The sequence below is a fragment of the Prionailurus viverrinus genome, chromosome B2 (assembly GCF_022837055.1).
Source record: "Prionailurus viverrinus isolate Anna chromosome B2, UM_Priviv_1.0, whole genome shotgun sequence".
Lineage (NCBI taxonomy): Eukaryota > Metazoa > Chordata > Mammalia > Carnivora > Felidae > Prionailurus > Prionailurus viverrinus.
The window spans coordinates 67715277-68291992 of record NC_062565.1 but is presented as its reverse complement, the minus strand read 5'-3'; the positions used below and the strand labels follow the sequence as shown (position 1 = coordinate 68291992).

The window sequence follows — 576716 nt, the reverse complement described above, 5'->3', positions numbered from 1 at the left end:
CTACTTTTAGATCACCATGCCACGTGTTCCCAGAAACACGCAGTACCCTGAGAACAGTGGTTCTTTTCAGGCCTTTTCCATTCTTAAAGAAGGAAGTACAAAGCTTAATTAAGTAGGCAGTACCTGAAAGATTTGTGGAAGCAGTTGGGGGAAAAAGAAAGAAATAAGCTATGTATTCCCTGTGTTAATAATTTTAATCTTGTCATATACAGGACAATAAGAGAGCCCCCTTTATTTATGAGGATAATGGAAACCACCTTGATATTAGAATATGTAATGTGATTATTTATATTCATAGAAGTGCACCTGCCTGAACTAAATAGTCTATCATTTTCCTCAATTACCAGTTAGGGTCTCTCCTTAGATAATGGTCTTCTAACCAGTATCTTTTAATTTTGATTGCTGAGGAACTTGGTATGCTTCAATAGCCTGAAGAAAGAGCATTGCACAAATTACATCCTTCCCATTCACATACCATAATAACGATTGTATCCTTTGGATACAAGGCTGGGAAAGATAATTATATCTTGTTTATATGTTTAATATTGTTTAAAAATTATTTCTTAATATTTTTTCAAAATATTTTCATTATTACAATTTTTTTCATTAAAGAATTTTGAAAATAAGAGATGCAGAAAAAAATTTATATTTCAACACTCAAAGGGAAACACTGAGCTGTTCTGCTCTCTCCCACTCGCTCTCCTTTCCTTCCTCTTTCTCTCTCACCCTTCCTTCCTTCCTTCCTTTCTTCCTTCCTTCCTTCCTTCCTTCCTTCCTTCCTTTCTAAACAACCCATAGTTGGAATCATATTATAAATATAATTTTGTTATGTTTAACTTATAACCTAAGCATTTTCCACTTATTCCATATTTCTTTATTTCTTTGAAATGATATACCTCATTTGGGGTACCTGGGGTTAAGCGTCCGATTTTTGCTCAGGCCATGATCCTGTGGTTCCTGAGTGTGAGCCCTGCATCAGGCTCTGAGCTAATAGCTCAGATACTAATAGCGAGTGTGAGCCCGCTTCAGATACTCTGACCTCCTTTCTCTGTGCCTCTCCCCCACTGGCATTCTGTCTCTGTCTCTCAACAATAAGTAAATGTTAAAAAAAAAAAAATTAGAAAATAGAAATACCTCATTTTATTTAGTACTGAAGGGGAGCAGAATTTACCTCCCCAAAATATGAGGATTATTTTAGCTAACAGCAATCAAAACCCAGCAGATTCAGGGAAAAGCTTTTACCTCCCCTCATCTGCCTAAATTTACATTGCAAAGGGGTCCTGTACCACTAAGAGAGCTATTTCCACGGATACCTTTTTCTCTAAGAAACCTATCTGCATAACAGGACAACCTTTGCTCTCTAAACATCTCCTCTGCCTTGCTGTGAAAGGCCATCCTTCCCTTTGTATCCCCAATTGTCTACCCCTTTCCTTTTGCAGGATGTTATATAAACCTCAATTACCTAGTTGCCCTTTGAGTTTTCATATTTTCATGGGGTTCCCATATATACATAATTTTGTTTTTCTCCTGTTAATCTATCTTAACAACAATTTAATTATTAGACCAAAGAACCATAGAAGGGAAAAAAGGAAAAGTTTTCTACCTCTACAGTAACTTTCCTTTAATTAGATATTTAGTATGAATATTATTTCATCTTTTGCATTCATGTTGAATGCCAGCTCCCCCAAAGCAGTACCAACATAATCTGGTGATAAGGCAAACTTGAATTTATTGCTTAACTCAGTGAAGGAGACCACTATCTTGACAGAATCTTAGCATCTCAGAAAGATGAGAGCAGTTTGGGAGATTTATAAGACTTTGGGGGGACATGATTTTTTTTTAAAGTTTATTTATTTATTTTGAGAGAGAGAGGGCACAAGCAGGGGGGTGGGGAGAGAGAAGGAGAGACAGAGTCCCAAGAAGCTCCGTGCCATCAGTGCAGAGCCCACAAACCGTGAGATCATGACCTGAGCCAAGATCAAGAGGTGCCCTATGGGGATATGATTTAAAGTGAATCCTTTAATAAAAGGGCTTGACTAAGATAAGGTAAGAATCATATGATAGTTTAGGATTGATTAGAATATAGGCAAGGTGAAACTTTGAGGGTAAGGTTTTAGAGACTAGAAGAGAAAACAGTTATTTGGTCTCACCTATTTAAAAGTTGAACAGTCTGCTGTTTCTGTAAATGTGCTTGCAGGACATCCCAGAAATGAACAATAAAGATATTTCCAATTCTTATCTTCCAAGAATTTCTTAGAATAGTAAAGTCATGTTGATGAAGACAGTGGAATAATAAAGTGATGTTACTGAGGATAACTGAATAGTAAAGTCATGTGGGTATGGATGTTTTTGTTTCTCAATATATAATAATACAATGAACGTATTTATAATTTTATGTTTGGAACCAAGTGTTTTTTCCTCTGAATAGATTTCTAGAAGTAAAGTTAGGGAGTTCAGGGTGCTCAATGAACATTTTTTAAATTGTTGAAATTTATTGCCAAATAATTTCCTAACAGTGTTATACTACCAAGTTATTCTCTAGTGCCCTTGATATGTTAAAAAAGAAAACCACACATTTAGAACACTAATGATACATATTTGACATCTTTTAAACTATTAGTATATTTACATTGTTTTAAGAATCAGGCTCAAAATAGGAAATCATAAGCAAGCAAATTATTTGGGAAAAAAGTACACTATTACTGTATTATTATCATCACTTTTTATTGAGATATAATTGACATATAACATTATGTTAGTTGGTGTACTAACACCATGTTAGTTGGTCAGGTGTATAACATAATGAATCGATGTATGTATATATTGTGAAATGATCACCACATAAGTCTAGTTAACATTTGTCACTATACATAATTACAAATTTTTTTTTCCTTATGAGAATTTTTAAGATATACTCTTTTTTTTTTTTAATTTTTTTTTTTCAACATTTATTTATTTTTGGGACAGAGAGAGACAGAGCATGAACAGGGGAGGGGCAGAGAGGGAGACACAGAATCGGAAACAGGCTCCAGGCTCTGAGCCATCAGCCCAGAGCCTGACACGGGGCTCGAACTCACGGACCGCGAGATCGTGACCTGGCTGAAGTCGGAGGCTTAACCGACTGCGCCACCCAGGCACCCCTAAGATATACTCTTTTAGCAACTTTGAAATATGCAATACAGTATCAACTGTAGTCGCCATGCTGTAAATTACATCCTTAGAACTTATTTATTTTATAACTGAAAGTTGGTACCTTTGTCCCCTTTCACTCATTTTCTCACCACTGCCACTGCCTCCTCCTCCCCCCCTCCCCAGACAATCATCAATATGTTCTCTGTAACTATGAGCTTGTTTTGTTTTGTTTTATTTGTTTTTTAGGTACCATATATAAGTGGAATCATATGGTATTTATCTTTTTCTGTTTGATTTATTTCACTTAGCCTAATACCCTCAAGGTCCATCCAGGATTTTCTTTTCTTATGGCTGAGTAATATTATATATGTTATAACTTCTTTATCTGTTCATCTGTTGGTGGACACTTGGGTTTTTCTATGTTGTGGATATTGTAAATAATGCTACAGTGAACATGGGGGTGCAGATATCTTTTTGAGTTCTGTGTTTTTGTTTCTTTCTGGTAAATACCCAGAAGTGGGATTGCTGGATCATATAAGAGTTCTTTTTTTAAATTTTTTTGAGGAAACTCCATGCTATTTTCCACAGTGGCTGAACAAATTTATATTCCCACCAAAAGTGCATAAAGGTCCCATTTTCATTCTTGCCAACACTTGTTATTTCTTGTCTTTTTGATGATAGCCTTTTTTTTTTTTTTTAAGTAGGCTTTATGCCCAGCGTGGGGCCCAGTGTGGGGCTTGAACTCAAGCCCCCAAGATCAAGACCTGAGCTGAGATCATGTGTCAGATGCTTAACCAACTGAGCCACCCAGGTACCTGGATGATAGCCTTTTTAACAGGGGTGAAGTGGTATTTCACTGTGGTTTTAATTTGCATTTACATAATGATTAGTGGTGCTGAGCACCTTTTCATGTACCTGTTGTCTATCTGTATGTCTTTGAAAAAATTTCTATATAGATCATCTTCTCAGTTTTATTTAAAAAAAAATTTTCTTTTCAACGTTTATTTATTTTTGGGACAGAGAGAGACAGAGCATGAACGGGGGAGGGGCAGAGAGAGAGGGAGACACAGAATCGGAAACAGGCTCCAGGCTCTGAGCCATCAACCCAGAGCCTGACGCGGGGCTCGAACTCACGGACCGCGAGATCGTGACCTGGCTGAAGTCGGATGCTTAACCGACTGCGCCACCCAGGCACCCCAATCATCTTCTCAGTTTTAATTGAGTTGTTTGTTTTTTTACTATCATATGAGTTTTTAAAATATATTTTGGATTTGCAAATATTTGCATTCATTCAGTAGGCTGTATTTTAATTTTATTGGTGATTTCCTGTATTTTGCAAAAGTTTTTAGTTTGATGTATGGTTACCTTTTTGTTAATTTTATTTTGGTGATATGGGAAAAATTATATAAATTATCTACTGCTTTGTAACAAATTACCATGAATCTTAGTGACTTAAAACAAGAATGATTCATTTCTCATAATTCCACGGGCTGACTGTGAGGTTCTGTTTTACATGATATAGCTGAGATTCTTTATGTGATTTTATTTATCTGGGAGCTCAGCAGAGTATGGGATGTCCAAGATGACCTTTCATCCTTTAGGATCCCAATACAGCCTCCAATCATTCAATGGTCCAACTCAATTTTGTTTCCAGAATGGCAAATGACCTCCAAGAAAGAGTATTCCAAGAAGAGTGGTCCCAATATGCAAATCCTTATCAAACCTTTGCTTGTATCATTCTTGCTAATGTCTCATTCGCCAAAGAAAGTCATATGGTTGAGGCCAGCGTTAATGAGGAGAGGACTCCACAAGGGCATGAGTATAGCCAGTCATGTTCAGTGGGGGCTTCCAAGATAAGAGTGTATCACAAATACTTTCTTGGTTTTTTATATAGAAAGGTTGCTTTTAAATTATTTCTTTCACTAGTTATGAAGGCATTTTCTACCTTTTAATTGGGTATTTTTATTTTTTTCATTTGACAATTACTGGCTGATATCATTTGTGGTTTTCTTATTGATTTATAGGCACTTCCTGCAAAGTAAAGAAATAGCTCCCTTCTTTGGTCATCTTTACTATTAAATTTTTTTTTTTCTAGTTTGTTACTTTCTTTTATATTTCAGTTCACTTTTCTAGGTGCATTTATTTTTGAGTAGGCTCCACACCCAGCGTGGGACTTAAACTCATGACCCTGAGTTGCATGGTCTACTGACTGAGCCAGCCAGGTTCCCCTAGGTACATTGTTTTTATATTTTCAATATTATGTTGTTTATATGTCAGATATTTGACAAATGTTTACTCTTCTTTTTTTTTCTCCTTTGGTATTGATTTTTTTAAGACTCTAATATTTAATCTTTTTGAATTTTATTTGGGAATACAGGGTGAGGTAAACACAAATTGACTTTTTTTTTTCAAAATTCACAAATTGCCATGATTTCTTTGATATTTTTCTCCTTTTTCATTGATTTGTAATTCTTCCTATATCTTATATTAACCTTTTGTTTGTTTGTTTGTTTGTTTGTTTGTTTGTTTGTTTGTTTAAAGTAAGCTCCAGGCCTAACTTGGGGCTTGAATTCACAACCCTGAGATCGAGAGTAACATGCTCTATTGACTAAACCAGTCAGGCTCCACCTTATATTAGATCTTATAACAAGGTCTATTCCTGTGCTCTCCTTTTTATTCCATTAGTGGTCTTTTATTCCAATGTTATTCCTATACATTTAAGATTATTGTTTTCTATAATATATTTGAATTATTGGTAAGGCTATCCTTATACCACCCCCTATTGCTTTCTGTTCTTACCTAATCATAATACCTGATTTTTAGTATCATATTTTTTCAAGTTCTGAAAGAAAAATACCTTTTGAATATTGACTGGAACTATTAAAACTATGGGAAAACAGAGAACATAAGGTTTTAAGTTCACAAAAAATGTTTTTAAGAAACTGGAGTTTTTTGGTTTTTTTTTTGAGCCTTCTAAAAAAAATCACTAAGCTTTAAAAATATTTTTCCTTTTTATTCCCCAAATGGCACCAGCTGTGCAGTTTTACTGCCAGCCAAAATGTTGTTTTCAACTTCCCCTGGAGGTTTTTCCTTGCACTCAATCTGTATGTTCTTCCTATTGTATTTGCCAGCATGAAATGACAATGAAGGATATTTTATTTTATATGGCACATATACTGAATTATTACATGCATTATAATATACACTAAGTAAATTATATATTCTCTGAACAATGTTAATGTAAATAAACACAATGTTTTATCATTTAAAAAATGTCTACTTATTTATTTTGAGAATGAGAGGGAGGGAGCACATGAGTGGGAGAGGGACAGAGAGAGAGAGAGGGGGAGAGAGAATCCCAAGCAGTCCCCATGTTGTCAGCACAGAGCCCATTGAGGGGTTTGATCCCATGAATGGTGAGATCATGACCTGCATTGAAATCAAGAGTGGAATGCTTAACCAACTGACCTACCCAGGTGCCCTGTGTTTTTCTTTTTAATTAAGTTTTTTTTCCCTTTAATTTTATTTATTTATTATGTTTTTTTAGTTTTAATTAAGTTTTTACTTAAGGTATTATTTTAGTCTTTGATTTTGGTCAGTGATCTTTAAGACAAAGCAAGAAAAAAAAAATTTTTAACCCCTTTACTACTATGATTAAGATCTCTACAGCCAGTGCTAACTGGCTCATTGCCCACTTAGGAAGGAATAGTCTGAACATAAGAAAATCTTAAAACTATGACTTTATGCTGATTGGATAAACCTCTAGTTCCAATTTAACACATCAAGGTTTTTTCCGGTCTTCTCTCTTGCCATGTAAGTACTTTCTCCAATAGTGAGAAATCTGGCTTTCATTATTTTTAATATAAGTATTGATTGTCTCAACTGATTTATTTATTTTCCTATTGTGTCATTCTCCCAATCTCATTGTCTCCTTCAGCTACCATCTCCATGCAGCCCCCACTCTCCCCATCCTGCATCTTTTGGTGCAAGTGTACACATGACTGATGAACCTCCTCATGGCTTTACCTTCCTGCTTTGCACTCTGTCTCCTTGGACACCGGCAGCTGATGTGCCTCTGCACAACATCCCCTTAACCTCATCATTCATTACCTTGTGTGGAGAAGGGAAGTGAAAAGAAAGGAAAGCAGTGGGAAGGGAAAAGAACAGGAAAGGAAGCAAACAGGAGGGGAAGAAAATAGGGTGAGAAAGAAGGGAAAGAGAAAGTCAAGAGAAAAGTTTAAGGTCTTCATTTGATTTTTTTTTAATTTTTTTAAATTTTTCTTATTTTTAAGAGACAGAGAGAGACAGAGCATGAATGAGGGAGGAGCAGAGTGAGGGAGAGACACAGAATCCAAAGCAGGCTCCAGGCTTTGAGCTTTTGACACAGAGCCTGATGCAGGGCTTGAACACACGAACTGTGAGATCATGACCTGAGCCAAAGTTGGACGGTTAACCGACTGAGCCACCCAGGTGCCCCAAGGTCTTCATTTGATTTTTAAGAAAGCTATAATTAGATCTATGAATAAACAGAACTTCCGAATGCTCCAAAGGTTCTGGCAAGAAATGGAATTCCAGTACATGTAGTTTACCTTGTGTAACACTTTGTGTCTTTTACAGCCTTATTTTGTTGTTTGAGTGCTGCATTTGGGCAAGGAACACACTTTTAGTTCTCTTGGTTAGTGGTTTCTGCTTGAGTTCTAATATACTGAGGCTTTATTGTTAAGGTTAGGCAAAGGAACAGTAGGCTGGGCTGAGATGGCAGTCTTTTCTCTCTAATCTGCTTTGCAAAGAACTGACTACACTCAAAAAAAAAAAAAAAAAAAAAAGAACTGACTACACTCAAGAATTTGTACTCCCTGAAATGTTTTCCTTCTCTTCCCTTCTCTCTCCTTTCTTCCTTTTCTTCCTATGTTCCTTCCTTCCTTCCTTCCCTCCTTCCTTTCTTCTTTCCTTCCTTCCTTCCTTCCTCCCTTTCTTCATTTATTTGTTTTTTTGTTTTTCAGGAAGAAAGACCTTACTTGACACAAATTTTTAAAATATCAAAATAAATAAAAGATTTTATTATATTCAACAAGATGATCAAAAGGTGTGACTATTCCAAAGTATTAGAATCAATATAATTGACCTATTATAAAAAAGGGAAACATATTTCAGGGTTTTTTTAGTGAATTATCATTTGAGAAGGAGTTTTTTTATGAAAAGCTTGAATTGCAATTTAACAGTAGAGTGAATAATTCTTCTTTTGGGTCAACTAAATTCATTTGTCTAAATTTCTATATGAACAACTACAATAATACCCATTTTGCTTTTTTTTTTGTAATGGCATTTTGAAAAATCATCTTTTTTTTTTTTTTTTTTTTTAAGTAGGCTCCAAACCTCACATGGGGCTCAAACTTAAAACCCTGAGATCAAGAGTCGTGTGCTCTACCAGATAAACCAGTCAGGCACCTTAAAAAATCACCAGCTATAAAGATAGCATGTGCTAGTGGCACCTGGGTGACTCAGTGGGTTAAGCATCTGACTTCAGCTCAGGTCATGATTTCATGGTTTGTGAGTTTGAGGCCTGTATTGGGCTCTGTGCTGACAACTCCAGAGCTTGGAGCCTGCTTTGGATTCTGTGTCTCCCTCTCTCTCTGCCCCTTCCCTACTCGTGCTCTGTCTCTCTCTCTCTCAAAATAAATAAACATTTAAAAAAATTTTTAATTTTTGTTTTATGTTTTTAAATTTTTAATGTTTATTTATTTTTGAGAGGGAGAGAGAGAGACAGTGTGAGTGGGGGAGGTGTAGAGACAGAGAGAGAGAATCCCAAGCAGGCTCCCACTGTCAGTGCAGAGACTGATGTGGGGCTCGAACCCAGGAACCGTGAGATCATGACCTGAGTTGAATTTGGGCGCTTAGCTGACTGAGCCACCCAGGCACCCCTAAAATTTTTTTTAAAAATAAATATAGTATGTGCTATGTAATAATACTACATTTGATACTTCCACAAAAAATATAATTCAGTTTCCATAGATAATTTCCCATTTGTTACCATATTTTACAATGTGTATAATTTTATTTTCAGAATATATATGTATATAGCTTACTAAACTTATTTTACTGTGGGTAAACAGAAAAAATGGCTTTCTAACTTTGTGCTGAATTTGAAGTTGAGTTTAAAATTATATTCAGTGAAGAAAAATAAGATTATTTTAAAAATCTAAGTTATAGATGTATATGGTAGTTTTATTTGTTTATTTGTTTATTTATTTATTTATTTAAGTTTATTTATTTTGAGAGAGAGAGAAAGTGAGCATGTGTGCTTACAAGCTGGGGAGGGGAGGGAAAGGGAGAGAGAGAGGGAGAGGGAGAATCCCAAGCAGACTCCATGCTGTCAGCAGAGCCCAATGAGGAGCTTGATCCCACCAAGTGAAAGATCGTGACCCAAGCTGAAATCAAGGATTGAATGCTTAAATGACTGAGCCACCCAGGCACCCTGAGATGTATATGGTAGTTTTAAAAAATCAAATAGTTCTGTGAGGTGAAACAATACTCACCTGCTGTTTTATCAGTTCCAGTCAGAATTCCTCTGCCTGAAGGCAAGTACTTTCAAATTGTCTAGCTCTTTTCTCTGATATTTGCCTCCTTATATCTAAAAATCATATGTAAACTTTTAAATTAATACTTAAGTTGATATTTTCTGTTGACTTGCAACTGTAAAAGATGATATTAACTCCTTTATCCAAATACTCCCTCACATGGACAGATATTTATTTCCCTTTTATATATTTTATTTCCCTCCCACCATTTTTAATTATACAGTAATTTTTGTTAGCTCAATTTTTAGTGTTTAAATCACTGTAACTTTATTCATGTGGAATGCCAGGATTATACTTTCTTTCTTTTATAATTTGTGTGTTTAACTTAAAAATTGTTTTGGGTTGCTTAGTTTTAATATGTTTTTCACAAATATACCCATAATTTTGCTATAAGTGGAATTCTCAGCGTAATATATTCATATACCTCCCCCCCACCTCTGTCCTCAAATTATTAGTTCATGGTCTTAGCAACAGCCCTCCTGGAGACCTCCATCTTCTGTTCCAGTCTCCATTGATTGTTTCTGGTCTTGACTCAACTGTCAACCTGGGTTTTTCACTTCACTTCTTTCTTAGGCATTCCCTTTCTTTTTTTTGCTTTTTTTCCTAGATCCCAAATCTTCCTCATTCTTGGTTTACTTTTTTGTTTGGTGGAATACATCCTCCAGTAGCTTCTAGGGAAAGAGTGTAGTAGCTAGCCTCCAAAACGGCTCTCAGTGATCCCCAGTGACTTCTGAGATTGGTTATAAAAGATTATATCTTCCCTCTTGGGAAACTATCCTTTATGTCTCAGATTATTTCCTTGTTAGAAAATAAGCTGCTTTGTTTTGAACAGTCTTACAGAGAGGTCCATGTACAGCAGAGCTAGAATCTCCCATCGAAAGCCAGCAAGGAACTGAGATTTGCCAACAATGACATGAGTAATCTTGGAAGTACATTCTTCAGTCCAAGTGGAGACTTAAGGTAACTGCATCTCTGGCTGACAGGTTGACTTGCAATCACATGAGAGACCCTCAACTAGAACTTCCAGCTAAGCCACTCCTGGATTGCTGACCCACAGAAATTGGGAGATATTAAATGTTTGTTACTTTAAACTGCTACATTTTAGGAGAATTTACTATGTGGCAATAGATAACTAATACAAAGGGTGAATGGAAGATAAGTTTTTTGAGATATTAAAGGTGTAAAAATGTATTTGATTTATCCTTGTACCTATTTGGAAGTTTGGCTGGGAATGTAATTCTAGGGTGGAAATGAATTTACCACAGAATTTCAGAAGTGTTACAGTTGCAGCTGAACAGTTATCAGTCATCTGGATTCTTGATTCTTTTTATGTGTCCTCTCTTCTCCCACTTCAGAATCTCTGTTCTGAAATTCTATGATGACATATCTTTTCATTTATTATGCTATGGGATATATTAGCCTCTTTCAATTTAGAAAGTTGTGTAAAGTTTCCTGGAGTTATTTCTTTGAAAAATTTCTTTTCTCTTTTTTTCTGTTCTTTCTTTCTTTCTGGAACTCTTAATCATAGGCTGTTGAATCATCTGCACTGATCCTCTAATTTTCTTAATCTTTTTGACTTATCATCTTGTTTTTTCCCTCCATGCTCTGGTAGATTTCTTAAACTTTATATTCCAACTTTTCTATGGAATTTTAAAAGTCTACTATCTTTCCCTTCCCTACAATCTTTCAATAAGAACCTTATTAGATAGATCAGAATAGGATGAATATTCTAGGGTGAATATTTTTATTGGCTGTAGTCAAGATGGTACAGTTATTTATCATTCTATGAACATTACTCAAATTTGGAAATGCCTCCCATCTGGGATAGCACAGATCAAACTTCTGCTTCAGATATATATAGACTTTAGTGCTCTAATTAGATTATTTATTTAGATTGTTATTATTTTTTTTACAAGTCCAATTGTATAACTACTGTTAAACCAAAGGCTACCATGCTATGTGAGTTTGTCTGAACACTGGATGAAGTTGCTTTTCTAATTGTTAACACAAATAGGGAGAGGGTGATGAACTCAGTTAAGTCCTGTAAGATTTTAGGCAGCTGGGAAAGTATCAGCTATTCTACAATACATTTACTATTTTTGGTCCTTTTCATTTCTTCATACAGATCTGAGTTTCCATTTGATATCATTTTCTTTCAGCCTGAAGAATTTCCTTTAACATTTCTCACTCTATTTTAATGTTTATTTTATTTTTGAGAGAGAGACAGAGCACGAACAGGGGAGAGGCAAAAAGAGAGGAAGACACGGAATCTGAAGTAGGTTCCAGGTCTGAGCTGCCAGCACAGAGCTGGATGTGGGGCTCCAACTCACAAAGATGTGAGATCATGACCTGAGCCAAAGTCAGATGCTTAACCAGCTGAGCCACCCAGGTGCCCCTCCTTTAACATTTCTTGTAGTATAGGTTTTCTGGTGGCAAACTCAGGTTTTATCTGTAAATATCTTCATTCTACCATCTTTTTTTATACCATTAAAAAAATTCAAGTATAATGAACATACAGTGTTATATTAATTCGAGGTGTACAATATAATGACTCAACAATTCTATACACTACTCAGTGCTACCATCATTTTTAAAGGATGTTTTCTATGTCTACTGAACATGGAATTGTAGGCTCAATTCTAGTTTTATTTTTCTTGTAGCTATTTAAAGATGTCATTTCATTTTCTTTCTGCTTGCAATGTTCCTTATGAGAAGTCATGATAATTGTTGCCATTTTTCCCCTGTATGTAATGTATTTTTTTTCCTCTGACTGCTTTTTAAGACTGTGTTTTATCCTTGGTTTTCAATAATTTGACTATGCTTTGCTGTGGTTCTCTTTTTTATTATTGAGATTTTTTTCCAGCTTTATTGAAATGTAGTTGACGTATAACATTGTTGTAAATTTAAGATATATAATGTAATGATTTGATATACATATATATTGTGAAATGATTATCACAATAAGGTTAGTTAACACCTCCATCACCTCACAAAATTACTTTTTTTTGTGTTTGTGATGATGAGAATATTTAAGATTCACTCTCTTAAATAAGTCTTAAATAAGAAATAAGTTTCTCTCTCAAAGAAAGGGAGATATCATATGTTTTCACTCATATGTGGAACTTGAGAAACTTAACAGAAGACCATGGGGGAAGGGAAAGGGGAAAAATAGTTACAAATAGAGAGGGAGGTAGGCAAACCATAAGATACTCTTAAATACAGAGAACAAATCAATTGAAGGTTGATTGAGGGGGGCGGGCAGGCCAAGGAGAGGGAAAATGGATGATGGGCATTGAGGAGGGAACTTGGGATGAGCACTGGGTGTTGTATGTAAGTGATGAACCACAGGAATCTACCCCCAAAACCAAGAGCACACTGCATACACTGTATGTTAGCCAACTTGACAATAAGTTGTATTAAAAAATATATATCCACTCTCTTAGCAACTTTCAAGTATATGTTATAGTATTGTTAACTATAGTCACCATGCTGAACATTAAATCCCCAGATCATCTTATAACTGGAAGTCTGTATACTTTGACCAACATCTCTCCATTTCTCCTCCCTGTCAGTCCATGGCAACCACCATCTACTCTCTGTTTTTTGAGTTTAGCTTTTATAGATTCTACATATAAGTGAGATCATACAGTATTTATCTTTCTCTAACTTATCTCACTTAGCATAATGTCTCCAAGGTCCATTCATGCTGTTGCAAATGGAAGAATTTCCTTCTTTTTAATAGCTGAGTAATATTCATATATATGTGAATATTAAAGAATGAATATAATATATGTAATAATATAATCATATCTTGTTTGTTTGTTTGTTTGTTTATTTATTTACCTATGCAATTTTTCAAATGTTTTTATTGGATTCAACATTCCTTAAAGGGATAGGGGCGCTTGGGTGGCTCAGTCATTTGAGTGTCTGACTTTGGCTTAGGTCATGATCTCACGGTTTGTGGGCTCAAGCCCCATGTCGGGCTCTTGCTGACAGCTCGGAGCCTGGAGCCTGCTTTGAATTCTGTGTCTGCCTCTTTCTCTCTCTATCTCTCTCAAAAATAAATAAACATTAAAAAAATTCCTTAAAGGAATAAACAGATATACAACTAATTTGATCAGCTGCTAATGTATTTTAGTATCCCTTTATTTTTGTACTCAAGAGCTAGTTCACCTTTTCTCCATGTTCAATACTTAGCTTTGGTAAAATTTACCATGTTCTGGGGCGCCTGGGTGGCGCAGTCGGTTAAGCGTCCGACTTCAGCCAGGTCACGAGTTCGAGCCCCGCCTCAGGCTCTGGGCTGATGGCTCGGAGCCTGGAGCCTGTTTCCGATTCTGTGTCTCCCTCTCTCTCTGCCCCTCCGCCATTCATGCTGTGTCTCTCTCTGTCCCAAAAATAAATAAAAAACGTTGAAAAAAAAAATTAAAAAAAAAAATTTACCATGTTCTTCTTCATCTCCTATTGGAGCATGAGTGTTTCCACCCTGCTTGGTATAAGTTGCTTTTTCAGTTTTTTTCCTGTAGGTATGTCCTACAGGCCTCTTCTGGTTTTTTGTTTTTTTTTCTTTTTTCTTTAACTTTACTGCTTCTATCCCACAACATTATCTTCCCATCACTCCCTCCAGTAAGCAGGAAATAGGATTCTGGCAGACCTGGGGTACTCCCAAAGTGTGGCCATTAAATCCCATTTCTTGCTTATGCGTATATATTGTATCACAAATAGCATAATATAATTATATATAATATATAACTCATATAATATATTAATATATGAGAGTATTACTGAATGAATATATATTATATATATGTGTGTATATACATATGTGTTTATGTATGTGTGTGTGTGTGTGTGTGTGTGTGTGTGTATATATATATATATATATATAATTACATTTTTCTTTATCCATTCATTTATCAATGGGCATTTAGGTTGTTTCCATGTCTAGGCTATTAAGGGTAATGCTGCAATGAACATAGAAGTACAGATATCTTTTTGAGATAGTGATTTCACTTCATTTGGATATATAGTTGTGGGTTTTTTTGTTTTTTTTTTTAAAGCTTATATTGCTAAGAGTATATTGAGCTTCTGGGATTTGTAGGTTGACAGTTTTTATTAAATTCGGAAGTATTTTTGGCATTATTTCTTCAAATATTTTTTCTGCTTCAATCTCTGTCCCCTCTGGGAATTCACTTACATTTTACTTTATTTTTTTTACATTTTATTTAAATCCAAGATAGTTAACATATTCACTTATAATATGTTTACACCTTTTGATTTTAGACCTTTTGGTTTGTCGTACAAGTCACAGAGGGGCTCATAATTATATTCAATATTTTTTCTTTCTGTGCTTCAATTTGGATATTCTACTGTTCTTTGCCCTGTTTTTAAGTTCACTGATTTTTTTCTTCTGCAATGTCTAATCTGCTGCTAAAACTAGCCAATAAAATTTTTGTTTCAGATATTGTATTTTTTCCAGAATTTTATTCTTTTTGTAAAGTTTCAATTTCTCTATTGAGATTTTCCCTGTCTTTACACCCATAGCTCATCTTGTCCTTTAAATCCATAAATACATTTATAAAAGCTGTTTTAAAATCCGTGTCTGCTGATACCCAAATTTTGCCATTCCTGAGTCTGTTACAGTCTCTCGTTTTTTGTTTGTTTGTTTTCTGCCTATGATCACATTTTCATGCTTCTTTGTATGCCTAGGAATTTAAAATTTCTTATTAGTCATTGTGGCTTGTATGTCATTGTGAGCTGAGATATTTTCTTCCTTTCAAGAACATTGGGTTTTATACTCAATTTACTTGCCAAATAAACTTGATACTTTTGAATCTTATTTTTAAATGCGATTAGGGCAGATACAGAGTAGCCTTTGCTCTACACCCTAAGCAACCGGACTTGTAAGGTGTGGACTTGTTGTGATCACACTTAAATGCCTAGGCTGTTAGTGAAGTTTCTCCACTCTGACAGTTGGAATTCTATCATCTCTTGACCATGCAAGCCTCCAGAATTTCCATTCTGGTCTCAGCTCTCTGGTAGTTGATTTCTGCCAGGCCTTGCACTATCTCGTCTTTTATTAGTATTTGCCTCAAATCTTAATGAGTCTTTGATGCATATTTCTAGGGCTCATTCTCTACATAACTCCTTCTTCTTTAGCACCCTATTCCACAAATTACAGCCTCAGCAGACTTGAATGAACTCCAATCTGTTTTCTCAGAAGCAGTGCAACCTTGGCCTCCATCTGTCTCTGCCATAGTCTGGGATTTGCTTCCAAGGGAAAGTCAGTCAAATGTGTGTTTCATTCACCTTGTATGTTTTTCTTTTCTTAGAGATCACTATCCTGTGCTCTAGTTGTCGAACATCTGATTTATATCAACAACTAATTCGTACATTTTGTCCAGTTGCATAGTTTTTTGTTTGTTTGTTTGTTTGTTTTTTTTTTTTAATGCTGTGAGGGCTAGTTTGGAACCAGTTACAATGCTATGAGCAGAAGAGGAAGTTGCTTTTGCATTTTTAATTTCTAAGAAGTTAAAAAAATTATGGAATGCTATATTTTTCTTTCTGCATATCTTGTTATCCCAAGTTCTTTTTCCTGTTTTCATTACTGTCTTCATGTTAGAGACTTTTCTTTAAATATCTGGTTATCTTTGGCCATCTGCTCATGTTAGGTGATAAGGCAGTGCAAGATTATTTGAAGTTCTGGATGTGTATGGAGAACTAGTCAACAGGTGAACTTTATTTCAGGATCATCTGGCAGGGCCTGATAATCAGGATCTTTAATTAATTTTTCTTGGGCTAGAAGAAATCCTCTATTCTCTTGGTAATAGGGGTCAAAGATCTCATTATTCATCAAGTTAACTTTCACTTGATCATTTTGTTTCAGTGTCTTGTCCCTGAGTTCATCGTCTCTATGGTTCAATTTTCCAGAGAGCAAATCTTCAGTTTGTTTCCAGGGTTGGGGAGAAGATAGTAGCTTGGATGCTGAGAGAGGTATTGGAGGTGGGGATGAGGAGGTTTCTATAGTGTTTTTATCTTTCAAGGTCCATTTGTACCAACTTTGAGTTTCAAATGTAATTGATGTGTCAATTTTCTGAGCATTGCTGAGATCCTGTAGTCTCTTTCTATATTTCCCTTATGTTGGCTTAGGTTTTAGTATTCTCAGGTTTGTGAAGTCAATTATCGTTCATCCATCTGCTTTCCAGCCTCCAAAATGTTGTTGCTATGATTTTTTTTTTTTTTACACATCCTCTCTCTCTCCTTATGGTTAAAAAAAAATCTGCTTACTGTCATTTTAGTGAGGTTTCAGGAGGGAAAGACAATAAATTGTATATGTTCAATCTGCTGTATTAGTTGGATGCTTATATTCAAGACTTTAAGTCTACAAATGTCACACAATTAGGATTAAATATTTCTATGGCAGCCTCAACTCAATCCTTAATCTATCTTTATTATAGCAAGGTATTTTTTTTTCTTCAAAACTTTACCATATTGTGATGATTTTGTGACTTTTTATCAAATATAACATTGATTTCATGGGGTGCCTGCGTGGCTCAGTTGATTAAGTGTCCAACTCTTGATCTCACCTTGGGTCTTGATGTCAGGATCATGAATTCAAGCCCCACACTGGGCTCCATGCAGGCGTGAAGCCTACTTTAAGAAAAAAAAAATATATATGTATATATAATATTGGTTTCTTAAATTTGAGTTGATATTTTAAAAATAAGGAAAATATGATTTTTTAAGGTTATTTATTTTGAGAGAGAGAGAGAGAGAGAGAGAGAGAGAGAGAATGTGAGTGGGGGAGGGACAGAAGAGAGAAGGAGAGAGAGAATCCTGAGCAGGCTCCCTGGTGTCACTGCCAAGCCCTATGTGGGATCCAATCCCATGAACTGTGAGATCATGACCTTAACCAAAATTGAGAGTCAACATTTAACTGACTGAGCCATCCAAATGCCTCTGAAAATATTTTTGATACTAAAAAACACAAACAGGCCTCATGGCACCACAGACCCAAAGTTCTAAGCATTAATTCTTTTTTATATACAAACACACTCTTTGATATCACAGAGCAATCACTTCAAGATATGAAACATTTTAATAGAGGAAATATGGATTTCTGAATTCCTTGCTTTATTTATTGTTAACATTAAGACTGCTTTCACAGAGTATAAGTCACTAGGAAGGTCAGTTTTGATAATGGTAAATAATAATAATTATTTTAGGATTAATACCTTACATATCTTTTTTTAAAAAAATAATTTTATGTAGTCAATACTATCCAGAGCAACCTACATATTCAGTGCAATCCCTACCAAAATAACACCAGCATTCTTCACAGAGCTAGAACAAACAATCCTAAACTTTGTATGGAACCAGAAAAGACCCCAAATAGCCAAAGCAATCCTGAAAAAGAGAACCAAAGCTGGAGGCATCACAATCCCGGACTTCAAGATGTATTACAAAGCTGTAATCATCAAGACAGTATGGTACTGGCATAAAAACAGACACTCAGATCAATGGAACAGAATAGAGAACCCAGAAATGGACCCACAAATTTATGGCCAACTAATCTCTGACGAAACGGGAAAGAATATTCAATGGAATAAAGACAGTTTCTTCAGCAAATGGTGTTCAGAAAACTGGACAGCGACATGCAGGAGAATGAACTTGGACCACTTTCTTATACCATACACAAAAATAAACTTAAAATGGATGAAAGACCTAAACATAAGACAGGTAGGCATCAAAATCCTAGAGGAGAAAGCAGGCAAAAACCTCTTTGGCCTCAGCGGCAGCAACTTCTTACTCAACATGTCAACTTACTCAACAAGATATAAAGTGTTTCATATCTTGAAGTGATTGCTCTGGGAAGGCAAGGTAAACAAAAGTAAAAATGAACTATTGGGACCCCATCAAGATAAAAGGCTTCTGCACGGCAAAGGAAACAGTAAGCAAAACTAAAGGGCAACCGATGGAATGGGAGAAAATATTTGCAAATAACATATCAGATAAAGGATTAGTATCCAAAATCTGTAAAGAACTTGTCAAACTCAACACCCAAAAAACAAATAATCCAATGAAGAAATGGGCAAAGGACATGAATAGACATGTCTCCAAAGAAGACATCCAGATGGCTAACAGACACATGAAAAATGCTTAACATCACTCATCACCAGGGAAATACAAATCAAAACCACAATGAGATACCACTTCATACCAGTCAGAATGGCTAAAATTAATAACTCAGGCAACAACAGATGTTGGTGAGGATGTGGAGAAAGATAAACTCTTTTGCACTGCTGGGGGGAATGCAAACTAGTGCAGCCACTCTGGAAAACAGTATAGAAATTCCTCAAAAAAGTAAAAATAGAACTGCCCTATGACCCAGAAATTGCACTACTAGGTATTTATCCAAAGGATACAGGTGTGCTGTTTCAAAGAGGCACATGCACCCTGATGTTTATAGCTGTGCTATCACCAATAGCCAAAGTATGGAAAGAGCCCAAATGTCCATCAACAGATGAATGGATAAAGAAGATGTGGTGTGTGTGTATGTGTGTGTGTGTGTGTGTGTGTGTGTGTGTGTGTATGTATATACATACACATACATACATATGTATATACATACACATACATACATATATATACATACATACACACACACACAATGGAGTATTACTAGGCAATCAAGAAGAATGAAATCTTGCCATTTGCAACAACATGGATGGAACTAGAGTGTATTATGCTAAGCAAAATTAGTCAGAGAAAGACAAATATTATATGACTTAACTTATGTGTGGAATTTAAGATACAAAACAGATAAACATAAGGGAAGGGAAGCAAAAATAATATAAAAACATGGAGGGAGACAAAACATAAAAGACTCTTAAATATAGAGAACAAACAGGGTTGCCGGAGGGGTTGTGGAAAGAGGGTTGGGCTAAATGGACAAGGGGCATTAAGGAAGACACTTGCTGGGATGATTCACTGGATTCTACTCCTGAAATCATTATTGCACTAATTGCTAACTAACTTGGATGTAAATTAAAAGATACATATGTGTATATATACATATGTGTACATACACATATATATATAATTTTATACAAATAATCTCATTGCTATGCAAGCACATAAAATTATATAATGTCTTTAAAGATGTTACTAATTTCTGTTTATGCTTTAAGTAACCTTTGGACATATGAAAACTGGTTAAACAAGAATGCATAAAATAATCAGAATTATTAGGAAATTGTAAGCAAAATGTTAAGAATAATGCCTATCTAGGGGCGTCTAGGTGGCTCAGTTGATTGCGCATCAGACTCTTGATTTGGGCTCAAGTCAAGATCTCACAGATCGTGAGTTCAAGCCCCACATTGGGCTCTGCACTGACCGCACAGAGCCTGCTTGGGTTTCTCTCTCCCTCTCTCTCGGCCCCTCCACTGCCTATGCTGTCACTCTTTCTCAAAATAAATAAATGAACTTAAAAAAAAAAAAAAGAATAATGCCTGTCTTTCAAGTCAATAAAATCTTTCTTCCATCCTCCCACATTCACCTTCTTTGCTCTTGTAATTATTTACCACTAAAGAAATATTTCCTTTAGGACTAAATTAGGTGCTATAGGAGATTAAAAACAAGAAGTTGAAAATATACTCCAGTGTTAATAAGATGAATAAAGTATATTTTTTGATATAATGTTTGTGTTTATGGTTTGTCTTTATTTAGCCAGTGTTGATATTTCAAATTAGCTGAAATTTTTTAAAAGGATAGGTTGCTCTGGGTGCCTGGGTGGCTCAGTGGGTTAAGCATCTGACTTCAGCTCAGATCATGATCCCTTGGTTTGTGAGTTTGAGTCCCTCCTGGGGCTCTATGCTGACTGCTCAGAGCCTTGAGTCTGCTTCTGATTCTGTGTCTCCCTCTCTCTCTGCTCCTCCCCCACTCATGCGCACGCACGTGCTCTCTCTCTCTCTCTCAAAAATAAACATTAAAAAAAAAATTAGGGGCGCCTGTGTGTCTCAGTCAGTTAAGCGTCTGACTTTGGCTCAGGTCATGATCTCATGGTTGGTGGGCTCAAGCCCCACGTTGGGCTCTGTGCTGAATAGCTCGGAGCCTGGAGCCTGCTTTGGATTCTGTGTCTCCCTCTCTTGGCTCCTCTCCTGTTCGCATTCGGTCTCTCTCTCAAAATAAATAAAGATTAAAAAAAAAAAAAATTAAGGGGCGCCTGGGTGGCTCAGTTGGTTGAGCGTCTGAGTTCGGCTCAGGTCATGATCTTGCGGTCTGTGAGTTCGAGCCCTGTGTGGGGCTCTGTGCTGACAACTCAGAGCCTGGAGCCTGCTTCATATTCTGTGTCTCCTCTCTCTTTGCCCCTCCCCCACTCATGCTCTGTCTCTCTCTGTCAAAAATAAATAAACATTAAAAAAACTTTTTTTTAAATTAAAAAATAATTTAAAAAAGGATAGGTTGCTTTACCATGCTAAGCCATTCACACCAAAATAGCCTGGGAAAACTATATTGGAATCTAGGTTTGAGAACTAATATTGGTCAATGTTTTAGAGAGACCGAGAGAAAGGGAGATCACAAAATGGAAGCAATAGTGTCTTTGTAAAATAGTCTTGGAAGTGACATTTATTATTATGTATTCTGTTTGTTGGAGGTCAGGCACTAGGTCCAGCCCATGCTAAGAGGGAAGGGATAACACAGGGTATGACTATCTCTACTAGAAAGTAGGGATCTTTGTGGGCCATCTTAATTCATGGGACCCAGTGAAAAATAAAGATGCAGAGCTCTTTGTTAAAAAAAAATACTTGATATTTTTGGGGCACTTGGGTGGCTTAGTCGGTTAAGTGTCCGACTCCATTTTGGCTCAGGTCACGATTCATTATCATGAAATCAAGCCCTGCATTGGGCTCCACACTCAGTGTGGAGCCTGCTTAAGATTCTCTCTTCCTCTCCTTCTGCCCCCTCCCCTGCTTGTACGCTCTCTCTTTTTCTAAAATTAATTAATTAATTATTAAAAATGTGGTATTTTCAAGATGGTGAGCACTGCATTAAACCAAGTTTAATGGAGCCCTTCTAACTATGGGTTCCTGTCTGACTACACAGGTCACATGCCTATAAAAACTGGCCCTGCTGCCTAGCACAGGGCTTCTAAATTTTCCATCCTGGTCACTCAGTCAGGCAAAGCTGTCAATCACTGTGGGCTAGAAAATCTGGACTGATTTATGATGAGATGAAAAGCCTCTTTCAAAAATGATTCTCCAAACTGAAAACGATTTGAATGCTGAAGTGAGATGTGAAGAAAACAAGGGTTCCGCACGTATTTTTTTTCTGTGAAATATAAAGAAAGAAGAATATCAGTGTGAAGTTAAATGAGTCTTGAATTACATCTTGAGAGAAAAAGGAGAGGAGTTGAGACACAGAAAGTGTAAATATTATTTGGAGAACTACTGGTAAGGCTTGAAATGATTTACCAGTTGGGATTTGCTGTGAAATGACCTATTCATAATTTGAGGAGAGTTTTGAAGAGGAATTATTTATGAAGATGTGGTCGGGGTATGAGGAAGCAACAAAGAATAGAGCAGTAATCTTGTTCTGAGTGTCATGGGGCTGCTACCATTCCTGTGTAGTCATGTGTGTAGTGTGATGGGATTGTGAGCTGGGAATGAAGGGGCTGGGACTGGAACACAAATGAAGCTGTTGGAGCAGGGCCCACAACAGGAGGTTTGACCTATGGTAGACAAAGACAGCAGTTCTTGGGGTAACTGGAAAGGATAGGAGCAAGGAAAATAATATCCAAATATCACTGTGATTTTTCCCTCAAGTCTTCAGGTGAACCCAAGGAAAGATGGAGAATGGATCAGAAAGGGCAAGCAGGGGCGCCTGGGTGGCGCAGTCGGTTAAGCGTCCGACTTCAGCCAGGTCACGATCTCGCGGTCCGGGAGTTCGAGCCCCGCGTCAGGCTCTGGGCTGATGGCTCAGAGCCTGGAGCCTGTTTCCGATTCTGTGTTTCCCTCTCTCTCTGCCCCTCCCCCGTTCATGCTCTGTCTCTCTCTGTCCCAAAAATAAATAAACGTTGAGAAAAAAAAAAAAAAAATTAAAAAAAAAAAAAAAAAAAAAAAGAAAGGGCAAGCAAAGCTATCTGGCACAGATAGAGTCCAAGATGGGGCTGTAGTGGGAAAGTTTAATAGAACTGGAATATCTCATGTGTCTATTTCCTTTTGTATGGACTTAGACTTAGATCTGGGTGAAGGGGAGTTGCCTAGCAGTTTCTTTTGCAGCTAAATATACATTTATAGCCAAACCCACTTTTCAATGAATATGAGCTCGGTTTTTTGGGTATTCAAAACTTATTTAAAATTTTTTGATTATAGTTTTTAGTGATATACAACTCTATGGTTATAAATTCAAAATTAAAATGGTGTCTTGTTTGCTTTTATTTCCCAATTCTTCTTATTTTTATTTTTTTATTTTTAATTTTTTTAATGATTATTTATTTTTGAGAGAGAGAGAGAGAGAGAGAGAGAGCAGGGGGGGAGCAAAGAGAGAGGAGGCACAGAATCTGAAGCAGCCTCCAGGCTCTGAGCTGTCAGCACAGAGCTCGATGTGGGGCTTGAACTCAAGAACTGGGAGATCAATACCAGAGCCAAAGTTGGACACTTTACTGGCTGAGCCACCCAAGCGTCCCTTTTTTCCCAGTTTTTGAGTGCCCTCCTCGGAGTCAATTACTCTTATATTTCCTATGTATCCTTCCAAGATGTACACCTAATAAATATGTTGCCCATTTTTCACTTCTTAATATACTACACATACTTTTCTGTACCTAAGTGTTTTCACTTAATATGTCTTAAAATTTACTTTATATCAGTACACAGAGCTCTCTTGTTTCTTTCTCTCTTTCCTTCCTTCCTTCCTTACTTGTTTTTCCTTCCTTCCATTCACTCAGTGATTCATTCATTTACCAGTTTTATGCAAGGTATTCTGCTTGGTGTTGTGGCGAATCCCACATTTTTCCAGCTGCATAGCATTACTTTGTATGATTCACCATAATCTATTAACTAGTACCTGTTGGTGGGCATTTAAGTTATTTTAAACTTCCTTTTATTATTATTATTATTTTAACATTTATTCATTTTAGAGGGACAAAACACTAGTAGGGGAGGGGCACAGAGAGAGGGAGACACAGAATCCAAAGCAGGCTTCAGGCTCTGAGCTGTCAGCGCAGAGCCCAATGAGGGGCTTGAACTCTCAAGCAAGCCATGAGATCATGACCTGAGCCGAAGTTGGATGCTTAACCCACTGAGCCACCTAGGTGCCCTTAAATGTCTTAATAGCATTAGGGAATACTGCCATGATTAACCTTAGCCATGATTCTGCAAATAAATGAATATATTTGGAGGATAAGTTCCAACAGTGCAATTGCTGGTCCAGAGAGTAGATACATTTACAATTGTGATAGATATTGAGTAGCCTTCCATAGAGGTTGTGCCAATCTACACTGGGAAACAAAGTGTATCAATTGTTTTATCTTTGCCAATTTATAGGTGAAAAATTAACTGAGAGTTCTTTTATCATGAGGGAGGTAGAGTAGTAGAGGGACCATTTGTATTTTTGTTTTAGTGAATATTTCTTGATACAATTTGCCTATTTTTCTCTAAGGCTGTTAGGCTCCTTACTGACTTATAATACAGATGCAAATTCAGATATGTTAGTCATTTTTCAGTGATATGGACTACAAATATTTCCCCCCCCCCAATGTATCTTTGTTTATGGTGGCTTTAATGTGCAATACTTTAGATTTTTTAAAAAGTGGTTGAATTTATAAATCTTTTATTTTCTGGTTTCTGGGTTTGTGTCATGTTTAGAAAGACTTTCTGGAATACTGATTTATCTTTACATCCCTGGAGTAAACCACACCTGATAGCAGTGTATTTTTCCTTTAATGTGCTGCTGGGTTCTCTTTGCTAACTGTATGTTTAGCATTTTTGGATTGAATTTATAAATAATACAGGCTTTTAGTTTTTGTTTTGGTGTGATCTTTGTTAAGTTTTAATACCAATATTGTGTTTGATTCATAAAAAACAATGTTAAGTTTTCCATATCTCTGTGAAAGAGGACTTCAGCTACCTCCCTTCTGACCTCAGTCTGTAATTTATAATTGATTAAGTTCTTTCCAGTTCATCTTTTAACCTAGGCAAAAGACCCTGTGGGCAAATCATCCCTGATGGGAACTGAAACTACCCCCTCAAACAATAAAGACCCCACCTGATTGATCCCAAGACAATGATGGACCTGACCTTTACCGCCTAGCTGCCCACCCACCCACCTTTGTCCCACGTTTCCTTTATATAAACCCAGAAGTATTTTCAGCACTCTGGAGTCAGTCTGCTGTCTTCCTGCTGTTGGCCTCACTGAAATAAGTTCCTTTCTTGTTTCGCCACCACTGTCTGCCTTTGGATTTTGTGAGCAGCAAGTGGCTGAATCTGGTCTACTTGGAACCCTCAGGTGCTCTTGTCCACTTGGGTCCTGGTTACATAAGCTCTGGAACAATTTAATAGTATTGGAATAATCTATTCTTTAAATATTTGGTAACATTTCCTTGTGAATTCATCAAGGCTTTTTTTGTGCTTGTTTTTGTGTTTATTTTTGTCTTTTTGATGAGAGTTCTCTTTAATAGTTTTCATTTTTTCCCCCTATGATCATTGGTTTATTTAGATTTTCTGCTATTTCTGGAATCTGTTTTGGTAAATTTTACTGTCTTAGAAAATTATCCATTTTATCTAGTTTTCAAAACATTTGATATGAACAAATTAGTCTCAAGATTACTTACATTTCTTTTTTATCTGTGATTATTTTTTCCTATTATATTTTTTATATTTATGCTTTCTTCCATCTTTTTTCTTGACTAAATTGGCCAATAGTTTATTAGTCAATAATTTTTGGTTTATTATTATCTCATCTCTTTCTAGAGCTCTCTTTTCTTTATTTTGTATTCTTGCCTAATACAAGCAATTATTTTGTAACAACTCAAAGGGTTCGTTGCTTGGGGGGAAAGGCATCAAATTGAACACAACCCAAGGAAATGTTGAAAGCAAAGAATTACTTGTTAAAAGTAAGGAGACAGGAATATGGCTCTCAAAGCATTGTCTCCTTGTGGGGTTAGTACAGGAAGCTTTTATTCAGTGTATTAGGGGGCAGGGAGCTTCACAGGGACTTAGTTCAATTGCACACGTATAGTATGTTAAGGTGCTAGCACATACATCATATGTCCAAAAAATGGCAGGAAATTCCACCCATAGGAAGAGATCTCAGTATTATAATGAACTAAAGGTAACTTCAGGGCAACTGGGGGTGGGTTGGTTCTGCACAAGTCCTTAGCTCTTATCCAGGTTAAACAGGCCCTTGGAAGGGGGCTATCAGGTGAGACACATCTAACAAGGGACTATTAGGTGAAACACCTAGTTGGGTGTGTCCTTGGTTGGAACTGTTGGTTCTGCAAAATAAAACCCTTCCCTGCTTTTGCCCTTTCCCCTCCTTCCTTCTGCTGACAGTTTTCAGCCCTCTTATTTGAGTAACTTCCTGTTGCATCCTAGCTAAAAATTTCAGTATGTTTTAAAATTTGGGGCAAAATGTTTTATCATAATTTTCATATGCCTTATGGGATATTTTCTGAATATTCCTCATCCGCACTTTCTGGGTGCCTGGCTGGCTCTTGGTAGATCATGTGACTCCTGATCTCAAGGTCATGGGTTCAAGCTTCACATTGGGCACAGAGCTTACTTTAAAATAAAATAAAATAAAATAAAATAAAATAAAATAAAATAAAATATTTAGTAAAATGTTTTATCATAATTTTCATATCCCCCCTGGCAATGTTTTCTAAATACCCCTCATCTGCCCCTTTTATTTTATTTATTTTTTCCTAAAAAATATGTATATATTTAGAGAGAGAGTGAGCCTGTGCAGACACAAATGGGGGAGTGGCAGATAGAGAGGGAGAGAGAGAATCCCAAGCGGGGTCCCATGCTGTCAGCACGATCTCAGGAACCATCAGATCATGACCTGAGCTGAAATAGTCAGATACTTAACAGACTGAGCCACCCAGGCACTCCTTATCTGCCCCCTTTACTGTTCATTTTCTCACTATTTCTCTTTGTGATATACACATGAATGAATTATGTTCTTCTTTTTTGATTTTTCATCTGTGAAACAAGTGAAATTTTCTATCTCAAGGTTTTCTGGAGGCTGCTGGGTCGCAAAAATTCCAATCCCCTTCAAGGTCCTTCTAGCTGGACTAAGAATCAAATTGACATAAGACAGATTAACAGGAGAAAATAAATTTTAATACCTATTTATGAGGAATCCATATAGACACAGAAATTCCAAACACAGGCAAAATGAGGTATATATGTTATATGAACTAAGGAGAAGCCATTAGGGCTCTGGGTAAATTCAGGGAAAATGAAAAAGAGTAACTGTTTGGTAAACAAATGTTTTCCGTGCCACTTAGTGAGACAAAGAGAAGACTGATCAAACAGGCCTTGCTAGGTTCCTCTCTGTCTACCCTATCCAGTTCATATCATACTGTACTTATCTATGGTGATAGCTCTCTTCCTGGAGTAGTCCTCTATCTAAAATCTTTTAGGCAGTTGTAGGGGCGGTCAACAGTTTTTACTGAACCTGCTGGGTTTTGATTGTTTTTTTTTTTTTTTCAACGTTTTTATTTATTTTTGGGACAGAGAGAGACAGAGCATGAATTGGGGAGGGGCAGAGAGAGAGGGAGACACAGAATCGGAAACAGGCTCCAGGCTCTGAGCCATCAGCCCAGAGCCTGACGCGGGGCTCGAACTCACAGACCGTGAGATCGTGACCTGGCTGAAGTCGGACGCTTAACCGACTGTGCCACCCAGGCGCCCCGATTGTTTTTTAACTCAAAATAATCTTCATGCCAAAGTGGCCCATCTTGGGGCAGCATACACATGGCCCACAACAAGGCCTGTGCGGAAAGGCATCAAAGGCATCTTCCTTCCTTCCTTCCTGCCTTCCTGCCTTCCTGCCTTCCTGCCTCCCTGCCTCCCTGCCTCCCTGCCTCCCTGCCTCCCTGCCTGCCTTCCTGCCTTCCTTCCTGCCTTCCTGCCTTCCTGCTGATGAGGGACCATAAGGCAAGCTGAGGGCCAAGCACAAACTAGCACAGCCGTGTCCCCCCTCCCCCCCCCCCCGCCCCCACCGTGGGCTATGTGTGATATTTCTCATGCACTCCAGGCTGCCCAAGAACAAAGGAAAGGACAGAAAACAAACAGTTAAACTGAGAGAATCTCATCAGTTTACAAATATCTTAGTAATATTACAAGAATAGGGCAATCTTATCAATAGCCTAATATCCAGGAACTCCCTACTCTCTTAAAGATAATGCTTTGCTAGAGGGAAAAACAACCTTAGCTTGACAATAGCTAGGTCTCCAGTAATCTGTGAGTCTTCTTTAGCATATGGAAATCCCTTTAAGAAACTTCCTCTTGACTTTACCACCCCCAACCACAGTATATAAGCAGTCACTCTTCGTAACCCTAGTGCAGCTCTTTCTGCCCAAAGGTCCTATCCCTGTACTTTAATAAATTCACCTTTTTGCACCAAAGACTTCTTCAAGAATTCTTTCTTGACTGTCAGCTCCAAACCCCCACCAATAACACCCCAAAACCCCATCACTGCCTTCCTGCCTTCCTCCCAGTCCCACTGGCACAGAGGCAGACTCCTTGCTACAAATTCGGTTTGTCTGTAATACTTATCATTTAGCACTTCCTTTTCTGCTTTTTGGAACATGAGGAATGATCTTCTTACTAGTCCATGCATGCTATGTTTCTTGTTTTTGACAGGATTTCAGTTTTATACCTCAGTGTGTACCTATGATGGTTAATTTTATGTGTCAACTTGACTGGGCCATGAGGTGCCCAGATATTTGGTCAAATATTATTCTGGGTGTTTCTGTGAGGATATTTTTTGGATGAAATTAACATTTAAATGGTATACTCTGCCTAAAGTAGATTGTCTTCCTATTGTAAGTGGGTCTCATCCAATCGGTGGGAGACCTGAATTGAACAAAAAGGCTGACCCCACCCAAGTAGGAGAATTTTTCCTGTCTGTCTTTTGGACTCAAACTAAAGCATTTTCTTGGGTCTGGAGGCTGCAGGCCTTTGGACAGGAATTATATGATAGGAAAAGATAGGATTCAGTAGGCAGAGAGGGAAAGATTAGGGCCTGAGGTGCCTGGGTGGGGAAAAACACCTATTTTGGAACAATGCTGGAGTGTCTGACCACAACAAGCCCCCTCAGGTGTAAGTTCATCTTAAGAATGTAACAGACCCCACCTATTCCCCCTCAGGTTTCCCCTCTGGAATTTGACAAAAGACCTAAGTATGGCCATAGATCACCCCTCATACAATGGAAATGAGCCAATCAGGAATGGACAACCCGGCACCTAGAACTATCCAGCCAATAAGGGTAGAACATGAGAAGGAACAAGGGGGAAACAGAAGAGGGAGGACTGACCAGAACCTTATAAAACAAAGACCCTTGCCTATAGTCCTGGGGGATTCACCTTTGAATGCCCCCTCTCTGTAAAGAGAGCTTTCTTACTATTCTTATTTTCTAATATTATACTCTAATAAAAACTTTTGCCTGCTGATCATTTTGTGTCCACCTCTTCATTCTTCAAAGCGGCAAGACAATGAACCCTGGGTATTGTGGTAAAAAAATCCTGCAACAATTACACCACCTCTCCTGTTTCTTGGGTCTTTAGACTTAGACTGAGACTAAACCACCAGCTCTTTGGGCCTCCAACTCTCCGATTCACCCAGCAGGTCTTAAGACTTGCCAGTCTTCACACACACACACACACACACACACACACACACACACACACAAAAGGAAAAATATTCCTTGCTCCTGGATAGGAAGAACAAATATTGTTAAAATGTCGATACTACCCAAAACACTCTACAAACTCGATGCAATCCCTATCAAAATAAGCCAGCATTCTTCACAGAGCTAGAACAAACAATCCTAAAATTTGTATGGAACCAGAAAAGACCCCAAATAGCCAAAGCAATCCTGAAAAAGAGAACCAAAGCTGGAGGCATCACAATCCCGGACTTCAAGATGTATTACAAAGCTGTAATCATCAAGACAGTATGGTAATGGCACAAAAACAGACACTCAGATCAATGGAACAGAATAGAGAACCCAGAAATGGACCCACAAATGTATGGCCAACTAATCTTTGACAAAGCGGGAAAGAATATTCAATGGAATAAAGACAGTCTCTTCAGCAAATGATGCTAGGTAAACTGGACAGTGACATGCATAAAAATGAACTGGATCACTTTCTTATACCATACACAAAAATAAACTCAAAATGGATGAAAGACCTAAACATAAGACAGGTAGGCATCAAAATCCTAGAGGAGAAAGCAGGCAAAAACCTCTTTGACCTTGGCCACAGCAACTTCTTGCTGAACACATCCTCGGAGGCAAGGGAAACAAAAGCAAAAATGAACTATTGGCACCTCATCAAAACAAAAAGCTTCTGCACGGCAAGGGAAACAATCAGCAAAATTAAAAGGCAACTGATGAAATGGGAGAAGATATTTGCAAACGACATATCACATAGAGTGTTAGTATCCAAAATCTATAAAGAACTTATCAAAGTCAACACCCAAAAAACAAATAATCCAGTGAAGAAATGGGCAAAAGACATGATAGACATATTTCCAAAGAAGACATCAGATGGCCCACAAACACATGGAAGGCAGCTGTGCTCACCACTATACCATCCATGCAGCCCACTGACACATGAAAAAAATGCTCAACATCACTCATCATCAGGGAGATACAAATCAAAACCACAATGAGATCCTACTTTACACCTGTCAGAATGGCTAACATTAACAATTCAGGCAACAACAGATGTTGGTGAGGATGCAGAGAAAGAGGATCTCTTTTGCACTGCTGGTGAGAATGCAAACTGGTGCAGCCAATCTGGAAAACAATATGGAGTTTCCTCAAAAAATTAAAAATAGAACTACCCTATGACCCAGCAATTGCACTACTAGGTATTTATCCAAGGGATACAGGTGTGTTGTTTCGAAAGGGCACATGCACCCCAATGTTTATAGCAGCACTATTGCCAATAGCCAAAATATGGAAAGAGCCCAGATGTCCACCAATGGATGAATGGATAAAGAAGATGTGGTATATATATACAATGGAGTATTCCTCAGCAATCAAAAAGAATGAAATCTTGCCATTTACAACTATGTGGATGGAACTAGAGGGTATCATGCTAAGTAAAATTAGAGAAAGACAAATATCATATGACTTCACTCATATAAGGACTTTAATATACAAAACAGATGAACGTAAGGGAAGGGAAGCAAAAATAATGTAAAAACGGGGAGGGGGGCAAAACATAAAAGACTCTTAAATATAGAGAACAGAGGGTTGCTAGAGGGGTTGTGGGCGGGGGATAAGGGGCTAAATGGGTAAGGGGCATTAAGGAAACTACTCCTGAAATCATTGTTGCACTATATACTAACTTGTATTTAAATTAAAAAATTAATTAATCTGAAAAAAAAAAGACTTGCCAGTCTTCATAATTGTAGGAGTTAATTCCTTATAATAAGTCTCTTAGTATATATGTGTCATAATTAATATATTTATTATATATGTACTATATACTATCCAAATGGTTCTGTTTCTGTGGAGAACTCTAAAACAGTGTCCTCTACCTATGAGAAATGTACATTGCTGGTTATTTCTGAGATTTGTAGCAATAGATAACTTCTTTCTGTTTCTTTTTGACTTTATTTTATCTTCTCTTTTTAGCCTCTCCAACTATATTGTGGTATGAATATCAGTGTCTCATCAAAGATGAGTTATGCATTTCTTTTCCTGTTATCTTCATGGTTTTTTTGAAAAAAATTTTTTTAACATTTATTTATTTTTGAGACAGAGAGAGACAGAGCATGAATGGGGGAGGGTCAGAGAGAGAGGGAGACACAGAATCTGAAACAGGCTCCAGGCTCTGAGCTGTCAGCACAGAGCCCAATACAGGGCTCAAACTCACAGACTGCGAGATCATGACCTGAGCTGAAGTCGGACGCTTAACCGACTGAGCCACCCAGGCGCCCCTCTTCATGGTTTTTAAAGTGATTTCTGGGAAGAGAAGAGGGAATTACCTACTTTATTATTTGCTCTTTAAATCAGAAGTTTAGATCCAGTTACAATAAAGATGTTACTATTCTGCTTATCCCTTTGTGGATTTGTTGACTCATGGTCCATAATAGAGGGAGACAACTTGGAGCTCTTGTTGATGTGAAATGTTGAGGTTTGGGAGCAAATGGTCAAGAAAGAATTCTTGAGATGTGTTTGGTGCAGAAAGGGTGGTTTTATTAAAGCATGGGTACAGGACCTGTGGGCAAGAAGAGCTGCCCTGGGGTTTTGAGGAGTGACTGATTATATACTTTCAAGTTCAGAAGGGATTAGGGATAGCATAAGTCTCTAAGGAATTTGAAAGCAAGGTTTCCAGGACCTTGAGGGGCTAGCTGTTGTTAGGAAAAGGTCATTTACTATTGTCTAGTAAAACCTTAGTCATGAGACCCTTCAGATATATATCATTGGGCCATATGTTTAGAGGATGATTGCTAACATATATCTTAAGGGGATAGAGATAAAGGAACTTTCCAAAGGGATTTTTACAGGATCCTGGAGGGTGGGCTAAAGTCAAGCTAGGGTTGCATTTTGCCTCTGGCAATGTATTAACCTTGAGGGCAGCTAAGCTCCATGAGGGAGGTCACTATGCCTGTCAAGTACTTAAGTGTCAATGGGCTGTAAGTTATAAGGACATTTAATTTTTTTCTATATTTCTTTTGCCTTTCTTCTTCACATCACTGGGACATTAGATATGAAAGGGGATGGCTTGAGGCTGGGCATGAGAAGAATAAAACAACTGGTGAAAAGTTTCCAGTATAACCTTAAAAGGACTTTTATGAATACTAATGCTGACCATGCTATTTAAATTTGTATTAGCACAGTAGTTTCCTCTTGTCTGAAGTTTTGCTTTCTGTGGTCCGCTCTGGTCTGGAAGTAGGTGATCCTGCTTCTGACGAACAGCCAGGTCAGTAGTAGTCTGAGACTACATCACATTGCATCACAATACACTCACCTCACTTTGTCTCATCATGTAGGCATTTTATCATCTCACATCATTGCAAGAAGCTCAATGAATTCAGTACAATAAGATATTTTGAGGGGTGCCTGTCTGGCTCGGTTGGAGGAGCATGTGACTATTGACTGTGGGGTCATGAGTTTGAGCCCCAGGTTAGGTGTAGAGATTACTTAAATAAATAAAACTTTAAAAAATATTTTGAGAGAGAGAGAGAGGCCACATTCACATGATTTTTATTATAGTATATTATTATAATTGTTCTATTTTATTATTAGTTGTTAATCTCTTACTGTGCATAATTTATAAGTTAAAATTCACTATAGGTATGTATGAATAGGAAAAAACATAGTTTATATAGAATTCAGTACTATCTGTAGTTTCAGGCATCCACTGGGAGTCTTGGAATGTATCCTCTGTGGATAAGGGGGGACTACTGTACTATGAAAATCCTTATTGAGACATGTATCTCTCAATCCTCAGTAACTTTAATGGAATCAGGAAAAGTTTGCTAAGCAAGTTTTCTCTCTCTTTTTCTCTGTTTGGGTGTAGGAAGTGGTGGTTTGAGTTCTGAATTGGATAAAAGGCTGAGTTTCATGCCCAAGTCTTCTTGGTGCAAGACAGGAACAGTGCAGAAACAAACATCAAAGTAGAGGTGAAAATGAACAAAACTCCCCCTAAGAGATATATAGAAGAATTGAGGAAGGTTAGGGGCTTACAAAGAATGTCGAACAGTGGTTTGGGCTGATCATACCTAGATGTGAAGGGTTTGAGGGACCTGGGTAGATATCTTGAAGATACCTTTTATTCTGAATTGAGACTACGCATTTATTTTACCATTCACACATACTTTAGGATAGATGTTTTTTGGGGGATACAAACATAATTAAAAACTCAAAAGTAAACTAAGCTTAGAACAGAACAATGATTTGATATGATGTTTCCCTTCATTCTTCTCCTGTTTAGCCAGCAAACTGTTAACAGAACTGTGACCTTAAATGTTTTCCCTATTTATGCATGGCATATGAGAACGTGTGTGTGTGTATGCGTGCGTGCGTGTGTGTGTGCGCGCGCGCGCGTAAAGACACCATGCTTGGCCTAGATTCTTGTGACTCTAAAAGGTTTTAGACAGCATAAGACCATCTTAAAAATGGGGTGCTTGGGGCAGTTGAACAAGGCTCAGATTATATAGTCAACTTTTCTGTTTCCTACCACTTTCCATCTTTCAATCCTCAAAAATGATATTTTTGGAGCTTGCTTACTAACGAGGAAAATGTTCACAAATTGTTAGGAAAAGAGCAAAGGTAAAAACTTGTACATTTATTATGATCTGTGTAAAAATTATATTTGAGCAGAATGTTGGTGGTGGTATTAGATGATTTCTTAAAACTTTCTGTGTATTCTAAATTTAAAGATTACTTACAAAATTTGGCTTATATTTCTTCTTAAATTTAATGACCATGGTATGCATATGCATAAAGTGTAGAGAGCTGGTTACCAGGAATGTTATTACATTTCCTTACTTGACCTGTACTCTACACCAGATGAATTTTTTTCCTGTCAATTTCACCTTACTATATTTGTGCTTATGAGACAGAAACATATATTTTGCCTATATGTTAATTTAATCAACCAATGTTCAAGTTAAATATTTGCAAAATTTATTTACGTTTGATCATTTTTAGTTTTTTTATCATGAAAATTTTTTTCCAGCTTATTAAGATAAAATTGACATATAATGTTGTGTTAGTTTAAGGTGTACAATGTGATGATTTGATACATGTATATATTGGGAAATAATTACAATGTTTGTAAAATTTTAAATTCAAACAAACTTTTTTCTCTGTACGTTTACATAAATATTTTCCTCATAATCGAAGAATCGAGATTGATAGACTTTAAATCCTACAAAAATACAGCCACTCCATTAGTGAAAAACAAAATCTGACCTATAGTGTATAATTATATAACGGCAGCACCCAAATATTTGAACAAATAAAATTTGAATTATTCAATAACATATTGGATGGGAAGTTAATGTTTGATTTTACCCAGTGTCTAACCTAAGATTATTTTAGTGGAAAGTATCAAACTTGCTGGGGCAAGATTTAGCAAGGAGGGCAAATTTATTTTAAAGATATCACTTAAAAGTCAAGGGCAGGATACAATTCTGACCATTTTCATATCTTGAACCAAGAGTTGGAAAACCGTTAGGACTCCAGGGAGCCTGTTCCTCAAGAGAAAATTCTGTTTCTCTGGAAACACATGGATTCTTTCATCTCTGACTCTTTCTGCTTGTTTTTTGTTGTTGTTGTTGTTTTTGTTTTTCCTCTGTAGGCAGGCTTTTCCTATTTCTCTGTATGCATGGCCACCTTGCCACACAGCAGTTTACATCCTTGGCTCAAGTGGACATCTCAGATTAAGGAATATATCAAAATTTCCAATGCAAATTTCTAGAAGAAAAGAATTGATGGGCCCTGCCTGAGACACGTGTCCAACTCTGGGTCATGTATTATTGACCCAGAGTGTCACCCAGAGTGACTGGAGTCATAGACTACTAATACAGTTGTCAAAGGTCTATATCTGGGGAAGGAGCATTTCTTACAGAAAACATTTAGTAGGAATTGATGTCTCTGTTTTGTGTGCCTTCCCCATATCTACTAACCATATTTATTGTAGACCTGTTAACATTTTGAGTTTTTTTGTTTGTTTCATTTTCCTTTTTCACTTCTGCACCTTGTGCACAAGGACAGCTTGCTTAATGGCCTTGTCATCTAGCAGACATAAAATTAGGCAATAACAAGAGTTAACATTTATTTAGCATTTCTATGCTTTTAATTTTTTAAAAAAATTGTTAAAATATTTATTTTTGAGAGAGAGAGAGCGCGCGAGTCAGGGAGGGGCAGAGGGAGAGAGAGGGAGACACAGAATCTGAAGCTCTGAGACACAGCTCTGAGGCTCCAGGTTTTGAGCTGTTAGCACAGAACTTTACCTGGGGCTTGAACTCGGGAATTGGGAGATCATGACCTGGGCTGAAGTCAGATGCCTAACTGACTGAGTCACTCAGGTGCCCCCTTTCTATTATTTTTAAAATTTTTTTAACATTTATTTTTTATTTTTTTGAGAGAGACAGGGTGCAAGCAGGGGAAGGGCAGAGAGAGGGGAACACAGAATCCAAAGCAGGCTCCAGGCTCTGAGCTGTCAGCAAAGAACTTGATGTGGGGCTTACGAACTGTGAGATCATGACCTAAGTCAAAGTCAGATGCCCAACAGACTGAGCCACCCAAGTGCTCCTGCTTTTTCTTTTATTAACTTATTTACTTCTCATAGCAACTCTAGGGAGCAATGCTAATGTTCTTTTTTTTAATAAAAATGATTAGATGGAAGATGGTATTGACAATGAATCTTAGGCAGTAACGTAACAATGATTATATAAATTATTTGGTCTACCAAATACCCTAAGTACCAGCTCAGCATTTTTTTAGTCACAGAGCTTATACCTTTTATTTATTTATTTATTTATTTATTTATTTATTTATTTTACCACTTGGTGTCAGAGTTGCACTATTTGAATATATTGTTAAAAAAATTTTTTTTAATGTTTTGTTTATTTTTGAGAGACCGAGAGACACTGAGCATGGGTGGGGGGGGGGGTGGGGGAGGTACACATAGAGAGAGGGAGGCACAGAAATCAAAGCAGGCTCCAGGCTCTGAGCTGTCAGCACGGAGCTGGACATGGGGCTTGAACTCATGAGCTGTGAGATCATGACCTGAGCTGAAGTTGAATGCTCAACCGACTGAGCCACCCAGGCACCCCTTGAACATATTGTTTTATTTGGAAATCTTTTGGGGGTTTAGTTGTGTGTTTTAAGTTTTTTGCTGTTTTTTTAAGAATTTGTTAAAAAACAAATGTGTGTGTGTGTTTTGTTCTTTTGTTTTTTTTTTTGCTTTTTGTTTTTTTGTTTTTTGTTTTTTGTTTTTGGAATTCACTGAGGAGAGAAAATGTTTCTCTTTGTCTTTCTTTGATATTTTTAGGTTAAACTGCATCTGCTACCGAATTAGAAGAAAAGGTTCCTGCCATGAGAAGTGAACACAGACTTTCTAAGAGAAGTCCTGGAGGCTCAAGGAACTTTTTCTAATCTTTCCAGGAGATGGGAGTAAGTTAGTCTCTCAGATTAATCTGCTATACAGGAACAAGCTGAATACTTCTCCTTCCTAGTGGAATCCAAGAGCATTTACCTCTCAAGGCTTATGACAAACTGATCTCTAATTGATGGGAGAAGTAGGATATAATTTTTTTTAAGTTTATTTATTTATTTTGGGGGGGGCAGAGAGAGAGGGAGAGAGAATCCCAAGCAGGCTGTATGCCTCACATGGGGCTTGATTTCACAAACCATGAGACATGACTTGAGCCAAAATCAAGAGTAGACGCTTAATGGACCGAGCCACTCAGCTGCCCTGAGAGGTGGGATAAATACTGGATGAAAGAGTCAAGCATTTAAAATATGAAGACAGTGCTAAATGATGACCAGAAGTAATTGACTAATTCATTCAACAGAGATTTATTGATGTGTTATAATGTACTTCTCTTCCCAGCCCACCCTCGGCTTCTTTCTATGCCAGTGTTCCTCACACATCCTGGATTTGACAAACACAGGGAAAAAAATGCCTGTTATAGAGAATCTCAGTCCAGACTTATTACAGGGAAAAGAATCATCTTGGTGCTCAGAATACTCCAGGTATTTTTTTTTCTTTTTCTAAAATTGTGGTAACATAGACATAACATAAAATTTATTATTTTTGATATCAAGATATTCTTAAAATTTAACTATTAGTTTCAAGGGTTTTGCTGTGAAATTTTAATGAAAATGGAGGGTTTTTTTTACATGAGCAAACTTTTTTTTTAATGTTTATATTTATTTATTTTGAGAGAGGGAGAGAGAGAGCAAATACTAGCAGGGGAGAGGTAGAGACAGAGGGAGAGAGAGAATCCCAGAAGGCTCTGTGCTGATGTGGGGTTTGAACTCGCAAACTGTGAGATCATGACCTGAACCAAAGTTGGATGCTTAACTGACCAAGCCACCCAGGTGCCCCAAGAGGCCCATTTTTATATGTACTAACAAATTATTTAAACATTTTTGATGGTCTACATATACGTCTGTTCTTTAGATTCTTCTTTGAACCATTTGTAACATCTTTATGGCTCCCTCATAAATCATTGAGTTAAATCTTTGATATATGTGTTAATTTTTATTTGTATAATAGTCATAAGTTTACCTTTGAAAAAATAATCCTTAACAGTTTTGGTGATCTGCGATGACCAATTACAAAGCCAGGTAAACTGCATTGCTAAATAAGCATACCTCATGGGTTACATAATTTCTCAATGCCCTTGCTGTCCATAAAATGTTTTAACCTTCAAGATTCAGCAGAAGAAGAATAACATAGGTTGAATGAACTGATGAGAAATTTATATTTTATTATTATTTTTTAAAAATGTTTATTTTTTAAGAGAGGTTGCGGGGGTAGAGGAGGACTGCGTGTGAGGGAGGGAGGGTAAGAGAGAGAGGAAGACACAGAAACTGAAGAGGCTCCAGGCCCTGAGCTGTCAGCACAGGTGATGAACCACGAGATCATGACCCGAGCCAAAGTCAGATGCCCTGAGGTGCCCTGAGAAATGTTATTTTATTTATTTATTTTTATTTAAAAAAATTTTTTTGTTATTTCTTTTGAAATTTATTGTCAAATTGGTTTCCATACAACACCCAGTGCTCATCCCAAAAGGTTCCCTCCTCAATACCCATCACCCACTTTCCCTGCCCTCCCACCCCCCATCAACCCTCAGTTTGTTCTCAGTTTTTAAGAGTCTCTTATGCTTTGGCTCTCTCCCACTCTAACCTCTTTTTTTTTTTTTTTTCCTTCCCCTCCCCCATGGGTTTCTGTTAAGTTTCTCAGGATCCACATAAGAGTGAAACCATATGGTATCTGTCTTTCTGTGTAAGGCTTATTTCACTTAGCATAACACTCTCCAGTTCCATCCACGTTGCTACAAAGGGCCATATTTCATTCTTTCTCATTGCCACGTAGTACTCCATTGTGTATATAAACCACAATTTCTTTATCCATTCATCAGTTGATGGACATTTAGGCTCTTTCCATAATCTGGTTATTATTGAGAGTGCTGCTATAAACATTGGGGTACAAGTGCCCCTATGCATCAGTACTCCCGTATCCCTTGGGTAAATTCCTAGCAGTGCTATTGCTGGGTCATAGGGTAGGTCTATTTTTAATTTTTTGAGGAGCCTCCACCCTGTTTTCCAGAGTGGCTGCACCAGTTTGCATTCCCACCAACAGTGCAAGAAGGTTCCCATTTCTCCACATCCTCTCCAGCATCTATAGTCTCCTGATTTGTTCATTTTAGCCACTGTGACTGGTGTGAGGTGGTATTTCAGTGTGGTTTTGATTTGTATTTCCCTGATGAGGAGCGACGTTGAGCGTCTTTTCGTGTGCCTGTTGGCCATCTGGATGTCTTCTTTAGAGAAGTGTCTATTAATGTTCCGGCCATTTCTTCACTGGATTATTTGTTTTTCAGGTGTGGAGTTTGGTGAGTTCTTTGTAGATTTTGGATACTAGCCCATTGTCTGATATGTCATTTGCAAATATCTTCTCCCATTCTGCCGGTTGCCTTTTAGTTTTGTTGGTTGTTTCCTTTGCTGTGCAGAAGCTTTTTATCTTGATGAGGTCCCAGTAGTTCATTTTTGCTTTTAATTCCCTTGCCTTTGGGGATGTGTCAAGTAAGAAATTGCTACGACTGAGGTCAGAGAGGTCTTTTCCTGCTTTCTCCTTTAGGGTTTAATGGTTTCCTGTCTCACATTCAGGTCCTTTATCCATTTTGAGTTTATTTTTGTGAATGGTGTGAGAAAGTGGTCTAGTTTCAACCTTTTGCATGTTGCTGTCCAGTTCTCCCAGCACCATTTGTTAAAGAGACTGTCTTTTTTCCATTGAATGTTCTTTCCTGCTTTGTCAAAGATGAGTTGGCCATACGTTTGTGGGTCTAGTTCTGGAGTTTCTATTCTATTCCATTGGTCTATGTGTCTCCTTTTGTGCCAATACCATGCTGTCTTGATGATTAGAGCTTTGTAGTAGAGGCTAAAGTCTGGGATTGTGATGCCTCCTGCTTTGGTCTTCTTCTTCAAAATTACTTTGGCTATTCGGAGCCTTTTGTGGTTCCATATGAATTTTAGGATTGCTTGTTCTAGTTTCGAGAAGAATGCTGGTGCAATTTTGATTGGGATTGCATTGAATGTGTAGATAGCTTTGGGTAGTATTGACATTTTAACAATATTTATTCTTCCAATCCATGAGCAGGGAATGTCTTTCCATTTCTTTATATCTTCTTCAATTTCCTTCATAAGCTTTCTATAGTTTTCAGCATACAGATCTTTACATCTTTGGTTAGATTTATCCCTAGGTATTTTATGCTTCTTGGTGCAATTGTGAATGGGATCAGTTTCTTTATTTGTCTTTCTGTTGCTTCATTATTAGTGTATAAAAATGCAACTGATTTCTGTACATTGATTTTGTATCCTGCAACTTTGCTAAATTCATGTGTCAGTTCTAGCAGACTTTTGGTGGAGTCTATCAGATTTTCCATGTATAATATCATGTCATCTGCAAAAAGTGAAAGCTTAACGTCATCTTTGCCAATTTTGATGCCTTTGATTTCCTTTTGTTGTCTGATTGCTGATGCTAGAACTTCCAACACTATGTTAAACAACAGCGGTGAGAATGGACATCCCTGTCATGTTCCTGATCTCAGGGAAAAAGCTCTCAGTTTTTCCTCACTGAGGATGATGTTAGCTGTGGGCTTTTCATAAATGGCTTTTATGATGTTTAAGTATGTTCCTTCTATCCAGACTTTTTCAAGGGTTTTTATTAAGAAAGTTTGCTGAATTTTGTCAAATGCCTTTTCTGCATCGATTGACAGGATCATATGGTTCTTATCTTTTCTTTTATTAATGTGATGTATCACGTTGATTGATTTGTGAATGTTGAACCAGCCCTGCATCCCAGGAATGAATCCCACTTGATCATGGTGAATAATTCTTTTTCTATGCTGTTGACTTCGATTTGCTAGTATCTTATTGAGAATTTTTGCATCCATATTCATCAGGGATATTGACCTGTAGTTCTCTTTTTTTACTGGGTCTCTTCCTGGTTTAGGAAGCCAGTAATACTGGCTTCATAGAATGAGTCTGGAAGTTTTCCTTCCCTTTCTATTTCTTGGAATAGCTTGAGAAGGATAGGTATTATCTCTGCTTTAAATGTCTGGTAGAACTCCCCTGGGAAGCCATTTGGTCCTGGAGTCTTATTCGTTGGGAGATTTTTGATAACTGATTCAATTTCTTCACTGGTTATGGGTCTGTTCAAGCTTTCTATTTCCTCCTGATTGAGTTTTGGAAGTGTGTGGGTGTTTAGGAATTTGTCCATTTCTTCCAGGTTGTCCAGTTTGTTGGCATATAATTTTTCATAGTATTCCCTGATAATTGCTTGTATCTCTGAGGGATTGGTTGTAATAATTCCATTTTCATTCATGATTTTATTTATTTGGGTCATCTCCCTTTTCTTTTTGAGAAGCCTGGCTAGACGTTTATCAATTTTGTTTATTTTTTCAAAAAAACAACTCTTGGTTTCATTGATATGCTCTACAGTTTTTATAGATTCTATATTGTTTATTTCTGCTCTGATCTTTTTTATTTCTCTCCTTCTGCTGGGTTTAGTGTGTCTTTGCTGTTGTGCTTCTATTTCCTTTAGGTGTGCTGTTAGATTTTGTATTTGGGATTTTTCTTGTTTCTTGAGATAGGCCTGGATTGCAATGTATTTTCCTCTCAGGACTGCCTTTGCTACATCCCAAAGCGTTTGGATTGTTGTATTTTCATTTTCATTTGTTTCCATATATTTTTTAATTTCTTCTCGAATTGCCTGGTTGATCCATTCATTCTTTAGTAGGGTGTTCTTTAACTTCCATGCTTTTGGAGGTTTTCCAGACTTTTTCCTGTGGTTGATTTCAAGCTTCATAGCATTGTGGTCTGAAAGTATGCATGGTATGATCTCAATTCTTGTATACTTATGAAGGGCTGTTTTGTGACCCAGTATGTGATCTATCTTGGAGAATGTTCCATGTGCACTCGAGAAGAAAGTATATTCTGTTGCTTTGGGATGCAGAGTTCTAAATATATCTGTCAAGTCCGTCTGATCCAATGTATCATTCAGGGCCCTTGTTTCTTTATTGACCGTGTGTTTAGATGATCTATCCATTTCTGTAAGTGGAGTGTTAAAGTCCCCTGCAATTACCACATTCTTATCAATAAGGTTGCTTATGTTTGTAATTGTCTTATATATATATTATATATATAATTGCTCCTGTATTTGGTGCATAGACATTTATAATTGTTAGTTCTTCTTGATGGATAGATCCTGTAATTATTATATAATGCCCTTCTTCATCTCTTGTTACAGCCTTTAATTTAAAGTCTAGTTTTTATGATATAAGTATGGCTACTCCAGCTTTCTTTTGGCTTCCACTAGCATGATAAATAGTTCTCCATTCCCTCACTTTCAATCTGAAGGTGTCCTCAGGTCTAAAATGATTCTTTTGTAGACAGCAAATAGATGGGTCTTGTTTTTTTATCCATTCTGTTACCCTATGTCTTTTGGTTGGCACATTTAGTCCATTTACGTTCAGTGTTATCATAGAAAGATATGGGTTTAGAGTCATTGTGATGTCTGTAGGTTTCGTGCTTGTAGCGATGTCTCTGGTACTTTGTCTCACAGGATTCCCCTTAGGATCTCCTGTAGGGATGGTTTAGTGATGACGAATTCCTTCAGTTTTTGTTTGTTTGGGAAGACCTTTATCTCTCCTTCTATTCTAAATGAACAGACTTGCTGGATAAAGGATTCTCAGCTGCATATTTTTTCTATTCACCACATTGAATATTTCCTGCCATTCCTTTCTGGCCTGCCAAGTTTCAGTAGAGAGATTGGTCACGAGTCTTATAGGTCTCCCTTTATACGTTAGAACATGTTTATCCCTAACTGCTTTCAGAATTTTCTCTTTATCCTTGTATTTTGCCAGTTTCACTATGATATGTCGTGCAGAAGATCGATTCAAGTTATGTCTGAAGGGAGTTCTCTGTGCCTCTTGGATTTCAATGCCTTTTTCCTTCCCCAGATCAGGGAAGTTCTCAGCTATTATTTCTTCAACTACACCTTCAGCACCTTTCCCTCTCTCTTCCTCCTCTGGAATACCAATTATGCGTAGATTATTTCTCTTTAGTGCGTCACTTAGTTCTCTAATTTTCCCCTCATACTCCTGGATTTTTTTTCTCTCTTTTTTTCTCAGCTTCCTCTTTTTCCATAATTTTATCTTCTAGTTCACCTATTCTCTCCTCTGCCTCTCAATCGAGCTGTGGTCATCTCCATTTTATTTTGCAGTTCATTTATAGCATTTTTTAGCTCCTCCTGACTGTTCCTTAGTCCCTTGATCTCTGTAGCAATAGATGCTCTGCTGTCCTCTATACTGTTTTCAAGCCTAGCAATTAATTTTATGACTATTATTCTAAATTCACTTTCTGTTATATTGTTTAAATCCTTTTGATCAGTTCGTTAGCTGTTGTTATTTCCTGGAGATTCTTTTGAGGGGAATTCTCCTGTTTCGTCATTTTGGATAGAACTGCAGGGCACTTCTCCTCTGCCTTCTTGAATAACTTGCATTGGTGGGCAGGGCTGCAGTCAGACCTGATGTCTGCCCCCAGCCCACCGCTGGGGCCACAGTCAGACTGGTGTGTGCCTTCTCTTCCCCTCTCCTAGGGGCGGGATTCACTGTGGGGTGGCATGGCTCATCTGGGCTACTTGCACACTGCCAGGCTTGTGGTGCTGAGGATCTGGCGTATTAGCTCCGGTGGATGGGCAAGGTGCACAGGGGCGGGAGGGGCAGGCTCAGCTTGCTTTTCCTTTGGTAATCCGCTTCGGGAGGGGCCCTGCGGCACCAGGAGTGAGTCAGACCTGCCAGAGGGATGGATCCACAGAAGCACGGCATTGGGTGTTTGCAAGGTGCAAGCAAGTTCCCTGGCAGGAACTGGTTCTCTTTGGGATTTTGGCTGGGGGATGGTCAAAGGAGATGGCCCTGGCGAGCACCTTTGTTCCCCGCCAAGCTGAGCTCTGTCATCCGGGGCTCAACAACTCTCCCTCCTGCTCTCGGAGCAGAGCTGTTAACTTATAACCTTCCAGATGTTAAGTCCCGCTTGCTGTCCGAACACACTCCGTCCGACCCCTCCACTTTTGCCAGCCACACTCGGGGTCTCTGTTTGGCTGGCGGGCTACCCCCCTGCCCTGGCTCCCTCCCGCCAGTCCATGTAGCGTGCACCACCTCTCCGTCCTTCCTACCTTCTTCTGTGGGCCTCTCATCTGCACTTGGCTCCAGAGAATCCATTCTGCTAGTCTTCTGGTGGTTTTCTGGGTTATTTAGGCAGGTGTGGGTGGAATCTAAGTGGTCAGCAGGACGCGGTGAGCCCAGAGTCCTCCTATGCCGCCATCTTCCTCCCCTCAAACGAGAAATTTTATTTTTAAATGAAATAATAGAATATCATTGTTTTCATGTTCTACTTACTGGACATAGGAGGAAACTCTTTATCTCTCTTCTTAGAGATAGGGCTAGCCCTATCTCTAATTCATAATTTATTAGATTGTGCTGTTGTAAATTAAATGAGATGAAATATTTAAAAATGATATCTGATTCTTATGGACACCCTATTTGAATTAAAAACTTACTGAGAACTAAAACTATAAGACTAGTAGAAGAAAACATAGGTATAAATCTTTATGACTTTGGATTAGGCAATGGTTTCTTAGATATGACATCAAAAACACAAGCAATAAAAGAAAAAATACCTAAGTTGGAGTTTATCAAAATTAAAACTGATTGTGATTTCAAGGACCCAAAAAAGTGAAAAGACAATCCAAAGAAAGGGAGAAAATATTTGTAAATCATACATCTGATAAAAGTCTAATTATCCAGAGTATAAAACTTTTCTTACAACTCAACAATAAAAAGACAACCCAATTAAAAATAGACAAAAGATCTGAATAGACAGATATTTCTCCAAATTTGATATATAAATGGCTATTAAAGATGTTCAATATGATCAACATCAATATTGGGGAAATGCAAATCAGATTTAGTATAAGGTACCACTTCACACTCACTGGATATAATAAAAAAGACATAATGACAAGTGTTGGTGATGATATAGAGGAATTGGAACCATCATGCTCTGCTGGTGGGAATGTGAAATGGTGCATAATTGGAAAACAGTTTGGAAATTCCTTGAAAAGCTAAACATAGAGGTATCAAATGACCTAGAAATTCTACCCCTAGGTATATACCCAAGAGAAATGAAGACAACTGTACATACAAACACTTGGGTACAGGTATTCATAGCAGTGTTATTCATAATAGTGAAAAAGTAGAAACAGCCTAAATGCCCATTAATTGATGAATGGATAAGCAAAATGTAGTATATCTATGCAATGGTATATTCAGCTACATGAAAAGGAAATATGGATTCATACTACAACAAGATGAACTTTGAAAATATTATGGTAAATATTATGGTAAAGTCAGACAGAGCAAGCTACATATTATATGATTCAATTTATATAAAATGTACAAAATAGGCAATATTTAGAAACAGAAGCAGATTAGTTGTTGCCAGGGGCTGGAGGTGAGGGAAAAGGAGAGCAAGTACTAATAGATAAGGTGTTTCTTTTTGGAGTGATGAAAGTATTATGGAATTAGATGGTGGTGATGGTTGCACAACTTTGTGAATATCCAGAGCTGCTGAATCGCATATTTTGAAATAGCATATATATGACTTATATCCTCCCCCACCAAAAAATATAATAAGGTTAAAAAATGCAATAAAAACTTTACTGAATCTTCTTTTCATGGAAAAATATTGTTTGCATGTATTTGATAAGAATCTATTCTCTTGGAGTGCATGGCTGGCTCAGTTGGTAGAATATGTGACTTTTGATCTTGGGGTCATGAGTTCGAGCCCCATATTGGGCATAGAGATTACTTAAAAATAAATAAATAAATAAACGACCATACTTAGAAAAAAAAAAGAAGAAGACTATCCTCTTCTTTTTCTTTTTTTTAGGTGGGCTCCATGCCCAACTTGGGGCTTGACCCTCATGACCCTGAGCTCAATAGCCACATGTTCTACCAAATAAGCCAGCCAGTCACCCCCATCCTCTTCTTTACCAGAATATAATTAGACAAATTATGCAACAAAGGCCCTAGCTAGAATGTCATTTTTGAGAATAATGCTTACTTAATCAAGTATGATAAGCCACTTTAAGGAAAATAAGTTAACTTTATTTATGGAAGAAATGCCTACAAAACCCTCCAAGGAAACTTAGCTTTGTGCCTAGTTTATAGTATCCTAAGTCATAGTTGATAAGGAAGGTTACTTAGGCCAGGAACCTAAGATAATATTTGGGACCTCAAGAAAGAGATTCACCGAACTCATAGATATTGCAGGTGTAATGTGGTAAAAAAAAAAATTTCCTGGGCTTTGTTTCATAGTTTCAGGATAGCAAAAGAGAGGCTTTTAGAAGTTCAGTTCAAGATTCCTTATGAAAACTTCCAGGCAGAAGTTAATGTGGTGGTCTTAGTACTGTTCAATACCATATGACTACAGATTTGTGAAGCAATCTCAAGGAGGCCTGTATGGTTAATTAATACTTGTTGCATCTTTATAAATAATTAAGCCAAAACTACTGAGACTAGCTCTTTTTTATGTGTACAAAAATAAATTTTGAGATTATTATGATTATAAAGGGGGTAAGGGAGATCGTTAGAGAAAATCTTTGAATTGGGCAAAAAAAAAGAGATTACTGGGTTTATTTTCAATAAATACTGGGTGTTGTCTAGTGTACCTTCCCAAGTTATCTTTTTCTACAGGGTTTTTCACCTTTTCTTTTTTTAATAGTGTTTATTTATCTATTTTGAGAGAGAGGGAGAGGGTGAGCACAGAGGAGGGGCAGAAAGAGAGAGAGAGAGAGGGAGAGAGAGAATCCCAAGCAGGCTCCATGCTGTCAGTGCAGAGCCCCATGCATAGCTTGAACCCACAAACCATGAGATCATGATCTGAGCTGAAATCAAGAGTTGGATACTTAACCAACTGAGCCACCCAGGCACCCCCACCTTTTATTTTCTTTAAATGAGCAATTTCACAACTCTGCAATTGTAGAAAACAGTAATTCAAATGTATTTTTTAAATCACAAATAAGAGGGGAGAAGTAACAACAAACATCACAGAAATCTAAACAATTATAAGAGAATATTACAAAAAAACTATATGCCAACAAATTGGACAACTAGAAGAAATGGATAAAATCCTAGAAATGTATAACTTACCAAAACTGAGACAGCAAGAAATAGAAAATTTGAACAAACTGATTACCAGCAAAGAAATTGAATCAGTAATCAAAAAACTCCCAACAAACAAAAGCCCAGGACCAGATGGCTTCACAGATGAATTCTACAAAACATTTAAAGAAGAGTTAATATCTATTCTCCTCATACTATCCCAAATAGTAGAAAGGGAAGGAAAACTTCCAAATTCATTCTATGAGGCCAGTATCACCCCGATACCAAAACCAGATAAAGACACCACAAAAAAAGGGAACTACAGTCCATTATCTGTGATGAATGTAAATAACAAAAATCCTCCACAAAATATTAGCAAACTGAATCCAATAATAAAAAACTATTTAAAAATTTAATAAAATTAATAAAATAATTATTCACCACAATTAAGTAGGATTTATTCCTGGGTTGCAAAGGTGGTTCAATAGTTTCAAGTCAATCAAACAAGATGTCACATCAATAAGAGAAAGGATAAGAACCATATGATCATTTCAATAGACTCAGAAAAGCATTTGACAAAGTACAACATCGATTCTTGATAAAAACCCTCCATCTAACAAAGGCCATATAGGAAAAACCTATAGCTAACATCATCCTCAATAGGAAAAAACCGTGACCCTTTCCCCTAAGGTCAGGAACAAGACAAGGATGTCCATTCTCAGCACTTTTATTCAACATAGTACTGGAAGTCCTAGCCACAGAAATCAGACAACAAAAAGAAACAAAACGCAACCAAATTGGTAATGAATAAGTAAAACTTTCACTTTTTGCAGATGTCATGGTACTATATCTAGCAAACCCAAAAGACTCTACCCAAAAACTGCTAGAATTGATAAATGAATTCAGTAAAGTCGCAGGATACAAAATCAATGTTAAAAAATCTGTTGCATTTCTATACACCAATAATGAAGCATCAGAAAGAGAAATTAAGAAAATAATCCCATTTACAATTGCACCAAAAATAATAAGATACTTAGGAATAAACCTAACTAAAGAGTTGAAAGACCTGTATTCTAAAAACTATACAACACTGGTGAAAGAAACTGAAGATGATACAAAGACATAGCAAGATGTCCCATGCTCATGGATTTGAAGAAAAATATTGTTAAAAAGTCTATACTACACAAAGCAATCTACAGATTTAATGCAATCCCTTCCAACATACCACTAGCATTTTTCACACAACCAGAACAAACAATATTAAAATTTGTATGGAACCACAAAAGATCCTGAATAGCCAAAGCAATTTTGAAAAAGAAAAAGCTGGAAGCATCACAATTCTGGACTTCAAGTTATATTACAAAGCTATAGTAATCAAAACAGTATGGTATTGGCATGAAAATAGACATATAGATCAACAGAGTATAGAACCCAGAAATAAACTCACAATTATATGGCCAATTAATCTTTGATAAAGCAGGAAAAAATATCCAACGGGAAAAAGACAGTCTCTTCAACTAATGGTGTTGGGAAAACTGCAACATGCAAAAGAATGAACCTGGACCACTTTATTACACCATACACAAAAATAAATTCAAAATGGATTAAAGACCTAATTGTGAGACCTGAAACCATGAAAATCCTAGAAAAGAGCACAGGCAGTAATTTCTCTGACATTAGCCATAGCAACTTTTTCCTAGATAAGTCACCTGACACAAGGGAAGCAAAAGCAAAAATAAACTATTGGGACTACATCAAAATAAAAAGCTTCTGCACAGTGAAGGAAATGATCAGCAAAACCAAAAAGCAACCTGTGGAATGGGAGAAGATATTTTTAAATGACATATCTGATAAAGGGTTTAGTATCCAAAATATATAAAGAACTTATAAAACCCAATACCCCAAATCCAAAAAATCCAATTAAAAAATGGGAAGAAGACATGAACAGATGTTTCTCAAAAGAAGACATACGGATGTGGGAATTCAAGCTGGTGCAGCCACTCTGGAAAACAGTATGGAGGTTCCTCAAAAAACTAAAAATAGAACTACCCTACAACCCAGCAATTGCACTACTAGGCATTTACCCACGGGATACAGGTGTGCTGTTTTGAAGAGACACATGCACCCCCGTGTTTATAGCAGCACTATCAACAATAGCCAAAATATGGAAAGAGCCCAAATGTCCATCGATGGATGAATGGATAAGGAAGATGTGGTATATATATATACACACACACACACACACATATACATACAATGGAGTATTACTTGGCAATCAAAAAGAATGAAATCTTGCCATTTGCAACTATGTGGATGGAACTGGAGGGTATTATGCTAAGTGAAATTAGTCAGAGAAAGACACAAATCATATGACTTCACTCATATGAGGACTTTAAGAGACAAAACAGATGAACGTAAGGGAAGGGAAACAAAAATAATGTAAAAACAGGGAGGGGGACAAACAAACAAACAGGGAGGTTGCGGGAGGGGGGATGGGCTAAATGGGTAAGGGACAGCAAGGAATCTACTCCTGAAATCATTGTTTCACTATATGCTAACCAATTTGGATGTAAATTTTAAAAAATAAAAAATAAAATTAAAAAAAATGACAGATGGCTGACACATGAAAAGATGCTCAACATCACTTATCATCAGGGAAATGCAAATCAAAACAACAATGAGCTATCACCTCACCCCTGTCAGAATGGTTAAAATAAAAAACACAAGAAACAACAGATGTTGGTGAGAATGTGGAAGAAAAATAAAACAAAACAAAAAAACCCTTCTTGCTCTGTTGGTGGGAATGCCCACTGGTGCAAGCACTCTGGAAAACTATATGGAGTTTTCCCAAAAAGTTAAAAATAGAACTACCCTATGATCCAGCAATCACACTAGTGGGTATTTACCCAAAGAAGACGGGTAACACTAATTTAAAGGTATACATGCCTCCCTATGATGCAGCATTATAGCAGCATTATTTACAATAGCCAAGACATGGAAGCAGGCCCTGTGTCCATTAATTGATGAATGCATAAAGAAGGTGTGGTTTATACACACAGTGGGATATTACTCAGCCATAAAAAAGAATGAAATCTTGCCATTTTCAACAACATGGATGGAGCTAGAGAGTATAACGCTGACATATCATATGATTTCACTGGTGTGGAATTTCAGAAAGAAAACAAATGAGCAAAGGGGAAAAAGAGACAGAGAGAAAAACCAAGAAACAGACTCTTAACTAAAGAGAACGAACTAATGATTATCAGAGGGAAGGTGGGTGAGTGGATAAGTCAAATAGGTGATAGGAATTAAGGAATGCACTTGTGATGAGTACTGGGTGATTAAAATAAACTTAAAAAAATTTTTTTTCTAGTAGAGGTCAATTTTGCATCTATTAGTGAATTCATTTTAGCATTTTTAAAAAAAAGACTTTATTTTTAAGTAATCTCTACATTCAACGTAGGGCTCGAAGCCACAGCCCTGAGATCAAGAGTCGCATGCTCCACCAACTGAGACAGCCAGGCGCCCCCATTTCAGCATTCTTGATTGCTTATACGGATGCCTGCTCTTTGGCTTCTCCTTTGAACTGGTTGTAACATCTTAATCATTCTCTCATTAATTAGTATGTTAAGTGAAATATTTGATACATATTTATTGTACATATTTGCACAAGAGTCATGATTTTACCTTTGTCACGATGTGCTGGGACAATGAATTAGAAAAGCTTTTTTTTTTCTTTCTTTTTTTTTTTTTTTATTTCAACGTTTTATTTTTTATTTTTGGGACAGAGAGAGACAGAGCATGAACGGGGGAGGGGCAGAGAGAGAGGGAGACACAGAATCGGAAACAGGCTCCAGGCTCTGAGCCATCAGCCCAGAGCCCGACGCGGGGCTCGAACTCACGGACCGCGAGATCGCGACCTGGCTGAAGTCGGACACTTAACCGACTGCGCCACCCAGGCGCCCCTTTTCTTTCTTTTTATTTGAGCATAGTTGATGCATGTTACAGTAGTTTCAGGTGTACAGCATAGTGATTTGACAAGTTTATACATCATGCTATACTTTCTGCAAGTGTAGCTACCATCTGTTATCATATAATGCTATTATAATATTATTGACTGTATTTCTTATGCTGTACCTTTTATTCCCATGACTTATTCATTCCATAACTGGAAGCCTATATCTCCCAATCCTCTTTACCCAGAAAGTGTTTCTTTTGTCTTAAGTAATTGTTCGGGAATTGTGCTCTATGCTGGTAGAAGTTTATTCTAAGGAATGACTTTAGTAGGAATTATCTAGCAGTGTTGGAGGAGGAAAGTGCCATCTGTGCCTGTGATAGTATACACAAAAACCTGGGCACAAGTCAACTTTTGAGACATGAGATATAACCATGCTGGTATTAGAATGGTATTGGAGTGAAGTGCAGTTTGGTGCAGTTTGCGTGTTTAAGTTAGCAGATGAAATATACTCAGTGGGAACTTCTTTGGGACCTTGAGTTGATCTAGTCCCAAAGCTGGCAGCACAGATATGTCATTCTTAACAAGCTTACATACCCATACATGTGATGGATTAGGCTATGATCCAGAAAATGTAAGATGCAAGAAAATGTTTGGTAAGAGATTGTTTACATTTTTCTGGTTAAAGAGGGAGATTAACATGTTTGAAGCAGGAATGTTTCCTTACAGAGGGATTTTATTTTATTTTATTTTATTTTATTTTATTTTATTTTATTTTATTAATTTTATTTTTTCACGAAAAAAGATAATTTTTCATTTTATTTATTAAAAAAAAATTTTTAATATGAAATTTATTGTCAAATTGGTTTCCATACAACACCCAGTGCTCATCCCAACAGGTGCCCTCCTCAATGCCCATCACCCACTTTCCCCTCCCTCCCCCCCCCCATCAACCCTCAGTTTATTCTCAGTTTTTAAGAGTCTCTTATGCTTTGGCTCCCTCCCTCTATTTTATTTTCCTTCCCCTCCCCCATGGTCTTCTGTTAAGTTTCTCAGGATCCACATAAGAGTGAAAACGTACGGTATCTGTCTTTCTCTGTATGACTTATTTCACTTAGAATCACACTCTCCAGTTCCATCCACGTTGCTACAAAAGGCCATATTTCATTCTTTCTCATTGCCAAGTAGTATTCCATTGTATATATAAACCACATCTTCTTTATCCTTTCATCAGTTGATGGACATTTAGGCTCTTGTTGAAATTTGGCTATTGTTGAAAGTGCTGCTATAAACATTGGGGTACAAGTGCCCCTATGCATCAGCACTTCTGTATCCCTTGGGTAAATTCCTAGCAGTGCTATTGCTGGGTCATAGGGTAGATTTATTTTTAATTTTTTGAGGAACCTTCACACTGTTTTCCAGATCGGCTGCACCAGTTTGCATTCCCACCAACAGTGCAAGAAGGTTCCCGTTTCTCCACATCCTCTCCAGCATCTATAGTCTCCTGATTTGTTCATGTTAGCCACTCTGACTGGCGTGAGGTGATATCTGAGTGTGGTTTTGATTTGTATTTCCCTGATGAGGAGCGACGTTGAGCATCTTTTCGTGTGCCTGTTGGCCATCTGGATGTCTTCTTTAGAGAAGCGTCTATTTATGTCTTCTGCCCATTTCTTCACTGGATTATTTGTTTTTCAGGTGTGGAGTTTGGTGAGTTCTTTATAGATTTTGGATACTAGCCCTTTGTCCGATATGTCATTTGCAAATATTTTCGCCCATTCTGTCGGTTGCCTTTTAGTTTTGTTGTTCCTTTGCAGTGCAGAAGCTTTTTATCTTCATGAGGTCCCAATAGTTCATTTTTCTTACAGAGGGATTTTAACTAAACAAAAGAAGTATAGAATGTTTTGGGGTAGGTGAAAGAGATTCTTGAATAGATTAAAGTTGGCTACTGGTTAAGAAAACAATACAAGTTCCTGTACTGTTTGTGCTCATGGTCATTCTCTGGATCCTACACAACATAAAGTCTAAGGTTGGAGAGGGGAATGGAAGATAATGTTATACTGTACTGCTTTGGAGCTTTTGGTTGGGTGGGGATATTAATCAAAAAGTAATAAAATCAAGGCAACCTGAATAGAGCCGTTGTACTCAAAACTAATTCTGACAGAGAGGAGGACAGAAACTTTGGGAGGCGGTACATGATGTACAAGTAGCTAAAGGGTAGCAGGGTATTGTTTGTGGAAGTAATTCTCAGAAGAATAAAGAGTTGATGAATTTGAACTTGTATTACTTTTTAAAAATTTTTTATTACAAAAAGTTTTAATGCTTATTTATTTTTGAGAGACAGAGAGTGAGACAGAATGCAAGCAGGGGAGAGGCAGAGAGAGAGGGAGACACAGAATCTGAAGCAGGCTTTGGGCTCAGAGCTGTCAGCATAGAGCCCAGTGCAGGGCTTGAACTCACTAACTGCTAGATCATGACCTGGGCCGAAGTCGGATGCCCAGGTAACTGAGCCACCCAGATGCCCTAGAACTTGTATTACTTTTGAAAAAAAAAAAGGAAGAGAGGGGAAAAAAAGGAGCTGAATCAGTATCCAAGTTTTGTCACCTTTTGGCACTCTGGCCAGAAAGTGTCTTAGGAAGAGGAAACTCTTAGGAATTTCTTTAGAGTAGATGGTAAGGCTTGACCTGTCCCAAGTGGATAGAAGGTTGGGATAGAAGGAGGTTTGTAATATCTGTAATTGTTTTCTATCCTCATCTCTGATTGATTGAATGTTGCCACCAGGGACATTAATTCCTCTGCCCTTTTGGCCTGTGCCTGTGTGTGGATTGAGCAAACTTTTCAAACTTTAGAAAGCAGTGGGCAGAAAAGTAGAGAAACATGGGGCTGGTGGTTGAGGAGGGGTGGATTCAGCATGCACAGAAGTTTCTATCACAGCTGAAAATGAAATAAGAAGAGGGACAAGGGGGTACCAAAGTATCTCCTACAATAGCTTAAGTGGGTGATTCCATCCTGTGTTCTAGGAGTGGGAATATGATTTAACTGGAAAATCAAAATATTGCATTCTCCCTTCCCCCAAAATATTACATCTCTGAGGTGATTGGTTTAGGAATGGGCATGCCACCCATTTACACTAAACAGTCAGAAGTTTTGTTTGTCTACAGTGAAAAAGAAGCTTTCTTACTTGTTGGACAAGAAGCAGTAGAACAGTAAGCTTAGAGATGCTGATTGCCATCTTGCTATGAGGTGGAATAAATCTCCATGTAGAAAGCAACATACAGGAAAGAAAAGTTGAGAGATGGATCAAGAACAGGTCATATTGACATCATTTGAGTGTGGAATCCAGAAAGAAGGCCTTAAGTCTCATTTACATAGTCAGGAATTCCCTCTTCCTCCTTGCTCACTTTTCCCCATTCGCAACTCAGTTTTCATTGCTTATAATAGAAAGAAACATGACAGACACAGAATCTTTTCCCAATTGGGTAGGGCTTTAAAGAATGAATGAGAGGTCAAGAATGTCTGTTAGTAGAAAGGAGACCATCTTGTAACTATGGGACCTCGACTTTTTCTGTCAATCAATTAAGTCAAGACCCTGCTGAGTTGTAAAATCTATTCTTGTCCACCTGCAAATTTCCTTCCCTTCCCTGTAGCTGTAGCATCAGGTCATTTGATTGCCACTTGGATTTTTTGTTTCTGGTCCTTTTTTGTGGAACTTGACTGTGCATTAAAAAATGTTTATTACATTTGTCTACTATTTCTAAATGTTTGTAGCAGAAAAGTTTTCTGTTTATCTTATTTTGCTGAGACCATTATTTTTCTCTTAATAAAAATTTGTATTTATTTAGAAACATTCAGAATGTCAACTAAATAGCTGCAACATTTTTTTTTGTAATTACAAAGTGGTATTCAGTTAATAGAACAACAATTATTTCACATAAGCTGCATCAGAGACAACTGAAGATCAAAAAACTACCATCCCCCTACATAAGTAGTTTCTACCATGTACCAGTAAGAACCTGCTTTAAATTTCCATACCGATTTTTTTAAAAAAAAATTTTTTTTACGTTTATTTATTTTTGAGACAGAGACAGAGCATGAACGGGGGAGGGGCAGAGAGAGAGGGAGACACAGAATCGGAAGCAGGCTCCAGGCTCTGAGCCATCAGCCCAGAGCCCCACGCGGGGCTCAAACTCACGGACCGCGAGATCGTGACCTGAGCTGAAGTCAGACGCTTAACTGACTGAGGCACCCAGGCACCCCATGAATTTCCATATCGATTTTAACCCCTGTACTGTACCAGACAAAGTTAGTGGTTCCTGAAAATACATCCAGAACAGGGCTACCTAAAGACACACTTGGTAGTGTGTTAACTATACAAAAAAGGACACTGTACAGTTTAAAAACAAATCTTACACAGCCTTACATTTCAATTTTTTTTCTTTAAAAGGTATTAGTTGTGTACAAGGGGGTTAAATGTTTTGTAGACAAGAAAAAAAAAACTGCACTAGAACCAACTTATTCATCATCATCATCTTCTTCATCTGCATTTTCTTCATCTTCTTTCTCCTCATCTCCTTCATCTTCCTTGTCTTTCTCCTTTTCTTTCTTCTTCTCACTTTTTTTGGCCTTGATGACTTCCATTTTTGCTGCTGCATCAGGTTTTCCTTTAGCTCAGTATGCAGCACTATCTTTTCCATAGTTTTCTTCAGCTTAGCAGCCTTCTTTTCGTAAGGCTGCTCGTCATCTGTTGCAGTGTTATTATTCCACATCTCTCCCAGTCTCTTTGCAATGTCACCAATGTCACCAATGGATAGGCCAGGATGTTCTCCTTTGATTTTTGGGTGATTCTCAGAACAAAACAAGAAAAAGGCCAGAGGAGACCTCTTGGGTGCCTTGGGATCCTTGAAATTCTTTTTTGTTTCCTCTGTAAGGGGGGCGGGTAATAAGTTTTCATTTCTCTTTTGTAATGGGCCTTGTCTGCCTTTTTCATGTCTTTAACTTTTCTTTCTGTTTAGCAGACATAGTCTTCCACCTCTCTGAGCACTTCTTAGAAACTCTGAGAAGCTGACTGAAGCATCTGGGTTCTTCTTCTTGTGCTCCCCCCAGAGTTTGCATAAATAATGCACATGATGGGCATTGAGGAGGACACCTGTTGGGATGAGCACTGGGTGTTGTATGGAAACCAATTTGAAAATAAATTTCATAAAAAAAAATGCACAGGATGACAGTTGCCTCTTGGCTTCTAAGGATCTCCTCTGTCCATGTTTATTTTCCTCAGTGAGGCACAGAGTCACCAGGTGCCTGTCTGGCTCTCACTTGCCACAGCACTGTCTCTATACAACTCATTGTATACTGCAATGGCTATGAGACCACTATTTATTAATTGATTTATTGATTCACTTTGTAGTAGATGCCACTGATAGCTTCTTCACATCCCCTTGGCCCAACTAAATTCACCTACAGCAGCACACAGTTTTTGACACTATGTCTGTCACTGTTTTTCTTTCTGAGCGCTTTCCTCTGTACCAAAAGTGCTTGTTCCAGTGAAAGCAGAGGTGACTCTACCTTCCTTGTTTTCTGGTGGGATGCTTTTTGAAGTCTATTTTGTCCAATATTAATATAGCCACTCTAGCCTTCTCATGATTATTATTTGTATGGCATATCTTTTCTTTCCATTTCCTTTCAAACTGTGCCTTTGTATTTAATGTGTATCTCCTGTAGACAGAAGATTGTTGGGTCTTACTTTTTTATTCATTTTAGCAATCTGTGCCTTTTAATTGGAGTATTTAGTTCATTAACAGTTAATGTAATTATTGATGTGGTTGGACTTAGGGATGCTATTTTATTATTTTCTGTTTGTGTTCCCTATTATTCCTCTGTTCTTCCTTGTCTGCCTTTTTTTTGATTATTTGAATATTTAAAAAAAATTTTATTTTAGTGCTCCTGGGTGGTTCAGGTGGTTAAGCATCCAACTTCAGTTCAGGTCATGATCTCACAGCTTGTGAGTTCAAGAACTGCATCACGCTCTGTGCTGACAGCTTGGAACCTGGAGCCTGCTTCAGATTCTGTGTCTGCTTTTCTTTCTGCCCCTCCCCACTTGCATTCTGTCTCTCACTCTCTCTCTTTCTGAAAAATAAATAAACATTAAAGGGATGCCTGGGTGGCTCAGTCGGTTTAGCATCCGACTTCAGCTCAGGTCATGATCTCATTGTTCGTGAGTTCGGGCCCCATGACGGGCTCTATGCTGACAGCTCAGAGACTGGATCCCACTTCAGATTTTGTGTTTACCTCTCTCTCTGCCCTCCCCCTGCTCACACACACTCTCTCTCTCTCAAAAATAAACATAAAAAAATTTAAATAAACACTAAAAAATGTATAAAAAATGTATTTTCTTAACAACTTTTTGGCTAGACCTCTTTGCATTATATATGTATATGTATATATATATGTATATTATATATGTATATATGTGTGTGTGTATATATATATATATATATATATATTATATAAATAGGTCATGATATATAGGTATCTGCTTGACATAAAAGTGTCAAAACCGGGGTGCCTGGATGGCTCAGTTGGTTGAATATTCAACTCCTGGTTTTGGCTCAGGTCATGATCTTATGGTTTGTGAGATCAAGCCCCACATTGGGCTCCAGCATGGAGCCTGCTTGGGATTCTCTATTTCTTGCTCTTTCTGCCCCTACCACACTTGCTGTCTCTCTCTGTCAAAGAAAATAAATTAAAACTTAAAAAAAAATGTAGTATCCATGCAACTTTATAGATCCTTTTCCATCTTTTATGCTACAGATGTTGTAAGATTTACATCTATATATATTATAAATTGCACAAGACAATATTATATTTGCTTAAGAGAGTCATTTTTTTAATGTATGTTTATTTATTTTGAGAGAGAGAGAAAGCATGAGGGGAGGGGCAGACAGAGAGGGAGAGAGAGAATCCAAGCAGGCTGTGCATTGTCAGCACAGAGCCCGATGTGGGGCTCCCTTTCATGACCGTGAGAACTTGACCTGAGCTGAAATCAAGAGTCAGATGCTTAGCTGACTGAGCCACCCAGGTGTCCCAATAGTCCTATGTTTTAAAAGAAGAAAAATAGTCTCATATTTATCTATAGTAATCATTTCTGAAGCTCCTTATTTCTTCTTGAAGATTTGAGTTTCCACTGGTTTCACTTTTTTTTAGCCCACAGAAATTTAGTTTTACTTTTTTTTTTGCATTTCTTGTAGTACAGTTCTTTCAGTTTTCTGTTACATGAAAATATCTTTATTTTAACTTTATACTTGAAAGACATTTTCAAGTATATCAAAAAAGATATAGACTTATGAATTGATAGTTTTTTTTTCTTTCAGCACTTTAAGCATTGTTTTACTGTCTTCTGATCTCTATAAGTTTCTGATGAGAAGTCAGTTCATAGTCAAAGTTATGCCCCTATTGGCAATGTATCATTGTTTTTCTGACTGCTTTAAAAATTTTCTCTTTATCATTGCTTTTTAGCAGCTTGCCTATGATGTGTCCGGGTGTGGTTTTCTTTGCATTTCTCCTGTTGAGCATCTTGAATCTGTAAATTTTTGTCATTTACTAAATTTGGAAGATTTTGGCTATTATATTTCAAATATTTTTTCTCCCCTTCTCTTTCTGTGCTTTCCTTTGGGGATTCTGATTCATGTATGTTAGACTTCTGTTATTGTCCCATAGTGTTTTGAGATTTGATAATATAAAACAAAAAAATTTTTGTCCTTCAGATTGGATAATTTCTATTGACCTATCTTGAAGTTCATTTATTCTTTCTTCTATTATATCCAATGTGATGTTAAACCTGCTCATTGAGATTTTATTTTCAAAAGTGCATTTTTATCAGTTCATGATTTTTCTTCTGGTTCCTTTTAAAAATAGTTTCTATTTTTTATGCTGCGATTCTTTGTTTTTATTAATACAGGAATATTTTCTTTTATTTCAATGAGAAGAACTACAAAATCTGCTTTAAAATTCATGTCTGCTAATTTGAACATCTAGATCATTTTGGGATTGGTCTTGGTTAATAATCTTGTCTGTTGAAAATGGGCCACACTTCTCTGATTTTTTATAAATTGAGCAATTTTGGATTATATCTTGGACATTGTAGAATATTATGTAGTGAATACTCTATATTTCTCCAAAGATTGTTAATCATATTTTTAAGTGGAAAATTAACTGGCCAAATTTAAACACTTTTTTCTTGGGCAGCAGCTCAAGTTTTTGTTCATTCCTTTTGTCCTTAGCTGAGGTATTGGATTCTGCCCCATTCATGTGTGGTTCAGAGACTTGGGCAGAGTTTATAAATGGAATTCAGGGCTCTTCCTTTCTGGTTGACTTATTTTTCCCAACTTACCAGGATCTGTGGCTGCTCTAAATTCCATCCTCTGATTTTCAGGCCAGAAAGACTGTTTTGTATTAGATTTTAGACACACTGTTTAGTGCTAATGTTACCCTGCTCTCAGGATAAAATCTGTAGTGATGGGAAACTCATCTCTTTTGATCCTTCTTCCAAGTTTTGATTCTTCTAAAATCCACTTGTTCACTTTTTTGGTTCACTTTCCAGTGACTTTGCTTTTTTTTTTTTTTTTCGGTCTGGGGTTTGTTGTTGTTTGTGAAAGGGCTGGGCCTGATAGGAACTTATTTGACTATCTGATACATATTCCACATATACCTATCTTTGTGGGATTGAGCCCATTTTCCCAAATAGTAACCTAATCATTTTATTCACTTTTCTCATTCTCCACCTCATTTCCCCCACTTTGTTACACGTGTTTCCTAAACTACCCACACCTACTCAGGGCCTAATTTAGAGGTGACATAAATTAAAACTCACTAATTTATTAAATTATTTGGTCATTCACATTATTTAATTTAATCCTTCCAACAGCCGTTAGAAGTACAGTGAGAACTTAAGCATTATCTTTATTATATATGTGACTGAGTTCCAGTGAGATTATATTATGCCTATGATACTATATTCAGTAAGTGACGTAATCTAACTTCAAAGCTAAATGTGTCTGATTGTAGAATTTTACAGCATTGTGTGTTTTGGATTAGTTACCTTATCTCTCTTATTCTCATTTTCTCATATGTAAAATGGGGATAATAAAGTATGCTAACACATAGGATTATTGTGTTGGTTAGATGAGATATTGTGGATATAGGACATAGTACCTAAGAAATAATAGTTATTATATCAGTTGTCTTTCACTATGTGATAAGCAATCTCAAATTCTCGGCAGTTCACAATAATAAATATTTATTTCTTGTTCAGGTCCATACTGTCAGCTACTGGTTGGATGTTGTGATTGTTCTACAAACTGCAGGCTGAATTTCCTCCACATATCTCCTTATTTTAGGACCTAAACTAAAGGAAAACTTTATGTACAACATGCTTTTCTGAAGGTGGAGGGCATAGGAGGTAGGAGACTTTTGGAATATTGCAATTCCTTTAAAAGCTTCTGTTTGGAAGTGTTACATACCAACTATTTCATTGGTCAAAGCAAGTCAAACCCCAAAGTCCACACGGGTGGAGGTGGGGGAAACATTTTATTAACAAAGGAGGGAGTGGTATACACTTGCAATTTCCGACAGCTGCAGTAGAAGGCGAATCATAAAAAGACATGGCAAGGGTACAAGAGAGTATTTTATTAAATACCAAAAGAAGAGTTCATACAAAAGCTGCTATGGGCATTCAGACAAAGCTAATGTGTGAACCACAAGGACTAGGAAAGATCTTAGGAATGAGAGAGGGCTTGAGCTGGGTGTTGACAGATGCTTAGGATTTAGACAAAAGTCATTCTAAGCAGTTGTAGCAGGATGAGCAAAGTACAGAGGTGGACTAGTTTGGCCTTGTTATTGGGGGGCTTTTGGTGGGAGCAATCACTAAAGTTGGGCTGGACAGCCTGGCTGTCAGGCAAAAGACAAATGGAAGACTTTTGGAAATTTTGAGCAAGATTCAGAATTCAAAGTTATGTTTCAGAAAGATTGGCCTGGCTATCCTGTAGGAGGGAAGCTGGATAGCAGGGAGTGTTTTTCCAGCATTATACACAGCAGTTATTCTTCTTTCTTCAAAGTTGTACACTGGCTCTGTGAGACAAGTATATAACAAAAATGTGGTGAGCATGACAAATATTTCTTCAATGCAGACTTGACTCCCACTTGTAAGAAAATGAAGATTGCCTTACTTGTTTTTCTCTGAATCTTCTGTTTGACCAAATAAAGCATGCTTTGGTAAGAGACATTACTTCCCACACAAAAACATAGAGTAACATGTCAGATAGACTGGATGGATGTACTATGCAACTTTGCAAACTGCATGAAAATATTTGTGCACTATCATTTTATTTTGCTTTTGAAATAACCATGGAAAGACAATTTGACCACAATTTTCTGTTTTGCACTTAAAAAGAAAGAAACAATTTTGAAAAATTTCCATTATTGAATTCCTTAGCAAAATACAATGCCCAGAAGCTTTTGGAAAGCAGTGACAGTGGCTGTGGTAAGATCCCTACCTATTATTATTTCATTATTTTTCTATTTTTATTGTTGTTTTTGACTCATTAATGGCCTCTGATAAATATTTGTTGTGTTAACGTTGCTTTATTCTGGATTTGAAAATTAGTAACAGGTTCAGATGAGATTATTTGATTTTCAAAATTGGATTTTTGACTTACCTAAGTGAAAAAAAAGTGGTGTATGTGTTACCAATCACCTAGAAATTAAGATTTCTCTTCAGATCTATTGGGTCACCATTCTTTATGCCATGAGAATAAATACCTTCATAATTAATGTGGTATGGAAAGTAGGTGTCACAGGAGAAAAGCACTTTAAAAAACTTTATAGATTAACATCTGCAATCTTTGAGTGTAGAATTGAGGGAGAAGGCAGAGACTGAACATTTATTTAGCTTTTTCTTGTGCAGGCACTGCATTAAGTGTTTTACTCATTTATTGTGGCAGTAATTCTGTAAAGCCTTTATTATTGTTCCCATTTAACAAATGAGGAAACTCAGGTTCTGCAAGGTGAAGGAGACTGCTCATGACTTCACAGCTAGAGGCAGGTAAAGCCGGTACTCAATGTGTGGGTTTGGCCCTGTGACCAATCCCTTTCCACTACATGTTTTCCATGTTGCCCCTCTCTCTTATTTCCTAATCCTGTGTAGGGACTTGGGTTCCACCTAGAGCCTACAATATCTATTTTAGTTAGTGGATGGTTTATGGTGTCAGTGATCTTGATTTTTATTATTCATATTAAGAATATTGAATTAGTACCATGAACCAGAGAATTACATTTATAATTTGGCACTTAAAATATTTACTTATTATAAAAACAATTTTATTATAGCAACAATAATCAGTAAAAAAATGTTTGAGGGGCGCCTGGGTGGCTCAGTCAGTTGAGCCTCCGACTTTGGCTCAGGTCATGATCTTGCGGTCTGTGAGTTCGAGCCCCATGTCGGGCACTGTGCTGATAGCTCGGAGCCTGGAGCCTGCTCAGATTGTGTCTCCCTCTCTCTCTGCCCCTCCCCCGCTCATGCTCTGTCTCTCTCTGTCAAAAATAAATAAACATTAAAAAAATTTTTTTAAATCTTTGAATACTACAGTAAATAATCTCCTGTTTGTCCATGTTCTCTTTTAGTTTTTGTCTATATGCATACATGGTTTGGAAACAGTTGTGTTCTTTAATTAAACATTTTAGGGCACCTGGGTAACTCAGTCGGTTGAGTGTCCAACTTTGGTTCAGGTCATGATCTCACGGTTCATGGGTTCAAGCCCCACATCAGACTCTGTGCTGACAGCTCAGAGCCTGGAGCCTCCTTTGAATTCTGTGTCTCCCTCTCTTTCTGCCCCTCCCCCATTCACGCCCTGTCTGTCTCTCTCTTGAAGATAAATAAACATTAAAAAAAATTTTAAAGCCATTTTAATAACTATTCCACTAAATGGACATATTATCATTCAGTAAAGCATACCTAGATTATTTAAATTTTAGGTTGTTTCAATTTTCTACTATACTGCAATTAGCTTTTAAATTAAGATATGGCTTTCTTTATTTCATTATGATTTCTTTAGGATATATTTCTAATAGATATTAAGTTGAAGGGCAGCAGAATGAAAAATTAATACAGAATGTTTTATTTAAACAATATTTAAGCTTACTTGAATTGGAAGCCACACTGAAAGTGTAATGTTGAAATGCTGATTGTGTCAAGGGTCTCCAAGACCAACCTCAGATTTGATGATTTGCTAGAAAGGCTCACAGAACTCAGAAAGGCTGTTATATTCATGGCTATGGTTTATTACAGTGGAAGGATGAAGATTAAAATCAGCATTGAGAAAATACACATGGCTGAAGTCCAGGAATGAACTTCTAGGTGTTGTCTTTTACTGTAGTTGTAGTTGGATGCTCTTTTCCCATCAATGACGTGTGACATGTGCAAAGTAGTGAACCAGGGAAACTTTCCTGAGCCTTGGTATCCAGTATTTTTCTTTGGGATCAGTCAATTGGGGATTAATATTTTTATGTGGGGATCCAGCCTCACAAAGGCCAAACTGATGCAACATGGCCCAAGGCCTGAGGTATATAAAAACCCTCTCATCTGGCAGGATATCCCAAGGCAGAAGTAATTTTCCAGGGCCATCAAGGGATTGCCCTTTCTTTGGAATGGGCAGGGTTGAGTAACAACCCAAGCCTGCTGAATTAACCTTTTACTGCATAGGGATGTAGAAATATTTCAAGAAACAGGATTTAAAAATCATGGTATTATAATGTTAAAGGAGATTAATTATTAGTCCAAATTTTACTTTTCACAGACTGGGTAGCTGTGGCTCAGAGCAGTTAAATTATTGACCCATCACTCTGCTAGTTAGTAGTAACAGACAAAATGCATAAGGATTAAGTGGGAGGTATTTAATTATCTAAAACATTTTGGAAATGTATACTGTTAAACATTTTTCTTATTAAAATTCTACCCTATTTGTTCTCAGCTTTTAGAATGTAGAAATAATGCCTGTGGTGCTTCTTTCTTTCTTTTTTAAAAAAGAAAAAAAATTTAACATTTATTTATTTTTGAGAGACAGAGACAGAGTGTGAGTGAGTGAGGGGCAGAGAGAGAGGGAGACACAGAATCTAAAGCAGGTTCCAGGCTCTGAGCTGTCAGCACAGAGCCTGACATGGGGCTTGAACTCATGAACCATGAGATCATGACCTGACCCAAAGTCAGATGCTTAACCAACTGAGCCACCCAGGTGTCCCTGTGGTTCTTATTTCTAATGCAGCTATCTGTGACCCACCTTTAGAGATTCTCATTTGATAAATTTGGGTAGGACTCAGGATTTTGCATTTTTAACAAAGTACCCAGATAATTTCTGATGTTGGTGGACCTAGGACTACACTTTTATACACTGATGACTGATAATCTTCCCACAACCCAAATTAAACATGCCATTGTGTGTTTGTTTTTAAAGCTGGTGGCTCTCCACTTTCTACCTAATAGGTACCACTTTCTTCTGCCTGGCGTTTCACTATTTTACTAACTTTCACAATATAGCCCCAAGTACCTTTTCTCTCATTATTCCCTGGAACCCTACCAGAACTGAATTTGTACTACTTCCTGAATAGTTCGTATGCATTTTTACCTTTATAATTTGTTCCTGTTGTTTACTCACTGTAGTTATTACCTCTTTCTTTTGTTTTTGTCTGCCTGGTGTTCCTTTTCACCTTCATCTTAGGGAATCTGCCCTTATCTTGCTCCATGTGGTTGGTGGGGTTGTTGTAGGCAGGCAGGAGTGATAGGGCTGTCAGTTACGTGTCAGCTTACTAGTGGACAGTGGGGTTGCACGTGACCCAAATCTGGCCAAATACAGTGTTCTGACCCTCAGGCCAGGTTTTGTTTTTTGTCTTTTGTTTTGTTTTGTTTTGTTTGTTTTTTTACATGATCTGATCTGGGACAATCAGTAACCTTCTATGTGATATTACATATGGACACTAAAAGGGAGGTCCTCTGTTTTCTTTAATGTTGTTGAGCTGAGTAGTAGTTCTGGAGTTTCCATGGCTGTATCCATCCTCTGTGACATGAAGGAAATCTGTCTCTAAATAGAAACACAGAGACCCTCATACAAAGAGAGGTACAGCCAAAATATGAAGAGCAATAGTACACATAATCTGAGTTCTATTCCAGTGGTACCTGAGACCTGTTTCAAGTCTCCACACCTGCCCTTTCCAGTTATATGAACTAACAAATCCCTGGTTCCTATTTTTGTCCAACCATTGTTTAAAAAAATTTTTTTTAATGTTTATTTATTTTTGATAGAGAGAGAGACAGAGTGCGAGCAGGGGTGCGAGTGGGGGCAGAGATGGAGGAGACACAGAATCTGAAGCAGGATCCAGGCTCTGAGCTGTCAGCACAGAGCCCGACATGGGACTCAAACTCACAAACCATGAGATCATGACCTGAGCCAAAATAGGATGCTTAACCGACTGAGCCACCCAGGTGCCCCTATTTTTCATAGACCGGTTTTTTTTTTGTAAAGTTTTTTTTTTAATATTTATTTATTTTTGAGAGACAGACAGTGAGCGGGAGAGGGGCAGAGAGAGAGGGAGACACAGAATCTGAAGCAGGCTGCAGGCTCTGAACTGTCAGCACAGAGCCCGACGTGGGGCTCAAACTCACAAACCGCAAGATCATGACCTGAGCTGAAGTCAGATGCCCAACTGACTGAGCCACCCAGGTGCCCCATAACCATTTTTTTTTTAAAAAACAATACGAATTTATTATTTTACAGTTCTGTAGGTCAGATGTCTACTGTGAGTTTCACTGAGCTAAAATCAAGGTGTCATTAAGGTTGCATTCCTTTCTGGAAGCTCTAGGGAAGAATTCTTTACCTTGCTCATTTAGATGCTTGGCAGAATTCAGTTCCTTGTAGGTGTGGATCGGAGCAGTCACCATTCCCAGCTGGCTATCAGCTGAGGCTGTTCCAAGCTTCTGTAGCTGTCCATGTGCCTTGGCTCATGAACCCCTCCATCTTCAAAGCCAGCATTTCTGCCTTCTCCTTTGCTCAATCAATTTTAAATTTAAATTTGAAATTTGTAATGATTGAGTTATATATGCATTTCCTCATTTAGTATGTTCTTCTTGGTTCATCTCAAATGGGAAGTAGGACTGCTTGGCATATAGGAGTTGCTCAATAAATGGATTAATGGAAATCACTATGGATTGTATACTTTAGATTTCACAGCTTTTGCACTAAACATTTGTTGAATTTGGACAAGCCACTGAATCTCTGAATCAGTTTTCTCATCTACAAACTGAGGAGGTTTAGTTAGGTGATTTCTAAGGTCATTATTAACTCAAAATCTTTTCATTTAGATATGCAATTTTGGGGGCACCTGTGTGGCACAGTCAGTTAAGTGTCTGACTTCGACTCAGGTCATGATCTCACAGTTTGTGAGTTCGAGCTCCACATCAGGCTCTGTACTGGTGGTTCAGAGCCTGCTTGGGATTCTCTCTCTCTGCCCCTCCCTAGCTGTACATAAAATAACTTTTATAGCTGTTTTTGCTTTTTTGGGTATGATCAAGATTCATACATCATATTTTGTTGCCATGTCTCTTTAAACTAGAACATTCCTTCTACCTTGTTTAGTTTTTCATGACATTGTAAATGTCTCACATTATGAATTTGTATTATGATTTCCTTTTGATTAGGTTTAAATTAAATATTTCTGGTGAGCCTGAATCATAGTTGATGTGTACTTACTACATGACATCAGGAAGCTCAGTAGGTCAGTTTGTCTTCCTACTGGTGATGCAAAATATATAATCATTTGGTTAAGGGCAGACTGCCAGATGGCTCCTTTCTGAAGGTATATTCTCTTTGAAATTAGTAAGTATTTCATAGGGTACTTAGAGACCATGTGAATATACTGTTTCCCATCAACCTTTAAGCAATAGTTTTATCATCCATTAATGATTCTCACCTAAATCAGTTATTAGGCTATGGAAGATAAAGTGATTAGTTTAAGAAAATTCTTTCACTCCTTTATAATTATTAGCTGTCATTCCTCTATCAAGAAGAGTTTTTCTTCCTGTCAACATTCTCCCCACCTCTTTTACCTCTCTATTTCTTTTGTGTGCCATTAGGGACTCTATTTTTAACTTGACATTTTAATCCTTTACTGTTTTTGGTCTTCTTTGATGCTCAGATTATCCCAGATTTAGCTAATGGAAGCCTCTTCTAATCAAGACATGCCCTCACTAGTCTTTGAGCATTTCCTTGCCTTGTGGTGTAAGAGGTTCCAAGTTTGCTTTATATTGTCTCTGCCCTAGACCTGGAACCAGCTACTTCTCCTTTTTTAGAGTGAAATGGTATTTAGATTAACATAGTCTAAGCTCCAGGGATGCTCATTACCAATGATACAATCATTGTTTCTGGCCTTTTCAGTAGAGAGAGCTAGGAATTTCTTTTTAAGAAGAATTATATCCTCGATTATACTGAATAGTACATCCAATAATATATCCTGAATAATACAACCAATTCAAATTTAAGACTGTAGGGTTTTTACTAAAAGCTTCTGTCTTACATTTTTATTTCTTTTCCTCCATGCCAAGAACCTTGGTTCTCAGTGACACCAGTAATGAAAGAATTAGCATATCGCATAGTCATTGGCTTTATCCTGAATAACAATGTCAGAATAACACTATTGTCTACAATATGATTACTGAAAATACTTTTTTTTATTTTTATTTTGCAGTTCTTTTCATCCTTAGGGTATATTTCTGTAGAGATATGCAATCACATTTTATTTTTAAAAGTTACTTGGAAAAATTCTTTTCTATGTGATTGTAGCTTCAATTGGATATACTTTTATTTTTATGGGCTAAGAGATTGCTTTGTTTTAATTTAGTTTTTAAAATATTACAAATTTAACATTTTAGGGTTTAGCTTTGCTTTTGTTTAATATATATGCTTGCCATATATATATATATATATATATATATATATTATATATAAAAAGTTATATGTAACTTTTTTATACTGAAAATCTTGGATCATAGTAACAATAATACGTTATTTACAGTATCCTACAATAGAATAGTTTTAGAGTTTTAATACAATATGACTACTAAGAGTAGTATAGTAAGTAAATATTTCTTTTCTTTTTGTTCATAGAATATATCCCACTAAGGATGTATAGTAGGGGCACCTGGTGGCTCAGTTGGTTAAGCATCCAACTTCTGCTCAGGTCATGATTTCGCGGTTTGGGAGTTTGAGCCCTGCACTGGGCTCTGGGCTGACAACTCAGAGCCTGGAGCAGGTTTCAGATTCTATGTCTCCCTCTCTCTCTGCCCCTCCCCCGCTTGCACTCTGTCTCTGTCTCTCTGTCTCTCTCTCAAAAATAATAAAAAAAAATTAAAAACATATTTTTAAAGCATGTATAGTAATGTGTTCAAAAGTTACTTGAGGGGCGCCTGGGTGGCGCAGTCGGTTAAGCGTCTGACTTCAGCCAGGTCACGATCTCGCGGTCTGTGAGTTCGAGCCCCGCATCAGGCTCTGGGCTGATGGCTCAGAGCCTGGAGCCTGTTTCCGATTCTGTGTCTCCCTCTCTCTCTGCCCCTCCCCCGTTCATGCTCTGTCTCTCTCTGTCCCAAAAATAAATAAACGTTGAAAAAAAAATTAAAAAAAAAAAAAGTTACTTGAATTAATTCTTTTTTCTGTTTGGTTATATTAAATATACTTTGATATATTTGGGTCCATTTATTTGTGTTTATGGCCAATTTAATTTTTTTTTCATACTGTCATTTAATTTTTGATTATGTAAAAACATTTATATGATTCAAAGGTTGAAACTATGTGAGATGGTGTGCTCACAGAATGTCACTCCATCCTTATTTCTTCCATTTCCCACCTGTCTTCTAAAGGTAAATGTCTTCATTATTTTGTTTATTCTTCATTTCCTGTTTTTGGCAAAACAAACATGTATTTCTCTTTCTTTCTTACACAATAAGGAGTACAGAATAGACATTTCAGACTTTGTCATGTTTACTTATCAACATATGGTGGAAATAATTTCGTAGTAACTCATAGAGATCTCTCTTATTTTCTTTTTTATGCTCATATGGTACTCCATACTATAATGTATTCAACCAGTCTCCTGTAAATAAGTATTGGATCATTTCTGATATTTTTCTATTATAAATAATATTGTGATTCATGATTTTATGTATGTGTTGCTATATATATAAATTTGCCACAATGTAGTTCTTAACTTAAAAAATATCTGGATACTAAATTTTTTTATTGAATTGCATGGAACTGAGTGAAAAAAGAGCTATTTGTACCCTTAGTTTGTCTTCTGGGAAATGGGACAATGGCATACTCTTAGCAGAGCCCATGAATCAAAGATTCTGCAGATGGACCAGTTCTTGCCTTGTTTTAAAACAAACATGTAAACTCTAGAGTTGCTTTATCTTTGTCACATATATTGTGTTCTTAGTATGTTCAACACAATGTACTTTCTCAGAGATGAAGAAGAAATAATTCTCACCTTTCAAGAACAGACAATCCTTTACCAAATGACCTGGCTCAGTTTACAATCACCTGGAGAGCTTTTAAAATTTACTGATTCATGTTGCCCCATTCCAGACCTATTATAGCAGATTTTCTGGGTTTGGGCCTCCGTCATTTTTTAAAAAACACTCGATATGATTCAAATAGCATTCAAGATTGAGAACCACTGATCTAGAGGCAGCTGTGACTGCAGCTATAAATAACAGGGTAGACATCACAAAATGTGAAGAATGTGTAGAAAATGCAGAGTCTCTCAGGCTGGGAATATTTGGACTTGAACATACAGGATTTGAACTAGTATGAAGAGGATGAATATGAAATAAAGATATTATTGTGTTATGAGGTTAAGGATGCTACAGTCTTTGAGTAGTCGATCTATCTGTCTGGCAAATAATGTCTTATTTTAATTTGGCATCTGGAATGCCAGGCTGGTGCAAGGGTTTTCTCAGGCCCAGGATCAAAGGGAAATCCTGCTGTATGGAGGCAGAGAGCCACCAGGTGGCACTCAAGCACAATTCATCAATGTTAAGAACAACCTGATCATTTGCTGAAGCAAATGATTTTGTTGAAAAACAAATGTATTAATTTTAAGAACTTTTTTCTTCAGATGTAAATGAGGCCTAACGTAGAACCACAAACCCCATTGTTAAAATCCATTTAAACTAACATGAAATTCTATTACTTACCTGCCATGAATACATATTTCGTTTCTCTTGCATGTTATAAACAAGAGATGATTTAGTAATTATGTTATATATTATTGACCAGATGCTTGAAAATATGTATCAACAAATGCTGCCTAAAAATCTCTGTCAGAAAAATGTCCAGAACTTCTGTGCAAAGAGGAACTATAGACAGGGTTACTGAATTGTTAAGATGCACCTCTATCTGGGATTTCTCTGGGATTTTTCACCCCAGGGGCTGTCCCACTTTGTAAATCACTTCCAAACATATGGAAAATGATAGAGATGAGACTATTTTACTTTTATAAAAAGATCATATTTTTAGTTCCAAAGTTGACTTTTTATAAATACTTTAAGATAGCTTTTGAACATATTTAAGAAAAATGTAGTTTCCATATGTAATTAAAATCTTTCAGATGCATGCTAAATTAATACTATCACAGAAAGTACCTAATATGGTCATTGTAAAGCATAAAACCAAAATTACACCATCTCTATTGATATAAATTGCTGTATCTCACTGTTACTGCTCCTAACTTTCTCTTTTAAATAGAGACTGTGTGATTTTTATCAGTTAATATTTTTCTTGTTTTATGTTTTTATAATGGAAATTTAAAACATATATAAGATGAGAGAATATAATATAATGAGCCCATTCATGCTCATTTTCCGCCTTCAATAATTATCAGCATTCTGCACTGTTGTTTCATCGATACCCCCAAACTTTTATTTTTTCCAAAGTATTTGAAGCATTGTAAAGCAGACCCAAGAGATTGTGTCATTCTGCCTGTAAATGCTTGTTATATCACCAATAAATGAGAACTTAAAAAAACAATAATAATCACAATACTACTATCCCATTACTGATACTCTTAATGTTTAACTTTGTTTTAAAACTCAGGCAATATAACATTCTCAATGAAATAATATTTAAGTCTTGAGAGCTTAAAATGAGGATATGTTATGGAATGTTGAGTATTTTTTTTTAAATAGGCAAAATTAATTTTAAGATGAAATATGTTTGGTATATATATCTTCTACATTTCACGACTTAATTAAACTTTATGCAACCTCATGTGTGAGTCATTAGAGAAATGAAAAGCATGTACATTTCTGGAGACAGGCAAAGTCCTTTTATTTACATGTGTACATAAAATGTTATACACTTTATGAGGTAGATAAATATATTCCAATGTGCATATTTCTGTTTTATTGCTGTAGTCTGGATAAAAAATTCTATGAATATGACTACATTAGCTACACTGTCTGCTGTGAGACTTAAGACTTTTTGATGCATGGCTCTGTTTATTCTGGCTTCCATTCTTCTTCAGACTTTATGTGATGTAATGTTCCCTATAAAAATCTGACATCAATAAGGGTAGGAACTGACTCATTACATTTTGTGAAGATAATAAGTGTTTTGGGGCTTTTAGTTTCTCCTCCATGCCTGTCCTTATTGACATTAGCTTCACTTGAAACAGGCATGACCACAGGGTTCGTTTACCTCAAATAACCAAAGCTTATGTTCATGTTGCACAGTTCAGCAAAGACCAGGAGAGAAATGCAATTGCCTAGGCTGAATGTAAGTGACACTGCATATCCTTTCAGGGAAGTAATGTTTAGATTATATCTAGTGGTGGTGAAGAGTAAACAGCTTTTTTCTCTGAGATCTCCTAACACTTCCATGCTATTTCCAACATTCTATTAACCTGGTATATTGCCCGTGTGTGACAACTTTGCAGGGTGTTTCCCGGCAGACTGTTAACTTAAAATCTAAAAAGAATGCAGATTAAATTGCTAATACAATACATGGTAAAGAAACTGTCATTTCCTTAAATTTTCATGATCCTCTCTGTGTGCCTGCTTCCTATAGAATTAGTCTTAAGAGTACTTGCATTAGGGAGAGTGTAGGAAGGTTAACTTTGTCTCATCAAATATCTCAAAATTTATTTGTTGACTGACTTCTGAAATCCTAAAACCAAAATTCTATTAATTCCATAGGTAGATTGATTAATTGTTCAGATACAAAAATTCCTGAGCCCCAAGCCTTATGAATTATTTGTCATGATGTGTATTCACCTACTACCGTTTTCTCTATTAAAGTCTTCATAAGGAAGTGAGTAGAGCTAAGTTGCCAAATGAAAGAATCTATACAGACTCTTAAGAAGTAGATTTATTCAACCAAAGTAGCTCTGGTGAGGATTTGACTAATTTAAATAGGGCTACATAATATGTGTTAGCAAGCAGCTGAAAATTGCTTTTTTTTTCCTGGTCAGGCTAAAAAATGTCTGTTTAACAAAAAATGTTACCAGATATCTTTTTTAAAACACAAAATATTATAGGCTAATGTAGAATCTATTTTGTCTAATTTCCCTGAAAATATATCATCCAATCATAAAACTTCCAACATCATCATCTACTGAAAGTTGAATCAATAGATATTTAGAAAACTTCCAGTTCTGGTAGAGCCTAGTATATTGGAACGTGCAAAAACTTATGAGTGAGATAGTCCTGAGTTCCAATTAATTCTAGTTCTGACACTCACCTTGGTCAAGTTCCTTACCTCTCACAAGTTTTATTTCTTCATCCATAAAAATAACATAATACTATCTAATAATAAAGACTATATTGAAAAAATTGTTTTGGCTGGGCGCCTGGGTGGGTAGTGGGTTGAGTGTAGGACTCTTTAAAAACAATTTTTTTTAAGTTTATTTATTTTGAGAGAGAGAGAGAGAGAGAGAGAGAGAGAGACAGAGTGTGCTAGGTAGGGGTAGGGGCAGAGAGAATCCCAAGCAGACTCTGTCAGTGCAGAGCCCAATGTGGGGCTCAAACTCACGAAATGCAAGATCACAACCAGAGCCAAAACCAAGAGTCAGACACTTAACGGACTGAGCCACTCAGATGCCCTGGGGTCTGTCTCTTGATTTCAGCTCAGGTCATGACCATAAGGTTGTGGGATTGAACCCTGCATCAGGCTCCGTGCTGAGCATAGAGTCTACTTGGGATTCTCTCTCTCTTCTGCCCCGCTCCCCAACTCGTTTGTGTTCTCTCTCTCTCTAAAAAAAAAAAAGAAAAAAGAAAAAGAAAAAAAAGAATTGTTTTAGCTGAGATGGTGAATATGAAGTAGCTGGCTATGTTAATTTGGGTTCTCACAGGCAACTCCAAGGCAATGATTTGAGTGAAATTAGTTTTTTTGGGAAGTTCAGAAATATGGTAGGGAAGTAGAGGCAAGTGACTGTGTGACTGGAAGACAGCCAATAAACAGTGCATGGATAAGCCAGGTACCACAAAAGGTACCTGGAGCTTAATTCTATAGAGAAACTCTGCAAAACTGATGCAAAGCACACACCTTAAAGTTATTTCACCCAAGCTGTGAGGGAGTGGGGATGTTAATACACCAATTCCTGGGAGGTCATTGGTTAATGGCTGCTCTTGAGGATATTAATTCCTTAGCACTTAAGTCTGCACCTGCATAGAGCTGGAAGAAGAGCACTGAGGCACAGGGATGCAGATAGCAGCAGTTGGAATTTCACCAGAGCACACTGAAAAGTCCCAGGAATGTGGGATGGCCACTAATATGGCTTCTATGCTAGTACAATGTTCAGCTAGGGTTCAGTAAAAGATAGCTATGGAAAAAAAATTAGATTTATCTCCTTTTAGAATATATTGTCATTGAATACTATACCCTTCCCTTCATAATATACTTTCTCTTCTGAAACAGTCTGTATAAGGCTAAGCTCCTATAAAAAAGAGAACCCAAAGAACTCACCAAACTCCACACCCGAAAAACAAATAATCCAGTGAAGAACTGGGTAGAAAACATGAATAGACACTTCTCTAAAGAAGACATCCAGATGGCCAACAGGCACATGAAAAGATGCTCAACGTCACTTCTCATCAGGGAAATACAAATCAAAACCACACTCAGATATCACCTCATGCCAGTCAGAGTGGCCAAAGTGAACAAATCAGGAAACTATAGATGCTGGAGTGGAGAGGATGTGGAGAAACGGGAACCCTCTTGCGCTGTTGGTGGGAATGCAAACTGGTGCAGCCGTTCTGGAAAACAGTGTGAAGTTTCCTCAAAAAATTAAAAATAGACCTACCCTATGACCCAGCAATAGCACTGCTAGGAATTTACCCAAGGGATACAGGAGTACTGATGCATAGGGGCACTTGTACCCCAATGTTTATAGCAGCACTTTCAACAATAGCCAAATTATGGAAAGAGCCTAAATGTCCATCAACTGATGAATGGATAAAGAAGATGTGGTTTATATATACAATGGAATACTACTTGATAATGAGAAAGAATGAAATCTGGCCATTTGCAGCAACGTGGATGGAACTGGAGGGTATTATGCTAAGTGAAATAAGTCAGGCAGAGAAAGATACCATATGTTTTCACTTATATGTGGATCCTGAGAAACTTAACAGAAGACCATGAGGGAGGGGAAGAAAAAAAAAAAGGTTCGAGAGGGAGGGAGGCAAAACATAAGAGACTCTTAAAAACTGAGAACAAACTGAGGGTTGATGGGAGGTGGGAGGGCGGGGAGTGTGGGTGATGGTATTGAGGAGGGCATCTGTTGGGATGAGCACTGGGTGTTGTATGGAAACCATTTGACAATAAATTTCATATTAAAAAAAAAAAAAAAAGGTTGGGAGGACAAAGAAGGCTAGAAGAGAATCAGAGAAATGATACTACCTGAAAGGATTCTCTTCATCCCTGGTGATAGTCTTTGCTCTGACATCTACTCTGTCTTACATGAATACGGCCACTTTTGACTAGTGTTTTTATGTAATATCTTTTTCTGTCATTTTACTCTTTTTTTTAAGTTTATGTATTTGTTTTGAGAGAGAGACTGCATGTGAGTGGCAGAGAGAGAGAGGGACAGAGAATCGAAGCAGGCTCTGTGCTGACAACAGACAGCCCAATGCGGGCTCAAACCTATAAACCATGAGATCATGACCTGACCCAAAGTCAGATGCTGAACCAAGTGAGCCACCCAGGCGCCCCATCATCATTTGACTCTTAAACTATCTCTGCCCCTATATTTAAAGTGAGTTTCTTATAGCCAGTATACAGTTGAGTACCCCTTTTTTGTCCAATCTGACGATCTTTGACTTTTAATTGGGGTGTTTAGGACATTCATACTTCTTTTGACTGTTGATAAATTTTGCTTGTTCAGTGCTGGGTATTTTTGTATTCCTATAAATAATCTTGAGCTTTGTTTTAAGAACATGGTTAAGCTAGGAACAATAAACTGGGAAACGTTTTATCCTCTTAAAGAAATAAAAAATAAAATAAAAAAGAGAACCCAGGGGTGCCTGTGTGGCTTTGTCAGTTAAGTGTCTAACTCCTGATTGTGGCTCAAGTCATGATCTCATGGTTTGTGGGATTGAGCCCTGCATTGGGCTCCACACTGAGCATAGAGCCTACATGGGAGTCCCTCTTTCCCTCTCTCTGCCCCTCCACCACTTGTTCTCTCTCTCTCAAAAACAATAAAATAAAACATAAAAAAAAAAAAAAGCCCAAAATACAGTGGTTTAAAGACTAGAGAAGTTTCTTTAGGTGAGAAGTTTCTCACCTAACAGTCTAGAGCTCAGTGGGACAGATCTGTGGGACTCAGATTCAGAGATTCATGTTTCTTTTATCTTGTTGTTCCATGATCCACAACTGTAATGTCTTTGTTTACGTGGTCAAACTTGAATGTGCCATGTCTAGGTTCCAGCAGTGGGAAGGGGAAGAATGGGGACGACCTTATGTCCCTTGTCTTAGGCCCGGATTCAGAAGTGGCATGCAACATTCTCGCTCACATGGAGAGAGCTTAGTGAGGAGGCCATATCTAACTGCAAGGGACTGTGGGAAATACCAGGGTAATCAGAACTCAGCTATTACACAATTAAAGGAAAAAGGAGAATGGGTTTTTGTGGACAGTCAGCACTATCTTTCAGAATTTGGTTGTATAGTATCTATTTTAGGCTTGATTCAGCTTTTTGTAAATCTCACTAATCACACGAAGAGAAAGGATATGAATCTGCTCACCCATTTGGTATCTTTCACTGAATTTGAGTCACAAAGCTAATGACAAAGGTGTGGATTTCACATCTCTTTTCTTTACTCAACCATATACCTAACTAGAACTATTCCTACTTTTCCTCATATACATTTGTATACTTCAGTGTCTTGATTTTTTCAGCAATCTGTGTTGGAATTGAGGCTTATCTATTTTTTAATTTTTAATTTAAATTTTGCCTTTCTTCTATCTCATACTGAATAACTCCTACTGCTTCACTGATAAAAGTGAAACGGGAATGAAGGAAAGTCACCACAGGAGTCCCACAATTTCATATGTAATAACTTTTAAAAGTTACTTTAGAAAATAAAATACAATTTTGGAAAATAAAATGTCTGAAAGTCCCTGGTATGCTTATGTATTACACAAGGGATTCTATTCTCAGAGTTATAAGAAATAGTATGCAATCTCTAACTGTGTTAAAAAAAAATGCTGCTTTTCTTGAATCTAAACAACCCAGATGGTAGATGAGGATCTTTAAAGCTGCTGGGACCTCTGCTGCCTGTTCCCTGTGTTAAGGATGGTCCATTTTCCCATGAGTCTGCTGCTCCTCTGTAGCAGCCTGAGCAGGTGGCTGTGTAGTCAGTATGATTTAAATCTCACTATCAGGTCTCCATACATTTCTAAAGCAGAGATAAGGGAAAAGGCCTTTTGTTACCCCATCAACATACCACCATCTGGTGCACATGTGACCATCTACTATTTGCTTGGTGCTCCTTTGGAGATGGAAAAAAGAAGAGGAAGGTGGAACATGAGGTTGCTTGGAGAGATTGTTTTAGGGGAACAAAACTTTTGGCTTCTAGGTGGGGCTATTGAGAGCTCAAGAGAGGAGCTCCAGAAGTGGGGTGGGTTCTTAGGCTTGCTAGAGAGGACATCTGTGACTTTTTACCAGGCATGAGATGGAAGGTGGGAGGGACTGGTGGAGAGTGCATCTAAAGTCATAGGTTGGTCCCCACAAACATGGGTCAGTGAGAGATCCCCTACTTGTCACTGTAATGGTGGCCAGGCCTTTTCTCCCAGCAGTGCACAAAATACTGCCTTATATAGCCTATATAGCTTAAAATAATTTTTACTCAAGAGGTGCCTGGGTGGCTCAGTTGGTTGAGTGTCAACTCTTGATTTTGGTTCAGGTCATGATCTCTAGGTCGTGGGATCGAGCCTTGCATCTGGCTCCACAATGAGTGTGGAGTCTGCTTAAGATTTTCTCTCTCTTGGGGAAAAAAAAAAAAGATTTTCGCTCTCTGGGGACGCCTGGGTGGCTCATTCGGTTGAGAGTCTGACTTCGGCTCAGGTCATGATCTCACAGTTTGTGGGTTCGAGCCCCGCATCAGGCTCCGTGCTGGCAGCTCAAAGCCTGGATCCTGCTTCGGATCTATGTTTCCCTCTCTCTCTGCCTCTCCCTCATTCATGCTCTGCTACCCTTTCTCTCAAAAATAAATAAACATTAAAAAAAATAAAAAAAGATTTTCTCTCTCTTCCTTTGCCTGTCTCTTCTACTCGAGCTCTCTCTCAAAAAAAAAAAAAAATTTTTTTTTTTTTGGTCAGGTGATTGGCAAAACTCTGATTTAGACCCTATCATTTAGTGAAATTAATGTATGATATATGAAAGTATGGGATTTTTGAAATTTGACTCTATAAAACTTGAGGATCTCACAGATGTATTTCAATCACCTACACAATTTCTGTTCTTATAGTCATGAATTTTTGAGATTGGCTAATCTCCACTTCGTGGATGCAATGCATGCTTTTTGTATCTACATCTATCTGAATCTCTGATTTACTCAGACCCTTCTAAAAAAGTTTCTCTTCCTTATAAGCTCTTGCATTAGAGGAGAATATTTATGATTCTTTGTCCTAATCCTATTAAATGTTGTTCTAATTATAATGTGTGTATTCTAATTATATATCTATCACATTAACTAGATGAAATATCTTAAAAGAAGGGGCAAACATAACTTTTTACTTCTAGGTACAAGCCTTGCTCACTGCTGATACTCAGTGAGCATGTATTGCTAATGTTATCATTTATAAAGCGGACTGTCTCCTCCTTTACTTGACTTCTTAAGCCCCTTTTCAATCATATGAATAATCTCAAGAAATTTTGCAGAACTATCCAGATTTCCATACAGTTTCCTTTTGTTAAGCTCTGTCTAATCTGGATATGCAATATGGAGCTTCATTTCTGGGAATGTTTAGTTGTGCAAATTCCTAAGAAGTTACCTTGGAAATCCAAGGGTTTAAAGTTTGGGAGGACTAGCTGGAGTTGATGAGTTAACAGAAACCCTTCTAAACTTGTCAAACTCAACCCTCTCCTCTTTTCTATATAATTTATTGGGAGTATAGGATTCCTTTTTCCCCCCAGTGAGATACTGCCTCACATACTTTACTACTCTTTGAAGCACAGTTGTTCTCCAATAGTTCATTCTTAACATTTCAAAGAAGCTTCAGATGTTTTCCTTAGGTTTATTAATCATAAAGGAATTATAAAACCTTTCCAGACAAATTCCACCTGGCCTCTTCTTGTTTGGTCCTTCCATAACCCTGATTACTCAGCATTTGTGTATTTTTCTGCTTATATTTAGAAACTTGCACATTGGTAAAGAGAATGTTTTTAAGTTAGGGTTATCCAAAATCAACTAAAGTAACGGTATACATAAGATGCAACGGTTGCCAGCGCCTGGCACTAAATAGAATAAATAGAACAATGAACCCATTAGAATGCCCCTGTGAAACATCACGAACTTTGGGGACCTCTCAAGAATCCCTCATCAATATTGGAACACCATTTAATGCCACTCTAAAACATTAAGACTTGCAGTTTAGATTTGAGACACTTAAATGAGTAAGCAAAGCCCTAAGTGGAAACCTGATACATGATACTTTTTGGCCTTTCAGAGATAAAAATCACAGAACCATAGAATATTCAGAACGGGATCTTAGATCCAGAATCAGCTGAACTTTGACCTCTGGAGAGCTACTCATTCTGAGTATCTTACAAAAGGCATTTGTTTATTCATCTCATCAAGTCTGTGTTAAGAATCTTAATTTTGAATGACATTAAATACTTCTTTGACTGTAGGCAGAAATGATGGAGAACCAACAGCCTTCAATATGTTATTTTATTTTGCAAGAACTAAACCAATGCATTTTATTTTCCACATCATCTCTTAAATCATTTTTCATTTGCAGTCTTTTACTTCTAAAGCTGAGTCTTAAGGCTCAGAGGTTGAGGATAGGAGGGCAGGCACTAGACTTCTTACCAAGACAATAGCGTTGAAAGCAAGGCTTTGTGAAGTTGAGAGTTTTGTTTTTTCCCCCAGTCTCCTTTAGCTTCAGATTTAACTTACCAAAGGGAAAGTCTGGAAAACTTGAGTCACAGAATTTTCCCATAGTGAAGAGAAGATACCTCTTCCCCTGTGGCATTTGAGCCATTTCCCTCTCTGGGCTTTCCCAGAAGAGGAGCAGGTGTGGGGGGGGCTTATTTCCATTTAGGATCTGAAGGAGACTGCCTTGTGGGCTCACTGAGACTAACATGGGACTAAACCCCAATATTCTGAACTTGATTGGGCAATGTTGCTAGGGAGAGCCCTCAAAGTTGAGCTTTCCTGGACCTCTCCTCCATCCTGTGCAGCATAAATACAACCCAGGAGTTATTGAAACTTCTGGAAGGGGAACTTGCAAAGCAGCTAGTTTGAGAGCCAGGACCTACTCTGTGTCCCAGCTTGAGACTGTCCTAGTTTACCCCAGTTGTTCCACTGTAGTTATAATATACCTTCCTGTCACTCCCACAAGTGTCTTGATTTGGATGGTAAATTTTATTGTCAGTGTAGCCCTGGAGCCTACTGAGACAGGAGCAGTTCTGAAGCAGAGGCAGGAGATGGGCTGTTGGGCGAGGTGGCTGGATGTAGGAAATGTCACAGATGTGGGGAGCTTTACAGAACTGTCGGGGCTCCATTAACTAGGGAATACTGTTCAGTTTTTAGTCAGCTAAGAGACCAGGATCAAGGATGATTCCAGCAAAGGAGTTTAGCCATAAATGCCAGCAGAGCAGCAGCAAGCAGATGGACCTGGAAATCAAGCCCATGATTGGGGAACTTCAGTGGTTCTCTGTCCACACATAAACCACATCCTTCCCCCATCCATTCCAACACCATCTTGTACGTGCATATGTGCTGGTTCACGTGGGTGTCGTGGAAGGTTGAGAAATCCACATTTCTTTTCTAGACAGGTCAAAACATTACCTAAGAGACTGTTTCAAATACTGAATGGAGCTAAGTTTTAAACAGTCTTGAGGACACTTTAATTCCCTTTCCTCTATCCAACTGATAGAGGCTTCTGAGGAAGCAATTTCAGCCAAGTTAAAGGAGTTACATTTCTCTTTGCACATCTAAGTTGCAGTAACCCAAGTAACTTTGTGACTCCACTAAAGGTATATAAAGCAGTCTAGGGCACTCATTAAACAAATGCCTAGTGGAGTCAGTCCACTTGGGTCCTAATGTCAGTTCTGCCAATTACAAGCTCTATGATCCTGTACTAGTTACCCAACTTCCCTGAGTTTCTATTTTTCCATGTATAAAATGGGAATGACAATAGTGCTTAATTCCAGGTGGTATTGAATGAGATGTATGTACTGGGTATGTAATATACCCTTAATGAATGTTACTATTACTCTAATAGTTACAGTTGTCTACTACATTGTATAACTTATAAATACATATATTTGCATCAATCCTACTTCTACTAATAGAATTCAAGCTCCTTAAAAGCATTTGAGTTACTTTTATTTGTACCCCCCCCACAATACAAGTTCTCCATGTACTAAGGATTATCAGTAAATGTCCCTTCAGTGGTTGACCACAAAAGCCTCAAGTTCTTTATAATATAGTACAAGTCATTTTTGATTATCTCTCTCACATTCAATATAGAATCTATCAAAAAATACTGTATTTTCTTATTCCAGGCACACTTTAAATCCAACTACTTCTCTCCATTTCCATTGCTCAGCATTCCATTTCAAGCCACTGTAATCTTTCACCCAGATTCATGCAATTGTCTCCTCATTTGTATCCTCTTTTTCATTCTTGGTTCTCTCCAGTCTATTTGCTTTTTTTTTATTTTTTATTTTTACAATGAGTGGAGTATATGTAAATAGATCATATCATTCCCTTGCTAAAACTATTTAAAGGGTTTAGAATAGGATCTAACTTTTTTAAAGTTTGTTGATTCATTTTGAGAGAGAGAGAGAGAGAGAGAGAGAGAGAGAGAGAGAGCGAGCTCACATGTGCAAGCAGGGGAGGGGCAGAGAGAGAGAGGAAGAGAGAGTATCCCAAGCAGGCTCCATGCTGTCAGTGCATCATGGGGCTTGATCCCGTGAACTGTGAGATCATGACCTGAGATGAAATCGAGAGCTCTGTTGCTCAACCCACTGAGAGCCACCCAGATGCCCCAATTATTTTTTTTTAACCATAACTTATGAAGTCCCAAATTAGGAGCTATAAATTCAAACTCCCATAGATACTAAATCAGAAACATAAGTGAATGAAAAAGACTGGGTTGGGGCGCCTGGGTGGCGCAGTCGGTTAAGCGTCCGACTTCAGCCAGGTCACGATCTCTCGGTCTGTGAGTTCGAGCCCCGCGTCGGGCTCTGGGCTGATGGCTCAGAGCCTGGAGCCTGTTTCTGATTCTGTGTCTCCCTCTCTCTCTGCCCCTCCCCCGTTCATGCTCTGTCTCTGTCCCAAAAATAAATAAAACGTTGGAAAAAAAAAAAATTAAAAAAAAAAAAAAAGAAAAAGACTGGGTTGGGATGGTAAACATGAATGGTAAACATGAGGTCACAGACCTTGCCTCGAGGAGGTAGATCGAGCTGAGGGGTGCTATGTAAGAATACAAGCCCACTGCTGACAGATATTTCGAATTTTTTGAAAATCCAGAAATTATTATGTGATATCTGCTTACTTTCAGTTTTGGCAACTAATGTAAGAAAACACACACACAGCTGTGAACAGAGTCCAAGCCTAAGACCTCTGTTCTACATGACTGGGCATGCATCTGTCCAGACTTCCCTCCGCCATTACCTTCTTTATGTTTCTTGAAGATTCTGTGCTCTGTTCCACATCAGAGCCTTTGGGCATGCTGTTCTCTCTACTGGATGACTCTTCCCCTCAAAAGTTTACATAGGCTTCTTATCCTTCAGGTCTCAGTGTAGAACAGCAGCTCCTCAAATAGGCCTTCTCTTATAAGAGTCCCTAACTTAGTTGGGTTACCTAGAAGGCAGAACCCATGACAAAGATTACGTAGTACGTTTTATTTGCTAGGTATAATCTCAGGGCTTTATGAAGAGATACAGCTGGTCATAAGGGATAGACTGCATGCATTAACTGTTAGGTATTCTGTGGGGATTACCTATTAAGGGCTTCTTATGTTAAAATGCTAGATTGGGGATTTTCAGACAACATGAGTGTACATTTGCTCATCGAGCCTACTAAAACCTGGTTTGTGGTAGTGAATTCTTAGCATAGGCCATTTTTTGCCTTTATCTGGAGTCAGGCCAAGATGGATAAGTTTCCTTCTTATTTTCCTATGTCTGTAACTTTTTTTTTTTTTTTTTTTTTTAAGTCCAAGGGTCTTAGCTTTATTCAGAGGTCTCAGTTTCAGATTCTAATCTCTGGGACCTGAGGCTGCATGTCCTATTCCTACCTAGTCACCAAAATCTACTGGTTTCTGAGACTAATTGCCCTCCTCCTCCCCAGACCTCAGGGACCTCACTGTCAGTTTATACTCATTGTTCTGTTTTTCCCTTTTTGTTTTTGGCCCTTACAGCTTTTCCATAACTTCTTTAATGTTCAGCTAGGTTTCAAAAAACATGTTGGTGGTATTTTAGCAAGAATTTCTAGGTGTTTTCTAATAGGGAGGTTTTTAGGGTTTTTGGACTTTCCAGTATTTTTGGAAACAGAAATTACACACCGAAATCATACATTTGTTGGTCTGATTTTTTTCCCCTCCCCCAAATGGCATTTCTACAAGGGCAGAAAACTTGCCTGTTTCAAGTCCTGTGCCACACAGTGTTTGATATATAATTGGTACTCATGACATATCTGAAGGAATGTATCTTGATAATGTTAATGTGGAATTAGAGATGTAACTCCGCTCTGAGTTCCAGAGAATAGTGGCTCTGTTTTACTCAGCTTTGTCTTTTTGGAGAACTTAATACACTTTCAAGAACAGAGAGGATGTCTTCTATAAGTATTTGGTGGTTAGTTTATCTTTATTGATGTAAAAAAGAATTATAAAAATTAATAGTGCCTTAAAATTAAGTTATTTTAGGGATGTTAAGATAGATACTTATAGTATCATTTTTCAAAGTTTTCCCTGAGCCCTGAAGCTACAAGTAATTTTTTCTCTGTGTATTTCTTTTTGTTTTTTTAAGGGAGTTTTTTTTTAAGGTTTATTTATTTATTTTGAAAGAGAGCACGAGCTTGAGCCAGGGAGGGGTAGAGAGAGGAGGAGAGAAAGAATCCAGGCAGGGTCTTCATTATCAGCCTAGAGCCCAATGTGGGGCTCAAACCCATGAACCATGAGATCATGAGCTGAGCCTAAATCAAGAATTGATGATGAAATGTGGGGCTTGAACCCATGAACCACAACATCATGACCTGAGCCAAAGTCAAGAGTCAACGCTTAACTGACTAAGCCACTCAGGTGTCCCTCTGGATATTTCTTAGAGCTTTCTTGCTTTGTCCATTTTGCTGTGTATCTGCCTCATCTTCATTGCTAGACTAAGCTCTTGAGGGTGGTTCTTGTTTGTGTTACTCTTTTTTTTATCCTGTAGTGCACGCAGGGGTTCCAACCTTGGCACTATTGACACTATGGCTGGATAATTCTTTGTTTTGGGCAGTTGTCCTGTGTATTGGAGGATATTTAACAGCATCATTGGCCTCTACCCACTGGATGCCTGTAGAATCCTCAGTTGTGAAAACCAAGTGTCTCCAGACATTGCTCAATGTCCTTGGGGAGACAAAGGTACTCTCTGTTGAGAACCATTGCTTCTGAATGCCTTACACAGAGCACATGCTCCCTGTTTATTACTGAAATTCTATAGCAAATTTTGATTGAATCCCACAAAGGCAAACATAGGATTCGTATTTTCTTGAGGAAAGTGGTCTAGTGTCTTGGACTAGCTAGTGGACTAGCCTTCTTGTTTGCAGGTCTGGCTCACCACTAGGATGAGTTATGCTCCTGTCACCACTCACTGTCACCTCCCTCCTCAAAGCCTTGTTTTTATACCTATGTATTTATACCTGAAAACATTTGGAGGTTTATAGTTTTGGTGAGTAGCTTATGTCCATTGCTTCCATAATGCTGTATTCATTTTCTGATAAATGCTGTCAGTCACATTTACATTGAACTGCACTTGCTTTAAAGATGACAGAATTTCTAAAATGTACCCAGACCCAGAAGATTAGGATACTATTTATTGGCATAAATGAGCAAAATTAGGCTCTGGAACCATAACATTGTTTCCCCTTTAGCAAGACTACAACTATTGTAATCAGCATTTTTGAAAATAAACATTCCTGCTTTCCTATTTTTGCAATTTTTATAGTGTTTTTAATAGTTTAGGATTATGTATAAAAACCTAAGCAATAAATTATGTTTTGTAAAGAAAAAAGATGTTTATATCTGAAACAAAGGTTATAACAAGTAACACATTTTTAGGTAATAGAAATCATTTTAAGCAATAAAAATAATTTTAGATAATAAATTTTAGCTGGCAGTGGGCCCCACGAATGCCTGTTGCCTTTTCTTTTTTCTCACACTTCATTCCCACTCTGTGACACTGGCTCCCCATCTTCTTATGTACTGTGACTGGCAGTTGCCGAGGTGGCGGTGGCGGTGATGGGAGGTCCAGAATGGTGGTGGGGTGTGTAGATTAAACTCCATTATCTGTATTTGACAATTGAAGAAATAGGCTCAGAGAGATGAAGTCATTTTTAAAAATTATCTTGCTAGTTGAGGTCAGAGAAAAGTCTCTTTTTTCCCAGGGCTCTTTCTGCTATAAGACATATTCAGATAGTGATGTCGTATTTCAGATATTGCTGTGGGAGTGCAAAAAGTGTTTCTCCATCCCCTATCACTTAAAGTCAACAACAGCACAATGGCTGGACACTTTCCTCAGGTAAGCCCTAAAGGTGAAAACATTTCCCCTTTTCTGCACTATGCAGAATGTCTGCACTCTGCAGAATTTCCAGGAAGAACCCAAACACAATCTATGGCTCAGAGGGAAAATGCCAGAGGAGAAAGTTATAGAAGCAAGCATAGTGATGTAATGTTATGAAGAATTAAAACATTTGCAAGGATGAAAGAGTAGAAAAAGCATGGAGAGAAGAGCAACCCTCGTTCATTTTGAAGAATCATGAAAAGATGACCTTTTTCTTTTTCTTGTGAGCAAATATTAAGAGGAATTTAATAAATGAAACTGAATGCCAGACTCACACCAGACAAAATTCAGCTGTGTTTGTTTAATTATTACATTATCTTGAGGCAAATTCACTGAACTCCTGAATAATAACAGGAAAGGGAAATCAGGCCAAACACAGGTCTGTATGTTTCTACCTCCGCAAAATATTGGAAAACCACTCCAGTGAAAGATAATTTTAAATAATCTTATTTTCCTACTACAAAAACAAAATGTCAATTAAAAATTTTAGAAAATATATGGATGATAACCATGTAAGTATTATGGTATGTATTACAGATATAAATATACACTTACATGTATATACATATATGTGTGTATTTATATATTTCTGTAGAAATACATATGCATAGTATGTGAGGAAATACCTATATCTATATTTATTTACCTGTTTCTATATCCCCATTGAAATAATACTAATTCATTAATGCTATTTATTGACTACTATCTTCACTTAACTTTCAGTGAGCTTCTTTCAAGTCATTAAATAATTTAATATTCTGTAATGTTATTAAAAGCATTTTTTTAATCTTTATTTATTTTTGAGAGAGAGAGAAAGAGACAGAGTGTGAGTGGGAGAGGGGCAGAGAGCGAGTGGGAGACACAGAATCTGAAGCAGGCTCCTGGCTCTCAGCTGTCAGCACAGAGCCTGATGCGGGGCTCAAACTCATGTACCATGAGATCATGACCTGAGCCAAAGTCGGATGCTTAACCAACTGGGCCACCGAAGCGCCCCTGTAATGTTATTTTTAATGGCTAAAGAGTCAATAAGGATACTGTGATTGTCTTAAAGAGTTCAATTTATTTTTTAAAAAATTACTGCTTTGTAATTTTCATTCACTTTTTTATTATTTTGCTCTACCTAATGATTCCAATTTCTACATTCATTTTATACTCACTGAACACTAGGCTTTTGAAAAAATTTTCTTCATCATTTCCTCATATGGTTAAATTACCTCATGGTCCTGAAGATGGGTGACCAAAAGGAAAGCTTTGAGGCACAGAAATTTTAGATTATTTCATTATTTCATTATTTAGATATTCATTTTCCTGTCCCTGATTATAATGTTTCAGCTCTCCCAGGAAGTGAGTGATGACCAATTTTCAGATGAAAGAAGTAAAGAATGCAAATATTAAGCACACAAGGCCTGCTCAGCTGTAAAATGGATATTAAATTCAAGTATTTCTGAGCATTTCTCACCCTGAACTTTTCACCCTGAGTGTTGAACTCTTGTGATCACATTTCCTCTTACTAACTGCTTGTTAGCTGTTGGCCTACAGCTTTTGCTGCCTAGACATCTTTATTTCTTGATATTTTTCTCTTTCATTATCAGATAGAATAACATGTTAATGAGTTTTGCTGATAAAAGCAAGAATGAAGCCTATTCTCCCTGTGGTTTTTAAGACTAATTTGCTTCAGGCAGTCCTTCCTAGTTTCCTTACTTTTTTTTCTTAATCCACTAAATATATATATATATATATATATTTATTTATTTATTTATTTATTTTGAGAGAGACAGAGAGAGAGAGAGTGCATGTGTGCTCAGGGGAGAGGCAGAGAGAGAGGGAGATAGAATCCCAAGCAGGCTCCCTTGCTGTCAGCGCAGAGCTCCATGTGGGGCTCAAACCCACAAACTGAGATCATGGCCTGAGCTAAAATCAAGAGTTGAACTCTTAACCAACTGAGCCACCCAGGTGCTGGGTGATTTCCATGTAAAGACTTGATTGGATTCGAAGAATTCAGGTGTGTAGATATTTTAAGATGACAGCCATATTAATATTCATAATTAAAATAATAAGTAACATTTATAGTAAGCACTATTTTGAAGAAATTGTATGAAAGTAGAGAGAATAGTGTAATGACCACCTATTACCCAGCTTCAATAGCTGTCAACTTATGGGCAATCTTGTTTCATTATTCTCTTGACCACTTCCCTTCCTTTCCTCACACTGGATTGTTTTCATGTAAATCCAAGACACTATATTATTTCATCTGTAAATATTTCAACAGGTAAGGACTCTTAGATATTGTGTATTTTAAATAATGTTTAATTTTATGCTTTTTATTAAATTATAACACAAAAATTTTTTTAATTAAATTATAACAGACAAAAATTCTAGCAAGAAATAGAATGTTACCAATGCCACAGAAGCCTTCCTTGTGCCCATTTCCAGTTGTGTCCCTACCTTCCAAGGGTAACTGCTATTCTAACTTCTAACACCATAGATTTATTTTGCCTGTTCTTGAACTTGGTGTGTATGCATTCATATAATGTATTGCTTTGGGTCTGGTTTCTTTCATTTGACATTTTGTTTGAGAGATTTATCCATATTGTTGCATATAGTTGTAGATTGTTCATTCTCCTTGCTGTTTAGCATGCCATTATCTGACTATATCATAATGTACCCATTCAATTGTAGAAAGCACTCAGAGAAAGTTTCTAGTGTTCAGCTATTATAAATAGTCTTAAATTCTTTTATTACTCTTACGGAAGAGGTAGTCTTAGGTGAAATAAAGTAATTTTCTAAGTTCACACAGGTAATAAATAATGGAGTCTGAATTCAAACTAGTTTTGCCTGACTCCAGAATCAGAGGTCTTAACCACTGTGTTTTCAAGGCAGCCTGTTTTGCAGAGTTAACTGTAGTTTATCTATATAGCGTATACATACAAACCCATAAGCTCTGTGGAAAAAGGTGCATTATTATTCATAGTTCTCTGCCCAATCATTGGTTTCCTAATTCAGAGTCTATTTCTTGAAGACTTGTAGAAAATTGTCTAGTCGTCTATTACAACTAAGAATTAAAGCATTGAACATGAGTGAGGAATGACTCTGGAATAGGAAGGAAGAAGGAAATACACTCAGGATAATGTTAGCTGACTCTGTTGTAAAGTAGGATGCTTGCGATCTTTCAACGTCTGCAGAATATGGTCCTATAATAACTTTCAGAATTAAATTCTGTTCACCCAATTTCAAGCACATAAACAGGAAGTGAGGATTTTAATGTCTAATACAAGCATGTAAATGCTTCCTTTGCTCATGTAAATGCAAAAATATAATTATCTTATAACTTCCTAAAAACCTAATCTTGGCTCTCTTTTCTCTGAAGCTGTTGGGAAAATAAATGATTTAACTGAATATTTTATGAATAAATGTAGGTGTGACACAGTATTGGTTTTATAAATGAACAGAACAACGTAGTTATTTTATTATGAATATGTGTAGATATTACAAAGTAATAGCACTATTTCTTTTACAGTTTTATAAGATCTAAATAGAAGCATATCTATATTAATAGAAAATGCAAGTATTTTTAAATTGTAGAACTTGACTATAGCAAGTATAAAACAATATCATTCTGATATCAAAGAGCTAGTTAATGTATGAGGATTCCTCCTGCCATCACCCATATTGTCTTTCTAAAAAAAAATTTTTATTTTTGAGAGAGTGCAAGCGGGGGAGGGGCAGAGAGACACGACAGAGGATCCAAAGTGGGTTCTGCACTAGCAGCAGTGAGCCTGATGTGGGGCTTGAACTTACGAACCATGAGATTGTGATCTGAACCGAAGTTGGACACTCAACCAACTGAGCCACCCAGGTGCCACCCCTCATCCCCGCATAGTATCTTAATGTTTTTTCTTATTGTTGGTTACAGCTTTGAGAAGTTTTGGTTGTGAATGCATAGCTCGTAAACATTTAAAAATTGCTGATCAAATGATAGTCCAAAATTATATTCTTAGAATGTAATTTTAGAATTTCATTAGGCAGTGAACTCATTCATCATAGAACATCATGCATTGTTTGTTTTAGAGAGAATACTGAACAGCTCATATCCTTTGCTTAAAAATAGACAAGCAATTTTTTGCTTTTTTTTTCTCAAAGCAATTATCTTCTTTTCAGTCCAATTTTCTCTTCTCTGGTATTCAACAGGACTTCAGTTCCAATGAGCTTTCATTTTACTATGCTGATCATGTAGTTACGCCATTTTTTTTTCTATCTGCCTCAGAGCTGTAGAATTTTAAATATATTTTTTTGGCCAGAAGCATATTTATTCAGGTATAGCAAAGCCTGTATCTTTTGACTCTCAGTGATTGCCAAGAACAGGATACTCGGACTACTAAATGTAAGGAGGCAGTTATGTAGTTAGGAACACAAATTTTTGGAACCAGACTCTCTGGTTCAAATTCTGATTCTGCTACTTATTTGCATGCAACCTTGATCAAGTTACTTAATACCTCTATGCCTCAGTTTTCTTGCCTGTAAAATGGGGGATAATAATACCTGACTTAGTGGGTTATTGTGAGAAGTAATGGGTTATTATATATATGTTAAGCCCTTATAACTGTGCTTGGCACATATTAAGTGTTACATAAGCATTTTTATTATTATCCTGACATCTATTAACTTTCCCTTGAAATTTTAACAAAATTCAAAATAATTCACAATCTATGAATTTCTTTCTACAACTTTTATATGCAGGTAATAATGACCCAACTGTGTCCAGAGAACCTAGAAATATTTTCCATAAGTTTTGGATAATATGCTCTAAGTTTTCTTCATCTTCATATGTTCATTTTCTCATTCAATCATTCCTATTTATTGAACACTTATTGTGGTGCTTGAGTAGTCAGTAAAGAACAAACAAGAAACATTTTCTACTACCTGGGAGCTTATATTCAAGTCTTATATCCAGGCAATAAACATCAACAGAGATGTTTGTTTGAAAACTCCCCTCATAACTCCCCACCCCTGAACTTCATTTTGAAGCAAATGTTAAACTGATTAATTTTTTACTTAAAAAAAAAAAATCACTGTGCCTCTTTAAATGCATCAATGCAGTAAACTTTGGTTTTAGAAATGGATGTAGAGATAATGTGCCAACTCTCTTAATTCATTTGCTTTTTTCTCATTGATATTATTAACCTCTCTTCATGTTAAAAAGTTTTATCATGACTCATTCTTGAAGTTGGGAAATTCAGCTATAGTTGTAAGTATCAGATGTTCTTAGAATGCTCACACTTAAGACTGTGGGAAAAAGGTGCAGCTGAACGGTAATATATTAACAATATGTGTTGAAAAATCAGTTCCTTGTTGACTGTATACAAAACACAAATTTCTAATAGCTCTTAATGGCACTACTTCCTCTGTGGATTATGTAGGAAATTCTTTTGTCTGAATAATTGTTCCCTGAGGAAAGCTTTCAAAATAATTTCACTTTATAAAGAGGGATAGAGAATCCAAGTGTGTATATGTGTGCACATGTGCATGGGTGAGATAGAGAAAGAGAGGCTGATTATTGTGGAATACTGAATTAAACAAGCACATGTGCCAGTATAATTAAAGAACATAATTTGAAGGTAGCAACAGTATCTAATTATATAAAATACTCTGTATGCTGTTGCTTGTGATCACATTGTTTAAAATAAACTAATGGCAATAATGGACTGCTAATCCAAGTGTTATAGAAAACAATGGTGGGAGGACTAGATTTTCACTAAAGAAAAAAAAACAAAACAAAATACTGAGAACCCTAATTGTCTGGATAGTTAGAGAGGAAATAGCTTTCATGCTCATGATGGAATTATCTAGGCCCATAAAGGTAAAGTGGGCTATTTCCTCTCAGTTATCTTGGCTTGAGCTGTAAGTTCTCTGCTTCTATAATGTGAACTTAAAAAAATTTTTTTTTAATGTTTATTTATTTTTGAGAGAGACAAAGCGTGAGCAGGGGAAGGGCAGAGGAGAGAGGGAGACACAGAATTTGAAGCAGGTTTCAGGCTCTGAGCTGTCAGCACAGAACCTGACACGGGGCTCAGAACTCACAGACCATGAGATCATGACCTGAGCTGAAGTTGGACACTTAACTGACTGAGCCACCCAGGTGCCCCTAATGTAGACTTTTAGTAAGAGTGAAATGATACATTCCTGGAGTCCTCTGCAGTGAAATGGTTCTCAACCTGGTGGGCTATGTTGTGTGCGGTATGTACATTTTTGAAACAATAATCTCTCCACACCCCTTTGTAATTTTTAAAAGTTCTCGTGGTGATTCTGAACCATGTTCTAGCCCAGTCACACACTTCTACCTCCTATCAGAATCCACTTTTTAGGAACTGTGAATAGATTGTTTCTAAGAGATCCATTAGTGTTCTAGAAGAGTCAATTAATTTCACATAAGAACACTTCCATCTTAATAGAAGCCTTTTTAAAAAATCAAGCTTGAAAAAAAAAACAAAAAAAAATTAAAAAAAAAAAAAAAACAGGTCACGATCTCACGGTCTGTGAGTTCGAGCCCCGCGTCAGGCTCTGGGCTGATGGCTCAGAGCCTGGAGCCTGCTTCTGATTCTGTGTCTCCCTCTCTCTCAGCCCCTCCCCTGTTCATGCTCTGTCTCTCTCTGTCCCAAAAATAAATAAACGTTAAAAAAAAATTAAAAAAAAATCAAGCTTGGCCTAGACCCAGAAAGACTAAGAATCCAAACAAATGCAATTTTATATGTGAATAGTAGTAAGTAAATTAAGAGTAAAGGATGAATACTGTTAGTGTGGTGGCTGGGATGGGAAGAAGGAAGATGTTTTCTAATGGGTTGAGGTATGGGGGGGTCAGTGAATCTTGGAGGTGAGGGTAATTGTTTTAAAAAGAAGGACACACACACACACACACACACACACACACATACACACACACACACACACAAACCCCTCTTGTGAAAAGTGGTAGCCTTTCCCAGAGAGAAGTTAAGTGTTATCAAGCATATTGAGCACTTCTCACAAATTTACAATGCTCAAAATAGTAAATCCATGCCTTTACATGTCTCCTTGGTCTAGTTTCAGTTTGCATGTCAAAAAAAGAGTATCATTAGACTGATAAACTGATATCAGGAAAGGGACCAACCTTTATAATGGTGTTAGTGAGGTTTTTGTCAGGGCAGTATTCTAGTGTGTTAACAAATAATGGTGTGTGTATGTGTGTGTGTGTGTCCCTTCCTACTTTACCTGTGCTAAAGGGATCTCTCTCAGTGCCTCTTACATATGTAATAAATAGTCCCCAAAACTAGTTTAGCACACTTTTTTTCAAATAAGTCTAAATCTTGGCAGACTAATACTATTTTCGGATATAAGAATAAAATATCTTCAGACATTCTTCATGTGAGAATGCAGAGTAGAAGGACCCTTCTCTGGTTTTGGAGACTGCAGGGTTAATGATGAGGCAAGTCTGTCAACAGCTAGAGGTGTTTCAAGCCCTGGTTTTCCTGGAGGGTTCTCCATTTCTTACTTTGAATGAATGACCTGAGTGAGAATGCTAAGATTTTCCTTCTTAACCTTACTCCTTTCAAAAACATAGTATTACAGACATTCCTTTATGTTAACCTTATTTTAATAACATTCAGGTATTTAAACTGATCAAGTCTGATATGACAGGGTAGGTCATCTAGCTATGAAAGTAAAACACCAGTGTAAAACACTGTCTGGAACGATCACTTTCTGTGAAATTTCCCAACAGTTGTGATACATTTTAAAAAGGCTTTTTAAATTTAAGAACATTTATCTGAGAATGCCTAATTGAGAAAAGTACTGCACATTGGTAAATTGCTCTGCTCAAGACAACTGCTGATATTTCTTCATCATATTTAAAGTCTCAAATCACAATTTGTATTTAAGAGCTTCAAATAATAATTACCTCTGTGTAATGAGCAGAAGTCCTTAAAAGGGTCTGCCGGTTTCCCTGAAATCTTTTACAGGGTGAGCAGAGCTATATCCACTGATAACCCAGCTGCCGAGGAACTGAGTAAAGCCGGCTCCAAACTTCTCAGCTGTTGACAGGCTTGACTTGCTGAGAACACTGGTTAAATATAGCACGCGCGAGCTCAGCTCCTCAACAAAGTCATTGCTCCGACAGTGTTGTGAAGGGAGCAGAAGACGAGAAATCTAATCTCAGAGCCCAACAACACCTAGCAACAGTTGAAAAAACTTTTAAACAAAAGTCTGGGTGGGAGATATACAACAGCCTCCAATTTCTGCTGATCGGGATTTCAGGGAGAAGAAGCTGCTTTCTTTCCCCTTCTCTCTACTCAGTTTCCTGCATGACTTCAGCTATTGGCCAGTCCTAGGAAAGAAAGTGGGAAAAGCTTTTTCCTCTGTATTCTTTTGGGTTGGATAGTTTTCCAGGACTCCAGTCTCTCTTGGGCTGTGGGACAAGCCACTGGGTTCTTCAAAGGATAAACTACCTCCATAAAGGACATACTCTTGGTTAAACAAGCTGCCGTCAGGTAAGACCAAAATAAATAGCTATTTACTGTCTTAAGAAATTTCTGCTTCTACAAGAAGTGTTTTCTCTCAGATTCTGTGTTGTCAGTTTCCTTTGATTCTTACTGTTTCCACTGTGTGATAACACATTTAAGGAATTATAATTATTGTGAATTATTTTTAAAGAATCAGTACTGTCATCTCTCTCAGAATTATGCCAATTCCTTTTTAAACACAAAGATTGTTATAATGTTTTAATAGCCATCACAATATTTCTGCCAAGTTATCATTCTTTGGCAGGTAGCAGAAATATGGCAAAGGACAAGTTCACAGCTCCTTTCACAGTTAAGACGGCTAAACAGTGGAAGAGATCTTTTCCCTAGGAGCAAAATAACGTTGATTTACTGAAACTAGCTGAGCCGCTTGTGTGGTAAATGAGAGGAGAGTCCTGTATGGTGTTTGTATTGCTATACTTAAGATGCCCTGCTATCTGCTTTTCCCTTTGCTTGATTCTCTGATTACACTGGTACACCTTGTGCTGGTTCTGACCTGGTTACGTTACAGTCACCCCAAATGCTTCTGACTAGGCACAAAATATGGCTGCTGTAAAATCACTACTTTTGCAGTTGTTGAATATAAACCATTCAGGAGAATGTTTTTGTGTGTGTGTGTGTGTGTGTGTGTGTGATTTGGAAAATGATAAACTGAGTAATTGCTTGTGTATAGATAAAACAGATTCTGGTTTCTAAAATGGAAATTGAATTTATTAGAAAAAAACTCTTTCTAAAGTTGTATATGTGTGTATATGAGTGTATTTACTATCATGTGAAGGAAATCCTCCTTTTATCTGTTGGTATATTGTCTCCCCCTCCATGAGTTGCCATGCGATTTTATCAGAAATGCTTAGAGTGATCAATTTCACATTGATTCTGACAAAAGTTGTGGCTGAATGTTGGGATATGGTTATTGAGACGTGGTGTCTATAACTGGGCTAGATTTACATAAGAAATTTTGTTCCTTTAAGTGAACATGATAATTTGGATGAATGTTCTAAATCTAAGGATAATATAAAACATACAGATGCACATTTTGAAAGGGAATTATTTGAGTCTATATTGTTAACTTAAACAAAGAATTTACCCAAGACCAGTTTTGAACAGGTTGTCTATTGACATTAAGAATGTATCAACCTTTCAGCAAGTGTTCCTATGTTAAGAAAAATTCATTAAAGCTCATATATCGAATATGCAGGTAAATGAAATAGTATATACATTTCAGTATGCCCAATGCTTCATAATTCTGATTGCATGATTAGTTTATGAAGTAAATGAAGCTAGTCATATATAATGAATGTATACAAGTAATAGTGCAAAATGCATTCTGGTAACCTTGGTATCAGAGAATGAAGCTCCTGGTGCTTTAGTGGAGATGAAGTATCTTCGTCTTGAAAAAATTTTGAAAAGTCAGAACAAAATGCTTTACATTTTTCTTGTTTTTATCTTGGGAAGGGTCACATTGTTGGATTACAAATGTATGTGTAAAGCCAAACTCTGCCATTAGTTCTAGGCATGTAATTTCTTTTGGAGTTAATGGAACACTGTGCAGATAACTGAGTACAGCATTTGGCCTTGAGTGAAATCTATTCTTCAAAATGAATCAATTTCTGAGAATCATTGTCTTCATGGCTGTAAATTTACTCATGAGAATAAAAAATAGCTGAAGTTAGACCATGTGCTTCCCTCCAGTATATGAACAATGAAACCCTCCATGAACCGTGCGGATTCTGTTCTCCTGTTCACTCAAATTCACGTTTCTATGTTATTTCGCAAACTACCCTTTCCCCTTTACCATAAGGGTTGTTAGATTCCATTGTTGTATCGCCTACCACACTAAGACCTCTTCCCTTTACTCTCAGTCTGGATTGTAACAATGCTGGCCCCCCTACCACCCCTCCTTGCCATCCAAACCATTTTGCCAATGACCACAGGGTTAATTTTCCTAAAACATTGCTCTACTTGTTTCTCTATTCTTCAGTTATCTTCTGGGACTCCTGGTTGCTGCCAAACACCTAGGCTGGGTATTTTGAAAACCTTCCATCATCTGGCATGTACTTAACTTTTCCAGTTTCACCTCCCATTACTCAACAAGTGTCCTTCTGCTTCAGATATTTCAGATTTGGAGCCATTCTCCAAACACATACACAGTGTGCATTTCAGTGCTACACCCCTGCCTGTTTCATTCCCCCTGCTTGGAATACCTTTCCTGCCTTTTCCTGTAGATACCTTGTCCACTCTTTAAAGCCCAGATCAGTGTCTTCTACTTTCACAATGAATCTCTGACCATGCCTTTTAGAAGTGATTCCTTTTTAGTTTAGACAGTTTGGTGCTCTGTTAGAATTAAGGAACGTTGGGACACGGTTTGTGTATGTAAATTCAGAACAATTTGATGAAGCAATTGGGTGCAAAGCGTTGTCCTAAGCATCGCTTGGTTATGGAGCTTTTTATCCCCATGCACACTGTGGATGTTCTATCAACTTTTTTGGCTCTAGATTTCTGATGATGAGTACATGACAAAGTATAAATAGGTATAAAATCAAGAAAAGCCACTTACAGTGCAGTTAATAACTTTTTATCTCAAAAATTTCTCAAGGCAAGTCTTCATAGTTTTATTATGCACAGAGAAGTTACAAGTAATTCTAACTATGCTCATGTACCTGATTGTGGAGATGATGTACCTCTTGAGAATAAAATAGAAAGAACTATATATAAAGACGTGTATATATATATGCTTGTCCTATGTATGCATCTACCCACCTAAATGCTATAACTCATAACTTTTATCATCTTTTGGTACCAGATTCAATTTATAACCACCTTTGGTACTGCTCATTCAAGTCATGGTATTTTGTGGATCGTCATGGATAACAATCTGGCTTGGAACATTAAAATATTTAAATATCATGTTGTGATCCCTTTTTCCTTTTTTCCCTAGATATTTAAAAATAGAGACATTTTTCAGATTTATTTTTAATCACTCATGAAGACCATAAGTAAGGCACTGTATGAGATAAAACATGAATTATGATTTTGAAGCAATTTTTTCTGTGTCCACCAAAAGAAAGGCATTCTCTTTATACTTTCAGATAGCAAAGGAAGTTAAATTTACTCTTCTACATGTGTTTAGCAAGAATCATTATAGGATTTTACCAATGAAATTTGTGAAATATTTAATATATTCATTTAGCAATGGTTTTCCTATGGTTATATTTTAAATTTATTTTGTTAGAAGTGAAACTTGGTGGCAAAATACACATTCTAAACTAATGCTGATGATGTGTTTCTTTTTTGGAAGATGAGCATGTCTTTGTAAAACAGGCGCCTTAAGAAATAGGGTTTTACAGAGCTTGCTTAATCCATATTTTTACTTATTTGTCTCATGTAATTTCTCTATATATGAGGATTTTAGAAAAGCAGCAGCTTGAGAAGTGAGGGGAAAGCTTAGGTTGAGATCTGTTTTAGCAGAAAGATTTCAGAGAGAACACTGGTAACGCCTTGTTAGAAATATGACATGTAAAAGACTGCAACATAAATTTGTTTATACATTAATTATTTTATTTTATTTTATTTTATTTATTTAAAAAAATTTAAAAAATATTTATTTATTTTTGAGAGAGACAGAGACAGAGCTTGAGAGGGGGAGGGGCAGAGAGAGAGGGAGACATAGAATCCAAAGCATGCTCCAGGCTCTGAGCTGTCAGCACAGAGCCCGATGCGGGGCTCAAACCCATGGACAGTGAGATCATGACCTGAACTGAAGTCGGATGCCCAACCAACTGAGCCACCCAGGCACACCTAATTATTTTAAATATATATAGCAATCGAAAGATAAGCTAATAAAATAAATTTTGTTTCCTTAAATGTGAATTGAAAATACAGCAAGGATATTGGTATGAAGGAGGAGGTAAGGAAGGCTAGTAGCACAGACAAGTCAAATGGCCTGGATTCAGATCTTCACTCACTACAACCCTGGGCAATTATTCTCTGTGCCTCAGTTTCCTCATCTGTAAAACGAGGATAACAATACTATCTTCCTCATAGAGTTGTTTTGAAGATTAAATGAGTTAATAAAAGTTAGTTGCCTGATAGACTTCTCAATGAATTTAAGCTATTATTGCTTTATTATCACATCTTAAATGTAGTTATCTGTTTATTTTAATCTTTGTTGCATACAAAATTCTTAGATATAGATATTCTGTGAACTCAAGTTCATAGGTCATAGGAAAGGCAGAAGAATGTATTGTTTAAATTTGGAATCTTGTTTGGGACATACTTTGCTGCTGGGTACTCTAAGCAGACATAGTTTGAACGCCGGCCAATAATTTAGTATGGAATTTATGTTTCAAACCCTCTCTTATCTCAGCAGTCTGCTGTCTTATAGAATCATTACTAAAAAGGCTAAAAAATCACCCACAGCATAGACTCTTCTACAGTTTCTAAATTTGCACTTGGAGATAAAGTATGTTTATACATAGTGCTTGGGTGCCTCTTTTATAGCCTACAACACTGGGTAATGTATGGCAATGAAGACTTCCTCCTCCATAGAAAATATACTATTAAATTTATCACTCTTTATTTCTTCACTTAGATGTTTTGTTTTGTTTTACTAACCTAGTAACAGATAAAAATGAAAAGACCAAAAAAGGTCATCTCACGCTAGCTTTAACCTTACCAAATGGAAATGAATTCTTGCTATTCATTGTCCTTAATCCTATTCATTCTTAAACATGACAAGAAAGTATATTCCAAGGCAAACAAAAAAAAAAACCCTTATATCATAAAGATGTGTGTGTATATTATAAGGTACTTATATTCTGTATATTTAATTTAGCAAAAATATTTGAAACACTCTTATAAGCAGGGAAGTTTCTTAGTAGCTTTAGCTCCAACAAACCTTATGCCAGGTAGTTATGGTTTCAACCCGACCATTTGCTTTATTTTTCCCAATTGAAAGGATAAGTTTCTAAAACATAAGGCAAACTGAGTTTTAGAATTGTCAATTTCTAATGAAAACCTTGCTATAGAAATAAAGTAGGAAGAAAAGAAAAGAAATAGGAACTTTTCCTGGCTTTACAGAATACATTATTAAGACTTGAGGGCAAAAATATAGGAACCTCAGGAAAATACATTGAATTATGTTCTTCTTTTCCCTTAAATGGTCAGTCCTACTCTTTGGCTAATCAGTGAAGGGGAAAGAGTACTACTACTTTCCCTGTGGCAATAGCTGACGCAGTTTGATTTCAAAGGCAAGGCAGGAATTATAGAAGAACTTGGAATAAGGAAAGTCAAACGTGAATTGAGCAGTTAGCGCTAGCTGGCCGCTAACCAGCTGATTGCAGAACTTGAGAAACTCCCAACAGAAATGAAGTAACAGGACGTTAACCAGCACCCCAGTCCCTGAGAGCTTTGTTTAAGCCACAGCAACACTGAAAAGTCAAAAGAAGGTTGGTGTTGCTTTTCCTTTTTGGGAAATGGTGTCAATGTGCATGATATTGGGTGATTTATATGTTTCTGAGGTCTGTGAAAGACAGACTAAAAAACTGTAAAGCGAATGCATAATTGATCTCAAGTGATCTGACTGTAATTGAGCCCTTAGGGTTAAGGGATATTTCTGTTTTTGCTTTCTTGCTTAAATTCTGCCACCTACTTCCTTTACTCAAATATAGATGAACATGATTGTTACCCGACTGGCCAAAGACCTTATATGTCTACATTTGAAAAAAGTCTTTTTTTTTTTTTTGCAACAACTAATTGTAACTACCATCTTCCCAAGTTACTTTGAAGAGATGAATTATCTGCTGCTTATCTTTGTAAGGAAAAGGTGTAAGAAATCCATGAACTGAACACATCAGACTTGGCCAAATTCATTCTTTAAAAAATGATTTGCTGAAGATTTAATGCTGAAAGGCAATTTGATTAAAAACAGTAGACTGTTGACATCACCAAGACAATCAAGTTACTGCCAACTTGCCTTGTTTGTCTAAAAGATCTTTATAAAAAATAAGGTTTTTAGGAACACCCACACATACACACACAGAAATACATTCATAGGTGATATGGTAATAGGGATAAAAGGATTTTATTTTTTTTTTATATCCCTTTAATATACTTATGTCTTAACTAATTCACTTTAGGGCCTGCTTCTTTGAGGTACCACAGCACAACAGGAAAGGAAGAGGCATTGCTGAGTTCATAATGCTATTTGAGTGTGGCAGCCTAAGTACATGAGGAAATGACGCCCTGGGCCTGTATTTGGAGCCTCACAGTTACTGTGACGACAACACACACACTACTGGAAAACAAAGATGGTCTGCTTGCCAGGTTGAGCCAGGAAGAGTTTGCCAGCTCAGATTTTTCCTAATTATTCTGTAAATCTTGAAATGTGACACTGGAGATATGCAAGCCTCTTTGTATTTCAAGAACTGTTTAGTAAGTGATACATACTTGAGCAGCATGGTGTTTGGATGAGGGAGAGGTCTTACACATAAGCTTAACTTTCACATGTTGTCTTGATAGACACCATCTTCTGGTTTGGACATCACCAAACCAACTGCTTTGATCACAGGCTGTTGTTTGCTATGGTGCATAAGGAAGCCAACTGCATTGGTAGAATTCACTCCTTAGGGGCTTCTCAACTTTGGGTTACATATTTCCACCTTCTGTATGCTGTTCATTTCAGAGATCATTGACCAACATACCAGGTGTTCCTACCAATGACTGGGCATCTGAATCCCAATTCTTATATAATGATATAATCCATTATATAATAATAATAACTGTGTAAAATTCACCTCATCTATATAATGTATATCATATAGCTATACATAATTATTTACTATATACAGATGATGACAATATTGGGTAGCATGTACTGGAGATTATTGTGCCAAGCACTTCACATGGATGATTTTATTGACTTCTCATAACAACATTGTGTGACATTAGTTTTATCTCTGTTTTATGGATTGGAAAAATGAGGCTGGTAGATGGTAACAAACATGCCCACTGGTAAGGTGAACATTCAAACCTAGGCAACTTGACTTTAGCTAGCCATAATTTCAACCAGTTTCTTGTAATGTAGGCACTAGTTCAAGGAAGACCTCCACCTAGGTGACTGTGAGATGTTTTAGTGAAAATTGTAGAATATAACACTGCAGGGAGTCAGGTGCTTCTGCAGTCTGAAAAGACTCACCAAGAGCAAAGAACAAAGAGATTCAGGGCCAACTGGCAACTCTTCTCCCAGATCCAGAAGTAGAAACAGAAGGGCTTCAGTGGCCCCTGGAGTTGGGCAACCCAGGAAAAGCCAGGCCTGGGTACTGGAATGCATAAGTTATTCTTCCACAGTTATTGATAGGGCAGTGTGATTCCCTGGGAGAGGGTGGCATGGAGCATTTGCTTTTATGAGTTATTAAGGCTGCTATTGTAGCCAAATCTATTGATACTATTGGGGTTTTGGTCTCCTTCTTGCCTCTGTTGACAACTCAGAACTCCACTTCTTTTTAAAAAAAAATTTTTTTTTAATGTTTATTTATTATTGAAAGACAGAGACAGAGCATGAGCAGGGAAGGGGCAGAGAGAGAGGGAGACACAGAATCTGAAGCAGGCACCATCTGAGCCATCAGCACAGAGCCCGACGCGGGGCTGGAACTCACAAACCACGAGATCATGACCTGAGCTGAAGTTGGACGCTCAACCAACTGAGCCACCCAGGCGCCCCTCAGAACTCCATTTCTGTAGTAACATTTGAAATGCTCTGCAAATCTCTGCCTTGGTCATAAACATTCAGTTTGTTAAGTGTGTTCAAGAGAGAGTCCTACAAAATACTTATTCCAGGTGTTGGTGTTCCTTGAAGAAGTCTTTGGTGGTGTGTGTATATTGGTTGGAGGAGGCAAGGAAGGAGAGGATAGAACGTTTTGTTCTATATAAGAGCCTTCATAGGCTCCCCAAGACTCTGTTTAGGGAGTGAGTTGTCAATCTGGCATCATGTTGTTCCCTCAGAAAAAACCAGAGAGGTTGCAATAGTTTAAGGAAAATTATCCGATGCTTCAGCCAGTGGTTTGCTCCTGTGGAACAATAGTGTGAACTATTTTATTGGATATTTGATTTAATTCTTTTATCTTTATTAACCAAGAGTTAACCACTAATGATGCTAAGTGTCTGATCACTTGGATATAATTAAAATTTTTGAGTATCTATTTACACGTACGGCATGGATTATCTGAAGTAAAAGGAGATAAATTCTAATAAAATTTTGATGGAACAGATAATGCTTTGCTTTTTCTTATGCCAGTGTCCATAAATACTCTATGTACCTAATATCCCAGGTGATGAGAGTGAATATTCCGGTAACGTAAATGTTTCATGTGAAGTGAGCACATAACAGAATGAATCTTTACCCTCTGAGAAATTTTATTCTATGAATTGTAAACAGTATCTTGTCAGAAATATATTAGCACACCTTGACCCCCCGCCTCCTGCAACATATAGATAAACATTCATTACTGGTCAATACACAGGACTTATACTACTGCTTACCTGAAGGGCTAAACGCTCTTTGCAAATACACTCTTTGCACAGGTTTATTTAATCCAAAATAAAAGTACTGACCTATTTCATCAAGGTCCTCTGTTTCATTCACATGATCTCTCCTGATTTCCTTACAACAAGTAAACTCAGAACTTCCCTTTTGTCATCTCTTGTCTTTATGTAAAAAGGTGTAACAGTATCAAAGGAAGAAGAGAATTAGTGCTATATCCATTAGAGACAAAGAGCTTGACTGTTGGCTTCTGGAAGTTATTTTTTTCTTTTTTTTCATTCAGTTATTCTAAATTTCTCTTGGCAACAAAACTGAGATAGCCTCTTAAGTGGAAGATATTAACAATTTATCATATTAATGCAAGAGCTATCTAAAACATTCTGTAAGAGCTTCTAGTTCTCTGGGTACTTTTGTACCTGGTCTGATTTCAAGCAGGAATGGGGGCTCTGAGTCTCACACTGTTGATGATTATATAGCTTTGGTCTTGAAGCCAACCTTACCCAGTAGGAAACTGAACTCTGAGTTCACTTGGAATGGTCAGAACATCTAGTCTTGTGGTTTTCAATACTCTTTTGCATCAGGCTCACCAGGGATGCTCTAAAAATTCAAATGTCTGGGGATATGCTCCAGAGGTTGTGATTCAAGCTCCTGAGTAGGTGCTCAAGTACTGATCTATTTTGGAAGCTTTTATGTGATTGTAATGTACACCTGGGGTTGAGAACCAGTTATCTAGTTACAACCTCATCATTTAAAAGAAGATAGTACTGAGGTGAAGGAAGAGAAGTCACTTGGCAGAAGTTACAAATTCCTCTGAGTACCAGTCTACTACCCTTTTTATCACATGATCATTATAAATAATGACGTAAGTAATATTTTAATTTTTTTATGTCTATGTATTTTTGAGACAGAGACAGAACATGATCTGGGAAGGGGCAGAGACACAGGGAGACGCAGAATCCGAAGCAGGCTCCAGGCTCCAAGCCATCAGTGCAGAGCCTGATGTGGGGCTCCAACACATGAACCATGAGATCATGACCTGAGCCAAAGTCAGATGCTTAACTGATCAAGCCACCCAGGTGCTCCTAAAATAGCGAATATTTAATGAGTGCTTTCTATGTATTAAGCACTAACACCTCCACCGGGCAGATACTCATATACTCTACATTTTACAGGTGAAAAAGGCTGAAGGAATTGTCCAAAGTCCCCTAACAAGCAAGTGGCAGATCTGGGATTTGAGTCAAGCAATTGGACTCCTCAGTTTGTACTCTTTTATTTTCTAGTTTTTAAAATTTACCTCCAAATTAGTTAGCATATATCAGTTTGTACTCTTAAGCTCTTCATTGCTTTGCTGTTCTGGAGCTAACTCTGAGACTGTAAGGTGTTCAATGGTAGCTGCTTCGCTGTTTCAGCATCAGCGATCTTGTGGCAGCTGACCTTGGTGCTGTGATAACTAACTGGACTTTCTGCTTGACTAAAGATTGGTTCCTTGCTTTCTCTATTTGCCCAATAAGTGGGCCAATTGGAGACAACCCATTCTCTTAGAGACTGTTCCAGGGTGCTCCATTTCCCCAGTGACTTTGTTTCTGTAACTGTATTTTCTTGCCCTTGTTCACTGATATAATATCTTCTGCCTTACTTTTGGGCACATATTCTTTTTATCGTTCCATGGAAATTCTAATCACAGACTCTAGTCTCCTGTTCAGACCCTTGACTTTTCCCCTAGTCCTGTGGCTTTGGCTGGTTTCACTATTTTCCCTGGGATTCCCCTATCGGGATGTACATACCATCCGTTAACTTCTCATGATAGCAGCAACAACAGGAAGGGATTAATTACTTGACTTCTTCTATGGCAGCAGGTGCATTGGAAACAAGCTGGTCTGTCCCATGGAACTGACTGGTCCCACAGCCAGTGGGTTAAATACCCTGAAGACCTTTGAAGTCTACATTTTTAGGCAGCATGTATAGAATTAATTTTCTGATTGATTCTGTAAGTTTGAAGTTCTAAAGAGCAGGATTTTTTACATGTAGGGGAAAATCTATAAGCATTGTCTGGTTAAATGAACCTTACCAAGATGAAAGTCATCAATGGCAAATCCTGTAACACAGATTATTCTAAGCAATAGAATCTAAACAAAAAGTCAGAGATTATAATTATTCTGATTAGTATTTACTTGTAAATTTTAAAAATAAACATGATAAATAGATTGAGATATGATTTGGCATGATCTTTAGAATCACATTGCACAAAATAAATGCTCAATAAGCATTTGTTAAATTAAATCCATTAAATATCATGAAACTGAGAAAGCAAGCATTACTGACAAGTTTCCATTGATTGGATTTAACATGATTGTTTTTTATAAACATAGGAATAACAATCAGTGACCATGGGTGATTATCTCTCTGCTTCTCAGTATTCTCTTAACCTTATTGGTCACATGTTGCTTTTATTACAATACAAATTAAAAATCAACAAACACTTAAAATGTCCATTAGAGTATCAGAGAATAACCAACTCATAACTAACTGAGTGGAAGCTGTACTCTAGCTATGATTAGTAGGATATAGATGTATTTCCAATAAGAGACTAAAACTCTTACTTTAAATATAATGGTATAATGGGGCAGCTGGCTGGCTCAGTTGGTAGAGCATGTGACTCTTGATCTCAAGGCTGTAAGTTTGAGCCCCACATTGGCATAGATATTTACTTAAAAAAATAAATATAGTGGTATAAGACAACTATTGACACAGACTAATTGCAAATATTCGCCACTTATCTTTTCACTCATGCACTGAAAAACTCATGAAAAAAACATAACCAGGCTCTTATTGTGGTTTATTAGCTGGAAATGTTCTCATCCTCGGAAATCTATTTTGGAGTTAGGATTGCTCCACTCCCCTACAAGTGGTAAAGCAACAGCTGCCATTTAATTAATGTGTCTGCTGACAGCTCCAGCTGATGAATACCATTGAAGTTCCCTATCAGCATCAATACTACCCACACATTACTCCAAAAGGAAATATTGATCATAGTTGCTTGATTTTGTCTTAATTTCACCATAGCTTTCTTCCCTGCATCACTTCCCCCAAATTCCAATGATGCTGTTATTTACATCACCATTCACATCTTCCAGGGAATAAAGTCCCAGTGGAACACATGTGTTCCTGGTGATGTATTGCGATGGAATCTCACCAAAATGAACACGTGAAATGCTGAGCTCAAACAGAGGAGAGGACAAGGGAGAAAACCAGATGAAAGTGACTTGTGGTTTCTCGGAAAGTGAAGAATTTTGTCCTTTTGAGAGAGAGAGATTGGAGGGAAAAAACAGAGCTTTTCTTTTTCCACATAGTATGAATGCATAGTTAAAATCCTATGACTTGATTTATGTCTGGCTTACTTTAATATCTGTTCCCAGACACTTTCATAGGAGTTGGACTTCCACAGTACTGACACTAGTTTTGTGTGAGAATTGAAGAGGATTTGGGCTGTGTGAAAGCAACTAATTATAGAGTGAAATTCACTCAGTCTGCTCATGTTGAAAAATATGTTTTGGGCTCAAGCAGGCAAGGCCCATGTATATAGCTGGAAGAAGGGCTGGAGTGGTCCTGAACTGGGAACAGGTGGAGCACAGGATCCAAATGGCATGGGATTAGGTGATGAAGGGTAATCCAAGTTGGCAGTGGGCACCAGAAGGTCTAACATAAAGTTATGGAGTGTCCTGGCATGCAGGTAGAGCATGGCTGTGTCCGATACAGGTAGAGAGTCAGCATTCAGGTAAGCATGTGAGCAGGACCAGGGAGGAGAGCAGGGGGGTGAGATTTAGGGACAGGATAGTTCTGGTGGTGGAGTAGTCCTAGAGATTCTGAGTGAGATGCCAAAATTGTAATGAAATGTCAGAATAACTAAGATGATGCTAAATCTGAGAGTACTGGGCTAGGACATTCTGTGTCCTCTTTCACATTTAATATGTAGCAATCACCCATTCACAAATATTTTAGATTCATAAGTGTCAGGCATTGAGCTAGAGATTGGAATACAACAGTGAATATTGTATTATTTCTACTCTTTAACAGGTGCTGAAGGTAAAAACAATGGCAATTTTGATGCCATGTGACCAGTGAGTAAATGGTATTGTGAGAGCACCCATCTGGTTTTGGGTAGTCAGTGATTGGTTTAGCAATCATAGGTGGGATGAAGTGACTCTTGCCGTGGGGAAGACGAACTTTTGAGGCTGAAAAGGAAATAGGGCCTGACACACAAGGTCTCAGGGAATGCAGCAGAAATGAATGTGATTAAAATTTTGAATATCTGATTTGTTGCAACAAGTCCACATAGCTTTACAAATGGTGGAGAATTTGTAAATTACATTCTTTCCACTTATATGATAATTTTAATGTTTTTTGAGAATAATGTGATGAAGAGGATGCACCCTCTCTCTATATTTTCATTATACTTAAATCTATGGTGGCCATAACAAGCCAGCCAAATATGCATCTTGTGGGCTAGAAAATTCTTGACTCTCGCCACCATCCACACTCTTTCACAACAGTGACTGCTCTTAATGTATCTAAAAGGGGTGATGACCACTTCCTATTAAATTATTTGCTTTAGGGCTTTCACAAGCTTGTGTACTTTGAAAAATTGTTACATATATTCAAACTTCACTTCAAGGGCTTAACTGCTGCTGGAGCAAGAAATCTGTGTGAATAGCCAGGAAATTTTTGAAGTGCAAGTTGGGAGGATTGCCTCACCACATATTAAAATAAATTTTGAAACCACACTCATTAAAACACTTTGGTAGTGGTGTCAGAATCAGTTCATATCCGATGAGGATATCAAGGGAAAATAATAGAAAGTCTAGAAAAACAGACACCTCCATATAAGAAGTTTGTGCTGGGAAGGAGAGACATTTCAAATTAGAAAAGAAAATACAGATTTTTCAATCAATGCATGTTGAAATAATTGAAAAAAAAAAGAAATTAATTCTCTACATTATACCTTATACCAAAATATATAGTAGATGCACCAAAAATGTAAGTGGAAAAAATGAACCTGAAATACTTGAGAATAGATAGATAGATAGATAGATAGATAGATAATAGATAGATTGATAGAGTGGGGAAGATCTTCCTAAACAAGACAGAAAATCAGTAAAACAAGACTAAAATATTTGACTCCATAAAAACTGAAAATTTTACACAGGAAAAAACCTATCTCATGAATCCAGTTACAATACAAGCAGCAAGCCAGACAAAAATATTTTTGACCCAAATAGTCAAGGGAAAATATTCTTAATATAAACAGCTCTCTTAAATGAATAAAACAAAAGAGATACAAAAGAAACATGGGCAAATAACATAGGTAAATAATTTATAATAAATGTGTGGAAAACTAACCTCACTGATAATTAAAAACTCAAAGGAAGGTAGTATTATTTCAACCGACACATTGACAAAGACTGTAAAGAATACAATGCCTTGTATAGTGAGGATGTGAGGAAATGGACACTGTACACTGCTGGTGGGAAAGTCAACTAAGGAAAGCTTCCTGAAAAGCAATTAGACAATATGTGATAAAAATCCTTATAATTAGAAGAAAAATAAGGTCACTTCCATTTTGAAAAATAGAAGAGTTAAAACACATGTGATGCTTTTGAGAATGCATTGTTTCTTTTCCTCCTATTGTTCCCAAATATTGTCTATTGACTTCTAAAAGTTTGGCAGACCTAGATGCCCTTATTAAAAAAAAAAAAGTCCACATACTTCTTCCTTAGTAGTTTGATAAGATTTTCTAGGAGAGACCCTGCTTCATCAGAGTTGTTGAAATAAGCCTGCCCAGTCCATTTTGCCTATCATCGAAGTGCCAAGTACATCTTAATGGCAATGTACTTCCTGAGTAATGATATTACCAAAACCTAACCTGATAACCAAAATGGACACACTTCCATTGACTGGATCATGAGGGTGAGGGATCAAGGAGCAGACAGATGAAGTGCTGCAAGGCAGTAAGCTTTATGAGAAATGGGGAAGCTGAGACCCAGAAAGTTTGACTTTCTCAAGGTCATATAGCTTATTAACTCAGGTGTATGAATTCACAGATAAGGCACAGTATTGTGCAGCCTATCTTTCTGGAATTCAGAACATGACCTGTGTTGGATTATTTCCCTAGATATCTGTTGTATAAGAGATCAGGATTTCTCTGTCTCATCATGTCCTTGGCACCTCCAGATGTTGGGCTTTTTGGAACATCAGCAACTCTCCTCATCAATTGTGCCTGTCATTCCAGGAGATGGAGGGAGGCTAGTTCCAGAGTGGTGTGTGGTGTGCATGTGTCCTGAGAGGGGTCTTGTGAGGCTGGGACATACTGCAAATGATGCCTAGCTGCTTCCCACTCACTGGTCTGAGAGCAGGGGCATTTTGTGAATGGGTCAGGAGAAGTGATGTGAGTGATATCTCACCCGAGACCTTGTGTGCTAGCATTCTTGTTCTTTCTTCTGGGAAGCCCTTTTTTTGGAAGAAGCCACTCCTGAAAGGTTGCACAGAGGGAAGGTAGGCACTAAACATTCTAAACCAAGCTGATTATCTGGATCATCTCTTGCTGTTTGGTCCTGCAAGATGTGCTGAGATAAGCGGTGGTGCTTATCACTTCGCTTGTCCTTCCAGGTATTCTTCACACACTGGGCTTAAGCAAAAGAGTTCCCTTCTCTCGTACTCACACATGAAGAGGAGTGAGACCAACATTACGGGAATACATTTTATGGTACTTCACTTGGCTCACTTTACTGCTTTTCACAGATATTGTGGTTTTTTATTTTATTTATTTTTTAAATTTATTATTATTATTATTGTTATTATTATTATTTTACAATTTGAAGGTTTGTGGTAACCCTGTGTTAAGCAAGTCTACTGGCACTATTTTTTCCCAACAGCATCTGCTCACTTCATGTACTTGTGTCTCATTTTGGTACTTCTCACAATATTTCAAACTTTTTCATTTTCAGTATGTTTGTTATGGTGATCTGTGATCAGGGATAATGGCTCCCTAAATGCTCAGATGGTGGTTAGCATTTTTTTTTTAGCAATAGAATATTTTAAATTAAGATATGCTTTTGGGGGGTGCCTGGGTGGCTCAGTCAGTTGAGCGTCTGACTCAATTTCAGCTCAGGTCATCGTCCCAAGGTTGTGGGATCGAGCCCCACGTCAGGTTCCATGCTGAGTGTAAAGCCCGCTTAAGATTCTCTCTCCTTCTCTCTCTCTCTCTTACCTTTTGTCCCTCTCCCCTACTTGCATGCTCTCTCTCTCTTTCTCTCTGAAAAAAAGATATGTATTTTTTAAAGACATAATGCTATTGCACACTTAATAGATTACAGTATAGTGTAAACATAATTATAAAATTATGTTTTAATTTTATAAACCAAAGAATTCATTTGATTTACTTTATTGCATGATATTTACTTTACTGTAGTGGTCTGGAATGGAACTTACATTATCTTCGAGGTATGCCTATATATACAATTCTGTTAATTAGAATTTAAGTTGAATAATAGCAACAACAGTGGTTTATTTCTAACTTCTTTCTGGTGATTGCTAGACCAAGGAATTTAACAATGCATTATTAGGGGTGCTTGGGTGACTGGCTCAGTGGTTAAGCATCTTACTCATTTAAAAAAAATTTTTTTTAACACATATTTTTTAGAGACCGAGAGAGACAGAGTATGAGCAAGGGGAGGGACAGAGAGAGAGGGAGACACAGAATTCGAAGCAGGCTGCAGGCTCCGAGCTGTAGGCACAGAGCCCAATGAGGGGCTGGAACTCACAAACCAGAAGATCATGACCTGAGCTGAAGTTGGACGCTTAACCGGCTGAGCCACCCAGGTGCCCCAAGCGTCTTACTCTTGATTTCAGCTCAGGTCATTATCTCACAGTCGTGAGATGGAGCCCTGTGTCAGGGCGTGGAGCCTGCTTAAGACTCTCTCTCTCTTTCTCTCTCTCTCTCTCTCTCTCTCTCTCTCTCTGTCTCTCTCCCTTCCCTGCAGGCTCTCTCTTCCCAAAAAAACAAAACAAAACTATACAAAACAAAAAATAAACAAAAAACCCACTAATGCATGATTCAACAAATTCATCATATTGTCCATTTCTAGCCCTCTGTTCATTAAACAGCCAAGCCAATGATATTCTCTTGTCCTTGCTTCATATTGTTCTGTATTTACATTCTTATATACTCACTGTGATCATGGGAATTCTCTTTCTTTCCTCTTCTTCCCTTTCCACATGGGTTCAGACCTTGATATGTGTGCGTTTTTTCCTCTCCCTCACATGAGGGCCATCTCCTTCAGGCTTTCTAACCAACTTTCTGTACTTCCTGGGCTTATTCCTTATTGTCTCCTCTTTTTCTTCTTTTGAGAACCTTCTTTCTATTATTCCTTCTGCTTCAGCCAGTCTTTCTTTTTTTTTAATTTATTTTTGTTTTTTTTTTAATTTACATCCAAGTTAGTTAGCATATAGTGCAACAATGATTTCAGGAGTGGATTCCTTATTGCCCCTTACCCACTTAGCCCATTCCCCCTCCCACAACCCCTCCAGCAACCCTCTGTTTGTTCTCCATATTTAAGGGTCTCTTATGTTTTGTCCCCCTCCCTGTTTTTATATTTGTTTTGCTTCCCTTTCCTTATGTTCATCTGTTTTTTCTCTTAAAGTCCTCATGTGAGTGAAGTCATATGATTTTTATCTTTCTCTGACTGACTGATTTCGCTTAGCATAATACCCTCCAGTTCCATCCATATAGTTGCAAATGGCAAGATTTCATTCTTTTTGATTGCCAAGTAACACTCCATTGTGTGTGTGCGTGTGTGTGTGTGTGTGTGTGTGTGTGTACACACCACATCTTTATCTATTCATCCACTGATGGACATTTGGGCTCTTTCCATACTTGTTGGTAGTGCTGCTATAAACATGGGGGTGCATGTGCCCCTTCGAAACAGCACACCTGTATCCCTTAGATGAATGCCTAGTAGTACAATTGCTGGCTCATAGGGTAGTTCTATTTTTAATTTTTTGAGGAATCTCCATACTGTTTTCCAGAGTGGCTGCACCAGCTTGCATTCCCACCAACAATGCAAAAGAGATCCTCTTTCTCCGCATCCTTGCCAACATCTGTTGTTGCCTGAGTTGTTCATGTTAGCCATTCTGACAGGTGTGAGGTGGTATCTCATTGTGGTTTTGATTTGTATTTTCCTGATGATAAGTGATGTTGAGCATTTTTTTCATGTGTTGGTTGGCCATCTGGATGTCTTCTATGGAAACATGTCTATTCATGTCTTTTGCCCATATCTTCACTGGATTGTTTGTTTTTTGGGTGTTAGTCTGACAAGTTCTTTATAGATTTTGGATACTAACCCTTTATATGATATGTCGTTTGCAAATATCCTCTCCCATTCCGTTGGTTGCCTTTTAGTTTTGCTGATTGTTTCCTTCACTGTGCAGAAGCTTTTTATTTTGATGAGGTCCCAATAGTTCATTTTTGCTTTTGTTTCCCCTGCTTCAGCCAGTCTTAGAGAATCTTTCAACATTCATGTACATGAAAGTTATAGAAATCAAGATACTTTTATTTTATTTTATTTTTTTTAATTTTTTTTTTCAACGTTTATTTATTTTTGGGAGAGAGAGAGACAGAGCATGAACGGGGGAGGGGCAGAGAGAGAGGGAGACACAGAATCGGAAACAGCCTCCAGGCTCTGAGCCATCAGCCCAGAGCCCGACGTGGGGCTCAAACTCACGGACTGCGAGATCGTGACCTGGCTGAAGTCGGACGCTTAACCGACTGCGCCACCCAGGCGCCCCTCAAGATACTTTTATTAATGTTATAGAGAAAAATTTGTTACCAATAATTAATCTTCAACCTCAAGATTTATTATCAATTCCAGTCAAAACTGTTAACCCCACTCATTCTCTAAGAAATATACACTTTGGAGGAGGGACCTGCCATTTTTTCTAGATTATTGTATAACAGAGCAGAGTTTGAAGTACAAGTTACCACTCAATGTAAGGGTCAAATCAGATGCTTGGGAACTGGAAGATTTTTTTCAAGTTCATTTATTTATTTTAGGAGAGAGAGCAAGAGAGAGAGCACGACAAGGAGGGGCAGAAAGAGAAGGAGAGAGAATCCCAAGCAGGCTCTGCACTGTCAGCTTGGGGTCCGACATGGGGCTCAAACCCATGAACCATGAGATCATGATCTGAGCCAAAACTGAGAGCCAGACACTCAAGCAACTGAGCCACCCAGGCACCCTAAGGGAACTGGAAGATGGTTTGACTTGAATTTCTTCTCAGTTTTTTTCTTTTAAAATAGGCTTCATGCCCAACACGGAGCTTGAACTTATGACCCCGAAATCAAGAGTGGCATGCTCTATTGACTGAGCCAGCCAGATACCCCTCTTCTCAGTTTTTTAAATTTGTTTTTCTTTTTTTTTTTTTAAGTTTATTTATTTTTGAGAGAGAGACAGAGCATGATCTGGAGAGGGGCAGAGAGAGAGTGAGACACAGAATCCAAAGCAGGCTCCAGGCTCTGAGCTGTCAGCACAGAGCCTGACGCAGGACTCAAACCCACAAGCTGTGAGATCATGACCTGAGCCGAAGTCAGAGGCTTAACCGACTGAGCCACCCAGGTGCCCCTATATTTGTTTCTCTATTCTGGAATTTTGTGCCTTAGGGGGGAATAATGTCTAATACCTGAAGAGATTGGAAGAACATGGTATGAGTACCATGAATGTAAAGGTATTTAATATACTCAGAAAAGGTCAGAATCTTGGTTACATAAAGTCCTCAGCTAAATTCCAAAAAATTTTCATAAGTGCTTTATTTAAAGGATCATTATAAATTGTAGATTTAAAATATATATGTGGAATTGATTGAACACAATTTTCTAAAATATTCTTGAGAAGATTCTATATAATGATGGTGTGAAATTGCTTTTTGTAAAGCCCAGCTTAGTTTCCTCATTAAGAGTGGTTGATGTATTTGTTTAATTTGGTTCAATCCAAACTAAAGTTTAAAGTTAACATATAACCTCTTATGCTGCATATGATCTGGACCTAACTACAAAAGCAATTGTCTATGTATTTTTCTGTTTAACAGCCCAATTAAAGAGAATGGCAAACTAGAAATAATATCATATTTACTAAGATAAAAGTTGGTTATTTTAAAATGACTTAATGGATTAGTTCACATAGCCAAATAGATAAGGAATATTCCACTTAAATTCAAAATTCAATAAGATATTATCTGGAGGTCATAATGCCAAAATTGTATGGATGTGTGTATGTATGTAAGTATGATGTATAGCCTACCTTCTTCCATAAAAGATTTAAAAGGTTATCATATAGATTTGATAGGGATTGTTATGCATTGTCCCAAATAAAACTATAATGTTGCTATATTTTTAAATAAAACATTTCTTGGCTAGCAAATGCATGGGCTTTTTGCTTTCCCTAAAATGCATTTGTTTTGTTTATTTTTTTTTAATTTGATACAATCACAAACTTAACAGAAAAGTAGGAAGTACTTTTTCTTCCTGAACCATTGGAGAATAAGTTTCAAACATGATGTCCCATCACCCCCAGTTCTTTTTCTTTTTAATGTTTGTGTATTTATTGTGAGAGAGAGAGGGCACTCACCTACATGCATGCAATTGGGGGGAGGGGCAGAGAGAATCCCAAGCAGGCTGCATGCTGTAGTGCAGAGCTGCATGGGGGCTTGATCTCACCTACTGTGAGATCATGACCTGAGCTGAGATCAAGAGTTGGATGCTCAACCAAGTCAGATGCTCAACTGACTGAGCCACCACCAGGTGCCTCTCCCATCACCCCCAATTCTTTTTTTTAAAGTTTACTTATTTATGTTTGAGAGAGGGAGTTGCACCAGTGCACATGGGCTCATGCCCGTGTGCAAGTGGGGGAGGGGCAGAGAGAGAGGGAGAGAGAATCTCAAGCAGACTTTGTGCCGTCAGCGTGGAGCCCAGATGTGGGCTCAATGGACCATGAGATCATGACCTGAGCTGAAATCAAGGCACACTGGCTGGCGATCTACCCCCAATTCTTTAATGTACATTGCTACAACAAGGATATTTTCCAACATAACTATGACATCAACATCAAGATTAGGAAATTAACATTGATACATTACTACCATCTAATCCTCAGGACTCATTCAAGTTTCCAGTTGGCTCAGCAATGTCTTCTATAACAAAAAGATTTATTTCAGAATTACATATTGCATTTAATTGTGTCTCTTTAGTTTATTTAACTCTGGAACATTTCCTTAGTTCTTCCTTGGCACTTTTGAAGCTTGCAGGCCGTTTGTTTTGTAGAATATCTTCTCATTTGGGTCTGATGTTTCCTCATGATTAGATTTAGGTTCTACAGCTTTGGCAAAGCATTTGTTTTTAATGTCCCCAAATGTCTTCTTTGATACCAGAATTATAACTTTATTGACACAAGAAGGCTATAATATAAATTTAGATTTTCATATGATTCCATCCTCTGTAACTTCAACATCATTTTTTACCTTTATCTAGCCTGTTTTGCTGCATGTGTTGTGGTAGACAGTCTCACCATTTACTGCCTTTGGTGGTCTGACTCAGGGTTTCTCAACCTCAACATAATTGACATTTTATGTTGGATAATTCTTTGTTGTGGGGGCCTGTCCTGTGCGTTGTAGGATATTTATCCTTATGTATCATTAGCCTCCATCCACTAGACACTGGTAGCATTTCCCATTATAAGGTGTGACAAGCAAAAATGTATTTAGACATCGCCAAATATTTTCTGAGGCGTGAAATTGTCCCTGGTTGAGAATTCCTGGAGTAGCACATTTCTTTCATTGGTCTGACTGTTATTGGTATTCAAATCCTCATGAAACAGAAACAATACTTCAGGCAGTTTCTTTTCTTCTAATTGAGTTCCATCTTTAAAATCTAATCAGAATATTTTATCACATTCTAACAATGGTATTCTCTCTAAATACTAAATATGCCTGTTCTCACTTAGTTTCCAGTGGGCCCTTGGCAGCACATGAGACTTACTTGACTTAAGGTACCAAAACAAGACTTTTTTGGTGTTTGTATCTCTTTAAACCTTGTGTATCTTTCAAAGTCTACTAAGAAAACAAAAGCAGATACCTCATGCTTTCCTCCATAGTAAATGGGACTTTCTACTTCCATTGTTCTCTTCATTCCTTAAGGGCACTTATTGTTTGGTCTATACATTTTAGCAAGTACTTATTTTCGGTTTAGCATTTGCTTTTATGCCTTTTTGTTTGCTTGCTCATTTTCAACTTACTGTTTTGTATTCCTATCTCACTGGGGGCTCTTGAAAGCAGAGACCTACCTCCTTTGTGTTCTCCACAATTCTGACATATGACTAAACTATGTGGAGTGAATACTCAATAAATATGGGATTCAATTCAACTGCTTTTGCCAGAAGTGGTTAAGAATTGTGTTTTTTGGAATACGATAGATTCCCACCAATCTTACCTCTCGAAAGTGCAGGAGAGGTAAGATTGCAGGAAAGAAACTTACTTAACATGTATCAGCTTTTCGAGTATTTTCTATTTGTTAGTTAGCCTTAGTATTCTCATGAAACAAATGGAAGTGCTATCTGTTCTGTTCTGTCAATGGAAAGGTGGGCTTATCTCCTGTAAACGATGTTACATGGTAAATACTCTGACTCAAACTGTCCTACTTTGAGGGGTTCTTTTCCCCTCCACAGTTTTTTCATTTTATGAACAAAATTGTGGCCACGTGCTTCTCAACAATTTCAGAATATATATGTCAGCACTTGAAAGTTACCATCATGACCAGCTGGATTTTTCTGTCACTTGGTTAAGTTTGGTTAATTATAACGTATTATGGTTTTTTTCAGAAGCAATTTTTACCTTTCACCAAGTCCAGGATGCTCATTGTTTTATTGACTATAGAAATGATAAGATATTTCTCCAAATTTTGACAAATACAGGTATCATATAAGATTTAGTTGTTATCATGGTCAAATACTTGGTCAGAAATATATTTGTCAAAAAACATTATTTTGAGTTTAGTGAGAAAAAGACACTTTATTAAAATTAACTACAAACCCAAGCAATTCTCCCAGTACCAAATTGGCAAGCTTCCTTTCAGTGCCTGTAGTATTTTGTAATAAGTATTTTTTGAGGTAAAACCTAGGTGTAAACGTAAATATGTTTAGTTATTCCAAATGCTCAGTAAATAAATCTGATGAAATTCTTTTTTAATAAGTAATGAAGTTGGTAAGAAAATGTTCTAAGAACATACTGTTGAATAGCTCTTAGTATTTTAATAAACTTAGATGAACAGATATATTCTCCAAGATGGTATTTTTTTTTTATGTAGCATTATGCAATCTTAAATACAAACCACTATTGTTACAAACATAGTGATTGCAGAAATATATCTTACGCAGGCTTGGGGCTTAGGCTGGTTGGCCAGTGCTGTACCTGGAAAATGAATCTTCCTGATCTTGCAGTAAACTCAGAAACAGGCCTGGTGGTCACCAATCACACCTGTGCACACATAGTCATTCCTCTAAGACTCCAAAGCAGATTGGAAGAAATAGCACATTGCCAAGTTCAGTCTTCAGGTTGTATTTTTTTTTAAAGTTTATTCATTTTGAGAGAGAGAGAGAGAGAGAGAGAGAGAGAGAGATTGAACAGGAGATGGGCAGAGAGAGAGAGAGAGAGAATCCCAAGCAGGATCTGCACTGTCAGTACAGAGCCCGACTCGGGGCTTGAGCTTACAAACTGTGAAATCATGACCTGGGCTGAAATCAAGAGTTGGAGGTTTAACCAACTGAGCCACCCAGGCACCCGTTCAGGCTGTATTTTTATTTTTCTTTTCTCTGCAACTATTCCAATATTTCCCTATCTTTGTAACTAAAGTTTACATTCCTAAGGGAAGGGAGTGAAAGCAAGAGGGTAGAAAATACCTTTAGAGGTAGCAAATGGAAACATGTTAAATGACCCCCAAAAGAGCTAGACACCTCTAGAGGGATCCAAGACCAGGAAATTTGGTGCAGTCAGTAGGAGAGCTTCTGGATGCCCTGCCCTGCACAGCAGTCTTCAAACTCTTAAATTTCTGTATTCTTCACTTACATCAAGGAAGTTAAAGGCCCATAAATCCTTTGTTTGTCCTTAAGATTTTTCTAAAATTAAACCACCTTTACATTTGGAGGCCTTAGTGGTGATTAAAATTTCTCCAAGAAACTGTTGTATTAAGGCAGGGAAAGCACTTAAGATTCAGTTTCTACCTATATATTTGGCTTTTGTTTATTTTAAATGGAAATGGGTTTTGAGAGAGGCTCCATTACTTTCTTTTAAGTGTAATATAATGAACTCAAATGCTTCCATTTTAATTTTAAAAATCAATTTTCTACTTATTACTTTTCCACTGCTGATAAAGAAGTTTCTTTTTCTTAAAATTCCATTGAATATTTAGTCATTTTCATTTGGATTTTGCTTTCATTATTCATTTATTTGACATTATTTTTAAGGACCTACAATGTTATTGTATCATAAATAGGCACTGTGGGGGTAGCAAAGAAAATTCAGATATAATCCTTCCTTGAGGTCTTCTATAAAGTTAAAAACAACACATGATCTCAAGTTTAGTCAGTTTGAAAGTAGCCAGACCTGATTTCATATCCAGACTCTACAGACTGAAAAGGCTTATGCTCTACTGCTCCCACGGTTTTCCCTCTAGAGTATAGACTTTAATTAGAAGGGTAAAAAAATATTAAAAGAGTTGATGAGAAAAGAAAGGTAAAAATATGGTTAAGAGACTTTGAGATTTGGAATGTGCTGTTTCTTTCAATCTTTGTGGGGCTTGAGATGGGGTTTTTGGAAGAAGTAAGATTTATGATGTACTTTATATTATGTCTCTGTGACCAATATATGTGTCGTGGAGATAATTTGATGCTTTTAGTTCTTTAAATATTGCTTCTTAAATAAATCCATTCAGTCCATTAACCATAGTTAATGTTTTCCCACTGGTTTGTACATGTCATAGCTAAAGACCAATGTAGACTAACAGGGAAGGAGAAAGAAAAATTAGTACATTCATGAATTATTCTCTGTTCTCACTTTAGACAAGTTAATTTTCCTTAAATTATCAGGTTCTGTCTTAATCATAGGCCACTTGTGGTTATCAAGAAATAAATGTTTATATACTTGGCCTTCACAGTTTTACATTTCATACTAAAAGCCCAATTCAATTCATCCTTCAACACTCTATCACAAAACAGTCAATGTGGGAATCAAAATTCTAAAACATGGATAATTCTTAATTATAAAACTTTTCTTCCAATGAATATTGAACTAAGACTGAAGAAAGACTATTCTGTTAAATTAACATTCAAATGTTATAATTGCATTAAGGGGGTGACTCTTGTTTCCAGAGTAATTATATTAGAAATTACAGAGCATTTATGTCACCACATCCTGGATGGGTAATTCAAAGTTCACCCAAAAAACAGCCACAAAAAATATAGGTCCACCCAAGATTACCTTTCATTTTTTAAGACTAGAAGGATATGGTGTAACATGCAGTTTCTTTTGATTCCCTAGTAGTATGAATAAAAGGAAGAAGTAACTTAAATAAAGGAGGAAATATCTTAGTCTGTTGTTTCACTGACTTTACTAACTTTAAGCAACTTTGCTTACAATACTTCACTATAACTTCATCACTTGTTTTCCACATGTATGACACATATTAAAAATAATTTGTACATGAGGGGTGCCTGGGTGGCTCAGTTGGTTAAGTGTCCAATTATTGATTCCAGCTCAGGTCATGATCTTTCCATTCATAGGATCAAGCCCTGTGCCAGGCTCTGCACTGACAGGACAGAGCCTGCTTGGGATTCTCTCTCTCTGCCCTTCCCCCACTCATATGCATATGTTCTCCCTCTCTCTTTCTCTCTCAAAATAAATAAACATTAAAAAATAATTTGTATATGAACAATAATTTAAAATTACCTTAGTAATGGATTCTTATTAAAAAACTAGAATTTAACAGATTAAACTGAAGTACTCTTTGTTCCCCTCTCCAATGCCTTCTACCTTAGTCTTCTCTGCTGGAAATGGTCACTATTAACAGTGTCTAATATGCTTCCAGACCTTTCTCTGTGGGGATAGAAAAGATATGTATTTGTGGATATATTTTAATATAAATAATGTATCTTTTATTTTGCATAACAATATGGCTTAAACATTTTTTCATTTTAGTAGATGTAAGTTTGCTTCATTTTAGAAAATTATAGCATGGTCTTCCATAGAAAGGGTGCCGAATTATTTATTTAGTCATTCCTGTTTTTATTAATATCTAGGTTTCTTTGAAGTTTTCACTGTTACAGATAACACTGCTGTGAAGCTCTTTATACATGCCTCCTTGGGCACACAGGTCAAGTGTCTCTCTGGGGTAGATATCAACAGTAGAACTTTAGGGTGATGAGTTGCGCAAGATGACCTCTTCAGTGCTTATGTCTATAGACCCTCCAACTGTGTCTGAGTATACCCACTGAATTTGAATTTCCTCCATTAAAGTGGGGTTGAACACCAGTTTATATAGCTCGACCATTTTTATGATTTCTTCTGTGAATTACTGTTTATATTCTTAGCCCGTTTTCCAATTAGATTAGTTCTTCTTTCTTTAAACGATTTGTTAATTCTAATTCTTTGTTGTTGTACATGTTGCTCATCTTTTTACTTTTTTTTTTAATTAAAAAATGTTTATTTAATTTTGAGAGAGAGTGTGCAAGTGGAGGAGGGGCAGAGAGAGAGGGAGACACAGAATCTGAAGCAGGCTTTAGGCTCTGAGCCGTCAGCACAGAGCCTGATGCTAGGCTCAAACTCACGAACTGTGAGATCATGACCTGAGCTGAAGTTGGATGCTCAACCGACTGAGCCAACCAGGAGCCCCAACATCTTTTTACTTTTAAAGTGCTTTGGTCATCAGGTGTTTAAATTTTTATGTAGTCAAATTCATTATATTTACTTTTAGAACTTTTGCTTTTTTGTGTATTATTTCAGATGGCTTTCCTGACTCTAGTCCTATACATATATGCCCACATTTTCTTCTAATAATTTCTTACCATTTAAAAATTTAAGTCCTGATTACAATTTTGTGAGAGGTATAAGTAAAGATGTAACAACTTTTTAAAAATATTTATCCAGTTCTTCTTATCAATTTGAAATGTGATACTATTTTTTTCTCAATGATTTGAAATTCCATTTTCTTCATGTTTCGTATATATGAATATATAGATATGCATATACATACATTCATATTTATCCTCTTAACAAAAACGTTAGGTTAATTCCATGGTTATTCTTTATTTGGCAGAGAAAATGAGGCATAGAAATAGAGTAACTTGTCTAATGACACATAGTCATGTGGTGGTGAAACAAGAAATCCAACTCAAGGGTCTGGATTTTACAGTCTGTGAGCTTACCGACTACAATCTATAAAATCCCTTTTTATGTGGGTCTGTTTCTGGAATCTATTCTGTGTCTTTAAACTACTTGTATAGTGTTGTATTAATGTCATGTAGTCCTAATTACCATAGATTTATAATATGTTTGATGTCTGTTAGGGAAAGTCCTTCTTTTTGTATTTCTTTTTCAAAAGATGACTTTAGGGGTGTCTGGGTGGCTCAGTTGGTTAAGCGTCTAACTTCAGCTCAGGTCATGATCTCACAGTTCATGGGTTCAAGCCCCCTGTTGAGCTCTGTGCTGATAGTGTAGACCCTGGAGCCCACTTTGAGTTCTATGTCTCCCTCTATCTCTGCCCCTCCCCTGCCCCTGCTCACACTCTGTCTGTCTCTCTCTCAAAGATAAATAAACATTAAAAAATTTTTTAAAAAGATGACTTTAGTTACCATTGTTCATCCAATCTTCTGTATACATTTTAGTATTTTATAAAAGATTCTATTTGTATTTTGAGAAAGATTGCATTGATATTATACATTAATTTGAAAAAGAATTTACATTTAAAAAGTATTGAGGTTTTTATCTATGAATGTGGTATATTTTTTCCTTTATTAAGGTCACCTTATGTTTTTTCAGTTAACTTTTATAATTTTTTTTCCATAGAGGCTTTTTTTATTTCTATTAATTTTACTCCTAAGGACCTTATACTTTAATGTCTGTTGCTATTGGGAATGTGATTTTTTCACCAGTTATATTTAAAAAAACCACTGAAGTTAATGTACAGCAAAGTTGTTCATCTTTTATGTTGACTTTGCATTTTGCCATCTTGCTGAACTTCCTTCTTATTTATAGTAGTTTTTCATTTGATTATGTTTAATTTTCTAAGTAGATCATCATGTTTTCTGAAATTAAAAGTAGTTTTTCTCTGATTTTCCACTCTTTATACCATTTAATATGGCTTTACTTATTTAATTCCATTGGCAAGGACATCCAGTATGATGTTAAATAGTAGCAGTGTCATTCTTATTTTGTTCCTGACCTTAAAGACAATATTCCCAATATCATGTTTACTGTATTTTGGGGGAGGGGGTAGATACCTTTTGTCAAATTAAGGAAGTTTCTTTTTGTTCTTAGATTTTATACACACACACACACACACACACACACACACACACACAGTCACATATATATCTCCACAATTGAGATTTTGGTACATCATTTGAATTATTTTTTTCCTGATTCATATGAATTATGTTAGTGAATTACATTTGTTGTTCACTATTAGAAAAATCTATCTTTGTATCCCTGAATAAAACTTGCCTGATCATAATACATTATTTTTTAAATAGATTGCTGAATTTACATTTCTGATATTTTTATTTAGCATTTTTGCACTGATGCTTGTGAGATTGGCTTTTAGGTTTCTTTCCTTATGCAGTCTTGTTTTGAATTTTTAGAAAGCTTATAACACATACCTAAATGGTTTAGTGGCTTCTCATATTTTTCCATTCTTATTTGTTTAAAATGTGAATTTTTAGTGTTTTAAAAGCATTGGTAAGAGTTGCCCATGAAATATTGTGGGCCTAGTAATTTGTGGGGGAGGTTGTAGATTTGAGTACTTCTTTTTCTGCCTTTTTTGGATTGATTTAATTTTCTTCTATTTTTTCTGATGGTATAAATTATAAATTGTAATTGTGTTTTTCCAGTAATTACTATTCAATTTTTAACAAATACAGCTAAAATATATTCTCTAATAGTATCCAGAGTTAATTAGTGTTTTTCTACATTTATTGAACAAAACAAAATTTCTATATGTTTCCATTTTACTTGAAGCATTCCCTTTCATTACCATTTCCTCCCATGTTGAAATCGTTTGGACTTTTAGTTCTACGTTGTTATTTTTAAAATTGTTATTGTTGTTGTAAAAAATAACATTTAAATATAATTATTAATGTTATTTAATGGATTTCTTTTTCACCATTGCTTCCTTATTACTATATTAATTTTTTATTTTGGATGGCATAATTATTTCAAAGGTACTACAGATGACAAACGTACTTGTTCTTTCATGTTTCATTTTTATCTCGAATGATAGTTTGGTTGGGTATAAAATTATGGATTTAACACTTTTTTTCTTGCTCTTTTATTTCATTCTTGCATTATCAAGGAGATTCTCTGTAGATCATTGTTTTTTATTTTTCAAAGATCTTTAGATTTGTTTCATTTGTTCTTGGTCTTCTGAAATGTTAATATAATGTTTAAGTGTGGGTTTTAAAAATTCAGCTCACTCAGCACTTGGTTAGTCCTTAAACTGTGACAAATGTATATATTACCTTCTTTCATTCCCCCTAATATCTCTTTAGGCACTCCAATTATATGGATGATTCAATTTTGAGTCTATTTTACTTGATTCCTAACTTTTATTTTATACTTTATATCCCTTTATCACTTTTATTGCATTTTGGAAGAAGTTTTTGGCTTAACATTCTAGTTCAGCAATTTGTTCTTTGACTATTCTATTCTTTGACCCACTTATTGAATATTAGACTTCAATGATCAAAACTTTAATAGTTGTACTTTTTAACTCATAATTTTTTAATGGATTTAATATCCTCTTGAATAGCTCTATGGATATGAATTATAGTTATTCTAAAGTCCTAATGTCTTCATTAGTTTTGGTTCTTAGGTGTAAGTTCTTCACTTTTTTAAGACAAAGAACTCCATTTTATCTCTTTTTAATAATATTAGCCTTTCTCCAATGCTTAGTGATTCCTAACTGTTTTTGTAGCTGAGTCTTCTTGTTTGGCAGTCTGTTCTCTGTATTTCTGCAGCGCTTAGAGACAGGGGCAGGATTTGCTGCTGGAACTTGTATTTCAGTCTGTTCTCAAGAGTATGTGGGAAGGATAGGGCTGCCACTGGGCAGGATGCTTTGGAAGCTAGATTCTGGTGAATGAGGGGATATCTCTTTCCTCTTGGGTAGCTCCAGCCATCCAGGGTATCTGGGATGCTCCTTTGTTTCTTTGAGATAAGCTCCAATACCCATTGTTTCCAGGTGAAGTCACCAACTTATGTTGCTGCTCTTTGATTCAAAATGTGGCCCAGGTTGATAGAGGGCAAGTGCCCAGTTTCACCTTGGCTGTTCCTGCTACTGTCCTCTAACAGTAACACTTGTCTGTTGTCCCAGCCTCTCTCTCGTTAATATACATTCCTAACATTTTTGGAAGCACTCTCCTGTTCTTGTTTTGAGCCATGGTTTTAAATCTTCATTCTGATTCCATCTGCTTTTTGTCTTCCAGTGTTTTCTCAACGTTATGGTCCTCCAAAGGTTGATATTATTTTCTAGTTATATGGATAAAAAGCCCTTTCTAAGATTTTAAGGATTTGCAGTGGGAAGGGGAGGCTACAATCTATTCCTACTCTACCACCTTGAAACAGAAAACAGAGTGTAATATTCAAAACCTTAGTATTATATTTTAAAAGTGAATTTAACAGACCAATTTTCAGGACTGCCATTTGTGGTTGTTTATGTTGTTTGCTGTGTGAAGTCACTGCTGAAGAGATAAATAGAGCTGAAATTGAACTCACTGTTTTTTACTATATTGTGTATCCTTGCATAGGAAAGCTTCTGCTGGGTCAAAGTTTCCTTTCCTCCAGTTTGCACAACCATGTCCTATGGGTCAGCAGTGGTTCTGGTCATTTGAGCTTTAAATTACAATATGTGTGGTGATGGTTCCATGGATGTATACTTATGTCAATACTCATTGAATTATTCACTTAAAGTATACGCAGTTTATTATACATCAATTATACCTCAATACAGCCTTGAAATAAAGTTTAAAAAGTAACAGAAATTATGTTATGTAAATAGTGAAATAGTGAAAATGTGCTATTGGATTTATAGGATAAATTCTGAATTTTTTTTATAAGTTGATATAAATTTGTATCAATAAATTGGTTGATATAATATAAAAGTTTTACCTTAGCTAACAAAATAATAATAATTATGAAAGAAGACACATTAATGAACCACATAAAGATTAGTTAACAAGATATGGTAACTAGCTGTTAATATCTTTCATGAGGAAAAGAAGTGGTACAGTTAGCGACCGGTGTTGGGCATCTTAAGGAAAGTCCTAGTTAGAGGCAGAGGGATGAACTAGAGCTGTATTGTCCAGCATAATACCCACTAGCCACTACTGAAATTTAAATTAATTAACATAAAATAAAATAAAAATCCAGTTCTTCAATTATACTAGTTGCATTTCAAGTGCTCAACACTTCATGTGACTAGTGGCTACTATACCAGACAGCATGGATATAGACCATTTCTGTTATTGTAGAACACTCTATTACACAGTGCTGAACTAGGTAATCTCTTAATTTAGGTCCTTTCCATCCAATTGTTTTATCTCCATAAATGAGTACATCCAATGTGATCTCAGATTTTGTGTGATTGTCTGATTGTCTAGTGGGACAATGGAGTATAGATACACACTAAGTACAGAATAGGTACTCGGTGACTGATAAAATTGTTGGTGAATGGGTATATGAATGGATATGTAAATGAAGATTGGCAGTGAACTCCCACTATTTGACAAAGTACTGCATTCCTTTGTCCATTCATTAATTCAACGAATATTTATCAAGTGTCTACCAAGTGCCAGGTACTATTTCAGGTGCTTGGGATATATGAGTGTACTAAACAGACAAAGATTACTTCCCTTCTGGAGCTTACATGCTAGAGGTGGGGGGATATTATAAATAATAAGCATAAATAAGTAAGTAATATCACAAATTTTAAAGTGATAAATGTTATGAAAAACAAAATGCAAAGCAGAGTAAGAGGAATCAGGAGTGCTGGGTGTGGGTAGAGAAATGAGGATTATAATTTTAAGTGAGGTGGTCAGAGTACATTTTAAATAGGGTGGTCAGAAGGTGACATCTGAGACTTGAAAGGGAATAAACCATGTGAACATCTGGAGAAAGATCATTCTAGGCAGACAGAACAGCCAAGGCACAGACCTAATTTGGGAACATGAGTGTCATGTTTGAGGAATAGCAAGATGTGTGGCTGGAGCAGAGTTAGCAAGGAGGGTAGCTGAGGAAGAGGTCTGGAAGGTAACAGATTGACAGCTGAAGTAGGGTCTTGTAGGCCATTGTAGGAATTTAATTTTTATTCTGAGAGAGTTTGGAGGAGAGAAAGAACATGATCTGACTTAAGTTTAGAAAGGCTCAATCTAGCTTCTGTGTTAAGAAGACATTGTAGTAGGACAAGGACAGAAGCAAGAGGACCACAAAATCCAGGTGGAAGATGATGGTGGCTAAGTCTGGGGTGGTAGTGGTGAAAAGTGGTCAGATCCTGTTATATTTTGTAAGTAACAACAGTAAGATTTCTGGGCGGGTTGGATGTGGATGTTGGAGAAAGGGAGTAGTCAGGTATGACTCCAAAGTTTTCAGTCTAGCAGCCAGAAGGATGGAGTCATCATTAAGGGAGATGGGGAAGGCTGAGGAGGAGGAGTTTAAGAGAAAGACCAGGAATTGAGTTTTGGACATGCTGAATTTAGGATGTCTGTTAAAGAAGTTGAGTAGGCTGCTGGATGCAAGTACAAATTTGGGAAAAGAATCTGTGATGGAAATAGTGTTATTGATAGACAAGCAAATTTGTTAATGAGCAGTAAGTTTTTGTTATATCAGAAGATATGAATTGGCTGGCTGTGAGGTGGAATAAAAATGTCATCATTTTGTTCTTACATGAACTAGGAGAATACCTGCCCATAATTTTTGCTTTGGAAACATTCACAAAATGTTTAGGCATTAATTTTGACTTGAAGAAAGGAAATGTTTCCCTGCAGGCATGGATGTTTAGTGTACAAAGGTTTCCTGTGATTTTTGCAGAAAGCACTTTAGCTTTTTTTGTTAATATCAATGCGCTATGATATATGCTAATATTTTTTCCCCAGCCCATACTATTTTTAGCAGTGAAACCCAAATTACTATACTTTACCTATATTTCATTTATCACTGCTACATAAACATTTTATTTTTAAGCTACAGGAAAGAAAATCTTACTATTAATTTAAAAGAATGAAATAATTAAACATAAGTATTTGAGCACCAGGCCAGAGTCTCATAAAAACAAGTTAATCAAAATTGTGGAGCTTTATAATCTTAAGGATGACATCAAGGATATGATTCTTGAATTCTTAAGGGCAGACGTGGAATAGCCCACCATCTGTGCCAGAATGACCTCTGTGAAGCATAATATTTCCTTTTAAATATTTAGACATCACAATATCTTTCCGCAGTTTTAATTCATAAAACATGGATTTAAAAAAATGCCACAGAAGCATAACATTTTTTTTCAGCTGCCCCCTCCTTTCTTTCTACCTTGCTTTTAACCCCTGTTAAATAAATACTCACCAGTACTAATGTGAACAATTCTATTAGCACTTTCTTCCGTAAATATAACCATTTACAAATATCTCTGGATAAGGAAATGAAATGATAAGGAATAAGTTCACCAACTCTGAGTTAGGGTCATGAAGTTTAAAGGAACTAATATAAATAAACTAAGATAAGAAACACTAGATAGCTTATTCTGGGTTGAACTATGTTGCTTCCATAATGCTTTTACTAATATTTCTCTTCTGTTAAGACTCTTATCTTTGGCTGTTTTCCAGGTCAAACATATTGTAGTAGCCCATGTTATTATGCACAAGGATCCTTGTTTTAATGATACCCAGAAAAATGTTTAAGTTTTGGAAGTTTCAGAGGAGTCATGTGAGTTAACATAGGGAACTCTCATTCAGTCTGTTTATCTTCAGTGGATTTGCTTTCTTAATTGAGTAATCCAAAGCTGGAAATATTTACGTTAAAACAAAGATATTTAGCTATGTTTGCACGTGAGCATCGTTAGTTTTTTTTTTTCTTTCTCTTTAGGTTCAGCCCTACCCCCCTAGCCCCCAACACACACACACACACACACACACACACACACACACACACACACTAACCAATCAGGTTATAATGGAAGAAGATAATTCAATGCTTATTTTGCATACTGGATGCTAACTTCCAAGCAGTAGTTATGTTTAATCAATTAAATTCCTTCTTTCCATAAGAGCATAATTTAGGGAAAGGAGGTATGGAACATGTAGGGTGCACAGTAGTGAGCTTTAGTTGTGCACTGACTGTAGCAATTTTAAGATGTGCAAATGCCCCAGGTCATGATACTAAATGCAGACACTTTGGCCTTAAGGCCCTTTGCTCAGTTATGTACTTTCTTCATCAGTCTCATTTGTTTGTTCTCTACCAAAAGCCAAATATTCAACTTGACATTTGTCACATAAAATGTGCTTTTATTTTATTCTGTTGCCACTGTGAAGATCTCATGTACAGATGAAGTCATGTGACAGTAAAAAAATAAATGTCTGAGTAGCCACCATCTTTAACTCCTACCACCCACTTCCCAGATTATCCCACTAGTGTCCACCTGAATGGCTCTTGAGCCATTGTAGTCCTGATGTAGGTGGTGAAGAGAAGATGCTAGAAAGGTGGACCAGGTAAAGTGATGGTAGGTAACATGGTACATGGAACTGACCTGCCTTTGCTGAGGATCATGGGGTAACAGGAGAGTAAGAACAGAATCTGGGTTATAGGCTTGGATTGAGTTTGAGAGACATTTTTAGTGTTTAGAGTAATGGAGGAAAGAAATTTCTTGAAGCAGCTACTGTGCTAGCTATCTATGTCTGTATCTGTGTATTGATATGCATATGTACATATATATGCACACATTATATATATGTGTATATAAGATTTAATCAATTAGGATTTAATCTTATGTTCAACTATTTTTGTTATCTTCAGGGTTTCTATTGTGTTGGTATAAACCAGGATGGGCAAACTGATTGTTTACAGTTGTTACATGTTTTGGCTGAGCCAGTGTGCTTCCATTTAGCTGGGGACTCTGCCATTACAGCTGTGTGGCCCCTATCCCGGGATTCTTTGGACTTCCCCACAATCCAGGTATAAAAATGTTCAAACTGAGTGCCATGGGGCCTAGAACCTCACTTTAGCACTATGGCAGGCATCATTCTGATTGTCAAATATTTAAAATACCACTTCTGCTTGTTACATATCTGGAGGCAGGTCCTAAAGATTTGATATGCTTAGAAAGGGCAGGTCCACATGGGATTCCCTTTTGGTAGGGAGAAAGAGAAACCATAAGAAATGTTATACCAAATATGGAGTGTGAGGAAGGAGGCTGAAGGGTGTAGGCAGAGAGGTAAAGATTTACTTTCTCAGAGGCAAAGGCTGGTGAAAAGGCACTCCCAACAACCTCACCTACATCTCCATTGCCTTGGAGGCTGGCCATGCCTTTGCATAAGCCCCTATTCCCACTTGAAAGTTTTTGTAGGTGCCTTCTGTTGCCCTACCTGATTGCTCATGCCCTGTTCTTTTCTTCCACGGAGCATGTATGTCACATGCATACACTGCTGAAGTGGTGCTCAGTAAGAATTCTTGAGTGTTTGTTTTCCAGTGTGGGTATCCAGGCATCTTAGTGCATAGAATCTGAAGATAGCCTAATTTAACACCCTTATTTTGAAAATCACAGACTAAAAGAGGTCCAAAGAAATTGTTACCCATGTCCCTCAGCTCTAGGATCAGTTTCTAGTTCAGGGATGACTCGCCTACTATACCATGTGTCTTAAGCAGCAAGTTTCCTGAGGGAGATTGTATCACAATCAGGACAAACTTCTCAAATGGTTCTGTGCTTTGAGAGCAAAGTTTTTTTTTAGTTTTTCTCTTTGCTCTATGAAGGCTTGGAAAAATATTCATAATACAAGGATTAGCAAAGAAAACCTATATGATCCCATTTAAAATATGTATATGAACATAATTTTAAGCAAGGAAACATTCTATGCCTAAGTCTATAAATATTCTTCTATGGTGTCAAGAGAGGCTGTAAAAGAATAGACTTTGGAACCCAACTGCCGGGACTCACATTCTAGCAGAGCAATATTACACAAGCTACTTAACTTCTCTGTGCCTCAAATTCCTCATCTGTATAATAGGAGAGATAATTACATCACTTCATAAGGTAGTTCTGATTATTATGCAAGATGATTTAGCTTAGAGCAATGCTTAGTGCATAGTAGGGCTATATGTATTTGTTTTTCTTATTATTATAAATTTTTATGGGCTGAGGTTCTTTACAACCCAGTTTAAAGAGTAAAAAAAACCCTGATTTCGTGGAATTAGATTTGATGAGATGACTATATCAAAGTAAGATAGATACAGAGGTTCACGGTGGGGAGTGGTTTAGTAACCACTAAAGTGGTATAGTAGTGGTATAGTGGTATAGTAAACCCTACATGAGTTAAATACCCAAAAGTCTGGCCACAGAAAAAATTGAAAGTATTAAATATTTCTTCATAAATCAGCTTATTTGGGCCAGTTCTATTTTTATCAGCATGTCTTATCTCTCTTATAAACAAATCATATCCACCAAAGCTGGGAAAAAAAGGAAAAAGCCAACAAGCATTCTAATTCAACAGATTTTTTTTTTAACACTCAGAGAAGCTCAGTCTTTTATAGTGTCTTTTGACTGTATTGCCTTGGTTACTTTCTGAGCTGAGATGTATAAAAACATATAGTTATTTTGTCAGAATGGAATCTCAGAAATAGGGGATAAATTCTCATTTCCAGAAGGGGAACTTCAAACCTAGTTATTAAATCAAGCCATAGTGGAAAATGAAAATCATTATTCATAATTATATTCCCCTAAGATAACTGAAGTTCTAAGGTAATTACGCCATAAAATAACTTGTTGATACCAAATTCTCAACCGCAGAGATAATTTAATATTTAATATTAGTCCTAGACAAAATTCAGCTGTTTGCTTTAGGGCATGATAGATTTTCCTCAAAGCGAACATTGTTTCTTTTTTTAAATATGTAAATGTACATAAAATTATCTTAAGTCATAATAAAGGTGTATAAGAGCTGAGTGCCTTTAGAATGGCAGAAGGGAGCCTAAATGTCTATCAACTGATGAATGGGTAAAGAAATTGTGGTTTATATACACAACGGAGTACTACATGGCAATGAGAAAGAATGAAATATGGCCCTTTGTAGCAACGTGGATGGAACCAGAGAGTGTTATGCTAAGTGAAATAAGCCATACACAGAAAGACAGATACCATATGTGTTCACTCTTATGTGGATCCTGAGAAACTTAACAGGAACCCATGGGGGAGGGGAAGGAAAAAAAAAAAGAGGTTAGAGTGGGAGAGAGCCAAAGCATAAGAGACTCTTAAAAACTGAGAACAAACTGAGGGCTGATGGGTGGTGGGAGGGAGGGCAGGGTGGGTGATGGGTATTGAGGAGGGCACCTTTTGGGATGAGCACTGGGTGTTGTATGGAAACGAATTTGACAATAAATTTCATATATTTAAAAAAAAAGAATGGCAGAAGGGTGGCTTCTTTCGAAGGATGTTAAATTCTGGGAGAGTACCTCCATCCCTTGTATATCTTCATATATTTGCTGAAACTTAGCAAAGACATCTTGATGGTTTAGCTAGCTTGATGTTGCCTTATGCTTCCTGAAGAAGGTTGTAGTTGTGGAGACTGTACAGATAGTTGTGGTTCTAACCAAAAACTCCCTAGACCTGCTCTAAGTTATTGGGCTGAGGAGATTTTCTATTGTCTTTTAGGTCCAGAGCCATTGACAGAAGGAATTCTGTGGACTCCTTAGTCATAGAATTACTGCCATGTCTACTGGCTGCACTGGGGCCCAAGTGCTTTTCCAAATAAAATGAAAATTAGGGCCAGGTGTCAGTAGCATTTCCTCTCTCAAAATAACATTTGATTGAAATTACTTATAATTACTTAACTTACTTTAAGTGATTAATGGAAGTATTTGGGAAAGTTGGCTTCCAGAAACACATAAGTGCTTTGAGGATTCTGAAAATTATCTTCTAATTCTCTTGAGAAAAAAAAGTGTGTGGATAACCTAAATATTAAGAGACAGAAACTATTTGACAATTGGAAGGCTGCAGTTGAAATGCATCCCTGTTAAATTAGTGGATCAAAACAACAACAACAACAACAACAACAACAACAACAACTAGAATTTATGTATCCATAAGGGAATGTGGATGTTAATATAAATAACAATGACAGGGCTGTTGCTCCAAGAGGATTTTATTTTTTTATTTTTTTAAACGTTTTTATTTATTTTTGGGACAGAGAGAGACAGAGCATGAACGGGGCAGGAGCAGAGAGAGAGGGAGACACAGAATCGGAAACTGGCTCCAGGCTCTGAGCCATCAGCCCAGAGCCCGACGCGGGGCTCGAACTCATGGACCGCGAGATCGTGACCTGGCTGAAGTCGGACGCTTAACCGACTGTGCCACTCAGGCGCCCCACCCAAGAGGATTTTAAAAAGCAATTGATTCAGAGGTTAGCTGTACCAGGCCTAGGAATGGCAACATTAATGGCAAAGTCATATTTCCTTTGAAAGGTTCTACAATGATTAAATGATGGGGCTGAGGGAACTGAGAAGGAAGAAACTCTTTCCCTAAATCTGTAATAGTATATGCCCTTCATAAATTCATTTATATATTTCATGTAAAAATTATTTTAGTAGGATGAATATTTCCTTAGTTAGATGTTGTGGTTAAAACAATTATTCCTCTTTAGTCCAGTCCTGTCAAAAATTCATACTAATAATTAATAACATGCTGAATGAATATTTTAAAAACTGCATTTTAAAAACCTCAACTCATAATTTAAGAAAAATTTTCAGTAAGCAGTGTCAGGGAATCATTGCAGACACTCACAGAAAAGAAGCAATAAAAATTGGTCTGTTAAAATAAAACCAAGCAGGATCAGAGACAGTGTATAGTGTCATTAGATTCTTAGGTCATTAGATTATCTTGGCTAGCTCTTTACTTAGATGAGCCATGCTGCTTGCTTTGGGGCCTCCAAGCAAACCTTATGTGGCAAGAATTGACGTATGAATACATTTTCAGTACACCACTTCGTGTTATTTCACAGGCCTCTGACATTTGGCCACCCCCCAAATAATCTCTAGTAGGTTTCATCAATGCCTTCATTTTCCTTTTGTAATACTTAATAACTTCTTCGGGCTGGTTTCTACTTAAGCAATTTTCCCACATCCAGGAGCCAGGAGATCCTTGAATAAGGAAAGTTAACCTCTCCTAAAGACTCAAACAATGTGTCTTTGTAGGTCAAAGAAAAAGTGGGAGCAGGGGAGAATAGACATGATTGGAACTCATTCCAAGCCAGCAGTTTTACTCTTCCCTTCCTTTCCTATAAATAAAATTAACGTTGGGGAAAAAGATTTGGAAAAATATTTGAACAAAAATTTTGTCTCGAGCCCTATACCTCCTCTTCCTCCCAGGCAGAGGCCACCCAAGGGCTTGATTGATGTTCTCTATGGGGGAAATCTGAAGGAATACACTCTTGGATAGCTTAAGTGTATCTGCTTTAGTAGGTAATATTTCCGGGCCACACAGAAATGGAACTGGTTTTCTGGGTTTGCCTCCAAGTTGACTGGATTTGAAAGTAATTAGCTGTGAGTCTTAGAGCACATTACGTTAGCTCTTCTGGGTCTTCTTTTCCTCTCTGATTAAAAGAAGAGGGCAGATTAGATATTCTCAAAGGTGATTCTAGATCAGGATTTCTCAACATTGACATTATTGACATTTTGGACTGAATAATTCTTTGTTGTGGTGAAGTGTCCTATATATTGTAGGACATTTACATCATTCCTGGTCTTTACATATGCCACTAGCATCCTTCCTTGTTCTGACACCCCAAAATGTCTCTAGACATTGCCAGATGTCCCCATGGGATAGGATGCCAGATTAAAAAAAAAAAACACAGGATACTCTGTGAAATTTGAATATCAGATAAAAAATGAATTCTTTTAAAATATGTCTGAAATATTGAATGGGACATATTTACATTAAAAACTTATTTTGATTATGTTGAAGAGTATGTTCTGACTTGGTAAATATCAGAATGTGCAAGCCATTGGGCTCTGGAGTCATACCTGGATTCAGGCCCATCTTTTCCCAGCTTTGTGTCAGGGTAATCTGTTTAACCTCTCTAAACCTTGGTTTCCATGCCTACATTTTAAAATTGTCATGGGATTAAATAAGTTATTTTATATGAAGTGCTTATAAAAAACCCTTTTTTGTTTTTTATTTGAAATTCAAATTTGACTGAGCATCCTGTATTTTTATTTGCTAAATCTGGCAACACTATCTGGGGAGGAAAATCACTTTCTCCTTCACCCCACTGAAAAGCACTGCTCTAGGGGCGCTAGGGTGGCTCACTCAATTAAGCATCGGACTTCAGCTCAGGTCATGATCTCACCTCGTGAGTTCAAGCCCCCAATCAGGCTCTGTGCTGTGCTGACAGCTCAGAGCCTGGAGCCTGCTTCGGATTCTGTGTCTCCCTCTCTCTCTGCCCCCTCCTGTGTACGCTCTGTCTCTTTCTCTCAAAAATAAATAAATGTTAAAAAAAAGAAAAGAAAAGCACTGTTCTAGGCAAACACTTTAATGAAGATGCGGTTCTATTTTCCTAGATTTTTTTGGATTAGTTACAGAGATAGGCCAGACTTTCATTAGATGTTTGGAGATGTTCTTATTTGGTTATTTTGGCATTCATTAGAAATATATGTTCTAAGGGAGCCCAGGTGGCTTAGTTGGTTGGACGACTGACTCTTGATTTAGGCTTGGGTCATGATCTAGTTTGATGCACTTTCTAAGTTTTATCTCTTGAATAATTTACATGCTATATTCATACAATTAGCATTAGACTTAATATACAGTTTCATATTTAATTCTTACTTTATATGTAATTTCCCATCAAATAAATAAACCGTAATTTCGTGGTTTGAGCCCTGCATCGGGCTCTGTGCTGACAGTGTGGAACCTGCTTGGGATTCCCTCTTTCCCTTTCTCTGCCCCTTCCCCACTCACATTATCTCTTTCTCTCAAAATAAATAAACTTAAAAAATAAAAGACAATTATTATTTTTTTAAAAAAGAAACATATGTTCTAAAAAAGAAGAAAATTTTTCAAAATTAGTAGGCTAAGGATGTCAGACCATGACCATTTCTTTCAGCCACTGATGATTTCTCTATCGGAAGACTAAGCATATGGTGAGGGTGTTGCTAAAATAGGAGATAGAGAGAGAGAGAGAAACATTTTGTTTGAAAGAATTAGACATAGTTTAGAAGCACCAGTGTAGAAGTAGATGCTATATGGGAAGTTATAACTTGGTTGAACTTGTTTTGAATTCCATATGGGAGGTGTATGAAGGATAATCTTTTCAGTGCTGAAGGCATTTAGTTTTTAACCCTGTCCTGCTTAAATTGTACCCCATGTTAGCCATAACGGAAAGTGTAAGAATTGCTGCAGGTACCTGACTCCTTCTTTCTACTCTAAGCTCGTGAGAAGTTATACAGAGAGAACAGAGTACATGAAGTCTGCATGTGGGGAAATGGATGATAAACGAAGTAGAGATTTAGGTACATGTCTGTGTTGTGCCAAACTTGACACACTCCTTTTTCAACCTGAGTCAGATTCATCCGACCAATTTAGGATTATGGCATTTTGTTTTTCGTTGGGACTTCATATTTTCATGAAAGTAAGGAATATGAGGAGGTAGCATAAAAATGAGGGACTCTTACGGATATTGGAACTGGTGAAATGTGACAGTGAAACTGTGAACCTGGAGTGCTCATTGTTACTGAAGAATAGAAAAATATTTTATCAAGAGATTTTTTTCAATGATTACGTAGGTATGGAATCAAACATTGAAGGAGACGCTGACTAGCATAAAATTGTTACTCTCATTTCCAAATTTCCAAATTGTTTGGAAAAAGAATACATGAAGACAGAGAGAATGTAGCAAAAAGATAATAAAATCTATGCTAAATGCCAAAAGAATGTTCACACATTCAGTGTTGTAGTTCAGAGGAGTTTCCACTTTCTTCTAGTACAGGGTGGCTCACCCTTAGCATTATTGACATTTTGGGCTGGAGAAGTCTTTGTTGTTGGAGTTTTCTATTCATTGTAGGGTGTTTAATAGCATCTCTGGCCTTTACTCAGAGAAGCCACTGCCTGTTGTGATAATCAAAAATTTCTCCAGACATTGCCAAATATCTCCTGGGGAAGGAATTTGCCCTGGTTGGGAACCACTGGTCTAGTATTGTGTGGGGAGACTTCCTAAAAAAGATAACATTTGAGCTGGGCCTGAGAAGATGGGTAAAGTTTTGAAAGAAAGAGGTAGTGATGGTTGAAAGCATTTTAGATGTGGGAAATGCCATACATAAAGATGCGAAGGTGGAAAAAAAATCCAGGGGAAGTTTGGAGTGTAGAGGGCAGATGAGTTTAATTATAGTTATTGTTCCTGTAGGAAATAGAATATATTTGAATAAATAAAACATATTTTCTGACTGCCTATGCTCACAGAGCCCAACAGTGTCTTGACCTTAGTAGCTGTTCAGTAATTGATTGGTGATTTGATTTGAAAAGTAATCTGTATCAGGATAAGAAAGGCCTTAAGTGAAAGTCTAAGAGATTTAAACTTTTTTTTCTGGTGGGCAATGGACAGCTCTTGAAAGTTCTTTGAGCAAGGGAATGACATGATCTTGAGAAAGTCAACATGTTCTGGAGTCCGTTTTCTCACTGGTGAGATAAAGGAGTTGGAATTGAGAGCAGTAATAGCAACCAGCTTAAAAAAATCTTTTTACTTCACATTTACAAAGCACCTTTGTCTACATTTCTAAATTGATCGCCCCTCCCCCCACCCAATATTAACTGCGTAAAAATTTTTTTCTTTAGTTATTTTTCTTCCCAAGAAACACTGGTACTTGGACATTGCAGTGGAAATGGACTTTGAATACATCTCATGCTAAGAAAAAACTCCCGCAATTTTATTTTCCTCACCCCTCAAGATGTGATGTCATTAGCGGGCTTGGGCAGCTGGTTCACCTTGTAGGCAAAGACGAAGTTGAGTGGCACTCTGTCCTTGGCAGGGAGGGGCGTAAACCTGGGCTCCTTTCTGTGTCTGGGATCAGGGTTGAAAGAATTTCCTTTTGCCTCCTCAGATGAATAAGTGGCACTGTACAAGCATTAAAAGAGCTGTCTGTCATATGAACTTGGCATTGTCCCCTCCACAATCTCTTGAAAGTCTGTTTGTGGTGTCACAGGATTAGTCCTTGACCACTCTGTTCTTTCCATTCCCAAAGAGGCAAGACAGCTTTCTTTCTACTGCTCCCACCACCCAGGTGCTCTATTTACTGCAGGATCTGATCTTGTCCCATGGACAAGTTACATAATCGAGGGTGTTATGAGGTAATACATAGCTTGGCTCTCTCTTTTTTCCAACCCCCAAAACAAACTTCTCTTGTTTCTTGGGTTTCTCAATGTCTGACTGATGTTAGAACAAAGATGAGAATAAATTAGTTGAACCAACAAAAATGGAACTTGGGTAATTAGGAGAAAACTTAGCTATGGCTAAACGTGGTTTCTGCTAATTAAAAACATTGACAAGCAAAAGATCGTCAATGTGTTTTAGATCTGGTCATCAAGGGATGAGGCCTATGGTAGAAATGTTTTTCATGCGAAGAAAAAAACATTGGGGCCTCTTGACATTCAATTAGATTTCTTGAGTTGAATCCATAATTTCAATCTGGAGTGTTTCATGCAGTTGTTTTATTAGTATTTGTGGTAGGCAGATTGGTCCCCCAAATATGTCTACAACTCAATCCCTGACTCCTGCAAATATGTTATGTTACATGGCAAAAGAGACTCTGAAGATGTAATCAAGGTTATGGACCTTAAGATGGGGAGATCATCCTGGATCATTCAAGTGGACCTAATCTAATCCCATGCATTTTTAAAAACAGAGAAGTTTCTCAAGCTGGAGGGAAGATAGATTCCAACTGTGAGAAGGATTCAATGCACTGTTGCTTGCACTGAGATATAGGGAGCTGTGTGCTCTAGGGAATAAGGGCATCCCAGCTAAAAGCCAGGAAAGAAACAGAGACTCCAGTCCTCCACCTTCAAGGACCTGAATTCTGTCAACAATCTGAGTGAGTTTGGAAGCAGATTCTTTCCCAGAGCCTCCATTAAGGAATATAATCCTGCAGAGACATTTGTTTTATTTTTGTGAGACTCTAGGACCGAACCAAATTACACTGTACTCAGATTTCTGATGCACAGAAACTGTGAGCTAATAAGTGAATATTCTTTTTAAACTATAAAATTATGTTAATTTGTCATGACAGTAATAGAAATAAAATACATTGTTCTTTGTCATTGTTTCTTTGTTGCTATCACTGCCACTGTCATAAATTATTGTGGATTTACATCACATATGATGTGGCATCAAGGAAGCTCTTGAGGGCAGGAATTTTTTTTCTCTCTTTCTTAAAAATTTCATCTCTATATCCCTAGCACCTCAAACAGTGTCTAGCACATACTATGGGTTCAATAGATATTTCTTAAGTGAATGAATAGAGCCACAAAATAATTTTCAATGTTATCCCTTCCCCAGTAGAGTTTAAAAATCTAGTTGGGGCATCAGAACCTCTGTCTGAGAAAAGAACCCGAAAGACAGGAATGTAATTTAAGTGCCAAATGAGAATATGGATGATACATACTCTCGCTTCCTAGTGCGATAGAGATGTGGATGTGTTGAGATGGCGAGAGATTGCATGGAGGAGATAGGTCTTCAAGTAAAAAGAGGACTTAAGGAAGCAAAGTAGAAGGGAAAGGACAGGAGAGAAAGGCACAGCCCCAACAATACACAGAGTAATACAAGGTGACCAGCTGGTGTGTGTACTCGCCTTGGCTTGAGCATGGTGGGAAGGCTGCTATGTCATCTGCACGTGCCTTGCTGGGAATTACTGTGCATGTTTTATAACACATTACACCTGCCGCTGGAGACCAGAGTTTCAGTTATCAACATTCTTTGTCAATCCTTTCATTTTCTTTCCTTTCCCTTGTAATAATAAGACTTCTTCATATTGAATGATGTCATATCTTACTTTTTAAAAACAAATTCTAATGCAAAAGTTACATATGTTCCATCTAGACCACTTAGGAAAAAATAAGTATAAAGAAAAAAAATCATGCACAATTTCACCAACATAAATAACTGCTGAATAGTTTGATGCACTTTCTAAGTTTTATCTCTTGAATAATTTACATGCTATATTCATACAGTTAGCATTAGACTGAATATACAGTTTCATATTTAATTCTTATTTTATATGTAATTTCCCATCAAATAAATAAACCATAATTTATTTAACAATTTCCACACTATTGGTCATCTAAGTTATTTCCAATATTTTGGAATTTGGAATCTAATACTATTATTAAAACTTTGATAAAAATTCTTGTCAATAAATTTCTGGTTGCATTTCCAATTATATCTTAAGGATAAAGTCCAAGAAGTTGGGATTATTAGATATAAATGAATGACTATTTTTTAAGGCTCTTTATACAATTTGTCAAATTACTTTGCAGAAAGAAAAGGAATTTATTTTATATGCTGCCTCATATCAATTAACATTTTTGTGAGTTGTAAGAGTGTTCATCTTACTAAACCCTTACCAGCATTCAGTTTCCTAGCTCTGTTAATGATATTTTATTTTTGTTTTGTTGTAAAATTCACTAATTTTATACATGTACTTTTTATACTGATGAAATTAAATATATTTTCACATTAGAGTGGAAATTCACTTACCTTCTTTGTGAATCACCTACTGATGCCTTTGCCCATTTTTTACTATTAGTGTTTTGTATTAACTTATAAGAGCTCTTTATATATTATTATTAATTATTGATATTTTGATTGTTACGTTAATGATCAGTGTGTTAATGATATACTTGTATACAAATACAATAATGCAAATATGCAAATAATGTTCTCATTCTGTAGTTTGCCTTTGAATTTTGTTTATAATGTTTATATAGCTTCAGCATTTCAAAGTAATACCCCAACTTAAATATCATGGCGAGTCAATAGCTTTTTATTTTAATTGCCCTAGAATATGTTGTTCTCTCTCACTCCCCACTACTCAACCCTATCCTGCTGCCCCAAAAGGAAATAAAATATCTAGTAGCATTTGGATTTATATTATTCCCAAAGTGGAGGAGATTCATTACATTACTTATATCAACTAATTCTTGAATTCAAGAGGTGTTCTATAAACATTTTGTGATTGTTTAATAAGCCCACCAATGAATTCTCTTTTAGAATAGTCATATATATCAACTTAGTAATCAAAATTATGTATATTTAATTTGGAGTAACTGGTTATCATATTGCTCTGAGTGAAATCCCAGACTCCAATGGTTATTTTGAATGAGTTAGAATTTGAGTTAAATATAAGCTGGAGTTGAAGGTATAACCACTTATTCTGGGGAGTGGCTTTGGGAGTAAGTGTCTCAGAATTTCTGCCATAGCAGTCAAATAAACATCGTTATTTTTGGAACTTATTTCCTCTACTGTTCTACTCTTGTTAAGGTTTGATCAGCTTTGTGTTTAACCATGCTACGTAGGTTTCTATTTTTGAAAGGATTTACTTACTATCTCGTTTATGTAGCAGTAGCACATAAGAATGAATCATGTTTTATTTTAAAAGAATTGAGAACAGAAATGCCAAACACATATCCTTGTGAATAGGAACTCTGATCTGTTAGTAGAGGTTGTTTGGGTGATGTGTTGAGAATTCTGGGAATGTATTCAGGCTCACCAGCCAAAGAATGCCACAATTAATTAGTGATCTGGGAGGAAGGTGTGACAAAATTCATGCTGTGTATTTACCAGCCCAGGTTAAAGTTAATTTAATTAATATGAAAGTTCAAATACAAAGAGATTTTCAAATTTATTTAGTATCTGACATGTTATCTTTGATATAAAATTACAAAGATTTTTTTTTCCTCATCTGTTTTGGAGGATGTTACTGTATTTGTAGAGAAGCTTTCTTTGGAGATAGTTTAATATTATGATTATTTTATGTTATTTTTTCTATTTGAAAAATGCTGATGAAGAATCCTGAGAAAATTCCCTTTCTTCCATGTTGACACATTGTTTGATTTCCTCAAAGGCTCAACCTTCAAAGAACAGGAAGAGGCCTGATTTGTATTTGTGACAATATACGGGTCTGTGTAAGTTTTAAAATACAGTTTGTTTTTCAGATGAAGACTTAGTACATGTAACCTTGTATGGATGTTTAACAAGGGCACAGTAGAAAGATCTTGAGTGATAAAAACAAAGATCTTTCCAAATCTTCCTTAATCAAAAACCCATACACCTGCAGAGCAAAAATAAAAAATAACTTCAACTCCTTGTAGTTCTCATCATTAACTTTCAAGCTTCACTGTCCTTTATTCTCAGACAACTAGCCTCCATCTTTTATTCTGTCCTGTGAATGTTTAAAATGCTCTCAACTCGGTAAAGCAGATCTTATATCTACAAACCTAGTGATGGAAAGCACCGAGCTCCATTTTTCTTCAAATGGTTGGTAGAACCCCACGGCTCCTGCAGTTTCCATTAGGTGACACTGACTTTATCCAAAGTTTCAAGATTTGAAAATCCAGTTCTTCACTTAAGCTAACATGCATGGTGAACTATAGTTTTCATTGAAAATGCTTCCTGCCAATTAAAAACAAAGGAAAAAGAGAAATTGCAAATAATTTTCAGGGAATTAGGTTTGCTTCATTACTAGTATTTCTGGCAGGAAAAAATAATTCTTAAAAAACAATCTTAAAACAGCGGTGCCTGGGTGGCTCAGTCAGTTGAGTGTCCAACTCTTAGTTTCGGCTCAGGTCATGGTTTCATGGTTCCCAGGTTCGAGCCCTGCATTGGGCTCTGTGATGACAGCATGGAGCCTGCTTGAGATTCTCTCTCTCCTTCTCTCTCTGCTCCTCCCCTGCACGTGCCCTCTCTCTCTCAAAATAAAAATAAAAGAAATTTTAAAAATCTAAAAACCTTTTTTCATATGTTTATAGCCATTTTCTCTCTTATCTCCCTACCTACATTGAAACCTCATTTTAGATAAAAATATGTATAGGTTCTTAGCACCACACAAATTTATAGACCAGCTATGTTCATTCCAACTTTGTGTCTCAATCATTTCTTTTTTTGACTAAATATCTCCTCAGAAAAATATGCTACTTTTTTGGAGACAAGTTGTCTCCTCCTTGAGGTTGGTGACTTCATTTGATATGACACCAATGTTAACCAAGGAAATGAGCATAAAATATTAAAAAAACAAAAGGGAAGGTGTTTTAAATCATTGGGCAGACATTTGGCACCAGCTTTTTAGAAGCAACTGGCTCAATTAGCCAGTTCAGGAAATGTGCCACATTGTGTGTAGCGAATCTGACTCTCCAAATTATAGAACTGGTAGAACGTTGTACACCCGGTTTACTTTGCTGGGGAACGTCATCCTTGGCTCATATTCAGTGAAAGATTCATCATCTTCCCAGGTGACACTGGGGCAAACCGAGGTTTAGTCTCCTTTTATTGCCAGGGAGAGATTGATGGCTGTGGGTAGAAAACTATGCAAAAGCTGGCAGTTCTAGCTGGCTGAAGCTTTCAGGTTTGTCCAAGTGAAAGTCAAGGGTGTGAACCCAGGTAAACTAAATGTTTACCACTGAAGAAGCCACCATGGGTTTGAAACCACTGAGGTGCATAGACCCATTCACAGAGAGCACACCATTCTATATAGCCACAATTTTCTCTGTGAATGACTGTGAAATGTAGGGTTAGCTCATTTAAGTTTTGGGCTAAACATGCAAGAGGCAGATTTTACCAAGATAGGTAGTGGTTACATCCACAGCATTTAATTAATAAGACACATAGTTATGTCACTGTAAAGAATTCAGGCTTGGGCTCATTAAGTGTAGGAATTTGTTATATTTTATAATGATTGTAGTTGCAAACACTGCTTTTCCATAGTGGTTAGCAAGCACATGTCTTTAGCTGTGAAGAGCGGGATTTAAGTGGTAAGTGGAACAAGGTGGGGACTCATTCTCATAAGAATCAAATTTTATCAGTGCCTCCAGAAAATAAAAATTTTGTGATTTTTGAAAACTGGGTGATTATAAGTAAATCTCTGAATTTAAGTTTTATCTTTGTAATCTAATCAGGCTGATGCTACGCTTTGAAATTAGTTCTCAAAGTACTGTGTGGCATGATCATCCTCTAAATTTCATGAGGAATATACTATGGTACATAAAAGGTTTTTGTATTTGTAAGATTCAGCAAAATAATGACCTTACCATGTTGATGGGATCAGATAGTTTGCTGTTGCTAATAGGTATTAAGCACAACAGATGGACTGTCCCAAAGGAATAAAGAAAGCAAAATGTATTGAGAAGAAAGCTGTGCAAAAATACACTGTTAATTACTTGTACTGGCAACAAGAACAGTCTTATGACTTTGCAGAATGGAATCTACAAATATGTAGGCTATGGGAAATAAACAGGTTCATTTTTTCAATATTTAGCATATATTCAGTTGCCTACAATATGCCAGGCACTGTATTAGCTGCTAGGAGTAAAAATATTTAGCAACTTGGTTCCTGCTTTCAAGAAGCTCACACATAGGGAAATAAACATGGCAGTTGCCATAGTTATATGATCAACATTCAAGGAGAGTAAAGAAAGCAGCTAAAGTTTTCCTAAGGGAACCAGGGAAGAGGAAGTAATTCCTGAGTTGACACTTGAAAGAACCACAGGACTAGTGGTAGGGAGGAGAAGGGGAGAGATCCGGAGGCCTCCAGAAAGGGTGATATGTTCAGGGAGCAGAGACGAGTTGAGCTTGATTCTTTGCAGGGAGTGGCTTGACAGCGTCTAGGTCTTGTAGCACCATAGAATCTACTTTTGGGTAATAGCAAATAAGAATCCTGAACAGAGGATTGACACAAAGACCCTTTTGTGTTAAATGTATTTTTCTGAGAGCTCTGCAGAGTATGGGGGGGGGGGGGCTGACAGTGCAGGAGAACAGTTGTGGCAGAGATGGAGGAGGGGGCATGAAGGTTGGGGTGGAAGTCAGACTACACTGGTGATAGCAGTTTCCCTCTGGCAGTCTTGGTCCTATCTGTCTCAGCTGCCACCTTATGTTGAACTGGAAGTTGATGGAAGGTCCTGTATGCTAGCCTGGTTTACTTTAATGGGTTGTAGGTTCTGAGGTACTATAAATAACAAACAAATACAAGTAAAAGTCTGAAGGGTGTACAAATTATTTTATTTTTCTTATATTTTGTTATCTGAAGTATTGCGGGACTAGAACTTACAAACGTTTTTTTCTCTACACAGTGACAGTATGTGCAAATCATATTTAATTTAAAAATGAATCTTTTAAAGTATGGGCAAATCTGTGCCGATCACATACCAGAACAGGCCCATTTAAGCTCCATTATTAATAAAAGAGTCTAATACATGAAGTGTGTGGCTGGGGATATGAGCTAGTGAGTAACAGGAGATTCACTATGTATGAATGACTATAGAGCAACTTGAAATGGTGAGGACATTATGACAAAAACTCCTCTGGGGCCTGCTAGAACTCATTTGTGGCCTTTATATGAATGAGAAGTAAGCTCAGCATGAACTCTTTATTAAACTGGTTATGTGTATTTAACAATAACAACCAGTGGTAGACTATGACCTGGCAAGTGCAATAAGTAGGATCGAAACTTACTTCAAATCAAATATTGATGGCTGGCTCAACCAGAAATGGAGACTATGAGAACCAAAGACACTCAAAGAACACTGTTTTCTTTTAATTGGGTGTGTCTCATTTGGGAACCCCAACCTGTTTAGTATTTAATTTTTAAAAATTTTTACATGTTTATTCACTTTTGAGAGAGAGACAGAGTGTGAGTGGGGGACAGGCAGAGAGAGAGACACACACACAGAATCCGAAGCAGGCTCCAGGCTCTGAGCTGTCAGCACAGAGCTCCACGTGAGGCTTGAACTCACAAACCATGAGATCATGACCTGAGCCAAAGTCGGATGCTTAACAGACTGAGCCACCCAGGCACCCCCAACCTGTTTAGTATTTACTGAACAAAATGCATCTGAAAATTAGAGGCAAGTAGTTGATTTTTTGCTGGAACTAATGGTGCATTCAGAAGAGAAGAGTCAGCATGTTAATTTTGATTTAGATAGAACTGACCATTATAGAATTGTATTTAGGGGCGCCTGGGTGACTCAGTCGGATAACCCTCCAACTCTTGATTTTGGCTCTGATCATGATCTCATGGTTTGTGAGTTCGAGCCCTACATCTGATTCCTCCTTGACAATGTGGAGCCTGCTTGGGATTCTCTCTCTTTCCCTCTCTCTGCCCCACCCATCCTCTCAAAGTAAGTCAATAAACAAACAACAACAAAAAAGAATTGTATTTGAGTCACTATGTTCACTATTATATCTATTATTACCTCTACTGTCTGTTAAGCTCTTTCTACACACATGGCATGTGCTGAGAAATCGCCACTCAGTCTTTCATTTTGTCTCTCCAAAGCTCAAGTGGTAGTCATATGTTATTAGTATCCCCATACTCAAGTAAATCTGAGGCTTTGAAACGTTAAATGGACTTTTTGCTATATGGCTCACTCTAAATGTGAGAATGTTAGAGCTGAAAGAAACTAGAAGTAACCTAATTCACCAAAAACTTAGATGCTAAGCAAATAGGCAGCTAATGCAACACCAAGAATCCATGCCTAGCCAAAGGGGATAGCTGCCATTTAGCTTCAGCCTTTGTTTTCACATGGGAATGTAGTCCCTGTGTTGCCAATGTTATAATTTTTAAAGAGAAATCAGAACTCTGGATTTCAATGTGAAATTTCCCAGTTTTTAAAACATGCTAGGCATACAAGGTATGTCCAAAGACTGGATGTGGCCAAAGAGCTATTAGTTAGCAACTTCTCACCAAGTACAATCCCATTATTTTACAAATGAGACAGAGAGGTGAAGTGAGCTGCCCAAAGTCATGCGGCAATTCAGTGGTATAGCTGGGAATCAATATGCAATACGTATTCCTTCCATTTTTTCTCCTTAAAATCATATTAGATTACATGTTATTAAAACAGTTCTTTAAGCTTTTCAGAAAAATTGAAGTATGTAGCTGAGGAAATGAACTGGTGAGTGACAGGGGATAGACTGACCATAAGTTTTTGAAAGGTATTTAAAAATTGTTTACTTCCTTGATATATTCTATTGAAAATTGATTGATATTTGTAGTGCTAATGCTTGTGGCATAAATATTTATAAATATTTGCTCTTCTTTCTGCTTTGCTTTTGCTTAATATTTTATTTTTTATTTTTTCCCTTTTTGAATTTAAATTTTAGTTAGCTAACATACAGTACAATATTGGTTCCAGGAATACAATTCAGTGATTCATCACATACATACAATATCTAGCACTCATCACAAGTGCCCTCTTTAATACCCCCCCCCATCTAGCCCCCCCCCTTCCCTCCATCAACCTTGTTTGTTCTCTATCATTAAGAATCTCTTATGGTTTGTTTCCCTCTCTTCTCTTCCTCAACCCCTCCATATGTTCATCTGTTTTGTTTCTTAAATTCCACATATGAGTGAAATCATGTGGTATTTGTCTTTCTCTGATTGATTTATTTCACTTGGCATAATACATTCTAGCTCCATCCATGGCATTGCAAATGGCAAGATTTCATTCTTTTTGATGGCTGAGTAATATTCCATTATATATATATACCACTTATTATATATATATATATATATATATATATACACACACACACACACCACTTATTATATGTATACCATATATATTATATATACACCACTTCTTTTTTTTTTTTTTTTTTTTTTTTTTTCTGAAATTTATTGACAAATTGGTTTCCATACAACACCCAGTGCTCATCCCAAAAGGTGCCCTCCTCAATACCCATCACCCACCCTCTCCTCCCTCCCACCCCCCATCAACCCTCAGTTTGTTCTCAGTTTTTAACAGTCTCTTATGCTTTGGCTCTCTCCCTTTCTAACCTCTTTTTTTTTTTTTTCCTTCCCCTCCCCCATGGGTTCCTATTAAGTTTCTCAGGATCCACATAAGAGTGAGACCATATGGTATCTGTCTTTCTCTGTATGGCTTATTTCACTTAGCATCACACTCTCCAGTTCCATCCACGTTGCTACAAAAGGCCATATTTCATTTTTTCTCATTGCCATGTAATATTCCATTGTGTATATAAACCACAATTTCTTTATCCATTCATCAGTTGATGGACATTTAGGCTCTTTCCATAATTTGGCTATTGTTGAGAGTGCTGCTATGAACATTGGGGTACACGTGGCCCTATGCATCAGTGCTCCTGTATCCCTTGGATAAATTCCTAGCAGTGCTATTGCTGGGTCATAGGGTAGGTCTATTTTTAATTTTCTGAGGAACCTCCACACTGCTTTCCAGAGCGGCTGCACCAATTTGCATTCCCACCAACAGTGCAAGAGGGTTCCCGTTTCTCCACATCCTCTCCAGCATCTATAGTCTCCTGATTTGTTCATTTTGGCCACTCTGACTGGCGTGAGGTGATACCTGAGTGTGGTTTTGATTTGTATTTCCCTGATAAGGAGCGACGCTGAACATCTTTTCATGTGTCTGTTGGCCATCCGGATGTCTTCTTTAGAGAAGTGTCTATTCATGTTTTCTGCCCATTTCTTCACTGGGTTATTTGTTTTTCGGGTGTGGAGTTTGGTGAGCTCTTTATAGATTTTGGATACTAGACCTTTGTCCGATATGTCATTTGCAAATATCTTTTCCCATTCCGTTGGTTGCCTTTTAGTTTTGTTGGTTGTTTCCTTTGCTGTGCAGAAGCTTTTTATCTTCATAAGGTCCCAGTAATTCACTTTTGCTTTTAATTCCCTTGCCTTTGGGGATGTGTCGAGTAAGAGATTGCTACGGCTGAGGTCAGAGAGGTCTTTTCCTGCTTTCTCCTCTAAGGTTTTGATGGTTTCCTGTCTCACATTTAGGTCCTTTATCCATTTTGAGTTTATTTTTGTGAATGGTGTGAGAAAGTGGTCTAGTTTCAACCTTCTGCATGTTGCTGTCCAGTTCTCCCAGCACCATTTGTTAAAGAGGCTGTCTTTTTTCCATTGGATGTTCTTTCCTGCTTTGTCAAAGATGAGTTGGCCATACGTTTGTGGGTCTAGTTCTGGGGTTTCTATTCTATTCCATTGGTCTATGTGTCTGTTTTGGTGCCAATACCATGCTGTCTTGATGATGACAGCTTTGTAGTAGAGGCTAAAGTCTGGGATTGTGATGCCTCCTGCTTTGGTCTTCTTCTTCAAAATTCCTTTGGCTATTCGGGGCCTTTTGTGGTTCCATATGAATTTTAGGATTGCTTGTTCTAGTTTCCAGAAGAATGCTGGTGCAATTTTGATTGGGATTGCATTGAATGTGTAGATAGCTTTGGGTAGTATTGACATTTTGACAATATTTATTTTTCCAATCCATGAGCAGGGAATGTCTTTCCATTTCTTTAAATCTTCTTCAATTTCCTTCATAAGCTTTCTATAGTTTTCAGCATACAGATCCTTTACATCTTTGGTTAGATTTATTCCTAGGTATTTTATGCTTCTTGGTGCAATTGTGAATGGGATCAGTTTCTTTATTTGTCTTTCTGTTGCTTCATTGTTAGTGTATAAGAATGCAACTGATTTCTGTACGTTGATTTTGTAGCCTGCAACTTTGCTGAATTCCTGTATCAGTTCTAGCAGACTTTTGGTGGAGTCTATCGGATTTTCCATGTATAATATCATGTCATCTGCAAAAAGCGAAAGCTTGACTTCATCTTTGCCAATTTTGATGCCTTTGATTTCCTTTTGTTGTCTGATTGCTGATGCTAGAACTTCCAGCACTATGTTAAACAGCAGCGGTGAGAGTGGGCATCCTTGTCGTGTTCCTGATCTCAGGGAAAAAGCTTTCAGTTTTTCCCCGTTGAGGATGATGTTAGCTGTGGGCTTTTCATAAATGGCTTTTATGATCTTTAAGTATGTTCCTTCTATCCCGACTTTCTCAAGGGTTTTTATTAAGAAAGGGTGCTGGATTTTGTCGAAGGCCTTTTCTGCATCGATTGACAGGATCATATGGTTCTTCTCTCTTTTTTTGTTAATGTGATGTATCACGTTGATTGATTTGCGAATGTTGAACCAGCCCTGCATCCCAGGAATGAATCCCACTTGATCATGGTGAATAATTCTTTTTATATGCCGTTGAATTCGATTTGCTAGTATCTTATTGAGAATTTTTGCATCCATATTCATCAGGGATATTGGCCTGTAGTTCTCTTTTTTTACTGGGTCTCTGTCTGGTTTAGGAATCAAAGTAATACTGGCTTCATAGAATGAGTCTGGAAGTTTTCCTTCCCTTTCTATTTCTTGGAATAGCTTGAGAAGGATAGGTATTATCTCTGCTTTAAACGTCTGGTAGAACTCCCCTGGGAAGCCATCTGGTCCTGGACTCTTATTTGTTGGGAGATTTTTGATAACCGATTCAATTTCTTCGCTGGTTATGGGTCTGTTCAAGCTTTCTATTTCCTCCTGATTGAGTTTTGGAAGCGTGTGGGTGTTCAGGAATTCGTCCATTTCTTCCAGGTTGTCCAATTTGTTGGCATATAAGTTTTCATAGTATTCCCTGATAATTGTTTGTATCTCTGAGGGATTGGTTGTAATAGTTCCATTTTCATTCATGATTTTATCTATTTGGGTCATCTCCCTTTTCTTTTTGAGAAGCCTGGCTAGAGGTTTGTCAATTTTGTTTATTTTTTCAAAAAACCAACTCTTGGTTTCGTTGATCTGCTCTACAGTTTTTTTAGTTTCTATATTGTTTATTTCTGCTCTGATCTTTATTATTTCTCTTCTTCTGCTGGGCTTAGGCTGCCTTTGCTGTTCTGCTTCTAGTTCCTTTAGGTGTGCTGTTAGATTTTGTATTTGGGATTTTTCTTGTTTCTTGAGATAGGCCTGGATTGCAATGTATTTTCCTCTCAGGACTGCCTTTGCTGCGTCCCAAAGCGTTTGGATTGTTGTATTTTCATTTTCGTTTGTTTCCATATATTTTTTAATTTCTTCTCTAATTGCCTGGTTGACCCACTCATTCGTTAGTAGGGTGTTCTTTAACCTCCATGCTTTTGGAGGTTTTCCAGACTTTTTCCTGTGGTTGATTTCAAGCTTCATGGCATTGTGGTCTGAAAGTAAGCATGGTATAATTTCAATTCTTGTAAACTTATGAAGGGCTGTTTTGTGACCCAGTATATGATCTATCTTGGAGAATGTTCCATGTGCACTCGAGAAGAAAGTATATTCTGTTGCTTTGGGATGCAGAGTTCTAAATATATCTGTCAAGTCCATCTCATCCAATGTCTCATTCAGGGCCCTTGTTTCTTTATTGACCGTGTGTCTAGTTGATCTATCCATTTCTGTAAGTGGTGTATTAAAGTCCCCTGCAATTACCACATTCTTATCAATAAGGTTGCTTATGTTTATGAGTAATTGTTTTATATATTTGGGGGCTCCGGTATTCGGTGCATAGACATTGATAATTGTTAGCTCTTCCTGATGGATAGACCCTGTAACTATTATATAATGTCCTTCTTCATCTCTTGTTACAGCCTTTAATTTAAAGTCTAGTTTGTCTGATATAAGTATGGCTACTCCAGCTTTCTTTTGGCTTCCAGTCGCATGATAAATAGTTCTCCATCCCCTCACTCTCAATCTAAAGGTGTCCTCAGGTCTAAAATGAGTCTCTTGTAGACAGCAAATAGATGGGTCTTGTTTTTTTATCCATTCTGATACCCTATGTCTTTTGGTTGGCGCATTTAATCCATTTACATTCAGTGTTATTATAGAAAGATACGGGTTTAGAGTCATTGTGATGTCTGTATGTTTTATGCTTGTAGTGATGTCTCTGGGACTTTGTCTCACAGGGTCCCCCTTAGGATCTCTTGTAGGGCTGGTTTAGTGGTGACAAATTCCTTCAGTTTTTGTTTGTTTGGGAAGACCTTTATCTCTCCTTCTATTCTAAATGACAGACTTGCTGGATAAAGGATTCTTGGCTGCATATTTTTTCTGTCTAGCACCCTGAAAATCTCTTGCCAATTCTTTCTGGCCTGCCAAGTTTCAAAAGAGAGATCAGTCACGAGTCTTATAGGTCTCCCTTTATATGTGAGGGCACGTTTACCCCTTGCTGCTTTCAGAATTTTCTCTTTATCCTTGTATTTTGCCAGTTTCACTATGATATGTCGTGCAGAAGATCGATTCAAGTTACGTCTGAAGGGAGTTCTCTGTGCCTCTTGGATTTCAATGCCTTTTTCCTTCCCCAGTTCAGGGAAGTTCTCAGCTATGATTTCTTCAAGTACCCCTTCAGCACCTTTCCCTCTCTCTTCCTCCTCTGGGATACCAATTATGCGTATATTATTTCTTTTTAGTGTATCACTTAATTCTCTAATTTTCCCCTCATACTCCTGGATTTTTTTATCTCTCTTTTTCTCAGCTTCCTCTTTTTCCATAACTTTATCTTCTAGTTCACCTATTCTCTCCTCTGCCTCTTCAAGCCGAGCTGTGGTGGTTTCCATTTTGTTATGCATTTCGTTTAAAGCGTTTTTCAGCTCCTCGTGACTGTTCCTTAGTCCCTTGATCTCTGTAGCAAGAGATTCTCTGCTGTCCTGTATACTGTTTTCAAGCCCAGCGATTAATTTTATGACTATTATTCTAAATTCACTTTCTGTTATATTATTTAAATCCTTTTTGATCAGCTCATTAGCTGTTGTTATTTCCTGGAGATTCTTCTGAGGGGAGTTCTTCCGCTTGGTCATTTTGGATAGTCCCTGGCGTGGTGAGGACCTGCAGGGCACTTCCCCTGTGCTGTGGTGTATACCTGGAGTTGGTGGGCGGGGCCGCAGTCAGACCTGATGTCTGCCCCCAGCCCACCGCTGGGGCCACAGTCAGACTGGTGTGTGCCTTCTCTTCCCCTCTCCTAGGGGCGGGATTCACTGTGGGGTGGTGTGGCTCGTCTGGGCTACTTGCACCGTGCCAGGCTTGTGATGCTGGGGATCTGGCGTATTAGCTGGGGTGGGTAGGCAAGGTGCTCGGGGGCAGGAGGGGCAGGCTTAGATCGCTTCTCCTTAGGTGATCCACTTCAGGAGGGGCCCTGTGGCAGCGGGAGGGAGTCAGATCCGCTGCCGGAGGTTTGGCTCCGCAGAAGCGCAGAGTTGGGTGTTTGCGCGGAGCGAGCAAGTTCCCCGGCAGGAACAGGTTCTCTTTGGGATTTCAGCTGGGGGATGGGCGGGGGAGATGGCGCTGGCGAGCGCCTTTGTTCCCCACCAAACTGAGCTCTGTTGTCAGGGGGCTCAGCAGCTCTCCCTCCCTTTGTCCTCCAGCCTTCCCGCTTTCCGAGCAGAGCTGTTAATTTCTGACCTCCCAGACGCTAAGTCGCGCTTGCTGTCGGAACACAGTCCGCCCGGCCCCTCCGCTTTTGCAAGCCAGACTCGGGGGCTCTGCTTGGCCGGCGAGCCGCCCCTCCGCCCCGGCTCCCTCCCGCCAGTCCGTGGAGCGCGCACCGCCTCGCCGCCCTTCCTACCCTCTTCCGTGGGCCTCTCGTCTGCGTTTGGCTCCGGCGACTCTGTTCTGCTAATCCTCTGGCGGTTTTCTGGGTTATTTAGGCAGGTGTAGATGGAATCTAAGTGATCAGCAGGACGTGCGGTGAGCCCAGCGTCCTCCTAAGCCGCCATCTTGCCGCAACTCCCATATATACACCACTTCTATATCATATGTGTGTGTCTGTGTGTGTGTGTGTGTATACGTATACATACACCCCTTGTACCCCTTTGTTTCTGTATTTTGTATCCTTTGGGTAAATACCTAATACTGCAATTACTGGATTGTAGGGTAGTTTTATTTTTAGTTTCTTAAGGAACCTCCACACTGTTCTCCAGAGTGATTGTACCAGTTTGCATTCCCACCAGCAGTGCAAGAGGGTTCCCCTTTCTCCACATCCTCACCAACACCTGTTGTTTCTCTTGTTGCTAATTTTAAGCCATTCTGACAGGTGTGAGGTGGTATCTCATTGTGATTTTGATTTGTATTTCCCTGATGATGAATGATGAGCATCTTTTCACGTGTCTGTTAGCCATCTGTATGTCTTCTTTGGAAAAGTGGCTATTCATGTCTTCTGTCCATTTCTTAACTGGGTTGTTTGGTTTTTGGGTGTGTAATTTGATAGGTTTTTATAGATTTTGGATACTAACCCTTTATCAGATAGGTTGTTTGCAAATATCTTCTCCCATTCTGTTGGGTGCCTTTTAGTTCTGTTGATTGTTTCCTTTGCTGTGCAGAAACTTTTTATCTTGATGACGTCCCTATAGTTCATATTGGCTTTTGTTTTCCTTGACTTCAGTGATATGTCTGGTAAGAAGTTGCTGTGGCTGAGGTCAAAGAGGTTTCTGCCTGTGTTCTTCTCTAGGATTTTGATGGTTTTCTGTCTCACATTTAGGTCTTTAATCCATTGTGAATTTATTTTTGTGTATGGTGTAAGAAAGTGGTCCAGTTTCATTCTTCTGCATGTTGCTATTCAGTTTTCCCAACACCATTTGTTGAAGAGACTGTTTTGCCTTATATTTCATAAGGAGCTTTAAATAGTGTGATTTGAAGAATAAAATTTCTAAGGAAAAAAATCTATGGGTTGATTTTTAATTTTTGCTTAATAGATGTTTCAAGAGTATAATAAATTCTAACTACAAATTTTCTAATATTTTTATTTTTCATTTGATGTAAAAATTAGAGAAATCAGTTAGGAAATATTTTATTCAGATAATGAAGAAACTTTTTGCTTTCACTTTAAGATTTTTCATTGTGGACCCTAGCAACCATAGAGTCATTCTATAGCTTAACTTGAAACGTTTTCTCCCTTCTTTCTTTCCTTTCAAATGTTTAAAAAAATGACTCTTGTGGGAATTCCTTAGTCTTCCATTCATTGGCTGGGTTGTCAAGGAATCTTGGATGGGCTACTCCACTGATATCTCTGGCTGAGGATCCTGCGTGTGTGCAGACATGGATTTATATGAATGAGTGTTTGGGGAAGGAACATAAAGGAAATGAAGTTGGAGAAAGGAGGAAGTTTCACTCTTCAATCACACCATTTCTTTTCTTTCCTTTCTTTTTTTTTTTTTTTTTTAGTGTTCATTCACTTTTGAGACACGGAAGGAGTCAGAGTATGAGCGGGGGAGGGGCAGAGAGAAAGGGAGACACAGAATCCAAAGCAGGCTCCAGGCTCTGAGCTGTCAGCACACAGCCTGACGTGGGGCTTGAACCCATGGACTGTGAGATCAAGACCTGAGCTGAAGTCAGATGCTTAACTGAGCCACCCAGGCGTGCCTCTTTTTTTTTTTTTTTAAGTTTATTTATTTTGAGAGAGAGATAGAGAGAGTGGGTGGGGCAGGGGCAGAGAGAGAGGGAGAGAGGGAGAATCCCACGCAGGGTCCACACCTGTGGATCTTCACCAGGCTAGATCCCGTGAACTGTGAAATCATGATCTGAGCTGAAATCATGAATTGACACTTAGCCACCTAGGCCCCCCAGTTTCACACATTTCCTAAAAGAATTTAATGGAATCAAAGGCTAGAGTGACAAATTGATCGAGGGTTTTCCCAGTGAGTTCTCACCTATGTGGTCTCATGGAGTTATGTGATTCCTGATCTCAAGAAGCTGATCTTGCCTGCCATTACACTTCGTAGATGAGTATCAGCACTTCTCTGTTGCTAATTTGCACAGCTTTCGATAGGACAAATGTTAAATATCTTCAATAAGTCTAACCATAGTGAAAATTCTCTTCATCTGCAACTCTCCTTTACCTCCTGCAACATCATGGCCTGGCAGTAAACCTATCTGTCTTGCCATGAAGGTCAGGGAACACAGGTTGAATCCTGAATTTCTAGGTTCTTAGGATTTTACTGACATGGAATTAAGCATTTTAAGCGATCAACTCATATGTCATAGTGCTTATATGTCATTTTCATATTTGCCACAGTGTGTTCTTTTTACTTTAATTTTGAAATAATTTTAGACTTACAGAAAAAGTTGCCAATAGAGCCCACAATATATTTTCAAAATGAATTTCCTTTTAAAAAACTCAGTAGTTATTTCCTTGTATTATTTATAACACCTACTCAATACAATTATATATATATATATATATATATATATATATATATATTTTATCTTTGTTGGGAAAAGCAAATCATCATAGCAATAATATATAGCCATGCAAATGCATATATTTTCTTATTGACACAAGTGAGGGAGGATATCTATAATGCTTTGCAATCAATAGGTTCTCAAGAAATATTTGTTGAATGGTATATATAATAGGAAGGATTTGCTGACACAAATTAATTGAGAATTACTTAGCCATGGCCAAATTTGTATTTCAGTATTAGGAACACATTACCATGCACGAGTTCAAATGTGTGGTCCCTTTATTTATTTAAAAAAAAAATTTTTTTTTTAACGTTTATTTATTTTTGAGACAGAGAGAGACAGAGCATGAACAGGGGAGGGGCAGAGAGAGAGGGAGACACAGAATCCGAAACAGCCCTCCAGGCTCTGAGCTGTCAGCACAGAGTCCGGCGCGGGGCACGAACCCACGGACCGTGAGATCATGACCTGAGCCCAAGTCGGACGCTTAACGGACCGAGCCACCCAGGCGCCCCTGTGTGGTCCCTGTAAACCAGGGTTTTGTTTTGGACAAGGGTCCTGTCTTAATATGTTTGGGCTGTTATAACACAGACTAGGTAGCTTATAAGCAATAGTAATATAATTCTCACAGTTCAAGAGACTGGAAGTTCAAGATCAGGATGACAGCATGGTTGGGATCTGGTGAAGGCTCTCTTCTGGACTGTAGACTGCCAACTTCTTTCTGTGTCTTCACATGGTGGAAGAGACTAGGGGAGTGCTATGTGGTCTCTTATAAGAGCACTTATCCCATTAAAATTTTTTTTTTTAATTTTAAACGTTTATTTATTTTTGAGGGAGAGAGAGAGACAGAGTGCAAGTGTGCTCTGTCAGCACAGAGCCCAATGCAGGACTTGAATTTGCAGACCAACAGATCATGACCTGAGCGGAAGTCAGACATTTAACTGACTGAGCCACCCAGGCACCCTAAAAATTTTTTTTTAATGTTTATTTATTTATTTTGAGAGAGAGAGAGAGTGCAAGCAGAGGAGGGGCAGAGAAAGGGGGAGAGAGAGAATCCCAAGCAGGCTCTTTGCTGTCAGAGTGAAGCCTGGAGTGGGGCTCGATCCCACAAAATGCGAGATCATGACCTGAGCCAAAACCAATAGTTGGATGCTTAACCAACTGAAATCACCCAGGCGCCCCAAGAGCACTTATCCCATTTATGAGGGCTCCATCTTCATGACCTAAGCACTTTCCAAAATCCCCTCTCCCAATACCATAACATGGGGCATTAGGATTTCAACATATGAATTTTGGCAGAATACAAACATTCAGCTCATAGCAAGTCCCCAGTGACCTTTTTGGAAGAGTATGGCAATTGCTCTCTAGGAAATTGTATTTGAAATTAGTTATGCATAACTATCTCCCAACTTATTTTTAGTATTCTATTATACATTGATCATCCATTAATTTATCTAAATCCCTTTGAAATCCAAGATGCTTGACTAATTCCAAGGGGTGAATACTGTTTTACAGTGTTAGGAACAGCTTACTTTTTATTAGCCCTCCTGCATACTTTCAGGACTTTTATATTTGCACACTGTAGCTATTGTTTTATGATTTAAGAGACAGAGAACATGGCTTTGCATCCTCCAGTTATGACCATACTTGCTTACTGTCCCTTTAATCATGTCTCAGAGCTTTTAGTAGCTTAGATTTTCTCCTCTCAACAATCCTGGGAAATTGCTATGATGTCGGACTTCTGTGTTAATGTGCTGAAGATAAAAATTCAGATATTTGGAGACATTTCATTTGAGGTTATTTGAGGAGAATATAATATTGGCTGATCACATTGTTCAGCAGCTTGTTTGTAACCCCCATCTCTGGCAAAGGTTTCCTATTGGAGTCTTTCCAAATTTATCTAGTTTCTGAATCTTTTAGTCACTCTTTGGCTTTCCTGGTTTCTCTGTAACATTCCGGAATCCTATGAATTCTCCATCTTCTTAATAAAAAACCCACGAGTAGAAGCAACATTCAGAGGTCCTTATGATTTCTGAGGACTTTTAAGAGATCTGTCTACATTTTTTCCACATTCTTCAACTTATTTGAGCCAGAATGGGGCCACCTTTTCCAGGAGATCAAGTAGAGTATGCTGGTGCTATTACATTTTCTCATACACTGCCTTTTCCCCACTTAGTTTAATCTAATTACACAAAGATGTATTGCTCATACATTTTGTGTAATTTCTGTGCTAATTGCTAAAGGGTTTACAAAAGTGAGTTAAATGATTTTTTCCCCCCAAAACAGTTTATGATCTTGTGGGATGAAGGAAATGGTAAAGACACCACAGCTGTGCAGACCATTTCTGCTTCTGTTTTTATTTTTTACTTGGGTTAAATTTATATAAAGACTTCTAATCAAACCTCTGTGGAATAAAAGAGAATAAGAAGAGAAAAGCAAAGTCCTTGGGCTGAATATGCTTATCATGTACTATGAATAGTCTTGCTCCAAAGGATGAAGTCCAGATGTTGGACTTATCCCATAGTTCAGTGAATGACAAAGTCATAATACTATATCTTTTATAGCTTCACTATTTATACATAACCTGTGATGAAGCATTAACCCCCTTTGACTAATCTTTTCTGCCTATAAAGATCCACTGGCAGGCATACATTTAAGCCCAGTTGGAAGAAGCATATTCCTGAGTTCATGGCAGTAAAACTGGTTGTCGTTAGACAGTCACTGTGCCAAAGTAATAGAATGTAACAGAGATAATACAGGAATTGTTACAATGCAACATGACTAACATAGCATCATATGCAGGACCTAGTCTCTAAAATCTTTCTTTTCAACAAATTAATTCATGAAACCTTATAGCTCACCTCTATGAAAAGGAACAGTTAGTGATCATCTGTCTTAGATGGAGAAACTGAGGCACAAAGCAAGCAGTCAATTTCTTTGAAATGTCCAGTGAGCAGTTAATTTCTTTGGAATGTCCAGTTAGCCTCTTAGCCAACATTACTGATGACTAATTCTTGGTTCCTGACAACAATTCTTCCCAAGCTAAAATATGTTCTCAGCAAATCGCGAAACTCATGACCAATGAGCACTGTTCTGCTTGTTCCATCAGAGATGCATTAGAAATCTTCAAGGTCACTGTTTGTTTGTATATATCTGTGACATCATGTTTTGGACTGTGCTTGAGGCAGTTACCTCATAGCGAGTAAGGAGAGATCCCTGACTGTATCAACACATCAGTAACTGTTACCGAAATACCACAGACCCAGGCTCTCCCATGAGGCATCGCTGGCCAAGAGGATTACTGAAATGAGGAGCGTGAGGAAGATGAGAAAGCCAATATGCTTATGAACTAAGCTTTATTTCTAATAAAAGAAAAGAAAACAAGAACAAAACACTGACTTCAGTTCAAAATCCAGCTTGTTTTCTTTCAGAGGCTATTTAAGTTTGTCCATACAAACTCATATTTTTCTCCCTAGCTTATGGTCACGTACCTTAAGAAGACAAATTGTTTCCTTCTGATTCTTTTCTTCCTTCTCCTTGCTTTTCTGTCTGCTTTGAAAAACCATGATACTGTGGCCTGGGACTTGGCTGGTCAGAATGTGCTTACTCTTGACAGGCAGAGAGAAGGTTAAATGAGAGGAAGGAGCACGGGATGCTGAGGTTTATCTGACATATCCATTTTGCCTACTTCTGCCTTCATAGTATCTTAAGAATGTGGGGAAACCTCTCCAATCTGATTCTGCCTGCATGGAAAAGTAAGAACAGGATCTTGAGGCTACAGCAGTTACTTGGCCCTTTCTCAGTGGTGTGCAGAAGCCAGCTGGCACTGGCTTGCAGGGGCCGACCGTGCTCATCTCCTCTCAGCTCTGCATTCAGTGATGTCATGGTAGCTTGAAATTGGCCATGATGGGGGTATTTATGCCATAGAAATCTGCAAATGCTGCCTACCAATCAGGGATTTTTATCCCCTGTAGAGCTAGTTCACCAGCATATCATTGCCCTTTAACCTATACCTGAAGGATTTCTGCCAGTGTCCAGTAAAACTTCACCAAACATCTGACACAGTGTGAGCTCAAGATGACAACTCAACACGAATTAGGAAGAGATAAATTCTCTAGCAGTGTCAACATCAAAAGATAGCTTGGGGACAGAGCTTTATCTGTCCTATAATTTGTATGAGCAACTGCTTAAGAGTCCACCAAATAAGTAGCAATATATGACACAAGTGTGCCTTCTTTCTTTTTTAAAGGCTTATTTATTTATTTTGAGAGAGAGAGAGAGAGAGAGAGAGAGAGAGAGCATCTGTGCAAGTGGGGGAGGGGCAGAGAGAGAGAATCCTAAGCAGGCTCCATGCTGTCAGCACAGAGCCAGAGGCGGGGCTCAATCTCCCAAAGTGTGAGATCATGACCTGAGCCAAAATCAAAAGTCAGATGCTTAACCAAATGAGCCACCTGGGTACCCCTAAAAGTGTGCTTTCTAAGCAGATGAAGCTTCAAGATAATCTATAATCCTTTGTTCTCACTTTCAACCAGATTAAGCCACTAGATCTGTCTCCAGCAAAATCTTAGCAAGCCTTGCTGCCAACTTTTGGTACATTCATAGTTACAGGTGAAGGCTTTTTGCAGCAGTGACTTCTGTGAGTCTGTGGTTTCTGTGATCCCAAGGACTTTTAAAAGGCACCAGAGGGGAACACCTGGGTGGTGCAGTCATTTAAGCGTCTGACTCTTGGCTTTGGCTCAGGTCATCATCTCATGGTCTTGTGAGTTCAAGCTCTGCACTGGCAGCATGGAGGCTGCTTGGGATTCTCCCTCTCCCCCTCTCTCTCTGCTCCTCCCCCACTCATGCTGTCTCTGTCTCTCTCAAAATAAATAAATAAACTTAAAACAAAAAAAAGCATCAGAGATTTTGGCCCCACCATTGCCTTTAGTGTGTGGGGAGTTTGACTAGTATCTGAGTATTGGGGTAAACCCTGGAGGCTTCTGGACTTCCTGAGATCTCTTCTTTGTTGCCTTGATAACATGTCAGCAGCTTCAATGATGGCAGGAGAGGCCACTGGCAGCAAGAACAAGAGAGAAGGAAATATCTGAGTCTCTTGGTAGCTATCAGGACAGCATCAAGGAACACAGTTATTCACCCTTTTGTCTCTGGAACTTCTATTTCTAGAAGAGTGAGGGTCTTTGAGGAGAATCTACAGGTCCCCCAGTCACAGGTATGAGCAGATTTTGAGAGACCATAATTTTACTTCTAGATAATGGTATTCCAGGGGGCATGATTTCAAGTTCTCAATCTGTGAAATGGCAGAGGCATAAAAATGTGGAGTCTGAATTCAGGCAGACATGATTTAATTGTTGGTTAAGCCCCTAACAATCACTTATCCATTCATTCATATTTCAAGATAAAAAAAAGCAAAGAAATCCCCAATGACTTTACATCCTTCTCTGAAGAAAACTGAACAAAGTTATAGAGGTCTCTGGACATATAATATAATTTTGTGCTTTGAAAAATAAACTGCTAGAATACAGAGTACTTTAAAAAATTTTTTGAAAGATCACATTAAATATTCACTCTCTTTGAGTCATTGTGGATGAAACCTATGCCATCTTGTATAGGGAAGGTGCTTAGTAACATTTTTGTGGAACTGGCTTTGAGATAGGAATATTGATTCATTTTTTTTTATAATACATTAAAAAAAATTGACCTGGAAATTAACTCATTCAGCCAGTCAGTTAGCACATGCAAAAGATCTTATTAATTCCTCCAGCTCCCACGGTGACTTATCTATTCAACCAGAACAATTTTACTGTGAGTTCCATAATGACACAAATCACGTACAATTATTTTCTTTACCCAGTGCTTTGCACTTTGAAATCACCTAATAAACATATATTGAATGAAGATAATACAGTGGATCCTGAAAATAACTTCACTAATGACAGTCATATGAATTTTGTCTTTAAATTTAGTTTTGAATAATAAACTGTAAAGTAACAAAGAAAGGTTTATTATAAAATTTCCTTTTCAATGGCACATGCATGTGAGGGTATTGTATTTATAAATATACGTGACAAGGTGATCTGACGAAAACAGTGGGACTCTTTTATTTATTATTTTCTTCTTCTTTTTTTAAAATTTCATTTACTTATTTTGAGAGAGAGAGAAAGCACGAGTGGGGGAGGGGCAGAGAGCGAGAGGGAGAGAGAGAATATCAAGCAGGCCCTGCGCTGCGGGCGCAGAGCCCGATGCAAGTCTTGAACTCATAAACTGCGAGATCCCGACCCGGACCCACACGAAGAATCGGATGATTAACCGCCACAGCTACCCAGGCGCCCCCAGTGAGACTCTTTTAGTAAAATCTAAGCAGCCTACCAAATGTAGGGTGTGATTGGTTTATAATCTAAGTGAAATCTATGGAGAAAGAGAAACCCTCTGTCTGTGTTGCTGTCTAGGACTTTGGCTCAAGCAAAACCCAGCTATTTATAATCCTTGGAAGAGAAAGTATTTTCACAGAATTTCTATATGTCAATATCTTTTACATAGTTGTGAGAGGTTTTTAGAGAGTAGTGCTCTTATCTTCTGAGGTTTTCTTTTTTTTCCCTCGGTTTTATATTTCTTCTTATGCTCCCACTGGTCACTGGGTACATTTTGCTAGAGCAGAGGTATGGAGAGGACAAAGAGGTGATCAGGCTCGTTAGCTCCTTTGGCCCATGTGTCCAATAAGGCAGGCTGCTTCTCTGCCTAGAGCAGCTGGCTGTGGCTGGGCTGGAGGAAAATTCTCTGTTCACAAGTTATGCCACCTCCCTGCTCTGGTTCGTCAGCTGCCTGGCAAAACTTTGTCTTTGGCCACAAGTGTCATTAGATGAGAGAATATGGATGACAGAAAGCAAACACATCACCACTCCTAGAAAAGCAATTCTCAGTTTGTGTTCTGTGGATGGTGAGTCATGCTGGTATACTAAGAACAGAGAAGCACAGAAAACAAGGGGAAGAAGAGTAAAGGATGCCCTCCCTGGTTGCAAATTTGGAAAATGCTCACTTTGGGCATTTTCGTTGGCTTGAATGACAGCTGATGGAAATGAAACGTCAACAAAATAGGGAGGTAGTATTGAATTACTGAGAAAGTATTTTTTCTCATGGCTGCATGAGAAACAGACTTTACTATTTATGTACATCTTAATTTTCAGACATTAAAATTATAGGAACATAGCCAAAATTAAAAATAACCTGTGTTTTGTACTTTCTTGATGTGTAACTATAGAATGTTCCTTGACCTTCCTCCGCCCTTGCTCCCACTATTTAGTTACCATAGCGACCACCAAGGTTCACTTTTTTTTCTGACGTGGAAGAACAACACTACCATATGAGGGACAAACTGAAGGCTGAACATGCAAACACAGAGTACAGTCTTATTATAACAAGCAACTTGCCCGAGTTAATCCGTTGTGTGTTGTTACACACATAATTAGTATTTTGCTGCACTTGTCCTCCATTTTGAACTTATTCTAAGTCCACATCAGGCCACTGAACAGCTATGCACTTTTGTTTATATTCTTTCTTTAGCCTGGAAAGAGCTCACTCATCCCCCAGACCCCAGGGGAGTACTGCAATCTGAGAAATGCTGCGTCCTCAAAGCTTGCCCCTCAGTCCTAATCTACAGCCATTTGTCTTTGCACGCTTCCAATTTTTTTAATGACCTTTTTCAGGATCAGGTCTAGTTATTTTTTAGATCCAAGACTGCTACTAAAGCATTTCTCAAGATGCCTTTTATTTTAAAAATCCACCTAAATGTCTATTTTGTAGAGCATTTTTTCACATGAGAAGTCATTAGGATATGAACTCCCATTATATTTATTTATAATGTTTATCTGTATTTAGTTTTTTTCTATTTTGGGATATAATTATAATATGCCTAATACATTAAGAGATTAGCATAACACACTTCATAAATAAACATACAAATGTTTGGGATAAGTGATTACAGTCTTAGGTAATAGGTTGAACTGTCAAAAAAATGTAGGGACCAATATCTTGGACTATGACATTCTTGAGGGAAGGAACAGGTTTTTTTTTTGTGTGTATCCTTGCATCTGGCATATTCCTGGGTGCTTGTTACTTGGTATAGTGGTTCACAAAAAGTTTGTGGAATGAAATATAACCCACAGTTCCCAGGTTGAGAAATCCAGGGATTTAACAGGAAGAGATCAGTGTGATATTTCCTTGTCTTAGTTCCTACCTAAATTAGTATAGAACCTTCACTTCACCTCAGGTTAATTTCAGAGGTGATCCCCAGAGGGTGTCTATTGGCCCTCCAAATGTTGTCCTGTCCCTGGGCTGGCTTGAAGACCTATTGGTGCCAGTGCTACTTCTGCTGGTTCCAATAGTGACCATGCACAAGTTCCCCAAATCCTCTCCATGCTTCCTGCATGGCCACTTCTCAAAGCAAGCCCTCAGTTCCTTACAGAGCCTCTCTTTTCCATTTATACTTTCATTGTAGGCCCCTGTCAGCCTTATCTTTTGCCTGCATGTCTGTAGAGGCATCCCTAGGAGCACATTCCCTGCTATGCATAATATTCCCTCTCCCATTGCAAAGGGACAATTGTCTTTGGATCAAGCTTGTGATAGACCACACCTCCTTCCTTTTAGATAATTTCTTTGCAGGAGGGCTCTTTAACCATCCTGCACACAGAGTCTGCTTCTTGTCTCTACTACCTCCCTCATTCATTTCTGCCTGCCATCTAGGCTAGTCCAGACTGGACCCAAACTCAAATGGTTTCAAAAGACAGGCAGATAATAAACAAGTGAAACTGGCCAAGTGTTTATATATTAAACCCATAGGAGTAGTCATTACTAAATACTCTCTTTTTTTTTCTCTTGATGTTGCTTTTGTTTTTATCCTTAGATACAGAGAAGAGTTTCTCTACTAGAAGAAAGCCATAGTGCAATTGTAGTGGTAAATATATGGCAATTAACTCTTTTGTCTCAATGTTCAAGAGGTAACAGAGAGTAGTAAGGACTGGTAGTGAGCTAGCAAGTTAAGTCCTCTAGCCACATGGGTCAGCCATGATTCAACTCCAATGAAACGTAACTATGTGGGAAGATGGGGTCCCTTGTGCCAGATATTCTGATTTTTTCAATAAAACCTGCATATCTAGATTATTTTGTGAAATCTTCTGCAAAAAAAGTCTGATTCTTTTTTTTATGGCTGAGTGATATTACATTGAATTTATATACTACATCTTCTTTATCCATTCATCAGTCAATGGACATTTGAGCTGTTTCCATAATTTGGCTATTGTTGATAAATCTGCTGTAAACATTGGGGTGCATGTCGATGACATGTATGGAGCTAGAGAGTATAATGCTAAGCACAGTAAGTCAGTCAGAGAAAGACAAATACCAAATGATTTCACTCATATGTGGAATTTAAGAAACAAATGAGCAGAAGGAAAAAAGAGAGAGAGAGGCAAATAGATTCTTAACTGTAGAGAACAAACTGATGGTTACCAGAGGGAGGTGGGTAGGGGTGTGGGTTAAATAAGTGATGAATTATTAAGAAGTGCACTTGCGATGAGCACTGGGTGTTGTATGTAAGTGTTGAATCATTAAATTGTACACCTGAAACTAATATTACACTGTATGTTCACTAACTGGAATTTAAATAAAAGCTTTTAAAAACATGAAAATTTGCAATAAATAAATAATATATAGTAAAAAAAAAATCTAATTAATTGCTCTCCCCACCCCGTATCTGCAAAGAGATTTTGGCCTATAGAATATCATTAAAAAATTTATTTATTTATTTATTTATTTATTTATTTACTTTGAGAGAGAGAGAGAGAGAGAGTCCACGTGTGCATGCTCCTGCACAAGTGGGGGAGGGGCAGAGAGTGAGGGAGACAGAGAATCCCAAGCAGAATCCACTCTGTCAGCACAGAACCTGATGCAGGGCTCAAACCCATAAACTCTGAGATCATGACCTGAGCCAAAATCAAGAGTCAGATTGCTTGGGGCTTCTGGGTGTCTCAGTCAAAAAGCATCCTACTTTGGCTCAGGTCATGATCTTGCAGTTCATGGGTTCGAGCCCCACATCAGGCTCTGTGCTGATAGCTCAGAGCCTGGAGCTTGTTTTGGATTCTTTGTCTCCCTCTCTCTCTGCCCCTCCTCTTCTCATGCTCTGTCTCTCTCCCTCTCAACAATAAATAAACATTAAAAAAAAAAAAGAAGATGGGGCGCCTGGGTGGCGCAGTCGGTTAAGCGTCCGACTTCAGCCAGGTCACGATCTCGCGGTCCGTGAGTTCGAGCCCCGCGTCGGGCTCTGTGCTGACAGCTCAAAGCCTGGAGCCTGCTTCTGATTCTGTGTCTCCCTCTCTCTCTGCCCCTCCCCCGTTCATGCCATGTCTCTCTCTGTCCCAAAAATAAATAAACGTTGAAAAAAAAAAAATTAAAAAAAAAAAAAAAAAAAAAAAAAAAAAGAAGAGTTGGATGCTTAACCAACTGAACCACCCAGGCACCCCTAGGACATCATTTTTTAACCTACAAATCTGAATCCTCAAACAGAGATCCTGTTGGAGGATGAATGATAATTAGGCATGTAATTAGTAATGTAAATGGTTACAAACAATATATATTTTTCTAGTCAAGTCAAATATTTCTAGTTTAGTTATGGGAAGAGCAGAGATCTTCTAGTTGAAATAGGTAGATATTTTGAGGCCTCTGCAATTTTCTGGACCTATCTTAGTCCAACCTTGTCCTTGAATGTTGGTTCTTAATGTGTAGTTTGGGAGCAACAGCATTATCAACGCCTGGGAATTTGTTAGAAATGCAAATTCTCAGGACCCACCCCAGACCCATAGATTCAGAAACTCTGGGGGTGGGAACCAACAATCTGTGTGTTAAAGAGCCCCCAGGGTGATTCTGATGTACTTTGAAGTTTGAGAACCAAAGAGGCTTCCTTTCAGACGGAGCCTCTCTTCCCTGCGGTATGCTCCTAGAACCCTGGCAGCCTGTATAACCTTAGTCTTTGGGCTTCCTTCGCCTCAACCCCAGGTTTTAGGAGCCAAGATATGTCTGCTATGTGAACTCTGGGTTCAGCTTGGCTCTCCAAAAAAGGGTACTGGATTAAGACACAAAAGAGGACGTTGGTCCTTAGTAATGGAGGAAAATGGATTTGAAAATTAAGTGTGTTCAGAGGGGGAGAGGAGGAAAAATATGTCCCCAGATTTCTTCTTGGACTCCCTCTGCCATGGCTTATCTAGTGGTATGATTTAAAGAAATATTGTCTTTGCTCTACTTTTAGCCTCTTAAAAATGGCTACTTCTGTTTTAATTTCAAAGACTCACTATGGTTCAAAAAGACTAAGGAATACAGAGTTAGTGTAGTGACACTACTATGTGACTTAAATTTAGAGAGGTTGATTTCTTAACTCCATCTTGAAATTCTGAAAGAGTGAGAGTTCAGTAGATGGGTGAGAGGTTATGTTTGGGCTTGGGATACACTTCAGGCAAGTCTGGGCTGGGAAGGCCCCTTGTGCAGCAGAATGAGATCACTGGGATCTTATTTTTATAATTTCAGTGAAAGGCACAGGTGAGGAACACAGATGGGAAGGCAGGAAAAGTGCCTGAAAGAGAGGTTAGGAAGGGCGGAGAAAGGCAATGGATAGCTTTGGGGCAGAACACCTCTGTGTCTTTCCCTCTTTTCAAACGCTTCTCATCAGCCTCCTCTCAGAGATGTGCAATAATTTCATTGCTGGAAAGTCCCTGAGCTCTGGTAACCTCCAGGCCCCACATGTGAATCTTACTTGCTTTTCTTTCTCAAAGCTAAAGCAGGAGCAGTGGTGATTTAAAGGGAAACTCATTTATGTATATTGCCTGAAGGTCCTGTAGCACTTATGGTTCATAAACTGTATCCAGTGTTATATTTCCCAGTTAAGACACCCCAGAAAGCCGAAGGACATAATTCTAATACTTTATTTGTTTAAAAATTTTTAAAAATGTTTATTCATCTTTTGAGAGAGAGAGAGAGAGACAGTGCCAGTGAGCACGGGGGAGTGGCAGAGAGAGAGGGAGACACAGAATCCAAAGCAGGCTCTAGGCTCTGAGGTGTCAGCACAGAGCCTGACACGGGGCTGGAATTCACAGACTGAGAGATCTTGACCTGAGCTAAAGTTGGGTGCTTAATCGACTGAGCCACCCAGCTGTCCCTCTAATACTTTATTTCTTTGTGACTGAATTCAAATTTAGTCTTTAGTTACTTCCCTTTATACTCCTTACCTCCAATACCCGCCTCAGGTGGAGAACTTATCCTGGACATTTCCTGGTAAATTCAATTTTGTCTGGTGATATTTTTCTTTTCTTTTCTTTTCTTTTCTTTTCTTTCTTTCTTTCTTTCTTTCTTTCTTTCTTTCTTTCTTTCTTTTTTCCTTTTAAATTAAAGTCGATATATATAGCTCAGTCCTAGAAAAAAATCAGAATTCTATTTCAGTCTTTCCTTTCCCTTCTCTCAAGCTCCCTTCCTCCACATTTTGGGGTATCACACAAACACTGTGCTTCATCTGTGGGAGGCAGACTTACTAACTTCACAGTAAGAAGTTTGCTAACATGACTAGGTTGGTGGGAGTAACAGGGTGGGAGAAACTCCAATATCTGGCTCATATTGACTGCCCTGCTGCAGTCAGGACTGGCCACGTAATTTAGAGGGCCCAGTGCATAATGGAGATGTGTGGCCTCTAGTTCAAAAATGATGAAGGATTTCAAGACAACAACAGCAGAGCATTAAACTGAGTGCAGGGCTCTGTGCAATTGCATGGATCACATGCTTTATAAAGCCATCTTACCTATGTTCTCTTGTCATCTCCCAGCCTGGCTTCAGGTAAAAGTAGTGGCCACAGCTCTTTCTGGGGAAGTGTCCTCCTGTCTGTCCTGCTGTCTTAGAATCCTACCATAATTCTCATAGGTGTTACAGATTCCCTGAAATGTAGCTATGCCTTTTGTCGCATCCTTTCTTTGGGTGGTGTGCTTTGAAGCCCTCTGCCTCGGTAACTCTTCTAGTAGCATCTCTCCAAGATACCTTCCACCCTTGCTGGGCACTCAGCCACTTGTATATCTTATACTTAGTGGGTATCAGTCTCTATTACCCCCTTTGTATGCACACATGCTGCTCAATTTCTATCATCTGTCTGCATGTCCCATGGCATGACTGATGCCAGTGGGAATCCTACTCTCAAATTGTAGTATATCAGGTTCTCCCACCTTAGATTCCTCAAACATTGTGAAGGAACTTTTTATATTTATGTTCTTCTTTAAATTATCTGGAGGAGAAGAAGAGGATAGATAGACAGGCAGATGGCATGGCTACTGTATTATCTTTTCCCTCATTTTTTTTCTTCTTTCTTATTTTCAGCCATTTTTCTAATGACTGTAAACTGGGGGAGGGAGTGGGGAGTAGCAGAATCCAGCTCCATTTCTCCCAGTTTAAATGCACCTACTAATTATAATTGTCACCAAGTCTAATCGGGGTTGGCAAACTAGAGGCTAGGGGTCAAAGGTGGCCACACCCATCTGTTGATGTATTGTCTGTGGCTACAGCAGAATTGAGTAAATGCAACAGAAACCAAAAGGCCTGCAAAATCCCAAATATTTAATATTTACTTCTTTACAGTAAAAGTGGCTAACTCCTGTGCTAGACAACCACAGCTGAAAGTAAAGTGCCTGTCTCTGGTGGTAGCTAAATGGGGGTGTTGAGAGGTGTTGGATGATCTCAGTAGTTAATCTGCCTCAGATGAATACTTCCTGCATTACTACCGCTAGTAAATATTCTCACATACATACAGAGTAGAATAGGCATTATGATTTCACATATACGTAGTGGGTAGAACAAACATTATTATCCTCATTTTACAGATAGGAAAGCTACCAGTTGGAGAAGTGAGGTAGCTTATCCAGGGTTACAGAATAAGTGAATGTGGGGTTAGCACTGGGGACATGGCTTTACTGATTCCTTAGGGCTAATGACAAACATCTCCAGGAGTACTCAGCATGTTAGGAAAACACATGCTAAGGATGTTGCTGTATGAGGTCGTGGGACCCCTTAAGGTCCTCTGTGGGGTTGGGGTATGCTGAGGTAGCACGGCTGGAAGGTGGAGAAAAAGAAGTGGTTTGGGGCCATTATTCCAAAAGGTGGTGACTCATTTTCTTACATACTTCCTGCCCACACAGTGTCTGAAACTTGTGTATTATGGTAGCATGACATTTTCTATGGGTTAGATTCCTGATGCATCATAATTAGCTAATCACAAAGTTCTATTTACTCTTTTTACCAGCCTTTGCATTCACATGGAAACCAAGCTTTATGAAGATTGGATGATTGATGTAAAATTCATAGTCTCCTCACACAGTATCAGACTGATAAGAAGCTGTAAACATCAGATAAATATCTCTGACAATTACGTGGCTTCTGTTGCATTCATAGAATGTGATTCAACAGAAATATCTTTTACTTTTTTCTTGCTTGGTGTATAAAGTAGCTGTGCTCTGTTTTCAATTTAGGCTCCCTATACTCTGATCTAGCCCAAGATGAGGGATGTTCAGGGGTAATTAGAAAAGACAGAAGTCAGGAAGAGTTCAAAATAGATACAACCCATGACTCACTACATTACAACAGATTTTAATTTGCTCTTTTATGTTAAGAAAAGGTCTAGAGACTGAAAAGAAAAGGCATTTAAAGGATACCTGAATACAATTGACATATGGGCAGGCAATTAGAACACATGAACTCATCATAGGCACACAGATGGGGCGATCCATGCAGTATTTCGTCTTCTCCCTTGGTAGCACGAAGCAGTGATGTCCAGACCACTGCATGTGTTTCTCCTCGTGGAAGTTAACCCATCTTGTTGACATTGACCAGCAGTTGTGATTTGCCTCACATTTCTTGCAAATGCAATAAAATTATTTACGAATAGTTGCTGCAGAAAGGCATTTTTTTCTAAGAGAAAACTTGTCCAGTTAGTTGGCTTACTAAAGCAATCAACTACTGAGCAAACTAGAATTTTTTAAAATTTGCCTAATTAAACAAATCTTTTTGATTCATATCCAGTCGTAAAACAATTGTCATGCTCCTGGAGTCTTAGTTACTTTTTCAATTCAAAAAATTAGAAGTCAACGGTGCAAGGGCAAAGTTCCTCTTCAGCTTTGTTGAAAACCTCAAACACTGAGAAGTAGAGGCAGCATAAGGGGAGCAGTGGGGGAAGAGAATGTGGTCTTAAGAATAAGGTATGACACCAGTAGAACTTAGAGAAAAATATCCGCTGGAACAGTAGGATTCTGAATTAATTATTGTTGTTTGGGACTATTTAGTGGATGTTAATACCCTGAGACTGAACTTTCAGTTCCATAACAGTGTGGCTATGGATTCATTTGTATTGCGGTAGTCCCGGTATGATGGGAAAAGCTTCCGTTCAGATTTCCCCCTGCATAAGGAGAATCCAAGCAGGCTTGCATTCTAGCTCAGGCTTTCCCAGGTACTTGGCCATGTTATTTTGGGCAAATGTCTAAATCTCTCTAAGCCTCATTTTCCTTATCTTTATAGGGGGAATAATTATAGTACCTGCTTTATGGATTGTTATCAGAATTTCATGAAATGATGCTATATATGTCAGGTAGTTAACCCAATGCTGAGACCATAATAAGCTCTTTAGTAAATGTCAGTTATTATTTCTGTGAATAGATGTAATATCTAAGAACAATTCATCAACTATAGACTGCTGAGATATAGTCTAAGGTATTTGTCTTTCTGTCTACAGATAGATCTTTTGTTAGTGGAAGGGAAATGACTGATTCTTATACTATTCTGGGGCTGGACCGTTCCAGGAGTGATGAAATCCAGGAAGGAATTCTGGTTCCAGCTAAGCAGGAGTCTGGTAATTTTCCAGAGATGTTCTCTTTGTCACATGATAAAACCATTGTTTAGCAATTTTAATTAAACTAAATAGTAACACTTTTTAGAGGCCATAGGTACTGTTAAAATGTCTGAAAAAACTGTAGGGCTCGAGTAGAAAGAATATAAGGAAAATTAACCAGAAAACCAAAGCATTGTCTTAATCACTTACATTTTAGGCCTTATTCTTTCTTGGTAATCAATGACTACATATTATATACTATGTCTAGTAGAACAGTGACATGAGAATTACAATAATAAGTATTATAAATATAAAAATACTTAAAATGTATTTGAGGTTCAGGAATGAGTCATTAATGTTGAAAATGCCAGAAAAATGTGATGTCATTATGTCATCGTTTCTTTATAAAATAGTATATTTCTAGATAGTTAAATGCTTTTCTCTTTTATACAATTGACAGTACCCTTATTTCTTTTTTTTCTTTTCTTTTTTCTTTTTTTAATGTTTATTTCTGAGAGAGAGAGAGGCAGAGACAGAGAGATAGAGAGACACAGAGAGAGAGATAGACACATGAAAATGGGAGGGGCAGAGAGAGAGGGGAGACACAGAGAGAAGGGAGCCAAAGCAGACTCCAGGCTCTTAGCTGTCAGCACAGAGCTTGATGCGGGGCTCGAACCCACAAGCCATGAGGTCATGACCTGAACCAAAGTTGGAGGCTTAACCGACTGAGTCACCCAAGCGCCTTGACAGTATCCTTATTTCTGTGAAGGAAGTGAAAAGAACAACAACAGCAAACCCCAAACTTGTTAGGATAATAGAAGTAAGTATAAAGAGGTGAACTGACAGTTGGCAAGGCAGGTCATCCTATTTTGCATTCAAAGTTTTAAAACCCTCACATTGTACATTCATTTAGACTCAAGTATTCAATTATGAAATATTTATTTCATGGCAGTTCCCTGATCTATTATTTTATTATTTTTTTTCTGGAAACTTTTTTCAGGTTTGCTTTTATCTTCCTTGAAGGATATTAAACAGAAATCTATAAAATATTTCACCATGGTTTTAGGCTAGGGTAGAATAATATTTTGCTACAGTTATAAAATTTTCCTTTAACTTTTGATAACAACATCACTGCAATGACTCCAAGAGAATCCCCTTTCTTGAATTCTAACATTTTGTGGCATTATGTAGAATAATTTTCAGTTGGTCTGGATATATCTGTCTTAGTAGAATGAAAATACCTTACTTAAACAAAAAACCTTGGTTATTTTGAAGATTTTATGAGTATAGATAATGGGCAGTGAAAAATCATTTAACATGACTTGTTTCTAAATAGGATGAAGAAAATGAAAGAAAATCATAAAGGAAATTTAAGAGTAAACTTAGGAACACTTGTGAACAGTTTGTGTCACTAGAATGAATGATCATCTCATGAGAAATGTTTGAACATTTCATGAGTTGAGCTAGTTATAATTAGACTTAACCAAGTAAATAAGATATGCAGAGGGAGTACTCTGGCATTGGTAGAGAATAAACTAGTTGATTTGATGAGTCTTTTACATTTTAAAATTCACATAAAACTAGAACAGATGTTTTCTTTTGCCTTTAGTTTTGGACATTTGGGATATTGTCATTTATGTCCAACAGAAAGAACCAGGACAGTTCCATGCTAATGTTCTGGAGGCCCCACTTACAGCAAGACTTTTGCCAGGCCACACTGTAAAAAGTAGGCTTTTCTGTAAATGTGTGCTTTCCTTTTTACTATGTACTATAATTTTTCCTTATAATTCTATAAAATAATTTAAAAATAGAAATTGTATGAATAAAATTATTGTGACATCTCACCCTATGCACTAGGTAAGTTCTTGGAAAAGTATATAGATAAAATAAAAACAGAAACAGACAGAGGCTGGATACATGAGAAGCATAGGAAATATGCCAAAACCTAATTTATACAGAAAAAAAAATTCTCTTGGTGGTAGGGATGGGGAGTATTGCAGCCAAGGTTGAATCGTAACACGAAAAGACAAATCTGAAAGGAGGCAAGAGCAAGAGTGAGAAAAGGGAAGAGGAAAATTCAGGGTCAAGACTTGCAGAAGCTAATGAAGGTAGGCACTAGAATGGGTATTTCATTGCTGTAGACATTTTTGTTTGTTTTTTCCTTGTTCAAATGCTCTAGAAATACTTGCTACTTCAGCATAAATGGCTTAAAGTCTTTATAAACATTTTCTGATTCCTAGGATATTATTCACCTGACAGTATGCTCTGGTGATTGCCCAATATAATGGGGGGCAGGGAACGAAGAAGAAGGATGGCCATAGATAAAAGAGGAAGGTTTGAAATGATATTTGGTATTTCTTTTCACACCCTAGTCAGCAAATTCCATGCAAAGTATTGCTGACTAATTACTATGAAAGGAAAAGTAAGTGTATTTCTTGAACTGTGTTAAGATAATTTACTTATTAAAAGAGGAATTTGTGCCCCAGATAACATTGATTCATTAAAAAGGGCGGGATGGTTACAAATCTGATGTGAAGTTTCAGTTTATACCTTTTACTTAAGGAGAACTTTCTTCAAAGGATGTGTACTGGGGTAAAGCAAAAGTATTTTTGGCCTCTTTCAGAAATTTTGTTGTCTATATGTCCCAAACTGGCAGCCATTCAACCAACTATTGAGAGCCTACAGCGTGCCAGATGCCTTTTCTGTTACCTACCTGATATTTCTGTAAACACAATGGGCAGGATTTGGCCAATTCTGATTAAATGTTTACTATTGTTCAGCTCCGGGGCTTTTAACACAAATGATCCCTGTTCAGACTTCACATCCTGTTTTCATAACCTGTATCCTTAATATTTAGCCAGGTTGCTTCTTGGGAAGGTTTAAAAATGATTCATCGTTTCACAAGTTCTGCAGCAGTTTATGATTTTAGCAAAAGTGTTTTCGCTTAGCAAACTAATTTCAATTGCTGGTGTGAGTTTTGCATGAGTGTCTGTGGAAGATGAATGGATTTCTCCAACTCTATAATGTGAAGTGAAAAGCATTACCTTAGTAAGCATTTGAAAATTTTTCTGGATCATCTGATTTACAGGGCATTCCCTGACGCCTACAAATATGCATGTGTTTAAGAACTTGGAGGAAAGCCATATAGTGAGTAGGTATGTAGAATAAGACCTGGGTTCAAATCCCAGCTCTTCTATTCACTAAGAGTAGTTGAGTGATCCAGAAAAAAGATATTTAATCTCTTTCAACCTCAGTGGCATATCTATAAAACTGAGAATAATAACACCTACCTCCCCAGGGTTTATGTGAATGTTAATCTAAATGAAATGCCATATGTAAAATGCTTAGCACACTGTGTAGCACTTAAACACATGTGAGAGCTGTTAGAATAAGGAAGAGCATGACTGTCACTAAATGTGATACATGGAAGTCATTATTGTCTTGACATTTTCTACCTACAAAATAAAGTAGTTTAAAGTGGACATTATTGGGGTGCCTGGCTGGCTCAATTGGAGGAGCATGAAACTCTTGATCTTGGGGTCATGAGTTCAAGCCCCACATTAGGTGTAGAGATTACTAAAAAAAATAAGTAAACTTTAAAAATAAATAAGTGGGGTGCCTGGGTGGCTCAGTCGGTTAAGTGTCCGACTTGGGCTGAGGTCATGATCTCACAGTTCGTGGGTTCAAGCTCTGCATCGGGCTCTGTGCTGACAGCTCAGAGCCTGGAGCCTGCTTTGAATTCTGTGTATCCTTCTCTGTCCCTCCCCTGCTCATGCTCTGTCTCACTATGTCTCTCAAAAATAAATAAGTGTATAAAAAATTTAAAAATAAATAAGTAAAATAAACAAAGTGAACATTATTGATGGCAGACTTGGTTATACTATTGATAGATTATGTTTTTCTCTTTTGTATATGGTGTCTACTTCCTTCCTAAAACATTTCTAGTTTTTTATCTCTGAGTGCTTTTACATTCTTGAGATAGGATAGGTGCTGACTACTGACTTTGTTGTGGAGATAAAAACAGTAGACCCTATTTGGATCACTAAGAAAGGGCTAAAATCCATGTGCACATATCAAAGGAAAAGCAATTAAAGTGAAATTTCAGTATCACAGAGGAAAAATATTTGCTAATACAGAATTAATATCGTGGTCTAGCACGTGAGATTTTTATTTTTAATCAAAGTGAAATAATACGGAAGAGAATAGATAACTCAAGATTTTGAGCTGATTAGTGATATAAAATAATTAGATAATTCTAAAATATGTGGTTTTTGTGTAAAAGTAGTAAGTTCTGTAACTGATTATTTCTATAATCAAAATTAATGAATATAATTCCATTAATTCTGTAAAATCTATTAATACTACAATATAGTTTATTTCAAAATGTGTCAGACTGAAATTTTTTAGAAAATACTAAATATAAAGATAGTTTTAATAAGTAAAAGTCACTTTCTGTATATTTGTAAATATGGTTGAGTAAATGCATATACCATAGATAATTAGGCATTTGTCCTAATTTGGGAATACCCAAATGCTGTACATCCTACAAAAGATATAAAAAGTCCAGGGAAATAAGACACCAACACATGCTACAGTCAAATATAAATGCTGTGTATGGTTAAGGCCATATATGATAAAATTTAAAACATCACCACCTTACTTCCTGTGCTTTGGGAGCTATTGTCTGGAATTTTTTATCAATGCATCACCTAAATTGACATTGTCAAATCAATGTCGGATGCACCATCCCAAAGAGCCTTAAGATTTTATAGAGAAAATTATTTCAGATAAAAGGAATTCACATGTGGTATAGAGTTGTAGGGAGTCACAATTTAGTTTGGGAAGCCCATGTGTCTTAGTTATGTTGTATAGCAGGTAAAAACTTAAATTTGCAATTGTTGGGCAATTTTCCCTCTACGCTTTTAGGTTCTTGGCTGATATACTCCTATAACAAAAAGACAAATTAATAGGAAAAAAAACAAACAGAAGTTTAGTAACATGTATACCTTTTCTATACATGGGAGAGAAAGTCTCAAGCCATCACCTTAATATGTCCTCAGCTAAAGACAAAAGAAGATTTGGGGGTGAGAGGTTACCTCCTGGGAGGTTACCAGGAAAAGCACCGTGAATAAGGGTAAAGTGTGCAGATTTAAGTCCTTACTTTCTCTACTGAGAAGATTTTCTAGGAATTTAGTCATTCTTCTCTTCTTGGTACAGACAGGGAGACACCCTTACAAATGGAGATTTCCCTTATCAATTTAATGTTTCTTACAAAAGGGTAACTTCTCAGTTTTCAGAGCTTCACCTGTGTCTAACATTTCTTAAATAATTGATATGCCAAAGAAGCGTATTTTGTTCCCCTTCAAAACTTTCTATTCATAATCTCTCTTTTTTTTTTTTTTTTGGCTGGGAGATTAAGTCAGTCCTCTCTGCCCACAAACTGTGGTGAAGCTAGTAGGTCTGCGCCGAAGTGTTCTGGCTTCCATTACAAAGAGACATCTATTCTTTCTTCACCAGGAAACACAAAAGATGCTCTAAAATTTCAAGAACCAATCACTGAGTGAATCAGAAAGTAGGGTGCCAGTGTTAAGAACCATTTCTTCAGTTTATATTGTTCAAATTCAGGGTGCTTTAGAAAGTTCACACACACACACACACACACACACACACACACACCAGGGTCCATTTGGTTATAAGAGTTCAGTTCAAAAAAGGAGCATGAATGTAGATTTCAAGATTTGTTGGGAGAATTGAATATGCACTATCTGAAAGAAAACATCACACTATATTTATTTTTCTATTATAAACTAGTGTTTTGAAAAGCTTTCCTTGGTTTCTTAAGTATGGTTGGGTTCATAAAGGAAATTAACTTTCAGAAAACAGTTCTCTATTTTATCTGGAGTGAGTAATGAAAATCCTGCTGCTTAGCTGTTTAAGGGAAGGACTATTTATACTATGAGTTTTAAATAAGTGCATGTGCTAAGCTACTATATTTGAGGGTTTAGGCAAATTTTGTAGTACAGCCCCCTGGATATTAGAGCTCTCTTTCCTGCACTTTGAGTCCTAGGCTTTGAGTTCATTTTGTTTGTTTGTAACATACCTGTCAGTCAAGTTCTTTTGCTCAGAGACTGACAGAGAATCTGGAAAGCATTCATAATGGAAACACCCAAATGTGCTACCAACCGGAGTAGTTACCTGCTGCTTTATCTTTTTTCTTTATTTTACCTAAAAAAATTTATTTTTTTATTTTGAAATTGATCTGTTTTCTCCAATTCTTTGTGCTTTTATTCTTATTACTATAAATGGCACAAAAAAGAACAAAACAAAACAAACCCCTGATTTTGAAAAAGAGGTTATGGAAAAACAAAATTCCATATCACTAAAAACAACACCACCCTCTTCCCTTTGAATTTCCCTTTTCCTCTCTCCATTTTAAGTTCCCTCCACCCCATGTGGATTTTTCTGTACATTGTGACATCCAGCTGGTTCCTGGCAGGGTTTGATGTTTGAATTTTCTGATAGACTTAATTTAGAATCACTTTTTATTTTATTTTATTTTCCCCCCAAACCACTATCTATCTATCTATCTGTCTATCTATCTATCTACTTATATATTTTTAATATATAAATCCAAGTTAGTTAACATATGGTATAATAACATCTGTTGTTGCCTGTGCCGTTAATTTTAGCCATAGAATCACTTTTTAAAAAATTCATGTTTTGGGGCGCCTGGGTGGCGCAGTCGGTTAAGCGTCCGACTTCAGCCAGGTCACGATCTCATGGTCCGTGAGTTGGAGCCCCGCGTCGGGCTCTGGGCTGATGGCTCAGAGCCTGGAGCCTGTTTCCGATTCTGTGTCTCCCTCTCTCTCTGCTCCTCCCCCGTTCATGCTCTGTCTCTCTCTGCCCCAAAAATAAATAAACGTTGGAAAAAAAATTTTTTTTTAAATTCATGTCTTATTTTATAACACCTTTTGATTCAGAGAACTATTGCAAACATAATACTGACGGTTCCAATATATCCCACACCCAGTTTTCTCTGTAGTTAACATCTTACACTAGTATGGTACATTTATTACGATTTATAAACCAATATTGATACATTATTATTTTTTGATACGTTATTATTGACTAAAGCCCATGCTTTATTCATTTTCCTCAGTTTTTCTTGATAATGTCTTTTTTCTGTTCCAGAGTCCCACCTAGGGTGCCATATTGCATTTAGCTGCCATGTGTCCTTAGGTTTCTGTTGGCTGTGACAGTTTGTCAGATTTTCTGTGTGTGTGTGTATTTTTTTAAAGTAGGCTCCATACTCTATGTGGGGCTCGACTCACGACCCTATCAAGAGTTGCATGCTCTACCAACTGAGACAGCCAGGTACCCCAGACTTGCTGTGTTTTTGATGACCTTGATCGTTTTAAAGATTACTGCTCAGCAGTTTTGTAGAATGTCTTTCAATTGGGGTCTGCCTGATGTTTTTCTCATTGACTTGGGTAATGTTTCTGGGGAGGAAGACCACAATGGTAAATTACCATTTTTATCCATCATATCAAAGATATATACTATCAATATGACTTAGCACTCTTGATGTTGACCTTAACTGCTTGGCTTGAGATGTTTGTCAGGTTAGAATCACATTTTCACTTTTTCCTGAAGACTATCAAAGCCTTTTCCTGATGATTTTAATGACATTCATTAAAGCTATAAGGAAGCTAACTGGGACTGATCTTTTGGTTTTTACTTATTAGTGATGTTATGAAGCTGCTAAAATTTTCTAAGTAGTTAGACAAAAATAATTTCACTGGTAGTAAAAACATCTTCTCTTTTTTCATGTGCTGTAGGTGGGAATGAGATCCCGAAACCAGGGTGGTGAAAGTTCATCCAATGGGCATCTCTCCTGCCCCAAGTCCTCTATCATCAGCAATGCTGATGATAAAAGTTTCTCAGAAGATGCAAAAAAGAAGAATAAATCAAACAGAAAAGAGGATGATGTCATGGCCTCAGGAACTGTCAAACGACACCTAAAACCATCTGGAGAAAGCGAGCGAAAGAATAAGAAATCCTTGGAGTTATCCAAAGAAGACCTTATACAGCTACTCAGTATAATGGAAGGAGAGTTGCAGGTAGAGTCAAATTTTCTCAACTATGTGTCTCTAGTTCCTAAGCTATGAAAGTGAGAGACTATGAATCCATCTCCCTCACTGGACTGTGAACTTCATAGGGAAAGGGGCTATGTTTTTCTTATTAATTTCAAAATCCCTGCCACAAGTTTTTACCAAATAAATATTTGTGGAATGAATGAATGAATGAATGAATGAATGAATAGATGTCGATTCCAACTTCCAGCTTCTCTAGCAGCAGACAATTTCTTCATAATATGATGAACACAGGATCCTGTCCTTAGTAACCAGTGAGGTTATCTAATTTAGCCATTGACTGTGGTTGAAAACTATAGAAAAGTCATGATTATTAGAGGGCGGAGTTTAGATCAATGATTACTTTTGCTTTTTTCTAAAAGGCAGATTAAAAGGGAGATAAAGAGATACAGGCAAAGAGAGAAGGAGAAAGTGAAAGAAAAAGCTTTGTTTAAACCAGCCTTACTCTTTTCTCGTTTTTTCGTAACTTTCAGGTTTAATTTGCTACACCGTCACAGGAGTTGAGATGCACACAAATGAGCAGAGCGTGGTATTGTGAACATGTAATATTTTCACAAAGCGCTTTAAAGTCTATTATCTCATTTGATTTCAACAAAAATGTGGGTATTATTATCTATATTTTATGAGGAGGAAGTTGAGGCCCAGAAGGGTTAATGGTTTGTCCAGATCTCATCTTAGTCCTCCTGATTCTAGTCCAATGCTCTTTCCACTGCCATCCTCACCACGCTTCTGTAGCTGCCATAAACCAGGTCCCCCTTAAATGTATGCTTTTAGGGATCCAAGAGAGAGTTGGGATTCTTTTGAGTTTCTGAGCTCTGGACAGTTGTGTTTCTGAAAATGGGGGGAAAAACTTTTTGTTTTTTTGGAGGAGAAAATGACTTAAGAGTGAAGTTGCTGTTTTCCTTTTCATTTTTTTTAGACTCTTAGCCTGTATGAGCCTTGAGGGGAATGCTAACAATTGCATGAGATGAAACCTTTGTTTGGTGCTATTTGCATCAGGGATATTATTTGCAACTTACCCTAAACTAGGGTGGGCTAGCCTATCTGTTCCTGTTCTCATCTGTGTGTGCACACAGATAAGGAAACCCTGGGGAAAAGAGAAATGAAAAACATACAAAACTCAAATTTTAAACAAAGAAACAAACACAATTGAACTTATCATTTACGGGCTGAGAAAAATCACATTTACATTTCACCGGGAAAGATGAGATTTTCCAGAATACCACCATTATTAGAAATAGCTTCACCACTCCCAGAAAGATGATTGTTTTGTCTATTAACATTTATTGTGTAAGGAGGCAGAATATATTAGTCTAACTTTTTAAGCTGCCCTCAATCGACAGATATTGACCTGAGTGAAAGGTACAATAGTTGTCTTGGAAATTTTCACAATACAATGTCATCGGCTCCCTTCTTGCCAAGCATGGTGACTTGTTTGAAGCCTGTGGCTCTTCCAGATTCTAATTTCTATAGAAGGCTGTTATAGTGGACTCTGGAAGGTATTTAAGATTCCTGTGGCTTTTATACTCATGGTGTTGCCAGATATGGTTTCAGAGCCTAAGCATGCAAAATATAAGCCCACATACCCAGAACATTAAGGAAATTAGCCAGAAGGTGCCAAAGAAATGCATTTTGCTCTCCATTTAACTTTATAAATACTGGATACTTTACCTTACATAATAGATATATTCCTGAACAGCAAGAAATAAGTAAAAAGTGTAAGATATATGTGGAGGAGGCAGTGAAAGAAAAGAGAAATGAAGGACCTGGTATTTTAAGAAATTTCATGGTGAATTCATTTGCAAAGCAAATAATCTATCCCCCTATATATTTCTATGCACACACATATATATGTAAGTGTATGTACTTGTAAATGCAGATTTTGAAATATTAGGTTTGTTTAAAACGAGAGTGTTCCTGTATTTAGAGCTGTAGATCTATGTTCTTGTAGCAGAAACCTGTCCTTTATTAGCATTGTCATGTGAGAGGGTGTGTGTGCTGTAGCTAAGAGTGGAAGGCAGTTGGCATTAGCAAATATGAGCGGGCTGGTGCAAATGTGGCAGCTGTGTGCCAGGTTTGCCAGACTAGAGATAAGAAAAAAATCTATGTAAAGTTCTGGTGCTGTGAATAGAGGCAGGGCTATGCCTTGAGAGGTAAGTTACCTTCAGCTCAGGCCTCTATGCCATTCAGCTTGAACATTTAGTGAGTTGTCTTCCAGGCCTTCAAAAGGCCACCCGTTACTCTCCCTTTATGGAATGGCTGGAGCTACTGTTCCAAGATTATATAAGATATTGGGGCCAATAGGCACCTTTGAGGAGTCTATTCACCTCATTTATATTAAAAATGTGAAACTGATACTCTGACAAATTATGTGACTTTCTCAAAGTTGCATAGCAATTTAGTTAACATTTGCTTATTTCCAAATTCCTTGTCTCTCAGTTCAATCTTCCTCTCATTATATTATTTACACTTGGGGATGTTCAAGGGTAAGATACAAGACCTTTATATTTATTCTTCATCTTGAGAATTTCTTTCAAGTAGTCTTCTAGTGTGAACTCCAGGGCCCAAACCATTTTTTAGGTAAGAGAAATTGAGGATGGTTTCTTTCACATCCAGGTGGTAGAGTATGATCTGAGCCTTGAAGTTTGGTGTGATCTGGATCTTGAGAAAAATGGCAAAGGGCAAGGGTGCCACATGGCCATGGTCTGGGCCCTACACAACTTTGGGAGGCTTCATATTCACTAGGAGGGCTGTGCAGCAGCTTAGCCTTGGAGAGACTGGAACTATTTGTCAAAAGAAGTAGAGTGACACACAGCAAAAAGGGGCTTGTAATATTAGGGAGATAGACCAAGATCAAGTCTGCCTTTAGGAGAAGTACCTTGGAAGTGACTTGGGGACAAGGAGGAGATGGCAATTCACTCTTGTATTCATCTCTTGTATTCTCTCCATCTTGATATCCAGGGTTTTGGACATTATAAACAATTAGGTGTGTTTTCTGGTACCAGTGGTCTGCCGTCTTTGGAATCTGTTGTGTGATCTATGGGAATTTGTTTAGCCAACATTATAACAGCATGACCTTTATTGTTAGCATTGGCTCTTTGAAAAATTTGCAAGTTTGCTGTTTTCTTTGCCAGTCCAGGTATCCAGTGAACTCTTGCAGTGGACTCTTGATGTGTATTAGAGATGGAGTTGCCCTTTTCAGGGATTTTGGCATTTTAAGGAGTCTTATCTAGAACCGGTGATGCCATGACCCATGTTTTGGAGAGGTACATCTTCCAGGCTTTTCAAGCCACACCTTAGCAGATGCAAGCCTGTCATTTCAGCACAATAGCTGGCCAATATTGCCTGCATAGAAGTAGCTGGGAATGATTTCCATTATTATTCTTCTCTCACTGACTACTTCCAATAACAAGTACTTTCTAATAAATTGGAACATTTTTACTCTCTGGGTGAAAAACTGGTTACATATTTTCCAGACTAAACTGAAAATAATGAAATAGTATACCCAGGCTATCACTTGGGCACTATGATTAATTTCCCCTTGTATTTGTCCAAAAACAGCACTTTAAAGAAGCCAGTTGAATTGGCTGTACTAAAAACGACAAAAGTTCAAAGGAAATGCTACTCACATCAAAAAGCCATAACACAGAAAACTTTGGCAGAAGGTTATTCTTGTAAAATGCTTCAAAAATAGGATACTAATTAAATCTTTTCTTTTTTAAACTTTTTTTTTTTAATTTTTTTTTCCAACGTTTATTTATTTTTGAGACAGAGAGAGACAGAGCATGAACGGGGGAGGGGCAGAGAGAGAGGGAGACACAGAATCGGAAACAGGCTCCAGGCTCCGAGCCATCAGCCCAGAGCCCGACGCGGGGCTCGAACTCACGGACCGCGAGATCGTGACCTGGCTGAAGTCGGACGCTTAACCGACTGCGCCACCCAGGCGCCCCTAATTAAATCTTTTCTTGATGCAAAAAACATTTAGCTATTTTATATAGTAAATTTCCTTGATGTATCCACTTGAATATATTTTAGAAAAACAACCTCTGAAAAGTTTTCATCATTTTTCCCTTTGTTCTTATAGTTAGTTCTCTTTTACCTATGCAAAAGGAGGCTCGGAGAAATCTAGATAACACAACTAGATAATGCACCACCATTCCATTTGGCTTTGGTGTTTGCCAGGCTGAGTCAAGAGACAGAATCATCTGCACTTTGAAAAATCTACCTTTGTCCCATGTGACTGGCAGAAGAAGGTGTTATATTTCAAATATACTTACAAAATAGAGAATATGCCTGTGAATTACTAGAAGTTTTCTCTATTCTCTCCTTTTGGAGTTCCTAATCATTTTCTTTAATATTGTTGATTAGTTTTTCTTTACCTTTCTACCACCTACTGGAGATGAGCCCTGTACCTGTTCTTCTTTATTACTAAGAGAGTTCATTTATTCTTAGGGCATCAGTTCATTAATTCTAAATTGATTTTACAATATTTAAGAAATATTACTGTTCTAGAGATCTGAGTAATGCAAAGATGATGAATAATAATATGTGAAGCTAAAATATGATGAGCTCCTACTATGTGCCAAGCATGGTTTTAGGCACTGGGTACTATAGCCGTCATGAAGAAAGAGCTCCTGACCTGGTTGTATAAATGAGAATATGTAGGAATGAACATTCTATAGGATAATTACAATGAAAATTATAGGAGTACAAAGGAGCTAAAGAGAATCTCAGGAGATGAATGAAAGCTTTGCTAAAGAATTGGACCATGAAGAATTGGTAGGCTTGGACAGGTAGAGATGAGTAGGGACCAACATGAACAAATTCAAACACAGAATGGGCAGGAAAGTATGGGTTATGTTCATCAGTAAATTGTCTTCCTTCAGTGGAGAAGTGTTTGGTGGAGGTAAAATTACACCTGAATTTGTATACTATAAATAAGACATCTGAATAAAAACAATAGAAGGATGGGGCACCTGGGTGGCTCAGTCAGTCAAGCATCCAACTTCAGCTCAGGTAATGATCTTGTGGTTCATGAGTTCAACCCTACATCTGGCTTGCTACTATCAACTTGGAGCCTGCTTTGGATCCTCTGTCGAACCCCCATCCCCTGCCTTTCCCCCATATGACCTCTCTCTCTCTCTCTCTCTCTCTCTCTCTCTCTCTTTCTCTCTCTCTCAAAAATAAATAAACATTAAAAAACCCAGTCAGAAGGAGTGAGGATCCCAGGAAAGTGGAGTGATGAGGAAGTCAAGGGAGTCAAGGTTAAAGAAGAGAGAGATTATGTCAGTCAAATCAGCAGAAAATTCAGTTGTATATGACTGAAGGGTGTTCTTTGGGTTTGTGGATCTGGAGATTATAGGGAGCATTTGCCAGAGCAGTTTTAGTGAGTTTAAATCTATTTTCAGTGGTTTGAGAAATGAAGGGAAGTTAAACAAATAGAATAACATGTTCTGTTGAAAATCTAAGAATTTAGAAAATCTTTTGTTTTTATTTTTGGTAACAGTTCATCAGAATTTTGTGGGGTTTTTTTTGGACATAGTCAAAAAAGTGAAATCCCCCCCTTTTTTTTGGCATACCTGTAAATTATTTATCTGACACAGAGTAAGCCCTTAGTGTATATTGTTGACCTCCTGCTTTGAAATCACTATGTTGCTTTTCTCTACTTTCAGCTTTAAGTGAAACATAAGGTTATTAAAAAGTAGGGGAGGCTAGAACAGTATGAATGCCAAGTCTTATGGGGGAGTATTGTAGAATCCCAAAGTTTTGGTAGTTGATCTTATTAGTGTTGACTTTGGGTCTCAGTTTACTGTCTGTATAAGACATATACTTCCTCCTTTCTGGAGTTGTTGTGATTACTATACTCAGTGAATATAGATGTTCATGAGTGGATAACTTTGGATAAGAAAGTAGAAGAAAGACAGGATAGTAACTAGTGGGAAACTCAGATCAGTGGAGGGTTTCTAATGATGAAAGAGAGTATGTGTTAACGGGTTAAAGGATATTAAGACCAGAAAGGAGCGAGGTCAATGATATAGGAAAGAACAAGGATTTTTGATGAAGCAGAGTCTTGGAGGAAGCAGGAGGGAGGGAATAAAAGGTATGGTTTGGGTGTTGATCTTGGGTTTGCCTTTGAAAAAGAGGGACTACCTTTATCTTCTGTGACAGAGGGAGGAGAAAGAATGAATGGGGATGAAGATAATGTTTGTAGTGGAGGGGTGAGCAGTTGAGGGAGCTCTCCTGAAAGCCTCAACTTTCTCAGCAAATAAAAGACAAAGTTATGTTCTGCTGAAAATGGGGAGAGCTGGGCCAAGTGGCAGTCTCAAGGATAATTACAGAATGCCAAATCACTGCTAAGGGGAATGTTAGAGGAAGGTGATTGTGGACAGATAGGAGCATTGATAGGTGAAGTTTAGGATTTAGGCAGCAGAATCCATGTGTTTGCAGTGGCATTTGTTTTAATGTTTATTTTTGAGAGAGGGAGAGAGAGAGAGAGAGAGAGAGAGAGAGAGAGAGAGAGAGAATGAGCAGGGGAGGGGCAAGGAGAGAGGGAGACAGAGAATCCAAAGCAGGCTCCACACCACCGGTGCAAAGCCCGACATGGGGCTCGAACCCATGAACCATGAGATCATGACCTAAGCCGAAATCAGATGCTTAACCAACTGAACCACCCAGGCTCCCCCACTGGTTTGTTTAGAAGCTAGAGTGTAAAAGGAGAGATATATTTTATAGCACTGGATCTAGGGTTGCAGTCATCTGAGTAGGTATAGTGGAAAGAAAAAGGTAGAAGAAAGTAATATGTGTTGGTGAGACGGTGCCCAGCAAGGAAGAGATAAGGGGAGGAACGAGCTTGGGAGGCCAAGCATGAGAGGGCTGGAAAGACATGAAGTTGGGCCATTTGCATTTAAGTTTTCTGTGTTGTGCAGTGTTACCTAACGTATGGGCCTGGGAGTGGAAGTGTAGGCAATCAGAATTCATGAGACAAGGAATAGTAGATTTAGGACATTCGCTAAATCTCCCCCATGAATGTTGAAATCTCCAAGGCTGACGGTAGGATTTGGGATGAAGAACATGTCTGTATCACAATAAATACAGAGAGTTGGGGGCTGAGTGTCAGCATATAGCTGCTGCCAACCTACATTTTCTCAAGTGTTTCTCTGATCATGTCATTCTGTTGCTTAGGAATTTACAAGAGGTCTCTAGACTCTTTCAGATTTATGTCTGCATTGCTCAGACTGGCCTACAGAAGCTATTTATTAAGTGACTCCCCCTTAGCTATTGCCATTCATTTTTGATATTCCCTAACATGACCATTCCTATCCAATCAGGCAGTCTCTACATTCTTCCCCAACCTGACATATACACATGCACAGAGAATCTCAAACATTATCCCCATCCCAGTGTTTTTTTTTTCCCTTATGTTTCTTTATATTTCTCCTACCTTGAGAGTACTTACAAGACAAATATTGGGGCTCTTTAGGAAGATTCAGTATATGTATTTGTCCTTGTTCCATCCATACCTCCCTCATGTACTAGTCAATATGTCTTTTCTCTTTTTTTTTTTTAATAAAGACTTTATTTTTTAAGAGCAGTTTTAGGATCACAGCAAAATTGAGAGGAAGGTACAGAGATTTCCCATATACCCTCTACCCCCATGCGTGTACAGTCTCACCATTATCAACATCCCTCACCAGAGTGGTACATTTGTTACAACTGATGAACCTACATTGACATACCATTCTCACCCAAAATCCATAGTTTACATTAGGGTTCACTCTTGGTGTTCTGTGTTCTATGGGTTTGGACAAATGTGTGCTGACACGTACCCACTATTGTAGTATTATATAGATTATTTTCACTGCCCTAAAAATCCTCTGTGGTCTGCCTATTCATCCCTCCTCCAACCCCCCACCATATTTCTTTTAGGAACCACCACAGGCTTATCTCCTTTGTCTTTTTCCTGTCCTGAAATCTCACGTTATTCTGGTATAAGCGTAAATCATAGCATCCCATAAATACACATTCCCTGAGTGTTTTATGTATTTACTTATCTCTATTGTCTGAAATAACTTGAGAGAAAGTGTTGTGTCTCTGCTTCTTTTGTATGCCTCATTATACCTAGAAAAGGGCTAGGCATATCATTGGTTAGTTTATTGGTAAGTGCTAATTAATCTTGGAATGTCTTAATACCTATACCTTAATACCTATGAGGCAGCCATAAGATTAATTTTTTTAATGTCCAAAAAAGACTTTGAACTATATAGAGAAAGTATAAGTATCACAGTATAAATAATGCTATTGAATTAAGAGGAATGGTCCCAAATATTTACAATTTAAATCCTACTACAATACTATGATTCTGCTTTTCTGTCATCTTTAACAAGAGATGTCATAACTCCATTGGGGATGGTGATAACCAGTTCAGATGGAATTACCTAGTGCCACCAAGCACAATAGGTTTATCCTATGGGGGTACCATTTATCACTTTTTTCTTTGGAGATGGCTTTTCTTTTCCTAAGTGAGCTCCATTTGTCACATGGTAAGGCCTTCTGTGGAATCTCTGTGCCTCTAAAGAATGAGGCTTTTAGTTACTCTGCATGGCTTTTTAAATTGATGACTCACCTGCACTTAATACACTCCATCTTTAGAATCTTAGGCTGAGGTCACCCTGAGCGAGGCTGCCCAGTGAAACCTCACACCACCAAAATGGTCAGCATGCTGAGAATGGTATGTCTTTGCTAAGTTTAGGAGGCAGCAAAGAAGACAGGTTGCTTTCTGATTAAAATCAAGACCAGATCTCATTCTTTGTTGAATATGATGCCTCAGAATCTCATGTGTCCAGTAGTATTGTCAGTATTTTGGCAGAGACCACTGGCGTCTGATTTTCATTGTTGAGGCAGAATATTTTTAGTTCTTCTAATAGAATCACAAAGTCGATTTCTCTATGGTGAGAATAGCGTACTCATTGGCACTATGGGGGAAAACCTTGGTTTTACTGAGAAATGTATAAAAATATATTAATATATAATAGAGAAAGTGTCCCATAAATAAATCTATTTACTATTTTATGAAACTCTAAACATGGGAAAATACTATAGAGGTACTATGTAAAAGATGGAAATTCCCCCCCTAAATGACTCTAGTTTATATTTTTCTCAATGAAAATGACCTAAATATTAAATTTATTTATGTAAATATTTCCTAATTATTTGGGCATGTGGTCTTATTACATGGAGCATTTTAAAAGTAAAATTAGAGTTTATACAGATAACCATTATGAGAAATATATGTTAAATGGAGTAGGATTTGAGGCATAATGAATTTGTGATTCTAGGGCTTCTAGGAAAGTTGTCAGGTAGAATACTGCCAGGGATGAAGATCTTAACTCAAGGGGAGAGGTAAGATCTAGAGCTGTGGGTCTAAAGGAATTTTCTATGCAGAAGGAAATGTTCTGTATCTGTGTTTTACTGTATAGTAGACACTAGCCACGTGTGGCTTGTAAGCACTTGAAATATGGCCACTTTGGCTGACGAACTGAATTTTAAATTATATTTAATAATAATTTAAATTTAGATAGCCACATGTAGCTACCGTATCAATAGCACGGATATAGAGGAACAGACATGGCACTCATCTGAGGAGACTAGGAATAGAGAATAAAAGAAAAAAGTCAAGTCCAAACACAGAGAACACCTGGTGGTAAAGGTGGGGAAAGAGAAAAGAACTGGCCAAAGAGGAGTAGAGGACAAAGGGAAAGGGAAAGGAAGACAGATGAGAACCACAATGTACCATGGATGCAATGGAATAGAGAATCTCAATAAGAAGACATTTATAGTTCTCAGTGCTGCTGAAAAGCTGGAGGATGAAAACTGAGAACAGGCCATTTATTGAGTTGGCATTTGAAAGGTACAGTTTCAAAGGAATGGTGAGTGTTGATATCAGATTGCTGATGTCCAGAAGTGCTTGGGCAACTTTGCTCTTGAGACGTTTGTGGATACAGAATGATGGCAGGGCTGGATTTGAGGGAATAGTAAGGGGTGGGGAAGGCTTTTGTTTAGTTGTGTTTTATTTTTGGAAGGAGACACTTAAACAGGTTTATCGATGTTAGATACACACTTCTTTCATAATTCCCGTCCTATCCTTGTTCCCTTTATCCCCCCACAGACATCCACAGACATTTTGATCTTCGATTTTACTTAGGAAATTATGTCTTCTCAACATCTTTCCATCCCCAAAGTTTTTATCAAAGCCAATTCTGCTGACTTGACCCTACCCCCTTCCCAGACTAAGATGCATATGCTTTACCTTTCCTCCTCTCATCCCCAATCTCCTTCTCTCCTCTCCCTACTAGCTCTTCTATGGTCTTTATCACCAGCTTGTAGGAGGCCTGGAAACCTTCCACATAAAAAAAAATTGAGACTGATCAAAGCTCCTGGGGCTCTTTAGACAGGGAATTATTGTCAGCAAGGTCTCCGTCCCCCAGGGATCTGGACATGGCATATATAGGGCCTCCTTTTAAAAATCTTCTGACTCCATACCTACTCCCCTTCTCTCCCTCTGCCCTATTCAGGTACCTATATTCTTACAGAGGTAAATTTATCATCATTTTCTATCTCATTTGACTACTTGAAGCAAAACTCCTCAAAAAACTTGTCTATGTTTTTCTTTTTAAGAACTATTTACGTTACAAATTCCTAGAGGACAGACTTTATCTCTGAAACACTTGATAAGTGCTTTTTTGGAAATTATTTTGTAGTTCCAGTTGGTTAATAAAATGTTTTTTTTTTAATAAAACAAAAAAGTGGATTGCCACTTTAATTGTTTCTAAAGGTACTGCACATTAAAAATGTAGATTGACCTTCAGGATAGTGACCAAGAGTGAGGCTGTTTCAAGGAAACATCAGGTGACAGTGAAAATTTTGACTTTATTTTCTACCTGCCATGGTATTTTACCCCCTGCATGACTTCATGTATTTTCTCATTGGAGGTGTTAAGCCAATATTAGTGGCAGAACTCTCTCTCAACCAGGGACCAGATTGTGCCCTACCCTGAAAACACTGTCATCATAATCTCTTTATTGTTGAGTGAAATGATAAGATAGATGTCTGGAGTTTCCTTTAAAATTTCCTCTAAAGTTTCCAGCCTCTCCTCCCCACAAAAAGTATGTGAGGAGGTATGTAGGTGGTTCATTATACTTCTTTGTTCACTTGGGTTTATGTTTAAAACTCTCCAATAATTCAAAGTTAAAAAAACAAATAAATGACAATGAAATCGCAAAGGAAAAATAATTACGTCTATATTGCCCGTGTGTCCTTCCTGTGCTACCTACTATATACCAGCATCTTCATTATTTTATTTAATGATCACAATAGCCCTAAAAAGTTAGATGAGTGAATAGAAGCTTAGATGGTTTAAGTGAACTCCCTCAAGAATGCCCTAGTAAGGGGGCGCCTGGGTGGCGCAGTCGGTTAAGCGTCCGACTTCAGCCAGGTCACGATCTCGCGGTCCGTGAGTTCGAGCCCCGCGTCAGGCTCTGGGCTGATGGCTCAGAGCCTGGAGCCTGTTTCCAATTCTGTGTCTCCCTCTCTCTCTGCCCCTCCCCCGTTCATGCTCTGTCTCTCTCTGTCCCAAGGATAAATAAACGTTGAAAAAAAAAATTAAAAAAAAAAAAAAAAAAGAATGCCCTAGTAAGATGTACTATACCTTGCTGACTCCAAAGCCTGTGCCTATTGTATGCCAGAAAAATAATATACTACTATTGTTTTTGTAATTCAAATGGAAGAGCAAACTTGCTGGAAAGAGAAACCTAATCTACAGATAAGAAGAAGTGTCTATTATTTGCCAACAAACTTTTTCCATACAAAACAATAAATTTTGAAATATACAACTTGGGATAACTTTTTGGTCTCTAAATCACAAATTAATGGTTGGGTTCCTTTTAGTAGACTGCCTCATCTCTTTGCCTGTATCTTGCTTTCTTTTCATGCTTCTCAGTAGGATTATAACAAACTGAACCATAGAATCACTTGTAATGAATCCAGTTGTGACTAACGCAAATGCCATTGCTTAATGGGTGATTGAAAACATTGAAAAACAAAGTAAAATCTTTACTTTAAGTTAGGTGTATTTTTCTGATTTACACTGTTAAACCACATAAAACATTTTTATAGTTGTTAAATGTTTTTAAAAAATGTTTTATTAAAAAAACATTTTATTTATTTTTAAGAGAGAGAGAGAGAGAAACAGAACATGAGCAGGGGAGGGGCAGAGAGAGAGGGAGACACAGAATCTGAAGGAGGCTCCAGGCTCTGAGCTGTCAGTGCAGAACCCAACACAGAACTTGAACTCCCAAAAGGTGGGACTCGAACTCATGAACCATGAGACTGTGACCTCAGCTGAAGTCAGATGCTTAACCAACAGAGCCACGCAGGTGCCCCTAGTTATTAAGTGTTTCTAAGAGTAGAGGTGCCTGGGTGGCTTTGTTGGTTGAGCAACCGACTCTTGATTTCAGCCTAGGTCATGATCTCACGGTTTGTGGGAACAAGCCCCACATCAGGCTCTGCACTGATATCATGGAGGCTATTTGGGGTTCTCTCTGTCCTTCTCACACTGCCCTTCCCCCATGCATGCTCTCTCTCTCTCTCTCTTTCCCGAATAATAAATAAATTTTTAAAAATTAATGTTTTTAAGAGTAAAGTACAGGGGCACCTGGGTGGCTCTGTCAGTTGAGCGTCTGACTTTAGCTCAGGTCATGATCTCATGGTTCATGAGTTCAGGCCCCATATTGGGCTTGCTGCTGTCTGCACAGAGCCTGCTTCAGATCCTCTGTCTCCCTCTCTTTCTGCCCCTCCCCTGCTCATGCTCTCTCTCTAAAAAATAAACATTAACAACAAAAACGAAAAAGACTAAAATATAGAACTGCATATCTAGACCATGGTGAGTTTAAATTGATGGTATCCAAGTTACTGAGATGTTTCTGTATAAGCACTGCTTATAACTGCTAGCAACTTGACGTTGTTTTTAAATTCCAGAGATAGCTTTTACCTCTTTTTTATTTCCTTCTCTCTTTTGAGCAGTTCCAGGGACACTCCTCAAAGTCACTGGGCAAAGACTTTGTAGGTAAAGAATGGCCCTTTTTTTTGGCACTTCCCCATGATCTTCCTTTGTTTCAGCCCCAGTGGTCTTTAGGAGACCTTTCCATATACAGTGGTGATGAAGGGCTTGTTCTGAATCTCTTGTGACCTGAGGCATCCTTAGGTTTGCCAGGTAGGGTTAAGAGTGCAGACAAAGTGTGGAATATTTTTCTTTGCAAAGGTAATTGGCCCACGTGAGATTTGAAATTTGGCTTCATAGGCATCATGTCAACTAGTCACAGACTAGCCTCGAAACACATGACGGGCTCAGAGACTCACATCACATGGTTGTCAACAGAAAAATACTTTTATCCAAACTGTCTCTATTTAAAAGAGAAAGCAGGGTGCTGATGAAAAATTTTGAAATCATTTCCCTGTGATATTAGTGCATAACTGAAAGAAAGTATATAAACTGATTCAAAAAGAGCATTGTCACTTAGTCTTTTCAGCTAACACATAATTCTATCTGTGGATACCGTCTTGTGCTTCGACAATGTATACGTTTGTATTGGCAGGAAAGAACTTTTATTGACCTTTTGAATAGCAGCCATTAATCTCTAACAATACTTACTCCCACATTAAGCATTTCCTGATCAAGGGTCTGAAAGGAAACAAAAAACAATGTGCGCAAATTTTAGCCGACTCTGCTCTACTCCTGCCTTTTAAAAGTTATAATAATAAAAGCACATTTGCAGGTCCATGGCTCTGTGGGGAATAGCTAATTTGTGAGGAAAACCAGCAATAAACCAGGGGTTTGTATGTTCCTAAGCAAATGCAAAAAATGGTCTGATGGGCTCAAAACCAACTTGTACCAATGAAAATGAGTGTCCCTTGAACAGTGGTGTTACTGTTTCTGAACCTTAAATGGATCTTTCCTGAGATGGCATATTGTAGTACCTGTCAATTTGGACTAGTGAAAAAATTTCGTATGTGACAAAAATAGATACTATATGTGATAAATGCTATATATGAGTGTGCACATTTGGCTGTATATATAATTTTTTAATTAACGATTTTTTTTCTTAACCTCAAAGCAATGTGTAAAGTGAACTATGTTCTGAAACCACCAAAATGCACGTATCTTGTTTTCTTTAATGGAATGTTAATTCCCGGTGTGGCGTTTACTAAAGACAGTCATTTGAGTGCACAGTTGAATACACAGCTTGAGCCCTGAGTATTTGTTTTCTTTGCAATATCTGACTTGTTTATAGGTGCATGTGGCGTAACATGTCAGCTTGAAGTGCCAGGTATGCTGACTGCAAAATACCTGGGCAAAGGCATTTCCTGGAAAAAAAACCAAACTTACACATCCTGACAGGGAGACACTTCCAGGGTCACTGAAGAGTTGCACACAGGAAACTCTAACCTTTGCACTTCCTTTCTTTCTCTTTGGAGCTATAATTGCTCAAGTGGGAAGGGATACTGGGTAAGGATATTTACCTTCTTCACCTGTGAGGCAACATGCAGGTGGATAAGATCCCATTTCCCTCTGAGGTTCACTGTCACACACAATGATCACACATACCACACTTTTATCTATGTGCAGTGAAGAGTGGATCAACAATCTGGTCATTCCTATTGATTATCTACCACCATATGATAGTTGATTCAACTGACCAAGGAATAATTGAAAGCAGTTATGGAATGCTGACTAGGTAGTGGAGGGAATGCGAGGGGAAAGAATAAGCATAGGGTCCCTGACCTCAAATAACTGGAGAGACATGATCTCCACTGTCCTTGCTTCACTTCAGGCATGCTCACTCCCTTTCACATGGTTTGTTGCCGTAGTCTCCTAACTGATTTTCCCTTCCTGTGGTCTTGTCACCCATCATTCTCCGTATCACAGCCAGAGTCTGCTTTTTAAAATACAAATCAATCAAGTCTTTCCTCTGCTTAAAATATTGAGAGGCTCCCTATTGCTCTGAGAGGCTTTCATGGACTGGCACCTACTCACCACTCCAGCCTCATCTTTCACTGCGTGCCTCCCATCTGTGGTCCCACCATACTGACATGTCTGTAGCTTTTGAACGTTTCCTGTGTTAAATAGTGTTGAGAGTCTCCTCTTTCATTGTGTATTATGCAAATGATCTGAAGGAAAAGGCACTAATATTTCACATGTTTCAAACTGATGAAAGCCATACATTGATTCCATTCATTGATTTTTGTACTACTTTATTTTTAATGCCATTTCCACATCAAGTGAGGGTCATTAGGCAAGGAAAGCAATTCTCCATACAAATACCTACTATTAGGCTAATGCTTAAAAGCTATTCCATTACTTGTTATAACTTGCTCACATGTTTTTTCAAGGACTTTATGGGAGAGGACTTCTGTTCTGTCCAGGTGTTCAGAGATTTTTGTATTTTGATAGAGTGTCATTCTTGTATCTCTTCCAAAGTGGTGGAGTCTTATTGTAATTACATGTTCAGGAATCATGTTGTAATTTATAAGTGTATGGATGGAGTCATGCTCTGATTTAGTAAATCCAAAAATCAGGCCAAACATAAAATAATTCTAGGGGTAACTTTATATATTTAAAAAATTGATGTTAAAAATAATTTTTGTGTGATTTAAAACAATTTTATTATCTGTCCTTTTTTTGTTGAGGTATAATTGTCATATAACATAAGTAATTTCAGGTGTAGAACATAATGATTTGATATTCGTATGTATTATAAGTGATCATCACAATAAGTCTAGTTAACTTAGAATATTTTATTAAAAAAATTTTTTTTAACATGTATTTATTTTTGAGACAGAGAGAGACAGAGCATGAACAGGGGAGGGACAGAGAGAGAGGGAGACACAGAATCCGAAGCAGGCTCCAGGCTCTGAGCCATCAGCCCAGAGCCTGACACGGGGCTCGAACTCACGGACCGTGAGATCATGACCTGAGCTGAAGTCGGACGCCCAACCGACTGAGCCACCCAGGCGCCCCTTAGAATATTTTATTTAAACATTTGAATGAATAATTTACAAATGTGGTTGAAGAGCTAGAAAAAGGTATAATGTACACAAGTATATATATTTTATTTTTTTTTATATACAAATGGAAGATACTATGTACACTGTTCTGTAACTGGCCCTTGACAGATATCAAATATGACTTGGAAATCTTTTCCTATTAGAACATATGGAGATTTTACATTCTTTTTAATGACTGTGGAGGGTACAGTAGGTAGTTGGGTATGTGGCTTAGTGCAGTCCCCTGTTGGTGGGCATTTAAACTATACCCAGTTTGCTATGACAATCAATGCTGCATGAATATGTTATACACACATCTTATCACACATGTAAGAGTATTTCTCTTGGTCATAGTCCCCAACAGTCGGAACTGCTGAGTCAAAAGATGTATACGTCTGTGGTAGATTTTGTTTAATTGCCTAGGTCTGTTTTCTCACACTTTTGCCAACACAGTGTATTAACATGTTGCTGATTGGGTGTTTTACTTCCTTTGCCAGTCCAAAAGGTGAAATGGGTATCTCCTTGTAGTTTTAAGTTACATTTCTCTTCTGATTGAGGTTGAGTATCTTTTCAAATGTTTTTTAGAGGTATTTGTGTATCCTTTTCTGTGACTAGTCTGTTTCTAGCCTTTGCCTGTTTTGGCTGTTGTACTGTTGGTCTTTTATTGATTAATAAGAGCTCTTGATATAGTAAAGGAATTAGTTTTTTATCTGTGATATGAGCTGTAAATGAAGTATTTTTCCCACCCCATTATTTTTATTTTGACTTTGCTTTTGGCATTTCTTGCTATGCAGAATTTCTTATTACTATTATTAGTCAGACATCAATCTTTTATGGCTTCTGATTTGGATCAAATTTACAAAGCCCTTCCCACTTTTAGATTATGAAAACTTTCTTTCAAATTTTCTTCTGGTCCTTTTTTTTTCCTTCCCGTTTTCGCATTATTTTACCCATCTAGAATTCATCTTTGTTTATTTTTTTTCAGTATCAGTAAAATATCTTTATTATACTTCACTTTTGAAACAGCTTACTTTTTTATTTTAAATGAATAAATTTATTTTATTTTATTTTTTAATTTATTATTTCTTTAAATTTATATCCAAATTAGCTATCATATAGTGCAACAATGATTTCGGGAGTAGATTCCTTAGTGCCCCTTACCCATTTAGCCCATCCCCCCTCCCACAACCCCTCTAGTAACCCTCAGTTTGTTCTCCACATTTATGGGTCTCTTATGTTTTGTCTCCCTCCCTGTTTTTATATCATTTTTGTTTCCCTTCCATTAGGTTCACCTGTTTTGTCTCTTAAAGTCCTCATATGAGTGAAGTCATATGATTTGTGTCTTTGTCTGACTAATTTCACTTAGCATAATACCCTCCAGTTCCATCCATGTAGTTGCAAATGGCAAGATTTCATTCTTTTTGATTGCCAAGTAATACTCCATTGTATATATATATACCCCATCTTCTTTATCCATTCATTCATCAGTGGACATTTGGGCCCTTTCCATGCTTTGGCTATTGTTGATAGTGCTGCTATGAACATGGGGGTGCATGTGTCCCTTCAAAACAGCACACCTGTATCCTTGGATAAATGCCTAATAGTGCAATTGCTGGGTCATAGGTAGTTCTATTTTTAGTTTTTTTGAGGAACCTCCATACTCTGTTTTCCAGAGTGGTTGCACCAGCTTGCATTCCCAGAATTCATCTTTGTTTAAAGTGAATTACTTTACTTTACTTTTTGGTAGATGGCTGTTGTATCAGTTGGGGTCTAGTCAGGAGCACAGAAACCATTCTACATATTTCAAGCATAAAGGAGTTTATAAAGGGATTTAATTATACAAATGCTAGAAAACTGAAAGAGTAAAAAGAGAATGCTGAGCTAACCAGAGATAATAACTGCCTGCCTCTAGAGCTGGGGAGACACAGGGAAGGGGTAGAATTGCTAGAACTCGTTGTGCAGAGGGGGCACCTCTCTGAAGAGGGAGCACCTCTCTGAAGAGGGAGCTTCATGGGCTGGTTCTAGGAGGTCTGAAGAAGCTGGAACTGGAATAATACTGTCAGAAACAGGACAAAACAGAAAGGTACCCCTCATTCTCCCCTTCCCACCTTTTAATATTCCTCTAGTGACTCCTATTGGCAGGCAGAACCCAATAGGAAGCAGCAAGCATAGGACTATAGGAAATGTAATTTGCAGACTTTCAGACTCAGTATCACAGAGTAGAATAAAGATAATTGATTTTACAACTGAGAAATAATAAGTAAATAACCATTAATTGATTTTTTACTTTTCCTCCTGTGATTTGAAGTGTCACTTTTGCCCTATAATATTTAAATCCATTTCTGAGTTATAGTTCAGCACATAGATTTCTCTGCCTATTTCATGCTTTAGTATCACATTGTTCTAATTAGTTTAGCACTATAATATACTTTTGTGTGTGGAAAGACCTGTCCTCTCTCACTACATTATTTCTAAATTTCCCCAATTATTCTTATTTAAAAGAGATGGCTTTATAATCAAAAGATCTTTAAAGGAACTTAAAAATCAGGATTTGTGGGGTTTTTTTTAAAGATACTTTCTTTTTTCGTATATTTTTCATTGGTCATGGTAATCAGAATCTCTCTGTATTAGGTTCTTAACAAATATTTGCAGCTATCTAACGTTTAAAATGTCATTATTTATATCTTTTTTTATTGCATTCCTATGACCTCCAAACCAGTTTTAGTTTTAATTTTATTGTATTGACAATGATTGAGTGTATAAAGAAAGCGCAGAGATCTTTTCCTTTGTCAGCAGTTCTTTATTTACTTCTTTGCTTCTGTGTTGATATGAACCACCAGAAACGGGGTTTCTAACTAACAAGCTTTATCCAGACTAGAGCTGGTGGCTTGGACTAACGTGGTAACAGTAGTGGTGGTGGTGAAAAGTGCTCAGATTCTGTACAAATTTTGTAGGAGAGCAGATTGTATTTGATGGCAGGTTGAGAGTGGGATAGGTAAGAAGGAGGTTATCTAAAGCTGTCTCCAAGGTTCTTTGGCCCAGAAAATGGATAACAGAAATTGTCATTTACTAAGATGGGGAAGACTGCAGGTGGGGTGGAGTAAACAGGTGTTGACTGGCAATGCAGTTTTACACATGTTATTTTTGAGATAATGTTAGACATTCAAGTACAGAGAGATATCCAGTAGGCATTTGGATCTGAGTCTGGAGTTCAGGGAAAAGGCTGGGCTGGGGTTATCAGTTTGGGAGTCACCTGTGTGGAGATGGTATTTAATTCCATGAAACTGGGTGAAATCATGAAGATAGTAAATGTAGAAAAGGCAAAATGTCCAGGTTCTGAGCCCCAGGAAATTTTACCCCCAGAGGTCAGGAGGATGAGGAGGAATCAGCAAAGGAGAATGAGAATGAGCAGCTAGAAAGGTAGGAAGGAAATTAGCAAAGTAGGGTGTTTTGGAATCAAAGTGAAGAATTTTTCAAGGTGGAGAGAAAAATTAAAAGTATCAGTTCCTGCTGGTGGATCAAGGAAAATGAAGAATGAGAGCTGACTGTTGCATTTAGTGACAGGAAAATCATGGTTTGCTTTAATAAGAGAGGTTTCAGTGGAGTGATAGAAGTAGAAACCTGATTGGAGTGGCTTTGACTTGGTGGTGCCTAAAGTTCCAAGTGCCTCCACTTTAGCAACTGCGATTTCAGAAGTACCTGGTTGTTTTCTTTCTTTATGGCTTTGGTGAGTCTTTAGGAGCTGTGGCTAGAAAAAACAATGCAGGCACATCAGGAAGAGATGCTTCAAGTGGTTTTGCCATGGTTAAGTCATCTTGGGACATAAGCCTTCAGAACTGATCTCCATGAATATGACGCCAGCTGTGGAGTGACCACTAGGAGTTCAGCTGGAGTGAATCCATGTTGTTGCAACCCCATGGTGTCTTGCTAAATTAGCTCTTGGGATTAAGCATGTGTGAGGAATGGCTGCAGAAAGAGGGCATTCAGACTACATGCTTGCTGACCTTGAAGGTCATGGAGAAATTGGAAGGAAATTTAGGGATATTCTCGTAATATTATTTAAAACTGGCCACTGCTGAATATGAAATAATGAGTTCAGCATTGAGAAATCTGGCAGCACTGGTTGTCTGATCTCACCCACCTGCCTCTTCTATTTAGTCATCTCCGCCATGCTTTCATTTGGCCATTGGCCTGTGGATAATGAAGCATGTTAATGACAGCCCAGATAAGGCTGCTAACCACAAAAACTCAGTAGAGGTCAATGCATATCAATTGTCTGAAATGACAATGTTTGGCAATTTGGTAACTTCAGAAAAGGAGCAGGAGTTTGAAATAAACCAGGAAGACTATGAACCATTTTGACTTTGTCATGACCAAGAAAATTCTCTCCCTGAAAGTTCCCAGCTATTAAAATGAATCTTGGCCAGTTGTTCTTGGTCATTTATTATGAAAAAGCTGATGCGTTGAGAACATTATACAATCTAGTAAGGCATAGATTTTTAAACATCAGAATCAATGTCAGGTTATCAGATAAAGCTCAGGCTTAGGCTTAGGAATGAAAAAAAGTTCCCAAGAGGTGGGCTGCAAGTATAAGACCATGGTATGTAAGTCAGAGTGCTCCCAACTTTGAATGATGATTGGTTATTGGTGGTAGTCGTTGATAAGCTTATAACAAAATTAAGTTTTTCTAACATTTTCCCTCAAGAAGACTATAATTAAATTGGTTGACTAAAAGATCTGCTATGGGAAGAAAGTATGCTACAAATAATACTTTAGATATGCCCTGATCTGAAAATTAGGGTAAAAATACTGAATCAAATATTTTGAACTCAGTAACCACATTCCTATTGCTAATGAACAAATAATGTATTTGAATACAAACTCAAACTTCAATGAAATGTCAGTTGCTTTTTTAGGGCATTGATTTTATAGCATGCCAGAATTCCTTCCAAGTGTGCCCAATGACATTTAAATGCTTATTATCATCCGGAAACTGATCGCTGAAGAACATTGCTTATTTCACATTTTTAAAACAAATTAATTAGCATATGGATTAATTCCTACTTGAGATTGTTGCAATGCATTTATTAGTGATTTTAGTATAGTGAGAGATCTCTGGTCCCAGAATCAGGAGACCTGGATTCTAATGTATAATCAATAACCAATTAGCTGTACCTCTTGGAAAAATCACTGGCTTCTCTGAAGCTGTTTCCTTAGCTGTAAACGAAGGGGCTAAAGTTCTTTCTTACTCTAAATTCCTGTGATTCTATAAATAAAAAGTCCTGCTATCACTTGGCCAAAAAACTGGAATTAAAATTACTCATTCCTTATGATTTCCTTATGTTATCCCATGCTCTAGAACTTTCCTCCCATCCTTCCATCCAAAAGGTTCAGAATGAACAATTAATTATAGGAATCACCTCCCCAAATCTCATTCTTACTGGATTATAAAGTCATGCAAGCATGGGATTATGTCCTATTCATGTGGGTTCCATCACAATGACTAGCAGAATAGCAACTTTACACATGAATAAATGAATAAATTAGTAAATAGATGGAAGAAGAAAGGGAGGAGAGAGGGAGGAAGGAAGGAGATAACTAATTGCTCTATCTATGGTGTGTTCTGGTGCCAGTGGAAAGAGGAGTGGTAGACAGCCTCTTCAACTTTCAGCGAAAGAAGGAAGAAAGACAAATCAAAGAGATATTTGGTAAAGGTTTGATTTAATTTCTATAGTAGAGATCTTTAGTTTAAGCAAATTCAACACAGTGGAATTCTAGTCTAACACAATTATTTTATCTTTCCCTTGGATTTTTTTTTTTTTTTTGTATTAGAGCTTGATCTAAACTTGGGTTAGAGAGTCAGGTAAGAACAATTGAGCAAACTGAAGAAGACTCAATTGAGAGATGGACGTATGAAAAGAGAGGAGACTCAATGAATTTATTGATTTGAAAAACAAATACACAAGGCATACCTGTTAGTTCTGGTGAAATGAGTATTATTAGCACCAGCAGATTTCATCCTTCTTGAGCTTTCTGGTGTATTTGAATAAAAAATGAAGTGCTTCATATTTGAGAGGTTCTATATTGATAGATATATATGGAGAATTCATAAAATATAGTATTAAGATTGCCAGCCCTGGAGTTAGACTACCTAGATTTGTGTCCTGACACCAGCAATTGTTAGTTGTGTGACTTTGGGTAGATCGCTGAACTTCTTTGCACCTGTCTCAGATACCTCATCTAGAAAATAACGATAATAATAACACCTATCTGATAAGGTTATTGTGAGGCTTAAATGAGATAATATTTGCAAAGTGCTTTGCATATTTCCTGGCATATAGTAAGTGCCCAATAATATGAGGGAGAAAGAGAGATGGAAAGAGAGACAGAGAGAATGTGTGTGTGCTGACATCTGTATATATGTATCTAGAGAGAGAAAAATAATTCTGAAAAGATCCACCTCAAATTATCAATAAAATTAGATCTGGGGAGTAGATTTGGGAGGATGTGGCATTACCTTCACTCTTTCTTTAATATTGATTCTGTAATGTTGATTTTTTTATAATCAACTTTTATTACATTATAACTTTAAATTTTTAAAAATTTCAGTAGTAGATCTAAAGAAATAATTTGCCAAACTAAATTAATCTAGAGAGAATACAGTTTAAACTAGTTTATGCAGAATCAAGGTAGCAGAATAGACCATAAATAACAATTCCTTTGTCGGGGGTTAATATTAATATGCACATTCAAATCTATGGTATTAGGATATTACTATCTCCACTAGAGTTGGGAAAGTTCAGAGATTTCTTGGATCTTACTTTATCACTCACCTGAAAAGCAGGGCCAGAACTCAAGTGCTCTGATTCCAACAGAGCCCCTCCACTACTTATGACATCTACAGTGTTGATCCACCCCACCAAGCCCATTTTTAAGAGATAAGTAATAGCTCATTTACATAATATTGAAACCCAGCAGAGTGGAGAATGGTATTTTCTGATGAGCGTGTTAATTTGCTTTAGATCTTGTAAAGATATTGATGAAAACTCTTAAAATATATAGTCACCATTCTGGTAATTTCTTATATCTTGTAAAGTTTACATAAATTGATGCTTTAGGCTGTTGTGGGTGATAAACAATCTTTCACCTTGTGGATAATTCAGTGTGGTTAGCTTTGGTTGAGATCTCATTTTTCTGGCTGCAGATTCACAAGATCCCCCAAAGAGTCTATTCAGTAATTGTGATGCATTCCTGTAGCATTTAAGACTAAGCCCTAAAAGCTTTGCTTTGTATACTTGATCTGTAGCGACCTTTAGATTTTGCTGCCCATTGAACCGAAGGTCTTCCTTGTGAAATCATAGAATAGTGCCCCAGTTCACTTTCTGTTACTTGATATCACTGAACAAAAATACCATTATCAGTATCTGAGAAAAGAAAAAAAAAAGATATGGTACCCTGTCTCTTTAAGAGTTTAAGAATACCAAACACAGTAGAGTTAATTCTTTTGGGGGGCTGTGCCTTGAGAATTTTCTGGCCCAGAATCAAGCTACAGATAATTAATTATGTCAGTGAAAAGCTCTGATGGCCTGCTCTCTTCAGAGAAAAGTGACATCATCCATAGAATTCTCTGGCAATAAAGAACAAAGCTGTGAGTGCAGGAAATAACAGACAGATGTCCATGAGTGCATATTTTATCTACTTCAAAGTGCATTGCAAGAAGTCGTGCTCTAGGGCTGTCTCCCAGCAGCAGTGGCTTGGCAAGGGGTCTTGGAGAATTAGAGAAGTAAGTTTACAGGATTGGCTTCACTGCCTCACATCCTCTGGCCTGACAATAGCAGTGCAGCATTTTCAGGGAAGTTACTAAAAAGATGATAATGCTCAAAAAATTGTTGGCAAGATCATGGCAAGCCAATCAAGTTACGTAGTGTGAGGAAATTGGGCCAGATGGTGGTGGCACCATTTGTGGATGAATGTTAGTACAGGAAACATTACCCAGAGAATTGAATTCCAGGGCCTTCCTTTGCTTTGTAGTTATGTCGTATTTTCATATGTAACTTGTAATGGAGAGAATAAATATCTTGGAATCAGATACCTCTCTTTCTTATGAATCCTATGACCTTGAACAAGCTACTTAATTCTTTTGAGTCTTATTTTCATCATCTGTAGAATGGAATTAAGAGAAATGATACCCCTGAAAAGAATTTTGTCCATACTAAGGTGCAATGTAAGTATTGGTTGTTATTAAAATCAACTCTGTCCTTCCTTGCAAAATATTTTAGTTTCATATTATGCATACAGACTCAAATATATTAGCTAGAAAAGATTTTTACTTACACAAAAATTTTTAGGCATAATAGAAAGATCATTGTCTCAAAATTTCAAATTCCAGAGGACCAGAAATTCTCCTATTAGAAATTTATTCTGGGGCACCTGGGTGGCTCAGTCTGTTAGGCGTGACTTCAGCTCAGGTCATGATCTCATGGTTTGTGAGTTTGAGCACTGCGTTGGACTCTATGCTGACAGGGCAGAGCCTGGAACCTACTTCAGATTTTGTGTCTCCCTCACTTTCTGCCCCTCCCCTGCTCATGCTCTGCTCTTTCTCTCTCTCTCTCAAAAATAATAAATAAACGTAAAAAAAAAAGAAATTTCTTTCTCTGAGTTGAAACTACCTATGCCAGAACTTTCTTTAATTTTTTTAAAATCTGGTGATCAAAGTAAAACCAGTTCAATACAGGTCATTGAGAATATGCATTCTTGATGAGAGTGCTATTGTTCCCAAGAGTGTGAAAATTGATTCTTAGGGGAGGCAAAGAAATTTTAGATGTTACAATGGTTTGTGGCCCTCAAAAACACCACAGTACATAAGTAGATATACAATATGGCTGTGGTATTAAAATTTCATAAGTGTGGTGGTAATTACAAAAAATAATGTAAAAAGTCTTACTAGAAGAGAACAAAGTGAAAAAATTTTGAGAAACACTTACTTAGAAATATGAAAAGTGGAGCCTCGGCGGCAAGATGGCGGCTTAGGAGGACGCTGGGCTCACCGCACGTCCTGCTGATCACTTAGATTCCATCTACACCTGCCTAATAACCCAGAAAACCGCCAGAGGATTAGCAGAACAGAGTCGCTGGAGCCAAACGCAGACGAGAGGCCCACGGAAGAGGGTAGGAAGGGCGGCAAGGCGGTGCGCGCTCCACGGACTGGCGGGAGGGAGCCGGGGCGGAGGGGCGGCTCGCCGGCCAAGCAGAGCCCCCGAGTCGGGCTTGCAAAAGCGGAGGGGCCGGGCGGACTGTGTTCCGACAGCAAGCGCGACTTAGCGTCTGGGAGGTCAGAAATTAACAGCTCTGCTCGGAAAGCGGGAAGGCTGGAGGACAAAGGGAGGGAGAGCTGCTGAGCCCCCTGACAACAGAGCTCAGTTTGGTGGGGAACAAAGGCGCTCGCCAGCGCCATTTCCCCCGCCCATCCCCCAGCCGAAATCCCAAAGGGAACCGGTTCCTGCCAGGGAACTTGCTCGCTCCGCGCAAACACCCAACTCTGCGCTTCTGCGGAGCCAAACCTCCGGCAGCGGATCTGACTCCCTCCCGCTGCCACAGGGCCCCTCCTGAAGTGGATCACCTAAGGAGAAGCGATCTAAGCCTGCCCCTCCTGCCCCCGAGCACCTTGCCTACCCACCCCAGCTAATACGCCAGATCCCCAGCATCACAAGCCTGGCACGGTGCAAGTAGCCCAGACGAGCCACACCACCCCACAGTGAATCCCGCCCCTAGGAGAGGGGAAGAGAAGGCACACACCAGTCTGACTGTGGCCCCAGCGGTGGGCTGGGGGCAGACATCAGGTCTGACTGCGGCCCCGCCCACCAACTCCAGGTATACACCACAGCACAGGGGAAGTGCCCTGCAGGTCCTCACCACGCCAGGGACTATCCAAAATGACCAAGCGGAAGAACTCCCCTCAGAAGAATCTCCAGGAAATAACAACAGCTAATGAGCTGATCAAAAAGGATTTAAATAATATAACAGAAAGTGAATTTAGAATAATAGTCATAAAATTAATCGCTGGGCTTGAAAACAGTATACAGGACAGCAGAGAATCTCTTGCTACAGAGATCAAGGGACTAAGGAACAGTCACGAGGAGCTGAAAAACGCTTTAAACGAAATGCATAACAAAATGGAAACCACCACAGCTCGGCTTGAAGAGGCAGAGGAGAGAATAGGTGAACTAGAAGATAAAGTTATGGAAAAAGAGGAAGCTGAGAAAAAGAGAGATAAAAAAATCCAGGAGTATGAGGGGAAAATTAGAGAATTAAGTGATACACTAAAAAGAAATAATATACGCATAATTGGTATCCCAGAGGAGGAAGAGAGAGGGAAAGGTGCTGAAGGGGTACTTGAAGAAATCATAGCTGAGAACTTCCCTGAACTGGGGAAGGAAAAAGGCATTGAAATCCAAGAGGCACAGAGAACTCCCTTCAGACGTAACTTGAATCGATCTTCTGCACGACATATCATAGTGAAACTGGCAAAATACAAGGATAAAGAGAAAATTCTGAAAGCAGCAAGGGGTAAACGTGCCCTCACATATAAAGGGAGACCTATAAGACTCGTGACTGATCTCTCTTTTGAAACTTGGCAGGCCAGAAAGAATTGGCAAGAGATTTTCAGGGTGCTAGACAGAAAAAATATGCAGCCAAGAATCCTTTATCCAGCAAGTCTGTCATTTAGAATAGAAGGAGAGATAAAGGTCTTCCCAAACAAACAAAAACTGAAGGAATTTGTCACCACTAAACCAGCCCTACAAGAGATCCTAAGGGGGACCCTGTGAGACAAAGTCCCAGAGACATCACTACAAGCATAAAACATACAGACATCACAATGACTCTAAACCCGTATCTTTCTATAATAACACTGAATGTAAATGGATTAAATGCGCCAACCAAAAGACATAGGGTATCAGAATGGATAAAAAAACAAGACCCATCTATTTGCTGTCTACAAGAGACTCATTTTAGACCTGAGGACACCTTTAGATTGAGAGTGAGGGGATGGAGAACTATTTATCATGCGACTGGAAGCCAAAAGAAAGCTGGAGTAGCCATACTTATATCAGACAAACTAGACTTTAAATTAAAGGCTGTAACAAGAGATGAAGAAGGACATTATATAATAGTTACAGGGTCTATCCATCAGGAAGAGCTAACAATTATCAATGTCTATGCACCGAATACCGGAGCCCCCAAATATATAAAACAATTACTCATAAACATAAGCAACCTTATTGATAAGAATGTGGTAATTGCAGGGGACTTTAATACACCACTTACAGAAATGGATAGATCAACTAGACACACGGTCAATAAAGAAACAAGGGCCCTGAATGAGACATTGGATGAGATGGACTTGACAGATATATTTAGAACTCTGCATCCCAAAGCAACAGAATATACTTTCTTCTCGAGTGCACATGGAACATTCTCCAAGATAGATCATATACTGGGTCACAAAACAGCCCTTCATAAGTTTACAAGAATTGAAATTATACCATGCTTACTTTCAGACCACAATGCCATGAAGCTTGAAATCAACCACAGGAAAAAGTCTGGAAAACCTCCAAAAGCATGGAGGTTAAAGAACACCCTACTAACGAATGAGTGGGTCAACCAGGCAATTAGAGAAGAAATTAAAAAATATATGGAAACAAACGAAAATGAAAATACAACAATCCAAACGCTTTGGGACGCAGCAAAGGCAGTCCTGAGAGGAAAATACATTGCAATCCAGGCCTATCTCAAGAAACAAGAAAAATCCCAAATACAAAATCTAACAGCACACCTAAAGGAACTAGAAGCAGAACAGCAAAGGCAGCCTAAGCCCAGCAGAAGAAGAGAAATAATAAAGATCAGAGCAGAAATAAACAATATAGAAACTAAAAAAACTGTAGAGCAGATCAACGAAACCAAGAGTTGGTTTTTTGAAAAAATAAACAAAATTGACAAACCTCTAGCCAGGCTTCTCAAAAAGAAAAGGGAGATGACCCAAATAGATAAAATCATGAATGAAAATGGAACTATTACAACCAATCCCTCAGAGATACAAACAATTATCAGGGAATACTATGAAAACTTATATGCCAACAAATTGGACAACCTGGAAGAAATGGACGAATTCCTGAACACCCACACGCTTCCAAAACTCAATCAGGAGGAAATAGAAAGCTTGAACAGACCCATAACCAGCGAAGAAATTGAATCGGTTATCAAAAATCTCCCAACAAATAAGAGTCCAGGACCAGATGGCTTCCCAGGGGAGTTCTACCAGACGTTTAAAGCAGAGATAATACCTATCCTTCTCAAGCTATTCCAAGAAATAGAAAGGGAAGGAAAACTTCCAGACTCATTCTATGAAGCCAGTATTACTTTGATTCCTAAACCAGACAGAGACCCAGTAAAAAAAGAGAACTACAGGCCAATATCCCTGATGAATATGGATGCAAAAATTCTCAATAAGATACTAGCAAATCGAATTCAACGGCATATAAAAAGAATTATTCACCATGATCAAGTGGGATTCATTCCTGGGATGCAGGGCTGGTTCAACATTCGCAAATCAATCAACGTGATACATCACATTAACAAAAAAAGAGAGAAGAACCATATGATCCTGTCAATCGATGCAGAAAAGGCCTTCGACAAAATCCAGCACCCTTTCTTGATAAAAACCCTTGAGAAAGTCGGGATAGAAGGAACATACTTAAAGATCATAAAAGCCATTTATGAAAAGCCCACAGCTAACATCATCCTCAACGGGGAAAAACTGAAAGCTTTTTCCCTGAGATCAGGAACACGACAAGGATGCCCACTCTCACCGCTGCTGTTTAACATAGTGCTGGAAGTTCTAGCATCAGCAATCAGACAACAAAAGGAAATCAAAGGCATCAAAATTGGCAAAGATGAAGTCAAGCTTTCGCTTTTTGCAGATGACATGATATTATACATGGAAAATCCGATAGACTCCACCAAAAGTCTGCTAGAACTGATACAGGAATTCAGCAAAGTTGCAGGATACAAAATCAATGTACAGAAATCAGTTGCATTCTTATACACTAACAATGAAGCAACAGAAAGACAAATAAAGAAACTGATCCCATTCACAATTGCACCAAGAAGCATAAAATACCTAGGAATAAATCTAACCAAAGATGTAAAGGATCTGTATGCTGAAAACTATAGAAAGCTTCTGAAGGAAATTGAAGAAGATTTAAAGAAATGGAAAGACATTCCCTGCTCATGGATTGGAAAAATAAATATTGTCAAAATGTCAATACTACCCAAAGCTATCTACACATTCAATGCAATCCCAATCAAAATTGCACCAGCATTCTTCTCGAAACTAGAACAAGCAATCCTAAAATTCATATGGAACCACAAAAGGCCCCGAATAGCCAAAGGAATTTTGAAGAAGAAGACCAAAGCAGGAGGCATCACAATCCCAGACTTTAGCCTCTACTACAAAGCTGTCATCATCAAGACAGCATGGTATTGGCACCAAAACAGACACATAGACCAATGGAATAGAATAGAAACCCCAGAACTAGACCCACAAACGTATGGCCAACTCATCTTTGACAAAGCAGGAAAGAACATCCAATGGAAAAAAGACAGCCTCTTTAACAAATGGTGCTGGGAGAACTGGACAGCAACATGCAGAAGGTTGAAACTAGACCACTTTCTCACACCATTCACAAAAATAAACTCAAAATGGATAAAGGACCTAAATGTGAGACAGGAAACCATCAAAACCTTAGAGGAGAAAGCAGGAAAAGACCTCTCTGACCTCAGCCGTAGCAATCTCTTCCTCGACACATCCCCAAAGGCAAGGGAATTAAAAGCAAAAGTGAATTACTGGGACCTTATGAAGATAAAAAGCTTCTGCACAGCAAAGGAAACAACCAACAAAACTAAAAGGCAACCAACGGAATGGGAAAAGATATTTGCAAATGACATATCGGACAAAGGGCTAGTATCCAAAATCTATAAAGAGCTCACCAAACTCCACACCCGAAAAACAAATAACCCAGTGAAGAAATGGGCAGAAAACATGAATAGACACTTCTCTAAAGAAGACATCCGGATGGCCAACAGGCACATGAAAAGATGTTCAGCGTCGCTCCTTATCAGGGAAATACAAATCAAAACCACACTCAGGTATCACCTCACGCCAGTCAGAGTGGCCAAAATGAACAAATCCGGAGACTTTAGATGCTGGAGAGGATGTGGAGAAACGGGAACCCTCTTGCACTGTTGGTGGGAATGCAAATTGGTGCAGCCGCTCTGGAAAGCAGTGTGGAGGTTCCTCAGAAAATTAAAAATAGACCTACCCTATGACCCAGCAATAGCACTGCTAGGAATTTATCCAAGGGATACAGGAGCACTGATGCATAGGGGCACTTGTACCCCAATGTTCATAGCAGCACTCTCAACAATAGCCAAATTATGGAAAGAGCCTAAATGTCCATCAACTGATGAATGGATAAAGAAATTGTGGTTTATATACACAATGGAATATTACGTGGCAATGAGAAAAAATGAAATATGGCCTTTCGTAGCAACGTGGATGGAACTGGAGAGTGTGATGCTAAGTGAAATAAGCCATACAGAGAAAGACAGATACCATATGGTCTCACTCTTATGTGGATCCTGAGAAACTTAACAGGAACCCATGGGGGAGGGGAAGGAAAAAAAAAAAAAAGAGGTTAGAAAGGGAGAGAGCCAAAGCATAAGAGACTGTTAAAAACTGAGAACAAACTGAGGGTTGATGGGGGGTGGGAGGGAGGAGAGGGTGGGTGATGGGTATTGAGGAGGGCACCTTTTGGGATGAGCACTGGGTGTTGTATGGAAACCAATTTGTCAATAAATTTAAGAAAAAAAAAAAAAAAGAAATTATAAAAAAAAAAAAAATAAATAAAAAAAAAAATAAAAGCCAAAAAATAAAAAAATAAAAAAAAAAAAAATAAATAAAATCTATGGCAGAAAAGAAAAAAAAAAAAAAAAAGAAATATGAAAAGTTACAAAGAAAAATACCAATCACCCATAATTCTACCAGCTTGAAGGAATAATAGTGAATATTTGAGTATTTTTCTTCATATGTGTTTCTTATGTAATTGCAAATGCAGTGTATACCCAAATTTGAATACATATTTGTTATAAGCACTTCCCATATCCTTCAACATCCCTTGAAATGTAATTTTTAAAGTCCACAAAATATTTTATTATATGGAAGTATTGTATTCTATTCAAATATTTTCTTATTGAGTATTTAGGTTTCCAATGTTTTTATTCTCATAAATAACATTGTAATGAACATATTTGTGCACGAATCTTTGTCCTCACAAGAAGCCTTAGGAATTTTCTCACTGACATATCTGCACCCTTTATAGCTGAGGATAGTTACCCCATATCTGTCATAGTTGTTAACAAATACTTCTCTTTTTTTTTTGCCATTTAATTGGCTATGGGGTTTTTTTACACATAGAATTTCTTATCTTTTTCTTTGTCATTTCCGAGAATGTCTTTACCTCATTCAGAAGTCAGATAACTACCCATGTATATTCATTCATTCATCTTTGAACAGAAAAACACATAAAACAAGGTCATATGTTAACTAGTTGATGAAAATGTTGTGATGAGGGGCTTGAAGAAGCCTAACTATATTTTTCCTGGGAGCAATGATTCAGTATTTTCTAATTCAGTGTTTCTGGTAACTTCACAGAAAATAACTATTGCAAATAAGAATCGACTGTTGTTCATTTCTATTTGTTTCTTGTATGCAAGAAGGAACCTGAACCATGGAGAGATTTTACAGGGATTTCATGAACATACTGAAAGTAATAAATCAGTATCTTGTGGAATCTGAACTTCCTCTTGTGAACGATAAAAGGTAGATTTTTAAAAAGCAGTTCTGTTCCCAAAGGAGAAAATGTACATGCTTAGAAAAAGGGAAAAACAGGAAATTGTTGTTGGGCAAGTAGAATATGTATACACAACACACACACATACACATACACACACTTTATTCGTACATTTAGCAAACATTTATTGAGCAACCACTTGTGTCAGTCACTGCGCTAGGGACTAGGGACACAAAAGAAAATGAGAGGCTTCTTCCCTCACTGTGTTCTCAGTCTTGTGGAGAGGGAGAAAATGAACAATTGAAATTATGAAGTGGTGAGTATAGTAATTAAGGGAAGTATCAGGCATCAGAAATGACAGTTTGTAGGCCCATTCTCAAATTTCAGGTATCACATAGCTTCTAAACACTAATGGGGAGGTAATAATACACATGAGAATTTCTTGTTTAAAAAAGTTTTGAATGTGCCGCATTTCTGATCCAATATAGTGAAAAAGCAAAATATTTGTATGAGCGGATGCAATGGACTATGTTTTCTCTTTGAACGAGTAGATTTGGCATTTCAAACTGAGACATTGCACTAGAAGGCCAAATATCGCCCATTAAAAAGCATTCGGCAAATTACAAATAGAAGTTTTAAAGCTTTCTCAGGATCTCCTTTCTTTAAATTTTTTTTTTTTCAACGTTTATTTATTTTTGGGACAGAGAGAGACAGAGCATGAACGGGGGAGGGGCAGAGAGAGAGGGAGACACAGAATCGGAAGCAGGCTCCAGGCTCTGAGCCGTCAGCCCAGAGCCTGATGCGGGGCTCGAACTCACAGACCGTGAGATCGTGACCTGGCTGAAGTCGGACGCTTAACCGACTGCGCCACCCAGGCGCCCCAGGATCTCCTTTCTTTAAAAAGGACATTTCAAGTAGGAGCTCTTATAGGAATTCTATTAAACATCAAAGATGCAATTTTTAAAAATTAACGTTTCTATTTTTGGGGACTTGTTTTTATTTATTTTCCTAAATCAGAGGGCTTGACTTTGCTTGCACCTTCATTTGTAGGCAATGCCTGCTTTTCACATGAGTGCTAGTAGAAGATGTGTTCTTTAACATTCTTACTCCTGCCAGGCTTTAAATAGAATACTCAGAAAAGTTTAAAAAAATGGTGGGTCATTTCTGCTGCAATATGATTTTTTGACATGGTGATGAAGGAACTACAGACTCTAAAGTAAACAGTGCAGTTCAAATTCTTGAATTAGAGAGAAAGCTGTTCCTTCAAATTACATCCACAAATAGAGCAGGAGGCTCAAAAGCACAGGATAAGCCAACATGGCATTGCCGGTGACCTGTTAGGTTTGTGGCATAGGAATCACGGATATCATTACGAGTGGTTTGTACAGTCACAAAATATTGAGAGGGACAAGGATGAGAAAAACTGCCTTAGTCGTTGATTTACTGAGTTAGTTTGCAGGAAGACTTTTGGTTATGTTACTCACTAGATGCAGCTGTCCCACATCAGCCGATTCACCTTCATAAGAAAAGAACAGAAAAGAGAAGAGAAGAGAAGAGAAAAGAAAAGAAAAGAAAAGAAAAGAAAAAAAATCACCTTTTATTGAGCACCTATGGTATTCCATAGGCACTATTAGGCACTTCACATAGATTTCATTCTCATACAGACAGGAAAACTGAAGTTCAGGGCTAACTGGCCAAAGAGCACATCGCTATAGGAAACTGCACAGCCATGATTTGCCTGTTCGGCTCCCAAAGGGCAGGGCAATTAACATTTGCCAAGGATCTTTACACATCAGCTCATGTAGTATCTGTGGGTAGCTACTGCTATGGCCATTTTATGGGAGAAGAAATTGAGTTCAGAGAAGCTAACTAACTTACTTAAAGTCACACTAGCAGTAGTAGTGATAACGCACATTTCTATCTCGAGATTCCCAAGCACATGCTCTTTCAATTACATTGCTTGAGTTGTAGTAAAAAATAAGCATAAAACTAGTGCTCAGTTTACATCAAGAACTTGTTTAAAGATGAAAAACAAGTGTGTTGAAGAACCACATAAGAATATACATCTTCAGTGCACCAGAACAATTGATACTCAGAATGACCACCCCGAGTTCTTGAAAAGACGGTAACTTACATACATTATATTCCTTTTAAGAGGAGAGAGACCTTATAATTCATTTGAGGATGCTCCTATTCCCAAGCCCTTAAAAAAAAACAAAAACCTCTAATGTTTAAAGTACTAACTCTTGATTACTTATCCCCAATGTGATATTCCCTGTAGGTTAATAATGGCTGAGATTTTCTTGTATTTTTGTTTAAAATTTAAACTCTAGTTTTTCTAAGTTGGTCAAATATGTGTTATAAACATAGAATTCATTAAAATCAGAGGCTGAAATGAATATATATAAAAAACATACCAAATCTGAAGGAACTCAATGATGTAGTCTTATCTTGTTGGATTGAAATATTTCCTCTTTTGAAAAAAATCTTACTTATATTTCCCAGCCCTCACCAGTCACAGGATAAAAATAAGATCAAAGAAACTAAGCTATCTTCTCCCTCTCCGGCCTCTACCCCCACCTGCTCTGTGGGAATGCCGGGCCCCCTTAGGTTCCTCCCATAATATGCTAGCAGTCCTCAGAGGATGACCCACACATGTTCTGCACACTCCTCTGGGCTACCATTTGGCATTTGCCATTTTGCCCTTGTTCCTACTCCAACCCACTGTGGTAATGATGGCCGCCCCTGTAAGTGCCTGCTGAAAACATAGCCCACACTGTTGTCTCTTCTGTTTATATCAGCTGGTGACTACTTGGAGGCCGCTCAGGCTGGTATCTACACTGAGAGCATAATGCTAGATAAATAGAGGGCTGCTCTTTCCTGCCTCCCCTCCCCTTTTACTACTGAAGCATGGTGTCTTGAATTCTAATTTACCAATTCCTCTTAGTTGTATTTAGGTCTTTTATGGCAGTCCCTCACCCTGAGACTCAGGCATGGCTTGAGGGAGGTGGGCTGGAGGAGAGTCTGAGTGACAGACACTATGCTGCACTCAGACTCACCCTTCCCCTCTGACCCTGCTTTATTGTCCTTCAACCAAAATGGTGCCCTTCCTCCCTTGGGATGAGTTCTTTCCCAGGAAGAGCCTCAGTTCCTCATGCAAATAGCCCTATGGCAAGGCCACCCTGCCAGTCAGTCCTCCAAACAGGATTATATTGCAAGATTTTGCTCATGCTTGAAAAATAACTTTTAGAGATAATCTAAAAAGGTGACAATCATAGAAAAAAGTAAAGAGGTGAAGAAAATGTAACTTAATAAGCAAAATTGTACCAGAGATGTCTATACAAAGATGTCTGGTACCAGGTCTATTATAGATGCTTTACTGCCCTGGGTCTCATCTAGCTGGTTTTTGTTGAGGGGATTAAATTTATGGAGCTAGATAAACAACCACAGTGAGAAAATAATCATCTAATTGTGCCTTAGCAAAGGCTTCTTCCATAGTTTAAGGAATTCAGCTTTTCAACTTGTTCACAGAAAGCTGGACTCTATCTGCTGGACTGATTACATACAGGGGTGGGCAGTTTAAAGGCTTTGCTGGAGTCTTTATTAACACTTAACAAAAAGCTTGTAGTGTTTTGGAATTTAAGAAATTATACACTGTAGCATCACAGCACTTCATGGGGGAACCTGTGACCTTATCTAATTTCTAATCTGGGACACAGCAGCTGTTGTACTATTAATATCCCAATGTGTGTAAAAAGAAAAAAGAAGAAAACCACATAAGTAGTGAAAATGTATTTAAATCCATGGATGACTCTGACATTCAGCTAACTAATCATAAGGAAAATATGACTGAATTTTTATAATTTATTGCATGGAATTTTACTTTTTTTTCCTAAAGTGTTAATCTCTAAATAAAGGATTGGGAATGATTTTTCTTATTTGAATTATTTTGGGGGCAAACAAGGTACTCTTAATTTTTTTCAATGTGGTAAAATATACATAATGTAAAATGTACCATTTTAACAATTTTTAAGTGTACAGTTCTTTGGCATTAAATGTATTCACTTTGTTGTACATCATCACCATCCATCTCCAGAACTTTTTGCATCTTCCAAACCTGAAACCCTGTATCCATTAAAAAAAACTTTTTTATTTTACATTTATTTCTGTTTTTGAGAGACAGAGAAAGACAGACTTGAGTGGGGGAGGGGCAAAGAGAAGGAGACACAGAATCCGAAGCAGACTCCAGGCTCTGAGCTGTCAGCACAGAGCCTGACATGGGTATCAAACCCACGAACCAAGAGATTATGACCTGAGCTGAAGTCGAATGCTCAACTGACAGAGCCACCCAGGCACCCCTGAAACTCTGTGCTCATTAAACAAGTCTCTGTCTTCCTTTCCTCTGTGCCCTCAATAAGCACCATTGTTCTTTCTATCTCTATGAATTTGACTACTCATATAAGTGGAATCATATAGCATTTGTCCTTTTGTGACTGGTTTGTATAACATCCTCAAGTTTCTTCCATGTTGTAGCATGTGTCAGGATTTCCTTCCTTTTAAAGGTCAAATAATATTTGCATTGTGTATATATACCACATTTTATTTATCCTTTCATCCGTCAATGGGTTGTTTCTACCTTTTGGGTATTTCCAATAATGCTGCTATGAACATGAGTGTCCCTGCTTTCAATTCTTTTGGGTATGTACCCAGAAATGGAATTGCTGGGTCATATGATAATGTACTTTTAGTTTGTTCAGGTACCACCATACTGTTTTCTATAGTGACATATATTTTACATTTTCATCAGCAGTGCACAATAGTTTACATTTTCTTCCACATCCTTGCCAATATTAGTTATTTCCTGTTTTGTTTTGTTTTTTATGATAGCCATCCTAATTGGTAAAAAGTGGTCTCTGACTGTGGTTTTGATTTGCATTTCCCTAATGACTAGTAACAACTGATCATTTTTTCATGTGCTTGGTGGCTATTTGAATATCATATTCAGAGAGATATCTATTTAAGGCCCTTGTCCATTTTTTAATCAGGCTGTTAGGTTTTTTTTTGTTTTTTTGTTTTTTGTTTTTGTCATTGAGTGGTAGGCATTCTTTGCATATTCTGGATGTTAATCTCTTAACAGATAATTGATATATGATTTGCAAATACTTTATCCCATTCTGAGTTGCTTTTCACTCTGTTGATTGTGTTCTTTGACACCAAAATTTTAAATTTTGTTGTAGTTTAATTGATCTACTTTTTCTTCTGTTGCCATGCTTTTGGTGTCACATGTAAGTAATCAATGCGAAATCCAATATCATGAAGTTTTTCCCCTACAGTTTCTTCCAAAAGTTTCAGCTCTTCCATTTATATCTTTGATCATTTGGGGTTGATTTTTGCATATGGTGAAAGATAATGGCCGGACTTCATTCTTTTGCATGTGAATATTCAGTTTTCCCAACATCATTTGTTGAAAAAAATTGTCCTTTTCCCCATTGAATGGTATTGGCATTCTTACTGAAGATCATTTGATCATACATGTGAGGATTTATTTTTGTGTTCTCTATTCCATCCCACTGGTGTAGATGTCTGTATTTATGCCAGTACTACACTGTTTGATTACTGTAGCTTTCTAGTAAATTTGAAATCAGAAAGCCTGAAACCCCCAACATAATTCCTCTTCAAAATTGTTTTGGTTCTTTGGGGTCCTTTGAATTCCCACTGCATTTTAGGATGCATTTTTTTTATTTCTGAAAAAGCATCATTGGGATTTTCCTTTAAAAGGTTCAAGCTATTATATTGATAATAATAGCAAGTTTTAACATGAAAATAGCATCTGCTTTTAACATTTTAATGAAATCTTTCTTTTGGATGATATTCAGTCTAAAGTGCTAGAAAGGAGTGATCTTTCATAAACATAAGTATAGAGACTTTTAGGCACTATTGACCATATATTTATGGAAAGAAATTTCTCCAAAGAAACCAAAAGATACACTTTTAGTCCCAATGGCCATTTAAACTAACCATGTTTGAATTTTCTCCTTGTATGTTGTTATGTTACTAATCATGTTCACTTTGCTTTCTAAAATTCAGGAGAGAAAATGGATTTAATTTCAGTAGTAATAGCTAATATCGTAAACTATGTAGCATTTTTTCTTCCACTATATTTATAGCTTATACCTAATAAGAGTAAATAGTATAATTCAATTTGTATGAGATTTAAAGATAGTCCATTTCCTGTTGCAACATTCTGGTAGAATGTACTGTTGTTCCTTATTCCGTTTACACATTTTCCTTTTGGAATAAACTTAAGAACAAAATGACTCCTAAATTGTAGACAAAAATGTCAGATGAAAGAGTAGAAGTTCACAAAATGTAACTGTTTAGATCTTTTAAACAAGGCTAAGTAGTTAAGGTTGTTCTGAGATTTTCAGTGCCAGTTTATGCCTCTTTGACTTCACATCATTTAATTTTACTTTACTTATTTGAACAAATATTTACTGAATTCTTATCACGTGAGCAGGCACTCTTAGTAGACACTGAAGACATGTCTTTGTCCTCAAAGGAGCTCACAGACTAAAAAAGACATAGGCAGTAAACTAATAAATTGCCTTATTTAAATAGATACGGAACATTGAATTGAGTTCCCAGAATAGGAAAGCATTAACAGGATGGGCATGCATTTGTCTTCCAGGACCATCTTTTCTAGAGTTCCTTGTCTTACTGAGGCAATAGGACCATATTTAGGTAGTTAACTAAATAATACAGAGAAGCAAGAGTGTTTAGGAACATTGATGTTCTGGTGTTCTTCCATAGACATAGAAATAGAAATAGATTTTTTCTTTCCTCAAAATGCATCCTCCATTTAAGGTCAGCAGCTCTTGGCAAGGAATGTCTTCTTCAAGGTGTGCAGTATCCATATGTAGGGACAGGCTTCTTAAGCTCTCCACCTAGATATGCTCCTTCTCAACCTAAGTGAGAGGACTGCCATGCTGGGGACCATGGTGGCATAGTCTAAGAATTCATCCCAAGTTGTCCATCTCAAGCCAATATTTTCTAAGTCCTAAACATTAAAGTGAATATTAAAATTGTGTTAATTTTTAAAAAAGTTTTAATCTACTTCCCACTCACCCAAGTCTTCAAGTAATTTTAGTGGTTCAGGAAGATATACCTTGTTTAGCTCGATTTTACGCTGTCCTCCCAGAGTCATATACATTCCCATTTTAGAAGTGTGGAAAAAGCTATGTCACATATACATAAGAACTAAGCACTTTTTACCACTCATTATGGGTTTTTCCCAAAGACTGAAACATCCCACAAGTTTAAAAATAGTTGAAATTGTCACCAGGCATAATCATCAATAATAGCATTTTGCCTTTAAAGGCAGCTAAGTTTTGGAAACACCGTCACTGAAATTCATTTCCTGAGTATAGTTAAGTCCCCACTGGCTGCTGATTCCTAGATGCAGGGAAATTTTGGAATATCCAATCTCCTGTCCACTTTGTATTTGCCCTAGGATGACCACCTTATCCCAATTTTCCCGGGACTGTCCTGATTTTCTAAAGTCTAGCTTTGTGGGGCCCTACTCCTCTGAGTATCTGGCAAACTGGACAGCTAATTACCCTTATTTGCCCAGAACTGGCAAACACTTCCAATAGTTTCCAGAGATTCTCCTGGTTTAAGCTACTGGTCTGAAATGACCATGATTTTTTGGTGAAGAAGGATCAGTGGAACTAATAACATAGCGAGAACATGAGAAATTTCTGGGGCAAGCAAGTCCCTAGAAATTAGATGACCCTGCCCAGAAGACTGAGCTAACACAACAGATATGTTAAGTGGTTTTAGTGCTGAATTGGCCTAACCATCTTAAAGCAGTGGTTTTTAAGTGCAGCTGTGCTTTAAAATCACCTGGAGAGAGGGGCGCTGGGTGGCTCAGTAGGTTGAGCTTCTGACTTTGGCTCAGGTCATGATCTCACTGTTCGTGAGTTTGAGCCCCACATTGGGCTCACTGCTGTCAGCACAGAATCCCCTTCAGATCCTCTGTCCACCTCTCTCTCTGCCCGCCTCTTTCTCTGCCCCTCCCCTGCTCACATTCTCTCTCTCAACAATAAATAAACATTAAAAAAAATAAAATCACTTGTAGAGATATTTTATTTTATTCCAGTGTAACTGATGTATAGTGTTATATTCATTTCAAGTGTACAATACAGTGATTCATTCTATACATTATTCAGTGCTTATGAAGATAAGTGTACTCTTAAATCCCCTTCACCTATTTTATCCATCCCACTACACACCTCCCCTCAGGTAGCCATCAGTTCTCTATACTTAAGAGTCTCTCTTTAGTTTATCTCTTTTTCCCTTTGTTCATTTTTTTTCTTACATTCCACATATGAGTGAAATCATATGGTATTTGTCTTTCTCTGATTTATTTCACTAGCATTATACTCTCTAGATCCATCCATATTGTTGCAAATGCCAAGATTTCATTCTTTTTTATGGCTGAATAATTTTCCATTGTGTGTGTATGTGTATATATATATGCCATTCTGGCTGGTGTGAGGTGATATCTCATTGTGATTTTGATTTGTATTTCCCTGATGATAGATAACGTTGAGCATCTTTTCATGTAACTATTGGCCATCTGGATGTTTTCTTTGGAGAAATGTCCGTTCATGTCTTCTGCCTATTTTTTAATTGGATTGTTTGTTTTTGGGGGATGTTGAGTTGTATCAGTTCTTTGTATATTTTGGATACTAGCCCTTTATTGGATATATCATTTGCAAATATCTTCCCCCAGTAGGTTGCCTTTTAGTTTTATTGATTGTTTCCTTCACCATGCAGAAGCTTTTAATTTTGATGAAGTCCCAATAGTTTATATTTGCTTTTGTTTCCCTTGCTTCAAGAGACATATCTAGAAAGATGTTGTTATGGCCGATGTCAGAGACATTCCTGCCTGTGCCGTCCTAGGATTTTTATGGTTTCAGGTTTCAGGTTTAGATCTTTAATCCATTTTGGGTTGATTTTTGTATATGGTATAAGAAAGTGGTCTATTCTCATTTTTTTGCATATGGCTGTCCAGTTTTCCCAACACCATTTTTTAAAAATACTGTCTTTTTCCCATTGCATATTCTTGCCTTCTTTGTCATAGATTAATTGGCAATATAAGTGTGGGTTTATTTCTGGATTCTCTACTCTGTTCCATTGATCTATGTGTCCATTTTTGTGCCAATACAATGCTGTTTTGATTACTACAGCTTTGTAGCCTATCTTGAAATCTGGGTTTGTGATACTTCCAGTTTTCTTCTTCCTTTTCAAGATTGCTTTAGCTATTCTGGGTCTTTCGTGGTTCCATACAAATTTTAGAATCATTTGTTCTAGTTCTGTGAAAAATGCTGTTGGTATTTTGATAGGGATTGCATTAAATCTGTAGATTGCTTTGGGTAGTATGGACATTTTAACAACCATTATTTGGGTCATCTTCAGTTTCTTTCATTGGTGTTTTATAGTTGTCAGAGTACAAGTCTTTCATTTCCTTGGTTAAGTTTATGCCTAAGTCTTTTTTTTTTCGGTGCAATTAAAAATGAGGTTATTTTTTAATTTCTCTTTCTGCTACTTCATTATTAGTAAATAAAAATGCAACACATTTCTCTATATTGATTTTGTCTCCTGTGACCTTACTGAATTCATTTATCCATTCTAGTAGTTTTTTTGTCAAGTCTTTAGAGTTTTCTATCTATAGTATCATGTTATCTACAAATAGTGAAAGTTTTACTTCTTCCTTACCAATTTAAATGCATTTTATTTCTTTTTCTTGTCTGATTGCTGTGGTAAAGACTTCCAGTACTATGTTGAATAAAAGAAGTGAAAGTGGACATCCTTGTCTTGCTCTGATCTTAGAAGAAAATTTCTCAGTTTTTCACCATTGAGTATGGTTTTAACTGTGGGTTTTACAGAGATATTTTAAATCACATATCCTGGGCTGCACCAATATGCCTGTTGATTTGGAATTTGTTCCTTTCTAACACCTTTAACAAGATGAATGATCTTTCCGGCACACACACCTGACCATGTCACTGTCTTGCTGCTTAAAAATTCTAAGGCTTCTTGCTATTCCATGAGAGAATGCAAACTCTACCTGGTTTATAAGGCTTTTCATGAGTTGTCCATTATTTATCACTCTGGACTTAGGTTGTTCCAGCCCATGCATCTACATCTGTTTGGCTTTTGCCTACAGTTTTTCCTTGGCCAAGAGCACTCTTACCCTAACTCCCCTATTTTCTGGGCTCAAGTACTCATTGTGAGTTTTTTGGGTCACTTCCTCTATGAAGACTTTTCCTTCGCTTATATCCAAGTCAAGTGTATTTTTAGATGAAATCCTTAGCCCCCTGTATCTCCTCCATTCTAAGGCTTATCATGTCAATGCTTTCAATTATTTGTTCATATCCTTCCAGACTTTAATCTCTGAGGATTATATTTCCAACTACTGAACACAATGCATTGCTCAAAGTAAATGTGCACAAATATTTATTGAATGAATGATTGGATTTAACCCTTTTTTTGAAATATGCCACCTGTTGTGTCTCCACCTGTCCTGTGTCTTATTCTGCGTCCACCCCACCCTCATATCCCCCTCTCCCAGAAAAACCCAGATACCCTCTGTTGACTTTATAAAATGAATCACACACACTTACCTGTTGGTAGAGTAGCTCTTTGCTGCCCCCACATGTTTTTAATCAGTTCCTTATGCAGCCAGTTGAGACAACTTCTTGCTCCATCTAGTACAGTTTCAGTTCTGCAGGGACATCTTTGTTCTTGGCTTCCATATACCTCCCTTAGCACAGAGAGGAACATGTAGGATGGAATAGAAGACTGTGTCCCCTCTATGTCTGTTTTTATACCCTAATCTTGTATTTATTCTCCTTCATCATCAGGACTAAATAAATTGAAAAATTTTATGTAGTCTGTTTCTCCTCTTCCCCCCCCCCCCCTTTCTTTTTTCTCTTGTCTAGAGTCCTCTTCAAAGTTTTCTTCCCTCTGGGTCCTTTTACATATATTTGAATACAGTGGTCTATTTAGCACCACTGCAGCACCCTAAGAATTTAACTACTTGCTTCTGATAAACCTTTTGTGTGAAAACAGTTAATGTTTAAGGACAGGAACTTTCTTACCTTTTGAATTTTTATTCTTTTATACAAAAATTAAGAAGTTTCTCAAAATGGAGATATAAAGTGGTTTTATCCCCAAAATGTAGAATATTATTTACATAGATTGAATCATATTTAAAGTAGTTAAAAATTTATTGTGATTACATAGATATTTAATTAACCCATTGATTAAACAGATACTGCAATAATAATGATTGATTACTATATTAAACTACTTTAAATAGCAGTAATTTAAAGGCAACATTTGTATTCCTTCCAGGATTATTATAGCAATTAAAAAGCTTTTAGTAAGTTCATGATGAATAGTGTGGTTTTAAATATACAATTCACAGTGTTATATCACCATAACCTCTTTTTCTTTAGTAATTAGTGGTGCCTAAGGTAATTAAACTAAGAATGAAATGTGTGGTATATGTAGCATATCACAATTTTTAAAAAATGTTTATTTATTTTGATAGAGACAGAGAGAGGGAGAGAGAAAGAGGGTCCATTGGTGGGAGAGGGGCAGAGAGAGAGGGAGACACAGAATCTGAAATAGGCTCCAGGCTCCAAGCTGTCAGCACAGAGCCCGACATGGGGCTTGAACCCATGAACCGTGAGTTCATGACCTGAGCTGAAGTCAGTTGCCCGACCAACTGAGCCACCCAGGAGCTCCAGCATATCACAATTAATACAACTCAAGCATAAGCACATTTTACAGAAAGAAGAAAAAGGTGTTTCATATAAGTTGGAACAAAAGAAACTGTTTTCTTCTAAGAGAATTAAGATTTGTTCCAGAAGACAGATACTAACAATATTTACATATTTTTAAACCACATAGCTTCAACTTTTGAACTGAAATAGCTACCTATTTACATTTCTAAAAACTCCTTATTTACATTATCTGCCTGAAAACCAATAACCAATGACAGACCTTATGCTCCTTCAGTCTGCCACCATCTATATGGAGTTATGCCTTGTAAAAGAGTGCCTGGCAGAAGGGATAGATAGAGGTTGACATACAGCACTCTCTTTCCTTGCTAAGTAAGCTGGGTTGTATGTCCTGGAGTGAGTGGGCACTTTTTTCTAAACTGCACGGAGAGCCTGTACAGGATACCCTGACTGCATCTATGCTTATGTCTTTTCACTCCGCACGGAAACACATTGCCTTTCCATTAAATTATTTTCTAACTTTAACTTTCTCGTGAATTCTGAACTACTAGTTTCTTCAAAATTAATATTTTCCATTTTTTTGTGTGTTGAAATGAGCACATGTAAATGTGGCAAAGACAACTTGGGAAAAATCTGCAAATTCCAGTCTATTGACGTTTCTGTAATAAATTAGTCTTTAGCCATCTGGAATTAGATTAATTTGGAGACTATGAAAAGGTAATAAAAGTGAGAAACCTCAAGAAAGACCAAACTTTATAATGGTCCTGTCCCAGGACTAACTAGTTAGCTCTGTTGTTTAGAATACTATGATAATGAGCCAGGTTATAATTTCAAACGCATAGTTAGCGTAACACAGGAGAAAACTCTATTCTATTGCCACAGACTGAAACTCTTGCCAACCAGATTGTTCTTTGGTAGAAGTTGGCATGAAATCAGGATACTTTATACCCATCACCATTACTGGAAAAACAAGTATATGACCAGATGGGAGTCCATTTAGCAAATGCCATCTCCATCATAACTAGAAAATTCATCACTATTAACCAGTAGAAAATATATCCAGAGGTATTTACATTATGTAATGAGTTCCAGAGTAAATATGATATAAAACCTATAATCATCTGGTTTTCTCAAGAGCTTAACAAAGTGCTGAAGTTTTGCTGAGAAACCCAAAGAACAACCTTGACCCCACCAATCTGACTCATGTGATTGGCTGTCTGGATGTTAGAGGAGTTAAATGTCACCTTTGGTGTGAATATATTAAATTGAAAAGCTCAACCCAGCATCAAGTGAATTCTGAACCATGTGTTTCTGCGCAAAATGAATCACCTGACAGGAAACAGGACATCACTAATAAAGGCTGTTTTTGTTAATTACACACAGAGTTATAACCAGAATGGGGAGAGCAGGGTGCTATTTCAAATCAGATTTGAATTCTTCATTGAGAGTATACATAGAAAACTAGAAAATTTCAAATTGTCCTTGACCTCATGTGCACTGAAATGGGATAAATATCCCAGGTGCCCTTGATTCAAAAGCACTCAGAATCTTTTCTACTTAGATAAAGCAATTTTTGTGTAGTTAATATTAGCACAAACCCTTTTTCTGCTTGTCTGCTTCCTAGCAACCTGAAGCAGAGTATCTGCTTGCCAATCTGCTTTTGATAAAAAATAAGAACAAAATACCCAGTGAATTTGCCAATAGCCCCGAAGAGATGGGGATGTGTTCAATAAGCTTTGTGCTGATTTTGTGAGTCTGGCATGTGATTTATGTTGTCGACTGTCTGACCTTGCTGCACTCTACCCACAGGCCAGGGAAGATGTGATCCATATGCTGAAGACGGAGAAAACCAAGCCTGAGGTTCTGGAGGCTCATTACGGGTCTGCAGAACCAGAGAAAGTGCTCCGAGTCCTGCACCGAGACGCCATCCTAGCCCAGGAGAAATCTATAGGAGAAGATGTCTATGAGAAACCAATTTCAGAGGTAAAAATACAACATCAACAAGTCCCCCTATAGGAGGGTATCTCAGAGTGATAGCTTCACATTCTTCCATTTTACAAGCTCTAACATTTTCTTTCAAAGGTGAAATTTTTATGACACACTAATATTGAAGTAAAGTGTAATTACATAACTCATGAATTATAGTGGATACATTTCGATGATAAGAATTTTGGAAGCATTTCCTTAAATATACTTAAAGCCTAAAATATATTTCTCATGTGATTATGCTAGTTACAGGCTCTTGCAGCCTGTTATTCTTTCATTGCTTTCAGAGGTGATGTGTGCAAAAATTTGAAGTGCTTCTCAGTTTTGGCATAGAGTTGTGAAGATCATTATCAAACTGGTAAAAGAAAATTAAGTTGATTCTTGATATTATGTTGATGGATATTTTATTATTGATATTTATAAAGGTACTGTGTTTTAGTATCTTATAGACTATCATAATTAAATGGTCTCATGTGAGTTGAGGCATACAATGGTTGAGGCAAAATCCCAATGGAATGCTTAGGGTAATTCTTTAAGATGAAAGGAAACCTAAGAAGGCTGTATTTAATCATTTTTATATAATATTGTGTTAGGAACTATTTACTATTGTTATTAATTTCCTATGATACTACATGTTAAAAGTATTCCCACATTGTAGTAGAAGTTAGAGGCTGAATTATGGAAATGGATGCTGGATCTAGCCATATTAACTCTTCAGAATTCATGTAAAAAAAATTCATAGATGTAAAATTAGTATCATAAATGAAAAAAAGGGGGCGCCTGGGTGGCGCAGTCGGTCAAGCGTCCGACTTCAGCCAGGTCACGATCTCGCGGTCCGTGAGTTCGAGCCCCGTGTCGGGCTCTGGGCTGATGGCTCGGAGCCTGGAGCCTGTTTCCGATTCTGTGTCTCCCTCTCTCTCTGCCCCTCCCCCGTTCATGCTCTGTCTCTCTCTGTCCCAAAAATAAATAAACGTTGAAAAAAAAATTTTTTTAATAAAAAATAAAAAAAAATGAAAAAAAAATGAAAAAAAGAACACAAAAATTAAAAGTCTGAAGCAACTGATCATAATTTAACTTTTATCTTATGTCAAGTGTTTGTAGCAGCTCAGTTTGACAGATCTCAGATGCGATCTGCTTACACAGTATTTACAACAGATTGATGGTCCCATAATTATCTAATTTCTGCAACAAGGATAAGCCAGAGCTCTTGTTTTCATCTTTGCCTAAAATATTAAGAGATGATTTATGATGGAATGCAGTCAACTGGCTGGATCCACTTTCATGTTTGAGAGCCATGGTTACTAGCTGCATATGGCTTTGGGTGGGTCACTTCAGGTCTCTAAGCTTATTACCTTATCTGTCAGGTGGGAGTAACAAGAGTGCATATCTCAGAGTTGTCGTGAGGATTACATGAAGCAATGCCTGTAAAACTTTTAACACAGTGTCTGGTACATACCAGGTACTCAACAAATACTAACCATTAACATTTGCTGGGATGATATTTGCTGGCATGATACTTGCTTACACCTTTAACTAGTTCCAAACTTGGAGGGGTTTGAGGAGGAAAGACATAATGAAGTCAAAATATTCATTAAATATTATTATGATAACCACCAGATTGGAGAACTCAGTTTGGATAAATTATATCATTTAGGTTGCCTAATTCTTTTCCCTCAAGTTAGAGCTTGGGATGACACCTCAAAGGAGAGATAGATCTGCAAATCTCATACACTTACCCAAAATCAATGCCTCTAATCCACTGAGTTATATGGAAAGTACACAAAGAGAAGAATTTCTAACCTACCTTCAGAAAGTAGGCCTAACCCAAGTGTTCCTATCTCATGGACAGAGTTGTGGAGAAGAACATACCCACCCTGTGGGTGGTCCTTTTAGAACTAAGTTGGGCATGCTTTTTGACTTCTTTCTCCCCTCAACTCACAGTTGGAAGAGTTTTTCCTCCCTTAGAGAGGAGTAAGGAGGTAGAGAGAAGGACAGGAACTACTTTTCCCAATGCTGACAAAATGGTGAAGTCCTGCTTTATAGGAGAAATAGAATGCTAGAAAGAGAAAAGATTTATCTTGTATCTACACATTTTGGGTCTCTTAACCTTTTGAACTTAACAATCAAGTTGTCATTATCAAGGAGCAGGAGTCCTTCTTCCAACTTCATGAGGCAAGGATACCAATACAATCACTGTTCTGTTAGCCTCCTAGGACTATGAGCAGATAGTCTAGCTCTTCTTCTTAGAAGCTATCCTGCACCTCAAGCCAAAAACCCACTGCTCATTTTAATTTGCATACCAGATTAGGCCCAGCTAGGTTATTCAATGGAATTTATCAGAGGTTTAACAATGAACCCCATGTGGTGGATCCCTCTCATTTGCCAAATATTTGGGGAGAAATTAAGCAGCAAATATTAAATCTCCCTGAGCTTCTTTGTGAATTAAAGTCCAGGATATCAAAATTCATAATTCTTCAGCAAAATTCCAAAGAAATCAAGGTTTCAGTTTCTTTTCTTCCCAAATTCTTATTCTGCTTAGCTTGAGGGATCTTAATCTTATGCATTTTCAAAGTTTAATTAATATACCCTAAAGTCCCCCTATTCCCCTTTTATCAAAGTGTCCAAAGACTTATAAGGACACATGCAATTATCATACCAACCTCACACTCATAAATTTAAAAAATGCAAGAAAATCCTCAGTTCCATGGTCAATTTATCTCAAGCAAAATGACTCAGCATAATGCAGGCCCATGTTACTCTTAGCAAGACTAAAGTAGAGACTTAGGGGAAGTCTAAGGGAAGGAAGATAGGCAGAGAAAATCTTTAATTACAACAGGATTCTGGTCAGTCTGGGGCAGTTGTCCACATCAGACAGAGCCTGTTACCATCAAAGGTTAGTAATAATAGAAACTAGGGGCGCCTGGGTGGCTCGGTTGGTTGGGTGACCGACTTCGGCTCCGGTCATGATCTCACAGTCTGTGAGTTTGAGCCCTGCGTCGGGCTCTGTGCTGACATCTCAGAGCCTGGAGCCTATTTCAGATTCTGTGTCTCCCCGTCTCTCTATCCCTCCCCTGCTCATGCTCTGTGTGTCTCTCTCTCAATAATAAATAAACGTTAAAAAATTTTTTTAAAATAATAATAGAAACGGTGAACCCTAGCTTGAGGGGAGGAATCTGTTTGCATGCACTATCCTTGCCTTCAGTGAGTGGCATTTAAAACATACCTGTCTTTTCAAAAGTTTAGGGATTTGCAGTGGTCACCTTCTCTGTACCTAGGTTTTGTTTTAGGTTCTCTATTTTTCTGCCTGCATGTTTAAAACCTCTTTAATTGTTTTCTTTTTTTCTTCAGTAAGAAGACTCAACTGAGTCTTTGTTTTGTTTTTTAAATGTTTATTTATTTATTTTGAGAGAGAGGGAGAGAAACTGAGCAGAGGAAGGGCAGAGAAGGAAAGGAAGAGAGAATCCTAAGCAGGCTCCATGTTGTCAGTGCAGAGCCTGACGTGGGGCTCAAACTCACAAACTGTGAGATCATGACCTGAGCCAAAATCAAGAGTCAGATACTCTACCAACCTAACACCCAGGGACCCTTGTTTTTGCTAACATTTTGACTAGTTTCTTCAAGTGGTCCCTTCTTTTTCTCACTATTTTATGGATCTTATAGTGGTTTTTATTTGTTTGCTTCTTTTTCCCTATGCTTTCTGACCCAGACATTAGTTTTCCTAATATTACCTTCTGTGTTCTGTATTATGTGCTAGAAGTAAAATCAAGGAGTTATGAGCCTTCCAAGAAGATACTTTAGTCAAGGCAAAACTTACCTACATTTATGTCCTTGAGTTGGATAATCCTCACTGAAGGATGAGTCTTTCCTCATTTCACTTCATCCCAAGTTTGGACTGTTTATGCTACTGTCCTACGTGAATACCCCTTTGTTTGTCTCATCTTTCCTCCAAACTCTACATCTTTATGTTTCTTGAGCGTGTTCACTCAGGGCCCATCAATATTAGTGGGCACCTTGAAACTCACCAAATAATGCTTCAAATTTTCTACCTTGATCTTCTCAGAATTTAATTCTTAAATCTGTCTATATTTTATGTATCTACTTTGAATAGCTGTGGCAGCCTTCAAGAGAATGGCTCCCAACTGATCTCATGAAGAACTGTCTGCAATTTTATAGCATGCTTCTTAAACATTTCCTGGATCCTAGTACCTTTTCTATGGGGGGAGTCACATTGCTCTGTTCTCTCTGCTCTCCTATCTGTACTTCCTCTGGACACTCATTCTTATCCAGTAATGACTAAAATATCTCCCTTGTGTATAGCCCTATCTTTAAGAGCACTTAGATACATTTCTCTGTTGTGTAAGTCCAGTTTGGCCTTTAAGACATCATGTTTCCTCTTTAGTAGATTTCTGTCTTCCTAAATCCCTTAATACTTCTCCAGTTAGTATTATCTGCTGATAACAGGGCTAAAATCATTTCCTGAACCATGATTCTTTTGTCTAAAACATGCTGAAATTTCTCTCCATCTCAAGTCCTCAAACTTCTCCATCAACTTGATTTAGTAGAATAAGACTTCCAGGTATACTCTCCCTAGTAAATTTTGGCCTTTGGTGTTATGATGATCTCATTCAATTTTCCTTCCACCTGTCCAAGTGGGAGCTATATTTCTAAAGTAATAGGTTCCCATTTCACTTTCACTGTTCATTAATAAAAGAAAGCATTCCTCTATGGTTGAGCCACAGTTTGGATCCTGAAAACCAAAAGTCATGGACATAGTATACATGATTAATGAATCTACAGAGCCATAGTTATGGGAGCTGGTCTTCCAAGCTTCTAGACAAGCCACATAGACCTGAGAGGTTAGCCCACCTCAGTTCTCTCCTGGGAGCTCTATGTAATTCCAAACAAAATGACAAGACACAGGTCTTGTACAGCTGATATTTTGCTACCTATGTTGGTTCTTACATCTGGAATTTAAAATTAAAATCTAGATCCTCACACACTAATGATTTATTACTAAAAAGGAATTTGCTACCTTTACAGTTTAATGTCTGGGTCTGCAGTGAAAATCAATGCACACACCAGTGTCTCGGCATCCTTTCAATGCATTAAGAGACAAAAAGACTATCCTTGTGATTATGTAATCATTGCTGGGGTCAAGCTCTGCTAGTGTAGGTTAGTGGAACATTGCCGACTGAGACCCCAGCAACTACTCCAGTTGGCTAGCCCCAGGATTGTAGCTGCTGAGAGCAACCAATCTCAAAGGCCCACATGGGCAGAACATATTAAAGCTAAGGCTTATCTTCTACCTAGGCTGCCTTAGAACACTTAATATCAAAATACGCTGTTTTTCTCCAGATGCCCTTACAATGTGTATCTTTCTGAATAGCTTAGCTATCCAATTAATAATGCCCCCATCTTCCCCTCAAGAGTTCTTTGAAGGCATTGAGGGATAACTGCAGGAGTTGGATAGATGAGTTGAAGCTTGTAATCGTATTGGTCTGAATAGATAAATGAACAAACACCACTGGGCTTTCTATTACTTTACTCCTAGTCTTTGGAGAAACCACTCGAGGGAGATTTGGGGCCTTCAGAGCATGATGTACCATTTTATGGCAGGCAGAGTAAAAAAAATAAGAAATAAAAAGGCTGAACTGCTTATGCCTAGTTTCCTATTCCAAATACAAGTTTCAAATAAGTCACCCCTCCTTCCTTAGGGTAGTGGGGGCGGGTATGAAGAAACAGGCAGAAGTTGCTCTTCCAAATACTTTCAAAAGGAAGGAGAGTCCTATGATAAGTAGAAAGGATCAAAAAAGGGAAAGAGCTGCTCTTTCTACATTGATGATGATGATGATGATGATGATGATGGTATTTTAGAAATGCTTGACACATTCTATAATGTATGATGAAAATCACATTGTAGAAAGATAGGAGAGTTCCTGAGGGAGAACGTTTTATAGTAGGGAGATATTCCAATGAAGGAACTCTCTCGTATAAGATTACATAAATCTATCAGAACACACAAAAGTACCATTTGGTAATCCCTGATGATATCAAATGTATCATTTGATGGTATCAGCCACCAGTTAACCTGGGCTTCTCTACCAGTCTGTCTGATCCCCTGCTCTTAGGCAAAGGGGGGATGAAAATCTGATCGGAAACACTGAGGATTATCAGGACAGTATCTTTTATCTGGGGCCCCAGAAATGATCTATTCACAATGGAGATATCATGCAACTGTAGAGGGAAACTTAGATCCTCCGTATGACTAAGGGACAAACATGGAGAACCCAGGGAAAGAATTCAGATGCTGACACCCATGGAGTGACCCCATTAGGTTTTAGGGAGTAAATAGTGGATTGAGAATGGATTTTAAATATGTCTGTTTCAATGAAAACAGTGATTCTCAGCTTGGGGTGAGTGGCAGTGGAAGTGTTTTGCTCTCCAAGAGACATTTGGCGATTTTTGACAACAGGTTTGTCACAACTAGAGGCAGCTCTGCTGGCATCTGGGGGGCAGAGGCCAAAGATGCTGCTACACATTCTCCAATGCACAAAACAACCACGCAAAATAAAGAATTATTTGGCCCAAACTGTCAGTAGTGCTAAAGTTGAGAAACCCTGAACTGCAGTTTGAAGAGGAGAACAGGATAGGGAACTATCAATATTATAAGATTTGGTCCAACTTAACAAACATTTACTGAACACTTACTTTGTTCTAGGCACTGTGCTTGATACTAGGGACTAAAAACATAATCAAGGCACCCCTTAAAGATCTTTTAGCTTGGGGGTGCCTGGGTGGCTCAGTCAGTTAAGTGTCTGACTCTGGATCTTGGCTAAGGTCATGATCTCCCAGGGAGTTCATAAGATCCAGCCGTAGGTCAGGCTCTGTGCTGATAGCTGGGAGCCTGCTTGAGATTCTGTCTCTCCCTCTCTCTACCCCTCTCCTGCTCGTGCATGCGCACGTGTTCTCTCTCTCTCTCAAAATAAATAAACTTTAAAAACAATAAAAAAAAGATAGCCTGGTCAGAGAAATAGGCACAAAAAGTCCTGTAATAATATTTGATAACATCTCCTTTAGTCTGAGGTATGTGCTCTCTATAAGTTCTGAAATCCTCCCTCTATTTAGCATACTTGAAAAGAGCGGACTGTGGATCCTTCCTATACATTTCCTAGAAATGCAAGTAACTGCAAGTCTTAAAAACAGATTGTGATTATGGTAATTACTTCCCACAGGAGAAGTTTGGTATATGTACATGCTGAGCTCTTAATTTTTCTGAGATCAGGAGGGCCGTTATCCTCTTTCTTTCTAAGTATAGGGTTTTATGTCATCTCACTAAAATAGTGAAAGAGTTTGTTCTCTTGCAAGTTTAGGAACCATACATCTGTCCACAGAAAAAGGGCCAGAAGGCCAGAAGTTACCGCAGCCTTATTATGGTTAGTTTACAAAGCCAGTTGGCCTAGACAAAATGAGGGAATGGGGAAAATGGCAGAGAACACCAGACTCAATGTTCTCTCTTTCAGATAATAAATCAGTAGACTAATGTAATATTTTGAGTCATATGCAAATCAAATAAAATATTAAGCTCTTTCCCATGTTTGTTTACTCAGCTGGACAGACTTGAGGAAAAACAGAAAGAAACCTACCGGCGCATGCTAGAGCAGCTGCTGCTGGCAGAGAAGTGTCACAGGCGCACCGTGTACGAGTTAGAGAGCGAGAAGCACAAACACACTGACTACATGAACAAGAGCGACGACTTCACCAACCTGCTGGAGCAGGAGCGGGAGAGGTAATGAGCACCACACTGAGATGGCCCAGTCCTTTCATCTCTGTCCCTCCTGCCTGGGGTCACATGCCAATCCAGTGACACCACAGACAGGTGCCGGATTCTAACTCTGATTTTTGAGTGGTTGGTGACCTGAATGAGTCAGATTTCTACCTGGAATTGTTCATATGAATATGTTTGGGGGTGCACAGAGTGGGACACCAGATTCCCGCTAGCATGGTGAGAGCCATAAAAGCATAAAGCTGGAAACAAACTCCGGGGAGCTTATATCTGATCAGCGAAGCCACCTACATCTGAAAAGCTCTCTCCCGATTTCCTTCTATGGGAAATAATCTACTTTTTTTTCCTTTGAGGTTGAAACCCACTTAGTCAGGAAGACAAATTATGAAGCTTAACCATTTAAAATTGAATCCTGTTCATTCTTAATACCACTATAGAAAGTCTTAATATTTGGTTGTGTATAGAGTACTTAACAACTAGAGCTACCTGCTTTCTAAGGGTTGCATAACTCTTAAAACACGGTGTCAAAAAAGGAACCAAAACAAAACAAAACAAAACAAAACAAAAACTCTGCATTTGGAGCATGGATATCTGTCCTGGCAGGTAGTTTTCTCAGACCAGGGATCACCACGTTTGATGTAGAGACTCCAAATTGAAAAGCTTTGTAATTAACTCTTCTATACTCTCCAGTTTTTTCAGCATCTTCTTTTTAGTTTATTCTCTTTTTCTTTCCTCAGCTGAATGGTTATGTCTGTGAATTCCACAATCTTTGAAACCAGTGACATCCAAGCCTGATGCTTTGAGTTACCGAGCGTGTCTGCTTCTGTATTTAGGACTTGCAAATTAAGAGCCACTTGGGAACAGCTTTACTAATCCCAGCTTTATTATATACTTAGTTACAAGAAAGAGACCTGGTTTTCCTAGATTAGTTTGCTTATAAGAAAAAGCTGTCACAAGAAGAGTAAATAAAAGCATGAAACAAGTTTTTGTTAAATTTTTAAAAATTATTGGTAAGTTTTACTTATTATTGGACTTGGCACATCCCTTGGGGAAGGAGAAATGGAAAAGAGAACAATGGCTGGAGTGTTGCATACCGATACTCTCAGTTTACGGCTTAAGCCTGTCTTCTGCTCCTGGAAGCTAAGGTTTATCAGCTTCGTATTTGAACAAACAGATGGTCTAATTTGACTTTGTTTTGGACAACCACACAGTGAGAATAAACTCCACCTCCTCAGTCTCTGTGAACTTCCCAACCTCAAGCACAGATCTTGCAAACAAGGTTCTAAGGGCAGTGTAAATTGTGTATCTCTACAACAGCCATCTGGTTAGGTGTTCTGTGTTGGAATGTGGTCAGGTAAAGGAGTAGCAATTTGTTTGATAGTGACTTCTTAAAAGATCTGAAATCAAATAATTTTAAAGAACACCTGTGTGAATGAATTGTTTTCTGCTCACATTGTAAATTATGTGGTTTAGAACCAGACCTGTCTTTTCTACAATTTCCCACATAAGCTAACTGCCTGAAGTGGCACCATTTCACTTACAGAGATGGTTTAAATGAAGCGTGTGGATGGAAAGACTGTACTTACCTGGGCTGTGTCTTTCTCTTTCTTTTTGCCTTCCTAATTTTTGTGTTTTGTGAGAGTAATTCAAATAATAACCCACAGCGAAGAGCTTTAAAGTTCACAAAGTACTTTTGTATTTATTATACAATAAGCCTATCCCAGATGTGTTTATTTACAAACTTCTTGTTCATCGACTCTAGAGGAACAATTCCAATGCTCTGTACCCTTTTGGAGTTGTTTGATTTTACTAAAACAACCACAGCAAACATTTCTCCTGAGTAAAGTGCTGGGTAGAAGGTTTTAAAAATCAAAGTAAAAATTAAAAAAAAAATACCTTAAGATGCTTTCAATACTTTGATCAGCGTTGCTGGGATATGTCCTCAAACTTCACTAAGAGACCTTTGATGCTCACTTAACATATCAAACTGCCTTAACGTTTTGAAATAGTTATTGTTGACTTAACGGGTTATACTTTAGAGCTTTATATTTTCCACTGTCAGTGTTTTTTCCCCAGATCAATCCCCTGACTGACCAGCAATGCACGCCCCTCCAGACACACGTTATGCTAAATTAAACATCCCCACTAGGACCCTGATAACTTAAGTTGGCATCCCTGAATGTCTTTGCGATCTGAGGAGTCCACCGTGACTGGCTTGCCGAGTTCCCGGGGCAGTGAAGCCTATAGGATTTTCTAAAAGGTCAGGCCCGGGATTCCTGCTGCCCTTTGGAAACTGCTCTGCTAAATCTGCTTTGGGTTAAATCCTCTTTTTGAAGTCAGCGGTCATAATTAGATCTACTGATGGGGGCTGGCAGTTTGCTGGCAGTTTGCTGACCCCATGGCTTTCTTTCCCCTGGCCAAGTCGCCTGGGAGCCCCTCCCCGCCAGGTGCCGGGACCGCGGGCGAGGCCCCCTGTCCCTCCGACCTCGGCCGGGGTTTGGGGAGCTCCTAGCGGCCGCAGCACCTGCAGGGGAAGCTGGGCGGCAGCTAATAAAGAACCGGCATTGCTGAGCACAAGTGGGAGTCCTCCTGTAGAACGTCCCAAGTCCTTTGTTTCCTTCTTTGTTTTGCATTCCCTTCCCCCTCTCCGGAAAAGTCCCTTTCCGCCCCTTTCGGGGGCGGGGAGCCAAGAACTTTACTTCGGCATCATTTCCCTTTGTTTCTACCGTGAGCAAGAAAAAAGGAAGGAAGAAAGTGAGATAAGCCTAAGTGGTTTGCCCGGTATAATCTCATCCAGCTTCTCCCACTGAGTGTGCAACTCTGCAGGTGGTCTCCGCCCCAGACAGGTTTTCCTTTGGTGGGTGGGAGTGATGAGAGCCCCCTACCTGGGGTAGCATCTAGGCTTGGTTCTCTGTAATTATCCTGCTAGAGTTTTTCATTTCCTGAGGGAGAATGGTTAAAGATAGCAAAAAGGAGCCAGGTCTACGGGATCAGTAGCAAGTGTTGAGAAGCAATCCAAACTCAGACTTTGGATGAGACCAGGAATCCCAGGCTCTGAGCACTGCAAAGGACTTATGAGATCAGCCCTTTTGAGTCCTGCATTCTATGGATGGAGAAATTGAGTCCCAGAAAAATTATGCAGCTCAACTCAGATCACAGTGTATAGTGGTATAGCACTTTTGTGCAAATGAGTCCCTTGTGCAAAATGGCTTGTTTTTTGTGTTCTCTCTATGTGTGTGGGCTTCCCACCTCCATGCTCTCATGGCCAAACTATGACATAAACTCTTACAAGGCAGAATGATGGTTATTGGGAGGATATAAACAGAGATATTCAGACCAGTGGTTTCTAGACTGTCAAGATAGGAGAAACTTTGAGACAGCGTCTGTTGGAAGGAGCAGCCGGGGGACTTGTCTGGAGTTGGGTTGAATAGTATACACAGGCCTCTACTTTGGTTGGATTCTGTTTGGGGTCGTTATGGTGGGAGGCTGATGATGGTTATGAGGAGGCTAAATAAAGCCCCCCCCCCCCGACCCCCAAGCCACGACCTTGTTATTGCCAGTGACCTAGACCCTGCAAGTGTAAAAATAATAGAAACAGAAATTATTTTTTAACATTTCAGGAGTTATGAAATTCATCTTATATAAAAATTCCACAAATTAAGAACCTAAAATGGGCAACATCTTGTTCTGGGCTTCCTTCATTTTAAATCTGCAGACTGTGATCATAATTTATTACCATCATTTACTGCATATTTATTTTTACAAATAGTCATATTCCCAAATTAAAAGGATGAAATAGCATGAAAAAATGCATTGCTTAACTAGCATTGTTAATAATAAAGAGGAGAATATCCTTCATTGAATTAGTTAAGATTGGGTAAAGTAAACTCCCTTTCTAAATGCTATATTGTTTGGTCCATATTTTAAGTCAACTTGACCTTTAAAGGCTTAATTCTGAGCACATGAGATCACCTTCAGAGTTTATACTTTACTCCCTGTCTGAACTGCAAGACTTGTGATTTTAATCTTAAGCTTCACTAGAACTGCTTCAAGAATGTCAAAATAGAGAGAACACAGTTACATCAAAAAGTGGTCTGAAACTTAAATATTTGAGGTGTGTGTGTGTGTGTGTGTGTGTGTGTGTGTGTGAATGATGTGGGGGAGTGCTGTCTAAATCCATAACTGTAATTGTAGATTTTAAAACTTTTGGATTCTATAGGCTCAGCTGTGACTACATAAATAATTACATCATCATATAATATTGCAACAAGCCTTCCAAGTATAAGTTCATTTTTTGTTTTTTTCTTTTTTAGTACAAATCAGCATCTCAAGAGAAATCTCTTAACTTATGAAGCAGAGAATGCAGGAGTGGGGGCTTGAATGAAAGGGAAGCTTTCAAGCCCCATTTTGTCAACGTGAAGGGGAATGGGCTTTGCCTGGTGACTTGTGGACCAGGCTGCACTAATATACTTGCCTAAGATGGGAAATGACCAATCAGAGCAAGCTTTTGGAAAGTTTCTGTTGGCCTGGAATCCTGGGAAATACTATCTGTCATCTTTATAGAAAAAGATCCACACTTGATTCCTTGGCATAATATCCATTAAGATTTTTTAGATTTAGATGTCTTATCCCTAAAATATGGTAATAAAACTGATTTTACTCACTGGTAGCTTGGTGAGTCATAATAAAGCACTTTGTAAGAAAAGATGGTAATGATGTATAAAAAGATCAAGACTTATCAAGCAGAAAGTAATCAATAGATGGAATATATTAGCAAAAAATAACTGAGCCCTCTTCTCTGTGCTTAGCACTTTGCTAGAGGCCACTCAATAGCAGAGTTAGTTTTTATTAACTTCCCCAATATGCTGGACACATATACATCCTGCTTAATACTTACAAAACTATGTTATGCATAATTACTGTCCCTATTTGGTACGTGGGTAAGCAGACAGCTTAAGCTCCTTAGATTCCTTAGGTTACTACCAATACTTAATTGGAAGAATTAATGTGTGAACTTAGTTTACAGTAAAAAATAATAATCTTTTCTACTTTCAAATTCTTACCTTTTGATTAAAGTGAATGCTTCACTTCCCCATTTCCCCAATGCACGGAGGAAGAAAAGATGATTCGGAAAGTTTGCCAGTGACTTTGTGGACTGCACATCCATTCTAATGTTGCAGATTCAGAATTTGAGTAACAGACCTTACCTTGGTCACGAGATATGCCACCAACTATCAGTATCCTACCGGCCAAGACGATTGCTAGGAATAAACAGTTTTTAAGAAAGGAGAGGAATTAGAATTTAGAGATTCCATCACAGAAGGAATATGTTTTACAGTTGATTTTCTGAAAGAATGCCAGGATCAAACTCTTCCTTCTAGTTCCTCTTACCCTGGCAATATGCAAGTCCCACTTGCTACTGGAAAATGTGACTGAAATGAAAGAGGCGAGGTGAGGTAGTGTTACTCCTAGCTCACAGCTGGGTATTTGTATTGGAGGATGGGATAAGTCAGGATGATATAAAGGAAGCGTTGTTGCATCTTAAAGGGACCACAAAATTGGTGACTCAGACAGTTTCCTAGGGTTGGAAGTTTGGAGTTAGAAGAAGTTAATCCTCTTAATAGACCCAGGGTATTAACATATCTACTTTCAGCCCTGTAGAAGTAGGGGCATGCGACTCATTCTGAAGTAGGCGCTCCCTGGATTAAATATGACTGGGCCCATTAAAAATGCCCCTGCAGTTCATTTCACCAGATCCCACTATACATAAATGCTGGGTCTTAGGTGGATATGATCCTCCCAAACCTCATAGCACCCTCATTCTCAAGGTCACTAAGTTAGCAGCCTCTGATCTAAGACTCTTCAGAGTCTTAGTATTATAACTAACAGACATGCCTAGGAAAACAGGTTTTCTGATCAACAAAATTTTCTGATTAATCAAAGGTTATAATATAAATTAACTTACTTTTACTGTTATGGAAAATATGTCTCAAATGCATTTTAATTTCCTGTAAAATTTTTAAGTTTAGTACAAAATCATATTTGATGACTCAGGATCTTGTAGTGCTGCTATGTGGGTGGCTTTACAACCTTAGAGCCTATTACATTATATTCAAATATGAATGTTAATTCCTGTTGCATTTTACTGTAGATAAGGATGGTGAAGATATTTTCCAGATCTTAAGGCTTAACCTGGCTAGCTGAGAGTTTTAGTTAATTAGATTCAATGTATTTGGACTTTTACAACAATAAGAACAGAACTTGAACCAAGAAAGACTCTAACATTATACAAAGGGGTGGGGTAATAATCAAAGAGAACTGGCCGCCGAAAAGGAAAGGCATTGAAAGGGAGAGCCTGAGAGACAGTACACAAGAATCACACTTTACTGTTTCAAGATTTTTAACACTTAAGAATGCCTCAGTCCTGGTATTTGATATCCCTTATTCTGGAAAAATCCTAGGAGAAGTAAGAATGGAGGACAGTATTTAGAATTTAAATATGAGAGGTAAAGAATGAGAACCCAGTAATGGGAGGTGATCAGGTTGTCAGAGTCTCTCTAGATCTAAACTGATCGTTGGGTTGCTCTCTTTCAGAAAGTTTTCAGGAAATTGCCAGACAGTTCCTGAAACTCTGAGCACCTGATTCACAGAAGAGGTCTCTTCTGAGAGAAATCGAGGCAACTCCTTTCACATAACTGTCATTCTTTCTTTTCTGACCAGAGGTCAACTGTCCTGGACAGAGGTCACAAAGGTCTCAATCGCAAACACCTGCAGTGCTAGGCAGTCATCAAAAAAAAAGCAGATCCTTTAGCACACATTGCATGAGTGGTGGACCACTGGGCTGGAGATAGCAAACTGTGACACCAGGGAAAGTCCGTTCAATTCAGCTCAGGCTGACTGACTCAGATTCAGGTTGTGATTCAGTTGCCACATTATTGCCAGTTCTGAATTTTAGGGAAAAGACAGAAATCTGATTTTAGTAAAATCTTCTGGTTTTTCAATGTTGCCTCAAATTTATAACACAATGTGCAGTGAGCAAAATTCATCTGTTGGCTATGTATTCTGGAATGCAGCTAGTTTGCAACATTTGATAACCTAGACATCAGGGAGGCTGAGGCCTATGAAGTAGCCTGGCAGGAGAACACTGCCAAATAGTGAGCTCTGTTTGATGGGGACTGACTAACCCACTGAGACACTTTCTCGGGGCATATGAAACAGAAAGACATAAAGACCACAGAAACCAAGAAAAACCCAGCAGAGACAGAGAAATTCTAAGAGTGAAGAAGAGCCCACATCACAGGACTGGGGTTGCAGTGGACACCTGCTTTTGAGAGGATGACAAGCATTAGATCATATTCATTGCTGACGGGTTACTAGAACTGTAGGTATATGACACAAAATGATGCATAATATTCCAGTTGTCTCCAGGTCTGATCAGCTGTGGAGACAGTTTTCTGCTTTAATTTACTATGAGGTATTCTCACTAATAACTCCATCCTCTTAGGTAGTCTGGGTGAGCCTGTCCCTTACAACCTCAAAGACTAAGTAATTCAATTATAATATTGTTATAGCTTTGACATTTTCACCTGCCTATACTCCATTATAAAAATTTACTAGAGTATGATAATAATTAGATTTTCTAACCTAATATTTTCTATTATCCTGCGTCCTGTCCTTAGTTGAACAGCCGGCCAAGAGCAACCACTGCCTCAAGGAAAAGTTGCCACTGCTGAAAGCGAGAAGAGAACTCAATATCTTGTCTTTTGATTTCAGAAGCAAAGATCTAAGCATAGCCTTAGAAAGAATATGTAATCAAGTGGATCCAGTTTTTATCACACCTCTTCTTTTCTGTTAGATAAGATGCTTGGGGAAGCGAGAAAGCAAGAACAATCTATGTTGTTTGTGGGAGGAGGTAGTGCAAAAGAAGAGGCTCTGTTCTGAGCTTTTTTGGGGGAGTAGAGGGTGGAGGAAGGGAAGGTGAGAGTAATATAAACCACAGATAGATGTGGTGTGGAGAATTTGAGAGTAAAGAGGTTACTAGGTTGAGTCCAAGGGTGTCTTAGGTTGCCTGACTGTCATAACTAATAGACTAGGTGGCTTAAACAACATGCATCTATTTTCTCACAGTTCTGGAGGCTGGAGGTTTGAGATCAGGGTGCCAGCATGGTTGGGTTCTCGTAAGGCCTAACTTCCCGGCTTATAGATGGCCACCTTCCCTCTGCATGCTCACATGGCCTTTCCTCTGTGCACGTGTATGGAAAGAGAGAGATCTTCTTATAAGGCCTCTTCTTAGAAAAGCCTCTAATCCTTTTGGATTAGAACCTTACCCTTATGATTTATTACCTTTATTACCTCTCAAAAGCTGCATCTCCAAATATAGTCACATTGGGGGGTAGGACTTCAATATATGAATTCTGGGAGACCCAATTCAGTTCATTGCAAAAAGCATGGCAAAACTTGTGGCTCTTCTTCTACTAAATAATTCAGGAGAAATAGGGTAAAAATTGGTGTCTGATATGTAACCCTAAAAGGAATGTAGATTTTCCCATGTCCCTGAAAGGCCATGTGAATAGCTGAAGCCATGGCTGGCCATGAGGATAGAACTGTGACTCGTTTATATCAGCAATCTGAGCAGATTGACACCTGTGACAAGAGACAACAATGTGCATCTCAGAGAATGCCAGGTGGAAGAAGGCTGACTAGATGACCTCTTACCCACCTTCCTGATGGTCAAGGGACTTAATCTTAACTCCAGAAACGGGGTCCTGAAGCCCTAGAATTAACTCAGGAGACCCTGACTTGAATGAGGAATCTTTAAATTTATTAAGGGAAACCAGACTCAACTGAGCTTACCCAGAATGAACTAAGATAAAGTATAATGGGAACCCATATTGAAAATTATAAGAGATCTGGAAAAATGAAGGTAATTGTGTTTCTTGCACGTATAAGCTTGAGGCCTGCAATTAGCACCCTCTTTATTAGTAAAATAATCCAGATGTGTGCTAAGGAGAAATCATGTGGCATTGTGGTGGGTTCCAGAGTGCTTATGATATGTTTATAAATGGTTTATGATCTTCAGAGGATCATCTGAGCTAAGTCTAACCTCTTTAACTATGGTTAACTCCTCCCTGGGTTACTCTAGCTATAGTGTGCCAGAGCCCCTCAAAATCTGGAACCTAGAGACAGATGTTTTCTCAGTCTCCTGCATTTCATTTGGAGGCAAATAGCTCTGACTTAAAATTCTGACTCTGCTACTTCCTGTTCTGTAAACTTGGATGGGTTTTCTAATGCCTCTAATTCTTGGTTTCTTCATCTACAGAGTGGGTATAGCTGAGTACATATCTCACAGAGTTAAGTTCATGAGATAACAAATATAAAGTTCTTACCACAGGTATAACTTAATACCTAAAAGTGAACATTTCTTCTGCTCACCCTGTATTGAACACTAAGAACAAACATAGGTGAATTTCACAAAATCAATTTACGATGTATCAAACTAAGAAATTTTTGAGAACAATGCAAAGTATTGGAAAAGTACACTCTTCTATTGTTTGGGTGGAGGTAGCTGTTTTGTACTTAGATTGTGGGTAGATTCAGGAAAACTACAAACCTGCTGCAAATAATTAGAGAATTCAATAAAGTGAGTTGGCAAGGTATAAAAGTATATAGAATCAAGAGTCAAAAATCAATAGTTTTTATCTTTCCAAATGACAAAAAACAAAACTACATTAAATATAAACTATCTAGAAATAAACTTAAGAATGTGAAAAAATTTGGGGGCGCCTGGGTGGCTCAGTTGAGCGTCTGACTTCAGCTCAGGTCATGATCTCACTGTTCGTGGGTTTGAGCCCTGTGTCAGGATCTGTGCTGACAATTCCGAGCCTGGAGCCTGCTTCAGATTCTGTGTCTCCCTCTCTCTCTCTGTCCTTCCCCACTCATGCTCTGTCTCTGTCTCAGAAATAAATAAACATTAAAAATTAAAAAAAAAAAAAAGAATGTGAAAAAATTTAAATGCTACATGGAGATATGAAAAAGTCTGGGACCAATGGAAAGGTTTTACCATATTGTAGGACTGGGAACTCAACATCATAAAGCTCTCTTCTTATATTAATCCACAAGTTTAATGTGGTCCTAATAAAAATATCATTAGGATTTTTCTTAAGATATGGGAACTAACTGAAGTGATTCTAAAGTTTGTATAAAATATACACAAGCAAGGGGCGCCTGGGTGGCTCAGTCAGTTAAGCGTTGGACTTCAGCTCAGCTCATGATCTCAGGGTTCACAACCTGTTGGTGAGTTCAAGCCCCTCATCGAACGTGCTGCTGTCAGCACAGAGCTGGCTTTGAATCCTCTGTCTCCCTCTCTCTGCCCCTCTCCTATTTGCACTTGTGCTCTCTCCCTCTCTCTCTCTCTCAAAAATAAATAAACATTTAAAAAAATCCACAAGCAAGAATAGTCAAACTTTGAAAATGAAAAGTAGTAGAAAAGTTTCCTACTAAAAACAAAAACTCATTTAAAAATTATAGTGAGTAAAACAGTATTGTATTAGTACATTAATAGGTAGGTCAATGGAGCCGATAAAAATTCTCTATAATAGAGAAAATTATTATAATAGATTATAGTAGGTATAGAAATTTAATATATGTTAAAGATGGCATTCCAAATCAGTTGGAAAAAGTCGGGACTCTTAGTAATGCTTATTATCGTCATTTTTATGTATAGGACAGGTAATCTTCCATAAATATGTGAGACAGCTGACCTTATTTTAATCAGGGTCATTTCTCTCTGGCCTCGTTTGGTTTCTACCATTTTAGGAGAACCAAAAATATAACAGTGTGGTTTATGGTGAGGGAAGATTTAACATTTATGTTTTAAGTTTCCAAAGGACAGATAAATCTTACATATAAAATAAATTATACTTGAGGAGTAGAATGTAACTATGAAATACACATCTGGAAAAGGATGACTTTCTTTCTACAAAAATAATAGCATTATGATTTTTAGCCATATACAATTTTATGAGAAGTGAAACATCTAATAATATAGGCATCTTATGGAAGAAAAACTGCTGTAGTAACTTTGCTAACTTCATAAATTTACTGCTGTATTTCTACAACTATGCATATTCAAAAAAATCAGTAAATTAAAAAGAAGTGAAAGAACACATTTTATATCTTGAAAAGAATAAAAGTTTAAACTCAGTTTGGACTGACTTATAGAATAGTCTTGGGGATAATTATTTTCTTTTCCCAACAGCTGCATAAAGCAAACTACTTTGAGAAAAAAAAAAAAAAAGAATCTGAAGTGTACTAGTGTACCAAATTGAAGGATTTAAATGCATGTATTTTGCACAGAAGTTATTGCGGGTTATGAAATGAAGTATAGATACAAATTCATTTATTTAGAAAGTCTAACACAGATTTACTTTATAACTTCTGGATAAAAAAGTTGATAGTGAGGGACACAGTATACGTATGCAAATAAAAATGTATGCCTATTTTTAGTATTAATCAGAGAACCCTCAGGAACTGGAGCAGATGGGAAGTTTTAAGAAACACACAATGAAGATCATTAGGAAATAACAAATAGTTAGGCCAGCTAGAAAGGCACTTTAACAGGCAAATTTTTAGTCAGTAGTTATAGCTTCAGAATCTACCAAAGTGGCAAAAATACAGTTAATAACTAGTGCTTTATAGTGACATATTAAAAAAAAAATTCTGATCTATCAGTACTCTGTTACTGGTAATTGTAATGTCAGGCAATTGATAAACTCTGATAGGCATTCTGTATATTAGAAACACAAAACCAGAGTCTCTTGTAGATCCTTTTTGAACTGATTGAGTTATTACTGAGATATGTAACTTTCAGAGAAAATGTTTGAATCTAGGTTGCAAAAGCAACTGAATTCAAAGTGAGAATTTCTAACAAATGATTGGGACTTTTGGTCCCCAGATTCCAAACTAGTTGAGTTGGGTTTTTCATTAAGCTGATAGTTTATTACGGCATCATGGACAAAATCAGGTATTGGAAAGTAATAAGATTATTCTTCCAGAGTGAAAAACCTTGGGAATGCTGCCCTAAATTGGCAGCCATTTTTCATCACGTTAAATACCAGGCAAATGCTATTTTTGCACAAATTTATATACCAAGAAAGAGTTAAGAAAGGAAAGTGCTGGAAAAATGTGTTGTCTCTTAGCACCACAGTGAATATTCAGCTCCATCACTTTGATATTTTTCCCTTTTTTCCAGGATGGAAGAAGGTACTCAGATTAGCATTACAAATCCTGGACTCCAGAGAGGGAGTTGGAACTTGGGAAGGTGGTGTTTTCAGTGTTTGGAGATTGCTCCTTTCTGGCTCCTTGACTGAGTATGCACTCTTTTTCCAAGAATGCTTGTGTTTGGAAAGTACTTTGTGGTGGTGAAAAGTTTGAACAGAAAAGATTAATCAAAGGTTGGGTCTTTTATGCTCAGTGCATAACATATTCAGCTCTTGGATGTGAACTCTTAGCCAAGAAACTATTCAAATTATTCAGGGGCTGAATGTGAGCTTCAACTGCAAACACACCAGAGGTCAACTTTATTTAATCTCAACTCATTGCTCTTGACTTCAGAAACACTGTGCCTTAAGAATTTGCTTTATATTTTCTGCCTACCTCTCAATTTCCTAGAGAAGTTTATGAAGAATTATTTTATTCTTAAATGCTTAGGGAAGTATATGTATCTGATCTGAAAAGTGAAGGGAACTAGAAATGGTGGACTATGGCTACTCTGTATCCAGTGTGCTGTTGGAAGGGAGGAATGCTTTGGTCTACCTAGTCTTTGTCATTTGTTACAATGTCACTAAATCCTGTATTCTGATCACAGAAGTGATCTTATGTTTCCCACTTATTTACACCTACCATCCCTTCCTCCAATATTTTCTGATTTACTTGGCTCTCTAATGCTTACAGATTTGTCTGACTTCTGGAATCTGTAACACTTGAGAAGTTTGGGATTATATTTCACTAAAGGAAAGAGGCATAATTATGTGCAGAACTACTGCCCAGACTTAATACACCATTACCAAACCTCCAGGGAGGGATCCTGGAAGAAAGGTCTCCCTCCACCCCTCCCCTGCCCCCAACTAAGGAAAGCAAGTGTAGTGCTGTTAGCATATCCTATGACTTGTCCTTGCCTGCCCACTCCAGTTCACCAGTGCACCCACTTCTCACAGTTCTGGAGCACAACCTCCTCTGCAGCAAAAAATGTCTCCTGAGATAAAAGCACATGGAATTGGCAAGACCAGTAACCGCCCACATGTTGAGAAACTTCCCACTTGCCATATGCTGGACTAGATCTTTCTCAGAATGTGCAGGAAACACGTCCTCTTTGTCTCTCCTTTTCTTGATCAATTTGAATAAGAGGCAGTTGTGAGAAGATTTGATTTTAAGAGCCACTTGCTCAGGTCACGGTGCTCAGTGGCAACAGGATGCTTAAAGGATGCATCCTAGATGGTAGCCTAAATACTCTGTCTCTGGGATGCAGCACTCTAAGAAGTTATGACTGTCTTAGGAGATCCCTACTCATGGTGGACTTAGGACTTGGCCTATGGACCCATAATCACAATAATACTTTCCATGTGAGTAAATTAAATTGGAGTACACAGTTCAGTTAAGACATGCTAAAATTGAGAAAGGGAAGGTCTCCATTTGATTGTATGTCATTCATAGAAAAGAAAATTACTAGTCTTCTTTAAACAAAAATTTTTATTTGGTTCATTGAGTAATAACTGAGTGAAAGTCCATACTTGACCAGCCCATTTGGATGTTTAATAGGCTTCTCAAACTTAAGGTATCTAAAATGGAACTCTTGGTTACTTTCTGAAAACCTAGTTATGCTTATCTCAGTTAACAGTACTTGTATCTAATCACTCAAACTAAAATGCAATCACCCTAAATCTTGTCTTTCTCTCAACCTTCCAAAAGTAACCACCAGTGAGTTGTATTCATTCTGCTTCCAAATTATATCTGGAATTTGTCCATTTTCCCAGAACCATTGCCACTGCCCTAGTCCAAGACAAACTCTTATCTAAGCCACCATCGCATTGTGTATTGAGGCTACCACAATAGCCCTTTGAGACATCTTCCACTCTTGCTCTCCCTGCCCTCAAGTACCTTCTCTACATGTTAGTCATATAAATCAGGTGTTTCAGAATAAAATCCAGCTCTTTACCATGGTGTGGCAAATTGGGCCAAGTCACCTTGCTTTTTTCCAATTGTCAGATCTTATTGGAAGATATTGGTATCTCATGACAAATGATAGGTCATAATGAAAGCAGGTCTCCAACTGACTTTTGCCACACATACAGTTACTAGTAAGCAGTACTTGGAGACTTGGTAAAGTCTCAGCCCCCTGACCTGTGGACATGCTGACAAGATCCCTACCTGAAAGGTTGGTGCATGAAAAGGCAGATGCAGCAATATTCTAGCTGCAGGATCAACTCCATTTCTGGTTATATCAGGTGATGGAATCCTCTCCTAAGTTTGAGGAACCAAGTAGAGGCTTGGGTCTAGAGCAGCACTACTGAGGACACCAGGCTGCTGGGTTCATCAGGTTCTTATATCTCATTTCTACAAGGATGGATGCTTGACACATCTTCAACCATTCATTCATCAATTAAACAATGATTCTTCACTTTTCTTATGCTGAACAGAGGACCCTCTAGTACACATTGAGGCCCTGGTAGCTTATCAGAGAGCTATCTCTGGAGCACATGTTCCAGAAAAGGATACTTGAAATGTTAGTTAATGGATCATTCAAATGGATCTTGTAATTCTCTTCTTTCACTCTCCATGCTTTGATCACAATGGACTTCTTTCCGTGCCTAGAATCTCCCATGCTCATTACCACTCAGAGCCTTTGCTCCTGCTGCCTCTGCTCTTTGCATGGATGGATCCTTTGATTCTTTAGTTTCAAATGTCCCTGCTTTAGAGAAGGTCTTTATTGAGCAGGTCCCCAGCCCTCAGTCACCTCCTTTGAGAAAACCCTACTCTCTTTCCTCAGGGTATGTATCCTTGAGTGTGACCTCCACCAGGATAAGGACTTTGTCTTGTTTACACCATATTCCCAGCTCCTATTAATGCCTGGTTCTTGATGGGAAGCCAATTATAAGTGGGTGAATACATTAATCATCAGGGAAATGCAGATGAAAACCACAAGGAGATATCACTTCATACCTGTTAGAATGGCTGTAATCAAAAAGATAAGAGACAATACAGTTGGTGGGATATGAAGAAGAGGGAACCCTTGTGCATTATTGGTAGGAATGAGAACTGGTTCAGCCCCTATTGAAAACAGTATGGAGGTCCTCAGAAAATTAAAAATAGAACAACCATATGATTCAGCAATCCCACTTCTGGGTATATAGCCAAAGGAAATTAAAACAGGACATTGAAGAGATATCTGTACTCCCATGTTCACTGAAGCTATTATTTACAATAGCGAAGATATACTCTGGTTTCTCTTCAGATTGTATAAATCTTTCCTCTTTTATGGTAGCCAAGACATAGAAACAACCTACATGTCCATTAGTGGATGAATGGGTAACAAATTTGTGGTATATGTGGAATATACAGTGGAATATTATTCTGCCAAAAGAAAGAAGGAAATCCTGTCATTTGCAACAACACAGATAGACCTTGAGGGCATTATGCTAGATAAAATAAACCAGACAAAGAAAGACAAATACAACTTGGTGTCCCTTATATGTGGAATCTTAAAAAAAAAAAAAAAAAAAAAAAGTCAAACTCATAAAGAGAGTAAAAAATGTTTGCCAGGGGTTGGGGGTGGTGGAAATAGGGAGAGACTGATAAAATGGTACAAACTTTTGACTATAAAGTCGGAGGAAATAATATGAAACGTGGTGACTATAGTCGATATAGTTGGTGATTGAAGTTTGCTGATGGTAGAACTCAAATATTCTACCAAAAAAAAAAAAGTTAACTATGTGAGATAATGAGTGTCTTAATTAATTAACTAGATGATAGGAATCTTTTCACAATGTATATGCATATCAGATCACCACAGTGCACACTTTAAATATACAATTTTATTTGCCAATTATACCTCAGTAAAGCTGGAATTAAAAAAAAAAGGTGAATATAAGATATTTCTGAATATAGAAAGACCCAGAAAGATGTGGTCCCTGTGCTTCAGGATATAATAGTGGAACTTTGCAGCTACTGCGACTCTAAGGAGGGTTCTATGACCCATTTAATCATCTCTTCTGGGTTCCAAGAGGCTCCTAATAAGTAATGTCATTTAGCCAGGGAATCTTAACTAATTATGACAAATACAGCTATTTTAGGTGAGTCTTAATAGGAGGACTAAGTTAATTTTGAATGTAGCTATTTAGTAGTACTAAGCAGGGAAGGAAAAAAAACACACCTGTGATTAACATTTATTGTATTTGTTTTAAAGAGTTTTCAAATGTATCTGAAACATTTCCTCTTGCTATTATTATGTTTCTAAATAGTGATTTATTGGCCTTGAACATAATCAATGCCTCCCTGGGGCTGTACCTCAAGCTCGAATCACCAGAAGCAGACTGAATGCAAGATGCCCCTTGATTATATATAATCAGTCCTGACCCTTTGCTTCTCTTTTTTTTTTTTTTAACATGAATTTATATCGTCTGTGTCAAAATGAGACTACAAATTTGTAGTTTTGCAAAGTGCATACCATTATCAAGATGTATAAACTGTATAAAGGTATTATTCGGCATTTATTGCAGGCCCACTATGTGCCAGACTCTGTGGCCTTAACTCTGCAAGTTAAAATCCATATCTCTATTAGATAGTGGAGTAAGCTGAAGCCAGAGGAGTTAGAAAGCATCCTCTTAGCTATCTACCCAGTAGGTGCCAAGACAAGATTCCATCTTGGGTCTTTCAATTGCCAAGAAGCCCCTTTCCCCAACACCAGGGCAGCCTTGCACACAACACATGGTGGCAGCAGTTTCTTCCTCAGTTTTGGTTTTTCCCAATCATTTAAAAATTGCTGGAAAAACTCCTCCCCCCGACTCCCCCCCAAAAAACCCCAAAAAACCAAAAGCGTCAATTAATTGGCTCAATATCTGTAATTTTACCTTAACAATAAATGTTGTTTTATGTAAATTTTACCAAAATCACAACACTTTATTCAGAACTGCAACCCTGAAACACGCACTAATCATTGTTCTAAGTTCATACTGTTAAGAAGGTAGACATGTTCACAAGGCAAGACGTGATCGAACATTACGAATGTAGAAAAGCAATTATCTTTAACTTATTTTTCTTTCCAATTCTTTTCCATGCATAACATAATGGTTTATATTTGTATAATAGGAAAGATATCTGAGGACTTAAACATGTTCTCCAAACATTTAATTCTGCTAACTTTAATCTGTTAAAGTTAATTTAACTAATTTATCTGATACTATGCTTGTATTCTGTAATTAAAAATGGAATTTCTTAACATAAATGATATATAAATTATATGGATATGATATGTATTAGAAAAAAATTATACAGGAACCTCTGTTACCTAACTAATGTTACCTTGACTAAATTATTACTCACAGACTCACACAGGAAAGAATGAATGATGGAAGGAAACAAGGAAAAAAAAGAGAGAGAAAACTAGTTTAAGGAGATAGGGGATTTTGAGAAGATTTGTATGATTGACGATATGGATATTCCTTGAAATTTGGCTGACTAGATTCACTTGTTCATTTGGGTGGACAGCACTTTTTTTGCCATTTCAAAACACTTTTAGGAAAGCAATAAATTCAGGTAAAAAAAAATTTTTTTAAGACATAATGATCCTTAAACTAAAGAGTACTTGCATTCTGCAGCCCACACTGCAGTGTTTTCATTTAGATACACGTAAGTTAACTGGCACTTTGGTTGAACATGAATTCCATCCCGTTGGCTGACTCACAGATCAGGCTGTAGTGGGATCCTTATTTAAATTCCAGTGTGTGCCAAACATTTAGCTAGTTTGAAAAATCAAGAGTGAGGCCCATTTGACATCTTATGCATATCTTTTCTTTTTCTCACTTTTCCTCCCCAACTTCCTCCCCTCCCCAGTGCATTTTCCTCTGTGCAGAGCATAATTCCGTTCACTTTCTCTGCTTCTTAAGATCAGCCTTCCCTTCCAGTCCCGGACAGCTCCACCCCTTTTCACAGACCAAAGTAAATCTGCACAATAATGAACCATATAAGGGAGGAATGACATCATCAGTTAGTGGTCCCAAGCTGTTTTGCACAACATTCACCTTTCATTGTTCTGATGACAGGGCTGGAATGTGACGGTTAATTCCCTGTGGAGTAGGGGGCTGAACAGGGCCTGCTGCTGTTGAACAAACTTCAATTACCCCCTTGTAAAAAACAAAAACAAAAACAAAAGCTACTATGCTTCCTAGTATTAAGGTAAGGAAGTCAAGATCTGTTTTGATTTAAGCAACGTTGGTTATTACTTTAGTCCATGCGCATTTCATTTGTTAATAGGCTTACTTGGCAGTAAACTCATTTCTAAGTGTTATTGCAAACAGCATCTTAGAAGCTGGGTTTGGACATTTGTACAGCCTGACTAATCTGACAAGGGCTGTAAAAACCCGACAACCTTTCAGCTCTTGACTACAGGTTTTACTGAGTGTGGACGGTGACAACCCTTGAAAATGACCAGCTTATTGTGACTTTCCTTGATACCTCAGAATCCTTGATTGGAATGGCCAAGATGCACCTTGTTGTGGTATGAGGCATGCTCCTGTTTTTCTATGGAGGGAAAAGTAATCTCATCCTACAGAAACTTGGGGAGTTTGTATAAGAATAGAAAGATCTCGTGCTGCCATCAGTCGTACTAATGTGTTTTGAAGGCTTTTAACAGAACAGCCTTTCCATGGGCTGTAAATGTATCCTCTAATTAATAATTTCTTGATGAGCAAAAATTAATTGAAGGTACAAAATATTATTTTCAAAATTTGTGGTCATTATGTGGATTGTCTGCAGATCTCTTTGCATATGTGGAGAAGGCTTGTAAAAGTTAGCAATGAATTAGAATGCATAGTGATCCAAAGAAAGCCGTTTTTGTTCTGAAACAGGGTGGCCGTGATAACAAGAATACTACAGAAAATAGGAGGTTTGATTTCAAAGTGGAAATGGAATTAAAGTTTCTACTATGTTAAACAGTTGTGTAAAAAGTTCAACTTTAGTAATTTTTCAAAATGCCAAAAAAACATTGTCTGAGTTCAGCAGAGTGTATCAAAATAAATAGCTTGCATTTAGCGCTCAGTAGGGCTGGAGGGTAGTGTGAGTCTTTCACAAAAGAACTTCACTTGGCCAAAACCAAATTTTTATAGCATGATTTCAGATTCACATGACCCGTTTTATAGAAATTTGAACATAAGGGCAGATGGTATGGTTTTCATTTGTGTAGGTTTAATTTTGTGTAACATTGATTGTTAATAATGTTTTGTCTGTGTTTAAAGCGATGAAAATCTTGAGTTCAACTGAGATGAAAATCTTGGGTCCATTACATTGATCTGCCCAGATTCTTAATTCCATGTGATGGCTGAGCTTCTGTTTACTTGTAAAACTAAATATTCTTTCCACAACGGAAGGGTGCTTGCATTTCTTTTTCTCTAGATTAACAATAGTCAGCATCAATACAAATTAAGTCTTGGGGTTTTGGAGTTTTGTTTATTGTTTTGGCTTGTTATATGTTGCATTAGCTTTAAAGTTGTTCAAAAACTGGACAAAATGATTGTTAGATACATGTTAACATAATAATTTAAAAAGTATTTAGTGAAATTTCAAGTATGTTTATATTTAAAAGCTTTTTAAAAGACCTCTAGATACAAGGGCAATAAATTCTAATGCCATTTTAAAGAGGAAGAGGGTTATTTTTCTGAGTAAATAAATGCAAGGGAGTGTACTATCAGTGATTTGTATACTTAATTTATTACTTATGTAACAAATGTAATTTTACTTACTTTAAACAAATCTTCATTATGAAAACAAATTTACCCAAGAGACAAATTAGCTTAATAATATCTTAGTAAAAGGCTTTACAAAAGGGTATGTTTTTATATTGTGAGCTCCCATAATGTATAAGCTTAAAAGCCTAATATATAAGCTAAAAAATGACTTTTGACCAGCACTCCATAAATGCATATACAGAGTAAAATGAGGTATATTGCACCTTTGTGGACTGTCTTCAACTTGTTTGAATAGTCTTAGCACATCTGATTCATGCTCCCAGCTCCTCCTCTCATGTTCTGTACCACCACAAGTGCAGCTCACAGAGGGGCGGCCTCTGTACTTAAACACATGGGAGGATACCCTCACATTGTGATTGCAGGGACCTAAAAACCCACCTGCTTCAAAATATGCTCCCACTTTCTGGCTTCCCAAGAGAAGCCCCCTCTGCCCCCCACCCCCCATTTAGGTTATTTTCTGAGGGAGAGAGTTACTTGAGATAATGTACAAGTGTTACCTAGATGAGCATCTGATAATTAGGTGTGATGAACTTGGATGATGTATTCTTTGGGAATGGGCTAAGAAAGGTCTCTTCCCATCAGAATAAGGGAAGGTGAGGGCGCCACTGGGAAGAACAAGGCCACATATTTAGGTGACAAACTTTTCTGGCTTTTTCTGTTTCTCGTGAAAATCGTTAAGTAAATTTGTTCATCTGGCTGATTCTTTAAAAACAGAATCAAAAAGAAAGAATAATATCTTCTTTCTACTCTTTGAAAAATATTTCATCTGATCAAGCTGAGGGTGTTTGAGAAGTACTTTGAACAACTTAGGGGATATGAAAACACAACAAAAAGGCATTTAATTGTGGGTACAAACTACTCATCCATGCCCACAAGATAAACAACAACTTTTTCAACTTTAAGAATGAGATTATGTTTACATGGCATCAGTAGATGTACCTCCCTCTCCATTATCTTTGAAGAGTTCATTCTAATTAGAATTAATTAAATTAATTAATTAAATTAATTAAATCGGCAGTAAGTTCCAATTTAGCATTGTTATTAATAGTATCTAACATTTATTGAGAACCTAGCCTTTTTACATAGAATAATTCCTGTGGTTCTGACAATGACCCTACTTATTATCCTACTTTTATAGGGGAGATAACTGAGGAAGAGCTAAATTAAGAAACTCGCCCAAGATGGTAGGGGGCAGGATTAGACACAAACCAGGTAGTCTGGCTCTGGAGCACATACCTGAACTACTACACTGAGCACTGAACGTTAGCTTTGAAATGACAAAAAAAATACCCATGTTTTCAGCCAATGAAAATGACTGGCATGATTGACTAACATAGAGATTTGTTTTCTCAACAAATTATTATATGTGACTTCATATTTGGTCCTCTGTCAGGAGTTACCCATTTTTTTCTCCTGAATATTCCCATTCAGCTTTTAGTATTTGTGGTCTTTCTCTTTTATCAACCAGAAAATTTCTAGCTCTAAAGAACCTCAGTGCAAAATGAAAAAGGTAGAGAGCTAGGCTTTAGGATTGTTGTCCTGGGATCCAAGGCAAGGCCCTTCCCTGCAGTCTACCTTTAAAATGAGGCTGGAGAGACCGATTCATGTCTGGTCTGAGGGAGAGGAGGAGCACTATTCTGTCTCCCCTCTTCTGTCTTCAGCTTTATTTCTTGTTCCTGCTTTCCACTCATAGCAATGTGTATGTGTGGCTATACGCCTGTCATACTTCCTTTTTTCTCAGCTCTTATTGACCCACTCTTAGCTCCAATTATCTGTGACTCCTTTCTTCTTAGATTTGTCCTATTATCTCAAGCTATACATTTGTCTTAAGAGAAATCATGATGCATATAAAGTATGCGTTGGACGTAGAGAAGGGAAAAATGATCCTGAGCCCTGACATTTGCATATTGTCTGATCTATTTAGGGTTACAGCAAAAATCCCAGATGAGTCATATGGGGTAACTTAATGTTGTATATGTGTGGGTGGGAAGCTAATAAGGGATACCATGTTTCCCTAGGGCTAGTAATTGGGGGAGGGGCATTTGGAGTGCGGGAGTGTGTACCTCTTACTACCCACTAATTGGGGGGAGGGAGTAGTTCCTGGAACCCTCAAGAGTAACTGGATCTGTAGGAGAAGGCTACCTAAAGGGACGATGGCCCTTAGTAGAAGGATGAAGCCAAATATCCAAGATTCAGGAGGGAATTACTACCTCATTCTCCAATCTCCTGTCATTGTCTCCTATTGACAAAACCAAACTTGAAGCTAGAAGGGGCTTTCAATACAATGGCTCAAGATCAGCCCCCCAGGATGGAGAATGGTGGACAGTAGAACTGGAGAGGTAAATGGAAAATATGCAGCACAAAGGATAATAAGTAGAAGTATAAAATTAAATAATACAATATACAAATTAATAGCTTGGTAATTTAGTAACTTCAATAACTTTTTTTTACAGCTGTATATAACATTTATCTCATAAAGTGAGTTGATGTCCCTATTCAAAAACACTTCCTACCAAGAGGCTCAGAGTCCTGCTTTACATCTCTCACAAGTTTGTAAGAGACAACTATACTTATTCTTCAAAGATGAATAAAATTGGGATTTATAAGACCACATTTCAAAAACTCATAATTCTAGAAAAAACCTAGAAGTTTATCTTGCCTCTGCTGACTCATTTGAGATGAGTTTTTCAACAAGACAGCTTTGCCCTCTGCTCAAGTTATTAGTCCTGAGGAAAAATTGGGCAGTTAGTACATCAAAACTGTTTCTCCTAAGATTCCACATGCTACCACTTAGATGAATTGTCTAGATTGTGATGCTAATGGGGCCATGATGGTGAAGGAGGGCACTATCATTCACATTGTTACCCATATCAACATGAAGGAATAATCTTGGGGCACGTGGGTGGCTCAGTCAGGTAAGCCTCTGACTCTTGATTTCCGCTCAGGTCATGATCTCATGGTTCCTAAGAATGAGCCTCACGCCAGGCTCTGTGATGACAGCATGAAGCCTGCTTGGGATTCTCTCTCTCTGCCTCTCTGTCCCTCCACTGTTTGTGCTCTCTTTCCCTCAAAATAAATAAATAAACATTTAAAATCATTTTAAAAATGCAGGAATAATCTTATATAATACTTTCAACATTTATTTATTTTTGGGACAGAGAGAGACAGAGCATGAACGGGGGAGGGGCAGAGAGAGAGGGAGACACAGAACCGGAAACAGGGTCCAGGCTCTGAGCCATCAGCCCAGAGCCTGACTCGGGGCTCGAACTCCCGGACCGCGAGATCGTGACCTGGCTGAAGTTGGACGCTTAACCAACTGCACCACCCAGGCGCCCCTATAATTCTTTCTACCTTAGCTTTCACATTCAGGCACCAAAACCAGATATTTCTATATCCTAATTATTCCTAAAATCCCCTTTTTGGGGTGTCTGGGTGGCTTAGTTGGTTAAGCATCCAACTTTGGCTCAGGTCATGATCTCTCAGTTCCTGAGTTCGAGTCCTGAGTCTGGCTCTGTGCTGACAGCTCAGAGTCTGGAACCTGCTTCAGATTCTGTGTCTCCCTCTCTCTCTGCCCATCCCCTGCTCACACTGTATGTCCCTCTCAGAAATAAGTAAAACATTTTTAAAAATCCCCTTTTCTTTTAATGTCTATTTTTATTTTTGAGAGAGACAGAGTATGAGTGGGGGAGGGGCAGAGAGAGAGGGAGAGAGAGAATCCCAAGAAGGCTGTCAACACAGAGCTGACTCCACTTGGGGCTCAACCTCACGAATCATGAGATCATGATCTGAGCATAAATCAAGAGTCAGCCACTTAACTGACTGAGACACCCAGGTTCCCCTCCCCTTTTCTTGTATTATAATTGTAATCATAGTTTAGTTTTTTTTTTGTTTTTCTTTGCCTTGGAAAATTTTAATGCTTTCATAACTGATCTCCTTGCCTCTAGCACTGCCCACCCCCATAATCCATACATCCACATTGTCATTAGAACATTGTAATATACAAATTTGAAATTATTGCTACTTATTTTATTAAACAATTTTTAATTAATTAATTTTTTGTGAGAGAGAGAGTGCATGTGTACTTGAGCCAGGGAGGGGCGGGGGGGGGGGGGGTGGTTGAGAGAATCTTAAGCAGGCTCCATACTCAGAACAGAGCCTGATGTGAGACTAGATCCCATGACCCTGGGATCATGACCTGAGTTGAGATCAAGAATCAGACACTTAACCAGTTGAGCCACCCAGGTGCCCCTGATATTTTCACTACTCTTAAAGTCTTTACAGAACTTTGTGTAATTCTCTGGATGGAGTCCAACTTAGGATAACAAACAGACTGCTTGATGATCTGACCTCCACCTTCCACTGGAGTCTTATGCCTTGATGTTTTCCCACCGCCTACTGTGTGCTCTGCCATTGACTCTGCTGTTCTGTTTCTTGCACTTATGTCACTTTCCCCTTTATGTGGCATACTGTTTCCTCATTCTTCATCTGGATAACCTTTGTTTATTCATTCATCGACCAAATATTGATTGAGAACCTACTTTATGTTAGGCACTTTGTTAGGGGGCTGGTGTTTAGCCATGGACCTTGCTCTTATGGAGCTTTTGCTCTGTGGAGAGGTGGGGAGACAGACAATATCTATGTAAACAAATAAATGAGGGAGATGATTTCAGATAATAAAAGTTAAGGGAAAGAAAGAAATGGGGTGGTATGATGGAGAGCAGCTGGGGAAACTATTTTCAATAGTTTCAGAGAATGCATCTCTGGGGAGGAGACCTGTGTGCTGAATGAAACCTGAAAGATGAAAAAGAAGAGCCCATAGGATTATTGTGTGTGGTTGTGCAGGTTATAGCTTGCCGTGGCACCTATCTAATGAAAGAATAGGACTGAAATCCTGTTCTCATTCAGAGCATCAAGCCAGGCAGGGACTGTTTCTCTAAGGAGGGAAACCCTTATCTAGTTCTCTCCAAAGGGTCATATGGGCTATAGTCCTGATAGCAGGGGAAAGGCATTGGGAACCACTTCCTTCAGTCATATCCCCATCCTTGGGTGACCCTCAGTAGCCTATGTTTAAAGCATAAACGGTACTTTTTACATAGCATTGCAATTTATTTTTTTATTACAAGTATCTAGTATACTATTTGACAATGGTGGGGCATTCAACCCATCTTTGTTGAATTGCTGAGTGAATTAATGAATCATGGTTACATTTCTATGAGTCAGGGAGCTTCATACTAGAGTGTATGATCAGGGAGCTCCTTCTCAAATAGTTATTCTCAAATATAGGCCTCCTGATGGGCAGCAAACTATCAGAAAAAAACAGTTATTTCTATGTTTAAATGAGCAAATGACAAATAATTCCCTAGACTTTAATTTCTACTATGATTAAGAGCAAGTTACTAGTAATATACAAAATTATTTATTTTAAAATATAGCATTTTTAAATTTAAATTTGCATGTTACTGGGTTTTTTTAAATGTTTATTTATTTTGAGAGAGAGAGGCACATGTGTGTATGAGCAGGGGAGGGGCAGAGAGAGAGGGAGAGAATCCCAAGCAGGCTCTACACTTAGTGCCGAACATAACATGGGGCTGGGTGCAGAGCCAGACGCAGGGCTCAATTTGGGGCTGGATCCCACAAACTGTGAGATCATGACCTAAGCAGAAATCCGGAGTCAGACACTTAACCAACTGAAACACCCAGGCACACCTGTCAGATTTTCTTAAAGACTAAGAGGGTATTTTCCAGTGGAGTCTGGCTATTACCAAATGCTGGCAAACATGGAACATGTGCTCACCTGGTAGTAGGAAATCCCAAAATCTTCAAGAAGAATAATTTATTATCCACGATGAGCTTTTCATGGTTTTCAGTTGCTACCATCTGTGCCTTTTAAAGATAAATTACTATTGGTTAAACTTCATAATCAGTTTAATTTGTTATGGGTTGTTGGGCTAACCCGCAGAGGACCAATAATGCATATCCTTAGTTTATGATTTTCAACAGCTAGACTTCAAGACATGTCATTAATGCTCCCATTCTAGAGCAAGATTATATCCAATCCTCTCTGATGAAGAATAAAACTTCATTTGTGATAACTTGCCCGGTGTGTGTGTGTGTGTGTGTGTGTGTGTGTGTGTGTGTGTGTTTGCATTACTTGGATTATAACATCAAAGTAAATGTAATGAGAGTCCTAGATTATTTTTAAATTTACAGGCTATAGTTTTATAGTATAAAATTATGTGTATAACATTAGGGTCTTCACTTGCAAAATAAAAGCAGTTCATAAAAACTGCTAGCAAAAAGTTTACTGATTATCCTTTCTTTTCTTTCAAATTTTTATCACCAATTTCTTGAGAATAGGTGAGAAAGACCTCTGTCCCACTCTACTGGACCTGGGTCAAAAAAGTGTGAGATCAGGTATTCCACAGTACTGCTGGTTTTCACAATAGGGAAAAAGTAAAAAGTGTACAAAGCCTTTTATAAATTCACCCCCACTACTTAAAAAACACAAAAGAAAAACAAAACTTAAAAGTTTGTGTCCTGCTATGAAGGATCTGCCATTAACTTGTGCATAAAGAAAATGATTATCTAGCACTCAGAGCTCAGGGCTGGGACTAGGGTGAGGCAAATGAAGCTATCACCTTAGGCACAAAATTTAAGGGGATATCGAATAATTCAGTAAGCAAGATACACAACATTTTAATGCATTATTTTTTAAGGTAAAAATCAATGCAAAAAAAAATCAATGATGAATTAAATGTCAAAATTTCAAATGAGGACAAGATCTAACAACCCAGCCTTATTCGCCTCACCCTAATCCCAGTCCTATGCAGGATATCGGGAGGTTAGATTAATTCTAAATAATTATTATAATAGACACCATCTTGAGGAACTGGGGCAATTTATGAAAAACTAACACTTCTTTCTGAGTCATTTGGTAAAACCATGTCCTATCATGTTACCAAGCTGCTTAGCTCTGTTCTATGCTCTAGCTGGGAAAAAATGCATGTGATTAAAGACTTCTAACTGCATGCAAGCTTGACTCTTTTGAGGTTCATTCATCTTTAATTACTATCATGCCCTTGCTAGTTTTAACCTGCCTTTTCTCTTTTAAGAGAGACAGGCATACATACAGGGGGAATTGAAGAAGAATAGGAGAATAAAAATAGTGAAAGGGAAGGGAAATAGTGAGAAGGGAAATTAGCATGATCTGGCTCAGAAACAAATGTAGCTAACTTTTAAAATGACATCAGCATTTCAAAATGGGTTCCAGAGGATTAAGATGGTAACAAGTGACATCTAAAGAAAGCAAAGAGAAAATTACTGCTCTGGGGCTAATGCTGATAAATTTGGAGAAATAATAGAAATGAGAGTATAAAGAAAGTTGAGGAAAAGAACCTGTGAAATCTTATATGGTTTACTTTCGGAGGACAAGGAGTGAGAATCGTTATAGTCAGGTGTGGCTCTGGGTCTTTAGGAGTACAGATCTATAACTGTTCTAGGAAGGGTGTTTGTTTGTCTCAAGGATGGATAACCAGGATAAGATTTAAAAAACAAAACAAAACAAAAAAAACCTCTCATTTCCCCTCTCCCCAAAACAACAACAAAAATTGTACTTAAAAGGAAAGATAAACTCATAAATACCTGTGGAACAGAACACAGCAAGGATGCTTTTTTTACCATAAGTTTGACTAAGCATCAAATGTATCCCAATGAGGAAGAAAAGGTAAAAGTCTCTGATATGCTTAATTTTATAAATATGGAAATGAATGGAAGAATCACCCACAATTACAGACAAATACGAGAGATACATGGAACTGTAAAGAAAGTAAAAATTATGACCAGATATCAAAGGAGTTGAAACTTGGTGTGGGAGGGGGGAGGTAAAGATCTTAAAGGGGGTTAAAAAAAACTTTATTATGGAAAATTTCAAATATTTACAAGAATAAAGAGAATAATGTAATGAATGCCCATATATCTGTCACTTAGCTTCAACAGTTAATTCATGACTGGTCTGGTTTCATCTATTCCCATTGCCCTGAGTTTGTTGGTTGTTTTTTTTTTTTTTGGCCCTGGATTATTTTATTTTTATAAAAGTTCCAGACATATCACTTCATTCATAAATATTTCAATATATATTTCTAAATGGTAAGGATTCTCTTAACAATATCCTTATACTACCTAAATTTAGTAATAATTCCTTATAACATAATTTTTCCTATTGTTTTAAAAATAGCTTAAATAAGAATCCAAATGTATTATAATTGGTTGATACATCTTATAAATTTCTTTTAATCTATAGTTTCTCCTCCCCCACTCTTTTTCGTCTTGCAATTTATTTATTGAAAATACTAGGTATTTTATCCTCTGTAGTCCCCTACATTTTGGATTTTTCTGATTGTATCATCACAGTATCATTTAGTATGTTTCTTGCCCATGTCTTTCCTTAAACTAGTAAGTAGTTATAGGGGCTTGATCTTATTCAGGTTTATTTTTTGGGTAGGAATATTTCTTGGTGGAAGTATGTACACATGTATACAATGTTTGGCTAGCTCTCTTCAGAGACATTGATGAACATTACCTACATCCATCATTTCTTTGGATATTGCAAAATAGTGGTCTTCTATAATTACTTCTTTATTTATTAATAATGGCATTCTATCATTATTTACTAACTAGATGATTTCCATAAAGAAAAACAACTTTAAATTTAAGTGGGAACATGCTAATCTTATATATATATGTAATCTCATATATATACACACATATATATACACATATATATATACATACATATTATATACATAAATACATATATTTATACATATACATATATACATACATACATATATATACATATTGGGATTTGGGGTGGGTTTTTTTTTTTTTTTCTTCTTTTTTTTACAACGTTTTTTATTTTTTTTGGGACAGAGAGAGACAGAGCATGAACGGGGGAGGGGCAGAGAGAGAGGGAGACACAGAATCGGAAACAGGCTCCAGGCTCTGAGCCATCAGCCCAGAGCCTGACGCGGGGCTCGAACTCACGGACCGCGAGATCGTGACCTGGCTGAAGTCGGACGCTTAACCGACTGCGCCACCCAGGCGCCCCTGGGGTGGGTTTTTAAGAATGCCTTGAAATAATATTAGGACTAGAGGTTTTCTAGTACCTGAAACATGTTTATCCCAGAACATGTTTTCCTACCAGCTTCCCCAACCCTAGCTGAAAATGTTAGACATCTTCTCTTTAGTGTTCCTACCTCTGCTTTCACATCTTTCTGCCTTAAGCTTAATAATAATCTATTTTATGTTTTCTATTATATTTTAAGTCACTCTCATAATATTTGTTTGCAACTTTTTTTCCATTTCTCTGACATTTGGAACACTTTCTAGGGCCTTTTATATTCTTTTTATTGCTACATTTTTTTTTATTGGGATATAATTTACATAAAATAAAATTTACCAGTTTTAATTACATAAATTGATGCATCTTGACTAATATATATACCATAAACAATCATAGAACATTTGGGCTTATACTTTTAAAGTCTTCTAGTTGAAAATAGTTAAATTTCTGAACATTTGTAAATGGTAAAGTCTCAAAATAAAAAGATCATGGTTTCATTTAGTATGAAAAGAAAAATGAGGAACACACTTAAGAATAGTTATTAAGAAAGACATTAGAATTCTGAAAATCTATTAGATTGTGTATTTATCTTCCTTTCATCCTTTAAACAGGATAAAATGCTTGTTGAAAGTTAAGAACTTGCCAAGAATAAATTTGATTTCAGGGTATCAAATGCCTGTAATGCTGATGAGAATCGGGGTACTAATTCATCTTAGTCTTGGTCTTCTGGTTTGTTTCCTTTTTATGCTAATCTTCCTAAAATCAGGGCATGGTTGAAGAATGGCAACATGGGTAGAGAGGAGGTGGTAAGACCAGTTGGCACAAACAACACCTACACCCTTTCATTCTACTCCTTAAATAGCATAATTACATGGCAAGGGTGCCCAGTAATGTAAAGCAAATGAATTGTTTAAGTACAGTGACATTGAAACTATTAGGAAATTGTTTGAAAAAGGAGACATAACCTGCCATAGTCATTATCTATTGTGAATAGTTATGTGGTGATACTTTTGAATGCTTGTTTAATATAAAAATGAGGATTTTTAGATAGAAGGGGAGGAAAAAACCCATCTGAAGTAGAAGGCTAAATTGACTAGGGAGGGAGGTAGATGAATGGAAAGCAGTGCTCCCTTCCTTTGGAGCTCCAGTGTTGCTCCTAGTATATCTCCCTCCTCTTATCTCTCCTGCCAGACCTTCACTAGCTCCTCCTCATTCTTCCTTCTTTTTTTTTTTTTTTGTAATATTTATTAATTTGTGTGTGTGAGAGAGAGTGTGTGCATGCGCTCAAGTGGTGGAGGGGCAGAGAAACAAGGGGACAGAGAGAATCCCAAACAAGCTGCATGGTGTCTGTGCAGAGCCCAATGCAGGGCTGGAACTCACGAACTACTGTGAGATCAAGACTTGAGACAAAATCAAGAGTCAGAGACGCTCAGTGGACTGAGCCACTCAGGCGCCCCTCCTCCCTATTCCTTTTTACCCCTTAATTTTAGGCATTTCCCAAAGTCTTTTCTCTATCTTTTACTTTTTCTCTTTCTGCATAGTTTCTCCTTGGAGATCAAATTTATTTCCACGTCTAAGGCACTGTCACCACCTCCTCCCTCCACTTACTGAAATGAAAATCCAAGAATTACCAAGCTTTAGCACTATACAAGTTTCTGTGTAGGAAGGGATGGGTGACAAAAGAGCCCCAAGACCTCCAATAACTTTCTTTCTTCCTGAGGCTTCTCTCACTTTAACTATTACTATTCCTCCCAATAGACTCCAGACGTACACTGCCCCAACATTCTGGTCCAGCTGTGGGTAAAATACCTCCTCTTGTTTCTCTGCAACAGAGGTTGGAAACCTTTCTTAAAAAGAACTAAAACAAGCAAGCAAACAAAATAAACAAAGAGCACACCAGAACCTATGAGAGAGACACAAAAGCCTTCCTTTAGTCTGGTCTACAAAGTATTGTTTAAGGTTCTAATATTCCCAGAGGCACTTTATAGGTTATCTAGTGGTTGTTCATCATCTGGAACTAAAGAGAGATATTAAGTGATACCTTCCCATCCACACAGAGAGGGCTCGATCTCTCAGCTTTGGTTTCCCACTTAGGAGATAACACCTCTTTCCTAGGCAACCAATGACTAGAATGACCACAGTCTTCAAGAGAGGCCACTGCTCACTAGATCAGAGCCAATTGTCATCTAATAACCACTATTAATATCAAATTACTGGCCCAATAACAGCCACGATATCCATTCAGCAAAAATTTATACTCAGTATTGTGAGGGACTTTAATTCACACATCTCTATAGAAGATGACTTGAGCTGTATTTCTAGATCAAGCTTATTTATTCTTTCATTTATCTATTCACTCACTATTTTTTGAGCCCTTCCGATGTATCAGGCATTGTGCTAGGGGGCAAACAAGACAGACATGGCCTGTATCCTCATGCAACTTGTGTTAACAAAGTCAAGGGGTGCCTGGCTGGTTCAGTTGGAAGAGCATGAGACTCTTGATCTCGGGGTTGTGAGTCTGAGCCCCATGTTGGGTGTAGAGACTGCTTAAAAATAAAGTCTTTTAAAAAGTTGTAAGTTGATTAATGTTATAAAGGTTTCAGGGTATTATGGGAGTCTATAAGAATGTATAACTTAATCAGGTTGGTCCTGGAAGGCTTCTGGAAGAAGTGACGTTTAAGTGAACCTTTGGAAGGATGAAAATCAGCTGGATATTGTGCCAGAGTGAATGGAGGAGTGGGGAGGAAATACTAAGCAGAAGGCACAGCATATTTAAGGAATGTGAGCAGCTTAGATAACAGGGGGAAAGACTGGCTTCAGAACCTGCCAACATGGTCAGGAATCAAATCATGCTAGGCCATGTTATAGATTTTTCACCTCTATTCTTAGAGCAACAAGAAGGCATGGGAAGTTAGAGTTCCATTATAGTCTGTGATTATATTTAAATTTGGGTGAGAGTAAGTAATAATAATTATTATAATATAAACATAGCCAAAAGTACACTTGCTATGGGCCAGGCACTGTTATAAGTGCTTTTCCGTATATTAACCAATATGCATCTCACACAGACCCTATGAATCAGGTACTATATTGATGCCCGAGTTATAAGTGAGGGAAGTGAGGCATACAGATAGGTTATATAAGTTGTCCAAGATCACACAGCTAACAAGTGGCAGGGCTCGTGAGGAGACCCATTAGGAGGCTGTTGCAGAATTATCAGCAGAAGATGCTCAGGGCTTTGGACAGGAGTAATGACAGGAGGAAGTCATTAGGGTAATGGGGTTAAGATGTATATGAGCTGTAAAATTTACAGGATTTACACCAAAAGTACTATATTTCTAATTGCTTGGTATACTGAAAAAATTATCTCATTATGGAAAGAACATTTAACATGAGATCTACCATCTTAATTTTTTAAGTGTACAATACAGTATTGTTAAGTATTGCCTGGTACACTTTTAAACTTGACTATCTTGCTATTACCTCAATTTTCTACCAATACTATTTCTCACCAGTTTTTCCCATTCCTGTTAAAGGTATTATTTGTAGTTGTGCAGATTAAAAGCATCAAAGTAATTTTTTTCAATTTCTCTATCCCTTTTTCCTAGCAAGTGAATAGTCACAATGCCCATGCCAGTTACCTTTTGCAAAGTCTTCACAATTCATCCCATCTTTCCCATCCCCAGTGTTCTCCCTGTAGAAATTTAAATGCAAGTCTGTTTGCACAGAAGGTTATTGGCAGGCTGTCCTGACTGAGTCACACAACTTTACCTTGGTTATGGATCTAACCCTCAGCTAAATCAAAGCTGTAACTGAATTTTGGGAGAATGCAGAGAATGGGCTGTGTATTGCTGTAAGAGCCACTTTAACTGAGAGATGGGAATAATTTAAGTGACAGAAGAGGGAAGAGGGAAGGAGAAAGCTTAATGGGACAAAGAGAAAGGGGAGAGAGAGGAGAGAGAGAGAGAGAGAGAATCACAGCTAAGAGGACATGAAAAAATGTGGTTTCTTGGAAGCCAGATTCCTGCGATGGTCATGCTCTAGCTCACAGGATTTCCTACTCATGAGAGAGCCTTCTACTTTTCTCTGGCTGAAAAGTTAATACCCCAGGTTTTACACCAAAGTTACTGAAATGAAAATATTTACAGTGTAAACACAAAAAGCATTGGACAGACTTTTCAGATACATACTCTTTAGTTCTTATATTTATTTTTGTGTTTTATTATATCTGTGTATAGAGTCTGTATGTCAGTCACTTTACTTCTACTATCTCAATTTTGAGGACAATTCTATGAGGTAGGTATAACGTCCTTGCTTTACAAGTGAAAAAACTGAGGGTCAAAGAGTTTCAGCAATTGGCCAGAGGTTACAGTCAGAAAATGACAGAGCCAGAATTCAGATGCAGCTGTCTGACCCCAAAGCCCATGTTTTAGTTACTCCAACCCACTGTCTGTAATAGCATAGAGGCATAGGATATTTAAACAAATATCTTTAGAAATTTTAACATTTTAAGCTTAGAGTTGAAAGCACTGATGTTTTCAATGAATTACCTTTGATAGTCTTGTTAAGGCTAAGGAATTTGAAAATATCACCAAAAGTATCTCCCACTCTATAGTTCTGTGACATTATTTCAGTTGTTTTGACTTCAAGTAAAAAAGAAGATGATCAATAAAATTCTCTTTACACATATAAGAACCACAGTTAATGAAGCGATTACAGTATTACTCATGTGAACCCAAAGGATTTGAAAACAATCTTTTTATTCCATTGTAAGAATAAAGTCATAATGGGTTTGGGAAATTATGCATTTATTTAATAGATGCTTAGACACAAGGATATGTTTTGTAAAAGTAAATTCCATAAAAAATCTTAATTATATCATCAGAATCATTTTTATAATAATTCTTTAACACCACAAATAGCTTCAATATATGTTCAGTCATTTCTTGTACAATGCAATGTGAGACTATTAGCTTCTATTTACTTGGTTAACAGCTAATCTAGTCATAAATATGAAATAAATCACTTTAAATAAGTAAGGTGCAAAATATATTGAAAGAATAAAATATTCTTAAAACAAATACAGGTTGTTTACAACTTGTTTCTCTGATATAAATATTAATATTAAGAAGCATTCTTATACTATATAAAGTAAATATGATTATTTTATTTTATCTTATTTTTTATTTTTTAAAATTTACATCCAAATTAGTTACCATACAGTGCAACAATGATTTCAGGAGTAGATTCCTTAGTGCCCCTTACCCATTTAGCCCATCCCCCCCTCCACAACCCCTCCAGTAACCCTCAGTTTGTTCTCCATATTTATGAGTCTCTTCTGTTTTGTCCCCCTCCCTGTTTTTATATTATTTTTGTTTCCCTTCCCTTATGTTCATCTGTTTTGTCTCTTAAAGTCCTCATATGAGTGAAGTCATATGATTTGTGTCTTTCTCTGACTGACTAATTTCACTTAGCATAATACCCTCCAGTTCCATCCATGTAGTTGCAAATGGCAAGATTTCATTCTTTTTGATTGCTGAGTAATACTCCATTGTATATGTATATCACATCTTCTTTATCAATTCATCCACTGATGGACATTTGGGCTCTTTCCATACTTTGGCTATTGTTGATAATGCTGCTATAAACATGGGGGTGCATGTGTCCCTTCAAAACAGCAACCTGTATCCCATGGGTAAATGCCTAGTAGTGCAATTGCTGGGTTGTAGGGTAGTTCTATTTTTAGTTTTTGAGGAACCTCCATACTCTTTTTCAGATTGGCTGTACCAGCTTGCATTCCCATATGATTATTTTAATTCCATTTTTATGGATAACTGAAAATAACTATTAAAATTGGTGCAAGTTATGAAGGGGAGTGAGAGATACAGGCTTCCAGTTATGGAATGAATCAGTCAGGGGAATAAAAGGTACAGCATAGGGAATATAGTCAATGATATTATAATAGTGTTGTATTGTGACAGATGGTAGCCACACTTGTGGTGAGCACAGCATAATGTATAGAGTTGTTGAATTACTATGTTGTGCACCTGAAACTAATGTAACTTTGTAACTATACTTCCATAAAAAAAATTGGTGCACATTGATTCATCAACACAAGGATAGTAAATAGTTATTCTAGTGTATTTATATTCCTACTTTTTTAATGCTATACATAAACACCATAGAGAAAATGTATTTCATACATGTAAAACATAATAATTCCTGTAGCTGCCACATTTTTATATTGATAGTAATTGATTTCCTCCCAACCTAGTTCTCTATTTAAAATTTTTGTTTAAATCCAGAAACTGAGCCAAAATTCTGTGCCAGTTCTTCATTAGCTAGTTTATGTAGATCAGCTTTCTATCAGAAAGCTTGTCTTGCTTTGTTCCTATCAGGTGATAGTTGCATACATAATTAAAAAGTCCCAAGGTTCTTTTTGTTCTGCACCTTCCCTTTGACTTAAAATAAAATTATATATATATATATATATATATATATATATATATATATTTAATGTGTATTCATTTTTTTTTTTTTATGAAATTTATTGACAAATTGGTTTCCATACAACACCCAGTGCTCATCCCAAAAGGTGCCCTCCTCAATACCCATCACCCACCCTCTCCTCCCTCCCACCCCCCATCAACCCTCAGTTTGTTCTCAGTTTTTAAGTCTCTTATGCTTTGGCTCTCTCCCATTCTAACCTCTTTTTTTTTTTTTTTTCCTTCCCCTCCCCCATGGGTTCCTGTGAAGTTTCTCAGGATCCACATAAGAGTGAAACCATATGGTATCTGTCTTTCTCTGTATGGCTTATTTCACTTAGCATCACACTCTCCAGTTCCATCCACGTTGCTATGAAAGGCCATATTTCATTTTTTCTCATTGCCACGTAATATTCCATTGTGTATATAAACCACAATTTCTTTATCCATTCATCAGTTGATGGACATTTAGGCTCTTTCCATAATTTGGCTATTGTTGAGAGTGCTGCTATGAACATTGGGGTACACGTGGCCCTATGCATCAGCGCTCCTGTATCCCTTGGATAAATTCCTAGCAGTGCTATTGCTGGGTCATAGGGTAGGTCTATTTTTAATTTTCTGAGGAACCTCCACACTGCTTTCCAGAGCGGCTGCACCAATTTGCATTCCCACCAACAGTGCAAGAGGGTTCCCGTTTCTCCACATCCTCTCCAGCATCTAAAGTCTCCGGATTTGTTCATTTTGGCCACTCTGACTGGCGTGAGGTGATACCTGAGTGTGGTTTTGATTTGTATTTCCCTGATAAGGAGCGACGCTGAACATCTTTTCATGTGCCTGTTGGCCATCCGGATGTCTTCTTTAGAGAAGTGTCTATTCATGTTTTCTGCCCATGTCTTCACTGGGTTATTTGTTTTTCGGGTGTGGAGTTTGGTGAGCTCTTTATAGATTTTGGATACTAGCCCTTTGTCCGATATGTCATTTGCGAATATCTTTTCCCATTCCGTTGGTTGCCTTTTAGTTTTGTTGGTTGTTTCCTTGGCTGTGCAGAAGCTTTTTATCTTCATAAGGTCCCAGTAATTCACTTTTGCTTTTAATTCCCTTGCCTTTGGGGATGTGTCCAGTAAGAGATTGCTACGGCTGAGGTCAGAGAGGTCTTTTCCTGCTTTCTCCTCTAAGGTTTTGATGGTTTCCTGTCTCACATTTAGGTCCTTTATCCATTTTGAGTTTATTTTTGTGAATGGTGTGAGAAAGTGGTCTAGTTTCAACCTTCTGCATGTTGCTGTCCAGTTCTCCCAGCACCATTTGTTAAAGAGGCTGTCTTTTTTCCATTGGATGTTCTTTCCTGCTTTGTCAAAGATGAGTTGGCCATACGTTTGTGGGTCTAGTTCTGGGGTTTCTATTCTATTCCATTGGTCTATGTGTCTGTTTTGGTGCCAATACCATGCTGTCTTGATGATGACAGCTTTGTAGTAGAGGCTAAAGTCTGGGATTGTGATGCCTCCTGCTTTGGTCTTCTTCTTCAAAATTCCTTTGGCTATTCGGGGCCTTTTGTGGTTCCATATGAATTTTAGGATTGCTTGTTCTAGTTTCGAGAAGAATGCTGGTGCAATTTTGATTGGGATTGCATTGAATGTGTAGATAGCTTTGGGTAGTATTGACATTTTGACAATATTTATTTTTCCAATCCATGAGCAGGGAATGTCTTTCCATTTCTTTAAATCTTCTTCAATTTCCTTCATAAGCTTTCTATAATTTTCAGCATACAGATCCTTTACATCTTTGGTTAGATTTATTCCTAGGTATTTTATGCTTCTTGGTGCAATTGTGAATGGGATCAGTTTCTTTATTTGTCTTTCTGTTGCTTCATTGTTAGTGTATAAGAATGCAACTGATTTCTGTACATTGATTTTGTATCCTGCAACTTTGCTGAATTCCTGTATCAGTTCTAGCAGACTTTTGGTGGAGTCTATCGGGTTTTCCATGTATAATATCATGTCATCTGCAAAAAGCGAAAGCTTGACTTCATCTTTGCCAATTTTGATGCCTTTGATTTCCTTTTGTTGTCTGATTGCTGATGCTAGAACTTCCAGCACTATGTTAAACAGCAGCGGTGAGAGTGGGCATCCTTGTCGTGTTCCTGATCTCAGGGAAAAAGCTCTCAGTTTTTCCCCGTTGAGGATGATGTTAGCTGTGGGCTTTTCATAAATGGCTTTTATGATCTTTAAGTATGTTCCTTCTATCCCGACTTTCTCAAGGGTTTTTATTAAGAAAGGGTGCTGGATTTTGTCGAAGGCCTTTTCTGCATCGATTGACAGGATCATATGATTCTTCTCTTTTTTTTTGTTAATGTGATGTATCACGTTGATTGATTTGCGAATGTTGAACCAGCCCTGCATCCCAGGAATGAATCCCACTTGATCATGGTGAATAATTCTTTTTATATGCCGTTGAATTCGATTTGCTAGTACCTTATTGAGAATTTTTGCATCCATATTCATCAGGGATATTGGCCTGTAGTTCTCTTTTTTTACTGGGTCTCTGTCTGGTTTAGGAATCAAAGTAATACTGGCTTCATAGAATGAGTCTGGAAGTTTTCCTTCCCTTTCTATTTCTTGGAATAGCTTGAGAAGGATAGGTATTATCTCTGCTTTAAACGTCTGGTAGAACTCCCCTGGGAAGCCATCTGGTCCTGGACTCTTATTTGTTGGGAGATTTTTGATAACCGATTCAATTTCTTCGCTGGTTATGGGTCTGTTCAAGCTTTCTATTTCCTCCTGATTGAGTTTTGGAAGAGTGTGGTTGTTCAGGAATTTGTCCATTTCTTCCAGGTTGTCCAGTTTGTTGGCATATAATTTTTCATAGTATTCCCTGATAATTGTTTGTATCTCTGAGGGATTGGTTGTAATAATTCCATTTTCATTCATGATTTTATCTATTTGGGTCATCTCCCTTTTCTTTTTGAGAAGCCTGGCTAGAGGTTTGTCAATTTTGTTTATTTTTTCAAAAAACCAACTCTTGGTTTCGTTGATCTGCTCTACAGTTTTTTTAGTTTCTATATTGTTTATTTCTGCCCTGATCTTTATTATTTCTCTTCTTCTGCTGGGCTTAGGCTGCCTTTGCTGTTCTGCTTCTAGTTCCTTTAGGTGTGCTGTTAGATTTTGTATTTGGGATTTTTCTTGTTTCTTGAGATAGGCCTGGATTGCAATGTATTTTCCTCTCAGGACTGCCTTTGCTGCGTCCCAAAGCGTTTGGATTGTTGTATTTTCATTTTCATTTGTTTCCATATATTTTTTAATTTCTTCTCTAATTGCCTGGTTGACCCACTCATTCGTTAGTAGGGTGTTCTTTAACCTCCATGCTTTTGGAGGTTTTCCAGACTTTTTTCTGTGGTTGATTTCAAGCTTCATAGCATTGTGGTCTGAAAGTAAGCATGGTATAATTTCAATTCTTGTAAACTTATGAAGGGCTGTTTTGTGACCCAGTATATGATCTATCTTGGAGAATGTTCCATGTGCACTCGAGAAGAAAGTATATTCTGTTGCTTTGGGATGCAGAGTTCTAAATATATCTGTCAAGTCCATCTGATCCAATGTCTCATTCAGGGCCCTTGTTTCTTTATTGACCGTGTGTCTAGATGATCTATCCATTTCTGTAAGTGGTGTATTAAAGTCCCCTGCAATTACCACATTCTTATCAATAAGGTTGCTTATGTTTATGAGTAATTGTTTTATATATTTGGGGGCTCCGGTATTCGGTGCATAGACATTTATAATTGTTAGCTCTTCCTGATGGATAGACCCTGTAACTATTATGTAATGTCCTTCTTCATCTCTTGTTACAGCCTTTAATTTAAAGTCTAGTTTGTCTGATATAAGTATGGCTACTCCAGCTTTCTTTTGGCTTCCAGTCGCATGATAAATAGTTCTCCATCCCCTCACTCTCAATCTAAAGGTGTCCTCAGGTCTAAAATGAGTCTCTTGTAGACAGCAAATAGATGGGTCTTGTTTTTTTATCCATTCTGATACCCTATGTCTTTTGGTTGGCGCATTTAATCCATTTACATTCAGTGTTATTATAGAAAGATACGGGTTTAGAGTCATTGTGATGTCTGTATGTTTTATGCTTGTAGTGATGTCTCTGGGACTTTGTCTCACAGGGTCCCCCTTAGGATCTCTTGTAGGGCTGGTTTAGTGGTGACAAATTCCTTCAGTTTTTGTTTGTTTGGGAAGACCTTTATCTCTCCTTCTATTCTAAATGACAGACTTGCTGGATAAAGGATTCTCGGCTGCATATTTTTTCTGTCTAGCACCCTGAAAATCTCGTGCCAATTCTTTCTGGCCTGCCAAGTTTCAAAAGAGAGATCAGTCACGAGTCTTATAGGTCTCCCTTTATATGTGAGGGCACGTTTACCCCTTGCTGCTTTCAGAATTTTCTCTTTATCCTTGTATTTTGCCAGTTTCACTATGATATGTCGTGCAGAAGATCGATTCAAGTTACGTCTGAAGGGAGTTCTCTGTGCCTCTTGGATTTCAATGCCTTTTTCCTTCCCCAGTTCAGGGAAGTTCTCAGCTATTATTTCTTCAAGTACCCCTTCAGCACCTTTCCCTCTCTCTTCCTCCTCTGGGATACCAATTATGCGTATATTATTTCTTTTTAGTGTATCACTTAATTCTCTAATTTTCCCCTCATACTCCTGGATTTTTTTATCTCTCTTTTTCTCAGCTTCCTCTTTTTCCATAACTTTATCTTCTAGTTCACCTATTCTCTCCTCTGCCTCTTCAAGCCGAGCTGTGGTGGTTTCCATTTTGTTATGCATTTCGTTTAAAGCGTTTTTCAGCTCCTCGTGACTGTTCCTTAGTCCCTTGATCTCTGTAGCAAGAGATTCTCTGCTGTCCTGTATACTGTTTTCAAGCCCAGCGATTAATTTTATGACTATTATTCTAAATTCACTTTCTGTTATATTATTTAAATCCTTTTTGATCAGCTCATTAGCTGTTGTTATTTCCTGGAGATTCTTCTGAGGGGAGTTCTTCCGCTTGGTCATTTTGGATAGTCCCTGGCGTGGTGCGGACCTGCAGGGCACTTCCCCTGTGCTGTAGTGTATAACTGGAGTTGGTGGGCGGGGCCGCAGTCAGACCTGATGTCTGTCCCCAGCCCACCGCTGGGGCCACGGTCAGACTGGTGTGTGCCTTCTCTTCCCCTCTCCTAGGGGCGGGATTCACTGTGGGGTGGCGTGGCCCATCTGGGCTACTTGCACACTGCCAGGCTTGTGATGCTGGGGATCTGGCGTATTAGCTGGGGTGGGTAGGCAAGGTGCTCGGGGGCAGGAGGGGCAGGCTTAGATCGCTTCTCCTTAGGTGATCCACTTCAGGAGGGGCCCTGTGGCAGCGGGAGGGAGTCAGATCCGCTGCCGGAGGTTTGGCTCCGCCGAAGCGCAGAGTTGGGTGTTTGCGCGGAGCGAGCAAGTTCCCCGGCAGGAACAGGTTCTCTTTGGGATTTCGGCTGGGGGATGGGCGGGGGAGATGGCGCTGGCGAGCGCCTTTGTTCCCCACCAAACTGAGCTCTGTTGTCAGGGGGCTCAGCAGCTCTCCCTCCCTTTGTCCTCCAGCCTTCCCGCTTTCCGAGCAGAGCTGTTAACTTATGACCTCCCAGACGCTAAGTCGCGCTTGTTGTGGGAACACAGTCCGTCAGGCCCCTCTGCTTTTGCAAGCCAGACTCGGTGGCTCTGCTTGGCCGGCGAGCCGCCCCTCCGCCCCGGCTCCCTCCCGCCAGTCCGTGGAGCGCGCACCGCCTCGCCGCCCTTCCTACCCTCTTCCGTGGGCCTCTCGTCTGCGTTTAGCTCCGGCGACTCCGTTCTGCTAATCCTCTGGCGGTTTTCTGGGTTATTTAGGCAGATGTAGATGGAATCTAAGTGATCAGCAGGACGTGCGGTGAGCCCAGCGTCCTCCTAAGCCGCCATCTTGCCGCCGACTCCAATGTGTATTCATTTTTTGAGAGAGAGAGAGAGAGAAGACAGCACAAGCAGGGGAGGGACAGAGAGAAAGGGAGACACAGAATCCGAAGCAGGCTTCAGGTTCTGATCTGTCAGCACAGAGCCTTGACATGGGGCTTGAACCCACGAACTGCGAGATCATGACCTGAGCTGAAGTAGGAGGCTTAACCAAGTGAACCACCCCGGTGCCCCATAAAATAAAATTATATTTTGAAGTCATAAGATGTAGAGGTGAGGAGCAAGGATTCTGGATCCTGAATCCCAGAATTGCCACCTACTGACTGTGGGAATGTGCAAGAGCCCTGTCTCACATTCCTTATTGGGATGACAGTAGCAATACATGTCTCAGAGGATTGCTGTGAAGATAAACACATAACACACATTGTGCTTAGAATACAGAAAACACTATTTAAATAGCCACTATTATTGTACAACCTAAGTGTTACTCAATGGTTATGTTATTGAAGTATAATACATTTGCAGAAAAGCACTCATAAGTGTTCAGGTTACTGAAATTTCATAAGCTGAACGATCCTGTGTAACCAACACATAAGTCATGAAACAGAAACCAGTGCCTGAAGAGTCCTTTTCATGCCCACTTCTGGTAACTACCCCTCCCCAATGGGAACAAATAACCTGACTTTGGATTAGTATCCTTAATGACTATCTGTTAAAGCCTTGATATTGGAGCAGTTGGTAGGTATTTATTGTAATAGCATTTCACTTTTTATTTAATATCTAAGACAAACTTTTTTTGCTGATGAATCTTTTAATATGTATAAGAATAAATATATATGACATATGTATAATATAATAACAAACTATAATATCTTAATATATTTTGTTTCCTAGGTTGAAAAAGCTCCTTGAACAAGAAAAGGCTTACCAGGCCCGAAAAGAAAAGGAAAATGCTAAGCGACTCAATAAACTAAGAGATGAGCTTGTGAAACTCAAGTCCTTTGCACTCATGCTGGTGGATGAAAGGCAAATGCATATTGAACAACTTGGCCTGCAAAGCCAGAAAGTACAGGATCTTACTCAGAAACTGAGGGAAGAAGAAGAAAAGCTCAAAGCCATTACTTCCAAATCCAAAGAAGACAGGCAGAAACTGCTCAAGTTGGAAGTGGATTTTGAACACAAGGCTTCGAGGTTTTCTCAAGAGCATGAAGAGATGAATGCTAAATTGGCTAATCAAGAGTCTCACAACAGGCAACTTAGACTCAAGCTGGTTGGCTTGACTCAGAGAATTGAGGAACTGGAAGAGACCAACAAAAACCTTCAAAAGGCAGAGGAAGAACTTCAGGAATTAAGAGATAAAATTGCCAAAGGGGAATGTGGCAACTCCAGCCTTATGGCTGAAGTGGAAAATCTCCGGAAGCGCGTGTTAGAAATGGAGGGTAAAGATGAGGAGATCACTAAAACTGAATCCCAGTGCAGGGAATTGCGGAAGAAGCTGCAAGAGGAAGAACACCACAGTCGGGAACTCAAACTTGAAGTCGAGAAGTTACAGAAGAGAATGTCTGAACTGGAGAAATTGGAGGAAGCATTTAGCAAGAGTAAATCTGAGTGTACCCAGCTACATCTAAACCTGGAGAAAGAAAAGAACTTAACCAAAGACCTGCTAAATGAGCTAGAGGTGGTCAAGAGTCGAGTTAAAGAACTGGAATGTTCTGAAAGTCGATTGGAAAAGGCTGAATTAAGTCTAAAAGATGACCTTACAAAGTTGAAGTCATTTACTGTGATGCTGGTTGATGAAAGGAAAAATATGATGGAAAAAATAAAGCAAGAAGAGAGAAAAGTGGATGGACTCAATAAAAATTTTAAAGTGGAACAAGGAAAGGTTATGGATGTAACTGAAAAACTAATTGAAGAAAGTAAGAAGCTTTTAAAACTGAAATCTGAAATGGAGGAAAAGGTGTACAATTTGACAAAAGAAAGAGATGAGTTAATAGGTAAACTGAAAAGCGAAGAAGAAAAATCCTCTGAATTGAGCTGCAGTGTTGACTTATTAAAGAAGAGACTAGATGGAATAGAGGAAGTGGAAAGGGAAATAACAAGAGGAAGGTCTCGAAAAGGATCTGAGCTCACCTGCCCAGAGGATAACAAGATTAAGGAACTAACACTTGAAATTGAGAGACTGAAGAAACGCCTCCAACAATTGGAGGTGGTTGAGGGGGATCTGATGAAGACGGAGGATGAGTATGATCAGTTAGAGCAGAAATTTAGAACTGAGCAGGACAAGGCTAATTTCCTCTCTCAACAACTGGAGGAGATAAAGCACCAAATTGCCAAAAATAAAGCAATCGAGAAAGGTGAGGCTGTGAGTCAGGAAGCAGAGCTGAGACACAGATTTCGGTTAGAAGAAGCTAAAAGTCGAGACTTAAAAGCCGAAGTACAAGCTCTTAAAGAGAAGATCCATGAATTAATGAACAAAGAAGATCAACTTTCTCAACTTCAAGTGGATTATTCTGTCCTTCAACAAAGATTTATGGAAGAAGAAAATAAGAACAAAAACATGGGGCAGGAGGTCCTCAATCTGACCAAAGAGTTGGAGCTTTCAAAGCGTTATAGCCGAGCTCTTCGACCCAGTATGAATGGGAGAAGAATGGTGGATATTCCTGTGACGTCAACTGGAGTGCAGACTGACGCGGTGAGCAGTGAGGCAGCAGAGGAGGAAACACCAGCAGTATTTATACGGAAATCCTTTCAAGAAGAAAATCACATCATGAGCAATCTTCGACAGGTAGGATTGAAAAAACCTATGGAACGATCCTCTGTTCTAGATAGGTATCCTCCAGCAGCAAATGAGCTCACTATGAGAAAGTCTTGGATTCCATGGATGAGAAAAAGGGAAAATGGGCCCCCAATCACTCAGGAGAAAGGGCCTCGAACAAATCCCAGTCCAGGGCACCCAGGAGAACTGGTCCTTTCACCAAAGCAAGGCCAGCCTCTGCATATTCGAGTGACACCAGACCATGAGAATAGTACTGCAACTTTGGAAATAACAAGCCCAACATCTGAAGAATTTTTTTCTAGTACCACTGTCATTCCTACCTTAGGGAATCAGAAACCAAGGATAACCATTATTCCATCACCAAATGTCATGTCTCAAAAACCAAAAAGTGGAGATGCTACTCTTGGCACAGAACGAGCCATGTCCCCGGTCACGATTACTACATTTTCTAGAGAGAAGACACCAGAAAGTGGAAGAGGTATGTTTGCAGACAGGCCCACATCCCCCATTCAGATAATGACAGTGTCTACATCAGCAGCACCAGCTGAGATTGGAGTCTCTCCTGAATCCCAGGAAATGCCCATGGGAAGGACTGTCCTCAAAGTCACCCCAGAAAAACAGACTGTTCCAACTCCACTACGGAAATATAACTCCAATGCCAATATCATAACCACGGAAGACAATAAAATTCACATTCATTTAGGTTCTCAGTTTAAACGATCCCCTGGGACTTCAGCTGAAGGAGCAAGTCCAGTTATTACTGTCCGACCTGTCAACGTGACAGCTGAAAAGGAGGTTTCCACAGGCACCGTCCTTCGCTCCCCTAGGAACCATCTCTCATCGAGACCTGGTGCGAGCAAAGTGACGAGCACTATCACCATAACACCGGTCACAGCCTCATCTACTCGAGGAACCCAGTCAGTGGTGAGTAGAAGAGGCTCCAGAGTGGAGGCTGAGGGAGGGAGAAGTGACTTGTGAGAATCACCCAGTGCCCAAAGTACAACAAAAGCACATGCCTCTCGCTCTACCTGAGCCCACTAGCAGATGTTTCCTAGAGGACCAGCTACACCAAGACATGAAAATAAAAAGTGGCCTAATGTTTTAATAAATTGAACTCATTTTGAGGGAAAATTTCTTTTTTTTATGTAAAGTATGAAGACCCCCCAAATTCTTGCAAATATGGCCTCTTTATAATGTCAGCATATGACAATAATCAGGTTTAAAGTTTAGTTTTTTGTTTAAAATACTTTTAAAAATGGAGACTGAGAGAAATGGTCAATATGCAGGAAGAATTAAAACTGCCTCCTGGGTTATATTTCTATAACCTAAAATATTCAATATGTGGTTATGTATGGCCATAGTCATATTTTTTTCCAAAAATAAGATTAAAAGTTCTTAATATTAACTTTTTTAAAAGTAAAAAAATGGGTTTATATGTCTAAGCACTATATTTTATTAATAGTATCTTTCAGAGAGCAGATGCTTGATAAACATTTATTTAATAACTAGAAGGCTAAATGAGTGATTATGAAAAAGCATGTCTCAGATATAAAAACCAGAGCTTAAAAATAAATTCTGTTTTTAGAAATACTTCCAGTGATTGTCTTCATTTACTTGGGACAAATTAGTAAATTAAATTATAGAAGAACATGTACTGTTTAGATTTTAATTTAAACCAATAAACTAGAAATTATTATTCCTAGATTCTGAACAAATTCTGTCCTATGTATTAGAAACTCTTAGGAAAGACAGGAAGCTTATTATTTAAGTATAGAAACTGTGGCTTATTGTCCCATATCCTCAATTAAATTTACTTTAATTTTCTGTATACCAACACAGATTCAAGACAGACTTCAAAGTGTGAATTACTAATTGCTTTGTTGGTAAAGCTTTTCATTACTGGCTCTATAGGAGCCAAATAGCATTCAGAATTGCTCACACTTCTTGAATGGTTCAATATAATATTGCTTTTTAAGCAACACAGAGCATAGTTTGCTTGTGCATGGTCACTTCTCTCTAATAATTTTTATAAAAAGATAGTGGAGGTTTAAGTTGTAGTTCAGAGCAGATTTTCTGCTGAAACATCTTAGTACCATTTTAAGGGTCAGATCAAAATAGCTTTACTTTCTTTAGCAACATTGTTGGCTACTGATTAAACCCATATACAAACAAGATTTCAAAACAACTGTTTAGGATTTATAGGCCTAAAGGATGGCCCACTTAATTCAGATATGTCAGATTCCCTAAAATCAAGGATAACAAAAAGTTTGGGACACCTGTCTTAGAAATAGAATAGTGAGACTAGTTCATTTGTGCATGTATTTATTCAACATTTATAGGGTGTTTAGCTACACTCTGGGCACTGGGTTTGGTGCCCAACTGCAAAGAGGACCTTTAGAAGTTCCTAGCTTAGTGGGAAAGGCAGGATTGGAACCTACCTAGTGGTTCTATGATAGAGGTATGTACAAAGGAACCCAGAGAAGACTTCCTGGAAGAGGAAGTTTTCACAGATAAGGAGAAATTCTTTAAGAAGGAAAAGGGAAAGAGTATGTAGAGAGAACAGCCTGTGCAAAAGTGGACTGGAGTCAGATACTGAAGAGAGGTATGTGGCTTATTATGAAATTGACATTTGATCTCATAGAGTAGACAAAGGGAGCCATTGAAAGGGTATTGATGATTAAAAAAAACTACATTACTTATGTCTTAGAAACATATGTCTATAAAACAATTTAAAGATAAATTGGAAGGGACAAAGGCTGAGGACAGGGATACTGTTGCAATCTTCCAGGCTAGAGACGGTGTAGGCTTGAACTGTGGTAGTGAAAATGAGGACAGAGATATCTTAAAGATAGGATCGAAGATTTCGTGACAAACTGAGTATAGAGGGTGGCTCTGAAGTTTCTAGTGTGGCTCTATGGGTAGATAGGATGAAAAACATAGGAAGGCTACTCTTTGGGGACAAGATAAGTCATGTTTGGGGCATTTATATTTGAGATGCCTGCAAGACAGTGGAAATGTCTGGCAAGTGGGAAATATAGATGTGTATTCCAGAAGATCATTGAAGGCACTGGAGCTCATCAACACATGGGGTGACAAATGAGGTGATTCTCAGGGTAAATGTGAAAAATTAAAAGAGAGCTGAGAATGGAGCATGGTGACACCCACGTTTAGAAGAAAGGCAAGCTATGACAAGGAGCCAACCAGAGATTGAACAGGAGTCATCAGACAAGAGGTGAATGTGTGAGACTCCAGGAAGAAGGTATCACGGGCAAGAGAGTTTTAAAAGAACTTCAAAAAGAAGGGTATGGCCAGCAGTAACCGTAAAAAATGAAAAGAGGGGCACCTGGGTGGCTCTGTCTGTTGAGCGTCTGACTCTTGGTTTTGGCTCAGGTCATGATCACAGGGTCATGGGACTGAGCTCCACGTTGGGCTCCGTGCTGAGCGTGGAGCCTGCTTGAGATTCTCTCTTTCCCTCTGCCCCCTCCCCTGCTCACATACTCTCTCTCTCTCTCTCTCTCTCAAATAAAAAAATAAGGGGCCCCCCGGGGGCTCAGTTGGTTGAGCGTCTGACTGTAGCCCAGGTCACGATCTCACAGTTTGTGAGTTCGAGCCCTGTGTCGGGCTCTGTGCTGACAGCTCGGAGCCTGGAGCCTGCTTCAGATTCTGTGTCTCCCTCTCTCTCTGCCCCATCCCCACTCATGCTCTGTCTCTGTCTGTCTTAAAAATAAATAAAACATTAAAAAAATAAATAAAAAATAAAAAATAAAAAAATCTTTAAAGAAAATGAGAATCCAACATCATTAAGAGGTGGAGGGAGAGCTGCTTCATCCACTCCAAGAAAGTGCAGATAATTTGGGGGACAGTGGGAGTAAAGTTGCCTGAGTTTATGCCAGATGGCTGTATTTTCTCTGTGAAATAGGAGTTAAGGTCACTTCTGGAAGGGTAGATAAAGTGGGTCAGAGGCTTGAGAAGAGAAGGAAGTTTGGCGTAGGTGTTTCAGGACATGGAAAAGGGAGGCAATCAGAGTGGATTAGATCCCGACTCCAAGTTTCTAACCATTTTATCAGGGGAGGTGTCATCTGTGGGCATTCCTGTCTTGCTAATGCTCAGGTTGACGGCAAATCCAGGCAGAAACTCACCAGTATCTCCCTGTGTCTCTATATTTTCTCTCTTACAGTCAGGACAAGACGGGTCATCCCAGCGACCTACACCCACCCGCATTCCTATGTCAAAAGGTATGAAAGCAGGAAAGCCAGTAGTGGCAGCCCCAGGAGCAGGAAATCTGACCAAATTCGAGCCTCGAGCTGAGACTCAGTCTATGAAAATAGAGCTGAAGAAATCGGCAGCCGGCAGCGCTACCTCTCTTGGAGGGGGGAAGGGCTGAGGGCAGTGGCTGAGGGGGTATGTTGTGCAGATGCTACTGCTGCCGTGAAAACGGACCTTCGTCTGTTTGTGCCAACTCTCTACATGTACTAACAAGTTTTAAATATCTTGTTTATAAAATAGTCGACTAATAGCCATGTGTGTTTCCTATTTTGTAAATTTGTTTTGATGCTAGAGAAAAGAACTAACCAGCAGAGCTACAGTTTGCTGTGTGCTTTGTTGAGGATGCTGGGCCTGAGGCAGGGCCTGACTTCTAGTCCCATTTTTGCTCTAGAAAGTGGACCCACCAGTTAATCCATCTGAACCTCAGTCTCTTTGTCAGTAAGATATGTGAGCTGGATCTCATCATCTCCAAAGACAGATCCCATATTTCCTAATTGTAAATCAGATTTAATAGGCCTATCTCCACAATAATTGATTTTTCAGAAATTCTATTATGAAATAGGAAATAGTTTAACAATCGTCATTTGCCTCTATCAGATCCCGAGTTTGCTTCATGTGCTGGAAAAAACATCTCCTAGCTCTCACAGGGCCTGGACCTCTAAAGTTTTGCAAAACTAAAGCCTCTGGGATGATTTCAGGAAATAATTTGAATATGAAATAAAATGAAAATGAAATATGGAATCCTAAAAACAGAGTTTTACTTATTTGTGTGTGTCTGTGTGTACTAAAGAGGTTTTGGCCATCTCCAAAACATTCCCAGAATCTTAGAGATGATAATTTTAGAACCACTAATGTCAAACTCATGCTCTATTCAAGTGTGCAATTGATTTAAATTGTGGAGCAGTTGAATAGAGCTGCCAAATGGCCCTTCTATCCATTACAACCTCAATAGCGGTTGTAATGGATAGAAAATAGAAGAAAGTAATTGTGATACACTAATGCCAAGAAAAAAAATGACATCATGCACAGCTTAATTGAATTCAAATATTTTCCTCAGTTGAATGTGGACTTTACTTGCAAATACAGAACCAGTTCATGATTGTGGTGTGTGTGTGTGTGTGTGTGTGTGTGTGTGTGTGTGGTGTGATGAAATGAATTATTATTCCTGTCAGTTTTACTTATATTTGTATTATTTTCATTAATTTCAAGCATGTTTTAATAAGCATGAAACTGTGTGAATGCAAAATGCCAGGTGTCTTTGTGAGAGGATTAACCATGTTATTAAAGTGGACATTGTGCTTCCTGGTCAAATAACCACAAATGAGCTCAAGGCTAATAACCCGCAGCTTAGCATCTGAGGTCTCATGTAGGCAGCACCTTTGTCAAAATTTTTAAGCCAATTGAGTGAACTTTATAAAAATACAATAACTATAAAGTTACAGGTTGTTATTTTTCCACTTCTGAATTGTGAGGGTTCCAAAATTATTTGTATAGTCCCTGCTGTTGATATTTGGGGAAAGATAGATTTTTTAAAAAAAGATATTTGATTAGCTTTTATCATTAAATCATCATGCTTCATGATAAAGAGGCTCTTCTTTGAGTTCTTTCCATACCAATTTCCTATCTCTTGCAGAACTTGGACTTGAATTGTATATGATGGTGGTAGATGCCTCACAGAATTCATACATTTTTTTTAATGTTTATTTATTTTGAGAGAGAGAGAGCACAAGCAGGAGAGGAGCAGAGAGAAAGAGAGGGAGAGAGAGAGAGAGAGAGAGAGAGAGAATCTTCACTGTCAGCACAGAGCCCAACGTGGGGCTTGATCCCACAGTCCTGGATCATGACCAGAGCCAAAATCAAGAGTCGGATGCGTAACTGACTAAGCCACCCAGGTGGCCCCATATTCTTTTTAATCAGGTATCTTATTGCCTGTAGCTTATCAGTTCTCAGCATATGTATTAAAAGATGTTGAGTAACCATGTTAACATGCCATAATAATGGGATTTCAAGGTAGCAGGAGAGAGACTGAGAAAAATGATTTTATAAAATGTGATTTTGAGGGGCACCTGGGTGGCTCAGTTGGTTAAAGGTCTGACTCTTGATATTTGCTCAGGTTATGATCTCATGGTTCCTGAGACCCAGCCCCTGGTGGCCTCCACACTGACAGCACAGTGTGGAGCTTGCTTGGGATGATTCTCTCTCTACTTCTCTCTCTCTGCCCCTCTCCTGCTTGCACACTCAAGCCTTCTTTCTCTCTCAAAGTAAATAAATAAACTTTAAAAAATGTGATTTTTGGGGGGCGCCTGGGTGGCTCAGTCGGTTAAGCATCCGACTTCAGCTCAGGTCATGAACTCGCAGTTTGTGAGTTCGAGTCCTGCGTCGGGCTCTGTGCTGATAGTTCAGAGCCTGGAGCCTGCCTCAGATTTTTTGTCTCCCTCTTTCTCTGCCCCTCCCCCACTCATGCTCTGTCTCTCTCTGTCTCAGAAATAAACAAACATTAACAAAATTTTTTTTAATGTGATTTTTAACAAGTTTAAACAAGATATCTTTCCATTTCCAATACTGACTTGTATTTTCTTAAAAGGAAATTTTCCCCTTTTATAAAGTGCACAACCACCCCTTTGAGGAAAGAAAAAAAGGATATTCACTCTTTTTTGAAATGCTTCTTTGGCATTTAGGGTATTTAGTGTTACTGTGAACAAATGGTGTCAAAAATGAAAACTGAGACGTTATATCACTTCTGACTCTACCTGTCATTCTCCAATGACTTTTATTATAATCTATTGTCACCGATGCTGTTTTTTGCTTTTACCCACTCATACCATGCTTATTTCATTCCTGCCTGGAAGTCCATACCTGCCATCTGCAGGGAGAGTGCCCTGAAAGGCTTAGCAGTGCATGTACAGGATGTTTATACATCTGGATGCTGGAATAGAGTCATCTACAAAGTACAACTGCTAGGAAAACTTGGCAGAACAGCACATTCACTTTTAAGAAATGGTAAAGAGCAGCCATGGCAGTGTTTCTTCATAATTTTATTTTATTTATTTATTTTTTTAATGTTTACTTATTTTTGAGAGAGAGAGAGGAGGGGCAGAGAGAGAGAGAGAGAGAGAGAGAGAGAGAGAGACAGGGAGACACAGAATCCGAAGCAGGCTCCAGGAGCCTGACGTGGGGCTTGAACTCACAAACCATGAGACCATGACCTGAGCTGAAGTCAGACGCTTAACCGACTGAGTCACCCAGGCGCCCCTATTTTAGAACCAATTCTACATTTATTGGATAGCTTTATTTTTTGTTTTGTTTTGTTTTTTTAATTTTTTTTTAACGTTTTATTTCTTTTCGAGACAGAGAGAGACAGAGCATGAATGGGGGAGGGGCAGAGAGAGAGGGAGACACAGAATCTGAAGCAGGCTCCAGGCTCTGAGCCATCAGCCCAGAGCCCGACGCGGGGCTCGAACTCCCAGACCACGAGATCGTGACCTGAGCTGAAGTCGGACGCTTAACCGACTGAACCACCCAGGCGCCCCAGGATAGCTTTGTTTTAAGCCACATATTAGAAATGAAATCCACTGAGAATAGGAAGTAGAGGATTAAATGCACTCCAATTCCAGCTTCCATTTGTGAGGATAATGTTTTTACAGTGCAGCTTGATGGGCTTTTATAAGAATGAATGGGATTAAAAGGTTAGAGTCTTTTCCCTGTCCTGGAACACAGTATTGTTCCAGGGCCTCACCAAGGCTGCTGTGTACAGCTGCTGTGCAGGTCCCACCCTAAGGATGGAGGGAGTGTGATGGCTCCCCCTGGGGTTGTGCAGGACACAATCTGCACAGCTACACAGGAAGCACTGGTCTTCCCCTCCAGAGAATAGTTTTTATGGGTTGACTATTTCAGCACGCTATGATGGTGGCCATTTAGCATGCATGGTATAAGAAATGTTCCTGGGGCGCCTGCATGGTTCAATCCATTGGGCATCAGGCTTCGGCTCAGGTCATGATCTTGCAGTTCGTGGGTCCGAGCCCTGTGTCGGGCTCTATGCTGACAGCGCAGAACCTGGAACCTGCTTCAGATTCTGTGTCTCCCTCTCTCTGACCCTCCCCTGCTTGTGCTCTGTCTCTCTCTCTCTCTCTCAAAAATAAACATTAAAAAAAATTTTTTTAAAGACATGTTCCTGTATGGGACATGGCCCTAAGGGTATTTATCATTTCTTGAAAATGACCTTTCTGTCTAGGTCACTTGCTTAAACAGACTCATTCAGTTTCTGCTGGTAATTTTGTTACATTTTCAGTGAGGGCAAGTTAATGGATAGCAACCAGACTCCAGAGGTTTTAGCGTATTCATTAACAGCAGGTCTTACTAGATCTCTTACTTGAATGTCTTCAAGAAAGAAGTGAAAGAATGGCTTTGATGTGTCATGTGGGAAGAGTATAGTTGCAGGGAAATGAAAACATATCCAAGAATATAAGATGTACAAAGATTTGAATTTCTCATTTCCTCATAGGTTTAGAACACTGAGGAAAGCATGAGACTTCCCTGATCAGAAAAACCCAGGGATGTTAGATAAGAAGACTGCGCTTGGGGCGCCTGGGTGGCGCAGTCGGTTAAACATCTCGCGGTCCGTGAGTTCGAGCCCCGCGTCAGGCTCTGGGCTGATGGCTCAGAGCCTGGAGCCTGTTTCCGATTCTGTGTCTCCCTCTCTCTCTGCCCCTCCCCCGTTCATGCTCTGTCTCTCTCTGTCCCAAAAATAAATAAAAAAAAAAAAAAAAAAAAAAAAAAAAAAAAAAAAAAAAGAAGACTGCGCTTATGTGGGAGGTTGGAGGGCAGAGAGAAGGATGGACACAGAGGGGGCTTCCCAGTAAACAGGAGCACACAATTCCAAATTTTCCCCAACCCAGATGGAATTCAGGGTTTCCCCTCCACAACCTCCTCTAGGGTTTCATTGTTGGTTATGTCCTCATCCTCTGCTGTTTCAGTTTCTCCTTTTTACCTGCTACTTCCGCACAGGATATAAATATGCTCTGGACTCTTCCATTGGAGCACAATTCTTCCTTCAGCCATGCAGTCCTCTATAGCTGCTGCCCTGTCTCCTTTCTGCCCAGTTAAGCCACAGACCAAACACTCAACCTTTTCTGCCTCCACCTCCACATTTCCATTTATTCCTTAACTCTTTTTTTTTAATTAATTTATTTTGAGAAACAGGGAGGGGGGGGGGGAGAGAGAGAGAGCAAGGGAGGGGCAGAGAGAGAGGGAGAGAGAGAATCCCAAGCAGACTTTGCACTGTCAGTGCAGAGCCTGATGTGGGGCTTGAACTCATGAACTGTGAGATCATGACCTGGGCTGAAATCAAGCATTGGACGCTTAACTGACAGAGCCACCAGGGTCTCCAACTCCTTTAAAAAATTTTTTAAAGTTTATTTATTTATTTTGAGAGAGAGAGAGAGAGAGAGAGAGAATGAGCTGGGGAGGAGCAGAAAGAGAGGGGGACAAGGGATCAAAGCAGGCTCTGTGCTGACTGTGGAGAGCCCAACACGGGGCTTGAACTCACTAACTGTAAGATCACGACCTGAGCTGAAGTCTGATGCTTAACTGACTGAGCCACCCAGATGTCCCTCTTTTAAAAATTTTATTAGTATAATTCATAGACAGGGGCACCTGGGTTACTCAGTTGGTTAAGCATCTGACTCTTGATTTCGGCTCAAGTCATGATCTCACAGTGTATGGGTTCCAGCTCTGTGCTGACAGAGAGGAGCCTGCTTGGGATTCTGCCTCTCCTTCTCTCTCTGCACCTCCTCCACTCACTTGAGTGCACACTCTCTCTCTCTCTCAAAAACAAATAAACATTTAAAAAAAGGTAATTCATATACAAGGTTAAACTATCAGCCAGCACTAAAATAAAATTAAAACCATTCTTCCTTATCTCACTCCCCTTTTCCCTCAGTTTTACTCCCTGAAACATCATTTCTAACTCTTAGCTGTTTTTCTGGTGTTTATCTACATATTTCTAAATAATATACTTGTATTCTTTGTCAATGTAGACATAATTTTCTGTCTTCCCATTATTGCTTTGATGGTTGAGGATGCTCTCATATGTCACCTCTGTCATTTTTCCCCATCCTCCCAGTATGATTACAACACGAATTTTTCGATAAATTATCAGTCAGCATTTATATGTTTATGTATTTATATGTTTACAGTATAAATTTAAACACTGCTCCCTGTTGGGGCAACTGACTGGCAGAACTCATGACTCTTGATCTCAGGGTTGTGAGTGCGAGCCCCATGTTGGGTGTAGAGATTGCCTAAAAATTAAATCTTTAAATAAATAAATAAATATTGTTCCCTGGTGAGGCATATAGTATACTATGCTTGTGTTTTCTTTCTCTTGCCACTTTTCACCCATCAATAGGATAATTATTTTAATTTTTCATCTACTTTGTTTTCTATGTATCTATCTTTTTTTAAAATGCTCCTATAGACCTGCCAAACACCCATCAATGATTTTTCCAAACACTTAAACACATAAGTTTCTTAGTTTTGCCTTGGGGCTTTCCTAGTTCAGCCCGTTAGTTTCCTAGTTTAGCTCTCTGCTTCCCTACTTAGACTTGGATTGGTCATGCTCTAGGCCAGGTTATGCTATTGTCCTATTGTTCTTTTGCCTAAGTTGAATCCTGTTTCCTGCATTTTTTCTTAGCATTTTGCTTACACGTCTATCTGCATATCTGTCTATTGAAGTACAGTTGATCCTTGAAAAATATAGGAGTTAATGGCATTGACCTCTAGTGCAGTGTAACTTTTGACTCCCCAAAAACTTAATTACTAATAGCCTACAGTTGGCTGGAAGCCTTACCAATTGCATAACCAGTCAATTAATACATATTTCATATGTTACATGTATTATATATCGTATCCTTACAATAAGAGATAAGAAAATATTAAGAAAATCATAAGGAAGATTAAAGACATTTATAGTATTGTACTGTATTTGTGAACAAAAATACACATAGAAGTGGACCTGCACAGTTTAAACTTGTATTGATCAAGGGTCAACTGTACATCTTCCAGTAGTTTTTGAAGAAAAAAAATCCCTCGGTAACCTTCTTGGGGCAGGCTACATGTATTCTGGGAATAGATCAGGGAAGGTGAGATGAAGAATCTCACAGTAAAGTGTGCAAACATTTTTATTCCCTTGCATTTAGTCTATGCTTCTCTTCATATGCGTAGGTCTAGAACTTCCTAGGTTAGTTTTTTGTTCTTTGTTTTTTGTTTTTTTGTTTTTTTTTTCCTAGAAAAACAAACCTTGGGTTCTGGTCAGGTGACTAAGACACCTAATCTCTTTTGGTTTTCCTTTGATCTCTCTGACCACTCCACCTCAGTCTCTTTTTCTGGCTCCTTATTTTATGCATACAATCTAAATGTCATTGTTTTCCTTATCTCTCCCAATTTCCTACAATACATGCTCATTCTGGTTATTTTATGCACTCCCATGGCTTCAGTTAATCACCCATATGTTGATGGCTACCAATCCTCTATCTCCAAATGCTTATCCAACATTGTACTATATATCTCCAAGTTAATTTGTTTGGAAACAATTCTTGGGGTACCTGCGTGGCTCATTCGGTTGAGTGTCCATCTTTGGTCCAGGTCATGATCTCATGGTTCATTAATTCAAGCCCCCCATCAGACTTGCTGCTCTCAGTGAGGAATCTGCTATGGATCCTCTGTCCCCCTCTTTTTCTGCTCCTCCCCTGCTTGAGCTCTCTCTCTCTCAAAAATAACTAAACCTTAAAAAAAAAAAAAGCAATTCTCAACACCTCCTCCATCCTTCTTCCAAGTCTTCTTCTCCTTACTATTCTGCATTTCAGAAGGGATACCCTGATCCACTCAGTCACCCACACAAGAAACCTGGTAGCCATTCTAGCCTTCTTCTCCCACAACCATCAAGTAGACTCATTCAGCAAGTCTCTCACAGTCTGATCCCCTATCACTTCTATCAGCTGGACTCACATCTCCATTTCCCCTGCTACTGCCTAAGTTGAGGTTTTAATTACTTCTCATCTGGATTCCTCCAATGTGCCCCTAACTGGTCTCAAAATCTCTAGCTTCAAAACTCTCAGATTCATTTTTCATCTTGTTTTCCAAAGTTCAAGTTGATCATATCACTCCTCCATTTGAAAACCCTCCAAAGGCTCCTCATTACCTAAAGAACACAATGCCAACAACTCCATATGGCCCTTGAGGCTCTTTGCGACCCGGCTCTATCCCTCCCTGATCTTTGAGCATCCCTCCCCTTCCCTTTCCCTTGCCTGGACTCCTGTTCCCCAGCTGGACAGAATGGCTTGTATACCAGGCCAGTCCACCTTTCCTTGACTTGTTCAATTTGTCCCTTCTCCCTACTTTTCCTTCTGGTGGTTGTGGCCATCTCTGTTTAAAATTTCTTTTAAAAACATTTCCTCTACTAGAAAGAGAAGCCATTATTTCAGAATCTAACCTGGGTTTTAAAGCCTGTCCACTTCGTAAAAAGCTTGGCACTTTACTGTAGAGAAAGAAAACCAGAAGTTGAAGGATGGCTGGAAGTTGCAGAAGAAAGAGGTGTTCTCGCTTCCTGCCTTTGTCTGCAACGCAAACCTGTGAGAATGTGGAGGGTCCTGACAAATCATGCGTGAGAACATGGACATAAAGAGATGGTGAAATTAGAGGAAATTCAGGTACTGCCATTCTGGGTAGTGTGAGTTATGTCTATTTCCCTTCAAAGTCATGATAGGCCCATAATGGGTGCAGAACAGCCAGGGATCCTGGACTGGGGAGTTGTCATCTCTGAAGCCATCACACTACACGTGGAGAACTTAGGAGCACTGAGAGCTTTCTAACATAGACAGATACTTGAATGAATTACAAATTGCTCTTTCCTCACCCTCTTGAACTCTCCCAGAGGCACATGAAAGACACTTCTGGGAAGAGAAATTTTCAGGTGATTTGTCACGCTCTTCAGGTTCACGAAGGACCTTCTAACATAGGCCAGGAGAGGCTCTTGTTTTAAAGGACCAAACAACATTACCAATAGGCAGGATTTAGATTTAGGATAGATATTAAGGTGAATACCCAGAGAAAGTGGATTGCTGAACAATGGACTAGATACCTGATATAGACCTGAAAACCTGGAGATCAGAGTAAGGTTGTGTGACCTTTGGTAAATTGCCTTACTTTAGCTTATGGTTTAACATTTAGCTATAACCATTTATGATTCTGGCATTCCTCCTTATAGTCAAAGGATAGGCTTCACTATTTAGCAAGAAACTTAAAACATTCTACCATAGCACTTTTCCTAAGAACTAATAAAAAATTTCTTATCTGGTAAATGTAGTTTTGGCCTTTCTACTTGTGCTAATGTTATATATGTATGATAGAATTGCAAAATCAAGTGCTGGTAATAGTGGAACCAGACTTTAGAGGTCAAGAAGATAATTATCTCTATGATTAAAGATGGAAACAAAATCAAAACCAAGAACAAAACAAAAAAACTCCAAGGTTTAGAGGCGTCCAACCATCTTATTAGTGATGGTGCCAGGTTTTCCGTGCATTATTCATTATTTCATATGAGAAACAACCTCAGGTGAGTGAAGTATGTTTTCATATATAGATTAAAACATCCACACTCACTAGGCCAAAATAATATTGCCAAAGGATTTTGAGATATTGAGATAGCTATGTAGAAGCTATATGTGTCAAAGTTTCCATAACAGTACTTTGATAAATATTGTTGTTTTTATCTAAAAAGCACAGGCCTGGGGCGCCTGGGTGGCGCAGTCGGTTGAGCGTCCGACTTCAGCCAGGTCACGATCTTGCGGTCTGTGGGTTCGAGCCCCGCGTCGGGCTCTGGGCTGATGGCTCAGAGCCTGGAGCCTGTTTCCGATTCTGTGTCTCCCTCTCTCTCTGCCCCTCCCCCGTTCATGCTCTGTCTCTCTCTGTCCCCAAAATAAAAAACGTTGAAAAGAAAAAATTTAAAAAGCACAGGCCATTCCCAACTTTCACATATAATATTATTTTCTATGCTATTCTGTGACCAGCCATAGACTGAGATCAACCTAGGCATTTAGCATTTGTGTCCAAAAAGGTAGAACATAAGCAATCTTAACTCAAATGCTTAACTATTTTCCACCATTGAACTTTGACTTATAGTTAATGTTATATGTGAGATAATTAGTTCCAATTTACTTGTATCTAGAAATAGTAAACTATGTGAGAGATAAGGATTAAGTTGCCTAAAAAAGAAGTTACCAGTCTTTACTGATATTGGTAACTCTGCAACCTGGAGAGGTAAGGGGATGGTTTGGGCTGATGATGGAGTGGGAAATGTTTTGGAAGGAAGCAAATAAACTATTAGATGGTTGAGAAACCCCAAGGGAGTGTATTTCATCTGGTTCAAAAGTTTCCTCAAGCAAATGACAGAACTGATTAGCGGAAGTATTTTTAATTAGCTGAGCTGAATCCAAAAGAAAAGAAGGAATACAAGTCCAAGTCAACAGAGGAAGTTTATTGGACTTCCTATTTAAAACAGATGTTTTCTCAGAACTCTGATTAATTTCTGAATGTGATAATAACAGGAATGAATACTGAAATAGTTTATTAAAATGAGAACCTTAAAAGAAAACAATATCTAGGCACTTTAGAAAACAATATCTAAAAGGTCTAGGACATTTTTTAGGTGAATAAATCACTCTGCAGACAGCATGTTAAAGCTGGTGTTGGGTCCTAGTGGAGAGGAAGAACAGCACAGCCCTAAGCCTGTGCATTGCCCTTTAGGCAGAGCCCACAGGGAGTAGGGAGCCATGAAACAAGGGAAACAGGTCATAAGCCAGCCAAACTGAAGCAAAATCCAAGAGGAAGTGTTTTCTGTAGTAATTTGGTGTGCAGTTTCCTGTGGATAAAGCAGCCCTCCTTTGCAGAGAGAAAGTCCTGCTATAAATTGAACTTCTATCTTAGTCTTTAGTGTGTGAACTTAGAGGCTATCTATTAAAGCGATCTTGTCTCATTTACTAGAATAGACTTTTAAAATTCAGAGCTCAAGTGTCCCCTTGCAGAGAGTTTGGCAGAGTATAAACATATGTACTGCTTGGGAGGAAGACATTGACTTTCCAGGGAATACATCTTTCCTACTCCACAGCCAAGGAGCTCTCCTGGGAAGAATCAAACTTGCAATTTTTTGCCATGTTGCCACACTCTAGCACTCAAGAGAGTCTCCCCCAAACTTCTCCCCAAATCCCATCTTGCATATACAACTTTGGATCTCAAGTCATTTGGCTGGCCAGTAGTTAGGAATTGATAATATGTTGAACTTCCTTTCCATGGACATCATCTAATAGCTGGTGTGTTCATGTTATGAATTCATGCTGTTGTGAAACATCTTTTCACAGTAATATCATAATTACAAATAATGTATTAATGTGTTACCTGAGAACACATCAAGATAACACTTGAAAGAAACATACAGAGGAAAGTGTCTGTAAGGGCTTTTGGTAAACTGTTAATGTCAAAAATACATAAAAATCCAATGTCCCCATATGTGTATGCTGATTAAGATTTACAGTTTTCTCCTTCTTCCAATTAGGAAAAAGGAAATGATGTTATTAACTGTTGGCACATCAGAAGGCCCTAAATTTAAGTACTTTGCTATTTTGAGTTTGCGATAGAAGTAGAAATTAACTATGGCCTTTGGTCTCAACCTGTCTATTATATTCTCTACAAATTACTAATGTCAGAAAAATGTTGTCTGTAAAAAGAGAAACCTTATTGAAGAATTATACCTGATTTTACTCAGGTTACTTCAGAGGCCCCAAATGACCTGTATTTGGGTCTAATTCTGAGATGAAATGAAGACAAGCAGGAAATGGAATAAGATTTGCTCACTGACTTTGTAACTTCAGTAAAATTTATATTATTATTTTATTGTACTGAACCATAAAAAAAGCTAAGGAAAGACTTGAAACTCTGCCCTTTAAAAAAAAAAAAAACCATAAATAATGGCATCATCCCTAAAGCATTTTTTTTTTTTTTTTTTTTTTTGCTGACAACCAAGGACTCTGTATGCACCAGATAGTTTTGCTGTGTAATGAGTCACCTCAAAATCTACTGGCTTAAAGCAACATTTCTTTTTAAAGTTTATTTATTTATTTTGAGAGAGAGAGAGAGAGAACATGGGAGAGGCAGACAGAGAAAGAGAGAGAGAGAAGTAACATGTTTTTATCTTTCACAATTTGCTGTAGTGGCAGGGTGATTATTTTCTGAGTCAGTTTACAGACTTGGGGAAAACAGATAATAAGCAGATGTAGATTTAATAAATATGTTTAGTACATTTCAATTCATAGAGCTTCTATTATATAGATATTTTTTCACTATCTCTAGAAACAAGATGAACTATGTTTTCATGTGTATAAAACAAAATAACTTGGGCTTGATTGTATTCCTTTAAATAAAGCTTATGTATATAAAAATAAAATATCCTCTTTTATTATTAAAGTAGAATAAAATAAACTGTTACTTAGCATTGTCAAGTATTTTTAAGATAGTCGTTTTAGAAAGCAGACTGATTAATAGCGTTAGTATATATATCATGCGGGATTGTTAGTTTGCTAATTTAAATGTAATAATAAAATGTAATGGTCCAACCAAGACATTGTTTCTTCTATGTATGGACCCTTTTGCCATATGTATTTTCACCAATTACTGAAAATTCCGAATTCTGAAAATTCTAATTCTGCAAAGCTATTATTATGATGAGGATTGCAAAATGTTAAGATTAAGGCAACTCTAGGAATTTTGAGGTTTGCACACTCAAGGTGAGAGAAGGTATTCTAGTAACACAAAATGTTTACACTGCAAAGGACTTTAGTGACGATCTCTAATACCCTCATTTTGTGGTGAGGAAACAAAGACATGCCCGTTCTAAATCACATCTAGGATAATAACAATTCTGGATTTCACTCTTTTAAATTTAAGTTCTCCATGCTTTCTTAAGGGAGGAAAATGGGCCAGATACTTTAATTCTTTTAGGGAGACTTGAGATCTGTCTTTTCACTCTTTGAAAACTTCTACAGAAATTTTAAAAAGGAAAAAGTGTTGAGTGAGAAATAGAATTTGAACCTTAGATCCTGATTTTTGACTGTATAGTATTTTAACTAGTGTTTTTAGTTTTTGGATGAAGATTTCAATATATTTTTAGGCATTGAAAAAATTTAGAGATAGAGCAATTTTCCAATGAGAAAAATGAGATGATTTTTAAGGGTTTCTCATTGTGAAAAATCATATGTGGGTCTTAAAAGCATTACAAAGCCTTCATTGCTAAATATTATTAAATATATAAAACTTTTATCGATTTCGTTCTACTTTGCTTTCCCATCTGTTTTATCCCAAATTCAAATCAAAAGGTTGAGGGAAGGAATGGGAATATCTCCATCTAGTGGTCAGCATGAAGTCAAGTTAATAAAATCAAATTAAATTTTTTTACAAAGGATCCTCCACTGTATATAATTAGCACAAATCTATATGTCTATGATATAATGTGCTTTAATTAATGTTTACTTATATGTTAACTACTTAAGTAAAAAAATGTAAATATTAATTATTTGATATTAAAGTGAAAATAATAGATGAAAATGTCCTTGTCATTGACTAACCCTGACATTAGTTTCTACCTTTACCACACTGCCGTATGCTGACAGGGAGGTATTACATATTTCAGGTGAAGGAACCATTTGAAGCTTAGTTATTTCTTTGCTCTGTTCTTTATAATCTCAGCAAATGGCAGGACTCTCTCTCATTTTGATCACTTATATAGTTCCATGCTTAGCACAGCGATGGACACATAGTAGTGCCTAATAAGCAATCGTTGGGGGCACCTGGGTGGCTCAGTTGGTTGAGCGTCTGACTTTGGCTCACACATCCATAACATGGCTGGTACTATCTCAAGCTATTTTTTTTTTACCCTTATAAGAATGAATCTAGATTTAAAAGCATATACATAACTTTGCAAAAAGAACTAGTCCAAGACAAATGTGAGTTGTCTGTGTTTAGTGACTTCTTAGGAGTAGATAATGACTATTTCCTTATTAAAACTCAAATCCACACACATAAAAAAAGAAGTAAAAAATATGTGAATATTGCTCAGATTAGAAAGAGTATGGGGGTGCCTGGGTGGCTCAGTTCGTGGAGAGTCCAACTTTAGCTCATGATCTTGCAGTTCATGAGTTCGAGTCCCGTGTAGGGTTCTGTCCTTACAGCTCAGAGTCTGGAGACTGCTTCAGATTCTGTGTTTCCCTCTCTCTCTCTGCCCCTCCCCCACTCACACTCTGTCTCTTTTCCTCTCAAAAATAAGTAAACATTACAAAAAAAAAAGAAGAAGAAAACGTATGGCTAGAGGAGTATAGTTATTTCTGGAAAATAGTCTAGCTTCCCAGCATGGGGCTTATATGCAGTAATTAATATCTTTGTGTTCAGTTCTTTCCTGGGGGTAAAATCAACCTAATATTATTAGAATATTAGACATAGTTTCTAAATGGCTTTGAGAATTTTGGAGGTAAAGCATATATGTCAATATAAAGAAATTACCCAAGACTAGTAAAGAACTGCAGGAGAAGCTATTGGGCTCATGTATCTGTTTTTGTTTGTTTTGTTGTTTAACATCTAGTCTTTAAGTGAGATAATGTAGTATTGATTCCACATAAACTACTGAGTTTTCAGTTTAATTGAAAATACTGTCTTTCTTCTCTTTATAGAAAGCATCGTCATTCACCAGTTACGAATGAACTCCAGATGAAATGGTAAACCAAGCACATACTGGGTGTGTGTACTTCCTCTGAATCCCTGTTGAATGAATAGTATTTCTACAGCCCTTCATCATCACTAAGGTCCTCTGTGCTACTGATCACTACTGGGAATAATTTTCTACTTCCAGTGATTTTTTTTTTTTGAAGATATAATGTAAAAGCTGAAAATGGCATTGCTGATAATATGAAAATAGGTAGCAAGAGCAATTCACTCTTTGTGTCAAAATAAATTTCTCTGCCTTTTGTAAAGCTTTCAGGTCCATGGGCACATGCTATGTAATTTATTTTTATAATATACTCTGTAATGTGATTTTTTTCCTAAAGTGTTTCCTTTTTCGTAGTCTATGGCACATATACCTGTAGAATACACTGTCAGTTATTCAAAGTATTGGTACTGGTGCATTCAAAATGGAAACCTATAAGTATTTTCCTTTATCAATTTGTTATTTTTCTGAAGGAAAAGAAAGTACAACACTCTATATATTTCCTGGGGTAAATTCAAAACATAAAATAGAAGCAGGAGATTCTAGAAGAGATTTTATTATTGCTGTACAATACTGTGTCTGATCATGGCTCCACAGTAATAACGCTGATTTAAGAGTTTAATTTTAAATACCTAGAGCCAGTTTTAAAAGTTGCTCTTTCTAGTGTTCTGTGCCAAAACCCCTGGATGAATTGAATTTCATACGGAACAAATTAATAAAAGGAGATATGTAAGTTTAACCAGTAAGCGTTATGGGAATTGCTTTGACTGACAGTTCAATTATATTTCTGTTTTCATTATTTGCTTATATATACAAGACTTATATTAAGGACTGTGATATCAAGATATTTCTCACAGTCTGCCCAAATGAAAGCCCGAAAAATAAAAAATGACCTAGGTAATATCTGCATCTTTTAAAAAAGTGGTAAGAGAAATCTCATGATAGATAACATTTTTTTTTCTCGATAGGTAGGATTTAGATATTTTTTCATAACTGCATATAGGTTGCAGAATATATTCTTTAAAGATAAAAGCACAATGTGCTTTACTCAAATCTCAGTGTCAGAGCTGCTGTCGAATTTAGGTTTATGGAAAAATGTGCATCTAAAGTCTACTTGACACCCTAATAACACAGGTTTTTAAAAAAAGACTTTGCTAACGTGGATATGTTTTCAATAAGGTGTTTAAAAATATAACTTTAAAGGTAAATGAATAATTGACATACTAGTTTCTGAATGTAGAAATCATATATCATGTAACTCTACTGAGATTAAAGAAAGAATGCTTCCCAGTGTCACATGAATACCTAAAAACCATGCAAACAACACTGTTGGCTCATTTCTCTGGTTGACAGGTTGTATCCAGGTTATAAGCCCATAGAGGTGAGTCCACAATGAGTCCCTGGAATAGAAAAATTAATTTGACTTCTTCCCCCTAGGTACCTTTGGAAGGTTTTAAGGTATACTTTGTGGAATTAGCAATCATATTTGTAGATATTATAAATTAAATTATATTTTATGTAAAATTAGTTTGATTTTTGTAAGTAAAAGAAATGCTATGGTAGGCTTGTCCTAGCTTGAATGATTGTGAAAGTATCACATATCCTTCAGAGCTTTTGATTAACGATTAAGCAAACTAGAGTGTGTATGTGTGAAGATTTTAAAAACTGTTCCTAGGAATTTTGTTTTCTGAAAATGTTTCTGAACTGTAAAGGCATTTTCAATTAGAAAAGGGTTTTATCTTGTATTGTTATCTTTTTTTGACACACAGTTAAGTTACCTATTTGCCCATGGTTATACTTCTGATGGCAAAATATTCTGATGTATCACAAATTAGCATTTGAAGCAATAACTTTTTCTCAACTTGTGGGAATTTTATTAAGCTAACAGTGAAAAGGCTAGAGAATGAGACTTTACCTCTGGAATTTAAAATATTACAAGTAATTCACTTGGATCTGAAGTTTTAATTTCTCTTGACTTTATAATAAAATTTGGTACTTGCGATGCAAAGTATGGTGGTGTGATCAGAGTCACTTAGACGGATGCTGAGACCTTTTCTGCTCATGCTGTGATTAAGTCCTCTATGCAAACCTAAATGGAATCTGAGTGACAGATGAGTAAAACTAATAAAAATTAATAAAAAAAAATTGTTCTGAAATAAAAAAATATTAAAAATTAACAGAAAAGTGAAAACACCAACTAGTTGTATCCTTATCTAATGAATAAACAAATAAGATCATAAATAGTCTTATCCCAATATCCACATCCAGTTGAAAAAAATTGCCTCCACGTGCAACCCTGGAACCATCCTAGACTCACATAATTTCTATATCTTTCATTGTAAGTAAATCTCCAATCATCAATATGAAAGATAATCAGTTTTGAATGGAAGAATTGTATTTTCTGAAATGATTCCAGGTTAAAGTACAACAATTGAACTACCCATTATTTTACCCTTTTTTTTTTTGATAAGAGCATTTTTTGAGGTATCTTCTGTAGAGATTTTTTGAGGTATCTTCTGCAGACAGTGGATAAATTTTCCAGATGATAGATGCCTAGAATTTTCACAAAATGTGAAGAATTAATTGTCTCTTAGGACAACCATAAAGAAAAAAATTCATGATGTGGAATACCTAGCTTAAGCATTAAAAAAGACACTAGCACTATTGAAATAATTCACAGGTTCTAAAAACCAGTGGTAGAGCAAGAGTAAATGTTGGATCAGACAAAATGACAGACAATATTTTGATAATATCAGACAATATTTTGTCAATATTTTGACAATTTCAGACAATATTTTGTTCTTTCTCTTTTTGCTGTGGTTGAATTTTCCTGGAAGTGAATAAAAAACAGCAAAACTTGGGTGTGTTATGAATCTGATGAGGAACAATTCTAAAATAACAACAATGCAAAATGGAAGTTAAAAAAATCCCACAACTGGCACCTGAGGCATACAACCCCCCTTGGACTCCAGTGCTAAGCTCCTGCTAACAATACTAATTAGAAGGCAAAGAGGAAAATAATAAAAATTATTGTAATAAATTCATAAAAATTAGGAAATTTTCCTGGAATTAACTTTGTTTAGTGACCACTAATATTTTATTGTCTTACATTGTCAACATTTACTCCATAACTATATGATAACATAGGGAAACATATGATACATAGGGAAAATGTTATAGATTAATAAATTTGAATAGAAATGTTTATAGGTGCCATCACATAATACGTTTATTTTTTGGTGTTGTTTTTTCATTTATATCGTTTAGGTAATTTTGCCTTACCATTCACAGATTTTGTTATTTTTACCAGTGCAGATTGTATTTATTTAGATTTTGTTTAAAAAACATCAGATGTCAGCCTCTCCATTATAAGAGGCTTACATTGTGATCAGATATTCTTACAAGTCTTGCAGTTTAATTAATGGATTTACGAAAGCAAAAAAGTGCATTGAAAAATTTTGGTGTTACATTATATTTTCACAGCATTATCAATTTTGTCTCCTTTAAGTTTTATTAGGTACATGAGAAGTTTGTTATTTTTCACTACAGCCAAGTGAATTTATGGGTATCTACTTGTCTTTTATATGAATGTAATATCTTGCTTTCAGTTCTTCAAAGATTATTGAAATTATTTAGCCAACTAAGGTGTTCTCTTTGTGTTATTTCCAAAGTCAACCATGTTTATCCAAGTCTCACTAGAGAGTGAGAAAAAGAACAATTGTGATATAAAAACATTGTGCAATATTCTGAGTTGGAACATAATATTCGTAAAATTAAAATCATTTAAAACGAGGATTCAAACTTCACCTTATTTTTATTTAAAATTATTTGCTTTAAGATAGTTTTCACTTCTGCATTTCATGTTTTCTTAAAAATATGATGTTTTTCACTGTGAATAAGCAGAAGTGGTACAGCAGATCTGCCAAAATGAGATACTTTTCCTCTGAGTTACATCCTGGTCTGATTCTTCAGTAAGATGAAAACTGCAAGACACCAAGAGATGGAACTGGTTATAGGGTTTCCCTCAGCCCTTTATCCTCATCAAATGCAATGCCAGTCAGTATTCAGATTTTCCTCTACTACTTTCTGCTGTCAATCTGAAGGTAGATTGCTCAGTAGAGCAAATGCTCCTGAGGTTTTGCCAGCAATCCATAGCCCCTCTTCCAGAGAGGCAGTTGGGTAATGCTTTCAGCAAGGTGGGCCAGGAGGACAGTGGGGCTATTCTCCAGCCCCTTTTATTGTGTCAGAAATGGTGGTCCGTAGCCAATCTCTACTTATCTTTGCCTTATTTGGAACAAAGGAATGGTTTTCTCCTGTTTATTATTTAAAGATCAAAAAAGCAGGCAAGGATGATGTCTAAACAAAGATGCTTTCTACAGGAAAGTTGCAGATGTTAGGGGTCTTACCCAAAAAGCAGCTCTGTGGCCCCTTTTTGGAGGAGTGGAGCCCTTTGGTGCACATAGTTTAAGAGGACTGGCCAAAAGTCATCATCTGTTTATTTCGTGACTTCCCAGGAGAAGGAAGGTCTCAAGCTTTCTACCATATTTGCTTAAATAAATTTGTTCCCCTTGAGCCCTGGGCTAGAGTTACTTTTTTGTTTTTAACTGTTTATTTTTGAGAGAGAGAAAGCAAGAGCAGGGGAGGGGTAGAAGGAGGGAGACATAGGATCCAAATTGGGCTCCGTGCTAACAGCAGGGAGCCCAACATGGGGCTTTAACTCATTAACCTTGAGTGAGATTGTGACCTGAGCCAAAGTCAGAAGCTCAACCGACTGAGCCACCCAGGTGCCACTAAAGTCACTTTTAATGAGCACCAGCCTATTCTCCTGTACACAGAAACTGGAACAAGTTCCCTGGGCTCCATGCATGTTGGAAATAGGGTACATTGCATCATACCTGTTTTCTTTTTTTTTGCATACCATTAAAATTTACTTTTGAAATTTGTATTTAACAGTATCCCACGGAACCTATAAAAGATGTCAAGCTTTGAGACCTCCCCTCAATTCCCTTTGAGATCAACCCTCACTGACTGCACAGTTCCAGGGATAGCTACCTGATCCACAGCTAATGGTTGGGTCCCAGTTCCCTGGAGTTCCCAGATAACTTTTTTTTTTTTTTTTAAGATAATCAGTCCTTCTTTAATTTCCCCTGGAATTATCTTCAGCACTTCTTTCAGAGATAAGCATCTCTAAGAAGAAAATATTTTTTTTCCTTTCTCTTCTGTAGTCCATTTTCCCATTCTTATATTGCCTTGTATTGACTGGTATTGGTGTACAAAGTTATTCTCCAGTTGGCCTGTAAGCTTCTTAAAGACAGAACTTGCATATTCCTCATAGTGAATCTAAGATACTGGATAAATGTTTGCAAAGGGCAATATAATTCCTTCTAGGGAGAGGCCTTTTCCCACTTTTCTTCCAGATGCTCTATCTCCTTTTCCCCAATCTTCACAGACCTTTTCCATGGCCATCACCATTCTCATTTTTGGTTTCTGGCTCCTAGGACACATTTCTTTCTCCTCTTTGACAGCAGGATATATTTAGTCAAAGTGGCAGGGTGTTTTGTAGGCACCCAATTACTTACTTAACTCCAAAGGGTTGCTCCTCTAGGAGTAGTACCTTAGCCAAAGTATTCTGTGCCAGATCTTCCTTACCAAATTATTCTGCCTGCTGATCCTTCCCTTGTAGAAACCTCTGTGCCCACTGAAGGTTTTACATGCAGAGTTTAGATGCAGAGTATTAAACAAGACTCTCCATCACTGATCTTAAGGGAAGATAGGCTCTCTGTAAAGACAAAGGGCTTTCATCTTATCAGACTACCATATGGCCTATGCCATTTTAACAAGAAAAGTGTGTTCAGTCATTTTCAATTCACAAAGAGGCCAAGCATTCGTTCCCACATGGAGCGTCGTTGCAAGTAGATTAAGTGGGACAAATGGACTACATAAGCTAACAGAGTATTTCCCCAAAATGGAGGGTACCAGAAATCTTGGTTTCCAGGGAAACAACCTAAGCCCCTGAGAAAAAGCACATGATCAGCTAGGGTATGGAGTCCTGCAAATCATTAATAATGAGTGTAGTATAAGGTTCAACTTTCTCTATGTTCTTTTATTTTTGATCCTATTCTTTCCTGCATGGAGAGCCATAATGTCACTCAGGCCTTAGGACCCACTTCCTCACAGTTTAACTTTTGACATCACAAAGAGGATGAGGTATGGCATCTCCTGTAACTCCTTGTGCATACATCTTATATGGCACTGACCTCTGTATTTTTCAGTTGTTTGTTGCCAAGATGTCTCTTCCACTAAAATGTGAGTTGAGCGTAGGTCAGGTTAGTTCAATAGGATTTACTGAATACCTTTAAGACCTTGGCATTTTTCCAGGTGCTGTAAATATTGAGACAAATAAAAAGTCTCTGACCTTGAGCAGCTTATAATCTAATAGCAAAGACAGACAAAAACATATTTTTCTGTACTACAGTTAAGTGCAAGAATAGAGGTATGTACAAGTTGCCTTGAACTCAGAAACTCTTAGCTTAGCCTGAGGGACAAAGAAAGACTCCTCAAATTGGCTACTGTCTTGCATCCTGAAGGATGAGTAGGAATTAGTTAGCAAGGCTGCTTCAGCAGAAGTGGGGTCTGAAGTGGGGGAGCAATAGGTTGGACGGGTTAGGAATTGAAGACAGTGAGTACAGATTCTTCTCAGAAGATTCAGTGAAAATAAAAAATGTTGTGAACAGTCTGTTGAACCCCTACCTTGTCCCTCACCACGCACTGGTCAGAGGGAGGTCCTAGGAGGTCTTGGCTATTTGTTGTCATAAATATTTAGTTCCATTGACAAAAAAAAATTGTTTCACTTCTCAGTCTCGATAGAAGTTGACTTCCACATTTAAGTTAGTTTTGTGAAAGTCATCCTTCAAAAATATGTTACAGCTATTTTAAAGACATGACCCAAGTGTTTAAAAAAACAAATAATAATGAAATGCCTGCTAATTCTCCCTCCCCTCAGACTTCCCATAATTTGAAACCTGTAAAAACAGAAAAATATAGGTATGTCTAAAAATAGTCCAAACATGATTTGTAAGAGGTTTTTTTATTTATTTTTGAGAGAGAGACAGAGCACCAGTGGGGGAGGGGCAGAGAGAGAGGGAGAGACAAAATTCGAAGCAGGCTCCAGGGCGACTGAACCACCCAGGCAGCCCAAGAGGTTAAACATTTCCCCCGTATCTCTCTATTCTCATGGAGTAATAAGTCTCTTCCTTCTTTTGACTGTCTCCTTTAAAAACTAATTTCACTATTATACATGTAACATCTGTCAGTTGGCCATCAACTGAGAGATGGTAATGTCATATTTGAAGGAAAGACCTTATCTATAATTGATGGCACCTATTGGAAAATATATCCCATGGGCTGTAATCAACTGAGAGAGTCTATACAGTGGAAGTCATAAAGTCTGAAATCTTACTAGGGTTATATTTTTTCATTTAAATAAAGTGTGGAATTATGACAAATGAAACCTTATTTCCTTCCCTAAACAAAGTTCTTAGGCTGTCTACTCGTTCTTCTAATGAGACTAACCATTAAAATATTTTGTTTGACTGTGTTTCTGACTACTATGATTATTATTCATGAACTTGCAAAAGCTTTCAGCACAATGACCTCAGGCTAACCAGATCTCTCAGTGTGAAAACAAAAGAATTTTCTTAAATGCCTAACTGAAAAGGTTTAATAAATACACAACAAAAAAGGCAGGAAGAAGTCAACTTTAAAAGTAGTAATTTTCAATGTCAGTTGGAATCAATTTCTGATACAATAAATATAACAAATTTATTTTACAAATTCTATATGATCTTTTTCCTAAAAATCTTATCAATTACGAATGAATATTTAGTCCCACCAAAGTTCTCTAAAGTAAGCTGCCATTAACTGAATAGAAAAAAATTTTTTTTGCTTCAAAAATAAACAAGCAAAAATACTACACAGTCACTAAAAACAATTCAAACCACTTCCAGTCTCTAAGAACTTTCTCTTAAATTCATGCTGGTAAAAATTATAGCACATTTCTTAGGTCTCTTTAACTTGAGGTCTTGGAACATTGTTATACTACACATGGGAATGAAATGGCTTAAATATGGCTAGAAGCTAGAGAGCTAAAGCAGACTCAAATACTCAAAAGAGTCTAATGAGCAAATCTGGCACTTTGGCTAAACAGTAAAAGCCCAGTTTCAGTTTCCTCTTCTTAATTCTTTAAATTACTCAATAATTATTCAATATTTTTTACCTTAATGTTTCTGGTTAACTAGTTCAGTAACTTGAACAGAGTAATTGAGCTAAAAAAAAAATATTATAAAACTACCCTGCCAAAGGCTATTTACATACATCTTTTCAGATCATGGGGTTTGACTGCTTTATTGTTTTGGATTTACTTTTATATTTGGGCTTATGCAATCATTGCATACTTATTACAATGATCTGGTAGTTGGCATTAATCAAAATCATTTAGCCACATAAATTCTTTTACTAGGAATCAGCAAATGATGGAGACAGCCTAAATGTCCATCAACTGATGAGTGGATAAAGATGATGTTGGTTTGTATGTGTGTGTGTGTGTATATACACACACACACACACACAGTGGAATATTATTCAGCCATCCAAAAAATGCAATCTTGCCATTTGCCATGATGTGGATAGAGCTAGAATGTATTATGCTGAGCGAAGTCAATCAGAGAAAGACAAATACCATATGATTTCACTCATGTAGAATTTAACAAAACAGATGAACATACAGGAAGGAGAGGAAAAAGGAATAGAGGGAAACAAACCACAAGAGACTCTTAATGATAGAGAACAAACTATGCATTGACAGAGGGAGGTGGGTGGGAGATGGGCTAGATGGGTGATGGGTACTAAGGAGGGCATTTGTTGTGATGAGCACTGGGTGTTGTATGTAAGTGATGAATCACTGAATTCTACTCCTGAAACCAACATGGCACTGTATGTTAACTAACTAGAATTTAAATTAAAAAAGGAAGGAAGGAAGAGGGGAGGGAAGGAACTCTAAGGTTATCATCAAGAGATTTTGAAAAAGGAAAATGTAAGGAATCTAAGGAAGCTTTCAGTTTTTTTTTTTTTTTTTAACGTTTATTTATTTTTGGGACAGAGAGAGACAGAGCATGAACGGGGGAGGGGCAGAGAGAGAGGGAGACACACAGAATCGGAAGCAGGCTCCAGGCTCTGAGCCATCAGCCCAGAGCCTGACGCGGGGCTCGAACTCACGGACCGCGAGATCGTGACCTGGCTGAAGTCGGACGCTTAACCGACTGAGCCACCCAGGCGCCCCAGGAAGCTTTCAGTTTTACAACTGTTTCAGTCAAAATAGAATTTCTAATAAGAAAAAAAAGAGACAAGTTGTTAATCTTTACTATGACAAACACAACTAAAAAAAAAAAAAAAAGCATCAGGCTCTGGGCTGATGGCTCAGAGCCTGGAGCCTGTTTCCGATTCTGTGTCTCCCTCTCTCTCTGCCCCTCCCCCGTTCATGCTCTGTCTCTCTCTGTCCCAAAAATAAATAAAAATGTTGAAAAAAAAATTAAAAAAAAAAAAAAAAGCAGATAAACATATTGCCATCATTCAGATCACTAGAACTGATAGGGAAAAACCTGTTATAAGATGGCCAACAGGACTGATAGGGGAATTGCAGTCCCTGCCTGAAGACTCAAATTCTGGGTTTTTCTTCCCACCCTGCTCGTGACTGGCGCCAAAGCATTACTACTAATAAAGAATGTGGAAGTAACAGACTATCAACTGTCCCCTCTGTTGATGCTCTGGACCCAGACCTCTGAATAATGATCTCTGAGCCCACCGGTGTAAAATAAAGCTCCTGCCTTCCAAGATATCCAAGTGTAGCTTGGTTCTTCCGTGGGGTGATCCAGACCAGGTTCCGTAACAGAACAACAAAAATCTTAGGGCAAAATAACTGACCATTTACACAGAATGCTGAAATAGCAAATCTCTTAAGGAACTGTGACATTTAGTGGATGTGGTAATATAGACCAAAACGGGGAGAAAAAAAAAATGTGCCTCATGCTTTATTTTTTGCAGTATGTCTAATATTGTTATACACAGTTTTACTAACTTGACAGAACTTAGCAAAATAAAGGTATTCCATGCCTTCTCCATTAACTGTGATAGATGAATGTTTTCCATTTGAGCCTTAGGTTAAAAGTAAACTTGCACAGATCAAAACAAAATAGACCCACCTATGTCAATAGGGCTAAGAATTTGAGAGATAATGGATGTCATATAAGGGCAAAACCAAGCAAGCCAATTATCTGCCGGATCTTAATTGGCTCACATCTTGAGACTTGTAGTCATTGTGAAAATGTATTTAATTTTAAATTATGAGACCCAAACACTCTTTTCATTTCCTTTTCCTTGGCTTACCTTACAAAAGGCATAAATACAGACAAAGCCTGACAGATAATAAAGTTTGGGTATTTGTTTTCAGATACTATAATTTACTTTCTGGTTTCGGTTTCAAAGACTCCATCCAATATAATGTGACTTGTATAAAATTAAAAAAAAAAATTGGGGCACCTGGGTGGCTCAGTCAGGTAAGCATCTGATTCTTGATTTTGGCTCAGGGCATGATCTTACTGTTCCTGGGATGGAGCCCCTCATGGGGGCTCTGCGCTGACAGCTTGGAGCCTGCTTGGGATTTCCTCTCTCAGAATAAACAAACAAACAAACAAACAAACAAACAAATTACAAATATATACTTATTGCAGGAATTGTGGAAAATACAAAAGTGCAAAAAACAGCGAAAAAGTATCCTCCATCCAGTCAATGGATATTACCACTATTTACTTTCTAGTTGGGCTTTATACTATTTAGGTGTAATTTAGTTATTTTTTATATCAGGACTATTTCCGCGGGTCATTAAGTACTCAGCAGTTTTAAGGTGTCTACATAGTATCTCATTTTATAGTGTTGCCATAATTCGTTGAGGTTTTTTATTATCAATAGTAAAATAAAAAGCTACAGCTTATTACAAGAGACTTCTTAAAGTGCAAAGGAGAAACGCAGACACAGAAAATAAGGTAAAAGTTAACATAAAGACCATTAATGGAGGAGAAAATAGCTTAGAGGTAAGCTAATAGGGTTCACCATCTGGTAGGATTTATTCTTACAGTACAATAGGGTCACTCATCACGCATCTCACTTTAACGTTTACGTTTGCGCCTTGAGTAGAGGTCTATATATTTAAGAGAACGTCGCGGTTTTATAACCTAAGCAAATACTGCCAATCCCACCAGGCTTGGTGTGGTCTTACAAATGCTCCGATACCCCTCAGAGGGCTTCGAGACAAGACAAAAACCTGTTTGGCGCCAAAGCCACCAGAAAGACTTCAGCAGCTCCAGGGCTGAGGAAGGTGATTTGGGCCCAGTGGGCTGGACTTGCGTCCCAAAACGGCCCTCGCCATGATAACCACAGCAACAGTCAGGTGAGTGAGAGCAGAAGCTTCGGCGCGAGGAGCTAAAACAAGCGTACGGCGTAAGCGTCGAGACCTCTTCGCTCCCAGGGCGGCGCAGGCGCAACGTAGGTCCACGCTCTGGGGGATTGAGGTCCTCACTTTGTCGTCACAGGGCAGATGATCAGGGTGCGTCCGCCTCTTCCCTCCCCCTTCTACCCTCCTCCCCTTTCCCCTCCCCTTGTCCCTCAGTCTTCTCCCTCCTTCCTCTCTCCCTCCCTCTGGCGTCCCCAGCCGACTCCCGCTTCCGGTCGGCGGCAGTCTGCGGAAGGGTGTCCCGCCTCTTCCGCCTTTACAGAGGAGGTGGCGGCGGCGGCGGCGCCTGCGCATCTTCTGTCAGGGTCAGCAGGCGGGTCCCCTGGGTGGTCCACCTGCGCTTCGCGGAGCCGCGCCGTGGGGGTCGATGGCGATGAACTATAACGCGAAGGATGAAGTGGATGGTGGGCCCCCGTGTGCTCCTGGGGGCACCGCTAAGAACCGGAGGCCGGATAACACGGCCTTCAAACAGCAACGGTTGCCGGCTTGGCAGCCCATTCTTACGGCTGGCACGGTGCTACCTACCTTCTTCATCATCGGCCTCATCTTCATCCCCATTGGCATCGGCATCTTCGTCACCTCCAACAACATCCGCGAGATCGAGGTGAGGGGAGGGAGCGGCGGTGGGAGTTGGCGCTGCTCTGGAGCGGGGTCCTCCCGGTCCGCTCCACTCCAACCTCAGCTCCCTGGAGGTTGACAGGCGGGCTCCGCCCTCCCCTGCGTCTTCCCTCTCTTCTGTTTCTTCTTTTTCTTTCTGTGTTGCTTTCTATATTTGCAGTTTTGTCCGAGTTTCCTCTTGCGATTTACAGGGTTACGGACGGAATGGATGTTTAATGCAGGGAGTGGGTCAGGTGAAGAACGCCCGCCCCTTCAGTGCGCGGTTTGTGTGGTTCGGTCGGGGTTTTCGCCTCCAACGGAGGTTTAAAAAAAGGGGGGGGGGGGAGAAGTTAGATCTGGATGTAACTCCGGAAGAACTGATGTGGTCAGAGTCATTACTCGTGTAGGGATTACAGAGATTAACACGTTGGCCATTGTTAGGAAAGGAGCCAGAGTCATAGAGGTATTGATGATTTTTATGTAAAGTTGTCGTGTTATCAGGTCACTTATTCGGACACGTAACCGAAGTGCGCACAGAAGTTTTCATTTGGGGCTAATAAATGCTCTTACTTGTAAGGCATGATATAGGTTAAAGGTAACCAGAATCTTCAATTCTGGTTTGCTTTTAAGCTACGCTTAATCGCTGTGAAATACATCGCTCTAGTACCCCCCCCCCCGAATTTAAATTTGGAAAAGAGTCAAGGGCTATACGCAGAGAATTAGTTGTACACTATCTACTGAACATTTTACTGTTATAAACATGACATAGAAACTTGGGAAAGCATCTTGACTGTCGGAGCCGTATCATAGTATCTTCATCTATCTGTAGTGGTGAAGATAGGTTGATACTGGAATGTAAATGCTTTGTAGAGATGCCCTGTATTAAAATCTGCCCATCCTCTTGTATATCGAAGGGTATAGTTATCTGTTTGGAAGGGCAAGAACTGGTATCTTCTCATGATTCCTTCTGTTCTGTTAGGTTATGCCATTTTTTTTTCTAATTTTATTAAATACTTTAAATGTGTGCATGTGATTTAATGGGTCTTTCAGAGTAATTTTATTTCAATTAATGGAATAGGAACAAAAATACCTATTTTATGGTATAATTTACGATGTTACTTCTAAAAGCAAAATCCGTTTGTCTTTTAATTGTACAGTGCTCACTTTGATGTTAATAATACTAATAAGAATAGTATCAATAGCATAGTTTTTAAATGTTTTACTAAAAATTCATTTTTGTTTAGTAACAGGAGAAAGTGCTACAGTATGTTTCTTCAGCATGTATTTTTGTTTTATCCTTTTTACTTCCCTAAGTGTCCTGCATATGTAGATAGTACTTGTTCACCCAACCACAGTAGGATCACACATATTAGGATCTGAGCAAAAACAGTGTAATGCAAGGACCCGTGGGCTGTAGGTTGGAGTTAGGCAGAGGTAGGGTTAAATTCCAGCTCATCTACTAACTAACTAGCTCAGTTTCTTGGAAAATTTAATCTCTCCAAGCCTAAGTTTCCTCACCTGTAAAATCGGTGAATGATGCCTCTCTTCTAAAATACGAGAATTAGAAACAATATAGGTAATATTCCTGGCACTAAGTTTTTACAATAAGTAGTTCCTTTCAATATGATAATCACTGATCAGGAGTTGAGAAATGGAGTCAGAGGGATTGATATTTGTCACTAAGCTATCAGAGTGTTGTAAAATTAAGACAAAAACCTAGATGTCTTGATTCCCAGCCTTGATCTTGTACACTACACTAGAATCCTACTGCAATGTTTGTAGTTAAGTAGAAGAAAAGAATTTAACGTTAGAAATTTGATCATTTTACTTAAACTTAAGATAATAAGATGAAAGTAGCAATAATTTGGAATTTTATATGATGGGTATTTGCTAAATTATCAGAACTTAACTTCTGTTAATGTTTAATATACTATGAAAATAAATATTTACTTTCTTTAAAACTTTTGGGTTCTGAAATAAGTAAGCAGTTGTTGAAATGGAAATTTCTTAACTAGCTCTCATATATGTGATTCTGAATCACGGGGGGCTGAGGAGTCTCCTGCGCCTTGGTCTGATGAAAAGGGCACTGAAGATTCAAGGCATTAGAGTTGAGGTCTCAGCTCTGTTTCTCTCTAGATTGTGATCATAGGCATACTTTTGAGTCGCAGTTTCTTTTTCTTGAAGAATCAAAAGATTCAGACTAGATAATCTCTGAAATGCTGTTCAACTCTAAAAATCTATGACTTTGAGCTTTAACGTGAGTTTTAAAAATGCTGCATATTTGAATTGTATCACCTTTAGAACCAGATGAAATGAAAATTGGTAATGATTAGGAATTTTGTACCAATGCTGATAGTTGTGTAAATAGAATTTTAAAAATTAATTTGGCTGTTAAATATGTAGAAAATTGGTTCTGGACTAGAACCAATGTGAAATGTTAGAAAAACTAGGGAACATTCCCAAAACATACATGCTTGTTTCTGCCAGCTCTCCACCTTTTGTTAGCCACTAGTTTAGGTTAAAATATGTTGAGGGTTATTAAAAGTAAATGGGTAATGAGAAGTTCTTGCCAGTCTCTACACTGTAAGTTGTTCACACCTCTTTAGCTTATTTCCTCAATTTTGAAAATTAAAAAAAAATTTTTTTTAATGTTTATTTCTTTTTGAGAGCGAGGGACAAAGTGTGAGTGGGGCAGGGGCAGAGAAAGGGAGATGAAGAATCTGAAGCAGGCTCCGGGCTCTGAGTTGTCAGTGCAGAGCCCAACGTGGGCCTTGAACCCATGAACCGTGAGATCGTGACCTGAGCTGCAGTGGGACACTTAACTGACTAAGCCACCCAGGCACCCCTCAGGTTTGAAATTTTAAGAACTTTCTTTGCTGTATTACATCAAATTACTAGGCCAGAGGAGACTTGTCAAATAAGAATGCTTTTGTAATTTAGCTTAAAGTGCTGATAAGATCAGAAATTCATATTTTTGAGACACAAAAATCGATGGGTCTTTACCCTTCTCCCAGAAATGTTATCTTAAAAAATTACTCTTACAGAGCACATTGGACTCCCCTGAAAAGGGTACAGAAAAGATATTTTTAAATTTTAATGCTTCTATGTGGCAGTATTATCTTCCCAGCTCCATCCTGTTAGGTTTGTATATCTTGTTTAGTTGGGTTTTAGATTTTCCACCATCTAATTCAATGAAGTTGTTAGAAAACTAAAGTTGTTAATTTTATCATTCATAAGAAAATATTTTAAATATTTAATATCTCAACACTAAGGTTTAATATCTTCATTTAATATTAGCAGCAAGGAATGAATATTTCCTTTAATTTGGCAGTTGTAGGAGTCAATCACATACTTTTATGGCAAAAATAATGATTTTCTAGTCTTGGGACCTTGTTGGTGAGGCTGAGATATTTCTTGAATAGAGTTAACTTGAGAAAGGTAATGAAATATTCTTAACTTTTGCAAAGGTATTTATCAGTGTGAAGTTATATTGTTTTAAATTAATGGTTAGAATCAGATGAAGACATTTTTCAAAGTAATATTCAGAGTAAATTTAAAAACTATTTACTTCAAGTTAATATTGCCAAAAGGTTCAAGTTAATGTTTTCATTAACTTTTAGTGGAATAGGACCCCTCCCACCCACTACGCCCTTGCTGCCAGCATGTTTGATAGAGAAATTCCACCTCTTTTCTACTTTATCTTATGTCATTTACTGCCCTCAATTATTTAATTCTGGTTATTTTCTGTTTCCCTAATTTCTGATAAAAATATTTTTTATCTGTTGTTTGTACTCCTGTGTAACTTGGATTCTTACATAATAAGATTTTTAAGATGATTAGATTTCTGCATTTAGTATTATTCTTTGTGTATGCTTAACTTACAGCTAAGAGTCAAGGAGGAATAAGTTGCTGTGTAGAAATGATTGTTAGAGATAAGGCACTTTATGTTAAGAAGTTTAAAATTTTGATATTCAAATGAATTGCAGCTGCTTAGAAGCTGACTCTTGGAAATTAAGAAGTTTGTAGTGTTTTAATTTGTTTCTCAAGTAACTTTAGTACTTAGAGCAAGATATGACAAAGTAAATATGGCTGGCCCAGACCATTTTGTAAAGCTCAAGAACTGAGAATGAATGGTTTTATAGATGAACAATTGCAATTGATTTGATGATAGGGAACACTAATTTTGAACGTCACTTACATGAAATGTTACCCCTCCCTCCCCCAAATAATTCCATTCTTATTAGTAGACCTGTATTACCAAAATATTGTATGCCATTGTTATTATTATATTTTGAATTTCATCAATAAAAATTTGTGCAAAGTTGTTTTCTTTTGTTATATAGGAACCTACATAATATCCTTGACCTTGCTTCTTGATTTGCAAAGTCCAGAGTGTTTACTTTCTGGCCCTTTACAGAAAAGAATTTCCTGCCCTTGACTTCAAGTTTTAAAGAAACATACAGGCAAATTTAGCATTTGTTACAAAAATAGCAGTGTTTAATTTATACATTCTAGTCCTCAGTAATCTTTCAAGGTAGGTATAATGATCCCTGATAATTGCTTGTGTTCAGTCTTCTTTGTACACATTTAATAGATATATAATACCTTAGCTAAACTTAACATTAATCTTGACTCAGGTGGTATCATTTTTCATTCTTTTTGGCACAGTCAGATTAAGTTCAAGCAAGGTAAAAAAAATTGCTTTTGAAATTTTTACTTTGAAGAAAGGATTTCAGATAAATTCTTTAGCATGTAATTATTAGTTCAAAGGGGTACTTAAAATGCCATTTAAAAAAATTAATCTAATTAATACCTACAATGATTTACCTTATTACTCAGCATTTTGTTGGGTGACCTGTTTAGGTCTTAACATTGATTTCCTTTAAGACAAATTCACATTCAAAAATGGAAGTTTTCCAGTCCTTCTTATATAGTGTAAATACTGCATGTCCTTCAAATTCCACCTTTCCCAGCACATTAAATTCAGTTTGTTTCTTAGGAATAGGATGTATTTTTAGAATTACTAAGAAGAAGTGGAAGTTTGATTTAGAGGAACAATTATAGTGGTAGCAAAACAAAGCTGAGAAATATGATAACTCTTAAACTAATCTAGTCATCTACATCTGTTGTTCTGTTTTACCTCTGATTCTTTGTGTTTTGTATTTAAGCTAATGGGCAGGTCTACAGTTTATCATTGTGTTCTGTACTGTGCTTTGTATGCTTTTGACATTTAATATTAACTTTTTAAAATAGGGGAACTGTATGTAGTTCCTCTCCCCCCAGTAGCCTCTTTCTTTCTAGGATAAGTTATGGACTATTGTCTTTAGTATAAACCTTTTCCCTACCTTTATTGAGGTATATAGTTGACAAATAAAAATTGTATGTTTTAAGGTGCTCAGTGTGATGGTTTGATATATATATATATGTGTACATTGTGAAATGATCACCATAATCAAGCTGATAAGCACATCTGTCACCTACAGTTACCTGTTTAAAAAAATTTTTTTTTAGTGTAAACACTTTGGTGAGAACACTTAAGGTCCACTCTCTTAACAAAAAGATGTGAAATGACAAGTGTTGGAGAGGGTGTAGAGAAAAGGAACTCAGTGGAATGTAAATCGGTACGACCTTTATGGAAGATCCTCAAAAAATTAAAAAAGGAACTACCATAGGATCCCACAGTCCCACTATTGAGCATATATCTAGAGGAGATGAAATTAGTATCTGAAAGAGATAGCTACACTCCCATGTTCACAAACTGTGTTTATATCCAACAGATTTTATTACAATCTGGACATTAGGACAGGCTACCCTTGAATTTTAGCTGATAAAGGACATAATGGGTTTTGGTGGTAAAAACTCTATAGGCTGAATTAAATTTATCAGGAGTTTTAATTGATATTGAGCACATTCTGTACACAAAGTGCTGTTCTGGATATAGTGAATGTTAGAAAAATGTTTGGACAGGGCCTCTTAATTTTTTTTTTTTTTTTTTTTTTGCTCATGCAGAGAGCCTGTCTTAAGGCGCCTAGAATCTTTTGTGATGGGTGGGGGGAGGGGGCGGGTAGATGAGATTATACACCTAAAAGGAAAACTAAGCATTGCTAGCTGAGTGGCACAAATAGAATATGCCTTAATATTTCAAAGGAAGATAAGATCACATCTGTCTTTAATAACCATGGAAAGGTTTGTGGTGGAAGTGGGCTTTGAGCTGGAACTGGAAGGATAAATAAACTTCTAAATGGGAGGTTGGATGCCTTCCAAGAAAGAAGGTTAATATGAACAGAGATGTAGTGACAGGAAATCAAAACGTATAGAGAAAATCGGAATAAGGGCAAATAACCCAGTGCTAGGTTGTGGATAGACTTGAGTATTTGATAATGAGTATATTGAACTAGGGAAGTGACAGTGATTGATACAATGTGTATCCATTAGGATTGGGTTCAACAATGAGGAATTAAGATTTTCATTCTCATGTAAAAATCCCTTAGAAACTTGGTTTCTGGCTAGTTGTGGAGGTTGTTTTACTGGGTCCTCGTTCTGTCTAGTTTACTGCTCTGCCATTCTTAGGGATTGGATCCCGTGCTGACAGGCCAGAATGGAGGAGAAAATTCTGTTGTCAAATCCTTTTCCAGACAGAGGTATGAAAGAAGGGATAGAGAACAAAGGGATAGGCCTTCTAAAGAAGGTTCATGGAAGCTGCCACGTACTCCTCCACTTAGTAACAAGACCACATGACTATAAGGGAGGCTAGAGGCTGGAAATGTGGTCTTTATTTTGATAACAAGATTGGGGTGTGTGTGTGTGTGTGTGTGTGTGTGTGTGTGTGTGTGTGTGTGTTTTGTTTTTAGATAAATTGCTTTTCTTTTTTTTTAAAGTTTATTTTGAGAGAGACAGACACACACAAGCGGGGGAGGGGCAGAGAGAGAGAGGGACAGAGAAGAATCCCAAGCAGGCTTTGCCCTGCCAGAACAGAGCCTGATGTGGGGCTCAAACTCATGAAACCACGAGATCATGACCTGAGCCGAAACCAAGAGTCAGATGCTCAGCTGACTGAGCCATCCAGGCGCCCCTGTGTGTGTGTGTTTGTGTGTGTGGGTGTGTGTGTGTGTTTTAATTAAGATTTTTAATTTTGGTGTAGTTAACATAAAGTGTTTTATTAGTTTCAGGTGTACAGTATAGTGATTCAACAAGTCTATATATTACTCAGTGCTCATCATGATAAGTGTACTCTTTAATCCTCATCCCCTATTTCACCCACCCACCCTACCCACCCCTCCCTCTGGTAATCATCAGTTTGTTCTCCATAGTTAGTAATTGAGTTTTCAACTATGGAAGAAAGGTAGCACAGAGATTGAGGTTGGAGGATGTTAGGAGTCTCTGCAAAATTGGGCTATATATAGGAAGATTTGTCTGGTAGTAATATGTTGGCTAGATGGAGCCAAATCATCTTGTATGAGTCTAGTAGTTTAGACACTGAAAAATAGATTGCATTTTTATATTGATTATAGTTGTGAGTTGAACTTGATTTCATAGTAAAAGCCATTATGTGTTGTTTTATATGTGAAATGCAAATCAGGTGTATCACTTTGTTGATAAATTTTTTAAAAATATGTTAATAGAAGGAATATTGAATATCGTTACCTCCCTCTTATTTTCTTCAGACTCTCTTTTTTCTTTTTCTGTTCAACATGTAAGTGTGTTCTAGTTCTACCTCTTAAAAAATGAAAAGTCCTATCTTAATTCTGTGTAGTAATAAAAATATTAATGACTTAACTTTGAGTGTTTACCCTGCTAAAAATTTTACATCCATGTGTCATTTGATATAGTGATACATGGTAATGTTATTATTACTTTTTTTTTTTTTTTTTTAAGAAGGGGATGTTAACTCTGAGATTAAGTCGTTTGCTTAATCACGTAGCTAGAATTCATATCCTAGCACTCTTACCCTTTGTTTTCATTCCTGTAGTTGCTGGTCCATATTCTTTTTTTTCTCCACAGTCTGTTTGAAAAGAAGGGTCCACACTTGTTGATAATGTCCATTCTTATCTTTCATTAATTTGCTCCTTAATTTATCGTATCTGAAGTATATTGGATAGTTGGATGTAAAATGCTATGAAGAAAAATAAAGGAAGGAAAGGGAATAGGAAGGGTTGAAGAATGATTGACAATTTTAAATAGGATAGTCTGGGAAGGCCTCAGTAAAGTGGTATTTGAATAAAGATCTGAAAGAAGTCAGGGAATGAGCCATATTGATAACTGAGGGAAGGATGTTCCAGGCAGAAGAAATAGTAAGAGCAAAAGTCTTGAAGAGTGTGTTTAATAGGATGTTTGAGGAACAGCAGAGAGGCCAATGTGGCTGGAGTAGAGTGAGAAGTGGGAAAGAATAGTAGAAGATAGGGTTTGAGTGGTATAGTAATGGGGTGCACATCATATGGGTAAGGATAAGGATTTGGGAAGCTATTGAAAAGTTTCACACAGATGGGTGACATGATCTTACTTATGGTTAAAAGAGTCATTCTGGCCATGATATGGAGAATATTACCTGTGGGGATAAGAGTAGAAGTGGGTTTGGGGGGAAGCAAGAGTGTCCTGTCTTCTTCAAAGTCCTTCTAGCTGGACTAAGAATCAAACTGACATGAGATGATCCAATTTAACAGTGTACATGTGGGGAATCCATACAGATATGGAAATTCCAAAAACAGGCAAAATGAGATATATGTGTCATAATAAACTAAGGAGAAGGGATAGAAGCTTGGAACTTTAAAGGGAAGAAATGTAGTTCACAGGGACATAATTGTTTGGTAAACAAATGTTTGCTGGGCCATTCAGAAACAATAGGGCATAGAAGACTTTGATCAAACAGGCCTTGGTAGGTTCCTCCCTGTCTACCATATGTAGTTCATAGTATAACGTAGTTATCTATGATGATAGCTCTCTTCCTGGAGCAGGTCCTCTATCTAAATTATTTTTAGGCAGTTGTGGGGGAAGTAAAGACCTTTTTCTGAATCTGCTGGGTTTTGATGGCCTTTTAACTCCAAGTTAAGGAGATAAGGGTCTATTGCAATAATTCAAGCAGGAGATGCTGGTGGCCACAGTAGAATGGTTGCAGTGAAAAGCAGTTAGATTTAGGATATATTATGAAAACAGAGTTAATAGAATTTTCTCAGGTAGTAGACTTGTGGGGGTGGTGGTGAGAGAAATGATAGAATCAAAGATAACTTTAAGATATTTTGACCTACTTTGGAAGAATGGAGTTGTAGTTTATTGAGATGGCGGAAGACTATAGAGGAAGTTTTGGTGTAGTACTAAGGGTGTGAGTGTGAGAGGCTGAAAAAAAAGGGTTCCATTTTTGACTTGCTAGGATGAGATGCCTTTTAGACATCCAAGTTGGAAATAATGAGCAGGCAATTGAATATAAGAGTCTAGGGGGAAGGTTAATACTTTGGTTACATATTTTGAAGGTTAATTAACACAGATGATATGTAAAGACAAGATAAAATGAAGTCAAGAGAGTGGTTATAGGTCAAAGAAAAGTGAGAGCATCTAGACAGCCCTGAATCACTCCAGTGTATATAGAGGTTGGGGCGATGGGGACGAACAGCTAAGGGGATTGGAAAGGAGCAGCCAGTGAAGTAGGAGAAAAACAAGGTAAGTGTGGTGTCCTGGAAACCAGTTTTGAGGAAGAGTAGGTGAACAGCAATGCCCAGTGCTGCTGCTGCTAGTTCATATGAAGGGTGTTGAGAGCTGACCTTTGTATTAGCAACATAAAAAGCATGGTGCACCTGCCTTACAGTGAATGCCGTCACCATCTACCGGGTTTTTCCAGACCAGAAATCCTGGAAGTCAAACTAAACTTACTTGTCATCATCCCATCTCTAGGTACTAAAGTTCTGTAGATTCTAGATTCTACTTTATGTATCTTGAATCTGTCTTTTCCTCATTTCCAATGCCCTTTTCTTGGTTTGTGTTCTCAACATTTCCCACCTGGATTGTTGCGGTGACATTCTGTTTTCTTTGCTTCTAGTCTGATATTTTCTTTTCCTTGTTTTAAAAAAATGTTTACTTTATTTTGAGGGGGAGTGGGACGAGGACAGAGAGAGAAAGGGAGAAAGAGAATCCCAAACAGGCTTCTCACTGTCAGCGCAGAGCCCGACACAGGGCTTGATCACATGAACTGTGAGATTCTGACCTTAGCTGAAATCAAGAGTCAGAGGCTCAGCAAACTAAACCACCCAGGCGCCCTAGTCTGGTATTTTCTTTAGCAGGGTGAACTTTTTAAAAGACTAGTTAATATTTTATTTTCTTGCTTAAAGTTTCTCCTATGGCCCCCTCTAGTATTCAGGCTAATGTTCAGACCCCTTAACGAATGTAATTTTCTTTATGCTACATTAATACTTCTCTATTCTCTAACCTCACCTCCTACCACTCCCCTACCCTTTGCTCTAGCCATAGCAGACTACTGTAGTTTCTGGAATGTGGCATGCTGCCAGGTCTACCTGAAATGTCCTTCCTTTTCTTATTCTGCCATTTGTTTCAAATTTCATTTTTGTCAACACTGTGGAAAGTGTGCCTGGTTCCTCCCTTTTCCCACCTGATATATATGTTTCTCAGGTTCCATAAGTACCAGCTTATGGCCTGACATAACATTATCAAATTATATCCTGTAATTATTAACATGACTTTCTATTTCACTAGTCTAAATTTTTTTGTAGTATGAATAGTGTATTTTTCCATTATGTTTTTCCATCCTGTGGCACAATGCTTGGCATCTAATAGGGGGTAAGACGTTTTAATGAACAAATTAATTAAACTGAATAAGTACAATCAAGAAATTTTAAAACAGTTTATTGATCATCTGAATGGTACTGTGGGTCTGAAGGAATTCTTGAAATTAGCCAGGGAAAATGTTATAGAGTAGAAGATGAAATTTGTATGATATGATATCCATTGTCAAGAGCACCCTATGACGGCACACACATGAGTTGTCTCTTTCCACAATCTCAGCTTTATTCAATAATATAACAGAGTTAATCACAATTATAAAGCAGGTTCAGGATTCCAAACTCAGTGTCATTTCACCATGTGATTAAACCTGACTTCTTACACAGCACACAGAGCAGAACATAAGATAAACCATACAACAAATAAGATAACAGAAGGGTATAGGAAGTTAAAAAGTCAGTCTGTGGATGCGCAGTTGAGATAAGACCTCATCTGGTCCAGGTCAGCTCTGGGCACTTGCTGCTTATTATGTTCAAGCAGTGAAGGATCTCAGTTCTGTTCGGAGATAATCAGGCAGAGCCTTCGGTGGCAGTTGCCTTTTTTAAGTGGTCAGACATAGAGGTCAAGTCTAAAGAGTGACATTTTGCTGCAAAAATCCTCTCCCTTTTAAAGGAATTTAATCAGTTTTGGGCCCCTGCATATCTCCTCTGGTTCTGCTTGTTATCAGTTCTGGGGTGTCAGCTGATGCTGGTCCTGGCGATATCTCCTAGCTGCAGTACCTTTAACTACTTGCATCATTGCTTGACACAGGCTCCTGCTTGTCATAAGAAACTCCATTTTGCTCTCTACATCCATCTATATCTAAAGGCAAAACACATTTGCCTGTTGAACAGTATCTAGATAGTGCCGAAAATTTAGCAAACAAGTTGATTGGCAAATGTTGCAGCGAGGGAGGGGGGTGCGTGATTTTAAAAATGGCATAAAATACACTCACTGCTCTGCACACCAACACAGATTTTTTTGGGGGGGTTTATTTTAAAAGTAATTGCTGTTGTATACATATTAGTTCTGAAAATTTGGAAGCCAAAGACCAACTACCAGTTACATGGATTTGTAGTTTGATTTCTAAAATTAATTGAAATTTATTTAAGGATAATTGTATGACATTAGAGCATCTAATAACATTGTTCATCAATACACTAAGTTGGCTGTTGTTCTCAGCTCTCAGGTCTCACATTATATACGATTATATTTAGTTTTTTTTTTCTTTTTAAGTTTATTTATTTATTTTGAGGGGGAGGGGTGGCAGGAGGGTCAGAGAGACAGGGAAAGAGAGCTAATCCCAAGCAGCCTCCACAGTGTCAGTGCAGAGTCCTATGGTGGGGTTGATCTCATGGTTCATGAGATCATGGCTTGAGCTGAAATCAAGAGTTGGACTCTCAACTGAGCCACCCAAGTACCCCTGATTATATTTAGTTTTGAAAAAAATTTTGTGACTTATTTTTACTTAATTTTTTAGAAGCTATAATGTAATTTTTTCCCCTTCCTTTAAAAAAATTAGCATGAGGTCTCAAGTTTGATCTGTAGTGGAAGTAATGAGACTCAAATTCATGGATGCTAAATATATTGTTAAGGAAGAATTTGCAGAACTTGGGAGCTAATGCCAAAGTTGAGATTTTGAGTTTAGATGCCTGGGACAATGGTGATGCTTTAGCCAGGGCACAGGAGTGCAAGAGCACCTGGCTCCAGGGGTCCCAAATAGATCAGGTTCAGCCAGTGGCTGCTGACAAAATCCAAAGACAGAAAAATGAGTGGTGGTGAAATAAGAGAGCAATTTATTTTAGTGTGATCAACACTGGGGAGATAGTGGACTAGTTTCCGAAAGTGCTGAAAATACTTCTAGGTTTATGTAAGGAAAATAAAGGTGGGGGCACCTGGGTGGCTCAGTCAGTTAAACGTCTGACTTCAGCTCAGGTCATGATCTTGGGGTTTCTCAGTTCAAGCCCCTCATCAGGCTCTGTGCTATCAGCCTGGAGCCTGCTTCGGACTCCATGTCCTCCCCCCGCCCCCCCACCCCTGCTCCTCCCCACTCTCTCTCTGTTTTTCTCTCTCTCTCAAAAATAAACAAACATTAAAAAAAATTTTATAAGGAAAATGTGGGACAAAGGTCAGTGGGTACATGCCGGTGGGCAGTAAAGGTCTGGGCAGTCATTGTCTTGGAGTCAGTCTTACAGACTCTTGCTTGCTCAGGGCACTCCTTATTGCTTAAAGGGGGGTCGTTTCAGTTCCCATCTCGGGGATGCTTTCCCAGAGGGTCTTTTGCTTGAGTTAAGAGATAAGCTGGAAAGAACTTAATCAATTAGAAAGTACAGACTGAGGTCAAAATGGAGGTAGTTGAAGTCCTTTTTCAGTACCGTTTACAGACATCAAACGAAAACAGTTGGGTGTAAGATTAAGGGATTCAATGAATCATCAGTATTGATTTTTTTTTAAGTCAAATTTTTAGGGAAGCACAACCAAAAAGGATTAAAAACTCATATATGTATGAGTTAATTTTCAAAAGATCACCATAAATTTGAATAGAGATGGTTAAGAGTTCCAAGTAGGAAGGAAGAAACACAACCAAGTGAACTCAACATCTATGAAAATAAAATGGGACTGGGGGTAGAGATAAGACCAGTGACAATTTAGAGAGGGGAGTATAATGGATGCCGCATGATACAAGGTAGCATGAGGTTATTGTCAGAAAATAGCGCTTGAGACATAGGTAAAAGCCACTAATGTTTGGACATCAGTTGTATGACTATACAAAAACAGTATTTTATATAGAGGTGATCATGTATTTCCTCAAAATAGAAAGGTCTGCTTTATTCATATTAGTTTGTCTGTTCCTTTAATCTACCCTATTATATAGGTTGGAGCATAATTAGCAATGCCCTTTTCATTAGTTTTTCCTAGGCAATTTTTGTAACTTGATACCTTAGTAAGACTTTTAAGGTATAGACTAAAACTTTGTTGAAAGTAATTTTTTTTGTTGGTAGAAATGGATTAAATGCCATATATAAAAACTTTGTATTATAAAATTCTATTTCAAACTCTAAAAGTTAAGATGGTCCTGGGATTATATTGTCAGGGAGGAAGAATTTCTGCTACCCTTCAGGGTCCTTCTAGTTGGACTAAGAATCAAATTGACATGAGACAGATTAACAAGAGAAAATAAAATTTGATAATATACTACAGGGAATGCATACAGTCATCGAAATCCCAGCAGTCAAGCAACATGATGTTTATATATGAGCGAAGGAGAGGAATAGGGGTCTGAGGATACAAAGGAGAAAAAAACCATTAGCAGGAAGGTGAAAGGAGGTGTTGGGAAAGCAAAGGTTGCCCTGTTGTGTAGGTAAGTTTCTTAGGTAAAGAGGAATCTCTGTTAAGGCTCTCTTCCTGGTACAAGTAAGCATTTGAGGGGGAGGTGAAGGGCATTTCCTCAATCTGCTGGGTTTTGATTGCTTTTAACTTAAAATAATGTTCATGCCAAAGTGACCCATCTTGGGGCTGCCTGCCCTTGGCCCCTACAATATCTACTTATCATAGCAAAGTTGTTTTTAACCTATATTTTAGTTGCAAAGTATGAAGATTTGGTAGCACTGTTTAAAACAGTGGTGTATTCACAATTGATACCAATTTTATTTGAAAATACAATGAGTGACTTTAAAATTGATTTCCGGGGCACCTGGGTGGCTCAGTCGGTTAAGTGTGTGACTTCGGCGCAGGTCATGATCTCATGACTGGTGAGTTTGAGCCCCACATCAGGCTCTGTGCTGACAGCTCTGAGCCTGGAGCCTGCTTGGGATTCCATGTCTCCCTCTCCCTCTGCTCCTCCCTCGCTCATGCGCTGTCTCTCAAAAATAAATAAATATTTTAATTTTTTTTTTAATTGACTTCCATATTTGTAAATTGTCCTGTGGTGCATGCTGTTCAGGATTATAAGCAGCAGCAGTGCAGAGTAATGGAAAGAACAGCAACTTTGGAGCTGGACAGATATGAACCTATCACTGTTGTGGATTGAATCTTGTCCCCCCCAAAACATATGTTGAAATCCTACTCCTAGAACCCGTGAATGTGACTTTATTTGGAAATAGAGTAAGATGTAATCAAGTTACATGAGGTCATTTCAGTGGGCTCCTATGCAATATGACTGGTGACCTTATGCGAACAGACAGATGTGCATAGAGGGAAGGTGATGTGAAGACACAGACATAGGGAGAATCACACAGCAACTGAGGCAGAGGTGGAGTGATGCAGCTGCAAGTCCAAGAACACCAAGAATTGATGGTCACCACCAGAAGCTAGAAGGAGGCAAGGAAGGAATCTACCTAGAGTCCCAGAGGGAGCATTGCCCTGCTGATACCTTGAATTCAGACTTCTAGCCTCCAGAATTGTGAGAGAGTAAATTTCTCTTGTTCTAAGACACCCAGTTTATGGCTGTTTGTTACAGCAGCCCTAGGAAACTAATATAGTTACATAACAGCTGTTTAACCTCTGAATCTCAATTTTTCTGTAAAAGGTTAAGAATGTATTGGCATGGAGAAGACATTTGGGAATTAATAAGCTAGTTTTGATATTGTTGCCCTTTCTTCACACATAATTTACATTATTTATTACCTACTTCATCAATGTATCATTTCCAAGTGTGAGATTGAAACTTACTGATTGAATTAGTAGTAAAATCCTTGTCTGTGGTTCCTACTTAGGTTCTCTAATTTATAGAAACATATAACAGATTTCATATGATCCATACAGTTTGATTAAGATATAAAGGACTAAATTGTTTTGTAGCTGTAAGTTTAGAATTAAGCTTTTGATTTTTTAAAAAGTAATCTTCAGAAAAGATTAAAATGGAGTGACTGAACTAAAAAAAAATCATGTAACTGCTTTTAAGAGGCTGTAAATAATTTAAATATGGATGTTTATTTCTTTCCTTTACTCCCTTTATCTGGTGAGCATTTTTGACAGGAATTTGTCTATAGTGATATATTACCTATTAATAAAACATTTTAAATACTTGAAAATATATTATTCAGTGCTCTAAGGATACCCAGCTGCCTTATTGTACCCCGGTTACTTCTCTCACTCACACAGTGCAGACCCACCTACTTTCCTACTACGGTGAAAAGAACATAGATTTTGGAGACAAGCAGAGCTGGGTTCAAATTCTTGCTCATCATTCCTAACAGGGTAATCTTGTGAAAATTATTGAACTTTCCTAAATAACAGTTTCCTAGGTTAAAATAAGGAGAATAAAAACAGACTTTGCCAGGACTATTGTAGTTTTTTTTTTTTTTTTTCAACGTTTATTTACTTTTGGGACAGAGAGAGACAGAGCATGAACGGGGGAGGGGCAGAGAGAGAGGGAGACACAGAATCGGAAACAGGCTCCAGGCTCCGAGCCATCAGCCCAGAGCCCGACGTGGGGCTCGAACTCACGGACCGCGAGATCGTGACCTGGCTGAAGTCGGACGCTTAACCGACTGCGCCACCCAGGCACCCCAAGGACTATTATAGTTTTTAACAGACAGTGTGTATTAAGTGTTTATAGTGTCTGTGCTCTCTATTTTCTTGCTTCTCTATTCCCCCTCTTTCACTTGTACAAATGTTTTTTTTTCTTTTTACTTTTTTTTTTAATGGCTCAGTTCAAATTCTTTTTCCTTCTCACTTTTTTTATAAATGTTTATTTGTTTTTGAGAGAGAGAGAGGGAGTGCCAGCAGGGAAGGGACAGAGAGAGAGGGAGACACAGAATCCGAAGCAGACTCCAGGCTCTGCGCTGTCAGCACAGAGCCCAAGGTAGGGCTCGAACCCATGAACTGTGAGATCATGACCTGAGCCAAAGTTGGATGCTTAACTGACTGAGCCACCCAGGTGCCCCTCTTTTTTCTTCTCACTAAGAAAGTTTTGGTTCACCTAGTACTCACTGTCCTCTTTACCATTCAGTTGGCACTTAGCATTTATAGTAGTTTTCTTTGTATTCACGTGATACCTTTGATAAAGTAGTCTTCTAGAGGCAAAGAGGACTGATGAGTCTTCAGAAAAAATTTAGTGGGAGGAACATTGGGTTTGGAGTCAGAAATCTTCGGTTCTAGTCTACCACCAGCTATTGCTATTTGTATGACTTTGGGCAGGTTTCTCAATGTGTTCTCTTTGCATACAAGGGAGATAACAATACAGAATTTTGGTGAGGATCAGATGATATACAGTATGTATATAATAGAAAGGAATGTGTAAAATGTATTGAAGTATAAGATACGATTGCTTTTGTATCTACTTTGTACCATATGTTATGCCTTGCGTGTAGTAAGACTTAATATGTTAATGATAGTGATTTTTAAAAAATTCCTTTCAGGGGCATCTGGGTGGCTCAGTCTGTTAAGCATCCAACTTTGGCTCAGGTCATGATCTGATCTGTCAGTGCAGAGCTTAGAGGCTGCTTCGGATTCTCTGTCTCCCTCTCTTTCTGCCCCTCCCCTGCTTGCATGCACTCTCTCAAAAATAAATAAATATTAAAAAAAAATTAAAAATTCCTTCCAGATTTCCTGAACTCAGAAGACATGCAATTTTTTTTGAAATTTTTTGCAATTTTGAAAACTGTAATCAAAAGATTGTAATGTAAATGTTTTGGCTATCCCTTTATTTTGTTGAAGTATAACTTAATATTCAGCAATTATTCTTGGTTCCAATAAAATGTTCAGTTTTAATATACTGTAGTATAATTGATTAGATTTAACATTCTATCATATTATGTTTGTTCAAATAAATAAATAATGTATACCCTTGGTTAGTCACAGCTAATGATCCTTCTTTCCTACTTTGTCCTAGAAACTAATTTGAAAGAGTGATATGAGAGGATTTTGTTCAAAGGCATACAAAATGGTAGTAGGCCCAGCTGGCAACTTTTTTTTTTTAAATCCTTAAATTAGTCTTAAAAAAGAGAGAAAGTGTGTGGAGATTTTTTAAAATAAAAATTTGAAAAAAAATTAATGAAGTTTAATACAGATTTTAAAATATAGTTCTGTCTTGGGGCACCTGGGTGGCTCAGTCGGTTGAGTGACCGACTTCGGATCAAGTCATGATCTCACGGTTTGTGAGTTCAAGCCCTGCGTCGGGCTCTGTGCTGACAGCTCAGAGCCTGGAGCCTGCTTCTGATTCTGTGTTTCCCTCTCTCTCTGTCCCTCCCCCACTCATGCTTTGTCTCTCTTTCTCTGTCTCAGAAATAAACATTAAAAAAATAAAATAAAATATAGTTCTGTCTTCTAAATGGTCTCATCTTTTCAGTATCATAAAACTTGGCTTTCAATGGAATATTGTGCATGTAGAGGCACTGAATGAAAGGTTGTGGCCCAATAGGTCTAGTGCTAAATTACATATGCTTTGCCTCTTTTCATTTAGGAGACCTGTGTTTTTAGCTTGTTTTAGTTATGTGCCTAACTTTTCCTAGATATTTGCAGTGAATAAAAATTTTCTTGGGGCGCCTGGGTGGCTCAGTCGGTTAAGCGTCTGACTTCAGCTCAGGTCACGATCTCGCTGTCCGTGGGTTCGAGCCCTGTGTCGGGCTCTGGGCTGATGGCTCAGAGCCTGGAGCCTGCTTCTGATTCTGTGTCTCCCTCTCTGTCTGCCCCTTCCCCGTTCATGCTCTGTCTCTCTCTGTCTCAAAAATAAATAAACGTTAAAAAAATTTTTTTTTAATTAAAAAAAAATTTTCTCTAAACAAAGTTTCGTTAGTAAACAAATAAGCTTGATGGAGAACATTTCAATATCAGAATTTGACAAAACCAAGATGAAGCAGTTTTGTGTTTTTTGAAAAGCAGTCAGATGTTGCAGTTAGATGCTGGCTCTATTTTCTATATATTGATTTTAACCTTTTTTCCAATTATAAAGAAAAAATGAACATCCATATATAAAGTTTAAATGTTCAGTTTCAGAAATAAAAATTAAACGGCTATTTTTGTACTTTACTAAGGTAAATTAAATTCTTATTTATCAAAACAGTGAGAACACGAGCCACAGACTAGGAAAACATTTTTTTAAAGATATATTTGATAAAGGACTATTATCCAAAATATGCAAGGAACTCTTAATATTTAGCAATAAGAAAATGGAAAACCCAATTAAAAAATGAGCAAAGACCTGAAGAGATATCTCAGCCAGGAAAGTATACAATATCTTAACTTGGGCTCTTATGACAAGATACCACAGACTAGGTGGCTGAAACAACAGATAATTATTTCTCACAGTCCTTGAAGCAGGGAAGTCCTAGATCATGGTGCTGGTAGGTTCATTTTCTGGTGAGAACCCTCATTCTGGCTGGCAGAATGTCACTTTCTTGCTATGTCCTTACAAGAGCAGAGAGAGAGTTCTAGTCTCTCTTCTTTTTATTAAAGACACTAATCCTGTCATAGGGACCCCACCCTAATAACCCTCATCTAAACATAATTACCTCCCAAAGGCTCACCTCCAAATGCCATCATAATTGGAGGTTAGGACTTCACAGTACAAATTTTGGAAGGGATAAATTCAGTTCATACATTCCACCCTTGTGCTCCTCAAGTTCATGTTTTTCTTGTATGCAAAATATACTTTGATTCCATCCCAACAGTCCCCCAAAGTCTCAGCTCATTCCAGCATCAACTCTACCGTCTCATCTAAATATCAGTTCAGTCAGATATGGGTGACACTTCAGTTTCATTCATTCTGACGCAAAATTTCTCTCCAACTGTGAACCTATTTAACCAGATGAGAAGTTTGTGCTTCCAAAATATAGTAGAGGAACTGATAGGGCATAGACATTCTTATATGAAAGGGGAGAAAATGAGAGGAAAAAAGGGGTTACAAGTTCTAAGCACATCTTCAAAACCTAGCAAGGCAAATACCATTAGATTTTAAGGCTCAAGTGTAATCCTCTGGTTTGATGCTCTGCCTTCAGGATCCACCAGGCTGTCAGTCTTGCTGCAAGGCTCTTTCTTGGCTGCTGCCATCTGGCCTGTTGAACCCTTTTTCATCTTTGAACTGAGGATGAAGTCCTGATGGTCTCTGAGTCATCTTTGGGGTAGTTCTTCCCTTGTTTTGAAGAATAATAGCACATGTTTGCAGCGAATTGGTTCTATCGATCAGTCCGGTAGGATCTAAGAAGTCCCACAGCCCTCTTCATTTTGTCCCGACTCTTTCCTCTTTGGTTCAAACTGGTATCATTTCTGCTGGCGTGGCTGCTTACATCCATGGTTCACACCCACACTAACAGCTTTACCTAGTGGTTGTTCAGCCACACCCATAGTATTCTCTTCAGTACAACATTTCTCATTTTTTGCAACATGGATAGCGTTGAGAATCTCCCAAATCTTTTAAGTTTTGGTCCCTTTTTGCTTAACATTATTTCAGCTTCTATTCATTTCTCCCTTCTTGCATTTAACTATACGCAGTCAGGTGGAACCAGGCCACTCCTTCAACACTTTGCTTAGAAATCTTCTAACTAAATATCCAGTTTCATCTCTCACAAAATATCCTTCCACAAAACACTAGAACACAGTTTAGCCAAGTTCTCTGCCACGTCATAATAAGGATCACTTTTTTTTTTCCATTGCCAAGTAACATGTTCCTTGTTCCTGTCTGAGACCTCATCAGAATGGCTTTTACCATCTATTATTTTGACCAGTGTTCTGTTCATGATTATTTATGCATTCTCTTAGAGGATGGTAGCTTTCTTTCTGACTCTTCAGATTTCTTTCTGAGGTCTCAGCAGAATTACTCTTAATGTCTATATTCTTAGCATCGATCTCCAGTTTCTTGCAGCCTCTACCCTTTATACAGGTCCGAAGCCACTTCTTTCTTTGTAAGTATTCGTTATAGCAGCACCCCACCTTTCAGTACCAAACTCTGTTTTAGCTTGGACTGCTGCAAAAACAAACAAACAAATAAAAATAAACCAAAACCCCAAAAAACACAGACCAGGTGGCTTAACCAACAGACATTTATTTCTTATGGTTTTGGAGTCTGGGGAGTCTAAGATCAAGGTACTGGTAGATTCAGTTCCTGGTAAGGACCCTCTTCCTGACTTTGCAGATGCTGCCTTTTCAATTTGTTCTTACAGGACAGAGAGAGAAAGAGAGCTCTGGTCTCTGCTTATAAGGACACTAATCCCATCATGGGGGCCCTACTTTCATGACATCATCTAAACCTGATTATCTTCCAGTGGTCCCACCTCCAAATATAATCACATTTAAAATTAGTGCCTCAACATGTGAATTATGGGAGGATATATTTTGTCCCTAATGTACAGATGGCAAGTAGTATATGAAAGATAACATCATTAGGGAATTGTAAATTAAAACGAGATACCACTGTACACCTATTAGAATGGTGAAAATCCAAAAAATTGACAGCAGCACATGCTGGCAAGAATGTGGAGCAACAGGAACTCATTCACAGCTGGTGGGAATGCAAAATAATACAGATAGTTTGGCAGTCTTACAAAATGGAGTGTGCTCTTACCTTAGAATCCAGCATCCCTACTCTGTTACTTACTCAAATTGGCTGAAAACATAGGTTTACACAAAACCTGCACAAGGATGTTTATAGTAGATTTACTCATAATTGCCTAAACTTGGGGTGTCCTTTAGTTGGTGAATGGATAAATAATCTGTGGTGCATCCAGAAAATTGAATAATGTTCAAAACTAAGAAGAAATGTGCTGTTGAGCCATGAAAAGACATGGAGTAACCTTAAATGCATATTAAGTGAAAGGGGCCAATCCGAAAAGGTTACATACTGTGTGATTACAACTGTACGACATTCTGGAAAAGGCAAAACTGCAAAGACAGTAAAAAGATCAGTGGTTGCCAGTGGTTAGGGGAGGGAGGGGTGTATAGGTAGAGTACAGAGGATTCAACTCTGACACTAACCATTGTGAGCTAGCATCAGACTCCACAGGTGTAAGGGCATGGTTCTCAACAAAACCGCCACCACTTTAGACACCAGCTGCAAGTCAGGTCCCCAGGCTACCCACACTTCTGGTTAACTAGCACAAATCCGGGGGTTTCCTAAGACCTCCCCTCCCAACACACACACACACACACACACACACACACACACACACACACACACAACTGTCCTTCTGATGTCAGTTGCAAGTTTAGAGGTCTCCAGGCCATCTGCACTTGACTATAAATCTGGGGTTCTTATGACCCTTCTCAGATTCAATAATTTGTCTGAATGACTCAATTTGAGAAAAGTGCTATACTTAGGATTGCAGTCTTACTGTAAACAACATAAATTAGGGCTAGCTAAATGAAGACACATTGGTTGAGGTCTGGGACGATCCTGAAAGAAGAATCTTTTGCCTTTCTATGGAATCACACTCTCTTGGCACACATCACACTCTCTTGGCACATCAATGGGTTAACCAACCAGGAAGCTCCCCTGTGCTTCCATTTCCAGAGTTTTTATTGACATTTCATGACCAGGCATGATTGATTAAACATTAGCCCACATGATTGAACTAAATTGCTATCCTTCTCCCTCTTCCCAGAGGTCGGGCTGGGCCAAAGTCCCTAACCACATACAGTCTTTCTGGTGACCAGCCCCCATCTTGAGCCATCTGTTTAGCACAAACTCTAGTGTGTCAATCAAGAGGCTTATCGAAAACAAGTATACTCCTGTCATTCAGGAAATTCCAAGGGTTTTAGAAGCTCCCTGCCAGAAAACCAGGATGCAGACAACACAAATTCTTTATTTTACAACACCAAGTTTGTTTTTGTTTTTTTTGAAAATGTACCATGGAAAGCTGAGGTGACTGAAAAGTATTGAAGATGGGAAGATTTGAGAGCAATGATTGGTTTACTGATCTCTGTATCAGTTTGGTATTTTAATTGTTTAGACTTTATATAGCAGTGTAAATCTTTATACATCATGTAGTTAGAATTTTATATCTGGGACGCCTGGATAGCTTGGTCGGTTGAGCGTCCGACTTTGGCTCAGGTCATGATCTCTCCTCTTGTGAGTTTGAACCCCACATCTGGAGCCTGTTTCAGATTCTGTGTCTCCCTCTCTCTCTGCCTTTCCTCCACTCATTCTCTTTCTCTCTCTCTCTCAAAAATAAATAAACATTAAAAAACATTTTTTAAAGAATTTTATATCTGATTTTATGTAGAACTATATTTCTCTTGGTAAAAAGGAGAGACGAATTTAGGAAAGATGAGCCAGTAGAATAATATAGGACCCTTTCCAGTTTTTATTACCTTACTTTGTCAATATAAACAGATACCTTAAAAACAACTTTTTTCTGTACTATAAGTTGTTTCATTGGACTCATTTTTCCTTTGAATAGCAATTTATTTCAGAGTGTATCCACTTTCTTCAAGGGAGTGCTTACTTACATTTTTCTCTTACAGATTGATTATACCGGAACAGACCCTTCCAGTCCCTGCAATAAATGTTTGTCTCCGAATGTGACACCTTGTATTTGTACCATTAACTTCACACTGGAACAGTCATTTGAGGTCAGTATTCCCAATGTGTTAGAAAAGCCTGCTTTAAAAAATACTTCATTAAAAATTTTTTACTAGTTATTTCATTTTTTTGTAATCACTTTAATTTTTTGAAGTACATACACTTTTGAGCAAGATTGTTTTGTTTGGCTATTGCATTATGCTCTCTGGTAATTAAATATATGTATTTATTTAAGTAGTCAAGTTAGTACTTTATAAACTAAATTTAAAATATTTTATCTTTTCACTGGAAAATTTTATTACTATACAAATCAAGGCTTTATCATGTTTATATCAAATAGTTTAACCTACTTTTAATTCTAAAGCAAGTTTTACTTTAGAACATTTACTAATTCATTCATCATTTAATTGTATTATTTTCTATCCGATATGAATTACCATAAATGTAAACTCTTAGTGAAACTTTATTGATCTTTTATGTCTTGATAAGCAATTAGAACTGTGTGTGTGTGTGTGTGTGTGTGTGTGTGTAGTTGTCAGTGTGTATTTTGTTTTCATACTTATCTGTCATTGGAAATTGAGCAGATGCTATAAAAGACATGAAGATTTAGAATAGGCATTATACGACCAGTTTGGGCTTTCCTTTACCTAAAAATTGAGCTTAAAAAATTATTGTTTTATTCTTCAGGGAGCCAAACTACTTTAATACATGTCAACTTTTTAGATTTTTTCACACTTAAAATATTTTTAAAGGCCTCGGTGACTTTTATAGTCTCTGGTAGATGGTTGCCATCTAGTGGTTGTAGATGCTCTTGCACTGAGATAAAGGATAATAACACTATCTTTTTTTTTTTTTTTTTTTAATTTTTTTTTTTTTTTCAACGTTTATTTATTTTTGGGACAGAGAGAGACAGAGCATGAACGGGGGAGGGGCAGAGAGAGAGGGAGACACAGAATCGGAAACAGGCTCCAGGCTCTGAGCCATCAGCCCAGAGCCTGACGCGGGGCTCGAACTCCCAGACCGCGAGATCGTGACCTGGCTGAAGTCGGACGCTTAACCGACTGCGCCACCCAGGCGCCCCAATAACACTATCTTAAAAAACATGAAAATAAATTTGGGAGAAGACAGTAATTTAATTATTTTACTATGTTTCAGCAGAAATAACATATGAATTTAATTTCTTTTTAATGTTTTGTTTTATTTTTGAGAGAGACAGAGAGTGTGAGCAGGGGAGGGGCAGAGAGAGAGAGGAAGACACAGAATCGGAAGCTGGCTCCAGACATTGAGCGTGTCTGCACAGAGCCTGACGTGGGGCTCGAACCCACGAACTGTGAGATCATGACCAGAGCCGAAGTCAGATGCTTAACCAACTGAGCCACCCAGGCGCCCCCATATAAATTTAAAACATCATAAAAATTCTATTCTTTTTCACTATGATGAAGAAAACTGTAAAGATAGGTGCATCAAGTTCTGCTTTTGTCAAAACAGACAGAATTAAGGAGATAAAACAGACTTGTAATGATTAGTAGTTTCAGTAGTTTCTGTCCCCATCCAAAAACACTTATTTCAGAGCTTCTCTTTCTGAAAAGTGCATTCTTTTGTGGGCTCTGTGTCCCTTCACAAGACCAAACTTTGAATTGGATTAATGGCCTTTTCAAAGTTATTTTGTCTTAGTATTCATTGAAAGGATTTCTTTTTCAGTTTATAAGTTGAATTTACTATACTGTTTCTTAGTTGAGATATTTTTAAGCATATTCTTTGTTTCTGTGATATTTTTGATAACCAAAAAAAAAAAAAAAGTTTTTATGTATATAAACATTTTCTCTATACAGAGTGGGAAAGTTTGCATAATCTGACATTTGAAAATCAAATTTTAAATAAATAATTGTGTATGTGAAAATAGCAAATCAAATAAAGCATACTTGAAATGTTATGAATTTTTTTTAATTGAGTTACTTTTGATTATAGACTATGGAGGTGGCAACCAGAAATGAGAAAATAGCTTACTGTTTCTGCTACCTCCTATATATAACCCTAAGTCATTCAAGATGGTTTTGTGGTACCTTCTCAACAATTGTAGTGTATATAGATTACCCTTCTTTCACAAGTTATTCCAATTGGCTCCTCCAGCTATATTAAAGTATTTTTTTATTGTTACACATTGACTCATTATCTTAGATACTTTACTAATTGTTAATTTATTAATTACTTATATTATGTGTAGTATCTTGTTGAGAAATATATTATGTCTCAATTCAGGTTCAGAATTTACTTGGGTAATAAATAAAAGTTGACCATTGTCCCTTTGAAAAATTGACTCTGGGGGGCGCCTGGGTGACTCAGTCAGTTGAGTGTCCCACTTTGGCTCAGGTCATGATCTCATGGTTCGTGGGTTCGAGCCCTGCGATGGGCTCTGTGCTGACAGTGCAGAGCCTGGAGCCTGCTTCGGATTCTGTGTCTCCCTCCATCTCTGCCTCTCCCCGTCTTGTGCTCTGTGTGTGTGTGTCTCTCTCTCAAAAATAAATGAACATTAAAAAAATTTTGTCAGAAAAAAATGAAAAGTTGACTCTGGGTGAAAACCAATCTGAATTGTAAAAAATTTGAAGCTGAAAGTAGAGAATAGGCTAATAGGTTCCCTGAGGTATTTTTTTTAATGCAGATAATACTTCTTTGAAGTCTTTAAGGATATTTTCAAAGTTTACTCTTCGATTTTTGTACCATACCTTCTTTAACTTTGTTTACAATTTGTACTGCTTTAGATTGTTAAGGATTGGTAGGGTTCACTCTAGTGCTTATTTTAAGTTACCACAAATTCTCAACTAATATAGTCCAAATGACATAGCCTTTAAGTATGCATGAAACAAGTTTATACTTAATAGATTCATATGAAAATTGTTTCCCTTCTCTTTCTCTAGGGTAATGTGTTTATGTATTATGGACTGTCTAATTTCTATCAAAACCATCGTCGTTATGTGAAATCTCGAGATGACAGTCAGCTAAATGGAGATGCTAGTGCTTTGCTTGTAAGTAAAATGATGAAATATGAAAATGTGATAGATGTAAATAAGAATGTGTAATAATTATTCAGTTACAAATGTTAAATTTAATAATGTCAGGATGAAATTAAAGTGTTACTTGTCATTTATACTTGTTTAGTGAGGGTTTTTAGTTAAAATTTTTTTTCACCTGGAATTTGCACAGATTAATGATTTCTTACAATTTCTTTCTACCTGCTTCTTTCTAGTAGTGTCATTGGATTTTTGCTTTATTAATCTGTAATGGAATTTTGATGAGTCTAGTATTCTGGGTATATAATTGGTTCTTTTTTGAGTTTGTTCATTACTGTTATACTCGGTAAGAATGTATAAATAAACTACTTTTAGTTTCTGAGGTTATGTTTTAGAATTGAACATGTATGCTGTCTGTTTTTTTAACTTGTGGTAAGCCTGAGTAGTAAAGTTCAAAGGATGGGTTACCGAAAAATTGTCTGAGAACCTTTTTGAAAATACAGATTCCAGACTTCTCCTAAGTGTAGTAAACCAGTCTCTGCAGGGGTGGAGCTCTAAAATATCTTTTTAACAAGCTTCCCTTCTGATGCCCAGCCTTATTTGGGCTAGAGGATCTTAGTTTCCTGACTGTTGTTCAACTTTTCATAGTGGTGGGTGGTGCCCAAGTATTTTATGTAATTGTTGCTAATACAGCAAATCTTCAGAGTTCCAGAGCTATTGAGGATTTCTTAGAAACAGTGAATCTCAGGGTGCCTGGGTGGCTCAGTCGGTTGAGCATCGGACTTTGGCTCAGGTCATGATGTCACGGTGGGTTTGAGCCCCGCGTCAGGCTCTGTGCTGACAGCTCGGAGCCTGGAGCCTGCTTTGGATTCTGTGCCTCCCTCTCTCTGCACCTCCCTTGCTCACGCTCTGTCTCTCTCTGTCTCTCAGAAAAAAATAAACATTGAAAAAAAAAATTAAGAAAAAAAAGAAACAGTGAATCTCTTAGAATGCAATTTAAGACTATATTGTAACCAGAATAGTCCTGTGACCATATAGCTGCTCTAGGTTATCTTTACTGGTTTTATTGTTGGTCCCTGATGTTTGAGATCTTAAGAAATAGTGAATCTATTGAAAGATTCTGGTTAAGTGTGCAATATTCTGCAATCCATGTGGGATTAGGACTCAAATCCAGAGAAGATGGTGTTCTGTGAGACACACCAGGTTCTTAGCCCTTTCTGAATTTGTTGATTGGAATTATGAATTGGGTGTGTTCAGAGACCCAGAAAATGGGGGTTGATTTATAGTTTATAGTTTTTTTAAAAATTTAGATACACCCTGTCTTTAATGAGGGCAAAAGAAGTGGAGACTGATTCTTTTCTTACAGGCTTCAAGCAAAGCTTTTAGACTACACTAGGAATTGATGAATTTTTTTCTGTAAAGGGCCAGACAGTAAATATTTTGCGTTTTGTGGGTCTTACAGTCTCTTGATACAGCTACCCCCCTTCCGCCACTGTAGAATGAAAGTAGCCATAGATAGTACTTACAATGAATGGGTGTAGTGTAGCTGTGTTCTAGTAAAATTTTATTTGTAAAAACAGGTGGTGGGCTGGATTTGTCCTGCAGTCTATCATTTATTGATCCCTGAGCTAGATCAAAATACATGATTTTAAAACCAGGTGGCTTTCAAAAATTTTAAAGATTTTAAGAGTGGATAGATTGAAGTCCAAGTTACTTAATATTATATGTAAGATCCTTCACAATCTGCTACCAACCTGCTATTCTAGCCTCATTGTTTCATACTCTTTTTTTTAAAAAAATATAATTTATTGTCGGGGCGCCTGGGTGGCTCAGTCGGTTGAGCGTCCGACTTCGGCTCAGGTCACCATCTCGCGGTCCGTGAGTTCGAGCCCCGCGTCGGGCTCTGCGCTGACAGCTCAGAGCCTGGAGCCTGTTTCAGATTCTGTGTCTCCCTCTCTCTCTGCCCCTCCCCCGTTCATGCTCTGTCTCTCTCTCTGTCTCAAGGATGGATAAACGTTGAAAAAAAATTAAAAAAAAAATAAAAAATATAATTTATTGTCAAATTGGTTTCCATACAACACCCAGTGCTCATCCCAACAAGTGCCTTCCTCCCTGCCCATCACCCACTTTCCCCTCTCCCCCACCCCCATCTACCCTTGGTTTGTTCTCAGTCCTTAAGAGTCTCTTATAGTTTGCCTTCCTCCCTCTCTAACTTTTTTTTTCCATCCCCTCCCCCATGGTCTTCTGTTACGTTTCTCAAGATCTACATATGAGTGAAAACATGCGGTATCTGTCTTTCTCTACCTGGCTTATTTCATTTAGCATAATACCCTCCAGTTCCATCCACGTTGCTGCAAATGGCCAGATTTCGTTCTTTCTCATTGCCAAGTAGTATTCCATTGTATGTATAAACCACATCTTCTTTATCCATTTGTCAGTTGATGGACATTTAGGGTCTTTCCATAATTTGGCTATTGTTGGAAGTGCTGCTATAAACATTGGGGTACATGTGCCCCTATGCATCAGCACTCCTGTATCCTTTGGGTAGATTCCTAGCAGTGCTATTGCTAGGTCATAGGGTAGCTCTATTTTTAATTTTTTGAGGAACCTGGTGCAGCCGCTCATACTCTGTCTTTAACGTAGCTATGACCTGGCTGCCCTGGGCAATGTAAGCCGCTCCCTAACCATTCCTGGGACCAAGTAGTCTGCCCATTTTACATTTTATTTGCCTAGGATGCTGTTTTAACTCTTCCCCTGGAGGCCCTCTCATCTGGAGGCCTGCTATTGCCTTTAGTGCCCTTTGATACAAAATAACTTCTTTACATATTTAGTTCATTCATACCTTATCCCAAGTCACTTCTCACCTTGCTTAACAAACTCCACATCATTCATTCCAAACTCTCTCCACATCATTTGTTCTGGCCCTACTTTGAGGTCATTTTCTACATAGTCACTATAGTGATCTTTTAAAAAAAAAAATGTAAATGCCACTTTCTGCTTAAAATTTTTCAGTGGTCTACTAGCACTTGGAGTAAATCTCAGGATGACCTGAACTATGCATAATTCTCCAGTGTCATCATGTCATTCTCCTTGTTCCCATACTCTAACTACATTTACCTTTTACCTTCTCAGAAATATCCAGTTTTTTCTCAATGGCATGTATTATTCTCTGCTTAAAACCCTCTTCTGCCTGCTTCTCACATGCTTGTCTCCTATTCTTTAGGTCTTAACTTATATGATACCACCTCCAGAGCCAACTTTTCCTTATCATAGATTCCAAAGTAATTTATTTTGCCGTCCCGCATAATCACTTGCACACTATTTTCATAACACTTACTGTAATTTGTAATTACATATTTAGTTGTTTGTCTTCTGTTTTCTCAGCTACACTGTAAGCTCATGAGGGCAGGGAGCATGACTTTCTTTAACCATCATATACCAAACACCTTGTCAGAGCTTAGCACATGGAAGACATTTAATAAATATATGTTGAACGAATATAGACACGTATATTGACACCTTCATCATGACTTATTTCATATAATAATTGGTTGTGTATTGATCTATTTCCTCTGTTACACTGTGACTTTATTATTTAAAAAATTTTTTTCTGTTTCTAGCACCTTGCATAGTACATGATATATTAGGTATTCATTACATGGCTTTCCTAAGCCAGTTACTGCAAAGTATCTAGCATTCAGTACCTGATGCATAGGTAGTAAATAATATTTTCCTTTCTTTTAAAACTTACTAAAGAATTTAGTGACTAGGATATATTTTCCCTTCTGAGAGTTTATTTATATTTAAAACTTTTTTTTTTCGAAATCGCAGTGTTCATCAAAACATTCCAGTAGTCATAAGCCAATTATATACTGTCTGTCTTCAAGGTCTCAGTGTACTAACTTTATAAATCTGGAAGGCTTAGGGAACAGAAAGCTGAGAAGTCAGATATTAAAGAGACTTAATGAGATCCCTGCCACATGTTTCTTTAGCCTTTTTTTCCATGCAGGCAGTTCTTTATCCAGTCTAGACACAAAGAATGTTGGATACAAGCCAGTGTTGGTTGGTAATAGAATAGCCCTAAAAGGACTAACTAGGGTCTAGTTAATTTCCAATCAAGAATATCTTTGTTTTGTTGTATTTATTTTATTTTATTTTATTTTATTTTATTATTTATTTATTTTTAATTTTTTTATGTGTTTTGAGACATGGCTTACTGTAGCTTCGGAGTTTCAGAACAACCTGGACATATACCTAATCTCAGACTTGGTAGAGTCTCTGGTTTAATCCTGCAACTGCTACATCTCCTTGAAATCTTCAGTAGGGACTAAGTCAAACATTTTTGTTTTCCTAGTATCTGGATGCACAATTTAAAGAAGAGCGGTATATTCTAGGAATGAATCTACCTTAGCCCCCTTCCATCCCTCCCTCCTTCCCTCCTTCCTTCCTTTGACATGGGACCATGGGATTAACCTAGAATTACACAATTTGAGATTATCTAGTTGAACATGTTCATTTTGTGAGGCCCAGGGAAATCAAGGAACTTGCCCAAAGGCATGTAGTATATAGCTGGACCTAGAGCCTCCAGTCTACTTTTGGTTTAAGATTGACAACAGACTGCTTGTTAATTTTTCTTGCACAGAAAACTCCTTGTGGTATGATTTTTGTGTTAATATGAAAATTTTTAAAAAGTCAGTTTGATATATGCATGTATGACAAAATATATGCAAGGAAGGGTTACATTATAAAGGTAATACAATTATTACCTTTATGTAAGGTAATTATGTTAAGAAATAATTTGAGTATTTAAATGTGATGTTATTTATAGTCTTTACAATACAGATCTATTCTGTCTGCATTGCAGGTGAGACACATGTAGGGATTGAATTTTTAATCAGTAAGTATGGCTAGCTCATAGTTCTCCTGGAGGCCTGTGTAATAATTTTTTCTTCTTTTCCTTTCAAACATCAGAATCCCAGTAAAGAATGTGAGCCTTATCGAAGAAACGAAGACAAACCAATTGCTCCTTGTGGAGCTATTGCCAACAGCATGTTTAATGGTATGATATAGTTATAAACAAAAGATATGGATTATAAATATATATAATTACAAAACTTTGTATAATTTATTGATACTGATTTGGTAGTCTAGTAAACATGAATGAAATTGAAAAATTCAGCAACTTTAAAATAAATATATCAACTAGTTATTCAATGGAATGTCATAATGATTTGGGACTTTTTTGAGAATTCTTATACTTTAAGAATGAATTCTCTCTCTGGGAAGAAAGGAACGGAGACATTCTGCTAACTTTCACATTTCATATATGATAAAATAAAAGCCAGGCTGCCTTTTCCACCAACTTCAAATATTTATACCATTACAAAGGAGCTATAGTTGATCTTTTAGGGCAGCATTGTCTGATACAAATATAATGTAAACCATCATTGTGAGACATGTATATATAATTTAAAATTTTATAATAGGCACATTAAAAAACACTAAATAGAAACAAGTAAAATTACTTTTGCTAATATACTTTATTGAACCCAATATGCCCCAAATATTATTACCTTTTTACTGTATAAATTGTGTTCACTATATAAAATATGAGTGAGATATTTTATATTCTTTAATTTAAATTCAAGTTAAGGAGATACTTTATATTCTGTTTTTTTTGTACTGAGTTTTTAATTCCTGAAATGTATTGTTTCAAAAGTATAATAATATATTATTACAAAACATAATCATTTGGACCAGCCATAATGTCAATGGCTCTGTGGCCATGTAGCTAGTGGCTACCATATTGCACAGGGCAGATAGAGAAATGGATAAGCCAGAAACTATTTAGGAGTGCATTTTTTAAAGAAAAGGAAGAGAAGCAAATTTACCCTGCAAATTATTTTATTTGGGTTAATACTAAAACATTTCGCCTTATCATATACCAGCTAGCCATATAGGAGAAGTGACCTATAACTATATTGAGGGAAGAGAAGTCCATCTAGGATTATAAAGTTACCATAGATAATTCACATATAAGTAGTCAAGAGCAAATATATGTCATATGCCTGCTTACCCGGTTATAACCCCTTTTGGGAGCAGATACCAGATCCTTATTTCTCAGAGTATAGTAGATCCTATGGATATTCAATAGATACTTAGCAATTTTTTCTTTTTTGTGTGTTTAGATACATTAGAATTGTTTCTGGTTGGCAATGAATCTCATCCTACACCTATTCCTTTGAAAAAGAAAGGTATTGCTTGGTGGACAGATAAAAATGTAAAATTCAGAAATCCCCCTGGAGGAGAAAGTCTAGAAGAACGATTTAAAGGTAAAATTTACTAATATTTCTTTCAAATATGATATAAGCAAGGAGTTTTAATGAAGTACCTAAAATTTTCTATCTTTAGAATCTTAAAAACTTTTATGCTTTTTTAAAAACAGCAACTTTTCTTAACTTCATACCAAGTTAGGTAAAATATGTAGGATGTTCTAATGTACTGAAATTCTAAAGGAAATGTGCATGTACATTTAATCTTGAATTTTTCTGGTATTTTCTTATAAGCATTTCAGCCATTGTCTTTACAAATTGCAGGCAAGTTTCTTTTAAACAAGACCCAATTTTTTATTATAATTATAAATTTAAATTTAGTTTTGATTCTGTGCCTCCTAAATTTTGCAATGTAATGTTTTTTACCATTATATCTTTGCATTAAATCATCTGCTTTTTGGTATGTACTTCATAGTGTACTTTTAGTATTTTCTTAATGGAGATAGTCATCAAATCTTTGTAATTACTTGTTATTACATGAGGAATTGGTTTGTCTCTAGATTTCAAGACTTTCTTGGAATATGCATATATTTATACCTTTGAAAATAGGAAAAATATTCAGATTGTGTATTGCATATCTTTGTTTTATTTGAGTGTGAATTTTCAGTGAAACTCCTAATAGAATTGAATATTTTGTCCCCTCACCCTTCTCTTCTTTTTTTAAGATACAACAAAGCCAGTAAACTGGGTTAAACCAGTGTACATGCTGGATTCTGAACCAGATAATAATGGGTTCATAAATGAGGATTTTATTGTTTGGATGCGAACTGCAGCATTACCTACTTTTCGTAAGTTATATCGTCTAATAGAGCGGAAAAGTGATTTACATCCAACATTGCCAGCTGGACGATACTATTTGAATATCACATACAGTATCCTTTTTTGGCCATGTGCACAGATTCATAGAATTTGAAAAGAGAAAGAGTATAGTTTAGTCTTATCTCATTTATGTGACATGCTATTCTGTGTTTTAGTTTTGATCTCATTTTTGTAAGAGTATGTGTGTATACATATGAGAGGGTATCTTTTCACTTATATCTTCTAGAAGTCTTAAATTTTTATAAACTTTGTACTAGGATTCAGGCATATTATTTGATAAAATTATTTAAGATGCTGGTGGTAGATTTATTAATATGCTAGATATTTCTACAATGGAAATTGTAATTGAGCTTAATGCAAAGGCCAGTGAACACAACTGATGCTAAATTAGCATTCAGCTTATTTAGATATATGTATCTATATATACTTCTATATATTCTTTAGATATTAAGAATCAGTGAATGTTAGTTCACATCAATATAATTGTAACTATTATGTTCATAGTACCAAAACACTTTTATCATTAGCTATATTATTTTACGTTAATAATTCAGGTGTACTTTTCAGTGCTGATAAATATAATTTATTTCATTCTGATTATATGTCAACATTGTACCAAGTACTGTTCACGCATTATTTTATTTTATTTGAAGCATTATGAGATGAGTATCATCATCTCCATGTATGTAGCCATGTATATAGGAACATAGAGCATTTAAGTAACTTACCCAAGGTTATGCAGATAATAAGTAGAAGAGTTGGGGTTCCTAATCAAGCTATTGACTCCAAAGGCCATGACTTTACCATCTGCCACTACTACAGGCCGCATCCCTAGATAGTTCACTCAAGTAATCAGACCAAGCCATAGCCATATTGGCGTGGTTACAAAGTCTTCCTTAGCTGACAATAATTGGACACTACCCTTTATTCTAAACAAAGTCCTTACATCTTTTAATCTGTAGCCCATTGCTTACATATATCATGAATGAAAATTTTCTCAAATACTAGCATTTGAATGTTTGCTAATGCTTTGCATTTTTGATTTTTCATAATCCAAATGAGCCATTAAAACTAAATGTAGTTTTAGTTTTATAATGTATTAGTGAATGGTTAACAGACCTAATTTCAAAACAAATGTCTTCTTGGATCCTTAGCCTCTTAATTTTGCACCTGAGTATGCAACTGAATATGACCTGATAATGACAGGCTAAAAGTAGCCACGATTTGGAAACGAGGCCCACATAGGAGCAATTATCCTGAGGCTAGTGCCAGAGTAGAAGGCAGCTCTGTTACAGCATCCAGAAGATCTAGTAAGGAGTAAAGGCAGATACCACCCTGTAGCCTAGAGCATAATTTAGGGAAGTCTTTGGAGTACTTAGTACTTTGTCTTAGTTAAGAGACTATTTGCATCCAAGGCACTGAGAAGAGAAATCAAAGAACGTAGGCTCTCAAAGACTGACGAGACAGGAATTTGGGTCTGCAAAGCATCAAGGGTAATTATAAAAATGAGGTATCAAGTGGGAACTAGACACCAGAATTAAGACAGAAGCCCATTTTGGGGGGTTGGGATACAGAGAGGCTAGCATGAGTGATTTGATAGTTTGTCTCCCAGAGTGTTATATTAGTTAGAACTCTTATTATAATCATTCCTGCTTCAGGTTTAGGGCTGATTTAAGAAACTGGCAGAGTCTGCCATTTGGAGTAATAGGGCACATCCGTAGGGATGGGAAATTGCAGAGAGAAACAAATGGGGCCTAAACTTGATTCCAAAGATGTCTTTGAAAAGGTTGTAAAACTTTCACATAGGGATTTAGTTCTGTGTTCTCTGTTCTAATTCTTGCCAAAATCTTAGAATTGGTCCATGTAGGTAGCTCATCCAATATACTGGTGTCCCATTTCTTAAATCTCTTTAACAGTTCACCCTTCATTTCTACTCTCTTTCAGCCATCACCTCTGCGTCACACTATGAGTTTTGTCATTGCTCCAAATCAACAAGTTAAAACTTCAGTATCATACTCTTTGACCTTGTGCTCTGAGTCCTCTTGTATTCTCATAATTACTCTTTTATTACACATGCTCTTTGAGCTCACAGAGACCTCCAGCCTCTACATTCTTCCTTTTTCTTCTGGTCTGTCAGTCTTCTCTTCCTCTGTTGGTTTTATTGCTGTTCATCTGAAATATTTTTTTCACATTACATTTCTTTGTGGTCTTTTGCCCCTTCTGTGTAATGAGAGTAAAAGTACCTGAGAAGCCATTTAACCCTTAAATTCGGTTGTTTTTGCTTGTAAACTATATTGGTTTTCACTACTAATGTTTAACTTGCTAAATCAGTGCTTCAAGGTAATAGTCATATAATTATTTTGTGGTTCGGAAAATGTGAGTAAGGTGCCTGTGTATCATAGAATTATACCAGTGAATTACAAGCAATTAAATGCCAAATTTTTAAGTTGTGTTTTAAAAATCAAGTAACTAGACATGGAAAAGCCTTCCTATACATTCTTCAGATTACCCTGTACACTCTTTTGATGGACGAAAACGGATGATCTTGAGCACTATTTCATGGATGGGAGGAAAAAATCCATTTTTGGGGATTGCTTACATCACTATTGGATCCATCTCCTTCCTTCTAGGAGTTGTACTGCTAGTAATCAATCATAAATATAGAAACAGTAGTAATACTGCTGACATTACCATTTAATTTTATATTCTGAAAACAGATTTACTGCATGTGCATCAAGGCCAGTCCTATTCAACCTAGCTTTTGAATGCTGATGTCTGGTTAGTATGTCATTTTTGAAGTTGGCACATAACTTTGGTTTTTTTTAAAAAAAACAGTTTTGTCCTTTGCTTCTTCCTTATGGATGTCTTATGGAACTATATGACGGGTATGAAACAAATTAACTATATAGATCATATCAACACTGTAACTGCTGAAATGGCATTCTAATGTTTGCTTTTTGTTGGGTCAGGCCCTATGATGCATAGTCTCTTTTATGTGAAATGCATCTATTGCTTAAATATTTATGCTGTGTTGATAATATTATATTGACATGTGATGCTGTATATGTGTGCCTGTTGTGTGAAGAAAGGGATTACAAGATGTATGAATATAACACCTTGCTAACCTTGCAGGATTCAGAGTTACAAAAAAGATCTAAATCTAAATAAAACACTTCATCATTTTCATGTGTCATGTGTAAAGGCTTAAAGTGCCATCTTTGTTGAGGTTGTTCAAGTATTCCATTTATCCAGTACAGTTCTTTGTCAAGTATAGCTTTGATTTGAAAGGACATGCTTACCTTGTCTAGCATAGGAATTAATGGTCATGTCTGAAGAGGTCAGATGGGTCTCAGGTGGGAGAATTTAAAATTCTTTTTCCATTTGATTAAGATGTTGCAGTCAGGAACCCAACTCACTTGATATGTTTTTACATGTGATCATTTCCCTTGAAGCTTATACTTCATAAGGGACAAAAGAATATAGGTGAGATGGGAAAATTTCTTGGCAGACCTTCATCTTCTGCCAGATGTAAGTGTTCAGAGGAAACTGTTTTCATTCTTGTGGTATTTAACATTCAGAAATTTGCTTCAGCATTGGAAATACCTCAGGCTGTTTTTATTTTGCAGGTAAGTTTTGATTTAAGTACTAATGTTGTATTGCAGAAAATTTAGAAAACAGTGACTTTCATATTTCATTCAATTTTTGCATATAGGTCAAATATAGAGATGTATGCACATTCTCTTTCGTTAAGGTACCAATTATTTTGGTTGGTTTCTCCTAAGACACTTAAAAAATAAATTCTTTAAATTTCCTAATTAAATTCTGGAGATTTTGCAGTATGCACATGATAAATTATAATATATATGGTTGAAGCTACTTTATTTTCCATTAACTGGAATTATTTTAATATACCTTATTGAATAAATGCTGTAATTTGTTTGCTATGGAACTTACTCTTGAATGTAAACTTACTTTTTCAACATGCATGAAAATGTATGTCTTAATCAGAGGTGGCTTAATTGCATAGAAATGGCTTTTCTTTTTTAACTAAAATAACTCCTATATTTGTATAGAAGAATGGCTGTTTATTCAGAGTTTGTGATGATTTTGTTCAGTTATATTTTAAATCAAAAGGTCTGGGTAATGTATCAGTTTTGATTAATATATGTTTTTTTTTTTAAAAAACAACAACAACAAAAAATAATGTAATGGTTAATAGAAATGTGCCACACTTCTTAAGTTTTGTATAACATGAAATTTAGTTAAAAGAACTTGTAATTCATAATTACTTTTAACTGGTAGAATATCACTTGCATGAGGTACTTAATGTATGATTATCCTGAAATTTCTGAGTGCATAGGGTATTCTTCGTCTAAAAATATTCTTTGTCTTGTCAGTCCTTCAGAATATTGTTATTTATTCTGACCATTGACCCTCTTTCACATGGCAGTTTATTTTCTGGGACACATCACTGGGAGAGAAGGTTTTTGCCAGTCTTCCCAGATTGAGTTTGTTTTGTTCAAGGAGGACTGCCGTCCTGCGTCTCTTTTTCTAATTAGGGGACCAAAGTTGCCACAAAAGAAAAGTTGAAGACCCTTCCAACACTTTCTCATCTGGGGTGAAGACAGAATCTTAAGATATATTTGGAGTTTTATCTATTTACAAGTTCATCGATGGCCTAATTTCCTTCCCGTCTCCTGCCGTTTGAGCGCTAAGGGATTCCTGTTACTAATTATGAAGAATGTGGAACATTCATATGGCCTCTGCGAAGCCTGGTGGGAAGGAAAAACATTTCTTTTTTTATGGGGCTTATGCTCATCTTTTGGAAATATTAATGTCATATTCAACTTTTAGAGAATCATACTGCATTTTATTGCATTCAGGTTAAGTAGAAGGCATTGAAGAATGCATTGACTTACAGGAAGTATTTTGATATATGAAATTTCCCAATTGAAGGAATTATTTAATATGTAAAAGCTAAGAAGTTTCATTGAAATCATAAGGCAGTTAAAAATGAATTGGTAAAAATAATTGTACTACCAAATGGAGAATTATTCAACCAAGAGGAGAGTCAAATGAATATTTTTTGTTTATTGGTTAGTTATCAGTTTGTTTGTAACCTTGATTATATTTAAAGATAATGTTCTGTTAGTATGTTCTGTATTAATAAAAATGAACAAAATTAATTTTGCTATGTTCAAGTGTCTTGCTAAAATAATAATGCCTCAGTGTTGTTGTTAATGTTTAAGCACTAAATTTTAGCCCAAGGTCAATAAATCCCACGTTTTAACATTTCTATGTCTAGATTTGATTGCCATTATGGATATATATTAATCATTTTGACAGCATTAACTGCAAGGTTTGTATATATTACTTAGAAACATCTGTTCTTACCAGGAGGTGGTCATATTGTCACCTGAGTTATAGGTAGATGGGCTAAATTTGGTATTAGATCAAGGAAATGTCTAGTAAATAGAAAAGGAAGAAGTGGTAGAGAAGTAAGGATGATGAAATAATGAAGAGGGTGGGGCATACAGGAAACGAAAAGCCAGACCAGGAAAGAGAACAGCTGACTGGAGGGTTAATGAATGCTCACCTTCTATCTTCATGGAAACAATGCCTTAGAATTCTTGTATCGTCCTTTGTTGGTTAAGGTGAAAAGTCTTCTTATTTATAAACATGTGTTTTTTGAAAGGAGGGGAGAGGCAGTAAAGGAGTGCTGTTTCAAGAGGAGTTTTGATGCATAAATGTTTGTTGTAGAGTTTGGATGATCTAAGGAAGTGTTTTAGAGCTTTTTTTTTAGCCCATGCTCCATTCAATAAACATAAAAATCATATTTCCCCTAATGTCATTCGAAATTTCAAAATAAATATCATGTCTAAAATCAAATCGATCACGGTGACCTTATTTGATTTTATAGCTTTGTAAATAAGTAAATTTATATTTTATCAAAGTAACGTGTATATACAGTTAAAAAAATCGACAAGCCTTATGATGAAAACCAGTAGTCCCTGTCCCAACTTTCTTTAAGTCTTAGAGATAATCACTTTGAGTCCAAAAGTTATCTTTTGGCATTTGTTTTAGTGTATCTAAACAATATGCCTAGTCTGCTATTGCTTGATTTAATGGTTTTAGTCATCATTAATATCTTCTTGATAATGTTAACCTGCTGATTAAAGCTCTTTAACATACCTTTCCTTCTCCCATTATTATTACAGCTATATCATATTTGGGAAACACAGTAGCTATTATTACTTATGACTGTGGAGCAAAGCATTGCACCACGATTACATTTCACATCATTTTATTTATCCTAGAATTAATAATTGCCTCATTTTTAACACATAATTTCTAGAAACCTATCTTAAGCTTTTCCCAGTTATTCTGTCAGGTCCACCATATTCTCATCAATAGTTTTGAAGGGTTTTTGTCCCCAAATATCAGATAATCTGATTCCCTGTTTTTACTAGGGAGATCTGTTCTGTATTTGTCCTTTTATGCCAATCTGAACTGGTTGTTTTCTTGACCAGTTACACAGCCATTATCCCATGATCTCCTCTTGTCACCTTTCTATGTTGGATCTGTTTCCTAGTTTATTCTGTAGTTTACTGGAGCACTACCTAAAGCACTTAAAGCTTCCTAAGAAGTGGTAGCTGAGAGGCAAATTTTCTGTGTCTAAAATGTCTTTTTTCAATTTTCACATCTCATTGATAGTTTGACTACATATACAATATTAAGTTTAAAATAATTTACCCTCAGATTTTTTTTAATAAATTTTTTTAATGTTTATTTTTGAGAAAGACAGAGCATGAGCAGGGGAGGGGCAAGAAGACAGAATCCAAAGCAGGCTCCATGCTTTGAGCTGTCAGCACAGAGCCGGAAGTGGGGCTTGAACTCACCAATGGTGAGATCATGACCTGAGCCGAAGTCGGACGCTCAACCCACTGAGCCACCCGGGCACCCCTCCCCTCAGAGTTTTGAAGGTATTGCTCCACCCTCTTCTAGGTTTCATTGTTGGTTTTGAGAACTCAGTTTCTATCCTAATCAGATATTAGACCTCCTAGACCGATGCTTAATTTTCTTCTCTTTTTCTCCAGTTGTTTTCAACACTATTGTCTGTGTTCTTTCTAAAAGATTTCTTCATTTTGATCTTCCAGCCTTATCGTCGACTGAATTTTATGTATATTTAAAAAGTATTTTAATTTCTAAGACTTCCTTTATTTCTATTCTGTTTCTAAAAAATATTCATCTTAGTTCACAGATAAAATATTTTTCTGAGGGGGTGCCTAGGTGGCTCAGTCGGTTAAGTGTCCTACTTTGGCTCAGGTCATGATCTCGCCATTGGTGAGTTCGAGCCCCGCTTCGGGCTCTGTGCTGACAGCTCAGAGCCTTCATGAAGCCTGCTTCGGATTCAGCATCTCCCTCTCTCTCTGCCCCTCCCCTGCTCATGTTCTGCCTCTCTCTGTCTCTCAAAAAATGAATAAATGTTAAAAAATTAAATATTTTTTGAGGATATATATGCTTTTCTTTCCTATTCTGTTAGCATCAGTTTTTGTTGTTGTTGTTTTAAGTTTTAGGTTTTTTTTTTTTTTCTCGATCATTTAAGTGACTTTTTTTGTGTTTCTGGCTAGTCTTGACCATTTGTCATATATGGATGGCCCCCAAAAGACTAATTGAAAGTTCTTTGTTTGTGGCCAGTGCTTGACAAGTGATGGGCTTCACTAGCACAGTGCTACTCAGAAATGCCACTCAGTGAATTATTTGTTCCTATTCATTATGAAAAGCGTAGACAAGTAATAAAGAGTTGGCAGGTCAACAACTGTAAGGGGATCAAATGTTGAGAAGTACTGCATTAGGGAATGATTGTCAGGGAGCCAGTCATTTGGCTGGAGGCCTTTTCTTTGACGGGGACTGTTCAGTCTCTCTAAGGAATTCACTGGTCCTCTTCAGAAGGAAGGGGTCCAAGGAGGGTCTGGGGTTTTTTTGTTTGTTTGTTTGTTTTCTTTTGCTTTTAACTCCCTCCTGCCTGTCCTCCACCTCACCTTCTGTTTTCTACTTTATACATATTTCTTTATAGCTATCCCTCTGCACATCCCTTCTGCCTGGTTGTCTTCCATTACTTTATAGAGAGAAAAATTATCTCTTACCCATGGGAGACAGTGAAGGAGGTGAGAGATTGTATTTGGCTGAGAGGGGGAGGGCAGAGGTTTTGGGATCTGACCATTCTGTTATATGTAATTTTCAACTAGTCATTTTCAGGCCTATTCCTTGTTGCTATAATTTTTACATCCAAGTCTGAACTTCTCAGGGGCTGTGGGCCAATCAGCATGCTTCTCACTGGTGTCCCCCTTAAGTATCTCTAGATTACAGCTTCCTCTGTCCTGCTCATATTCCGTCTGCTTTCTGTTTTCTAGAAATCTGCTGAAAATGCTTTTCTGGTTTTCTCCCCCCTATCAACTCTCTATCCTTTTTGACTCATATCTTTAAAAAATTTGTTTTAGGGGTGCCTGGATGGCTCAGTTGGTTAGGCGTCTGACTCTTGGTTTTGGCTCAGGTCATGATCTTACAGTTCATGAGTTTGAGCCCCATATCAGGCTCTGTGCTGATGGCACAGAGCCAGCTTGGTATTCTCTCACTCACTCTGCTACTCCTTCACTCGTGCTGTCTCTCTCTCTCTCCAAAAACAGGTAAGTAAATTTTAAAAAATTGTTTCAGATTATCATAAAACAGGTGGCGCCTGGGTGGCTCAGTCATTTAAACATCTGACTTTGGGTCAGGACATGATCTCACCTGAATTCAAGCCCCACATTGGGCTCTGTGTTGACAGCGTGGAGTCTGCTTCAGATTCTCTGCCTCTCTCACTCTCTGCTCCTCCCCAGGTGGCACCCTCTCTCTCTCCAAAATAAATAAACATTGAAAAAAATTAGGTAGAAACATTATCATAAAGTAAACTTTGTGTGTGTGTGTGTGTGTGTGTGTGTGTGTGTGTGTGTGTGTGTGTAGTTCTGTGCATTTTAACTTATGCATAGATTTGTGTAACCACCATTGGATACAGAGCAATACCATCACCCCTACCCCCCAAAACTCCCTTACACTACTCCTTTATACTCATTATTTCTCTGGCAACCACTGATGTCTTTTCCTTCCCCATAGTTTTTCTTCTAGAATGTCATAAATGGAATCATACCATATTTAATCTTTTGAATCTGGCTTCTTTCATTTAGCATGCCTTTGAGATTCATCTAAGGTAATGATGCCTATCAATACCTCCTACTTTTTCAATTCCCTTTCATGTTACTGGAGTGAAAGGGAGAAGAGATAAACTCAGGGCCATCCACTTTTTTAAAACCAGAAAACACCTTGAAGTACCTTTTGGTGCTTTTGTAGCATTTTTAAAAATATTAAAAGATAAACTTGTTATTTACTGTAAATGATATTAATGGGAGCTTGTCTGTTGATGTGTGACAAGCTTTTTCATCCAGGGTAATGAAGAAGATTGAACTCATTGTATGTTACTTTCACTATCAAGATTAGTGTGTCACATTATTTTAAGGAACAGAAATACGGAAAAAAATGGCTTTAAAAATACATGTTAATTGCAGTTGAATTAATGGTCTGAAGTAATCCCTGGGGTGTATTGTCTTTCCTTTTCACAACAAAGCTTGTAAAAGAGTAATTTATATTTTTTGTCATCTTCAGTTTTAGCTAAGGATTTATTTCACAGTCACACTGTATTCTGTTTACTATCATCTCTGTCTGAAAGATACAGTAGAAAGAGTATGGGTTTTAGGAGGCTGACTTGGCTCTTATGTCTGTAAACTGTACCTTCAGATTATTTTATCTCCTAAATCATTTACCATTTCCTGTCAGTAAAATGGGAGTTTTAATACCCTCTTGACAGATTTTTGTTTTGAGGAATAAGGAAAGTGATAGATGACAAATACTTAACAGAAAGTATGGAAAATGACAATGAACAATTCTCACCCCCCTTTTGTCACAGGAAGTAAACTCACCCTTGAACTTTTTGCTCCATTTGATAACTTGGCACCATCCTTCCCTCTTCATTCTTAGCATGTGGCTTTATGGATAACTCCTGATTTTCTTCATACTTACCTGTCTTTAGTCTCCTTTATACATCCTTTGGTTATGCTCACCATATAAAATGGTGGGAATTCTTTGAGATTATACTCCCTGAGCAATCATAAGTTCCTAATCACTTCTACTACCATCTTTGCACTAGTTTCTTTATCTTTTCTTGTGCCTTGACATCTCTTCTGAGTTCTAGATTGTTCAGTATGGGTCTCTTGGATTGTCCTTGGATTTCTCAAGCTTAGTAAGGCCCAAACAGAAACCAAGCCATTCTAGCTAGCTTTCTCTTACATTTTTTGACATAGTGAATGGTATGGTCAACCATCTTAAGAGTTAAGTCAGAAACCTCGCATTCATGTCCACATCATGATTTATTATTATGTGTTTATTATTACCTTCCTAATTAGATTTTATGCTCCAGAAGGTCAGCGACTTAAAAAGTTTTCCCCAGAGCATCTTACAAAGTGTTAGTTCATATTAAATGGTCAATAAATTATTGTTAAGCAAGGAGTGGACTCATTCATATATTGTATATATTATTTTTTCATACAAAAGGATTTTAGAGCCAGAGATGATTATTAGTCCAAAGCCACCCCTTAACTTTAATGATGAAAAGACGAGGCTTGCAATTACATAAATTATTTAATAATAAATACAGCAATTAAGTGATAGCCAAGTGTTTCATGATTCCTAGCTGTAATCAGAGAACATATGGAATTATAGTGATGTGCTTTTATCTGACTAGTAATTTTTGTACATTAAACCTCACATGAAACTGTTCTATATTTGCTTTTGTAAAACTGGAAATGGATTAACCATGCTTCCAGAATTAAAACACACATCCCAATTACACAAAACACTATTCTGGCTTTCCTTTTTAAATTTATAGATGCTACAGGCAGGGTCAAAGTAAGGGTTGTAATCTTGTTTGTTTTCTAAAGGAAAAGAAAGATGGAGTAACTATGTCATTTGGCAACTTTACATCAGTAATTGTGAATTATTTTCACACAAACTTATCTCAGGCTTTAGTTAACCATTACTTACCTCAGATTATCCATCTATATATCTAAATAGAGTACTGCCAGTTCTGTTAACAGTGTTCAAAAACCTTCTGAAGGAAATACTTCCTAATCATTTCCAATAATCTAATAATAATTTTCTAATATTACAAAGAAACTCAAACTGATGTTTTGGAAAGGAAACTTTAGAAAATAACCCTTCTGGGGCATCTGGGTGGCTCAGTTGATTAAGCATCTGACTCTTGATTTTGGTTCAGGTCATGATCCCAGTCTTGAGATCAAGCTTGGCATCAGGCTCTGCCCTGGGCATGGGACCTGCTTAAGTTTCTCTCACTTTCTCTCTGCCTCTACCCCGATTGTGCTTATGCGCTCTCTTTCCCTCTCTTTCTCAAAATTAAAAAAAAAAAAAGGAAAGAACTCTTCTGCTCTGCTGCAGAGCATGAGTTTACAAATCTAGTAACAAATTTCAAGTGTGCTTGAGATGATCCAATAAAGTTTGATAGGCATCCAGGCAAATTTCAGGTATGTTTTTCTGTCAGGATAATCACAATTTATAGAACAGGAGCAAGGAGACAATGAGTGAGGAATCCTGGGACTAAAAGCTGTTTGAAAGTAGCACAATGAGTATCAAAGATGTTTTGAATTTTTATTCCCAATAAGTTCATTCTTTATGCAGCATACTGTTCCTTTAACCAATAATTACTGAATATTTTCTATCTGCCAGTTACTATTGTAGATGCTGCAAGTACAGCAATGAAGAAAACAGTTATAAACAGTCATTATCTAACTTATATCATTAAAAGGATCATTGCTGTGTGGAAAATCGACTGAGTGTAAAAGTACAAGTAGGAAAACTAATTGAAAAGGCTTTTGCAGTAATGTAAACAGGAGATGATGATGGCTTGGCCTGGAGTTGTGGTAGCAGTGGAGATAAATGAAAAGCGGTCAGATTCAGATTTATTTTGAAGGTGTATGTATTCAACAGAATTTTCTAATGGATTAGTTTATAGGGCATGATAGAAAACAGTCAAAGTTTGGGGCTTGAAATGAAGAAAATTGCAGAGGAGAAGCCTTGAAAATAAAGGACTGGAAAGTAGAATTCAGTTTTGGTCATAAGTTTGCGATCCTCATTAGACATGTAAGTGGAGATGTCTGGAGTCAAAGGGAAAGGTCAGGCTAGAGAATTTGCCAGCACACAAATGGTATTTCATGGCAGTAGATGAAATCACAGACAGGATGAATGTAAAGGTGGTACTCCGAAATTTAGAGATTGAGAGTTTGAGGTTTCAGGAGACTAAAAACACTACTGAAATGGAAAACCATCAAAAGAGTAGTGGATGGAGGACCATGTATGAAACTGTACATACATGTTGTATGTTATACTGTATGGCATTTGTGGCTTATTTCCAAATTAAAAACAAAGCATATTGTGAAGGAATGATCAATTATGTTAAATTTAGTTGCTGATAGATGGAAAAAATGAAAATTGAGGTTGACAGTTTATTCAATAATGTAGAAGCCATTGGGGATCCTAGGAAAAGCCATAAAAGCCTACCCAAAATGGAATTTAAAAAATTAGGAGAGGAAGAGAAGAAGACAAATATAAAGAAATCTGTTTTATTTTTATTTTTTAAATGTTTGTTTGTTTGAGAGGGAGGGGCAGAGAGAGGTGGAAAGAGAATCCCAAGCAGGCTCTGTGCTGATGGGGAATTTGATCTCAAGACGGTGAGATCATGAACTGAGCCAAAATCAAGAGTCAGATACTTAACCAACTGCGCCACCCAGGCGCCCCAAGAAATCTGTTTTCTTTTGAAAAGAAATAGTATGGTAACTGAAATCAAAGGCTAGTTTGTTTAATATGGGAATATGCTTATATGCTGATGGAATGATCTAGGAAAGAGGGAAGAAAAATTGTACTAGGTAACATACAAATAAGGATCTGCATCTATTTCAGAATCTATTTTATGTGAATCTTTGGTTCTTTTTGGACAGAGCCATAAATGTCCTTTATCCAATATATAGATCTATCAATCACCCAATATATGTCATTAATTCATCTGCTGGTTAACCTTTAACCCTTTAAGCAGTACTAGGGGATTGGTAAAAAATTACAATAATCTCTGTTCTTGAGAGGTTTACAATCTAGTTGTCTAGATGGAGAAAATGTAAGAGAGCACATACAGCTTTAACAAGTTCAGAGTACACTTTTTAAAAATTTGTATGTTCCAGCTATTGGTGCCTGGTAATTGTCCTCAAGGATTCCATCACAGTGCATAATGCAGAAGGGAGAATAAGCCAGAAACTTTCGGTCCCTATCTAGAGAAGAGATGAATTGGGTATTTACAAACCTTGGTGAGGAAGACTGAGCACAGATAACTTGGTGGATCTAACCCAAAAGATTAGAAGGAATAGTGATTTTGATATTACTAATTTTTATCTACACATTTCACCTATGTTTAACCCATACATCATCCACTTTCTATTTGAAATGATAATGGAATAATTATAAAAATTTGTTTAAAAAAGGTGGAAAGATTTATTTTAGTATAGAATAAGTATTTTTATGTTTACATTTATACACACTCGGTGGGCACAAAGACTAAAGATCTCTGTAAGTGGCATTATTTAGGCAAGACTGCTAGAAGCAAGGTACACTGGCAGCCTAACCAATATTTGCCCTGCCTAGCAACTCCAATCATGGAAAGTGCCCTGGGACAGCAAGACTTAAAGAATACCGATGTGCCATCCCATCTCTTGTCCCACAATTAAAAATATTCCCCTCTTTTCAGCATTTTCCCCAGACACGGAGAAACGAGCGAACAACTTTCACAATTTCAGGACGCTGATAGCGTTTCTTGCATGGGGAGTTGTGCAGCATCCAAAGGTACAAGAAGATATCCCGACGCAGCTCTTTACAGCATATTCTCAGCACAAGGAACAATAACGCCCTCACAAAGTTTCTTCTACGGAAAAAAAACTGATTGTATCCGTGTAAGAGGAGCTAACCTTTTTGTTTTGTATTGCATCAAGCTTCATAGCTTACAGTTAGACCAACCCAGTGTTCTTTCAGCATCTAAACAATGGTTCAAAATTTGCTCAGAAGTTTTTAAAATACCTTCTCGTTCAAAATATACTAATTTTCTATGATAGCCTGGTCTCACATTAATTTCACCTAAGCTAGTTACAAAGTACATAACACATCACTCCTTGCCTCTCCGGTCTCAAAAGTTGTTTACTTCTCCAAGCCTTAGCTCCAGGAGCCAGCCCCCTGAACAGCATCGGCCAGCTTAGGAACGAGAGCAAGGAACGGAAACGGCCGGTCGGCTAGAGCGGCCACAGCCGTACGGCCGCTCTCGCTTGCCTTTCGCTCTCTATGGTTAGAGGCTCAAGCCCCTCCTCCGTCCGAAGTATTAAGTTCCCTGACGCTTGCGCAAGGCCAGAAGGCAGTTCCGGTTCCGGTGTTGCAGTTCTCGTTCCTGGTGTTCGGTTGTTGCGGTTGGTGGGTAGTAACCGAGCCAAGATGCTGCGGAATCTGCTGGTAAGGAGCTTCTCGGCTTGCATTCTTGATGTGGGGCGGGAAGGTTGGGAGCGGAGGCTAAGGGATGACTGAAAAGCCTCTCCTGAGAGGGAAGGAGGGTGGGAGAAGGCGGCTTCTGAGGTTACCTTGGTCCGTGTCCTTTTCGCCTGACGTTACTTTCCCTTCTAACTATTCCTCTTGCTCCCGGCTGTGCTGAGTAGATATAGGGAATGAAGAGGCTGGGGAAATGACCACAGGATGGTGGGTTTGACAGCCTTGGTTTCTTAATGGTCACCTCTAACCCTATGGGTTATTGATGAAGTCGCTAATTTTGATATGAGTAAACTCAAGATCCAAGTGGGACGTTTCTGATACCCGGAAGCTTCAGATAGAAATATGTCCACTGGTACGTTGAAAGGCCTAAAGTTTCAACGTTTCTGAGCTTTGTGAGCATCAGGATGCGGTTTAAAAAGCAAGTCATTCGGTTTCTGTTGGGACTTCAGGAGCCGTCATGGTTGAAAGTGTAGTGTTGCTTCAATCAGGCGGTCCTGCAGTGTCCTTCACCCATCCATCGGCTTTGAGCATGTGAAATAATTTCCCAAAATTTCGAACAAGAGAAGGAAAATGTAACAGTGACCATTCTCTTTTGTAATTATTCAATAAGGTTTTACTTAGCTCTCACCATATGATTTGTTTTGGAATGTGGAGTGCATATTTGTTTCGTTATTTAATTCAACTGGATATATAATGCAACTCACTTTTTAAAAAGAATTGTACCCCATTAATTATTCCCTACTTTATAGGAAAAATGCAATGGGGAAAGCATTTTGATTAAGTAGGAATCATGTCAGTTTATTTTAGTGTCGAAAAGATCTTTTAATAATATGGTAAAGTTATAAATGAAAACATTGGAACTTTTAGTGTATTTTGTAACCATTCTTTATTCTCATAATATCTGTATGTCAGTATGTTTTACTCAAGGATTATATGATACTACTAGTTCAATTCAGGTAAAGATGTTTTTTTTTTTTTTTTCTCAGAATCTGTATGAATTGCTACTTGAATGTGGTCTTTGGAGACTGTAGAATTTTAATGTAAAGAGTAGTAGATGGGTTCGCCTAGGTGGCTCAGTCACTTAGGTTAAGCGTCCAACTCTTGATTTCTGCTCAGGTCATGATCTCACAGTTCATGAGATTATGAGATTGAGCCCTGCATCAGGCTCTGCACTGACAGCTTGGAACCTGCTTGGGATATTCCCCCCCCCCCCCACCTCTCTCAAATAAACTGAAAAAAAAAGAGTAGTGGATGGACAACAAGTTGGAAAACTTGGCTGTTGGTTTAGTTAGGACTCTGTTACTGACAAATCGGGTATGTTTTTAACTGTCAGTTTCCCTCTTCTGTAATAATAGAAGTTGAAAATAGTTGGTTTTGAAAGTTTCTCTAAGACCTAAATCTGCTCAGTATATATGGATTTTTTTATTTCAGGCTCTTCGTCAGATTGCCCAGAGGACCATAAGTACTGCTTCACGCAGGCAGATTGAAAATAAGGTTCCAGAGAAGCAAAAGCTATTTCAGGTACTGAAATATTTTATAGGAGGTTGTTACTTGTAATAATATTTACCAAAAATTGGAGATAGGAAGTAAATCTGGAGATGCTTGGTTGTTACTCATCTTGTTGTATTAGCAAAATAATAAACCGCCTATTGATAGTTAGTTGGGCCTATATCCAGGAGGACTTTGGGGAAGTAGAAGAAATGAGAGGGAAAAGGTGTAGGTCAAAGACACTTTGTTTGGAGAAGTTACATTGGGTTAGCACTCTATGGGTAGTTTCATAAGAATAGACAAATAGACCATAGAAAGGGCCCAGAAACAGAACAAATATGTATGTAGAAATTTAATATACGTTAAAGGTGCTATTTCATATTAGTGTGGAAAGGATACGATAAATTGGCGTTAGAAAAATTGTCTATTTGAAAGAAAGTAAAGTTCTGTCCCTCTATATTGTGTATTAAAAGGTAAATTGCAGATATAAATGCTTCTTCTGCCAAAAAATATTAAAATGAAATATATTTTTCCAGTTTTAGTGAGGTACAATTGACAAATAAAAATTGTATATATTTAGGTTGTACCTGATGGGTTTTATTTTTAAAAAGGTGCATACAGTGTGATGTTCAATGTGTCTATGAATAATTACTGTAATTAAGTTAATTAACACATCCATTACCTCAAATACTTGATCTTTTTGTGTGTTTGGTGAGAGTACTTAAGATCTACTTTCTTAGCAAATTTCAAGTGTACAATGCAGTACTATTAGTTATAGTCACCATAGGAGAGTATTTTTTATATCTTAGGGGTGGGGAAGTCTTCCTAAGGAAGTCTTTACAAAGCCTAGAAGCTGTAAAGGACAAAAATTGCATTTATGAGTTCAAGTGACAAATTGAGAGCAAATTTTAAAATATAACAAAAGATTAACATCCCTAGTATAAAAAGCGGTCCTACAGGGGCGTCTTGGGTGGCTCAGTCCATTAAGGGTCTGACTTCGGCTCAGGTCATGATCTCGCGGTTTGTGGGTTCGAGGGCCATGTCGGGCTCTGTACTGACAGCTCAGAGCCTGGATCCTGCTTCAGATTTTGTGACTGTCTCTCTGCCCCTCCCCCACTCATGCTGGTTTCTCTCAAAAAATAAATAAACGTTAAAAATAAATTGAAAAAAAAAAAAGGTCCTACAGATCAGTAAGAAATGCAAATTAAAATGACAAATTACAACTTTTTTCCCCCTACTTGATTGTTAGAATTATGGAAGGATTTAAAATAGGCTATGTAAGCCACGTATGGGAGATAGTTATATTCATACACAGTACTTTCATACATAATAGTAATATAATTGGTATAAAAGTTATAAAGAGTGTGTGAGAGTATTATTAAAAATAAACCAGATACCCTGTTATCAGGGACTTCCACTTTTTTTTTGTTTTTTAAAGGTAGGCTCCATGCCCAACGTGGGGTTTGAAGTCACAACCCTGAGACTGAGTCGCATACTTCACTGACTGAGTCAGCCAGGTGCCCCTGGGGACTACCACTTTTAAAAATCTTTTCTGCAGACACAGTAGCTTAAATATATAAAGAAAAGGATAGAGGTTATTTGTCATAGAATTTTAATACCACTAAAACTCCAACAACCTAAATGCCCATTAATAGAGGACTGGCTTATTCAGTTCTGATATTTTTGCAGAGTGGCATTCTATGTAGCCATTAAAAGGGATAAGGTAGTTTTAAAGGGAGTAACAAAAGTTTTTAAGACAGCATTAAGTGAAAAATAGAATATAGCATACCCTTATATAGCGTAATCTCATTTGGTATATTAAACAAGTGTGTGTGTAAATTAGAAGGTAAGACAACGTAAGCTTTAAAAAATATTTAAGAATATGAACTATGCTGTTAATAATGGTTTTCTCATGAGGAAAGATGGTGGGACAGAGTTGTTTACCTTTATAAGTAGTTACATTATTAGTGCTTTTTTTGTTTTACTGTGGTAATACCTGGTTTTTCCCAAATAAAATTTTGTATCCTATACAGATCTTCCTTGACTTATGATGGAGTTAGGTCATAAAATAGTAACCCATCATAAGTTGAAAATATGTTCAATTGAAAATCCATTTCATATGCTTAACCTACCAAATATAGCTTAGCCTAGCCTACCTTAAAACATGCTTAGAACACATACATGAACTGGGCAAAATCATCTAACACAAAGCCTATTTTATAATAAAAGTGTTGAATATCTCATGTAATCTCTTGAATACTGCACTGAAAGTGAAGTGAATGGTTTTATGGGTACAGAATGGTGATAAGTACATTGGTTGCTAAATTTGGTGATCGTGTGGCTGACTGGGAGTTGTGGCTGGCTGCCACTACCCAGCATCATGAGAGGATCGTACCGCATGTCGCTAGCCTGGCAAAAGATGAAAATTCAGAATTTAAAGTACAGTTTCTCCTGAACGTGTATTGCTTTCACATACTTGTGAAGTTGAGAAATCGTAAGTTGAACCAAATCTACCTTATGATTAAAGTGTGAGGAGAGGAATGCGGGGGTGGCTCAGTTGGTTAAGGGTCCTACTCTTGATCTTGGGGTCAGGTCATGATCTTAAAATTTGTGAGTTCGAGCTCCACCTCTGCCCTGATAATGCAGAGCCTACGTGGGATTCTGTCTCTCCCTGTCTCTGCTCCTCTCCTGCTTGCTGTCTATTTCTCTCAAAATAAAGAAATAAAAAAGTGTGAGGATTCCTGATCTTTTTAATAATTCAGCTGATGGACTCAATCAGTATATTTTCACAACTTTAACATTTATATATTCCTTGGAAGGCAAATCTTTACTGGATCTCATTAAATGTGAGAGAAAGAATGTTGATTTTTAGGAGTTCTTATTTTAATACTTCAGTGGTGGTAGGTACAGAGGAAAATTGTAGTCTTTTAATTTTGATATTGACAATATTTTAATTCCAGGGGTTTGAGGAGGTGCTTAATTTTATACAAATGGATTAGTCTTTTGAACTTAGTTGAAAAAAAATGATGCATATAGTAATTATTACTATTTTTTTAATCTAGGAGGATAATGGAATTCCAGTGCATCTAAAGGGTGGAATAGCTGATGCCCTCCTGTATAGAGCCACTATGATGCTTACAGTTGGTGGTAAGATATTTGGAATGCTTGACTTACAGATAGGTAACAATAAGGATTACTAACAACTTCATTCCTTTTACTATGTCAGTATTTTAACTAGAAAGACTGTCGCCAGCATCTGAGATCTTACTGCTTTACATATAAGGACTCAAGAGGATGATCGATACATATTGTAGAAGAGCATTTTAATGTCTTAAAAAATTAAACCAATGAAGTTTGATAGGAGTGTTTATGATAGAGGTGGCTTTCATAGTGTGCTACTGGTGGCCTTACACATCTCTCTACACCATCTCCTATAACAGGGGCTTTTTAAACATTTTTACTGTGATACATAATAAAAACACACTTTACATCTAAACTCTGAACATACATGTTTATGACAGAAACAAAACCTCTATGGAAAGAACAGTACCTATTACTGTACACAAAGTGCTTTGATAGATTTTTCTGTGGATTAGACAGGTCCATTGTTCAGTATTAGCAATGGAATATTACAAATTGGTAGGCTAGGAGCAGAGTTAAGATTTTAAATGCTTGCTCTCTGGGGGAGGAAGGGAACTATTTGATTACTGTGTGCTCATCTTATTGATAGAAGTGTCCATAAATGGATTTCTGTAACCTTTTTTATTAAGTCTGTAATGTGTCCTCATTTTAAAGATGAAGAAATTATGTTAATTACCCAAGGTAATATTGCCTCTGTGTGGAAAAGCTGGAATTTCAACCCTAATTACAAAGTCCCCGGGGCTGATACCAAGGTGCTTTCTTTGCCTTGGGTTGAGTACAGTGAAGAGGCATTTATGAATGAAGACAACAATCAGATAGTGACCTTTAGAGTCAAATTCTTTTGGTCAGTGTGACTGTTTCTTAGATATTCTGGTAATTAGTTTTTAAAAATATTCACTTATTGGCTATTCTTACATCAAATTTGATAATTTAAAAATGATGTATCATTCTTCTTGGTTTAATACTAATAATATACTTTAGGGAGTGCTTGTATATCTTGACCTCTTTTTTTGGTTTTTGAATCATTCTTAGCATTTTTCAGGCCATCTTAGTTTAGTATGGAAATAACTTTTATATATGTTCTTACTCTTATTTAAAAACTTTTTACATGTTGTCAATTTGACAGATAAATTATTGTGTTGTATCTAATACTTTTCTTTGAAGTTATTTTAAATTTTACCAGCACCTATCAAAATACTTTTCTGTGCTTCCATAAAAGTAGTCTTAATGCCAAACTTCCCTTTCTGTTAACTTTTAGCTGGAATATTATGTCTATACATGTAAATGTCAGAATTTCTTGTAAGTTCTTTTTTTGTTTCTTTTTCAGGAACAGCGTATGCCATATATCAGCTAGCTATGGCTTCATTTCCCAAGAAGCAAGACTGACTTCAGTTTATCATCTCAGCAGGCAGTTGGTTCAGTTTCATTCAGCTCTCTCTGGACCAATAATTGATACATAACTGAGTTCTTCGGGGAACAATATTTATTGACTTCTACTAACTGCCACCAATAAAGCAGTCTTTACCATGCTTTGTCTTATTTTATCACTTTAGGATACATTATACCAATAATTTCAGTTTTTGATCAGCCTTGTAACTCTTAGGTAGGGAGCAAAAAAATGGTTCTTTAGTCACTAGGGTTGTATAAAATACCATTGTGAGACTGGTGAAATTTTATTTTTATAAATAAATTATGTAATAGAACAGCTCAGAATTATACCGTGGATGGTTTTCAGCTGTGAATGAATGTAACACTTGAAAGCATGTTCCTTCGAATCCCTCCCCTCCCCTCCCTGCTGTACTGTATCTTAGGATATGCTAGAACCTGGGGTTAGTGGGCACAGGTCATTTTTTGGTTCCTGGGGTTTGAGTTTCTTTTTTTCTCTCAGCTATGTTAGCATATGTCCAAATATCGGATTTATTCCACAGCTTAGAGTTAGGCTTCAGTAGAGAAACTATAAAATAATTTACGACTTGTTCTTTTACACTAACGATGGGCTTCTATTATGTTACTACAATCCATAACATAAAGTGTAACTTCCCTTAAAACACTTAATTCATTTCTAAAAGCTATCTTCTAGGGGAACTTAAGGAGTCCTACTTTGTTACCTCTACTAGGTGTACATTTGTAACACTAGTCTAGGTGCAATTCAATCTAGGGGAAATCCATGAGTAATGGTTTTATAAACTTCAATTTTTGCATAAAATTGAGAAAAGTATATGTAGAAAAAATGAGTCAAATCTGAAATAGCCAATCGAAGTCTTCATGTGGAAACATTGAGGCTTAAAGTATAAATCTATCTCAAAAGGTACCTAATAAAAGATGTCTCAGCCTTGAATCTTGAAGGTTTGAAAGGATCTTGGTAGCCACATCTAACCTGCCACTAAATACAGGGATCTTCCCAACTTCTGACAGCATTTTATTACTAATAACAGCAGAGAATACTGCTTTGAAAGGGAGTGGAATAAATATCAGACATTTCTAAATGTTGAGAAAGTTAAGTTGGGCTGGAGTTTGGTCCAATTTGATTTGGAGCTAAAAAGCAATCACTGATATTTTGAAACAAGCTATATCTGTCAGCATTTTACGGAGGAGAATTTAACTTTCATTACAAATTTCATAAAGTGATTTGAAATGCTTTTATGACATGATATGGAAGATACTGTTTTGTAGGAAAAAGAAAAACAGCCTGATATCCTCTGATAGCCTTCATCTCAATATTGAGAGGTGCTTTACTATTTCTGACATAACACAATTTATAAAACAGTTTCCATGTGAAAATGTTATGTTTGGGCTATGTTACCATGGCAAGATGGGATAAAGTAAAAGGTTGAATGCTTAAGATACTTGAAAATTTCTTTAAATTGATGCTAAGTTTAAATATTTGCCCTTCACTTTAAAAATCTGCATTGTAACTAGCAGTGGAGATGGAGAGGGGTTGAGGGGCAAGATCCCAGAATAGAGGTTGCTGGACAGAATTTAGTGAAAATGTCTGCTATACTTAAGAATTTAGTGAGAGAGCCGTTAACAGTTACTGATAGATTGCAAGACCTATCCAAAAGTCCCATGGAACAGAGTCCATTAGAAGTGTTGAAATGTGGCCATCAGGAAACAAAACAACCTTCATTCCAATCTCCTTTTTAATCTTTACCATACAGTATCTCTTTGAGATTAGTATGCGTTACTAAATAGAAATTCCGTGATGTTATTCCATTAATAAAGACCATTTGAGATATATTTAAGTGAGATTTTGTTATAATTCATATTAATGCTCAAAATCGCATTTGTAGTCTGTAGCTGTTCTATATGAAGTTGAATTATTTACAGATGAAACAAGCTCACAGAAGGCATGCAATTTACACAAAGCTACAAATAAATGACAGCACAAGGTTTCAAATCCAGTTTTACCTGATTCTTAAAGTTCATGGTCTTTCCAGTATACTTTATCTTCCATGTTTGATTAAATGTTGACTGGGATAGCTTCAATACACTGTTAATAGCAGTGTATATATGAATACTTTACAAATATGAATACCCTATTTCCATTTCACCTGTACAGTCAAGTTTCTTGGAAGAGTGATCAGTACAGCCTCTAAGTCCGTTGTCCGTTTCACATTGATTGCTATAATTGAAAATCTACCTATTTAACATCTGTCTTCATATTTGAGATCCAAACTAAGCACTCTCATCACATCTCATATTGTTCTGCTTCTTGGTGAATGCATACTCACTTTTAAAAACTATTTTTGAGAGAGAGGGGACAAAGGATCCAAAATGAGCTCCGTGCCGACAGCAGAGAAGGCAATGTGGGGCTGCAACTCACAAACCGTGAGATCATGACCTGAGCCCAAGTTGGACACAACCAGCTAAGCCACCCAGGTGCCCCATGCATACTCATTTTTGACACCCTGTTAAGTGCCCAAGATTCTGCTGGAAACTTTGACATTCTCCCCTCTGTCCCCTATGTTCCCTGTACTCCTCTTTATCAAGACTTTTATCCCTTTGAATTTGAGTTCAAATTTGAATTATAATTGATAAGACTGGAAACCAGTAGAGCATTGTAGTTAATCACACACATGAAAGAAGATCCAGCGTCAAGTCTTGGATTACCATGAATAGCTAACCTTGCTAGATGTGTATCCTCATCTGTATAAATACTTAATGCACATGGTTATTCTAATGCATGTAAAGCACAAAGAATGGTTTCTGGTACATACCAAGTGTGCAATGTTAGCTGCTTCTCTTGTTGGCTCTCTGAGAAAAGGAAATGTATCTTTTCATCTCATATCCATATCAACTTGACACAAAGCAGGGTCTATGAGCTGGTCAGGGCTGGTAGGGCAGGCTCACAATTTCACCCACATCCTAAGTGTAGCTGTCATTCAGCTCTCCTCAGTGTGTGGTTTTCTTTCTTGTAAGGTGACTCCTGAAGCTCCAGCCATTTTCTTTGTTTTCCGCAGGAAGAAAGATTGGTGAAAGAGAACATGCCAAATAAGTGAGCACTCTTTAAAGAGCTTTAGAAGCTCCAAAGACCTCAGCTTAGATGTCTTTGGCCAGAACTTTGTCCCATGTTCATGCCTGGATTCAAAGAGGCCAAGAAATGTCTTAGCTGGGCAGATGGCCAAGTAAAATTGGAGTTCTATATAGTAAGGAGAGGAGACCAGGTATTAAGTTAGCAACTAAGAGTCTTTCCCCAGGGTGTGGTTTTGTTGTGTGTGTGTGTGTGTGTGTGTGTGTGTTTCACAATGGTATGAATCTCGTTTATTTAGAACGTTATTTCTCACCTTTCTCAAATTGAACACTGCAAAAAATAAAAGCAGTGTTTTTATTGGGTTGTCATTTACCCTGGGAGCAGTGTTGCTGTGTGTCCACGGCTATGACTCCTGTGCTCAGTAAACCTCAGCTCACACTAGCCAGATCTATCCCACCTCACTTTACAAAACAATCCTGAAAGTTTAATCAAACAAAGCTGTTGTACACATTTACATTAAGAAAAGATGTCAGGATGTAGGAAAGTCAGGTGTATCGTTCCCTTTAAAGTAAGGTTTGCTCCGCCTTTGGGGTATCTTTGCTTCCTGGAGGCAGAACAGCAGATGAACCCAAATGGGAAAAAAATGATGCCCAGGAAGATGCCCAGGAAGGTGAAGAAGTCCTCCCAAACCCGACTCTGCAGACTGGGGAGGCCTCCAACGATAATGGAATGGGCAGGGTACCTGGTGACATTTCGACGGTGGATAGAAACGTAGACCCTGGGACGGCGGGTAGGTATCCTTGTGACCGGGTGGGTGTAGGGCGGCGGCGGGGGCGCGGCGGCGACGGTCCTGTGGCTGTGCAGGCGAAGTCCCCCGGGCGGGCCTCCAGGTGGTAGGCGGGCGGCTGCTCCTGCAACAGGGCCTTGCGGTCCGGTCCGAGGCTCCCGCCGGGACTCTGCTTGGAGTGGCGGGGACGCGCTTCTAGCTTGTTTTTTTAAAAGAACAAAGTCAACACTGTAGGAACCTTCCGTTCGTGGCTCTAATTTCTGATGTGACGCACATCGGTGCCTGTACTTAGGCTTCCATTGGCAAATATCTTTTCCCGTTTTGCTTACATTAGTTCACGTAGGTTTCGCAGCCAGGAGCCAACCAAAGCAGGGTTCCCTGACTTTCCCACCTATTGTGTCATCCAGTGGAACCACTGGAACCATCCAATGGTAAACTCTACCATTTACCCTGAACAGTAGAGGATTAATAAATGGTGGCCATTACTGGTGTCTTACAGCAGACAGGAATGTTTCAAAAAGATTTCCTTAGGGAAAATGCAAGTAGATGTGGAGAATACAAGAATGCTGCTGCTGCTATAGGCAGTTTGGTTTAGAGTTTGCAGACCCATTCCTGCTGTTTGAGAGTTTTGCACAAGTTCCCCAAAGCTGGCAATTCTCCAGGCATCTAACTTGGACTCCCCCTTCCTGGGTCCTGGATGCATCCACCCAGAGAGCAACATCTTGTAATCCGTTCATCAGGACTTGTATGCACTGAGACTAATAATTCAACTTAACAGATATTGAGTGCCTACTATGTGCCAGACACTGTCGTATGTACCTGGGAATCATGGATGAACTGAGTTTACATTATAGTGAGAGGTAGCAGGGAAGACAGTTAATAAAATATAAAAATAAATTGTATAATATGTTAGAAGGCAGTAAGTTCTATGGAAAATAAGACCAACAGGGAGAGCTGGCATGAGGTTGGGGTGATTGGTTGCAGCAGAAAATAAGGTGTGAGGATAGACTTCAATGGGAAGGTCATATTTAAATAGAGACTAGAAGGTGAAGGAGTTAGTCACTTAGATATATGAGGAAAAGGCATTATAGGAAGAGGGAACAGTCTAGAGCAAATGCCCTAAAGTGCCTGGCATGTTCAAGGAACAGGAAGGCAATAGCATTTATCACTAAGAGTGAAGGGGAAGTCAGAGAGGTAAGGAGAGACCACACTAAGAAGGGACTTATAGGCTGTTATAAGGACTTTGACTTTTACTCTGAGGGATGTGGGAAACCACTGCAGGTTTTGTTTTGTGTTTTTTTTTTTTTTAAGTTTATTTATTTGTTTGTTTGACGGGAGGGGACAAAGAGAGAGGAGAGAGAGATAATTCCAAGCAGGTTCCATGCTCAGCGTGGAGCCTGATCTGAGGACTCTAAGATCATGACCTGAGCCAAAAACAAGAGTCAGTTGCCCCACTGACTGAGCAACCCAGGTGCCCCTGTTTTGTTTTGTTTTTATAGAATACAGATGTACATGTATTGTAAAAGGGATTAGCTTGACTGTTGTGTTGAAGTAGGACCCAGGGGTAGAAGCAGACTGATCCATTAAGAAGCCCACTGTAATCACCCAGGAGGGAAATATTGGAGACAATGAGTAGGTGTTAGTCATACAGGTAATCAGAAGTGGTCAGATTATGGACAGAGGAGGAGGATCTTTATCAGACTGTGTCCTTCCTCATCCATCCATCCATCCATCTATCCATCAGCCATCCATCTCTCCATCCATCTATCCAGCCATCAATTGCTCTAGTTTGTTCTACTTTGTTCTAGTCAGTGGATATAGACAAGTAAATAAATTAATAAGCATGATAATTGTCTATAGTGGGAACTGCCATAAAGGAATCAACAGTGTGATGTCTTAGGAAAAATGATGGAGTGAAAGCTAGAAAGGCCTCAGAGGAAGTAGCATTTGAACTGACACACACACACACACACACACACACACACAAGGAGCCAGCTGTGTGATAAATGTCAGGAGAAAAGCATCCCAAGGAAAAGAAATTGCTTGGCATGGTTGAATTGCAAAAAGAGGACCAATGTTTTTGGAACATAGGAGATGGAGAAAGCAGCAATTGTGATCTCTTTCCAGAGACTAACACAACAAATGGCCATGTCCCTACATACAGTCCCTAGATTGGTCTTTTTTGGTTTCATAAAATGCAATACAATCTGATAGCCATACAACTAACTTAACAAGAAGTTTAAACATAAACAAACACATGGACGTTTGATCCCAGCCAGTTGTTGTTACTATTATTAGCAAGAATTAGAAACTGAGGAAATAGTGAGAGATCAAACACAAAGCAATTGCATTGGAACTAGACTTTAAATATAGATGTGTGTTATTCCAAAAACAATTCTTCATCTGCTACTTACCTTGGTACTTCCTACATGAGGAAAGAAGAAAGAAAAATACTTAGGAAAACTTTACTGGTTTATCCCCCCCACAGACTTTATTGTCTTTGAACATTGTTCCATTACTGATTCAATATTATGTTATGTTTGATAGATCTGTGTCTTACAGACAGGCAATTTTTTATTCCCTTTCTTTTTTTTCTGATTTCCATGAATCTAGCCATGTATCTACTCCAATTGCCTACCTCTATTGAAATTATAGTTTCATAGCTGCTACTTATGTTTTGTTTAAAGCAACTTTTTCAAGTCAAGGATATTTTGCAGGATTCATCTCATTAATGCAGAAAACTAATAAAAGCACAAGACAGTTTCCAATTTTTTGTCCTAGTGTAATATACCAGTGAAAAAAGTGATTACATGTTTACAATTAGATTGCTTGGAAAATAGAGAGCTCTGTATTGAAATGGTAATTTCAAAGCATATATGGAGTATGTTACATGAGGAAGAAGAATTTATATTACATTTTTGTAGCCTTCATGCCCAAATATAATGTGTGTGTGTGTAAATAAATCTGGATTTGAGTATTGGCTTCCAATTATAAATGTGTCATTAATATATTATCAAAGATGGGCTCTTTCCTTGAATTCTGAGACTATGTCAGATCTTTATTGACCTCTTATAGGAGGCCATCATCTTCCTTCTGGGGAGTTGCTAAAAATATTCTCTTGGCTGATGTTCTTGCTTGGCCTTGTTACATCTCTCCAGACCATTTTACCTCAATTAATGCACTTGAGCTAAAACTTTCATGGTATATACAACAGTAATTTTTCCACTTTGATTCTATCCTACTATCAGGATGACTTTTTTTAAAGGGTTCTTTCCAATTTAGCTGTAACACGTTTAGAAAAAAACAGGCCAGAAATGCCTGTCATAGATGAGAAACTAGGAGTCTCTTTTTTGTTTAACTCTGTATTTATCAATAAAGATCTGGACAAAAAGCAGCTAACAAAATCCCTCCACAGGATTGAAAGATGTAAAAACAAACAAAACAAAACAAAATGATACATTTCTCAAGAAGCAACTTTATTTTTTTAAATTTTTTTTTTCAACGTTTATTTATTTTTGGGACAGAGAGAGACAGAGCATGAACGGGGGAGGGGCAGAGAGAGAGGGAGACACAGAATCGGAAACAGGCTCCAGGCTCTGAGCCATCAGCCCAGAGCCTGACGTGGGACTCGAACTCCCAGACCGCGAGATCGTGACCTGGCTGAAGTCGGACGCTTAACCGACTGCGCCACCCAGGCGCCCCTCAAGAAGCAATTTTAAATATCAGTTCATTTCTCAAGTCTTAAAAGATACCCTAGCCTCATTTCTCAAAATGGCAGCAGCCTAGCATAAATAACACATCTGTGATCATTGTTTTCCAAATCAAGCTTTTTAACTGGTAGAATTGTTTTTATTATAGATGATTTTAAACATGATGAGAAAGAAAAAAATGGATATGTATAGAACACTTAATAAGTACAATGTATTATATTACCATTTCAGAAACACTTTATTTATTTTTTTTTTAATTTTTTTTTCAACGTTTATTTATTTTTGGGACAGAGAGAGACAGAGCATGAACGGGGAAGGGGCAGAGAGAGAGGGAGACACAGAATTGGAAACAGGCTCCAGGCTCTGAGCCATCAGCCCAGAGCCTGACGCGGGGCTTGAACTCATGGACCGCGAGATCGTGACCTGGCTGAAGTCGGACGCCTAACCGACTGCACCACCCAGGCGCCCCCAGAAACACTTTATTTTTCTTAATTTTTTTTTTTTTTTTGATAAAGAGAGAGGGAGAGAAAATCTTAAGCAGACTCCACACTCAGCATGGAACCTGATGTGGGGCTCTATCCCATGAGCCTGGGCTCATGACCTGAGCTGAAATCAAGAATCAGATACCCAACCAACTAAGGCACCCAGGTGCCCCAGAAACATTTTCTTGATATGAAACCAATTCATGTATACTAAGTACAAAAAAGAATAAGGAAGAATGCTTCTGTTAATGTTCTAATCTTTGTTCTCTGTATAAATAACTGGAGGACAGGTGTGCTTTTAGGACTCTGTCTCTTGTCTCAGCTTTATCCTTTCAGAATCCATTCTTCACTATGGCAGAAACATGTCTTCTGTTAACACGTACTTTCCAGCCTCACCGCCTGCAGTTAGTCTGTTCAGGATGTAATAGCAAAATACCAGACTGGGTGGCTTAAACAACAGAAATTAGTTTCTCACAATTCTGGAGGGTAGGAGTCAAGGTGCTGACCAAGTCAGCTTCTGGTAAGAGCTCTCTTCATGGCTTGCAGATGGTTCCCTTCTTGCTGCATCCTCACATGATCTTTCCTCTGTGGTGTGGAGAGAGCTTCGGTGTAGTTTCCTTTTATAAGGACATTAATCCTACTGGATCATGATCTCATCTAATTTTAGTTACCTCCATAAGGACCCTCTCTTCAAATAGTCATGTTGAAGGTTAGGGCTTAAACATATGAATATTGAGAAACACACCTGAAAGAAAATGAGAGTTATTTCTGGTTCCATGTTCAAAAATTTCAGGAAAGGGCTCTGACTAGTCCAGCATTCATCAAGTGAATCTGAAAAGTATCATAATTGACCCTATTTGTTTTAGGGCTCACTCCTTGCCAATCAATAGCTTCTGTTTAAGGAAATAATACTCTGAAGAGGTTCTCATGGATTAAACATGTAGTATTCAAAAAATATAGAATTATAGATTTGATACTGTATGCACCTGGTGTGTGCAATCAAGGGTGCGTAGGAGGTAAGCATACTTAAAAATATATGGTTCTTTTTCTCAAGAGTCACTGAGAGATGAAAAATATCTCGATATGAGATCAGTAAGTTAATTCTAGAAGTGTAGAATATTCTGCTCAAAGTTTTAGTGGCAGGAAAAGAGAAATTCTGAAATGTATGGGATCTGAAATTTATGATATTTTGGTATCCAAGGATCCATTGCAGGATTTCTTGATTTTTTTTTTTTTAGGAGGTAAACCTGAGGGCAGAGGGAGATATGACTGGGGACCTTCAGAAGGTTTCAGCAGTAGCATTGAAGATGGACCGGAGTGGAGATAGAATGGCTAATAAGGAGGATATTATTGTAGACTAAGCAAGATTAAAAAATATCGAGGGAAGGGATGTCTGGGTGACTCAGTCGGTTAAGCATCCAACTCTTGGTTTTGGCTCAGGTCATGATCTCACGGTTCGTGAGATTGAGCCCCACATCAGGCTTTGCACCGACAGTGAGGAGACTGCTTAGGATTCTTTCTCTCCCTCTCTCTCTGCCCTTCCCCCTGCTCATACTCTCTCTCTCAAAATAAATAAACATTGAAAAAATAAAAATATTGGGGAAAGTGAATTGTCATGGGTGTCATTGGGGTGAGAGTAAGTTAAAGGTGGCAGGAGGTGTTAGTAAGGATATTAATAATAACCTAAAGTCTTACGAGTCACGTTTTGTGAGAGAAGCAGAATAAGCACCATGAAGAGAGCAGAAGTAATAGAAGAATGGGTGAATTTGTGAAGAGGGCCAGCGACATTATTCTTAGATTTCTACCTTCAATAATCACAGGTAAAAAGAAAGCTGATGGTGGAGATAATCTAAGACCAGAAATTATAATTTATAGTTACAGCATGTTCCTTCAAAAATGACACCCAATGTCTATGCACTCCAATTTTAAAATATGGGAATAGTAGACCAGAAGAGAGCTGCTCAGGACACATGAAGTGGCTAGTGCTGGGTTGTGCTAGTTATGCTGACCAATTAACCTGGTCACCCAGCTTGGGAGCCCGTGGAGGCCACATTTACATTAGTGTCCAAATGACCAAAATTCCCACCTGTCCACATAGAAGCACTGCCGTACTTCAAGGTGTCCTAGTTCATTTCTGTGTCATCAGGCCCTCACAGATGACCAGGAATATGATTTTCCATATTCCTCCCTTTTGCCCTTCTTGTCAGACTACTTCACCAATACCATGAAAATTCAACTCAGCTAGGCACTGCTCTGCCTAAGGTTCTGTCTTCTGTTCCCAAACCTACCCTTCCCTGTTGTCCCAGGGCAGAACTGGTTTGCATGGGAAACGGGTAGCACTTTTCCTTCATGTGTTCATTCGACAAACATTGAAATGCCTACTATGAACCCAGTAAGGTTCTAGTCCCTGGAGTGTATATCTATGGAACAAAATTCCTGCTATCAGTGAGTTATGTTCTGAGCCACACTTCCTCAGTGAGGCCTGGAGGCAGCAATTCTGGTGCAAGACTTGCACCAAGTGTTGCAAAGTTTCTGGTGAAGATGACTGCTCCAGCTTTGGGCTCCTGTTAGTGCCTCTCCAATAAAACCTTCACGTGCCACAAAAAGAAATAACCATTTTCAGGCACACAATGTCCCAACCCATACATATTTAGAAAGAAAATGTCAACATTTTTGTTTTGTTGATGGAACAGAAAGTATTCAAAGCTGGAATTCCATCTGCTTCATTGACAACCTTTCACATGATTCTAGAGCTTCAGCTTTGTCCTTGAACAGTCACTTGGCCTATCATGGGGGTCTTTCCAGGGCAAGTAACAGCCTGCCCCCAAAGAGTGCCTAAGCCATCATTTCCTCCAAAACAGAAAACAGCTCCACTCTTGACATGACAGCATTTTTGTCTTTTGATACATGCATCAAGATTTCAATGCTCTTGGGACCATATTTCAGTTCCCAGACTCAAACTCAGAGAACTGTGACCTTCCTCTTCCCCTGAGCAGTCTCCACGAGGAGGCTTCTCTCATTGCAGCTTGGGAACAGGAGTTGGCCCTTCCATGAAGGCAGTGGAAGAGCTCTCCTTTTCCTTTTTATGTCCTTTTTTGAAGGTGCTTTGCTTCTCCCAGTGCACCCTGTGATAAAAATGCCATGACCCATAGTAGGTGACACTTCTATGGTAGAACACAGTTTTCCTGGAAGGGAAGAACAAAAGAAATGAAGGCTTCACTTACAATGGCTCAACTTAAAAGTGATGTTCACAAATCGATTCAGATTCTATAACCACTTGTTGATGCGATGTTTCCATTTCCCTCCCTATACCCCCTTGGGAGGAATTGAGAGGCACTGCAAAGGGGCCATGGCACCACTAGGAGGCAGTGTTGGATAGGGAGAAAAAGGAAAACTTCACATTCTTCCTCCTATCACTGTAGACTGAAATAACATTTCAGTAAACCTCAATTTACACTACGAGGCTCTTGTCCGTCAGAAGTCTACTTCTTATCTGTACTCCGATGGCACTGCCTACATCTACTTCCATGTAACAGCAAGCATGTCTTACATCCATTATTTTCTCCATTCAATTGCAAGTTCCTTGGAGATGACTGTCTTATGCTTCCTTAATCTATTATAGAATATTTTTTGAATAGGTGAATATTTTATGAGCACCTCCTGAATACATGCCAGGTTCTTAACAGTTGAAAAAGGTTTTATAAAAATAAAATGTTGAAGTTTTGATGTAGAGTAGAAAGTATTAAATAAGGAAGACATAATGAACCCAACATGGGCTATTTAACAAGTCACATAGCCATAGTTATTTCTTTGTGGAGTTTTGCCACCTACTTTAGGTCATTTGATCCTCCTAATAACCCTGGGAGCTGAGCTGGTGGCTCCAGATGTCTATGAGAAGCCACAGCCCTCAGGGATTGACTCAGTCTGGTTTTTGGATGGGGAGGCCAGACTGAAGAACACCCCCACTCCTTTCTTCAGACTGTGTTAATTCCTTCTGTTCCTGAGCATTTGTGCATAAAAGAGGTTCCCAGAAGGAAGACACAGTATTTCTGGCTAGTGAGGGCAGGAGGGATAAGTTGATGAATCAGTAGAGATATGAAAAAAAATTAATAGAGATCTGAACATGTTGGTCTTGAACTGTGTGGAGTGGCTCAAAGGATTAGATGTATAATGAGGGCTACAAGTGGAGTAAGAGAGTATGTAGACAGCCTCAGCCAGCTTGGAATGGAGGAAGTCCTTCTGGAAGGCAGAAGGATGAAGTCAGGACAGGCAGGAGTTAGAGGATAAAAAGGTATAAGGAGGGAAGGGTGTCCCAGCTGCCCATATAACCCCTATACAGTTGGCCAATAGTGCTTAACCTTGGGAGTTTGCCCATTTAGATGCTACGAAAGACTTTAATAAATTTCTGTTGAACACCTGGCTTAAGGAAAGACAATTCATAATGACCACATAGCTCAGTGTGTGCAACATGCTTTATCTATCATAATATTGAAGCATCATCTGTAATGTCCAAACCAATTTATGGTGCCTTTCCCTGAGCGGTTAAGAAATGTTAGGCATTATTATTATTATTTTATTATTATTATTTATAGGGTTATTCATTGTTATTATTGTTACATCATAACACAGAGGCTTATTCTGACCAATTATTTCATTTAGTTTGAGAGACAGAAACACTGAAACCAATAGAGTCCAACACTTTTATTTATTTATTTATTTATTTATTTATTTATTATCTATTTGTTTATTTAATTTTAATTCCAGTGTTGTTAACGTACAGTCTTATATTCATTTTAGGTGTACCATATAGTGATCCAGTAATTCTATACATTACTCAGTGTTCATCATGACAAGCGTGCCCCTTAATCCCTTTCACCTATTTCACCCATTCTCCCATCCACCTTGCCTCTGGTAAGCATCATTTTGTTTTCTGTAGTTAAGAGTTTATTTCTTGGCTTGTCTTTTTTCCTCTTTTGTTTGTTTTGTTTCTTAAATTCCACATATGAGTGAAATCATATGGTATTTGTCTTTCTCTGACCGATTTATTTCACTTAGCCTCTAGCTCCATCCATGTTGAGAGCGCACCCTTTTGACCTCTGGTGGACTTGGTTGGCTCCTGGGGTAACTACACTTTACCTTTTAGCCCGAAATTCAAGCATAGCTGGCATAAGACTGTCCACAGAAATCAAAGGGTGATGCAACATTTCTAGACTTGTTTCAATGGTGAGGACCTTCACATCTGAACAACAGCACTTTGGCTATATTTGCTAGCTCTTTGAACTTACAGGTCCCATCTTCTTAAGCCAAATTTAACACACATTTCCTTCTTATTTTAAGAATTAAAAAAATCTGGGGACAGGAGTAACATCCATGTACTTTAAAAACTTTAATTTGAAATTTTTCATACATAAAGAAAATGGGAAGAAAGAGTATACTCAACACTTTTATACCCAATTGTTGTCTTACCACATACACTTCATCTATGTATTTTTTCACCAAACCATTTTAAATTGTAGACTACATGAAGTTTCACTCCAAAATATGTCAGCATATAATCCTATATCACATGGTGCCATTATCACTCCTAATTATTTCCTAATATACTGGCTATCTTCAATTGCCTCAAGTGACCCCAAAATGTTTTTATATGTTTTTTCAAGTCAGGCTGTTACCAAAGACCATATCCTGTATCTGTTTGTTATGTCCTAATATAATAACACTGTTATTAAGCTAAAACAATGTTCTTCCTCCCCATTTTTCTTTTGTCAATCCGGTCATTTTTTTAATCAAATATTCTTAACACCCATAAACTTAAACTTCAGTGTAACTACAATGCTTGGGGTTGGAACTGGGGAGCACCCTTTGACAGGGTGGTTAGGAACCTTCTATGAGACACGAATTTCCTTTGTTTTCAGTTTTAATCTTGATGTGAGTTTTATGCTGTCAAAAAAAAAATAGGATCATGACATTTCACAGTTTAACTGCCTATATTTATCTCTTTACTTTATACCATGTTTCTGAGGTTTCCATACCCATTTTTTCTTTTGACATTGATTCTCCCAAAATCCTCCAAATATGCTTCTTATTCAGAGTTTGACATCTATTAGGTGGAATGTCAGGAAATCAAAGGGCATCTCACCAGGGCTCCATGCTCAGGTTATGACAAATCAGGATTCTACACCGTGTTTTAAAGTTGGCCTATTAAAGTTATTTTGCAATACGGTTTTTGTAAATAAGAATGCTTTTGGCAATGTTCCTAATTTTAAGCAACTGTTCATAGTGTTTTTCTTTTTTTTTTTACTACCGAACAAGGTCAAAAAGTAGTGAACCAGTAGTTCAAGATTGGTGGATAAAATCAACCTTTTTGGCAGAGTTTATAACTCTCCATGAACAGTTCCCTACAAAACTTTAACGAATGCAGTTTCTCAAAACAAATATTTATAACCTAAAGGTTACAAGTAGAAGTCCTAAAAACTAGTAAGATCATTTTTGAAGATTATAGGAAAACTCTTTCCTCCTCATAGTCAGTTACACAGAAACTCAATTTTGTGATGACAAAATAGAGAGTAACGGTAAATTTTACTTATATTTTATGGTAACTGACAAGTATATATGCTCAGTTCTATTTTATCCAAACAAAGCCAGTTGTAAATCTTGTGGTTTGCATTCTTAAATGTGCTCACCAAAACAGCTTCCTAACACATCCCTCAATGTTTCCTGCTTAAAACAAAACAAAACAAACAAATGAACAAACAAGGTAACTTTAATATAAATTAAGACTGAACCAAAGATATTTGGGGTCTTGAGGAATTTATTTCCACATAATGGACTCTATGTCCTAGATTGAGCATCACGGAATTTCTTTCCTTTCCTTTTACCAACGTGCGTAAATTATATAAGGTTCTTTTCTTCCCAAAATGGTTAAGCTGCCACTGGAAATTTCATTTAATATGTCTTGGTGAAATTGTTTTTGAAGAATACTCATTACTTCAGGCTCTCACTCGAATTTTTTATTCAAGGAAAAGTTGGTCAGCTTGACTGATACTGAGTGGAGAGGCATTCAAGGGAGAAAGCTAAGATTCCAGATGCTCATCTTTTCTGCTCAGGTGGGCAAAGCTATATACAAGCAGTCCACCTTCGGAGGGTTAGGAGGACAGGCAGCCATTTCCTTCCACACTGCCCCGACTGCTTTTTGTTTCTGTGTTTATATCCATTGGCTGCTGGTAGGCTTGGGCCTCGCTGGCATAGGAGAGCTTTCCCCACTGCTAGTTGGCTGTCTCTGCATTTTCCTTCTTTGGAAACCAAAAAGCATGAGAGGAAATAAGGACTAAAATTTAACTTGAAACACTGGTTATGAGAGTCTTTGTCTTAGCTATGGATAACCAGAAATCCTGGTTCCTTTTCACAAAGACCTCACTCTCTAAACAGTCCATCCTGCAAAGGGAGGTGTGTGAAATGAAAGTGGGAACTGTCCACAAGGATAGTGATGAGAGGTGAGGGCCTAGAGGTGCAGATGGCTATGGAAAGCAGGTTCTGTGGACTCACAGGTAAACTGAGGGTGGTCCAGCTGAATAGATGATGGGAGGGCCAATCTTGAAGGGGTGTGTGGTGGTATTTAAAATATGCCCACCAATTCTTTCAGACTTCTCCTTTCAAGACCACCTCTTGAATCTGGGGGGTCTTGTGGCTGCCTTGACAAATAAATGTGGCCAAAGCGATACTGTGTGACTTCCAAAGCTAGGTTAGAAAAGTCTATGCAGCTTCTGATCATTCCTCTTGGTACACTTGCATATGGAGCCTCCCCTGCTGTGCAAAATGTCCCCCTAAGGTCACCATGTGGGGAGGTCTCCCAGAGAGAAACATGGAGACACGACCAAGGAGCCCCAGCTGTTCTACTCATAGCTGTTTGAGTGACTTCAGCCCAAGTGCCAGCTACGTGTGAAAGCTTCAGGGTGACCCTTGCCCCTGCTGCCTGAATGCAGCTGCAGAGAGCCAAGTAAGGACTGCTTAGCTGAGTCCACTCAGCCCAAGATCAGTCAGCAAAAGAAATTAATACTATTTTTAAGCCATGTTTTCAGCACTAGATAATTGAAACAATGCACTAAAACAGAATAATGCTGACAAACTCAAGTTCTCTCAAAGATTCAGGTGAAGTGCAAATAAATTCCACTCCTGCTGAAGTGGATGTTGCTCTTGTAAGAAAATTAGTTAGGAAGCACTTCTCTCTGGCATATGACCATCTCTGTTGTGTATTTGTGTGAAAAGCAAGGGAGTAAATTCCACTTCTCTATACCAGGGATGCCTTAGGGGAGGTTGGGACTACAGGGGAGGAAAAATAATTTCCTTCCACCCTTCTGAGTTCTTGGCTGAGACCCCTGTAACAAACAACATAGAAAGATAGACAAGTGTTGATTAGTATGTATACCTCATGTATACATGGAAAATAACTAGGGGAACATGAGTAACTCCCTGAGATGGCTTAAGATTCAGACTGAAACACCATTTTAATCAGCAAAGAGGAGGAATGTAGGCCTCTTAGGGGAAAGTAAATCATTTTTAGGAAAGACAAATGGACATTTAGAAGAATAGATGGGAGGTATGGTAGTTTGTGACAAAGTCTGTCTGGGTGTGGTGTCCAATTTTACCAATTTTTCATGGTTGTTGAAACTCCTAAGGAGGAAATTTAAAACAATTGAGTTCCTTTTGGACCATGTGTCTTTAGACTGAAAAGGGAGTTCAGAGAAAGCCTCTCCCTGCATTTGCTATTTTTCAAGTGCTTATAACTCAAAACAATTAATGTACCAAAGTAGCAGATTTGGGGTGACACGTCCCGGGCTTCTACAGTCGTATTTTGAGGTAGCATATTCTGGGCAAAGCTTTCTTCCTTGATAAAAAGAGATTCAGGAGGATAAAGGCTTCCCTTCCAAGGTCTGAGCACACTTGTGAAAGGAGGTGATGACTGGTGTCAACCTGGCAACCAGCAGAGGACAGAAACCAACTTCTGATACCTCAGAGGGGAGACGACAAGCCCTGAGTTCCACCTTCGTTTTGGTACTGAACTCACCAAACTGGAACTGCTAGCTACTGGGCTTCATGTTAGATAAGAATTGTCCTTCACAGTTAAGGCTGTTAAGAAGGTATCCTATTATTTGTAGTTCAAAACATGACATATATTTGCCATGATGTGGCTTCCAAGGAATGAGTGATTTAAAAAAAAAAAAATTTTTTTTTTTTTTTAAATTTTTTTTCAACGTTTTTTATTTATTTTTGGGACAGAGAGAGACAGAGCATGAACGGGGGAGGGGCAGAGAGAGAGGGAGACACAGATTCGGAAACAGGGTCCAGGCTCCGAGCCATCAGCCCAGAGCCTGACGCGGGGCTCGAACTCAAGGACTGTGAGATCGTGACCTGGCTGAAGTCGGACGCTCAACCGACTGCGCCACCCAGGCGCCCCCCAAAAAAAAAATTTTTTTTTTAATGCTTATTTATTTTTGAGAGAGAAAGAGTGTGAGCAAGGGAGGGGCAGAGAGAGGGAGACAGAGAATCCGAAGCAGGCTCCAGGCTCTGAGCCTTCAGCACAGAGCCTGATGCGGGGATCAAACTCACAAACGGTGAGATCATGACCTGAGGTGAAGTCAGACACTTAACCGACTGAGCCACCCAGACGCCCCATGAATGAGTGATTTTTTTTTTTAAAGTTCTAAATTTTAAACCCTTTAGTGTATCTTCCAAGAAGCTTCCTGGTTTCAAAAGTCACAAAGGTAAGCTGAACAGAGGACTCACACTTAGTAAAAAAAGGGACTATTTTGCTTTTTTTTTTTTTTTTTTTTTTTTTTTTTTATCCTTCTCAGGATACTAATCCTACCTTAGCAAGTAGAAGTAAATTAAGAAATGAATCTGTGTTTGTTCCTTCAGTTTCTGCAAATGTCCTTGTGTACAGAATGATTTGGAATCCCAAAGTAAAATATGAAATGCCATGTAAGATAGACACATTTTAGGATTTTGTAATTGAAGGCTGTCAAGGGTTGAAATAAGGTCCTTTCCTGTCTGATTTTAACATTTTAGGATGGCCAGATGTTACGGGCTGAATTACATCTTCCCCAAATGCATATGTTGAAACCCTCCTAGTATCTCCGAATGTGACCTTATTTTGGAAGTAGTGCCTTCAAGAGGTATTAAGTTAAAGTGGGATCATTAGGCTGGGCCCTAATTCAATACGCCTGGTGTCCTTATAAGAGGAGGAGATCATTTTGAGGGAGGCAAACCACAAGAGACTTAAATACAGAGAACAAACTGAGGGTTGCTGGCGGGGTGTTGGGTGGGGGGAGATGGGCTAAACGGGTGATGGGCATTAAGCAGGGCACTTGTTGGGATGAGCACAGGGTGTTATGTGTAAGTGATGAATCACTAAATTCTACTCCTGAAATCATTATTACACTATATGTTAACTAACTTGGATTTAAATTAAAAAAAAAAAAAAATAAGAGATTAGGAGGCAGAGGGAGAAGCCACACCCTGTACTTCTGAGAACAGAAACACCCAGGGAGAAGGCAGCTGTCTGCAGCCAAGGAGAAAGGCCTTAGGGGAAATCAAGCCTGTCGATACTTTGATCTTGGACTTTGAGCCTCTGGGACAATGAAAAAATAAATTTCTGTTATTTAAACCTCCCAGACTGTGGTAGTTTGTTATGGAAGCCCTAGCAAACGAATGCAGCAGATCTGTGCCATTTGACTTATGGTGACATAGGGTACAGTTTTTTGTTCCTTCCTTTCATTGCTCATAAAGAAAGGGGTGAAAAAACCGCAAATTAAGAGACGTTTGCAAGTAAGTTAAATACAAAGTTATACCCAGTGCCACTTCTTTGGAAAGGGCATACAATTTTTATTAACAGGTAATCAGTTTCATCCTACCTGCACCGTATGTTGAATAAATGGGTACAGAATGGTTTAAAGGTGGCATTAAATGACCAGGCTGCCAAATTTGCTCACAGGTCTCAATCTAACCTCAGAAAGAATGAGGGACTTGGAGCCACTTCTTGTGATGATAAGGTGCTTGTGAATTAGAAGACAGGGGATAAAATTTGACTTCTTGATTTTAGACTGTGGATAGCTATGAGACGAAGATGTTAGAAACATTGTTCATAATTTGGACTTAGTGGATAAGGAAACACTTGAAAGATTTTATTTTTGATCAGAGTTCCCAAGAGATGAATTAGTCTCCTAAAGAGTATGATCCAAGATCTGTTGGATTGACTCTTTTTCATAAAGTTGTTTGGAAGCAAATTTGTTTCCTTTGTATAATAATTCATGTGATTCGTCTTTTGGGCTAATTATAAATTCAGTTCTCAAAACAGTTTGTCCTTAAGTAAACTGCAATGTTGTTTTCTACTTAATTTTCTAAAACAAGAAAATCTAATGGAAATGTCCTCTCTCGTATTTATTTATTATTACACTGCAGTTAACAAAATATGTAATTATTACTCTTTTTCCCCCATGTCATTTTGATGCTATGGAAATTACCCAGGATGCTTTCTAATAAAATAAAAATAATAGGTCAACAATCTTATCTGAGTTTTCTCAGGTCTGTCTTGCAAAATTAGCCATCAGGAAATACCTTATCTATCAAAATATAACATTAGTATATATGACAAAATGGTATTTCTTGGACTGTGGTTCACAGCAAAAGATACACAGAAAGCTGAAAATTTTTAGTATTTTCTTGCCAAGTTTTCAGTGACGTTCTTAGAAATAAGAGCCTGAATTATAAAAAGAAAGCAATATGCAAATTTGACAAAGACTATCAATGGCTATGAAACAAAAACTGGAAAAGGCAACTGTAATTTTTGTTCAATTTTGTTACCAAGAATATAGTTAGCTCATTAGAAAATGTGCCTGTTTATAATAAGCTAATAATCAATAATTAAAAATAAGCATATATATGTGGAACCTCTTATTTGGGAGGTTTTGGTACTATCATCTACAGAACAGAAATTCTGATCTTCACAAATGAGGAAAAAATTCACATAAAAAGTTGCAGTTAATAGAGGTAGAAACAACTAGGCATATTTGACAAGCCACCAGTCATGGAAACTTTAAGTCCTAAAGAGATGGAATTGAATTCAATAAAAAGTATTTTTAAATGGAGACACAATTCTGCAAAAGACTTTTTTTTCTCATTTTATAAATACATTATTAAGTGCTATTTGCTTTTGTATAGCACTAATCTACCAAATTCATCGCCCTATTTTTAGTGAGGCACCAAGACTGTAAATGAGCACCCTTACTTGGGTAAGGGGTGGGAGACGGTGGCAGAGATTAGACTGGACTATCTCTTTTGTAACTATAAGATTCTTTGGCTTCATGACACAGAGACAATCACCATAACAGCCAGTATTTATCTAGCACTTGCTCTACGTTAGGCACTGTCCTTAGTGCTTTGTAAAGGAACCTGTGAGGCTCCAGGGTCATGAATGGAATGAATACAGGATGAAAAAACAAACAGCTCCAAATCAAAGGAAAATTTTGGCAATGAAGTTCTAGAGTTTGTATTTTAACAAAAGACTGCATTATCTCTATGGTCCCGGTATTCTGAGGGATAAGGGAAATCTCTTTGATTCAGAGATTGCTGCTTATCCTACCTACAATACCCATTCTTCCTTTTCTAGCAGCTGGCACGTGACTGCTTGGAATAAAGACTGTGTTCTTTCCTACCTTCCAGTTAGGTGAGGCCATGCAACTAAGTTTTGGCCAGGAGAACAGAAATAGAAGTATTGTGGGATAACATGCAGGAACCTGCTTTATGAGACTAGGTATATGCTTTAGGGATCATCAGATTGTACTGTTTTCGTTGCGTCTTTGGGAAGGGACTTTTGTACTATGAAGTTAATACATCAGGTAAACGATTTTGTATGTCTCACAATGATACAGCACAACAACTAGCCATATTTTTGTGTGCTTACCTTTTTTTTAAAGATGAAAATGTGGGGTGCCTGGGTACCCCAGCTGGTTAAGTGACCAATTCTTGGTTTTGGCTCAGGTTCATGGGTTTGAGCCCCACATCGGGCTCTGCACTGACAGCACACAGCCAGCTTGGGATTCTCTCTCTTTCTCCCTCTCTCTCTCTCTCTCCGCTCTTTCCCACTTCTGTCTCTCACTCACTCTCTCTCTCTCAAAAATAAATAAATAAACATTAAAAAAAATAAAGGTGAAAATGTAGGGAGAAGAAAGTTGAAGCCAAACTATTATATTAGTGAATTGAAGTAGATAGGGCATACAGGAGGAAAGTAGTAAATATTAGAAATGGAACAGATCAATAAAGTCTGTGTTGATTCTTGAGCCATTGAAGAATTAATAGGCCACTATGCTAAAGCAAGGAGTGCTCGTTCTTAACATGTAGCAGTCTTGTTTATCTTATGAACTTGGTTTTCTGGATTCTCAAGATCATCTACCATTTCCTGGGGAAATAACAGTTCACATTTTAATATGTCTCACTGCCATGGAATTTACTTTCTGACAAGTCTAATTTTTCTCCTATTCATTCATTGCCTTATTCCTTTTGGCAATTTTCAAGACTAGAGCTGATCCATGAGAACTTTATCTCTCTCTCTTTCCCTCTATTTTTGTACTTTATACTTCCTTAGTTAAGGATGTCCTTCTGTTATCTGGCTCACTAACCCCTACGGCAGCTTGACTCAAACTCAAGCATCATCTCTCTTTAGGGAGTCCATCATTTCTAGAAACCTGGTCTAGGTACCCCATGGTGTGCTCCAGCCCTGCTGTGTGTATCTCTACTAATGCACTTATCACTCAATGTTGTGGTTTTGTTTGCTCCTGTCTCTTCTCCACTGGACTATAAGCTCCTTAAAGTCACAGACTGTCTTTCATCTCTATATTCTTAGATCCCAGCAAAGTGCCTGTCTTATAGCAAATATGCAATAAGTTCTTCCTTAAACATTTTTTTTCTCACATCTGAGATTCAAAATATCTCAAACATATTTTTCTTTAATAAACTTTTTAGGGGTGCCTTAGTGGCTCAGTTGGTTGGGCGGCCGACTTTGGCTCAGGTCATGATCTCACGGTCCGTGAGTTCGAGGCCCACGTGGGGCTCTGTGCTGACAGCTCAGGGCCTGGAGCCTGTTTCAGATTCTGTGTCTCCCTCTCTCTCTGACCCTCCCCCATTCATGCTCTGTCTCTCTCTGTCTCAAAAATGAATAAATGTTAAAAAAAAATTTATAAACTTTTAAAAAGATTTTTAAATGTTTTTTTATTTATATTTGAGAGAGAGAGAGCACCAGCAGGGGAAGGACAGAGAGAGGCGGGACAGAAAATCTGAAGTGGGCTATTTATGCGCTGACAGCAGCAAGCCCAACGCAGGGCTCGAACTCACAAACTTGAGAGATCGTGCCCTGAGCCAAAGTCTGATGCTCAACTGAGCCACCCAGGCACCCGTCATATACTTTTAAAGTTAAATTTACTGAGGAGTAATTCACATGCAATACAATTAACATTTTAAAATTGTACAGATCAATGAACTTTGCCAAATGTATACAGTCTTGTAAGCACACCACGATTATGATGTGGAACGTTTCCATCACCCTTGAAAGTTCTGTTTGCTCCTCTGCAGTCATTCCCTTACCCCATGTCCAGTCATTGGAAACCACTGCTCTGATTTTTGTCTCCACAGTTTTGTTAGTGCTATGCTGCCAGTACAAATGGAATCTTATGCATCATGTGCAGGCATACCTCATTTTATTACACTTTGATGTATTCTCCTTCACAAATAATGTATTTTTACAGATCGAAGGTCTGTGGCAGTTCGGCATCTAACAAGTCTATCAGCATCGCTTTTCCATGGCATTTGTTCACTTCCTGACCCTGTGTCACATTTTGGTAATTCCTGCAATATTTCAAACTTTATCATTATTATTATATTTGTTACGTGGTCAAAGATCTTTGGTATTACTATCGTATTTGTTTTGGGGTGCCACAAATTGTGCCTGTATAAGACAGTGAGCCTACTTGACAAATTGTGTGTTCTCACTGCTCCACTGACCCCCTGTCTCTACCTCTCTGTGGGCCTCCTGTTCCCTGAGACACAATATTGAAATTAGGCCACTTAATAACCATACAATGGCCTTGAAGTTTTCAAATGAAGAGTCATTTGATGTGGCAATTTTCACTCTTGCCTTATTTTAAGAAATTGCCCCAGCTGCCCCCACCTTCAGGAAGCACCATCTTGGTCAGTCAGTGGCCACCAACACTGAGGCAAGACTTTCTATCAGTGAAAGGATTAGGACTTGCTGAAAGCTCAGATGATCGTTAACATTTTTTAGCAACAGAGGATTTTTGAATTAGGGCATGTACATTGTTTTTTTTATATATAATGCCATTGCACACTTATAAGACTACAGTGTAGTGTAAAGGTAATTTTTATGCATGTTGGAAAACCAAAAAATTCATTTGACTCACTTTATTATGATATTCACTTTATTGTGGTCATCTGGAACCAAACCCACAATATCTCCAAGATTTGTTTACACTCCTTTGAGTTTGACTCTTTTCACTGGATATGATGTGTTTGAGATCTGCCCATGTTGCATATATCAGCAGATTATTCCTTTTCATGTCTAAGCAGTGCCCATCTTATGCACGATCTAAATAAGTTTATCCACTTGGTGGAAGTTATGGTTGTTTCCAGTTTTTAACTCTTGGGGAGAATGCTTCTAAAACGATTCACATGTAGATCTTTATGTGGACACAGATTTTCATTTCTCTTGGGAAAGTACGTATGATTGAGATTTCTGGGCTGTATGGTAAGCGTGTGTTTAATCTTATAATAAAATACTAACCATTTGCAAAGCAATGGTGCCAATATATACTGCTACCAGCAGCATACGTGGTTTTCAGTTCATCAGTGCTTTTACAACGAATATAATAAGTACGCTAGATTTCTAGTTTTATAGTTGTCACATATTGCTAAGTTACTTAAAAAATATGTAAAAGTAAATGGATAGAGGTGCTGAGATCTGGGGTTTTTTTTGGTTGCCAGAGTAGAAAGATATTGAATAAGGCCCATTCCTCCCAAATAATTCCTCCACTGTTTTAGTTAGCGATACTTGAAATTCCTTCCTTGCAGTGTCATTGTCCCCCCAATACTTTGTTAGAACTAGAAGTCCTCAGGAAGCTGATCTGATAGGATCACTTCATCAAAATTTGTCAGGACCAGTTTCCAAACCCTGGCTCTGAGTGGGGTGGGAGAGCCATGCCGAGTATGGAGAATCTGAGTCTAGGGATGAGCGAAGGCAGGGAAGAGCAGAGTTCCGAGATGAGGGAGCCACACAGCAAATGGCCAACAACCAGGCTGACAGGAGACCGGAGCAAGACATCCATTTTATTTCTCTGCCAGCTATGGCAGCAGATTGGGGTTTGAGGACCAGCCGAGCCGCTTTCTAGTCACGTGGCTTTAAGCAAATCCTGTAACCTTTGATTTAAACACCAGATTTTTTTTTTCTCTTCCATCTGAGATGCTGCGGAAATACGAGTAACTCCATCTGCCTCAAGTGCTTGTTGTGGGCATTGCATTGAGATATACTGGTAAGTGCAAATATATACTTCATCAATGTCTTTTAAGTGGCCAATTTTAAAAACTGCTTTCCCCCCTGAATTCTCTTCTGTTGAATCTTCTTTTGACTTTCATTCTATAACTACCACATCAATGGTCCCCTCTCTCTGATTCATTTAACCTCTTTTCCTGCCCCTTTAGAGCATCCCACATGCTCTACAGTAGTAGTCGGTGGTACATTCATAAATTTCTTCGCACTAAGTCCATCTCAGACCCAGAGAACAAAATTGTGAGTTTAAAAAAAAATTTTTCATGTTTCTTTATTTTTAAGAGAGAGAGAGAGAGAAAGAGAGACAGAGCACGAGCTGGGGAGGGGCAGAGAGAGAGGGAGACACAGAATCCGAAGCAGGCTTCAGGCTCTGAGCTGTCAGCACAGAGCCCTATGGAGGGCTCGAACCCACGAACCATGAGATCATGACCAGAGCTGAAGTCGGATGCTTAACTGGCTGAGCCACCCAAGCGCCCCCAAAATCGTGAGGTTTTAAAGGATTTTTTAAATGTTTATTTATTTTCGAGTGTGAGAGAGAGACAGAGGACAAGGGGGGAGGCGTAGAGAGAGAGAGAGAGGAAGACACAGAATCCGAAGCAGGCTCGAGGCTCTAAGCTGTTAGCACAGAGCCCGAGTCAGGGCTCGAACCACAAACCGTGAGATCATAACCTGAGCTGAAGTCTGATGCTTAACCAACTAAGCCATTCAGGCACCCCTAAAATTGTGAGGTTATAGATGTGACTGAGATGTGCCTTTCAGTTTCAACTAGTGTGACATGACAAAGAATACTCAAATTACATCAAATTGATCTGAGATGCTAGGAGCCTTCTTAATATCTGAGGAGGTGAAAGCATCCTTCTGTGACTCTTCCATTGTCTCTAACACAAGCATCTTTTCACAGGAGAAGTTCAGTCATAGTCATTTATAAAACGCCTACGTTTTCCTGGAAATTTTCCTATATTCCCTTTCTATTTATAACTCCACTTGTTTTTGCCTTTTTTTGTGTTCCCGCATAATGTTTATTTATAAAAAAGATGTCATGTAATCCTTGCAATGCCCTCTACGATAGGAAAGATGAAGTTTTAACGGAGTCAATGACTCGCTAGGGAAAACACATGTCTATGCAATGATGTCATCACTGATGATTCCATGGCCCCTTTGTTCTCTGGGGACCTGCTGTTTCCATACGCTGTCTAGCTCACAGGATGGTTTTGCTTTCAAGTGAAGCCAATCTCAAAATTATGCTAAGTGTGAGGGCCAGAAGTTAATAGGAGTTAAGGAATTTCTGAAGACAATAGCACAAAGGAGATTCCTCTGTTCTTGGCAGCCAGTTCTCCAGACTGAGTGGAACGAGTCAAAATTCTGATTAAGGTCTTATTAAATCTGATGTCAGTAACCAGGACTATTTGGCACCTTGGAGAGGGATTGGCTTAGCTTACTTTTTAGCTACCAAGTGCCCAGTCCAGCCCAGATGTCCACAGAAGGTGGATGTTTACCACTGGATTACTATTTCTCAGTGGTAGAGTTTGCTGAATTCTAAGGGCCCTTTTGGTCGTACAGTCTGCTGGTCGCCCCCCATTATTGCTTCTCTCTTTCTTCCATCATAATGGAACCTCAGAGTTTAAGATGGGCGCCTGGGTGGCCAGAATAAACTACATTGTCAAGCCTCCTTTGTAGCTAGATGTGGCCATGTGACTAAGTTCTGACCAAAGAAATATAATCACAATCATCTAAGAGCAGCCTGTGGGAATCTTCCTCTGAAGACAACAAGGATTACTATCTGACCTCTTTCCCCCACTTTTTTTTTTTTTTGTCCTTTGCTTTTTCCTTTTGGCTAAAATTTCTGTGTCATGACTGAAGCCAAAACAGCCATCTTAGACCATGTGGTATCTTGAAACAGAAGCCTCATCTGTGGACTGATAAGATGACAGAAGCCTGGGCTTCGGTGGACTTCATGGAACAAGTCCACCATCTCAGATGTGGATTGCCTACCTCCTGACTTCCATGAGTGTTTTAATCCCTGTTACTTCTGTTCCCTGTTGCTAGCAGCAGAACTTTTTTGATGCAGTAGAGTGCCGGTTGTGGGCACTTTTAGGAGATGAGAGATTAAAGTGGGTGTGGCACTGTTCTTATGGATTCCCAAAGATGGTCTCAGGAAGGAAGCAGTCACTGCCTGTCGTAGGACACAAGTCTGCTGTGCTGGGTCTGTCCTTCCACCTTCACTCAGAACACATGGCAACTGCTCCCAGATATCTGGTCTCCTTATTAGCAGCTCTGTCAGCTGTACCGGTAAGTGCTGGGTGGGCCAGGCACATCTAGATGCGTATATCACTACCTATTTGTGGCAATTTTGTTTTGCTTTAACTTTAAAAGATTTCAGATGCAGGTATGTTGTGACAGGCAGCAAGCTTCCACTGCTCTAGTCCAACCCCATTCTTGAGGTAGTGAGGCAATGAGTCCCAACATGTTTTGCTAAATTAATGACATGCTCAAGAATACAGTACCCAGAATAATGGCAGGAAGACCAATCTAAGGAGTTGGCACCTGGGTTCTAGTCCTGGCACCAATGATAGAAATATACTATTGAGCAAGCTCCTGAACTGCTGTGTTTCTCAGGTTTTGTAAATGTGAAATGATGCAGTGGGTTACATGATTTCTAAGATCCCTTTTGGTCATAGAGTCAGCTAGTTGTCCCCCATTTCCTTTTCTCTCTTTCTTCCATAATAATAGAAACATCAGAGTTCTATTATCATTCTGTGATAATTTCTATCATCATTAGATAGATGAGGCTACCATATAATTTCATTTCTATCTCTAAAAGTGTTCATGGGGCATCTGGGTGACTCAGTTGGTTGAGTGTCCAACTTCGGCTCAGGTCATGATCTCATGGTTCATGAGTTTGAGCCCCCCATTGAGCTCACTGCTGTCAGCACTCCTCCATGCATGGAGCCTGCTTCAGATCCTCTGTCTCTCTCTCGCTGTCCCTCCCCTGCTTGTGCTTTCTCTCTCTCTCTCATAAATAAATAAACCTTTTAAAAAAAGTATTCAACTCATGTACTGAAAGTACATACAGTAAAAAAAAATTACAGTATTTACATTAGAAGAAATAAAAGCAAATTCTGTCCTCATCTTTGGATATATATTTTAATGTCAACATTAGTAAGAACAAGAAATAGCATCTTGAGTGTCCTTTGGCAATGAAATTTGACCATGTTTTTTCTGACTGAAACTTTAAAGACAATGACAACAATGAACAGACTCCTTCCAGGTGTAACATGGGAGTGGGGGCCGTGGAAGCCTGGGAAGCAGGTGCGGGCGGGTCTGAGTCTGGCTGCCCCACTGCCAGCTCTCTGACCCTGGCCAATCAACCTTCCTTCAGTTTAGGGGTTTCCTCAAAATAATTTTCTAACAACTGGCTGGCAACACCGAACCCAAATTTAAACACTCCCTTGGAACACTGATTTGGGGACCAGCTCTCCAGGTGATTGGTCCTCCTGACCTGCCAGTTCTAGATGGCTCCCCTTAGCCCTCCAGGTGGCAGGTGGGTTCTCGGCTTTTCTCAGCACAGACTTCATGAATAGCAAAGGGGGCTTGGCTTAGATAAGCACGGGTCAACCCTCACAGACCATCAGAATTATCAGGGTAGCTTCAAAAATGTACAGATGCCCAGGCTTGCCTTGGAGAACAGATATAATTGGTCTAAGGGTGGTGCTCAGACATCAGTAGAGAAGTTTTCCAGGCTCCTTGAGTGATTATTTTGTGCAGGTAGGCTTGAGTCCCATTAGCTTAGGTCTACTAAGCTTAGGTCACCTCAAGGCACATGGTGGCTTTCCAGTGGGACAGAGTGGGAGGAATATCACTGAGCCAATCACAGAGCCCAGACAATGGCCATATTGTGAAAGCCCATTATTTATTTGCTGCAATCCTCACCTTAGTTCCAGTGTAGAAATGGGAATGAGCATCAGGCACTGCTAGAAAATGCAAGACCAGACATTTCAACTTCATTTTCATAGGTAATAATAAAAATAGTGAAGGCACAAGACTTCATTTCAAAAGACTGTTAATAAAAACATAACCTCAATACTTGGTTTCCTACACTTGTGTGGTGAGCATGGCCTTAAGTGTTCCTGACATCAGAGAACAGAAGCTTTTATTTTGGGGGCAGTTAGTGGTTTTGTTCAAAGCTATTGCTACCAGGAAAAAACCAAAAATCTAAGAAAAGAAGCCATTCAATAAATAAAACTACACTTAAAAAAAAAAAACTAGACCATGTGTGAAAGTTTGAAATGATTTTCTCAATTTAAACACTGAGTGAGGATTTAATGTACTTTCAGCCTGATGAGTCCAGCACCCGGGCAGCATAGACAGGGGGAGGATGGAGAAAATTGTTTAAGCATTTCCCAGATGCTTTTTGTATCACATGCAGTGTTATGTATTCAGCCACCCATGACCAAGCTTTCAGGAGAGCCAAGGAACAACAATGCCATCCTTTTCCCTTTGAATAACTGCCTGTCACACAGTGCAAATGTGACCTCTTCAGTAGTTTTTCACACTTTGCAAAATTCGGGGGGTAGGGGGGTGGGGAGGAAGGATACATCTCTTTCTCTTAAAAAATCTGTATAGAGGGGCATCTGGGTGGCTCCAATGGTTAAGTGACCAATTCTTGATTTCGGCTTAGGTCATGATCTCGCAGTTCGGTTCGTGAGATCGAGCCCTGCATCGGGCTCTGCACTGACAGCTCAGAGCCTGCTTGGGATTCTCTCTCTCTCTCTCTCTCTCTCTCTCTCTCTCTCTCTGTGTCCCTGGCATGTCATTCAGTCATCTGACTTTGCTCAATCATCGTAAGATATTTTCCCATCATGACTTCCTAACACCAGTCATTTTCCTCTTTGCATGCCACTGTTGTGAGTGCCACAAGATAGACCCTCTGAGTCTCTTACCTGGATTCTGGCCCACCCCTCACCCCGTCTCCCTTTATTTTTATTTATTTTTTAAAGTTTATTTACTTACTTAGAGAGAGACAGAAAGCACAAATGGAGGAGGGACAGAGAGAGACACAGAATCCAAAGCAGGCTCCAGGCTCTGAGCTGTCAGCACAGAGCCCAAAGCGGGGCTTGAACTCATGGACCTTGAGATCATGGCCTGAGCTGAAGTTGGACACTTAACCTACTGAGTCATCCAGGCACCCCCCCCCCCCCCACCTTCCCCCATCTCCTTGCTTGTAGGCTGTCTTCCTAGCAAGTTACTGTGAGCCTGATTGTCAGATTAGGCTTTTTGCAACAAGATTTTTATCATTCTTCTGTGGTTTTAATATACCAGAAAGACCATGAGCTTAGGTATCAGAAAGCCGAGCTCAGATCTGGGTTCCAAAATTAACAGGTAAATCACCTGACTTCTCTGAGCCTCAATTCCTTCTCTCTAGCATAGAGATAAGAATTAAATGTCATGGACTGATGCATGTAAAATGCTTTGCGCAATGACTGGGATACGCCCTGTCAATTATTTGCTCAGTAATGATTATATTTAAAGGATTAAATTCCAGAATCTCAGCTACTTCCAAACTCCAATACTATTCCATCGTGTTCACAAAGTTTCTGCGGAAACAACTCTGCTTTATTTATTGCCCAGGACATTTCTTTTCTCTTTGCTATTTTTTTCAACTTCTCATTTTGAATCTTGTGCTTGGAATGTTAACTGCTAGTCCTTTAAAATCTTCCTCCTCCAGAAATTCTTTAGGGACCACTTCAGCATACACTGCTTTCTCCCTTGCACAAACTTGCAACAATTCTTATTGTTGGGAGACACCTCTCCAGTGGATCTCTCCTGTTTCTGCAGAGGCACCAAATGCTTTTATTTTAGAGGATTGTTTCCAGGGAGTTTGTATACTAGCGCCTAAGAACCAAAGGTAATTTCTCCCTCCAGAGCAAAGGGCAAGTTTGTTTACTGTCTAGTGTAACAAAGATAATGCCTCCTTTCAGGGCAAAAGTCAGGCAGGCTGACTGCCCTTAGAAAAGACATGGGTTCCCCAAGCTCAGTTCAGTTCCCTCAGTGCAACCCACTGTGTTTGCAAGGGTCACTGGGTCTTCTTCGCATTACCCCGTGGGAACTGGGGCCTGGAGAACCAGGGCAAATAATGATACTCTGGCTACTGGTATTGCTGTCAGTAACACAGTCCTTTGTCTCTGGTTCCTCGTGTGTTCTGCCAGCATCCTGTGAATCTGTAGTATGTTAACTTGTTAGCTTGCAAGTAGGATACAATTTCAGATCCTAAAATAGTTCTTGACGACTATTATTGTTATTGTTATTATTTGGTTGCTATGGCTCTTAAATATTTTTTCATAACAATCTACTCTTTCCCCCCTTTTTTCTTGTCATGGGGTTTTGGAGAGACTGATTTATGGAGAAACCGGTTTGTGGAGAAATTGCTTTTTTTATGCAGAATGTTCTGAATCGTGGGTTGAATTGATTGCTTCCTGAAATGTCTTTTGTCTTGTTTCTGTATATCATGATTTCCCCACCCCCCCAATTATTTTTTATACTGGTCTGTCAGTTTCCAATTATACACTGTCTCCAGACTTCTCTTGAGTCTTTTGACTTTGATCTTTGTTACTACATTTATGCTTTCTATGGACAGGACCTCTTTTGATTTGCTTTTTTAAAAAAATTCCTCACAGTTTCTAGTGAACATCATGAATGTTTGCTGAATGAATGATCCAGATCAAAACGATTAAAGGAGTCTACTCACATAATGGCCATCCTTTCCCTCTTTTCCACCAGAGGGCGCATTCCACTCCATATTGGATTTAGGAACATTTCAAAGTCTGGAATTCCGTCTGCCTTGAATACCTGGGTATCTGTGCTTCTTAAATGTAGCTGAATGGAGTAGTAAGTGTATAAAAATGCTTTATCAAATGAAACCTTGGTCTGGTTACACTTATCCTACACAGGAGCTCCAACTGGGACCAATAAAACCTCTTCTGACTATGATTTCATCACTACTGCATTTCAGTGTACTACGTAATCAGTTTGAAGGCCATGACCAAATCCTGAAAAATGAGTTCCTAATGATTTTTCACATTTTCCAGCAACCTGCAAATTTATGTCAGTATACACTTACCAACTGTCCACACACAGAGCGGTGTTCTGATTAGGAATTCTGGACCTGCTGCTACTTTGACAGTTACCAAATAAATAGATTCTGAGTCCCGAGGTGGTAAGGATGACTGAAACAGTGTTGAATCTTATAGAAATGAAGTCACAAAGGGCTGCTTTCTTAACTCTTAAGTGAATGTGTTTCCTTTTATCTTTCATAGTTGCTCAAGGAGGTCAGAGCTAACTGAATAATCGACTCCCATCAGCATTTGACTTTTATCAAATCTGAATGGTTCATCCTAGGAAGATGTTGTATTTGGATGCAAATTTTTTGTTTTAAGCTTCATAGCCTTCCAGGCAACCACATTTTTTGAGGTCACAAGAAGTTGAACTTGCCACCTTGGGTGGGAGGATAAATGTGATGCCAATTACTGTTTTCTGCTCCACAGCTGCTCACACTCTGAAAGGGAGAGATGGTTTCAGGGCAAGTGAGAGGTCTGGATGAGGTGCGCACAAGCCTGGCGACCTCTCTGGAATAGTTCTTTATGAAGAAGTCAAGAAGGCAGGAACACAATACATCCCTTCTCCCTTCCTGTAGGGATGTCTTTGGTCCCTGGATTCTTTAGCTTTGCTAGTACAGAGAGGGTAGTTGCTTACTGCTTCTCATTTTTAATTTTAAAACATTTTGAAGCCATAATCTCTTAAGAGATGTAAGTGGGCCAGTGAAATCCCTTCAGGTGCCCTGGGTGTTCCTTGACAGAGTTTTGAGGGCAAGGCCTCATCTGAATTGTCTTTGTATCCACTGCTCTGAGCTTGTCACTGTGCAGACACATGGAAGGTGCTCATCAACTGTATTTTGACTTCTGCACAGGGTTCTAAAGGAGAGGATTCAGACACACTGTTTTTGATGTGATTTCTTGACTGTTCAGATACAATGCCTCTCTGCCTCTGAGAATCAGTGTAGGCAGAATACTACCCCTCTCTCCACACTCTTATCTCAAAGGGCTTCTTCTACCAAGACCCTTGAAGTTCACTCTGGGTATAGCCCACACACAACCCCAAGAACTGGACCAACTGTGCACATTCAGCCTGGGTTTCTCTTTCCTTCCCCTAGAGGTACAACAGCAAGAACTTGCAGTGGAAACACCTTCACCCGTAGCAGGAGTGCTGGTTAGGTTAACACCAAGCAAATCAATGAGGAGTCTGCTTTTGTATGTTTATAAATTAGGGACGACCCTGTAATCTGAACTCCTTCCTGAAATTCACACATTTTAAGTTTATCCCTGACCAGAACCTTGCAGCAGCCTTGGGGCAAGAATTTCTATAGGCAGTTAATGGACACAAAGAGAGTTTATGTCACTTCCTCACTTGTTCTCTCATGTTGTCGCCTCTCAGACATTCCTGGGAATCAGATGGATGAATGACACATTTTTCAAAAACTCACCTGCAACTCAACTTCTGGCTCTCCATTCTGGAACTTTGACATCCGACGCCAGTGCTCGTGCTCACCGCTAGATCGCGCTGTCGGACAAGGAATCTGAAGCTCTGGAACCTCCGGGAGCCCAGGAGTCGAAGGGAGAAGAGGTGGGCGAGCAGATGATAGAGTGAGGAAGGGTGAGCCCAGGGTATAACCTGAGGAATGAAAGACACACAAAGCATCTAAAGTGAATAAATTGAACCATCTCTGCCTCACTCGATAAATGTCAATTCGTTGCAAACATTAATGGATTCCAAGGGGCATCAAGAACTGGACACTCTGCAAAAAGGGGCAGATTGGAAGAGGGTTTACACGTTTTTGGTTTTTTTTTTACCGATTTGTCCCCTTACCATACTGGGAGTGTAGCTTGCAGAAGGGCCCCCAGAGGCCAAACCGTGCAGGTGTCTTGCTGGAAGTCCCTCCCGAGGTGCCTCTTTGCATAACCTTGAGTTGCACTCCTGTCTCATGAAAATGGGTGTTTTTGGATTAGCTTCTGGATGTATGTCTGTGTACTCCCCGAACCAGTGTTCCTTCCTTCTTTTTCCTCTCAACCTATTTTGGAAGTATTTCGTAGAGATTCTTTTTTCTGAGGGACCAAGGGTGTTTGCGGCCAGTGGTTTGTTACTGACAGACCTTTGCAGTAACTATTTTCAAATGCATTAAATCTAAGTCTGTTAATGAGAATGCCTTAAGCAAGAGAGGATGGCCACAGGGGTCCCCAGGATGTCACTTTGGGTTGGAGAGCAGTGCAATGTGAGTGCTTTTGCGGGGGGGGGGGGGGGGGGGCGTGCTCCCGCCTCTGGAAAAGGCAGCCCTTGGCTCCCCAGCAGGTGACTGACTGTTCAACTCTGCATTTGCAGCTTTGAGCCAAATCAACTGGGAAGAACTCTTTTAAGAGAGAGAAACAAACCATAAGAGACTCTTAATAATAGAGAACAAACTGAGGGCTGATGGAGGGAGGTGGGTGAGGGATGGGCTAGATGGGTGATGGGTATTAAGGAGGACCCTTGCTGGGATGAGCCCTGGGTGTTGTATGTAAATGATGAATCACTGAATTCTACTCTTGAAACCAATATTGCACTGTATTTAACTAACATTTAAATAACAGTTAAAAAAAATAAAATCAGTAAAACCAGAGTTACACTGCTCCCCGGTGTACAACTTTGCCATCACAAATTAAAAACAACAAAAAGTACATAAAGGAAGAAAAGCGCGCCTACACACACACACACACACACACACACACACACACACCTGAGCGAAATGCAAACCCCAGCCAGCCTTGGCTGGCCAGCGAGGCGGCAGCTTTCCTTTTCTAGACAGTGGGTGTCGGTTTCCCAAGGGGCGTCCCTGGCGGTTCTAAGTCCCTGTGCGGGCCAGGGTGTCCGCTGCGAGCAGCGCAGCGCGACTGGATGACCGGCCTGCGGCTGCCGGGACTTATCTGCCTCTTGTCTCTGTCCTTGTGTCTGCCACCAGCCCACTTGCGTCTGTAAGAAGGAATTTGAGTGAGGGTGAGGGTAGAGGGCTGGCCAGCGAGCGAAGGACCGCTCTCCACCGGCTGGGTATAAGAGCTCACTGGTACTCAGCTGATGACCCCGTTCCGCCTAGTGCACGTCGGGTCATTCACGTCCAGGACGCGCTTCTGCCCTAGGGGTTTGTGCAGGACACCCGGGTTGTGAGAGTTTGAAGGGGGAAAACGCCTGGGCACTGTGCGCGTGTGTGGGCTCTTTGTGACAGCTGCCCAGCGGGTTTTCGAGTGGGCCGTGTGTACTCAGAGAATGTGCAGAGGTGGAGATTCCCATTTTTCTCCATTCTTTCCCTCCAACCTTCTCTCTGGCTTCCTCTGGCTTTAGCTGGAGGCAGCTGTGAGTGGGGCGGAATGGAGGGGGGCGCTCTGCAAGTTCTTGTCATTCTAAAGGCAAGTTCAGAGGATATCACGCCTGTTGGAGGGAAGGCCAGATTTGCAAACGTCAGTCAAATAGGGAAGAGAGGTTTACATTGGCGACAAGACCTCCCCTTTTACTATTGCTGGCGGTCAATTCCAGGGGCATAGCTCCCGCGTTCCCCTCCGGGCCCTCTCCCCCATCCGGGGTGCTCACCCTTGCAGGGTTAACCTCTGGGCTTCAAAAGGCCAAAAGTGCAGAGCTTGTGACCAGGGCACAGACGTGTGTAATCTGAACCTCTCCTGGAGCGTTTTTCTGATGCTACAGTGTTAGAGCCCCGCGCTTCCTCCCGTGCATCTAGTACAATTTGGCAACCCTGAGTGCCAGGTTTCCTGCTCTAGGCCAAGGGGGTGGAGCCGATTGGGGGGAGGGGGCGGTAAAAAGGGGAAGATGCTGGCAAAATGTCAGCTCACATTTGGCGTCCATCTCTTTGGTAGTTGGGGGAAATTTACTTTCATTCGTCTCGACCCCGCGGGGTTGGAAGGCAGAGTTTCTGGTCCAAAGCCTCCGCTGGGGGCCAGGTTATGCTGTGGTCCGGATGCCAAATTTCCAACGTGATTGCAACTTGTTCCCTAGCGGCTTCTTGTGCTGAGGACCCCAAGGTTTCATTGCGTCCCTTGCCCTCTCTCTTGGCTCAAATTAAGCCTCTTATTTCCGTCCCGAAGCATTAGCGAAGTAAGACAGGACTGGGAAAGCCATCCCGTCGCTGAGCCCCGCGAGGGCGGCTGTACGGGTTTCCAATCGGCCGCTCAGAGATTGAAAAAGACAGAAGGCGCGCCGCGTGCACAGACAGTTAGTTAATGGAAACCCTGTAAATCGGTTTTAAGTGCACCCAGGACGGAGGGGGAGGAAGTGTAGGTGGTGATGATGGGGGATGGGACAAGGGTGGGGTGGGGTCGGTCACACATTCTTGCAGTTCTGAAACTAAGAGTCGCTTCCCTCCCTCCCATTGTTCTTAATTTAGGAAAATAAATTCATTAAAGAAAATCGCAAGGATAGGGAAACCCGAGCTCCCCAGCCCGCCCCAAGCAGAAGAGTGCGCGCCTTCCCTTGGCAGGGAACCCGGCTGCGGCTGTCCCCCTCCCCGCTTCCTCCCTCTTCCCTCCCCTCCCTGCATTCCCCCCCCCCCCCTTCCCGGCGGGGCATTGCTACTACGGGGATCGCCACCTCACGCCGAAGGAATGCTGGAAGTATGCACACGTTCCCAAAAGTAGACCTCCTTCACCGCCGGAGGAGCATACATCACCCCGTGGCAGCCGTCCACCTTCTCAGGCGTTTCGTAACCGAGTAAACTGAGAGCCGGGAACAGCCCTCTATTAAGTAGCCCGCGGCGCGGAGCCTCTTCCCACTCGACCAAGGCGAGCCGTCGCAGACGCGTCCGCGCGCGGGCAGCTGCGGTCCCGGGCAGTCTCCGCCCGTCCGGCGGCGCCTGCGGCTCCCGCCGGGACACTCCAACACTTCACAACCTTGGTGGCCTGGCCGCTGCCCGCCTCCCGGCAGCCGCCAGGTGCTCCTGGAGCGCGGCGCCAATTGCCTGGGCGTGCGGAGGGTCACGCCGAGCGCAGCCTTCTACGACGCCGGGAAGCCGCTGTCGCCGCCGCTACCTCGGACACCACCGCCCCAGGTTAGTCCGGCTTCTAGCCCTTTCCCCTTACCCCGTCCCTCACAAAGATAACTAGGGAACCTTGTTTCTAGCCCGTTCCTTGCGCTGCCCTAAGTCCCTAGGGACCGCGCGCGAGACCCGTTTGGACTGGTCAGAGTGGAGCAGTGCCTGGGATTTGCCGGGTGTCCTGGGGTTCTGTGATTCATTTTCTCTTTGCGGGACAAAGAGTTGTAGCTTCTCCTACGAGTTGATGCAGGGCGGCCGTGTGTGCGTGAAGCACCCTGTTCCGCGTTTCTGCTCGTAGAGGGATTTCATCTAGAGATGCTGTCGACTTCCAGGAAGGGCGGCCCAGGTTCTGGGGCCACCGGCCGCTCGCTGCCCCTTGGTCGGAGCTTTCCCGGGGTGCGGTGGTGCGGCCGCGGCGCTGGGAAGGTATTTTAGTGACGCACGGCGCGGAATTCTTTGGCGGGCCGGCTGAGTGCTCTGCAGCTCGTCGAAGCTGCGCGGGCGTGTGTGGCATCTTGAGACAGATTCCTCGTCGAGTGTTTTGGCTCCTCGGCTTTTCAAAGCATCTGCGATGATGGTGGGTTAATCCGGCTCTAGGAGACGCAGCCTTGGCCGACTTCCTCAACTTCTCGAGAAAGCTCGCCCTTCCCGACCTCTTCCCGAGTGCCTTGGTCGAGGGGTCCGTGGAACCTTCGAAGTAGTTTCCATCGCAAATCCTAGATAGTGTATAAAGATCAGAGAGCGTGGGGCGCCGGGTTCATTTATGGAGCGCAGACGCGAAGTCAGGGAGCAAAAGAGGTACCCCAAATCGAGGGTCCTTGGGCACCTTCGGGTGACCCTTTCGGGGCGTTCCAGGACCCCCTTTCTGTCCCCCTCCCGCCGCAGCGTGGACTACGTAACCTAAAGTATGCAGGAGTACTGGGGAAGGATGGAGCAAGAAAGGAAAGGAGCGCTAAACTCGCCCTTGGCTAACTAATGTCAAGGTCGCAGTGGGTCAAAGAGGAGGTAGGTGACGCGCACGGATCTGGAGGAACCCCGTGGGTGAGGGGAGGTGTAATTTTCTTTTTTAACTGCACTCAGGAGTTAAAGAATTGGTCTTTTCCAGGAGGGTGGGAGGGGGGCAGTGGGTGGAAGGAGACCAGTTTCTTAAGACCTACCCCCTCCCCCTCCCCTCTCCCCGCACCCGCTCCTCCGCAACTGACTCATTTTCATTCATGAGGGTGAAGTGAGGGAATCCTTGCGGACACGTAGGGGCGGCCGCTTTCAGACATTTATGTCTGAGAACGCTCAATGAAGCACCGACCTTAGCGTTCACGTAAATGTTTTGGCTAAAAGGAGAGAAAACTTTTTTTTAAACATATGGACGGAATGCCTGGCGGGCTGGTAGAACTGACTGTACGTTCCGATATCCCGACGCGACGTGATTCATTCTTGCCGCTGAGTCAGGCAGCCAATAGGTGGCGCTCTCGACCCAGACAAAAGCGCTTCCACTTCTCAGGTTTTTGTGTGTGTGTGTGTGTGTGTGAAGAGTTCAGGAATTAAAAAAAAAAAAGTCTGAACGCAGCTTTTTTTTTTTTTTTTTTTTTTTTTTTTTTAAATTTTTTTTTTTTTTTTCAACGTTTATTTATTTTTGGGACAGAGAGAGACAGAGCATGAACGGGGGAGGGGCAGAGAGAGAGGGAGACACAGAATCGGAAACAGGCTCCAGGCTCCGAGCCATCAGCCCAGAGCCCGACGCGGGGCTCGAACTCACGGACCGCGAGATCGTGACCTGGCTGAAGTCGGACGCTTAACCGACTGCGCCACCCAGGCGCCCCTGAACGCAGCTTTTTGATGGTTGGATTGTCAGTCAGCCTTTAACTCTTCGCGAGCACGACTGCCAACTGAATTGGAAATTATTGTAGCAAAGTTAAGGCCAGCTGATGGGAACAATGGGCTAGCCTCACCTCCTGCTTTTCACTGATGGTTGAAGAGGGTTAGAAGTGTCAAACAGCTGTTAATTAGGGAGAAAGAAATTGCTGGAGTCCTTGAATCTTCTGAGCAGCGCCAACATTTTAATCTTGGCCTCATAAAAAGGAGCTCTGGGCAATTTGGCACGCCTGCTCATCAGACATTTAAAACGCAATTTACACTCAGGCCGAGGAAAGATGCCCTAATACATTGTGCCAATAATTTGGAAGGGCATGGTTGGAGCTTGTCAGTTTCTTTTCTCAAAGAGGGCTTGACCTTTGGCTCATTTTTGGATTCCCAAGCAGGACTTTGTTTCTCAAGCAGCCTTGCCTGTTGCCTTACAATAACTTATGTACTTCCCAGTCAACTCTCTTTTTATGTCTTGCCTCTGGCAACTTCCCAATTCAGCTCATTGCTAGTAGCTTTTGTCTGTGGATTGGACCTTAGAATATTTTAGAAGATTCCCTTCTGCCAACATAGTTAAGCACCTACTATGTGCTGGGAATCACGAAACATGAATAAGACTCTTTGTGTTTAAGAAATTAATAACCTAGTTACAGAATCAGGAAAAATCAGAATAGAATGTATTTTCCTGTGGAGGATATATTCTCGTAATCTTCTGGATTAAGTGGACAGTTAAATGAAAATATTAATTATTATTGGGAATTTTTATTAAAAATCTCTTGGGAAAACAGATGAGAGTGTTTTGTCTCTTCTATTGCCTGTTTTTTAAAATTATATATCTTAGAATTGTTATCTCCTCATTTTGGGTAAAGGATTTATCAGATGTGAAGAGAACACAGCTAGCAGTAGGGTCAGGTTTCAGTTGGGCCTTACATATTTCTGTATAATCCATTTCAGACCTCAAAGAGCTGCATATTGGTAGGCAGAACAAAATGAAGGAAAAAAAGAGAGTAAAAGAGGTTTATTATGCTTTTCCAAATTACCTTGAGACCACTAAAGTACAGTTACCTAAAGAGTTCAGCAGCTAGGAAAAAGCTGCAGGCCAAATAAAATCCCCAGCTGGAAGAGACATTTAGTTGAGTCAGGGATAAAATGACCTCTGAATTAGCCATCACCAAGGCAGGATGAAGTCATGTGGGGCCTGGTAAGGCCGTCACCCGGGGATGCTAAGCAGGACCAACCTCCAGGAAAACAGGACCCTCTTTAAACTTGAAATCCCTCTCAGTGCCATGATTAAACTGCAGTAGATGAACTTGACTTACACTGCTCCACAATAGGCCCATTATATTCGAGGCTGGGCCCTGCGGTTATTAAGGCAGATCTGGTCGGGTCCTGGCCCAGGTCCAGGCTCCAGTTCTAACCTGGTTCCGGGCCTGCCCGGACCCGGTTCTGATACGGTCACTGCTTCCTCCCGCAGATCCCTTCATGCGGCTGTGAGCTCGGAGGCCGAGCATGCGGACCAGGCTTCCCCCAGCGCTTGCCGCCCTGGGCGCGGCCCTGCTGCTGTCTTCCATTGAGGCAGAAGGTAAACTGCTCTTCCTCCCCCTTCTGTCAGTGACAATGCAGAATTCTAGAAAGGAAAAAAACAAATCAATCTTGCCACTATTGCTTGGTCTGTTTTTTTCTGTACTTCGTGTTTTCTCCGGGGGTTTCTCTCCTCTAAGAGAAACGCCCCCTTCTCCTGAGGTCTGTCCATTTTCTGGCTCTCAGGTCCAGCTCTTTCGTATTCTGTTTAATCCATTCCGTACAGTGCTGTGTGGTCTCCTTGCGCTTGTCCCTGCGGTGTGCTGTCCACACTGCCACCTACAGTGCTGCCTTCCGAGAGGACCGGCCGTCCGGGAGGGGGCGACAGCTGCACCCAGCTCTACGAACAGGATGACTCCTGGTGGTACCCAGGAGCCCCGGAGCGCGGGCACGCTTACTCGCGTGGCTGTTTACCACCTGACTCCGGGCTGCGACCTCGGTGACAGCATGAAATAAAAGACTCCAACAGTGTCGGCTCTGCGTCTCTGTGTGTTTTGTGGGGAGCGCAGTCGTTAGGCTGACGGTGCAGGCAAAGTGAGGTGGCAGCCACACACCGCCTAGGGGATGGGTGGCAAGCCGAGATCCGGACCCAGGATGTGTTGGCGTGGCCCAGGGTGACTGCTGTCCCTGTTTGGTTTTCGGGAGGAACGTGGCTCAGGCCCAGCCCTGCGCAGTTAGCTTGGATCTGTGCCAAGGTTTCCAACCCAGGAAGCAAGTGGGAGCCAGAGGAGCCCAGCTTTGGTCCCTCCCTTCTTCCCTCTAGCATCAGACCTGAGCAGAGTCTGTCAGGGGCTGGGAGATGGGTGTCGTGGCCCCAAGGTCTGTCACAACAGCTCCGTGTGGCCCTGCTTTGTGGAAAATGAAGGACCTTTGCTTATTTCAACCTCAGTTTATTCTTTTTTGTTGTGTGCCCTTGATGCCCTAATTTCTCAGTATTTATTGAAAAAGTTATTTCTCTATATTAACCCAATGAGAGCTTCTGTGTTCCCTCAAGTATGATTCAAGACCTGACAAACTAGAGTTATTGCTCTGCAAGATAAATCGGGTAATACCATAACAGACATCTTTTTTTTTTTTTTTTCAATAAAAAATGCCCCCTGATGGGGTTAAGGGAGAAAAGACATGCACGGGGCAGCTGTGGGGGTTTGAGAGTGGGTTGTGCTTTTTTAGAGGTTGTGGGAAAGTAGAGCTGTTTCTTGACAACACTGATATTTTCAATAACTTTCTACTGTGTTTGGTTTTCGACTTCAGGACTGGAGGTATAAAAAAATTAAGATTAAGGAAAACAAAGAGGCTCCAAAATGGATGGCCTGCTTAGAAAAGTGACAGAAACTTGCTGTTCTTCTTATCTAACTGATGCTGTGTCAATGTAGAGGCTTTTCAGAGTGGCTTCTGTGAAGTAATACGCGGATGAGGTTGCCTTCAATGTTCCTTTCTATGTCGTTGTTAGGAAGGAATTTTTTTTGAGGAACTTCTGGAAGCCCTACTAAAGATATTTTTAGATAATTCACTCAAGTGGCCTATTTATTGCTCATTAAGAAAATAGTTATTTGAAAATCAGAAAGATTTGAGAATTTTTAGGAAAAGACTTAAGTTGGAAATGATGTAAGTGGAAAAAAATCAATTCTCAATTGGATAATGGCTGGTTAGCAAAGTGCAGTTAAAAAGAACGTTTTAACATTGTGTGTCAACTGTACTCAACAACAAAAGGGAGAACATTTTACTATCTACATTACTGATGATTTCCATATTTCTCACATTTTATCTTTTCAATGTGGTGCAGCTCTTTCTTTTGCTTTCTTAAGCTGTGTCTTTCTTGTCTCCCAACTCCTTAGGTCAGCATTTAGTAATTATATTTTAATGGGATTCATTTTTTGTGCCTTATTCTCTAATTTGGTACTGTCAGATAGAAATATATTATAAGCCACATATGCAAGCCACATGTGTAACTTAAAGTTTCTGGTTGTCACACTAAAATAGGAAAAAGAAACATGAGAAACTACTTCTTATAGTATATCTAACTTAATATATCCACACAATTATCACTTTAACATGTAATCAATTTAAAGATTATTAGTGAGATATTTTACAGTTTTGTGCTAAGTCTTTGAAATTGGCTGTGCATTTTACACTTGCAGCGCATTTCATTTTGAACTGGGCATGTTTCAAGTGCTTGATAGCCACATGTGGCTGGACGCATACGGCTCCTGTGTTGGACAGCACAGCTTGGTGCTAACTACCAACTAAGTGGTCCCATCGAGCCTGTGAAGAGCTAACAGAATTTGTGGCCAAGACCCTTCTGGGAATGATGGCTGGAAAGAGAATTTCTTGGAAATATTGGGGCACGTTTCAAAATTTCAACTGACCTCCCCATTTCCTGCTTTGTCATTTTGATCTTAGTTATGAAATGCCCATAACTGCTTTTCTTTCCCTTTTACAACTCATACTTGAACTGTCGTAGTCATACTATTTTTCAACCAATTTCTACTTACTTAATTTTTTATACGTTGAAAACAGTGCTCTTTTTCATATTAATTAAAAAGTTTGGCACATGCTTTTTGCATCTTCTTCTTTTTTTTTAATAGTGGCCAGTGTTCTGTATGACCTATAATGTACGAATCATTTTTGGTTCATGTATCATACGGTATATTAATTGCCATTTAGAAAATTTAACATTTCACATTTAAAGGTTAATAAGAATTAGACACCTTTCTCATTAATCTAGAATTCAAGATGAACACATCTTGTGAAAAACAGGGTTTTAATTTTAGTAAGTTTGATTTATATTTATAATTTATGAGGAGTACCTGGATATTATCAATTCAGCAGTGAGTTCAGGCCATAAGCTTTAACTGTCTTGTGTCTAGGTTAAGAGGCTAATTGATATATATATATATATATATACACATATATATATACACACATATATATATATATACACACATATGTATATATATATATATACACACATATGTATATATATATATATAAAATTGTATGTCTATGTTTATCTGATAATCCCGTGTCATAAAACAGACACTTTGGACTACAGAGGAACTTTCTAATCATCTATTCTAATTCTCTCATTTTCCAAATGAGGAAGATAGGCTGAGTAGCTCAGTCAACTAATGTGGTTACTTCGAGATAAGGTATAGATGAGACACAGATTTTCTCCTGGTTTAGTGCCGGTTTGCCTACACTGTTCTCTCTTGCTTAAAAACTGGTCAACCCAGTTAAAGGAAGGAACACATTCTGTAATGTGTAAGGAATAATCCATCACTTGTTTGAAATACTAACTTTTCAACTGTTTATTTTTGGTATCTTATAAACACAAATAAAATGAATATATCATGGGAAAGATCATTAAACTTATACTAGCCTTGGATGGAAGATATAAATTAATGCCAATTGCATAGAGTAAAACCACTCTTGGCATACTTCTAAAGGTTTTTGCCATTAGGGCAGTATCCTTTTCAGTGTTGTTATCACAAAGACCAGACTAAAAATCTTACTAGTTCGTCAAGATGGTATTTTAGTAGTATGTTGTCGAATTCTGCTTTATCTTTAACATATTTTATGTGTTAGCAAAACTTACTAGACTCTCTCCTCCTACCTGTCCATCTTTCCATCCATCCATTAATCTCTGTAGAGTTGGTAAACTCTTGGACATATCTTCCTTTTGGTTGCCATAATGAAAAGTTTTTTAAATTATATGTTAAGCTAGATTCTTTAGTTTTAAACAAAGTGTGTAAAATTAATTTGTCAAATTCTATCTATATCTGAATTGGAAATATCTGAATACCACAAATTTATTATTGAGCAGGCATAAAATAATGCTTTTTATAGATTGAAAAATGTAGAGGTATATATGTTAATAAGCACCTGTGTACAAATATTGCTTTCTAAAGTTAGTCGTTCACTCAAATATTTCCTAATCTTTACATTCAACCCAGTATTGTAGAGGGTTGTGTGCTCTGGAGTCAGACTATGGGATTAAAGGTTTGCTGCTTTTTAGTTGTGTTCACCTCTCTAAATTTCACTGACTTATCTGTGAAACAGGGCTAACAGGGCACGTTATGCTGGATTGTTATCAGGAGAAAAAAGAGACAACGTATAAAGTGACTTGTACTCTACCTATTGCATAGCAGACCCTCAGAGAATGCTAGCTATTATTATCATTCCTAAAAAGTCCTAAATCCTGCCAATTCATGAAACCAGAATATCACCAGGATGCAGTTTGCATAGCACAGCTTATTGATAACAGAAAACATTATTCATAAATGGGAAATTACACTACTAGAGTCATGAATACCTAAAATTTTAGTCTTTTCATTATCAGTGTTCAGGTTTTTTGAATATATATCTGATTGCTATATTATTTATTTATAATTTAAGTTCTATTTCTCTTGGTTCAGATTCTCATTGTCTGCAACTATGACTCTTTGTCATCATAATCCCTATGTAGGTAGCTCATATCTGAAATATTCCAGCATCTGGAACATTCCATTGTTTTAGGGAACATAGACACTGCTTGTGACAATGCAATGACAGTTGTGAATTATTTTTGTGCAAAATGAAAGATTTTCAGAATTAATGAAAATACATTTTGCATTGATTCAAGTTGACGTGGGTCCATACTCACATCTGCTTTATTATCTTTTTTTGCAAAACAAACAAACAAACAAACAAACAAACAAAAACGTATAAATGGACTGGCAAGGCTGAAAGGTTTCACGTGTGATAAAAGTGGCAGGAAGAAGAGTGGAGTGGGCTCTCTGTCGTACACATGCTAGCCAGCCATTCTTTCGATTCCCAAGTACCACATCTGAGTTTCTATGAACACCTTAAAAACCTCTGAAATGTTAAAGACTTTTCCCAACAGTCAATTTTTCAGTTTTTCTGGAATCCTGGTCATTTGGAAATCAACAAGGTGGGCCGCTGCTGCCCTTCAGCAGTCTTAACCTAATGTCTGCTGCTTCAGGTCAATTTCCCTGCAAGGTTGGTGGTACTGTTTTTCCATGTACTGATTTTTTTTTAAAAGCATGCTCAGGCCAGTTGCGTCTGCCTTTGCATTAAATTTGTCCTGAGCCATTGCTACTGGAACAATATTTTATAATGATATTCTTAATACCTCTTGTTGTATTAACATTTGTTGCATGCTTGTTATACTAAGCGATGACTACAGCTAAACCTTGCAGTATGATTACAGACAGCAGAATGTTGAATAATTAAACCGTGCATGTAGATTAATAGTCTAATCTCACTGCCTGTGTATGGATAGTAAGAAAATAACATTTATTCCATTGCTAGAGTATCCAATAAAAATAAAAAGCCATCACCTACAGTTGGAAGCAGCAGTTCATTAAAGCAAATGTTTGCTTATTTTGTTTTATTTCCATTAAAATGTGCTTTTAATATTACATAAATCCCTAACCCCAGTTAAATTCTGTGACTCATGTCTCAAAGCTACTACTGTATTTCAATTGACCTCTATGAAAACCTAAAAGGAGATTGTAATCCTTCAAAACAGATGCAAAAATTCTGACTCACAAGGAATACTTTCAGACTTAAACACTTTAAGAAGAGTGTGGCTGAAAGTCATCTTACTTTGTTGACCTCCCTCAAGAGTAGTAATTTATAATGCATTGACCATGCACTGACAGTGAGTCAGTACAATGCTGCATGATGAGGCATGAACATGGCAGAGAGAATATCATTATAAAATATTTCTGAAACGTCTTTGTGTAATGACTATTGTACATGGAGGCTTTTGTTTATTGTGGGAAACTAAAAGCAAGTCAACATTTCATTGACACATGCATGAAGCTATATAGTTCTGTATGTAAACTATTCCTTTCTGTACTTTTCAATTATTCCTGTCATTGACTTCTCCAAGTTTTTATGCACAGTCATGTCTTCAGATTGCTGATCCTTCTTCACTGTTTTCTTTAAGTTCTATAAATAAATGTCCATAAGTATACATTGATGTTGTCTTTTCATGATTAACCATTGTTTTGTAAAGGACCATACTGGCATTTTAACCTAAAATGCCACTTCTAGTATGGAGTATACCTGCTGCAAAGGAAAATAACAGTGTTGGTTTACACCTTGCAAACATACAGTGTAGTGGTGTAAACAGGCAGAATATTAGTTTTATAGACGTCTGTATATTACTTTTTATACATTTAAACATTATTAACATCCCTATTACTACTTTTGATTACTCGTCTATGAGAACATGAATATACATTTAAATGTATATTTCCTTGTGCAACATAACAGTGCTAAATTTCCCATGATCTCTCCCTTTCATTAAAATACATATTTCGTCTCTGCACAGATTGAGATGTATCAACAAAAATTAATAACAAGACAATGATGCAGAGAATGAACAAAAAACATCATTGATTCTTTTCCACATTATGGAAAAAAAGTACTATGTCACTGTTCTAAATTAACTTCTATGGTTACAAGCAGGTTGTGATTTGGCATGCTTATTCAAAATGCACTCAGCATGTATTAGATTCCTTTAATTGTTATGTGAATTGTTTGCATATGTGGTTATTATATGTGATTTCATTGTACTTGTATGTACTTGTATCCAGATATGTTTCTATTTTGCTTGATTTTGCTGGCCATTCTTGGATGACCTAGCAACTCAAGAATCAAAAGTGTTTTGTGCTGTCTTCTGTAATATGTATACTCTCTGATGTTTTGTCATATCTTGTCAGCTTTTAATTTTATTCTTATCCAACAAGATATCTTCTATATTTGTTGGAAACAAATTTATGCAAAGACAATTTTAGTAAGCTTTGCTCGACACAATTCTTTATTGATTAAGTTGACCATTTTGTGACATTGGAAAATGTAATTGATATCAACTCTCTCTTTTGCAGTTGACCCACCTTCAGACTTGAATTTTAAAATAAAAGATGAAAATACTGTTCATATGTCATGGGCAAAACCAGCTGATCCAATTGTGGGTTATAGAATAACAGTGGACTCTACAACAGGTAAGTTTTGAAATGTTGGGGTTTTAACATAGAGACATTAAAGGTGATATAATCCAGTCTTCTCTCCTCCTTCCATTTCATTATAAGAAAGCTGAAATTTAGAGAACCTTAAGGATTTAGCTAATGTCACCAGATATTTAGTGGACTCAGGTCTCCAAATTTCCAGCTTAGTACCCACTGTTATATTTTTGTAGTGTTGAGCTTTATTATATGGTTTGCTGTGCTAAGCTGTTGTTATTAAAAGAGTTACTTTTTTTTTTACCTGACCAGAGTATTGCTGCTAATCTTTGATTTTATAAAGTAGAATTCTCATTTCTTGATATTTTTCTTGAATTAGTATTTTTAACATTTAAATTATCAAGTGATGAAGTGAGTTCTTATGCCTTACCCAGTGTCTTACACATTTCAGTACACAGGAAACATTCTTCTGGAATAATGTTGAGCTACCATGATGGAAGATAAGAATTTACTTTGGCTAGGTGGATTCCGTAGATCCTAGACACAGAGTCTAAAAAACAAACAAAAAATCTTGTGTGGGTTGTTGTCAAGAGTTATCTTTAGTGTTCATGATATTGCCCAACTGTGGAGAACTAATCTCTATTGATTAACTTTTAGTTTTAACATGGCACGGAAAAATAACCATTGCCATTTGCACTTGCCAGGTGGTGGGAAGAAGTCTTGTCTGGCCGACAGTAGAGATGAATGATGTTGCTATAATTTAAGTTTTCTGAAACTACTAGTGATTTTAAATGCTAATTTATCAAGGAATTGGAATTTTTAAAAAAAATATGATGTGAGAACTTAAGGGGTCAAGAATTTACTTTTTCCATTTTGAATCTTTCTCCCCAAATATACTTGCAGTTAACTAATTCACTCATGCCAAGGCAAAAAGTCCGTTGAAAAACAGTGCTATCAGTTTCCATATGTTGGAAATTACTGACTCCTGTACTCCCCAAACTGGCACTGAGACCACCGAACCCAACAGAGCCCTGCTGGCTTGTCCTGTGGGGGCCCTGCTCGGTTCTGCACGTTCCACACAAAAACCAGGAATGTTTCTAAGGGTTCTAGTATACCTGTTGCCTTTATTGACTATCTTTTGATGAAAATTTAATATAATAAAAAATCCTACCAGGCACTTAGTGCCTAGGAACGATCGTTCCTGATTGAATTAAGAATGAACATAATCGGGGCGCCTGGGTGGCTCAGTCGGTTAAACGTCCGACTTCGGCTCAGGTCATGATCTCGCAGTCCGTGAGTTCGAGCCCTGCGTCAGGCTCTGTGCTGACAGCCCAGAGCCTGGAGCCTGTTTCAGATTCTGTGTCTCCCTCTCTCTCTGACCCTTCCCCGTTCATGCTGTCTCTTCCTGTATCAAAAATAAATAAATATTAAAAAAAAATGAACATAATCTATATACGAGTATATACCCAGTACACTGTATTTTGAAATGTTTGATACCTGGTTAAGTCAATTCAGAAGACTATGGTTACCCATTAATGTATGCACCCATTTGAGTCCGGAGAATGCATTGCTTCCACACAGACTGCTTTCTACTACACTTTAATTTTAACCTATAATGTCGTCTTTGAGTTGATTTTCATCCCCTACTTGCCTTTCTTCATTCTCCTCCAACACATAATTTAAAATTAAAATTAATTTTTTTGTCTCATTTATGAAATAATTTTGTTATCTGCCATTAGCCCTAAAAAACAATGGGGGGTTTTGGTTTGATATTCTGGTATATCTTTATTCCAGAGGAATCCTTGAGTCCTCAAACAAATATTGAATATGATTATAATAAGTAAGGTCAATGCCAGCCCATTTATTACATTTCAAAGTTCTGGTTTTAGAAGACAGAAGATGATGTGTGGGTGTTCTGAAAAAAAAATGCATATATATTTAATTTTTTAGATTTTGAGTGTATCTGGGAATTATATTATATTGTGTCACGTTATATGTGAAAGATATTTTATTGCATTCATATTTTCCTTTCTATATTTCCAGATGGGCCTAGTAAAGAATTTACCCTTGCAGCTAGTACCACTGAAACTTTATTAAAAGACCTTATACCTGAAATAGAGTATGTGGTGACAATCACTTCATATGATGAAGTAGAAGAGAGTGTACCAGTTATAGGACAATTAACAAGTAAGCACACATATAAAGTACTTCTATCCTTTTTTATTATGCAGAAGACTTCTCCCACTTTCAGATTTAATCTGTTATGCAGAGTTACTTTGTATCAGTATTAGCAGTTCTTTCTATGATCGTAGTCATTAGTGGATGTTAATAATCCATTCCTGGTTTATAACCCTGGTCTCTGGAAGCAGCAGGAGTGTTATGAATGAAAACTATTAAAAACATTAAACTTTGCCAGGCAACAATGTTAATGTCTTTTTGAAGTACATCTAAAATCTCACTAAAAATAGTTTATTTGCAAGGCATTGCTTATTTGGCAGTATTCTTTGAGCAGCTGGGCATGGACCGTACATTTGAGAGACAGCGGTGTAGGGGCCTGTGGGTGGCTCAGTCGGCTGCGTGTCCCACTCTTGATTTCTGCTCAGGTCATGATCTCTCTCAGTTGATGAGATTGAACCCTCTCTCGGGCTCTGTGCTGACAGAGTGGAGTCAGCTGGGGATTTTTTCTCTCTCTCTCTCTCTGCCCCTCCTCCACTATCTCTTTTTCTCAAAAATAAATAAATAAACATTGAAAGACAGTGGTAGAAAACAACATATTTATTTTTTAAAGGAACTATTTGTAAGGGTTCATTTCTTTTTATAATAATCAGGTTTTGATTCAGTTCAAACAGGTGGCCCAACAAAGCCAGGGGAGAAGAAACCTGGAAAACCAGAGATACAAAGTAAGTATTTCCCTTAATGTTTTTGCTTGGATTTATAGAAGTCATACTGTAATATAAAGGAGATGTTCCAAATTATATACATAGTTTGATTTTATTCCTGTGTTAATTTCTATTGGTGTTATCTAGAACAAATACAGACAACATAATAGTAATATATGACTAAATGGTTATATTACCTTACATTCTGGGTTTCCAGTCAATTTTTCATTCTAGTTACTAAATATTCATTTTACTGGGAGTGTTTTGAACTGGTGCGTGTCCACTTTTTTTTTTTTTGCAGGATTTTGGCAGTAGGTGAAAAACAAAGCTCATCACTGAACTTAACTCATTTCTCAAAGAGAAACTGATTGAAATAGGGATATAGGAGAAATATAAGGCTGGAACACAAGAGAGATGCCTTCACTGTGTTTGAAGAAACTCAGTTGCCATGAAAATATACTTCTCAATCTATGTATATGTTATGTTCATCTCTAGGGCATTTAGATGACTTTAATTGATGGCAGTGTAGCTATTTCCAGTGTCTGTGCACAACATCTTTGGTAACATGTGGGTCTTGACATATCTAAAGAATAATTACACATTTTCCAGAGATGATGTTGGGGAGGTGGTGTCTGGGAATCAGTGAGGTGAGAAATTGGAATGGAGTCTTAAGCAGTTTGAAACAACTTCCCAGGTCATTCTGATACATTCTTTCACTACTAGCTCTATTATTATTCCACCCCCACAAAGAATGCAGGAGGCAAGTTAGAGAAGAAAAAGGCATGAAAAACATTGTTTACAATTTTCTTTATAATATACAATTAGGAGCCCAACCCCAAACAAAATAAGGTACACAGTGATCCTTGGTGCGTTTGTAATCAAACAAAAGGAATTTTATTTAGTTTTGCTTTTGCAGTTCCTAGCTTCCTTTGTCTTCTATTGCTTTGTCTGACTTACTGGGATGGACCTTTAAGGAGTTTCTTGGACTCCTAATTTACCACCTTATAAAAGTTGGATTTATGACCCAGGATGACAATAAAAGGATTATGGATACAAAGTCCCCTTTATCTGTAATTTTTCCCTACAAATAATTGTTGATCATTCCTTCTGATGCCAAATAATCCGAAGTGAAGTTTGTAGTATGTAGTTATAATGCTAATATTTTCTCCGAGCCATCAATATTTATTCTAAATCAAAGCATTATACCAAATATTGACTATTCAGTAGACTTAAGTAGGCCCATTAAATGGTGTGCAAAAATTATTTAGGCATGCAACTTGTATTTAGCTTGCAAAATTTTCCAGGACCCTTTCCTTCTCTTCCTAGCCAAATATTTCTTTTATTATCCACCAACTGACTGCAAGGACGAAAACATCTTCAGAAAATTCACTTAGTGTTGCCTTAAAAATACAGATTTTCATAAGAATCAGTTTGTTTCCCTTCTGACCACAAAGAAAAGAAAGATAGGATGTTTAGTTATAAAAGCCAATCATTGCATTTCAGTAATTCAAGGATGTAATGTGAATTTTTACTTCTGAATTGAAATGTGTTTTTCTACTCTTTGTTTTGTAAAAGTAGGTTTTAGGCTTCCAATTTAGATGCACTGAAAATTAGGACAGTAAGATATTTTGACTACCTTGCATCATATTTATGCTTGTTTTGACTTGTGTTAGACTCTGCTAACCCTCTAGACGAACCCACTGCAAACTTCAGACAATTACATTATAAAATGCAGAAGAATTTTTAAAGTTTTTCTCTTTTCTTCAACTTAACTGCATCTGTTTGAATTGGACAGCAGTTGTTTTGTATTTATTGCTAAATACCAAGGAATGAAGACACTGCTTACACTCATTTTGTATGTCTCCCAGATGTTTTGTGTAATTTTTACTTGGAGAAAAGAGGAAGGATATCATTTATAAAAATAGATAAGTTGATAGGATAAATACTTCCGTCACATGCTCTTGGAGAGTAGGTCATTTTTCTATTTATCTTTTCTTGCACGATGTCTTATATAGTAATTTAGAGCCATGTAGTTTCATAAATGCGTGTTAAATGAAAGCACTGAAAATGCTTCTGTATACGCAATTAAAACAGTTCATTCTTTTGTGCATGTCGGTTGTGGGTGAAGAACAATGTGAATTCATTCTGATCAACAAAATGATTTAAGGAGACAACAGTTTTTCAATGTTAGCTTGTAGTCTTTGACTATGAAGCAAGTTAATACATCAATTAAAAATATATCCAATGCATTTCAGAATGCTCTGTCAGTGCCTGGACTGATCTGGTGTTCCTCGTGGATGGCTCATGGAGTGTGGGAAGAAATAATTTTAAGTACATTTTAGACTTTATTGCTGCTCTTGTGTCCGCTTTTGACATCGGAGAAGAGAAGACAAGGGTTGGAGTTGTTCAGTACAGCTCTGATACCAGGACTGAATTTAACTTAAGTCAATACTACCAAAGGGATGAGCTTCTTGCTGCAATTAAAAAAATTCCATACAAAGGTGGCAACACAATGACAGGTATGTTTTACAAAGTTCATTATTGTTTGAAAATAAGTGGAACACCTGTTCGGGAAAGAAATTAAGCATCACACAGTTATCATAGCTTAAATAAGTTTGAAGTTAACCACATAGTTTTTGACCTTGGCAAAATTGTGTAGTAAGAAGGGAACAAATATGTTTCTTTTTCGCTTCAGGGGATGCCATTGATTACTTAATTAAAAATACTTTCACGGAATCTGCTGGAGCGAGAGTTGGCTTTCCTAAAGTGGCAATTATTATTACGGATGGCAAGTCCCAGGATGAAGTGGAAATTCCAGCAAGAGAGCTTCGGAGTATTGGGGTTGAAGTTTTCTCTTTGGGTAGGTCACGTTTGGCTGATTATTTTCACTTTAGAACTACTTCAATACTGCCTGCTTAGGAAGATGAAAGGTTGATTCCTGAAGGAAGGATGCTATTACAAGAGTTCACTGCATTTTATAGTGTAGTGTTAAGCCAGGTTATCTTTCAGTAAAAATTCTGCTTATGTATTTCTCTCCTAGAACTCCCTCAGCCTATGCATTGTGAGGTGGTATTCATATATACATATATATATTTTTGCCAGCCCTCTGTTTTTCAAAGAACGCTGGGCCACTGATTCTAATAAAGATCCTCCTTGTATTATCATTAAATGTTTCTTTTTTTTTTTAATGTGTTTCCTATATTATGTAATACTTGTGGAATTCAGAGGGTTCCAGCTCATTCAGGACTCTGGAAGAAGAAAGTATTATCTTTACAGATGGCAGGGACAAATGATGGCATGGTTGGGATGAGAGCCCACTCTGTTTCACTAACCATTCATTTTCCTCTTTGGCTGGCCACTTTATGTGAAATTATAAAATGCCTTTGTCATTTGAACAGTTGCACATTCGTTATGAAGCAAACCAATTCTGGTTTATGACTAAATAAGGATTTAAAAATGTCTTTACTTGTGAAGGACTGAGAAAGCAAAGAACTCCCCGAATTCAGCACACTTTTCTCTTCAATATATCCTTGTCCTTTTGTTTTTAAGGCATTAAAGCTGCAGATGCAAAAGAACTCAAACAAATCGCCTCCACGCCTTCATTAAACCATGTTTTCAACGTGGCCAACTTTGATGCAATTGTGGATATTCAGAATGAGATCATCTCTCAGGTGTGCTCAGGTGTTGATGAACAGCTTGGTGAATTGGTTAGTGGAGAGGAAGGTGAGTGAATTGTTCACTGTTCCCATGTGTTAGCCTTTTCCATTATTTGATGGCATTTGTAGCTTTATAGGAATTCTAAAGGTAGACATTTTTACTCAAACATATCTTCTAGTGATTCTCCAGTTGTATACTCCATGTGTATGGTTTTTCAGTAACTCAACTTCTTGATATTATTTATATTGGTCCCCCTCCCCCAGTGGAGCATTAAATAAAAATATTTATATCATTATCAAGTTCTTAAAAAATCTTATTTGAACAAGTTTGACTTGCTCTTTTTGTCTAAGACCATTCTGTGCATGTTGAGCGTCTGCCCATAATTATGCTATTCAGGTACTTGCTTTCATTGTCTTACACTCTGATTTAAACATTGGCAGGCTGGGAAGACATGTATCTTAGCATTTGGCAACATCAACTAATAAGAACACTGTTAAATGTTCATGTTAAGTGGTGAAAAAAAGGGTTTTCTATCATCATTCTCTGCATGTTTTCAAAACTTTTAAGAATATATCAAAGATCAGTCAGTTTAATCCTTCCACATCTGGAAAAATTTCCCATTTTTATCAGTTATTGTTTCTAAATACATGGGATAAGGAAAAGACATTTCAGAAGACATTTCATAAACATCCTTTTGGGCATTAGAAAGTCATAATTTCCATGATTGTTGTCCTCTTAGCCTGAGAATTGACAAGTGATTAAAGATAAGTTTAGAATAGCTATATCTTCAGTCATGTAAACTCTTTAATCTCCAAACCCCAAGTGTTTTGGCAATGTTCACTGGCCCCAATTCTATTTCAGAACCCCTTCTCATTACTTCATGGGCTCCAAATCTTCTTCGTTTTACTGCCTAATGTCTGATTCTTTTGATCTGTGCTATTGCAAAATCAATCCCCTTACCCCACTTTTCCCTGATTAGCCTCTCTTTATGTAGTCTTTTCAATACTCTATTTTTTGAAATATCTGTTATTTATTTTTGGGAGAGCAAAAGATGGGGAGGGGCAGAGAGAGGAGAACAGAGGATCTGAAGAGGCTTCTGTGCTCACAGGCTGACAGCAGTGAGCTCCATGTGGGGCTAGAACTCACACACTTTGACCTGAGCCAAAGTCTGATGCTTAACTGTCTGAGCCACCCATGCACCTCTTAAATACTCTATTTCTTACCTGTCGTACACTGTCCACACTGCATGTGTGAGGGTAGACCAAATTTCTGTCCTGCCAGTGTTTGAACTCTGCTTGTATGATGCGCGGGGCTGTATTCCAGGTGTTCACACTGTTCTTCAGGGCCTCTCACTCTTGCTGGCTTAGCCCGTGACTGCTTTTCCCTGTTCTGTCTCTGCATCACTCAAAAGTTTTGGCCAAACATCCAGATGGCACATCTGTTGCTTCTCCATGCCCCCCACTACTCACTTTTTAGACATCATTTTTATACATATGTATACATATGGAGATATGATTGCCTTTTTGAGGAGGCCACGAGTAAACTGGTGCCTGTTTTATCATCCATTTCTTGCAGGCTGAGATTAAAATAAAAATTGGAACTGTACATTCTGGGAAGTTGATTACACTGTGACAAATATAAAAGTGTGAAAATTTGATGTGAAATGTCTTCAAGTACTTTGCTGTCTGTTACATACATGACTGTATAAGGATAGAAATGTTTTATATGATTGATATTTCTTTGTCGATATACATGTTGTAAAATGTGTCACTCCTGGTGGCATTATGAATAGAGTTGAACATTTTTTCTTAGCTTGAAACAAGTGGGAATAAAATTGTCTAAGATTATAAGAACTGTCATTTAAGAACTGGTGAATCCTTTATCTTTCTTTGCATATTATAAAGTATCTTTTAAAGATTACATTTTAATCTTTATAATATCATGAAAACAGAAAAAGAATTGAGCAAGTCATTGGTTGAGCAAATATTTATTGAGTGCCCACTTTGGTACCTAAGAATAAAGATGATGAGTAAAATACCAAAATTAGAATGGAAACCTTGGTCCCGGAGAAGAATTAGGCATCAGACATCTTTTTATTGATTTCTTCCAATGACTTTCTTTCCCCTTAATTTTCTCAGTTCCCTGATTAAAAATCAGGCACTGAGTCTTTTTTGGTTTGGATGTGTACAGGTGAAAGTGAAGACTTGGGATTGGGCAACTCTTCTTGATGCCTTCATGATTAATTTGACTTGGGAGGCTCAAATGTTCAAACCTATGGGTTGCATTTCACTGTTTTTAATCAATGTTCTACTTGTTACTTTTTAGTTATTGAACCTCCTTCAAATTTGATTGCCACGGAAGTGTCATCAAAATACATTAAACTAACTTGGAGTCCATCTCCTAGCCCAGTGACTGGCTATAAAGTCCTCCTTACACCAATGACCGTCGGAAGCCGACAGCACGCACTCAGTGTGGGGCCTCAGACCACCGCACTCAGTGTTCGTGACCTTTCAGCAGACACAGAATACCAGATCAGTGTTTCTGCCATGAAGGGACTGACATCCAGTGAACCCGTTTCAATAATGGAGAAGACTCAGCCCATGAAAGTTCAAGTGGGTAAGTTCATGGGTATATCATTGAGTTTGGAATAGGTGATGGTTCATTTGACAGTATGTCTTCCTGCATCGGGTTTAGTTTTAAACAAAATATTTACAATAGTTTTCTTTAAAAAATTAAAAAAATTTTTTTAATGTTTATTTATTTTTGAGAGAGACAAAGACAGAAAGAAAGTGGGTTGGGGCAGAGGGAGAAGGAGGCACAGAATTTGAAGCAGGCTCCAGTCTCTGAGCTGTCAGCACAGAGCCTGACATGGGGCTTGAACTCATGAACCATGAGATCATGACCTGGGCGGAAGTCGGATGCTCAACCGACTGAGCCACCCAGGCACCCTGCAATAGTTTTCTTTTAAATAAGCGTGCATACTGAGAAAACCAGATATCTATATTTTGATGACTGATTTGTATTTGTTGAACTTTAATGGACTTTCTTTCTTCTTACAGAATGCTCACGTGGTGTGGATATAAAAGCTGATATTGTGTTTTTGGTTGATGGTTCTTACAGCATTGGGATTGCAAACTTTGTTAAAGTTAGAGCCTTTCTGGAAGTTCTTGTAAAAAGTTTCGAGATTTCACCAAATAGGGTACAGATAAGTCTTGTCCAGTACAGCCGGGATCCTCATACTGAGTTCACTTTGAAAAAATTCAACAAAGTTGAAGATATAATCGAAGCAATAAACACCTTCCCCTACAGAGGAGGATCTACAAACACTGGGAAAGCAATGACTTATGTCAGAGAGAAAATATTTGTGCCTAGCAAGGGTTCAAGAGGCAACGTACCAAAGGTCATGATTCTTATCACTGATGGGAAATCTTCAGATGCTTTCAGAGATCCTGCTATAAAACTAAGGAATTCCGATGTGGAAATCTTTGCAGTTGGTGTGAAGGATGCTGTTCGTTCAGAATTAGAAGCTATTGCCTCTCCTCCTGCTGAGACCCACGTGTTCACAGTGGAAGATTTTGATGCTTTTCAGAGAATATCTTTTGAACTCACACAGTCTATTTGCCTTAGAATTGAGCAAGAGTTGGCAGCTATAAAGAAAAAAGGTTAGTAGACTTTGTAGAGTCAAAGTTATCTGTTCATGAACAAAGCATTTGGTTATAAAACTGAGGATATATAATTGTGGATTGTTCTTTTCATGAGCTAGAAAAAGGAATTTTGCTGCCTTATAGAAATCTTTTGAGCTTAGTTTATTTAGCTCTGAGATAGGACTTTATTTTGGGTATGGATCATGTATTTATTGATGAAAAAGCTGTTTACCATGAGTCACGAGATATTTTCGATCCTAGATCCTTAAGCATGGCTGGTTACCAGCTTTGTCACACTTATTTGTCATATTCAGTTCAACAACCGCTAGTTGAGTGTCTAATATGTGCTAGATGGTGAACCAAGTCTTTTGAATCAAAGGCAACCAGAACAGAGTCCTGGATGTTTGAATTCTTCTTACGCATTCCCTTTCCTGGGACACTTTTAGGCATTATTCCTCAAGCAGGAATTCCCTACCCTCTTTTCTTCATTTGTTCAAATTCTGTTTTTGAACATTCAGTTAAAAGTCCCATCTCTTTCATCAAGGCTTCCTTAACTGCTCTGGTGCTGAACACTTAGTATCACTTCCGGTCATTTGGCGTTCATAGGTACTGCTCTGTTTTGTTAATAACGTCACACTCTCCTTCTTTCCAGTTCGATTGTTTGTTCCCTGAGAACAGCAGTGTGCCTTAAATGTTGGCTCTTCTATGACTCAGTTTAATGAATACTCTTTTGTTAGGAAAAGTCCCTTAATTATAATCTTGAAATATCTGTCTATCACCAGAAGTTAATATCCGATTGCCGAGGATGAATGGGAAAATACTGATGGTTCATTTTAGGTTTGTTACTGTTTAACTATTCCAGTTGTGGGCAGGACCATTCCATTACTGCTTTGTGTTTAGAAAACTCAATTCAAATTCAATTTTATTTATTTATTTATTTTTATTTTTAAAGTTTAGTTATTTTGAGAGAGAGAGAGAGAGAGAGAGTGCACATGTGAGTGCAGGAGGCGCAGAGAGAAGGGGAGAGACAATCTCATGCAGGCTCCAAGCTGTCAGCACAGAGCCTGATGTGGGGCTTGATCCCATGAACTGTGACCCCATGACCTGAGCTGAAATCAAGAATCGGTCACTTAAATGACTGAGCCACCCTGGTGCCCCCAAGTTCAATTTTAATTAGTCCTTTAAACAGTGTAACTTAGTATTATGAATGGTCGAGACAAATGATCAGGATCTTCTTGTAGGGCTGTAAGTGAGAGGCCCTCTCTCACTGGTCATGTGTGGCATATTTACTCAATGTATTTGTCTCAATGACTATTCTTCCAATGAATATAAGCCCTTTCGGAAAAATAATCATTAGTTCCAATTTAGCTTTATAGATTTAAAAATTTCAAACTCTGGCCTTTTTTTTTCTTTTCTTTTTTTTTTTTTTTAATAGCTTATGTACCTCCAAAGGATCTTAGTTTTTCTGAGGTGACTTCTTACAGTTTCAAAACGAACTGGTCTCCCGCTGGAGAAAATGTTTTTTCATACCACATCACCTACAAGGAAGCTACCGGAGATGATGAGGTCACAGTGGTGGAGCCAGCATCGAGCACCAGTGTCATTCTCAACAACTTGAAGCCAGAGACTCTGTACTTAGTCAACGTAACTGCAGAGTATGAGGATGGCTTCAGCATTCCCTTAGCTGGAGAAGAGACCACTGCGGAAGGTGAGATGGGGTTTCTGACCCTGTTTTCCAAAAACTAGCAATTTATTGTAGAACCAGGTTACAGTTTGAAATAATCATCTGCAACTGTAGTTTAGCATGGTGAATGTCTTTGTAAGATTCAGCCTCTATAAAGTACAGCTATTCATACACCCTTTTAGAAAGTGGAAAAAAAATTTATGTAAAAAAAACCCTAGATTTATTTTGATGAATTTGAGGTTAAGAGATACAGAGAACTATTAATAATTATGGAATTAACTCTCAAAATACTACTTTTCCAGATTTTTCTGTCCCATGTTTCAGCAGTGTTATGTTCAAATACTTATGAATTTTGTTTGCTTTATCTAGGGATGTGATGGCAAATATATTACCAAATGTTATTTCTTTGTAAAAATTGTGGTAAAATACACATAACATAAAATTACCATTTTAACCATTTAAAAAAATTTTTTTTCAACATTTATTTATTTTTGGGACAGAGAGAGACAGAGCATGAACGGGGGAGGGGCAGAGAGAGAGGGAGACACAGAATCGGAAACAGGCTCCAGGCTCTGAGCCATCAGCCCAGAGCCTGACGCGGGGCTCGAACTCACGGACCGCGAGATCGTGACCTGGCTGAAGTCGGATGCTTAACCGACTGCGCCACCCAGGCGCCCCCATTTTAACCATTTTAAATGCACATTTCAGTGGCAGTTAGTACACTCATATTATTATTACCACCATGTGTCTCTAGAACTTTTTTTTATCTTGCAAAACTGAAACTCTGTATTCATTAAAAAATAACTCTCCATTCCTCTCCCCACTGCCCCTGACAACCACCATTCTATTTTTCTGTTTCTATGAATTTGACTACTCTAGTTACGTCATAGGGGTGGAATCATACAGTATTTGACCTTTTGTGTTTGGCTAATTTCACTTAGCATAATGTCCCCAAGGTTCATTCATGTTGTAGCTTGTGTCAGAATATCCTTTCTTCTTATGGCTGAAAGAAATTCCATTGTATGTATATACCACTTTTTGATTGTCCACTCACCCATGGGTTGCTTCCACCTTTTAGCTATTGTAAATAATGCTGCTAAGAACATGGGTGTACACATTTTACCAAATGTTTCAAGCAATGTTTGTTTAGGTAGATCCTCTTCACTGGATAGAGTTGAGTACTTTCTGATACATTTCACTACATTGGATATTCAAAGGGTACCAAGGAACCTGGCCATGAGAAGACTAAGACTAGGCAATTACTCTTTAAGATAAATATCGCAAATATTAAAAGATATGTAAGTTGTTCTCTATTTTTACTAGGGATAAGCAAAAAAGCATAAACATATACATGAGGAAATTAAGATGGTTACAAAGAAGTATTTGCTAACAGGAAAGGCACATGTTGGCATACCTTGCTGATAAAAGCTAGAGAATCTTTTTTCTCTGACGGATTTTTCAAATAAGATTGATGTTTTCTTTTTGTGCATGGTTTAGGGAAATTTCTATATGAAATCCAGCAAATAAAATAATGGCCAAAGTTAACTTCTTTTCTTATGATTTTTTGTGTTGAGTAACCCTGAAATCCATACTTAGATATTTTTGATTTTCTGATAATTTCTCTATAATGCCCATATTGTTGCTTGATGAGCCTGGCCCTTTTCCTTCAGCATTTTGGGATGGGGATGGGAATATGGATAAGAAGAAATTTAAGTCCAGAGGGTATTTGAGTAGAGCCAACTACATTCATATACACTGTAGTTTTTCCTCATTGGGCTCCAATGATACAATTTGGTAATACATTTCTAATTCTATTGTCTGTAGTGAAATCTGAAATTTAAACTTTCTTTAGTCAATAAGGAAGTTTCTGATTTCAGTACCTTCGTTAAGCTACTAATTATTGAGCTCCAACTTATGCGTCAGGTACTGTGATAATTGTTTTCCATGGATTATCTCATTTAACAACGTCAGTGAACCTGTAAGTAGTCATGTTTTTTCCTTCTGGGTAATCTGAGGCTCAAAATTACACATTCAGCTTCAAAACTAGTACAGTAGTTCCCCTTAATCTGTGGCTTCACTTTCCGTGGTTTCAGTTGCCCACTGTCAACCACAGTCCAGAAGCAGATGATTTTCCTTCTGGCTATTGTTAGAAGGTCAATAGTAGTCTAATGCTACATCCCAATGTTTATGTCTTTCACCTCACTTCATCTCATCATGTAGGCATTTCATCATTTCACATTATCACGGGAAGGGTGAGTACAGCACAATAAGATATTTTGAGAGAGGGAGAGACCACATTCACTTAACTTTTATTATAGTATATTGTTACAATTATTCTATTTTATTATTAGTTGTTAATCTCTTAATGTGCCTGATTTATAAATTAAACTTCACTATAGGTATGCTTCTATAGGAAAAACATAGTGTATATAAGGCTCAGTACTATTCGTGGTTTTAAACATCCTCTGGGAAGTCTTGGAATGTCACCCTTGCAGATAAGTGGTGGGGGAAACTACTATATTCAAACTCATCAGTTTATCTGTCTCATTTGTTCTGGCTAATTTAGTCTTTTTCCTTGCCATGTAAAATGAATCATGGCTGTAACTCTGCCAACTGCCATTGCTTTTCTTAAGGGATACACTTCTTTTCTCCCTGAAGTGATCTACTGACCTATTGGCTGTTTAGGTAAACTTCTCATTATATGCGAGATAAATGCAGTTGTTTTGCACTGTGCTTTCACTCCAATGGATTGAAAAGACAATAACCTTTAGTCCATCTTCCCTGAACGTGTGGTCCAAATGAACAATTTTCTCCTTAAATAAATAAATAATTTAAACATGTTTACTAACTATAAAGCTGAATGATGTTCTCATTTAGGCTTAATGGAAATCTATTTAAGACTGTTAGTCATTGGACATTACACACATTGCAATTTGACCTCAAGATTTAGATCCAGGTAGCATTCATTAAGTGTCTACAGTGTGTTTGGTCCAACACATGTATGGTCTAATTATTCTCCAAGTCAAAGGACTCTGCAGATAAAAAAAGTTAGCTGTGGGACTGGCTGGGTAAGACAGTTCATTCAAGTGGGTAAATATGGTAGAACTGGGTATTAGGTATTATTTTCCTATGTTTCTGAGAAAATCTAGTTTGAGGAAAAGGGTTGGCTACTTATATTTGAAGACATGAGTTATTTTTATTTTTGAGTTTTATGTCAATATGAATTTACTATTTAATAGAGTACATATTTATGATTTTAAAAGTTTACTATTATATACCTCTTTATTTGATTAAAAAATTAACAGTACGTACTTTCTTTCTGTATATTGAGTATTTATTGTTTCATCACCTAGCTAATATCTGGCTAAATGAATGCTGTAACCAGGATGTTTGATAAAATGCTGCTTTTGGATTTGTTTAGAGGAATGCTATAATTTATCGATCAAAAGATAGTTTTGCATTTTTTTGTGTAAAATAAACTTTTTAAAAAAATATTTCAGTAAAAGGAGCGCCTCGAAACCTAAAGGTGACAGACGAAACTACAGACAGCTTCAAAATTACCTGGACTCAAGCTCCAGGGAGAGTGTTAAGGTACCGAATTATATATAAACCAGTTGCTGGCGGAGAGAGCAAAGAAGTGACCACCCCTGCCAATCAGAGGAGGATAACACTCGAGAACCTGACTCCAGACACAAAATATGAAGTATCTGTAATTCCGGAATATTTCTCAGGACCTGGGTCTCCGCTGACTGGCAATGCAGCCACTGAAGAAGGTAGAGGAAATATGCCAACTGCGTGGTAACAACCAAACCCTTGACTGCAGGGGAAGCTGTAGGCAACTGTCAGGACACTACAGGATACTACTTTATCTCGATTATCTGAGTATTTTAGACTGTGGTCCTTTTAGACTGGAGTTACCCAAATTTTTGACTGACTTATGACAGCATTTATTTGTGTCGATAGAACTCAAATACTGTTTATGATCTACATATTCTTTTAAAAATAGCATGATTACATATTCTGATATAAATTGAAGGATGACTAGGGATTGAAAATCAAACTGCTCTGCACCATTGAAACAGATTATATATTACTTCTTCAGGAAGATTTTAAAATAATAACCTGTTTTTTTACCTAAATGGTTAGGCCCCCAGGATAGATTCTGATATTTGCTGCAAATTATCAATGTTAAATATTTGTTTTACTGAGAAAAATTAAGGCATTCATAATTTTCATTTTATTCATTTATTCATTTCATTTTATTTATTTCATTTTATTCTTTAACATTTAAAATAATAGCAATAACAACATATTCGCAACAATGAACAGTTGTTGAGGACTTGTTTGTGTCAGGTTCTGTGCAAAGAGCTTTTCATATATTTTCTTATTTGCTCCATGCATAGAGTCAATGGAATTGTTAGTATTATTATCATCCCTTTTTATAAGGAAGTCAAGGCTGAGGATACTAAATAATAGCTCAGAGTCATGTTGCCGATAAGCAGTGAATCTGAGTCAGACACTCGTAAGGAATATCCACCCCAGCATGGCCTGCGTCACCACTTCCCTCCCAGTGGAAGCAGCTAAATAGCCTGTCCTATGGAGTCCCCTTCTCTTTCCATCTGATTTCTTCCTCCTCTTTGCCCTTCAGGAAGTCACCACTTCCTTTTTTCTCTTTCTAGTTGGGGATCTAGGGCCCTTTGTGCTGGGTACTGTAAAAAGATCCAGTGGCTCTTCATCTTTCTGTTTTTCGGAGTGAAAGTGGTTAGCTGTTGTGTGCCCAGTGGAACGTGTCATAGGATTGGTGCCTTGTGACCCTTCAGAGATGACATTACCACTCTACCAGAAAAGTCATGAAATGCCAAACATCATAGTTGCAAAGGGATGGACAGCCCCTGAGTTTTACCCAAGGCAAGGCCTCACTTGGGCTGTTTCTTACCTTAAGACTTTTTCTAGGATAGCATTTGATCATTTATCATTTTTATCACATCAGTGTATTTCCTGGTTATTACATTTAGAAGTTCATAGCATGATACCAATAAAATCCTTTTTATTGAGAATTTCTTGGAGGAGTTAAAGCCTACATTGTGATACTAATCAACGTATTTACAATTTGTAGGGGTTTGTTCCACTTTTAGAGAAAAAGATTGTAGTTTTTAACATCAAAGAGAGTAACATGAAAGATATTAACCTATGTAAACACTGAAGAGGAATGGGATGCCTTTTGATTTGTTTCTACTGACAAATAAGGCCCAGTTTAGAAATGCTTAGTCTCTGTTGGCCAATCAAGAGTTACGATTGCTGTAATACCACTCAGGATATAAATTTGATGTGGTGCGCGTGCCGCCCACACACAAACACAGACACCCCCCCCCCCCCGCAACACGCACCCCCACACGCAAAGCAACAAAATGTTTTTCAAGTCATTTTATTCAATAATGAGTTTTGATGTTGTTCTTGTTTTTTAATGAAGTTAGAGGGAACCCAAGAGACTTAAGAGTTTCTGACCCCACAACATCAACTATGAAATTGTCTTGGACTAGAGCACCGGGGAAAGTGAAACAGTATCTCATCACATACACCCCAGCGGCAGGGGGTGAAACTCAAGAGGTTACTGTGACGGGAGACACAGACAGAACTGTGCTGAGAGGATTAAACGAAGGGACACAATACGCCTTATCTGTGACAGCCTTGTACGCATCCGGGGCTGGAGATGCCCTGTTTGGTGAAGGAGCAACGCTTGAAGGTAATTACCCTCACGTTTTATAGAAATTCCTGAGTTTGTTGGTGATTTGTTCAGGAAGCTGAAAATGTTTCCGGAGAACAAAATCTAGAAATGTGCTATCCTTTCTCTTAAAAGGAATTTGGATTGAAAAGTAACTATGAAACTGCCTGTGATTCAGAGACATAGAATGCAAGCAACTATAAAAAATCACGTGTGATCAGGAAGAGGTGTACCGGGAAGCTGAGTGCATCATAAGGCCATAGAAATGTGTTCTTATGCCATGGGTTGGTTGAGTGGAGAAGAGGTGTGTGACATTCAGGGTGGGAAAGGGCCTTGGGGAACATCTGTGGGTGAAAAGGATTTGGGTTGCCCAAGGTAATGCGACTGCTTCCATCACTCACGAGCAGACAGAAACCCTTTTCTGACTCTGAGTCTCATTTCATTCACCATGCATAAAAGCATTCAGCTTGAGAAATATGAGAATCCAGGTTTTTGCTTTGTTTGTTTTCTGAATGACCTCTAAAATTCAGCTCTGTGTTAGAAGTTTGAAGTTAATGCGGTACTTAGCAAGAACCACCAACAAGACTGGAGCTATGTCCTTGGTTCTGCAGAGTTAATTGCCAGAGGGCTTCATATTTCTTAGAATCTTTTGAAATATAATGGCAGCTTACATTTAACTCACCACAACTACAAAGTAAGTTGTGTAAGAGGGAGAAAATACAAATTTGGCCTAACTACAATAAGAATGTTGTGATATTAAAAAGAAATATCAGTGGATGATTACAATAATGAGTCGGTACCATAGCTGGAAGCCTAAATGGAAATCAGGCATTGATTCCTTTTTGTTATCACCATCTTTTATATGACTTACTGAAAATAGTTATAGGAAGAAAACAAATCTGAAGTACCTTTTGTGATGTGAAGTCACAGTGACCTTAGGTAAAATATCTGTCTAATTTGGTGGATCCGGGAGCTTGGAGGATTGTAGATATTATAATTAACAGGGACAAGGCCCACAACAGACAGTTTTGATTAAAACTTCAAGACTTTGTCAATAGTTAAAACAAAAACAAATATTCTAATCAATCCTATCTCTAATGGTGACCAAGAGTTTAATTCCAATAGTCCCTGAAATCTACTTTTAAAAGAGGATTTAAATGAAAGATTAAATACCAGTGTGTACAATACTGATTACTAGAAGAGTCCTGGTTTGACTAGTTAGCCATGTGACCTTGACATGTTTCCTTAACCCCTTGAGTCTTAGTTTTCCCATCTATAAGAGGGGATGATCATTGCTCGGCCTTCATCCCAGATTTATCATGGAGATCGAATGGGAGACTCTAAGTGAAACTCTTTGTGAACTGTAAAATACTATATGTATATAAAATTCATGAGGAGAAATAATATTCACTTTAAGATTGATATCTAAAAATAAAGCTTTTGTAAGTATTTTGGAGATATTGATTAGCTACCCTAAAGTTTTGAAAATAATAAGAACTAGAAATGGAATTTGCCTTAATTACAGAGACATAATCCAATCAGTAAAGCATGTGATCTTTCTTTCTTTTTTTTTTTTTTTTTCAACGTTTATTTATTTTTGGGACAGAGAGAGACGGAGCGTGAACGGGGAAGGGGCAGAGGGAGAGGGAGCCACAGAATCGGAAACAGGCTCCAGGCTCTGAGCCATCAGCCCAGAGCCTGACGCGGGGCTCGAACTCACGGACCGCGAGATCGTGACCTGGCTGAAGTCGGACGCTTAACCGACTGCGCCACCCAGGCGCCCAAGCATATGATCTTTCTATCTGGAGCAATGTCCAGAATTTCTGAAAAGTTTGTTTTTTTGTTTTGACCTTTTGAAGTTCTCTTTCTCATGTACTTCCCATGGGCTTTCAACATAGGTTGTTTATAGGATTTTTTAAGGATAAACTTTTGAGCTTCTGTTTTTTTACAGAATAATTGTAGGTTATTGATGTTTGTGAAAATTTCTCATAAGGAATATCTTGGAAATGATTTAATAGTTTTACTTCTTATACCTTTTAACCTTCTGATATTTTTCTGCATTTTCTTACTTTAAAACAAACTATATTCATACTCAGTCCAAATCTCTTAAAGCTAAAAATTAGGGCATTTTTGTTAATAATATATTAACAATCTTTAGAAAACAAAATACACATTTTAATTTAATAGCAAACATATTCTATTAAGCTGTGATTTTTCTAAGCCAAGTGTATAGCTAAATTGTTTATAATTTTATAGTTTTGTACAAGTAGTATAGAAAATCTACCAACTTCTATGCATGTGCCCCCTCTCCCCCACCCAAACACACATATTTGATCAGAAACTACCTCTAAGGGAGATACATGAGTAGTAAAATAGATCTTAGAAATTACTGTTTTCAATTTCCTGAGAAGGAGGGAAGTGAGATGATTAACTATAGTTAATTGATAATTGAATTGTAATAATACTTTTTTCCCATTTATACCAAAGCTCTTTATTACATGAAGGATTATATAAAATGCTGCCAGCCTGATTTTATTAACATATTTATCCCATTGCATTATGTGTGGTAAACTTGACAAATATGTGAAAGCATAGTTGTGACTAAATTAAAATAGTAGATTTTTGCCCCTGGTTATTCCATTTCATTTTATTGTATTAACTTAGCCAAATCCACATACCATATACAGGAATAGGATATGATGGTAAATGCAGGGAGTGGAAAGCCAGAAACAGAGCCAGGCAACTGCTTTTGAGGGCCGCTGTTTTTCTAATCTGTTTTTCTCTTGGGAGAGAAGGTGGTAAGAGCAGACCTTGAAGGAATGTTTCTTCCATCCAGAGGCATGGTCCAGCCGGCAAGAGCATTCTGTAGGTTGAAATTTTATGGATTGTCTGAAGTGCATTCTATTCAATTCAAAAAATATTAAAAAAAAAAATTTAGTATGGTCTACAACCATCCCTAACTTGAATCCATTTCCTAGTTTGTTGAAATGTAGCCAATGATCAGAAAATTCCCCTGTCCCTGGAAGAGAGATTTATTAGCATTGGCATTGGGGAAGTTCATGGTTTGCTCTAGGACTGTATGAAATAGAATCACAAAGGCAGTGTTTATTACTATTTCAGATCCAAACTTCAGAGGAATCTGAGCACAAACTCTTGGGTTTGATTTACATGATTCCCCCCCCTCTGTTGTTGTTAAAGTAGATTTAATGTAATTACTAAAGCACTGTTGTAATGTAAAAGTACTTTAGGTCCTGATGGAACTTTTAATTGTCACTGTTAGTATTTAGAGAAAGGAAAACCTGTTCATAGAAACCCTGAAATGAATAATGGCCATTTTTAATGCAAAGATTGACCACAAATGAATGAAAATTTCAGTTTGGGAATAATATGGTTCGTTTTGTTTCTGAGTGTTGTTTTTTGGCTATGGAAAAGATGACTTTTCAACATTTCCTTTGTTGCAGTTGCTATAGCAGCCTGCCAACTTCCTAGACATGAAGAACTTCCTGTACATCAAACCAAGCTAACTCAGCTGACATTTTGTTACAATGAGGTTTTTAGCACATCATAGGGATTCCTCTGCATGATGTTGAGTAGCGTGGGGCCTCTCCAAGACAGACTAAATGAGGTCTCTATGTTTCCTTAGATTTATTGCTATCTCATAATTTGAAAAATTATATGTTCTGAGTATAACAACTCTGAGGTTTCCTGGGAACTTTAGCACAATTACCAAGCAGCAATTCATATTTCCTTTCCTGCACGTTAATGGCTCATCAGAGAAATATCTAAATCATGTTGGAGACATAACAGTTATGGAAGAAATCTCAGGCTTTGAGGTTGAAGGGTGACTTGTTAAGCGGTTTTTAAGAACTACATACTGCTTAACGTACTTGTTAGCTTATCAATAGTGAACTTTGTCCTTTGGAGTGGTGGATCTAATTCATTGGCTGTAAATCAAGTATGTTTCCACATAAACGCGGAAGCAGGTTTTCTGTATTCTGCTGTGGAAAGTTGGATGACTTTTGAACTGAGCTTTAACGGAAAAGACAAATTGATTTAGAAGAGGATTTACATTACATTTTCAATTTAATTTCTATTTTTGAAAGTGGTATGTGAAACTCAATGAAAGCTGACTGGAACAATTTATACAGTTTCATTTCATTATGATTAATTTTTCAGTTATCATCATTGGCTAATTTGCGTTATAATTATATTTGAATTGGATGATGATTTCCTTTTCAGAAAGCAAATGGAAAAGGGCTAAGGAAACGTAGGAAAGTTACTTAAATGAGGCATTAGTTCTTTGGCTTCATATGTGGAAAAAGCAGAAATCAACCCCTTGTGGATGTTCAGATCATGAGAAATGCACCTGTCTAAATTACTTCCCACAACGGTAGCTCAGAGATGCATGTGAGCAGGCATGAGAAAAATGACTTTTGAGTATATCTAAATATGTTTGATAATCAGAGAAGAGATATTGAGTATCAGAATCTCAAAAACTGATAAATTTTGTGTGTTTAAATTTATGACAGAAAAGCATGTTATTTCTTATAAATATACTGTTACTGTACTGGGGAGGATAAGGTAGCTGGGAAAACTATTGAGAAGGATGAAGATAAAGGCATGCCATCATTATAGCAGAGGACTTGTTTGAAACGATTGCCAGAAATTCTATTACCAGAAATAAAAGTAATATTCAAAGCATAGGCATATACCCCAGAACAGCAGAAAACAGGTACCATGAAATTAAATATTATTGAGAACAATATTGCTTATGTGAAATCCTGAACAAACTAAAACATCATAAAACAAACATTTATAAGTCTTGACGCAGAGCGAAAAGAGGGACTCGAGGAGGTAGGAAGCCTTTGCTAAAGTGGAAGTGGGTCCAGGTTCTGGGAAGCATAGTGACAAAGGGGCAAAAAGACTACTGGCATTGGTTCCTGTTCACTGGACCGTTTCTATAGCTTCCCCTTTTAAGAAACAGTAATCTCTCCTGCCGAAAGGCTACACGCTGGTCTTCTGACATCTTTCCTTTCTTATTCCTCTTCCTTTCCTTTTCCTTCCCAGGTTTTCTAAAAAGAGACTCCCAAACCCAATCTAACCAAACCAAGCCAAATGCTCTTTCTGTAGTTATTGATGTCTGAAGTTCCTCAGGTCAAGGACAAAATGTGCAATTCGTATTTTAAACCAAAGCAAATGCCTAGCTAGGTAACACTTCAGTTGAACCTCATTCACAAGAAAATGTGATCAACTCTTGAATAAGAAGCATGGGTTGAGAGCCACTTCCTTTTGAAACAGGATGAAGGGGAGGAGAGAGCAGTGAACATCACACGTGTGTTATGGGGGAGAAAGGATGTGATGAGAAGATCCAACACACTTCTCAGTTCTCTGAGGGTCAGCCATGAGATAGAGAGAAAGAGACAGAGGGTGAGCGGGGGAGGGGCAGATAGAGAGGGAGACACAGAATCTGAAGCAGGCTCCAGGCTCTGAGCTGTCAGCACAGAGCCTGACACAGGGTTTAACCCATGGACTGTGAGATCATGACCTGGGCCAAAGTTGAACACTTTACCAGTTGAGTCACCCAGGCATCCCATACCTGTCTTCAGAGTGAAAGCAAGTGTGAGGGTTTCTTCCTGCACTGACCAAGCACATCTAACAAATAATGGCCTTAGAGAGGAGCATAAGGAAAAAGAAAGAAATGAGAAAAGAATAAAGAATTGTAGGGGAATGAGAATAAAAGAGATTTAAAAGATTTTTTTAGGAAGTATCAGTGCTTAGGCATATCTCCACATATTTCAATTTAATTGATTTGGGCATGGACTACTCTTTGGCACCCCAGGTGATTCTATGTATCTTATCAAGTCCAGTCCATTTATTTTTTCCCAGGGCCCCAGGGGGCGACATAGCCTGCTGGTGGCTTGCTCATCTGGTTGCACACCAGGTCTTAAGACCAGCTTGGCCACTTGATAGTCTGCCAATTGTATCACAGGATACAATTCAATTGCTTCATTTTTTTTTTTTTTTTGCAAACCAATATTTGTCCAAGCTAAGATTCCATTTAAATAATATTTTTAAAGGGTTATAGGTCTGATAAAATTTACTTGTCATGAGGACATCATATTCTCAAAATTCTTGGGTATAACGCAGCAGCTAGAATACTCAACCCTCCCGCTTTTTTGGGAGAAAAAAAAGTTTACCAATGTGTTTGACAAGAGCATAAGCTTAATATTTAAGAATATTCTTATCACACCGACTGAAGCCTGTTGAAGCAGTTTACCTTGTCAGTCTTGGCTTCTGGATTGAGGTGCCTTTCTTCCTTCTTTGGATTTCATTTTCTTTGTTACTAATAAGGAATGTTGCAATGCCACTGCCTGTATATAATGCCTTTGGGTGTCGCTGGCAGATAATATAATTTTTTGAGGATTGTTTTCTGTAATTGAGAATTTACTCAGTGCTCATTGGATTTAGTGTTGTCATGTCATTAATTATAACTTAAGAATGTTTTTTAGTTAATGCTTCATTTGTATTTCAAAAAGTGCTTTTATAGACTCTTTTCTGGACATTGATAAACCTTACAAAGATATTTACTGAAATTTTACTAGTATTTTGTTCCAACTTTCCAGGTCCTGAGAGTGTTAAAACAGTTGATTAAAGTCTATGGGAATGCTTGTGTAGTGAACTAGGCTCCTTTTGTTTGTAGCCCAGAAATATCTTTGTGAATGTATGATTGCTTCAGCCATAATTGTCTAACTATTATTTTCTCACAAAGAAATCATCAGCCTGTGTTTGTGAGATTGGTGTCTGTTGTCATGGAAATAAACAGTGTCACAAACTCAGTGCTGTACAAAGTAGGGAGGAAAACAGGCTGAGAAACACAACCTTGGAATGGAAAAGATGCTGAAACTATTATTTGTAAGTTACTTCAGTATTAATTTGGAAGATATTCCCATATTCTATCTATCTTATGCTTTTTTTTGGAGTGCCATTAATGCAGCTTTTGGCTCATTTAAGTTCCGTCACTTTCAAGTACAACTATTTTACAATGGCTATGCCTAGCTGCAGTTTATGAAATTCAGAGGCACATATGAAAACAAGGTGTATATCAAGCAAAGGAAACATGTGCTGCACATTGAAAATCTAGAGACCAGTTGCTGGGGTGTCAATGATCAAAACAAAATAAAAGTTAAAAAGCAACAACCAAACCGAATCAGAAACAGTTTGTTTATATTCCCCCAAGTAGAGAAAATATAAAAATATGTGGCCATTTAAGTAGGAAATAGAGTTCAAGAAGGCCTTCAAATGAGTATTAGCCTCAAGCACTGTGGGGGGAAAGAAGTCAATGTGTTCTTGAAAATAAGTATTCTGGGTTTCAGTGAAATATGTAACTAATTTCCCTCCAGAGATGAGATGTCCTGTCAGCAGTTAAAGTTATTTTTAATGGAGTTAGAATTTTCCATTTGTGCTTGGGCTCTGGTAAGATGCCCAGCTCCTGTTTTATTTATTTTTCCCTCTAAATTCTACAGTATGATAGGTTTCTGTCTATACCAGATTTCTTTTTTTTTAAATTTATTCTTACCTTTACTTTTTGTGCTGAAATGTAGTTGTTTCATCATGAGTATTTTTTAAGATACTCATTTTTACTCTTCAAGTAAAATAATAGTCTTCAAAATTCTTGTAACAACATTATATATCATTTGCTTGAATATAAAACAATTACTGATGAAATGTATGCTGTAGAGACAGATAGTTTTATTTTTATGTCATGCTGTGGCATAAACCCTAGTAAAGGTAGCCAATATAAAGTGACCTGTATATTTATTTTACATTTAAATTATGGAAAGTGAGGGTTTTATTGGAAGACATCTGTGCCTCCTATTAAGTTGAGGTTTCCATATTTTTCCATTTGGGTTGTATTTTTTTTTTTTTTCTGAATTGAAAGAGCCAAAATTTAGTAGCAGACATTTTCGATCAGCTAGAACAAGTGGTGTGTTTTATTTTGATGACTGATGGCTTTTAAGTTTTCCAGAGGAATTGGTGGTTTTTAGTTTCATTAGAGTTCAGCTCTATTGGAAGGTTGCACTTATACTTTTAAATAGCATGAACAAGTAGAGTTTTCATGAAAAAACGATTGCTGGAATTAATATTTGCAAGTGATATGAAGTCGTTGAAGTTATTATAAGTCATCCATTGAAATGAGCTTATTTAAGTTACATCAGAGAGAAAAAGGTGATGCTAAAGATGTAAAGATCTTCGTGAACGATGGCTGACTATGTTGTAAACTGGAATGAAATGTAAAATTTTGGGATTTAGATGCAATTTTCCCTTTGAAGAGAAAACGTTTTTAGGCACGTACCCCTTCATGTATGGATGTCATCCTTGTCCTCAAGGGCTTTACTATCTGACTGGACGTACAGGGACCAGGGTGATAGGTAGGAATCAGATACGATTCTAAAGTTTGAGTGCATCAGTCTGCTGCACTGACAGGAAAGGACAGGTGGCTCAGAAAGAAGGAGTGGGCAACCTTAGACAAACTGAGTCTGAATTCAGCAAGTTAGGATGTGCACTAGGATGAAGGAATATTTACGTATCTAGTAGATAACAGAAAAATGATTTCCCTTTCATTTCTATTCTAGAACGTGGTTCACCTAAGGATTTAGTTACTAAAGATATCACCGACACATCAATTGGGGCTTATTGGACATCTGCTCCAGGAATGGTTCGAGGTTACAGGGTTTCATGGAAATCGCTTTATGACGATATTGAGACTGGAGAGAAAAGTCTTCCCAGAGATGCAATTCATACTGTGATAGAAAATCTGCAGCCAGAGACCAAATACAAAGTTTCAGTATTTGCAGTTTACAGCAGTGGAGAAGGAGAACCTTTGAATGGAGAAGCCACGACTGAATGTAGGTAACAGCACGAGGGTGTTTGTGTTTGTGTTTGTGTTGGTGCTACCTAATAGCTATCAGCTCAAGTGACAGTTTAACCACTTGCCTTTATTTCTTTCTTTTTATGTGACAAATGGGGTCTGAAAAATTAGCATCTTTTAAGGAATGTGGTTTAAATTCAAGTTTGCTTGGTTCATTTAGTATAAAAATTATATCAAATTTTGAAATATTGAATCCCATCCAACTACCTATATTTGTCTCTTTGTCTTTTTTCCTGATAGAGTGGTCAGCTAGTTAGATCAGGAGCTATGGAGACAAAGGGAATGCAGGCACGTTTATAGCTATGTGACTTTGGGCAAATTACTTAATTTCCCTTGAGTTTCAGTTTGCTTATCTGTAGATTGAAGTCTCTAAGAGTTGACTTGAGATTAAATGAAATGACAGTGTGCGAAGTGCTAAGCATAGTGCCGAGCCACTTAGAGTTGATTGATAAATGATAGTGGCTATTGAAGCTATGATTATTATATACCCAAGACTAATGCTAGATTCCTAGAGTCTTTATTTTATTCCTTTTTTATTTGGTAAGGTTAAATCAAAAGTCCACTCGGTGTTTTTTGATGGCTTAGGTTTACCTTAATATCATTAATATTCCTTCCTGTGAATAGTTTTGAATGACCTATCATCATTTATTATCAGCTGGTTGGTGAAAGATGTGCCAGCATTTCATAATTCTCTTTCCTAAAAAACCATTTGTTAGCAATAGGAATTTATTTTTTTTAACTTTATTTACTTATTTTAAGAGAGAGATAGAGCAAGTGCAGGCACGAGCCGGGGAGGGACCGAGAGAGAGGGAGAGAAAGAATCTCAAGCGGGTTTGCTGCTGTCAGCACAGAGCCTGATGTGGTGCTTGATCCCAGGAACCATGAGATCATGACCTGAACTGAAATCAGGAGTTGGACACTTAACCAGCTGAGCCACCCAGGCACCACCAAGTATAGGCATTTCTAAGAATTTGTAGGAGAAGATTTTATTCCTTTTGTTTTGGGAAGATTTGAGGAAAAGGGAAAAGAATGGGACCTTCTTGAATTTCCTCTTATTAGAAAGAAGTGGAAGAAGTGGGGAATTTTTTTGGGTAAAAGAGAAGAGAGAGAAGTGCCATGAGCAATTTTAGATAAGTCCTGTATCCTGATTTTAAGTTGTCTTGAAGTCTTTTGGTCAGAGTTGTCTGAAGAACTCATCTCTCTCTTTTTTTAATCACTGGAAAACTCAGAAGAATGTGTCCAAGTTTAAATTTGTGCAAAATTAACCAGATTTAAAACAAACTCCTTATTGGAAATTTAAATATGTGAAAAGGCACATTGCTCAGATATTCACATGATTGGTTTCCATGGTAGTAAATGAACTCTTGTGTCTGAATATATTGGCTGATGTAGTTTAAAAATTTGGCAGAAGTTCATCTGGCAGAACTTTATTTGTTGTAAAGAGAAATCATTTCATAAACCAGGCCAGATATTACACATATAGCCAACTTTATTTGTAGGAGTGAAGATACAATTCATGTGATTGAGCAGTTACAAAAGTATCTGTATTTAGAGGGGAGCTTTTTCAAAAATCTTCTCATTTGTGTCTTCTTCCAAAAAGACTAAGTCTTCAAATATTTATTTGGGACTGAAAATCTCCACAGGGGATATGTTTTAGCCAAAAGCAAATATGTTAACAGAAACCCTAAATAAACCTTCATCTCTAAGAAGCTGAGCCTCTAAGAAATTTTCAATATTTTTTTGACTAATTGATTGAGTTAAAGGTAAGTGAACAGAAAGGCCTCTTTTGAACTAGGAGCAGAGTAGGCAGGAATGAAACGTACAGTTTTCAGAGTTTCATTTGTACACAAACTGCTCAAACATCTAAGCAAATGATAGAGAAGACAAGAAACTTTGTTTGTTCTACTTCTGTTTTGTTGTTGTATTTTATTTTGCCCTCTCTGTGGAAAGTAAAGCAGTTTAGAAAGTACTTGAGAAATCGGAGTCAGATGTGGTACTTGGGTGGTGGATGAATCCTAAAGTATGGATAAATGGGTAGAGTCACTAGGTCATGCTCTCAGAGTTTCTCATAAACTTCCAAGGGGACATTGTGGAAATATTTTCAAGAGTGCTTTCACCTGAAACTCGGCAACATGGTGTGCAAACTGCTGACACAATGAAAACCGTGGATTGTGGCTAGAAAGCCAGCAGATGGGAACCTTTCTATTGGCGCTCGAGTTTATGGCAGCTGGGTTAGCAGAGGTACAGTGGGTGTTGGAAAGCATCTTGTGAGAGCTTCTAAAACATGAAAAGCACTTACAGATGTGAATGTTGCACCCTTTTATAGCACGTGGCATACCTATCAATGAAGTGAAAATTTTTGCTTCTTGCTCATGGGAAGCCAGCGAGGCTTTTTTTTTTTTTTTTTTGCCCTAAACTTCAAAGTTTTCCATGAAGACTAGGGTAAGATATGTTGTACCTTATTTCACCTCGATTCTTTTATTTTTTTTTAATTTTTTTTATTTTTTTTAACGTTTATTTATTTTTGAGACAGAGAGAGACAGAGCATGAACGGGGGAGGGTCAGAGAGAGGGAGACACAGAATCTGAAACAGGCTCCAGGCTCTGAGCTGTCAGCACAGAGCCCGACGCGGGGCTCGAACTCACGGACCGCGAGATCATGACCTGAGCCGAAGTCGGACGCTTAACCGACTGAGCCACCCAGGCGCCCCGATTCTTTTATTTTAAAGAATTAATTAAAAGGCAGGAATATAATTGTGTTCCTTGAAGCATTTCCAAGTATGATTTACAAAATTTGACTGTTACTAACATTTAAATTTGGGACTGTTTTGAGGTTTGGGATCTCATATTTTGGGGGATATAGGTGTCTTACAAGACCAACACTTGTAAGAATTAACTGTTAATTTTTCTCAATTCTGAGTTGTGAGAAGTTGGTCTGGAAATTTTGTGCAAGAGAGATACACTTTGTTCCACTGAATAAAAATTTAGGCTTAGAAACAAGAGGTCAGAAACATGAGCACAATCTTTTCTAGAAAAGTGTTAGACACACATCAACTTACTCAATATTTGTGACAATTGGAAATGATACTAATCCAAATAGATTGTTATTCTATATAGTGCTCTTTCCTATACTATTTCCAAAAGTTTTTGTAAGGACTTTACATTTTTTCCTTTGAAAAAAATATAATAAATATAAATATCATATGTATATATAAATAATAGTTTACTTACCTAGAGAATAGTCATAGAGAATTGAGGATTAATCTGAATAAATGTTAGTATTTATAGAAAGTAATGGGCTTCGCTGAGAATTCTTAGTGTCTTTAAACCCTAAAATAAAAAATTGCAACCATTTTACTCTAAGTTTAATGTATACTTTTGCATCTCCCAGAAACAATCCATAACCATATATTGAATTTCTTTTTTTTTAATGTTTATTTACTTTTGAGAGAGAAACAGAGAGACAGAGTGTGAGCGGGGGAGGGGCACAGAGAGAGAGAGAGAGAGAGAGAGAGAGAATCCAAAGAGAGAGACAACAGAAACCAAAGCAGGCTGCAGGCTCTGAGCTGTCAGCACAAAGCCCGATGCAGAGCTTGAACCCACAAATCCCGAGATCATGACCTGAGCTGAAGTCGGACACTCAACGAGTGACCCACCCACCAGGCGCCCCACCATATATTGAATTTCTTTATCTATTTTGTCATTATTTGTCCTTTCTATATAATGTATCTTTTGCTTACATAGCTGCTTAAAAAATTTTCTTTTCATCACCGATTTGAAGCAATTTGTTTCTGATGGGCCTTGATGAAGTTTTTTTCATACTTGTACTTGGGGCTTATTGAGTTTCTTAGATCTGCGAGTTTATACTTTTATAAAATTTGAAAATATTTAGACCATTATTTTTTAAAAATACTTTATTACACCCCATTCTCTTTAGGTACTCCCAATTATACATGTATTAATTTGTTTGAGGTTATCACACAGCTTAGTATTGTGCTGTTCAGCCTTTCAATCTTTTTTTCCCCTTGTGTTTGATTTCAGGTAGTTTCTATTACCATGTCAACAGGTTCACTAATTTTCTTTCCACAATTTCCAAATGTTTAATCTTAGACATTGTAGTTTTCATCTCGAAGTTTGGTTTGAGTCTCTTTTATATGTTCTATATCTTTACTTAACATGCCTAATACTTTTTCTCGCATTATTAACACGTGGGATATAGTTGTAATAGCTGTTTTACTGTCCCTTTTGAATAATTATGTCATATATGTCATTTCTGATGCTGTTTCTATTGGTTGATTTTTCTTCTTCTTATGGGTTGTCTTAGCTCTAACTGCCACAACAAAATACCATTAAGTGGTGGCTTAAACAACAGAAATTTATTTTCTTATACTTCTAGAGGCTAAAAGTCCAAGATCAAAATTCTGGCACGATTTGATTTCTATTGAGAAGTCAGTTCATGACTCACAGATGGCCATCTTCTCACTATGTCCTCAAGTGGCCTTTCCCCAGTCTCCGCGTGGAGGTGGGGGGAGAGAGAGAGAGAGAGAGAGAGATCGAGATCATGCTCTGATGTCTCCTCTTCCTCTTATAAGGATTTCAGTCCCATCAGATTAGGACCCTAATCTTACTACTTTATTTAATCCTGATTACCTCTCCAAGGTCCCAACTCCAAATACCATCACATTAGAGGTGAAGGCTTTAACAAATGAATTTTAAGGAGACACAGTCACTCAGTCTATAACATAAGTCATATTTTTTCCTTCTTTGCATGTCTGGTAATTTTTATGAGATGCCAGACTTTGTGAATTTTACTTTGTTGGGTGCCAGATATTTTTACATTCTTATAAATATCTTTAAGCTTTGATCTGGGATTCGGTTATTTGGAGTAATTCAATCTTTCTCAAGCTTCCATTTAAGTTCTGTTACAACCAGACCAGAGAATCCCTTAGTTTAGGGATAATTTTGCCCCATTAATGGGGCATCACTGGGGGACTGCATGAACTCTAGGAAATAATTGTTCCTTCTGCTGCTTTTGAGTAGTTCTTTCCCTAGCTTTGGGTGGTTTCCTCATATGTATGCACTGATTAGCACTGGGCTGAAGATTCCAGGAGGACTGCTTGCAGATTTCTGGAGCTTTTCCCTCTGTTACACCATCTCCTCTTCAGTACTCTGCTCTGCAATTCTAGATGCGTTGGCCTCCCCTAACACACAAAACCATCTCCTCTAAGTGAGATCTAAGTGAGATCATCAGGCTCCATCTGCTTTCCCTCTTCCTGAACTGGGGCTGGAAATTCTGTCTAAGCAATAAGCCAGGATAATCATAAAGCTCACTCCCGTTTGTTTTTATCTCTCAGGGATCACTGTCCTACCTTGCCTGATATCCAATGTTTGAAAAATTTTGTTCAATATACATATTTAATTTATTTCGATTTTTTAGTTGTTACAAGTGGCCCTTGCCTGTTTGAACATGAAAATTTCTCATAGGATCAAGAAAGATTCTTTGCACTGTTTCCTTCAGTTTAGTGTCTTCGTGTAGAAATTGCTTATGATCTTTGAGTGCTAAGATTATTGAACTGAGTGAAATGATCTTGCTTATATGCTTTAACTTTGTAAAAGAAAAGGGATGTGTGTTGGCTTTTTGTGGATGTTTAGTGATCTGTTTCTGATACTGATATAGTTATTAATAACTGTGAAATATTAGTAAAAGATAATTTAATAAAAAACATTGATTATATATTTATCAAACACTTTTTACATAGTGTTCCCTAAAACACTCAGTGTATACCAGTTTGTTTTTAGAACCCTGGAGATATTTTTATGTGTTAGAGTTTCCTATTCTTTTTGTGTTCATGTCAGTGGCAGTCACAAAAATAGGGTTAACTATAGTCAACTCTGGCTAATCATTTATGGACCATACTTTTTACTGAAAAGACCCAAATAATATTTCTTTTTTTTTTTTTTTTCTCAACGTTTATTTATTTTTGGGACAGAGAGAGACAGAGCATGAACGGGGGAGGGGCAGAGAGAGAGGGAGACACAGAATCGGAAACAGGCTCCAGGCTCTGAGCCATCAGCCCAGAGCCTGACGCGGGGCTCGAACTCCCGGACCGCGAGATCGTGACCTGGCTGAAGTCGGACGCTTAACCGACTGCGCCACCCAGGCGCCCCCCAAATAATATTTCTGACCCTGCATTCATGATTTTTAGTATTCTCCACAGCATGATTGCTACTGGAATTCTTTACGGATGGAAATATAATAAAAATTCTAAAGCTCATCTCCGGAAATGGATGTTTTCTTTACTAAAGTCTCTAGAATGCAAAAGGAAATCCATGCAATATGAACTTCCATTTTTTAGTTATTAGCTAGATAAAGAGAAAACATCTTACCGTGATCTCACTGAGATTAGGCTCACACGCCATCATGAATTTATGAGAGATCACATTGCTAAGCAAAAGAATACTGTACATATTTAAGAAACCACAGTTTCTTTTCACATAAATGGGAAAGAAGACATGTATATTTTCTTTCAACACGGTATACATTGTAATCTCCTTTTATCCCACAGTATCCCCAGATTCAAAAACCTTGAAAGTGGATGAAGAAACAGAAAACACAATGAGAGTTACCTGGAAAGCAGCACCTGGAAAAGTCATCAACTACCGTGTTGTGTATCGCCCCCGTGGGGGAGGGAGACAAATGGTTGCTAAAGTGCCACCCACAGTCACCTCAACAGTGTTAAAACGACTTCAGCCCCAGACCACATATGACATTACAGTTCTCCCAATATACAAGACTGGAGAAGGAAAGCTTAGGCAAGGATCAGGAACAACAGGTATAAAATAATTTTTTTTGGGGGGGGGCAAGAGTATAATATATTAAAGGACGGCTTTAATACATCTACTTTATTTGTTAGTGCCTAAAATTAATTCCATAGTAAATTAGATTATAATAATCAGATGGGATCCTGATTAGCATACTAATCCTGGTAAAATGATTCTACATATTAATGTTCTAATGCTAATATGATCTTATGAATGGTGAGAATTATTTATATATCCATTTGGGTAGCACTTCGTTATCAGGATTTTTATTGGATGTTATGTCTGGTGCTACCACATTTTATAAATACACAATTTGAAGTGTGTTTGCGATGATTCCCATGTACATCACTTAGATATCGCTAATCTGATTTCTTATTGCAGGGGGTAATAAAAAACCCCAAACCTAGTCTTATGGATAATATTTTAAAACATTTTTATCTTTACAGCTTCTCGGTTTAAATCACCCAGAAACCTCAAAACATCTGACCCAACCATGTCAAGCTTCCGAGTGACTTGGGAGCCTGCCCCTGGGGAAGTAAAGGGTTATAAAGTCACTTTCCACCCTACGGGGGATGACAGAAGACTGGGGGAGTTAGTGGTTGGACCATATGACAATACAGTTGTTTTGGAGGAACTTAGGTAGGAATGAACTATATTCAGTTATGGTTAAAAGATCGAATAGTTTATGTAAATTAGTAGGACTTACACAGATAATCACTTGTGTGTCTGATTGCTAGCAGAGTGCTTAAAATCAGCTGAAGTTGCTTTCTTAGTCTTGTTCTTACGGAAGATGAGGTTAGGATTCAGAGGCCAAGCTGAGTTTTTTTGTGACATTTTAATGGTTCGGAATGGCATCTTTTCAATAACATCCTGCTTTTTTAAAAATTAACTTTCATATTTCACGATGTCACCAAAAGCAGCTTGTCCCTAGCCAGGCCTGTTGAAATGTGGGGGTTCTTGTGCCTTCTGGAAAGGCCCAGGTGACTCACACTGAGATGCTGAATATGAATCCTCTTCCAGGGTGGGCCATGGGAGAGAGAAGCAGGACTTTGTGCTTGGTGCCAGCTGGCAGGAACGGGAAAGGGTGGGCTGATTAAAGGTCTCGCTTCAGGCTGTGCAGTGGAAAACAAGGAAGTCTGAGTTTGAACAGCACCCTACATTCATCACAGTAGGAAGAATGAACTACTGTGCATTGCCTTTTGGAAAGTTTGTTTGTCTCGATCATTCATTCAACGATATTGAAATCTATATAAATACTCATTGTTTACTTTTAGCAGATTAGAGAGGATGAAATTTATTGAGGTTGCTATGTGCCAGGCATTGTGCTAGGTACTTTGTTACCTTGCAATATACAGCATTTAAATTATTTTCTTAAAGCCCATTGCTTAGAAGCAGTACCTTTTAACTTGCTGTAAGTGAACGTTTGTAAAATCAAGATGAACGTGTTTAACAAAGCAAAATGTGCTACCCCTTGAGCCAGTTCTACATACGAACTATATATTTTAACATTTCAGGGCAGGTACCACGTATAAAGTAAATGTTTTTGGAATGTTCGATGGAGGAGAGAGTTCACCCCTTGTTGGACAAGAAATGACAACCCTTTCTGATACAACTGTCATGCCAATTTTATCCTCTGGTAAGAAACTGAGTTACATTTCCCCAGGAAAACTTAGTATTATGATGCTATTTCAGATGTGAACTGTTAAGTTAGTCACACAGTGAAAAGCAAATATAAACACTTTATACTACAATATGCTTAAATAATTTGCACACTTAAAAACGTATCTTCAAACAGCTAGCTAAACATACCTTTGACAGTATTTTTTAAGGCCTATCTTGTCAGCATTTGCATTGGTTACATAGTACTGTATTATTTAAAGCTGAGGTTTTGCAATGGGTAGGTTACATACATTTTCTCTCTTTTTAATAACTAAAATGCAATGTTATTTTGTTGAAGTAGTTGCAGAAATGATTTATTTGGGCTGAGCAAGCAGAGTTCGGTTACATAAATAGGTGGACAGCCATGACTTGGTAAGCAACATGGAAGCATAAGCTCTCTGGATTTTTCTGCTCCTGCCACAGTTATTGCTTTGATGTGATGAAGCTAGCTTTGAACGTTCTTAGAGGTGGAAGTAGTGGATAGAATTTACCTCTAAATGTTTTCTATCATTTGATAAAAAGGAGTAGACCTGGGCAGAGTAGAGGCAGGCTTGCAAAGGCTTAGGTGTTCGGAGTGGTATTTGGGAGTCTTCAGTCCTGATGGGAGGTACTATATGCAAAGGATGCCGTTGTAGTGTGATGAGCATCATTTAATTTTCTCGGATGCTACCACGGCAAGAAGTTGGAAAAGTCATAGCTGGTAATGTAAGTTTCCAGAAAAGAGGGGATTTAAAAAATGTGGATGTGGACAAAATAAGTCGAAGTGTCAAATCCTGCTGTTTTGTATGAATGTTCTGTTGTTTCTGTTATGATGATATTAACTGACTTATATTTTTATTTTGTAGCTTGTGCACTGAGGATATTGGGATTTTTCTCTTTCCAAAGCACCCTAGCTTTGTATCAGTGTTTGTGCTTGTTGTCTCTAAAGCTCTCAATTTGTATATTTGTTTGCATACCTTTCTAAATTGTCTTCCTTCTTTCTTGATTTTTTAAATGTGCAGACTTCACCATCTGTATTTACCTGATTGTTTTACATAGTACATGATAAAGTTAAACAGCTAGCAACTCAATAATATAGTAGCTATCAGGTTTTAGAACAAGGTATCTTTACTTCCAAAAGGTCTAATAAAGATTCATGTGTCTAATCCTTCATAATATATGTAATAATTACCCGAAGCTTAATTATTTTAGAAGATGTTTTAAGCTCACTAAAACCTTTTTTAGCTCACACATTTTATCAGTTCATTTCGTATTTGTCTGCCAATGACCATTACATATTAAAAAAAAATGCTGCATCTAATTTTTAGATCACATTAAAATTTTATTAAAATTATTAATGCCTTGTCGCCAGATGGCTATACATTCTCATTCAATTATTTCAGCTCTTGGGTTTGTAAGCCCTTTCAAATACAATGATGGTTTAATTTAAGTCTCCAGCATCTATGACTATAGCCAGGAAAGAGTCAAAGATGAAGGAAAGATTTGCCATTGAAATATCATTGGAGGAATTGGTGATCCTTATGAATGTTATTTGAGGTTAATGAATCATATTGACATACTTTTGGAGTCTTGACCTCCAAATCACCAAGCTAAGCTACAGAACTGAAGCAGCTAGGCAACACTGAGCATCCAGGGATGGCAGAGGCATGGCTAGGAAGTCATTCTACTAAGAATTTGCTCCTTACTCTGTCCTGTCTCATGATTGCCATGTCAGGAATGGAGTGTCTCACCAGAGCAGAAGCAGACATTGTGTTGTTGGTGGATGGATCATGGAGCATTGGCCGGGCAAATTTTAGAACCGTGAGGAGTTTCATTTCTCGCATTGTGGAAGTCTTTGAAATTGGTCCCAAAAGAGTACAGATTGGTAGGTCTGGCAGTATTGAAGACCTTTAGACATTTTTGTCCTTCTTTTTTTATATATGCTAATGCCAGTGGTGTTATTTTAGCCCTTGCTCAGTACAGTGGGGATCCCAGAACAGAGTGGCAGTTAAATGCTCACAGAGACAAGAAGAGCTTGTTGCAAGCAGTGGCAAACTTACCATACAAAGGAGGCAATACTCTCACAGGTGAGTAAGGACAGCCTGGTGCACTTTTAGGTCTTGCTTTTGGTCAGAACTTGTGGCTGAGTAATGATGCGACTGATTCTCTTTTAAAAATCCCACTAGGCATGGCTTTGAATTTCATTCGTCAACAGAGCTTCAAGACCCAAGCTGGCATGAGGCCTCGAGCTCGAAAAATTGGTGTTCTCATCACTGACGGAAAATCACAAGATGATGTTGAGGCACCTTCAAAGAAACTCAAGGATGAAGGCGTGGAGTTGTTTGCTATTGGTAAGCGCTGGAAAGGCTAGCAGTGCCCCTGGGGTTACAAAAGCTGAGGATATTTTTGTAGTTAAAATATTTTTGAAGCATAAACACATAAACATATTTTCCCTATCACATAATTTATTAAACATATTTTCCCTATCACATAATTTATCAAAAAGATATGCCAAGAAGTCAACTCATTTTCTTCTTTTCCCCTTGTAATGGGATGCAACTACATGGCTTCTTGGAAGAAAGTAATGGGTCAGGAGGACAAATGTACTATTAGTAGGATGCAGGAAAATCCCTGTTTGGTTTTCTGTGGCACCATGTTTATTTTTGATATCCATTATTTTACTTTCCAGAGAAAACACTCAAGAGACACTTTTTGGTGGGAAATTGGTGCTAGAAGCATTTAGAAGAAGCCAATTCAGAATAGCCTTTAGTTCACATTATTTTTTTATTTGTTTCTATTTTGTGCCAGAGACAGTCATTTTATTATTGAGGAAAATCATATGTATGTTCTAGTTAACAGTGAAAATCCAAATGCTTTTAATTTGATGTATCCTTTTTTTTTTGCAAGGTATTAAAAATGCTGATGAAGATGAGTTAAAGATGATTGCGACAGATCCTGATGATATTCATGCATACAACGTGGCTGATTTTGAGTCACTCTCTAGGATTGTAGATGACCTCACCATTAACTTGTGTAACAGTGTCAAAGGTCCAGGTAAGATTAGCCTAGGGCTTCTCGCCCTCAGCACTGTTGATATTTGGGAGAGATAATTATTTTTTGTATGGGGAAAGGGGACTCTTTTGTGTATTGTGAAATGTTTAGCAGCGTCCTTTGGCTCTGCCTACTGGATGTCAGTAGCATTCCCTGAGTTGTGACAACTAAAAATATCTTTGAATGTTGCCAAATATCTGATGGGAAGAATAATGCCCTCAGTTGAGAATCATTAGTTTAGTCCGTGATTTTTTCTTGGATTTGTTTCTGATGGCAACAAATTAGAAATGACTTCTAGCTTATTTGAAGATAAGCAACTAATATGGTAGAAATGGTTCATATGCTTTGGGTATTGAGAATACATGTATTTGACTTTTTTCCTTGAGTTTCTCTCTCCAAACATTTGCAGATTTTCCTTTTGGATTTTGAACAACAGACTGACCTTTTCCCTGGAGAAATAGACCAGCCAGGAAGCCAGAATTTTTAGGCTTCTGGCTTTGGGTTAGCTGAGGGAGTTGTAGTTTTATTTAGTTGGAGAGAACTTTGAGTGGGGATGAAAACATCTTTTATCAGTTTTCCTTTATTTATTTTTTATCAGCTGTGTAATAGTTGCATTCATTCTAGTTTCCCAGTCTGTAAAATTGCTTGATAATTTTGTAGGCTTGATTATGACCCAACTATAATAAAGGTTAGAGTACTAAGAATGGAAATGCTTTCCCCAGCTTTACAAAGAAAGTTGAAAGAGTTTATAGGAGAATAATTGCTATGCTAATGAAGTCATTGAATTAATTCTCTTTAAATTATTATTTGGGACATCTTTCTAATGATCACTGTGAACTTAATATTTCTATTTTCATTGATGTTACGTCTAGATATTGGTCTGTAGTCATTCTGTTGTTCATTGGTCATTTCACTTTCCTTAACCAGAGAGAGCACAATCACAGGCAGTAGGATATTCCCAAATTTTAAAAGACTTGGTTGTTTTTCTTCTCTCTTGAGCAAGAAAGTGGGTAGCTTCTCTTACCACTGAACTAGGTCCTATAGGAGAACTAAACATAAATGAGAAACCAATTCTGTCCACACAGAGTATAACTTATTGTTAAGGAGATTAAGACATGAATATAAATAATCAAATGATAATGAGGGTGGTGAATGTGGGTGGTCCAACAATGATAGAGACAGTGGAATTGTCAGGACCCAAATCCTTATTCATCAGTTATATGTATAAGGTTAGGGAAAGGACGAAGTATTCAAGGACAATTCAGAGGTTTTAGAGTCTAGGTGATTGGTAAACAGGTAGCGCCACAAGAAAGAGTGAGACAGGTTTTAATGAAAGATGAACCCAGGCTTGAATCTTCAGGGACTGAAAAATCCTTTGCCCACCCAGGGAGGTCTTATGGGCAATGGGACTCTAGACTGATTTACTTTTTGTCAGGATGTGTGTGCAAATTTGAAATACGGGGAGTAATACTGTTTCGATCTAATTTCAGATTTCATCACCTTGCTATAATAATGATAAAAGCGTATGCATTTTACTTCCATGTGTAGGTGACCTGGAAGCACCTTCTAACCTAGTTATTTCTGAGCGAACCCATCGTTCTCTTAGAGTGAGCTGGACACCTCCTGCTGACAGCGTGGACAGGTATAAGGTGGAATACTATCCCGTTTCTGGAGGGAAACGTCAAGAAGTGAGTAGACAACATCTACAGCCCACTCCTTCCTGATATTGAGATTGAGTCCTTCATATTAAGGTTCAAAAAATGTTGGGTGTGGAGCAAGAAAGATGTAGAGAGTGGCAGAACTGAATCAACAGTGGTGCTTTCTATTCCTTGCTAGGCAAACACTTCCATTTGGGCTTAATTAAAGGAAAAGAGCTTTGCTTAAATTCTCATGGTTTCTAAGAATTGCAGAATATCAATATGATTTTTAATCAAAGGATGCTTGATTTATTTGTGAGTTTGTAGTAGAATCCTTGAGGTAGAAGGAAACACTAAAGATGATCTAGTTTTACCCACTCATTTTACAAATAAATAAGGAAACAACAGCTGGGAGAATAAATGATATGAATTGTCTAAGATCTCATTGTAATCTGGTAATTTCCAAAAGCAAAAGACAATGGTTTCATCGAAATATAATTTCTAAGCTCATTGCAGTTAACTTACTTTGTAATGGTCGTAGAAAAGAAGGAAGTGATTACAGCATAAGTTGCTATTATTTTTTAAATTTTTTCCCCTAGTTTTATGTGAGCCGGCTGGAAAGTAGCACAGTACTGAAAGATCTGAAGCCTGAAACGGAGTATGTTGTTAATGTGTATTCTGTGGTAGAAGATGAATATAGTGAGCCTCTGAAGGGCACAGAAAAAACTTGTAAGTCAGATTAAAAAAAATCTTCTCATTATTTTGTTTTTTAAGATGAATAGGTGGCAGTCTATGTGGGATTTTTGGCAGCCTTACATATCATTCCATTGTTCAATATCCATTCAACAAATATTTATTAAGTGTGTTCTTTGTACAGGTGCTCAATAAATACTCATCTGTGCTTACTGGCTGTTCTTGCAATCATGGGACTCCACTGGTAGAATGGGTAGTCATGGCCATAGATAATGGAGAGGGCTCACTTACCTTTCATATAGTTATTCACTTAAGAAAGGTGTCATGTGGGGAGTGGGACAAAGATTAGGAAGAGGAGCTGTGCAGAGATGACCTATTCAGTTTTGTATGTAGCCAGATCTTCCTGCTGTCAATGACATCGACCCTTTTTTCCTGGCCTTTTCATCCTGGCCTTTATTAGAGAAGTCCTAATGGCTTTGACTTTGAGTAGAGCTTCTGGCAGAGTTGTTCCTTGCTCCTATTCCTGGTAAGGTTTCTGAGGCCATATGAAAGAACTCTTTCCTTTTCCCACCTTCTTGGCTGGACTCCAGGGGAAGGGAGGCCAGTAATAAGATGAAGGAGTGGGCATCACTCTCTCTAAGACAAGAATTGACTCTACTTACTGTTCAGTTCCTTAAGTCTTTATCTCTTCCCCCTCTCTTTATTGTATAAGGTTTAGGTGTACAATATTGTAAGCTGACATCTGTATACACTACAAAGTGATCACCCTCAAAAGTCTATTACCATCCATCACTCTACACTTGATCCTCTTTATCCCTTTCACCTACCCTCCAACCCTGTTCCCCTCTGGTAACTAGTGATATGTTCTCCGTATATGGATTTGGTTTTGTTTGTTTGGATTTTGTTTGTTTTTAGACTCCACGTATGAGTGAAGTCATGTGGTATTTCTCTTTCTCTTAACCTATTTCACTTAGCATAATACCCTCAAGGCCCATTCTTGTTGTCACTAATGGCAAGATTTAATTCTTTTTTATGGCTGAGCAGTATTCCACTTTATATATACTTCTATATATTTCATTATATATCACTTCTTCTTTACCCATTTATCCACCAGCACACAGAGAGGTTGTTTCTATATCTTGGTCATTATAATATGACATTATATAATATAAGCATTATATAATGCTTCAGTGAACATAGAGTTGCATATATCTTTTGAATTAGTGGTTTGTACTCTTTGAATAAATAGCCAGTAGTGGAATAGCTGAATCTTATGGTATCTATTCTTAATTTTTTTTGCAGAATCTCCATACTGTTCTCCATAGTGACCACACCAATTTGCAATCCCACCAATAGTGTATCAGGGTTCCCTTTACTCCACATCCTTGCCAGCACTTGTTATTTCATATCTTTTTGATAATAATGATTCTAACACATATGAAGTGATACCTCTCATTGTAGTTTTGAATTGTGTTTTCCTAATAATCAGTGATGTTGAACATCTTTGCATGTGCCTGTTAGCCATCTGTATGTCTTCTTTGGAAAAATGTCTATTCACATCCGCTGCTCATTTTTTAATTGGGTTCTTTGTTTTGTTGTTCTTGTTGTTGTTGTGTTGTATGAGTTTTTTATACATTTTGGATATTAACTCCTTATTGGAGTTTTGATTTGCAAATATCTTCTTCTATCCAGTGGGTTGCTTTTTGTTTTGATGACATTTTCCTTTGCTGTGCAGAAGCTTTTTAGTTTGATGTGGTCTCATTTGTCTATTTTTATTTTTGTTTCCCTTGCCTTTGGAGTCTCAGCCACAAAAGCATTACCATGACTGGGGCAGCTGTGTGGCTCAGTTGGTTAAGTGTCTGACTTCAGCTCAGGTCATGATTTCACAGTTCATGAGTTTGAGCCCCACATTGGGCTCTGTGCTGACAGCTCAGAGCCTGGAGCCTGCTTCAGATTCTATGTCTCCCTCTCTCTCTGCCCCTCCCCTGCTCACACTCTGTCTCTCTCTCAAAAATAAATAAATGTTAAAAAAATTAAAATAAAACATTAACAAGACTGATGTCAAGGAGCTTACCATCTATGTTTTGGTTCTAGGATTTTTATAGTTTCAGGTTTTACATTCAAGTCTTTAATCCATTTTGAGCTAACTTTTGTGTATGGTGTATGAGAGTGGTCTAAGTTTCATTCTTTTGTATGTGGCTGACCAGTTTCCCAGCACCATTTATTGAAGATACTGTTTTTATTCCATTGTACATACAATGGTTCCTCTGTCATAAATTAGTTGTCCATATATGTGCAGGTTAATTTCTGGACTGTCAATTCTGTTCTTTTGATATGTGTGGTTTTTTTTGCCCATACCATACTGTTTTAATTACTATAACTTTGTAATATAGTTTGAAATCAGGGACTGTGATAATTTCAACTTTGTTCTTTTTTTTAAATTTTTTAACATTTATTTATTACTGAGAGACAGAGAGACACAGAGCATGAGTGGGGGAGGGGCCGAGAGATGGAGAGACACAGAATCTGAAGCAGGCTCCAGGCTCCGAGCTGTCAGCACAGAGCCCGATACAGGGCCTGAACACACAAGTCGCGAGATCGTGACTTGAGCCGAAGTCGGACGCTTAACCGACTGAGCCACCCAGGCACCCCACAACTTTGTTCTTCTTTCCCTGTGATTGCTTTGGCTATTCAGCACCTTTTGTGGTTTCACATACATTTTAGAATTATTTGTTCTAGTTTTGTGAAATATGCCATTGTAACTTTGATAGGGATTGCATTGAATCTGTAGATTTTTATGGATAGTCTGGACATTTTGACAGTATAAATTCTTCCAATCTATGAGCACAGTATGTCTTTCCATGTCTTTGTGTATCTTCAATTTCTTTTATTAGGTTTTATTAGTTTTCAGTGAATAGGTCTTTCACCTCTTTGGTTAAATTTATTACTAGATATTTTATTCTTTTTTATGCAATTACAAATGAGGTTATTTTCTTAATTTGTCTTTTTGATAGTTTGTTATTAGTGTATGGAAATACCATGGATATCTGTATATTGATTTTATGTCCTGTGAATTCATTTATTAGGTCTAACAGTTTTTGGTGGCATCTTTAGGGTTTTCTATATATAGTAACATGTCATTTGCAAATAGTGATAGTTTTACTTCTTCCTTTCTGATTTGAATACCTTTTTTCCGCCTTGCCTAGTTGCTATATTTAGGACTTCCAATACTATGTTGAATTAGTGGTGAGAGTGGGCATGCTTGTCTGGTTCTTGAACTTGGAGGAAAAGCTTTCAGCTTTTTCCCATTGAATGTGATGTTGGCTGTGGGTTTGTCATATACGGACTTTATTATATTGAGGTAAATTTCCTTTATTGCCACTTTGTTGAGAGTTTTTTTTAAATCATAAATAGGTGTTGAATTTTATTGAATGCTTTCTCTGCATCTGTTGAGATGATCATATGATTTTTATCCTTCATTTTGTTAATGTTGTATATAACATTGATTGGTTTGTGAATTTGAACCATTCTTCATCCCTGGAATAAATCCCACTTGATCATAATGTATAATGCTTTTAATGTATTGTTGAATCTGGTTTGCTAATATGTTGTTGAGGATTTTTACATCTATGTTTGTCAAGGATATTGACCCATAATTTTCTCTCTTTTTGTGTGGCATCCTTGTCTGGTTTTTATGTCAGGGTAATGTTGGCCTCATAAAATGTGTTTGGAAGCATTCCCTCCTCTTTAATTTTTGGAAGAGTTTGGCAAGGTTACGTATTAAATCTCCTTGACTGTTTGGAAGATTTCACCAGTGAAGCTGTTTGGTCTTGAACTTTTGTTTGCTGGGAGTTTTTGATTTCTGATTCAATCTTCTTGCTAGTAATCACTTTACTCAGGTTTTCTATTTCTTCCTGATTCAGTCTTGGGAGATTGTATGTTTCTAAGAATTTATCCTTTTCTTCTAGGCTCTCTAGTTTGTTGGCATATTGTTTTTTGTAGTAGGTCTTTTAAAAAAATGTTTATTTATTTTGAGAGAGAGAGAGAGAGAGAGAGAGAGAGAGAGAGAGAGAGAATCCCAAGTAGACTCCATGCTGAGTACAGAGCCATTCATGGGGCTTGATTTCACAACCGCGAGATCATGACCTGAGCTGAAATCAAGGGTCAGACACTTAACTGACTGAGCCACCCAGGCACTCCTATGTAGTGTCTTATGATCTTCCCCCCCTCCCCACCATGACATCAGTTGTAACTTTTCTTTCATTTCTGATTTTATTTGAGTCCTTTTTTTTCTTTGTTTGTTTAACTAAGGGTTTTTTTAATTTTGTTTATCTTTTTCAAAGAACCAGCTCTTAGTTTCATTGATCTTTTCTATTTCCTTAGTCTCTATTTAATTTATTTCTGCCTCTGATGTTTATTACTTCCTTCCTTCTAACTTTGGGCTCAATTTATTTTTCTTTTTCTAGTTTCTTTAGGTGTAAAGTTAGATTGTTTATTTGAGATTTTTCTTGTTTCTCGACATAAACCTGTATTGCTATGAACTTCCCTCTGAGAACTGCTTTTGCTGAGTCTCATAGCTTTTGGTATGCTATTTCTCTTTTATTTTTTTCTAAGTATTTTCTGATATCTCCTTTGCTTTCTTTGATGACCTCATGGTTGTTCAGTTACATGTTATTTGTTTTCATGTTTTTGTGTTTTTTCCAGTTTTGTCATTGTAATTGATTTTAGTTTCTTACCATTTTTGTCAGAGAAGATGCTTGATACAATTTTAGTCCTCTTAAATTTATTGAGACTTATTTTGTGACCCAACATGTGATCTATCTTGGAGAATGTTCCATGTGCACTTTAGAAGCATGTGCATTCCACTGCTTTTGGATAGAATGTTCTGCATATATCTATTATGGCCATGTGATCTAATGTGTCATTTAAGACCAATATTGCCTTATTAATGTTCTGTCTCATGACCTATTCATTGCTGTAAGTAGGGTTTTAAAGTCTCCTACTATTATTTTTTTGCTTTAAATCTCCCCTTTTAGGTTTTTAAATATTTGTTTTATATACTTTGGTGCTCCTGTGTTGGGTGTTTATAAATAAACTTTTGTTTTTAATGTATCTTCTGGCTGGGTTGATCTTTTTATCATTATGTGGTGCCCCCTTTGTCTTTTAGTACAGTATTTATTTTAAAGTCTATTTTGTCTGATATGAGTATAGCTACATCAGCTTTCTTTTCATTTCCATTTGCATAGAATATTGTTTGGCATCCCTTCACATTCAGTCTGAATGTGTCCTTATTTCTGAAATGAGTCTTTTGTAGGTAGCATATAGACAGTTCTTTTTTTTTTTAAATCTGTTTATCCACTCTGTCTTTTGATTGGTAAATTTAGTCCATTTATATTTGAAGAAATAATTAGTAGGTATGTACTTATTTCCATTTTGTTGTTTTCTGGTTGTTTTTGAAGTTCTTCTTTTCCTTTTTCTTCTCTTTTTCTCTCCTCTTGTGGTTTTCTGGCTTTCTTTAGTGTTATGTTTAGATTTCTTTCCTATTTTCTTTTATATATTTAGTATTAGTTTTTCTTTGTGATTATTGTGAGATTCATATGTAGCATCCTATGCATATGATAGTCTCTTAAGTTGATAGCAACTTAAATTTGAACACATTCCCAAATTTTACATTTTTATCCCCCATTTTTCATATTTTTAAAGAAATGATGTTTTATGTAAGAAGATTTTTTAAAATATTTATTTTTGAGAGAGACAGAGAGAGAGTGTGGGTGGAGGAGGGGTAGAGAGAGAGAGACAGGGGGACAGAGGATCCAAAGTGGGCTTTGTGCTGACAGCAGAGAGCTGGATGTGGGGCTTGAATTCACAAACCATGAGATCATGACCTGAAGTCGGATGCTGAGCCACCCTGGCACCCACGTTTTATATTTTTGATGATACATTTTACATCTTTTATTTTATGCATCCTTTAGCTAATTATTATAATTTTAGTTAACTTTACTACTTTTGTCTTTTGACCTTCATACTTGCCTTATTGGTGATTGATCTACTATCTTTACTATATATTTACTTTTTCCAGTGAAATTATTACTTTCATATTTCTCCTACCTCTCCTACCTGCCCTGATATGGCTCTTTTCTCTTTGTTGTGGAAGGTACTATTCCTCTAGTTCTCAGGTCTTTCTGTTTCAGAGAAAATTATTTCATATGTGGCTATAAATTTTTCGCATCCATGGGAAGAGGTGATTTCAGAGTCTTCTTTTGTTACCGTCTTGAACCTGTCCTCCATCTCTTCTCTTACTATCCTTCATATTAGATCATAGGAAGTGGGAAATAATGTATTTCATAATGGGCAGGATTAATCTGATATTTTCTTGAAACTTTAAACTCAATCTTTGGACAGTATATAGAAAGCTATATGGGTACTAAATGAAAAGGAAACAAAATCTTTTACTGTGCCTCATGGGCCTGGTTTCCAGAAGTCCACGAATCCCCTAAGTTTCAGTTATTAATGTATGACACTCTCACTTAATTTTTTTTTAATTAATGATGAAATAAAATACTGTACTTGTTACTTATGTATGAAATTTTATGATTGAAGTCTGAAAAGAGATAACTTAAAGATATTCCAGAAAAAGAGATTGACATTTCAGGAAGTTGGTATCTATTTTCACTTCCATATGGACTCATTGGAATGCCAGTTGAAATTTAAACTTTCTTTTTTTATAAAATAGTTGTAACTTGCTGTCCTGAGTATGAGGTGGCAATGAACAATGAGATTGGGTTTTTCAGGAGAGAGGAAAGAATTATATTGACCCTCATTGACTTCTTGCAGCAACCCATTCTCTATTTAGCATATATAATACCAATTATTAAATAGGAGTCAACAGTTAAAAATGAGTAGATTGACAGGAATTAGACTGATGTCTGCCTTTACATTCCAACAGTACCAGTCCCCGTGGTCAGCATGAATATTTATGATATTAGCCCTACCAGCATGCATGTGCAGTGGCAGCCAGTGGGAGGGGCTACTGGCTACACCGTGACATACGAACCCACCAATGCCACAGAACCAGCAAAACCGAAAGAGGTGGGAGACATTTGTTTCTTTATCATTGGGTCTTCCTGAGACTTTCTAGTTTTAGAGACTGCATTAAACTGCAGTTGCTTATGAACTCATTTATAACTACATGCAAAATTAGATTTGTGACCTTTGACACATTTTTAAAAAACATTGGCATGAAAAGAAATTCTGTTCAGAGAAATGAAAAATAAACGTTGTGTTATATAATCTAGTGGTTACAAATAGGCCATAATTGGCTAGCCCCAGTAAATGGAAATGTTTGATTTGAATGTCTTATTTCCCTTTGGCATGTCCATATGCAGATGCGCGTTGGGCCAACAGTGAACGACGTGCAGCTGACTGATCTTTTTCCCAACACTGAGTATGCAGTCACAGTGCAGGCTGCCTTGCATGACCTCACTAGTGAACCTGTCACTGCTCGGGAAGTCACCTGTAAGATATTACCAGTTTTTATTCTTTCTTTATTGCTGTTGATATAATGTTCATTAGGATTTTTCTTCCACCCAGTGATACTATCAATACTTGAATAATTTGTGCATAAATTACAGGGTTATTCCTTATGGGAATCACAACTGAGAATTAAAGTTAATTCTAGACTTATGGCAGCATCTTAAATTGATTCTAGGATGTACTTTTTTTTCACATTTAACGTAGTTGATACTGAGGATGTTTCTTAACAATCAGTGGTGGGTGTCTTACAAGTACTTTGGCCAAGTGCCAATGAGGGCATAGAATATAAAATAATGGTATATTTAAGTATGCTATATAGCACTGGTGAGAAGGGAATGTCGGGTGAGTGTAATTTTGGAGGAAGATTCTAGACTTAAGATTAAGATGTTCCAAGTTCTTGCTGAAGTAGAAACTTTATGGCACATGTAGATAAGTCTGTTTCAATGAAGTGAGCTAATCAGTTTACTCAATCCAAAAACCTATTTATTGATCATCTGTTGTACTTCAGTCACTTTGCTGGGTATTGGGAATGCACCAATAGATAATACAAGGTAGTGTAAAGCATGTGGACTCCTTTGTGGTTTGCACTTTTCTTGAGTAATTGATCAGTCCCTTTTGTGTTTTTGGTTTGTTTCATTGGCATTCAGGTGCTTTTTCTTGAAAAGGACAATGATTGCACTTAGGACCCTTGCTTTTCCTGGCTAGAACTTTTGTTTCATGCTTGTTGAGGTGGTCATGTTGGAATAGATGACTAGGTTTAAGTTTGAGTCTCAGCCCACATTTCTAAGGAAATTAAGAAGTTAGAAGGAGACTTCAAGGGGCGGGGGGAGAAGTGGTACAGAAGCATGATAAGGCAGAAAAGAGAAAGAGCCCTTGAAGGGTGGGACAGTATAAATTCATTGACAACAAATAATCATTTTTTATATATTAGACCCTGTTTAGAGCTGGGGGTGGTTTTGTAGAAATGAGGTAGTGGCAGATGGAAAGAGTGGGAAGCCAGCTAGGGAAGCCAGCTAGTGGGAAGCCAGATAGGGAGATAGGTGTTCTCAGAGTGTCTGGAGAGAAGATGCAAGAGTCATAATGGCATGAAAGGTGAGTGTGGTCATGGATTTGATATGGAACTGGAATACAACAGTGGAGGAGGAAGGGAGGACACAGAGATGCAGAGAGACAAAAACATTGAAGGGAAAAAGGTGCAGAAACATGGAAGTGGAGGGTGACGTTCAGGAGGGAGGATGTACAGAGTTGAAATGAGAGACAAAGGAAATTGGTCAACGGGCAGCTAGAAAGTGAGATCTGTCTAATATATTCTTTGTTGGTTATCCTTAGCCATGTTCTTTTTAAGGTAAGGTTTTGTTTGACTTGGCAAAAAGTTTGTCATTTGGATTTTCTTGTAACCATTTATGCTTCTGTGGATTTTCTTACCAGCTTACCGGGTGCTTAATTTTGGCCCATCTTCATTCTTCATTCTCATAACCATTTGTTTTTCTATCATTTTCTTTTAAGGGACCATAACTCTTTCGATTTTGTTTTCTATCCTAACTGATTTAAATATCTGATAAACACAAGCTGCACATTTATGCTGAATTATGATATATTATAGCTGAATAGCAAGTAAGATCTTATTAAAATAGTATGGAAGGAAGTCTGCATATGAAAGAGAAATTATAATTATAATAAAAATTTAAATGTATCATATTTTTAAAGGTCCTTACTAAGAAAAATTGAGCTCTACCTAGTAGAATCATAGTATGTTTATCAGCATAGCTATTTTTTAAAGTTATTTTGCTGCACACTGTTAAGTTTTCTGCAAACAACTTGAAAACGTGTGTAAATGCATTAGAACTCTGTGGTGAGAGCCACATCAAAACCTCATTTCTCATGCGTCTCCAGTGCCTTTACCCAAACCTCGAGATCTGAGACTCAGAGATGTGACTCACAGCACCATGAATGTGTTTTGGGAACCCGTGCCTGGAAAAGTGCGTAAATATATCGTTCGCTACAAAACACCAGAAGAGGATGTCAAAGAGGTAAGTTGAAGACTGGAATGGATTTGGAAATATTTGTTTTCTGTAGGTTTAATAAAAGAACCCAAATTAGTATAGAGAATAGCATGTTTGAATACTTGTAACCTTATTAATACAGTATTGAAAATTTGTTATATTAATAAGGCATTTTTTGAATACTTGATGATATATTGGACTGTGTTGCATTTAGTTTGGAAATGTTTTGTTGTGTGATATTGATCTCAAAATCATTATCCCTTAATGGATAGAGTCGTAGAATGTAGATGGTACTTCCTTCTCATTAAGATGCCTTTTATGGTACTCTGCATTCTATAAATTACTAAAAATATCATAATAATGTTTCTAAAAATAAAAGCTAGCAAAGGATGCAGGAAAGAAGAGGGGAGTTCATCAGATAGTAGGAAGATAGGGCAATGCAGCAGGACTGAGAGAAAGGGTAAATGTATTCTTAGAGGAGGGTCCCTTTGGCGGTGAGCGTTTTTGAAATGATGTTGGGGCAGAGATCTGTTTCGATGACAACCTGACTCAAGGTGGGAGCAAACTGAGGGCCTTCACTAGAGAATGGGCTTAAAACTTATGTGTGCTTGGGGGCACATTAATGACATTTTTGGTAGATAGAAATAGTTTCCGTAAGCACTCACTTGTTGACTGTGCTGGTCATTTGGATTATACTAAAGCTAATTTATACATGTGCACACATTCATTTCATTCTAGGTTTCAATTTCAAAAGAGGCACAATGACCAGTGGGCCTCACAGGATTCTTGTGCATAACAAATGAGGTAATGCACAGGAGAACATTTCTGAAAGAAGTAAGGCAGTGATACAAAAGGAAACAGAGAAACTGTTGTTGCAAAATGGTTAGGTTGCTTGAACCTGTAGAGAGTCATTATTTACCAAACCCTAGTGTCAATATATTTTTCCACATTGGAAGCATTTAAACTCTCTCTGGTTCCTGGACTCTTTTGCATATTAGAAACCATTGCTATTTTTTGTAGCACAATTCTTATGCTCTTTTGCTAAGAGGTACAGTAAACAACAGAGATGTTAAAACTATACTCTTCGTAAAAATAGTTCCACTGCTCTATTACAGGTAGAAGTAGACAGGTCAAGGACCAGCACCCCTCTCAAAGACCTGCTCTCACAAACCCTGTACACAGTAGGGGTTTCTGCAGTATATGATGAAGGGGAGTCTCCCCCGGTGACTGCTCAAGAAACTACCCGTAAGTTGTGATCATGCTTCCTTGATAATTGAGAAACAACATTACATGACTGTGTAACTGAACTTATTGGGTCATTTTGTTTCTTAGTACAATTTTTTTTGAATATTTGTGGATTTCCAGATTGCTTTTTATTTATTTTCTGCCCATCTTCTACCTTCATGTCCATTCCTTTTATTTTCAAATTTATTGTGTTATTTTATTTTTCAATTAAGTTTTTAACTTTTGAAAAATTAAAAAAAATTAATGTTTTTATTTATTTTGAGAGAGAGACAGAGAGAGAGAAAGAGGAAGAACAGGGAAGGGGCAGAGAGAGAGAGGGAGAGAATCCTAAGCAGTCTCCATGTGGTAGCACAGAGCCCTACGTGGGGCTCTAAGTCACAGACCTTGAGATCATGACCTGAGCTGAAATCAAGAGTTGGATGCTTAACCAATTGAGCCACCCAGGCACTCTATTTAAAAATTTTAAAAATGTTTTTATTTATTATCTAAGTTTTAAATTTTAATTCTAGTATAATTAACATACAGTGTTATGTTTCAGGTGTACAATATAGTGATTTAACATGTCCATTCCTTCTATGATACGTTTATCTTACTATTATTCTATCAGCCCCTGTCATTAATTCATCTTCCAGATACTCAACTGGTGTGTGTACGTGTGTGTGTGTGTGCGTGCGTGTGTGCATGTGTGTGGGGGGGGGGTGGGGAGGAAGTATATTCTTGATGTAAGTTGGCCATTTTCTCTGGGAAAGTTGTGTTAGTTATCAAATATTTTTTGAAATCTTACTATATATAAAGTGCTATCAGCGGTAACAAAATATAAAATCTTTGCCTTCAGTAGTTCATGATTTCATTGTGGAGATAAGAAAAAGTAATTGACAATGTAGGGACTCATGTAAGGAAGGTGAGGTAAGCGGCACTCAGGTTGCGCACTGTCAGGTTTCAGAGGAAGGGGAGGCTTGCACGGTGGAAAGGCAGGGGAGATGCAGGGCAACCTGCCCTGGTCCCGTCTCACCTGCTCCATTTTGTTGCTGCTTCCAGGGATGTCCGTTTCTTCCTCTGTCATGGTACTTGCATAGTATTTAACCCAATTATTGTTGCTCGTTAATCTTTTTCTATCTATTCTGCTTACCCCTCCTCCCCACCAGTGAAGGCAGAGACATACTTACTTTGTACAACTTTGCATCTCCAGTGCCTGGCACCGTGCTTAGCACATAATTTCCTAATCAAATAGCGCTTAAGAAGTTGAGGTCTAGGGGGGCGTGTGGGTTGGTTGAGCATTCAACTTCTTCTCAGGTCATGATCTCATGGTTTGTGAGTTTGAGCCCCACTTCAGGCTCTGTGCTGACAGCCTGGATCCTGGAGCCTGCTTTGGATTCTGTGTCTCCCTCCCTCTCTGCCCCTACCCCACTCTTTCTCTTTCTCTCACTCTCTCAAAAATAAATAAACACTAAACAAAATTTTTTTAAAAAGTTGAAGTCTAGAGCCGGTCTAGTTCCAAAGAAATATAATGGGAGCTACTTACGAAATTCAAAGTTTTCTAGTAGCCACATTTGAAAAAGTAAAAGGAGGGGTGCCTGGGTGGCTCAGTCGGTTGAGCGGCTGACTTCGGCTCAGGTCATGATCTCGCGGTCCGTGAGTTCGAGCCCCGCGTCGGGCTCTGTGCTGACAGCTCGGAGCCTGGAGCCTGTTTCAGATTCTGTGTCTCCCTCTCTCTGACCCTCCCCCGTTCATGCTCTGTCTCTCTCTGTCTCAAAAATAAATAAACGTTAAAAAAAAAATTGAAAAAGTAAAAGGAGACAGAGGAAACTAATTTCAATGTGTTATATTTAACCCAATATATAAAAAGTGTTGTCATTTTAATATGTATCAGTAAAATAATTATATTAATACTTCTCATAATTTTTTCCTATAATAATTATTTGAAATCCAGTACATATTAACTTTATACTTACAGTATTTCTCAATTGGGACTAGACATATTTCAAGTACTCAGTAGCTACTACTGGATGGCTAGTAGCTTTGACAGGAGACACCACAGGTCTAGAAAATTTAAATGACTTGCCCCACCTCATCCAGCAAGGTACTGCTGGGATCAATACAAATCTGGAACATTTGCTTCCTGCCCTGTAACTCCCTCACTAGAGGCCCCAAAGCTTCTCCTTTCATACCTAACTGTCTATACAGGATCAGGCAGTCTGGTCAAATGTTACAGCCTACTCCTTAACATCAGACAGTATTGACTTCTGCTTTTCTTATCATGTGATTGCTGCTATCAATCTCAGCTGTCTTCTTGGCATGGTTCTTACCTGGAAAGGGTAGTGCCTGGATGGGCATATCAGTGCATGCGAGTAGACAGACAGCTCTGCATAAACATAACAGGTGTAGTAAAGAAAAAAAGTCAGGAAAAAAAGACTAGTGGAAGGAGGTAATTTAGTAATTACTAAGTCAATACTTTCAATGTGTTTTTAATCTTTAAGACTTCCTAATACCTTTTAGATATATTGAAAGTACATCCTTAACATGTGGTTTGCTTTGCAGATGTGCTTATGAAAGTGGTGCCACTCAGTATCTCATTGGGCCTTTTCACTGTAATTATTAGAAATAAATTTTTGATGGGTCTGGATTTTGTGTAGTTGGCATTGAAAATGAAAGCTCATAACTGGAGGCAGACATTCCAGATTCCTTGTGCCTGGTCAATGGAGAGGCTTTTAATTGGGGTTTCAGCAGTCATTAGCACTCTGGGGTTATTCCTGTCTCTGGACAGAGTGAGTACAATCTGCTTCACTTATCCTTAAGATAGACGAGTGTTTATCAGAAAACCTCACGCATGGATTACTTAGATCATTACATTTCATAGGCCATGATGGCCCATGCACTCTCAGATAATTATCTACCAAAGTTTAGGTTTATGTGTATTGCTGTGTGAACAGGTCCATGGTTTTCACATGTAGATGTTCAGCTTTCAAATAGGACATTGAAAAAAAATACTTGAGATGCAGAATGATTGAGAACCAGTGAATTAGAAGAGTATTACTAAAAGGTACTTTAAAAAATATCACTATTTTAACAGAATACAAATAGTAACCTGTTACATCCATGTAGTGTTTGCAGTTTTCAGGGCTTTCTCTTACACTATCTTTCAAATGAACTGAACTGGTAAGATACTTGGTTCTAAACAATGCTTTCAGCCAGTGTCCCCATGTCCATGAAGTTAAAACAAAGCAGTTTTATTATATTGTTTGTGGATCACATTCATAGACTTGGTCCTGCTTTATCTCACGATAGGTACTGTGCCAGCACCAACAAACCTAAAGATTACTGAAGTAACACCGGAGAGTTTCCGAGGGACTTGGGATCATGGAGCTTCAGATGTGTCCCTGTACAGAATAACCTGGGCACCTTTTGGAAGCTCAGACAAGATGGAGGTAGTGTTAGCTCTCTTCCTTCCTTTCTCCCTTCTGTTTTTGAAAAACATCTTATTTCATTATAAGGAATCTTGTTTGAAGCATGTATTACCTCTATTGCCAGAAAAGCATCCTTTCTTATTAGTGATATTTGAACTCTTGGGATGCAACAAAGCCAGAATGGCTTTGTAGTGGCTAAATAATGTCAACCAACTTCCATTGAGTGTGTGATGTACATGGTGACTTAATTTTGTGTGGGTTTGTTTTTTTTTTTTCCTCTTTCACTAAGACCATCTTAAATGGAGATGAAAATACTTTGGTGTTTGAAAACCTGAACCCGAACACTCTTTATGAAGTTTCTGTTACTGCCATATATCCTGATGAGTCAGAAAGCGATGACCTGACTGGCAGTGAGCGCACACGTAGGTGTTCAGCTTTGAAATAGGACCTTGTTATTTTAAAGTTAATTTAAAAAATAGAGCTATGGCTATATTAGTAATATTTCCCCAAATTCTGTTTTTTTTTTTTTTTTTTTTTTTTTTTTTTTTAATTTCAGCACGTTTGATACCCTTAACAACACAAGGTAAGAGTTTAATTTGCTGAGCCATATGAATGACAATAATGAATGAATGAATAAATGATGAACAAATGAATGAATGAAAAATACCATAAAATCCACTGCAAAGAGATTTTCTGCTTTTAAATTGCAAGGCATCGATTGAGACCTATTTTTAAACATTTCTTAAAAAACTGCTTTATTGCCATTTGTTGAGAAGTCATTTAAGATTCAATGGCCATCCTTTACTGGGGTCAAATTTAGTCCTAAAGTTAAAAGTATACTGATTTCCTTGTGAATAGTGATTATTTGGGGAGGAGGCCTCGTTCTGTGAGCTTACTCTGTCTCTCAACAATCTTTTTTCAGCTCCAAAAAGTGGCCCACGAAACCTTCAAGTGTACAATGCAACATCTAACAGCTTGACTGTTAAGTGGGATCCCGCTAGTGGTCGTGTGCAGAAATACAGAATTACTTACCAGCCTTCAACAGGAGAAGGCAATGAGCAAACGGTAATATTTTTGAAAAAAATATAACTGGGAAAATTCTATCTTTTCTCCTCAAACTCTTTTCGCCTCCAGTGTTTAGTCATACTTACTACTTTGAGGGATGCAAAATTTATTGTATTGAATGGACTTATTTGACTCCATTTGCGATGGGAACTCTGGACCTTCTCATGAGAAACGAAAGTTGCTTTTCATGGTAGGCAGCCTCACAGCGTCAGACATGTGCCTCATGCATGCACATTTCCCTTAAACACTCTTAGCGCTGGGTTATCTATGAAGATTTATAGATTTTTAATCCATATTTCTGCAACTTAATCAAATACTGAAAGTTTGCCAAATTTCTGTTATTGTAATTTTCTTGTTTTTGCATGTGATAGATATTTCCTATATCTGGAGTTTCCAGATCTAGGCTTCTGTTCACCTAATTCGTATTATTTCTTATTTTTATATTTATCCAAGTAGAGGTTTCTGAGAAAGATGATATTACTGTAAACAACCTTCATCTTCTTTATCTTTCTGGTCTTCCCTGATTTAACAAAGTCCTTGTCCGTTCACTTTGTCTTTTTTTGAACCTTTTCCACCTTTGCTTTGTGAAATATGTGACTAGAACTGCACATAGGTCAGAAGGCACCATGATTTTTTATACCAGCAGGGAGATGCTTCCTGATTTATTTCAAATGTCTCTTTTGCTGTATATGGTCCAGCATTTTGTTGACATAATTTTGGCTATAACATTTCCTCACATAGCCACATAGAGAGATAGGAGTTATTAACAGTAAGTCACCTGACTTGCCGAGATCCAGCAAATGGGTCTTACCCCTTACCAGTAGAGATGTTAGATGGATGCCAGAGGTGGATGCTGGCAGTGGTTAAAGGTGTATGGGTAAAGTTTTCTGATACTGCATATTAAATGGGTTTAGCTGAACTGGAACCCTTCCCATCCCTGGCGTGACTTTTGAGTCAGTCTTTTGAGGTTTCCATACAACTAGTCTTAGGCAGTATTTTTGGATAGAAATTTTGTCTACTTTCATTAAATAAGTTTTCAATAATAAACTAAATACCAACTGTAATCAACTGGCTTTTATAGAAAATAAGAAAAGACACATTTGATGAACTGATAATTTGATGTCTGAAACAGGACTTCTTGGGGTGCTTGAGTGGCTCAGTTGGTTTTGGTTATGGCTTCATGGGTTCAAGCCCCACATTGAGCATCGGACTCTGTTCTGGCATCATGAAGGCTGCTTGGAATTCTCGCTGTCTCCCTCTCTCTCTCTCTCTTTCTCTCTGTATCCGTCTCCCACTTGTGCTGTCTCTCTCAAAATAAATAAACTTAAAAAAACGCCAGAACTTCTTTTGTCTATGTCAGGCCAGATTTAGGTAAAACTTAAAAGCAGGTGAAGCTTGTCTTCAGCATTTCCCTCCCCATTTCTACTGTGTCTCAGAGGTTTGATACAACTTGAAGGAGTCTCATAAACTCACCCTCTGGAAAGTATTAAATGATAATCCCTCAAGGTTTGTTATTCTTAGGAATATTTGCATTTCACTGCTAGTCCATGAAATAAAGTAATGAATCACTGATACTGGAAATATTTTGTAGAGTTGGACGGGAGAAGTAGGTCATGCCTCTGCTTACCCATAAGGCTTGTTCTACTAAGTGAATGCCTTCATACTTGTTAAATATCAAATGGTCTGTATGGATATTGATACTTCTTTTCTCATAACCTCAAATATCCAGTTTACTAAAATTAGCCACCCCATTCAATTTGCTCATATTGAGGATGACTCGTGTTTCATTGAGGTTTTTTCTGGAATTCAAAGAGTTGGTGGGTGGTTAAGTGGGAAACATCTGGACCATACTAGAGCATCCAGCCATCAGATGTACACTCTTTGTGGGCAGCATGCCATTTTCATGTGATTTTAATTAGTATCACATAAGTATTTGAATTCGGTAGACTGTTAACAAATCATACAAATTTTCTTTCAACAAGATAGCTAGATGGCCTTAAGCAATGAGTAAAAAACTTCAAACTCTGTAATTGGAGGAAATTGGGAAAGCTTCATACCTCAAGCCTGGTATCACAGAGCTGGCTGGGAACCCTGGCCTGAGAGTGACCTGGCAAAGGGTCCAGTCACGTAGTTTACACAGCTAATGCTGTTAGAATGGCACTTTGGGGGCGGGGGGTAGGGGGAGGGCGGGGAGGAGAAATTCCAGTGCTTTAGATCTTTTGCTGAATCATTTTAATGTGTTTTCTAAAGCAAATAAAAAACATCTGTAAAAAAGTAAAAATACTAGTGAATGGTGTGGAGCTTCTAATATTAGGCAGTTCTTTCTATCTGAAAATTCCTTTGTAGTTCACTTATGATCAAAGCCTTTTTGGGGAAAGAGCTATGAAATGTGCCTTGGACGAAATTTTGCTGTGCTGGCGGCAAGTTGAAATATCTTTTTGAGGTCACCAGTTTAAGGCTTAGAATGTTCTTTATGATTTAAGGTGCATCGTTTACACTTCAAATTACACCATAAGATATATTTTAAACCTTCACTGTGGTATGTGTTTCCAGATCTTGGCAAGGGTCTCAAATAGCTCCTCTGTAGAAAGAGCTTTCTCTGACAGATCAGTGAGATGGAGAGGACGTGACTAACACTTATCCCTGTTTTGCTTAAGACCACAATAGGGGGACGGCAGAACAGTGTGGTCCTGCAGAAACTGAAGCCTGACACCCCTTACACGATCACTGTGTCCTCCCTGTATCCTGACGGTGAAGGAGGTCGGATGACAGGAAGAGGCAAGACCAGTAAGTAAATCCAGACTCCTGTATTTTCTTTAGTAGCTACCACTGGAACAGAATCACATCTTTATCTGGAAACAGCGAGTGACACAGTTTTGCTAATCAAATTTTAAAATGCATTGACAAAATGATATTAATTGCTTATCCTTGCTTGGAGTTATCTGTCTCTGTTTATGGAGAAAGACATTTATTACTTTCTAGGACTGAAAAAGAAACCACTTTGGGGCCAAAATATTTTGTGGAGAGGAGACATGTGTACCGGATTACCAAAGAAATTCTTTTATTTATTCACTACTTCAACAAATATTTGTGGGGTGCCCGTTATGGGGTCTCTGCTGTATTCAAGGTGCCTGGGAAATATCAACGAATGTGCATTTTGAGTGTGCTTCGTAGTTGGGATCATACTGTCATGTGATTTCTGTGCATTGCAGAACCTCTGAATACTGTGAGGAACCTCAGAGTGTATGACCCTTCTACCAGCACCTTGAATGTTCGCTGGGACCACGCAGAGGGAAACCCTCGTCAGTACAAGCTCTTCTATGCACCAACAGCAGGTGGTCCAGAGGAACTGGTAATTACATCCTGTAGCGAAAAATGCATGTTTATTTAAACTGTAGCTGAATGAATTCAAAGTTGAGCTAAAAATGTTAACCAGTTTGCTTTAGGGCTGAGGAAGTTCATATTCATTTAATAGAACTCAGTAGAGGGTAATAGATTGCTGCCTTAGTGCCAGGGTGATAGGAGGATCCTGGGAGGTTGAGCTGGGGGAAATAATTATTCCAGGAAGTTCTAAAGGGGGATCCTAGGGTGAGTGTCTGGGTCTAAAAAAGTCTTTATAACCTCTTGTAACAGTTCATATGGGCACATCTTTATATTCCGATATTACAGAACTTGCTTCTTGACTTGATCTTGAGTTAGTATTTTGAGTATTATATTGTTTGAGGTATTGTTTCTTTTACAAGTTTTTCAAGTCAAGTGCTTTACGTTTTATTAAAATCTTTAGGTACCAATCCCTGGGAATACGAATTATGCCATTCTTAGGAATCTGCAGCCAGATACCCCATATACTGTTACAGTAGTTCCTGTTTATACTGAAGGAGATGGAGGACGCACATCAGATACCGGAAGGACATGTAAGTTGAGAAGGAAGGAAAATTCTAGGTTTTTCATTATAAATTTAGCTTTTCATTATAAAGGCCGCATAGGCCTGTTAAAAATATTTGGAAAATTCAGAATGATAGAATAACTACATAACAGGTACCTGCTATTTGTCTTCCAAACAACACCAACTGCTAACATTTTTGCATATGAAATAACAAATTTATAATGGCATTCTTCTGGTATGGTAATTTCAGGACTTATAAATGTGAATATGATCATTAGTATGCTATTTTCGTCATTCTCTTTCACCGACAAAAATTGATTTTGCTTTGCTTTGTGCTTTATAAATCTGTATGAAACAGTGTTTTGTAATTGGCTTTCATAGTGTGAATTGTTGAAATGTGTTTATCACATTACTTGATTGCATGTTTCTCTGGTTTGCTGATGAAGTGCTTTTGGTCGTCAAAAATCTGTGTGCTTTCATTTGCTGTTAACATCTTGTGAAACCAGTTTAAAGTGGTTTTACTGTGCTTTGCAGTATTGCTTAAAGGCTTTTGTGTATACTAATAAATAATTTCTTTGGCCTTAAAAATATACTTGCTGATGGCTAAAAGGAAGCTAGTATAGATGGCTTCTTATGGTGAGAGATTTGTGCTCTGGAAAGATGATGTGATTAGCTAAAGTAGAGTTTGGGGTTAATGCATGGATTTAATTTGTATGTTTTTCTAAGGCCCTGTTGGGGAAGTTAATTGAGAACTGAGTGTATCTTCTATTTCTCCCTCTTTTTGACTTTTCTCTTAATCACAGAGCACCTCAGTAGCTATTTCTTGAATGAAGAAGGGTTGGATGAAAGAATGAATGATTGAAACCAGCCAGCTGAATTAGATAGGCTTCATAGCTGTTGTCAGTTTGTACTGAGAAGGCAGACACTACAAAATTCCTTTTCTGTATCTCCATTATCTATGTTGGAAAACCAAAGTTTCTTTTCCAGTGTTGCCTCCCTTGTCCCTTGTCCTTTTATGGCCAGCCCAGTACTACTATTTGTACTAGCTTGTTTTTATTGGCAACAGTTTTGCTTCCATATAGAAAAAGGCCATAATTGGCTAACTTAGACTGAATTTGGATTTGGAGGGTTTTAATCTGCTTTTGTGGGTAGAGAATTAGAAATTTAAGGAGGACAGTATTTTATCCTGTTACAGAGTATAACTCCCGAAGAAGCGATAACAAAAGCTTGACCTACATAAACAGACTTAAGAAATATGTGTTGGCTTTTCTTTCCTCAGTGGTGAGAGGGCTGGCAAGGAATGTCCAAGTGTACAATCCCACGCCAAACAGCCTAGACGTCCGCTGGGACCCTGCGCCAGGGCCCGTGCAGCAGTATCGCATCGTGTATTCTCCTGTGGCTGGCACAAGACCGTCGGAGTCTGTAAGCAATCTGGTCCTCTTCGAGCTCAGTAAAAGAGCTGTGTGGACTCTACTGCACCTCCTGCTGTGGCTGCTGGGCCAGACGGATAAGCCAGTTACTGGAGTGGCAGCGAGTCTCATGCAAACTTCATTTCCTGATGAGCTTAGTCTTGTGTTTGTGTCTTGTTTGGTAGCCTGTGTGAATGCCAGCCACAAACATGACCATGAATAATGCTTACATGATTGCACCTAACGATTTAAGGTGGTGTACTAAATTTAGGGTTAGTTAGCAAAGATGGATTTTGGGAAAATACAAGTCAGCTATATGAGTTAAATACCCCAGTAATAAATGCAAATCATTAACAGACCTCGTCAGTATGGGCTTTTGTTGTAACATAGAAATGTCTGTGTTATGAAAATATCTTAAAGTTTGCCTTCACTGGCTCTTACAAGTTTCCCAGTCTGTTTCAATTCACAATACTATCTAGTTTTTTTTTTGTTTTTGTTTTTGAGAGAGAGATGAGAAGGAGTGGGTGTGCACATACACACACAAATGGGGGAGGGGCAGGAGAGAGAGAATCTTAAGCAAGCTCCACGCTCAGCACAGAGCCTGACTCAGGGCTTGATCTCACAACTGTGAGATCATGACCTGACCCAAATTCAAGAATCAGATGCTTAACTGACTGAGCCACCTAGGTGTCCCCTATTCAGTTTTATAAGTAGATTGATGATGTAGAAATCTGAAATTAGTAATTTGAATAGAAATAGTATCAGAACACCTAGGGAAAAGTAAATTTATGGACTAATTTACGTCTTTATAAAAATGGACAATGGCGGTGAACAAAGATAGACAAATGATTTGCATGTCTCTGTGTATGGTGGGACTTACTCAGGCAACATTGTCCTTGTCCATTTTATGGAGTAGCTCTCAATTTTAATGCAAAATCTCTCCCCTACTAGTGTGTGTGTGTGTGGGGGGGTCCCTTCTCTTATGTGTGTCTAACAATCAGGATGCTCTGTGGGTAACTACCATGAGCCCTGGATTTGAGAATCTTTATAGTAAACATAAATGAGAGACAACTGAAGCTACTAAGGGTAGTTTAGCATATTCAGTAGTTTAGTATGAACTAATTTTTTTTTTTTTTTTGGAGGGGGAATTTCTGAGGATAAATTGTATCTGATAGTGTGGCTTTGCCAGATCTCATGAGGAAGCATAGTGGTTGGCTTCTGACGTGCCTGGGCTCAGCTTTTAATTGTAAATGTTATTATGTTGACTACTAAAAAACTTGATAAGCATTTGAGCTGTTGTCAAGCAGAATTTGGCATTTCCTCCCCTCCAGATGGTGGTGCCAGGGAATACCCGCACGGTGCACCTGGAGCGGCTGATTCCGGACACACCCTATTCTGTGAACATTGTAGCTCTCTACTCCGATGGAGAGGGAAATCCCAGCCCTGGCCAGGGCCGAACGCGTGAGGCAGAAATCCTTTCTCCACCCCCTTCCCTTCTAACTAGGTTGGCAGGGCTTCTCCGAGTGAGTGAGAAGTGGGAGGTGGGTGCTGAGTGAGAAGTGGTGAGCACTGTCTCCACCTTTGCACAGACGAGAGTAAGCCTGGGTATGTGGTTCTGCCTGGGCATCCTCACGTTCAAATTCCAGGCTAAAGCTCTGGGCCCATGACTGCTGTCTGTGCTGAGGGAACTTCATTCTGCCATTTTCTCATCTGGGACCTAAGTTAAAGAGGAGTTTTTCTCTTCTTCTGCCTTGCAGTGGATCTTCTCACCAAGTGGGCACTTGAGAGAAGTGAGGGCTTGGCTTCTATGTTTCATTAAACAGGAGGTGGTTTATAGTAGTTGAAATAATCCCTTTCTCTTCCAGTCTGTATATTTAGTTTCAAACATAAGGGAGTAAATATCCTAACGAATGTGAGGCTTCCCCAAGTAACTCCTTTATACCTTTGTAAAATTATCCTATGCCCCTTCCGCCACCCCATGTCTGCCATGCTCACAAGTGGGCAACTAACTTTATTCTATTTTTATTTATTTAGTACCACGAAGTGGACCAAGAAATATGAGAGTCTTTGGGGAGACAACCAATAGCCTCTCTGTAGCCTGGGATCATGCTGATGGGCCGGTTCAGCAATACAGGATCATTTATTCTCCCACTGTTGGAGATCCAATTGATGAATATGTAAGTTCAGTTCTCATTTATTTGAGCATTTTATAATCTCTCACCTGGCAGGGGGGTGAAATTAAGTTGGTTTTTTTTTTTTCCTTTGAGAGTGTACTGTGATTACAGCTGAGTCCTTGACTCTTGGGTGACAGTCACATTTGTTATGACTTTCTCTGACACAATACTGACACAATACTGACACAATACTTTCTCTGACCCAAATACGTCTAATGTGTCTCTCACGTTAGGGAGAGTCAATGTCTTTGGGCTCATTTTGTTCTAAAGACAGATTGAAAAATTGTCTTATTGCATTAAATACATATTTCTAGCCACCTAATTTTATTCAGAACTAAGTCTAGTGAAACATGATACCTACTATTCTGAGCTACCTAAATTAATGTCCAAATGATACGACCCTGCAAAGCCTATCCTTTCTTTAAATCTGATTTCTCTATAAGATGCCCCTTCAGTATTCCAGTGCTAACTGATGCCTCTTTTCTTTAAATTTAACATTTTTTGTTGCACTTTGGTTTTGGAATATAATATGCTGTCAAATTACCTGAAAACTTTTTATGTGTCACAGTGTCTCTCTTGAACCCGATTTAGGTTTCTTGTAACTTCCTCACAGCCCTCACCAGGCATATCCATTAGCCATGGATGGAAAAACTTACCACTTTTTAAAAAGTTTAGTGGTTAATTGAAGTGATAGGTCAATTGAAGATTACACAAAATGTTGATTATAAAGCAGCTAGGTCTGTGGTTTGCAATCATTCTGCCATAGACCTTCTTTGATCACCACCCCCCCCCTTGGTTATCGTCATGTTCTATTTCATCTTTTGAACTTGATATCTTAAGCTTTAATTCAGACACCCATTTTTATTTATCAGAAACCCATGCAATTGTCATTTAGAGTTTCCGATCAAAATGAGATACGCAGTATTACCACACTTAGTTTGCCAAAGCAGAGAAGCTCATGCTTTAGCATTTATTCAGCCTTGCATTGGACAAATGGTCAACTTCCCCCCTACTTTCTGAAAATATAATTTCTTCACCCAATTCACAATTCAGGGGACTCCATGTTGGGAACCACTGGCATAAGCAGTGCACATTGTAGAGGTAAAGCATAGGGTTGGAAGAGAGATAGATATATCTGGTTCATTTCCTCTTCACGGGGGTAGTTGAATGTATTTTCCATTTCCTGTTTTTCGTCTTTTCCGCCTAATTAGTATCAGCCAAACTGATATCCCTGAGGGCAGACAAGGAGTCCATTTTTGTTCACCAAAGCATTCCCAGCAGCTATTACCATTCCCACAGTGGCTGCGTGGTGGGAATTTGCTGTGGGAGTACATGAAAATGTAACACACATGGATGAGAGGTGGAGACAAACCTTGCTGCATGCTGCTGACTGCCGCAATACCCAGTAATGTGCACCGAGGTGTTGTATGTGTTCTTACCTTTCATCCTCACCATTTCCTCCACGATTTTTCTGCTTAGTCACAAGGCTGATAAATGGCTGATCTGGGATTTGAGCCCAGATCTCTCTGACTCTAGAACCACTCTCCTGCCGCTGCACAGAGGCAGTGTAGACCTTGATTGAGCATTGTGCAACAAAAACAAAGGATGAAGAAACTGTTACTGTTTATAGAAATACATAAAACAATGTTGCCTTTTGATCTGGAAGCTCTCTAGCTGATAATTTGTCATTTAACTTCTTATAGACCACAGTCCCAGGCAGAAGAAATAATGTAATGTTGCAGCCCCTGCAGTCTGATACTCCATATAAAATTACTGTTATTGCTGTTTATGAAGACGGAGACGGTGGCCATCTAACAGGAAATGGAAGAACTGGTAACTGTCTTCATCCTTTTATAATCTTTAAGTTTTTCCTTTACCAGTACATCCCAAATATTACATTAATACTGCATTAACATTTATATTAAACATTGAATTTTGTCAAAATGATATGGAAATAGAATTTGTATTTTAACTTTTTAAAAGTCCCCTAAAAGAAGAAAAAGAGACAAAATCTGCATATTTTGCTTTGCTTGAGATAGTTTTGTTTCTCCTTTGGAAAACCATTGTTTCTCCGAATAATGGTTTAGTTTGTGTGGTATCAGTAAAGGATGTAGCTGTTAACTCAGTCAATTTAGTATCAGCAAAAAACACTCTATCATGATAAAATGTTAAGTCACAAATAAAGAAGCAAGATGATTGGTACTCATCTCTGTCTTTGCAAATTTAGCTTTTTTTTCTGTTGTGCCAAGTAATTTACAGAAAATTATTAGTGTTCGGATCCCCTTTTTTTTAATATATGAAATTTATTGTTAAAATGGTGTCCATACAACACCCAGTGCTCATCCCAAAAGATGCCCTCTTCAATGCCCATCACCCACCCACCCCTCCCTCCCACCCCCCATCAACCCTCAGTTTGTTCTCAGTTTTTAACAGTCTCTTATGCTTTGGCTCTCTCCCACTCTAACCTCTTTTTTTTTTTTTTTTTCCTTCCCCTCCCCCATGGGTTTCTGTTAAGTTTCTCAGATCCACATAAGAGTGAAAACATATGGTATCTGTCTTTCTCTGTATGGCTTATTTCACTTAGCATCACACTCTCCAGTTCCATCCACGTTGCTACAAAGGGCCATATTTCATTCTTTCTCATTGCTCGGATCCCTTTTCTTTATTTTTTTCTTTTTTAAAAATAAAGTTTATTTGTTTTGAGAGAGAGAGAAAGAGAGAGAGCATGCAGGGGAGGGGCAGAGAGAGAGAATTCCAAGCAGCCTCCTCACTGTCAGTGCATAGCTGATGCGGGGCTCCTGACCTGAGCCGAAATCAAGAATCTGAAGCTTAACCAGCTGAGCCACCTGGACTCCACGGTGGGCCCCTTTTACAGCTTACACTGGTGTCAATTTCTTATTGTTTAGAGCAAAGGTCCTCCAAGTTGGTTGCTCCCTGAAATTACCTGAAGAGCCTTAAAACCCCCAGAGATACTACTGGAACTGGTTTGAACTGTAACCTGGATCCACTTATGTTCTAGCGCACAGCCGAGATTGAAAGTCATTGGTTTAGCATAAAGGCAGGCTGGGCTATATAGGTCTGAGTTCTGTTACCGGTAAATATCAGTGTTCCTCTTTCCACTTCATTCCGCAAAAACCCACTAAAGTAAATGATTTCAGGTTCCTTGCTACACTCAGTTGCCCAAACACTTTCAGTGCTTAAACAATCTTGACATTACAAAATTTGGGGGAGGTGACATTTGAAAGCTCCCAAGAGAAAAATACCTATAGAGTTGTTTTATCTCAGCCTCTCAAGGCCAAGAATTTATATATTTATTGATACTTATTGTCTGCAGGACTGAGTCAATGGAGTCTCAGTTCAGCGACTTGACGATTTAAATTGAACAACTTTTCACTTTTCACTTTCCCTCTCTGGTACTTTTAGTCTCTGGTATTTTTCTTGGGAAATGGCATATTTTAGAATTTTGTGCTTATCAAAATATAAAAAAAAAAATCTTTACCAGACTTAAATTTTCAAGGAAGTGCCAAAGCCATTTCCAGTTTCTCTTGCAAAAAAAAAAAAAAAAAGTGTTTAAGTTGAATCCTTTATAATATATGTTATGTATCTAATAATATAAATAAAAATAATAATGCAGTAACTACTCAGCATGCTACCTAACAGCATTGGTTTTACAGGGTGTGGAGTTGGAGGCAGTACCCCTGGAGACTTGATTTGCTCTAGGTTATGATGGGGGAGGATAGAAGGGTGCTGGGAAAGAACGTCATTTTGGTCACCAGCGAGCTGTGTGGTCTTGGGCAAATCAAATCTTATTTATGTGATAAGGTGGTTGGACTAGACAGTTTCTAAATTGCTTTTTGGCTCTAACAATCTGTAATGTATAACATGCTACAAATAGTATGAGATCTCTTGTATTTTCTGTTAATCTGCATTATATAGCCTAATAGCTCTGGGAATCATCAGTTGCTGGGGCCATTTGAGTTACTGTTTGAATTTGGAAAACTAAGTTTCCCATTGAATGTTTCACAGCTTTGAAATTGTTTTCTGGATGAGGGCATCTTATTAAATTATTGTCATGGGACCGTGCAATCAATACTCATAATGTCCTATGCTCTCTGTATGGCTTATTTCACTTAGCATAACACTCTCCAGTTCCATCCTTGCTTGTCAATGAGAGGTCAGTAATGTGTGCCAATATTTGTTTGCAGTGGGACTGCTTCCACCTCAAAACATACACATCTCTGATGAATGGTATACGAGATTCAGAGTATCTTGGGACCCTTCACCCTCTCCGGTTCTTGGATATAAAATTGTGTATAAGCCAGTGGGTAAGGAAATACCTTTATTGCCATACAAATGCATTAAAGAGTTTATTGTTTATGAGGGAGCCTTTACCGCATCCTCGGTGATTAGATTCTCTTGAGAGTTTGGTTGTCACATCAAGCCCTCTCCCACTAGAGGCAATATTTTTGGAAATAATGTTCTAAGCCTATGGTCTGAAGTGTCATTGTTACTATGGGTGTAGATGAGACTCTCCTTATATTGCATGATTATAAAGTTTGGTCTGGTTCATAAAATGACACAAATGGAATCTGTGTTCAGATATTCTATACGTTATTATGATTGTGAAATAATGCATATTTAATCAATATAAACTTCTGTGTTTTCCCATTATGTCAAGGGCATATGCATTTTAGTTTATTCCTGACAGGCTTGCTTTCAACTTCCCATTAACATTTACACCTAAGTGGATATCACCTTGATTAAATGATTTGCTATCTCTGTTTCTATGTTCTGCCTGTTTGCTTAGCAAAATGGAAGAAAAGTGCTCTTTGTACCAACTTTGCGAGGGTATCGTTCACGCACCCAGAAAGGGTGTGAGCTATGAAAAATAAAGGAGAGAGGGCAAGAGAAAGGGAACATGAGCTTCGAGAGAGAGAGCTTAAAGGAGGAGAAGGTGTTGCTAATTGAGGGCCTTCAGGAACCAAACTCATGGAATAAGAACCAAAATAGAATTTCTTTTCTTTTTTTTTAATGTTTATTTTTGAGAGAAAGAGAGTGAGCAGGGGAGGTGCAGAGAGAGAGGGGGACAGATGATCCAAAGTGGACTCTGTGCTAACAGCAGAGACCCCTATATAGATGGGGCTCAAACTCACAAGCTGTGAGGTCATGACCTGAGCAAAAGTCGGACGCTCGGCTGCCTGAGACAACCAGGCACACCCCAAGATAGAATTTCTTAAATCATCTCTATAACAAATTGGAAAAATGTTAACTGAGCACCTACTATGCACAAAGCACTATGCTGCCAAATTGGGGCTTAGAGAAGAGGCTTGAGGGGTCTAGGGTAGTTACTATCATTAAAGGAGCATTGATTACAAACCTACTACATTCTAGGTACTGTGCTATGTATGCTTTGATTATAAGAGGGTGAAGAATTCAGTCTCTGCTTATAGTTTTGTATTCACCATATAATGAAACATGTGCTACAGTGAGCAGGTGCAGAAGGGGCTGTGGAATTAATGGTGTTCCTACCATCGTTTGAGTATAAGTTATTTGATTTTAAGGAAAATTTGAGACTAGTGGTGGCATATTTCTATGTATTTTTGTGATTGTTCTTAAAGGTTCCAATGAGCCCATGGAAGTTTTTGTTGGAGAAATGACATCATACACGTTACACAATCTCAATCCCAGCACCACCTATGATGTGGATGTTTATGCTCAGTATGATTCTGGACTCAGTGTCCCCCTGACGGATCAAGGCACTACATGTGAGTGACATATCTTTTCATGGTTGTAAGAAAGAGTGTGGTGCAGATTGCCAGGTCAGCCTGTTCTAATTTCATTTCTTCTTAACATATTCATGTTTCCTCAGCATTAAGGAGGTGGCCCTTTGTTGTCTAGCCACACAAATATATAAGTAATATAATTGAGTATACAGAAATGTATGTGATATTTTTATTTCTCGTAAAATATGTTTTGAATTTTGAAAGATAAAAAGTATAGAAATTATGATTTTATCCATGAATTATCTGTAAAATTAGATTTGGAATGCCATGTAGTTTTTTTTTGACATATGTGATGTTAAAACATATATTACTTAAATGATTGATTCAATTGAAAATTTTCACAGAAATGCCATGATTAATGACTTGGCCCAAAGATAGATTTTGTGGTCACCAAGTAGTTAATAACTATTTAAGGACTTAGAAGATAGCCTTTTAGAAAAATTTCTTACTATTATTTTACATGAGATGTCTTGGTTCTTTGTAGTGTCCAGAGGGACTATGTAGAATTTCTTTCCCTTGAGAACTAGTGATAGAACAGGAGGTCTGTTTTAGCTGTACCACATTTTCCTGTATGTTTCTTGTATGTTTCTTACAAGGAAACATACTAAGAACATTGGCATTTGTTTTTCAGCTACAGTGGAAGTTTTAAAATTGTGTTTTGATTAAAAGTATGCATTTTTGTCTTTATTCGTGAAGTAAATCTGTTTTTCCTTTCTTTCTTTCTTTCTTTTTTTTTTTTTTCTCGTAGTGTATTTAAATGTGACAGATCTGAAAACTTACCAGGTCGGGTGGGATACGTTCTGTGTTAGATGGTCACCTCACCGGGCAGCCACCTCCTACAGGCTAAAACTAAGCCCTGCAGATGGTATGTGTGTAACAACAGCAAACAAACAAACAAACAAAAAAATTAAAAAAAAAAAGGACTGGGCACAGACTAGCAACATTTTAAACTTCAGTAATGGAGATGCTATTTTGTCTACAAAATTATATATAAAAATGTCTTTACATATATTTGATGGTGACACTGGCATTTTCCTTTGTTGTCATAATCAGGAACCAGAGGACAAGAAATTACAGTGCGTGGATCGGAAACCAGTCACTGCTTCACTGGTCTTTCACCAGAAACTGATTATGGTGTCACTGTTTTTGTGCAGACACCAAATCTTGAGGGACCTGGAGTCTCTGTCAAAGAACATACCAGTAAGTTTTTGAGTAATCTGAAAGTCTCAGATTACTGAGGTGTCAGTAATAGAATGTTCTATTCTATAGAATAGAATCTTAGTATAGAACTAAGGTGTCAGAATAGAATGTTCTACGTGTGGGAGACTTTTAGTGGCTCCGGTGTAGACACTTCTCCCTTTGGGCAATAGTAATGATTGGAATGATGGCAGATTCATGAAGAAGGAACCTGTGGCTGGTTCAGGACTTTTATCTACAGCAAATCCATGTTGTCCCTGTTACAGAGTTGGTGTTATTTTAAGGGAAGGGCTATAGGAGGGAGATACAGCTTTTGCTGGCAGTGAGAAGGTGAATATGCACTCGTATTAGTGACCTTTACTCATTTGACCCTATTTGAAGGCCTTTCATCCACCCTTCGAATTGTCGTTTTGCTTTCTGCAGCTGTTGTCAATGTTTGAATGACTACCAATGACATCAAATTTGGATACAATAGAATTTCCAGTATATCAGTGCCAATGAGACTTGATTTGTTATCTAGGACTTAAATTGCTCTTAACATGCACTTCCTGTGATATGAAATTTGCACAGGTTATATTCTTCTAATTATTATTTTTTAATTCCAGCTGTGAAGCCAACAGAAGCCCCTACGGAGCCTCCCACACCTCCTCCCCCTCCCACAATTCCACCAGCCCGGGAAGGTAAGTACAGCAAGTTAGGCAGTACATTCAGCTGATAGGGATTTATAGCCTTCTTATTTATGTAGCCTAGACGCTACTTCCGACTGATATAGGCTATTTCTGATTTATCATCTTTGCTGAAGAGTTTTTAGATTAAAAAAATAAAAAGATTACCAGTAATTGTTCTTCTCCCGCTCAGGCGGGAGTGTGAAAGAACTCAGTCATAAGCTATAGCTCTTCAGTTGGAACTCTCTTTCCTCAATTTTGCAGATTAATGTCTAGTGGTACTTTGCATTGTCCATAGTCCCATGGTGGGCATTTCTTTTTCCTGGATGCTGACATCAATAGGCATTGTGAACCTTTTTGGCTGTATCTTCAACCTACACCTGGGGCCTTTGGCTTTGGAATTCCTGGCTTCGGCCTTGGATTGCACAAAGTTAAAAAATGTTCATTCAATGCAGTTTTGAGACATAATTGTCACTTGCAGGGAACTGGCAAAAAGACATAGTGAGCTAACAGAACTGGTCTCTCAGTACTTTGGGGCACTTCTCAGTGTTTTATCAGATCAAGTTTAAGCTAATTAACTACTGCTTTATTCTTTCCCCACGTTTCTGTTTCTGGCACTTAACTGAAAGAATTTCAGATTTTATAAGTATTTTTCTTTTGTCTTAGAGGGCTCTAGAATGCTACAACTTTATTAAACCTACTAAATAAATAAAATAAAAAAATTAAAAATGTATTCTTATATGATAAAATAATACTATATAGGGTAAATTGTATTATAGGGTAAAATAATAATGGGTTTCTTTAGACTGTTGAAAGAAATTCAGTAAAAAACCTTGTCCTAAAATATATTAAATTTTTCTTAATAGACTTTTTTTTTTTTTTTTTTTGAGAGAAAGTATGAGCAGGGAAGGGGCAGAAGGAGAGGGAGAGAGAATCCCAAAAAGACTCCACGCTAAGCATGGAGCCCAACACAGGGCCAGATCCTATGACTGTGAGATCATGACCTGAGCCGAAATCAAGAGTTGGAGGCTCGATGGACTGAGCCACTCAGGTGCCCTAGACTTTACTTTTTAAAGCAGTCTTAGCAAAATTGAACTGAAAGTACATAGAGTTCTCACATACAACCTGCCCCTCTCACACATAGCCTCCCTCAGTATCAACACTGAACACCAGAGTGGTGCATTTGTTATCATGGGTTTACACTGACACATAATTTTCATCCATAGTCCACAGTTTATGTGAGGTTCATTCTTGGTGCTGTATATTCTACATGTTTTTATATACTAAAATTTTAATTTTTTTAACCCTCCAGGTCTGAAAATTCAAATCAAAGATAATTTATTCCTTCCCTTCCCTTACTCTGTATGATTCTAGTGGCCTAATTTAAAATGAAAAGACACCTAATTTGCACCAAATCTTTGACAATTATATACAAAACCTCCAGACCCACTGATGGGTATTCTTAAATTCTAGACATTGTTGCTTTTCATTTTATTTCCTCCTCATCTATTGTTTGAAACCACTTCAGAAGTTCCACAAGGAAAGAGCATATATTTGCATAATGGATCTAAGCAGGTGGAGTAATTCCAGACCAGAAATTAAGGGACAATTAGACTAGTGCTTCTCAAACTTTATTGTGCATGTGAATCCTCAGGGTACCTTGTCATTGCTAATCTGATTCAGGAGGTCTTGGGTAGGGCCCAGATTCTGCATTTCTAACAAGCTCCCAGGAATTGCTGCTGCTGCTGAAGACTACTTTGGGTAGGGGGTGTTGGGCTACACTTCTCTGCTTTGTAACTTCATTTGAGTAAAAGAATTCATGAGAATTGGGGTTTCTCTGTTTTTTCCCCCCAGTATGCAAAGGGGCCAAGGCAGATATTGTATTCTTGACTGATGCCTCCTGGAGTATCGGGGATGATAATTTTAACAAAGTTGTAAAATTCATCTTCAATACTGTGGGAGCCTTTGATGAAATCAGTCCTGCTGGAATTCAGGTGGGTGCTGTTTCATAGTGGCTATTCATTTGTAAGGTCTTGCTATTTCCTTTGAATTTCTCTTTTTAATTAGAAAGGCTTTTCTGTATAAACTATGTTTTGACTTTTGTTATTTACTATTTTCCTTTACACATGTATTTTTGGGAAGGAGTTGGATATAAATGACAAATAGAAAAATAAATCCTTCCGTAGATATTCTCTTGGCTAGATGATACTGCTTTTGGAGAATTTAGGGCATTCTGACTCTGACTTCCTGCTTAAGACTTCCGACAATGATACATTTCCATAAAAGGTCATCTAATGTTCTGGAAATTAAATGCATTGTGATCGTCAATCCCTATTAAGATAGAGGACACAGTGATGAGCAGTGACTGGCGTGGGTGTGTGGCGTTTCATACTTCATCACTGTGTCATCTTTGATTATAAAAATAAGAGATTTTGACATAAGCCACACGTAAGTTCATAAACAAATCATGTATTCTTTTATGGAATATACTAAATTTAAAATCCCCAAATAATCCTGTGAACATTTTTCCAACCCAAGAAGAGTAAAAAATTCAAGCTAGTTATAGTCTTAAATTAATGTTTTAGCAATTAAGCCATTTTTTTCATCCATTCAGACACTGAGATTTCTAATAAAAAGCAAAAAATAACTACTGTATCATCTACTTTATATACGTGATTATCAGTCCTTAACATGACTCTGGAAAGTAAGGATAGTTATCTCCATTTTACTGATATGGAAATGAAAGCTCAGAGAGGTGCAGAACTTCCCCTATGTCACACAGCTACTAAGAGGCAGAGCTAGGATTTGAGCCCATTGAATTCTGACTACAAAGCCTGTACTCTGTCTAGTAAATTACACTAAGTTTGTGGTGAGTGCTGATTATTAGCACACTTACAACATTTTAATCTTACGATGAAGAATGAATGCAATTAGTGAGAAGAAGCAGTTGGCTAAGGACCAAATTGCTTAGCCAACATTTGAGTTCAAGATGGTGTGTTCTCATTTCTAATCCTGGGACCTCACTCTTCCCTAGCCTTGCCCATCTCTTCCTACATCCTAGAGAAAAGATGTGAATACTATATGAATACAGCATATTTACAATGTTAATATCAATTATTGGTGGTTTCATTGAAGATTAGAAATTAGTAAATTTAATGAGACAATAGTAGTCAGTGTTATAGTATTAGCTATAAAGAGCTTATAATAGTCTGTCAAATCTAAGATATTTATTTTCCCCATTCAACAACAGGAGGAGCCACTGGAAAATTGAACTATAGAAAGAGGTGTCTTAACCTCACCACCAACTACATTCCCTTTCAGGTCTCATTTGTGCAGTACAGTGACGAGGTCAAGTCTGAGTTCAAGTTGAACACGTACAATGACAAGGCCCAAGCCCTTGGGGCCCTCCAGAATATTAGGTACAGAGGAGGAAACACAAGAACAGGTACAGTTAATCAACTGTGAACGTAGACCTTCACTCTCCAAAGCATTTGGAGTGGTAGAACTGAGTGTACTACCACATTCTGATATTCATATTCTTCTCAGTTGAGTGTGTCTATTGGCATTTGGATAGTTTTCACTGAGGTGACAGTACAATGTTCCCTGCAACACTCTATAGGCAAAGCTCTCACGTTTATCAAGGAGAAGGTCTTGACCTGGGAGAGCGGCATGAGGAAGAATGTCCCCAAGGTGCTGGTTGTGGTCACAGATGGTCGGTCACAGGATGAGGTCAAGAAGGCAGCTTTGGTCATCCAGCAGTCGGGTAAGCACAGGCATGAATTTGATGTCTAGTGAGCGCACTCATTATCTTAACAGTTTTACATGTTCAGGAATGATTGCGAAAGATGAAACTGCTGATTTTACTTTATTTTTCCTGTTTTACTCTGGAGTCCATACCCTTGAAATGTTAGTTTATATTTAATTTGTGGATGGTTTAGTAAGTGCTGAGAAATGACATGGTGTGTATATATATGTATGTGTGTAAGATGTGACTTGGGGTATGTAAAAGAGCAAACCTAATTTCCCCATCATGGCTAGAAGGCTACAGAATGCAGTAATGGGATGGTCCCAGAGCAGACTTCCTACCATAGCAGAAGTGAATTTTGATGCTGGTTCCCTGTGCCAGGAGAAACATAGGGAAGCCTTTAGCTTTAGCACATCCTTGCAGATACAGTCCCAATGCAAATTGCTGAAAGGAGGAGGAGGAAGATATCTTTGAAGTGGACCTTGACAATCAAATATCCTGAGAGCCTCCTGGCAACACGGATTTGGATTCATTATTTAGGATTACTAGAGATGAAATTAGGTCTCACCAGCACTTGCGTTAACGCCCTCCACACCCCCAAATCCCAACTCCCAGGTAGAGTCCAAGGTTAACATATTTTAGAGAGAATTCTATTTTGTGCATGATTGTAGTAAATTTAGAAAGTACTTTGTGGGGCGCCTGGGTGGCACAGTCGGTTAAGCGTCCGACTTCAGCCAGGTCACGATCTCGCAGTCCGTGAGTTCGAGCCCCGCGTCAGGCTCTGGGCTGATGGCTCAGAGCCTGGAGCCTGTTTCCGATTCTGTGTCTCCCTCTCTCTGTGCCCCTCCCCCGTTCATGCTCTGTCTCTCTCTGTCTCAAAACTAAATAAAACGTTGAAAAAAATTTTTAAAAAAAGAAAGTACTTTGTTATATGGAATTTTTCATCGGCACATACATAATTCTTTGGGTAAAACCATGAGAGTCATGATTAGTGCTAAGTCATACTGTCTTCTTTCAATACAGATTGTTCTTTGTACTGACTTTTCTTTTTAAATAAGTTATTGCCTTTATTTTTTTAAGTTTATTTATTTGAGAGAGAGCAAGTGAGTGTGGGGGAGGAGCAGAGAGAGAGGGAGAGACAGTATCCCAAGCAGGTTCCACACTGTCAGTGCAGAGCCTGACATGGGACTCAAACCCACAACTGTGAGATTATGACCTGAGCCTAAATAAAGAGTCGAACGCTTAACTGACTGAGCCACCCACTCATTGCATGAGTGCAATGTCATGCACTTTGAACAGATATCTACATATTTTGGGCTTTTGGTTGATTTAAGTTTGGGGTGATGCATCCTTGCTCAAGTTACCTTACCTTATTTATATCTCATTAGAGAACTAATTTCTTATATAGTCTACTTTTTTCTACTTTCAGACTAAGCTTTTGGAGTGAAGTCTTTGTTTATTTGTGTTAGCCTAAATAAATGAAAGTTTATTTCCGCTGGGAATTAATAGATTCCATTTCAAGAGTGGCCAAAGTGCTGCCTTTGAGCCTGAGTTGTTGAGAAAATCAGTTTCAAGAACTCAAAGTTTAAAATGAGCCCATTCTTGGTTTCTGAATTACATAAGCTTAAAGTGTTAATGGTGCCTAAGAGAGCTGTCGAATGGATGGGTCTGTTAGGACTATGGATCTCTGGAAGGAAATGTGCACCACATCAAGTCTTTCTGCTGTTAAGATGTGTGCCTTTTAATTGTTAGGATTTTATTTTAGGAAACCCAAATAATTGAGTTTTCTAAGCCAGAAAACAGGAAGACCTGGAAAAGTCCAAGAGAGTTTATGTCCATTAAAAGGACTTACTGCATATACTGAGAAAAATGCAGTGTCATTTCTGAAAAGGTTTTATTTTGAACTGCTGAATAAAGTATGGAAAAGGGGACATGTAATTCACTCTATAAACACTGCTCTGCAGGGTTCAGTGTCTTTGTAGTCGGTGTGGCTGACGTTGACTACAATGAGCTCGCTAACATTGCCAGCAAACCGAGTGAACGGCACGTGTTCATTGTGGATGACTTTGAATCTTTTGAGAAGATTGAGGACAACCTTATCACGTTTGTCTGTGAGACTGCCACTTCAAGTAAGTCATGGTCCAGATGGATCCACAATCTCACCTGTTTTGGAAGAAAACGACTTAGTAGACAATGGCCTGTCCTGTATGGGATCAGGTCCGTGAGTAAATAGATTCGGGGAAATCACTTGGGAACCTGATGAATCATTGTTCCTATTGAGATCATGCTAAATGTGTGTTTGTCAGAGGTCCGCTTTTAGCCTTGAGGATGTAATATTCCTTGTATGGAAATGAAGTGTTTTAACATATCCTTTTCCCACCGTCCCAATGCTGTGACGTTTGAGTAAATTAATCTTCAGCTTAGAAATGCATTTATAGAAACATTTCTGTGAGATGAAGGTTTTCCCTATTAGTAATCAATTGGTATTTGTTCTGTCAACATCCGTGCTTCAAGGGAGCAAGGAAAACACTGAGTTTTGCGTGTGCACTCCATAGAAATTCACTTGGTCCTCTTTTGGTTTTTTGGGTGTAGATTTTTCTTGTTTTTGCCAAGACTTCAATGAACTTGGAGCTTTTCAAATACAGCGAAGGACCAAAGATCAATTATTTAAGTCAATTTATCCTCTTTCCTACCTGTAAGCACCGATTCTTGGGGTGTAATGGAGACACTTATGTGGCTAGTATTAGACCCCTGGTCCTAGGGAGGGCTACGCTTCACAGGTGTTATATCTTGCCTTCTCACACATTACTAAAAACTCAGAGATGTGCTTAGAGGTGGCAGCAGTGAACAATAATCTGGGGTTTACTCTCAGAACTCATGCCAAAGCTCAGAATGGAATTGCGCAGGGGAGGGAGGTAGTGGGTCTGGAGGTACCATTGCCTCCCTTGCGGTTCTGGGGTCCTGAAAGCCACCCTCTAGGATCCCTGGCTCTGGGGGCCCAGGGTGACACTGGGACTGGAGGATTTTCAGAAAACATTGATTATACCAGTTAGCACTATAATTTCTCCTACACAAAGGAAGTCTACAAGAAATCACTTATAAAGGGTTAGATGGATGTTATTTTTGTAAATGAACGAACACTCCCATGACTTGGTACATGTACATAGCTGCTTCGTGTGCGTGTGTAATGTTTGTGTATCATGTGGCTGAATCGAACTCAGAGAACATTGTATGTTGCAGGTTGTCCTCTCATTTATTTGGACGGCTACACCTCACCCGGTAAGCATTTATACCCTTGGACTAACTTATTTCCAGATTTAAGCAACAAAATAATTACAAGGACCTAATTTTGATCTTTTCTTTTCTGGTGTAAAGGTTTTAAGATGCTTGAAGCATACAACCTGACAGAAAAGAATTTTGCTTCCGTACCAGGAGTCTCTTTGGAGTCTGGGTCTTTCCCCAGCTACTCAGCATACAGACTTCAGAAGAATGCGTTTGTGAATCAGCCTACAGCGTAAGTGTGACGAGGAGTTTCTTTCTCTCATCATGGGCCTGACACTTTTTTGCAGCTCTTAGAATTTTTGCTGACGTCTTAAAATCTAGAAACTTTAGAATTGTCAGAAGTCTCCTCATGGATGACTTAGCTTAGTTTCCTTAAATACAGTCGGTTTAAGTGTCTTCCCCATCGGGTCACACAGGAGACTAAGACTCCAGCCTTACTATTCTCAGACCCAAGAATCTCATCCTGGTTCTGAAATATTATGGATAATGGACCTTTTAGGATTTAAGGCTAGGATTGTAGATTTAAGGCTTCTTGTAAGGGAGGCTGTTTAAGCAGGATGGCAACTAATTATTTTGAACATTTCTTCCTGTGGTGCAGAGGGACTGAATGGAATAAATGCCGAATGAGAGCCGGCATTCTTTTTAATGTTTCAGATCTCCAGAAGATGAAGTATTGTGGCACTTTTGCTTGTCCAAGATCAGACAGGCAGCGGTTAGTTTTTATTGGCCAATGCTCTGGCAATCTGTTGGGTAGCTCTAGCTGTTGTTATTTTACTTCATGAAAGTTTGCACCTGGGAATCATAACTAAAATATGTATTTTTTATTCATTAGAGTTAAAACACTTTAATATGTGTTTGGCAGCTTATGGGAAGAGAAGAGCAAGAAGAAATAAAGCCTTTAGAAACTTAGGACAGGGTCAGAAAATGATGTCTGAAATTTGAAATGCTCTGGGAAAGCTGATGGAAAATTCAGAATAAAACCAAAGCTAATTTCTTTTAAGAAAGCACAGATCATATTGTTGTAGTTTGACCACACTGTAAGTTCCTAACTCTTTTATGGTTAACCATGATGGTTCACAGTTTTAGGTTTGTCAGTGAATGTTAATACCCGGTGTTTAACTTCAGTCACCACAAGGTATGATTCCTACATTTAATTTGTGACAGCCTACTGTGTTCTCAAGAGTCAGAACTGTGGCTGAAAGACAGAAGCATGAATGCAATTACACTTTTTTCATAAGCACTCATTAACTAATGGAGAAACATGCACCGGGTGAGAGATGCATTAATATGGAGAAGATATTATTTTTAACATGGAATATTATGGAGATAGCAGGTTTTTGCACATATGAAAGGCATCATGTCAGCATGCTGAGAACATACGTTTTAAGAAGCAGGGCGGCATTGTGTTCCAGAAGTACCAGTGGTGTGGTACTAGGACATGAAACCTTCAGAGACATCCTGTGCCCTCCGTCAAAATTTGTGGAGGAACAGCTTCTTTTCTGTCCAAGAGTTGATAATTAAAGCCTTTTCGCTACCTTCAGGAAGAAAGTATTATTAAATGGTCTCACACAGAAAACCATCAATCCTGCTTCAGAGATTCCCCCGGAACAATGACTGACTCAACTCTGGAAGAGCACATGGGACCACATTTTTTGTCTAATGGCTTTAGAGCCAAGAAACATTTCCTTTTAATTGAATCACATCCTTTATCATCACTAAACGTTTGCACATGTACATGGGCTTAACGTTTATTACTGGTTTTATTTTTGGGAACATGTGAGCTTCTGGAGATTATGTGATTTATTTGATTTCAAGGGAGGAATTTGGAAGTGTAAAAACTATTAGAGATAGGCAAGGAGAAATTAAAACCTTAAGCTGTATTACTCATGATCTCATTCCCCTGACATTGTAAATTAAGCGTATTTAGTAAGATTCATTTTCTTAAAATTACATCCATAGATACAGTGTCTATCACTCTAAAATCATTATGTAATTTTATAATCATATTTGTGTCTAGAAACAATTAACAGTAGGATATTAACAGTTATTAACGGTAGGATAAAAGACCATTGGGCAATTTCCCAGACTTTTGCAAATTTAGCCAATTGTAAATAATCTATTCACTACTTACATAATAGATCTTTAGTGTTTGCTCTTTTGATGTGTTTCCTAAATTTTTCCTTTTCTAATATGTCACCAGATTATTATGACTAGCTTCTAATACTGCTGGTAATGAGTTTATTGTACAAAGATTTAAAATACTCTCTATTTCTGGTGAGAAATCTTTGTTAATTAACTAATCAGTTATGTTTTATCCAACAGAGATCTACACCCAAATGGACTTCCTTCTTCATATACAATTATATTATTGTTCAGACTTCTCCCAGAAACTCCCAGTGACCCTTTTGCAATTTGGCAAATCACAGATAGAGACTATAAACCACAAGTTGGCGTAATTGCAGATCGTAAGGATTTTTATCTTATTTTAAGGCACATGCATACTACTTTTGATTGTGAATTCTCTTTCCTTTTCTTTAAAAACCTACTGAATATATATAATTACTTGATACATGATTTTATGTTTAAAAATACAACGTATTGATAAATATTCTAATTTTATTTAATCTCAACTGAAATTATTGAATATTTTAGAAATCTCTCCAACAAGAATCATTAATATTTTCCACATAAAGTATACCATGCATGTGATTTAATAACAATTATGTGTTGGTTACAGCTTCTAGCAAGACATTATCATTCTTTAACAAGGATACAAGAGGTGAAGTGCAAACTGTTACATTTGACACAGATGAAGTGAAGACATTATTTTATGGCAGTTTTCACAAGGTAAAAACATAAAATATCTGATTATTTATAGAAAAAGGATATGATTTTAAAATTCAAACTAATTTATTATTTATTAAAAGGTCATGTTAAATTGGTAGAAACAGCTATGTCTTTTAAAACCAAAATCTTCTTTTAAAGAATTTGATTAATTTGAGAATATTTAAAATAAAACAGTAAGGGGCGCCTGGGTGGTTCAGTCAGTTAAGCGCCCGACTTTGGCTCAGGTCATGATCTCATCGGGCTCTGTGCTGACAGCTCAGAGCCTGGAGACTGCTTCAGATGCTGTGTTTCCCTCTCTGCCCCTCCCCTGCTCACACTCTGTCTCTCTGTCTCTCAAAAATGAATAAATATTTAAAAATTTTTAAATAAAACAGTAATTCTACTAACAAGGAGATAATTATTACTAATATGCTGATATGTTTTCAATGCTAATATCTTCAAAATTTGAATCATGTAGTAGGTATAGTTTTGTATGCCTATTTTTTCTACCTACCATTTTATTGTGAACCTTTATGTCATTTCATTTCAAAAGCTTAATTTTTGTGGATAGTATTTTAATTGATAAAAATAATTCTTTCATAGAGCACAGTAAGCTGCTTCTGCTTGTTTACCAAAGAGTTACAAGCATGCTAGTCCGAAAGTTATGATTATTGCCATCTAGGTTAGAGTGGGCTTTTTAATGGTATTCCGTCATTCATTGGATTTAGTTAACAGGAGGAATAGCACTTGTGCAACAGTAAGGCACTCAGAAAATTAGTCCCCGTGCATAGGAGACACATATTTCCAGTTCAGTCTGATTCTCAAGTAAAAATTGAACTTTCCTGTACTTGAGTAGTTTAGCTAGATTTTTTGAAAATTCTCTTCCTGAGAGTCTTGGTTTCTTTCCAGAATGTTTTTTCTTATTGATGAATCATTCTTGCAAAGGATAGCAAGGGACTCTCCTCATGAAGCTCAAAGTCACTTCAATGTACACATTGGTGAGAAGAAAAACAACAATGAAGGAAAAACGAAGATCTCTGAGTATAATGGCATATCTACTGCCATGATGAAGTACAGTAAAATAAATGCCTCACTGGGAAAGAAAATTCTAGCTTGACAAATATTATTAGCTTCAACTGCTCCTTATCTGATAATAGATGTTGAATTTGGCCAAGTTCTTATGAACTTTTTGGCTCATTAATACACCTATTAAACTCACATTTCAGTAGTTGCTAAAAAGAACTATTTTATTTTTCCTTCCATACCACTGAAGATATTAGAAATTTATGAACCAACTGATAACCACTTAAACACTATTATGTTTAAATTTCCAACCCTCATCAAATACTTCATTCTACTTTAAAAAAAAGCAGTATTTTGTGCAGAGGTCTATAATGACAGTCATTAATTACAAATCAAGATAATTTTTTCTGACATTTCTTTCTTTGCTTGCTTTTATGGAGAGGCATTTGTGTTCTTAGTTTTTATGTAATGCCTCTTCTTTTTCCTTCTGACAAGCTCTCTTGTCTCCTCAAATCTCTACCTTTTTTTCTCATCAGACTTTTCTTTTTTTAGTTTCTTCTCTGTGTTTTCACTATGCTCTTTTTCCTCCTGTACTCCTCCACCCCATTCTTATCAATTCAAGTACTAAGTTCAGTCACTATTGTCTGTTTACATTCTTTACTCATTCAAAGATTCGAACACTTTTCTCTCATTTTCCATTTAATTTGGGAATTCAAGTTCTTCAGTCTTTAGGATGTGAATGAGTGGTACTCTGATAGTAGGAAATTAATGAAAATGACATGCAGGGGACTCTTGGGAGAAAAGGAGCATAGGGTAAAAGAGCTTAAGTAAGGAATGGCGGACAGCTATTGCTTTTTAAGGATTCTCTTGACACGTTTTGTGTCTCTGTTCCAAGTGAGAAGTTTATCATAAGAAAAAAAGTGGAATAGATGAAAAATAAAAGATTTAGGGAACAGTAGAACTTGGGAAGGGAGATGAGTTGATAAGAGTGTTCCTATTTCTTCCTACTTTACTGTGACCAAAAAGGATTCACAGCTGGGAAATAGTCCCTAAATACTTGGGACAGTGGTCTACAGATGAAGAACCCACTCTGAAATGTTATTATGCCTGTATTTAAAATGTGATGAAAAGCACTGAAGAGATTGTAGGAAAATATGTTTTTAGCATGAGTTTCTTAATGGCTGGTATTGACTGGCAATTGGAATAATTTTGTTACAAATTAAAAGTTTTGATTTTGAAATAATTTTGGGGGTACTATGGTTTTTTCAAAATATTTTGTGAATTTTTGCCTCTGAGATTGTTCATAGAAGAGCCAAAAATAAGTTTTAGTTCTTATTAGATAATAAATATCTTGGAAATGCTTATATGGTCTTCTTCTTGAATTCAATATTAGATGATTGTTCCGGGGACATTTAAAGTTAATTTTTAGTAAGCTATGTATCACTTTTATATAAAAGCAATCAATATGCAGCTCACACTTAGAACTTAACAGATGCACTAAATTAATGTTTTGGTGGTGATTCTATGTGGGAAAAATATTCACTATTTAAAAACATTGCCAGAGATTGTCCTTATGCTTACTGACTCAAAGAACTTAAGGGTATTTCTTTTCCTTTTAACTTGGAGCCAACTTTTCAAAGTAATTATCGAGTGCTTACTTGAGTATTTGTGCTGTGATAAGTGGAAACTATGAGTATAACTATAAACTCAAAGATTACCTGCAGTCATTCTTTACACTGTTGAAATACAAATGTTTTATTAATTATCTGCACTAATAGATTTAAATTCTGAGTGTCCTGAATATCAGATAAGAAGTAAATCAACATAAGATTCTTTCCTTAAAAGGAAATTGAATCTTCTATTTATCAATTTCCAGAACCGAATCTCTGTAGAAGACGTGGGCTAATTCTTTACTATGTTAAATGTCTATATGGTATGCAAATTCTTTTTGGCTGAGAGTAGGGAATAACAAGTTAAAAATTGAGTTTAGCAAAATCAATGGAAGACATTTGAGGATCCTGTTTACTGAGTATAACAATACATTAATAATTTATTAACTTGTATTTGAATAGTTCTTTATAGTTAATGGGATCATCTCATCTACTACATTATCTCTGGTCATCTCAGAAAGAGTACATATGGGAAAATAGGCAATTATGCATGTATATGTGGATGAAGGCTCATTTAATTTGATGTTTTTAATAAATGACATTGACATTGTAATCTGACTGTTGGGATTTTAGTCCAAGACTTGATTTGGGATAACAATAATATAAAGAACATATTTGTCAACCTGTGATCTGAAATATGCAGAAATCACCCAAGTTTTTTGGGGTAGAAACTTTATAATGGAAACAAATGATCTTTTTAGGTTCATATTGTAGTGACCTCAAAAAGTGTTAAGATTTACATCGACTGCTATGAAATTATAGAAAAAGACATCAAGGAAGCTGGAAATATCACAACTGATGGTTATGAAATTCTTGGAAAACTTCTTAAAGGGGAGAGGAAATCAGCTACAGTAAGTCACACATTTTTATTTTTCTAGGTACTTTTCATTAAGATTGAAATAACATTTTAAAAATAATCAGTGGGTTGTTTTTGTTTTTGTTTTTGTTTTCTCAGTGGGTTTTAAATTGTCAAATTCCTTGGTCAGATTGAAACATCGAAAAAGTTACATTGAGGAAATATACTGCTGACAGAACATAATAATGTGGTTTACTGCTAGAAACAAAATAAGATGTCAAGACACCAGAGAACATCATGTAGTCATCTTGAAACAGTACCAAATTGGAGAGTAGAACACAAATAGTTGCCAGGATAATCAGTGAAATCTAAAATAACTCATTTTTTGTTCTTCAAAGATAGCAATTGTTAATACAAATTTCTGCAATCAAGACATTAAGCATTTGTAGCTTGATAACACAGACACAAACAGTGACTGTCATAGAGCCTGTGCTCTCTCTGAGAAGAGTCATCATCTGTCTGTCTCAGAAGGAAGATCAGTGTAGGAGGGTGGCCAGCTGACTGCATTACTCACAATTTGCACTGGCTCAAGTTTGAGGCGGGAGCATGCCAACCATATTTATAATGCTGTCTATTAGTAAAAATTTAAATCTAGAGTTTTCACTGTATCAGGCTAATTAAGTTTATATTAAATGTCAATCAATAATAATATTGATCCATAAGCAAGGTTAGGGGCACCTGGGTGGCTCAGTTGGTTAAGTGTCCAACTCTTGATTTTGGCTCAGGTCATGATCTCAGGGTCATGGGATCAAGCCCTGAGTCAGGCTCTGTGCTGAGCGTGGAACCTGCTTAAGATTCTCTCTCCCTCTCTCTGCCCCTCTCTGGTCTAAAAAAATAAATAAAAGCAAGGTTAACATTTTTGGCTTTTTAAAAGAATTTACTTACAAATATTAAATTTATTAATTTAGCTTTCTTCCACACACAGGATTTTGTTCTCTTAGATTCACAAGTGAAATTTTTATTCTGAAATGTAGAAACCATTAGTGCAAACTTAATATATTGTGATAAACATCTGGACTTTTAATTTAATTAAATTTAAACATTTTTTAGGATTAATAGAATACTTAATATGCCTAATCTTATAAATCAATAACGATGGTAATAATGATAACTAAGATTTATCAAGCACTTAGCATGTACCTTTTTATTTTTTTTAATTAAAATATAGGTGACACATAATGTTATATTACTTTCAGATGTACAACAGTGATTCAACAAGTTTATACATAGACTTTTTATTGAATAGTGTCTTTTTCTTTAAATAGAACAATTATAACAGGTTTATAAAAGGATGGCTACATCTAAGCAGCTTTTTCCTTTTTATCAAAATAACTTTATTTTTTAAATGTGGAAAGATAGAAAGTATATGCTATGTTGAAATAATTAAACTGAATCATCAAAGTTATTAGTCAGTCCCAGGTAAGAATTTATGAAAAGAAAACATCAATTTTAGAATAAATGAAGAATGTTATTTTTAATGTTATTTTTCTACAAGAGTGGACTTTTAAAAGTTGATTTAAATGGATGTAGTCTTCCAATTCTTAATTAAAGAAATTAATGTTTTCTTAAAAAAAAAACAAAACTCAATCAAGCATTTTATTTTAGCCGGGGAAGTGAATCAGATGTGGGAATTTCACATATGCATTTTGTTTTAACATCTCCTTCTCTTAGGCATAGGTTTTTATGTTCTTCCTGTATGAAGTAAGGATCACATTGCCCTCAAGGGTTTGCACTCTTGAGAGAGTCTTTGTGAGAAATTGGCAAAGGTTAAAATGTGGAGTTGTTAATATGAAATGTTTTTCACGCATCTTTAGCTGATGTTTCTGTTGGTTGTTTGCAGTTCCAAATCCAGAGTTTTGATATTGTATGCAGTCCGGTGTGGACCAGTAGAGACAGATGCTGTGATATTCCCTCTAGGGTAAGTAAGATGGAATGGAACCGTTGTTGTGGTCTTAAAAGCCCTCCTGCAATAAGGGATGCGGATGCAGATGGTCTGGGAGAGGAAGTAGCACTCAGCAACTGAATCTCCAAGACGGAGCCAAGGGATGTGCACGATGTGCATGCTCATCAGCTATCACAGCTGAGGCCAGTGACCTCCTCCTTTAAAATCCAGGAATACACAAGACCACATCTGAAATTCTCCCTAACAGCCAGGGTGGTTATGCGTAGTTAGAAAAGTCCGCTGGATCAGGGCGTTTGATATATCTACTAATTACAAAGCCCTCCTATTGCTTGTAAAATATCAGCATTTTACAGAATAAAAAACATCACCTTTGTGGACATCTAAGGCTTAGGGTAGACATAACCATATTACTTTATGAGATGATGGTTTTCCCTCATTGTGGCTACAAAGTTGAATGTGATGATGGAGTGTATGCTTTTGGCAAGCAGTGAGCTACATACATCCACAGGATCAACGTGTGTTATTTATTCCACAAATGCTTATTGAGCACCTATTTATTATAAGCCAGGCACAATTTTATGTGCGTGGATTACAGCAGTGAAAGTGAATATTCTAGTGGAAGGAAAGGAGAGAGAAAGAATTAACAAGTAGATACATGCTACATTACAAAGTAGAAAGTCTTATGATGAAAAAACAAATCATGGTGAAGGGATAGAGAGTCAGGCAAGCACTATCAGCCCTCAGTGATGAGGTGAGGTTTAAGCAGAGACCTGGTGAAGTAAGGGAGTGTACATTGTGGATGACGGGGACTGCATTCCAATCAGGGGAGACTGCACATGCAAAGGTCCTAAGACCACAAAGTGCCCTAAATATCTGAGAAATATTAAGTAGATCAGTGGGGCTGGAGTAAAGTGAACGGGAAGGGCAGTGGTAGGCAATGAGATGGGCAAGGTGATGCTGGTTTGCAGAATGTGTAAGGCCTTCTAGGCCATGGAAAGGATTTTAGATCTTACTCTGAACAAAATGGGCATTGATATCTGAGATACTCAGCATTTCTCTAATACTGGATTAGAGAAAACCACATTAAATTACCAGTGGACTATGTGGTGGTTTTATAAGCATTTCTTCGTTATATAAGGTTTCCTAAAGTAAAACGTAAAGACATAAAAGACCAAAGCAAGATTCAACATAAGACTATTTTTTTTTTTAATTTTTTTTTCAATGTTTATTTATTTTTGGGACAGAGAGAGACAGAGCATGAACGGGGGAGGGGCAGAGAGAGAGGGAGACACAGAATCGGAAACAGGCTCCAGGCTCCGAGCCATCAGCCCAGAGCCTGACGCGGGGCTCAAACTCACGGACCGCGAGATCGTGACCTGGCTGAAGTCGGACACTTAACCGACTGCGCCACCCAGGCGCCCCACATAAGACTATTTTTACTGATAAATACAAATTATTTCTTCAACTTGAGAACCGGATTTCCTTGTGTATGTAAGACAGATGGGGGTGGAGGATTGGAAGACATTTCACTTTCAATTCATAGTTGAATATTCTTTTTCAAAATTTCAGAGAGATGAAGCAAAATGCCCTGCTCTTCCCAATGCTTGTACATGTACACAGGACAGTGTTGGACCTCCAGGTCCACCAGGCCCTGCGGTAAGGAAACTGCAATAGTCCTTCTAGCCTTCCTCTTGAATCTTTGGAGTGATCATCTTTTTGCCAGTATGTAGTGCATAAAATGCTTCCAGCCATCTGTCTTTTCTGGGACAGGCCATTTTTTTGTGGTATGTTTCGAGATCTGAAATGGAATAAATCAAGAAGAAAGTTTGAACACATTGAACACATTTTGTCTAGTCATGCAGGAATGAATGATTGGCTAGTATTCAAGAGCTATCCCCTTAGAGATGTGAATCTGGGTTTCCATCTGTAATCCCATGATTTTGAAAATTTCTTAACATTTCCCGAAAGCTTCTTGTATGTATGCTATGGAGCCATGGATGAGAGGCTGAACACCTTGTTTGGAACCTAGGATATGTATACCTTATGTAGCAGATACATCATGACAATAAGTAGGGAAATTTACATATGTGATGATACCATAAACTCTGGGTGAAAGTATTGGGGTTTGGAATAACTTGGGTAAGAAAGTCTATGACCAGGTCTATTTGTGGGGGAGGGGCACAACACTGAAGATTACAGTGATAGATTTCACTAATCAATGTGGAACCCCTTGATTCAGTTAATCCAGCATGTGACCTGAGCTGGTTTTGTGGAATGGAAGTGATACCTCTAAGCTCTAGTGGTCTCTTAAGAAAATGGTTAATTAACGTAGGAATCGCTCAGAGATTCTCAGAACAACAAATTTTATTGTACTTAGGTCAGAGCAAATAGTGTAGATTGATTTTAGGTTAATTACAAACCAGCTTCTCTCATACAGAATAAAATGTCACTGGAATTATTGACCATTTATTTATTTTTTTATTAACAGTGACTTACCTGATTTATATCTGTAATCATAAAACTATATCCTGATGTAACGTAGATGTTTTTGAGAAGTAAGGATTTTTTAATAAGGTAACATTATTGGATGTCATTATCATATTTATTTCCTCTTTGTTCAGTGAACTCTGATTTCCAGTTACTAAACTACATGTTCTGAGATTCTGAAAGATTCAAGATATTCTTCTCTTTGCATATTATTTTCACTGAAGAATGTGCACTCATATAACTCCAAACAGAATCTTCTCCTTGCTGTATTTAAGTAATGCTTGTTTTTTCTAGTAAGCTTCAAATTTTCAAATAAATTTCAAAATTTGCTAACAATTAAGAAAAGTCCAGAATGTAAAAGTGAGACACTTAAAATGTACAAAGTTATGAAATTCTCTTTCCCCACATATTTGTATGATATGTAAAATTCACTTCAATATTTGTAAGTAACCGTAGAAGTATCAATTGCCTGGAGAATGCTGCTTCTTGATGTAATTTCTGTGTATCGGCTTCTCCCTCCTTTCCTTATATTTACCCTAAAATGTGTTCTTACTATGTATTTTAGGGAGGACCTGGTGCTAAAGGTCCCAGAGGTGAAAGAGGTATCAGTGGGGCAGTTGTAAGTATATTTTATGGTGCGTTTAAGTTTTCGTGTATATGTTGAAGTCTGATTGTTAAAATTTCCACTAAGGGGATATGTGACCTTGAGCAAGTTAGTTCAAGTTTAGTGTGCCTTAGGTAATATAATTACCTCAGTCTTGTCTCTGGATGTCAAGATGATGGATTAGACTAGCCAGAGAAAGAAATGTCCAAGGCATCTCACTGCTATAGGAATTACACATAGGAAATCTGCAGAAGAACCTAAGGGTTCTGCTACAACATGGAGAAATAGAGCAGGTAATCCAATCATTGGGAGACCCACAGGGAGCAGAGCCCCACCAGAAAGCTGGAGGGAGTTGGGAGCAGTTCTGCGGCTCTTTTTTTCACCCTGTCTCAGAGAAAGAGCTGAGCAGCCATGTATATGTTCAGTGGGGGGTCACCGGCCCTTTTCTACCAGGTCCATACTTGTCTTCCATAAGATAACTCAAGCTTATCAGGGCAATATATTATGAAGATGATGTGTGCTTTTAGTCATGATATTACTAATGATAAGCTAACCCAGTTAGGAAAGGGTGAGGCTGGGATGCTAACCCAGTTCCCTGACTCCGAGTTTGTACCTTTTCTACCTGGGCATGTTGCAAAGAAGCTCCAGCATATAGAGCATCTTCTTAGTGGATATCTGTTCTTTCCTTGCTTGTTTTATATACACATTAGTTCCAGAAATAAGGCCAAGTCTAAGAGAAAGCAGGACCAGCCTAAACTAAGAAAATCCACTGAAATTCAAGGTTTGATCTCATATGAATTCTTGAGTATAAATTTATGAATATATCATATCCAGTGTGTTTTACCTCTTTTACAAATCTGCTTCTAATGAGACTTTTGGAAATATAAGTGCTCTTATGAATTTATTGCACTTGAATTGTTCTTTAATGAATAGTAAAGGGAAGAAAGGAATGGCATTAATAAATGCTTTTATAGGTGTGTAGATTTCTAAAATGTTTGCAAACATTATATGACTGATGTCTTAAGACACACCGACAGGCTTCTGATTGGATGTTAGCACTGGAAGTTCATTATGTGACTTTGTGGTTGTTTCTCTCTTGTATGCTTTAGGGGCCCCCTGGCCCTCGTGGAGATACAGGTCCTCCAGGCCCCCAGGGTCCCCCAGGCCCCCAGGGACCCAACGGACTCTCCATTCCGGGAGAACAAGTAAGCACAAAGGCTTTCTGTATTTCAGTGAGGATGGTAGATTAACATTAAGTTGAACTAGAATATTTTTTACTGTATTTTGCCAAACTCAAATGTTTCCTGAGAACTCAACAAGGTCGGCCATTGAAATAACTTCCTATGATTATGATTTCAGATATGCAAATAGTGCATGTAATAATATTTAAATGTGTAGATAAAATTATTGCTACTAATGTGACCTTTAAAAATGAATAAGTAATGCATATATACTTCAACATCCTGAAGGCTTTGAAATTACTTTCAGCATGTGGCAACCCTTTGCTAATATTTATGACCTCAAGGCAAGCTTGCATTGTCTATCTAGGTCGCTACTTCTTTAAAAAACTTTTTAATGAAATTTTTACCTTTTGTTCCAAAAGCTCATCTGAAGTTATAAAAGGTGTTTTTACCTTTTAAGACTCATATTTTATTTAGCTGCTAACATTTTTTTCTATACCTTAAAATAAACAAAAGAATACAGCATATGAATAAGAATATGATAACTGCATAGTTTTAAATTCAAGTCTAAACTCCCTTTTAAGATGCCTTAATATAGGACAGATACATTTTCTTGGCACTTAGAGGAAAAATAATTGATACCAGATAAAGCTGGAAATGAGACATGTGGAGGGATAGGGCTTTCTCACTCAAAAGGGTTGCCTGAATCTACTTTTAGCTTCTTGTGTCCAAAAGGGACTTTTGGGGCTTTTACCTTTCTTACTACTATTATTAAATTAAATATTTCAGTTTTAATTAATTCTACTTTGCCTTTATGACAAGTGTTTTCTAGCATGTAGTTATAAAGACCAAAATTATAACACTTCATTGAATATCTATTAAAATCAGCAACTAATTAAATATATTAAATACAAAATAGTTTTTCTCCCTTCAAATTTTCTTCCTATGAAAATACCTTATGTTAAACTATGTTCTTTTAAAGTAGGTATATCGTCCCATAATTCTATAAAATTATCCTTTAATATTACAAATGGAAATCAGAACACAGCATTTATAGCTTAAAAAGTGAGCATCAATCCAAAAAATGATTTATTTGTCTACCTTCCAAATGTGTTTACATTGTATTTATGAAGTGATGGAGATTTCAGAAGTGACTCCTGTCTCCCCTTTTCACTTCATCTCTGTAAAATGCCTGAGGACTGTTTTCCCATTGCTGCTGTAGGGTCGCCAAGGGATGAAAGGTGATGCTGGAGAGCCAGGACTTCCCGGCCGGACCGTGAGTTGTTCTTGAAGCTACCTCTTTTTTTACTTGTCAGGTGCTGTTTGAAAAGTTGCCCTTGTAGTGCCTCAAAAGGTGAACCCAGAGGAGGCAGCAAAGCAGAAGCCAGGCTATGTGCATCGCATTATTTCCATTTCATACCCTGGTCTTAGTTGTCAGATTTGTGCTGTTCGATTCAAGTGTGGGCATCCTGATGATCATCCACTATATGGCTGGCACTGGGCTTGGTTCTGGTTTTCTGCTTCTTTTCAGAGCCCCCTGAATTTTTTTCAAGCATTTTGAAGAACAAAAAGTATGTTTTCCCATATAAGAAGTATATTATAGCATTTCACTTGTTTGCTTTCTTTTGTGTAGGGAACCCCAGGATTACCTGGCCCACCGGGACCAATGGGACCTCCAGGAGATAGAGTAAGTTTTCTCAGACAGGCTATGATGATGTTGGCAATGATATCACATTGTTGCCTATTAATGAAGAATTATTTTACAATAAAGGACAATAGTGAGATTGCAGAGGTGACAAGTCAGTCTATTCAATTAGAAAGCAAAACCAAAGACACTGCAATCAAGAAGTGATGATGGACTGACTCACTTGGTGCTGTTGTTACGAAAGCCTTGTTGGGCCCATCATGGCCACCCAGTGTGGGCTTCGTGCAGACATGGTGGGTTGCCAGGGATGTCCCATCAAAAGGCTCTTCCTGAACTGGGGACAGGTAGCCATTGACACCATCACTGTTTCAAGAAAAATGAGGGAGTGGGAAGATTCTATGCTTTTTTGCTTTTTCACTTTCAAACTCTAATCTGTGACTCCAACTTTGTGGTGAGGCCACCCAGATCTCCCAGCTTGAGAGTGAGGAAGCTTCTCAGGAAATCATTCCCCTCTTTACGCTCAGCCTTGTTCACCTACCTACTCCCTAGTTCCCTACCACTAATGCTGAAAACAAGGTGCACAGCTGATAGAACATAAACTTTGGAAAGTTAGGTAGACTTTGGTATAGGCATCTGGGCTGGAAAGAAATAAAAGGAAGGAAGGAAGGAAGGAAGGAAGGAAGGAAGGAAGGAACGAAGGAACGAAGGAACAAAGGAAGGAAGGAAGGGAAAGAAACCTGAATTCTGTGTTGGAAGAGAAGAGAAGAAAGGTCAGAAGAGCAAGCCCAAGGACCACAGTGAGAAAGGAAGACTTGTTACCAAGATGGAGTTGGTAGGAATTGGATACATGGGTTGTCTTAAGCATAGATGATTTTCAAAATGAGGCACAGCTTTGGGGACCACTAGAGAGAAACAAAAGAACCACATGAATAGGTATCTAATACATGTGCACCTATGAAAACAACCATAGGTCTTCTCATCCAACCTCACCTAGAGGGAAGCAGCTTTGAAAGTCACTGCCGCTTTGAGAATGGAGAAAAAAAATAAAATTTATCACAAAATTATGCAGATGGCTCAGTTAGACCTGAGGACATTAGGATAAGCTCTTCTTCACCCCAACTTAGATATATGTGTCTTCTAAAAGAAAATGGTTGATCAGATCTAAGTGTTCACGGATGGACACTTTATATGTATAAAATGCTCAGCCTTAAGAAAGAAGGAAATCCTGTCATTTGCAACAACATGGATGAAACTTGAACCTGGGGGACCTTAGTGTAAGTGAAATAAGCCAAACACAGAAAGGTAAATACTGCATGATCTCACTTATGTATGGGATCTAAAAAAAGTTGAACTCATGGAGGCAACTAGTAGAATGGTGGTTGCCAAGGGTAAGGGGCAAGGGGGATATGGAGAGATGTTGGAAAAAGGGTACAAAAAGGCTATGTTGGAGTTGTTATGCAGGATGAATGATCTTTGGAGATCTAATGTACAGCATGGGGACTACAGTTAATAATACTATATGGTGTACCTGAAATTTGCAAATAGAGTAGATCTTTAAATGTTCTCACCACACTCAAAAAATGAGAACTACGTGAGGTGATGTGTATGTCAATTATCTTGGTTGCGGTAATCATTTCACCATGTATACGCATATCAAAACAGGTACATCGTAAATATGTACAACTTTTATTTGTCAATTATACTTCAGTAAAGCTGGGGGAAAAAAGAGAAAATGGTTGATCAAGAAGTTCTTAGGAAGGAGAATTATTCAGAAATATAATACTCACCTAAACAAATAAACAAAAGAGTGTCTTAGACGCTGGAGAAATTTAGATGGAAGATGTGCAATTCAAACTGTCTAAGCAATACCACCAGAGCATTTTTGTTTCTTAAGTGGCTCTCAGAAGCAATGTTGATGTTACATCAGGTGAACTTGGAGTCTGTTTTTTGTGAAGCAGACCTGGGGCTCCCAGAAAACATTCTGAAATCTTTATCTGTATAAGTTTCTGGAGAAAAAAATCAGAGAGTAGTGGTGGTGGAATATTTCTAACACAATTTTAAGGAAATAATTTAAACTTCCTCTGTTATAAAACCAATGGATGCATGGATACTTAGACCAGGCAGTTATCCAAAGGCTCTTGATTTTTGTTAGAATCCAAGAATATGGATGAAATTATCACTGTTATTCCCTGCAGAAAATGAGACAAAAATCTCCTTTGACAGAGGAATGCAAGAGCTATAAAAAAGACCTGACTCAGAAATCCTCTACTGAATTTCAGGGATCTCTCTGTTGGGATGAATGCTAACTGGGTAGCAGAGTGACTCATGCGAGGCAGAGGTCATTTGGCACCGCATGGAGGCAGGTCGTGAGAGCCAACGAGCAAGCCTGCGCAGCAACGCGCGGTGCTCCTGGGGCACATCTCTCTTCCCAGTCAACCTGACACTTGTGCGGATCTGGTCTTTCATGCAAGATGAGGAGCAGCAAACCACTAAAAAATTAGCTGAAGACTGAGGATTTCCTTTCTTTCACGTGGAAGGCAGTCAAGACAACTTTACTCTTTTCTGGGGTGGGGGAGAGAAGTTCACCAGCAGTGGGGACATGGGAAGTCCTTCCCTGACTGGCTGGCCCTTGCTTAGGAAACGGGACAGTTTTGAATCAGATGGTTGGCCTCTCCTTCAGCTTTTATGTTGCTCTTCTCAGCAACATTTCTTTTCATCCCACTTTGATTCTTTCTGGACCAGTTTGTGGACACTGACTTTTTCAGTAGAGAGGTTAGTCTTCCTTTTGGCTTCCTTACAGTCTCACAAAAGCAAAAGTTAGCATCTTTATGAAAGGAGTCTCCTTCTTTGGAGAAGACTAGTTTGACTCTTAAAATGATCAGCAAAGGCATAGCTTAAATTGGGAAGCATTTTGGGGGTATATTTGTTTTTGTACTGAAAGATTACTTGCAGCTGGGTTAAATACTTCACCCTTCACTCTTACCAGTCTCTTTAGCATCTTTCCTTTTCACTTGGTCATTATTTCACTAATTCATAATTAATTTTATGTTTACAATAGGGCTTTACTGGAAAAGATGGTGCAATGGGACCCAGGGGACCCCCTGGGCCACCGGTAAGAACTGAATGGGTTACATTGTTGTCTCCCCACCCCAAAATCCCTACCCCCACTTGCTAGGGAAAAGCCCAGTAACCTGGCTTTTGAGGCACATTCTATCTGTACTATGGGGTGCACTGTCAAGGGAGCTGTTTGTTTTATTTTCCTAAATCAAAATGGGCTGGAGAAAACAGATGTGTTAAAATACAGAGTCTGTTTAATCAAGTTACATTTGAAAAATAGAAAAATACTCCTAAGTGACTTGACCACTAGTTGGCTAGTGCCCCAGTTCCTTCCAGCCCCACATCGAGTGGTGGGGTTTTAAGACCTTACCGGTTACTTCCTATTCTAAAACTTTGATAAGCTGTGGTGTGTGACGTTTCAGTTTTAAGGGAATTTATTATTGAACACTATCAGTCATTCTGAGGAAGTAAATTTACCCTAGATCTTCTAATTAAGATCTTTTGGGGAAAACACCAAAGCCAGTGATTTTGAGAGTGGCATCTAGATGCCTGCATCCAGGTGACATCATAATTAACTTGTCTGAAGTGATGGATGATCTTCATGTCTTATGGCAGGATATGAAGACATGAGGGCATATGTTAAACAATGTTAATTATTGATGTCTAATGAACATTCAACATTATATATGTTCTCAGGTAAAGGAGAGTTTAAATGTATAGTAAACTTGCATTTTAAATATTTACTACAGAGCTTAATATTTGCATAATTGATGAAGTAAAGGATTATTTGTTTTACAGAATTTGATGATCAAGTTTAAGGAAATTTTAGGCTTTAGAACATAAAGTATTGGTTAGTAGATATTACATATATTCTACTAAAATATGGCTAAGATTTTTGAAACTGTGTTAAAAGCTATGGTTTGGAGGAGGTGAAGGGTGCTGAGATGATAGAAAAAAGTGGAAGTTTAGAGAAGGCACCAACGAAACAGTGAATTTCTAGGCTGAGACCAAGACTCCCAGCAACAAGGGAAGACTGTGCCACGGTGGTACCTGATTTAGCATAGAAACAGCTACTTTCTTAATTTCTTCCCCAACCAAAGTTTTCACTACTGTCTTTTGAGGGGTTTTCCGGTTTTGTAATAGAAATGAACTAAAAAATAGGGATTGCTTTCTGCAAATTCATTTTGTAACCAATTTATGAGAATCACAGTCTATGAATTGTGAAACTGATTATATGTATCTATATATTTTTCAAGTGGTCTTAAAATATATTTTAGAACTATACACACCATAAATACTGAGAATTTTCAAAATTTTTTCTTTCGTGCTATCTTAAAATTTGGTTTTACTCTCTCTATTGTATGCTGTTTCTGTTACAGGCTTTTAGAGCTGGCCACATTTGTTAGTTTACTTTAGGTGGGCTTTTTCTTTCATCGCATCATTCCCTTTCTCGGCCTGTGTATTTCAGGGAAGCCCAGGCTCTCCAGGAGTCACAGGACCTAGTGGGAAACCAGGAAAACCTGGAGACCATGGCAGACCAGTAAGTGGACAGATTGCATGTCTGGAGTCATTTCTCTGCGGCCATAAATAATGAGGATGTTGCCAAGGCTTTGGCGTATTTATGTTATCTCTGCTGTAATGTGTTTGAAGCATTTGTTGAAACTATGCGAAACCCATGGATTTAACTTGGTACCAGTTCTAAAGTTTTTCTCTCTGAGTTATAATATTCTGGGATGAAAATTGTGGTCATAGGGTTTCTTTAAAAGGAGAATGGGATTTTGAGCCAAGACATATTTCTGCACTGTATAAACACTCAAAGCTGGGTCAGCAGAATAATTCTTTTATTTAGGAGCGGTATGCTGCTTAAGATAGAAAAATACATGATGGTGCGTGGTGCCTTCATTTGTAGTTTATAGATGTTAACCCTTGATGAGTGTCAGCCAGCCATGCATTTAGTCATTTCTCTTTCATCAAGGCTGCTAGACGGTAGTCCTAGGATTAAAAGGATTTCTCTGATCCGCTATTTTACTTTTTTATACTGTCCTGTTGCAATTCACATACAGTTTAACTTCCTTTTGGTCAGATGGCCTGGTTAAAATAACGGCATTATGCATATCTGGCATTTCCACATTGGTACCTCCAAAACTGAATTTGAAGTTCTAAAATTGCCAATCCAGAAGTATTCGTAATGACCATTGAGCATCATATTCTTCTTTACAACCTTTTTCTTATTTGTATGTGTGAAGTGTGAATTTATTTTAAGCAGTTTATTTGTCTGAAATGAATTTTAAAACATAAAAATTTATCTCCAAGATAAGTAAGTCCAACTGTTAGCAATGACACTAATCTATCAGGGCTGTTCTCGGGACGGAACTATTTTTTTAAGTATTGTCCGAATTATATAAACCCAAGTTTAAAAACTGTCTAATGTCAAAGAAACTTAGGGTAGAATCTTTATGTGACACGGCCTGCCTTCTACGTTTACATAAAATTAAGCAAGCAGCATTAAGATGAAAGGACCCCTGATATATTTTACAATCTGTGTATACCCTAGCACATGAATTTACTACTCTCTTTTCCTCAGTGAATCATAGCAGGAACTTCACAAGAGCAGTTAAAAGCACATGGAACTTTTCTACCCATTCACAATTCTATTTCATTTGAGTATTACTGAAATGGAGTCTTACATAAGAATATACCAGATGTAATTGATGGCTGGAACTAGAAACCTAAAAGAAATTTCTGCTTCCTTTACTTGAAATGTGATCTCTAGATACTGGCAATAAAGATGATTTCTACAAATCATATATACTAGAACAATCTCACAGTGGCAGTAAATTAAAAAAAACACACACACACCAGGAACAATCTCAAAGTAGCAGTAAATGTAAAACAAAACAAAACAGAAATTCCTTGCAATTTACAGAAGGCTCCAAACTAAGTAATAGTAGCGTTTCTGTAAGAGTCTAGAATTTTGGCAAAGGGAGAACCAAACTCCAGTTTCTTCTTATCATTTGGTAACATTTTTTGGACCTTCCCTACCTTCTTTTTCCCCTTTATTTTCCTCATCCTTCTAAAGTAGAAAATTGTCCCTCCTTTTCTTCTCTTTTCTAACTTACCTTTAATTTCTGAAACTAAAACTAGCAGATGGGTATAGAAAGGTCTTAGCAGAGAGCTTGGCTGTTGGCTTATATCATTAGCTCTTGTAAGCAGTTGGTATCTTCTCGCTAACTTGTAACACATGATGTTGTCGGGCGGATGTTTCAAGGAACTTCTTGTGGAATATTTTTTATCATTGACTCAAAACCTTTTTGTTTAGTGACTAAATGTGCTAGTACATGTTTTTGTGTTCTGGGGTCTGGGGATACAACAGTAAACAAGACAAAGTCCTGGCCCTCATGGGGATTCTAGTGGGGGATATAGACCAAAACGTGTACGTAAACAATATAGTTTCTAGCAGTGTTGAGTGATGTGAAGAAAAAGAAGCAGAGTGAGGGCCAAGGGAGTAATTGTGATAGTGAGAAGGTGGCTATTTTAGATATAGTCATCAGGGAGCCTGTTGTAGGAGGTGACACTGGAGTGGATGGAGGGAGAGCTGTTTGAAAATCTGTGGGAAGAAGATCCAGGTATGAACAAAAGCCTCAAGTGAAGAATGATTGAAGAATGAGTCTGGCATATGAAAGGAACCACAGAGAGGCCTGTGTACCTGAACTGAAGGGAGTTGAGGGGAAGAAGAGTAGCAGGCAAGACCAGAGAGCTGGACAAGGTGATTGTGTGGACCATCTAGCCCATGACATGTAATTCTTATTTCATGCTAAGTATGGTGGGCGCTTAGAGCTAAAAGAGTGACCTAATCTTATTTTCCTTTTAAAGATATCACTCTGGCTTCTGTGTGGAAAATAGACTCTAGAGAGGAAGAATGGGAAAACAGGAAGAGCAGTGAGGAAGATATTGGAGTTCTTTAGGCAAAATTCTTAGGGACTGTAAGAGGTGGTTCGGTTTGGGACATTACGTGAGCAGTGGGTTTGTCAATGGTTTAGATGTTCCTTTCATGATAGCAGTTGGCAGCCTAGAAACAAATTATGGAAAAATAAAACCTTCTGACACTATAGAAAACTTTTTTCAAGATCCTCTCATGGCCAGTGAGAGGCTTGACAGAGTAGGGACAAATATTCTGTGGCTGTGTTTAGATGTGGGACCACTTTAGTAAGAGAGACACATGGTTCCTTTTATACTCAGTGCACACACACACACACACAAAATAATTGCAAGAAGTTAGAGATATATATTTAGTTAGGAAATTGACTCAATTCCCACTGGTTCTTACTAGAACTGAACCAAGATTAACCTCATGGACAATCTACAGAAACAATCTGAGCTACCCAGCCATGGTGATGTAAAGGAAAGAATAATGGTACCAAGGGCAATTTCTCATCTGTATTTTAGTTCCAGGCTTATATTGTGAATGGCATCATAAATGCATGCAGACTACACAATTTCTAAATGTGTAATCATAAAATTCACATCTCAACACTAATTTGGAGGATACGTGCTTCTATGAGAGACAAGGACAGAAAGATTCCTTTTTACAGACAAGCAAAATGCAAGTAAGATGGATATAAATATGAAGTGTCATTTTGCTAATCTGTTAGAAAGCAGACCTTGCTCTCTTTCATCATCATGTCTGTTCGTGAATCATTTTAGATCATGTTTGTCAGTTTCTAATCTACGAAATTCCTGTATTTCAGGGTCCATCTGGATTGAAAGGAGAGAAGGGCGATAGAGTATGTATTTCTTAAAATCTGATTTACTTTTTTATTTTGTGTGTTAAACATTGAAGTCTGAAACTATAGAAATAATATGCTAATGATTCTCATTGATTTGATCAACAAGGGAGACATTGCTTCCCAGAACATGATGCGAGCAGTTGCAAGACAAGTCTGTGAACAATTGATAAGTGGTAAAATTTCTTTTATTTTTAATGTATGAATGCTTTTTAAATTTGTTGCAGGAAAATGCAGAGTTTGAGTCACAAAGTTTCTAAGATATATGTTCCTATTTCATTGTGATGATCTCTTATTTTTATACGTTCTTGGTTTTGTATCTGGTCCGATAAAACTAGTCATATGTTAATGACTGTCATTAAGATAAAACAAGAACCCAAAGTAAAATAATAGCCTGTTATCCTATACTTAATCTGATACAGAATCATATTTTGAAAGGGCTTTTCAATTTCCTTGTTAGGATTTTTACTGATCTTCATCAGGATACATGTAGTAGCAGCAAACACTGGATTTTTAAAGTTATAAACTTTAAATTATTCTATGACTTTAAGGAAGGGGGCCCATCAAGATTAATTTGATCATAGAAAGTGCATATTGGTGGTGACCTTTTTATTGCCTCCTTATTTTTCACAGACTCTTTCTTCTTATTTTATGAAGCCTATTAAGTAATAAAGCTCAGTGCCTACAAACAGCATGGCTTTAAACTCAGGGTTTGCTACTTCAGAAGTCTTAACAGTGTTTCTTGAAGTGTGATCCTGAGGGAAACCTGCATAAATCACCTATATTGCTCGTTAACAATGAGTGTTCCTGGGCCACACCCTAAACATAGTGACTTATTGTCTTTGGAGATGAGGCCCAGAGATCTGTATTTTTCAATGTATCCTATACGCGATTCAATTTACACTAACACCTGATTATCATTCTAGGTACATGCACACAAAAAATTGCTTAATTCAAGAAAGGTTCTCTTTTGAATGACATCATCTGGCAAACCACAGGGCTTTATATCAGAGCCCTATCAAACTTTTGCAGTTCTTTTATGTTTATAGTAATGCTGTGGCTTACTGGTCAGTATTTTTGTGGAGACACATGTTTATCAGGAATCATTTTGTCCTAGATGACTGGAGTGTTTTATTTTATTTTTAGGCTTCTAATTAGAATGTGTCCTGGAGGGGGAGGAATAGAGATGGATTTCACTAGACACTAAGAGAAGAGTTTCACCATCTCATCCCTTCCCTACTGGGTTTCTTACTAACAAGTCTTATTTCTGTTTGTAGGTCAGATGAGCAGATTCAATCAGATGCTGAATCAGATTCCAAATGATTATCACTCCAATCGCAACCAACCAGGCCCACCGGGTCCCCCAGGCCCTCCTGGCAGTGCGGGAGCCAGAGGAGAACCGGGACCTGGGGGGCGACCAGGCTTCCCTGGCACACCAGGGATGCAGGGGCCCCCGGGTGAACGAGGTGGGCATCTCTGGCCACTGTGCAGGGCTAAAGAAAGGAATTTGCAAGTGGGGGATCTGGGTCGGGTTGAAAAGCACGTGGAAGGCTGAACCTGGCAAACTGCTTTAATTACTCTTGTTTGGACAGCCCCAGAAAAACTGTGTGTCCACGAACCCGTTATTTTCTTTAGGCAGCCGCAGGCCATAGAGATCCGTATCTTAGAACATGGGAAGATTTTGTCAGGAGATCTCAGTAAAGATAATGCTATGTTCTGATTGTTTGTTGTTATTGTTGATGGGAAAAACTATATTTTGGCAAACTCACTCAGACGCTAAAATATTATTAATTATTGTGACTAGCAATGTGCTTAATGTACATTGAATGTACTTAGAATGTACTTAAGCAGCCTTACAGTTTTAGATCCAAATTCTTTTAGTTCCTTTGTTCAGGGCTTGGCACTGGTCTTACGTGTTTGTTTGGCTTTAATTTCATGGTAGATAAGTGTCATTGAAGGAAAAGAAGAAAAATAGAATTATTTAATTCCAGATGTTTCGGGATGCTGGGTGTTCCCTTTTGTCAAAGCAGCAGTTAATATTCTGGGGAAAAATTTAGATGCTTCTATAATTCTAACGGTTTGGATGCTATGCAATAGAGCTATTAAAGAGCTACCTTTAAGATGTGTCTGAATGAGTTGTAACTATGTAGTCAAGATTCCTGTTCTTAATTACTATTTCTAAAAAAAATATAATAGACATGTTTGTTTTCTTCAAATAATTTTCCCCCTGACTTGTAGCCAGATTTGTTTCTTGGCCATGAATCTGGAATTACCCAAATGTCTAGAAAGAATTTGGCTTAAAGAGTGAACGTCTGTGAAAAATTAGTTTCTGCTTTCACTAAAAGAAGTGAATTACTTGAATTAAGTATTATCAGTTAAGATGAAAACTACATGTTTCCAGATAATTTTCTCCCTGTTCTCTTTCTGTCCTCCCTCAGGTTTGCCGGGAGAGAAGGGGGAAAGGGGTATTGGATCTCCGGGACCTCGAGGGCTGCCTGGCCCCCCAGGTACGTTTGGTAGTAAATCAAATAAGTAAACAGCATAAATACTGAGAGTATACAACCCTAAGAGATTCACAATCTCATCCTGTTAGCTTCAGGCAGGCCTGTCATTGTGAATATATTTTAGCAAGAAGTTCAACTTGTATAAACCTGCTCATTTTTATGTTCTCTTTGTTCAAAAAAAAATGTTTGAATGTGTTCTATTAAGCACTCACTGTAACTTTAATATATGAGGGTATGGGTTTTAATGACACAGAGGGTTACTGTTTTCTTTTTTATGGAATTCCCATTTGTTTTGTTTGGCCACATAGCCTTTAAGGATGGTGTTATTTCCTGTTTCTTCTAGTATTCTTCAAGATGTTGCTAGCGGCTGAGAAAATATATTCTCACTAAAAATCCTGACACATTGCAAGATTTCATTCACAGTTTCTTTATTGATGTTTTAGAAAGAAAGAATAGTTGTCCAGTTGTTTTATGCATTTCATTTACTAGATTGAAAATGATTTCTTGTTTTTCTTCATTATAAGGTCCATGAGACCCTGTAACCAAGGTCAGCCCTAGTGGTTAAATCTTTACATTTGTGTTAACCATAAATACGTATAACTTGATCCAGAAATAACATTACTTTACATAGTCTGGAGGTGTGGGGCAGGCACTCCCATGTTCTCCTGGCAGTCTAACACGGCTAATATAACCATTTCCTTCAGATAGTTTTATCTCTGTAAGAGTGGGAACCATCCAGGGAACTCACTGGGATCTTTAGTTTGGCTTAATTCTTGGTAAGTCAGTTTTCTTTGGATACAATCGTTAAAGTAGTTGTATTTCTGTCACTAATTCTTGATGGATCACTGGTAAGAAAGTTTCACACTTTGGTTCATACTGGTGATTTCTTAAGGAAATATTTTCTTACCATACACTAGTGCATCATGTCGTCTTGAGGCAATGGTGGTGTGGAAGAATTGTGGACTGCCTCAGGAGATGTATTTGACAAGAGGGGAAATCTCTGTTTTAACCCCATACTAGGTCCACAAGGAGAATCCAGAACGGGTCCACCAGGGTCCACAGGTTCAAGAGGTCCTCCTGGCCCCCCAGGTCGTCCTGGAAACTCAGGTATCCGAGGCCCCCCAGGTCCTCCTGGATACTGTGATTCATCCCAGTGTGCCAGCATCCCATACAATGGGCAAGGCTATCCAGGTATGTTGTTGCCATTGTAGGAACCCAAATTCACCTGAATTTAGAACCTTTATGGAAATGAAGTTCCCTAGGATTGAAGGAAGGTTGATTTGAGGATTTTTTGAAGATATAAACTCTTTCAGTTGTGTGTTTTGATTATGCAGTAATGTTCTCTCTCAAAGCATAAAACATGACTTCACTGTTAGGGGTCAAATGGTTATTTGCTCTTCCTTCCTATATTTCTACATTTGCCCAATCCCATCATAAATCTCTCCTTATTTCTTCTGGGAGTTCAAAGAATGCTATAACATGACTTTTTTTTTTTAAACCTAAAGATTGGGAAGAGAGATTTGTGAATATAATTATAGAATATCAAGAATACATACTAAAAAATTGTTTTTGGGAATCTGATGTTGAGGCAAACTTTTTGTTGACATGGTGCAGACAACTGAAAATAATACACTGTCTCATCCTGTCCATAGCATTAAAGCTCCTAAAATCTGGGACTTAATTTTTTTCTTTTAAAGAGTTGGTAGTGCATATCTAGTGTCTGACAGTTACAGAGGCCAGGTGTCTTACGCCTGATTTTGGGGAGTGTGGAGACAAGGGAGATATGCTGATCTGGGAATGAGAAACTCATGCTGTGGTCAGAGGTGACCTTTTCATCAGCGCACCCTCAAGCATCTTGCAAGTTTTAAAAATGATACTGCTGTTTGATATGGTTGGCTACTAGCAAATAGTGCATGAGTAGTTGATATCTAAGTATCTATATATCTATATATTTATGTGCATACTTATATATGACCAAAGTAGTAATTTTAATATAAATTTCTCATGCAGCTCATTCACAAAATTATAATTTAATTCTTTATAAAATAAATTTTAATTACCTCTGCCTTATGGTATGTGTGAATAACTGTAAATATATGGATATATATATATATATTTTAACCATTACATACTTAGATGGATGTGTATATATATTTTTTGCATAGTAATTCAACTTTTAAAAACTATCATCTTTGACCTGTTTCAGGTTCCGGCTAACAAATTTTCTAAGTCGCCAGTGCTGCTTACAGTTTGAATACATGAAAATCCTGTTTCTGAGATGTTTGCGCACGTGCTTATTAGGAAATGAGTCTGTATGGAAATTTCACCACAGATATATGGTTAAAGAACTGGGTGGACATCATAAAGGAGGGTGGAGACTCTTTATACTAACTTGAATGAGACAAAAGCAGTGGTGTTAGTTTATAAGCCTGATGCATTTCAGTAATAATATAGAAAAGTATTATTAAAAAAAAAAGTTCAAACACACAACCATGAGGAGCCTCAGTTGTGAAAGAGGCGCATAATAAAACTACTAACCAGCGGAGATTATGCCATTTGGAGAAAAACAATTAACCTGGTTAAAGGGAAATGTCTTATGTAAATAATAAACTAATTGTGGCTTGTAAATGATTTGTATGTGATCCTGTCCACTAAAATCACTTAACAATTCTACAATAAGCTTCTGCATCCAAGCCTGCTGCTTGCTCTATGCCGGAATAACACCGAATGGAATCTCCTCATCTCTTGCTTGTTAGCGATGTGTCTGATTCAGGGCATGTGTCTTACTATTATTATTTTTTGTACATGTACTCTCATTTGGGTTTTGTAATTGCAATTTTCAAACCAAAGTTTTATAGCCACTTTTTCTTCTTCCTGTTTAACTGTCGTCACTGGTGTTCCTCACCCACCGACTGTAACTCAGTCTGTGGGAGAGACAGCCACAGAAAATGTCATGTACTGTATATTACCTGGTGATAGTTGATTCTCACCTCCAGCGTTCAGTTTCTAGGAGCCAATAAAACCTTCCCTTATCTCCTCATCTTTCCAAATTGTTCTTTGAATTCAGGAGTTTGAACTCCTGCACAGTTGCGAAAATCCTACCTAGGTTTCTGCGTTTACAGTTATTTGGCCCAGCCTCTGACCCTTCCCAGGTATTTGTGCAATGATTGTATTTACCGCTGGATCCTTGAAGGTTAAAAAAAAAAAGTGCCATTTCATTATTTGATCATCAGCAAATTCTCTCAGCAAATGGACGTAATCAGGACATTGTAACTTCTCTATTTATAGCTATGAGATAAGACTGGATTGCCATCACCTCGGGTGATGATTTAGCTTTTGCTGTGTGTGTGCCTTCCAAATCATGCCATAACTGTAATGTTGAATCGGACAGAGCCGTTCGTGCCCGAGGGCGGGGCCTACCTGCCCGAGCGGGAGCCCTTCATCGTGCCGGTGGAGCCCGAGCGGACGGCGGACGAGTACGAAGACTACGGCGCCGACGAGCCTGGCGACGAGGATCCTCCCCACGCGCGCTGGCGGCGCGCCCTGCCCCGCGGCCCTGGGCTGTGAACCTGAAACCGCGGGCAGCGCAGCCACGCTGGGGGAGGTGTTGGGATTTTCATTTACAGGTCAGACAGAGAGGTGTACGTCTTATCTGCGATGTGTCTTCCGGCGTTGCTTCATCCAAGAGTACGCTTTCTGATTGTAGAGAACCTTGTTTCTGCAGGAAACCTAGCTCGCTGCACGCAGTCTTGTAGACATTTTTGCCTTTGCCCTTGAAATGCTTGCAAAATGCCCCAAAGATGCAAGGAGAGAACGCGCCTTGTGCCTTTAGTTAGCACAAAGGGCAGCCTCAGTGAAACTCTTAGGTTAAGCAGTAAGTCCTGGAACCCCAGGACTACTGTATATTTCGAGAAGGCAGTTCATCTTTTACAAAACTTTTTTTGCAATTCAGTTACACCACGATTCAAGTAATTCCCCTCCTCAAACCAAAACGGAGGGAAAAAACAACTCCATTGCAATTATTTATCTTCCTCTTCTATCTTCTGTTCTACATTAGGGCATAGAATGCTCTTATACATCTCCTTTAACAACCACAAACCTTAAGCCATGTAGCTGAAATTATTGTATCAACTGGATACAGTTCCATATTGCCTTAAACCTCCTTGTTTTAGACACACTAACATTTATGCCAAATTGCAGATTATTCTGCCGAGACGGAATTGCATGTTTGTGTTGTATATTTAGTATGAACTTTTTTTTTCAGAACATAATGTTTCTTAGTTATCAAAAGCAGTTGGAAAATGTTTGCAAGACTATGAACATAGAATTGCTGCTTTTATATTTTAACTGCAGATTGTGAATTTCACTGCCTTATATTATTTATTTCTGAAACAAAAGAGGCATTTTTCAATAAAACTACTGAAAATTTGACCTGGTATGTTTTTTTCTTTGAGTGGCCTTTTGGAGTGTTTAGGCGGTTGTCACAACAAACAAGTTTATATCCTTGGATACGGACACACATCTTGCTAATACTATTAAATTATGCTAAATAACTTTAGATTTTTAATGATATGGTGAAGTCATAGAGAATGTTGAGAGCCTTAAAAAGCTCAGCAGATTCCAAAGGCTTTATTAGGAATGTAGAGGATGTGTGGGTTGGTGGAAAAACAACTAGGTATCCTAGGAGACCCCAAACAACCAAATAATCTTTAACAACCCACATGATTTTGATTTAATCACTTTCCTATACCATATTTTACCCAATAACATGTTTAACGCAAAAAGGAAAATCCCTTAATGGAAATTTTTACATTTAGTTTTTAAAATTTCCTAAATGTAAAAATTTCCTTTTGCACTTTTATGAATTCAGTAACATCATTCTAATTCGCAAAGAAAACAATGTAAATGTAGGTTCGAAAGAACCAACATCAATTGAAAGAGAGAGATAGTAATAAAAAAATTTTCTGCGGAGCCAAACATCTGAGTTAAACACTTCCTGGGGACCAATATTAGAAAGAAACGACAATAAATGAAAGTATTGCATTCAAGAGGTTTCAAGCCATGTCATTGACCGGTAATGCCCTGTACCTACATTTTTAACGTTAGAAGAGACCACGGAGATCATCCAGTTTAATTCTCTTCACTTTATGTAGAAGGAAACAGACTCAGCTAATTAGTAACAGAATAAGACTAAGACTCTAGGTCTTGTGGTTCTTAAGCTAGTTTTATTACCACTCTCCCTCCCCTCCTGGAAACGCTTACTCTTTAGCAGGAGCTTCCGAACCTTCCAGTCCTACAAATTTATTTTAATTTTTTGATTCATTTGGGTTTCTGATGCTCCTTAATGAAGAGCCTCTGTATCAGGAGATTGAAGACAGGCTCCGTACCTTGGGACTCAGCTGAGTCCCAATACCACGTGAATTTGAGGCACAAAGGAATTCCATCTTTTCTCACTGGCTAGATGTGGGTTTGATTCTTGATGTTGGCTCTGCACTGATTTAACTACCTTTTTAGTCTGTGCTGGGAGAGGGGCTGAGGGGCCGAGGCAGTTCTAACCAGGGCAAAAGCACCAAATTAATATCTAGCTGAGATATATGTATTGATTTTTATTTTCATAGTATATTTTCTCCTCAAGTTTGGTGAATCTTATGTTAAAATTATTTTTCTAATATCTGATTGAGTGCATACTGACAAGCGATAGGGAGAAGGTGCCAGAGGTAGACTGGGTTTTAAAACTAATGGTAAAACCCCACAAAATCCAACACATGAGTGCTTGTTTATTTATTCAGGCTTTCTTTGGGGGAAACACAGAACATCCTGAAACACTTATTCTACCTCTTTAAATTTTAAAGTGTTATAAGAAATTCATCTTCTGGGGACGCCTGGGTGGCTCGCTCAGTTAAGCGTCCAACTTTGGCTCAGGTCATGATCTCACTGTTTGTGAGATCCAGCCCCACATAGGGTTCTGCTGACAGCTCAGAACCTGGGGCCTGTTTCAGATTCTCTGTCTCCCTGTCTCTCTGCCCTCCCTCCCTTGCTTGCACTGTGTTTCTCTTTCTCTCTCTCTGTCTCCCAAATAAACATTAAAAAAATTCATTTTCTATAATTTATTTTTTTAATTTTCTATAATTTATATGTGAAGCTATGACTCTTGTTTTTAAGAAACTCACGTGAAAAGTGGGAAGGGATTATAGCTTCTAATGAGGTCTACAGTGGGAAATTGTTCAAAATTTTAAAAATAGCACATACATAGATAATTTCTGATTATTTTTATTAGAATACTTTGTACAAGTGATTAACAAATTGTTTTTAGTAAGTTTAACAGGTGGCAGCATGTATATTTTCTCAGATTTGTAAGCGTCTGTTTTCTTTTTTTTTTTTTTTTTTTTTTTTAAATTTTTTTTTTTTCAACGTTTATTTATTTTTGGGACAGAGAGAGACAGAGCATGAACAGGGGAGGGGCAGAGAGAGAGGGAGACACAGAATCGGAAACAGGCTCCAGGCTCTGAGCCATCAAGCCCAGAGCCCGACGCGGGGCTCGAACTCACTGACCGCGAGATCGTGACCTGGCTGAAGTCGGACGCTTAACCGACTGCGCCACCCAGGCGCCCCGTAAGCGTCTGTTTTCGAGTTTGTAAAGAATTATGCTACCTAGGCAGTTGCTTAAGCTTATATTTATTTTTTTCTTTGAGAGAGAGAAAGAGAGAGCATGTGCTTGAGGGAGAGGCAGAGGGAGGGAGAGAATCTTAAGCAGGCTCAATGCCCAGCGTGGAGCCCAATATGGGGATCCATCTCACTACTGTGAGATCATCACCTAAGTCTAAATCAAGAGTCAGGAACTCAGGGCACCTGGGTGGCTCAGTCGGTTAAGCGTCCGACTTCGGCTCAGGTCATGATCTCACAGTTCATGAGTTTGAGCCCCGGGTCAGGCTCTGTGCTGACAGCTCAGAGCCTGGAACCTGCTTCAGATTCTGTGTCTCCCTCTCTTTCTGCCCACCCCCCCCAATCATCCTCGGTCTCTCTCTCAAAAATAAATAGATATTCAAACAAACAAAAAAGAGTCAGACACTAAACTAGCTGAGCCACCCAGGTGCCCTGTCATTTAATTATTATTATTTTTTTTTTACAAATAAGGTGAATGTAATTATTCCTAAGTATTTATTATTTTTCATATACATTGTACTGTATTTGGCACATTAGGTTATGTCCTTGTTTGGTTTTAGTTTTAATTTCTCCGTAATAAAAGCGTTTTGATTATACTACCCTTATATGGCTGAGTGTCTTATAAAGAGTAGCCAATTATATAAAAAGCAGCTGTGCAATAAATTTTTGTTTTCAAAGGCAAGTTTTAAATACATATTAACATTGATCCCTAAGTCACTTTATAGTTGAGGTTGGAAAATGAATTTAAATGTGACTGTCTAAATGAACATATACTAACTTTTTCACTGTCAGATCTGCCTGATGAAGGCTATTGGAAAAATCACATGGACTTGCTTTCAGAGCGTGTGGTTACTTATAGACTCTATCTACAATGCTGATGTCTTACCTGGTTCTATATTAGTACATCCAACAGTATTTCCCGCCTTATAGTTCCACAGACACCTCCAAATTAACACTTCTGATATTTATTAGGATTAGATTCAGCTGTGACTAACAGAGAGTCACAAAATAACAGTAGCCTAAATATGTAGAAACTTCTTTATTTCTCATGTTTAAGAAGTCAAAGACCCAGGCTCTGTCTTGCTGCTTTTGTGTGTGTGTGTGTGTGGTTTCCATGCCTCAGTTAAACTGATGAGCCAAGATTTTTAATAGAGGCCTAGTTATGTCCATATTTCCTTGCAGCAAGGAGGAAGGAGAGAAAGAACCCCCACCCCTCTTTTTTTTTCTTTTTTTTCGTTTATCTTTGAGAGAGAGACAGACAGACAGACTCTGAAGTGGGCTCCATGATCTGAGCTGTCAGCACAGAGCCCGAAGTGGGGCTCGAACCCATGAACTGTGAGATCGTGACATGAGCCAAAGTCAGAAGCTTAACTGACTGAGCCACCCAGAACTCCCCACCCCCTCCTTTTAAAGACACTTCCTGGAAGTGGCAAGCATAACAACAAATTTATATTACATACCATTAGCCAGGATTTACTCATTCAGCTGTATCTAGCTATAAGTGTGAAATGTTACCTTTATTTTGGGCAGCCATGTGCCAAACTAAAATCAGCTACTTTGTTACTATGTTAGAGGGGTTAACTCAAGGCTTTAGTCTTTGACACAATGTCCAAATCTCAACATACCTCTCCATAAATCTAATTTCCTCCTTTGTCTCCACCTCCCCCATCAAGTTCCTCAGGCCAGAAATTTGAGAATCACCTTAAACTCTTCCTTCCTTCACTTCTTGCATCCAATCAGTGAAGACTAGCTGATTGAACTCCTATATGTATTTGAATCATCCTTACTACTCAACTGTTACTACTCAATTGTTACTACTCAATTTTAGACCCTTGGAATTTCTTGTCATGGCTATAATAAATGGTCTCTTAAAGGGTCTTTTTCTGTAGCCTTGGCCCCGTGAAATAAGTCTTCAGATTCCAGAGTGATTCAGCATATTGGAGATGGAGACCCAAAAATATATGTATTTTAAATGTATTCTTTAGGTGAGTCATACGATCAGCCAGAATGGGAAACTTTTACACCTTCTGTCTTTGGCTTTGGATATACTTTTTATGCCAAAACTATATTTCTAGCCCAGTCCTTTCTTTTGATCCTTTAGGTATATATATACAACTACCTGGGTACATCTCCAGTTGGACATTTTACAGACATTTCAAATTCAGAATGAACAACATGAAATCCCTCATCCTTTTTTCCACACCGGTTTTTTTCTACAAGTTTGTCTTTGTGAGTGATACTCTCTCAATTGCTTAACCCAGAAACCTGAAAATTAACATGACTTCTCTTTCCCTCATCTCCTATGTCCCATCAATCACTAAATCCTTTTGATTCTATCTCCTCAGCATCTTTCAACTGTTTACTTCTCTGTATCCCCACTGCCATTCTCTCCTAGGCCCCATTGACTTGTCTGGATTCTCCAGAAGTGGTCTATCTGGTCTCTTTCCAGCCACTCTTACCTCCCTCCAATCCATGTTCCTTACAGCTTAGCAGCCAAAATCATTGTTAAGAATGCAAATCTGGTCAAATCACTATACTTCTTAAAGTCTTTTAGTGGTCTCTAGTTCAGAAACCTTATCAATACTCATAAGCCACCGACAACTTGAGCTCTTCCTACTTTCTGACATCATGTTACCTCTCTTATCTCAATTGATTTCCCCGAACTATACCGGACTTCTTGCCCTGCCCCTCCATTATTTTGAGCCTTCACAGGCACTATTTCCTTACCTGGAATGTGCTATATTCATTTGGTCATATCCTATTAATCCTTTAATTTGATGCTGAAATAATCACTTCCTTTGGGATACTGTCTTATCACTTCCAAAGTTCAAGATCGCTGCTTGTGGCAGGCACCATATTTATTTCATTCACTCTTGTGTTTCTAGCAGCCACTAAAGTCCTGGTATTTAGGTGGTGTTCCATAAATATTTGTTGAATGAATAACTTCAGGTGAAGTAAACTATTTTCTTGATATATTAGATTCTATCTGAAATGTCAAAATACTGTATGAAGATTGAATAATTCATGCATAATTGAACTTCCTAATGTCCACTTTGTTGCAGAGCAGGGGAGGATGCCAATGGTTTTCTTTTTTCTACCCTCTGTAGGAGACACCAGTGATAGAAAGTTTGGGCAATTATATAATTATGCTTCTTTTCATGGTACTATCCTATTGTTGGAGGAGGACAAGACATATGACCACCAGTTAATCTATGAGCTAGACCTGGACAATTGGAGGCTCTTCATTCCATCCACCATTCCCACACTAGGAGCTGTTTCGAGGAAACATTGAGAAAGTAAGGTGTTGTTGAGAACATCTGGACTGAATACATGACTGAACCCAGTTAGGACCTCTATATGTGCTTTTTAGATTCTGGTGGGTGGATATCTACTTGTCTTAAGGCACTCAACAGAAGACTTATAAGTATCCTTGCTTATTAAAATTGCTACCTACCAATCTGGAGTGATCTGCCTCTTTTGTTGTTCTTTTCTTGTCTTCAGATTTTACTAGGGAAGCTCCCAAGGTTTTGAACCAACAATTGGTGAGCTAGGACAAGTGGGTGTTGGGAAAGAGGCACCCATGAGAGAAATCCTGTGTTGACCATTGACTTCTATGTGGGGATGGGTGACCCATATGTTAAATACTGGACTGCAGTATGAACATATATGGGGACAACCTGAAAATGCTGACTGGTCTAGTGCACTTGTTTGAGGAACTGAGCGTAGGGCACTGCAACAAAGAAGAGAAACAAATGGCTGCCACAGAGGGCTGGGCTCTACTACGAACAGTTTGCCTGGACACCAATGCCCAATTAGAGGCTGAACTTGAGTTAGAAAGGTGGAAGAAGAGCTGAGATTAGAGAAGGATGTGAGGTTGTCCACAACTCTGTTGGCTTTGGGGCTGACAGATGAGGTGAGAGAGCAGGACAATAGGTTGGTGACCTTAGCGTGTCATTCTTCAAAACCAGGTGGTTGCAAGCTGCCCTGGATGAAAGTTGGAGCACTGGTGATAAAGCCTGATTGGGACACGAAGAGGTGGAATCCCTGGGAAAGTGAGGAGATCAAAAAGGAGGATGTTGTGGTGATGGACAGTGAAATGGATGGACACCCCATGCCGTCTGACTCCTAATACAAAAGAAAGCAAAAGAACAGCAACAGTAATCCCAGCCAGCGGGGCAGCCCCCAGTTCAGGTTCATGATGAGAGAATATACTCCCACTGAGTTTATTGATATAGCTGCCAAATTCCAGCAAAAGGCCAGGGAAAGTATCCAGACATAGTGCAGCTATAGGATATGAGGAGGGGCGGTGGGAGTGTGGTGGGAGGCAATGGCATTTTTCTGAGTCAGCAGGAAGCAAAGAAAATGAGCAATGAGCACAACATGTGATGAGCACAGCAATGAGCACAACAATGAGCACAACACCATGCCCTCCAGCAGCCCCTGTGCTTAGGGGGTTCAAGGCATTCACTACCTTATAGATTGGATTATTCTAATCTGCAGAGAAGCTAAGCCCAATGAAGGGGGTTTCCCTCCTCCCTGGGCACGTGTGACCCTGGAGATCTCTAGAGGAGATACGATAAATTCTTAGGGAGTCGGGAGTGAGACAGGTCACCTATGCCCCTGTCTTTGAAGGCCCTGATTGGGTTACATTCACTGTAGGAATGAGAGCCATGATACTCCAGTCTGTCCCTAGTACCCAGTACAGATGCTAATGGTATCTATGCTGAGCCTAGTTATGGGACAACATGTTTATAATATTGAGTCATCCATTTGCTGGTCTGGGGGAAACTGACAAATCGTGGGAATTGGTGTGGCTGTGGGAAAAACCAGAGACAGAGAGGGAACTTGAAAAGCCAAAAAGTTTATCTCAGTCAGTTGTAAAGGATCTGGTGAAAGTAACCTGGAAGCGAATGTGGTTTGACTTCATCGCTGCCAAGATCTCACATAGAAAATATAGATTGAGAACCTAATAATGTATTGCCTAATAATGTAATGTAAGGAAAGCCTTGAAATTGAACCAAAGTTCAGACCTGCCCCACTTGCTCCTACTATGGCTTATGCCCCACCAACTCCAGCAGATGCCTCAGGGATGCAGTCACACCCTGGGGACAGGATGGAGGCCAAGATTGCCTGCAGGTAAAGGCTGTGGGAGGCAATCAGAGGCTTCATGCTGAGGTCACTATTCACCGATATCCCAGAAACAAACAAAAGGTGATGGCTCTCATTGATACTAGAGCTGAATGTACTCTAATACATGGTCACCTTCAAAAGTTTCCTGTCCCTCTTAGTACCATCGATGGTTACGATTATGATTAGGAAGATCCCTTTGACTATCCAGTTTGGACATTCTCTTCTCTAAGAATATGAGGTTTTAATCTCTTCAATACCAGAGAAAATATTGGGAATTGATATTTTACAAGGTCCAACTCTGAACACCTGTTCAGGTGAATGCCATCTCTCAGTTATAGTATACAAGTGCTGAGGGGAAATGTCACCTGGGAACCAGTAACAATGGCAACTGTCAAATAATATAAATTGCCTGAGGGATGTAAGGAAATGCGAGAAAGTATCCAAGGACTGAACCAAGTGGGTATTGCTCTCCCTGTCCATGGTGCTTTTCAATAGCCTGGTATGGCTAGTAAAAAAGCCAGATGGCTCATGGCGGAAGACTGTGGACTACCGAGAATTCAACAAGTATTTTTCTCCATTCATGCAGCTGTGCCCAACATTGACAACATTTTAGATAGCTTGGCCAGGGTCCCAGCAGTGTGTCACATTGTACTGGACTGAGCATATGCTACATGCAAAAATCAATCTGTCTTGCAGCTGCCTGAGACAAGCCTCATAAATCAGTTCCCTTGCTATTAAATCTGCCACCTACCACTTGGGAGTGGTCTGCCTCTTTCTTTAGTACCTCCTTGACCTCTGTGTATAGGTGCCAGTTTCAGATTATAGCTGGGAAGCTCCTGCTATTTTGAACTAACACCTATACTTGTGAATTCAAGGCCATGTGAACAATGAAGAGTAGATAATTGGCTAGGTTACATGAAACATTTCATGTAACAACTGGAAAATGAGAAATAGAGGTTGCTCCGAAGTCTTACTGAGTTCCTAATACAAAAAGTCTCAGGTACTCGGGAAATGCCAAAGAGAAGAAAGGATGCTTTATCTTCTTTCGTTAAAAAGAACTCTTTTGTCCAAGCCACTCCCTCAAGAGCCAGCACTTCACAGGATGGTTACACAGTTGAGTTTGCTATAAAACTGATGTTTTGTTGAGAGAACTGTGGTCTGTCTTTGGAGCTTTTGATTGTAGCTAAAGCGACCCTAAATGGGATGACCCAAGCGGGTGAAATGGGAAATACCTTTAACCAGAACATTTCCCAGTGTTACCAAGTCAAAGCAGGTGTGAGATATTTATCAATTTAAATTTCTGCTGTTCATATCTTTCAAAGCAAATGCTGCTAAAACATGTTTAAGATCAATTTATTTGAGTGGATCTCAACCAACAAAGAGAATTTACACAATTTTTTTCTACCTGTACTTTTAACTTCACATTTTCTTATGAAATGCATTTTGTTTTTCTCAACCTTTCATTTCTTAGTTTCTCAATTAGCAACATTAATTTTAGAACAGAATGCAAAATGGAATTGATGCAAGGACATATTAAGCTAGATTTTAAGAGAACCTCTAATGAAGTTATAAAATGTTTTCCATGGATGTTTTAAAGACAGGAAATAAAACAGACAAGTAAGCTCTTTGGTGCCTGGCATGATGCTAAATGCCTCCATGTAAGCATTCTTGAAAGTATTACAAATGAGGAAAAAGTTGCAGAAAATTAAACTACTGCTGAGGGTCATACAGTTAGAAGAGACAAGAGGCTTCCAATCTATGCCTGTCTCCTACTCTATGCTGTCCTTCCTATGGTGATGTAGGCACAATTCTGTCTATAAGTCATGATGTAGTTAAGAGTGAAAATTTTGTTCTCGGACCCAGGTTTGAACGATAGTGTGGGTTCTTTCTTTCTTTCTTTCTTTCTTTCTTTTTGTAAGTTTATTAATTTATTTTGAGAGGCGGGGAGGGGCAGAAAGAGAGAGAAAACCAAGCAGGCTCTGCACTGTAAGTGCGGAGCCCGATGCAGGGCTTGAAACCACAAACTGTGAGATCATGACCTGAGCTGAAATTAAGAGTTGGACACTTAACGACTGAACACCCAGGGGTCCTTCATGGGAGCTTTCTTTCTTTTTTCTCTTTTTAATTTTTTAAAAATGTTTATTTAATTTTGAGAGAGAGAGAGAGACAGAGCACGAGCGGGGGACGAGCAGAGAGAGAGGGAGCCATAGAACTCGAAGCAGGCTCTGGGCTCTGCCCTGTCAGCACAGAGCCCTACATGGGGCTCAAACTCACAAACCATGAGATCATGATCTCAACTGAAGTCGGATGCTCAACTGACTGAGCCACCCAGGCACCCTTTCATGGGTACTTTCTGTTATTTTAAGAAGTTAGTTTACCTCTGATTCCAAAGTTCTGAAAACTTGGGCCTCATGCCTATCTCTAGAGTTGTAAACACACTATTACCAATTACTGTTTTATATATATATATATATATATATATATATATTTTTTTTTACTGTTATATTTTTGACCATATTAAAAATCAGGCCAGATACAGATCTTGTGGGAAGGTATTAGAGACTTCCCGAGTAGTTATTCCAGCTCATGCAAAGTCTGTTCAGCTCACTTTCTAGCTGAACTTTCTTTCTCTTCAATTTCCGTTCCATCATTTGAGGTTTTAACACCTGTTTCTCCTTTTACATTTTGATAGCTTGTAGTCCTTGTTTTCTTTACTCTTTGCAATAGACTGAGAGGAGATAATTATGTGAACATGTCTAGTGCACTGGTCATTAAAAATAAGTATTGTCTTTCTCCCTACTCTAGTCACTCAATAGCTCCAGTAAATTGGTCTTAATGTAGTGATTGGATGTCTCAGTGCTTCTTGGGGATCTTGGTGAAAACTATTGTAAAAGGTTTTAGTAAAGATCTTATACCACAGGAATTTAATGTTCCCTGCCTTGACTTAACCAGATGGAAGAATGTGGAGGAGGAAAATGGAATGGGTGTGTGAAACAGGAAAACTCTGGGAATAATTTTTTTGTAACCTCTATCAGAATTTGTTAATGAGGAGAGTTTCACAATTTTTAAAGGTATTGGAATTATGTCTTTCTTAAATAACTTTGTGTTCTTAGGTTGTGGAGCCAAGAGTTACATTTTAAGAATAATATAAAGGGAAAGCAACTCACCCGGGGCTTGGCAGTGCAGTAATGGAAAAAGAAAGGTTCTGGAGCCAGGAAGACCTGGATGTGAGTCTGGGCTTTGCCACTTACTAGCTGCTTTGTGAGGGTAACTCAACTTCTCTGAACTTTACTCTTTTAATCTATAAAATGAGTATATCTCCCTTGTAATGCTGTATTAAAGAACACTTGATATGTGCTAGTTTACTCTTAATCTAGTGGAAATTCTTAAATGGATAGAATTGTTTTTTCCATATTTGATATAGGGATTATTTCCATGTGGATGTTCTGTCACTCATTATAATGAGAGATACCAACAAGCTGTAATAGGACAGGCAATGTACCAGAAAAAATATGCAGCTTTTCTCAAAAACATTATACTATGTCTAAATTAGGGCTGACTGGAAATTCCTCCACAGTCCTCAAGTTAATCAGCTAGTAAGCATAATTATCTTTGTCATGGCCTATTTCTTAGTAGAAATCAATCTCGATTTTAAAGGGCTGTCAATGAAGCTAGTAACTATCTTCAGAGCTGATGTAAGGATTAGATGCCATTATGTTAGTGAAGCATGTGTTCAAGAAATGATAGGTATTGTTACCAGTGGAAATACCTTATAAGACCTATCAATTCAGACAATGGTACCGAGGGTTTAAGTACATTTACTATCCAAACTGGATGCAGTCAAATTGTTTACTGTGACTTTATCTTGAGTATTTTGAGGGCTTGCTCAAATTGGGCTGGCTGTTTAATGAATTGTTGTCTGAATTATTCATCGGACTTCTAGCATATCCAATGTGTAAATATTCTGGTCTGCAGAGGAATAAAATGTATATCCAAAAAGTGACTTCAACAAATTTAGAGTTTAATAATTTATTTGTGACAGAATGAATGCCTCTTGGCCATCTCATCAATTACTGACAACATTCCACTCTTTTTGAATTGAATACAAAATAATAACACATATCAACCAGGAGTCAAAACACCCTTTGATATATTGTGGCATGTGGCTGGGCAAGGGAGGGGCACTCAGACATCCTGGACACAAGAGTTTCATGTGGGTTTTGCTTAGGGTTTTGATTCTTATGGGAAGGCAGCCATAACCACTGAGAAATTTCCATGTGAAATTCAAAGTCTCTTCCTGGAACTTGTGGATAGGGAGAAACTTCCTAAAAAGCTGGCCCACTTCTCATTAGATCTTTGGTCACTAGTGCACTGAAAATAACCAGACACTCATATACTAATTCTTCAGTGAAATATTATTAGATTATTAAAATGGAGTGTGATAATATGAGAAAAGTCATAGAAGATATGTCAACAACTGAACCAGATTGGCAGGGTGGGTGAGGCGCAGTGGGGGGTTAGTAGGAGAGAATCTTCTTGAAGAAAGTTATGCCTGAGCGAAGTCCAAAAAGAGAAGGGTTTCCTTTTATCACTGTCAAGCATGGTTCTAATTCAAATATTTTTTGTAGAATGTGACCTCCTTATTCCTACAACATTCTGTAAAACAAATAATATGTAGAAAGATTACATTCTATAAAGGCTCAGGTAGTCTTTATTGTGATAGAAAGTGATAGACTCTTGTTTCATTTCTGATTTTTAATGAGTAGTCCACATTTAAGTTGATTCACTAACATGATTAATAATAGCAAACATTTATTAAGTGTTTTATCATGTGTCACTATGGTGCCAAACATAAGATATGCATTAAGTGAGTCAATACATGGAAAACACTGAGATCAGTTCATGCCACATAGTAAATGCTCAAGAACATTTTTAGCAATTATTATTATGACAGATCTACTGGTATATACAACCTATTATTGCATAATGGATATGTGGACAGATGTTTGAAGAGATTAAGTAATGTACTCAAGGTCAAAGACCTAGTAAACAACAAACTTGGGTTTGGAATTCAGGAATCTCTAAGTCAGAGCCCATGCCCTTAATCATTATGATATACTCTTCAGTTTATTAAAATTGTTCTCTAAAAACCTGTAAACTAAATTCATACTAAGTAAAGGTGAAGAACATGAGCTTATATACATTGCTTTAACGTAGACTATTGCTAGTCAGTTTTTTTTAAGGACCTGATTAACATGTTGTATGTTGTAAAGAACAAGAATTTATTCATTAGTGGGATTTAAAAATATCTGGAGATAAAGCAGATATGCATGAACAGGTAGGGTACGGATATACCAAGAATCTGATAATACTGGGAAAAAGAAAGTCTCACTAGGCATGAAAAACAAAATTGTGTTTAAGGGTTCATATAGTGGGAAGGAGTCAGGTCACCATGGAGGTCGGTAAAGGCAAGTGGCAGTCCCTGGGAAATCCAAGAAGCAAACCTGGTAGTCCCTACATTATATTGGGGATGTATATGGTTTTTGCCTTTTGCCATCAGATTTGCATAAAGTAATTTGCCAATCAGCCACATTTATCAAACTCCAGCAAAACAGCAGATCTTGGTCGTGCTTTTGCTTATGTATTTACTCTTTCCTCTTTCTTTCAATTGTTTTTGTTTCATTTCATTCCTCTCTCTTTTAGCTCCTATGACACATTCATGAAATCTCAGGAAGGAAACTCAATCTGAAAGCCGAAAAAACAAAAACAAAAAACAACAAAACCCAAAAAACCAGCAAACAAAAGAAAAAAAGTAGCTTGAAAACCACAGCCCTCACTCTCTTGGAAACTGGGGGTATCCTGAAATGGAACCACAGGTGCCAGATTTCTTTTGTAGAGATGGAAGACTTCTCTTTAGATTTTCTTCTTGGCTGGGGCTAGTTCACTGCTGAAAATCTAAGAAAGGTATACCTCTAACAATCACTCCCAAACCCACTCTCATCAAACTGAATTTTTGGATTTCACAAATATGTGGAAATCAAACACATATAAATAATCAATGGATCAAAGACAAATCACAAGGGAAATCAGAAAATATTTGAGACTAATGAAGACAAAACATGCCAAAACTTGAGACACAACTAAAACTAAGCTTTTAACTGTAAAAACTCATATTCAAAAGAGGAAAGGTCTCAAGTCAATATTCCAATCTTCCACTATAATAAACTGGGTAAAGGAAAACAAGGTAAACCCAAAACAAGCATAAGGAATAAAATAATACAGATTAGAAAGGACATTATTAAAATAGAGAATATAAAAAGGCAGGAGAGAATAGAAAAGTAACAAAACCAAAACTTGCTCCTTTGAGAAAATAAACAAAATTGACAAATCTTTCACTAGACTGACCGAGGATAAAAAGAAAAAAGACTCAAATTAGAAAAATCAGGATGTTACTTCTGACTTCCAGAAATTAAAAGAATTATAAGGAAATTATATGAACAATTGCATATGAAATTATATGAACAATTGCATGCCAACAAATTAGATAATTTCATCTAAAATGGACAAATTTCAAGAAGGATACAAACTATCCAACCTGATTCATGAGAGAATCTGAATAGACCTATACCAAGTGAAGAAATTGAATTAATAATCAAAAACTACCCACAAAGGAAGTGCCAGGCACAGGTTGTCTTTACTGGTAAATTCTACCAAACATTTAAAGAAAAATCGGGGGCGCCTGGGTGGCTCAGTCGGTTGAGCGTCCGACTTCGGCTCAGGTCATGATCTCGCGGTCTGTGAGTTCGAGCCCCGCGTCAGGCTCTGTGCTGACAGCTCAGAGCCTGGAGCCTGTTTTAGATTCTGTGTCTCTCTCTCTCTCTGACCCTCCTCCGTTCATGCTCTGTCTCTCTCTGTCTTAAAAATAAATAGATGTTTAAAAAAAATTTTTTTAAGAAAAATCAATATCAATTTTAATGAAATCTTCCAAACATAGAAGAGAAGATAACATTCCAATATGACTCTGGTAATTGCTGGTATTATGCTAATACCAAAATCAGACAAAGATATCAAAGGAAAACCAAACACTGTAGACCAATATCTTTTATGAGTATACAAACCAAAATGTCCAATAAAATACTAGCAAACCAAATTCAGTAGCATATCAAAAGAATTCTATGCCATGACCAAGTAGGACTTATCCCAGGAATGCAGTTTAAGGTTTAACAGTTGAAAATCAATTGATGTAATACACCACTTCAACAGAATAAAGAACCCGAAACCACACAATCAGTTCCGTATGCTCAGAAAAAGCATTTGACAAAACCCAATACTACTTCAAGATAAAAACATTCAATAAACTTGGAATAGAAAAACTTTTCCAATATGATAAAGGAATTTACAAACAACCTCACAGCTGAAATCCAACTTCATGGTGATAGACTGAATCTATCTGTACCCTAAGATGAAGAACAAGACAAAGACGGTTACTCTTGTAACTGCCATTCACATTACTTTGGAGATTCTGAGCAGGGAATTTAGGAAAGAAAAAGAAATAAAAGTTTTCCAAAGTAGAAAGGAAGAAATAAAATTTTATCTATTTGAAGATGACATCATGTTATGCATAGAAAATTCTAAGAAATCTACTAAAAACTATGAGAACTCGTATATGAGATGAGTAAGTTTGCAAGATACAGGATCAATATACAGAAGTCAATTGAGTTTCTGTGTATTAGCAATGGGCAATCTGAAAATTAAATGGAAAACATCCATTTATCATAGCATCAAAAAAATGGGAATAAGTTTAACAAAAAAGTACAAAACTTACACTCTGAGAGCAAAAGAAAATATTAAGAGAAATTAATAAGTAATAAGTCCTAGTAAGTAGAGAGACATCTCATATTCATGGATTTGAAAACTTAATAGTGTTAAGATGGGAATTCTTCTCAGATGAAAAGTACATAAGTAAACCCTTATATTTATGTTGAATTGATTTTCAACAAAGGTAGCCAGACAATTCAATGCAGAAAGAAATTTTTTCAATAAACGGTGTCAAGATTCCTGATATCCACATGCAAAAGAATGAAATAGTTTCCTTTCTCACGTCATGCACTAAATTACCTCAAAATAGATCATAGGACTAAATGTAAGAGGTAAAATTATAAACTTTTTAAAAGCAAATGCAGGAGTATATCACTGGGATGTTGCTTTAGATAAGGCCTTCTTAGAAGTTAACACAAGCAACAAAATAAATAGATATGTTGGAGTTTATCAGAATTGAAACTTTTGTGTTTTAAAAATATATCAAGAAAGACAACCCACAATATTGGAGAAAATATTTGCAAATCGTATATTTGATAAGGGACTTATATATGTATATAGAAAGAACTCTTACACTTAAGTAATGACAAGACATATAACCTAATTAAAAATGGGCACAAAGTCTCAATAGACATTTTACCACTGGTGCTTGGCTTGCTCCTTGCATGTCTGACTTGATCATTGCTTTTATTCAAATCTTATTTTGTGTATGTATATGAGTGTATATGGGGCAGGTGCCGTGGATGACCTTTTAAGTTGTTTTTTTTTTTTTTTTAATTTTTTTTTTTCAACGTTTATTTATTTTTTTTTGGGACAGAGAGAGACAGAGCATGAACGGGGGAGGGGCAGAGAGAGAGGGAGACACAGAATCGGAAACAGGCTCCAGGCTCTGAGCCATCAGCCCAGAGCCTGACGCGGGGCTCGAACTCACAGACCGCGAGATCCTGACCTGGCTGAAGTCGGACGCTTAACCGACTGCGCCACCCAGGCGCCCCTTAAGTTGTTATTAGTGACTTATACTCCAGGGAAAATCAATTTTGGAAAAAGATTTAATCAGGGAAATGGGGAAGAACCTGATGAAGGTGAAGGCACTAGATATCATGGAAAGAAGGTGAATGGAATTGCAAAAGGCTGAGAAAAGGAATGTTGGAAGAACTAGAAGCCTGCCTTATTAATATCACTGCTCAACCTAGAGCTCTACTTTGGTTGTCACATTCTTGTAGACATGAATTCCACAGGTAAAGGTCTCCATTGTATGGGTGGGACTGGCCAAGAAAGACTTTGTACTATTTACTTTTATGAAGACTTTTGCAGTCAATAGCTGCACCAGACTAGGTCAAATCATGGAACGCCTGGGCGAAACTCCTCTGTCTGGGTTGTTGGAAATACGTGAGGAGAAAATAGGGCTATCAAATTATCTAGATATCTCCAGTCTGAATGCTCTCCTCTGTTTGGTCCAAGGACTCTAGGTTCATGATTCTCAGTTATTGGGAAGAACATTTTTCCTGGGGATGGGTAAAGATCATATCAGAATTTGAAGGATGAGATTTGAAGATGCAAGTTCAACATACTTATTCTGTTAGTAACACAAATTACAGAAAACAAAGTTCCTCAGTCCTTTCCTTAGGGGAAATACGCAGGAGATGAATGAGAAAGCACTGTTAGAAACATGGGATAGAAAGTGTTGACAAATAGGGCTGTAGACTAGCAGGATGTAAAGAGGTCAGGAACAAAGGATATTCCTCTTTGATGAGATACAAGGGAGCTTTTAGTACTTGGAGCAGTGCAGCTAGGGGCTGCATCTGACTCAGTGACTGAGTGCTGAGGGGAAGTGTTAGCCAATCAGGATGTCTTGTGTTGATCACATGTTCAGACTTCTCTCCAGCTTTTCACGGAGCCTCTCATGAGAAAGAGCATAAGTTTTTCATGTGGTCCATATAGACTTTCCTAGGGAGGCTTGTACTGCACTTCAGAAAGCACATGGCTGAGCAACTTGAATTACTGATGCCAGATCATTGGTTGGACAGAAAAAAAGTCTTATAGTTTTTAGGAGTATTTGAAGTCATATGCTCTTTTTTATATGTAAGATTGCACAAGGATGAAATTTCAAGTCAAGTATTAAGCTGACTTTTCTAATGGGAGTGATCCATGTCTGTAGTGGTGTGAATTAATCACACCTTCAAAAATAGAATCATTAATTCACAAATATGCCTAAAAAAAGTGTGCTGGTTATTCTCCTTTTTCTCACCCTTCAGCCCTAACTCCTAGATCTACTCTGGTCTCTTGGCCTCTGGATGCTGACTCCTGAGAAAAAAAAGATCCTTGGGATCTTTTCTTGCCTTGCTTTAGTTTGGGTTCAGGCAATGAGAAGCACCAGCAGGAGATCAGAGGAAGGGGAGATGAGTTATTTTGATGTCTCATCTCTGGCAGTAGCCATGTCCCATCACACTGTACCTCCTGCTGGGAGTCTTCCTCTCCTCAGTTCCAAGTCTCAGTGAGTTCTGACAACAACAATATCCATTTTTTCTCCCCAGATCTCTTCACAACTGACTGAGGGTAGTAATGCCATCCTATTAGCAAGTACCATTCCTAGTCCCTGGATGCTTTACCATTCTTAGTTTATTTTCTTAACTTTCTCACACCTTTGTAAACCTTATCTTTATTAAAGGCTTATTCTTTTTTTTTTTTTTTTTTTTTTTTTTTTTTTTTTTATGAAATTTATTGACAAATTGGTTTCCATACAACACCCAGTGCACATCCCAAAAGGTGCCCTCCTCAATACCCATCACCCACCCTCTCCTCCCTCCCACCCCCCATCAACCCTCAGTTTGTTCTCAGTTTTTAAGTCTCTTATGCTTTGGCTCTCTCCCATTCTAACCTCTTTTTTTTTTTTTTTTCCTTCCCCTCCCCCATGGGTTCCTGTGAAGTTTCTCAGGATCCACATAAGAGTGAAACCATATGGTATCTGTCTTTCTCTGTATGGCTTATTTCACTTAGCATCACACTCTCCAGTTCCATCCACGTTGCTACGAAAGGCCATATTTCATTTTTTCTCATTGCCACGTAATATTCCATTGTGTATATAAACCACAATTTCTTTATCCATTCATCAGTTGATGGACATTTAGGCTCTTTCCATAATTTGGCTATTGTTGAGAGTGCTGCTATGAACATTGGGGTACACGTGGCCCTATGCATCAGTGCTCCTGTATCCCTTGGATAAATTCCTAGCAGTGCTATTGCTGGGTCATAGGGTAGGTCTATTTTTAATTTTCTGAGGAACCTCCACACTGCTTTCCAGAGCGGCTGCACCAATTTGCATTCCCACCAACAGTGCAAGAGGGTTCCCGTTTCTCCACATCCTCTCCAGCATCTATAGTCTCCGGATTTGTTCATTTTGGCCACTCTAACTGGCGTGAGGTGATACCTGAGTGTGGTTTTGATTTGTATTTCCCTGATAAGGAGCGACGCTGAACATCTTTTCATGTGCCTGTTGGCCATCCGGATGTCTTCTTTAGAGAAGTGTCTATTCATGTTTTCTGCCCATTTCTTCACTGGGTTATTTGTTTTTCGGGTGTGGAGTTTGGTGAGCTCTTTATAGATTTTGGATACTAGCCCTTTGTCCGATATGTCATTTGCGAATATCTTTTCCCATTCCGTTGGTTGCCTTTTAGTTTTGTTGGTTGTTTCCTTGGCTGTGCAGAAGCTTTTTATCTTCATAAGGTCCCAGTAATTCACTTTTGCTTTTAATTCCCTTGCCTTTGGGGATGTGTCCAGTAAGAGATTGCTACGGCTGAGGTCAGAGAGGTCTTTTCCTGCTTTCTCCTCTAAGGTTTTGATGGTTTCCTGTCTCACATTTAGGTCCTTTATCCATTTTGAGTTTATTTTTGTGAATGGTGTGAGAAAGTGGTCTAGTTTCAACCTTCTGCATGTTGCTGTCCAGTTCTCCCAGCACCATTTGTTAAAGAGGCTGTCTTTTTTCCATTGGATGTTCTTTCCTGCTTTGTCAAAGATGAGTTGGCCATACGTTTGTGGGTCTAGTTCTGGGGTTTCTATTCTATTCCATTGGTCTATGTGTCTGTTTTGGTGCCAATACCATGCTGTCTTGATGATGACAGCTTTGTAGTAGAGGCTAAAGTCTGGGATTGTGATGCCTCCTGCTTTGGTCTTCTTCTTCAAAATTCCTTTGGCTATTCGGGGCCTTTTGTGGTTCCATATGAATTTTAGGATTGCTTGTTCTAGTTTCGAGAAGAATGCTGGTGCAATTTTGATTGGGATTGCATTGAATGTGTAGATAGCTTTGGGTAGTATTGACATTTTGACAATATTTATTTTTCCAATCCATGAGCAGGGAATGTCTTTCCATTTCTTTAAATCTTCTTCAATTTCCTTCATAAGCTTTCTATAATTTTCAGCATACAGATCCTTTACATCTTTGGTTAGATTTATTCCTAGGTATTTTATGCTTCTTGGTGCAATTGTGAATGGGATCAGTTTCTTTATTTGTCTTTCTGTTGCTTCATTGTTAGTGTATAAGAATGCAACTGATTTCTGTACATTGATTTTGTATCCTGCAACTTTGCTGAATTCCTGTATCAGTTCTAGCAGACTTTTGGTGGAGTCTATCGGATTTTCCATGTATAATATCATGTCATCTGCAAAAAGCGAAAGCTTGACTTCATCTTTGCCAATTTTGATGCCTTTGATTTCCTTTTGTTGTCTGATTGCTGATGCTAGAACTTCCAGCACTATGTTAAACAGCAGCGGTGAGAGTGGGCATCCTTGTCGTGTTCCTGATCTCAGGGAAAAAGGTCTCAGTTTTTCCCCGTTGAGGATGATGTTAGCTGTGGGCTTTTCATAAATGGCTTTTATGATCTTTAAGTATGTTCCTTCTATCCCGACTTTCTCAAGGGTTTTTATTAAGAAAGGGTGCTGGATTTTGTCGAAGGCCTTTTCTGCATCGATTGACAGGATCATATGGTTCTTCTCTTTTTTTTTGTTAATGTGATGTATCACGTTGATTGATTTGCGAATGTTGAACCAGCCCTGCATCCCAGGAATGAATCCCACTTGATCATGGTGAATAATTCTTTTTATATGCCGTTGAATTCGATTTGCTAGTACCTTATTGAGAATTTTTGCATCCATATTCATCAGGGATATTGGCCTGTAGTTCTCTTTTTTTACTGGGTCTCTGTCTGGTTTAGGAATCAAAGTAATACTGGCTTCATAGAATGAGTCTGGAAGTTTTCCTTCCCTTTCTATTTCTTGGAATAGCTTGAGAAGGATAGGTATTATCTCTGCTTTAAACGTCTGGTAGAACTCCCCTGGGAAGCCATCTGGTCCTGGACTCTTATTTGTTGGGAGATTTTTGATAACCGATTCAATTTCTTCGCTGGTTATGGGTCTGTTCAAGCTTTCTACTTCCTCCTGATTGAGTTTTGGAAGAGTGTGGGTGTTCAGGAATTTGTCCATTTCTTCCAGGTTGTCCAGTTTGTTGGCATATAATTTTTCATAGTATTCCCTGATAATTGTTTGTATCTCTGAGGGATTGGTTGTAATAATTCCATTTTCATTCATGATTTTATCTATTTGGGTCATCTCCCTTTTCTTTTTGAGAAGCCTGGCCAGAGGTTTGTCAATTTTGTTTATTTTTTCAAAAAACCAACTCTTGGTTTCGTTGATCTGCTCTACAGTTTTTTTAGTTTCTATATTGTTTATTTCTGCCCTGATCTTTATTATTTCTCTTCTTCTGCTGGGCTTAGGCTGCCTTTGCTGTTCTGCTTCTAGTTCCTTTAGGTGTGCTGTTAGATTTTGTATTTGGGATTTTTCTTGTTTCTTGAGATAGGCCTGGATTGCAATGTATTTTCCTCTCAGGACTGCCTTTGCTGCGTCCCAAAGCGTTTGGATTGTTGTATTTTCATTTTCATTTGTTTCCATATATTTTTTAATTTCTTCTCTAATTGCCTGGTTGACCCACTCATTCGTTAGTAGGGTGTTCTTTAACCTCCATGCTTTTGGAGGTTTTCCAGACTTTTTTCTGTGGTTGATTTCAAGCTTCATAGCATTGTGGTCTGAAAGTAAGCATGGTATAATTTCAATTCTTGTAAACTTATGAAGGGCTGTTTTGTGACCCAGTATATGATCTATCTTGGAGAATGTTCCATGTGCACTCGAGAAGAAAGTATATTCTGTTGCTTTGGGATGCAGAGTTCTAAATATATCTGTCAAGTCCATCTGATCCAATGTCTCATTCAGGGCCCTTGTTTCTTTATTGACCGTGTGTCTAGATGATCTATCCATTTCTGTAAGTGGTGTATTAAAGTCCCCTGCAATTACCACATTCTTATCAATAAGGTTGCTTATGTTTATGAGTAATTGTTTTATATATTTGGGGGCTCCGGTATTCGGTGCATAGACATTTATAATTGTTAGCTCTTCCTGATGGATAGACCCTGTAACTATTATATAATGTCCTTCTTCATCTCTTGTTACAGCCTTTAATTTAAAGTCTAGTTTGTCTGATATAAGTATGGCTACTCCAGCTTTCTTTTGGCTTCCAGTCGCATGATAAATAGTTCTCCATCCCCTCACTCTCAATCTAAAGGTGTCCTCAGGTCTAAAATGAGTCTCTTGTAGACAGCAAATAGATGGGTCTTGTTTTTTTATCCATTCTGATACCCTATGTCTTTTGGTTGGCGCATTTAATCCATTTACATTCAGTGTTATTATAGAAAGATACGGGTTTAGAGTCATTGTGATGTCTGTATGTTTTATGCTTGTAGTGATGTCTCTGGGACTTTGTCTCACAGGGTCCCCCTTAGGATCTCTTGTAGGGCTGGTTTAGTGGTGACAAATTCCTTCAGTTTTTGTTTGTTTGGGAAGACCTTTATCTCTCCTTCTATTCTAAATGACAGACTTGCTGGATAAAGGATTCTCGGCTGCATATTTTTTCTGTCTAGCACCCTGAAAATCTCGTGCCAATTCTTTCTGGCCTGCCAAGTTACAAAAGAGAGATCAGTCACGAGTCTTATAGGTCTCCCTTTATATGTGAGGGCACGTTTACCCCTTGCTGCCTTCAGAATTTTCTCTTTATCCTTGTATTTTGCCAGTTTCACTATGATATGTCGTGCAGAAGATCGATTCAAGTTACGTCTGAAGGGAGTTCTCTGTGCCTCTTGGATTTCAATGCCTTTTTCCTTCCCCAGTTCCGGGAAGTTCTCAGCTATTATTTCTTCAAGTACCCCTTCAGCACCTTTCCCTCTCTCTTCCTCCTCTGGGATACCAATTATGCGTATATTATTTCTTTTTATTGTATCACTTAATTCTCTAATTTTCCCCTCATACTCCTGGATTTTTTTATCTCTCTTTTTCTCAGCTTCCTCTTTTTCCATAACTTTATCTTCTAGTTCACCTATTCTCTCCTCTGCCTCTTCAAGCCGAGCTGTGGTGGTTTCCATTTTGTTATGCATTTCGTTTAAAGCGTTTTTCAGCTCCTCGTGACTGTTCCTTAGTCCCTTGATCTCTGTAGCAAGAGATTCTCTGCTGTCCTGTATACTGTTTTCAAGCCCAGCGATTAATTTTATGACTATTATTCTAAATTCACTTTCTGTTATATTATTTAAATCCTTTTTGATCAGCTCATTAGCTGTTGTTATTTCCTGGAGATTCTTCTGAGGGGAGTTCTTCCGCTTGGTCATTTTGGATAGTCCCTGGAGTGGTGCGGACCTGCAGGGCACTTCCCCTGTGCTGTAGTGTATAACTGGAGTTGGTGGGCGGGGCCGCAGTCAGACCTGATGTCTGTCCCCAGCCCACCGCTGGGGCCACGGTCAGACTGGTGTGTGCCTTCTCTTCCCCTCTCCTAGGGGCGGGATTCACTGTGGGGTGGTGTGGCTCGTCTGGGCTACTTGCACCCTGCCAGGCTTGTGATGCTGGGGATCTGGCGTATTAGCTGGGGTGGGTAGGCAAGGTGCTCGGGGGCAGGACGGGCAGGCTTAGATCGCTTCTCCTTAGGTGATCCACTTCAGGAGGGGCCCTGTGGCAGCGGGAGGGAGTCAGATCCGCTGCCGGAGGTTTGGCTCCGCCGAAGCGCAGAGTTGGGTGTTTGCGCGGAGCGAGCAAGTTCCCCGGCAGGAACAGGTTCTCTTTGGGATTTCGGCTGGGGGATGGGCGGGGGAGATGGCGCTGGCGAGCGCCTTTGTTCCCCACCAAACTGAGCTCTGTTGTCAGGGGGCTCAGCAGCTCTCCCTCCCTTTGTCCTCCAGCCTTCCCGCTTTCTGAGCAGAGCTGTTAACTTATGACCTCCCAGACGCTAAGTCGCGCTTGTTGTGGGAACACAGTCCGTCAGGCCCCTCCGCTTTTGCAAGCCAGACTCGGTGGCTGTGCTTGGCCGGCGAGCCGCCCCTCCGCCCCGGCTCCCTCCCGCCAGTCCGTGGAGCGCGCACCGCCTCGCCGCCCTTCCTACCCTCTTCCGTGGGCCTCTCGTCTGCGTTTGGCTCCGGTGACTCCGTTCTGCTAATCCTCTGGCGGTTTTCTGGGTTATTTAGGCAGATGTAGATGGAATCTAAGTGATCAGCAGGACGTGCGGTGAGCCCAGCGTCCTCCTAAGCCGCCATCTTGCCCTAGTCCTAAAGGCTTATTCTTTGTACCCTTTTGGAGAAATTTCTTTTTCTGAGACTCTGACTGATACACAAGGTGTCAAAATTTAAGAAAAAGAACACTGGCTTGGAATGAGAAGTGGATTGGCAATGAACTGATTCAGTGGTCCTTGGGGAAAAGGCTTTAGCTTTTCTTAGCTTCTATCTTGCCTCTTGTAAAAAGAACAGGAAATTATTCTCTGACTATACCAAGCACAGCATAAATGGCTGAAAGAGAAAGTGGCAGGCTGGATTGGATGACAAGTCTCATCATTTTTAGGTAGTGGAAACATACAAGACAAACAGGCCGAAATCAGGCACTGTGGGGAAATTTTTATCTTTGTAAAGGAAGAATACTAAGAGGAAATTCAATCTCAGGCCACATATAATTTAAGGCTGTATTTCTTTTAGATAAGGAAAATTGATGTATTGGCACAGGAAGTTGGGGAGACTTGGAATTTTAAGGGGTTCATGTAGGAAAAGGCAGCCTTTACGTTGATTCCCAAATGCTATAATTCAGAATTAAGTCATAGAGAAGATATCAGCAGATTGCCATCATTGTGTAACCACAAGTGCCAAGTGTTGCAGCCTAAATGCCCTGGTGTCCCTGTGGACTCTAGTTTTAGAAGGTTCCAGGAGCACTCTGGGTCCAGTGTGTTCATTTAGTTCTTAGACTTTGTCAAATTACACTTGCACACTCCTAAGAAACTCTTTTTTTTTTTTTTAATCTTACTTTTCCATTCCTAGTTCTCAGAAAGCACAAAAATGGGTGGTTTAAAAATAACTATTACTTTCCATTTTATTAAGATGCAGGTAAAATTTCAGGAGTGCCTGGGTAGATCAGTCTGTTAAGCACCCAACTCTTGATTTTGGCTCAGGTCATGATCTCATAGTTTGTGAGGTTGAGCCCCACATCTGGCTCTGTGCTGATAGCAAGGAGCCTGCTTGAGATTTTCTGTCTCCCTCTCTCTCTGCATCTCTCTTCTCTCTCTTTATCTCTCTCAAAAATAAAAAATAAACATTAAAGAAAAGATGAAGGTAATTTTTCAATAAAACCAGATTTATTCATTAGGCTTACAGAGATCTGCTTTCTTGGAGGGCTCTAATGTACTGTTAGAACTTTTTCAGAAGGCTAGCTGCCAAAATGTCAAATGTGGGGATGAGTGAGTCAGTATGGGGGGAAATTAAGCAGAGAAAAAAATGAAGAAATTGGTGGAGAAAAGGAATTTATTTGGAAAGAGATACACACAGAGATTGAGAGCTAAATTTTGTTCAAAAATGGAAAGAGGAATGATGGCTGTATTATATTAGCTTATTGACTAGATGTAGAAGAAATGAAAAAAGAAAGATGTAGAAGAAAGTTGTATTTTGAGAACTTCTCATTAAATATTTAATTTGGGGGCAAAATCTCCAAAAGAAATGCTGAAGATGATGAGTCACAAAAATATGATATTCATATAAATATTGGATGAATACATTTATAAGAAGGCTCAAGGATAGGTGTCTAACATAATTTGGTTCATTTTGAAAACATGAACGAATGGAATAATATCCACCACTTGATTCTTTTCATTGTTTTCCATTCACTATGAGAAAGGAAAGAGGTCAACAAAGATGAGCATAGGCTTCTTAATAAAGTGAGAATAATCATTTAATTTATGTCTGTGATTGGAATAGTTTCTCTAGGTGTACGTATCCTTCAGCTTCCAAAGCTAAGGAACACTCTCTATTAGACCATGGCTGTATGTATATCTTTTTGAAATTCTTCCAGCTTTTATAGTTATGTTTGATTTTATTTGGGGTATTTTTTTTTCCCTAGCTAGCATTGTCTGTACATAAGGTTCCAAGGAATCCTTATTTCAAGAACAGCTTGAATCAATTCCACTTTGGCATATCAGAGCAAGACCTAAATGTTTCATCCTGTTAGTATGTCATCTTTTGGCACGTATACTATCATTATTCATGGCACTTAGTTCTGTGGTCATCTTATTTTTCCTTGTTGCTTTATCTATAGCTCTTGTTCCCTCTACCCAAAAGTGCCAAGAAGTTATCTTTGGAAAAGCAATAGGAAGCCTAATTGTTATTGTGGGAGCCGGTGATACCTGGAGATATAAGAAAGGTACATACATTGGAAAAACACAGGAGAAATGGTGGACCAATTATCTAACTTCTTGTGCATATTATCAAGATATTATTCTCTCTTGATATTTATCATAGAGTATAAGGAATTTTTTGTAATTATTTCCATAAGACACTAGAGTAAATAGCTTTATAAAATTGTAGACTTTTAAATTCTGATTATTCTGATGCTATAGTGGTCTTTATAGAAATGATATGCAAAATTCTTGAGAGTTAATTTGAAATAAACTTCTTGAATATCCAAGTGCCTCAGATGCTTAGTTTATACTTTCCAAAGACCTTGTATTATGATGTTCAAAGGTCTTTTTCACTTAACAATTTTTGATGACAACCATTGACATTTTTAAAAAAATTTTTTAAAAATGTTTTTTATTTAATTTTGAGAGAGAGACAGAGTATGAGCGGGGGAGAGGCAGAGAGAGCAGGAGACAGAATCCACAAAGCAGGCTCCAGGCTCTGAGCTGTCAGCACAGAGCCCGACGCGGGGCTTGAACTCAAACTGAGATGATGACTTAAGCCAAAGTCAGATGCTTAACCGACTGAGCCCCCCAGGAGCCCCCCATTGACATTTTTATGTCTTTCAGCATTTCAGCTGTAAGTGAGCAAAGGTAGGCAGCAAGAGGCTGCCTATTATATATTGGGGCCTCAAATATATAACATAGTCCAATGCGCAGGTAAGCGGAAAGTCACATTGCATCCATCAGATATATGGTGTTGCATATTTCTCTTGGTGTTTCATTGGTGTTATTCCTGTTTTCGCTTGAATTCTAATGATTGGTTTAACATAAATTACTGAATGTAGGGTTTATACTTCCTTAGACAAGATCACAAGTAAAACTTTAAGCTAAATCTTAGGCTCACTTTGTTGGTGGCAAGGCACACCAATGAGCCACTACCTCTGGGATTTTACTATTTTCTCAGATAAGAACATTGCAACATAACTAAGTGATTTTAGTTTCCTAGAGGAAAGGAAGTGCTGGCAGATGGAGCTTCTTGTAAAAAATATGTGAAGGAACATGAAATGAGGAAAGAGAAGACTGGGAAGGCATAGTGTTGTATTGGGAGAGGGAAACGGGAAACAGATGATAGAGATAGGATCTTGCAGTCAATCTGAGGAACTTAACTTTTGTCTTAAGGATGAGCATGAAGGTGATAAAGAGAGGATGAGGGAGGTATTTACTCCAAGTGTGACATGATCAGAAGTGCCCAGTTATTCAACCCAGGCTTATCCCTGGCACAGCTGGGTCTCAGTCACTCTGGAATTCTTTCCTTCAGGCGTTGCCTGGGAAACAGAGGCATCCATGAACCAGAAGAGAGAGAATGAGACTGTTTCTTAGAGTTTTCTTCTTGCCCAGGGAATGGCTACTTTGCTGAGTTCAAGAGGGAAACTAAACTTGCTTATGAAATTTCTTTTAGGTGGCCCATCAATATATTTGTTTGTATAGAGTCAGTAGACCAGAAGAGCAATAGCTCCTCCTCCTAATGCTTCTTCACTGCATTTAAGCACATTTACGTTTCCTAGCCAATACTGACTAAATGGAAACTCAAATCCTACAAATCCCAACAGAGGTATTACATTGTTATCAAGTGCCTTTTCTTTAAAAAAAAAAAAAGAAGGGGGGGCTTTTCTTCACTTGTTCCTCATTCTCATTTTTCATTAATTGTGTAGGTGGAGACTTGTAAGAACTCCCTTGAGCAGGCAGCTATGTTCACTGTTCAAATGGGCAATCATTCTTCTAAACCTATCTTATCCTCAAGACAAGAGGAAAAGGAAGAATAGGAGATTCAGTTTCTTCCCCAGGCACAGAGTGTTCTCATTTGAGAATGTATTAAGATTTTCAAACTGGATTACTGTCCCAGTGATTGAGAATTTTAGATTATACTGATAATCAGAGAAGTTATCTGAGAAGAAATTAAACAATAGAGCTTCTCAATCTACTCTAATGGAAACCCATATTATAGACATGTGTTACTATTAAAACACATAGTGGACACTCAAATATGTTTTGAATAGATGATTGAGCAAATATCCCCCTGGGAATTGAAGGACTTATCTTAAAAACATATGGTGTTCCAGTGTAAAGACTAAACTGTTTGGACATATCTCTCTGTGGGATTTTCACAGCTTTGGCCAGATTTTGTTTTGTTTTGCCTGCTTCTGTTTGCTTGATAGTGAAGATTTGAAATCTGAGGCTTTCCAAGTGCAATTTATCAATCTTGAGTCCTCTATTTCAACAGAGCACACTTAAAATGTGTTTTTTATTATTAATTAATTTATTCAGAAGCACTGTGTCAGCCTCTTTTGGTAAACCGATGAAGTAAGCCACCTCTTGCACTCACACAAATTTTTATTCTTTGTTTATAGCACAGGACAATTTCTTAGAAAATATGAAAGTAACATTATTTGGAAGACAGGTGAGATGGTAGCCAGTTAGCTATCTAACACCTTTACCTGAATAAATTTCCAGAGTTTTAAATGTGGCACAATTTATGAGTTCCTTTCTTTCTGCCTATAAATATACCTAGGTTTCCTCCTTTAAAAAATCACACTTTAGACACTTTATGTCATTCTTTCCTTTCACTGCCAAACTTCTTGAAAAACTTCTTTGCCTGTTGTCTTCATCTTTTCGCCATTGACTTCAGCCATAATTCCAACAGACATGACCGGGATTCCCATGACTCAGCTCAAATGGCTCTTGCAGGGCCACTGAAGATTGTTGTAAACAAAGGCTTTTTTCTTTTTATACTATTCTCTTTGATGTTTGCTGCATGAGACACTTTTGGCCTCCCGCTCTGTCTTAAATCTCTCTTCCCTTGTTTCCCATGGTATTCACACATTCTAATTCTGTTATCTGAATGGCTGCTCTCTCTTGCCTGATGGTCCACTCCCCTTGGTTTCCTGAATATGTGGGCACCTGTAGGGTTTTCTGGTTTGCCTTACTTCCATTCTTCTTCTTCTGGTTCTGGCACCTTGGTTTCCCTTCAGAGAATCAACTTCTGTGTCATCTTCAGTCCATGTAGTCCCAGAGGGGGGGCTGACCCAGCAACTTGTTTCCAGGGCTCTGTACCTGGCCCTGGCCTCTACAATCAGCATGTTCTTTTATTTATTTATTTTTTTTAAATTTTTTTTTTTTCAACGTTTATTTATTTTTGGGACAGAGAGAGACAGAGCATGAATGGGGGAGGGGCAGAGAGAGAGGGAGACACAGAATCGGAAACAGGCTCCAGGCTCTGAGCCATCAGCCCAGAGCCTGATGCGGGGCTCGAACTCCGGGACTGCGAGATCGTGACCTGGCTGAAGTCGGACGCTTAACCGACTGCGCCACCCAGGCGCCCCTACAATCAGCATGTTCTATCCCTTTCCTCCTCTCTTTCCAAAGCAGTGATTGGTTAAGGGATGGTTGTTTGCCCCAATTTGAGCTGATCAGGGTCAGCCCTGGAACAGTTGCTGCAACATTGGGAAGGAAAGCTTTTTTTTTTTTTTTGTCTCTGGCAAAGTTAACTTTTTATAATGCCAATCAAGTTAGAACTGCAGGTGACAATTTTACCTCTATAAAAGGAAATGAGGTCAGCATCCACACAGGATGAAGAGGGGAAGGCTGGGGTGTCAGAGCCTGAGCAGGTAAAGAGGGCATCCATGCAGGGAGGGGAAGAGGCAGCGGCCATGTGGTGCAGGGCATCAGGGCAAAAGCAAGTTAGTGTGTGCTTGGGTCTGCAGTGGCTTGGAGAGAGGTTTTTGAGTCCAAGTGGTGAGGTTTAAATACTTGTTACTTCAGTTTAAATATAATGTTTATTTAATTGCACATACATATAGTTTAAATTTTAACAATTTTAATAATTTTATAATTTAATAATTTTAACCACTGATTCGTAAAACTCCTGAAAATTTAACAATTAGCTCCATATTATCAATCTTTCTAATTGAATATCTGTTGATGTTTCTTGGATAAATTAATTATTACTATGATGGGTGTTGAATGGTAGTATTTTATAATTCAGTTGTTCTTGGTACACTTATTAGTTGGCTTTCTAACCCTAAAGAACAACTCTTTATTTATTTATTTGTTTTATTTATTTGTATATATGTATGTATGTATATATGTATGTATGTATGTATATTTGTATGTACGTACAGACTCACTGATTTTTATTCAATAGGTTAGAATCCTAACCTATTTTGATGCTCAATCATCCTCGCAATTTGGCCAGTGAGAAGCCCTTCAAACTGGCATCTATTACCTTTTTTATTTTTTATTTTTTTTATTTTGGGTAGAGATAGAGCTCGAGCAGGGGAGGGGCAGAGGGAGAGAGAATCTCAAGCAGGCTCCAACACAGGCTCTGGGGAGTCAGACATAGGGTTTAATTCCATGACAATGGGATCATGACATGAGCCAAAATCAAGAGTTGGACACTCAACCGACTGAGCCACCCACATGCCCCTGTTACCTTTTGACACATTCTCATAATTTTTTTAGGACTTTCTTTTGGATTTTTAGTTACCTTCTGGTACAGGAAGAAAATTCTCTGTATGTTTACATATTGTTCAATCCCGTGTGTAGATAACTATTCTCTTCTTGCCATTGCTGTCTATAATATGGATGCCCTGATCATTCTACTTGGGTCCCTACAGCCCACTCTAGGGTACCACAGCTCTGAATAGTCACACTCTTTGTCTGCTTGGGCTGCTGCACCTATCCCCATGCATAAATGATCTCCTTCCCCTGTTTAGGCCCTGGCATCCACTACTGCCTCATCTTTCCCTGTGTGGACATGGTCACTATGTAGTTTATACTTTTATGTATTACTTGACTCAACTTTGTTGTTTTGTTGAGGAATTTTTCTTCTGTCAGGAGCTGGCAAACTTTATAAAGGGCTATATAGTTAATATTTTTGATTTGTGGGCCATGTATTTTTTGTTGCATCTGAAATTGTTCAGTTCTGCCATACTGAATGAATAAATTGTGGTTGTGTTCCAATAAAACTTTATTTACAGATGGCTGGCCCACAGACTATTTGTTGACCCTTGTTCTTGTTCATGAGGTCCATAGTTTTGGTCCATAGTTTTCTTTAATACTTTTGTCAATTTGGGTATCAGGGCAATGCTGACATTATGAAATGAATTAATGTTTTCTCTCCTCTGTTATTTTCTGGAAGAGATTGTGCAAAATTGTTATTATTTCTTCCTTAAATATTTGGTAGAATTCACGAGTGAAACAATCTGAGTCTGAAGTTCTCTACCAGCCTAGAATTTTCTACCAACTGGGCTGTAGAGGTCAAGAGCTCATTCCATAATAAGCAGGAGTGGTGCTTCAATAGTGAATCTTTCTCTGACCATCCTTTTTTTTTTTTCAAATCAAATAACTGTTAACCAAAATACATTTTTTTGAAGGAGTGCCCCCTTTCCTCTGAAATTCCTAAATGAAAGCTTGATCAATTTAGAATAAAAAAAATAAGCCAAGTTTTATTTTTCTAAATTGAAAAAAATGTAGAAAAGCAGTTAAGACTCTGTGTATCGATGTATCTATGTATCTATGTATCTATCTACCTATCAAATCTTTTTGTCTATCATCTATCTGAAGATGTAAACCCTAGCAAGCAGAAAATATAGAAGATATTCTGACATACTTTTATTATATAGGTAGTGATGTATATGACGCTCAGTTTAGCATCTGAACTTACCATATGTTAAAATCTTATAGTGACATACCATCTCACGGTCATAAGTCCTGGATGTCAGTTGATATTACTCTTGAAGTATTCCAATGTAAGGACAGGATGTCTAGGTCCTTCATATAGTGCTCACAGTTTTCCAACAACATGCACAGAAAAGTGAATCTTCCTAGACACATGGAGTGTTTACTGGCCTAAGTGGAGACCACCACAATATTCTTACTCACAGGTAGCTAACAATACAACTTTGACCTGCTGGAAACAAATAGTGCTTAAAAATATGTTCACATGGCCTATAATAATCTTTTTTTTTTTAAAGTTTTTATTTTTTTTTTTAACGTTTATTTATTTTTGAGACAGAGAGAGACAGAGCATGAACGGGGGAGGGGCAGAGAGAGAGGGAGACACAGAATCGGAAACAGGCTCCAGGCTCTGAGCCATCAGCCCAGAGCCCGACGCAGGGCTCGAACTCCCGGACCGCGAGATCGTGACCTGGCTGAAGTCGGACGCTTAACCGACTGCGCCACCCAGGCGCCCCTGGCCTATAATAATCTTAATAACTTTCATCTTCCTTACTCTGTGTCCCTTCCTGCTTAATTATCTCTTATATCAGGTGCTATAATGAAAGCAGCTAAGAAAAAGGGGTTATAGATTTATGTTGACCCTGAGGGTATATATGTAGTATATTTGAGTCCTACAAGCAGACTAGGAGAAGCCACGTCTAAAATTAATGACCTTTTGTTCTTGGAAAAGATACATTCCCTAACAGTGAATGAGTCCCTGTCTCTGACCTCACTGCCAAGGGCATGTTTATGCCGTTCGGTTTGCCATCTGAACGAGATGTTTCTGTTCCACAGACTGCCAAAAGATACTGTGTGCTTCCTTAAACCATTATCAGCCTAACCTGCTACAGACATTGAGTGGTAAGGCCGAGGCTGTACTTGGGCAACTTCTTTGTCCCTTCAGGGCCACTCCTCCTGATTCTCCACCCTGCTCTATGAACAGCAGGCTAACTTTTGGGGATTACATTTATGGTCTCTCTTGCTCTCTGGTCATGAGTTGGATTTGGCCAATGGGGAGGCACCCCTCCTTGTAGGTTCTCAGCTGACCTGAGGGTCACAAATCCAGTAAGATGGTCTTCTCCATATAGCTCTCTCTTGCTAACCACTACCTCCTTTTCCCTCCTCAGGCATGATATCACTCCTCAGGAGTGATAACTAGCATCGCTAGCCCTCAGGATCTTGTGGTTATGATCCTGCACATTATTGGTGCACAGTAATGGTCCTGCACATTATTTCTGTAACTAGCCCTTTCTTAAAATGTCATACTTTCTTCATTTGAGCACACCATCTTTTTCCAGCTGATATCTAGACTGATACAGAAGGATCTTTACAACAAATCTTAATCTTTTTTATTTCTCTGATGTCATGCCATACCACTTCTTAGCTTGATTTCCCTTGATTAAAATCAACTCATCAAAAAATTTGCATGGACAATAAAAAAACTGGGAACTCAATCTTGTATTTCCAGTAGGTAAATTAGTTTTGTGTATCCTCAAGGTTAATTAAATATAAGCTGGTTAAAGCTTGTTGCTCCAAGATTCTGTTTTGCAAGTTTTTTGGAGCACTCTTCACCTCTGACTATATATACCTTAATGTGAGGTTGTACCCTCAATTCTCAATAGAATGAACTCTCCTTAAAGTCTGTTCTGCCCAAAGAATTAAAAGATGAGGAAGAGTCCTCCAAAGTTCTCTGTGTAGAAAAATCTAGGTCAGATCTAAGGAAGCTTCAGCAAGATTGATGCTTGCTTTTGAAAACAGGATAAATAGCAGTTACAATGAAACATTTTTCTGTATCTTCCATATCTGATGGACACTCTTATCTAACTTAGAGGCCTACTTACTACATGTTGGTCTACTCAGAGCCACATGGTACTGGCCGTCTTCTCTCCATCCTGTTGCTCTGGTATTTGGGTAATATCTCTTACTGATACAAATGGCCTCTTAATGTGTTTGCTGCTGATTTGTTCCGGGGGAGTGGATGCAAAGTGTCCATGGCAATGCTCTGCAGATTCAGGATCTGCTGATACCTCATATTCTCAGTATCCAATAGGAATATTACTGTTTCTACTCTTATATAGTGTTTACTTGCTCATTTATCACAGCCTTGTTTCTATAGAATTTAGATAATGAAGTCAAAACTCATTGGCTGGCAGATAGATGGCTCACTGTCCTTGAACCATCCATGCTAAGAATGAGTGGATCCTGTGGAACATATGTGTTTCTAACCATGAGTGGACCCCTGGTCAACCTGTTTTGCCAGCCGTAAGGACATTCTGAGGGAGAATGTTCATATCAAGTTGGGACCTCTGCTACTCTATAGGAAGACAAAGTGGCCTCCCTAACGGCCAAAGCAGTTCCTGGCATTGCACTTTGGTACAATGTGTAAAATAGCACATATAATAATATCTACCTAATGGAATTGTTGTAACAGTGAAATAAAATGTATATGTGAAGCACTGAGTACAGTGTCTGACACAAAGTAGGCCTTCAAAACCTTAGTGATTTTTTATTATATATATATATATATATATAATGCTTACATTTTTGAAAATTATGCCTGTTTTTTTAGAAAGTAAAACTTTATGAGTATCTGTGTATAAAAATACTCCTGTGTCAATGGATATACTTTCAGAGAGTAATTTGGTAAATAAATTGAACTAGTTTCAGATACCTTCCTCTTAGGGCCCAATTTTTGCAATAACTGTAGTAATAAAGCTCAGATCACAGATCAATTTTCACAATTTCTGAGAGCTAGTATCTCAGAGGTCTGACTTATATTTATTTCTTCCTTTCTTTGTTAAACACTCACAGGAAAAATTTGGTTGAAATTTCCTGTTCACTACTAATTATTAGAAAGCTTCTGTTAGGTGGCACATAGGCAATATTTCAGTAAGTTGAATGCTTTGAATCACACGAAATCTTAGATCAGCCAACTTATATACATGCGTGACCTGGCTGAGAAGCCAGATGACAATGGTAGGGACATATGTGGGGAAAGGAGCAGGTGATGTTTTAGACAAAAAAAAAAAAAAAAAATCCGCAAACAACAGCACTATAATGCTTTTAGAATATACTTTTATTTTTAAATTCCTGAAATAATAATGTAGCAAATCAAATATTAGCCATCTCTTTTCTCTTTCTGATCTACAGATCCTCTCTCCCTACAGTTACAAATTAATGTCAACCATTTGGTATGTTCCATGTTTTCTATATCCAGATAAGAAAAGTTTTTTCATTTCATTTGTATTATACTATACGCATTATTTTGTTTTCTCTTTTATGTGAAGAGTATATAATAAATATCTTTTCAATTCACTACATATCTTTTTAATAGCTGTAGAGTATTCCATAGATTCTCTAGTGTGATTTTATGATAGTTTATCCAGTTCTACTGATGGGGATATAGGTTAACAGCTTTTATTGCTACAGTGCCTCAGAAAGCATTAATGATCATTCACCTTTAAATATTGGTCATCTTATTTCTCTAGGTAGAAGTTCAGATATTGAATTGGTGGATTAAAAGTTACACACATTTGTGGTTTTGATACATATGCCAAGTCACTTTCTATAAATATATCAATTCATATTACCATTACCATTATATAAGAGCCTATGCCAGTAGTGGGGATTATGTACTCCTAAATTTTTCTCATCTGGTGAGTAAAAATGACCTCTTGTTGTCATTCTTTTTTTTTCTTTGCATTTTCAATTCTACCAATGAACTTGAGTGCTTTTATATGCTCGTAAACATAAAAGCATAAATTATATGCTAATGTCCTCTTCTGTGTTCTGTCACCTATTGTCTAGCCTTTCTCATTAGCAACTTGAGGGGCTCTTTGCCTACAAACGTTTACCAGTGGTTAGTCACAAGGGTTGAAATATTTTCTTCCAGTGAGAAGTGCAATCTTTATTTTATTATGGAAACCTTTTACATTTTAATGAAGTCAAATTTGATAAACTTCTGTTTTGCTCATAGAAATAAATAGAATGGTGGTGGCCAGGGGCTGTGGAGAAGGGGAAATGGGGACTGCTTATCAACGTGTATAAAATTTCAGTTATGCAAGGTGAATAATTTCTAGAGATCTGAAGTATAACATTATGCCTATAGATAAAAATTACCATAGTGTGTGATTAAAAATGTGTTAAGATCACAGCAACATGCAGAAGGTTGAAACTAGACCACTTTCTCACACCATTCACAAAAATAAACTCAAAATGGATAAAGGACCTAAATGTGAGACAGGAAACCATCAAAACCTTAGAGGAGAAAGCAGGAAAAGACCTCTCTGACCTCAGCCGTAGCAATCTCTTACTCGACACATCCCCAAAGGCAAGGGAATTAAAAGCAAAAGTGAATTACTGGGACCTTATGAAGATAAAAAGCTTCTGCACAGCAAAGGAAACAACCAACAAAACTAAAAGGCAACCAACGGAATGGGAAAAGATATTCGCAAATGACATATCGGACAAAGGGCTAGTATCCAAAATCTATAAAGAGCTCACCAAACTCCACACCCGAAAAACAAATAACCCAGTGAAGAAATGGGCAGAAAACATGAATAGACACTTCTCTAAAGAAGACATCCAGATGGCCAACAGGCACATGAAAAGATGTTCAGCGTCGCTCCTTATCAGGGAAATACAAATCAAAACCACACTCAGGTATCACCTCACGCCAGTCAGAGTGGCCAAAATGAACAAATCAGGAGACTATAGATGCTGGAGAGGATGTGGAGAAACGGGAACCCTCTTGCACTGTTGGTGGGAATGCAAACTGGTGCAGCCGCTCTGGAAAGCAGTGTGGAGATTCCTCAGAAAATTAAAAATAGACCTACCCTATGATCCAGCAATAGCACTGCTAGGAATTTATCCAAGGGATACAGGAGTACTGATGCATAGGGCCACTTGTACCCCAACGTTCATAGCAGCACTCTCAACAATAGCCAAATTATGGAAAGAGCCTAAATGTCCATCAACTGATGAATGGATAAATTGTGGTTTATATACACAATGGAATATTACGTGGCAATGAGAAAAAATGAAATATGGCCTTTTGTAGCAACGTGGATGGAACTGGAGAGTGTGATGCTAAGTGAAATAAGCCATACAGAGAAAGACAGATACCATATGGTTTCACTCTTATGTGGATCCTGAGAAACTTAACGGGAACCCATGGGGGAGGGGAAGGAAAAAAAAAAAAAGAGGTTAGAATGGGAGAGAGCCAAAGCATAAGAGACTGTTAAAAACTGAGAACAAACTGAGGGTTGATGGGGGGTGGGAGGGAGGAGAGGGTGGGTGATGGGTATTGAGGAGAGCACCTTTTGGGATGAGCACTGGGTGTTGTATGGAAACCAATTTGTCAATAAATTGCATAAAAAAAAAATAAAGTAGTTCTGCAGGCTAAATGCAAAAAAAAATGTGATAAGATCTTATGCTAAGTGTTCTTACCAAAATAAAATAAAATAAACCTTAAAACACACATACACACAATTTGATCTTTAATCTATCTGAAATGTATTTATGTAAATGGCTTGACTTTATTTTTTCTAGATACATGGCAGTTGTACTGATGTCATTAATCCATCCATTTAAAACTGAAATACCACTTTTGTCATATATTAAGATTTCTTTGGGCTTTCTACTTAATTCTACTTATCTGCGGGCTTATTTTCATGTCAATAACATGTTGTTTTTTTAATAGTGATTTTATAGTCAGTTTTAATATCTATTAGGACAAGCTTTTCTAATTGTCTCAGTCCCCTTTTCTTTTAAACATTTGTCTTTTCTTTTAAATACTTTTTGGCAATTGTCACTCATTTATTCATTAATACACATTTTAGTCACAAAAAGTGACACATACAGTTATTTTAATCAATTCAAAATAAAACCCCGTTGGCGTTATGATTAGAATTTCCTTAAATTTTTATTTCACTTTGAAATAAAATGATCATTTTAATGGTAGTAAATTTTCTCACTTAGGAATACAATATATCTTTCTCTCTGTTGCTCATTCAGGTCTTGTTTTGACACCTCTAAATAGTCTCTATGAAGCTATTGTAGTGTATTGCTATGACCTGGAAATGTCTATAGAAAGTTCATTAAAAAAACAATTATAAATGTTAGAAGGGAACATTGACATAATTTTATCAGGGATGAAGTTGTGCTGAGAACAGCTAGATAGGGCTGCTGGCTTGGTTCCCTATGGGACTGGGTGCTATTTTCAGTAATAGATGGGACTATGAATTAGCTCCCCTGCCCTGGCAGGGCAGCAGAAGGGGACTCAAGGCTGTACAGCATGGTGTTTCAGAATCTGAATCAGGCCAGAGTGTGCACTGAATTCCCTGATCAAGCAAGGCCACTGGTGTTGCTGTGAAGACAGGGGAAGCCATGGGCTGTGCTCTCTGTCCAAGAGCCACTCCCTGTACATAGGATCATAAGGTTGTTGAATGGGCTTTGCAGTCTCCTGTGTGCTCTGGTTAGTTTTCCTGATCCGACTGGCTGAAGGCTGTTTTCAGCAATGAGGGTGGCCATCAACCAGATTTCCTGCTTGGGCACAGTGGGAGAAGCAGCTTTAAAGCTGATAAAGCTCTTTGTCGCCTTAAGCTGCCCCACACCCCAATTTCCCCGACTAAACAGGGCCACTGGTGTTGCTCTGCAAACTGTTTTAAGTTTATTTATTCATTTTGAGAGAGAGAGAGAGAGAATGAGAATCAGCGGGTGCGGGGCAGAGAGAGAGTGGGACAGAGGATCTGAGGCGGTTCTGTGCTGACAGCAGACAGCCCAATGTAGGGCGTGAACTCCGAAACCCGTGAGATCATGACCTGAGCCCAAGTCGGACACTTAGCCCACTGAGCCACCCAGGAGCCCCACTCTGCAAACTATTAGCTCTGCTTGTCCCCTTCTTGGTTTGAGTGCCACTAGGTTGCACAGGTGGGGCAGCTGTTGCCTGCTTTTCTGGTCAAATGGGGCCAAAAGACACTCTCAGTTATGTAGGGTTATGTTGTAGCTCTCTTGCTGAGCAGGAGGATGAGGGGTCACTCTATGATACTCCTAAGTTCCCAGTTTCTCTGGTTGGGAGAAGCTGGGAGCCTTTATCAACCTTGGCTGTGAATTAATTCCCCTCTTTGTGTGTAGCATGGGAATATTCTATGGCTGGCACTGGCTTTGCTCTGGGGGCAATCAGCTCTGTTCACTCACCTCTCGGTATGACCACTGCTTAATCACACAGCTTCTAGGAGTTGTTGCCAGCTCTTCTGGTCAGGTGGGGCCACACTCTTCATAGTGGATGCGCTGATTCAGTTCCTTGCCTGACCATGGGCAAACTGGGCTCTCGGGTCAGCAAATTCCTCATTTGAGGATCTGAATCAGGCAGATCTATAACTTGCCAAGTTCCCTTGTCAGAGTGGACAAAGCTGCCGATGAACAAAGCTGCTGGTGGGGATTAGTGCTTGAGCACTGCAGGAATGAATTCAGTCTGCCAAGATTTTTGTGCTGGTTGTTAGAAGTCCCTCCCACTTCTCTATCAGTAAGATTCCCAGTGGTTGAGCCCTGCAGATTCCTGTGCAATCCCCATACTGTGAGATCAGAGTAGGGGCTCCAGCAAAGCAACTCATAATGCTGTGGTGGCTGGATGCCCTCCCAGGTTCTCTCTTGTTACTGAAGGAATCAGAGACTGAGGGACCTCTTGGTGTGGTGCTGAGCTATTTTGTGGGTGAGCGATACGGTCAACCTGTAGCCATTTCTTTTACCTTTCTAATACAGTATGTCTTAGTCTCTGTGGTGCTTGGGGTGTTTCAGCCTCACCCTGAGTTCTAGGATTTACTCAATGGTGTCTTGTTCTTGAATAGCTGTTAGTTCTTCTTGTGAGAGAGAGTGAAATCAGAAACAACCTATGTCGCCATCTTGATGGCATCATTTTATTCCTTTCCTTGCTTTCTGCAGTCACATTTTTTTCAGGGTGTGTGTGGAACCAACTACACATGCAGAGTTTTATGGATTAATTTAAACAACATGAAGGAATTATCCAGACCTTTCTAGTTATAGGACCTCATTTATTATATTAGCAACAGTAACCATCACTTTCATTGAAAATTAATTTCTGTTCTTTATGGTCATGAGTTTGTCAGCATCTTTATTAATACCATTTTAATGACTTTAAAAAGTCTTAATTAATTGGGGGTTGAAGTTGGTGGGGAATCTCTGCATTTAATTAACATAGTTGTTTTATGAGACTGAGAACTTAAACTGTTGTCTGGAGTCCTTAAGGGATTCTTTGTAGATTTGTGCAGAGCAAAAACCAGCTCAGGACTTTTGTTCCCATTTTATTGAGGGAGACTATTTACTTTATCGTTTTAAAATTAGTGATATCCATGAATTAGAGTACCAACGCTCTTTTTCAGAGGCAAGTACTTTATAAAAAGTATAGTTTATATTTGTATTTTTGATCAAATAGTATTTAAGAAAGTATTTGGGTCTGATTATAGTTAGGAAGCTCAGAAATTTCATAGGTCCAAGTCATTAGCAATAAATAATACGTGTATTAAGAAATGTTTAAAAAAATCACAAAAATAAGTTCAAAGCATGGCACCAGTTAACTCAGGTTTCCAATAACTAGAAACTTGTATAATTGATTAAAGAAATATCAGTTGTCTTAATCCACTGGACAGAGACCGTGCCTTATTAGAAATTTAAATGCTTTTCCCCAGTGGCTACCAATCTCTGTCAAGAATTTGTACTAACTTCATGGGACAGCTCCAAGCCAATTCACCAAAAGGCAAGAGAGTTTCTTCCTTCTGAAGTTGTCAGCTGCTAGTCTGAAACCAAATAATATATGACATAGGCTATTTCCCAAGATGGTTGACTTGTTTTATTATCTGAAGTTAAACCCTTTTGTATGCTTCCCAAGATACTCAGAAGCACGTGAAGTAAACGCATGTAACAAACCCCTTATTTTGAATATGAGCCAAGAGCATACATTTATTATTAGTAGAAAACTCCAATTCTCTTTATTGGACTCAAAAAAAGGTTCAAAAGAGATTTATGTATTCATGTTTGAAGGAGTGCTAGATGCTTAGCCTTCTCAGGGCACCCTCATGTCTCTTCTGGCCCTGAGGACCAGATAACCTACTGGTTCCTAGTTTCTGAACAGGGTCTGGTCTTATCAGAGTGTATCGAGTCATCCTTGCTCAGTCTTTAAGCATAAAAATGTAAACTTGGGCAGATGCAAAAGCTAAACTTAAAAGAAGACTTGGTCTCCACGTCTAAAAGGGGAAAATGTGTTAAGTAAAAGGTGTTCCAGACATATCAGTCAATATTCATATTATATTCATCTCTCCCCTGTAGCTCAACTCATCACCCACAAAGCAGGGAAAGATCTTATTCAGATGTGGTCACTGATTGAACCAAAGTGAACAACTGACTCATGTGTGTTCCTAGAGCAAAAACCTATGCTCACACATAATTGATCTTATCTGATCTTATCTGATTGGATTTCATTTTGTAAAACTTAGAAAAAAGGGACACAGGGGAGGCAGAGAGTTGGGGTTGAGGAGATCACAGGAGGAGCATTGGAGCTGGTCACCTTGTTATATCATGTGCATAATTAGAGTATGAGTAAGTGAGGAAAGGAGAGGTAGGGATGCGTCACATGTGCTCAGAAGGGGAGGGACCATTAGCCAGATGAAGCAGCATGAGGTTTTTAGGTCCTTATTCCCAAGTTCCTTTGGTGCCTGGAAGTGTCTGCCATCCCCCTTATTTGTGAGAACCCCTCATCCTTTCAACTTGGCTTAGCTTGAGCAATTTCTGTGTCTTGCAGCCTGAAACAAAGATAAAGATATTATTATAAAATTTCAAATATTTAAAGGCGGACTGATAACAGCATTATACTTTAGAAAAAACACTGGTCCCATACCTGGATTCAAGTTCTGACACTCTCACCAACAACAGAGTGGCCCCTAGAACAAGTTGTAAATATCTGGGTTACATTTTATTTACCTGAAAAATGAGGGAAGAGAATGAGGATTAAATTGCAATATCTGTGAATTGACTTCAAGTTTCAACATTCTTGGAATCAACCGATTTTGATGAATTTCAACTGGGTACAGCTATTTGGTTTCTGTAAGTTCTATATAGAGAGAAAAGTAAAAGTCAGAGAATCAAGGAGGCCCAGGAGTAGAGGCTTCTTAGATTGAAGATCTAAGGACCTTCGGTTAATTTTGAAATACACCTGAAATACATGGTCATCTGACAGAGCTAAAGAGTGTCCCTTTCTCTTTTATATTGGTCCCAACTCAGAGGAGATACAGGCTGGGATAAAAAATGGAAGTTCCTATATGTTTCAATGACCTAGTGTGGGAGCCTCTTCTCTGGGATTTGGAAATTTCTACCCAGAGTATCTTCTGTTGTCTAATAGGAATAGATGGTAAACACTTTTCCTGCCAGTAAAATAGCTGAAGGAGGAATGGAAACCATATCTGATCATCTCTGGCTAAAATGGCTTTATGGATATAGAATAGAATTTAAGGATACTTACAGGCATGCTGGAGGGTTCTCTTGTTGTGGCTCTCCTCCCCCTACCCCCCTCACCTCACTTCCTCCATCTGCCTTTTACCCAGCTCAGATTTTACACCTTTAATTCCATTAGTGATGGTAGGCACTGGCCTCTAGATGTTAGAGTCTCATTCAAGACTTCTAATTTAGAATTAAAATTCTCCCTGGAGATGGATTAATAGCAAGTTTTCCCCTCCCAGGGGAGATTATCCTGGATTATCTGGATGGGCCCAGTCTAATCACAGGAATCCTTAAAAGCACAGAATCTGTCCATGCTGTAGTCAGAATAAGAGGGAGATGTGACAATGAGAGAATAGCCAGAGAGATGCAATGTTGCAGGCACTAAAAGTGGAGAAGGGGACCGCAAAGCAAGAAATGGATGCCATCTCTAGGGCTGGAAGAGTTAAAGGAACCAATTCTCTCCTAGACCTTCCAGAAACTAATGCAGCCCTGCTGACATCTTTATTTTAGCCCAACGAGACCTGTGTTGGACTTCTAACCCACAGAACTGTACATAGTAAATTTGTGTATAATAAATTTATAGTAATTTCCTACAGCAGAAATAGAAAACCAATTCGGTATACATGACTATGAGCACTACTGTGTTTACCTTTTCTCTAGAACTACAGTCTAGATTCCTGATGATCAAAGTAAAGTTGGCAACTCTTGGTGATTTGTAATCTAGAGCTCTTTCCAGTGAACCAGAATTTACTTTGAAGGTCAGAGTGAAAAGAAGACCAGGCCAGAAATTGAGACATATGGGTTTAAGTTCAGGCTCTGTGCTTGGTGGTTATATAACCAGGAGTGAGTCACTTCAACACTTTGGCTCCAATTTCCTCAACTCTAACATGAGGGCTTTGGAGTAAGATGACCTCTAATTCATTTTAGTGCTGGCCCTTGATGATTTCTCTGGGTGCCAGCCTCATGCTGGGGTCGGTGTTAATGGGACACTCTCTAAATGGCCCCATCCACCAGGAAGTGGAGTTTGATGGAAGGTCTCATAAAGAACAGTACTATGTCTCATACCTAACTTTCAAGTGTAATTTTTTGCTTGTTTGGTGAAGAATGGGTATATAAATGTATTTGTCAAAGGGAAATATTTTATCCTAATTTTTATGATTCCTCCATAAGGAGTGAGATTTCAGGACTATTTAAGATGTGAGAGAGAGCAAGTAGATCAGACCAAGGACCCATGACTTCTGGTTTAATTTGCAGCAGAATATTAATTATTTATCTTACAGTTATTGGAGAGCAGAATTAACTGATCTCACAATTTCTTTTCATTATGAAATACAGATTCTTTGATAATGAATCTTTTTATTTTTATCCCATCATGGGTTTTGCCTTTGTAGTTTGCATAGCAATTACACTTTTCCTTTAGAGCATTCCATACTATGTTTTTGGCACGATGTTTACTTTAATCTGCCTCAATATACTTATTTACATTTTTAACTCATTTGATTACTTTCATTAACTTTTTTCCTGATGGAATTTTAAAAACCTATCAACAAAGCGTAAACTTTCCTTGAGCTCTTTTTAGTAAGTTTGTCAATGATAATATCTGTTAAATGGTTGCTTGTTTATTACATGTTGAATGACTAGTTATTGAGGGAGAGGAAATTTCTGTTTTAGTTCTGGAGTTACTTTGATGTCAATTACAAGACCTTTACTTTAAATTCATATTCTCATTTGTTGTCAGGCAAATGAACAGCAGAAGATTGAATGCATTAGAGAAGAACTTCACTTTAATTGCTTTTTTAAAGTGAAAATCAAAAATTTGTATGAAATGCACAAAACCTACCTTGGTGGTAAGATTCATGCTAAGATTCATATAAATTGATATGTAATATTTGGGACCATATAATCATAGAATGTCATAGTTGGCAGAGACTCTAACCTACAGTTATTATTACTTTTGTTATAAACATTTACTTCATACCGTTCCAGTCAAAACCTTTACTAAATGTACTAAAATAATTAGATTAGAAAAGTTAAATCCTAAGTTTAAAATAAGCTTAGAAAAGATAATCCACTGTATCTGAATAATAAAAACAACTATAAGGGAGTTTATATTTAATTTATAGCCCTTTTTAAATTTACATTTTGGATTGTTAGTACTTCATGATGACCCCCAAGTCTAAAAGAAACCATTAACATGACCATTTAGGGATTGACACGGCAGTGGAATAAACATCGGCAGTGGGCCAAAAGGCTGGGATATATGGCCTGGTGTTAACTCTTCCTACCTGTGCAGTCCTGTGTAAGTTCTTTCTCAGGTCTTTAGTTATTTCATTGTCCAAATAAGGCTTTTGATAACCAGCTTAGAGCCTCATCGATAATACATTATTTAGATAAAGTGCTCATAGTAGAGCAGGCTTTCAACAAATCCTTTTGTTCTTGCATATATTTCATCTTGTTCCTAAAGCAGACTTCTACAGCATCCTTCAAGAAAAGTCTGATGGCTGTTCATAGCACACATTATATTCTGCGGGGCTCGATGCTTTATGTTCCCTGATGTCCCGCACGTTAGAATAGTCCTTTGAGTAGTAGGTTGCCTCACCTGCATTGTAGGCATTGTGCTAATAGTGACATAATCCACATAAAAGTATTATAGATAAAAGGCTACTGCATTGTTTGCTAGAAATCTTAGCTGCACTTTTGTTATCCATTTCTACCAGTGCATAGGAATTTGTGACATGAATTTCTGTATTTGCTTCATTTGTGAGTCTACTTTTTCTTTTTCATTTATTTGTAATTTATGCTGCCTCTATTTTATATAACTTTGTGTTATGTCAGCCCTCTGTTTTAGAGCAAGGTGGGATACTAACAACCATATATATGCATATATGTGTGTATATATGCACACACACACTAGTATCATGATTACTGATTTTAAAATTGTACACTACAAAATGGAGGGGGATGAGCCTTAGAATTTTGTCTAGTTTGTACATGGTATACTTCTGATTGTTCTTACCTGTTGGATTTAACGGTTTTGTGTAAAGAAGAATTCAGTTTGGGTGTCAGGCTGGAAAGTTTTCCCCTTAAAAACATTGTATGCTAAATTTATGAAGGATTGAGTCTATATTATCAAAGTTTGTTATAATTTTATAACGTAGTGTTTGAAACACATTGTACTTTTAATTAAATCAATTAATGTTTATTTGCTTCAATAATGATTTTTAATTTTTTAACTATGTGAATGAGGGAACTTTACCGAACAGACTTACCTAGGGTCTTCTCAGCTCTCCCAGGCAAAGACTAATTCTAGAGCATGTTTCTCATTTGTATCTGGAATATATTGGGGCAAGAGAGCATGGAGATCTTTCTCAGGCCCGGGTATCTTCAGAGGTAATGTTTTGGAAATGTGATGTCTGGGCAAATAATATTTCAGCTTCATATTGGATCCATTTATGAATTTGGCTCTAATGATACTTTTTTTCACTTTCTAATTCACTTCCATAGTTGTCTAAACTCTTTCCACCCGGGTTCACATTTACCTTCCTCCATCTTGGACATCAGTTTCTGGACACACACATAGTATATCAGTAAGCATTTATACAAGATAAATTATTTGCATTTCTTCTAAACTTCAAAAAGGATATATATGGAAAAAAGACAACTGAGAAGTATTTTGTTTTGTCTTGTCTTCCTTAAACATAAACCTCTTAACAAATGAACAGAACATACCTGCTCTTATGTTTTGTAACAGTATGTCTTATTTATTTTAATCTTATAAGAGAAATAAATGTAAATGTAAGCACATTTTTTTGCTGCCACAAAAGCCTTTAAAAAGTACTGCTTTTGTTTTCTTTCTTTTGTTTTTCCCAGTTTTCATCCCACCTATTACATTGTCCCATTCTCTGCACACTAATTAATCTGGAGACTACATTGAAATAGCATAGGCTGAATGTTTACGGGACCCTGAGAGCTTTATTAACAGGTTCATTCTATGGGTTGGAAAAATAGCCTGAAGTCTGTAAATGTTAGTCATTTAATCAGTTCCAAGAAAGTCAGCATCCACAGAGAGGGGCAAAATTCATAACATTTATTTTCTTTAAAATCTCCTGTAGACTTTAACCTCATGTGGCAAATTTCAAATATTAATTTCTTCAATTCTTCCCTCCCCATAACAATGAGTCCCTCATTACTAGAAATATTCAGAGAACAGACTGTGATATCAGAAATATAAAGATCTCTTGAAATATGTGTGTGAAAACATCGTCAATGTGTCAAGCATTAAGCAAGAAAAAAATATTTAAGGACATGAGCTTAACTTCACTTTTTGTCTGCCATGATCTTCCTCAAGTCTAAGATTCAATACTTGAGAATTTAGCCTTTATTTTCTCTTAATATGGATAACTAAATGTGCCTTCCACCTGTAATGTCATCCAACTCTACTTCCTAACTAGCTCTTATGCCTCAAATATATGTGTGAAGATCCAATAAAAACACTTGAGATTTTAGGAAGTAGATATTGGAAGTCCTTTGGGATGTATAAGTGAACAGGATGACTAAGTTTATTTGTTACTCCAGTTTGGTTGGATGCCTGGGCAAATTCAATTCCTATTATATATGAAGTAAAATTTTGGGACATGAATATGTCCTCTTATTAGTCCTATTATTTATGAAATTTCTTAATTTTTTTGATATTAGAAATAATAAGAAAAATATTTTAATGGAGGTTAAGATATTGCAATAATAATAATTGTTAATTATTATTATATAATATGCAATATATAATGAATATACATGTAATATATATCATATGTATGATATATATTATTATATATCATAAAAACTTACTATTTGCAAAGCACTGTTCTTAAGGACTTTTCAGGTCTTATTTCATTAATTTCCACAATGTTCTTTTGAGATTATTAATTTGGTCATCTCCATTTTATTGATAAGAAAACTAGAGCACAGAGAACTGAAACAACTTACCTAAGGTCATTTGGAAGGGATACAGTCAGAATTCAAGTGCAGGAAATCTTGTTCCAGAATCTGTGCTTTTTACCACACACCATGTCATCTCCCAATAATTCAAACTCAAAAAGACTTGAGTTCAAATCCTGGCTAGAGCTTCTATCAACTGAATAACCCTGGAAACCAGGTCTCAGTTTTGTCATCTGTGAATTAAGCACAATGATACCTGTCCGACTGGGTTGTCGTTAAGAACAAATGAGAAAACCTATGTAAATGAACAGCAAAGTACTTGGCACAAGGTAGATAGTAAACAAATGTTAGGTGCTTCTCTTTCCCCTAATGAAATGGAGTTAAAAAAATTTTATGAAAAAAATCCCCCTCATATGATCTTTATAAAACCTAGTTAAAATATTTAATATCAAATGGCTTACTCATTTTCCATATTCTTTAAGATTATTGCAAAGAAAAAAAAAACTAGTTACTTACAAGCATAGAAACTTATCTAATTTTTCTCTCCTTTCTTCTCCTTTCCCTTTGTCTGCTATTGCTTGATGGTGATACTTTTATGATAGGATGGGGTGGGATTGGGGCTGAGGCAGAAACAGTTGGATTTGTGGTTCTCTTTGGAATTTTAATTATAAATCCAAGAATTCTCCTTTGATTGGATTTTGTTATAAAATTTCTTGAAAAGATTGTTGTTTACTGACTCGTAAATGAGGAATTACATAAATCAGATTCCCCATCTTGTAATAAGCTAAACCTCTAGTGAACATCACTCTAAGAAGAGAATCATATATACAGGATTTTGTGGTGAAATTGGCATATGGCGGAGAGATCTGTTTCTTAGACATCATTCAGATATGCTTCTCCAGCAGTAACTGGGTCTGTTTATGTAGATGAAGGGTTCAGGCATCTCTGATATCTAAATCTGAGGGCTGTGAGTAGGGAAAAGTGCAATTAACTCAGCAAACTTAAAACCACATTCCTCCATCTGTTGAGTCCCTCCGTGTCAGGCTCTGAAGAAGCCAATGTTGTGGTGAAAGGGGCAAACAACAGATTGTTGAAAAAATGTGGCCTTCTCCTTCCAACGTTTTTCTTTAGAACAGTTTAGCCTGAACATCTTTAACATATCATGCACTTATCTGGTATTGGATACATGGAAAAAAGTTAGCATTGTGCTTTGTGGGTCATAGGCTGTGGTTTGGCAGAACATGTGCATGGATTCCCAGGCCACTTAAAACCCACGTGAGTAATGGTAACCAAACCCCTTTTCCATTTCCCACCCATACACATGTCTGCAGAAGAAAAAGACTAAACAAAATGTTCTTTTTTTATCCTAAATGAAAACAAATAGAAAAATGAGTGGCAGAAGGATCTGGTCAAATTTACTGTAAATGCCTCTGGAAAGAAGCCCTATCACAGGAAGTGAGAAATCTTTTGTTTTCAGGTTTGAAATACCAGTATACTTTGAGTGAATATTTAACCTGTGAGTTCCTTTCAATATAAATGAAGTTCGTACTGACTGACTAACTCTCTTGCTGCAAAAGGTGTTGTGGGTCACCTGGAGTGTGAGGCCTGTCCTCAAAGAACTTGCAATTTTCTTTATTTCTTTTTAATTTTTTTAACATTTATTTATTTTTGAGACAGAGAGAGAGCATGAACAGGGGAGGGTCAGAGAAAGAGGGAGACACAGAATCCGAAACAGGCTCCAGGCTCTGAGCTGTCAGCACAGAGCCCGACACGGGGCTTGAACCCACGGACCGCGAGATCATGACCTGAGCCGAAGTCAGACGCTTAACCGACTGAGCCACCCAGGCGCCCCAGCAATTTTCTTTTTAAGCATTTAATTTAAAATTTTTATATTTGTCTTTTGGATAAACACAGAAGCAGTAACATATGTGTTCGTAGCAAAATCCTACTGGATGAATGATAAGGGAATAAAACAGAATACCTAAAGGATGAAGAGAGAGAGGAAGGGGATAACAGCAGGTGAGAGATGCCAGCGAGTTTTTGGAAGCTAGAAATTAAAGCTAGAAATTAAACAGATTTTATTTTATTTTATTTTTTAATTTTTATTGGTTTATTTTGAGGAAGTGAGAGAGCATGAGCAAGGGAGAGGCAGAGAGAGAGGAAAAGAGAGAGAATCCCCTCTGTGCTGTCAGCACAGAGCCTGACATGGGGCTTGAACCCCCACACCATGAGATCATGACCTGAGCCGAAACCAGGAGTTGGACACTTAACAGACTGAGCCACACAGGCACCCCTGTAATAGATGTAAAGGTAAGATGTGGCCAAAAGGGCCTATGGGAAGGATAGAGAAGAAAGCAAGCGGAGTGTTTCCTGTAGAATTTAGCAAAGGCTCAAAAGATGGAAGCACCAAGTACTGAAAAGTCATGGGACTAAAATTCAGAGGGCTTGTTGAAATTTTGTACAGGAAGCAAACTTCCAGATCTTTGTTTCCTGGTGGAGCACTGCTGAGTACTTCTCTACCAGTGCAGAGACCTGGAGATTTATTTCTTTGGAGTCATCACATCAGATTCATTCTTGATTTAGGGAGATAGTGTGTAGGAGTGAGCTGCTGGGCTGAAAAAGGGAATGGAGTGGTCTATACTGAATGGTGAGCCACACTGCCCCCCACTGGCTGCCTCCCAGAATGCTGGTTCTCAGGCATTCACTTCCAACTTCTTAGGTAGGCCATGGGAGATTCTTTCTCTGAAGAAACTGAAAGGACTTTGGCATTCTGACATTTGGAGAAACCTTGACAAGAAATCCATCCTGTTGCCTACTCACCCAATGGTGAAACCTACCACTTGGCAACTCTCTTCCTCTCTCTAACCTTCATGTTCCCTTCCCTTCACCTCCCTCTGTATGGAGAACATCCAGTTAGCCTTGTTTAGTCTGACTCTTAACCATGAACTGATAGCAAATGATCATTAAGTAATAGTCAATAAAAGTCTCTTTCATTGAATAGAGATGATAATAAATAAACAGAAAAAAGGAAGTAAATGAAATGAAAGGGATAGAAAAAAACTTAAAAAAGAAAAAACACCCCTAGAGTTAATATCCTCAATGAGATAAAAATCACTGCATCCATAATATTAGAATAGGGTACTGTGAAGAGTAACCTTGAGAAGCAGAAAAAAAACCCATATTGGTATTAAAAATACAATGCTCCAAATTAAAATTAAATAGAAGGCAATATTGATTCCAAAACCAGAGACCCCACTAAAAATGAGAACTACAGACCAGCTTCGATGATGAACATGGATGCAAAAATATTCAACAAGATATTAACCAACCGGCTCCAACAATACATTAAAAAATTATTCACCACGATCAAGTGGGATTTATACCTGGGATGCAGGGCTGGTTCAATATCTGCAAAAACAATTAACGTGATTCATCACATCAATAAAAGAAAGGGCAAGAACCATATGATCCTCTCAATAGATGCAAAGAAAGCATTTGACAAAATACAGCATCCTTTCTTGATAAAAACCCTCAAGAAAGTAGGGATAGAAGGATCATACCTCAAGATCATAAAAGCCATATATGAACCACCCAACGCTAATATCATCCTCAATGGGGAAAACCTGAGAGCCTTCCCCCTAAAGTCAGGAACAAGATAGGGATGTCCACTCTCACCACTGTTATTCAACATAGTATTGGAAGTCTTAGCCTCTGCAATCAGACAACACAAAGAAATAAAAGGCATCCAAATTGGCCAGGAGGAGGTCAAACTTTCACTCTTCGCAGATGACATGATACTCTATATGGAAAAGATTCCACAAAAAAGATTCCACAAAAAAACTGCTAGAATTGATTCATGAATTCAGCAAAGTTGCAGGGTATAAAATCAACACACAGAAATCGGTTGCATTTCTATACACCAACAATCAAACCACAGAAAGAGAAATTAAGGAATTGATCCCATTTACAGTTGCACCAAAACCCATAAAATACCTAGGAATAAATCTAACCAAAGAGGTGAAAAATCTATACGCTGAAAACTATAGAAAACTTATGAAAGAAATTGAAGAAGACACAAAGAAATGGAAAAAGATTCCATGCTCTTGGATAAGAAGAACAAATATTGTTAAAATGTCAATACTACCCAAAACAATCTACATACTCAATGCAATTCCTATCAAAATAACACCAGCATTCTTCACAGAGCTAAAAAAAATAATCCTAAAATTTGTATGGAATCAGAAGACCCCAAATAGCCAAAAAAATCTTGAAAAAGAAAACCAAAGCAGGAGGCATCACAATCCCAGACTTCAAGCTATACTACAAAGCTGTAATCATCAAGACAGTATGGTACTGGCAGAAGAACAGACACTCAGATCAATGGAATAGAATAGAGAAATCAGAAATGGACCCACAAACGTATGGGCAACTAATCTTTGACAAAGCAGGAAAGAATATCCAATGGAATAAAGACAGTCTCTTCAGCAAGTGTGGCTGGGAAAACTGGACAGTGACATGCAGAAGAATGAACCTGGACCACTTTCTTACACCATACAGAAAAATACTCAAAGTGGATGAAAGACCTAAATGTAAGACAGAAAGCCATCAAAATCCTCAAGGAGAAAGCAGGCAAAAACCTCTTTGATCTTGGCCACAGCAACTTCTTACTCAACACATCTCGGGAGGCAAGGGAAACAAAAGCAAAAATGAACTATTGGGACCTCATCCAAATAAAAAGCTTCTGCACAGCAAAGGAAACAATTAACAAAACTAAAAGTCAACGTACAGAATGGGAGAAGATATTTGCAAATAACATATTAGATAAAGGGTTAGTATCCAAAATCTATAGAGAATTTATCGAACTCAACACCCGAAAAACAAATAATCCAGTGAAGAAATGGGCAAAAGACATGAATAGACACTTCTCCAAAGAAGACATCCAGATGGCCAATCGACACATGGAAAAATGCTCAACATCACTCATCATCAGGGAACTACAAATCAAAACCACAATGAGATACCACCTTATACCTGTCAGAATGGCTAACAGTAACAACTCAGGCAACAACAGATGTTGGCGAGGATGCAGAGAAAGAGGATCTCTTTTGCATTGTTGGTGGCAATGCAAGCTGGTGCAGCTGCTCTGGAAAACAGTATGGAGATTCCTCAAAAAACTAAAAATAGAACCACCATATGACCCAGCAATTGCACTACTAGGCATTTATCCACAGGATACAGGTGTGATGTTTCGAAGGGACACATGCACCCCCATGTTTATAGTAGCACTATCAACAATAGCCAAAGTATGGAAAGAGCTGAAATGTCCATCGATGGATGAATGGATAAATAAGATGTGATATATATATATATATATATATATATATATACACATATATATGTATGTATATATACACACATATACATATACAATGGAGTATTACTCAGCAATCAAAAAGAATGAAATCTTGCCATTTGCAGCTATGTGGATGGAACTGGAGGGTATTATGCTAAGTGAAATTAGTCAGTCAGAGAAAGACACAAATCATATGACTTCACTCATATGAGGACTTTAAGAGACAAAACAGATGAACATAAGGGAAGGGAAACAAAAATAATATAAAAACAGGGAGGGGGACAAAACAGAAGAGACTCATAAATATGGAGAACAAACTGAGGGTTACTGGAGGGGTTGTGGGAGGGGGGATAGGCTAAATGGGTAAGGGGCAGTAAGGAATCTACTCCTGAAATCATTGTTGCACTATATGCTAACTAATTTGGATGTAAATTTTAAAAGAATAAAAAATAAAATAAAAAAATAAATAGAAGGCAATATTGAAAAAATGTCTAAGAAAGCAGACTAACACATAGAGACAAGATAAAAAGATATGAAAAAATTGAGGTTTAATTTCTAAGAGGTCCTTAGAGGACACCATTCACTTAAGGGAAATTATGAATGGAAGACCAGAAAATTGGAAGAGATTTCAAATAATCCATGTAAGGACATAAATCTTCAAATTAAAAGGCCTATAAAATATCCAGAATATTAAAAAAAGGCCACATCAAGATTTATTAGGAAGTAGAGAGAAGATTCTGAAAAAATCTAGGTTGATAAAGCATCACATTTTCAGTCTAAACTGCTCAAAGAATTGTGAGCTAGAAAATAACAAAGAAATATTTTCAAAATTATGAGACTAAGTTCTATCCTCCCTGGAAATTATAGTACTTGCTTGTTCAAGTTTTCAAAAAACATCTGTCCTGCATTCTTTCTTAAAGAACCACTGAAGGATATAAGAAATAGAAGTATTGGACCCAGAAGACAGGAGACAAAGGATTTTCAGGATAATGGTCGAGGGAAGTCCAAGTTATTCCTGTTAATAGTTATTTACATAGTCATTATAATGGAGACACTCGTTATTATTTTAATAAAAAAATTTGATACAATTATATCAGGAGAATAGGGAGAGGTAAAGTAAGTTCATTATCATTGGTGGTGTTGGAAGTGGTGGTTGTGGAGTAAGAGAGCACAATCCTGACTTACCATAATAGGAAGTAGTGTTTAAAATCTATAAATCAAGGAATAGCAGTAGAAGCACATTATTTAGTGTTACAGAGTTGACTACTGTAAGATTTGCTACAAGCGTGGTTAGTTGCTTCCGGGGAATGGAGCAGGTTTTGGTAAGGATGAGGCAAGTTTTCTTTTTTTATATATATATATTTTTTAGTGGTATTAGAACTTTTAAAACCATGTGCCTCCATGACATAAAAATAAATATTAAAAAAAGCATGTCATGTCTCCTTATTTATCCATCAGGATAGATGAAGTTATGCTGTAGTAACAAACAACTCCAAAGTTCAATAGTTTAGTGCAGGAGAAGTTATGTGTATGTTCAACATGTGTTAGGGGAAGTCTCAGATTTCCATTTCTGTAGTCACTCAGGACCCCAGGGACGGAGGCTTTGTGTCAACTGCACTTTCATAATTACTGCAGCAATAAGAAGGAAATCCTGGAGGTTTCTAATTGGCAATTGAGTGCTCTAGCCCAGAAATGCCACACATTTACTTTTGCTCATGACTTCTTGGTCAGAGCTAGTCACATGGTGGCACACAAGCTCAAGAATACCAGGAAATTTAGGGGAGCCTGGGTGGCTCAGTGGGTTAAGTGTGGACTCTTGGTTTTGGCTCAGGTCATGATCTCACAGTTTCCTGGGTTTGAGGCCTGCGTCGGGCTCTATGCTGTCAGCTTGGGATTCTCTCTCTCCCTTTCTCTCTCTGCCCCTCTACTCATGCTGTCTCTGTTTCTTTCAAAATAAATACACTTAAAAAAAAAGAATTCCAAGAAATTTAGTGTTTTGAGTGCACAAAGGGTAAGGAGAACCAATATTAGAGAGCAGAATGAGTGACCATCACATACATCTTTCCAATTTGCTTTAGTCTTTTTTCCCCATCTCTCTCCTTTCAGTCTTCTACCTTCCAAACCAAGTAACCAGTGTTAACTCAGTGAATGTTTTTCTACTCTTTATGTTTTTATATAAATGCAGTCATTGTCTATACATGTTGCTCTATAACTTGTTTTTCTTACTTAACAATATATTGTATTTTCTAAGGTCAAAATATTTCGATGTAACTGACTCTCCATAATATAGCACGAATAACTACAATTCATTTCATCAATTGCTTACTGTAGATATTGAAGATGTTTATGGACTTTTGTCACAGAAAACAGAGCAACAATGAATATTTTTGTACATGTGTCTTTCTGTATTGGAACTTTATTCTTTTAAGGTGATTCCCAGAAGTTGCATTGTTGTGTCAAAGAATAGATGTTTCTAAATTTTAATAGTTATCATCAAATTACTTTTCTTTGAGATTGTTGCAATTTATATTTCCACCAGCAAAAATCAAATTGCCCACTTAATTGACATCTTTATGAACACTATGTAATCTTTCTTTTTTCCTTTTTCTAGCTGGATGGGTTAAAATTTAATTAAGGAGATATGACAAATGTACTTGAAATGACTGGTGACTAAGAGAATATGTAAACAAGAGAAAAATTAAGTGTGAAGGCAGTACAAAAGATTCTCAAGGGGAAGACAGTTCTTGAACTATAAGGAAGTCAAAGAACATTCCAGAGGAGGAGAAGAACACAAACAACCTCCCAGAGGAAGGGATACTCCTGCCAAGTTTGCTGAACAGCAAGATACACTTGCCTGAAGTGTAAAACACATAGTGGACAATGGGATAACAACAGTGCTGGACTGGTAGGGTGGGGGAGGATTGTACTAGGTATTGTGATAAGGCAGAGAAATTTAGACATGAAATCGAAGGGAAGAGTCAGGTAGCATAAATTTCCCCACGGAAAAGTGACATAATAGACAGAAGTGCTTCAAAGAGCATTTTGGTAGTAGGCTGCAGGTAGATTGAATGGAGAAGAGCCAGGACATGGTTGTAATAATATAGGCATGAACAGGATTTAAATGTACCAATCCATGTCTGCTTGCATTTAGCAAACACAATTTTGCTTGGAGAGTGAATACGGTAACATGGGGTTAAACTATAGTTTTTGATGTTTGATTGTTTTACAATCCTTGAAATCTTACCAGAAAGGCAAAAAACAGAAGAGCAGAAATGTGCAGGGTGGGGGGGGGGGGGGATAGAGGCTACAGGAGAAGCAGAGGAATGAGTAAGACTAATTCAGAACATGAGATGTAAGAAGAAAGCAATCTTAGACAGCAAAAGGCAACAAATAATTTGGCAAAGACATTCCCTGTGTAAACACAGCTGTCAGAGAACAAGGGATCTCAAAGTAAAACTACCTCCTAGAATGAGTAATATAATGTACAACCTCTATGTGAAGGAAAACTATGATATAAGTTAACTTTTGAGATGTTTTTGGCTTGTGAATACAATGCCACTAGGATTCCTTCGTAATTTGGATTGTTTAAATAGGTTTTTTTTGGATGTGTATTGTGGCCTTTGTTTTAGACTGGGAGGAAAACAGAAATGCTATTTTTAGAATGTGATGAGAGACCTCAGAGTAACATATGATCATCATAGAAACCCTAGGAGAAAGTAGAGACACAGATGATACATAGAATTGTGTGTAAAGATGTGTATTATACGCAGAGATACACACACACAAACCCTTTCATGCCAATGAAGTAGCCAAGTCACTCACAAGCTGATAAAAGTTGAGATTTTAAAATCAAACAACAAAAAACAGGTTTCATTTTTTAATACTGAAATGTACCTAATGGCTTTCTGGAAATTCTTTCACTTTTTGGCATCTCTTTCTGAAACCATACAGGAGGAGCCATTTTGGCCCACTATCTTTTCATTCTTGAGGGACACTGAATTCTCAGCTAAAATAGAATAATGAACAATTACTTTAAATAGCTAACTCTGAAGGGATTTCTTTTAACATTTTATTGCATTTTTCTTCTTGGAAAGGGTAAGGTAATGTTTGTGATGAGTACTTCTGGCCATCCTTCCCACAGACTCATTTTGTCTACTGGGTCTGGTTCACAGCTCCCTTTGCACATGCTTTTGGATAGTAGGTATGGGTGATGTGACGACTCATCTCTCTGCTCTCAGAAGCCACTTCTTTTGAGTGACACCCTCCTTCACCACTTGGCATTCACACTCTTCTTCTGTCCCTTCCTTCTGCACCAGTGTAATATATGAAAGATAGCAGATGTCACACTGGTTCGGTCATTCTGACAGCTCTGTCATTCAGTCAACCCACAATCTTATTTTTGTCAGCAGCATCAAAGGGCATTTTGTGGAAAGTCATGCATGCCTTCATGACGTCAACGTTATAAGGTGAGAAATTTAACCTCCAAAATAAAGTTTTCTACGCTATCTTGGTTTTTAATGTTACTCCCTGTAGCTACAGTATATATGGCTTTATAGAAACTATGTAGGTGAACTACATAAAATGTAAAGAGAAAAAAGGACAACATAGAAAAAAATTAATTTCTTTTACATCTCATTGTCAGTTCAGAATTCTAGAGTTAAAGTGGATTTTTTTTGTCGTTAATTTCAGATAGAGAATCTGAAATTGGCATTTTAGGGGAATATTATATTGTGGTCAGATGTCTGAGGTGGGCAAGAATTTGCCTATTAAAATCATTTTCACCCCCTATGTTGGTGTTTCTCAAACTATTTGTGGTAGAGGACTAGCTTTTCCCCCATCTCTGCAGACTGGTATCTTTCTAAAAGTCAAAACTAATAACAAAAATAAAAATACAAACAAAAGCATAAGCCCCCAAATATAATATTAAATTTAAACATAACACGGCTCTGTCAAGTTGATCTAAAAGTTTATAAATGCCCATCTCAAGTTCTGCATTAATCCTATTACAGATAGCAGCAAAAAACTCAGGGACACACTGGATGGTGGTGGGTCACACTTTGAGAACTGTCCTTGACATTATTGTTCATTAGTATTTATAGTTTTCCAGAAAAGAGATCCTTCATGGTGTGGAGCAGAACATTATCAATAGAATAAAATTAATGAAAAAGAAAAGGAAAGAACATAACATACCTGGCTCTGAAATATACACACTTCTCAAAGTTCCAAGATAGACTGAGTAACTAAGAATTCCTGGGATGTGTGAAGACTGACTTAAAGCCAACTGTGAACTCACCAAAAAACTACAGTATATGCATTGGAATGTGATTTCTGAAGTGTCTTATTCCTGTAAGGAAATGGATAAAATTGTAGTCAACCAAAACCCTTTTTGTGTTTTTTGGAAGAAAGTTGTTGATAAACCAGCTGGGAGTTGAAGATGACACCATAAGAGGGGCGCCTGGGTGGCGCAGTCGGTTAAGCGTCCGACTTCAGCCAGGTCACGATCTCGTGGTCCGTGAGTTCGAGCCCCGCGTCAGGCTCTGGGCTGATGGCTCAGAGCCTGGAGCCTGTTTCCGATTCTGTGTCTCCCTCTCTCTCTGCCCCTCCCCCGTTCATGCTCTGTGTCTCTCTGTCCCAAAAATAAATAAACGTTGAAAAAAAAATTAAAAAAAAAAAAGATGACACCATAAGAAATCAAAGAAGCACAGAAGTGTTCTGTGCTGTGTGATATGATCATTGATTGGTAACTTTGATAAGAATCTGGGCTCTGCTACTTATGAGGTCTGTGAACCTAAAAAGTCATTTTCCTGAGACTCTGCTTCCTTGAGTGGAAAAAGGCATCATTATTATGATATAATAATGTATATAGTATATAATATATAATAATAGTATAATAATATATAATAGTATACTTCTTAGGTTGCTACAGGGGTGGTTAAAAATATGGTGCTCAGTGTGTATTAGTATTATTGTTAATAATAATAATAAATCACTTCATATGTCAGTAATGTCATTGCAAACTCTAAGGGTGTATATTTAAGTGCATTTACCTTATGTTACATAGAATAGTATTTCCCAATATCTTGCACATAAGGTTAATCGTGTTCCACACCAAAAGGGTCTATACCCTAATAAATTTTGGAAACTTTGCATGTCTTGAGATTCATATGACACATTATTGTATTAAGGTCCCTGGAAAATCAGGTATAAATAAACCTGTGAACTTTTATATGGCACACTTCTTCCTGAGCATATTTGATTATACAATGTTTTATAGGAAAATGTAACAGCTAGTGAGAATTACTGTACATTGTATACTTACTATGTGTCAGGTACCAATAGACTAGTTAGCTTATTTAATACCAATTTACCCTTGGTATCCCCATTTCACAAGGGAGGGTAAATAACTTGTTCAAGGTTATACACTCCAGAAGTAGAGGGTTAGGATTCACAACCAATTGTTTGGTCTCTGGTGACCATGATTGACTGCCTTACTACCTATTCTCTTCCTGGGATCTAGCATTCCATGGAAGAAACTTTAGGACATGCTGATTGTGAACAATATTCTGTTCAGGCTGGGGTAGTCACAGTAATTTGTATACACGTTGTTCACACATGTATTCTTTTCCTTATACTGTGCCACTCATTCTCTTTTTCCACAATTTATCTAACACCCTGATCAAACCATGTGTTCTTTTCCACACAGTCATCCTTACAGCCATGGTGGTCTCACTTTCTCCCAGACACTTAGCATCTGTTTTGTTGAGTTCGTGGACAGATGTCCTACTGAACTCTGGATATGTTGTTTATGTGGATGTTGTTTTCTTAACTAGTATCCAGATCTTTGAAAATGGTACTGTTTTATGCTAGAAATTCTAACAGCATAAAAAATGTATGTTGATTAGAATTTTTTACTTACATCTGGAGCTGTTTCAAATTTACTTGGTATGAGTCCCAAGTTGCTAACATGAAGAAATGAATTCCATTTGCAGCCCTAATGATTACCATATGAATTAGAAACGATCACCTTTTCTTGTTCATGTAACTGAATAATTCACAAGTTAACTAAAAATAACATTTTTGTAATACTAAATTATAGCAGATGATTAAGCATATGATCTTTAAGCTGACAGTAAATAGTATTAAATATATTCATAAAGAGCAGAATAACAAAATATACTTATTAAAGTCATCTTTCATTTGCCTCCTAGTTTGATTATTAGGGTAACTTATTTCCTAGGCAGTTTGGAGAAGATCTGGCGACAAAGCTAGTTTTTGTTTTTGTTT

At 38.0% G+C, this 576716-nt stretch overlaps 4 protein-coding genes, 1 long non-coding RNA gene and 2 pseudogenes across 10 annotated transcripts; 4 read left to right on the top strand and 3 right to left on the bottom strand.

Moving 5' to 3' along the window:
* Positions 1 to 55820: 55820 nt before the first annotated feature.
* LOC125166456 (high mobility group protein B1-like) lies at positions 55821 to 66288 on the bottom strand (annotated as a pseudogene).
* Positions 66289 to 93999: 27711 nt separating this feature from the next.
* On the top strand, positions 94000 to 300540 carry FILIP1 (filamin A interacting protein 1). 3 transcript variants are annotated; one of them, XR_007152209.1, is made up of 7 exons: positions 94000 to 94403; positions 179476 to 179757; positions 225419 to 225592; positions 233203 to 233381; positions 275844 to 278649; positions 281903 to 282429; positions 287666 to 287676. XR_007152209.1 is itself a non-coding variant. In XM_047859023.1 (7 exons), exons 2-7 carry the CDS (start codon positions 179482 to 179484, stop codon positions 296798 to 296800), a joined length of 3534 nt encoding a protein of 1177 aa, XP_047714979.1. In that variant the 5' UTR covers positions 94000 to 94403; positions 179476 to 179481; the 3' UTR covers positions 296801 to 300540. The 3 variants fall into 3 exon arrangements, 2 of the variants coding, with proteins under 2 accessions (XP_047714979.1, XP_047714977.1); XM_047859023.1 differs by lacking the exon at positions 287666 to 287676 and adding an exon at positions 296760 to 300540 and having other exon boundaries at positions 281903 to 281960; XM_047859021.1 differs by lacking the exon at positions 287666 to 287676 and having other exon boundaries at positions 281903 to 282633.
* LOC125165756 (uncharacterized) lies at positions 299289 to 309279 on the bottom strand. Its single transcript, XR_007152210.1, has 3 exons — positions 308883 to 309279; positions 300602 to 300777; positions 299289 to 299347 (listed from the first exon to the last, which is right to left on the bottom strand). It is a non-coding gene; the product is annotated as an uncharacterized LOC125165756 (long non-coding RNA).
* TMEM30A (transmembrane protein 30A) lies at positions 308591 to 347628 on the top strand. Its single transcript, XM_047859024.1, has 7 exons — positions 308591 to 308961; positions 332118 to 332225; positions 335091 to 335198; positions 340155 to 340242; positions 341372 to 341515; positions 342181 to 342387; positions 344839 to 347628. Exons 1-7 carry the CDS (start codon positions 308725 to 308727, stop codon positions 345030 to 345032), a joined length of 1086 nt encoding a protein of 361 aa, XP_047714980.1. The 5' UTR covers positions 308591 to 308724; the 3' UTR covers positions 345033 to 347628.
* Positions 347629 to 356865: 9237 nt separating this feature from the next.
* Positions 356866 to 363171, top strand: LOC125166738 (cytochrome c oxidase subunit 7A2, mitochondrial). Its single transcript, XM_047860748.1, has 4 exons — positions 356866 to 356980; positions 358445 to 358534; positions 361564 to 361648; positions 362970 to 363171. Exons 1-4 carry the CDS (start codon positions 356963 to 356965, stop codon positions 363026 to 363028), a joined length of 252 nt encoding a protein of 83 aa, XP_047716704.1. The 5' UTR covers positions 356866 to 356962; the 3' UTR covers positions 363029 to 363171.
* Positions 363172 to 366629: 3458 nt separating this feature from the next.
* LOC125166455 (brain protein I3-like) lies at positions 366630 to 367621 on the bottom strand (annotated as a pseudogene).
* A 32085-nt stretch (positions 367622 to 399706) lies between these two features.
* On the top strand, positions 399707 to 516948 carry COL12A1 (collagen type XII alpha 1 chain). Of its 4 annotated transcripts, none has more exons than XM_047858968.1 (66): positions 399707 to 399837; positions 403154 to 403261; positions 410157 to 410273; positions 412275 to 412418; positions 413072 to 413131; positions 415366 to 415629; positions 415806 to 415970; positions 416660 to 416833; positions 419093 to 419383; positions 419827 to 420429; positions 421847 to 422119; positions 425596 to 425868; positions 427566 to 427838; positions 436451 to 436723; positions 443312 to 443578; positions 444014 to 444206; positions 445082 to 445203; positions 446941 to 447090; positions 447173 to 447292; positions 447392 to 447556; positions 448113 to 448259; positions 449805 to 449944; positions 450493 to 450622; positions 457533 to 457675; positions 457972 to 458101; positions 460013 to 460149; positions 461238 to 461367; positions 464653 to 464792; positions 465061 to 465193; positions 465328 to 465354; positions 465694 to 465836; positions 468494 to 468623; positions 469049 to 469188; positions 469621 to 469750; positions 471002 to 471144; positions 472463 to 472592; positions 473166 to 473308; positions 475009 to 475138; positions 477511 to 477630; positions 478924 to 479070; positions 479837 to 479953; positions 480142 to 480288; positions 480891 to 480965; positions 482805 to 482944; positions 484272 to 484395; positions 484570 to 484713; positions 486660 to 486824; positions 487936 to 487974; positions 488071 to 488209; positions 490300 to 490442; positions 490715 to 490824; positions 494198 to 494347; positions 496193 to 496270; positions 497825 to 497911; positions 499308 to 499361; positions 500456 to 500551; positions 501750 to 501803; positions 502161 to 502214; positions 505231 to 505284; positions 506698 to 506769; positions 509978 to 510013; positions 510123 to 510189; positions 511291 to 511479; positions 512452 to 512520; positions 513538 to 513708; positions 514724 to 516948. In XM_047858968.1, exons 2-66 carry the CDS (start codon positions 403189 to 403191, stop codon positions 514732 to 514734), a joined length of 9198 nt encoding a protein of 3065 aa, XP_047714924.1. In that variant the 5' UTR covers positions 399707 to 399837; positions 403154 to 403188; the 3' UTR covers positions 514735 to 516948. The 4 variants fall into 4 exon arrangements, with proteins under 4 accessions (XP_047714924.1, XP_047714926.1, XP_047714928.1 ...); XM_047858969.1 differs by lacking the exon at positions 399707 to 399837 and adding an exon at positions 400811 to 400827; XM_047858970.1 differs by lacking the exon at positions 465328 to 465354.
* The last annotated feature ends 59768 nt before the right edge of the window (positions 516949 to 576716 follow it).

Bases quoted from the DNA above. Each gene is read 5' to 3' on its own strand.
- FILIP1 (XM_047859021.1), top strand. From the start codon at position 179,482: ATGAGATCCCGAAACCAGGGTGGTGAAAGTTCATCCAATGGGCATCTC. The intron at 179,758-225,418 runs GTAGAGTCAAAT...CTCTACCCACAG, and splicing joins TAATGGAAGGAGAGTTGCAG to GCCAGGGAAGATGTGATCCA. The intron at 233,382-275,843 runs GTAATGAGCACC...TTTGTTTCCTAG, and splicing joins CTGGAGCAGGAGCGGGAGAG to GTTGAAAAAGCTCCTTGAAC.
- TMEM30A (XM_047859024.1), top strand. From the start codon at position 308,725: ATGGCGATGAACTATAACGCGAAGGATGAAGTGGATGGTGGGCCCCCG. The intron at 332,226-335,090 runs GTCAGTATTCCC...CTCTTTCTCTAG, and splicing joins CACTGGAACAGTCATTTGAG to GGTAATGTGTTTATGTATTA. The intron at 342,388-344,838 runs GTATCCTTTTTT...TACATTCTTCAG, and splicing joins CTATTTGAATATCACATACA to ATTACCCTGTACACTCTTTT.
- LOC125166738 (XM_047860748.1), top strand. The intron at 358,535-361,563 runs GTACTGAAATAT...TTTTTAATCTAG, and splicing joins AGAAGCAAAAGCTATTTCAG to GAGGATAATGGAATTCCAGT. The intron at 361,649-362,969 runs GTAAGATATTTG...TTTCTTTTTCAG, and splicing joins TATGATGCTTACAGTTGGTG to GAACAGCGTATGCCATATAT.
- COL12A1 (XM_047858968.1), top strand. From the start codon at position 403,189: ATGCGGACCAGGCTTCCCCCAGCGCTTGCCGCCCTGGGCGCGGCCCTG. The intron at 490,443-490,714 runs GTAAGGATTTTT...TGTTGGTTACAG, and splicing joins AGTTGGCGTAATTGCAGATC to CTTCTAGCAAGACATTATCA. The intron at 510,014-510,122 runs GTATGTATTTCT...TTGATCAACAAG, and splicing joins AAGGAGAGAAGGGCGATAGA to GGAGACATTGCTTCCCAGAA.